Here is a 576,716-nt window from a genome sequence, read left to right as displayed (position 1 = left end):
TGCCTATGTTTTCCTCTAAGAGTTTTACAGTGTCCAGTCTTACATTTAGGTGTCTAATCCATTTTGAGTTTATTTTTGTGTATGGTGTTAGGGAGTGTTCTAATTTCATTCTTTTACATGTAGCTGTCCAATTTTCCCAGCACCACTTATTGAAGAGACTGTCTTTTCTCCATTGTACATCCCTGTCTCCCTTATCATAGATTAGTTGACCATAGGTCAACTTGGGTTTATCTCTGAGCTTTCTATCCTGTTCCATTGATCTATATTTCTATTTTTGTGCCGGTACCATACTGTCTTGATTACTGTAGCTTTGTAGTATAGTCTGAAGTCAGGGAGTCTGATTCCTCCAGCTCCATTTTTATCCCTCAAGACTGCTTTGGCTATTCGGGGTCTTTTGTGTCTCCACACAAATATTAAGATTTTTTGTTCTAGTTCTGTAAAAATGCCACTGGTAATTTGACAGGGATTGCATTGAATCTGTAGATGGCTTTGGGTAGTATAGTCATTTTCACAATATTGATTCTTCCAATTCAAGAACATGGTATAGCTCTCCATCTGTTTGTGTCATCTTTGATTTCTTTCATCAGTGTCTAACAGCTTTCTGTATACATGTCTTTTACCTCCTTAGGTAGGTTTATTCCTAGGTATTTTATTCTTTTTGTTGCAATGGTGAATGGGATTGTTTCCTTAATTTCTCTTTCTGATCTTTCATTGTCAGTGTATAGGAATGCAAGAGATTTCTGTGCAGTAATTTTGTATCCTGCAACTTTACCAAATTTATTGATTAGCTCTAGTAGTTTTCTGGTGGCATCTTTAGGATTCTCTATGTATAGTATAATGTCATCTGCAAACAGTGACAGTTTTACTTCTTCTTTTCCAATTTGTATTCCTTTTATTTCTTTTTCTTCTCTGAATGCCGTGGCTAGGACTTCCAAAACTATGTTGAATAACAGTGGCAAGAATGGACATCCTTGTCTTCTTCTGGATCCTAGAGGAAATGCTTTCAGTTTTTCACCATTGAGAATGATGTTTGCTGTGGGTTTGTCATATATGGCCTTTATTATGTTGAAGTAGGTTCCCTCTATGCCCACTTTCTGGAGAGTTTTTATCATAAATGGGTGTTGAATTTTGTCAAAAGCTTTTTCTGCATCTATTGAGATGATCATATGGTTTTTATTCTTCAATTTGTTAATATGGTGTACAACACTGATTGATTTGCGCATATTGAAGAATTCTTGCATCCCTGGGATAAATCCCACTTGATCATGGTGTATGATCCTTTTAATGTGTTGTTGGATTCTGTTTGCTAGTAGTTCGTTGAGGATTTTTGAATCTATATTCATCAGTGTTATTGGTGTGTAATTTTCTTTTTTTTGTAGTATCTTTGTCTGGTTTTGGTATCAGGCTAATGGTGGCCTCACAGAATGAGTTTGGGAGTGTTCCTTCCTCTGGAATTTTTTGGAAGAGTTTGAGAAGGATGAGTGTTAGCTCTTCTCTAAATGTTTGATAGAATTCACCTGTGAAGCCATCTGGTCCTGGACTTTTGTTTTCTGGAATATTTTTAATCACAGTTTCACCTTCATTACTTGTGATTGGTCTGTTCATATTTTCTGTTTCTTCCTGGTTCAGTCTTGGAAGGTTATACCTTTCTAAGAATTGGTCCATTTCTTCCAGGTTGTCCATTTTATTGGCATAGAGTTGCTTGTAGTAGTCTCTTAGGATGCTTTGTGTGGTGTCCGTTGTAACTTCTCCTTTTTCATTTCTAATTTTATTGATTTGAGTCCTCTCCCTCTTTTTCTTGATGAGTTTGGCTAAAGGTTTATCAATTTTATCTTTCAAAGAAACAGCTTTTAGTTTTATTGATCTCTGCTATCATTTCCTTCATTTCTTTTTCATTTATTTCTGATCTGATCTTTATGATTTCTTTCCTTCTGCTAACTTTGGGGATTTTTGTTCTTCTTTCTCTAATTGCTTTAGGAGTAAGGTTAGATTGTTTATTTGAGATTTTTCTTGTTTATTAAGGTAGGCTTGTACAGCTATAAACTTCCCTCTTATAACTGCTTTTGCTGCATCCCATAGGATTTGATTGTTGTGTTATCTTTGTAATTTGTCTCTAGGTATTTTTTGATTTCCTCTTTGATTTCTTCAATGATCTCTTGGTTATTTAGTAACGTATTGTTTAGCTTCCATGTGTTTGTGTTTTTTACGTTTTTTTCCCTGGAATTGATTTCTAATCTCAGTGTTGTGGTCAGAAAAGATGCTTGACATGATTTCAATTTTCTTAAATTTACTTGATTTGCGACCCAAGATGTGATCTATCCTGAAGAATGTTCCATGCACACTTGAGAAGAAAGTGTAATATGCTGTTTTTGGATGGAATGTCCTATAAATATCAATTAAATCTATCTGTTCTACTGTGTCATTTAAAGCTTGTGTTTCCTTATTAATTTTCTGTCTGGATGGTCTGTCCACTGGTGTAAGTGAGGTGTTAAAGTCCCCCACTATTATCGTGTTACCGTCGATTTCCTCTTTAATAGCTGTTAGCAGTTGCCTTATGTATTGAGGTGCTCCTATGTTGGGTGCATATATGTTTATAATTGTTATATCTTCTTCTTGGATCGATCCCTTGATCATTACATAGTGTCCTTCCTTGTCTCTTGTAACATTCTTTATTTTAAAGTCTATTTTATCTGATATGAGTATTTCTACTCCAGCTTTCTTTTGATTTCCGTTTGCATGGAATATCTTTTTCCATCCCCTCACTTTCAGTCTGTATGTGTTCCTAGGTCTGAAGTGGCTCTCTTTTTTTTGTTGTTGTTGTTGCGGTACGCGACCCTCTCACCGCTGTGGCCCCTCCCGTTGTGGAGCACAGGCTCTGGACGCGCAGGCTCAGCGGCCATGGCCCACGGGCCCAGCCGCGCCGCAGCATGTGTGATCCTCCCGGACCGGGGCATGAACCCGTGTCCCCTGCATCGGCAGGTGGGCTCCCAACCACTGCGCCACCAGGGAAGCCCTGAAGTGGGTCTCTTGTAGACAGCATATACATGGGTCTTGCTTTTGTATCCATTCAGCAAACCTGTGTCTTTTGGTTGGAGCATTTAATCCATTCACATTTAAGGTAATTATTGATATGTATGTTCCTATGACCATTTTCTTAATTGTTTTGGGTTTGTTTTTGTAGGTCCTTTTCTTCTCTAGTGTTTCCCACTTAGAGAAGTTCCTTTAGTATTTGTTGTAGAGCTGGTTTTGTGGTGCTGAATTCTCTTAGCTTTTGCTTGTCTGTAAAGTTTTTGATTTCTCCATCGAATCTGAATGAGATCCTTGCCGGGTAGAGTAATCTTGGTTGTACGTTCTTTGCTTTCATCACTTTAACTGTATCATGCCACTCCCTTCTGGCTTGTAGAGTTTCTGCTGAGAAATCAGCTGTTGACCTTATGGGAGTTCCCTTGCATGTTATTTGTCGTTTTTCCCTTGTTGCTTTCAATAATTTTTCTTTCTCTTTAATTTTTGTCAATTTGAATACTATGTGTCTCAGCATGTTTCTCCTTGGGTTTATCCTGCCTGGGACTCTGCGCTTCCTGGACTTGGGTGGCTATTTCCTTTCCCATGTTAGGGAAGTTTTTGACTATAATCTCTTCAAATATTTTCTCAGGTCCTTTCTGTCTGTCTTCTCCTTCTGGGACCCCTATAATGCAAATGTTGTTGCATTTAATGTTGTCCCAGAGGTCTCTTAGGCTGTCTTCATTTCTTTTCATTCTTTTTTCTTTATTCTGTTCTGTGGCAGTGAATTCCACCATTCTGTCTTCCTGGTCGCTTATCCTTTCTTCTGCCTCAGTTATTCTGCTATTGATTCCTTCTCGTGTGTTTTTCATTTCAGTTATTGTATTGTTCATCTCTTCTTTAATTCTTCTAGGTCTTTGTTAAACATTTCTTGCATCTTCTCGATCTTTGCCTCCATTCTTTTTCCGAGGTCCTGGATCATCTTCAGTATCATTATTCTGAATTCTTTTTCTGGAATGTTGACTATCTCCACTTTATGTAGTTGTTTTTCTGGGGTTTTATATTGTTCATTCATCTGGTACAAAGTTCTCTGCTTTTTCATTTTGTGTATCTTTCTGTGAATGTGGTTTTCCTTCCACAGGCTGCAGAATTGTAGTTCTTTTTGCTTCTGCTGTCTGTCCTCTGGTCTTTATTCAGTTTTATGATTGTTTAAAAATTGTCTACAGGGACTTCCCTGGTGGTCCAGTTGTTAGGACTCCGCACTTCCACTGCAGGGGGCACGGGTTTGATCTCTTGTCGGGGAACTAAGATCTCACATGCCACTCAGCATGGCCAAAAAATAAATAAATAAAAAGAAAGATAAAAAAATTGTCTACAGACAATACAACTTCCTATTGCATGTGCCCAGGTGGTCTGCTCCCACCTCCCTGTTCTTGGCATGATAATGATTCACACATGGGAACAAAACCCTGAGATAAAGTAACAAGAATGTTTGGGAATAGTGTTATGCAAGGAAGGCATGGGCTATGCCCTGAGGCTGATTTGTGACAAGTACAGAAATTGAGAGTCAAGTCTTAGATGGTTTTTAATAGCAATTTGATTTTGCTGATATCCAGTATCATTTTCTAGTAATTCATTTTCATTGTCTTTTACCAAACAATTTGTCTGCAACAGTGGGGAAATTTTAAAAAAAATCCTCCTTTACCACAGATACTTGAGAAACACTAGTTTATAAGTCTCCTGTTGAATTACAGCAGGCACACTGAAGTGTCTTGATTAAACAAGATGGTGAATGAATTGATGATTCTAAAAATGTACCAAATGGCTGGGCTTGAGGAAGGAACGAACTAGAAGTTACCAAAGCTGATTATACTGGAACATAGCATGCTATGTTAGGACAATTTTAAACATCAGATTCTATCCTGGAACAAATTTAATATTGTTCTCCAGGTGTAAAGCTTGTTAGTGTGGAGAAGATCACGATGTATTTAGATGGTTGCTTTCATTATTTACTTACCTGAAGGTAACAGACTGGAACCAGATAACTCCTTGGGAACAGTACTCACCTTGAATTCCTTCATGGGGAAGAATATGGGTAATTGAAAGGCCATCAGGAATAAAATTAGTAATATATGGATGGCTGTGTGCAGAAAAAGAGTAGGAGGGACTTAGGGTTCAATCCCAGAGCAGTGATAACTGGGATGACTAAGGCAGTGTATAATGGAAGACATTTCTGAGTGAAATAATTAGAAGATGAATGAAAGCGTCAATCTCTAAGTGACAGGGATTTCTTTCTACCCCAGTTTTAATTCTGATCCCTTGATTCTTCTGTTGTTTGAAATCTTAAAACAGTTTGGCATTTCCTTTTCAAAAATGTCACCAGTCATGATTCAAGTAGCAACCTAACTCCAAAATGCTAACTTTCTCTATGTTAGAACGCAGAGTAGAAAGAAAGAATATTTATCTTGCAGGGGATTTTTAAATCTGTGACTTTTATAATTTCTACTGTAGATATTATGAGGTATAATTATTAGTTATCTTCACTCCATTATTCATCCATTCATTTCATACTTTATGGTGTATTAGGAAATAATTCTTTGGCAAATGAATGGACTAGATGAATAGAAAATAGATTGGAATAAATTTAAGTCTAAAGAATGCAAGATGTTCTTGCCTATGGGAAAAAGGAGATTTATTTTCCTTTTTGAATCTAGTATGCTTGGAAAACAGTCTGAGAAATCCATTGTTCCATATATTCCAGCAGTCAATGGGTACATCGGGGTCCAAATGCTTTATGCTTACAATGTCTCTTAGGAACACAGGAATAATGTTTTACTGGCTTTTTGAAAAAGCGAGATCAGAGATATTTCTTACAAAATCATAGGTACTGTAGAAAACATTTTTGAACTGATAACCCATTATCCAGTGTTCTGCCTTAGTCAAATTGCTACTATGTCATAAAAGACTGTCATATTGTCATAATACAAGTTATATTAAGAAAAGACCTTTTTATTAGGTAGCTATCTCATGACCTTGTTCAATATCCACTTCCAGTATATCATCAATCTCCATGAAATTCTTTCCATGTTTAGCTTGAATTTTTTCAGTAATCATTGAATCCTTCTTTCTCTAGCTTCTTTCAAGAATTACTTTGGTAAAGCATGGCTGTAGGCAGCGTATGAGACCCACATTCAAAACTGCTTGATAGTTTTCTGACTGAACTTGAAACTTGGACTTTCTTACCCATCTATATGACACAGGAGGCCAAGCAGGACTCTCTTGATGGAAGCAAAGCAGAACCTGTGGGAAGAGACAGAAGGAAATAAAGATGCTGGAGGTGGCTGTGTCTACTGGGAGTTTAGTCCCCATGGAAGGCTTTACATCTCCAAGGTTTCCTATCCATAATCCAATACTCCCCTGTGGCTAATAATTTCTGACTATTTATCATGTGTTATTTCCAGAAGGAACATTGCTCTAAACAATATATACCATACTTTATTAAAAGAAAACCCCAGCAAAAATGGCAAGTGGGTGAACGTAGAACTTATTAATTACCCCTGGTGAGGTGAAGTGTGGGCGAGCTTAATAAAGCCTTTCAAAACTAAGTTTCAAATGGCTGATAGACCTCCACAGACTCTGTCAACATGCATGCACTGTATTATTTTCATTGATCATAACTTACAGACGTCTAAGAAAAAACTTTAAAAAGTATGCAGCATAATCTACTGAACATAAAACACAGGATCCTTTCTTCCTATTAACTAAGTTAGAGCTCTTTTATGTACATAACCTTAATAAAGTATTCTAATTTTGTGGCATTAAATACAATAAGCTGTTATACAATTTTCCTTCTCCCCCACAAAGACAATGAATTCTAAGGTATACCAATATTATTGATAATTGTCATCAGTTAACTGTTGTTTGAGGCTCTACAAAAACAATTTATGTGGGATTTCTCCCCATATACTTCCAAATATATATATATATATATATATATATATATATATATATATATATATATATAGGTTCGAACATTAGTGTAGTAGAAAGGTTGATTTTTGGCTTTTGTGACCAGGGAGTCTGGAATTCCTAAATAATCTCACTTGGTTTTGATATGTAAAATCTTATTTAGTCTTTATTTTGTTTTACTCCTCTTTTGTTACCTTTATTTTTGTTCTTGAAAATTCAACCTTTAATTGAGTCCCCCTATACACTTGGATTGAAAGCAATTTGTAAATACTGTATCTCACTAAAGATACAATATCTTATATTGTATCTCACTAAAGGATGATTACCATACTTATATTTCTTTTGATTAATTTAATTGGTGTCTGTCACTGTTGTTATTTTGTAGTATTTATGTATAGAGATAGTATTTTATTATACTTTTTATATTTATAGAAAATGGTACCATTTATATTAGGAACTTTTGAAAATTTTAATGAAATGCATTTATAAATATAAAGTACAAAATAAATTTCACTTCTTTATGAAAATTCCAAACAGAAAGAAGTACCAATGAAAACTAAGTTTAATCTGGATAAATTTCCTATGTCATTTAAGAAAAAATAATGGTTGGGCCAGTTCATGTATTTATCACATTTGAAGTCTAGCACTTTTTACCATAATGGGAAAGAAATAGTACTCATTTTTCTTGGCTAAACAATTTTGCATACAGCATTCCTTTTTTTAAACCAGAAATGCTGGCTTCTCGGGCATGGCAAGTCTGTGGTGGTCAGCTGATAGCTAGCTGTGTGTGTTCCCTGGTTTCAGTGGTACCTGAGCTCAGCAGTCCCCTCTCAGTGGAAATGTGGAAAAGTGAACACCTCTTAAAGCCATGGAGGGAACAATGTGCTCCTCTCCTGGGATGACCACCTCCCCACATCCAGTACACATGACAGAGGGGTGGGAGGTCCAGAGTCACCTGCTGCCCTGGTCCAGCCACGCTCCTTCAGAAGGAGACTTGCCAAAGGCAGGTCAAGAGTAGAGGCAGATCCTATGGCAAAAAGCAGCTTTGTTCCCATTCTCTGCTGGAGCTAGTTCCTTCTGCTGTGGCCACATGGGCTGGTGGTAGCAGAGGAGAAGGCTGAGACAAGAGAAGATGAGGGAAGTGATGAAGGATCACATGTCCACTCTGTCCAGGAAATGTGCCACCAAGGTCTTACTCAAAAAACAGGGATGGGCTCTGCATTTCCTATGTTAAACTGCTGATGCAACATCAGAGACATAACTCTTGTGCTGCCCCAGAAGTGAGTGCCAGTAGATGGTACCTCCTTTACCTTAGAATCCAGCTTCCAGATTAATGAAAATTACCATGTCCTTGAACATCAATTTAGATGACTCAGTGTTTCCAAACTTGAAAGTTCTAGGTGGCTAAGAGACCTCCTTTTAGTGGGTGATTTTTTTTTATTGTTTCTCTTCAATATATTGAAAACATATGAAGACAACATAACTTTAAGTTTAGGTTATTGGTGGCATTTATATATGTTGGGAAAATAAAAGGGCAGAGACTTAATTAGTTATGGTCATTTGAATACAAAGAGCCTGAGGTGAGTATTGACCTTAAGGTATCTGTCTTACCTATTCATCTTACACTAATGTTTCAATTGATATTGGTCTGGTTCCTGAATTTTAGTAGTCACTGTTTACAGCTGTTTCATTGGTTGTCTCTCATTTGCTTTCCAGAAGGCATGTTTTCTTCAAAAGCACCTCATAAATCACTTTCTCCCATTCTCTGTTTGGGTAGGATATGTTCTTTTCTAATGATAGATGTTATGGTACCATTTGTTCTCAACCCAAATGATATAAAATTGGCTGTGAGCCACTGCTCAAATTTCTATTTTTATATCTGCCCCTACTTTTGTAAAAGATACCTCCTTTGAACACAGCTCAGATTTCTGTTCTCCTTAGTTAGATGCATACAACATCTTAAACTTAATTTCTTGTTGTTGTTGGAAGTATTTTTAGTTTGTCTAATTTTCATAATCCTTGCATTTCATCAGGGTGAACCAGAATTTCTGTAGAATCACTTTACCTAACAAAGGAGCAGCTAACAAATCCTTAAAATGTTATTTTACTTCTTATGAATAATAATTGTCTTGAATGTTGATTGTCATCATAGGTTGATGCTGCAAGAGGAAGCCCACCAATGCACTGGCAGATTGCTGCACTTTATAAAGATGAGCATGTCTTTAGTTTGGGGAGTTTGGGTTTTAATTCATGCAGGGAGTCACTAATGTTCCAACACCTGTTCTGTAGACTTGGCCTGACTGCAAGAACTGCCCTTCCCTCCTGTCCAGGATCAGGATGGACTCTTCCCGTGGATGGTGGCTGCTGGGCCCATGTTACCTGTCTCCCTCTCCTTTCCCTCCTCTCTCTCCATCCCAGTTGCTGCTTCCTGAAGGCCCAGACCAATTGTGTCTTAAGGTCCAGGCTGACCAGACTGGAGCCCACAGAGCATTTAAATAGATGGGCAAAACACTCTTCTCAACTTGCCGGAACCCCAGGGGTCTGATCCCAGATCCTGTGCCCTCTGCTAGAGGGAGAAGGAAAGCCTGAGACTATGACTTGAGTTTCGAGATGGAACTTGCAATAGATGTTCGCAAACCAACAGCATAACCAATGATGCTTCTGATGTCTAGGACTATTAGCACATTATTACTATTTACCTGCATAATTTCTATGAGAACTGGAGAGATCCGACAAAGGAAAACACAGAAAACGGTGCTCTGTTTTCATGTAAGACTTCCATCACGAAGAAGAGATTTTCTAATTTCACTGAGGATTACCAAAAGCTGTCTATGTATTACAGAGCTAGTTGCTCCTAAGCTCAGTTTATATTTCCCAGCCCATTTCTTATGTCTAAATGGTATTTTCCCTTCAGAGAGGAAAATTATAACCCAATTATAAGATTTTCTCCAGTAGTTGTAAGGTGTTTCCTTCAGTTTCTGTCAACTGTATTTCAAGATGGAGAGAGCTACTAGTAATTTGCCAGCCTGTCTGAAAGATGTGTGAGTAGCAGACAGATCACCCAGATAACACATAACATATTTCAAAAGCTATATAATGGCTGCAAATGGTTATACACCTACTCCCTTTGAAAATATGAACAAGAACTTCTATGAGACAGAAATGTCATTCAACGGAAGTCAAGACAAAGTAATACACTTTGGATATATACTACATTCACGAAAGAGAATATTAACTTCTGGTAATACTCTAAAAAATTCTGGATTAGGATGGAAGAACCTTTTACTAAAGAGATAATCTGATCTTTGGGAGATGTGCTTTTGAGTAGAATATTGCTTGATTGCATTATATTTTGTAGAGAAGGATATTTTACATTTTGAAAGATTCATGCCATTAGACCTTACTGTTATAAAAGAAGAAGTAACAGGTTTTATAGCTTTACTAAGTAAGTGAATGAAAATCTTATTATACTCCCAAGTATGATATACTTTAAATCACACATTAGGCCACCCCAAGCAGAACAAACAGGTTACAGATCTATTATTTTAATTTCAGTTTCATACCACACTGGGCATCATTCCCTACAAGCATGGTGTTAATACATGTGATGTATTAATCAGTGACACCCTGATGTGTCAGGCAGCCAGCTACACCCAGCAGGTTGCCACAGCCTAGCAGATGGCCCACTATTCAAACACATCCTAACACCTGTTCCTTAGGGAACTTCTCACCCAGGCCTCCTCCCTAAACTCAAAGAAATTTTTTGCAACACTTGTGGAAGTCATTCCATTATCTTTTATTACACAAAAAGACAGTTTCTATTTCAGAACTCTGCTGGGGTTGAGGAGGCAGAGATGGAAGAGAATGTTTTTGAGCCCCCAGTAGAGAGACAGAGAGTGTGTTGTGGACTGCAAGCAGGTGAAACCATGGGGTGGGCCCCGCAGCTGCCCTCTGCTCACTGCACCATCTGCTCTGCAGCTGGGACAATACCAGGTGCTGGTTAGACAATTAACTTGCCCCTGAAGAAGGCCACCTTTAACCTAAAAAGCAACTACTAAATTGCCCCAGATGGTGGGTTAATGCCAATCCACGGCCTATTTAAGATGATCTGGGCGGCAAAATCTTGAGAGAAAGTGTTTAATCGATTAAAAAAAAAAAAAAAAACTTTTAAGGGACTAGGTCATTAAAGGAAAGGTCTTACTTAGAATTTCATCTTTTTATCTACAATTATTTGAAGATACAAGTGTACGTATTTAGATAAAGTAGCCCCGGTGGCATAGATAAAAGGGCCAGTTACAGAACCCTGAACTATTTTGATCATGAAAAGCACTAGGAAGATCACTGAGGATTGCAGCAAAAGTCAGTCATAAAAATCCCTCCGAGGAAAAAAAATCCCTTGGATAGTTCTCTAAATTTTGGAATCTGTAACTGACTCTGTTTACTAAAAGTATAATTAAAGGTAGTTATACCATAGCAAATCTATTTTTACATGCTCAACTGCAACTCAAAATTCAGGTGCTACCGGTAGTTTGAATCAGGGCAAAATGGTAACCTATAATTTAAAATAGAACGCAGCCAAGACATGGTAAAACTAAATCTCAAAGTTCTTCATTAAAAGGCAAATTAATGAAAACTGAATTAGGCCATGGGGCAGAAGGATACTTAACTGTAAAATGAACCAAAGCAGGTCATTAAATTGACAAACAGGATGAATAGCTGATTCTCAAAACCAGAGCCAATTTGACAACAATTGCTACATAGGAAAGCTCTTGACTAGGCATATAAAATAGAGGAGGAAGGGCAAAGATGAAGTTTCCAGAACTGGGGACAAATGAAAACCTTAGTAAGTCATTATCTCTGCCTACTTCTTCACAGCCTAGTCTACTGCTGTTTACAGCTGCTTGAGGTCATTTAATCAAATATACTCTCTAGAACATTTTCTAGAACCCTTCTAGTTCATCTTGGCAGTGGTCTGGGGAGGGCAGCAGTGTTGAAAAGCAGCAGTTCCCAGCTATAGCTTTGACTTTCTAGAACCAAAAGGGTCATAAGAGAGAGTGAGCAGAAAGAAGATTGCAAACGTGTGTCCTGCAGGGCTTCTACAACACTCCCCCTCCTTGTCCTCAGGTGGATCTACAGAGCAGGGATTATTTGAGGGCTGCTGCAGGGTAGGCTCATTGCTTGGTTCTGGAGATCCACTGTTAAGTCAGATATACACTGTGATCTGGTGCAGGCGGAGCTTAAAGTCAAGTCAGTAGAGGTGAAAGGAAACGGAAAGGGACCTAGAATGGTTTCCAGTTACTGTCATACCTCCCCATACCCCCTGCTTTGGGCTTGGGGGTGGAGGAAGGGAAAGAGGGAAGAGGAAAAGAAGAGACCTTTCAAGGAGAAAGGTTGGAAAGAACAGAGATGCGAAAAATGAAATAAACACACCTCAGAAATACTAATGGCTAACGCATTTTGAGAACTTACATTGCCACCATGGCCAATTTCAAGCTACCAATCTGATGTCACTGAACGTAGGGCTTGGGCAGAAATTCACAGTAGTTCACCATTATATGCTATTTGCACCATATAGATTCAACAGATGTAAATAATCTCAGAACCATAGATAATAGTAAAATGTACTCAAATAATTAGGAAGTGATGAGTTTTGATTATTACCTGATTTAATATAACCTATTATTAAATTATATAATTTAATTTTTAATAGGGGCTATATTTAACAATGATGTGCAAAATTCCTGAAAATTTAACAGTTGGCTTTTGCAGATACAAACCCTCACACCACTGCTTATGAAGCAAGTACTCTTATTATCCCCATTTTACGTTAATAGGAAAATGAGGAAAAGAGAAGTTTAGTAATTTGACCAAGTTTCCATAATTTGTGAATGCCTGAGCTGAGGTAACAAACTGAGGCTCCAAAGTTTTTCTGCTTCTCTTCTGGGGAAGTGTAGACAAAACAGCCCCCAGTGACCCCAAATTCATCTCTATCTACATGCTAATTACTGGCTGTGGGAAAAACTATTTTGTAGGTCTCTAGTGGGGAGAGTAGCTTTAGGAAGGGATAGATGACTCTAGCCTGGATGGCTGAAGGCTGGTGAGAGGGAATCCCCACCAAGCTAAAAAGACTGCTGCTTCCTCCCTCTGCCCCCAGAAGGAGGCTGCATCTGAACTCAAGCTAATATGCAGAATCTTGTTGAATGTTCTTTGAGGACAATATCAGAACTTTTCTTCTTAAATTAACGTAAACATGAGATGTCATTTCTGGCTAGGATGAATGAATTTATAGAATTATAACAGCCATTTGGGCTAAATCCATATTCTCTCCAGAATCCTCGCAGAGATTTCTGAGAGGGTCGTAACTCTCAGTGAGAAAGACACAATTATTTAGGGGTGAGGGAGGAAATGTTACCATTCAAGCAAAGAGTTTGTTATGAGAGTTAAGTAAATACTGCTGGTCATAACCATTACTAACACTAAACTGACAGCAGCAAATTACTTTCGCTCATGACTTTTGGTGATTCCAATTTTATGCATATATTTTGAAATAATAATTATTATTCCAAAATTTAGAACAGAAAATATATATCCTATAGAATACTACATACTTTAGAATAGAGTATTAATGTTAAGCTTGATATTATGTATAAGATTTTCTTTTCATTATAATTGTGCATTTTAATGATCTGTAGTTGATAAAAGCAATTTATATCATTAAACTGCTTGTTTGCTATGGCATTTTGTGATGAACTAATTAATAACTTAGACTCATAAAGTGGGTATCTCAGTGAATTAATTTTATATTCATACCTATGATCCTAGACTGCATATTTATGAAACTCAAGAAAGTAAAAAAAAATCCATATTCATTTTTGACATAAATGTAAATCACTTCAAACATTATTTGAAGTGAATAAATGTATACAAACATTCATTACTTGGAGGCTAATTCATCTGCATTATGAATTTATGAAGATTGTGCCTCTTGTGGTCTCCATGGTAACAAAAATAAAACAAGTTAATGGGAAGAGGTTTCTCTTAATCTCTATAAAAGGGGTTAAGGCCCTTTTATGACATATTCAAATTTAAACCATCAAATCAAATTTACATTCAGTCAGCTTCAAAGATTAAAAAGGTGATCAATACACTTGAATGTCATTTTCAATAACCAACAACCCAATTACCAAATTCAGTGCTGGGCACAAGTGTCCTTCATAGCATAAGGATAAAAACAACATTGTAATCTAGTTCAGATATCACTAAACTATTCACTAATACATTTGCTTAATGAGCCCATAGCCTCATTAATTTTCTTATTCAGGTTTTCAGTTTTCATTCTACTAATGAATATTGGCCACATTGATTGATTATGAGTTCTCTGGCTGACAGAGGTGGAGGCCAGGTCATGCTAAAGGCAATGGAAAGTGAATTCAAAGGAGAGCTGGAAAGATGGCAGTAGAGCTCTCATTGTGGCATCTGGGAAGTGCCCTCAGAGGACACAGGTAAATCTGAGTCTGGCTTCAGCTGCTGCATGTCCATTTTTCCTCTTTCATGCCCATCCATAACCACTGTCTGCTTTCAAGCCTTCCAGAGCCATGTAACATTTGAGACTTCTCAGTAACAGAATTCACTAGCTAGGCAAGGACCACTACATGTTCAACAAAAGCTTTTCCTTTACCTCCTGGTCACACGGCTAAATCACAGTTCCCTGACTCCCTTGCACATGAGTGAGTTATGGTCAACGAAACAATGGCAAACCATATTGACCATTTCCAGGCCTGTCATGCAAACTTCCTATGTGATTCTCTGTATCTTCTCAGTCCCTATTTGCCAGTTGGAGGCAGAGGATCCAACAGAGAAGTCTGAGATCCTAGCAAAATTAGAGCCATATGGGGGAAGGAGACCCTGAATGACCACACTGAAAGCTGTCCTCCAGCCCTGAACACCCTCATCAGACTTGACAGGAGAGCAAAAATAAACTTTTATTGTGTTAAGCCACTGACATTTTGAGATTTGACTGTCACAGCAGCTAGCCTTATTTACTCGAGTACAATGGGGTAGGGGAGGCAGTTTTATACAATATGAAATTGTTTCTCCTTGATGCCTTTGTCAAGGCTGCCCCCTTTTTGTTAAAACTACACTACCATTTTCAGTGGAGTGATGACCCTTGATGCTTAGATACCAAAAAGTAGCTATTTTTAGTAGGAAAACAAAAAGTGTTACAAAGGCTCAGGGAAGGGGAGAAAGGTACAAATATATAAAACATCTGACTTTTAGTGGTTTTATTGCATGACAATACATATACAAATCATGCAAAACATAAAAATACAGGCAGTAATCTCTTCCTAAACAATGAACGGATAAATAGAATATTACCCAACAGCTAGAAGAAATAAGTAGGCTAAAATAATATTATACAGGATAATTACATTCTAAATGAACAGCAGTTTAAATTGTAAAGTTATAAGACAGATCTCTTTTGACAAGAAGTCTCTCAAAATTGTTATAGGTAAATATAACTTCTTTACAAAACAACAGAAAAAAAGGAGCTAGTAAACCATTTACGAAAAAAATCAATTAATTATTAAAGTGACACTTAACAGCTTTAAATTGCTAATCCCTAACATACTTCTGTTTATTTCTTTAGCCTAAGTAAATAATAATATTAAAAACTGCTTGTCAGTAAAATTTACGATCAGTGTGATAGCAACTGTTACTCCAAAATTTTTAAGAAATTGGATTCTTGAAAGTTTTACCTATTTTGTTTTTAGAAAAGTTTTAAATTATATACATGCACAACTTATTGGCACATTAAAAATGTACGGCCATACAAAAACAGACATAGTGGTCAGTGGAACAGAACAGAGAGCCCAGAAATAAACCCACACACCTATGGACAATTAATCTTCAACAAAGAAGGCAAGAATATACAATGGGGAAAAGACAGTCTCTTCAGCAAGCAGTGTTGGGAAAGCTGGATGGCTATATGTTAATCAGTGAAGTTAGAACACACCCTCAAACCATACACAAAAATAAACTCAAAATGACTTAAAGACTTAACTATAAGACAAGGCACCATAAAACTCCTAGAAGAGAACACAGGCAAAACATTCTCAGACATAAATTGTACCAGTGTTTTCTAAGGTCAGTCTCCCAAGGCAATAGAAATAAAAGCAAAAATAAACAAATGGGACCTAAGCCAAACTTATAAACTTTTGCACAGCAAAGGAAACCATAAACAAAATGAAAAGACAACCTACAGACTGGGAGAAAATATTTGCAAATGATGCGACTAACAAGGGCTTTATTTCCAAATATACAAACAGCGAATAAAACTCAACAACAACAAAACAAACAAATCAATCAGAAAAAGGGCAGAAGACCTAAACAGACATTTCTCCGAAGAAGACATACAGATGGCCAAGAGGCACATGAAAAAATGCTCAACATTGCTAATTATTAGAGAAATGCAAATCAAAATTACAATGAGGTACCACCTCACACCAGTCAGAACGGCCATCATCAAAAAGTCTACAGATAGCAAATGCTGGAGAGGGTGTGGAGAAAAGGGGACCCTCCTACACTGTTGGTGGGAATGTAAACTGGTGCAGTCACTATGGAAAACAGTATGGAGATTCCTCAAAAAGATAAAAATAGAGGGACTTCACTGGTGGTACAGTGTTTAAGACTCTGCGCTCACAATGCAGGTGGCCCAGGTTCGATCCCTGGTCAGGGAACTAGATCTCACATGCCACAACTAAAGGAGCCCACATGTGGGCAACAAAGATCTCTCTTCCTGAAACTAAGACCCAGCGCAGCCAAATAAATAAATATTAAAAAAAACCCCAAAACTAAAAATAGAGTTGCTATATGATCCAGCAATTCCATTCCTGGGTATATACCCAGACAAAACTATAATTTGAAAAGATACATGCACCCCTATGTTCATAGCAGCACTATTTACAATAGCCAAGACATGGAAACAAGCTAAATGTCCATCGACATATGAATGGATAAAGAAGATGTGGCACATATACACAATGGAATATTACTCAGCCATAAAAAAGAGTGAAATAATGCCATTTGCAGCACCATGGATGGACTCAGAGACTATCATACTAAGTGAAGTAAGTCAGAAAGAGAAAGACAAACACCATATGAAATCATTTATATGTGGAATCTAAAATATGACACAAATGAACTGATCTAAGAAATAGAAACAGGGCTTCCCTGCTGGCGCAGTGGTTGGGAGTCCGCCTGCCTATGCAGGGGACGCGGGTTCGTGCCCCGGTCCGGGAGGATCCCACACGCCGCGGAGCCATGGCCGCTGAGCCTGAGCGTCCGGAGCCTGTGCTCCGCAACGGGAGAGGCTGCAACAGTGAGAGGCCCGCATACCGCAAAAAAAAAAAAAAAAAAGAAAAGAAAAAGAAACAGATTCACAGACATAGAGAACAGACTTGTGGTTGCCAAGGAGGGGAGGGTAGAGGAGGGAGTTTGGGATTGGGAGTTTGGGATTAGCAGAGGCAAATTATTATGTATAGGATCGATAAACAACAAGGTTCTACTGTACAGCACAGGGAACTATATTCAATATCCTGTGACAGGGCTTCCCTGGTGGTGCAGTGGTTAAGAATCTGCCTGCCAATGCAGGGGACACGGGTTCAAGCCCTGGTCCAGGAAGATCCCACATGCATGGAGCAACTAAGCCCATGTGCCACAACTACTGAGCCTGTGCTCTAGAGTCCGCAAGCCACAACTACTGAGCCCACGTGCCTAGAGCCTGTGCTCCGCAGCAAGAGAAGTCACCACAATGAGAAGCCTGCACACCGCAACGAAGAGTAGCCCCTGCTCGCCACAACTAGAGAAAGCTCACACGCAGCAACAAAGACCCAACTCAGCCAAAAATAAATAAATAAATTTATATATTAAAAAATATATATCCTGTGACAAACCATAATGGAAAAGAATATGAAAAAGAATATATATATATGTATAACTGAGTCCCTATGCTGTACAGCAGAAATTAACACAACATTGTAAATCAACCATACTTCAATAATATTTTTAAAAATTAAAAAAGAAAAAAGAAAACTAAAAAAAAAATCTGCTGAAAAAAAAATGTACAGCCATATTAGACATTTAAGTGTGACCAAAATAAAGATTGAATATTTAAAAGGAAACCAAATAAAGGAGTATTTTTTAAAAATTTTGCCTACTATCATTTGATCTTCAAAACAAAAATAAAAACACTACAATCTAGTTTAAAAATACAAATAAGCATCACATTTAACATCCAACAAACTATCAAAATCTAATGAACTACCCATAGCCATTCTAATCTGTGCACTTCTCGCCTCTCTTTATTTCAAAGGATAAGCTGATGTTTTTGAAAGCACCTTCTCAACTATAAAGCATAATATGAAGTTAGTGTAAGGTATCATTCAATCTAGATGATTTGAGGACAATGTCATAACAAGTAAAGACATGAGATTTAAGCTTCCTTCTATTAGCCTACGCTCCCACATTCACATCCAGGAACATGAACATTTGGAGACACTCTCTTATTCAATTAACATCTATGCAAGTATAGGTTATCACCTCACTCCCTCCACCCCTCTGCCTTATTTTTTTTCCCCAAAGTAAAAAAATAGAAAGGAAACACAAGTATAAAGACACTAAGGAAAACTTTATCAATTAGAAGAAGGACCAGCCCTATGAATCACGTAGCCCTGTGATATTTCTAAGTAATCGCTGCCCCATTTCAGATTTATAAAATAGTCACACACTGCCACAAAGCTTAACATTAACCAGTATTGTCTCCATAATCTCTCACTTTTCCCATTATACCTTTAAGACTGTTATTCAGTGCTTTTAGGAAATAAAGAAAAATGCTTCTTTGCTATAATGGATGTCTTCTGTTACTTTGAGGCTTTAGAACATGGTATCATTTTCTGAAGATGAGCACACTGGATTGCAAAACCTAATTTTTTAATGATGTTTGATTTCACTTTACTATCTACATGTGTATATTGACACCATTATAATATTCTTGTCAATTACACTGTTGCAAGGAACTTAAAATTTTTTTGACTAGAGAAAGATCTTCAAAATACTGGGGAAAATTTGGCTTTCATTCATAAATTGCCTTTTTTTTGACATACAGGCACAATGGAAAGATTTTGAGGGAACGGATTAAACATGATGATTAGGAATTGGGTTCAAATGGTCACTAAATGGGGAAAGAGATAAGAGGTTGGGCCCACATACCTGATAAGGCCTTAATAAACTCTTTATCTGATAAGGCCTTTAAGGACTAAGCTCACAGATATTAACATGACTTCCAAAACATGATATCATACAGTGGTTAATCCTTCCAAAAACAATTAAATGTTCTCCCAGCTCTGAGAGTCTGTGAAGTTGTTAATCCCCCAGAGGCTCTAAAATCTGACAGACCTGGTTTGAATCTGGCTTCTGCTGCTTATCAATGTCCTGGGTATATTGTTTCTTCTCTTTTCAAGACTGATTTCTCATCTGCAAAAAGGTGATTAACAGCTTTTGCTTCCTCCGGATGCTGTGAAAATTAAACAGCATCATATCTGGACACCTCTTCATCTGGTGCCTCATACACAGTTATTGTACAATAAATACTGTGGTCTTGATATTATTATTGTTGTTATTGTTACTACGATATAGGCAATAGGCCAAAATTGCTAACTGCAGGGCCATGGGATACTAGTGCAACACGTTAACCTATGAAGTGATGCTTTTTTTTAAAAATAAATTTATTTTTTTAAATTTATTTATTATTTTTGGCTGTGTTGGGTCTTCGTTGCTGTGCACGGGCTTTCTCTAATTGTGGCGAGCAGACGCTATTCTGCTGTGGTGCGCAGGTGTTGCGGTGCGTGGACTTCTCATTGCAGTGGCTTCTCTTGTTGTGGAGCACAGGCTCTAGGCGCACGGGCTCAGTAGTTGTGGCTCGCGGGCCCTAGAGCGCAGGCTCAGTAGTTGTGGTGCACAGGCTTAGGTGCTCTGCAGCACGTGGGATCTTCCCCGACTAGGGCTCTAACCCGTGTCCCCTGCATTGGCAAGCGGATTCTTAACCACTGCGCCACCAGGGAAGCCCTGAAGTGATGCTTTTTATGTTTTCCAAAACCTGTTTCCAGCTGAAAATATTTTCATGTTTTCTCACTGTAATCTAAAGACGTGTCCTCTGCCACCTAGTGGCTCCTTATGACCAGTCAAGGAAAACATAAAAAGACACCCTCAAATCCCCCCCAAAAGCCACCATATTTAACAAAGGAATCATGCCGTAGATTTTCAAAAGAAGTTATACATGGTAGCAAAAAACTGCTTAAATTTAACATATTATTTTTTCTTCATAATATTCTATTAATCAAATTGTATTTCAATATTTAATTGCTAACAGCAGCTCTGCAGAGTGACTGGGAGGGAGCCTTTACGGCTTTTAGGCCACAGGTGAGTTCCCTGGTGTCTTCATGGTAGAGGTGGTACATAAACATAAGGATTTCATCTTCTCTGCTTTTAAAATACAAGTATCACAAGTGCTGATTTTTTTAAAAGTGTGGAGTGCTCAGGTGCCTTCTATTTCTATTTCTTAAACTGGGGGTAAGAACATGTTTATTTTTTATTATTCTTTAAACTAAATGTATCTGTTTTACACAAGAATGAAAGTTCACTGGCAAAAGAAGCAAGAAGGGTCGTCTAGACAGAGGGGACCTTGGAAGAAGGCAGGGTATGTGTGACGGCAGGCTCTGTAACCTGTAAGTAGTTCCATGTGTTTGGGCTGTAAGGTTTACGGTGAAAGTAGTGTGTAGAAAGGTAGGTGTGGCCAGATTCCCAAAGGCCTGGAATGGGATGTATCTGGACTTTCACCTGTGGGATATTAGAAGCCATCACAGATCTTTACAATGGAAATTAGATGATTGATAAGGACAAAAGCTACCAGTGAATAATTATCTCCTGTGTACCAGACTCCTTTCCTTCTAAATATTATCTCAATCCTTACAGTAACCCTTGAAACTTTCCCCGCCTCATTTTACTTAGTGGAAAACTGAGGCTCGTGGAAGTTAAGTAACTTACTTGAGGTCACACAACCAATAAGTGAGGGAGCTTGAATTGAAAGATGATCTATCTCTAAAGCCTGAGTCCATGCCGGTAAACCAGAATATGCCATGTTTCCTGATATGGTCACATTTGTTTTAGGACAGTAGTGTTCTCTTAGTTTGATTCACTTTTTGAGAATTAGGGAACATACTTTGAAGGTGGGGGTTATCTCTTTAAATGTGTTTGTCCACCACTGTGCACAGGAAGTGTTCAAATGCTTGCTGAATGACTCAACGCAATGCCAGTCTCTGACTCCAGAAAGGGTGAGTGGAAGGCATCAAAATGAAGCATTCTTAGATGTTACTATATTTTCATCCAGCTGCTCAAAAATGCACAAGGATGCACTATTTGAACAATGCTCCTAGGTTTTCTGGGCCACTCTATATCAATAAATAATGTGTATTGAGCATGCATTACATATATTAACTCACATGAGCCTCACAACAGCCCAAGACTGAGGCACAGAGAGATTGTATAACTTGCCTAAGTTCTCAGATCACTAATTGGTAGAGGCAGGATTCAAGGCCAGGAATCTGACTTTAGAACCCTGACTCTTAAGCACCTTGCTGTACAGTCCCCACTGGGCTAGACTCAGCCAAGACTTGTTCTACTCAGTAGGATTCAGCAGGATAGTCATCTCCTAGGATGACAGCGGAGATGGGCGGCCTGTGGGCAGCACAAAGGAAGCAGAGACTTCCACTGCCCGCCACTGTGCTCCGGGGCCTCCAGCCAAGGGGTAAGTGAGGCTCAAATTCACTGTCTGTAGACAGTGCCCTGTGCCCCAGCCGCTATCTCTGCCAAGTCAAGTCCCCTGCAGGAGGAAAGGTTTCCTTTTCTTAATCTATGTGAAGGCACCAGACTGGCAAGCAGGCCAGCATGTGGAAGAAATGACTAACCTTCCAGGGGAATTCCAAAAGTTGAAAAGTCATAAGACATGATCCTCTGCTTCAGAGTTTGGCCTAGAAAGATCCAGGGCACTGCTCAACCATTAAAGACTCTTTGAAGAGTCAAGTCTTAAATGAACTTAAGATGACCAGTTTATAATACATTGATCTGTCCTCAGAAAAGCCTGCTCATTTGGTGGGAAAAGACCAATTTTCAGGCAGGGCCATTTGAAAAAAAAAAAGCTGTTTATAGGAGACAAATCCTCCCCCTGCACTTTCCAGTTTCATTACTTGTCAGAGCATTTCAATTATAGCTACACAATTACAGCTTTGCTTTAAAGTATTATTACCTATTCTCTATAAACGACAAAAGAATTTGAGAACTGTAAAGCACCATATACATTTGAGATATTAGGGTGGTTGGGGAAGATGGGAAGGATGTAGATGACGATGAGGTTGAAGTCAGCTAAGATTTACTGAACGCCTCATGATGCTGTGGGTCAAGCAATGTGCTGAGTAATTTGCATGCTTTCTTTAATTTTCAAACAAATATTTATGAAACGTGTACTATAAGCCAGGCATACTTCTAAGGCCTAAGGATAAGGTGGTGAAGGAGACATAGTATTCATGGAACTCACACACTAATGAAGGAGAGCCACAAAAATCAAAATAGGCAAACAAATACATAATAAAATGTCAAGTAGTGATAAGAGCTATAAACAGAAAAACAAAGAGCGATAAAGGGATGAAAGGAATGACCAGGGAAGGTCTCTGAGGAGGTAACATTCAGGCAGAGACCTGAATGAAGTGGGCAAATGATCCATGAAAACACACAGGGAAAGGATGTTCCAGGTACAGGGAACAGCAAGTGTAAAGGCTCTGAGGTAGGAGGGAACTTAGTATGGTTGAACAGAAAAGAGGCCAGTGGATAGAGTGGAGTGAGGAAGGGAGACAGTGAGAAGAAACCATATCAGAGCTGGTTAGGTAGTGGTGCTGGTTGTGGTGGTGGCAGTAGTAGTAGTAGTAGTAGTAGTAGTAGTAGTGGTAGTAGTAGTAGTAGTACTAGTAGTAGTAATGATAGTGGTAGCAGTAGCAGTAGTGTCTAAGTCAGTGAGTAGCTAGGTCTGGATCTGTCAGACCAGATGAATTCTAAGTCTGATGGGAAGCAACTGGAGGACTTTAAGTTACGAAATGACATGATCTGACAGAAAGGATTATTCTGTGTCCATTAACTCATTTAATGCTTACAGCAAACCTGTGAGATGGATCTACCATTTCCATACAACAGATGAGGAAACAGAGGATTAGAAAGAGTAAGTAGGTAGTGCAATTAAAACTGGAATACTTGTCTACCTAACACCAGAACCAGGTTCTTGGCCACCAGACCTAAGCCATCATGACCATTAAAATGGAGCTATTAGGTATGGTAGCCAGACTCCACAATGGCCCCCAGTGATCCTTGTCTATGTGTATCACACTCTTGTATGATCCTCTACCACAATGAACAGGTCTGACCTTTAAGACCAGTAGGATATTGCAGAAGTGACTCATGGCGAGTGGCCTCTGAGACTAGGTCATAAAAGGCATCACTGCTTCTGGCTTGCTTTCTTGGAGTCATGAAGACCTCAAGCAGTCTATGGAGAGACGTACGTGGAAAGGTGCTGGAGCATCCCACCAGTCAGCACCAACTTGCCAGCACATGACAGACAGCCACTTGATAAGTGGATCCTCCAGTACCAGTTAAACCTTCAGATGACTGCACCATGATCAATGGTGCACCATTGATCAATAACCATTATCAATGGTTATTGAATGTTACCTCCTGCACCATTATCAATAACCTCATGAAAGACTGAGCCAGAATCACCAGGAATTTAGCCACTTCTGAATTCCTGATACACAGAAACTGTGAGAGATCATGTTTATTGTTTTTAAGTTACTGAACTTGAAGTAATTTGAGGAAGCAATAGATAACTAATATATTAGGCTTTTGTAAAAACAGATACTACTATGCTATTGGGTCCAAATATTATTTAGAATGGAAATATTAAAAAACAAAAGCAGGGACTTCCCTGGTGGTACAGTGGTTAAGAATCCGCCTGACAATGCAGGGGACACAGGTTCGAGCCCTGGTCTGGGAAGATCCCACATGCCGCGGAGCAACTAAGCCCGTGCGCCACAACTACTGAGCCTGTGCTCTAGAGGCCGCGAGCCACAACTACTGAAGCCTGTGTGCCTAGAGCTCGTGCTCCGCAACAAGAAAAGCCACTGCAATGAGAACTGCAATGAAGAGTAGCCCCTGCTCACCGCAACTAGAGAAAGTCCACGTGCAGCAACAAAGACCCAACGCAGCCAAAAATAAATAAATAAATAAATTAAAACAAACAAACAAAAAAACAAAAGCATACTGACTTGCTGCCTTTAATTTTTTTTAAATGACAGTCCTTGTCTGTTCAGGCTGCTGTAACAAAACACCACAGACTTAGTGGTTTAAATAATAGACATTTATTTCTCACAGTTCCAGAGGTTGGGAAGTCTAAGATCAAGGTGCCAGCAGTTTGGGTTCTTGGTGACGGTCCTCTTCCTGGTTTGCAGGTGACTGCCTTCTTGCTGTTATCCTCACATGGCAGAGAAAAGAAGCTCTGGTCTCTCTTCCTCTTCTTATAAGGGTACTAATTCCATCAAGGGGGTTCCATCCCCATGACCTCATTTAAACCAAATTATTTCACAAAGGCCCCACCTCTTAATACCACTGCATGGAACAGGGAAGAGGTAGTGGTGCTTAGTGCTTTAACACGTGAACTTTGGGGAGGCACACTCAGTCCATAACAACAATTAAGGGGTCATTTTCCATAATTATTGAATTTCAGAGACATATTTACATATAAGTATGGTATATCTATTCATATATAAAATTTGATATTTAACCTACTATAATTAATATAATAGGTAAAAATAAGTTAAGATGCAATGTTGCTCTGTATTAACTGCCAACTCTCATGGGCAGGGAAACTGTGAGACCCATGGTGTGCTCAGATAACAATCTCTGTCCTGGTTCAGTTCAAGCATTTCTTGTTGTCCTGACTCTGCATCATTTATGATCTCTTCTATGCCTTGAGCCATCTGTGTGGGAAGAGCTGCTACTTGTGTCAGAGATTTTAATGCTAAGTGAACACACTTCTCTTTCTCCTCCTACAATTGGCCAGACTTCCGAATTTAACTCTGGTGTCTATAGCTTTAGCTTTGCTTGTGCCTTTTGGACAACTGCAATAACATATATTAAGCTAACCTTGAGCTACAAATACTTTGCAACTTGCCAAGTAATTATGTCAGTGATTAGTAACCCTTCAGATGGCCAAATCTTCATTTATTAACTCTAATTTAGGGTTTCACATGATAGTATCCCTTTGAAAAGCTACATTTTTCTCTAGCTGGGTTTAAATATTTTATGCATGAACATTATAAAATATTTAATAAGCGTCTTTAAAGTTAAATTTTAAAGCCAACCTCATACATTTAGAATGATCCTTGCTTTTGCCTTGCTGTATCCAAATGGGAGAAGAGAATAATTAATCTTCCTAATCTTGGCTTAAAGAGCTGTGAGACCATCTGAGGATGTTATCTTACTGTTAGTGTAGTTCTCGGAGAGTTTAGCTAAGTTACTCTATAATATTGCTGCCTCAGCATACGTTTTGTGTGACCCAGCAGCCTGCAGGGGCGTTGAACTAACTCTAGCCCATCCTGTGAGTGTATGCCCTAGGTAACAGCCCCGAGGGTCACAAGTAAATGTAGGTTACTGATATGACTCCCCCAGTGGCCCTTGTGATAAACTGTCCCCCTCATCCTCTCAGGGGCTTCACTCTGTGCACCCCTTAGATAAGACCCCTGAGAAGCTTACTAAAACCCTGCTCTTTTTGGTTTGAATTGCCCAGGAACCCCAAAGCACTCCACCCACTGACCCTAAGAGAGGCATGTGCCCCAAGTCCTGCTTCTCTCTGCCTGCACCCTGCCTCACCCTCCCTGTGTGGGCCCTCACGGCATGCTGTATACTTCCTTCAGGACTTGTGAGTAATAAACTTCTCTATTCAATTTCCCTGGTGGTCTTTTGCCAGAAGGCAGCTATCCATCTGACACCCCAGGGTTCTAATAACAAGTGTTAATTTAATAAAATCAGAGCAAGTGGCTCTACTAATATCTGACAAAATAGACTGTAAAACAAAGAATGTTGCTAGATATAAAGAGGGAAGTTTTATAAGAGTCAATCCATCAGAAATATACAACAATTATTAACATACATAAAACAGAGCCCCAAAATACATGAAATACAAACTATCAGAATTGAAGAGACAATAGTTGGAGACTTCTATACCCCACTTTCAATAATACAACACTTAGGCAGAAGGTCAGCAAGGAATTAAAAGACTTGAACAACATTATACACCACCTAGACCTAATAGACATCTATAGAGCACTCTGCCCAACAACAGAAAAATGCAAATTTTTCTCAAGGGTTGGAACATTCTCTGGAATAGACCATATGTTAGGCCATAAACCAAGTGTCAACAAATTAGAAAGAACTGAAATCACAGAAAGTGTGCTCTTTGATCACAATAGAGTGAAATTAGAAATTAATAACAAAGAAATTTGGGAAATTCACAAATATATGGAAATAAACAACACACGTTATTTCTAAATAACCGACAAAGAGGATATCAAAAGAGAAATTAGTAAATACTATGACATGAATGAAATGAGGGCCACAACATAACAAACATAACAAAAGTTATGGGATGCAGCTGAAGAAGTGTTTAGAGGAAACTCAGCGGTTCAAAATCTACATTAAGAAAATCAATAACCTAGTCTGCTACTTTAAAATACTTTAGGGGGAGAGGGAAAGCACACTAAATCCAAATCATGCAAAAAGAAAAAAATAATGAAAGAGAGAATTAAAAAACAATAGAGAAAACCAACAAAAGTAAAAGTCTGTTCTTTGAAAAGATCAACAAAATTGACAAACCTTTAGCTAAACTGACCAAGAAAAAAGAGAGAAGACTCACATTGCTAAAATTACGAATGAAAGAAGAGACATTAGGGCTTCCCTGGTGGCGCAGTGGTTGAGAGTCCACCTGCCGATGCAGGGGGCGTGGGTTCGTGCCCCGGTCTGGGAAGATCCCACATGCCACGGAGTGGCTGGGCCCGTGAGCCATGGCCGCTGAGCCTGTGCATCCGGAGCCTGTGTTCCGCAACGGGAGAGGCCACAACAGTGAGAGGCCCATGTATTGCAAAAAAAAAAAAAAAAAAAAAATAGACATTAATATTGACCTTACAAATATAAAAAGGATTATAAGGGAATACTATGACCACTTGTAGGCCAACAAATTAGATAACTTAGATAAAATAGACACATTCCTAGAAAGACACAAACTACCAAAACGGATTCAAGAAGAAATAGAAAATCTGAATAAATCTATAAGAGATTGGATATCCACAAAGAAAAGCCCAGCTCCAGATGACTGTACTGCAGAATTCTACCAAACATTTAAAGAAGACGACAAAAGAAATTCTTCACGAATACTTCCAATAATAGAAAAGGAGGGAACATTGCTCAACTCATTCTATGAAACTAGTATTATCCTGATAACAAAATGAGATAAAGACATCACAAGAAAACTATAGACCAGTATCTCTTATGAATACAGATATAAAAATCCTCAACAAAATACTAGCAAACTGAATCTAGCAATATACAAAAAAAACTAAACACCATAACTGTAATAGGGAATAACAGATCTGACTCCATATTGGGTCTGTTTCTTTTACTTTAACCTTTGTATTGTATTGTTATTGCTATAATACAAGTTAATCACTAAAGGGATGTTGCCTATAGCTTAAAGTATACATAATGGCCCATTTCCAGGTACCCTGCCGCCCATGCCTGAACGTCAAGCAAAAATACCTTTGTTTAAGTTCACAGGAAAAATCCTGACCAGGCTCACCTGTGAATTGCTGCAGGGAAGAAGAAATTACCGCATCTCCTCCAGAGTCTAGCTGGAACCAGGAAATATTGCAACAACTTATTGTGCATTACCTTTTTTACTTTACCTCCTCATCTCCCCCTCTTTGTTTATAAAAGAAACTAGCATCTTTGTTTATAAAAGAAACTAGCATCTTTGTTTATAAAAGAAACTAGCATCTTTGGGGCACTAGTCCACCGTCTTCTCAGTCTGCTGACTTTCCAAATAAAGTCACTATTCTGTGCCCCAACAATTCATCTCTAGGTTTACTGGCCTGTCATATGGTGAGCAGTATGTAAGGTTGGTTTAACATTCAAAAGTCAATTAATAAATGATATCAATAGAATAAAGGACAGAGACTACTTGATCATCTTAATAAATGCAGAAAAAGCATGTGATAAAATTAAACATTCTTTCAGGATACACAACCACCTAGGAACAGAAGGAAACTTCCTCAACCTTATAAAGGGCATCTATGAAAAACCCACACTCACATCATACTAATAATAAAAGACTAAATGCTTCCCCCCTAAGAACAGCAACAAGACAAGGATATCTACTCTTGCCACTTCTATTCAACATTGGACTGGAGGTCTAGCCAGGGAAATTAGGTGAGAGAATTAAATAGAAGGCATCCAAATTGGAAACAAAGAAGTAAAACTATCTCTACTTGTAGATCACATAATCTTGTATACAAAAAATCCTCAGGAATCCACTAAAAATTATCTAGTAATTTTTAGAATAAACACATTCAGCAAAGCTGCAGGATACAGATAAATACCAAATTCGACTGTAATTTTATACAGCAGAAATGAACAAAACAAAAATGATATTAAGAAAACAATTCCATTCACATTAGCATCAAAAAGAATAAATACTTAAGAATAAATTTAATAAAAGAGGTGCAAAACTTAGCCTTTGAAAACTATAAAACATTGCTGAAAAAAATTAAGAAGACCCAAATAAATGACAAGACTTCCCATGTTCATGGGCTGGAAGGCTTAATATTGTTAAAAGGGCAATACTCCCCAATTTGTTCTACAGATTTAACGCATTCTCTTGCAAAATCCCCACATACTTTTTAATAGAAATTGACAAGCTGATTTTAAAATTTATATGGAAAATCAAGGGTCCCGAAATAGGTAAAATAATCTTGAAAAAAAACATAGTTGGAAGACTCATACTTCCCAATTTCAAAACTAAAGTAACAAAGAGAGTGTGCTATTGGTATCAAGAGAGACACACAGATCAATGGAATAGAACTGAAAAGTCAGGGGAAAAATAACCCCCCTCGAACATCTATGGCCAACTGATTTCTGACAAGGGTGCCAAGACCATTCAATGGTGAAAGAATAGTCTTTTCAACAAATGGTGTTGGGACAACTGGCTATCCACATGCTATGGAATGAAGTTGGACCCCCTATCCCACACCATACATAAAAATTAACTCAAAATGGATCAAAGACACAAATGTATGAGATAAAACTATAAAACTCTTAGATAAAAAACATCAGTTACCCTGGATTGGGCAATAGTCAGTTTCTTAGATACTACACCACAAGCATTTCCATTTCAAGGTGTGTACCCAGGGGAAATGAGAACATTATGTTCCTGCAAAAATTTGTGAATGTTGATAGTAGCATTACTCATAAACAGCCAAAGAGCAGAACAAATGTCCATCAACTGATGAATGGATAAACAGATATATTCATAAAATGGAATGTGACTCAGCAATAAACAGAAATGAAGTACTGATACATGCTACAACATGTACAAACTTTGAATACATTATGCTAAATAAAAGAAGTTAGTCACAAAGGACCATGTATTAAAATATTCCATTTAAAATGGTCATGAAGAACCTAGGGGCAAGATGGGAATAAAGACACAGACCTACTAGAGAATGGACTTGAGGATATGGGGAGGGGGAAGGGTAAGCTGTGATAAAGCGAGAGAGTAGCATGGACATATATACACTACCAAACGTAAAATAGATAGCTAGTGGGAAGCAGCCGCATAGCACAGGGAGATCAGCTCGGTGCTTTGTGACCACCTAGAGGGGTGGGATAGGGAGGCTAGGAGGGAGGGAGACGCAAGAGGAAAGAGATATGGGAACATATGTATATGTATAACTGATTCACTTTGTTATAAAGCAGAAACTAACACACCATTGTAAAGCAATTATACTCCAATAAAGATGTTAAAAAAATATTAATAAAGTACTGATGGTCTAGTGATATTAGAAAAAAAATAAAGGAGTGATGTGAAGACTGGCGGGGAAGTAGTGTAGGCAGAGGGAACAGCTAATGCAAATTCTCTAGTGTGAGAATGAATTTGATTTATTCAGGAACCCCCTGGAGTGTAGCAGGGTAGGGAGGAGGAGAGCCAGTACTACACGAGGTAGCAGTTAGGCAGATGTCAGATCATGTAGGACTTTTTAAGCCATAGTAATGAGTTTAAGGAGTTTGGTTTTAATGTTTAGTGCAGTGGGAACTTCTTGGAGGGTTTTAAGGAGAAATTGCTAGATCTTATTTAGAGAAGCAAGAGAGAGGACACAGGGAGATCAGTTAGGAATCTATTATTGTCGAGGCAAGAGATGATAGAAACTTGGACTAGGGTATTGGCTGTGGAGATGGAAATTAGAGAAGGTAGAGTTCATGGGACTTGCTGATGGAGTACATGAAGAGGGGGTGAAAAGAGAGAACAATAATGAAGAATTAAAATGTAAATTTTTGTCTTGAGCAACCAGATGGACCTTGGGGCTCTTAACTGAGATGGAAAACCAGGAGAGGGAGAATCAAGAATTTTATTTTTTGATGCTGTTATGTTTAAGCTACCTATTAGATATCCAAGAGTTGTCCAGCCATGGGTTGAATATTGTTAAAAAAGAAATAACAGTCTTAAAATGGAGTAATTTGCCCCCCATGAGAGCAAATCCAGACTTAAAGAAGAGGCAATCTCATGATAAAACCCTTGCCAGTTCTCCTCTCCTAAAAAGGCCTAAAAAATAATTTTATTTTCTTTTGCTAATAACTCCCTTACCTCACCCTTCTTCCTATAAAAGCCTTCCATTCTGTATAACCTCTAGGAGAGCCCTTCTAGTTGCTAGATGGGATGCTGCCTGATTCATGAATCACCAAATAAAGACAATGAGATCTTTTTTTTAAGATTTTTTTTTGATGTTGACCATTTTTAAAGTCTTTATTGAATTTGTTACAATACTGCTTCTGTTTTTTGTTTTGATATTTTGGCCACAAGCATGTGAGATCTTAGCTCCCCAACCAGGGATCGAACTTGCACCCCCTGCATTGGAAGGCGAAGTCTTAACCACTGGACCGCCATGGAAGTCCCAAGACAATCAGATCTTTAAATTTACTTGGTTGACTTTTGTTTTTTAACCACATACATGTCTGAAGTTCCCAGAAAGGTCAGGGCTGGAACGACAGGCATATTGATAGCTTTTAAAGCCAGAATTGAGGTTATCTGGAGGAGCATGTGGATATGAAGAGGAGGGGGGCCAGTACAGCATCCTGGGGAAAGCCAATGTCTGGAAGTCAAGTACGGGAGGACGGCCAAGAATTTCAGAAGGAGCAGCTAGTGAGGAGAAAAAAAAGCAAGTGAGGCACCACACTGTGCCTTTCAAGAAGGGTGTGGTGACAGAATGCTGCTGGCAGTCAAGTAAAAATAATGTTAACACGCAGATTACTAGTGTCCTAGAAAGGGCATTTCAGCGAAGGGGTGGGGAAATCAGCCAACTGGATTGAGTTTAGGAGAGAATGTGAAGTGAGGAGGTGTAATGGCAACTATTTTCATTTGACTGATTAATACTTTCTAAAGACTGCACATTTTGATTTGCATTTGTATTTACAAATGCTTGAGGAAAAAACCCCTTAAATATTCGTTACAAGCCTGCGTCTTGTTCCATTTTGAATTTCTGATTTAGCATCTCTGTAACTACTGCATTACAAAAAACTGAGGCATCATATACATCCTAAAGTGCGTAATACACATCCTAAGTGCACTAAACACGTACAGCTCAATGTTTTTGTGTGTTTTTTGATTAAATTAATTTTTATTGGAGTATAGTTGCTTTACAATGTTGTGTTAGTTTCTGCTGTACAGCAAAGTGAATCAGCTATAAGTATACATATATCCCCTCTTTTTTTGGATTTCCTTCCCATTTAAGTCACCACAGAGCACTGAGTTCCCTGAGCTATACAGTCTCAATGGTTTTTTAGGTATGACCTGTGTAAGCATGGTTCAGACCAAGATACAGAATACAAAGTGAACCCATAAGGTTCTCTTGTACCCCTTTACAGTCTGTAATCCCCCAGAAGTAAACCAATATTCGGACTCATAAACATCCATTAGCTTCCCAACAAAAATTTTCAAAGGAAACAAAAGAAAACTCTGACGGGCATTTAACTGGAAACTGCTTTAGTGTAAACTTACCCACTGCCTTCGTTAAGTATAAATGCCAATCATTCGGCGCCAAAATCCTGAGGCAAATTTTTAAGCCGTTCCTCTCCGAAGTCCCGCCCCACTTTCTATACCACGCCCTCCGTTCACTCTTCCTCCAAAACGGTTTAGAGCGTAGCAGAAGACAGGACGAGAGACCCTTTTCTGTCATGCGCACTAGGGAACAGGAGCGCTCCCCTTTTCTCTGCTCCACCAACCCACTAGGACCTGGCTTCGTCATGCGCATTGAGAGTTCTCAAGACGCGCGCGCGCGCGCGAGCGCCGCCGCGCTCATGCGCACGAGCCGATCAGCCCGCGCGGGCGGAAGTGCGGAGCCGCTTCGCAAAGTGAGGGCTGCCGCGCTCGTTGTGGGTGGGCGAGCGGCCGACATGGCGCCCTCCGGGAGTCTCAGGATCCCCGTGGCAGTGCTGCTGCTGTTGCTTTGGGGGGCTCCCTGGACCCACGGGCGGCGGAGCGACGTGCGGATCATCACGGACGAGAACTGGAGAGAGTTGCTGGAAGGAGAGTGGATGATAGAATTGTGAGTGCCGGGCGGTGGTCTCGGGGCCCCCTCGGGGGGCCGGGGTCCTAGTTCCAAGTCTGGACCCCCGATTTCATCCCCGTTCGTCTCATGCGAGTCCCAGACTACCCGGGACTGCGACTCTGAGGCGCGGGGCGGGAGCCCCCGACTCCTCGCGATCCCCTAACTCCTCTTGGGATCCTCCGCAGCCGTGGTCCCACCCCCTCCTCGTTTCTGACCAGGGGATACTCTGTTAAGTTTCTTCTAAAGTGTGCACCCTAGTTCGGTTGCTAGGACTGAGGTGCGCCTGTGAGGTTACTTTCAGCTTTGAATTCTCTTTCTTCATGGCTTTGGGGTTGAGGGTGGTTGGTCTGTCTAGTTCCTATACAATTATTCATTTTGGAATGAGTCTTCACAGACTTAACAGACTTATTTCACCAAACTCTACAAAGGAGGAAACTGAGTGAACCTCTCCTCTCTTTTTGTCTCATTATCCTTAAAAAGTAGTCCACTTACAGTGTTAGAATTTGAGACTCTTAGTTTATTTTAAATGTTATTTTATGGATTAGGCATATTTTTATTGTAAATGCCAAGTAAATTCAAGTTGCGTTATTTAAACATCTGCGTTCCCTTTATCATCTGTTGTTTTTTCTTTGCCCACGTTTCATTTTTCTTTTGGGTGTGTGTTTTTGCAAAGTACTGAATGTTTTGGGTTATTACTCTTATGCCTCTCTAAATGGTATTGCATTAAAAAAATTAATGTATGAGTGTGATTATAAACTCTTAAAAGAGCGTCAGTTCGTCACTTATTGTTCAGATAAAACCATGTGTCTGTGGTGATTCCGTTATAATAACGTCCCTTCTGCATCGGTAGATAATAAACTGTCTGCCTTTGCTTTAGTCACTAAATTGGTGGTGGTGGTGACCGTGGTGGCAGTATTATTAGTGGTACTAGTCATTATTCATTAGTAAAAAACACCATTACTGACTGTTAACTGTACTAAACACTTCTAAGCTCTTTACATACGTTATCATATTTAATTCTTTACAAATTCTATAAGATAGGTATTATTTCCCGCATTTTACAGATGAGAGACATATCTAAAAGCTTTAATTAATATGTCCAGGTATTGCCATAGTGGCTTTCTTTTTGTCTCCAGAAACTAACACAGAGTAGACATGTAGATGTTGTTAGAATAACCCCATTCCTTAACAGGGTTCAGGCGGGTGTTTTTCTGGGTGGTTGGGTTGCCAGTTAAGGAGGGAGGTGGAGGTGGACATCCCCAAGGGAGAACCCACAAGGTCACATCAGTAACTCCTGAGTCATAAAGTCAAACAAGGCATAGAACATCTATATGCAGGATACAATAGGGGAAATGTTTATATAGTATGCATATAATCTGTAACTCAGTGAAATGAATTTTCAGGCACCATTGAAGGTGCAGGGGAGAGGAAATATAACCAGGGACAGCATTTGGGTTTCATTGTCCTCAGTACCCTGTTTTAGATAGTGCCCATAAAATATTCACAGTTTCATAAATAATGTGTTGAACAATTGTGATTATGAACTTTTATGCAAATTAAATCAAGTATTACTCAAGGAGATTTTTATTAACTCATTTGATCAAACTATATCAATACAGCAGTCAGAAGTGAAGTATTTGGGGATTTGAATTAGAGCATCTGTATGAAATTAAGAGCATACCGTAGTATTTTTTCCCCTAGCCTACTGAATATGAAGTTGTCTCTAAAAAGCACCGAAGAAACAAAAGAAACTTGAAAAAGGATGTAGTATTTCTAATGATAGTCAGCTCTTACTACAAGTTAGTTATCTGCATTAAATCTGCCCTGATCAGGAGTTATGTTACAGAGATATTTTCATTGTAATTCAATTTATTGTTACGGACTTTGGCTTTTGTGTATGGTACTAGTCTTGTTCCACAATGCATATTACTTTTAGGAATTTTATTTTCATAAAATAAGTCAAGAAAATAGAATGAAGTACAGAAACTGTACTCTTGTGTTTAACAGGTACAGGCTTTATTCTTCCTGGTTCCATTAAAAAAAACTGAGGTAAATTATGAGATAATATACAATAAAATGGGAAAAATCAAATCCTAGGAAAGATTCAGGGCCTTTTAAGAATGAATACCAGAAGAGTAATTAAAATGCTAATATGCTTGGCCACAGATTTATAAACCCGAGATTGACCAAGGTCTGGGCAGAGAATTTCATTTGGCCGGCCTAGTGTTTGTGTCTGGGTTAAGTTTTGAGGTAGCATTTTTACATAAAAATGCAGATTTTCAGCTCTTTTTAAATTGGAATAGCCTGCTGCACTGGGCCAGCTGTCCTGGACCTGTCAAGCTATGTAGTGTTTCCTTCCTTAAGATGAGGCATGTGTTTCCTGTTCACCACAGCCGTGGGTGCTTCCTCTTTTTTTACTAGCACCTTGGCACTTGTGACTCCTGCACATACCATTGTTAAAACTGATGAACTCCAAATTTGGCTTTGAGCTTTCTGCCCACCTTATAATAAGAGAAATCCAAAGGTTTTTTTTTTTTTTTTTTTTTTTTTTTTGCTGTACGCGGGCCTCTCGCTGTTGTGGCCTCTCCCGTTGCAGAGCACAGGCTCCGGACGTGCAGGCTCAGCGGCCATGGCTCACGAGCCTAGCCGCTCCGCGGCATGTGGGATCTTCCCGGACTGGGGCACGAACCCGTGTCCCCTAAACCCATGTTCCCTGCATCGGCAGGCGGACTCTCAGCCACTGCGCCACCAGGGAAGCCCCCAAAGGTTTTTAAAGAGCTGTTTTGCACTTGAAAAAGGCCTTGTGTCTTAAAAACTTATTCTCAGAATTACTTTTCTGTGATTAGCATTATCAATTCATAGTTCTTGATTTCCAGAGTGTTCGACTCACACTTAAAACCTTTTCATCTTCACAAAATTAACCACTTTGCTATCTTGTTTTTAGTATAAAATATTCTTCACAAGTTACACATTTTAGAATTTTTATCCCAATATGATCATATTAGAGTGTTTAACTTTTTTAAAAACTATTTCTTAGTTATGCTCCATGGTGTCCTGCTTGTCAGAATCTTCAACCAGAATGGGAAAGTTTTGCCGAATGGGGAGAAGATCTTGAGGTTAATGTTGCAAAAGTAGATGTCACAGAGCAGCCAGGTACTGTAAGTCTTTGGTTAATTTTGTTTCGTTGCAGATTGGGATGATCTGTTGGTTTGTTTTCCACATTGCATGATCTTAACTCTACCTTTCACTAGTTTTTAAAAACAGAACTGTCTTCAGCTGGTTAGGCTGACTTACCCACCTCCCTGATGGGGGCTCAGTGTGAAGTGCCGCAGAAAGTGGATTCCCTGGTTGGGTATGGCAGCTTACTTCTTTTCTCTATTGCTCTAAGGGACCTTGGAGACATCTCCCTCCCCCCACTCTTCCCTCACATAACTGCCTGTGATCTTTTTTCCTTTGCATCTCAGGCCCCAGACTAGTATGTAAGACGTCTGTGAGAAGCCCTAGAATATTGTGGCTCAGGTGGACATTGGTTAACCCAGCATTTGCATCTGTACCAAGCTTCAGAATAAGGAGCATGTGGTTGAGGTTCTTTGTAGAGTCAAGGTCACATTCCCTGTGTGAGTCGTCTAAATCTCTGCAATTGGATTTCAAATTTAATCCTTTAACTGTGATTTGAGAACATTGGCTGTTAATTACAAAGCCCTCATGGTTGTGGCCTCCTGACTTGGCCCCCTGGAGAAGTGTCAGGCCCTGCCCTTACAGATGCTTCTTCTTACCTGTTCTTGGTCACAGTAAACCTGGATTCTTGATTCTGCCCCATCCCAAATGGTAATAATCGCTAATATTTGGTGAGCACTTACTGTTACAGGTACTGCTCCAAGTGTTTTGCATTTATTATGTAGTCCTTGTACAACGTTGTGGGATAGATAGTATCCCCGTTTTACAGATCAAAAAACTGAGTCATAGATTGGTTCTTAGTTATTTTAGTGTTTAACACATGGTTGATAATGTTAGCTGATGCTGTTATTGCCCACCTTTTGGAAGATTCATAATATTTTCCATTTTTAACAATACCTTAGAAACTCTGTGTTTGCTTTTTGATTATCAAATGCAGTTTCATTTGATTTTAGACCTAAGACCGCAGTTATATTGTGCTGTCCCATGACTCAGCTAGTAATCTTATAGTAGTATAATTGACCAAATGTTTATACATATATATTCACAAATGTCTTCAATATTCAGATTTTACATACTTTTAAATGGAGATAATGTATAGTAGAGTTTTTTTTCAGTTGCTTTAAGTACGTAATTGGAATTTCTTTCATTGTTTATATTACAGAGCTCAACTATTTTTAGGTATAATTTCATATTCTTTGCCTATTAGTATTCAAGTAATTCAGAGTCAGCTTTTAAGTGGTAAGTGATTGGCCCATATAAAACCTGCTGTGTGTTCTTTCTTGTATTTATTTCTAATCTTTCTTTATCATTTGTAGGACTAAGCGGACGATTTATCATAAGTGCTCTTCCTACTGTTTATCAGTAAGTATTTGAAGATTCTGTAGTTATGAAAGATGCATCATAGTGTAATCAGAATAGTAGACCTCCAGCCTAGATCATGTTTAAAGAGCATTATATTCAATAAGTTTACTAGAAGGCTTACTTTGCTTAGTGCTATTCTAAGTGCCTTTAGATAGATGAATGATGCATGAAACAATCTGTGATCCCAAAGATTTGTAATTGTTTTAGAAGATCATGTGCACGAGAAATGGTGTGATACCATTCAGCTAATAAGTGATTATGAGCGCAGAGTTGTGGTAAGTACTGTAGGAAATTTGGTAAGGGAAAAAAATCGCTGCTTTGGACTGGTTCCTGGAGAATATGCGGTTTAAACTCAACTTTGGAGGTAGCATTTTCAAGAGTGCAGAGTAAGCATTCCATCCTGAGAACAGTCTCATAAACAGTTATAATTAGGATCATGGTATGTTCAAACATTAGCTATTAGAAAGTGCTGTAGCTCAGCCTTGGGGACAGTGGTAGGTGAAATGGTTGTTAAGTCAGAATAAACAAGATTATGTAGTGTTCAGTGTCAGGTTTTTTAATTTGTCTTTATCTTCTGAACTGGCCATAAGAAATCTTAAATCTCTGTATCTGCCCTGAACCTTAATGTTCATCTAGCTGGTGGGTTGAATGCCAGGAGGCACTTCTCTCCTTCACTTAAAAGTTACACAAACAAGAAGTTGGCGGTTCTGTGTGTATCTTGATTTTCCTTGTCTTTTTTTCATGTTTGTATCTGTTTCCCTGTACCTTTTTATTTGCCACGACTCCCTTTGTATATGTTTAAATGTCTCTTCTCTGTCTCTGTAAGTGCTTCTCTCCGTTTTTACTCAGTCCTTTTCTCCACATGCCCCTTAACTGGCTAGTCAGTCTCCCCCTTGTCTTAACAACCCCTGAACTTTTCTGGAATTTCCTGCCTTTTTCTTTTAGTAACGTTGTTTATCATGCTCATTCCCCTAATTTCTGCCTGCTGAAATCCTACCTATCCTTCAAAAACAGCTCAAATGTCATTTTCTCCGCAAAACGTTGGGTTTTTGAGTGGGGGCTTCCTTGTTGTCTTTGGCTCTGGGTGGATAAAGGATCCTCTGATCTTACTGTAGGTAGTGGGGAGCTATGGAAAGTTTTTGCGCTTAAAGTGATAAAAATTGAAGTGTTAATTAAGTAGAGTTAGACTGGCAGTATTATTTAAGGTAATTTAGAAATGGTGAAGATGTGGGAACAGGGAGAGCACTTACGATCCTATGACAGAGCTCCATGCATTAGGAATGGGAAGGAGGAGGTGGGTGTCAGGAAGAACGCAAAGCCGAATGTCACTGCATCAGATGCCTCCAGCGACTTAAACCATGATGGCTGTGAAAGTTCTTTAACAATAGCTAATAAATAATAAATGTCAGACGCGATTCTAACTGCTTTTTCATGAAGTCATCTCTTTAATGTGTGTATTGTGGCTTAAAAGTGATTTTCTGAGATATATCTACGTACTGCATTTCTTTCTCTCCCCAGTTTTTTATTGAGACATAATTGACATATAATTACTTACTGTGTTTCATAGTTTTATTATTTGGAAGAGTAACAATAACAGTCTTAAGACTTACGATTGTTTAAAAGTATAACCTCAGTGTTTAATTAAATTTGGGGCTAAGATGTCAAGGGTAGGTAATTAGTGTAATTTGCTACTTCTGCATTGCTGATGATTTTGAAGATTAGGATTGATTGTAAAATGGGGTTATAGAAATAGCAAAACAAAGTTTATTTATTTGGTGCTGATTAATATTTACTTGTGATCTTTAGTTGTAAAAATGGTGAATTTAGGCGCTATCAGGGCCCAAGGACTAAGAAGGACTTCATAAACTTTATAAGTGAAAAAGAGTGGAAGAGTATTGAACCTGTTTCATCATGGGTTGGTCCAGGTTCTGTTTTGTAAGTATGAGGGGTTTTTCTCTTATTTATTTCAGGATTAATTGGGACATATATTTCATGTAAATAAAGCATATTTACTTAGTTTTAATTCTAGGACTCTTAAGATATGTTCAGATTTACTATGTGATATTTTCAGTTTGACTTTATCTTCTAAGTCCAGTGGATACTGTGATCCTTGTTAATGTAGAAGGAGGCTTTCTATAGAATTAAGTCTTTTTAGGAATATTTTAGTTCTGTAAATATGGTCATTTGTATCATCAAAAACTAATAAATCCCCCTAAGAGTGTGAGCGATACAATAGGTAAAACTATCATTTGAGGGGTTTTTTGTTTGTTTTTGGTTTTGTTTTTTTTAAATATTTATTTATTTGGCTGTGCCAGGTCTTAGTTGCGGTGTGTGGCATCTTTAGTTGAGGCATATGGGCTCTTAGTTGCGGCACACGGGATCTAGTTCCCTGACCAGGGATCAAATCCAGGGCCCCTGCATTGGGAGTGTGGAGTTTTAACCACTGGACCACCAGGGAAGTCCCTATCATTTGAGCTTAGCATTTGGATGAGAAGCCGCAACCATATGCCTACTCATGCTACCTTTAGATTTAAGTTCTTGATTTAATGTGATTGAATTATTCCACCTGTCTGATAGCTTTTTGTACGAATAGTATGGATGAACAATGAGCCTAATGACATGACTAACCACTGAGCTTTATATGTAGGTAGAGGGTACATTTCTCCAGAGCAGCTTGCTATGGAGCAGTAGGATTGGGCATAACTAGCACATTTTCTGAATCTCTCTTGGGGAGCAAGGCCTCACGGGTCATTTGAGAGACCTCTGGGAATACTGAGTTTGGCTGAGGCCACCATGGGCTCATCCTGGTGTGGCTAAGCTGTCTCTTCCTGTCCTCTTACCACACTTGCCTTTGGAGGATGGAGAGTGTAAGCGATAATGCTCTGGATCTGGGAGTGGGGGCATGATCATCCCTAAGCAGTATTTTGAAAAAGAAAGTTCATCTTTAGGACCTTTTCCTTACACCTCTGAATTGAACTGTCAGAATTCCCCCACTGAGCCACCATGCCCAACCCAAATAAGGCACCTGCTCTTCCTGATAGAATCTAATCAGCACAGACTACAGTGAGACAACACAGTGATTCATGTTTCAGTTCCTTGTTCCTATTCCTATTTTGTGTTTTAAAGAACAGAAGCAACATGGTTAATGTACCTGTCTGTGTTGGACTGAAAATGTATCTGATTTTTGTTTGAAATCTCATGTCATAAATGATTCTTCCCCTCTCTGGTCGAGGAAGTGGGGGTCGCTTATAAGTCTCCGCTGACTCCTCCGGACAGCAGTCCATACCTTTTTTATTGGTAGACTGAGTAAGAGGCGCTTCCAGGGTCAGCTTGGCAGGTTCATCCACCCAGCGATCAGTGATTGGATTAGGCCATCCTGCATGCAGGACCTCTGGCTTGTGTGTGAATTAGTTTATGTGTAAGTGGCCCCACTTCTGCTAGAGAGAACCCACAAAGCTAAGTTTTGGAGCAGGCCTCTTTTCTAACTGCCCATCAAAGCTACTTGGGTTTAATTATGTGAAAGTTGTTATTTTTACTTTTACCATTTTACTTATATGGTAACTTAGCATTTATTTCTTGTGTGATTATTTTGTATATCATTAAACTATATCAAACTAATGCTGTTGTAAGTTTAATTTTAATACAAAAGGAGGGTAATTCTTAGGTGGGAAGGATCAACTCAGCAAGTGCTCCCAGTCTTCCTTCAGGCTCCCTTCTCTACTTCTTTGGAAGATTTTAAGGGTGAATAAGAGTTGCCATTTGCTTACAGTGTGCCTAACTTCAAACCAGTTTGTTCCATAGAGTTTGTAACCTGTACTCAAAGTATATTGGAGAAATCATCAGGTGAAAGGTTATAGTCAAAACAATAGGAGAAAAGGAAAAAAAAATGATCAAGTGTTTTGTTTATGAGGATATCACATAGTGGCAAAAATTCAGAAACTGTTAATTTCCATTAATAAGCCTTCTTATTATGGGCTTGAAATCACTGATGTATCACTAATCTTGAGTAACATCAGCAATAAAATCTGTTGTGTTGGGGAAGTTATAGAGTGAAAAATAGAAGATATAGGTAACACACATGTATTCTACTTCAAAGCTGTGTATCTGATTCAGTTTTTCACTTGTCTCTTTATTTTAGGATGAGTAGTATGTCAGCACTCTTTCAGCTGTCTATGTGGATCAGGGTATGGGCTAAAATTTTATTTCTATTTTAAACATTTTGACACTGTCACTTTTTAAGAAATGACCATGTTTTTAGTTTATTTTTTTCTTTTGATTTTAGACTTACCATAACTATTTTATTGAAGACCTTGGATTACCGGTTTGGGGATCATATACAGTGTTTGCTTTAGCAACTCTGCTTTCGGGACTATTATTAGGACTTGTAAGCACTTCATTTTCAGAGTACTGGGAAGAAAAATATTTTAGAATTTCATAATTCAATATAGTTTCACTGGCTTTATATTGTACATTCATACTTCTTCTGTTTATTTTTGCAGTGCATGATATTTGTGGCAGATTGCCTTTGTCCTTCAAAAAGGCGCAGACCACAGCCATACCCTTCCAGTAAGTATATTTTTAAATGTTTATTTTTATTCACTATAATCCCATTGATTTCTGTAATAAACACAATCACACATAAAACAGGTTGCCTTTCTAGCTTAGGTTTCTAAATATGGAGTGGTGGGGGAAGAGGGATGTATATCTCATGTAAGAATGACAGCCCATTGGATTTAGAAACATAGTTTTTTTTTTGGTTTTTATAGTGTGGAGAATTTTAACACTGCATATAACTTATAGATATTTGATAACCATTGACCTGATGTCAGTTTGTTTGAAAATTCCATGATATTCATGGATCCATTTGAATATACTTGTGTCAAAAAAAGTTGAATATATTCCACTCTTGAAGTCTTTTCATTGGTATAGTGACCACATTTGAAGCTTTTTCTTTGTATGCTGGTCAAGTCTGAGTTTTTCTGTTAGGTTATTGGGAAAAGCAAATCCTGTAGCTGCTTGAGGATTCTCATTGCCATTGTATTTTACTACACGATGGGTTTATAGAATTAGAATATTCATTGCTGTTTATCTTAATAGGATTACCTACCAATCATTTATTTTTAATCTTGAAAATCATACTGTTATGAAGGCCCTCTTATTTGCTGTTTGTAAAGAGTTTTCACTTTCTGTCGTCCCATTTGCTTTTCAGCAGCTCTTTAGGTAGACTGCATAAGTGATACTCTTCCCATTTTGTGGTTGAGGAAACTAAAGCTGAGAGAGATGAACTGTGTTTCCAAGTTCACACAGAAATGACAGAGCTGAGAGTAGAACCTAAACCAGACTTTTGGCCTGACATTTCTGTTGTATTTCGTGACTTAGGACTTAAACTGAGGTCAGAACTCCTGAAATGAAATCAGTGGAGATTGCATTTACAGTATTCCTTGTCTGTCGAACAACTGATAGTGTTTTTAAAAAATTTCTTAGATAGTTGCATTGATGCTAAGAAGAACACAGGTAGGGGAGGGAATAATTTTATCCACCAAGGGTCACTGACCTGTAGGAAAAAATATAATAATAAGCACAGATTACTTAAAAGACAATTAAGTCAGTGAATGTACCTTTTATATTTATTTTGCTTCAAAAACCTTAAACCTAATAACAGATTTGTCTCAAGTAATCTGTGACACAGCTGATACTAATCCATACTTTAATGTGATATTACCCCTTCTACAGCAGGCTACAGGATTTTTTTGAGTTGTTTTCCATTATGTGTGTTTGGCTTAGATTTTGAGTTGCTAGGAAAAGATCCAACTGAGTCTAACTTTAAGCAAAATCAGAATTTATTGGTTCACATAGTCAGGAAGCCTGAGGGCAGAGTTGATTGGATCCTGGGGCTCAAATGTTTTTATGTTTCTGAATTGCTCAGTTCTCTATAACTTTGCTTGCTCCATTTTGGGCTCTTTTTAGTCCTGAGAATAGAATGACTATAGAAAGCTATAGCTCATAATCCCAGAGTAAGAAGGAAATATACTTCTCCCTGTACTCACCTATCTTCTGGAAAAATTCTGGTGTATTCCACTTGTATAGAGGGCTCAGTTTTTGGAACAGTCACTGTAAACCAGAGTTTCTCAACCTTGACACTATTGGTCTTTTGGGCTGGATAATTCTTAATCGTGATGAACTGTCTTTTGTACATTATTGAATTTTCAGCAGCATCCCCCTGGTTGCCAGTAGCACCACCCCTCTCTGTTGTAGCAACCAAAAATATCTTCAGACATAGCCAAGTGTTCCTTAGGAGGCAGAATCACCCCTGGTGGAGAACCACTGCTCTAAACTGTCATTTGTGTCCACCACAGCCACCTGGGATGTAGCATAGGGAAGGGGTAACCCAACAGGAAAAGGGATGCTAGACAGACCAAACAACAGATTGTCCACTTTACGGTAATTCCTTCCCGTAATTTCTTCTACCTTGCACCCCCGTGTTCTTCCCGCTCCATTCCGGGTTGCCTAGGATTAGGGACAGTCTCGGATCACTGAACAGAGAAAAGCTTATTGGCCAAATTCTGTGTTCTGGATCTCAGTAACATGGTGTCTTCTAAGTTTAAGTTAACTAGCAACAGTCCCTATTAACAAAGGGAGGGGGGGTATATGTGGTGTGTGTGTATATTAAAAAATTAATTGAGCTGTATACTTAAGATATGTATGTTATATTATTTGTAATTACACCTTAATAAAATTACATATGTGGAGAAGTGGAAGCATCTTTATGAAACCACTTGAAAAAAGCATAGCTAGGAAAATAGCCTTCAACTTAAGTGTCTGATTCCTGTTCTCCTGGGAGCTGAAACAAGGGGGGTATTGAAGTTTGTCTTAGTATACTTCTTAGCTAGAAGATTTAATAGCAAGTTAATATAAGATAGTTATATTTAATGCAGTCTGTTTTCTTACAACAATATGCACAGCATTAATTCTGGTTCATTAATTTCAGTTCAGTTTATGAATAGGTGGATAATAAGAATGAATTTGGTAAGTAAAATGGATCTTCCAAACCAGTTATTTTTACAGTATCACTTGTTCTTGAAGATAGCTTTTTCCTTTTGGAAATCCAAACATGATTGATAAATAAGTGCCAAAGCAATTTATGGGCATATGAATTGTGTCTTGATTGTACTCTTAACACAACTCTAATACATCAACAAAAGAACATTTCTGGTTTTTATCTTTAAGAAAAATTATTACTAGAATCTTCTCAACCTCTGAAAAAAGTGGAGGAAGAACAAGAGGCTGATGAAGAAGATGTTTCAGAAGAGGAACCTGAAAGCAAAGAAGGAATAAACACAGAGTTTGCACAAAATGCCATAAGACAACGTTCTGTGGCTCCTTCATTGGCCACAGATAAATCTAGTTAATTTGTACAAGTATATTCATATGATTTTGACAAAAACAGAAGATTGATCATTTCTTTTGGTTTGAAGTGAACTGTGACTTGCTTGTACATTGCAGGGTTCAGTCTAGATTGTCATTAGGTTGAACAGGCTACCTTCAGAAAATAAAAGTAGCATTATTTGAAAAATCAGGATTTGAGAACAGTATGGTGGTTCAAACAGTAGTTTAATTTTTGAAAAATCTGGTGCCAAGCAATAAGATTTCTGTATGTTTGTTTCATAATAACCTTTTCAAGTCTGAGTTGAAAAATTACATTTCCCAAGTATTGCATTATTGAGGTATTTAAGGAGATTACTTTAGAGAAAAAGATTTCTCATTTGATATAATTTTTCTCAGTTTCACTGTGTGAAAAAAAGAACATATTTCCCATAAATGGGAACTTTGCCCATTGTCTCAAGAAATGTGTAATTCAGTGACAACTGTGAGGTCCTTTTAGAGGTAAATTCCAAAATGTAGTCATAGCTTTAGAGTATGCAACTAATAAAAGCTACCTTACTTTAGTTACAGTTTTCTACATATGATAATACAGGATATGTTTAGGAAGATTTTATAAGCCCATGATGTTGTCTTGATTCCTATAAAAGGTTGGTTGCCTTTTTGTTCTCCTCTGTTCAGTGTATGATTTGTATTTTTCTTACCATGAGTTAAATTTTTCATTTTCCAAATTGGATAATTTCCTGGAAATGTTTTTCATGTTTTAATAAATTGTTTCAAACTGAAGTTTACTGAGGAATCCTTAAAAGTGAAGAGGCATCTACTGATAATTTAAAATCTTGGCTACTTGTTTCAGATTTTACATCATTCTTGTTGAACCTCTACTTGAACTTTTTTTGGATGTGAAGGTGAACATTCCTGATTTTTACTTGATTTTGTGGAAAAGCCTTGGTATTTTACATTTTGAAAATTCACAGAAGCTTAATTTGATATACAGTTAGCATTCTACTCAGGAAAAAGCATCTTGTAGTGTATGTTTTCAATGTATATTTGTCCTCATACAGAAAGTTCTTAATTGATTTTACAAAGTCAATGTATGCCTGATGTCTTAAACTCATAAAAGGCTTATGTTTTTGAAAAGACAGACTCCGTATTCTACTGTATTTTCTGTTGTGTGTTATTTCACAGGTGGGTATCAGCAAGGTGGGACATTTAATATATTTTTACTCCTTGAAGAATTGAAGAGTTTTCACCTTACAGCAAAAGAGGGGGTGGGCGGATGTGTGCGGCAGTAGTAGAAAACTGTGTTAGCTACAAGAAGGGGAAAAAGCATAAATATTTAGAATGGATCACCTCTCCATTATGGTAATAGACAATTTCTGTAATGTCCCCTTTCATCTAGGTTCTGCTGCTGTGTGAATCCATTAGACTTACAATATCATAATGTACAACAGTTTTCTTTAAAGGCCTCTCCTTTAGAATATTAAATATTCTACCATTGAAGAGTTTGGATGTGTAATTTTGTGATGCTTTAGAAAAATAATCTAAGCACAAAATAAACTTTTCTAAGCACTTCACTGAAGCTGAAGGCAAGTGTGATTTCTAGTTGCATATTTAACGATGCTTAATTAATTTGCATTTTACAGTGTTCAAGTGAATATTTGTGTCACTGTGTATATACTTGATATGTGTAATCAAAAGGCTAGAGTCATACACATCTGTTTCTGTCACTTGAGATGACAGAGAAATGCTTCTCGTTAATTAAGCGTTCTATTTTTCTAGTCTTGTATACATGACAATATAGTTTTAAGTTTTTAAGTGATTAAAAACAATATATACAGAAGATTACAAGTAGGCTGAACATGTAGAGACTTGATATTTCAGAAAAGAGATGATCTTGTGTGTCTTCAGGATTGTCACTGTAGACATCTGAATAATCAATTTTCTGTCACACCAGAGGCTTACAGAAACTATATTGGGATCATTTTACCTTTAACAGACCCCTTTTGTTTCTGCATTGGTTTAAAGGGGCTCCACATGGCAGCTTAGCAACAGATCATCTAGGAGGGAATAAGGTGCAATATCAGCATCCTGGAGAACGCTGCTCCCCAGGATGCCTCAGTCATTCAGCTCCAGCACTGAAGTATTGAAATCTGATCACTCCACTAGAAAATGCAGTATTCTACCACGTATTGCCTAAATACTTAAATGAGCAAGACTGACAGTAGTTTGAATGAAGGTTCCATGGGGAACATTCTTCATTCATTGAGTATTGGAGCTGTGCTCTTTTCCTGTAATAATTCATTTAGTCTGACTACAGTATGTGATATCTGAGCATTACATGTGAACAGGCTCAGAGAGCTAGGGCAGAAATAGGTACAATCAGAAACCACAAGATTTCAAATCATGCTTTTTTTTTTTTCAGCACGAGTACTGCAGATTTAGCAATTTATATATGAAATTACAATATAAATTTAAAAATTTCACTCTTATCAGATATTGCAACAAATATATTCAGAAATACCAGAATTCAGTACTTGCAGTCTTGTGTTTTGGGTACTGCATAAAGAATCGAGGTTATTACCATAAATGATGCTTTTGAAAGCAGTTTTCTCTCTAGTCAGTTGTGTTCTTATTGAGCCCGATGCATAAAAAGGCATAGTACTGGACTCGTGATTAGATAAACATTTTTGAATGAACATTTTAACTCATTTTAAAGTTACCTAGGATATTCTGATTCATTGCATAATTTAAGTTAGAATTCTTTCGATAATTTTTTTTCCCAAGCTTTACTGAGGTATGATTGACAAATTACTTTTGATGTGGGTATTTTGTTAATCATAATTGTTTTGGGTTGGAATTTAAATGAGTGGTCATACTGAGTATAATTGTGTAATTCTAAAAGTAAATTTTAAATTGAATATCCTACTTGCAGATTTAGATATGTTGGTATTTCATATCCAGCAACTTTTGCACCTGTTTTAGAGCCATTGAAATTAGAAAAACATAAGTTTAAATTGGAACTTTGATACTCTATAAGTAGTAAGATTCAGTTACATACTTGAACTAAACATCTAAAATGTTCCTTCTCCTTTAATGATTTTTTAGTTTTGATTCATTCATTACAAATGGTGATAATATCAGTACTGTATTGTGGCCATTAATGAAATCAGCTGTCCTTCTTTTTTACCCATTTGGCTATGTGTGACACTACTTATAAGCCTGTTCCCATTGTAGTATCACAACTCAGACTGGTTGTATCCTGAAAATGAAAATATAAGAAGTCAGTTGAGCAAATAGAGGTTTGATTTATCTGAAACTTCTTTTAAATCTAAGCATAATTGAGAGAGTTATGTTTTAAATTCCTTGAAACTATCTTGATACTTCACTTGGAAGAATAACTTAAGTAATTAAGTGTTTTTTTAAACTTCCTAAGCTTCAGTGCTTTACTAAAGCATGTAGTAGAAAGAAGGTTGCTAGTGGGTTAGAATGTATCAACTCAAGTAAGTACTTAGGAAGTTTCAACATATTGCTACCAAGGCATTCCTAAGAAACCTTCTCTAAACTTTAGTCTTTCTGTTTCCACAGAATCAAGTGTATACTTGGTTGGAAATTGTAAATGCTCTTAACCCTATCTTTCCAGCCCCAACCCAACTAGTGTTCCTGAAGCTACTTTAACAAATGAACTGTTGTTCTCTGAGCCTGCCTCATTCCATCTGTTGCTTCAAGAGTCAGCTCAAATCCTGTGAGTCCTTTCTGGCCCACAGTCATTTATTTCAGAAAGAAACTATTTTGTGGGTTTTTACCATTCTCTGGCAGTTAAATCATATACTATCTTGTAATATTTCTTCTCTTGCATTTATTATACCAATTAACGGACATGGAGCAACCACGATACATCTCTAGGCCTCGATTTGTGAGTAAAGTGATTTCTGAGGTTCTCTACCTTCAACAAGATAAACATTGCTCTCATCTGTTGTCTCGAAAAGCTGACTGTCAACTCTTTGGGGCCTGGAACTTATTGTTAGTTTGATACGAAGTGTAGTGTTGGGGGGAGACTTCTGGGCAGAGGTCAAGGGACCTGGCTTCAAATCTTGTCTCCACCCCTGAACAGGAATGCAACTGCCGCCTCTCTGGACACTGATTTTCATATTTATGAAATGAGGGAAAGTTGAGTAGTCTAGTGTTCAGATAAATGACTGGGGAAATTCTTGAACATTAAAGTTATTTGTAACTTTAGCTTCCTGGGCAAGTTTCCTAGAATATTAATTCCTTGTGAAGGAAGACAGTCAAATAGTAAAGCTATTAATGTTGACAGTAAGCTGTGTGAGTGTCACTAGGACCTCACTTGGGTCCTCAATCTACTGAGATGGGGGAGCAGGAAAAGAAAAACTCTTCTGCCTTTACTCTCATGGTAAGCACTGGTGTCATCATTCACACCAGAACCCAGATTTTAAGTTCTGCATTTCTTTGCAGCCCTGTGCTTCAGGGGAAGCTTGACTCCATCCTCGCTTACTAGGGGCAAGTTTAAATCCTATTTTATGTGGATTTTGTGTTTAGTATGCAAAATCTTACATGTCCTTTTGACAGTAACTTGAGTCTTCTCCTGAGAACGGGAGCAGTGTAAATTTGAAGGTGGTAAGGAAGAATTATTTTGCCATTTTGTCCCCTTTGAGGAGGAAGTAAAGGCTGAGGTATGTTTATGTCTTCTGAAATATGTGGGTTTTTTTTTTTAGTTTATTTTTTGTTTATTGTCAAGATTAAATGAGATAATGTATGTGAAAATGCCAGTTATAACTTAGCACGTGCAAACAGCTCAATATGGAATGTTTCTTAATCTAATGTTTATGAAAGGGGATTTCAGTTGAATAGCCCTACTGCTTAATAGACTATGTAACTTGCATTGTAATTTGAGCTATTTTTGAAGGTTTTTTTTGCAGACATGCAAAGAGTATGATTACTTTTTTTTTTTACATCTTTATTGGAGTATAATTGCTTTACAATGGTGTGTTAGTTTCTGCTTTATAACAAAGTGAATCAGTTATACATATACATATGTTCCCATATCTCTTCCCTCTTGCATCTCCCTCCCTCCCACCCTCCCTATCCAACCCCTCCAGGCGGTCACAAAGCACCGAGCTGATCTCCCTGTGCTATGCGGCTACTTCCCACTAGCTATCTACCTTACGTTTGTTAGTGTATATATGTCCATGCCACTCTCTCGCTTTGTCACAGCTTACCCTTCCCCCTCCCCATATCCTAAAATCCATTCTCTAGTAGGTCTGTGTCTTTACTCCTGTCTTACCCCTAGGTTCTTCATGACATTTTTTTTTCTTAGATTCCATATATATGTGTTAGCATACGGTATTTGTCTTTCTCTTTCTGACTTACTTCACTCTGTATGACAGATTCTAGGTCTATCCACCTCATTACAAATAGCTCAATTTCGTTTCTTTTTATGGCTGAGTAATATTCCATTGTATATATGTGCCACATCTTCTTTATCCATTCATCCGATGATGGACACTTAGGTTGTTTCCATCTCCGGGCTATTGTAAATAGAGCTGCAATGAACATTTTGGTGCATGACTCTTTGAATTATGGTTTTCTCAGGGTATATGCCCAGTAGTGGGATTGCTGGGTCATATGGTAGTTCTATTTGTAGTTTTTTAAGGAACCTCCATACTGTTCTCCACAGTGGCTGTATCAATTTACATTCCCACCAACAGTGCAAGAGGGTTCCCTTTTCTCCACACCCTCTCCAGCATTTTTTGTTTCTAGATTTTTTGATGATGGCCATTCTGACTGGTGTGAGATGATATCTCATTGTAGTTTGGATTTGCATTTCTCTAATGATTTATGATGTTGAGCATTCTTTCATGTGTTTGTTGGCAGTCTGTATATCTTCTTTGGAGAAATGTCTATTTAGGTCTCCTGCCCATTTTTGGATTGGGTCGTTTGTTTTTTTGATATTGAGCTGCATGAGCTGCTTATAAATTTTGGAGATTAATCCTTTGTCAGTTGCTTCATTTGCAGATATTTTCTCCCATTCTGAGGTTGTCTTTTGGTCTTGTTTATGGTTTCCTTTGCTGTGCAAAAGCTTTGAAGTTTCATTAGGTCCCATTTGTTTATTTTTGTTTTTATTTCCATTTCTCTAGGAGGTGGGTCAAAAAGGATCTTGCTGTGATTTATGTCATAGAGTGTTCTGCGTATGTTTTCCTCTAAGAGTTTGATAGTTTCTGGCCTTACATTTAGGTCTTTAATCCATTTTGAGCTTATTTTTGTGTATGGTGTTAGGGAGTGATCTAATCTCATACTTTTATATGTACCTGTCCAGTTTTCCCAGCACCACTTACAGAAGAGGCTGTCCTTTCTCCACTGTACATTCCTGCCTCCTTTATCAAAGATAAGGTGACCATATGTGCATGGGTTTATCTCTGGGCTTTCTATCCTGTTCCATTGATCTATCTTTCTGCTTTTGTGCCAGTACCATACTGTCTTAATTACTGTAGCTTTGTAGTATAGTCTGAAGTCAGGGAGCCTGATTCCTCCAGCTCCATTTCTCGTTCTCAAGATTGCTTTGGCTCTTCGGGGTCTTTTGTGTTTCCATACAAATTGTGAAATTTTTTGTTCTAATTCTGTGAAAAATGCCAGTGGTAGCTTGATAGGGATTGCATTAAATCTGTAGATTGCTTTGGGTAGTAGAGTCATTTTCACAATGTTGATTCTTCCAATCCAAGAACATGGTATATCTCTCCATCTATTTGTATCATCTTTAATTTCTTTCATCAGTGTCATAATTTTCTGCATACAGGTCTTTTGTCTCCTTAGGTAGGTTTATTCCTAGATATTTTATTCTTTTTGTTGCAATGGTAAATGGGAGTGTTTTCTTGATTTCACTTTCAGATTTTTCATCATTAGTGTATAGGAATGCCAGAGATTTCTGTGCATTAATTTTGTATCCTGCTACTTTACCAAATTCATTGATTAGCTTTAGTAGTTTTCTGGTAGCATCTTTAGTATTCTCTATGTATAGTGTCATGTCATCTGCAAACAGTGACAGCTCTACTTCTTCTTTTCCGATTTGGATTCCTTTTATTTCCTTCTCTTCTGTGATTGCTGTGGCTAAAACTTCCAGAACTATGTTGAATAAGAGTGGTGAGAGTGGGCAACCCTGTCTTGTTCCTGATCTTAGTGGAAATGCTTTCAGTTTTTCACCATTGAGGACGATGTTGGCTGTGGGTTTGTCATATATGACCTTTATTATGTTGAGGAAAGTTCCCTGTATGCCTACTTTCTGCAGGGTTTTTATCATAAATGGTGTTGAATATTGTCGAAAGCTTTCTCTGCATCTATTGAGATGATCATATGGTTTTCTCCTTCAATTTGTTAATATGGTGTAACACATTGATTGATTTGCGTATATTGAAGAATCCTTGCATTATTGGAATAAACCCCACTTGATCATGGTATATGATCCGTTTAATGTGCTGTTGGATTCTGTTTGCTAGTATTCTGTTGAGGATTTTTGCTCTATGTTCATCAGTGATACTGGCCTTTAGTTTTCTTTCTTTGTGACATCCTTGTCTGGTTTTGGTATCAGGGTGATGGTGGCCTCGTAGAGTGACTTTGGGAGTGCTCCTCCCTCTGCTATATCTTGGAAGAGTTTCAGAAGGATAGGTGTTAGCTCTTCTCTAAATGTTTGATAGAATTTGCCTGTGAAGCCATGTGTTCCTGGGCTTTTGTTTGTCGGAAGATTTTAAATCACAGTTTCAATTTCAGTGCTTGTGATTGGTCTGTTCATATTTTCTATTTCTTCCTGATTCAGTCTTGGCAGGTTGTGCATTTCTAAGAATTTGTCCATTTCTTCCAGGTTGTCCATTTTATTGGCATATAGTTGCTTGTAGTAATCTCTCATGACCTTTTGTATTTCTGCAGTGTCAGTTGTTACTTCTCCTTTTTCATTTCTAATTCTGTTGATTTGAGTCTTCTCCCTTTTTTTCTTGATGAGTCTGGCTAATGGTTTATCAATTTTGTTTGTCTTCTCAAAGAACCAGCTTTTAGTTTTATTGATCTTTGCTCTTGTTTCCTTCATTTCTTTTTCATTTATTTCTGATCTGATCTTTATGATTTCTTTCCTTCTGCTAACTTTGGGGTTTTCTTGTTCTTCTTTCTCTAATTGCTTTAGGTGCAAGGTTAGGTTGTTTATTTGATATGTTTCCTGTTTCTTAAGGTAGGATTGTATTGCTATAAACCTCCCTCTTAGAACTGCTTTTGCTGCATCCCATAGATTTTGGGTCGTCGTGTCTCCATTGTCATTTGTTTCTAGGTATTTTTTAATTTCCTCTTTGATTTCTTCAGTGATCACTTCATTATTAAGTAGTGTATTGTATTGTTTAGCCTCCATGTGTTTGTATTTTTTACAGATCTTTTCCTGTAATTGATATCTAGTCTCATAGCATTGTGATCGGAAAAGATACTTGATATGATTTCAATTTTCTTAAATTTACCAAGGCTTGATTTGTGACCCAAGATATGATCTATCCTGGAGAATGTTCCATGAGCACTTGAGAAAAATTTGTATTCTGTTGTTTTTGGATGGAATGTCCAATAAATATCAATGAAGTCCATCTTGTTTAATGTATCATTTAAAGCTTGTGTTTCCTTATTTATTTTCATTTTGGATGATCTGTCCGTTGGTGAAAATGGGGTGTTAAAGTCCCCTACTATGAATGTGTTATTGTCGATTTCCCCTTTTATGGCTGTTAGTATTTGCCTTATGTATTGAGGTACTCCTATGTTGGGTGCATAAATATTTACAATTGTTATATCTTCTTGGATCGATCCCTTGATCATTATGTAGTGTCCTTCTTTGTCTTTTCTAATAGTCTATTTAAAAGTCTATTTTGTCTGATATGAGAATTGCTACTCCAGCTTTCTTTTGGTTTCCATTTGCATGAAATATCTTTTTCCATTCCCTTACTTTCAGTCTGTATGTGTCTCTAGGTCTGAAGTGGGTCTCTTGTAGACAGCAAATATATGGGTCTTGTTTTTGTATCCATTCAGCCAATCTGTGTCTTTTGGTGGGAGCATTTAGTCCATTTACATTTAAGGTAGTTATTGATATGTCTGTTCCTATTCCCATTTTCTTAATTGTTTTGGGTTCGTTATTGTAGGTCTTTTCCTTCTCTTGTGTTTGTTGCCTAGAGAAGTTCCTTTAGCAGTTGTTGTAAAGCTGATTTGGTGGTGCTGAACTCTCTCAGCTTTTGCTTGTCTGTAAAGGCTTTAATTTCTCCATCAAATCTGATTGAGATCCTTGCTGGGTAGAGTAATCTTGGTTGCAGGTTTTTCTCCTTCATCACTTTAAATATGTCCTGCCACTCCCTTCTGGCTTGCAGAGTTTCTGCTGAAAGATCAGCTGTTAACTTTATGGGGATTCCCTTGTGTGTTATTTGTTGTTTTTCCCTTGCTGCTTTTAATGTTTTCTTTGTATTTAATTTTTGACAGTTTGATTAATATGTGTCTTGGCATATTTCTCCTTGGATTTATCCTGTATGGGACTCTCTGTGCTTCCTGGACTTGATTAACTATTTCCTTTCCCATATTAGGGAAGTTTTCAACTATAATCTCTTCAAAAACTTTCTCAGTCCCTTTCTTTTTCTCTTCTTCTTCTTGAACCCCTATAATTCGAATGTTGGTGTGTTTAATGTTGTCCCAGAGGTCTCTGAGACTGTCCTCAGTTCTTTTCATTCTTTATTCTTTATTCTGCTCTGCAGTAGTTATTTCCACTATTTTATCTTCCAGGTCACTTATCTGTTCTTCTGCCTCAGTTATTCTGCTATTGATCCCATCTAGAGTATTTTTCATTTCATTTATTGTGTTGTTCATCATTGCTTGTTTCATCTTTAGTTCTTCTATGTCCTTGTTAAATGTTTCTTGCATTTTGTCTATTGTATTTCCAAGATTTTGGATCATCTTTACTATCATTATTCTGAATTCTTTTTCAGGTAGACTGCCTATTTCCTCTTCATTTGTTAGGTCTGGTGCATTTTTATCTTGCTCCTTCATCTGCTGTGTGTTTTTCTGTCTTCTCATTTTGCTTATCTTACTGTGTTTGAGGTCTCCTGTTTGCAGGCTGCAGGTTCGTAGTTCCCGCTGTTTTTGATGTCTGTCCCCAGTGGCTATGGTTGGTTCAGTGGGTTGTGTAGGCTTCCTGGTGGAGGGGACTAGTGCCTGTGTTCTGGTGGATGAGGCTGGATGTTGTCTTTCTGGTGGGCAGTTCCACGTCTGGTGGTGTGTTTTGGGGTGTCTGTGGCCTTATTATGATTTTAGGCAGCCTCTCTGCTAATGGGTGGGGTTGTGTTCCTATCTTGCTAGTTGTTTGGCATAGGATGTCCAGCACTGTAGCTTGCTGGTCGTTGAGTGAAGCTGGGTGCTGGTGTTGAGACGGAGATCTCTGGGAGATTTTTGCCATTTGATATTATGTGGAGTTGGGAGGTCTCTTGTGGACCAGTTTCCTGAAGTTGGCTCTCCCACCTCAGAGGCACAGCACTGACTCCTGGCTGGAGCACCAAGAGCCTTTCATCCACAGGGCTCAGAATAAAAGGGAGAAAAAGTAGAAAGAAAGAATTAGTAGAAGTAGAAAGAAAGAAAGGAGGGAGGGCGGGAGGGAGCAAGGAAGGAAGGAGGGAAGGAAGGAAGAAAAGAAAGAAGATAAAGTAAAATAAAAGAAAGTAAGATAAAATATAATAAAGTTATTAAAATAAAAAAATAATTTTTAAGAGAGAAAAAAGAAACAAACAAACAAAAAAAACGGCCGTATAGAACCCTAGGACAAATGGTGGAAGCAAAGCTATAGAGACAAAATCTCACACAGAAGCATACACAGACACACTCACAAAAAGAGGAAAAGGGGAAAAAATAAATCTTGCTCCCAAAGTCCACCTCCTTAATTTGGGATGATTCGTTGTCTATTCATGTATTCCACAGATGCAGGGTACATCAAGTTGATTGTGGAGCTTTAATCCGCTGCTTCTGAGGCTGCTGGGAGAGATTTCCTTTTCTCTTCTTTGTTCTCACAGCTCCCAGGGCCTCAGGTTTGGATTTGGCCTCGCTCAGACAGGATGGGGTTAAAGGAGCCGCTGATTCGCGAGCTCTGGCTCACTCAGGCGGGGGCGGGGGGGGGGGGGGGGGGGAGGGGCTTGGAGTGCGGGGCGGGCCTGCGGCGGCCGAGGCCACCGTGACGTTGCACCGGCCTGAGGCGCGCCGTGCGTTCTCCCGGGGAACTTGTCCCTGGATCCCGGGACCCTGGCAGTGGCGGGCTGCACAGGCTCCCGGGAGGGAGGTGTGGAGAGTGACCTATGCTCGCACACAGGCTTCTTGGTGGCGGCAGCAGCAGCATTAGCGTCTCATGCCCGTCTCTGGGGTCCGCGCTTTTAGCCGCGGCTCGCGCCCATCTCTGGAGCGCCTTTAAGCAGCGCTCTTAATCCCCTCTCCTCGCGCACCAGGCAACAAAGAGGTAAGAAAAAGTCTCTTGCCTCTTCGGCAGGTCCAGACTTTTCCCCGGACTCCCTCCTCGCTAGCCGTGGCGCACTAACCCTCTGCAGGCTGTGTTCAGGCCGACAACCCCAGTCCTCTCCCGGCGCTCCGACCGAAGCCCGAGCCTCAACTCCCAGCCCCGCCCGCCCTGGCGGGCGAGCAGACAAGCCTCTCTCGGGCTGGTGAGTGCCGGTCGGCCTTGATCTTCTGTGCGGGAATCTCTCCGCTTTGCCCTCCGCACCCCTGTTGCTGTGCTCTCCCCCGCGGCTCCGAAGCTTTCCCCCTCCGCCACCCGCAGTCTCCGCCTGCGAAGGGGCTTCTAGTGTGTGGAAATCTTACTTCCTTCACAGCTCCCGCCCACTGGTGCGGGTCCCGTCCCTATTCTTTTGTCTCTGTTTTTTCTTTTTTCTTTTGCCCTACCCAGGTACGTGGGGGGGGGGGGGGGGTTTCTTGCCTTTTGGGAGGTCTGAAGTCTTCTGCCAGCGTTCAGTAGGTGTTCTGTAGGAGTTGTTCCACGTGTAGACGTTTTTCTGGTGTATCTGTGGAGAGGAAGATGATCTCCGCGTCTCACTCTTCCGCCATCTTCCCGGAAGCCCTGATTACTTTTTTTGATATGATTTTTTTTCTTTTTTCTTTTTTTTGCGGTACGCGGGCCTCTCACTGTTGTGGCCTCTCCCATTGCGGAGCACAGGCTCCGGACGCGCAGGCTCAGCGGCCATGGCTCACGGGCCTAGCCACTCCGCGGCATGTGGGATCCTCCCGGACCGGGGCACGAACCCGCGTCCCCTGCATCGGCAGGCGGACTCTCAACCACTGCGCCACCAGGGAAGCCCTTGATATGGTTTTTGAGCTCCTTGTCAATGGATGCTTTGACACATCATTGCTGGAGAAGCCAAACGACTCGATAACTTGCAATTAGATGCAGCATGTAAAAATTCTTTTGTTATGTTCGGTGTTTATGTATGAGTTCAGATTGTGCAATGGCCGCAAGCTTTAATCCAAGGATACACAAATTGTACAGAACGATGTTACTTATTCTCCCCTTTGCATATGAGCTTATAGAGAAATTATAGTACACAAGGACAGGACAATGTGGTGAGTATGTTTTTTCATTAAATTAAAGGACCATCTTTTATTCTGATATATTCTTCTACTTCTTAATGTTTTTAAAATTAAAAATGCTAAATTAAAAAAAGCCCAAAGTTTAGAGTTGACAATTTCTTGTGAGTATCCTAAATTTGGAGAATTTTATTGGGACACAAAATTTTGAACTCTGAGAACAACTCATCTAGTCTGAGATGAGTAAACTGAAGTTTCTTCACTAGACAGCTCATAAAAGGCAGTAGAAAGTGAGGATTCAGGTGTCCTTACATTAACTCATTTCTTTCTACTTCACGAAGTTTTCTCTGAGTGGGGTTAGTGGAAACCATGCCATGTTATACCACTGCAAACTTAAATGCGCTGTTCGTGTTGTTAAATGGAACCCAAGTCTTTTATCAAAAAGGTCTGTGGCTTATAGATCTATCAGGTGACTATTACTGTACCATTTAGGCCTGTAGTCTCATTTCTCTCTGTGTCTGTGTTGGAAAGACAGAATCAGCAAGATGAATGATTATCTTTCAAATTTAGTTGCATTAATAACATTTCTGCCTCCTCATATAGGGAGGTGAGATTGAATCTGATGCTTGGTACTAAGGAATAGAAAGACCAGTTAGGTACACTGAGGTTTTGTAACCCTTTTTTTTTTTTTTTTTTTTTTTTTACGTGAAGCATCATTATAAAACTTATAGTAAGAAGAGAAGTGCCCAAGTTAAGTTCATGTGGATCACATTCATGTCTTGGCACTATGACAGCTTACTGTTTGCTGAATGTATTCATTCTGCAGTGTTTACCACTGACCTTGAGGCAGACCACCAAAGAAAGCTCCAATGGTGCCAGTTATCAGACTTTGTGCAATACAAATTTTATTACAATATTTTCTATACTCTATCTCATGATCCCCATTGATTTACTTTATCTCTAATGTGAGGTATTGTTAAAAACACTTTACTTGTGTGTATTGCTTTAGAGTTTACCAAGAGCTTTCACAAGCTTTATTTCATTTGGCTCTCATAGAAACCTTGATTTTGGGGTAGGTATTATTATTATTATTATTATTTTTACAGATAAGAAAATTGAAACTCTGAGAGGCCAAGAGACCCGCTTGAGATTACACAACTAGTAAGTGCTACAATTAAGACTCGAACCTAGGATTGCTGACTTTAGTATAGAGTTAAATGCTTCTCAGATTATCTTCTGTAGAACATTAGTCTCACAAAATGTTTCATGAAGAAGATCTTCATGGTGAAATGAGTTTGGGAAAGCCTGTGTATGTTGTTCCTTCTGGATGCTCACAATACATCAGTCCCTGTACCAACAAGAGCTTTGTTCAACCTGATATTTCCCAGATTTATCTGAATATAGAAGCCCTTTTAAAACTAACACACTCTAAACACCCCAAGGCATTAGTATTCCTTAAAATACACTTTTGGGGGAATATTAGTGTAGTAACTTTTCCTATACCGTACTACCCTAATCTTGTATGGAACTTTTTGTATGGTACCTTATAATTTAAGCTTTCTGCTCTTGTCGAATGCTAGCTTCCTGAAAATACACCAAAATCATCCTATTGATAAACTAAAGCTGAGTTTATTGCTTACTATATATGGTAAGGACAGTCACTACATTGACAGTCTTAGTGGTGTCTTGGATAGAGGCAGGTTATTGAGTTCTTTTGGGATCTGGTTTAAGATGATTGTTTGATTTGAGGGCTTGTTTATGATGGGACATATTAAGGACTAGGGTTTTAAAGCAAATTTTGAAAAGTAAACAGTCATTCAATGCCATCTATTATTCTGAGAAGGGAGTATAAACTTGGCTGAGGGTCAATTGAATAGTCTAGCGTTCAGATAAATGACATTGAAGAAGTTCTTGAACAATGAAGCTATTTGCAACTTCAGCTTCCTGGGCAAGTTTCCTAGAATATAAATGCCATGTGAATGAAGACAGTCGAATAATAAAGTTGTTAATAGTAAGCTGTGTGGGTGCAGATGGGTTCAGTTATCAGTATGGCCCCCTTATTGCCATTCTTTGGCCTGAGCTGAAGGATTCACAACTGGGGATGTGATCTCACGATCTTGACTGCAGAGCTTCACTGCTCTTTGTAGCATCATTATCATGTATCCGGTTTCCTAGATGGTTGTTTCAGCATCCATAAGTGTTAGATTTTTCTGTTCTTTTACTGGATCATTTTTTTAATCATGTGGTGGGATGACAGTTGCATGGTGGCTATAAAACTTGTAGTCACCCATCTGAGCCCCTGTATAACAAATAGCAAGGGAAGGGTTATGACCAAAGTTTATAGAGTTCTAATGCCTGAGCCAAGAGTGCCCAAATTAAACTGGATGAACCGATTTTATTTCCAGTGTAATGAGCCTGCAGTACCAAATATGGGATTATTAGCCAAATTATCCAATTTTGTAATTCCTTTGTTAGTTTACCAGATCTCTTTAGTAGTAATAAAGATGTCATAGAAGTTTGGAAGGATATAAGCTCACCATTTCCCCCTACCTGCCTAAAACAGCACGTGATCCCCCTCAAGACACCAATATTATATCTAATGGGCTCTTATTCCATTTAATTTCCTGAACCTCTCGGATGAGGAGTTCCTTGGTGAAACTTTATAGCCTTGGTGGCTTTGTCTAGCTCCCCTTTGTCTGCGTTTCTCTGAATCATAGCGTGTCAGACTATCCTGAGGGCAGGTATCCCTCTATCAAGGTAACTACCCCCTGTCCATTTTGCAGGTAGTAGATGGTGGGCTTTTGTGTTTAAGATATAGGGGACTTCCCTGGCAGTCCAGTGGTGAAGAGTCCGTGCTTCCACTGCCGGGGGCACAGGTTCGATCCTGGTCAGGGAACTAAGATCCTGCATGCCGCGAGGGGCAGTCAAACAAACAAACAAAAAAAGATGTAATTGTGTTACATATTCAATTTTGTGTTACAAATCTGGTCATTGGTGCCACTCAGTCATCTATTTTTGGTCAAAATACCCCTATGGGTTGTCAAATAGTTTTTTATGATTTGGGGGCCACTTAAGAGTAGTCTGGCTCCAGGTGATGAAGTGTCAAGACCATTAATTAGGCAGATCTAAAGTGAAAGAAATAGTGTGTTTTACCTCTAAAACTGGATAAAGTGAGACAGCTTCCAAACATGCACCATCTATTCCCTAGTTCTCTCCCAAGCTCTGTATCTGTGAAAGCTAGCTCCCACAGAAGGTCCCAAGTATTAGTTTTGGTGGAAAGAAGAGTATTTGTTTTTCACCTAGATGATCATCATCTAGATCTATGATGACAGGGGATTTTAGATTTCTGGCTATACTTGTGTTTGCCATCCAAAAAGTCACCTAATAAAACAGTTGTCAGTTACCCAGAAAATCATCTGATACCATTATACGGAAGTAGAACCAAGGAAAGCCGGGTGCTCCTCCCAAAGGAAAATGTGTACAATTCCAGCAGTTAGTTCGATTGCATGCTTTAACCAGTTCATGAGTAAATTGTCTGTCCCTGAAGACTAAATCTTTGGTTTTAGGTTGTGCAAGGTTTAGGAGGATTTTGAGGAAAGGCTGCTCATACCTGTTGATGACAAGGCTGGGTGTATTGCATGAGCTCCTTGCAATATTTAGTCATGTCTACTTGCTAGTAGTGTGTGGAGTCTAGGATCCAATGAAATATTCCTAGATGTCTGGACAGGCGTGTTACTTAATCATAAGCCAAGAGCTGATGAAGCCCAGAGGAGTCATTAAAGCCAATGAGAAGATCTTAGACCATAGAACTTTGAGAGACTGAGAGCTTTGCTAAACTGAGTTTCAGAATTCCATTTGCTCTTTCTACTTTTCCTAGAAATTGGAGGCAATATGGATACAGGCATACCCCATTTTATGGTGCTTTGTTTTATTGCTCTTTGCAAATACTATATTTTTTACAAATTGAAGATTTGTGGCAGCCCTGTGTCGAGCAGGTAAATCAGCACCATTTTTGCAACAACATTTGCTCACTTTGTGTCTGAGTCACATTTTGGTAATTCTTGCAATGTTTCAAAGTTTTTCATTATTATATTTGTTATGGTGATCAGTGATCTTTGATATTACTATTGTAATTATTTTGGGGTGCCACAAACTGTGCCCCGATAAGATTGCAACCTTAATTGATAAATTGCGTGTGTTCTGACTGCTCCATTGACCAGCTGTTCACCCCCATCTCCTCCTTGGGCCTCCCTATCTCCTTAGAAACAGCAATATTGGAATTAGGCCAATTAATAACCCTGCAACGGCTTCTAAGTGTTTCAGTGAGAGAAAGAGTTGCATGTCTCTCACTTCAAATCAAAAGCTAGAAATGAGTAAGCTTAGTGAGGAAGACATGTCGAAGGCCAAGACAGGCTGAAAGCTGAGCCTCTTGTGTCAGTTAGCCAAGTTGTGAAGGAAAAGGAAAAGTTCTTAAAGGAAATTAAAAGTGCTACATGAATGTTAAGAAAGCAAAACAGCCTTATTTGCTGATATGGAGAAAGTTTGAGTGGTCTGGATTGAAAATCAAAACAGCCACAACATTCCCTTAAGCCAAAGCCTAATCCAGAGCAAGGCCCTAACTCTCTTCCATTCTGTGAAGGCTGAGAGAGGTGAGGAAGCTGCAGAAGAAAGTTTGAAGCTAACAGAGGTTGGTCCATAAGGTTTAAGGAAAGAAGCCGTCTCCATAACATAAAAGTTCAAGGAGAAGCAGCAAGTGCTAATGTAGAAGCTGCAGCAAGTTTATCCAGAAGATCTAGCTGAGACCATTAATACAGATGGCTACACTAAACAACAGATCTTCAATGTAGACTAAACAGGCTTATATTAGAAGATGCCATCTAGGATTTTCATAGCTAGAGAGGAAAAGTCATGCCTGGTTTCAAAGCTTCAAAGGACAGGCTGATTCTTGTTAGGGGCTAATGCAACTGGGGACTTTAAGTTGAAGCCAGTGCTCATTTGCCATTCCAAAAACCTGAGGCCCCTTAAGAATTATGCTAAGTTGACTCTGCTTGTGCTCTGTAAGTGCAACAACAAAGCCTGGATGACAGCACATCTGTTTACAACGTGGCTTACTGAATGTTTTACTGTTGAGAACGACTATTAGGAAAAAAATTCCTTTCAAAATATCACTGCTTATTGACAATGCATCTGGTCACCTAGGAGCTCTGTTGGAGTTATATAATGAGATTTATGTTGTTTTCATGCCTGGTAACATCCATTCTGTAGCCCATGGATAAAAGAGTCATTTCGACTTTCAAGGCTCACTATTTAAGAAATACATTTCTTAAGGCTAAAGCTACCATGGATAGTAATTTCTCTCATGGATCTGGACAAAGTAAATTGAAAATCTTCTGGAAAGGATTCATCATTCTAGATGCCATTAAGTGCATATGTGATTCACAGGAAGAGGTCAAAATATCAACCCTCATGGATGAATTTGAGGGGTTCAAGACTTCAGTGGAGGAAGTGACTGCAGATGTGGTGGAAATTGCAAGAGGACTAGAATTAGAAGTGGAGCCTGAAGGTGTGGCTGAATTGCTGCAATCTCATGATAAAACTTGAATGGATAAGGAGTTGCTTATGGATGAGCAAAGAAAGTGGTTCCGTGAGAGGGAGTTACTTCTCTCGAAGATGCTGTGAAGATTGTTGAAATGACAACAAAGGATTTAGAATAGTACATGAACTTAATTGATAAAGCAGTGGCAGGGTTTGAGAGGATTAACTCCAATTTTGAAAAAAGTTCTACTGTGGGTAAAATGGTTATATCAACAGCTTTACATGCTATAGAGAACTCGTTCGTGAAAGGAAGAGTCAGTCGATGTGGCAAACTTCATCTCTGTCTTATTTTAAGAAAAAGCACAGCCACCCCAGTCTTCAGTAACCACCACCCTGATCAGTCAGCAGCCGTCTACATGGAGGCCAGACCCTTCACCAGCAGAAAGATTATGACTCACTGAAGGCTCAGATGATGGTTATCATTTTTTAGCAATAAAACATATTTTTTAAAATAAATATATTTATTTATTTATTGGCTGCGTTGGGTCTTCGTTGCTGCGCACGGGCTTTCCTTAGTTGCAGACAGCAGGGGCTACTCTTCATTGCGGTGCATAGGCTTGTCATTGTGGTGGCTTCTCTTGTTGTGGAGCGTGGGCTCTAGAGCGAAGGCTCGGTAGTTGTGGCGCATGGGCTTAGTTGCTCTGCAGCACGTGGGATCTTCCCAGACCAGGGCTCGAACCGTGTCCCCTGCATTGGCAGGCGGACTCTTAACCACTGCACCACTAGAGAAGTCCCCAATATTTTTAAATTAAGGAATGTCCACGGTTTTTCTTTAGATATAATACTATTGCATATTTACTAGACTAAAATATAATGTAAATATAACTTTTGTATGCACTGGGAAACTGAAAATTTTGTGTGACTCGCTTTATTGCAATATTCATTATTGCAGTGGTCTGGAACTGAACCTGATGTATCTCCAAGGTTTGCCTGTAGAAACTTTCTGATTAAGTGGTAGGGCTTTACCTACCACTTATTAAAGCTCTTTAATAACAGTTCCAGAAAAATTGCTGCCCCTGACACTAGAGAGCTAGATTTGAATTCCCCAGGTTGGGGCATGAAATATGGTAGTTTCTCTCCTACTGTAGAGCCAGAGCTTTCTGGCAAGGGAAGACGAGTCTATCCTGAGAATAAGCAAATAATGACCAGGGCATATTTAAAACCCATAGCAGTGTGTACTTGTATGAAATCCATTTGGACATGTTCAAAGAGGACCTGAATGGGGAGCTTCTGTCCATGTTCAACTTTACAGCTTTTCCAGGGTAATGCTGGTGACATGAAACATGCACCAGCAAATTTAGCAAACTTTCCCTGCTGTGATGAGTAATTTTGTGTCAACCTGACTGAGCTAAGGGCTGCCCAGATCCTGGTAAACATTATTTTTGGGTGCATCTGTGAGGATATTTCTGGAAGAGATTAGCATTTGAATCAGTAGACTGAATAAAGAAGATCCACCCTCACCAATGTGGATGGACAACATCAGATAAGTTGAGGGCCCACATAGAACAGAAAGGCTGAGAAAGGGTAGATTCACTCTCCTCTTACCCTTGGACACCAGAGCTTCTGGTTTTTGGGGCTTTGGACTCGGACTGAATTTTATCACTGGCTTTCCTGTTTGGCCAGCCTGCAGATAGCAGATTGCCGGCCTCTGTGGCCTTCATAACCATGTGAGCCAATTTCTGTAATAAATCTCTTCATATATATATATGTGTGTATACACACACACATACACACACACACATACATATTCTTTCTTTATGTGTATGCTTGATGTTGTCACAGAGGTCCCTTAAACTGTACTCTTTTTTTTTTTGCGGTACGCAGGCCTCTCACTGTTGTGGCCTCTCCCGTTGCGGAGCACAGGCTCCGGACGTGTAGGCTCAGCGGCCATGGCTCACGGGCCCAGCCGCTCCGTGGCATGTGGGATCTTCCTGGACCGGGGCACGAACCCGTGTCCCCTGCATCGGCAGGCGGACTCTCAACCACTGCGCCACCAGGGAAGCCCAACTGTACTCATTTTTAAAATTTGGTTTTCTTTTTGCTGTTCTGACTAGGTGATTTCCATTATTCTATCTTCCAGATCGCTTATGCATTCTGTATCACCTAATCTGTTTATTCTCGCTAGTGTATTTTTCGTTTCAGTTATTGTGTTCTTTAGCTCTGTCTGGTTCTTTTTATATTTTCTAGTTCTTTGTTAAAATTCTCACTGTGTTCATCTATTCTTTCCTCAAGTTCAGTTATCATTCTTATTATGATTGCTTTGAACTCTTTATTAGGGAAATTATGTCTGTTTCATTAGCATTTTCTTCCTTGTTCTTTTGCTTAAAACATGTTCCTCTGCCTTCTCATTTTGCCTAACTTTCTCTGTCTCTATAAAATTAGGTAGAACACTTACATATCCCAGTCTTGATAGCGTGTCCTTGTGTGGGAGCCTCCCTGTGTGGTTGGCATGTCCCCAGCAGCTTTGGTGGGAGAGCTGGATCTGAAGTGAACATGGGCTGCATCTCCCCCCAGGGTGTGCCGGCAACCACAGTCTTCGTGAGGGGGTAGGGCTAGAGCCAGAGCCAGGTGCAAGCTGGGGTTTCTCCTAGGCTCCATGGCCATCACCACCCAATGGGGGAAGGGGGGTGGATCAGAGCCTGAGGGTCTGGAGCCGGAACTCTGAGGGAGTTGTGTTTCTCCCAGGTGTGATATCGGTTTCTGCCTTGGTTAGGGGCATGACTGGTGCCTGAGGGCTTGGGAGTATAGTTCTCTGCTGGTTTCACATTTTCCCCCAGTGTGTGTGCCTTGGTTAGAGGCTGGATTGGGACTGTAGAGGTTGGTACTACACTGCTTAGCTGGTTTCACTCCCTCCCAAGTGTGTGCACTGATGCACATGCTGGCAATGGCTGCCTCTGGTCAGGAGGGTCCCAGGCAGCTTCATTTCATTCAAGTGTACACACTCTCCTTAGCAGCCTCCACCTTAGTGGGAAGCAGCACGGGAGCAAGAAGGGCTGGAACAGGAGCTTGGTGTGGGCTGGAGGATACACCAGGGCAGTCCTGGGAAGCAGGCCAGAGCCCCAGGCAGTTTTTAGTCTGTTGCATCCAGTGTGACTATGAGTAAGCAAGTCTGTGCACCTGTTCTTCAAAAGTGGAGTCTTGGTTTCTTACAGCCCTCCAGTAAGCCCCAGTCATTTTCAAACTAAATAAGGGGGCTTGTCTTCCTGGTGTCGGACTCCACGGCTGGGGTACCTAATATGTGGCTTGAATCTCTCACCCCCCAGGGAGGATCCCTGAGCCTGTGATCCCTCTTCTTCTGTGTCTCCTACTAGGAGTGTAGGTCCCAACCTGACCACTTCTCCCTTCCTACCAGATGCCATGTGGATCTTTCTTTACAGCCTTGGTTGTAGAAACTGTAGCTAGTCCCCAGGTTGATTTCAGCAAGAGTCACTCTATATGTAGTTGTAGTTTGGAGGTGTTCATGAGGGGAGGTGAAACCAGCGTCCTCCTACTCTGCCTTCTTGATCTCTCTCCTATAACCATACGTCTTCTATTGATTGTTTCCCTGGAGAACCCTAATACATGAACCAATGTTGATTCAGTACAGTGGCCAATTTTTCCTTACTGTGGTGAGTAATTTCATGTAAACTTTACAACATTCCATGCTGAGAATGCCAGAAGTGATCTTTCTATGATTTGCATCTAGATTTCTCCCAGCACCTCTTTTTGACTCTGGATCTAATTGCTGGCATTCTGTAATAGCCTTTTTGAGTCTCTTTAAAAACTTGGTCTTTGGGGATTTCATGGATGCTAGGATCTTAGCAAGAGATGCCTGTCTCACACACTGATCAGCCAGGATATTTTGTTGAGGGTTAGCCCTTTTGGGGGTGAGTTCTGACCTTTTTAATAACTAGCACCTTAGGAAGTATTAGAGCACTTAAAAAAATTCTCTATTTTGCTAACTGATCTTAATTGGATTTCCTGCTGAAACTAAGAATTCTTATTGTATCCAAAGCATTCTAAAATCATGGTCTACCCCCAAAGCATATCTGCTATCAGTTTATATATCAATGCTCTTATCTTTAAGTAACCAGCAAGCCTTGGTGAGTGTAATGAGTTCTGCCATCTAGGCAAATTTTGCCTCTTCCAAGGGGTCATATTCTAGAGGTGAAGTGAGACCTGTTATGGTGTATCTCTCCTAATATTTTTCTGTGTAGGTCTTAAGATATGATCCATCAACAGAGAAGTTTAAGTCTGGATTTCCTAATGAATTAATTTGGAGTATAGGTCGTACACACATAGAGGTTAAACAGTCGGGGGTTTCTCGTTCTCCAGGTAATAGAAGAGTAGCAGCATTTAAAATTTTGTATCAACGAACGAAATATGTGGAAGAGAAAATAATATGATTTCGATTTCATAGGGGGTAAGCCCACTTGCTCAGAAATGTGTATTTTCAGCAAGCAACAAAGATTGTACATCATAAGATGCATCAAGTTTAAAGGGGACCCTAAAACAAAATCTGCAGAAGCCTTCACTAAGTTAGATGCTGTAGCTATTGCCCTTACCAGGGCAGTAGGTTTTGCCACTAGGTCAAGAAGAAGATTGTAGTAAGCCTTTGGCCCCCAGTGATGCCCATGAAATTAAGTCAGAACATTAAAAGCTTGTACAGATTACTCCCATACAAATAGGCAGAGAGATGTATAGTAACTAGGAATACCTAGAGTGAGACTTTGTTGAAGAGCTCAACTTTGCTGTTGTAGCACAAAGACAGCTTTGGACACTCTGTAAATCAACAAATGGAACTACGTTCCAATAACATAATATTTACAAAACAGGTGGTGATATATGGATCTTTTCTTTTATTGAAGAATGTAGTCCCTTAATATTTATTGTGGTTACTGATATATTTGGAGTTCTTTCTACCATCTTATTTTGTGCTTTGTGCCTTGATTTTTATATACATATTGTCTCCTTTCTTTTGGATTGACAGAGATTTAACAATTTTTTAAAGAAATTCCATCTTTCTCCTTCATTGAAAATGATGCTCTTTTAATTTTTTTGTGGTTCTAACAAGCATGTTTAACTTAACAGATTCAAAATGTAATCACTATTTTTGCCCATCCCTCAATATATATGCTATAATTTAAAATTTTAGTTCTCCATATTTAACCCCACAAATTAGATAGTACTATTTTGTTGCTGTCTTATACAATGTTAATTTCTATTTTCCCATATAGTTTCCATTTATTTTGCTCGCCATTGGGTTTTGTGTCATGTACCATGATTTGGGGCCCATTTTACTTCTTGCTGGAGTAGGTCTTCTTAATTTTAGAAGCCAGTTATTAGAATAATTTTTTAAAGGTGATGTCTTTTTTCCTCTGACTGCATATATGATCTGCCTTTTGTTGTTCTGTTGTGTCTAGGTGTGTATCTCTTTATTTAAGATTTTAAGGATTTATCTGAATTCTTGAATCTGAGGATTTGTGCATTTTATCATTTTTGGAAATTTTTCAGCTGTTATGTCTTTAAATATTGACTCATCCCTATATTATCTATTAGCTCCTTCGGACAGTCTTATTAGAGCTATGTTAAACATCCCTCTGTTCTCAATATCTATCAAATTCCCTTTTAAATTTTTTATCTCTTTATTATTCTTTCTTCCATTCTGAATAATTTTTTCAGAACTATCTCCAATAGTAATTCTTCCCTTATTCATGTCTAATCTTCTATTTCATCTCTTCATTGAGTTTCTAAATTCAATTATTATATATTTTAAATTCCTAGGCACTCTACTTATGAAATCTGCTTGTTATTTTAAATACTATCTTTTAAATATATTCAATATAATTATTTTCAGTCATTGTGAGTCTGATGTAGTTGTTTGTATTCTGTTGAGTGTCAGTCATGTATGCTAATTTGTTTCCTTCTGTGCCTAAGAATTTTTGATCTTAAGGTCATATTTACTTTATCTGTAAATCCTTGGAGGCCTGGCTTTAAGGTATTTTCCTCTAGGATTTTCATTTATTTCTGCGAGTCACTTGTGGTGTCTTAAAGTAAATTCTCACCGTGGAGTTTTTCACACGTGAGGGTAGTACAGGTTTTGTCTTTGTATGCAGGGCCACCTTGTGGATAGAGACTCCCGGAGAAGACTTTTCCTTTCTCCCAGAGCTAAGGTAAAATAGGCACATTTTCTTACGATGTCTGTGTTTATCTTATTTCTGAAAGAATTACTGGCACATTTCACCTCATCTGACCTGTCATCCTAGGCTTCTTCTCCGGTGCCCCTGTTTTTGTAAAGACCAAAAAGCTGGAAATCGAATCTACCAATGGTGGGCAGAAGCTTCAGTGGTAGCTGTTGGGTCTTGCACTTAGCTGTCTCACTGGATTCAAGTTTTTGCTTCATGTTTGGCCTGTGGAGAGTTTCTCCTTAAATGCCCAGCCATATATTTAAAGAGACTTAAAAAAACATTTATCTAGACCTTTTAGGTGTCTGTCTTAGGAGTTTTTCTCGAGTTTTCTACTTCACTAAATTGCCTAAGACAGAAGTACTCTCCTATTCTTTTTTGTATTGTGGATTTACACTTAAAAAAAAATCTCCTTGCCATCACTTTAGCACTGTTTTGAGAAAATTAAAGATTAACAAAAATGTTTTATTGTGGAAGATCATTTGACTACTACATTTGGGACCTTATTTATGCTGAAGCATAGGGGTGACTTCACAAACACAGAATTGAGTTTAAATTTATAGGTGAGTCCTGAAATTAAGTGTGATGCTTTTGTTCCTTCCTTTTATCATCAAATATTGTTATTAAATCAGTTGGGTTTGACAGATGAATGTATGTATCTAAGGGTATGTTCCTGCATCATTTCACTCAGTTAGGCTGTGCTAACTGATAGCTTCAAATGATAAATTCTACTCATTTTAGTGAAACTTCAAAATGATACAAAGTAGATATCACAAAGTTATAAATATGACTTTTACTTCTGGATATGCTTTCCATTATGTTAGTTCTTTATTAAATTTATAAAGGCCAGAGAATGATGTTTCATGAGGCAGAAGAGAAATTGTAGAGAAAATACTTGAGAGTTATTGTGTTAAGATCTTATTTAGATAAAAATCTGTGTTTTGTAGCAGAGGACAAAATAGTTAATTAACTTGGTAAAGATAAATTTTCTTTTTCCTTGAAGAAAGCTCATTTGTAGTTAGCTTTGTGCCTGAGGTTGGATTGAGTCAGGAACAAATTGTCAATCATTATTGTAAAATGCAAATCTCATTTATTTGGATAGAAATTAATAGAGCAGGGGGTTCTGAACTTATGATCTGGGCTTCAGAAGGTTTGAGATCCCCTGAAATTATGTAGTTTTGCACATACATTTATATTCATGTATTTTCTTTCGGCCAACCAACCCCCTCCTTGACCCTCACATCCCCTTGGTACATTTGTGCAGTGCAAGCTGTATAACTGTGTGGGGTGGTTAGATTTCCTAAAAGCTTGCATCCCATAGTTTGAGAAATGGAAAAAGATGAATGAAAGCAACATGATTTGATATACTGAGGAAAACTTGTTTCATGGGGATGGGATTTAGAAACTTAAAAGTCATCCTCATCAGGTGTGTTAAATATGGAGCTAACAAGAGTGAACTCTCAGAGTCAAAGGTTATCATTTATTTTTAAAATTAAGGTATAGTTAATTTACAGTGTTGTGTTAGTTTCAAGTCTACAGCAAACTTCCCTGTGTTATACAGTGTGGGTCCTTGTTGTTTACCTATTTTATATATAGTAATGTATACATAAAATAGGTAAACTCCTAATTTTTTTTATTAGGATGCATAACTAATGTATAATACACATGATTTTTTATTCGTTTGTGTGTGTGTTTACCACACCTGGGAGAAGCCATTCATGCCAGGAGAAGTAGCTCTCTTGCAAATCTTCCAAAACCTTGCTGGATTGCTTGACCAGGTTTAAAATATACTATATTTAGTAGCTGACCATTTTCCAGCTGAAATTTCAGACTGGCAAGGAACATGGGTACTGGCTAACCAGAGTCTTAGTTCACAATTCCTATTTTTTCTTCTTAAAGGTAGCTAATACATCTTTTAAAGAAAACAAACTCATGTATTACCATTAATAAAGGAAACACAAGGAGAAAAGAGCAACAAAAGTTTTGTATGCCAAACATAAAATAATGTGATTGTGGTTACCATAAATTGATACGTAGCTGTTTTGTTAAAAATTGTTTCAAGTATCGATAGCCCTGAATTTATTTTTTATTAAAAAGCTGAATGTAAATTTTGCTAAGTTACATTTCTTTTAGTCTCCTCTACCTTTTTTGTTCCTTGTATAAATAAACCAAATATTTCCTATCTGGTATTTCACAAAAGAAATCTCTCCCTTAAATAAAAATGTAGGGGCTTCCCTGGTGGCGCAGTGGTTAAGAATTCACCTGCCAATGCAGGGGACACGGGTTCCATCCCTGGTCTGGGAAGATCCCACATGCCGCAGAGCAACTAAGCCCGTGCGCCACAACTACTGAAGCCTGTGTGCCACAACTACTGAAGCCCGGGCACCTAGAGCCCGTGCTCCACAACTAGAGAAGCCACTGCAATGAGAAGCCTGCGCACCACAATGAAGAGTAAGCCCTGCTCGCCGCAACTAGAGAAAGCCCACGTGCAGCAATGAAGACCCAACGCAGCCAAAAAAAAAAGTCGCTCTTACATTTCATGTAAACAAGCCAGAAATACATCTTTTTCCTTCCCAGGTCAAAATGTTCTCATTTTTCATATTTGCTGGCTAATAATGGACTTCTTTAAGAGCTCATGTACATAAGAAGTCGTTGAGCAGTGCTGATGAAGTCTTTTGACAGTCTTGTTTTCCATGTGGCAAGAAGAAAACCCATCTTGAGCTGGTTCCTCAGTTGTCTCTCCATGGATGAGGAATGCCCTCTGCTTATTCTGTCACTCTCTCAAAGAGTTATTACTCCTTCAGGGATTACTTCACAATCTACCTCCATCTGGAACAGGTTGTTCATTGCGCAGAATTCTCATTTGCGGACATCTTTATGGCTCTTTTATGTACTTGGTAATATACTCCCACTGATGGATATCTATTTCATATTTGTGTCTGCAACTTACACTTAAAGGCAAGCCTATATCTTTTTCTTAGCTTGTGTCTCCGCCATCCCTTCCTTCACACTCCCTTCCCACCCTGCTCTCCCTGCCCCCCAAAAGCAGAGCCTAGGACAGAGACTGGTGAGCAAGTAATTTGTTTGGACGTGATCCCATTGAGCAAGGGTAAGGAATCAGGGGAATTGAACAGGGAGGGAGGGAAAACTAATACAGTGATACATTATTAAGTTGTCCGTTCCTATGGGTGACTGGTGCTCAGTATTGATGGGATAGTCTTTTAAATGTGTCTCAGAACTGTTTGCCTGGGGAACAAAAGGAGAGAGCATTTATCCATTGGTTTCTGCCTCCTGTTGGCTAAGGCTGGCCATGCAAGTGTAAACTCCAAAAGGTGGGCCCAAAGGATGTACATCGGTGCCTAAGAGGTGTCCGTTAAAATTTCACGAAACTAATAGGCCCCAGCTCAGTTCTGAGCACACCGTATGCGTCTAGTGACTACTTGGTTATATTTCTAAAAATATGGAAATAGCACACATAGCTCATTATTATTCTTATTTCCCCAAATCTGCTAAATGGTAAATAGGCTCTATTTTATTTTATGATGTTTTAAACAAAGTATGGTTCTGCTGCTATGTTTTCTCTAGTGTCCAACATTCTTCCTACAGAATTTACACACCAATAACTGCAGAGGGATTTAAGCTCAGTAATTATAAAAAGGTATTACACATTTAAAACCCTCAGAAATGTGTCACATTGACATGTTTTCACTTCACAGAAACACTTCTTAATCCTTTAAAAAGCTTTCTAATTTGAAATAAGTGTAGACTTACAGAAAAGACGTGCAAAAATAATACAGAGTTCCCATATGCCCTTCATCAGCTTTCTCCCACGTGTATACTTATTCAACAGAAAAATCAGGAAATTAACATTGACACTCTACTATCAACCAATCTATAAACCTTATTCACATTCAACAGTGTTCCCACTAACGTTGAAGAAATCCTTCTTGTCCCAGATTTAATCCAAGATCACGTATTGCATTTAGTTGTCATGTCTCTGTTATCTCTCTAATATTCTTTGTCTTTCATGACCTTGACACTTTTGGGGAGTACTGATCAGTTATTTTGTAGAACATCCCTTGTTTGGGTTTGTCTGATGATTTCTCATGATTAGACTGAGATGATGCATTTTTTGGTAAGAATACTGGAGAAGTTATGCTGTGCCCTTCTCAGTGCATCCCATCAGGGGTACGTGATGTCACCATGTCTTATTACTGGTGATGTTCACTTTGATCAGTTGATTAGGATGCTGTATGCCAGGTTTCTGTGCTGTAAGGTGACTATTTTTTCCCTTTGTAATCATTAAGTGTCTTGTAGGGAGATACTTTGAGACTATGCAAAAATCCTGTTTCTCATAATACTTTTGCCTGCTAATTTTACCATCCATGGATGGTTCTTCTATGCAACAGTTATTAGGTATGGTGTTTGCCTAACCCTGATTTTCTATTTCCATCATTCCTTCCACATTTATTAATTGGAATGCTGATTTATTTTATCAGTTTTGTACTCATGGGTATAACCCATCACTATCATTATGTATATTGTTGCTCAGATATCAAAATGTGTGTTGTTCCTGCCTTAGCTCCTTCCACTTGGCTCCTGTGTCCTTTCAGCATGCCCCTATCAGTTTTTGAGCACTTGCTTATTTTCTGGCACCAGAAGATGCCAGGTGCATCTTCTGTTTTTCCTGTCCCAGGCTTGGAACCTACCATTTCTCCAAGGAGCTTTGGTTCCATTTATTGGAGAATGGTATTTGGAAACCAAGATCTTGGAGCGAGGTGTGCTCATTGCTTCTAGGCTCTCTCAGAGGATAGAGCTAGGAAATATATGTATGTATATTAACCCATGCACACACACACATTTAAATATATTTTTATAGCTGTCCATCTGTACAAATATTAAAAACTGAATTCATATCGACACCTCCAATTCCAGTCCAGTACTATAGGATGCATTCCAGCCCCTCACCCCCTCTTCCTTATTTGTAATATCTTTCTTGGATAATGAGAAACCTGGCTCCCATAATCCATAATATATTTACTTGTTTGTTCACAACCAGTATTCACAAATTTACTAAGTAGAGTACAATATTTGTGCACATTTCTTTTTGTCTTTGTTTCTTTTTGTAGTAGATCGTCAAAATACTGCTTCTAAGGATAGCTCTTCCTTTTCCCACCTCTTTCATATGGGTACATTATTAATCTGTAATCCAGTTAAGTTCATTTGCTACTGTTTATTCCATTTTGGGTTCCCCCACCTCCTAGTTTATTGTAATTGTTTATTTATTTTTTGGGTATGTGAAACATTACATTGTTTTAAGTATCAGAGTTATTTAAAACAAAGTACACTCAGAATATTTCCACTCCCTCCCATCACTACCGTGTTTCTCTTTCCCCATTTTTTTCTGACCTGTTCCCACTCACTGTAGGTAACCAATCTCATTAATTTAGGGTTTACCCTTTTGGCATTTCATTTGTACAAATGAATATTTGTACAATCATTTGTATACAAATGAATATATATAGAATATTATATATGTGAATATTCAATATATATATTCATATCCCCTTCTGCCTTATATGAAAGGTAGCATACTATAAATACTCTTTCATTTTGCTTTTTAAATTTAATGTGTCCTGGAAAAAAAAATCATTCGATATAATTTCACAGAGATCTTTATTCTTTCTTACAGCTGCTTAATACTCCATTGTGTGGATGTATCATAGTTTATCCATAGGAGAATTTAGCCACTCTCCAATGTATGTCACTGAGATAAGTTGCTTCTAATATTTTGCAGTTACACTATTGCAGTGAATAACCTTGTAAATATTCATTTTGTATTGTTGGAGATTTATCTTCAGAGTAGATTCCTAAAAGTGGAATTGCTGGGGCAAAAGTTAAATATATCTGTAGTTTCTGTTAAGTATTGTCCAATTTCCTTCTAGAAGAGTTATACCAATCTTCATTCCCACCAGCAACGAGTCTTGTCAACAGAATGTATTACCATACTTTATAATTTTTACCAGTCTGATAGATAAAAAATGGTATTTCAGTGTTGTTTTAATTGAATTTCTCTAACTTTTTTTCATATATTTAAGAGCTGTTTTATATTTTTTGGGTGAATTGTCCTTTTTTCCTTGATTTTTAAGAGTTGTTTACATATTAGGGGTATGTCTGTTGCAAATATTTTCTCCCATTTTGTCAGTTGTCTTTCACTTGTGCATATGTTTTGTATTTATTTTTATGTGGTCAGATTATCTATCTTTTCTTTTATTGTCTCTATATTTTAGGTCTTTGTCTCTACACTGAGACTGAAGAGGAATTTACTCATTTTTTTCTAGTACTTGTATAGTTTTATGTTTTGCACTTAGATATCTGACACATTTAGAGTTTATAATTTTGTATGGGATGAAATACAGAGCTAACTTTACCGTTTTTTTTTTTTTTTCTAAATGGCTACCATTTTTCCTGACACCATTAATTAAAAAGCCCATCTTTGCCACAGTGCATTGAGATGTCACATTTATCGTATAATAAATTGCATGGAATCACCTTTAAATGTTCATTTTTGTTCTTTTTGTCCTTTGTCATGGTGTGGCTTGTCTTATGCTGTCTATTCATTGCCTGTGGCCACAAATAGTATTCCAGATTGGTGTTTGTACTTCTGAAAGTATAGTTAATTATTGCAACAATAATCATGAAAGCTAGAGAAATGTACCCTCTGGCTTTGTATTTATAAAACAGTTACCCAAATTGAACCCAAAGCTATGAGACATTGCTCCTTCTGTCCAAACGTTATCAGTATCTGTTATATTGTAAAATCATTAGGCTGAAATGAAGCTTTCTCAGATTACTCTCAGTGCTACTCTGGAGCCACTGTCTTGAACCTTGAAGAATGGCCTAATGAGCACTGGCTTTATTAAGGTTCGTTGTCTTTGGCTCCTTGACTTGTTTTCTTAATTCAGCTGCTGGTTCTAGGTAGACAAATTGTAATACTGCAATTACTGCCAGAGTACAGTCATTAGAATTACAAGGTCATTTAACTTTTGGGTGCACCTGCATCTGGAGTCCAGAGTTGCCTGGCAACAATGATATCCTTGTTCAAATACAGAAAACCTGGAACAAAGTCCAGACATTGTTCTTCCAGAATGACTTTAACACTGATGTGAGGAATAATGCCATCCTACAGATTCCTCCTGTTTTCAAAATAAACAATGAGCAGTTTGGAGAAATATATTAGTGAAGGTTGATGCAAAATTATATCTTTTCCCCATCTTCTAAGGCCCATCTTGTATATTTGATTGGTACTGTAGGTCTGGCTTTCCTTACAAAGCACCCCAAATTCTAGGGCTTCAAATTTCAGAGTATGTGGAAAGTGCCAGAAAGCCAGTGGAATTTTAATTTCTTGCATTTCTTTGTTTTGTCCTTTTATTTTTTATTTTTTTCTTTTTGCGTCACGCGGGCCTCTCACTGTTGCGGCCTCTCCCTTTGCAGAGCACAGGCTCCGGACGCGCAGGCTCAGCGGCCATGGCTCACGGGCCCAGCCTATCCACGGCATGTGGGATCCTACCGGACCAGGGCACGAACCCGTGTCCCCTGCATCGGCAGGCGGACTCTCAACCACTGCGCCACCAGGGAAGCCCTGTCCTTTTATTTTAATACTGACTTATTTTAAAGTGAAGAAGAAAGGTGCAGTGAAAAATGAAGCCACAGCTTCTAGCAATACAATGATTTTTTTTACAGACATGTTATTCATGACCTTGACCTCCAGAGGGAGCAAGAGGGTTATAGTTAAGTAGTAATAATTCCTGAAAAAGAGCTCTTCTGTCTCCTTTTCTCTCTCCTCCCCTCCTCTCCCTCCCCTCTCTTCCTCTCTTCTCTTCTGTCTTTCTCTTCCACCCTATATTTTGAAGAATCATGTCCTCTTCACCATTTTCTATTTTCCTGGTTCCTTTTTTGACATTCACCTAGGTTTCCCTAAACCCTTGTTAAGCGTATCTGTCTTCTAGTTGTCAGACTTCCATTCCCTGATGGTGGAGGAGATAGATCTCTTACTGTTTCAGAAGAGTGATTCTGTGGGAATCCAGATGGAAATGTGTTTCAGCAGGTGGGGCTATTTCTTTGGAAATAGTATTAGTCCTTTCACCCCCATCCTTCTACTCTGGCTCTTCTTATTTAGTTAGAAGGGCCTATGCATTCTTTCCCCCTCGTTCCTATCCAATGGATCCTCCCGGACCGGGGCACGAACCCGTGTCCCCCACATCGGCAGGTGGACTCTCAACCACTGTGCCACCAGGGAAGTCCCATAGGTCCTTCTGAATAGAGAGCTGAGCCTCTGGGTGGCTTCTGCATGAAAAGTTGTCCACCACCAGCTCCTTTTTGAGAAAAAAGTCCGGAAGGAGTGCTTCGTTTCTTGTTCATCTCCTGCTTGCCTAGGGCATTTGCTCCGTGATGATAGGCCCCAAATAAGTATGTGTTTCTTTCTCTGGGATATGAATCTGTACAAAATGGATGACCTAGTTCCAGTGTATACATGCTCGCTCTCCTCTGTGGTTATCGCTAAAATCGAATGGGTTTGTGGTGCCTGCATCTGCACCTTAAATGTTATGCTGCATCTGAGAGCTTGCCTTGAGGTAGGTTTGGACTGGGTCAGGATTTCTGCTTGTCCTGACATGGCATGGCCTACAGAAGCTTCCAGCCCTGGTATAGTCGTGCCTGGACCGAACCGTTCTTTATCCGAGTGTTGAGCTTTAGGTGCCATCTGTATGTTGCTGACACCCAAATTTTTATCATCATCTCTGACCTCCCTTCTGAGTGGCCTGTTCCACATTATCACTTGGATGTCTAATTGGAATTTCAAATTTACTGGGTGCAAAACAGCATCCTTGACTTATCCCACCCCAAACCTGTTTCTTCCCCAGCATTCTCCATTCCAGAGAAATTGACCACCATCTGTCTGTAACTCACGTAAGAGTCATTCTGGGTTTCCCATTTTCTTCACCCCTACCATCTAATCCATCAGCCAATTCTATTAGTTCTCCTGCTGAAATATTTTCTATACCTGCCTACTTTTCTCTCACTTTCCTGCTCTCTACTCCACTTCCACCAGGTAGCAAGCTGTACTTATCTCTCAGCTAGACCATTAAGATAGTGTGCTTCCTAACAATGTAAGGTGTAATGATGGCGATAGTTTTGAAAAATTTAATGTGCTTTTCTCTTTTTCCTGATGATACCTGCTCAGAGAGGAGATAAAAGAATGCAAACTGAAAGAAAGAGTTAAGATTTGGCTTCTGACATTTAAAAGTCGGGTTCTACGGAAAGACAATGGGCTTGAAAGCTAGGCTTTGCAGGGAGAGAAAGGATTTTATAAATGTTTCTAGTTCTCATTTACATAGCAGGGGTCAGGACTGCAAGATGAGATTATAAATTTCTCCCATAACATACAGAATGTTTACACTCTTCACCGTTAATGCTGAGTGATAAGGCTGGAGTTCAGAAGATGGGGCTATGATGATGAAGCTTGCGCTTGTACCCCAAAAAAAAATTTTGGAGAAGGAAGACAGAAGGGAGACAGACAGAGGAAGCAGTTGGTCATTTAGGGATTCTGTTCTTCCCTCAAGGCTGTAGCTCAGAGAGAGGAGGTCTGTTCAGTAGCTGGGGGATACAGAGGACAGAGGGGCTCCTTCCTGGCTTCCAGTCTGGGACCCTGGGAAGAGTCACCTGGAGGGTCCGGGAGGGGACTCCTTGACCAACCTGGAGAGTGACCACATGAAAATAAATCCAGAGATGTGGACAGGGAAGTGAGGGTGTAACTGGTTTCCCCAGTCCTTCCTCTGTTCTCCCAAGGCATGAATGCAGAGTTGAGAGTCAGCAGGGCCAACATGCGGACCTTGAGTCACTCAGAGGGGCCTGTAATGCCAGTGAGAGCTGAGGTGACATGAGTCAGTCAGACACTGAGCTGAGAGGGAGGTCAGACCAAGATGTACAGCGGCTGCAGCCTCAGCCATAGGCCCTAATGACCCCATTGCAGGCCATTGACAAGGGGGGACAAGGGACGTTGCTGGGGAGCCAGAGGACCTTACATGCTTTTGAGGACTCTTCCCCCCAAATCCACAAGGTCATGGATTCTGGAGGGATTCTGTCCCACCATGCACGGTCCTGAGGACAGGGGTGGTGCCTAAATCTAGAGACTAAGCGTGTCCAACCAAAGAAGCTGAGTCCTATCTAAAAGGAAGTTTATTTATTGTTTTTTTCCTTTTTTAAAAATTGAAGTGTAGTTGATTTACAATGTCGTGCCAGTCTCTGCTGTACAACAAAGTGACTCAGTTATACACATGTAGACATTCTTTTTTAATATTCTTTTCCATTATGGTTTATCCCAGGAGATTGGATGTAGTTCCCTGTGCTATACAGTAGGACCTTGTTGTTTATCCATTCTAAGTGTAATCGTTTGCGTCCAAACTCCCAATCCATCCCTCTCCCTCCCCTAAAAAGGGGCTTCAAATGATTGTGTTGGTCTAAAGGTTATCCCCCGGCTCCTTTTGCTTTCCTGTCATGGGTAGGAACTGGTGAGCAAGACGAAATCAGCTCAAGACCAAGTGGAAGTCCAATTTCTGTGCACATTTGCGTTCTGGGGTTAGTTGGTTGCAGCCCTGCTATGCTGGTTGCTTCCTGTTCCTCTCCTCCCCCCACCACACACACACTGCTCCTGCAGTTCCTACCCCACACAGCAGGTAGAGCAGGCCTTCCAAGTGTGAGAATCGGATCCTAGCTCCCATCCAGACCATCCCAAGGCCTCCTGTTGGGCACAGAATGAAGTACCAGCACCTCAACATGGCGTACAAGGCCCCGCACGATCTGGCCTGGCTTCCTCCCTGCCCTCCTCCTCTACCTTGTCCACTACGCTCCAGCCCCATGGCCCTTCTGTTCCTTGAACAAGCTATGCTCTTCCCCGTCTCAAGCCTTTGCCCTTGCTTTTTGTGCTGATGCCTTCCACTTACCCTTCCACACCCAATTTCCACGCTTCCCAACCGTGTTCTGTGCCCCAGCAGGCTGACTGTGTGAACTGCATCAATGGACATTCTCACCTTCTGGTTTCCTATTGGAATTAGCCAATGGGAAGTACTAGCAGAATATCAGAGAGAGAGAGGAAGGAGATTTTTTTTTTAGGGTATTTATTCCCCCTGCTTCTTCCTGGCTCGGTCCCTGGGGATTGGCTGTATATCTTTACCAAGGGCCATGACTCCTACGGGACCTTCTCTATCCTTTGGCAACCCCTCCTCCCTTTGCCCCTGCAGGCCTCGAGTACTCCTATCTGCCCCCACATTTTTTTTTTTTTTTTTTTGGTGTACGCGGGCCTCTCACTGTTGTGGCCTCCCCCGTTGTGGAGCACAGGCTCCGAATGCGCAGGCTCAGCGGCCATGGCTCACGGGCCCAGCCGCTCCGCGGCATGTGGGATCTTCCCGGACCGAGGCACGAACCCGTGTCCCTTGCATCGGCAGGCAGACTCTCAACCACTGCGCCAGCAGGGAAGCCCCTCCCCCCACTTTTGGTAGCCCTGGGGTATTCCCTCTCTCTTGCTAGTTTCGTTAACGTTCGTTGTCTTCACTTTTGTACAGAGTCACTTTTGGGTGTCTTCTGCTTCCTGACAGACCCCCGGCTGTCACACTGTTCCTTCTGCAGGCTCCCCTCCGGGCTCTCTGCATGCTGGTTTCTTCCTTCCCTTAAATCTCAGCTCAGATCTCACCACCTCAGGGAGGCCTTCCCTGACTACCCACTATGTCATTGTCCACCCCTGCATCCTGCCTCCTGCCTTTCACTCTCTATCACAACATATTTTTAATTTCTTGCATTACAGTGACTATAATCTGATGCTATCTTTTGTTTTGTTGTCTCATATTTGTCTCTTCTAACTAGTTTGTAAGCCAGGAACAGAAGGAACCTTGTCTGTTTCATGCCCCACTGCGTCCCCAGTGCCTAGAACAGAGCTTGTATGAAGTAGGCAGACAATAAACATTTTTTGAAGAAATGAATGAAAAGCTGATTTTTCTGGTTCCTGAAAAGCCTGGATCTCAGGATGGCATGTATGTCAGGGTGTCATAAGCAGGTCAGGAAGTTGTCTCATTTCCTTAAAATTTTATTGCATAAGGTGCCAGCGGTGCTTCTCAGGTATTATTTGTTAACTAGCTCAACCACCAATAGAAGAAGTAGAAAGGAAGATACATAATAATTACATTTCAAATTTAGCCCTTTTAATGGAAACATGGAAGGGGATCCCTACCATCCTATCTCTCTGTCTCCTTTACCCTAGTTCAGATGTATCTAGTCTCAGCTGGGTAAGGAAGCTGCCTTGTAGTTCTTTCCAATCTTGAGGCCATGGAGTTGGGGGTAGTGCTAAATGAATATCAAAAACTTCTTTCATGCCAGAAAATGGAGAGTGTGCTCTGAGAGGGCTATGTTGGAATGTTCAGGCTGCATAAAAATACCAAGACAAGTGCCAGGCGGTGTAGTTCTTACCATTAGCTGATGGTGCCGAGTCACCGTAGAACTTACACAGCTCTCTGGGCTGCATCCCAGGCCCACTGAGTCATACATTCCAAGAGATGTGTTCAGGAATCTGTACTTTTTAAGTTCTGTAGATGCTTGTGGGACGTAGCCAGGGTAAAAGCCACTTGACTGGCATAAGAGGATGGGTTCTACTTAGTTCCATAAATTCAAGGAGCTAATTGTGTGGGTTTTTTTCTAGCCTCTAAGTTTTTTTTTTTTATTGGAGTATAGTTTATTTATAATGTTGTGTTAGTTTCAGGTGTACAGCAAAGTGAATCAGTTATACATATACATATATCCATTCTTTGTTAGATTCTTTTCCCATATAGGCCATTACAGAGTACTGAGTAGAGTTCCCTGTGCTATACAGTAGATCCTTATTAGTTATCTATTTTATATATAGTAGTGTGTATATGTCAATCCCAATCTCCCAATTTATCCCTCCCCGCCCCCATAACCATAAGTTTGTTTTTACATCTGACTCTATTTCTGTTTTGTAAATAAGTTCATTTGTACCATATTTTTTAGATCCCACATATAAGTGATATATGATATTTGTCTTTCTCTGACTGACTTCACTCAGTATGATAATCTCTAGGTCCACCCATGTTGCTGCAAATGGCATTATTTCCTTCTTTTTATGGCTGAGTAATATTCCATTGTATATATGTACCACATCTTCTTTATCCATTCCTCTGTTGATGGACATTTAGGTTGCTTCCATGTCCTGGCTATTGTAAATAGTGCTGCAAAGAACATTGAGGTGCATGTATCAAAACTACAATGAGGTATCACCTCACACCGGTCAGAATGTCCATCATCAAAAAATCTACAAACAATAAATGCTTGAGATGGTGTGGGGAAGAGGGAACCCTCCTACACTGTTGGTGGGCATGTAAATTGGTAGAGCCACCATGGAGAACAGTATGGAGGTTCCTTAAAAAACTAAAATTAGAGCTACCATATGATCCAGCTAATTGTGTTTTAAATTTCCTGAACAATTAACACAAGGCTGATGGGCCAAACACATTTTGTGTTTGAGTCAATAGATGTTTCCTTTCATGTCTTTGGAATTATTTCTCATAGCAATTGGGGTCTTGAGAACTTGGCGTTTGAAGGCTAATGTTATTTTTAGTTTATAAAGTAAGCAACTGAAAATTGGAGAGGTTAGCAAACTTATTTGATCACAGTGGCATTGAGACCATGTTCCTTCTACCTGTAAGCCTCATTATAACTCAATAGTCCATTGCATAAAACTATTTTAAAATGAGACACCCATCAGGACCCTATAGAGTCTTCTTTGTTTCCTCTTGACCCTTCCACTATGCCTATACATATTTCCTTAAAAGGCAGGCTCATCAATGAGTTTGGCGTTGCTGGGTGGGCCCTGTCTTCAGATGTCCTCTTCAGTGCTGTCTTTTCTGTTTGTTGCTTATAAAGTAGCAGGCATCTGTAAACCAACCTGCTGTGTTCACTGGTCCATGTCAGCTTCTGGTCCTTATGTGTGCATTCATGTTGTACAAATTTATAGTAATATCACATCTAGAATTCTATGATATATATCTTCTACTTATATCATGAATATTTAAAAAATCAACTTTATTCAGGTATAATTTACACATAATAAACTGTACCCATTTAAGTATAAGTAGTTGAGTTTTGACAGTATGCACCTTGTAACCACTACCACAATCAAGATACCAGATATTTCCTTTACTCCTAAAAAACTCCCTCATACCCCACTACGGTCAATCTCTCCCTCCACTTTTGGCCACAGGCAACCGCTGATCTGCTTTCTGTCACAATAGATTAGTTTTCATTTTCTAGAGTTTCACACAAATGTTATAATACATAGGTATGATTTTGTGTCTCATTTCTTTTACTGAGCATAATGTTTTTAGAAGTAATTTTTTTCATTTTGCCCTAGTTTTTTTTTCACCTAATTAAAATTTCTTTTTCACCTAACATCTCTAGTACCACCACCAAAACCCCTGCTCACTTAAACCAGATAACTTAAGCTTGGCATCTGTATTTTCTATCCCTTCTGTCAATATTCATACAACCATATAGACATACAGGGGAGCCTATGTAGTTCAGTCTGTAAAGGTCATCCTCCATGGACACAGAAAGGAACAGCAAAGGGTAGAGAATGGATTTGGAGGGGCAAAGGGAGACTAATCAGCAGAGGTAGGTAGGTATTCTCACTTCACAGATGAGAAAACTGGGAAACTCAGAAGGAGCCTACAAATGGTCAATGACAGAGGCCCTCCTGACTCCAAGTCCCACATCTCATTTCCTTCCAAGAGCGTTTTTTTGCTCAATAAAATTATGAAGGTCCCAAGGGCAAGGATATTTAGCACCAGGAGAAAAGATAATGTTAGTGATGATTATGGTGATGACTATGATGATGTTAGTCATGGTGGAGACGATGTTGATGATGGCAATTATGATGATGATGGTGGTAGTAGTGGTGATGATGATATGATGATGATGGTAGTAGTGATGGTGGTGATGATGAAGGTGATGGTGGTGGTGGTGGTGATGATGATATGATGATAGTGGTGATGGTGATGGTGGTGTTGTTAATGGTGATGAGGAAGGTGATGGTGGTGATGATGGTGATAATGATAATGGTGATGATGATGATGGTAGTGGTCATGGTGGTGATGATGAAGGTGATGGTGATGGTGGTGATAAGGGTGGTGAGGAAGGTGATGGTGGGTGTGGTCATGATGATGGTGATAATGATAATGGTGATGATGATGATGGTGGTAGTGGTGATGACGGTGATGAGAAAAGTGATGGTGGTGGTGATGACGCTGATAGTGATAATGGTAACAGTGGTACTCTAAACACTGAGATCCAGGGAGAACTAAAGAGAATAGAAAACAACCCAACCTTTCCACAGTGCTTTCACCTATTTTTTCCTCATTTCATCTTATAACAATCCTGTGAGATGTGTATTATTGTCATTCCTATTTTAGATGAGGAACCTGAAGCCAAACTGATTTCTCAACCACTGTCAAGAGAAGCAGGTATTAAGCATTTAGTCCACTCTTTACATTCAGGTGTTTGTGAAAATCAATAAGCAAGTGTTTTAGTGGCATATATTAGGCATTCAACAGATTTAAAAAATACTGCCAATTTTTCCTGCTTAAACCAAATTTCCTTCATGCCGAGTTATTAAGCCTGTTAGAAAGAATGAGTTGATCTATTTAAACTAGGAGAGATTCCTATTTTGTTGCTGTTGTTGTTATTGTTGTCCTTAGGTGGGGAGATGAAGATGCAGATAAATGTATATGGTAAGTTCCGTTTTCATTAAACGACCATTAAACATACTGCCCTCCGACTTCCAGTTTGGTCTGGACAAGCTGCAGCAGTTTCAGGAAATCAGCAGGTGGGAGGAGCGAGATGTCAGGGGGTTATCCCCCAACCCCTGCCCATCCCCTCCTTGCTTAGCCCTGGTTTGGGCAGCTGGCCACAGTTCCCACTGGGCAGCCCCTCTTCCACAGCCATGAGCCTGACAAGGTCCCTATGTGTCATGATCCTTCATCTGAACCCTTAGGCTTCAGGGTGGTAACCTGCCATCGGCTGTTTCCAGTTGCTGGTTGTTTTATCATTGCCTTAACCCTGCCTGCACTTTTTGTGAAACCACACCATTATTAACCTAATAATGCTCAGCCCCTAACCACCCTGTGACCTGCTTTTTGGTGCTGGGCTGGGAGTTTGCAAATTACACCCTTCTTTGTGGCAACTCCCCGCCCCCCCCCCATTTCTGCACATGCGCGGTGCGACAGGTATCCTGCAGGGGCCGAGAGACGTGGTCTTCCCCTGGCTTGTTCTTCCTGTTCCAGTCGTCTCACAAAGGCAAGTCCCTCAGGCACCGGGGTCCAGCCTCCTGCTTTTTTCTGACACTCCCAGGAGCGTCCTCATTGTGCCCGCTCTCAGGTGCTGGGTTATAACTACTCCGAGCTCTTTCCCTTGGTTCCCTCGCCCCAGGAGTGCTAGCTGCTATTTTCCAGTTACTTTTCTGTGTTATCTCAGTGAACCCTTTCACGTATTCAGATCTCCAACCTGTTTTTCGTTTTATTGTGGTAAAAAACACATAACATAAAATTTATCGTCTTAAACATTTTTTTTTTTTTTTTTTTTTTGCGGCACGCGGGCCTCTCACTGCTGTGGCCTCTCCCGTCCGTACGCGCAGGCTCAGCGGCCATGGCTCACGGGCCCAGCCGCTCCGCGGCGTGTGGGACCCTCCCGGACCGGGGCACGAACCCGTGTCCCCTGCATCGGCAGGCAGACTCCCAACCACTGCGCCACCAGGGAAGTCCTCGTTTTAAACATTTTTAAGTGTCCAGTTCATTTGCACTAAGTGTATTCACATTGTTGGGAAACAGATTTACAGACCGTCTTGATCTTTTATTTATTTATTTATTGGAGTAAAATGGCTTTACACTGTTGTGTTAGTTTCCACTGTACAATGAAATGAATCAGCTATATGTATACCTATAGCGCCTCCCTCTTGGACCTCCCTCCCACCCTCCCATCCCACCCATCTAGGTCGTCACAGAGGACCCAGCCGAGCTCCCTGTGCTATACAGCAGGTTCCCACTTGCTATCTATTTTATACATGGTAATGTATTTATGTCTAACCTTGATCTTTTAAAACTGAAACTCTATCCATTAAACAATAACTCTTCCCTGCTCCCCAAGCCTGCAACTACCATTCCGCCTTCTGTCTGTATGAATCATGTAAAGATCTCTGACTCTTTTAAACATTCTCTTTATCAAAATAATTGGCATGGTTTCTGTTTTGCTGATTGGACTCTGATGTATCTCTGTAAATAGTTCCTTCTTTAAATAATTTTCAATTAAACTCCTTAAATGTGCCCCCTGACTCCTGCTGAGATCCCGACTGATACATTATCTTGGGAGGATAACAATTGTTAAAATAACAGTAAAGATGAAAGCCCTTTTTAAACCAAAAAACACTGTATATTATTACCATTAGTACTAATACTCGTAGTGGTAGTATTTCAAAAGAGGCCTCCCCTGCAGTGTCCCTTGAAGCACCAGCATCCAGAGAAGAAGGATGACAAACACTAGAAAATGACAGTGGCTTCAGAGTTTCGACAGATCCTTTGTGGCTCTAGGCCTGAAGGTCACAATGAAAAACCAAGACAGGAACTCTGTCCCCTTTTGTGAGAGAGGGTGTGGGGAACATAATAGAAGTCTCATATTTATATTCACAAGTTAATGTGGGGAGGAAGCCAAAGTGTCTGTGTCCTTAAGTGATACTGAGGCTCTGGCTCCAATCAAGACAAGGCTCTGATCCCAGATGTCCGTCCCCAGCGATTCAGTGACACTTCAACATCCTGACTTAAAATGAACAATCTGGTTGCTTTTCCAGAGTAGTAAATGACTGGAAAATCCCCAAACACCAGGCAACTCACAAATGCCAGAAAGTCCTTGCAGCCATAGCCCTGGCCAGAGATTTCCCTGCAGGGCAGGGTCTCCCGACCTCTTTAAGAGGAGCCCTCCTTTCTGCATGGGTCATCTGGTAAAATGAGGCTTCAGTGTCTCCCAGGGGCTGGAAAGGGACGAGGAGGCCGGGGTATTGTGGGCAAGTCCAGCGAGGAGAGCCTTGGCTTCCCTGACTAGGGCACCCTGGCTGGCTGTGCATTCTGGTGGATACAGTCATCCCCTGTCAGGAAAGAAGGCCTCAAAACACCAAGTCTGAGGGAGAAGAGTAAGATGTTTCTGCAGCAGCTGTTGATCAAGAAAACCTGGGCAAAAAGGGCAGGCTCTTGCTTTCTTCTGGAACTATTTGACTGGCTTACTCTCTTTGTACTTGGATGGGGTAACTGTGAGGAAAAGCTCATCTATGTGAGGTTTGTGGCTGGATGTTATGGGACACACACATGAGCTACTCCTCCAGTGTCCAGGAGCTCTATAAGCCCCAAGAAGTTATTTGTAAAATCGTGTGTGTGTGCATGGGGATCTGGAACAATTTTCTGGGGCCTGTAAATGTCATCTGATTCACAAAAGGGTCAGTGTCACCTCCCTGCCTCTTTCCCCATCCCCAAGTTGAGAACAGCCCTAGATTTTGAATCACTGGAGGGCAGGACCATGACTTTCATCCTTGAATCTCCAACAGCATCCTTCCTGGTATGAGTTGTGCATAGTCTTTTCTTTTGTTTTTTAAAATAAAATATAGGTTTTGTTTGCCTCTGGAAATGTTAGTATTTTGTTTTTCTCTTTTTCCTGTAGTTGTTGTCTATATATAAAATTGGAAAATGTTATTTTTATGAAAAATCTTATAGGCTATTGCAAGCACGCTTTTTTGTTTATTCTTTTTTTAAATTTTTACTTATTTTTTAAATTGAAGTATAGTTGTTCGTTTCAGATGCAGAGCAAAGTGATTCCATTTTTTTTCAGATACGTTTCCCAATTTGTGCATAGTCTTTTAATGAGCATTTACTAAATTGAGCATAGATTAACAGACTTCAACTTATAAGGAATCCACAATAAATCCTTTCCATCCTGAGGTGGGCTTGTGATGGGATATCCTTTCCAGGATCTCAGTAACAGTTTCTTCTGTTTGTGGACTGGCTCTTCCCACAGGAGTCAGCATCAGAGAAGATAAACACTAATGTAGGAGGTTGAGCGCTAGTACTTGTTTCCCCACCAACACTCCATGCTTCCCCCGACCCCCTACTTCATCATCTCAAAAATCATAGTCTCTTCCTGTCTCTACTACTCAATGAAATTTTTATGGGGAATCATGATACAAATGAGAGGAAGGAATTTTATTATAAACTCGATGTCAAGGTACTAGCATTAACAGATGTCATAGGAGTTGGGTAGTTACTTATACTTCCAGGTTATTAGAGAGGAAAAAAAGAGACAAGTTGAGGGAAGAAAAAGAGATGTAGTGAGATACTGTCTTTAAGATCATTGTAAAGTAATGTGACATAGTGTAGGGGAGTAGGGAAGAAAGATAGCTTTGAGGCCCTCGCTATAAGATAGAGCAATGGAAATGAGTCAGAACAGTGAAATGAGTCAGAATAGTGAAAAGACTATATTATTTTTTTAACCATTATCTTCTTCTTGGTTGGAATTATTTTCCTCCTAATTTTAGTTATGACTTCTGGTCTAAGTGAGATGTTAAGAGGATGGGATGGGGTAGGGAGAGGGCACCATATTTCATTATTCTAGAAGGCACATTTCCCACCTTCCAGCATCTCTGGGGATCAGTGGATGGTGTCAGCTGAGCTCAGTGGAGATGCAGTTGTAAATGGTGCTCCAACTTGGACATAGTTGCTCATATTGCCATCAGCTCAGTCGAATTAAGTGCACTCTTCTTACTGCAGGTGTTGAGTTGCCTTTTAAAACGCCCTCAGGAAGATTACACTATGACTTGGCATTGAAATGAAAAATTATCACGTGTGCAAAAAGGTGTAGAAACAGAGCAACAGGGCTTTGATATTGGTGAAGCAGATATACGTGGTTGGAGGAATGAACACAAGTTCATAGTTTTTGCAAAGCAACATCTGAGTGCTTTCTGGAAGCAAAGAGAGGAAGAACCATCCCTGAAGTAGAAGAAGCTGTTACTGAGATCCACGATAGGGTTGCCATCACAAGCCCAGCTGAGTGACTGGAGAAAATGCCAACACTTCTTGAATTAAAAAAAGTCAAAACAAGGAGAGGTTTGCATAGCTGTGGAGTCTATTGTTAAGGCATTGTGTCCTAGTTGAATGGACAGTGTTTTTTCCTTCACGGTACATAAGGAAAGGTGTGTCTTAGAATCAATGGAAAATGGTATAAGTGCAGGCTTATGATGTTCAGGGAGCCACTATCATTTTACAGAAAAGGAAGACAGACCCAGTGCCTTCTCTGCTGGTGGGCTCACTCTTAGGAGATTGGGCACAGAGTTGGCAGACAGTTGGCCAGGCCTGTGAGAGTAGGAACATGAGTATGCAACCCAAATGACTAACAAACAGGAGATAGAACAATCTCAAGTATAGAGGGGGAAAGAACCAGTCCTCCTCTTAGACACATGAACTTGAGATAGACAAAGGATTAAAAAAAAAAAAAAAGCATAGTTTTTTATTTAAAGAAAATGTTTACAGTTCTGGGATACTTCTTATAAAATAGTGAAAATTAAACCTAAATTCTTGAACAGTATAGTAGTTTCATACCCCACCACAAATATAAAATATTTTAAAGTCAGCTCACCTAGTAAATATTTAATTGTCTTGAAGATTATTATACTTTTAAATTTGCCAAGCGTGATTATTTATAAGCAGATTAAATTTTATATAGTCAATTATTAATGTCCCTAAAATAACAAAATCACTTCAGTTTAATTAAAGGACCAGAAAATTAATGATTGCATATATCTACATTTCTGCCAAATTTCTGTTAACAAACAGAACAGGAATAAAAAGAATACAGACAACTTTTCTCCTTATCCATCCCAACCCATCCCCACCTTGACTTTCCTCACGTGTAGATGAAAAAGCCTAGACATTTCAGGTTCTTAATCCTCCATCATGTTTATGATAGTTCTTAATCTGGGGCTCAAGGATTATAGGATGGGTTCCAGTTAGCCTGTGCACCTCTGAAATTATATGAAAAATCCTGGGTATTATGTGCGTTTTGTTGGTGTTGAGGAGAGGGGTACCGGTTGTCATCAATTTCTCAAGTGTCCATTTTTTAAAGAACAAAAGAGTCCGTGAACCCCTGGTCAGCATTGTGGGTCAGTTGTGACTTGGCCCTGGGCCCCTCCTGACTATGGGCACTTTGGTGGGAGTTTTGCCTCAGCAGGAGCCTGGGCGAGACCCAGCAGCATCTGAGGGTGACTCCTTAGACAAAAGATACCTGGGAGATGGGCTTTGTGATTCTGTCTTGATTTGGGGATTTGGCTGCCCAGATGTCCCTGCTCTTCCTCAAAATAAACAAAGACAAACTACTGCATTCCTGTGCCATCCAGGTTTAATCTGGCACTTTGAACTGTGTTTTTAAGTGACATAAACCAGGTCCTAATCCTTTCGTTTTCCTCTCCCTCTGGCAGGTCAGAGATACTCTGACTGTGATAAGGATAAGCTTATGGGGACGCTGAAGGGGCAGAGATCCAGGCCACTTGCCAGGAGTGGTGACTTTTATGCTCTAATTTGAAAATGTAAAAAGGCTAGTTTGGATGGATTCTCATTGAGGTCCATGGAATTCCTCTGTCTCCCAGGCCTGGCCTGGATTAAACTGATGCTCAGACTCTGAAAATCCTAGGTTAAGAGGGGACTTGAGAGCTAAGACTGTCCCACACTTAACATCAGGATTTGTTGGAGAGCTTGTTAAAACCACAGATTTCTTGGATTACCCCCAGAGATTCTGATTTAGTAGGTCTAGGGTGGTGTCCTGGAATTGTTATATTTGTTTGTTTTTTAAATAAATATCTCCAAGGGATTTTGAGAAAGGGGCCCTAAAGAGTTTTATTCTTCCAAATGTTGAGAGCTGGGATGAAGATAATGACCTCTGGGCCCTCATACATTCTGTCCTTCTTGAGTTGATTTTGTTGGGTCTTTTGGGTCAGCACTTCTCCCCACCAAGAGAAGGTACCCCTGGAAGGGGACTGAGTGTGGTGTGAAACATCGAGGCTAAATCCATAACCAAGATTTGTCTGTCAGGGGCTGCACTTTTCCCAGCCCTGGATCCCACCAAGGCTGTGCATTGAAGACCGAAGAAGAGAATGTCCCAGGCAGCAGTTTCTGTAGCCTTCTACCTGGGAGGAGGCAGGGGGTATCGTGGAAAAACTCCCATCCCAGAGTACTAAGTCATTCATTCATCTGCTCATTCATTCACTCAACAAACACTTGACTGCTTACCACATGTGCTAAGCACTGTGTCAGGTGCTGGGATTCAAGGGTGAACAAGACACAGTCTGTGCCTCGGTGGAGTGCTTACTCTAATAGAGTGAAAAACACTAAAAAACGGTTCTGAAGTTTCTATAGGGAAAGGGACAGGGGCTTCAATATGATTTTAAGAGAGAAAGGGAGTGGCATAGAGATTTATGCTGAAGGCGATTTTGTGTTGCAAAATGACTGGTCTCTCATGTTATCGTTTATTTGGGGTAGATGGTAAGGAAAAGCTGATGGGGACTGTCAGGTGGCCCTCTCCCCCAACATAACACTGAGCCACCCCTTGGTGCCAACATCAGAGAGTAAATAAGATGTTATCTGATTTATTTAATCAATCATTCAATCAATCAATTGGTTAGTTAATGACAGTTGCAAGTGCTAAGAAGTATGCAGCATTCTGGGAGTTCTTAAAAGAATGCTTAGTCTGGGATAGGGCTTGAGGGAAAGATTTCTTAAACAGGTAACTTTTAACCTGAGACCAGAAATAAGAGGTAAGGAATGGAATGGAATGGGTGGTGTGTTGGGGCCCGGCCAGAAGGGCTGAAGCTGACGAAACGTGAGGGAAAATATCACAATGAGGTTAGAGGGAAACAGGGTAAGATGCTGCAGGGGCTTATGGAGTTTCTCCTTTCTACCTGTTGGTATGTGATCTTGAGAAAGTTTCCTAATTACTCATCTGTAAAACAGGGGACAGACCCAACCCGGCAAGGCTTCAATAAGGATGAAAACCTGCTTTGTAAAAAGTAGCTTTACAAAAACAAAACGATTATGAGGGTTCGGTATCTGAGAACTCAATTTACTCACTTGAACGTGATAGACTGATTGGGCAGGAGCCCAGATGGGCGCCTCCTTCACTCCAAAAGCCTTTCTGTGTTGGGGCAGGAGGCAAGTGTGCCCTGTCCCCTCAACCCTGGCCCTGACGGTCATGCCTGTTCAGAATCTTCCCTGGGCTCAACCAGAGGTGGCATTTCCTCCAACAGACTGTCTAGCTTCTGGAAGTTGTCCTTATTTCTGGGTGTGCTGTCGCTTCCATTTACTCTTGTGATTTCTCTGACTTAATAAATTCTAGCTCATTCATTTTGTTGATTTTTTAAAAGTAAGTTTGGGTAAAAAACAAGGACCTGCTGTATAGCACAGGGAACTATATTCAATATCTTATAATAAACTATAATGGAAAAGAATCTGAAAAAAGAATGTACATATATATTCTATATATTCAGACATATATATATATCTGAATCACTTTGCTGTACACCTGGAACTAACACAACATTGTAAATTAACTATACTTTAATAAAAAAAATGGTTAAAAAAAGTAAGTTTGGGAACAGCACCCTGCGGTTAGACAAGCATGCATTTTTTATAACCCAGTAAATCCATATTAATGGAATCTTTGGACACTGAGGAATCAACATGACATTTGGTGGTGGCATCATGGAACAGGAATGTAGAATTTATTTAAATTGTGTATATCAAGTACCACATGGTACACAAATGGTCAGTGGAAATTTTTTGATGAAATGGGGATCTGTCTGCTCATCACTCTCTCCTCTCTTCATTGTCTGTCTTTTTAAAGGTTGGGTAAATACACACATGCAGAATTTCTAGATTGAACCTGATTATCTACCCTGAAGATCTTGTCAACTTTAAGAGAGTTTATATAACACCTCTCTTCTCATGAACAGGTGCATCCTCACATAAGTGCTTCTCCTTCTTGATTCCATATGTGTTTATTAAAATTTAGCCAGGAAGGAGATTTCTCTGCCTTAATGATGAAAGAAGCATAGGAAAAAAATCTTTGGGCTAAGCGTCAGGGGCCCTGAGTCCTAATGTTGCCTTAGCCATTTGCTAGCTGTGTGACACTGCATGGGATGGATTTGACAGCAAGTAGCAGAAAACTCTACATGTGGCACCTTACGCAAAGAGAGACTTTTTTTTTTTACATAACAAGAAGGCTAAAAGGAGGAAGTTACTGGATTGATTCAGCTGCCAGCTGAATGCTGTCTTCCAGGTACCCTGTGTCTTTCCCTTCCACAGTCCTTAGCACGTGGGCCTTTTACCCTCATGCTTGTGGCTTTATTGTCACAAGATGCCCACCCCAGCTCCAGACTATGCAGAATAAACAGGGAAGGATGATACATCCATAGCTGGCTAACATTCCCAAGAAAGCAGATTTCCAAGAAACCCTCCCATTAGATGCCACTGGTTGGAACTGTCAGATAGCTACTCACAGCTGCAAGGGAGACTGGGAAAATATTTAGATGTTTCACCTCGTAAAGTGGAAAGTAGCAAGGGATGAGGGGGCTGGAAATGCCTATAGGATTAGTCAAGGGGCAGCATCTGCCCTGGTGTCCTTGGACAATTTATATTATTTTGGAATCAGTTTCCTCAGCTATAAAATGAGGTGGTTTAACCAGGATCTAGATGGCCTCTGGAGCTCCTTGTAGTTCAAAAGTAGGAATTCTCAAACTTTAATGTGCATACAAATCACCTGGAGATCTTGTTAAAATTCAGGTTCCAGGGGTGGGGCTGCGATGGGGGTAGGGTGCCTGAGAGTCTGCATTTCTAACAGGCTCTCTCTCAGGTGATGGTGATGCTGCTGGACCACACTTTGATTTGCAGGGTTCTATGAGTCCTTAGATATCTATCTCTCTGCTTTCCTCAGTAGACAAGCCAGCTTAAGGCAAAGACCATACAAATTCCTTAAGTTGCCTAGAATGACTTTGAATTCTCAGAACTGTGTATGCACATTCCTCCTGTTTTTTCGGCATTTCTAGGCACAGAAGAAGTATAAGAGCTAGAGTCTCAGTCTTAAGGGAATGTAACTAGTTCGAACAGAGACTAGGACAGAGGAAAGAACTTTTCTAATTGACCTCTCACAACCCTGTGAGGCCAGCCTCATCGCTCTCATCTCACATATGAGGAATCCGAGAATCAGAGACTCAGGGTAAATAACTTTCTTAAGGCTGTGCAGCTGGATTAGATTCTAACCCAGGTCTCTGACTGCGAGGTCCATGTTTTCCATTTCACCATGCTGATTGCTGCAGAGGCCCACGTGTGAGAGACAACAAGGGCAAATACAAGAGAGCCCCCGGCCTAGTGATGATTAGCTTGGTACAAACCTGTCTATGCTGATTAGTCTCCATTTGTCCTTCCAGATCCAATCTCCACCCTCTGCATTCCCTGGGAGACTGACCTCTGCCTGGCCACTGGCCTCCAGTTGGGACTGGCCAGTGGAATCACCCCCAAGAGACTGGAATGTGGGAGAGATGGAGGTTGAGACATTTATTCATCCCCTTTCCCCATGCTTTGGCAGTTGCTCTTTCTCAACTTTAAAGCCACGACTGGGGTGCCCACTTCTATGCCTCTCACTGGTTCACAGTAAGTACTCTCCTCCCCGTGCCCTCAGGCCTGGGGGAGAACTGCTTCCCCTCTTGATGGTGCTTGAGTGCCTCACTGTCCGTTTGTGTTTCCCTTCACCCTGTGCACCTCCCTGTAAACAGTCCCTTGATTGCCTTTGTGAGGTGCTGCCTGTTTTCTGATGACACCGTGATTCACTGACTCATTTCTCCAAAATTTCCAGATAGTGGTAGATACGGTCACATACTACAGATGGTAACAGGAGATTTGGGAGGCTGCAAAAGGCAGACCTTGGGGAGAAGGTAGGGCTTCACCTGGGTTCTGACAGGTGGGGAGGATTTGCAGAGACAATGGAGACAGAATATTTGAGAAGAGCATCAGGCAAAGGCAAGGATTAAAGGGGCACAGGATCTGCCTGCGTTGGAGGATCAATAGTAAAGTGAGCTGCCTGGGGTGAAACCAGATAAGGGTGGGTTATAGCAATAATGCCAAGCTATGTGTCACTGTGTTCAAAGTACTTTACTTGAACTCACTCATCTTCAGTGGCCCTGGGGTTAGCCTTGTTTTTAGAGGGGAGGAGGAAATGAGGCACAGAGAGGTTAAGAACTAGTCCCAGGTCACCCAGCTCCAGGATTTGACCCTTGGTGGTCTGGCTGCCAGCCTGCCCTTGGAAGCACCGTGCTGCTGGGGCACAGATACCATTGAGTGTGTTGCAGCAGGGATGAAATCTAAAGGAAGCAGTGTCTAGGAGAGGGGAGCAGGGCGTGCAGGGCAGAAGGTGTTCGGGGAGGGCAGAGGGATCTGCTGGGCTGTCCCCTCCCTGCTCCCGGCAGAGCCTTCAGTTTGGTGTCCTCCCCTCTCTCTTGATGTGTCCGGGAAACTGGCTCTGCGTCACGTGTCGTAGTCAATGGTTTATAGTTTTCATCCTGCCTTTTTCTGGATGTGATGACAGAAGTCGGCTTCTCCTTTTCATGTGCCCCAGGTCAAAATTCCTGTTCCTTTACCTCTGCGGCAGGGAAATGGGAAGGGCCTGGAGGAGGAGGATGCCCCAGGCCTGGCAGAGCCCATGTGGCTGCTTTGTGGGGACTTAGAGGCAGCCCATTAGGTATTAGCATAATTGCTTTTGTTTTTAATCCGCTCGGAAATGAATTTCTTTAGCAGCCAAAATAGCTCCAATTGGCCAGTTTGTTCTCTTTCTAGTTTCCATGTGGAAAAGTAGATTTAACCCGAGTCTAGTTTTCTTTGTCTGTAAAATGGTGGCAATTAATACCCACCTGCCCCGCCTGCTGCATCACGCAAGTGCACGGAAGGGCACATCGCAGAGGCTACCCCAAGGGTGCAGTTCACAGATATTAGTGGTAAGTTCTCTCTTCTCCTAACCCACCTCCCTCCCTTCCATTTCAATTCATTATGAAACGATAATAAGGGTGTTGGAGTGTAGTCTTTCTCCCTTCCTTCCATCCCCTCCTTCCTTGACACTTCTTATTGGTGAAAACTTTCAAACATACCTAAAAATAAGGAGATAGTGAAATGTACCTTCCTCATCATCTAAATTTAACAATGTTCAATGGCTTGCCACATATGCTTATCTAGTTCATCTTTGCTAAAGTATTTTAAAAACAATCTCAAATGGCATAAACTTCACTTCAAGTATGTCTAAAAATATGCATTTCTAAAAAAAAGAATATTTTCTTGACACAATGCCATTAATACACCTAACAAAATGAACAATAATCCTTTAATAGCAAGTCACATCCAGACTGTATTCAGATATCTCCAATTGTTTTTCTTTTTTTAATTTTTAAAAAAAATTGTTATCTATTTATTTTTGGCTGCGTTGGGTCTTCACTGCTGCACATGGGCTTTCTCTAGTTGCGGCGAGCAGGGACTACTCTTTGTTGCGGTGCGTGGGTTTCTCTGCGGTGGCTTCTCTTGTTGCGGAGCACGGGCTCTAGGCGCGCAGTCTTCAGTAGTTGCAGCACGCAGGCTCAGTAGTTGTGGCTCGAAGGCTCTAGAGTACAGGCTCAGTAGTTGTGGCGCACGGGCTTAGTTGCTCCTCAGCATGTGGGATCTTCCCGGACCAGGGATTGAACCCATGTCCCCTGCATTGGTAGGTGGATTCTTAACCACTGTGCCACCAGGGGAGTCCCTCTCCAATTGTCTTGTTGTAGTTGAATTGATTGAATCAAGGTCCCAACAGGGTGGGGCATATAGGAAAGAGCAACCAGCGACACAGGGCCCTGTTTACAGTTCTGAGAGTTTAGGGATTTCTTCGCCTTTTGCAAAGCATGACTCAGCATTGCCAATAAAGTGCACCCTAATATTTGTGGTTTTGACTGTCTGGAAGCAACTGCAGATGTCCATGGCATTTAGCAATGTCTGTCCAGGCGCAAAGGTGAATCCTAGACACTTGCAGGGCTGTCCCTGGAAGGAATGGTCCAGCAAGAGAGTGTGCCCAGCTGGGCGCTGGCACTGGAATTTTTCAGTGATGCTTTTTTGTTCTCTTTTCTGGTTCTTTCCTGATTTGGGATTTCACAGATTAGTACAATTGAAAAAAGACTGGAGTCATACATAGAATTATTGATTTTTTTTTTTTTTTTTGCGGTATATGGGCCTCTCACTGTTGTGGCCTCTCCCATTGCAGAGCACAGGCTCCGGACGCACAGGCTCAGCGGCCATGGCTCATGGGCCCAGCCGCTCCGCGGCATGTGGGATCTTCCCGGACCGGGGCACGAATCCGTGTCCCCTGCATCGGCAGGCGGACTCTCAACCACTGCGCCACCAGGGAAGCCCTGATTTTTTTATTTTGCCAAGTAAGGACATTAAAAATGATCTCCTATCACCATTATTTCATAAAAGGAAGGGCATTTTAGTACTAAAATGGCAGGACTGATATTATCTCAGGATAAAGGGGCATCTTCTCTGGGAAATGATAGCTGGCCACCTGATGTTGAGGTATATATACATATATATGTATATATATATTCCATGGTTCTGGTTTCCTCATTTTGCCATGAACTGGTAAGCATTTTGTCATAGTTTGGTATTTGGGAAACATTCTTCTACTCAAAATTGCTTGGGTAGTAAAAACTTGTGAAGTGATAAAAATGTCATTCTTTTTTGAAAAATAGTCATTGAGTGGGAGACAAAACTTCAGTAAATGTTGAATACAAACTTAGCTTGCTATGTGGGGTAGCACAGGAGAGATGCCACTTTTTTTTTTTTTTTTTGTGGTACGCAGGCCTCTCACTGTTGTGGCCTCTCCCGTTGCGGAGCACAGGCTCTGGACGCGCAGGCTCAGCGGCCATGGCTCACGGGCCCAGCCGCTCTGCGGCATGTGGGATCTTCCCGGACCGGGGCACGAACCCGTGTCCCCTGCATCGGCAGGTGGACTCTCAACCACTGCGCCACCAGGGAAGCCCCCACACACATTTTGATTGGTACATGCTGGACTTTGATTGCCTTGAACACTCAAGGCCTTTTCCTGCTTCAGGGTAGGGAACACATGGTGTTTCTTTTACTTGGAAAGTCCCCCACAACTTCCCCACTCCCTGCTGTTCCCCCTCTGCACCTGTGCCTCCTGAGGACAGACCCTTGACTCTTCTTCTCAGTAATGAAGAGCCACCATCTAGCATAGTCCCAGGCAGGGAGTGCTTGGTAAACCTCCGCTGACTGAGTGAATGACTGTTCCAAGTAATATCAAAATTCTTCCCTCCCTATAAAAGTACAGAAAGGAGATGCTGGAAATATTTTAAAAAGTAAAAGAAGGCCGTATTTTTGCTATATCAGCCAAATTGGTATTTGGCCTTGAGGATTCAAGCCAGTATTTATTTTTCTAGTTATAATAATGGACCTTTCTGTAAAATAAAGTAAACCACATTTTAAGTGTGTGCTAAGATCAGCTCCATTTCATTGGCATTCCCCAAATTGCCAAGGTTCCTGTAAAACTCCTGTAAATGATGACCCCTCTGTCTTTAATAGGGTGCTAAATCTGTCCATTTCTGAGGGACAGAGACCTATAATATGTACATTTAAAAAAACAAAGTGCCTTACTAGTGTTGCTTATTAAAAAGGCTAAAATCAAATATAGTTAAAATGGCCCATAACTTAGGTTCACACTTTTATTGCAGTTTTAAAAGAGAATACAAAACAGAAGTAGAGTCATGGATGTAGAAAACAAACTTATAGTTACCAGGGAATGAGGAGGGGAAGGGATAAATTGGGAGGCTGGGATTGACATATGCACACTACTGTATATAAAGTAGATAACTAATAAGAACCTGCTGTATAGCACAGGGGACTCTACTCAATACTCTGTAATGGTCTATATGGGAAAAGAATCTAAAAAAAAAGAGTGATATATGTATATGTATAACTGATTCACTTTATTATTCACCTGAAAATAACACAACATTGTAAATCAACTATACTCCAATAAAAATAAAGAGTAGACAACATATTTGTAGAATCATTTTCTAGAATATTTTTCAGTAAATTATATAATTTTCTTTTGTTAATCAGAAATGAGATGTCTTCTGAGAACTGTCATTCTACGTTGGACTTCTCCTTTTCTAATTCCGTTTTAATGCTTTGTCTGAGTGACTCACCTTTAGCACCATATCTTGTTTGCTGATTATTTCTACTTTCCAATTCAGATTTTTACTCTATGCTACTTCAGTCCCTACTTTTATTTTGTGGGTATGGTTTGTCTCTTCAACTATACTATGAGCTTATTGTGCCCCAAATCTCAGGGGCTTTATTTCCTACTCCACCTGCACGTCGAGTGTGGGCCAGCAGGGAGCTTCGGATCATGTGGGTCATGTGTCTCTCAGGGGCCCAGGCTCATGAAAGGCTTCATCTTGACACCTGCTTCCCAGATGAAAACGGCAGTGGGCAGAAAACAGGACGAACCACACTGCTGGCTTTTAAAGCTTCTGCCAGGATACAGGGCATATCACTCCATAAGTGTGTCAGTGGCTAAAGCAAGTCACATGACCATGCCTAACTTCAAAAGGGGTGGGCAAGTGGAACCCTGCTGTGTACCTTGGAAGAGGAGAGTCAGGGACACCAGAGGAATTGCACTAATAAGTCACACTCGCTGCCTGCAGGTTCCTGCTCAGTTCCAGGCTCATGGTGGGAATTCCATCATACATGCTTGACTGAAATTTGGAAACACCTGAAGGAATATATGTGGGTACAGGTAAAGGAGAAGGCAGTTGCTGGTTGAAAATGAAGAAAGTATTGCTTCAGTGTATTTGCTCTCTCCTAGTTTCAACTTCCCTCCTAAAACCTGGAAATAGGAAAAGCCCTGGAGAATATCTCAAAATAAAGGACCCAAGTGAATACCTGTCTTTATGCAGCCAATAGCCGTGCACTGGCGGATGATCTGGTCTTCCTCCTGACCTCGTACATATTTCTGCCAGTGATTTGAAGGACTGCAGATGCTGATGCACAGAAAACACTTGCTGACAAGATGAAGCTGGGAGGGGAGTGAGTGATTTGGGTGAGAGAATTATGATTATGGGCTGCAATAATGGGTTCATTCTAAGGGATCCTTGTGTGATGTTTGGGTCTAAAGACCAATTACATAACTACAGGATGGCAGAGCTTTGAACAACAGTACGTGTGAAAAATCTCCAAGGCGTTTTGTTGACGTGAATCATACTGTTTTTCAGGAGTGGGATGTGGTGGCCAAATGAGCCAAGGGAATGTCAGTTTGTTGGCATGGAATCCCAATGCCCAGGACAGGGGAGGGGCTCGGGGACTCTGCTCAGGCAGAGTGTGGAGGCTTGAGCTCAGTTTGGAACGTCAGCATCTGAGGGACCTGGACAGATGAACTTGCCCAGAGGAGAGGAATGGGGTCACCAGTGGAGGAGGAACACTCAAGGAGTGGATGGAGGATCTGGGTCAATTTAACCTAGAGAATAGAAGGACTGGACTGGGGAAGTATGGGATGGGAAGTGGCAGTCTTCGAATACTCGGAGGGCTACCAGATAGAAGAGGGAACAAACTTTGTTTTGCTGCAGAAGGCAGAGTAAAGATAGGTTATAGGGCCACTGGTTTGACTCGTGATTGGGAATAGAACCCTGTGAAAGTTAAGTCTCTTGTAGGTTCCGTCCTCGAGGGGATCTTTGGATCCAAAGAGGTGAGTGAACAACTATCCCAGTTTGCCTAAGACTGAGGTTTTCAGTGTTAAAATCAGAAAAATCCCAGGCAACCTGGTTAAAGGGGTCACCCTACCAAAGAGGATCACCCTTAATGTCATCTCAGGTCTCTTTCAACTTAGAGATTTTGTGATTTCTGAGATAGATACTATGTTGATTTTCCCAGAAGAATTTCAGGCAAAGCAATGATTCTTTTTTTTTTTTTTCTGTATGCGGGCCTCTCACTGTTGTGGCCTCTCCCGTTGCGGAGCACAGGCTCCGGACGCACAGGCTCAGCGGCCATGGCTCACAGGCCCAGCCACTCCGCGGTATGTGGGATCCTCCCAGACCGTGGCAGGAACCCATGTCCCCTGCATCGGCAGGCGGACTCTCAACCACTGCGCCACCAGGGAAGCCCAAAGCCATGATTCTTATACAGTATTTTTGGTTTCTAATCCCTGCTTAACTTAATCATGTAGGACTTTTGCATGCTCGCTGAACAATTGTCCCACACTTGTGTTTAAGATTTAATCATTGCTGCTAGATTCATGCCCTAAAATTGTATCACATAATCAGGTGAATATTTCCCTGCAAGTTCAAGGTCATTCACTACATAAATGAGCATTTTAGAAACAAAGAGCTGCACCTTTCTTAAGAAATCACAATGGATAATTTCTTGATTGTTTGAATTGCTGTTATTCTTAGAAAAAGCACGAAGGAGGTGAATAGCAGTACAGGAAGTTAAATAGTTCCATCATAATGAAATTTTACTTATATTATGCACAATGAAAGAGCTGTGTGTGTTCAACACATCCATGTAGAAGCTTTATTCTTTTCTTTCAATCAGTTATTGTGTTTGTGATTCTAGAATATAAGCTTATGAAATCAAATTGCAAGCTTGCAGGTGTATTTATTCTTTGGGGTTCAATGTTTGTCCCTTCAGGACCAAGACCTCTACCAAGAGGTTTTGTAGTTTTCTCGTGGCAATGCTTCTTGATGATGTACTCCCGGCCCATTCTGTTTAACTTCAATGAAACCACAAGAGATAGTTACCGAGGTCAGCCAACTTTCCTAAGCCTTTTCCCTTTTAACTCACTTGGTAGAGCTCTGTAAATAGAACCCTTTGAGAGGAGAAGAGTAACTGGTGAATGGGCTCTATTTTTGTCTGTTTGGTGATTTATGGAGAAGAGAAGGAGTCCTTTCAAGTTCCTGGCTTTGCACCCAATCCCAAGAATAGAAATCCATGGAGGTGAGAGAATCATGGAAAGACTCTCGTGTGGCTTAAGGGAAGTGGCAACTGAAAAAAGTTCTGAGTGAGAGGAGAGTAGTGGGAGACCAGCTGCTCAGTGTAACCCCTCCACCACATGTTCCCTCCTGCTTTGGTTTGGCATCCAGTCTTCTGGGAGTTTCCCTTGAGTATGCACCTGACTCTTCTCACTGTCTCTTTAATAGACATCACCCTCTGTTCTTAGACCTGTGCTGTTCATTGTAGTTTTTGGTGGTAGACTTACTATAGGGCCAGGAAAAAAATCTCTCTTGGTACTCAGTTTTTCCTGGATTCACATCCTTGTTTCACACTGTTTATGTTGAGGGAAGGTGAATTTCTTCTCACCATTTCCCTGGCTTGGGGTGGAGACGACACCTGGTTGTAGAATGGAAACCAACTCCCAAGACTGGTAACCGGGAGTGCGAGAAGTTGAGAAAGAGGATCGAGAAATAATCTGTGGCATAAAAGAATATGAGGGAGAATTCTGAGTGTTCGGTCTGAAAACACAAGATGGTGAGGGTGATGTGGATGAAGTAACTCAGTATCAATGGGTAAGAGAAGTCGAGAAGGATGGTGGTGTATCTCCTGCGGCAGACCCTTCCGTAGACCCCTTGTGGTGGGCTGTCACTAGCCACCTATTTGTGATCCTAATGTCTCTTGCTGTACTGGATATAGCGGGATCTCAGACTTACTGTGATTGCACTTTTCAAAGAACAGTGTTTTAAATTTACAAAATTATTATGAAAGGTAATGGATTGAATTTATACCACCCATTAAGAAATTCTCCTTCACAAATATGCAGCGCATCACGGAGCACAGTTCTCTCCATGCCCAACTGCTTTCCATAGCTGCGGTGTTTTCCTATAGGCTGCCGAGTCAGCATGATGCTTACACGTCACCTGTCCTGTCACCTTTAATCCATCCCATGCCTGAATTGCACTGTCATATTATAAATCCACCCAAGGGTTCTTGTATTATTCAAACTGGTATCAAAGCAGAATTATCCATAGACAGCCAAGCTGTTTTTCCTTTACTCCACTTGCTTTCAAAAAGCTTTATAAAATAATAACATGCATAGTTTACATTTATAAATTTAATTATTCTAGGAGAAACAGTCTCCAGGTTATTGTTTGGCCTGTAACTTTTTCCCTCACAACATCATCAGATGCCTGAAATAAACAGCTAACAGCAGCATGCCCTTTTATTTCCTGTGTGGTTTTGTCTGTGTTTCCTATATGATTCTCAAGCACTTAAAACAAGTTCATGCTCCATCTGACCTTTTCATGAAACCCACAAAATCACTGCAGGTGGTGTTTTCTCTTGTACACCAAAATTTCAAATGAGATATTAGGTCCAATATCTGAGGTAGTCAACACAACCATGATGCTTCCTTTTTTAAAAAATGCCTGCAGGCTGCACAAAGATAGGCCTCTCATCTCATTTGTATTTATCATTACATACAAAGGTTTTACTAGAGACAATAAGGTTTGCTTAACCCTATCTCTTTGGTTCAGAGAATGAATGTGTGTGTGTGTATTTTAACAGAAAGAGAAAAAGTAGCATCGAGAAAAGAAATTTTTCACCAAAATCATTTGGAAGGTAATAAGCTGGTATCATTCCTTAACATAAAGCCAAACTACTCTGATGTGCTATGTTCCTACCACATCCTAGGTTGGCTGTGTTGTAAACCGGGGTTATGGTGTACTGATTCCTCATCACTGTTTGGCCCTTATAGCAAAATCATTCTCCTGATAATTGGCATTCTCTCTATATGTTTGTGGATTACAACTTTAACCCTGAACATATTTCTCTTCAGATGAATTACCTTTTGGTTCACAGAAGAATTTCTTTGGTTATGTATATTAAAATCTGTCCTGCCTTCACTTTTCTTTTTCAGCAGCAAATACTTATTGAGCTTCCTAGTACACATACGAGGCAGTGGGAGGGAGGGGACCCCTGTCTCCAAGGAACTTATCATGTAGTGGGAGAATGCAAAACACATGATTTGTGGTGTGCTCATTAAATTTCCACGTGAGTTCATATATGAATTAGAAGCATGAATATGAGATAATTATTGGATAAAAAGAGGCATTTTTAAACCTCTCAGTGAAATGTTTCTGCTTCCTGTGAACAAGGACAAAAACATATGTTGCTGATTAATAGGCTAAAGGGATGCATGTATTTAGTTAGGCTGAGGTCATATGAAAAGTTAGGTGGTGCATATCCCTTGTACAAACACACGCGTGTGCATGTGTGTGTGCACACACACACTTATTTAGACCAGTGGCTTTCAAACATATTTTATCTCCTAAGTAGTAAAGACTGGCTGAAGGGAGTAGGAGGCAGGAGTCTTACCCATTTACCTCTTTATGCTACCTCCTGTCTACATGCAGTAGCCTCAGAGCTTAAACTAAAAAGCCCTGGTTCGGATTGTTAGATATCCAAATATTTATCTTAAATCATTAAATTACTACAACTGTGATTGATTTACAGAAAGATGGTTCAATACACAGCCTTGAAATAGTCCTACGGGTTGATTGCCATGTTGCTTAAGTAATCTTGTTTCTAATGTATTTGCTTTTCCTCCCTAATTCATACCTTCCACTTCATTCAGCCTATTTGGTCTTTGAATTCTGCTGTCTCTGACGATCGATGTTTTGGGAGACAGCAGTGATGATGCTTTAATCCCTGGATATCTATCAAGATCTATTGTAAACTACTTTAATCTCTTTGATTTTTGGCCCTTTCCCCACCCATCTCTTAAGCTTTTTAAACTTTCACATGGAGTCAAAAATATTTACTGTCAGACATAGGATTCTTTTGTTATTCTTTTCAAATTGCTAGCTGTTCTACAATTTATGAGAAAACTCTAGCAGAGAACTTGGCACAATGGCTAATACTTCAGCCAAATCTGATTGTAAATGGAAAGTTATAGCTACAAGATAAGTAGCTTCAGTGGGACTTGGAAGTGGAGAAGAAAGAGTGGTCCAAATCTGTGAAGGGAGTGAAGGTAGAATTGTCGTATTTTAAATGTATTTCATTGTAAAATACTATTGTGGAAAAGTTGGAATATACAAAGAAGTAGATAAATAAAAAGAGATATAAAAATCATATGTAGTCCTACCACATAAACAACTACTTTCACATTTTGGTTAGTCTTGATGGGGGAGTAGAGGGCATGTGACAGACTAACGTTGTCCAATAAATGTTGACCCTGGTGGAGAAAAGGGTGAGGTGTCTGTGTTAGAAGTTTGAGACTCTGGCCAAATAGATGATCGGGCAATGTGAGGCGAAGCGGGGAAGGACGTCGACCATTGACATTTTAGTTTAGAGGATTCATGGGTTCAAGATGATACAATGAAGGGCAGTGTTAGTGGTGAAGTGGCTGGGGTTTTGAAGGCCAGGGCACTCAACCTGTGCTGAAGGGAGAAGGAGGAATCTGAGCAGAAGAAGCTTAAACTCATCTGGGGAAAAAAAGAGGACTCCAAGGAATAGTGTCTAAAGTAGGACGTTCAGACTAAAAATTCAGGGAGTTGGAAGAGGGGAGTAACTATAGGGTCCCCATAATTTATCACCCAAATTGGGACACTCTTGAAGACAAATGGGTGCTGCTGTTAATAATTGTACCAGGACAACCAGTGAAATTCAGGGCTGTCACCTTAGGTACCTATTTTGTCAGTTAAGTACCCCAACCATGTACAGTTTATAGCTTTGTTGTAGAAATTGTCTATAACCAAATTGGCTGTTGGACAATACATACCTAATTTATTTTCCTGATAAATAACTGTGCTTAGTTTAGGATCTCATCATTTTTCTTCTGAACTATTAGGAGAACCTCTAAACTGGCTTTCCATTCTCCAAACTGCTATGTAAGCCATTACCAGAGGGATATTTCTAAATCATTAGTCATGTCTTGTTCCACTCTGCTTAAAATTCTATGCTTTGCATGGTCCTTGAGATAAAGTTCAAACTTAGCATGGCATACAGTTCAGTTCATTCAGTCTCTGGTGACGTCCGGAATTCAGGAACCATGTTAGAGACTGGAGCCCTTCCTCTGACCTCTTCTCCCGCCTCATCCCTTCCTGTGTGGGGAGCGATGTTTTCCAGCCTCCGTGCCTTGGTATGAACTGTTCCCTCTGCCTGGCACAGCCTTCCACATGCTTGACCCGTTGTACTTTTTTTTTCTTTTCAAAACTCAGCTTAAGTTTCACTTCTTTGTAGAATTACCTCCTGATTGTTCCCAGACTAGGAGCACTTCCTCTCTGTTCTCCCTCTCCACTCAAATACTTGCCAGCATATATTTTTGTTAGAATTCTGTGGCACTGATTAGTAATAATTTTCTGTCTTCTTTCCCAGGGCTGTATCCTGTTTATGTTTCTTTTTTTCCCCCTCTGTATTATATCATCTAGCAAGATAACTCTTCTATATATTTTATTATTTTTTTTAAATGTGAACTTGAACCTATCTCAATATTAATCTCTGAAGGATTCCCTTTGTTATTGACTGAATGTTTGTGACCCTCCAAAATTCATATGTTGAAGCCCCAACCCTCATGTGATGGTGTTTGGAGATGGGGCCTTTGGGAGGTAATCACGATTAGATGAAGCCATAAGGGTTGGGCCTCCATGATGGACTAGTGATTTTATAAGAAGAGATACCGGAGGACTGGTGTCCTCCATGAGCACTCACCAAGGAAAGGCCATGTGAGCATCAGGGAGAAGGTGACTGTCTGCAAGCTGGGGAGAGTCCTCAGCAGAACTCAACCATGCTGGCACCCTGATCTCACTCCTCAGCCTCCAGAACTGTGACAAAATTAATTTCTATTGTTTAAACCACCTGGTCTATGGTATTTTGTTATGGCAACTGAGCAGACTAATACACCTTCAGAGGGAGAATTGCTTGTTTATCATTTTGTTTACCGTCTCACTGTAGGAAACATTTCTTTTAGATCCATGATAACTCAACATTTAAAAACATTTTTTTCCTTGATTAAAAAAGTAATATATGCTCAATATGCAAGATTTAGAGCATACACACGTACACACACACATACACACACACAAACACACACCCCACAAAGGAAAAATCACCTAGAATCCAGCACATAGAGAGAATAACTTAATATTTTGGGGTTTCATGAAACTCCTAGAGGAAAGCATAGGAACAAAGTCCCTGACGTGGGTCTTGGTAATGATTTTTAGGGTGTGATACCTAAAGAACAAGCAACAAAAATAAAAAATAAACAGGGGCAACTACCTCAAACTAAAAAGCTTCTGCACAGCAAAAGAAACCATTGACAAAGTGAAAAGACAACCTACAGAATGGAAAATAATATGCAAACCATATATCTGATAAGGGATTTATATCCAAAACATATCAAGAAATCATAAAACTCAATAGCAGAAACCCAAATAATCCAATTAAAAATGGGCAAAGGACCTGAATAGACATTTTTCCAAAAAAGGTACATGAAAGGCCAACAGGTACATGAAAAGATGCTCAATATCACTAGGCATTAGGAAAATGCAAAGTGATACCACACTGAGATATATCTCACATCTGTTAGAATCACCATCATCAAAAAGACGAGAGATAAATGCTGACAAGGATGTGGAGAAAAAGGAAGACTTGTGCACTGCTGGTGGTATTGTAAATTTTTGCAGCCACTATGGAAAACAGTATGGAAGATCCTCAAAAGCTTAAAACTAGAACTACCATATAATTCAGCAATTCCTTCTGAGACTATATCCAAAGGTAACAAAAAGACTAATGTGAAGCGATATCTGCACCCCAATGTTCATTCCATCATTATTTACAATAGCCAAGACATGGAAACAACCTAAGTGTCCATCAATGGATGAAAAAAGAAGTTGTGATACATCTATATCTATATATCTATAATGGAATATTATTAACCAATGAGAAATGAGGAAATCCTACCATTTGCAACAACATGGGTAGAACTTGAAGGCGTTATGCTCAGTAAATTAGGTCAAACACAAATACTGTATGATCTCACATGTGGAATCTAAAACAACAATAGGAATCAAACTCATAGAAAAAAAGGTCAGACTATGGTTACTAGAGGTGAGGGGGTAGGGTTGGGGAGGGGGAATTGGAAGAAGGTGGTCAAAAAGTACAAACTTCCAGTTATAAAATAGATAATAGGGGTGTAATGTACAGCGTGATGCTACAGCTAACACTGCTGTATGATAACGTAGGAAAGCTTTTAAGAGAGTAAATCCCAAGATTCTCATCACAAGGAGAAGTCTTTTCCTTTATTCTTGTTTTCTTTACTTTTTATTGTAGCTAGATGAGAAGATGGGTGTTAGCTGAACCTACTGTGGTAATCCTTTCACAATATAAGTAAACCAAACCATTGTGCTGCCTGCTTTAAACTTATACAGTGCAGTATATCAATTATTTCTCAGTAAAACTGGAAAAAATGTTGGCATTTGGTTTTCTAACATTACACACAACATATAATATATTATATATGTATACACTCATATGCATATTCCACAAAAATGGGATCATACTCTGTATGATTTTAGAGACCGCTTTTGATACATAGTACACAATTTCCTATAACTAATTATTCTTCTGCAACATTACTTTGGCTACATAATTTTCAGATAAATATGTAACTCAACTTTAGAAATAATTCTTGGTGTATATTCTTCTCAGAAGTGGTTAGAATTTTATTAGTTTACTAGTTTCCCCAATCCAATGGTTATTTTACTCCCACAAAGTTGAGTTTCCTCTGGTTTAAGCCTGGCAATTTCTAGCAAGAGTATTAGGGAGAATCTTAAAAATAATTTGTTCATTCATTGAGTTATACACCACATAGTAGTACTATGTTTGTATTTCTGGAGAAAAATTCAGCAATATTTAGCAAGAATCCTAAAAATACACATGACCTTTGTTCCAGGTATTGTACTTTTAGAAATTTATTGTAAGGTAATAATCGTAGATGTACAGACAAATTTATAATCATTACAGCATAGAGAGTGAAAGAATGGATGTGACATAAACCACCACCAGTGGAGCAATAGTTGAAATAATTGTGGTCCATCCATACAATGGAATAGTTTCCAGCCATTAAAAGCACTGTTTTCAAAGAGTATTTAAGGATATGGCAACTGTTTAGAATAAGTAAAAAAAAAAGTTACCAAATTATGTGTACGATATGTGATCCCAGTTTTGCACAAAACCAAAAGTCTATTCTTAGAAAATAAGACAAAACACCAAAATAGTGATAGAGTTTTCTCTAATACCTGGATTCCTGCTAATTTTTAAGTTTTTCCTTTATCCCTCTCTGAATTATCCAGAGTACCTATGGAAAACATGTATTCCTTTCATAATTAAAAATGTTTTATGTGATTAAAAAACGTTCAGGGTATTTTATTGATTTCTAAGAAGTGGAGCACCTTGTATTAGAATCATTGTTTCATTTTGGTCAAATGAAATGCTTCAAAAACAAATTGAGGATTCACCTTTGTGGGGATACCACAAAGCTTCTGGAGTGCTTTTGATGAAGGGAAGAACACTGAGGAACCAGGGGAGCACTATATATACTAAATATATTACTATATATATTTATATACTACACACTTGTTCTTCAAGATCCAGCTTAAATGTCACTCTCCTGGGAAGTTTTCTTCACACCCTACCCCAGCACCACAAACACAAATCCAGTCTAGCCACTGATCATGCTGTGTTGCAATGATCTTTCTTTTCCTTCCTAGATTGTTCAGGGTACCTGGTCTATAGCACTCAGTAAAACGTTGAATGCATAAATGAATGACTCATCGAATGCCAGTATTACTCAGTCTCTCTCTGAAACCCCAATACCTGAGCAAACCAATAGTCTCTCTCTGAAACCCCAATACCTGAGCAAAGTTGGTATGTTGGACTTGGTGGAGTGATATCAGCTCTGCCCGGGAGAGGAGCAACTCAAGTTAGGATATGGGACGGATGGTGTCATTACAACCTTGATGAATATTTTTCATTCGTTCCCTTTATCGTTGCTCTCCCTAGCTCTTGCATTACCTGTATTAGCCTTCACCTTTCTGAAGTGAGAACTGTTAAGCAGAAAGGAGCCTGCCTGCTCTGTAGGTCAGCTTCCTACATTATCTGGTCCTGAGCCCTGTAGGAGAGCTGATCTGTGTTCACACACTGAACTGTCATTTCCAAATGGGTTGGGGGAGGTTGCTGGGGTCCCTTAAAAGTCTGAGAAAAGAACAGTCATATAGTAAAGACATTGGGGAGAGGGGCTATTGACCAAGGTTTTTTATGTAGCAGCACAAAAAGATGGGAGTAGGGGCTAGGAGTAGGGGCCTTGCTAACAAACAAGGAGCCCTCTAGGGCTCTGGTTGCTCTTCTCATGTGAACAGACAGGAGTCGATGAGCAGAGGGCTGGAGCACAGGACTCTTTCTGTTAACTTCAAATTCCATTCCTATGTTGTAGGACTGATTAATTAATAGGACATGGGTCACATTCTGGCTCCCAATGCCATGCCCACAACTCCTGCTGGAATCAGTGGGAATGTGGGTTTATAGCTGAGGGCAGTTTGGTTTTCTTGGATGACGTGTGTGTGTGTGTGTGTGTGTGTGTGTGTGTGTGTGCGCACGTGTGTATGTGAGAGAGAGAGAGAGAGAGAGAGAGAGAGAGAGAGAGAGAGAGACTGAATATTAGTCTTCAAGAGAAAGGACTAAAAACATCCCTGTGTGTTTGGGGATGGCCCTTTCTTTGCTGTTATGAATGGTTCTACTAATAGAAAGAATTAACAAGTATTCCATCTGTCATAAATTTCATTTAATATATTCATGTCTGAAATAAACTGAGTTCTTGTCCTAATTTGGCTTGCTGACTGTTACTTCTCAGCCCCAGGGAAAGGATCATCCCAAAGGGATCTCTTCCAAATTGGAGAGAAGAGGGTGGAGGTAGAGAAAAATGAAAAGACTGATTCTGCCTTCCAAGGAGTTTAGTTTTTAATGCCACTGCCCTCTAGCCCTGAATTGCTTTGTGGCAAATGGCTCATCTTGGTTTTCTGAAGCATACCACCTCCTGTTAACAAAGGCCATTCAAGGTCACCATGATTGGCCTTCATTTCTCAGAAGTCTTTCCCTCCCCAGCCAGGGCAATTCTCAACCTCTACTTTTGTTTCCTGATAAGGCTGCCTTTCTGCATGGGATTCTGGAAGACTCTTATATTTGATACTCAGTTTACAGATTATTGCCAAGAAGCTATTTACATTGTCCAGACACAGAACTGAATGCTTTTTCTATTTTGTTTAGGAGCTCTTCATGAAGGGTAGCAGGGAATTCAATGTTATGATTTTGCAAAACCAAGCTGACAGTAGATTTGTTATCAGTAAACTTGGGCAATGCAGGGCCTATAAAAGTGGTCCAGGTGAGTTGCCCCACCCCCTCTCAAGGTGAACCTTAGTGCCAAGAACTCACTCTCTTAATTAGTATAACTTGAAAATAAATTTTGTCATTTTATAGGACAAATGTCTACACCTTGTTTTTCTTCTTTAAAATTGTTTTCGATATTTTTGTTTCTTTGCTTTTTCACATTAATTTTAAAATCATATTGTCAAATTCCAATTAAAATTATTTTGGGTTTTGATTGCACTTTTATTGAGTTTATAAATTAATTCGAGAAGAGTTATCCTTTGTAGGATATTAAGTTCTCCTATCATATGATATATTGCTCCATTTATTTGGTCTTCTTTCCTATCTTTCAGGAAAGGTTAATAATTTTCTCCATGAAAGTCTTGTACCTATTATTCCAGTGCATAATTCAGTGCCTGGTACACTGCAGATACTCAATAAATTTTTATTGAATGTATATATTTTTGTTACTATTGTGACTAGAATGAGTTCAACAAATGTTTTTTATATTAATCTCTTATCTAGGAATCTTTCTGAAGCAACTTTTTCAATTCTAATATGGTACATTTTCTTGGATTTTCTATATATATAATATTGATAATATAGTCTGAAAGTCAGAAGTTTGTTTTTTCTTTCCAAGTCTTATGCATTTAGTTTTCTTCATTGACTTATTTTACTTGATATGATCTCCAGGTCAATGTTGACTAGAAATGGTGATGGGGGAATCCGTTTCTTTTGCTGAACTTAATGGGAAATCAATCACCATAATATGTATGATTTTTATAGATGCCCTTTGTCAAATTAGGGAAGTTCCCCTTCTCTTCCTAGTTTTCTAAGTGTTTTTCCTTAATATTGAAATCATGGATGGTTTTCCAATTTTATTAAATGCTTTAAAAATTGCTTGATTAGAAGTGCTGATATTTATAGATAGATAGTATCTATGTTGATTTGTTTTTCATTCTTTAGTATTTGCATATTGGCCACAGATGCAAAATTGGGAGGGAATATAGCATAATGGTTAAGGACGCAGGCTCTGAGGTGAGACTTCTATTTTGAATCCTTGTTTTATCACTTCCTGACTCTCAACTTGGGGAAGTTACTTAAACTGTCTATGTTACCTTATCTCCAAATGGAGTTAACAACAGCACCTACCAAATAGTCTATTTTTTTTGAGGTATTAAATGAAATCATGAGTAAAGCTCTTAGAATAGTTCCCAGTGCTTTATGAACATTCAGTGTATCTCAACTACTATTCTTTTTCCTATTGCTATCATTTCTTAGACTCTACTTGTGCAGTTTTGGTATCAAGATTATAATAGCCCCTACAGGGAGACCAAGAAATTGCTCTTTTATTTTATTTTCCAATATAACTTGCATAAGATTAGAATTTTATGTTTGCTGAAGCTTTCGCAATACTCATTAATAAAAATAGTCATGCCCTGGAAGTTTATATGAATATGTATTTTTGCTATTTAAAAAGTTATAGATATATGCAAACTTTTAATTTCTTTTTGAGTGAATGTTGACAAGTTTGTCTCAAAATTATAAATTTAGCTCTCAAAATTTGGGTTCATAGCATTCACTTCAGTCATTTCTTCAGTCTCTATTTCACTTGAAATGATGATCTCATTTCTACTCCTATCATTGTTTAATTTGTGCCGTCACTTTTTCTTGATCAGTCTTACCAGAAAATCATCTATTTGATTTGCCATTTCAGAAAAAACTTGGTTTTATTATTCTTTTATATTGTTTCTTCCTTTTATTATTATTATAACCATTCATCTACTATCTTTGAGTTTTATCCTTTTTCTAACTTCTTGAATTGAATGCTTAGCTCATCTTAGTTTTAGTATATATAGATATATATATTCAAGGCTATAATTTTTCCTTTTACTGCTGCTTTAGCCACATCCTCAGATGTTGGCATGCTGTGCTGATGATTTCTATTATGAGTTCTTTGTTAACTCACACATTATTTGGAAAAATGTTTTCTTGTCATGTGTAATTGTTCCATTGTTACAAAATTATGTCTTTCTGCTGCATTTTGGGAATTCATGATTCTACATTTCCTTTAGTCAATGTTGATAGTTATAATTATTTGAATCTTCTATGTCTTACCAAAATTTTGATCAAGATAATTTATCACTTTCTGAGAAGGCATACTGAAATCTCCCTCTATGATTTGTCCATTTTTTTTCCTTGTAATTTTGTAGTTTTTTGATGTGTATATTGAGACCATGTTGTTCAGCACAACAGAATCAGGCTCATTCTATCTTCCTGAAAAAACTGTCCTTTTCACTTAGTATGTTTAATATGAGTAAATTCTATTTGCCTTAAATTCTAATTTGTCTGATATTAATAAGGCTCTATAGCTTTCTGGCAGTTACTATTTGCCTGGCATGTCTTTTTTTCATTTGTCCATTATAAATATCATATAGTTGGAATTTTTAAAGTTCCAGTCTGATACTATATTATAAGCAGTAGTTTTAATGGTTTTTACATTTATTACTGATATATTTGGACTTATTTCTTCTATCTAATTTTCTGTTTTTGTGTTACCTTCCATTCTCGTTGCTAGTCTTTTTGTCCTTACATTTGATTTTTCTTTATTTTCCCTCTTCCTTTCCTAGTCTGGAAGTTACACATTTTTTAAAAAACTTTTATTTATTATTATTTTTCAAAGATTTTTTTAGATGTGAACCATTTCTAAAGTCTTTATTGAATTTGTTACAATATTGCTTCTGTTTTATGTTTTGGTGTTTTGGCTGTGAGGCATGTGGGATTCTAGCTTCCCAACTGAGGGTCAAACCTTCACCCCCTGCATTGGAAGGCAAAGTTTTAACCACTGGACCACCAGGGAAGTCCCCTGGAAGTTATACATTTTATTTCTGTTGGTCGTAATCTTTAATTTTTTGTCATCAATACTTGACTAAGCTTAAGGTGAACATTTCCCAAACAATGTGAGAACTTCTACTTTTTTTCCCAATTTTTTTATTGTGGTAAAATACACAGAACATAAATTTGTTATATCAACTATTTTTAAGCCTACAATTAAGTAATATTAAATAGATTCTTAATGTTGTGCCATCATCCGTCTCCAGAACTCTTTCATCTTGTAAAACTGAAAATCTGTATCCATTAAACAATAATTCCCCCTTCCCCCTCCCCCCAGCCCCTGGCAACAACCATTCTACTTTCTGCCTCTATGATTTTGACTACTCTAGGTACTCATGTAAGTGGAATCATGCAATGTTTGTCCTTAAGTGGCTGGCTTATTTCACTTAGCATCATGGAGAACTTCCACTTTTTAATTCAGCTCTTCTCCCATATCCATGTTGTTGGCACCTACTATTTTCTTCTACCTTGTTTTTAATTCCTTGTTAGTTATTCATATTATTATTAAGCTTTGTTTATAATCAAGCTTGTTTAGAATTAATACTATATATACTGATATTTCTGTTCATCATTACATCTTGCATCGTATTCCTTTGTTTAGCATTTAGAGAATGGAGACCCAGAGAAGGTGAGGACAGATTCAGCAGGAATGAGAGAGAGCTGTAGGATGAAAAGGAAAGGAGATTTAGGTCAGGAAGAGGACTTTTTCAGCTTGAGACCTTGGCGATGGAGCAGATCTCAGTGCTCAGCACACCAATAATTATTTGTGGATCCTTCATTTCCTAAATACTTGCTATCTGGAGGAAAAGTTAGTCGCTCTGAGCTGCAGCGTAGGAGACTCAGTTCCATTTTTTTCTTCTGAAAAAAGTGGGAACAACCAGGCTTGCAGAACTATTATCCTACATAAAAAAAAAAAAAAAGGTACCTATTAGGTGCTCATCAATTTACAAAAATCTCCAAGGGTTGTGTCTAAAATCTTCATAGCCTTTGAACTTTGTCTCTTCAAGTCCTTGCCTCCATTCTCTAGATGCTTCTCGTGTCCTCATTCATCAGTATCCTTTTGGCTTCATTTGCCCCCTGCCCAACCTGGACTCCATCAGAAATTATTTAAACAGGATTTTTGCCAGAACCTTAGAAATGCTCTCTCCCAAGCTATGGCTGGATTGTCAGTCATCAGATCTGGGAAACCCTTACCTTTTCTTCTACCTGTTCCGTAGTAGTGTGGTATCTCTGCTTTTGGGCTGAGGTCTTGGTTTAGGATGCGGAGCAGATATTACAGCCACTCCCTGAGAGCAGCCCAACCTCCCCTCCCCTCAGCCGTGACTTACTTTTTCCTCAGTGAGCCAGCTGCCTTTGGAGAATTCCTCCAGAGTGGTGAGTGTCAGCAGCAGCGCTGTGGCTTGGCTATTGTCAGTGCCAACTGGGGTCACATCTGCTCTCCTTTTCCATAAGACATATTGGCTGACTGGGTGCTTTACCAAACTGCAACAGGCTCTGTGGGTTTCTGTCAGCATTTCTTCTTGCCTCTTGGTCTCAGTTGTTTCTAGGAGGGAGTAGAACTTTGTCACTGAGTCATTGCTGGCTGTGATGCGAGAAGTCAGAACAGCTTTTAACATTTTCCTGTTAATGTGTGACCCCTACTTTACCTGCTGGAGCTCTGAGGGTGTGTTGAGGGAGAAGATTCATAGGAAGGAATTGATTTAATGGGGATGATAGCCTGGGATGGGACATAATTCCTCCCAGCCCAGGCTTTGTGCCCACCTCACAGTAGGGAGGGGTTGGTTCGTGCCACTTTATTGGGACTTGCTTTGGTGTCAACATAAATGAGATAAATGCAGGAAATGCAAAGATGGGATTGCATTCATTCTCGAAAAAGTGCTTATTTGTGACTGGCCTACTTAGAAAAATGGAGTAGAAAAAGAAGGAAAGTTTTGAGGCAGAAAAAAATAAGATAATGGAAGGTAGAAATAGAGGACCACAGTGAAAGGCCAAGCAGATGGGCTGTATCAGCTCTAAAATGTCCCTGGACAGGATTCCTCCTGGCTCTACCCTGGGTTTTCCATTCCTGCTGACATTTCCAAGTCATAAGTCAAGGGAACATACTCGAAGAGCCGTATGACAGTGTTAGAGTGTGCATGTCCGGGAAAGCCTCTAGGTAGAGTAGGCTCAAAGGTGCTGGAGGTGGGAGGGCAAGGGTGGAACAGCAGGGCGGGGCATTGGACAGGGTGGCCACTGCCTGTGTAGTCCAAGATCTCTCCTTTTTAAAAGAAATTTTGGGGTTTTGACCTGTGAAGGACAGCCAGGTCAGACAATTCTGCTGAGCCGGGGTGGGAAATTGCAACTTTGTGTTCTCTTAGATTCTAAAAGTCTGTTAGCAGATCTGCAAGGGTAGATTTTTTTTATTCCCATCTTATTGTGCTTTTTAAAAACTTCACAATTAACAAAACCTTCCCCATTCTTCCCCTGGGGGATCAAATCCTTTTTCTCTCATTTGACCCACAATAATCCTGAGTACCATCTAGGTACTTTTCAGGTGAGGAAGCTGTGTATTGCCCCCAATCCTGTCCCAAATGTCAGTTTTTTCCTCAGTTTAGGACCAATCCCTGATCAACTGCTTCACATTTTCAGAGCAGTCGTGGCTTCACTTTTTGCATGTCCTGACATTTGACATGGACATTTATCTAAAGGGCTTTCTCTCTGGAGCCCTTTAAGGGCTATTCTTAATTACTTGATACCCTAGTGTTTGGGTTGTGACTATGTGGCATGCTAATCTCTAGATAGCCATAGTTTTATTTAATTTTTACATCACTATGAAGTAGGTATTATTATTATTATTCTCATTTTATAGAGGACTGAAATAAAATTCAGAACAGTCATGGAAGGGAACCCCAAAGTCATGCAGTTGCAAATGCCCGAGGCAGGATTTGAACCCAAATCTGTCCTACCCCAAACCTAAGTTCCTAACCTGTCTGCTGGGAGCTCTCAATCTGGAGTCAGTGATGCTGTCCTCCCTAAATTCTGTGTAAACTTTGTGTATGTGTTTTTTTTTCTGGGAACAGAGATCATGGCCTATATCAGATTTTCAAAGGGCTGTAGTCCCACAAGTCACTGAACTATTAGAGCTGGTGGATCAGTTAGGATGCTCTTGGCTGCAAACAAAAGAAAACCCACCTCAAACTGGCCATGTGTCAGTTTTCATGCACGGTTTCATTAGGATTCCTGCTCCATTTCTCTGTCACGCTCTTGGCTTTGCCCTCCTTCGTGTGTTGGCTTGGTCCTCTGGCTTCCCTTCCTGGTAGCAAAATGCCTGCAGCAGTTCCGGGTGCAATGCTGTTCACCAGAGGTCCAAAAGGGGAGCGTTTCTCTCCTCTCCACCATCCAACAAAACTTGTGAACTTCACTCTGATTGGACCAACTAAGGTCATGTGCTCCTGTCCCGCCTGATCCCTGGGGCTGGGGGATGTCATGTACTGATTGGCTGAGGCCTGTGTTCCTTTGCATCAGTCCCAGTTGTAAAGAGGATAAGATTACACTGAGTGCCTGAGGCTACTGGGGACACACTCCTGGGGCTGGGGGAAGGGTCATTGTTACCCAGACAACATGGCTGTTTCATAATGGTCCAGGGAGGGGTGAAATGGATAATGAGTTGGCATCCAACAATACCCGATATAGGTAGTATTCTTCTCTTGTTATCTCACAGAAGACCTTAGAACAAACTTCCTAATCCAGTGGGACAAAATGAAAGCAAATTCAGCTTCTAGTAGGAAGCGTTTTGGCATTTCATTGTTCTCTTTGATTTGAGGAGTTTAATATCCTGCCTTTCTCCCATCCCCAATCAGAGTCTATTTAGTGAGACAGGATGCCGCTACCAACTCAGAGATACTTCCTTTTGGTGCACTTCTCATTGCTGCTTCTGAGAAATGCTTCCATACCCTGAGTTACAGATGCCTTTGGCATATTTTCCACTTGTTTAAGAGCATATAGTCTCAGACTCCAAAGGTGGGTGGGAAAGAGGAAGAGTATTTGAAAATGAGAATGTGAAGGAAGACAGCAGTCTTTCTATGAGAAACCAGAGTGATGACAGCATGCGTCTGAAAATATAATTATCCTCTTTTGTTTGCTTGATAGAGTTTTGATAGATAGAATCTTGACAGCTCTGTTATGAAATGTTAAAATGTAATTTAGGTTAAAAATTGTGATTATCTTAAATTATAGTCTGAAGTCATTTTCCAGGCTTTGATCCTTTTATCGTGTGCGACACAGCAGGGGCTACAGGTGCAGCAAATCCAGCTGCTGTGTTTGCATAAAAGAATGAAAGAAATGGTTGATTGGCTCACTGGACACCCCTGGGGTGGGGGGATAGAGGGAGGCACAGAGGGAAACCAGTGGGATTTGACTCCTGCAAGGAAATCCCTGGATGATGCGCATAAATTTAGAGATGAGGGGGCCTTGTGGGTACTTCCATCTATTAGCGAGTAAAGCCCAAGCTTCTTAGAGCAACATTCAGGCTCTTGAGGACATGGCCTTCAGTCACTTTCTCAGCCTCCATGAGATGCATGGTGCAGTGGGGAGAGTGTGGGCTGCAGAGTCAGAGAGTAGACTCTTACCTCTCTCTCTGACTTGCTGAGCAATGCAGGATTTACTATTTAAGATCTCTGAGCTTGTTTCCTCTGTTTACTATGAAAGAGAAAAAGACACACTAACTTTCCCTGTGGCACCAAATTATCCCAACAGCCCTCTGTCCTTACCCAGATATCCCCTCCCTCCCTTATATTCCCCTACTTTTGTTTCCTGAGGTCTCTCCCTCACTTGCCCTCCCATCAAGGAGACTGAACGTTCACTGGGGCAGGGGCCACATGTCTGACCCTCCCTTCTTCACCTCTAGTCCCAGTACAGTGGTTTGTACCTTGGTTCATGGTTAAGTGCTTGGTACAATTTTGGTAAAATGGATGTTCACTAACATTTTTCATTATCCACTTGTCCTTCTTAGAACATGTCAATAAAAATAAATAAAATACTTAAGTGAGTCAGAAGGAGAGTGGGTTGGTTAAGGTGAGGCATGGCTTTGTAGTGTGGGCACTTGAGTCAGGAAGTCCTGGTTAAACTGCTGCCTTTGGGCAAGTGACCATTCTGGACCTCAGTTTTCCTCTGTAAAATGTGCTGATAACAGGACTCACATCATTGGGTTGTTGTGAGAAAAAGCTAAGATAATAAATATAAAATAGACTGGGGAAAGTACATACTTAACATGAAATAATTATTGTTCCCCAGCAAATCAGTTCTGCCAGCTAAGAACTCTACTGTACACTCATGAAATTCAATGAAGTTCTTAAATTCTTTCATGAAACGAAAACAAAAGCAAGGGTGGAGAAAGGCTTCCTCTTCTCTTTGCCCGAGGTGGAGGTCAAGATATGTCTCCATCGGATGTCTCCCTTAGACCATCTGAGCATTACTGGGGTGAGCGGTTGCGGTGACAGCTGTGCCCCATCACACTGCCGCCTGTGTCACCATGTCAGGCAGCCTCTGAAGCATTGTCTCTTTTAACATCCTCAGAAGATACCCATCACGAGGTGTCTTCTAAATCCTGCATCCATGTTCTTTAAATAGAGTCAATAACTGATATTGATTCCACGCTTATTATGTGTCTATTGAATATTTTTACATAGATGAGCTCATTTAATTCTCACAGCAGTCCCCTGAAGTTGTTCCTGTAGTTATCCCAACCTCACAGACCAGGAAACCAAAGCACAGGGCAGTCAGGTAAATTGCCCAAAGTGAGATGATTAGAGGTGATGGAGACAGGATTTGCCCCTAAGCAGTCTCATTGTGGCCCCTGTGCTCTTCACCACTGGCCCTGCTGCCCCTCCACTCATGATATCTGAACCCCAGAAGGCAGGTCCCTCAGGATGGTACCCAGGCCATTGATACCCACCAGGCTGCCCTTCACCCCAGCCTGTGGGTGCTCTTCACCCCAGCTGACTGACTCAGTCTCTGACCCTCTATTGAATGGTGAGCAAAGTTACTGCACCTTTGGACTTTAATGCCAGCAGCTATCATTTCAAAGGGAGAACTGTAATTTAAAAGAGGCTTGGTGAAGTTTAATGAAAGGTGACTCTCCTCATGCTTGAGGTGAGTTGAAAGAGAATTCAACATAAGCCAATCAGCTGCATGCTATGGCCTTGCTTAGGGCCTGCACGAGTCCAGTGTGAAGGTAGATGAAAAGGGCCAAGTGCAAAAATGGGTAGGCACACATTTGTTTCCCTTCCTCCATCAGATGGGGCATCCTTACTCTCAGTCTTCCCAGACACTTTTCCTACTCTACCACCTGCCCCACAGCTCAGAAACCCCGCACACCTGCAGGAAAGCAATAACCAGTTTTTCCAAAACATTGCACATGCGTATGCAAACCCCAGAGTGGAATCAAGCTTTGGAGGAAGAGAGAACAGTTGTGTACCCTACAGAGTTCTCTGTTGGTTTTGCCAACAGAATGAGTGCTAATAATCCCGCAAAAGTTGTGGAAAACCACTTGGCCTCAGGCCTCTGTAAACAACATGCTAAGACACACAGAAGTGTTACTCAGCCAGGGTGCCAGCAGGATCTAGGGGAGCTGAGATGCCTATTACCTGACTTTGCCCTGCCTGCTCAGAAAGTTTCTCTGTTTCCTTGCTTTTGACATGTGGGGCTCTAAATTTGAGAGCTTACTGAGATGTCCACTATGAGAAGCCGGATTCTGTGTAATGCTGCATATGTGATATTCCAGACTTGAAGCCTTTAAAATAAACGGAGGTATAAGTACTGGAAAGGCCAAACGAGGAAAACTATGTGCTGAAGAAAGGCTGCAACAAGAGGTGACAAGCCTTATACAAATTATTCATAAATCCATTCTGATTCATAGCAGGAGCTAGAACCGCCTGTGAGCCCAGAATGGCTGCTGGTTGAGTGAGAGCACTGGTGTGATGATTTGTTTCCTCCAACGAGGGCAGGGCCAATGGACGCCTTCAGGAGGGAGATTGCCGAAGATAAAAATGATCCTCCGGGCTTCCCTGGTGGCGCAGTGGTTGAGAGTCCACCTGCCGATGCAGGGGACACGGGTTCGTGCCCCGGTCCGGGAAGCTCCCACATGCCGTGGAGCGGCTGGTCCCGTGAGCCATGGCCGCTGAGCCTGCGCGTCCGGAGTCTGTGCTCTGCAACGGGAGAGGCCACAGCAGGGAGAGGCCCGCGTACTGCAAAAAAAAAAAAAAAAAAAAAAAAAGATCCTTCAAGGCCAAATGCTCTTTTGGCTGAAGGGCTCCGAGATTTGGTGACCAGAGTTGGACTGAAAGCAGGGAGGAGGCTGAGGAAATTCTCAGCCAGAGGCCACCTGCATAGACTTGGGAGGGGTGGTGGGCCCTCGCCCACCTTCGTCCATATGCTGCAGTGTCTCTGGAGAATGAGGTTCCCAGAGTCCAGTTTTCCTCAGAGTAGGGGAAACTGTCTACTTCACAATCACCTAGGCCACTTATTCAAATGCACATTTTAGGTCTCACCCCAGACTCCCTGATTCAGAATCTGTGTCAATGCAGCTGGGGAATTTGCTTTTCTAGAAAATACTCAAGATGACTCTTTGTACTTAAAAGTGTGAAAACCTCTGCTGAAGTCTAATAGGCAAATACTTTCTTGGGCTCTGGCATAATCTAACCTTTTTTTTAATTCAGGGAGGGAAGTGTCTGTTATGGTCCAGGTCGGACATAAATGGGTGAGAATTTGATGCATCTGAGTAGACTTACTGGGTAGTTAGAAAAATGAATTAGTGAACTTGCTTTACCGAGCACTTCTGTCATAGACTAGGTGCTTAACCGTGTGTTTATTGATTTGTTATGTCACCAGTGAGAGACATCCAGGTCCTGTGGCAGTTTCTTGTCCTCAAAAAATTTTCACTCTAGTTGCGAAGTGAAGGTCAGCACTGACAAAACATTTATGAATCCTGTGAAAAAACATATAATTAAGTACTAGATTTCCTGATGTAAAAGTTAAATGTTAGGTGAAAACTGAGGCCTGGTATAGTCAGGGGAAGCTTCGTAGAGGAGATGGGATATAAGCTGGATTGTGAAGAATTGGTAGATTTGGGGTCTGAGAAAGGACAGGAAGTGCCTGGCAAAAGGAACGTAATGTCTGATGGCCAGAAGCAGAAGGGGGTTTGGGAGCGGATCGCACAGTAAGAAGACCTGAGTGAGTTGAGTTGAGGGTTGAGAGGTGTTCTGGAAAGTGTGTAGGATGGGCTGGGTCACCAAGGGCCTTAGAAGCAAGTAGAGGAATACAGATGAGAAAAGGGAAGTACTGAAACCATTGAAGGCTGTTGAGTAGCAGAGATAACACTGTTTTATGGACCCAGCAGGGCCAGGAGATTCCCAAAGCTGGATGCCACTTTCATGCTCATGGGCAAAGTGGTGAGAAGTCAGATACATCAGGGGAGAGTCAGTTTAGAATCTGCATTTGAGTTGGATGCCTAGCGGAGAGGGGGCAACAGAGAGCAGTTCCGGGGCTGCTAGGCCCTGCCTGGTTGGTGAGGGAGAGAGGCACCAAATCAGCCCAAGATGGCTGGAGCCAGATATGGAGTTGAGTCAAGGTCATGTACTGTGGAATCTACAGTGGAGCAGGCCAGGGCTTCACAGGCAGGGCAGGAGGCCAAAGCAGACACTGAAGCTAGCAAGTAAGGAAGGACTTGGCACAGTAGAATCTGTGGAATTAGTCTGATTATCCATGGTGAAATGAGGCTCATGGGATATGTTCTTTGGAAATTCCAACAAAATGTCAGTGTTGTCTTAAAGGGCCAGACCCCGATGCACGGGTGTGGTTGGGGAAAACTCCACCCAACTGTGAGTTTTAGTTAGGATTGGTTTTCCTTCGCATGACACACTGGCAGGACCCATCCCTAGTCTGCCCAGAGCTGCAGTGTTAAAGGGCATTGGACTGTAGGTGTGCATGGCTGATTTCTAGGAAAGTCATGACGCCTACTTCTTGGTGATGCTCATCAGCGAGCAAACCTGTACTTGGAGGCAATCCGTGTCATAGAGGCAGAGACTGGTTGAAGAATAAGGGAGATTTCTGATCGTAGCTCAGGGATTGCAAAGATGTTTTTGTCTCCTGTGCCAATAGCACTGGTTTGATGGTGGCTGCGTGGAGTGCTTGGGCTAGTCTGGGTTCCACAGGAAAGACTGTACTGAATGATCAGGGATGTTTGCCATGGGCGTGGGGGGAGGGAGGGAGTGAATGACGGCAGCACTGCTACCTATTGCAGTGTCTGATTTGGTCCCGACCTCCTGATCTCATATGTGAGGATACTGAAGCCATAGATAGGAAGTGTGTGACCCACAGTCACAGAACTCAAGGGTAGAGCTAAAACTGGACGTTAAGTCTCCTGACTCCTGGTCCAGTGTTTTTCCTGTGGATCACACAGCCTTCTTTCCCTCCCCCTTGCCACGGGCTGTCACACTCACTTCTTTCTCCCAGTCCCACCCTTGGCTTCTGTTAGACTTTGCATTAGGAACTTGGCCCACAGAATTGATTTGCACAATGGCTAAACTTGTTTCACATGTGATCAGAACCCTTGGGGAAGGATTCTAGGAAGAGGAATTGCAGATTGATTCAGAATTCCCAAGTGCTGGAAAAGCTAGGGGCTTGGCAAGGGTTGGCTGAGCGGAGGAGCAGGACTAATGAGGAAAGATTTTCTAGGGCAGCAGCAGTGGATTGCCGTCACCATTACACAGCCGAAGATAGAAAACTGAAGTTGGAGGCTGCGAGCTGCTCAAAGTTGGGGGTGGGCACGTGTGGGGAGGAGAGAACCTGATGTTTATGGAACAGCAGCTGCGAGAGGTAACCTGGGGTCTTGAAAAGCACAAGGGCAATGGCTCTGCTGATGTAACGTAGGCACATGGGAGATGTGAGCCAAAAAAGCCAGCTGTGCTTACAGCATTTCAGCCTCACAGCCACCCTGGGCGCGGATATGATTAGCCCAAGTTTTACAGGAATAGGAAGTGAGCTGGGTCTCCCGATGGTTGACTAACTCATGCAGGTCTGCAAGTGGCTGACTGTTATAGATCCCAAATCTCATCTCCTTCTCCTGGAACTGAGAACGCCTTTCCAGGCACCCCACTCCGCAAGAGAAAGAAAAGGCTTGTCTCCTGCTAATTGCCCTGCTCTTGGCAGGGGAAAACTGTCAGCTTCGAGTCTATGGGACACATAAATCCAATCTTATTCCTAATTCGTAGAGTGGAGGCCAGGTCTGTGTTGTGTTTGTTCTTGAGTTGTGTGTATGTTTTATTGAGGAATTAACGTCAGAGGAAAAGGGTATGTTTGGAACTTTCATACCTGCATCTGTCATTTCTGTTAGTGTCACTCCTCACCTCCCCTACACTGGGTTTTTTTTTTTTTTTTTTGCTAAAAGAATCAGCGATAAACTATTTGTTTAAAGAGATGTGCATAAACAACAAGGTCCTGCTGTACAGCGCAGAGAACCATATTCAATATCCTATGATAAACCATAATGGAAAAGAATATAAAAGAAAAGAATGTATATATATGTATAACAGAATCACTTTGCTGCACAGCAGAAATTAATACAACATTGTAAATCAACTATACTTCAATAAAAAGTATAATAAAATAAAACAAAGAGACATGCAGCCTGCTAAGTCCAGACTACCCTCAATTGCTTGTGGCATTTTGAGACATAAAATGTTATTATTTGAAGCTGTTCAAAGAGGCTTCCAGCACATGCCCAGGCAAGGCCTCAGGGTGGGCAGAGCTTAGCTCCACCACTGGCTTCACCAGGCTAATAACAGGGTAAATGGCTCCCATCTCACTACCAGCATCAGAAATTAAACCTGCACTTTTGGAGCCTGGCTGGAAACCACCCTCTCCTTCGCCTGATGGGCAAGAGCTGTGCCCTCAAGGCCCATCTGCAGAGGTAGTGTGGCCACTTATGGGTGTTAAAAGTGAGCTGACTGGTCTAAGCCGTCTGTTGTTGCTGGTGCTGGCAGTGAAGCTGGAACCTAGATGGGGACTTACCCCTATCTCTCATGAGTCTCACAACCACGCTGTGTCAAATTGAACTTAGTCTAATGGTCTTAACAGCCACACTATTGGGTGGGGAGGGTCCATCAGTCTCATTTCACAGGCGAGAAAACCAGGGCACAGACCTATTAAGTGTCCTATTCAAGGCTACATGGAAATCCTAACATTTGTTTTTTGCTTTTAAATTTTCTTTTCTTTTCCAGTTTTATTGAGATATAATTGACATATAACATTGCATAAGTTTAAAGTGTACAACGTGATGATTCAATATATGTATACATTGCAAAGCGATCACTACACTGTCTAGTTAACATCCATCCCCTCACATAATTACATTATTTTCCTTGTGATGAGAACTTTTAAGATCTCCTCTCTTAGCAACTTGCAAACATGCAGTACGGTATTGTTAACTATAGTTACCATGCTGTACATTACACCCCCAGGACTTGTTTAGTTTACAGCTGGAATTTTGTACCTTTTGCCCACCTTCCCCCATTTTGCCCACTTCTACCCCTCGCAGCCACCAATCTGTTCTCTGTACCTATGAGTTTGGTTTTTTAGATTCCATATGTAAGTGAGATCAAACAGTATTTGTCTTTGTCTGTCTGACTTATTTCCCTCAAACCCTAACATTTAAAAATAGAAGGTCAGCTTCTCCATATCTATAGAAGTGATTCTTTAAATGAATATAAATGATCAGATATTATTTTAATTACACTGCTCTTTTCTGGGAGGAGATAATTGCCATGCAAGTGAAAACAAAAGAAAAAAATTAAATACTTTTCTGCTTTTTTCTTTTTTTGAGTAGAGAACTAAGTAAAGTCTACCAAATTAACTCAACCAAACGCTATGTCAACAGTTTCTACTGTCTTGCTTTAAAGACTTTGCGAGTGTTACATATTTTCACTTTTAAAAAGCTGAATCCAAAAGTCTTTGCTATTATGATTTTTTGAAGTTTTATATATAATTTTATTAAAAAATAAGTTCACAGTAGAAAACTTGGAAATTGCTATAAAGGCAGAAAACAAACGCTATGCTAAAGTAAAAATTCAGAAATCACTGTTTACATTGCTATATTTTCTTTCAGGCTATTTTTCTAGGCCTAAACATGTTTTGATCTTTGAACAAAATTAAGATTTTGCTCTATACAGTTCAGAGCCCTAGATTCTTCTCACTTCATATTACATCATCCTATTTTGTAACATTAAGATTAAAATACATTATTTTTAATGGCTGCATCATATTTTAACAGTCGTTTTTTGAAACATTTTCTTCACTTGGCTGGGACATCTCTTTCTCTCGGTTATCCTGAGAATCTTCTAAATCTCTTTTGTGGAAGATCTTCATCTCTCCAATTCCTAGCAGTGGGAGGTGCCCCAGAACTCAGTCCTAAGGCCTCAGGCCGCCTCCCTTCCCCAGGTGCATTCACTTGCCAGGTGATCCCATCAAGTACCATGGCCTCAAATACAATCAATCCACTGCCAGCTCCCAAATTCTAGCCTCAAAACTAGACACACGTACAGCTGCCTACTTGCCACCTCCACTTAGATGACTAATAGACACAGTCAACTTAATATGCCTAAAGCTAAACTCCTAATGAACCTGCACCCCAGGTTCCCCATCTCGGCAAATGGCAACCCCATCCCTGAGCTGCTCACGCCATGTCTGAGGTTTTCTCTGACTCTTATATCACACATCCAACCCTTCAGCCAATCCTGCCATCACTAAACTTATCATGGGAATCATTTCACAATGCGTGTAAGTCCAGTCATTATGCTGTACACCTTATACAATGCTGTATGTCAATTACATCTCAATGAAATGGGAAGGAAAAAGAAGACCAAAGCTAGAGAAGGGGATAATGTCATACCAAGATGAGGACCAGGCACTAATAAATCACCTAAGGAAAAGCAGTCCTTGTGACATGGAAAGCTTTAAGAATTCAATCAGATTGCTGTTTTCTTAAAAATAACCTCTCTTTTTTTTTTTTTTTTTTTTTTTTTTTGCGGTACGCGGGCCTCTCACTGCTGTGGCCTTTCCCGTTGCGGAGCACAGGCTCCGGACGCTCAGGCTCAGCGGCCATGGCTCACCGACCCAGCCGCTCTGCGGCATGTGGGATCCTCCCGGACCGGAGCACGAACCTGTGTCCCCTGCATCGGCAGGCGGACTCTCAACCACTGCGCCACCAGGGAAGCCCTATCATTATTTCTTGATAATAATAATCTTATTTCTTGATACTGGGATTAGTTTTCACATGTATTAGATTTTCCATGTTACACAAGCTCAAACTTGTGGTTTGACTTAATGTGACATAAGTGATTGAGGTAGGCATCTTCTCTTTTAAGTGTAAACCTTTTAGTCTGTGTGCATAAAAACAAACAGCAATAGTAAACAGAGTTACTGCTAACATTTTATTTTATTTAAAAAAATTTTTATTGAAACAGTTGATTTACAATGTTGTGTTAGTTTCAGGTGTACAGTAAAGTGATTCAGTTAGACACATATATAAATATATATATTCTTTTTTTATATTCTCTTCCATTATAGGTTATTACAAGATATTGAGTATATTTCCCTGTGCTATACAGTAGGTCCTTGTTGGTTATCTATTTTATATATAGTAGTGTTTATGTTTTAATCCCAAACTCCTAATTTATCTCTCATCCCCCTCCCCTTTGGTAACCATAAGTTTATTTTCTATGTCTGTGAGTCTATTTCTGTTTTGTAAATAAGCTCATTTGTATCCTTTTTTTATATTCCACATATAAGTGATATCATATGATATTTGTCTTTCTCTACCTGGCTTACTTCATTTAGTATGGTAATCTCTAGGTCCTTCCATGTTGCTGCAAAAGGCATTATTTCATTCTTTTTTATGGCTAACATTCCATTGTATATATGTACCACATCTTCTTTATCCATTCATCTGTCGATGGACACTTAGGTTGCTTCCATGTTTTGGCTATTGTAAATAGTGCTGCAATGAACATTGGGGTGCCTGTATCTTTTCGAATTATATTTTTCTCCGGATATATACCCAGGAGTATTTTAAACAGTCACAAAAGAAACCATCTGAAAGTAATGCTGAAAGCATTTCAGAATGTTTGTTTATTTTTTAAAATTTCTGTATCCTCATATATAATCTGGTGAATGCATTTTATTATGAAACCGTGTTATTTTAAAAAATGATTTCTGGATTTCCATAAACACTCTCTTGATTAAAAAAAAAATCCTACCAGTTCTCTAGTCTGCTTTTCAAGTATGTCCAGAATCTGATGAAGGTCACCTCTCATTTCACCTTTGCTGCAGACACCCTGGCCCACACCATCATTCAACCTCTTGGTTGAATGATTTCAATAGCCACCTAATGGGTCTTATCCTGATTCTATCCTGGCCCCATGACAGTTAATACTCGAAAGGATTCTAATCTCACTGCTATTTAAAAGCCACCATGTTCCATCACTGCCTCTAACCCCACCTCTCTGGCCCTCATCCGCTCTGCTCCAGCTGCACATGCATCTAGCTTGCTCTCCCCTTGGAGCTTTGCTTGGCTGTGTCCTCACCTGCTATGTTTCCCCGCAGATAGCTGCCTGTCCTCCCTTGCTTCAAGTATATGTTCAAATACCATTTTATCTGTGAGGCTCTCCCTGGGTAATCTTTATAAAGAGCATTCTCTCTACCCAATACTCTCTCCCCACGCTCTTATTTGTTTTTATTTTTCTCCATATTGCTTTTTCTATGTATTTTGCATATGTATTAGTTTCCTAAGGCTGCTCTAACAAAGTACCACAAACTGGGTGGCTTGAAGAACATACATTTATTCTCTCCCAGTTCTAGAGTCTAGAAGTCTGGCATCAAGGTGTGGGCAGAGTTGGTTCCTTCCGTGGGTCTGAGAAAATATCTGTTCATTGCCTCTGTCCTAGCTTCTGGTGAGGGCTGGCAATCCTTTTGTATTCCATGGTTTATACTCTGGTTTATATTTCCATGGTTTATATTCATGGTTTCAAACTCTGCCTTCATCTTCACATGGCTGTATTCCCTCTGTGTCTCTCACTTCTTCATGTAAAGATGCCGTCCTATTGGATTAAGGGCCCACCCTACTGTAGTATGACCTCAATTTAATGTAACTAATTCCATCTGCAATGATCCTGTTTCCAAATAAGGTCACATTCTGAGTTAGGATTTCAACACATCTTTTTTTGGGAACACAATTCAGCCCATAATAACATACAATGTATTTACTTGTTTATTTGATTGGCACCTGTCTTTACTCACCAAAATGCAAGCTACTTCTGTTCACTAATATGTCCTTCATGCATCAGATGGTATGTGGGACAGAGTAAGAACTCAATAAATATTTTTTAAATGAATGAATGACCATAAATATGACATTTTCTAATCTTTTCTCAACTTGCTAATTAAATAATGTTGTGATGAAAGTTTTTTTTTTTTTTTGTGGTATGCGGGCCTCTCACTCTTGTGGCCTCTCTCTTTGCGGAGCACAGTCTCCGGACGCGCAGGCTCAGCGGCCATGGCTCACGGACCCAGCCACTCCGCAGCATGTGGGATCTTCCTGGACCGGGCTTCAACATATGAATTTTGTAGAGGACACAATTCAGTCCATAGCACTGACTATCCCTTAATTGATTCTATTTCCCAAGAGTCTATCCTTGGTTCTCCCCTCTTCTCATGCTGTATGTTCTCATGACTTCAGAAAATCTAATGCTGGTTCTCAACTCTGTATCACCATGTTTTTGCTACGTTTTAAGTTATTTATATATCTATATCAATATCTATATCTATGTATATGTAAATATTTTTCCCCCCACCTAGGAGCTGGTTTACCTTTTCTTTCAAGTTTTTACATTGTTTCATAGTTACAGTTAATGGCTAATGATAAAAATGTTCACTAAACACCTATTACTGGGAATTTAGATTGTTTCTGATTTGGGGGTATTATAAACAATACTATAACATATTTTCAAACATACATTTTTTTCTCTCATGTTATTTTTCCGTAGGGTAAATTCTCAAGAGTCAAAGACTTTCAAAAAGTCAGAGAGGAGGCTCGAAGGGAAGATGGCGGAAGAGTAAGACGCGGAGATCACCTTCCTCTCCACAGATACACCAGAAATACATCTACACGTGGAACAACTCCTGCAGAACACCTACTGAAGGCTGGCAGAAGACCTCAGACCTCCCAAAAGGCAAGAAACTCCCCACGTACCTGGGTAGGGCAAAAGGAAAAAAGAATAAACAGAGACAAAAGAATAGGGACGGCACCTGCACCAGTGGGAGGGAGCTGTGAAGGAGGAAAAGTTTCCACACACTAGGAAGCCCCTTCGCGGGCGGAGACTGCGGGAGGCGGAGGGGGGAGCTTCGAAGCCGCGGAGGAGTGCACAGCAACGGGTGCGGAGGGCAAAGCGGGGAGATTCCCGCACAGAGGATCGGTGCCGACCGGCACTCACCAGCCCGAGAGGCTTGTCTGCTCACCCGCCGGGACGGGCGGGGCTGCGAGCTGAGGCTCTGAGGCTAGGGTTTCGGTTTCGGACGGAGCGCAGGGAGAGGACTGGGGTTGGCGGCTTGAACATAGCCTGAAGGGGTTAGTGCACCACAGCTAGCCGGGAGGGAGTCCGGGGAAAAGCCTGCACCTGCCGAAGAGGCAAGAGACTTTTTCTTCCCTCTTTGTTTCCTGGTGCGTGAGGAGAGGGGTTTAAGAACGCTGCTTAAAGGAACTCCAGAGAAGGGCGCGAGCCGCGGCTAAAAGCGCGAACCCCAGTGACGGGCGCGAGCCGCGGCTGAAAGCGCGGACCCCAGAGAAGGGCGCGAGCTGCGGCTAAAAGCGCGAACCCCAGTGACGGGCGCGAGCCGCGGCTGAAAGCGCGGACCCCAGAGACGGGCGCGAGCCGCGGCTGAAAGCGCGGACCCCAGAGACGGGCGCGAGCCGCGGCTGAAAGCGCGGACCCCAGAGACGGGCGCGAGCCGCGGCTGAAAGCGCGGACCCCAGAGACGGGCGCGAGCCGCGGCTGAGGGCGCGGACCCCAGAGACGGGCGCGAGCCGCGGCTGAGGGCGCGGACCCCAGAGACGGGCGCGAGCCGCGGCTGAGGGCGCTGACTCCAGAGACGGGCGCAAGCCGCGGCTGGAGGCGCGGACCCCAAGGCGGGCGGGAGACGTTGGGGCTGCTGCTGCCGCCACCAAGGGGCCTGTGTGCGAGCGCAGGTCGCTCTCCACTCCCCTCTTCCGCGGAGCCTGTGCAGCCCGCCACTGCCGGGTTCCCGGGATCCGGGGACGACTTCCCCGGGAGAGCGCACGGCGGGCCTCGGGCTGGTGCAGAGTCACGCCGGACTTTGCCGCCGCAGGCCCGCCCCGCATTCCGTGCCCCTCCCTCCCCGCCGCCGGCCTCCGTACGCCAGAACCCCCGAATCAGCGGCTCCTTTAACCCCGTCCTGTCTGAGCAAAAAACAGACGCCCTCCAGCGACCTACACGCAGAGGCAGGGCCAAATCCAAAGCTGAGCCCCTGGGAGCTGTGAGAACAAAGAAGAGAAAGGGAAATCTCTCCCAGCAGCCTCAGAAGCAGCGGATTAAAGCTCCACAATCAACTTGATGTACCCTGCATCTGTGGAATACATGAATAGACAGCCAATCATCCCAAATTAAGGAGGTGGACTTTGGGAGCAAGATCTATGATTTTTCTCCCTATTCCTCTTTTTGTGAATGTGTATGTGTATGCTTCTGTGTGAGATCTTGTCTGTATAGTCTTGTTTCCACCATTTGTCCTAGGTTCTATCCGTCCATGGTTTTTTTCTTAAAATTTTTTTTCTTAATAATCAATTTTAATTTTAAGAACGTTATTATACTCTACCTTCGTCCTTTCTTTCTTTCTTTCTTTCCTTCCTTCCTTCCCTCCTTTAGACAACGAATCATCCCAAATTGAGGAGGTGGTCTCTGACAGCAAGATTTATGATTTTTCCCCCTTTACCTCTTTTTGTGAGGGTGTATGTGTACGCTTCTGTGTAAGACTTTGTCTGTATAGCTTTGCTTCCAACATTTGTCCTAAGGTTCTATCCGTCCCCTTTTTTTTTTCTAATTAAGAATTTTTTAATTCAATAACTTTATTATACTCTATTTTATTTTTACTGTATCTTCTTTCTGTTTTCCCTTCTTACCCTCCTTCCTTCCTTCCTCCCTCCCTCCTTTCGTTCCTTCTTGCCTTCTTTCCTTCCTTGCTTCTTTCTTTCTTCCTTCCTTCCTTCCTTCCCTCCTTCCTTCCCTCCTTTAGACAACGAATCATCCCAAATTGAGGAGGTGGTCTCTGACAGCAAGATTTATGATTTTTCCCCCTTTACCTCTTTTTGTGAGGGTGTATGTGTACGCTTCTGTGTAAGACTTTGTCTGTACAGCTTTGCTTCCAACATTTGTCCTAAGGTTCTATCCGTCCCCTTTTTTTTTTCTAATTAAGAATTTTTTAATTCAATAACTTTATTATACTCTATTTTATTTTTACTGTATCTTCTTTCTGTTTTCCCTTCTTACCCTCCTTCCTTCCTTCCTCCCTCCCTCCTTTCGTTCCTTCTTGCCTTCTTTCCTTCCTTGCTTCTTTCTTTCTTCCTTCCTTCCTTCCTTCCCTCCTTCCTTCCCTCCTTTAGACAACGAATCATCCCAAATTGAGGAGGTGGTCTCTGACAGCAAGATTTATGATTTTTCCCCCTTTACCTCTTTTTGTGAGGGTGTATGTGTACGCTTCTGTGTAAGACTTTGTCTGTACAGCTTTGCTTCCAACATTTGTCCTAAGGTTCTATCCGTCCTTTTTTTTTTTTTCTAATTAAGAATTTTTTAATTCAATAACTTTATTATACTTTATTTTATTTTTACTGTATCTTCTTTCTTTTTGTTTTTCCTTCTTTCCCTCCTTCCTTCCTCCCTCCCTCCCTCCCTCCTTTCGTTCCTTCTTGCCTTCTTTCCTTCTTTGCTTCTTTCTTTCTTTCTTCCTTCCTTCCTTCCTTCCTTCCTTCCCTCCTTCCTTCCCTCCTTTCCTTCTTTCTTTCCTCATACGTCTACTAATTCCCTCTACTTTTTCTCCCTCTTATTCTGAGCCGTGTGGATGAAAGGCTCTTGGTGCTCCAGCCAGGAGGCAGGGCTCTGCCTCTGAGGTAGGAGAGCCAACTTCAAGACACTGGTTCACAAGAGACCTCCCAGCTCCAGATAATATCAAACGGCGAAAATCTCCCAGAGACCTCCATCTTAACACCAGCACCCAGCTTCACTCAACGACCAGCAAGCCACAGTGCTGGACAACCTGTGCCAAACAACTAGCAAAACAGGAACACAACCCCACCCATTAGCAGAGAGGCTGCCTAAAACCATAATAAGGCCACAGACACCCCAAAACACACCACCAGACGTGAACCTGCCCACTAGAGAGACAAGATCCAGCCTCTTCCACCACAACACAGGCACTAGTCCCCTCCACCAGGAAGCCTACACAACCCACTGAACCAACCTTAGCCACTGGAGACAGACATCAAAAACAGGAGGAACTACGAACCTGCAGCCTGCAAAAAGGAGACCCCAAACACAGTAAGATAAGCAAAATGAGAAAACAGAAAAACACACAGCAGATAAAGGAGCAAGATAAAAATGCACCAGACCTAACAAATGAAGAGGAAATAGGCAGTCTACCTGAAAAAGAATTCAGAATAATGATAGTAAGGTTGATCCGAAATCTTGGAGATAGAATGGACAATAGAATGGACAAAATGCAAGAATCAGTTAACAAGGACCTAGAAGAACTAAAGATGAAACAAGCAACGATGAACAACACAATAAATGAAATTAAAAATACTCTAGATGGGATCAATAGCAGAATAACTGAGGCAGAAGAACGGATAAGTGACCTGGAAGATAAAATAGTGGAAATAACTACTGCAGAGCAGAATAAAGAAAAAAGAATGAAAAGAACTGAGGACAGTCTCAGAGACCTCTGGGACAACATTAAACGCACCAACATTCGAATTATAGGGGTTCCAGAAGAAGAAGAGAAAAAGAAAGGGACTGAGAAAATATTTGAAGAGATTATAGTTGAAAACTTCCCTAATATGGGAAAGGAAATAGTTAATCAAGTCCAGGAAGCACAGAGAGTCCCATACAGGATAAATACAAGGAGAAATACGCCAAGACACATATTAATCAAACTGTCAAAAATTAAATACAAAGAAAGCATATTAAAAGCAGCAAGGGAAAAACAACAAATAACACATAAGGGAATCCCCATAAGGTTAACAGCTGATCTTTCAGCAGAAACCCTACAAGCCAGAAGGGAGTGGCAGGACATACTGAAAGTGATGAAGGAGAAAAACCTGCAACCAAGACTACTCTACCCAGCAAGGATCTCATTCAGATTTGATGGAGAAATAAAAACCTTTACAGACAAGCAAAAGCTGAGAGAGTTCAGCACCACCAAACCAGCTTTACAACAAATGCTAAAGGATCTTCTCTAGGCAAGAAACACAAGAGAAGGAAAAGACCTATAATAACGAACCCAAAACAATATAGAAAATGGGAATAGGAACATACATATCGATAATTACCTTAAATGTAAATGGACTAAATGCTCCCACCAAAAGATACAGATTAGCTGAATGGATACAAAAACAAGACCCTTACATATGCTGTCTACAAGAGACCCACTTCAGACCTAGAGACACATACAGACTAAAAGTAAGGGGATGGAAAAAGATATTCCATGCAAATGGAAACCAAAAGAAAGCTGGAGTAGCAATTCTCATATCAGACAAAATAGACTTTAAAATAAGGACTATTAAAAGAGACAAAGAAGGACACTACATAATGATCAAGGGATCGATCCAAGAAGAAGATATAACAATTGTAAATATTTATGCACCCAACATAGGAGCACCTCAATACATAAGGCAAATACTAACAGCCATAAAAGGGGAAATTGACAGTAACACATTCATAGTAGGGGACTTAAACACCCCACTTTCACCCATGGACAGATCATCCAAAATGAAAATAAATAAGGAAACACAAGCTTTAAATGATACATTAAACAAGATGGACTTAATTGATATTTATAGGACACTCCATCCAAAAACAACAGAATACACATTTTTCTCAAGTGCTCACGGAACATTCTCCAGGATAGATCATATCTTGGGTCACAAATCAAGCCTTGGCAAATTTAAGAAAATTGAAATTGTATCAAGTATCTTTTCTGACCACAACGCCATGAGACTAGATATCAATTACAGGAAAAGATCTGTAAAAAATACAAACACATGGAGGCTAAACAATACACTACTTAATAATGAAGTGATCACTGAAGAAATCAAAGAGGAAATCAAAAAATACCTAGAAACAAATGACAATGGAGACACAACGACCCAAAACCTGTGGGATGCAGCAAAAGCAGTTCTAAGGGGGAAGTTTATAGCAATACAAGCCCACCTTAAGAAGCAGGAAACATCTAGAATAAACAACCTAACCTTGCACCTCAAGCAATTAGAGAAAGAAGAACAAAAAAACCCCAAAGCTAGCAGAAGGAAAGAAATCATAAAAATCAGATCAGAAATAAATGAAAAAGAAATGAAGGAAACAATAGCAAAGATCAATGAAACTAAAAGCTGGTTCTTTGAGAAGATAAACAAAATAGATAAACCACTAGCCAGACTTATCAAGAAAAAAAGGGAGAAGACTCAAATCAATAGAATTAGAAATGAAAAAGGAGAGGTAACAACTGACACTGCAGAAATAAAAGACATCATGAGAGATTACTACAAGCAACTCTATGCCAATAAAATGGACAATCTGGAAGAAATGGACAAATTCTTAGAAATGCACAACCTGCCAAGACTGAATCAGGAAGAAATAGAAAATATGAACAGACCAATCACAAGCACTGAAATTGAAACTGTGATTAAAAATCTTCCAACAAAGAAAAGCCCAGGACCAGATGGCTTCACAGGCGAATTCTATCAAACATTTAGAGAAGAGCTAACACCTATCCTTCTCAAACTCTTCCAAAATATAGCAGAGGGAGGAACACTCCCAAACTCATTCTACGAGGCCACCATCACCTTGATACCAAAACCAGGCAAGGATGTCACAAAGAAAGAAAACTACAGACCAATATCACTGATGAACATAGATGCAAAAATCCTCAACAAAATACTAGCAAACAGAATCCAACAGCACATTAAAAGGATCATACACCATGATCAGGTGGGGTTTGTTCCAGGAATGCAAGGATTCTTCAATATACGCAAATCTATCAATGTGATAAACCATATTAACAAACTGAAGGAGAAAAACCATATGATCATCTCAATAGATGCAGAGAAAGCTTTTGACAAAATTCAACACCCATTTATGATAAAAACCCTGCAGAAAGTAGGCATAGAGGGAACTTTCCTCAACATAATAAAGGCCATATACGACAAGCCCACAGCAAACATCATCCTCAATGGTGAAAAACTGAAAGCATTTCCACTAAGATCAGGAACAAGACAAGGGTGCCCACTCTCACCACTCTTATTCAACATAGTTTTGGAAGTTTTAGCCACAGCAATCAGAGAAGAGAAGGAAATAAAAGGAATACAAATCGGAAAAGAAGAAGTAAAGCTGTCACTGTTTGCAGATGACATGATCCTATACATAGAGAATCCTAAAGATGCTACCAGAAAACTACTAGAGCTAATCAATGAATTTGGTAAAGTAGCAGGATACAAAATTAATGCACAGAAATCTCTGGCATTCCTATATACTAATGATGAAAAATCTGAAAGTGAAATCAAGAAAACACTCCCATTTACCATTGCAACAAAAAGAATAAAATATCTAGGAATAAACCTACCTAAGGAGACAAAAGACCTGTATGCAGAAAACTATAAGACACTGATGAAAGAAATTAAAGATGATACAAATAGATGGAGACATATACCATGTTCTTGGATTGGAAGAATCAACATTGTGAAAATGACTCTACTACCCAAAGCAATCTATAGATTCAATGCAATCCCTATCAAACTACCACTGGCATTTTTCACAGAACTAGAACAAAAAATTTCGCAATTTGTATGGAAACACAAAAGACCCCGAATAGCCAAAGCAATCTTGAGAACAAAAAAGGAACTGGAGGAATCAGGCTCCCTGACTTCAGACTATACTACAAAGCTACAGTTATCAAGACAGTATGGTACTGGCACAAAAACAGAAAGATAGATCAATGGAACAGGATAGAAAGCCCAGAGATAAACCCATGCACATATGGACACCTTATCTTTGATAAAGGTGGCAGGAATGTACAGTGGAAAAAGGACAGCCTCTTCAATAAATGGTGCTGGGAAAACTGGACAGGTACATGTAAAAGAATGAAATTAGAACACTCCCTAACACCATACACAAAAATAAGCTCAAAATGGATTAAAGACCTAAATATAAGGCCAGAAACTATCAAACTATTAGAGGAAAACATAGGCAGAACACTCTATGACATAAATCACAGCAAGATTCTTTCTGACCCACCCCCTAGAGTAATGGAAATAAAAACAAAAATAAACAAATGGGACCTAATGAAACTTCAAAGCTTTTGCACAGCAAAGGAAACCATAAACAAGACCAAAAGACAACCCTCAGAATGGGAGAAAATATTTGCAAATGAAGCAACCGACAAAGGATTAATCTCCAAAATTTACAAGCAGCTCATGCAGCTCAACAACAAAAAAACAAACAACCCAATCCAAAAATGGGCGGAAGACCTAAATAGACATTTCTCCAAAGAAGATATACAGACTGCCAACAAACACATGAAAGAATGCTCAACATCATTAATCATTAGAGAAATGCAAATCAAAACTACAATGAGATATCATCTCACACCAGTCAGAATGGCCATCATCAAAAAATCTAGAAACAATAAATGCTGGAGAGGGTGTGGAGAAAAGGGAACCCTCTTGCACTGCTGGTGGGAATGTGAATTGGTTCAGCCACTATGGAGAACAGTATGGAGGTTCCTTAAAAAACTAAAAATAGAACTACCATATGACCCAGCAATCCCACTACTGGGCATATACCCTGAGAAAACCGAAATTCAAAAAGAGTCATGTACCAAAATGTTCATCGCAGCTCTATTTACAATAGCCCGGAGATGGAAACAACCTAAGTGCCCATCATCGGATGAATGGATAAAGAAGATGTGGCACATATATACAATGGAATATTACTCAGCCATAAAAAGAAACGAAATTGAGCTATTTGTAATGAGGTGGATAGACCTAGAGTCTGTCATACACAGTGAAGTAAGTCAGAAAGAAAAAGACAAATACAGTATGCTAACACATATATATGGAATTTAAGAAAAAAAAAATGTCATGAAGAACCTAGGGGTAAGGCAGGAATAAAGACGCAGACCTCCTAGAGAACGGACTGAGGTTATGGGGAGGGGGAAGGGTGAGCTGTGACGGGGCGAGAGAGAGTCATGGACATATACACACTAACAAAGGTAGTAAGGTAGATAGCTAGTGGGAAGCAGCCGCATGGCACGGGGATATTGGCTCGGTGCTCTGTGACAGCCTGGAGGGGTGGGATAGGGAGGGTGGGAGGGAGGGAGACGCAAGAGGGAAGAGATATGGGAACATATGTATATGTATAACTGATTCACTTTGTTATAAAGCAGAAACTAACACACCATTGTAAAGTAATTATACCCCAATAAAGATGTTAAAAAATAAATAAATAAATAAATAAAAAAAAAAAAAAAAAAAAGTCAGAGAGATTAAATATTTTTATAGTGTTTGATACACATGTCCCTCATTTGAATCACATGGCCCGAAGGAGATATTCATACATTTTTAAAGACCATTCACCTACACATCCATCTTTTAAGAAAAATGGCCTCCCAACTTTTTGCTATTGTTATATCATTAACTAGTTCTTGTTCTCTTAGAGAGCGGAGCCTCGTATTAACTGGCCACCACCTACTGGGCCAGATTCAGAAACTGAAAGCCATGCTATATGGGCTTTGTGTGAGGGAACCAATCACTTTTGGGAGATTGGGAGAGATTGTACCCATTAAGTCCCTCCATACCATGCAATGCTATATGGCCCAATCAAATCCCTATTCTAAAAAATATTTATAAATATGAGATGATCAAAGAGAACGTTGAAGGTTGTTGCTTTGTCTAGAGTAATAGTAAGCAAATGGCACTAATTATTAATGAAGCTGCACATTGCAGTTGGCCCTGAGTAACTAGGCTGCTGGTGGACAATGCCCCCCCTTCCATTTTGCTGAACCTTCCCATGTTTCTCTGCAATAAACTTTTTTGTTTGTTAATAATTGGTGCACAGATCCTCCTTATAACCCTGAAGGACTTGACTAGCAAAGCCAGTACACTACCACTTTACAGAAGGGATGTGCCCCTTGACAATCTCACCAGTGGTAGTGTCTGTGGGTCACCTGGGTCACCACAACTTATCCATTCTGGAGGTTGTCGTGAAAACATTTTCTGGGGGGTTCAGTTCAATAATTGTAAAATGGTAGCTTAGGGTTGATTTATTTGATGACTAGTTTGAAAAACTCAGTGTTTAAATGGTCTTAGTTATTGTAAATCAAGTTCACTAATAAAGAATCTGGCCTGTGGAAAGTTAATCATTAGCGTTCTGTTCTAAACAATATTCTTCATTTGCTGGGAATTCATCTAACATTGATCTCAGATTGTTTTAATAATGAAATCACAGAATGACCATGGACACAAAAGTCCTCAGACTTATAGAATTTGAGGCTCCACATTGTCTACTTGAATCTCTCATTCGATTTCTGTTGTGGCTGGTTGTTTGAGCTGTGGCCAACTGGAATGCTTTCATGTTCCTGTGTAGTATTGACCCCTATGCAGAAGATAGCCTGATGGTGGCTGATGTGAGAACCAAGAAAATAAAGGCCAAGTTGGAACCGGAAGAGAGAGCGGGAAGCCAGAAGTTGAGGCGGCAGGGACAGTAGAAAGCTGAGAATAGGCTGGATTTGAATTCTAACTCCAGTCTGAGAAGACAGCGTGATGAAGCCCAGAGACATTTATGCTGATGCTTCCTCAGAGAGCAAGGGCTCGTCTGAGGTGACAGGAAGACCCCCATTCTCTGGGGATTAAAGAGTCTGATTGTGCTGCAGCCAGGACATGGGAGCTCTTCATACCATCAGTGATGTTCCTGATAGCACATTTATGTTCTTTTGTATAGAAGGAATTTGGTTGTTCCTGGAGCATTGAATTGAACTGATGAGAGAGAGAGAGAGAGAGAGAGGAGGCTGTAACCTCTCTCTGAAATGCATATTTAAAAATTGAGGCATTTGTTTATCTGATTGTCTCCAGTCATAACATTCCATTTAGGAAAGGAAGGGGATCTGTTTTTTGAGTCAGAAATTTTAGTTTAACCATCTCATTTGTTATTCCTCTCACAGTAGAGGAAAGCAAAGTAAGTTGTAAAAATGGAATAATTATATTTCCTATTCTTGGGCAGCACATTTGTTCTTTCTTAATAACATTAGAACAAATTCAGTGAAAACTCTTCGTATGAGTGCAAAAGTTAGCAGCTGTTTATAAAATAAAGACTAGAAGTCTTCATAGTGGGAAAGAGGCTGTACCTATCCACAGATCAGAGAGATACAAACCTAGAGAAAATGATTTTTGAAACTTCTTTAAAGATATTCCTCCAACTTAATCCATAATTATAACATTCCCCACTTATTTTGCTGGTACTTCATCATTCTGTCCCCTCTAGAGAAGAATCATCTCTTTGATAAAATAACTCTCATTTACCTCCAGTGTTGCTGGGATTCCCACACATAAACCTGCGTAATTAGGGGCCCACAGGACATCTACATTCCTTCCCTGTTTGTCTCTCAAAAACTCTCATTCATTTTCAGTTTCCCTGAAACATCACACATGTTCTTGCCTTCCCTTCATTCTGCTCAGGCCCCAGTGCCCTGCCTCAGGGCAGCACACTTTCTAGAACTTTCCTGAGACATGGCACCTCTGTCAAAATGCCTGTGGCCCGAGTTCTGGTAAACAATGAAAGGCATGTGAGGACTTGTGGGCATAAGAAGAGTTTTGCCTTTGTGCTTTTTGTCAGTGGGAAGCCAAGGAGGCTGGCTCCATTTCAACCTCGAGACTTTCTTTTTATGAAGATAATGATGATCCCAGAGTCATATTATTGGCCTCCCTGCAGGCACTGAGAGGCAGCCAGCCTCATGTGCTCATGTTCCTTTGCCTTTCATTTGAAAATGACATGTCGGGGCACACAGACTTGGTCAAGAAATTTTAAGAGAAGAATTTCTAAATTTAATTAAATAATATTTAATAATAGTACCGTTAGCTCATTGGTACAGTGTATTGCAATGCGCAAAGGCCTTTCACATGTATTATGCCATGTCATACTTGACACATTGGACCTGTCTTCAAGACCACACAACTATTACAGCAAATGTTTTCCTCTCTTTCCATTGGGAAGTGTGACAGAAACTGAATATCTGCCCTTGACTCTTCTGCATTTGCCATCCTATTCTCATGCTTTTCAGTATAGACTAAATCCTTCCTTAATCCAGTGCCCCTTGTACTTCTCCTTTTATAGCCTAGCATTTAAGCTAAAATTAGGATTCAGGGCCATATTCTTGTTAATATCCCTTATAAGAAGGTGTGTTTCTCTTGTGTTAGCAACCTGTGTAGCTCATTCTTAGTCTGGACTTGCAACTAGCAAACTCACAGAATGAGAGCAAAGCACAGGTGGGCTGGCCTACAGGCCATTCTTTCCTCTTCTTTTCTGCAACAGCTTGCATCTCAAACAGTCCCCCAAGAGGATTATTTGATGAAATTTTGGCATATGGAAAATATAAATAGACTTTGTAAAATGGTATGGATGAGCAGAGATTTTTTTGAACTAATATATGAGAGAGAAAATGAACAACATTGAAATGGGAGTTGGATCTATAAACTCAAACTGAAGAACTGCTTTCTTTCTCCACAAAGACTTCAAAATACTAAATGGGCTTTGTGCCAATAGGTCCTCAGTGGGCTATGCTATTGGGAGTCTAGGAAGCAAAATGAAGGACAGAATGTTCAACAAAAAAACCTTCTTATTGACTATAACATACATACAAAAAAGTATGTTGTGTATGTGCATTGCGTATGTGTGTGTGTGCATATTTCCTAGCTCTGCTCATGGAAAAGGCTTAGAAACAATGATCAAACCAGTGGCAATAAGCATGCTTGAAACTGAGCAGGACCCTTTAGGGCCCTCCTGGGTACAAAAGCCTTTCCCTGCCTCCCATTTCATGTTTTTAGGAAAAAGGCTTTGGCCTCCTAGACCTTACCTGAGTTCTAAAGGGCAGATTCAAACAGTTACTAATTGGGGAAGGGAGGGAATGCAGAAACAAAGGAGGAGCAGACAAGAAACAAAAGTGCAGATGAAGCAGGGTCCTGGTTCCTTCTCGAAGGATATACATAACAATATATCTCTGAGTTCTTCTACAGGAACTAAGATCCCCACCCAGGTGGAGGATGGTAACTTCAGGCTGAGCACAAGTTTCCTGGAGCACTGCCCTGTTACCTCACCACCAACCAATCAGAGAAATGTCATGCACCCTGCAGCCCTCCCTCAAAATTTTGCCTATAAAAACTCTTCACTGAAAACCATCAGGGAGTTCAGGCTTTTTGAGCGTGAGCTGCCCGTTCTCCTTGCTTGGCCCTTCAATAAAACTATTTCTGTTCCAACTCTGACATTTCAGTTTGTTTGTCTTCACTGTGCTTTGGGCACATGAACTTGGATTCTATGACTTCCTTAGTGCCCAGATTGTAGTCTTGAAATGCCATTTCCCACTAAAGGAATCTAGACAAATTCCAGGTTTGAGGTGGAAAATGTAGGATATGCACCTGGAACGTCTTGTTATAATCGATAGCAAGGAAGCTATCAAACACCACCAGGGCTATGTCAGAAACACCCTGGAGCCAACTTGAAAAGGCTTCTATTGGCCAAAGGGTGACAATTTAAGCTTTAAAAAGGATAATAATTATAATTACTTGAAGCCCATCAAATAAGTTGAAATCCATGACTTCATAATGATATTTTAAAAAATTGATCTCCTTCAGAGGATGGTAGGGAACCAGTTATTTTTGTGAACATTGGTAGATGAAGGAAAAGAATCATTTATTCTGTTTTTCCTATATGAATGGTATCATGGGGTAACCAAGTAGTAGATGAGGGAAAATGTATATTTATAAAAGTGTTCCAATGGATGGATTAATAAGTAGAAAAGAAATGATAGAATATCACCCTTTTGCAACACCCTTTGGATGAATAGGTCTTGGCATCAAGCACCAACAGCTGCTATCATTGCAAAAAGAGAGACAAGCAGACATACCACATGGCTCTTGGTGAAAGGACAAATCAGCACCTAGAGTCATGCCAAGAGATCAAACCTGAGGTTGACCAAGACTCTGGATTCACCTGCCCATTTGCAGAAAACATAGAAGACAGAGGAGCATGGTGAACTGCCCCGTGAGTATACAATCAGTAAAGTGCCGATGGTGGGAGTTCTACAGGTCAGATACCCAGAGAAGTTGTAAGAAGAAAGAAAGGGATGGAGGAGAGAACCTGTAGAATATAATAGACTGCAAAGACATGTCAAATTTACAAATGGGTGATGCTGTACTGTAGTATACCAGGATGCATACTTAGGTGATAAAACTACAAAGAAACTCAAGTATGATATGATTAGCTTAAAAGAGTAGTGGTTAACCTTGTGAGGAGGAAGACACATTGACCAGGATGGGACACGTGGATGGGCTTTGGGGGTGGCTGGCAAAGTTCTGTTTCTTGACCTGGATGGTGGTTGCTAAGGTGTTCACCTCGTACCAATTCATTAAACTATACATTCACTTTGTGTTGTTTTCTGAATCAGTTTTATTTTATAATGGAAAGGTTGAAAGAAGAAAATAGAGTAGCAATTTTAAAAGTTACATTTCATGAATGCCATAAAGAACATTGACAGTCAAGAGCAGTTTGTGTCAAGAAGCAGTATGATGGAATGATAGAGAGCATGGGCATGGGAGCCACCCCAATAGGGTCCGAATCCCAGCTTGGCCACTTAGAAGCTGGGTAACCCGGGGCAAATTACTCAGCCTCTTTGTGTCTCAGTTTTCTCATCTGTAAAATGGATGTCATTATAGTTTGTAAATCATGAGGTTTAAGTGAGATGATACATGTGAATGTTTAGAATATTGCCAGGCACAGAGTAAGAGCTGCATACGTTAGCTATGCTATTTCTTTTTCTTTTTTTTTTTTTTTTGCGGTATGCGGGCCTCTCACTGTTGTGGCCTCTCCCGTTGCGCTCCGCACGCGCAGGCTCAGTGGCCATGCCTCACGGGCCCAGCCGCTCCGTGGCACGTGGGATCTTCCCGGAGCGGGGCATGAACCTGTGTTCCCTGCATCGGCAGGCAGACTCTCAACCACTGCACCACCAGGGAAGCCCAGCTATGCTATTTCTTAAAACTTTCCTTTCTTTCTTCTTAGTTTTCCTCACATACTGCAACACTATCTCCTTCTCAAAAACCCCTGGTGGCATGGGAGTGGGGACATTGTCCCCTAGCCCTAGTCTGTGCCTCTTTGTCCTTCTATCTTCTGCTCCCCATTCTGTATTTAAAGACCCCCAAGGAGGAACCTAGCAAGGCAGGGAAGGAAAGATCCCACCTGGGCAGAGTCAGAATCTGTTTAATGGTGAGAGAGGAGGGAAAGAGACTTTTCTCATTTGCCCCGGCTCCTCAGTGCCTAGAACAGTATATGACACCACGTAGGCATGTAATAGACATTTGTTGAAAGGATGAGTGAAAGACCTTGCAGAACATGATTTAGAAAGTGCTGTTCAAGTATTTTTTTTTTTCACAAAGAGTCTGAAGTGGTCCATGGCTTTACTTCTGCCTCCCTCCTGCCTTGCTTCTTCCCTGCTGCCCCATTTCGGTATTCACGGCTTTGTATGAGTCTGTTAGTCTAAATGTATCTCTTGGCAAAATGTATATATTGCACTCGTTCTCCCTTTAGAAAGGCACACATTGACCCCAGCCCTATACCTGCTGATCATCTTGCTGCTGCCCCTCAGAGCGCCTTCCTGCCCAGCAGACCTGTTCATCCTGTCCCCTCTCCCTCTGATGTCCTTCCTGTCATTGTTCCCATACTTGGCACCTTCCCATCCTATGGGTACAGTGTAGACGAGTTCATTACGGCAAAGCCTTTCTTGGCTAGCCTCTTACAGGTCAAGGTCTCTGTCCCCTGCCTGTTGAATCTTCCTGTTCTCTTTCAAAGCACTTACCATGTGTTCTATTTGTTGAATACACGGAGGAGCAAATGGCCATTACGACAAATGACTAGATCCAGGTACAGGAATGGAGGTGGGAATGTGAGTTGACCCTCACATTGTCTCTGCCATAACTTTCGTGAAGGTACTAGGACTGTTGAGCTGACTAGTTTCTGGTTCTCAGTGAGTGCTCAGTAAAAACTTTGTGAATGAATGGATACAGTGGATAATAGGTGTAGCCTCAGGCTTGGAGTTGGGCAGGTGGTTCTGCCCGGTGAAGGATCAGAGTCTCATGAGGAGGTAGAGCAAGGAGATGGGGAATCCAGGGCAGGGCTGTTCACAGCCTTAAGGAAACATGCAATTTTACTATAGGGAGGGGGACCACCCCATAACTTTATCAGAGATGGACCGGGAGGCAGGGCTTAGGAACTGGGGCTGAGGCCACAGCCAAGGACTAGGGCCTGGGGTTGGTGAGCAGGAATGCTGGACCTAATGGGTGCCCAGGGGGCAGTCCCTGAGACCTGACTCTGGTAGGCATTTCTGATATTCCTGAGAGTGACTGATGACTAGATTCCATCAGGGGTGTCAGCACGGCCTGCACCTGTCAGGGTGCTGTAGGACTTGGGGTGGCCTGTATTTGCAGACAGAGTAGAGCTTAGAAAGGCTTGATTTTGAACTTCATGTCACTTCATGACTGTGTGACCTTGGGCAAGTTCTTAACTCCTCTGAGACTTGGCTTCATTGTCTATAAAATGAAGATCAAAATACCTACCTTCTGTGGCTGTTTTGAAGATGAAATGGGATAACGTGAAATACCTTGTCCAGTATTGCTCACACCTAGCTGTGGAGAGTTTTAACAAGGCTCGCACACGTGGGCCTGGCTGTTGGAGATTATGACTTAGTAACTCTGGGGTGGGTTCCAAGCGTCTATGGTTTTAGAAGGTTTACAGATGATCACAAAACTCAGGCTGACTTGAGCAGCATTGGATTGCCATAGTAGTAAGGCAACGAGAAATGGTAGCTTCTTCACACACCTCCTCCTTCACTGCCATCACCTCCAATTCTTTCCTATTCTTTTCTCCTTTTTTTTTCTTTGGTATTAGGTGTGGACATGAGTGGACTCAGTCATGGGGTGCGTGCGGAAGCAGAGACATGAAAAACGAGTAAAGGCCGACAGTGTTCCTGTTGGACATTGATTCTAGCAAATGCTGGATGAAAGCTACAAGACTGAGGTCCTGCTGCTAATTAGTCGGCTTTAAATGTCTGGAACAGCGAAGGTGAAGGTATGAAAAATGGTGCTTTCAGTACTTTGTCTGAAGGAAATAAGTCTTATACATGCTTTTCCAGCTTTTCTAGATTTTAAAAAATAACTTTCTGCTAGAGAGCTTTTGTCAAACAAAGCACACCCATTTTAAAATAAAGGTTGTAGAGTGGTTTAATTTACTTGTTCAATGAAAATTTACCGAGTGCCTACTGGGTACGTGACACTGGGCTAAGAATCATGGAGATATGATTTCATTCGATAAATATTTAATGAGCATGGCTCTAGGGTGTTGGGATGTATCACTGAAAAAAGTAAAAACCAGATAAAAATCCCTACCCTCTTGGAGCTTACATTCTGAGAGGGAGAGAGAGGCAATAAAAAAGTAAACATAGTAAGTAAATTATAAAATGTTAGAATGTAATAAAATGTTAAAAAGTATTTTATATAAGATAGTTAAGGAGATTCATTGAGCAAGTACTTGAAGAAGGAGCAGAAGTTTTACTATGTGGGTATCTGGAGTAAGAACATTTGAAGCAGCAGGACCAGCCAGTGCAAAGGCCCTGAGGCTCCCAGGGGATGTCTGAGGAAGAACAACGAGGCCAGGGTGGTCTCAGTGAAGTGAGAGAGGTTAGGTAAAGGGGGATGAGGTCAAAGAGAAAATGGCCAGATTATGTCAGGTCTTGTAGGGCATTTTAGGACTTTGGCATTTATACTGAGTGAGATAGAATGCCACTGGGGGGTCAGGAGCAGAGGGGGCTTGGACTTGTATTAGAACAGGATCACTCTGGCTGCAGCATTGAGAAGAGATTGTAGGAGGGCAGGGCTACAAAAGAGGAGACAGTAAGGAGGCTCCCAGAGGCTTGGACTAAGATGGTGGCAATGGAAATGGTGAGAAGTGGACATATTTTGGAGAAAAATTCAGCAGGATTTCCTGACAGGTTGAAGTGGGTGTAAGAGAAGGAGTGGAACTATTGACTCTACAGTTTTTTGTTTTGTTTTGGTTTAGTTTTTTTGTTTGTTTCTTTGGTTTTGCCTGAGCAGCCAACTGAAAGGATGGAGTTGCTTTCAAGATGGGGCATGGTGGGTAAAGATATTTGGGGAAGGAATACTAAAGTTTTCTTTTGGTCATTGTAGTCTGACTCTCAAGTGGAGATGTCCGGGAGGCACTGATTGACTAAGGGTCTAGATTTAGGAGAAGCACCTGGGATGAAAGGCACATGTGGGTACCCATCAGGGTAGAGATGGTGTGTAAGGCCAGGGACTGCATGAGATCACTGGGTAGTGCAGATGGAGAGCAGGACAAGGGCAAGGCCTAAGCCCCGGGCTCCCCAAGAGGTCTGGAGGAACCCACAAAGGAGTCTGATGAGGAATGTCCGGTGAAGTGAAAGGGAAATCAGGAGAGTGTGGTGCCCTGGAAGCCGCGGGAAGCAAGCATGGAGGGAAGAGGGTGAGAGGATCTGCGCCAGCCTTGCCGGAGGGTCAGGTTAGAGGAGGGCTGAGAAGTGACTGGTGGGTTCAGTAAGGGGGAGGCTCTTGTCACTCTGACAAGAGCAGAGTCTGTGGTGTAGAGGCTGAAAGCCAGTGTGGATGGGTTTAGGAGAGAAGGTGAGGGGAGGAATTGGAGACAGAGTAGAGGGAATGGAAGTAGCCAGTAGCGGAATTGGGGGCAAAAGAATTTTCTCAGTTTGTTTTCGTTTTTTAAATGGGAGTGACTATAGCATTTTTGTGTGACAATGAGAATAACTGAATAAGAAGAGGAGGGATTCTTGGTGCTGGAGAGAGAGGAGTTGGTGGACCCATGTTCTTGAATAGGTGGGAATGGTTGGATCTAGAGTACGGGGGTGGGGGGGTATTAAGTGGATGACTATAGTCTGGGCGGGGGAGAAGGCAGGACACACAGGTCCTGATGCCAGAGGGTGGGTAGTGGGGTGAGTCTGGATTTCTTTTCCGCTGGCTTCAACTTTCTCAGTGAAGTAGGAAGCAAGGCCATCATCTGAACGTGAGGATGGTGGAGAAGCTGTCAGAGGCCCGAGGAGAGTGGATAAGGTATTACTACGTGGTTGTCTAGGAGAGTGGAAAACAGACACGGTTGCCTGACAGCGGCAAGAGCTCACTGATGTTCCTCATCATGAAGCTGAAGTGGGATCACTGAGTTTGGCTGTGAGTTCTCCCCCAGCTGTGTTTAGCTGTTCAGGTGTAGGCAGTTTGCTGGATTTAACCAGGGTTGAGGTTTTGCCAAGTGCAAAAGCTAGAGTGGCCAGGGAGTCATGACGATGATTGACCAGGTGATTTCAGTGGGCAAAAAAGGGAAGAGGGTGAGGGACAGCAAAAGGTGGCGGGATCAGTGGATCCGTGCTCCCCGTGGCTGAAGGCTTGTTGTAGTTGGGGCATGAGGTGAAGTGAACTGGAGAGCTAGGAGGTAAGGGGTCAGACACCGGGATGGAAGAAAAATGAGAATGTGGATGGTGTGGTCATTGTTCACCACCAAACCTGACTGGACTACACTTTTTATTCCTCCTTAGAGTTAGATATGGCCAGTGACTAGTTCTGGCAAATGAAATGTGAGTGGAAAGGACGTACCCTGTTTCTAGGGCTGGCCCATAAGAAATCCTCTCCTGCTATCCCATATCCTCCCTCTCTTCTGTCTGCCAGCTGGATGCAGAGAATCCAGCAAAAGAACTGTTAGACCTGGGAAAAGGCGGCACCTCAAGTCAGAAGGATCCTGGATCCCTGAATCACCATGTGGAAGGCTCTCCACCCAACCCCAGTACAGTGATGTGCCACGAGCCAGGAATAAGCTCAGACTGTGCTTATTTGATTAGATTTTGTGATATTTATAAAGCATCGATCCCACCCTGGCTACATCAGAGATGCTGAAATTATTGTTCTTGGAGGGTTTGTTCGTCGGAGTGAGTAGCCGAGGGGAGATATCAAACACAATTGTCGGAGGAGAAGCGTTCAAGTGACTAAGAGGACAGGTTGGATGTTCCATCTATGTGTGTGTTGAAATCACCAAGAGAAGGGAGAGAAACAGTGCGGGAGAGAGTGACAGTGAGCCAGAAGCTAAAGTAATCAAATGACGAGAAGGGTCATAGCAACCGGGAGAGGTAGCGAGCGATAGAAGGTGACAGCTTGAGAGAAAGGCTGAGGGTTTTAGCAAGGAAGGAGGGAGAGTGGTATGGAGGCAGTGTTGCGGGGCAAGGAGGACACCCACTCCGCCTCCAGGCCCAGAGATGTCAGAAGAAGGAGGGGAAACATCACCGCTGCCTGCGAGGGGAGCAGTGCCCTCACGAGGGGCCCCAGCTGGAAGGAACATTCAGAGAAGAGGCTGAGGATATAATAGATGTTGCTGAAGAAGGATTGTGAATCCAGAGGGCGCCCTGCACACTGCGGGGTTTGGGGGTGTCTTGTGAGCATCTTGTGATTGGAAGGTGGATACAGCATGAGGGATGTGAGGAGCCTGATGGGAAGTAAAGAATGAGAGAAGTGGGGCGACCTGGGAGCCTGGGCTTCTCGTGGCCAGTGATACAGACAAGGATAGCAAACATGGTCCTGGGGGACCCAAGGCAGATAGTGGTGGCTCCCTGGGACTCAGTTTTGAGTCCTGTCAGCAGATGCAAGTATGTCTGGAGAAATATGGAATTAGTCCCACTCAAAGTCTGTTCTCCAGCTCACAGGCTCCTTCCTCAGCCCTGAGGATGGGAAGAAACTAGGTCCAGGGGAGTCAGGTCTAATAGATGTGATGAAGATACCACCCCACTTTCAGGACCCTCACATTTATAGAAATAGGTGCCCATGTAATGATGCTTCAGTGGACAAACCAGAGCAGAAAGTTTGTCCATTGAAGCATCATTGAAAAGTTTGCTCTGTGCATATTCAGAAAACAGAGTTAGCGTGCTGTTGACTTTCCCGTGTGTGACTGGGCAGCTGTGCACGAGCCCCACCTGCCCAGGTGAGTCATAACTAATTCCCTAAGCCCTGTTGCTCACTTGGACATTTGAAAGAAATGCAGGACTTGGCCGCCCCCCGGACCAACTGAATCATCATCTGTGTTTGAACCAGAGGCTCAGGTGATTCGTAGGCACAGTCAAGTCTAGAAGCACTGTGAACGCATTTCTTGGTATTAGCAGGGACAAAGCAGGTGATTCCAAGAAGAAAAGGCAAGTGTCAGAAGCAGCCCCAGGAAAGATTACATGTTATTCATCAACCTTAAAATCCCAAATTCAGTGCTTTTTTTTCTAGCCCTGGCAGTGTGTTGGATTCATGTGAACTTCATTAAAAAATAAAACAAACAACTTCTAACTTGCATGACTCGGAAAAACATTTCATTGTTTCTTTAGGGAGAAATAGATCAGAACAGACAAAGTTGATTATACAGAATAAGGAAAAAAACAACTCTGAACTTTTAACCTGCTCGCTTGTTGTGCAGAATCTTAGAATCACAGAATTCCAGAATGTAGAGCAGTAGTTCTCCATGTTGGCTGTATATTAGCATCTCCTTTCAAAAAGCAAAAACCAAACAAACAAAAAACCCCAGTGCTGAGCCCCAATCCCAGGTATTCTGATTTAACTGTTGGGGGTGAGAGCCTGGAGTCTGGGAGTATTTAAGAGCTCTGAGTGATTTAATGGAGCAAGAGTTGAGCCTCACTGGTAGAAATAAAATGCAAGGCATAAATGTAATCTTAAATGATCCAGTAGCCAAATTTAAAAGGTATAAACAAAGTATAGTTAATTTTAGTAATATATCTTACTTAACCCAATATATCCAAAATATTACCATTTTAACATGTAATTGATATAAAAAACTAATAATGAGATTTTTTTCGTAGTAAAGCTTCGGAGTCTGGTGTGTATTTTACACTTGGAGCACATCTCAATTCAGATTAGCTGCATTTTAAGAATTTAGTAGACGCCTGTGGCTAATGGCTTTCATGTTGGACAGTGCAGCTTCAAGGAAAGCCAGTAGTGCCCGACTATGAAAGTTAGATTGCCACCTGTGGGAAACAAAATGAGTGCCCATTTAACATAGAAGTGATGGTTCAGGAGACAATGAGGTGTAATTCAATATTATTTCCTGTTTGCCAACAGCTTCTTAAAGATCATTGCAGAAGTGTCTGAGGAGGTAGAATTCAGAAACTTTGCAAAGTTTCTTCCAAAAAGGGAAATGTTGTCTGAGATTTAAGTGATACGGGCTAATCCTCCCGTGATACTATATTAAGGTCCACAAATGAACACTGTGCTGAGTTTCTCAGCACCCTATGATACTGGGAAATACTGAGCTTCCACTGACTTTGATATAGGAAAAAATAAGGATGTAGTCATTGGCTACGTTTTCTTTTTCTCTCCTGGAATCAACCGGTAGTAAGCACAAGCATCTTTTGAGATTTTCATATCTGCATAGCTGAGTCAGTGCTGGAATCCGGGAGGTGGAAGGATAAAATTCTGAGGTTTGGCATTCCTGTCCCAATCTTCCTTCTCTTCTTAGAAAAGAAGCCTCATTCACTGATCTCCCAAACCAGCTGATGAATATAATAAAGATCTTCCTAGATTGGATTCCTAGGATCTGATTTTTACCATGGGTTTTTTGGGGGTTTTTTCCCTAAAGAATTGAGAGAAATCACTTAGCCATCGGCATGTGTTTAACTGTAACCAGGTCATGTAGCTCTTCTGAGCCTGAGGCAAGTAAGAAGAAAGTGTTAGTGACGTGTGCTGAGAACTAGGTTAAACACATTTCTCAGGACAGATCACAGAATAGTTTCCTAATGCTGACAGGGAAGGGTAGAGGCACTCAGGAAGGATGGTCATCCCCCAACCCTCACCTGTCCAAGTACCTCTCTTCATGTTAAGGCTCCGTTACACCAAAACGTCTTTGCTTCCATCAAAGATACTTCCTTCCCAAAGCTGACTAGGGTTTTAAAAAAGAAAACATCAAGATGGACAAAATTGATCTTTGGCCCATCTAGCCCCTCTGTTTTGTGCCCTTCCCTCACCTTTGCCAGTAATACCCCCTTCTCTTCTGAAGACCCTGGAGTGTGTCTCTGCTGTCAAAACCTTCTCAGCAAAGAGTTGTGAACTTATTCACACCATGGAGTAGCCTGTTGACATCAGGTGTACACAATACATAGCTTCTGTCTCTCCCAGTGCTTTATTCCCCGAGTAATAAAGGGACTACCTGAAGAACATCAGGCATTGGCTAGGTGGTTGAGCTTTTTGACAGATGGGTGGAAGATAGAACTAATGGCCCCTGAAGTAGCACTGTGTAGGCAAGAGTGTCTATCTAGAACTCGGGAAAGGGTGAAACTGGAGAGCCCTCAAGGAAGTATGAACCTGCAATAATGATAGGTTGCCACCAGGGGGCACTTCAGGTCCTTGATTGAGTGGCCAAACTATCAGGCTTACCAGAGAGACTAAGGTAATTTTTACTTCTTTAAAAATGTAGAATTTAAATAATATTACCAAAATTAGGTTTAAAAATGATTCATATGAGTAAGTTCTTAAATCATAAGCTAAGAAGAAATTTGCTACCCACCTCACTACCCTTAGGCTGCTTTCATCATTCAGGGAAACTCTGTTTATAGCACCGGATGTCATGACTACAATCCTTCTGACTCACAATGATTTCTTATTCGGGAACCATACTCTTTTATTAGGACAGGGAGAACATTTAAAGGGATTTTCACAATTTCAAAAGCTCAACAGTATTCTGTACCTTTCTCTTTTCCTGTTCTGCTGCTACATGGAATGGAAGGAGCAGCTTTCTGTGTTAAAGTGTGGGGATTATTTTGTAAATGTAACTGTGGAGAACAGTTACATGATTTACTTTTTTAAAGGATGAAGTCATCTTAGCTGATAGCTGCAAGATGTTATAGGAAATTTTCAGGCCAAATTAAAGTCACCCATTGAGAAGAGTCTGGCAATTGTTAAGACAAAATGCATGTGACTTAATCTGTTTGAAACTCTCCAGTGGTCCCCTTTGCTTAAAGATGAGGCATAAATGTTGTCTGATGTGAATGAGTGTGGAACACACATAGTGAATTAACTTAAGTGAATGCTGAAAGATAAGGTGAAGACATAAAGAAATCTTAATGTTTGATTCAGGAGGTTGCACTTAATTTGGTAGGTAGTAGGGAGCCATTGAAGGTTTTTGAGGGAGGAGGATGATATTCGTGGAGTATGCTTTAGCTGCAAGGAAAATGGAAAGGGGAAAAAAGCTCAAAAGCTTGGTGAAAGTGGATCCTATAGGACAAGGCAACAGATCAAATGTGGAGACTAAGGAAGAAGGAGGAATTAAAGATGACTCAGATTTTGAGCACAGGAGGATGGTAGCACCCTGAAAGAAGAGAGGCCAAAAGTTGTTGGAGAGAAATGTAATTAACTTGACCTTGAACATGTAGAGTTTGAGGATTAAATTTTAAAAAATGGGTTGAAGCATATGCTCATGTACAGCACTATTCTCATATAATAATAATAATACCATTAATGACACATGGGGCAAGTATTTTAAATGGACTCTCCCAGATAAAGTCTGAGCCCTCATTGTCATGAAATGATCTTTAAGTCCAGGAGAAAGAACCTCTGGGCAGAGGGGGCATAGGTCCTGGGCTTATTCATCAGTTGGGGCCAAGGAGAGAAAGCATGAGAATGTAGCAAAGGACACAGAAGAAGTGATTCAACAGGCGGTCACTCCAAGCAGCACAGCAGCTTGGAGATGATTACTTCGATGTGGTGGACAAAAGCATGGATTTTCAAGTAGGACTGGCTGAGTTCAAGCTTCCATAACATAACTAGCAGGGTTATTTTGGCAACTTAACCTCTGGGTGTCTCCATTTCCCCATGTGTATAAACGATGCTGTTAAAATTACCTGCTCATAGGGTTGTTGGGAGGATTGAGATCATGCTTGAAAGCACTAAGAACAATGCCTGGAATACAGCAGTAATTCAAAAGCTGTTAACGGTGCCAAAGGCTATAGAGGACTCCATGCAAATGGGGAGAAGACAAAGACCATTCATTGCCTTTGGCAAAGGGAGGTAAGGAATGACTTTTTTTTAAATTAATTTTTATTGGAGTATAGTTGATTTACAATGTTATGTTAGCTTCTGTACAGCAAAGTGAATCAGTTATACGTATATATATATATATATATATATATATATATATATATATATATATATATATATCTCCATTCTTTTTTAGATTCTTTTCCCATATAGGTCATTACAGAGGATTGAGTAGAGTTCCCTGTGCTATAGTGTAGGTTCTTATTAGTTATCTATTTTATATACAGTAGTACATTTTGGAGGAAAGTTTTCGTAGAGTGGTGGTGAGGGAGGGCAAAGTTTGTCTTTAGAATGTTAAATTTCAGTTCCAATGTAGAGTAATAGTAATAGCAACAAAAATGGGAACAATAACATTCATTTCTTTCAAAGCGGCCTTCTGATGGAATTTGTTATACGTTGAAGAATTGTTTTCAGAATTTCTCATGCACGTGAATTGAGTCTGATAAAAAAGTAACAATATGTAAAAGAGTAGATGTTTAATATTTATAACACTATGTAGTATGTTTGCTTTCCCTCAGAAAAAAATTTAACACTATAATTTACCAAAAGAAAACAATCTAATTATCTTGTCCATTGCTGAATAGCGTATTATCACACCTGGGAACTGCACTGGTGAACATTTTAAAATATTTTCTCAGTGCACAACTTCTAAAACACTGTGTACTCTGATATTATATTTCCTACGATAGTACTTTCCCTAGGACTTAAACTAGGTATAGGGCTTCCCTGGTGGCGCAGTGGTTGAGAGTCCGCCTGCCGATGGCAGGGGACACGGGTTCGTGCCCCGGTCCGGGAAGATCCCACATGCCGCAGAGCGGCTGGGCCCGTGAGCCATGGCCGCTGAGCCTGTGCGTCTGGAGCCTGTGTTCCGCAACGGGAGAGGCCACAACAGTGAGAGGCCTGCGTACCACAAAAAACAAACAAACAAACAAACAAAAATACAAAACAAGGTATAGATCAGTGATCTAATTGCATTTTTTAACAGATGCTTTCTTTTTTGGGAATTCTCCTGAGTCTTTAAATTCTAGTTGACTGTATGTTAGTATCAGAATTTGGTTTCTTGGAGTATGAACATTCACTATTATAGTTTTCGAGACTTGCTTCATTTAGAAAAGGTAAAATTAGAAAAATAATACAATCACATTTAAAAAAATACCAAAAAGTAGTTATACTACAATTCAATAAACCACTGTAAATAATTTGGACTATTTCTTTCAGACTTTTTTTCATATATTTCTTTTTACATAGTTGTGAGTATCCCATATATGCAATGTTGGCCCTGCTCTTTAATATAAAATTATGAATAAGTTTTAGTTGCCTGTATAGTCTCCAGAATCATTGCTTTAATTATTGTATATGAATTTATCAAGTGGGTATACTATAATTTACTTCATTATTCTCCCCTAGCTGGACATTAGTTTTTTTGTTTCCATTTTTTACTATTAAAAATCATACTATTTAACATATTTAAGGATGTAACTTTTTCATATTTAATATTTTTTTTCCTTTTTCTTGGAAGTTGAACTGTGGATCAAAGGGCATGTGCATTTATATAGCATTTGGTATATACTGCCAAATTATCCCCCAAAGGATACACACATACGTGTGTGTGTGTATGTGTGTGTGTGTGTGTGTAGGTGGGTATATATAACTTTACTGATAGTAAAAGATGCCTTGTTTTAGTTTGTAATTCTGATTGCTTGTAAGTTTGAATGCTTTCCTAACTGTATGCCTTTAATATTATTTACTTGTTCAGTTCTTTTTGTGTTGGCCTAATTTTGGGGGAAGTGATTCCTTTGTTTAAAGTTGAGTTAAGGCAAACGATCACAATAAAATTAGGTTGTTCATTGCTTTCTGATACTCCTTACCCCCAGCCACCAAAATATGGATTGCAATCTAGAGCTGTGCTTTTTATGTAACCACAATATCAATGAGCTTTAACAGGGCTAAATAACGTTTGTACTGAAACAGAATTAGCCACCTGAAATGCTTCCCCACCTCCCCCCCCCAAAAAAAATGCTTCAGCGGTCCTTAGAAAGAAAGAGATCTTTAAGAAGAAAAGTGTGATATAATATATGAGCAGCTCAACCAACTTACAGAAAACAGTGGGACAATTTAAACACTTTTATGAAAAGTAATCAGGTTTTGACAGACTGATGAAAATCTAAATGCAAGATTCCTTGGCATCTCATTCTACAAAATTGGTTTCTCTTCCTTCCATGAACTGTACTTTTTTTCCATTGAAAAGACAGAGAGGGAGAAAATGGAGGGCATGGGGGATGGAAAATGACAAATGAGTGGGTTCTATGATCTAGTGTTTGCTCCCTGCTACCTTTGACTCATTCATTACGTCCCTCTTGCCCTGGTGTATTAGTCTGTCTGCAAAGAGCAGGAACCAATTCTAGCAAAAAAGCAGGACAGAGGGAGAAGGGAGATTTACTGGTGGTTTAGTGGGGTATCTCATAGACTCCAAGGGGAGGATGCAGCTGGGCCTCAGCAGGAGACTCGGGGGCAGGGGATCTCCAGGAAGGCCTCCTTTCTCCCAATCTCGTCTTAGCTTCTCTCTCAGTGCCATGTTTATTCTTTTACTTATGGTCTTTCAATCATAGATCCAAAATGCCTAGGGAAGGAACTAGTTGGCCAGTCTTAGTAGAGAATGCTAATCATGTCCCAGTCGACTACGGCTCTGAGGGCAGGGACTCCAGAGACATGGCCTTTCCTACTATGACTATTTGGGTGGTGAGTGAGTGGGATGAAGCAGTTCCTAGAAAAGAGGTGCTGGGCAAAAAATTAAATAGCATGTCTGCTATCCCTGCTCCCCTATTTTCCTTTCTGCCAGCAAACTGCAATTTGAGCTTTGCGACTCTAACTTTATTAAAGGGGCTAGCTGGTGGCACTATTTCCAACAGTATATATGTGTACATATGATGTGTAATCTTCTTTCTGTACATTTCTCTCCACATACAAGCAGTGTCTTATAAATGATTTATCTTGTGTGTGTATAGAGAGAGAGAAAGGAATATTTATTTCCTCAATTGTGTCTGTGGGAAATTCCTCGGAAAAAAAGTAATATTGTTTGGTCAAATAAGTTCTAGAAGTACTGAGCTAAACAAAGATAGACTATTTCTCTATTGCATGACTTTTCAGGGTCTTTTATGCACTACATACCTATAGGAGAAAGAGAGAGAGAACATTAGTTTCCTAAACTTATTGAAATATACATATCTGTGTTTGTGTATATGTATATATATATATATATATAGATATATAGATATGTATACAAATAAATTTTTTTTTATTGTGGTACAAGTCGCATAATATAAAACACAGTTTTAACCATATTTAATTGAACAGTTCAGTGGTACTAAGTACATTGACATTGTTGAGCAACTCTCACCATCATCCATCTCCCAAATTGTATATATATATTTTAATTTGAGGAATTCTGTAAATACTTTGCATATTATCTAGAATGCAGTTTGGGAAATGGTGACCTGGGTTCTAAAATAAGCATGAATTTTCCTTTGGAAGAGGGAGAGAACACAGAGTTTTGTGCCAAAGGGATGATAATTTGTTAATATAAAAGCCCAAGGGAAGAGGCAACCGGAGGAAATGAGTACCTTTGGGAGAAAATCAACCAGAGGGGACACCTGGGTTCCAGCCGTTAACATTTTCTGTTGACTTATAAAGACCTCTGGTGAGTTATGAGCTCTGCTTCCCCTAACATAAAACATTAGATTAAAATGTGTCTTTTCTGGGCTTCCCTGGTGGCGCAGTGGTTGAGAGTCCGCCTGCCGATGCACGGGACACGGGTTCGTGCCCCGGTCCGGGAAGATCCCACATGCCGTGGAGCGGCTGGGCCGGTGAGCCATAGCCGCTGAGCCTGCGCGTCCGGAGCCTGTGCTCCGCAAAGGGAGAGGGCACAACAGTGAGAGGCCCACATAAAAAAAAAAAGTCTCTTTTCTGGACCACCAACCGTATTTTGCATGGTGTTTGCAATGACTTATGAAATACTCTGCCATGAAATTTAAGCACTCTTTGGAATATGTTTCTGTATAAGCTTAAGATCCCAACAGTGTTCAGAATTAACAATAGGTTTATCTACTCTCTTCAGTTAGAATTGTTGTATCATCATAATTGGTAACTAGATCTTTCAACCTCCTTCTTTCTCTTTCCTTGTTTTTCTTACCTGTGTCAAATTCTTTCCTTCCACATCAAGAGAAGGATCATTTTTCTAGGGGCTACTCTTTTCACAATAAATTCCTGATACAAAAATTGAAACTGTTGTTTCTAACATCCTGTGAGGCCAGCTGACAATGGAGATATAGAACTTTTAGGAATCTTTATCACACCTTAAAAGTTAGTCTAACCACACATACAATCTTTTATCCAACCACTATTTGTCCTGCACTCATTATAGGCCTGGCTTTGTCCTAGAACCTGGGGCTGTAGAAGTGAATAAGACAGATAAAACCCTGCCCTCATGGAGCTTCTGTGTGTGTGTGTGTGTGTGTGTGTGTGTGTGTGTGTGTGTGTGTGTGAAGACAGTACAAAGTAACAAGCAGATAGACAACATGATGTCAAATAGCTGAGTGCTAAGAAGGAAAATAAAACAGGATAAAGGATAAAGAGTGACTGAAGGTGCTATTTGGGATAGGATGGCAGGGAAGGTCTCTTTATTCAGTTAACATCTGAGCAGAGACCTGGACTAAGTGAGGGAGTCAGTCACAAGGCTACATAAGGGAAGAGAGTTCCAGGTATCTGGGAAAGAAGTGCAAAGGTCCTGAGGTGGACACTGCTAAGTGTCTTCCAGGAGCAACAAAGGAGCTACACTGCCTGGAGCCAGGTGACCAAGGGGGAGTTGGTGTGTGTGGGGTGGGGTGGGAGGGGAGGGGGTCTGATCATGAAGAGCCTTGTAGGCCATAGGAATAATTTTTTATTTTATTCTAAGTGTGACAGGACATAATAACCATTAAACATCAGGAAAAATATCATGTACATTCTTTTATTACTCTTTCTTCCCTCAATCACCGTAGCCAAAAATTTCTTACATGAAAGGGAGAGAAACACATATACTCTCTGGCAAGTACGCTGGGATTAGGGCCACCAGGAAATAGCAGCACTGCAAGTATGAGAGCCACAGTGAATAGGCCCTTTCTAAATGGATGGGCATAGCTGCTGCTTTGGGGTTCAATTTGTTGTCTATAAATATCACTGTTAATACAACCCATTAACTTGGTGACGGGGTGAAGAAAGGCAAATAGCGCCAGGTTGGAACTGCCTAATGATGAGTCAGAACTGCTCTGTTCCTACCTGTATGGCTGAAATGAATGGAGAGCTATTTGTAGGCACAGAGAGGCTCGCTGGCACAAGAGATAAAGAGCATAAGTCAAGTGACACTCAAGACTTACTGGTGTCAGGAGCAGAGAGTTTCTTCTGTACTCTGAGAAATCCAATTAAGATGTAAAGAGATTAGGCCTGAGGAAGTAAACAATTCTCCATCTTCCTTGTAACACACCCATTACCCTGGGTTTCAAGCAGGTTGCTCAGGCCGAACTCCTGGAAACATCTTTTTAATGGCACCTAGACGTGGTGACAGATTCCAGGTGCCACAACCTGATGGTTGGTGCTCGTCAGTTGTTCTGAACTTGGTAGCTTTTACTTCTAACTCTAGCTTTGCCCCCGAGTCCTATTATTTCTGCCTTCCCCTTGGCCATTTCAGGTGGGGGAAAGAACCTTGTTCCAATTCCAGTTCCACAGCTTGGCCGCCATGTGTCTTGATTAGCAAGTACATAATCTTCCAGGGCCTCAGTTTCCTCAATTATAAAGGAGGGCCAATAACATGTTGTATTAGGATGTAAAGGGCCCGGCAAAGAACTTGGCAATCAGAAAGCACTTGAGAAATGCAATAGACCTTGGAATGCAGTAAATAGGAATCTGAGCCTCCTAGAACTATTACTTGAAGATTGGTTGACCTTGTGGGTAGTTTTTACATATTGCTGGTATTTGAAAAATTGAAATTTAGCTATAAAATGTGTACCATCCCTATTCATGCTCCAACTAAATACTCCTTCCCCCCCCCCCATTCTTACAGTCCTGCCCCGTCACAGAAAGGGAGAGGAACCAAGAGCTGTTAAGCCCCTGCTCTGCATGAGGAATTTTACTTATGTTGTCTCATTTGACCCTCACAACAGTGTAGAGTAAGCCTTATTACCCTCATCCAAGAGTGGAGAAAACAAAGCTCTGAAAAACTAAGAATTAAGAAGTTACCAACTGATAAAATACCAGAGATGGAGTTTCAACCTAGATCTGCTTCAATCCCAAACCTGAATTCCTTCCAGGACCCTAGATGGACTCATGAGAGCACATTACCATTAGCAAATACTCAGTGTTGCACTAGAAGAATCCCCTGTAAACAAAACATGGGGGTATGGAGCCAGGGGTTTTGCCCTTCTGGCCTGGTCTCTGAATCTCATTGGATTCTGTGAATAATTAATGTCCTAGAATTGAGGCCAGTTCTGTTGTTGATGATTGAGTATAAATCTGTTCTTGGGCAACACTGGAGAAAGAGGCTTCTAGCCTGTTTTTTAAATCAACTCCCCTTTCTGTCAATCTGGTCTAGAATCTTGCAGTCCTTATAGATGTACTCATTTTCTGCCTCAGTCCCCTTCATGGGGGAGCCACCACCACTCCTCTAATAGCCAAACCCAGACATCAAGATGATCTTAAATCCCACTCTAGGCGTCTCTTTCATAGAATAAATAGCTTAGTTCTTTTAGATTTCTCATAAGACCTCTTTTCTTGGCCTTTTAATAATTTTCACAACTCTTTTCTGGACACTTTCCAAAATTTCCTCTACTGGCTTAAGTTACTGAGTCCAAAATTGGATATTTAATTCTAATAGAACTGAGAAAAATGAACTAGAGGACCCATCCCATAGTCCTATATGCTCTCCTCCTGCATATATGGTCCATGCTTATGCTGGAGCACTACTGCGTCGTTTTCCTCACTGTGAAGAAATGTCAACTTTGGAAAAAACAGTAACTCAGGAAGCCAGCGATTTTTAATAGTATCTCATAGAGCTACTTTTATTGCTACAGTAATGGTCAATCCCTATACATACCCTTTTTAGTTCTAAGAAGGAACATAAAAATGAGTGATTTTTTTTTTCACTGGCATCAAGAACTTACAAAGGGTGTCAAACAAATGAACCAATTAAACAAACCTTATTACTATTCCTGGCCCAAGCAGAGCAAAATCCTTAGCTAATAAAAAATTGGGGAGGGACCCATAGGAAATAAGCAAATAAGCTAAGATAAAGACTCTATGACTCTATAGCACAAGTTGTTTTAAAGTTTTTTTTAAAAAGTACCTAGATTTGGGTTTTTAAATTTTTAACTTTTGGGGAATTTAAAAGAGAATTCTTGGAATAAAGAAAGAAGCTGCTTATTACTTTTGAAATATTCTCTCATTTATTTATTTATTTAGGCTGCACTGGGTCTTAGTTGCAGCACCTGGGATCTTTGTTGTGGCATGCAGGATATATATATATTTTTTAATTGTGACATGCGGACCCTTAGTTGTGGCATGCATGTGGGATCTAGTTCCCCAACCAGGGATCAAAGCTGGGCCCCCTGCATTGGGAGTGTGGAGTCTTACCCACTGGACCACCAGGGAAGTTCCTGTCATATATATTTAGCCACAGGGAAACATGCTCATAATTTGGTATTTGGAGGTTCAGTATTTGATTTGGTTAATTACTTTGAGAGTTAGTATCATCATTTCATTAACATTTTCTTTCAGTTTGAGGATTAGAAGATCTTTCAAAATTCTTATATGTGATGTTTTTATTGCGTCTTTGATCAGTATTTTTTTTTCCTTTGGAAAGATATTTTCCAGTTTCATGGAGCCAGTGAAAAAACAAATGCTTCCATTTACAGAGATTCGTTATCGACCAAACTGATCAAAATAAGCAGACAGATCTGGCTACAGATCCTGTCTTCTCCACTGACCAGCACTATGACCTTGAGAAGATGACTAAAACTCCCTGTGGCTTAAGGTTTTTTGTGAACATAAATGTACATGGAGTTCTTAATATAGGCCTGGAACGTGTAACAGCTCAAAAAATAATAATGTTCTTCTATTTGTTCAGTTAATTTGAAATCTAATCCAATCCTTCAAGATATTAGTCATCTCACTATTTTAACAATCTTGATAAGAACATAAAATGTCAAATTAACAACCCTTTGAAATCCAGTTGAAATGTTGCGTCTTACAAAATTGAACTATTTTCTTGCTGTTTTCTGACTATACCTGAAAAGTCTTTATTATTTCTTCATGAACCTTTATTGACTTGTGACATTTCTATCTCTTATGACATTTATGTGTGCTTTATGTCTGTATGTGTTTTTTGCTAACCAGCATGCCATGATTTTCACCTATAACATATTCATTCCCCAGTCACATGTGCACCCCTTCCTTCCCTGTGGTTCCAGGATAGTTTTTGTTTGTTTGTTAGTTTGTTAAATAAGAACTTCTATTCTGATTTTATATACCCATAACATTTTTTTTTTCCTCTCAGAGAATTTTTTCCCTGAGAATTTTCCTAAGCCAATTGAAAACTTAGGAAACATTGGTATTACGTTTCTGGCTAATAAAAAATGTAGAAGTGGGCAGCTAACACCAATTTCCCGTTTTTCTCTCCTATGGAAACAAAAATGATCATACTCTGTGGTAAACTGTTTCTTTGGTGGCCAACAATGAACCAGGACTCCTGGTTCTGGACTTGGTCATGGAACTGATCACACTGACTCTGGACTTTGTCATGGAACTGTCCTTGGACAAGGGGACATTAGCAAGTATAATGCAAGTGGAAGCTTGATAGGTGCTTTCATACTGGTCTTGTTTTCTGGAAATACTTGCTCTTGGAACCTAGCCGCCATGTTGTGAAAGAGCCTAAGAAGCCACATGGACAGGCTTCGGGAGGAGAAGAATGAGGCTTCTGGTCATCAGCCCTAGTTAAGGTCCCAGCTGACGGCCAGCACTAACTTGACAGCCTTGTGGGTGAGTCATCTCGGAAGTGGACCATCCAGCCCCAGTTGAGCTGCCCCAGCTGACGCTATATGGAGCAGAGACAAACTGTCCCCACTGGATCCTGACCAAATTACAGAGTTATGGGCAAATAAGTGATTGCTGTTGTTTTAAGCTGCTATGTTTCTGGACGGCTTATATGTGGCAGTAGAAAACCGAATCATACAATCACTCTCATTCCTGACCTTAAATACATAATCAAAAGAAGCTGGCAGCAAATTGACTCAGTGCTGTATTGATGCTTGACAAATGTAAATCTCTCCCACCGAAAGCGTAACTAGAGCTTGAGAACAAGCAGGAGCCCGAGGCTCAGGTGAGCATCAAATGGCACTTTTCCAGTGGGAGCAATAGTTTCATCTCTCCTCTTCCTCCTCCTCATATTTCCGTTTTTCTTTCTTTCTTTTTTTTTTTTTTTTGCGGTACGTGGGCCTCTCACTGTTGTGGCCTCTCCTGTTGCGGAGCACAGGCTCCGGACGCGCAGGCTCAGCGGCCATGGCTCACGGGCCCAGCCGCTCCGCGGCATGTGGGATCTTCCCGGACCGGGGCACGAACCCGTGTCCCCTGCACCGGCAGGTGGACTCTCAACCACTGCACCACCAGGGAAGCCCTCTTTTTTCCTTTTTTGACGCATATTCATGGAACACTGACAGTCAACAAGACACACAAAGCTCCTGCTCTGACAGGGCATGTTTATCCTCCTACCACTTCAGTTCTTTCTCAGGATGTCATCACCTTTGATGGATTGAAGTCTGACTTACTTTCTCACCCCTTACACAGTACTAAATTGTTGACAAATGACCGAGAGATGGCTGGCCAGCAAGTCATTAGCCCATGTTCAAAGACAACGACTGACATGAGTGACAGAAGAATTGAGATCTTACATGTGCTACATTCGTAATTAACAGAGGATTCTCCATACGTAGATCAAGTGAGAATGGAAAAGCTCTGCACTTCCCTTTCCTCAGTGGGTGGTGTCTCTCTCAAGGGTCCCGTGACTCCAGACTTGCCTGTGGAATGCTTCCTGGCACCTCCTCGTTGGAGGGCACGTTTCTCTTCGGTACTCAAGTGTGTGATGCCTCTCCAGAGACTGCCCACGCCTTGCTGTGTGAGAGAGTAGGTGGATTTTCGTAGCTGGGGCAGGCCTGAGGGGTGAAGCAGCTTTTGGATCCAGCTGGAGAGAAAATAGAATAGGTGGAGGTTCTAGGTTCCTTGTATGCTGAGCCACTGACAAGAGGGCAAGCACTGGAAACCCTGGAGAGGAAGGAAAGAGTGGAAGAGAGTCTGTTGCACTATACATACTTTATTGACCCCAAAGCAGAGGAATCACCTGTCATTTCCTCAGACAACTGAAGATTAAGATGTTTCCCTTTTTAATCTGTAGGGAGACAGTGCAATGTAATACTTGGAAGAATAGGTAGGCGCTGGGGTCAGACTCCAGGTTCTTAGTTATCCTCCGCTACCGACAAATCCCATGACCTTGGTCAAGTTGTTTAATCTCACTAAACTTCAACTGCCTTAATCTATGAAACAGGGAAAATAATAATACCCATCACATGAGTTGTTGGGAAGAGCAAATGTGCATAGTAAATGTTCAATAAACATTACCTGCTGCTGTTAGCTCCTAGGGCTTTCCTCAAAAACTTAGCATTTTCCTTCCACTGATTGAATATATTCTTAACTCCACAAAGCAGAGAGAATCATTTTAACTATTGTACAGACAAACTTTTTTGGCATCCTGTTTTCTCCTAAGAAACCTTCTAGCTGCAAGTTTAAAATCTTCCAGCTTCAGAAAATTTTTATTTCATCCAAAAATACATACTTTCAAGCCATATCTCATGAATCTTTTTATTTGTAAGCATTTAGATGACCTGTGTAGTCAAGAATCTAAGGGAAAGCATATTCTTCATAACTCATTACAGTATAGAAGCGAGGTTTGTGTGGCAGCTTTGAGTTGTCTCTGGCTGTGGGAAGTTTTTGATCATGCATCCGTTTTGGAAAAGTCCACTCTCCAGGGACCACAAGGATCAATACTATATGGGGAATCTTCAAAGAAGTTCTATGTTAGAATCTTTATTATCAAGCCAGCCAAGGTCATCTATATGCACGCAGGCCAGATTATTGACAGAGCTTGACAATTACTTCCCTTCCCTTCCCTTCCCTTCCCTTCCTTTCCATTCCCTTCCCTTCCCTATTCTCTCTCTCCCCCCTCCCTCCATCATCCTCTCCCTCCCCTCCTTTCTCCCCTCCCCCTGCCTCTTCTCTTCTTCTGCCATCTTCTCCTTCTTCCTTCTCCCCACCTCCTTTCCTCACCCCCTCTCTCGTCATGTTAAGCCTTGCATTATTTTCCTTCTTACATACTTGGGGTTGCTGGCTGTTTGTTTGTTTTTTTAACCTATAGAACAAGTGGCAATGAAAATCATCCATGTAATCTTTAAACTTTATCCTATAAAATGGGAACTTGCCCCCTTCTACACTCCATTCAAACTGTGTTGTAAAGCCTAGGGTGGAACTTTCTGAGTGTGTTCAATCCCCCTTTTCCTTTGGTAATTGAGGCATGGGAAGCTTGCCCTACAAGTCCACACACATGCATTTGAGACCCAGGGACTCAGTAATTAGAAAACTGTGTTTCCATTTTATAACCCCTCTTCATCAGTTACTTCCATGCCCAGTATCCATGCAGTGGGGATTTGCTTGTTAATTTCCTGATCTTGATGTTTTCCAGTTCTCTTACTTCTAGGCATAGGCCTAGCTTGGGTGCCAGATACAGGCAGAGTCAGAATTTCAAGTACTTGTTTTGACCAGAGCTACTTAAAGGGCCCAGACCTTCCTGTTTATTCATCGGTCTGCCGAGCAGTCAACAAGGCACCAGAATCTTTCTGGCTTCCCAGACTTGAGAAGTGTCCTGTTATTAGCAGTGTATCTGAGTCCTGGAATCTGGAAAAGTGCTGTATGCCTTTACTGAACTGGTGAGAAATGGCCAATTAATGGCTCTGGAAGATGAGGAAGTTTATTTTCACAATGGCTTATAACAGTATTTAACAGCAAAATGCCATGGCTCATTTGATGTAAGAAGCATGGTAAAATGGTGGAATTTTCTTTTTACTGTCTAATATTCTATGAATTCCACCCTTGCCTCCCAAGAAAGAACTGTGTCTTATTCCTCCCCATGTGCAGCTCCAGCGCTTAGCACAGTGTCTGCTCAGCAAGAAGGCACAGAGCGAGTGCCGACTGCCTGAATGAATGCATGCTCTGTTCAAAGCTTCATCAATTGTCATCTAATAGATGTAATCATTTTTGTGATTAAGGCTCTTAAGGTGGATGTTGACAGAGAATTTATTGCCAGGGCATATCTCTGGGTAACAGAAGGTCTAACTCATCCAAGCTCTTTCACTCTCCTAGGACCCAGGGTAATGTTGCCCTGGGATGTGGGAATCTGTTTCTTGGATTACAGAAAGTCTGGAGGGGAGGCTCAAATGAAGATTGTTGGAGAGGGGTTGAGGGGTCCACGCCAGAGTCCTAAGATCACTGCTAAAGGTGGCCTAGGAAAATGCTCTTCTTATCAATCATGGTAGCTACTACAAGGATGGGAATTTGGTGGAATAGGAAAAAAAAAAAGTAGAAACTTATGCTAAAGTCCCCAGTGTGACTCTGAAGTTGATCCATAATTGACATCTGTGGAAAGGAAAAGCAAAGAACCAGGAACACCTGGAGAAAAAATGAAGGTGGTTTTCAGCTCCCTGTCCCCCTACTTCCTTTTGTATATTGTCCAGCCAGACCTCTCATCATATAGATGAGGAAACTGAGGATTAGAGTGGCTAAGTGATGTCTCAAAGTTATCTAATCAGCTACAGAGCTGGAACTAAAGTCTGGCTCTCAACTCTCCAGACTGCCCTTGTTTCTGTTAACTTCCCACTCTCTCTCTCCCCCAGTCCCATTCTCAGAGGCCTCCTCTCCTGGTCCCCTCACCATTATCATAACTACAATCTATGGAGAAGTCACCACATCCCAGGCACTGTGCACTTTCCATGTATTTTATTTAGTGCTAAAAACTTTATAAGGTTGGCACAGTTATAATCCCCACATCATGGGTGAGCCTGCTGAAGTTGAGAGAGGTTAAGTAGCTTACCTGGGGTTCCATAGCTAGTGCTGATTCCAAAGCTCATGCCCTTAAACACTGTGCCCCAGCATCCCTGCAAGGGGCTTGGCTGGACACAGTCTCCGTTCCTGTGGAATCAACAGGGCTTACTTTTTTTCTGCTATCAATAATTCATGTTTGAGAGTAAATAGCCTGTGTTTTCTAATGCTGCCATAACAAAGTACCACAAACTAGGTGGCTTAAATCACAGAAATTTATTCTCTCACAATTCTGAAGGCTGGAAATTTGAGATCAGGGTTGGTCAGCAGGGTTGGTTTCTTCTGAGGTCTCTTTTCTAGGCTTGTAGACGGCTATCTTATTCCAGTGTCTTTGCATGGTCTTCCCTCTGTACATGTCTGTGTCCTAACGTCCTCTTGTAAGGACACCAGTCATATTGGATTAGGGCCCACCCTAATGACCTTGTTTTAGCTGAATTACCTCTTTAAAGACCCAGTCTCCAAGTACAGTCCCATTCTGAAGTACTGGGGGTTAGGACTTCAACATATGAATTTTGAGGGGACTTAATTCAGCCCATGACAGCCTGATATGTTGTGTGTCCCTTCCCAGGATATTTTCATCTTGAAGAAAGTCTCTTGGATACAAGAGTGCTTAAGCCCAAAGCAATAACCTGTGGTGGGTATTTCCAGCACCAGACAAATGCAGTTTGCATGTTTAAGGGGAGGTGGTAAGAATACAAGTTTTAACTTCACTTCCCATAATATTGGCCAATCCTGACTCAGAGGTAACTTGAATGTATGAATTCTCAGATCACTTTAAGGGACTTGGGTTATAAGAAAAACAATTTAAACTGGTAGTGCCTGTTCATCAGACCCTCAATTGATACCTTGCATTTCTAATGGTCATTCCTTCTGGAAGAATCTGTAACCCTCAGAATTTAATGTGATTAACAGCAATTTTCAAATTCCAGAGGTGTCTGGAGTGAATTCCCAGGGTCAATGAGCGACACGTCCCCAGAGCCGTTTACTGTCAGCTTGAGCGCTGTCTGCTTGGAGTGCAAATAATCCCCGGCTCCCGGCTGAAGAGGGACCAATGCCCCCTTTTCAGGAAGGCCCTCAATTTCTGTTTATAAGTCCTCTTTTGTCAGAATATCCAGTCCCAGAGAGCCTCCAGTTTCCCTCTGCCTTCTTCCTGTAACGAAGTAAAATCGAGGACAGGATGGGTGGACGGTTCGTGTGACTGGACTTCAATCGCTGCCCACTGGGAGCCCCTGGAATCAGGGGTCAACAGGAAGGAAGTGGTGTGGCTTACAAAGCAGGGACCTCCAGGCTTCTCCTCCTGGGTGATGTAGGACACATAGTGGCTCTATTGTCCCCAGAAGAACAAGGTGCCAGGCTGCTGTCCTGAGAAGGAGCAGAAGCCTCTCCCCCTCTCTTCTCTTCCTGCACCCTCCCCTCCTCCAGCCACCTTGGCACCTGAACTAGTTGTTCCTGTCAGGCGGGTTGGTGCGTATGGCGTGGTATTTTATTGGACACGTCACACCTGTGTCCAGAAGGCGTCTGTTCAGTGACACCAACGCTGACTGACGTTCCTCTTCCCCTCACTCCCATTTCCTACCACCCCCAAAGTCCTGGCTTTATTTCCTCTTGAAGAGTACCTGGGTTAAGGCTGTTACCTTTAATTTGAACCAATCCATGTGATGGCAAGACATTAAAAATAAAATCCCCATCCTTGGTATCTGATCCCAACCTTTCTGTAACTCAAGTGTGTGACCAGCACGAGTTGCTTGGCCTTGCTGACCCTCATGCGTCTTCCTTCTGTAAAATCATCTCGAAGTTTCCTTATAGCTCTGTCTCTAACAAGAAATGAACCAAAAGCTGTGTGGTTTATCTCCACGCTGAAGGCTCTGGGGACACTGCGGTCCCTTGTCCCCGTTGTTAGGGGCTGCCGGCTGATTCATCCTGCCTCTGGGCACAGTGAACGGGCAGAGGTGCCACTGGCCGTGTGCTCGGATCTGCGTCCCAGACCACCCGCCTGGGACAAGTCTGGGCTTCACCCCAAGTGCTTGTGAGAGCAGGTCAGAGCCTGAGAGATCGGGTGGGTGCAGGACAGGCGAGTCTCCCACATTTGTTTTTGACCCTCAGAACACAACAGATGGACTTAGAATAACTTGGGATGTGTAAGCGAACATTCTTGTCAGGAGGCCAAAGAGGACAGCGCCAAAATCGCTCTGTGCCAAATTGTGCCGAAGGCTGGCGCTTCCCCCTTGGGGGCTGGGAGCTTGAGGGCCTGTGCTCTGCCCCAGGGAGAGGCAGATGAGAAAGCTCCAGCACTTCCTAGTTTTGTTCACAGCTCATAGGCACCTTGGCTGGCAAAGGACCATCCAGTCCTTCCCTCCTCTCTCCCTTTTCTTTTCTCTTTCAAAAAAGCATTCATTTTCTCTTTCCAAAGCCATAACCAAAAATGTTTATTGTTAAATAAGAGGGTGAAACCACAGTGAAAAAGTTTAGTTACTGCTTCACGGAAAATCCTTTTTCCAGAATAGTGATGTGTCTAGCATTTGAACACCCAAGAATCTTTGTTGGATCATCGATAACTTTAATATTCATTATTCAGAAAACCCAGGAAGATAAAGATTTGAATGTTATATATTTTTCCATATACTTGAGAAAGATATTCCCTGGCCTAGATGTTTCTTCTGCATTTATGCTGACACCAATGTACTCCTAGTTTTAAATAACACGAAATATTTGTTCATGGGGTGGAAGGGATTTTTACGTGATTCATAACCACCTGGGTATATAGCAGGAAATGAGATGTTTGGCAGATTTTTTCTTTTTCTTTTTGCCAGTGGCTTCTTTTTTTTCCCGAAGAAATTGAACATGTGTTCTATGGCCTACGACCTGCAAGAGGCCTCATGCTATTTCTCCGTACAGTCTGTGGGCTTGCAGTACACGTTGCCAGGGAGCTCGGCGGCCGCCGAACACAGCTGCCTGCAGTTAATGATCAGGAGCCGCCATCTGTGCTGAGTTCTGTCTCCATGTTTGCCACGCAGACACGGCCAGAGGCCGCGGCGGTGCTCAGGCTCACAAACTAACGTGCTGCTCGTCAGAAAGCTTTCCAGATAGAAGGTCCAGCCTTCAGACTGTTAAAAGTTCAGGTGAGTCATTAGAGTCTCACCTATGGGGAGTCTGTCGGCGAAGTTAGTCAGCCAGATGGCGTAACTCGTTAGCCACTAATGTGGAAGGTGGCAAGCCACAGTTAGCCCCAACAACCTTCTTTCTTATATGTAAATCTAAATTTCTCTTTATAGTTGTGCTGAAGAGGCTATGATGTATTCTTGTAGTTAAGGATAAGCAGTAAAGGCCTATCATGTGTAGAGCTAGAAGGATTTATCCTTCGCTGTGACTGCTTTTAATTTACCCTGGGTGAATTCCCTTCTAGAAGGGGCCCATCTTGGACTGGGAAGGTCTGGCCCTTGGGTTGATGGGTGAGAAGCAGAGAAGGATCTGAGAGATGGCATCTTATCTGCAAGAGAGGCTGGAACATAGATCCAGGCAGGCTGCCCAGTGAGTCGTCCACCCAAAAGACTTGGGCAGATTCTAGGTGGATGACATCAGGACGGAAGCTAAGGCAAAAAGAAAGGGTTTCAAGCAAAGGATGAGGTGCACACATCCTGGGTAGATTTCCTCCATCACAGGGCACAGCTGCAGACCCCTTCTTATACGGTGTCTGTGGCTTATGCTGTAGGCAGGAAGGGAAGTGTTAAGATCAACCAATTCGCTCAGATGCCTCCCCCTCTGACCCCACAAAATCATACGCAGGTTCAGACCTAGGGCTTGAGACAAGGGATGTGAAGTTTTCAGAAATTTTGAAATACAGTCCAAGTATATGTTGTGTGCTAGAAGCCATGATGATGTGTGAGCAAGAAAAACATTTTTTAAAATTAATTAATTAATTAATTAATTATTTGGCTGTGTTGGGTCTTCGTTTCTGTGCGAGGGCTTTCTCTAGTTGCGGCAAGTGGGGGCCACTCTTCATCGCGGTGCACGGGCCTCTCACTATCGCGGCCTCTCTTGTTGCGGAGCACAGGCTCCAGACGCGCAGGCTCAGTAGTTGTGGCTCACGGGCCTAGTTGCTCCGTAGCATGTGGGATCTTCCCAGACCAGGGCTCGAACCCGTGTCCCCTGCCTTGGCAGGCAGATTCTCAACCACTGCGCCACCAGGAAAGCCCAACATCTTCTACATAGTAACCTTTTTTGCCTTTCTTCAAAAGTAGGGGCATAAATATGTTGTACTTTGTAACTTGCTTTGCTAGTAAATTGGTTATATTTGATATATTTAAACGTGGGAAGTTCTGGGAGAAAGTTTGGAAACATTTGGGCATGGTATTTTTTCTAGGATAAAAGAGGGGGAAATGTCTTTAGGAGAAAGTTGTTGTATTTACATTTAGGTATACAACAAGAATTCTGAAGATGAGGATTTTCTCTCAGCTTTAGAACTCATTAGGCACTTATCTTGAAACCAGTCAGTTAAAGCTTTGGTCTCTGTGCTTGCTTATGACATGGAGGTACTGGCACTCATGTTTAAATTATTGGGGATGTCCTGAGATAAGAACATCTAACTGAACCCCTCCACCCATGATGCCCTCCCATGCACACTGAGCTGATGTTCATTTCAGTGCACGTGACCCCAAGGTAGAAGTCACCATTTGTAGACAAAGCAGAACTAATTTTCTTTAGTTCTGTTCTTGGTGGTGGAATGCCCTTAGCAACTTATTCAAGAATGATAGATATGCATTAATAGGCAATTTTTCACAGAACATTCTCTCATCATCTGTATATCAAAAACACATTAATGCCATATAATACATAGATGCATAGAAAGAAAAGGACTAACGTTAAAGAATAAAAAATTTAGTAATAGTTGCAAAACAGCAAACAAAAAACCCCCAAAAACAGATTAAAAAATTAATCTCACATTGTCAATTAACATGGCCAATATTTATAAACTGAGCAAGTTGTAAATATATATATTTTCGCATATTTAGCTCACTAGAGGCTCTTAGATTATGAAAAGGGCACTAAAAAAATCTCTCATCACCAGTCTTTTGGAACAAAGAAATAATGATAAACCTAATTTATAAATTTTCTAGATTCAGAAACTTGCATCTTGATATACTAATCATCCTCTTTGAAGACGGCAGGAAACTGGCAGACAGGGAATAAAAGTCTCAACCAGGAACAATGGACCCCATAACCTTCTCACTGGTCTCCAGGTTTTCCTAACTCTAAACCATCCTCCCCATGGCTGCCTAAGAGAGTGCCCCAAACCTAGATCTGCCCACTCCTAGGCTCAAAACCCATCAGTGGATTCCCCCATTACAGAATAAAGCCCAAGCTCCCTGGAATGGTCTCCAAGCCTCTCCCTGGTCTGGGCACAGCCTGATTCTCCAGTTTTGTTTCCCACACATTTGCTCATCCCCAAGCAAAGTGGGCACACCCTCGACTCACAGGAAGCTGCTCACTGCTCCCAGGGCAAGCCCTTTTCCTACACATCGACTATTGCTCATGTGCTTTTGTCCACTGGTGCCCTGGCCCAGCTCTGCTCCTGGAAACCTTACCCTTTCCTCATTCCCTGAGTCAGAATTAACTGCTCCCTCATCTACTTTCCTCAAACATTATAGTAGGGCTTCCCTCTGCTTTGTATTAAAATCCATCTATCCGTGTGCATTTCCCACACGAGTCTGTTGGGCTACTGCTTTGAGGAACTATTTGTTGTTAATCTTTCATTCCTCACAGATACTTGAAAATAATAAGTGCTCAATAAACGTTAAATCTACTACTTTACTGTGGTAGAAGTTAGCCACCATGTGAATGTACTAAATCTTTCCTTACAGGCGTGCAGGTATGCCTGTTATTATTGATCACTAATCTAGATTAAAGTAGAGCTACTAGTCTGATTTAGAAAAGTTATCTGATTATTAGAATCGTATTTCTAAAAAATAACTTCATTACTTTTGAGTACCTGCAGTTATCAGACTTAGGTTGTAAAGTTTCTCCTTGAATGGATCCCGATGAACAGCTAAAAATTATGATGTTATAATAGCCTTAACAGTGTCCACCCGTGCTTCAAATTCAGTCAAATTATTATTATTTTTCATAAGGACAACTGTGGGGTTTTTTTGAAGTATAAGTAATTTACAATGTTGTGTTAGTTTCTGGTGTACAGCAAAGGGATTCATATATATATATTCTTTTTTAGATTCTTTTCAATTGTAGTTTATTACAAGATATTGAATATAGTTCCCTGTGCTATGAAGTAGGACCTTGTTGGTTATCTGTTTTATAGATAGTAGTTTATATCTGCTAATCCCAAACTCCTAATTTATCCCTCCCCCCCACCTTTCTTCTTTGGTAACTATAAGTTTGTTTTCTATGTCTGTGAGTTTGTTTCTGTTTTGTATATAAGTTCATTTGTATTGTTGTTTTAGATTCCACATATAAGCGATATATGATATTTGTCTTTCTCTGTCTTACTTCACTTAGTATGATAATTTCTAGGTCCATCCATGTTGCTGCAAATGGCAATATTCCACTCTTTTTTATGTCAGTAATATTCCATTATATGTATGTATATGTGTGTGTGTATATATATATATCACATCTTCTTTATCCATTCATCTGTCAATGGACGTTTAGGTTGCTTCCATGTCTTGGCTATTGTGAATAGTGCTTCTATGAACATTGGGGTGCATGTATCTTTTCAAATTAGAGTTTTCTCTGGATATATGCCCAGTAGTGGAATTGCTGGATCATATGGTAGCTCTATTTTTAGTTTTTTAAGGAACCTCCATACTGTTTTCCATAGCGGCTGTATCAATTTACATTCCCACCAATAGTGTAGGAGGGTTCCTTTTTCTCCACACCCTCTCCAGCATTTATTCTTTGTAGAAATTCAGTCAAATTATTGATACCTAGATGGATGCCTCCAAAGTGTTTCTCTATCTAAGAGAACTGTTTTCTTAGAATTTTTATTCCAATCTATTTATATTATTGTTTTGATTCTCACAGAATAAACTTTGGCCTAGCTCTTGTCAAAATTAGTGAAATTGTTGAATTAATTCAGGTAGAAATGAGAGGTTTTATTGTATAATGCAAAATACAGGGGAATAAGAAAGTGAAAACTTTGAATTTGTTATTTTTATGCTTCAAATGTTCAGGGAATAGTGGTTCACTGAGTTAGCAATTATTCCTTGATTATAGATCATTAGTAATTTGAACAGATTTTATCAAGGCTTGCAGTTTTATGCTAGTTTTGGATAATATTGATATATCTGATAAGTAAAATAAAAAATGTGATACTTTGGAGTTATAGTATAAATGACTAGCTATTTTTTTTAACTTTTTTTTTTGATGTGGACCATTTTTTTGGGGGGGGGGAGGGTGCTGCATTGGGTCTTCATTGCTGTGCGTGGCTTTCTCTAGTTGTGGCGAGCGGCGGCTACTCTTCATTGTGGTGCGCAGGCTTCTCATCGCAGTGGCTTCTCCTGTTGTGGAGCACGGGCTTTAGGGTGTGCGGGCTCCGTAGTTGTGGCTCACGGGCTCCAGAGAGCAGGCTCGGTAGTTGTGGCGCACAGGCTTAGTTGCTCCGCGGCATGTGGAATTTTCCGGGATCAGGGCTTGAACCCGTGTCCCCTGCTACTTTTTTGTTTTTTGATGTGGACCATTTTTAAAGTCTTTATTGAACTTGTTACAATATTGCTTCTGTTTTATATTTTGGTTTTTTGGCTGCGAGACTTGTGGGATCTTAGCTCCCTGACCAGGCATGGAACCCTCAACCCCTGCCTTGGAAGGCGAAGTCTTAACCACTGGACAGCCAGGGAAATCCTTAGTTATTTTATTATTTATCTTTTTTCCTTTTAAATTAGGAACCAGAGTTTAGTCATTTGCAGAAGCCAGCTTATATGAAACACATAAAACATATGTCTGTATTTTATAAGTGCTGGCACATATATAACTAACAATAACTAACATTTAATGAATGCTTACTATGTGCCAGGCACTATTCTAAGTATTTCACGTTTATTAACTCACTTAATTCTATGGAGTAATTTAATTTCTGTAGAATTTAGGAGACATGATAAAATTATTTTATTTTAGAGATGAAGTAACAGGCACAGAAAAGTTGAGCAATCTGCCTGAAGTCACACAGCTGGTAGGTGGTAGAGCCAGGATACAAAGGTGATGCTGCCTACGGGTAGGGACTGAGTGAAGCACCATGGGAGATAAAACAGAAAACTCAGTCTTTGCTTCAGCCATGCCATGGTCTAATAGAGAAATTAGACATATAACCAAAATTCCAAGGGATGAACCATACAAAGGACATTAGAGGGATTCAAATAAAGACTGATGGAGGTCAGCAGAGGGATCAGTCGCTGCTGGCTGGGGAGCTGAGGAAGACTGCCTGGAGGAGGTGGCATGTTAGCCATGTTGTCCAGAAGGAAAGGACTTTCACGTGGAGATGATGGTGTGGGGAAGGGAACAAACAAAGCTGGCCCCATGTCAGAAGAGTCTGATGCAAACCCTGAGACTTCAAAGTGAAACCCTGGGTACATGAGAGTCAGATTTGAAAGGCATGTGGGTCCACACTGTGGAAAGCCTTTATTGCCCACATAAGAAATATGTATGTTTCTAGGGAGGAAATGGGGAGCTATGGGGAATGTCGGAGCAGGGAAGCAACATGCTTAAGTAGTTCTTTAAAAAGAGAACTCTGGCTGCTACTTTCAGGGTGGTTTGAAACACAGAAAGGCCGAAAGCTGGGACAGGTACTGGGAAGCATCACAGCGCTCTGGGAGGAGGTAATGGTGGACCGTGGTGGGTTGGGCATGTAAGGGAGGAGTAGGGAGGCACTGCTGCAGAGTAGGGACCCAGGGATCTTGAGACCAAGCTGGGTTTGGTACCGGCATCCTCACTGTCTAGCTGTGTGTCCTTCAGTGACTTCCTCACCTTCTCTGAGATAAACACGGGGATAGTCATCCCCACCTCATGGTGTGGTTATGAGGTCATGTGTGTAGGGCCCCCAGTACTGTGTGTGCACACGGCAGACCCTCATCACGGCACCAAGGAGGGTTGTTGTCATTGCTGTCATTCTTGTTGTTGCTGATACTTGAGGGAAGACAGACCCTCAAAGCTGTCTCTGAGGTCTCAAATGTCTCTGAAAAGAAGGATGGGATGGCTTCAATAGGAATAAGAAACACGGAAGCTGCAACAAGCTTCAGGAGGGAAAGGAGAGCTCAGCTGAGCAAAGATTGTCCTTTGCTTTAGCTGGAGCTCTGGAAGGTAACTGGACAGACGTTTGGGATCAGGGAGTTACCTATAAAGGGGCAACGCTAACCCTAGTAGGAGGACAAGCTGGGGGTAGATCCCAGCCAGAAGCACAGCTCTGCAGGCCACATGCATGGTCTGTGATCCCAGGTGGGCCACACTTTTTTTTTTTCAGCCTGAATTGGCATTTTGCTGCAGAGTTAAGAGTCCCATCTCGTTCTGCATATATCAGTGTGTGTGGAGAGAGAGAATGGGATGGGGTGAACATAACAAGCCTTTTCCCTACGCAGTTGCCTCAAGAGGCTTGGAAGGATGACCTAGGCTGGGGAATGTTGCAAATTCTTTTCTACATCCCCAGAAAGGAAAATGTTAACCAGCCCCTTCCTTGGACATTGTCTACCCCAGGGAACAGCAGAGGGTTAAAGTGAAACCTCTGATGCTGGGAGGCCCCAGGTCCCTGGGAAAAGTCTGGTGGCCCTGGAACTAGGCCTTTGGTGGTGTGACAAGAAGGGCCCTGGACAAGAAGTCAGGAGGACAGAGTTCTGATATTTCTGCTCTGTTCCAAATGGAGGGGTGACCTTGGCCCAGTCATTTACTTCTCTGGGTATCAATTATTTTCCTCTTATAATTTCTAGGTTGGACTAGAATCTTAATAACTAAATCATATAATTCCTTTCAATAATAAAAAGAAAATCATACAATTCCTTCCCATCCCCAACCCTAGTCATAATGGTGGCTTACTTAGGAAGTGGTTTCTAAACCAGGCTGAAAAGCCCTAATGTCATTCTTGTATCTCTCTTCATATACTCTGGTAGAAAATTGCCAAATCTGTTCTTGTCCTAATGATTTAATGGTTGATGATGAATTAGAAGGAACTTGCCATTTTAGTACGGAGTACAGAAACTCTGAAATTCTGCAATTATATAGTTAACTCTTCGTTGTTTTCACATTCTGCTATGCACTACATACATTGGTACATGTTTTTTAGCAATCAGTCAATGGTTATTTAAAGCCCACTATAAGCCTGAAATGACTTTGGGCCCATTTCAAATAAAAAAGAATCAGTCACAACACAAAAAGTGAAATTTCTAATGCTGCAGGGGATTTTAGAGATGATCTCTTCTCCAACCCCATTCAGGTTACAAATGAGGGAACTGAAGTCCAGGGAAGTTAAATGTCCCGCCTAAGATCACAGAGCAAATTGAAGTCAGGTCCAGGAGCAGAACTCAGTTCAATGAAGTATGACTTAGAGTCATAACTCAGAGGAGATAAGGCAGAATTCACGCAATGCTTACACAATGGTTGGACAGTGGTTCTCAGACATTAGTGATGCCAGGATCCCATGACATGCTTGGAAAGTGCAGCTTCTCAAGCCTCCAACCCAGAGTGTTGATTCAGTAGGACTCAGGTGAGGCCCAAGAAAGGGCATTTAACAAGCTCCCCGGTTCATTTGATAGAGGATCCTCAAGGGCAAGTTTCAAGAAAAATATTGACTTTGGTTGGCATATTATGTCCTTAGTGAAGTTCAAATGGGTCACTTAAGTCCAACTGATGCGGACCACAGTGGGCCCCAACCACAGACATGGGGCAACACGCCTGTCCCCTGTAACAAGGATGAACTCCGGTGCCAATCAAGGACCCTTGGCATTGGTCAGTACCCTTGTCCTATGGCTTTACAAGCCATAGGTCCAGATCTCAGGCTGGTGGGGACATACTTGCTGGCTCTTCCAGACCCTGAGATGGGCTCTCACATTTTCTTAGGTTTATACCTTGTCAGATTCAAGATGAACACCCAGAAGAGAATGGACCTTTCCACTTATTTATAATGCAGCTTCCGTGGCACTTGGAGTGCCACTGAAGGTAATTAATGGACCCTCAGACTCACTTTTTTGCACATGTGCATCAAGATTACCTGAGTTTTAGGTGAGTGTGTGCACTTTTTTGTTCTTAAAAGTGAGTCTATTTATTAGCTGTTTATATTACTTAAATTCTTTGTTGCTGTAACAGAAACCAAGCTTAGGAGACCTAGCTTGAGCAAAAATGAGGAATTAATAATATGGGTGTCTTGAAGAACCACAGCTAGGAATGTTCCTAGGCCTCAGAAAAATACTGGAACCAGTTACCAGGCAATGAAAATGGAAGCAGAAAGCTGATAGTAATCCCTTGCATCTCTTGCCTTGTCAGACTTCTCGGTTTTGTTCACCTCCCTCCATAGCCTGCTAAATATGGTCCACGTGATATTCCATAGCCAAGCCACAGCTTCCCATAATGCTCACCCAGAGAGAACCACTGCGAGCATTTTTTTTTTTTTTTGGTGGTACACGGGCCTCTCACTGTTGTGGCCTCTACCGTTGCGGAGCACAGGCTCCGGACGCGCAGGCTCAGCGGCCATGGCTCACGGGCCCAGCCGCTCCGCGGCATGTGGGATCTTCCCGGACCAGGGCACGAAGGCGTGTCCCCTGCATCGGCAGGCGGACTGTCAACCACTGCGCCACCAGGGAAGCCCTGCAGAGTTTTTTTTTTTTTGCGCACTGCGAGCATTTTAGAATACGTCCCTTTAGGGTTTTCTCATGCACAAATGTACACTTTCAAACAAAATTAGGATTGTACATTATATATTCTTCCATAACTGATTTGCTGTACCTATCAATAAATGTACCACAAACATATTTCCATTTCATCATCTATTTTTCTGCATGCTCATTTTTAATAGCTGACTAGTTTTCTACCATATGGGTGTTCAGTAGACTCTCTCACATCCAACTTGATCAGAGTAACTTAAACCTTTTAACTTGCAACATACCCCAGGCCATTTATTTTAGATTAAGAAATATTTACCAATATAGAGAAGAGACTTTGGCATCATTAAAGTTTTCTCCCTTCATATTTTACAGTTGTTCACTATCACCTAACTCAACAGCATTATTATTATTTTTTTAGAAATATAAATCTCTCTTTTGTCATTGCATTGGTGTACATCTTATTGAATTAAATTACATAATTACAATAAAAGCTATAGCAGTAAAAACAGGTTTGGGGACAAACACAACTGATTCCTGACGAGCATACAACTCACCTAGTGGGAGTGTAAGTGTGTGGGTTAGCTAACGAGAGCTACCAGCTGTGAACACTCAGCATGCTGGGGCATTAGACAATACGTGTATATAAAGAATAGAGAGTGATGGTTAATCCAGGGTGCTTTGTAGATCTTAAAGAATACTACTATACAGGAATTTATTTAACCAATTTCCTATGCTGGGTATCTAAAGGTTCTTTTCTTTCTCACTGTTAAAATATCCACGAAGATAATTCTTTTGGGCACTTTCATAATGATTCCTGGAATTGGAACCACTGGGTAAAATTACATACATTTTAAAGAATTTAAATACACATTTTCAACTTGTTCCCCAAAAGGTTTCCCTGGACTTGATATTTTAAAACACAATTTAAAATAATAAGAGACCTTTCAGCAGGGAGTCTAATTAAGCAACCACCTTCGTTTTTCTGCATGTGGCAGGAATTTAAGTCTGATCCTTTATCCTCAAACAATGACTTCACCTCTTCCAAGATATGGCAGAAAAAAGACCTTCCCTTTGTTTTCTGTGACAATAGCAACAGTTCCCACGAATGAAATTTATTTTTCACCTAGTAATTCAACCCATTTGGTTTTAGGATGTGGCCAGGCAAAATGAGCCAAAAATGCAAGATTAAGGCAACTTGATTTTTGGGCTGTGTATAAAGTTGAGCTTTGGGTTTGGCCGACACAAACGGTTTCCATGGTTTTGGAGTTTTTGTTGTAGCAACAAGTTCCTTGGGCAGCAGTCTGTAAAATGCAATGTGAGGAACATTTTGAACTCGGAGAGTAAAAGGACCAGATCAGGTGGTGTCTTGGACGGGTTCTCTGGAATTCCCATCCTACCCCAAGGCCAAAAGGCCAAAAGTAAAACAGTCATCAATTTCTCTGAAGAGTTTTTCCATTGTTTGGAACTTCCCAGTGGGAGCATTCAACTTGCTAATGTCAGCAGGGCTTGAATGGGGGACACTGGCCAAGGTGCATGACTCAGATGATATGAAATCACTATATTACGGCGAATTTGAAGCAACTGCTCTCCTCTGTATTTGGGCTGGCGAGGTGGGTGTCTGAGGGGGCCTGACTTGTTCCTCCCAAGGCTGTTTGTCAGTGGAGATCATGGGTGCGTGAGGCTTGGGGATGGATGATGGAGGGCAGGCTGAAAGGAGGGAGGTTAGAGAAAGTGCTGAAGATGAGGCAGAAACACATGGCCCAGCCAGGTCACCCATCACAAGAGCTGAGCAATGTCAAGAACCAAGGAACTAGGTCAAAATGAGGGCTTTTGAGTAACCAGGAAAGTCGGTGGGCCAGTGGGATGAGGTCTGGGCAAATTCTGCTGAGAGGAGATGGCACTGCCCGTTCAGGGCTTTTCTATAGGTTTGACAGAACCTGGGTGGGTAAATGTGCTCATTTACAAAGGGGGGTTGTGAAAGGGGCCTTGATGGCCTTGAAAAGAATACCTTCAAATGGCATAGGAGAGTTAGGGAATTTTTTAAACTCCAAGTTTCGAAAGAGACGACAGAACAGGAGAGTCAGAGGGACCTATTTCTGGGAAGGCAATCATTCCTCATACCCACAGTTCAGAGGGATGAGAAGGTTCTCTGAATCCCTTTTCAATCTCTTTCCGAATTGCTTGTAAAAGCTTGAAATACCCTAATAGAAGTTCAGTGTTTTGAGGAACATGTAATATCTGAAAGCAGTTTTAAAGTGAAAGATACAAAATAGATAAATAAAACATGTATAAGATAAAATGAATAATGAAAAGTAGTTTATCATTGTCTTTAAAGTCCTTTGCAGGCTCTTCCTTCTCAGAGAAAACTGTTATCCTGATCTTCACGTTGATCATCACCTTGCTTTTGCTTAAGATTTTACCTTTTATATATATATATATATATATATATATATATAAATTATTTATTTATTTATTTTTTGACTGCATTGGGTCTTAGTTGCAGCATGCGGGCTCCTCGTTGCAGTGTGTGGGCTTCCTTCTAGTTATGGCATGCAGGCTCATTAGTTGTGGCACTTGGGCCCAGCCGCCCCGTGGCATGTGGGATCTTAGTTCCCTGACCAGGGATTGAACCAATGTCCCCTGCATTGCAAGACAGATTCTTAACCACTGGACCACCAGGGAAGTCCCAGATTTTACCTTTTATATTTAAACATATTGTTTGGTTTTACCTATATTTGAACTTTATATACGTGGAATCATACTATGTTCTGCAACTTAAAAAAAAAATCAGTGGTATATCTTGGGATTCATCCATGTTCTTGGTGCGTCTGTAGTTCATTTGTCTCATTGCTATATGTAATTGAATGAGTATGCCACAATTTAAATTTTATTCTGCAATTGATGGAGATCTATATTGTTTCTAGATTTTTGCTATCACTAAACAGTGCTGCTATGAATATTCTTGCATGGGTCTTCTGGTGCATATGTGCAGGAGTTTCTCTAGGTTTATTCCTAGGAGAGAAGATGTAGAATTGTAGGGCTCGTGCATCTTCAAATTTATTAGAAAATATCAAATTATTTTCCAAAGTGGTTGCCCCAATTTAAATTTCCATCAGTGCTGTATTAGTGTGAAAATCGTAACCAATACTTGCTATTTTTCAGAATTTTTAATTTCTTGCTTTTCTGGTAGGCATGAAATGCTATTATAATTGTACCATTCATTTGCAGCTTTCTTACTGCTACTAAGTTGATATTTTCACGTTTATTGATATATTTTCTCTTTTGTAATGTCTGTTCAAGCTTTGGCTATTTTCTTTTTTTATTTGTAGAATCTCTTTATATATTCTGAATATTAAACATTGGTCTGTTGTGTATGGTGCAAATGTCTTCTCCTAGTTGGTGGTTTATCTTTTTACTCTCTTTATTATGTCCTTCAATGTACAAAAGTACTTAATTATCATATGGTTGTTGTTTGCCATGTCTTTCCTTTACGGTTTGTGCTTTTAAGCCTTATTTTAGAAAATGTTTCCTTATCTCATGGTCATAAAGATATTCTATTTTTTTTTCCTTCAAATGTTAAAGTGTTGCCATTTTCTCTCTTAAGTCTCTAATTCACCTGGGATTGATTATCACATAAGCTGTGAGGAAGAGATCCAATTTGATCAGTTTTCCTTATGGATAACCAGTTGTTCCAGTACCATTTTAAAAAGAGTTCATCCTTCCTTTACTGTTCTGTCATCTCTCTCTGCCATAAACCACATGTGTGTTCTGTTCCATTTCATCCCTTACTAATACTCTATTGTTTGCACTGAGGTAGCTGTATAATAATTCTTGACATGCAATTAGGCAAATTTTTCCACTCCCAACCAATTTTTTACCAAGATACTCCTCACTGCTTTTAGTTCTTTGTACTTCCATATGTATTTTACTCATAGCTTGTATGGTTATATATCTACCCACATACATACAAAAGGGAAAATTAAAAATATATCTCTTGGGATTTTGATTTGCTTTGCATTGTATTTATAGATTTTAGGAGAACTGGCAACTTTACAATAGAGTTAACCAAGTCATAACATGATCTAATGCTATATTTATTTTTTATCCTTGAAATAACATTTTGTAACTTTCTCTATGAAGGCCTTGCATATTTTTTGCTAGATATATAGCTCTATATACTTTTATCAATATTTTTATTGAAGTATAGTTGATTTACAGTGTTGTGTTAATTTCTGCTATACAGAAAAGTGGTTCAGTTGTACATATATATATATATATATATGTAATTTTTAAAATTTTCTTTTCATTATGGTTTATCATAGGATATTGAATATAATTCTCTGGGCTATATAGTAGGACCTTGTTGTTTATCCATTCTATGTATAAAAGCTTACATCTGCTAACCCTAACCTCCCACTCCATCCCTCCTTCAACCTCCTCCTCTTTGGCAATCACCAGTCTGTTCTCTATGTCCGTGATTCTGTTTCTGTTTCATAGATAGGTTCATTTGTGTCATATTTTAGATTCCACATGTAAGTGATATCATATGGTATTTGTCTTTCTCTTTCTGACTTACATCACTTAGTATGATAATCTCTAGTTTTAAATGGCATTATTTTGTTCTTTTTTATGGCTGAGTAGTATTCCATTGTATATATATGTACCACCTCTTCTTTATCCATTCATTTGTTGATGGACATTTAGGTTGTTTCCATGTCTTGGCTATTGTGAATAGTGCTGCTATGAACATAAGGGTGCTTGTATCTTTCTGAATTATAGTTTTGTCTGGATATATGGCCAGGAGTGGGATGGCTGCATCATATGGTAATTCTATTTTTAGTTTTCTGAGGAACCTCCATACTGTTTTCCACAGTGGCTGTATCAACTTACATTCCCAACAGTTTAGGGGGGTTCCCTTTGCGCCACACCTTCTGCAACATTTGTTATTTGTAGACTTTTTAATGGTGGCCATTCTGACTGGTGTGAGGGGTACCTCACTGTAGTTTTGATTTGCATTTCTCTAATAATTTGTGATGTTGAGCGTCTTTTCATGTGCCTATTGGCCATCTATATGTCTTCTTTGGAGAAATGTCTGTTTAGGTCTTCTGTCCTTTTTTTGTTTGGGTTGTTTGTTTTTTTGTTGTTGAGTTGTATGAGCTGTTTGTATATTTTGGAATTAAGCCCTTGTTGGTTGCATCATTTGCAAATATTTTCTCCCATTCTGTAGGCTGTCTTTTCATTTTGTTTATGGTTTCCTTTGCTGTGCAAAAGCTTGTAAGTTTGATTAGGTCCCATTTGTTTATTTTTGTTTTTATTTCTATTGCCTTGGGAGATTGACTTAAGAAAACATTGGTATGATTTATGTCTGAGAATGTTTTGCCTATGATCTCTTCTGGCAGTTTTATGGTGTCATGTCTTCTGTTTAAGTCTTTAAGCCACTTTGAATTTATTTTTGTGTATGTTGAGAGGGTGTGTTCTAACTTCATTGACTTACATGCAGCTGTCCAACTTTCCCAACACCATTTGCTGAAGAGACTGTCTTTTTCCCATTGCATATTCTTGCCTCCTTTGTTGAAGATTGATTGACTTAAGTAGGTGTGTGGGTTTGTTTCTGGGCTCTCTGTTCTTTTCCATTGATCCATATGTCTGTTTTTGTGCCAGTACAACACTGTTTTAATTACTGTAGCTTTGTAGTATTGTCTGAAGTCTGGGAGGGTTACGCCTCCTGCTTTGTTCTTTTTCTTCAGGATTGCTTTGGCAATTCTGAGTCTTTTATGGTTCCATATGAATTTTAGAATTATTTGGTCTACTTCTGTGAAAAATATCATGGGTAGTTTGATAGGGATCACATTAAATCTGTAGATTGCTTTGGGTACTATGGCTATTTTCACAATATTAATTCTTCCAATCCAAGATACAGCTCTGTATTTTTAATGTTATTGTAAAAACAGCATTTTTAAGATCATGCTTCAGAATTCTTTGTTCATATATTATATATCTAAAATTGTGAGCCTGAACATATAGTACATGTGAGAGATGATGTTGATTTGAACTAAGGTGGGAGAGGTGAAGATGGAGGTGGTGAAATTGTGCACATATATTAAATATCAAGTCATCAGGGTTTGTTGATATAGTAATACAGTGTGATATTGATAGCTTCTATATATTTGTGTATACATGGAGAATTTTTTCTAAGAGCTTATATTTTGAAAACTTTATCTTTGGCAATATTTTGTACTTGGGTCAAAAATGATTTCCATCAGAGAAAAATTTCTCTTGCTTTGGCCAAGCTTCTGGGCAGCTACTGACCCCAAAACACTTTAAACCAAGTATTCATGTTGAGGAGTTTTGGATGGCCTAGGTAGCATGAAACCACATGAAATCTGGCTTGTGGTTAAGAATACTTAAGGGAGACTTTTTCTCCTTTCTACCCTCCCCACAGTTTGAGAGAGGTACTTTTCCTTACATTACCCAGGGATGGGGGCTGGATTATTTCTAGTCCACCTCTTAAGTGAATATGTAGCCCTGTGAACCCCAGGTTCAATGGACATGTCTTATTAGGCTCCCCACTGTCTGTGTACTATCTTTCTCCCTGAACCCTTTGCAGCATGAAAACTGAAACTCAGTTTTACTGGGGTTTGGCAAATCCCTGAGAGCAAAAGCCAACCTAACTGCTCTGCTTACACTTGTGGCTTCTTGCTTTAAATTTAGGTTTTTTGGCCTCAGAGGATGCCTTCCTTTCTGGACAGCTCATCAACAAATTTAAAAGATGCTAAAAGACATTTTATCCAGGATTTCTAGTTGTTTCCAAGTGATAGAATTGACTAGGGTCTCTAGCCCACCATGCTGTCAGAAATGATACTGACTTCGCTCCTTTAACTTGAGGCTTTGGTTCTTGTTAAAATGCAAATATCCATGTTTGAGATAGCAAGTTAAAGCAGTGTTTCTCACAGAGTCATCTTAAAACTAATTCCTTAAAAATCATCTGGCATGCTTGTTAAAATGCTGATCATGGGTCACGTTGCAAACTTCCTGATACAAACCTTGGGATAGAAAGAGGAAAATTTTTTATTAAGCGTTTCAGTGGAGAATAACGTGGTTATCTGTTATGCCTTTGTAAAAATTAGTTTCAGGATCCTTTTCTGAAACAAGTTTTCACAATAAAAATGCTTAGGAATATTTGATATCTGTAGGAAAAACCTCTTCCTGATATTGAAATGAAAGAAATTGCTTTTCTCTGTAAGGAGTCCAGCATTCACTGATTCCATTTCCCTGACTGCTCTAGTGGGAGTGCTGCCAGCCATTCTCACCTATACCTATAGGTTATATACTCTCAAAGCCAGTGGTTGACTTGTTTTACTGTATTTTCTTGAGACCATCCAAAGAAATGTGAAAGAGTCTCATTTTTCAGTCACATTTAGAGAGAAACCATGGAGCCTCAGAAAGGTAAAATACCTCCTCCTTCTAGAAAAAGGAAAAAAAAAACCTTTACACTTTCTTATAAAAATATGTTTGAGCATAACTCCAATTATTCTCTTAGGAGAAATTCTTTGTAATGGATTTACTAGGTTGCAAGGTATACCTATTTTAAGACTCCCCATCCCCTAATAAAGATAGCTTTATTATCCTGATTATAAAAAAAAATACTGGAATAAGCTCAATGTTAGATATCTACAGGCACTTCAGAAAGATTTAAGAAGAAATTAAAATTACCTCAACCTGCCACCCAGAGAAAACCATGGCTAAACATATTCATATATTATATATCTTGTTAGATTTTTTTCTTATGCATACAAATATTTTATTTTCAAAAACAGAATAATCCTGTTTATAATCTGATATTTTAAATCAATGTTATATTGTGAATCTCTTCCCATGTCTGTAAATGTGAGTTTTGGAAAATTGCATCATATTTTGTAGGTGTCCTTCACAACATGCTTAGCATCTAGCAGAACACCTGATACTAGCAACAAATACGTACCATGCTTGTAACTCCTCCTGGGCAGTTGACTCCCATCTTTGCAGAAAGGGCAGCCATTAGGCATCCACATTTTATACCATTTGTTCCCTCCTCTCCTCAGTCTTTACCGGTTGGATGGGAGGTCCGTAGAGGCCCCAGAGAATCCACAGGCTGGCCAGGAGGCCTCAGGTGTAGTCTCATAAGCAAAGGATGAGCTAGCTAATGAGATTCCTTTTCTTAAGAATTTAAATTCAGAAATGCTCAGAAGAAGAGACAGCACAGCAGGAGCAGAATGGAAGAGTCATCTTATAGTGCAAGAATGGAGAGGTCATAAAGGACCAAGTTTAGGGCACATTCACCAAAAAGCAGAAACTGTGAGGTGAAGATAAGATATGGAGAGAGAGGAAGCCGGTTGGAAGAGTTCAGGAAGAAGTCAGTGGAGGGTAGCTGAGGCAGTTCACGGTGGAGCACTAGAGCAAAATCTGCATCCTCAGTCTGCGGGTCCCTCCGTTGGGTCACCTCCCACTTAGACTGGGTGTGGCCCACTCCTATAGTGGCTCCTATTGTTTGATTTCTGTTAGATCCCATCTCCCTAGGACTCCAGGTATTCTTACAATCCCATCCACTAATTCATCTACCGGTAGACTGAAGTTTCAGTGAGTTTCTGCTCCCTGAAGGCTAAAGAATATAAATAACAGTTATTTTGATCGTTTAGACACAACAGTTACTTAAGGGAGTGGATTTTTGGTTTTAGGTTTATAGTTTTTTCTATGTGTGCCTGTATGTGTGAATTTTTTGTTTAATTTCTAATTTCATCACTGCATATGCTAAAAGAATGTGCATCCTCAATTTGAAGGTACAATATTTTATTTTATTCATTTATTAAAAAATTTTTTTCCATTAAAAAATTATATTAGAGTATAGCTGATTAACAATGTTCTGTTAGTTTCAGGTGTACAGCAGAGTGATTCAGTTATACATATGCATGTATCTATTCTTTTTCAAATTCTTTTCCCATTTAGGTTATTACAGGGTATTGAGCAGAGTTCCTTGTGCTATACAGTAGGCCCTTGTTGGTTATCTATTTTAAATATAGAGGTATATAGATGTCAGTTCCAAACTTCCAATCTATCCCTCCCCCATTCCCCATTAACCATAAGTTTGTTCTCTAAGTCTGTGAGTCTGTTTCTGTTTTGTAAATAAGTTCGTTTGTATCATTCTTTTTTTAGATTCTGCACATAAGTGATCTCATATGATATTTGTCTTTCTCTGTCTGACTTACTTCACTTAGTATGATAATCTCCAGGTCCATCCATTTTGCTGCAAATGACATTATTTTATTATTTTTTATGGCTGAATAGTATGCCATTGTTTGTATATGTGTGTGTGTGTGTGTGTATATATATATATATATATATATATATATATATATACACCACATCTTCTCTATCCATTCATCCATCGATGGATATTTAGGTTGCTTCCATGTCTTGGCTATTGTAAACACTGCTTCAATGAACATTGGGGTGCATGTATCTTTCCAAATTATGGTTTTCTCCAGATATATGCCCAGGAGTGGGATTGCTGGATGATATGGTAGCTCTATTTTTAGTTTTTTAAGGAACCCCCGTACTGTTTTCCATAGTGGCTGTACCAATTTACATTCCCACCAACAGTGTAGAAGGGTTCCCTTTCCTCCACACTTTCTTCAGCATTTATTGTTTGTAGACTTTTTGATGATGGCCATTCTGACTGCTGTGAGGTGATATCTCATTGTAGTTTTGATTTGCATTTCTTTAATAATTAGCAATGTTGAGCATCTTTTCATCTGCCTCTTGGCCATCTGTATGTCTTCTTTGGAGAAATGTCTATTTAGGTCTTCTACCTATTTTTTGATTGGGTTGTTTGTGTTTTTGATATTGAGCTGCATGATCTATTTGTAAATTTTGGAGATTAATCCCTTGTCAGTTGCATCGTTTGCAAATATTTTCTCCCATGCTGTGGGTTGTCTTTTCATTTTGTTTATGGTTTCCTTTGCTGTGTAAAAGCTTTTGAGTTTAATTAGGTCCCATTTGTTTATTTTGGTTTTTGTTTCCATTACTCCAGGAGATGGATCCAAAAAGTATTGCTGCAATTTATGTCAAAGAGCATCCTGCCTATATTTTTCTCTGTGGGTTTTATAGTATCTGGTCTTACATTTAGGTCTTTAATCCATTTTGAGTTTATTTTTGTATATGGTGTTAAAGAATGTTCTATTTTCATTTTTTTACATGTAGCTGTCCAGTTTTCCCAGCACCATTTATTGAAGAGACTGTCTTTTCTCCATTGTATATTATTGCCTCCTTTGTCATAGATTAATTGACCATAGGTGTGTGGGTTTATTTCTGGGGTTTCTATCCTGTTCCATTGATCTTTATTTCTGTTTTTGTGCCAGAAAACTATAGTTTTGTGCCAAAACTATACTGTTTTGATTACTGTAGCTTTGTAGTATAGTCTGAAGTCAGGGATCCTGATTCCTCCAGCTCTGCTTTTCTTTCTCAAGATTGCTTTGGCTATTTGGGGTCTTCTGTGTCTCCATACAAATTTTAAGATTTTTTTGTTCTAGTTCTGTGAAAAATGCTATTGGTAATTTGATAGGGATTGCATTGAATCTGTAGATTGCCTTGGGTAGTATAGTCATTTTGACAATACTGATTCTTCTGATCCAAGAACATGGTATCCCTTTCCATCTGTTTGTGTCATCTTTGATTTCTTTCATCAGCATCTTATAGTTTTCTGAGTACAGGCCTTTTGCCCTCTTAGGGAGGTTTATTCCTAGGTATTTTATTCTTTTTGATGTGATGATAAATGGGATTGTTACTTTAATTTCTCTTTCTGATCTTTTATTTTTAGTTTATAGAAATGCAACAGATTTCTTTGTATTTATTTTATATCCTGCAACTTTAAAGGTACAATATTTTAAATTAAGTTCATGAGATGTATTTTTAAAGTACTCTGTCTTTATTTTGGTTTTCTAATCAGTACCTAAAAAGTAGTCTTCACTACTATACTGTTTCTGCCCATCTTTTCTTCTTATATTTCCAGTTGTCACTTTATATAATTTGATGTAGTGTTTCATTTCCTTAAGTGCTTTTTCTATTTAATGTCAGTTGCCTTGATACCTTTTGTCTGATGTTAATATGACCACCTTGCTTTCTTTTTCTGTGTATTTTTTGGTATGTCTTTAGTCATCCTTGTATTTTAACTTTTCCATATCACATTTTTGCATTATTTCTCTTATCAAAAGTATAGAGACCCTGTTGATATTTTTGTTTGGACCTATGTGAATGTCTCTGGAATTAATAGGATGAGTTCAGACACTGTGTAGCCATCCCCAAGCCCATTTGATCTTATTCCTGGGTCCAGAGTTTCCCTTGGTTCTGAGTATGGGTATGGGACTGAGTTCTGGCTAACAGAATATGGTAAAGGTGAAATGCATGATCCCTTTGCTCCTTCTGGAATGCATGGCAATGCCCAAGTCCACCTTGTAAACCACAGGTGAAATGGCAGAGTCTCTATTAATCTGAGTCCCTGAATATCTGCGTGGGGCAGAGCCCCTCTACTGCCAACTGGACTATATGTAAGAGAGAAATAAACTTCTATTATGTAAAGCCACTCAGCTTTTAATATCATAGAAGCTAGTGTGAACTAATGCAAGAAATGGTAAAGAAAGTGGGTGCTACCACAACAACAAAACTAAAACACAGAATACTGTCTTAACAGTTGAGGAGTGGACAATAAGGAAACTGATATTGAAAGCTAGAGGATGGAGACTCACTCGCAATGGCAAAATATTTGGGAAACTTTTTGGCAGTGATACCTTGTAAAGTAGATAAAATGCCTAATGAGCCCATAGTTCTATGGGAAGAAATTGAATAAAAGAATGTTAGTGCTGTATTCTAGCTGAGAGTGGCTACATTTTGCAAGGTTTTAAGAGCAAGAGCTCAAGAAAGAACTGCCTGGCTCAAAAGCAGAAAAGAAAGAAACTAGAGAGAGTCCAGAAATTTGGGGCTTTTCGAGTAGGAAAAGTTGATGGTCTTTAGAGCCCAAAGGGCAGGAAACTAGTTTGAAAGAAGATTTTGAGGAGTTAAAGCCCTTCAAGACTCAGTCCCAAGGCAAAGAATTCATTAAGGGTGTGGTATTCCCTCCCCAAATAGCCACCATTAAATTGAGAAAAAGTGGAAAGGAGTTGAGTGAGAAAAAAAAATAGATTTGAGAGTTATGTCTAGGAAAGAAATTTGGGTGTGGTTACTGACACACAGAACTTGCTGGAAGCAAGTAAATTAGAATCTGTTAAGGGTTTGGAGAGAATTAGATAGCCAAAGAACCATTAGAAACCTCTCTGACTAGAGTGGATGTTGGATGGAAGTGACACGTGCGATCACGATACAGCAGCCAAAGACTGCTTTATAGTGGCCAAGGTGGCCAGTTCCAGTTGAGACTCTCCAGGCAGTTTCTGCTCTGTTTCATAAAGCTGAGGTACAAGAAGCCAAGCTCTGAAGATCGTTTGCCTTTCTGCCCCACCTCCTGCCCACATATCAGAGAGTCCCACAGCACTAGGAAGCAGCCCAGGCCTGCAGGCTTTCTCTTTGCTCTGGCTGCACTCAGCCCCAGGCCTTCTGTGTAGGTCCTATAGAATGCTGCTGATCTGCAACAAGAAAGAGGTTTCAAGGGAGCCAGCCTCATCCATCCTACAGCTATCTTTCACCCCCAGCCAACCTCAGGAGTGTTACTAAGGTTCCCTGAGGCTCCCTTCACTTCTTTCTTTTTCTTTTTAATTTTTAACAGCTTTCTTGAGATCTAATTCACACACTATACAATTCACCCAAAGTATGCAATTCAATGATTTTTAGTATATTCACAGAAAAGTGCAACCATCCCCACTGCAGATTTTAGAACATTTTCATCACCTCAAAAAGAAACATGTACCCTTTGGCTATCACCCCCTATTTCCCTGTCCCTGCTCCGCAGTGTCTAAGCAACCACTAATCTACTTTCTCTCTCTATGGACTTCCTGATTCTGGACTTTCATATGAATGGAATCATTCATATGAAAGCCAGTATGTGGCTTCTTTCACTTAGCATAATGTTTAAGGTTCATCCATGCTTACTTTAGCATGTATCAATACTTCATTTCTTTTATGGACAAATAATATTCCATCATATGAATATATCACATTTTGTTCATCCATTTGTCTGCTGGTGGGCACTTGGGTTGTTTCCACCTTTTGGCTATTATGAATAATGCTGCCATGAACATTTGGGTACAAGTTCCCTTTGCTTATTTCTGGAAAATTCCTGTTCTTTTCAAGGAGGAAATTTCCACATTACCACTTATGGCTTTCCTTTAATTTGCTTCCCTCTTCAATCCATGAGGAATTCCTGGGGGCTCCAGTCAAGATGGTGGAATAGAAGGAGGTGGAGCTCACCTCCTCCCACAAATATATTAGGAATTCCTCGAAGTCCTGGCATATTGATGGTACTCTTTCCTGTTTCCAGGACTGATGTGGGTTTTCCCCTATTTTAATATTCTTTTGATAATTTTAGTCATGATCTGGAAGGAAGGATTTTGCTCACTTTGCTTTTATTTTTGATAAATTTATTTTATTTATTTATTTTTGGCTGCATTGGGTCTTTGTTGCTGCACGTGGACTTTAGTTGCGGCGAGCGGGGGCTACTCTTTGTTGCGGTGTGCGGCCTTCTCATTGCAGTGGCTTCTTGTTGCGGAGTACGGGCTCTAGGCGCCCCGGCTTCAGTAGTTGTGACATGCGGCTCAGTAGTTGTGGCTCACGGGCTCTAGAGTACAGGCTCAGTAGTTGTGGCACACGGGCTTAGTTGCTCTGTGGCATGTGGGATCTTCCCAGACGAGGGCTCGAGCCTGTGTCCCCTGCCTTGGCAGGCAGATTCTTAACCACTGCACCACCAGGGAAATCTGCTAGCTTTGCTTTAAGTACCTCTGTTACTGAAGTCTATTCTTGTACCCTTAACAAGAGGATATTGAATATAAGTTAACTGTTTTTTTAATGACTCAGATTCATCACCATAAACCTGAATTATTCACTGAATTAATTAAGGGTCCACTGATATACATAATTCTGTTTATTTCATGAAATGGCCTTAGTTATGGCCATTTATGGCCTTAGTTATGGCCTTAGTTATTTCATGAAATGGCCATACTTATTATCATCTTGAGAGCAGCAGTGCTAATAATTTATTGAGCACTCAGTATATAGTGAGCCAAGGATGGCAAATGGTAGGTAGAGAATGATATTTATATATTTTAAATCTTATATGCTATAATTAGGACAAAAATTACACCAATATCTATTGAAACTTTTAAAATAAACAAGTACATAGAAAAATGAATAATTACAAATAACGGTAAATTCTCTGAAGGGAATTAACAGGGTGAGGTGAGAGAGGACAAGAGGGAGGAACCTACTCTGTTAGAGTGTTCTGGGAAGAATTAGCCAAGGAGAATTTACCATTTAACCAAGTATTGCAATAAAATTGATTAGTAAGATTTAAAAAAATGTTTTAAAACTGAATCTTTTCATTTAATATCTGGGCAATACTTCGATGATGAAGTGAAGTTAAGCAGGCTGTTTTGCACTTCTGGAGAATAGGTTTTCTCAATGCTGAATTTGGTAGATCCTGACCTCTGGGTAAGCAGGTCTTCCTGCGGTGCAGGTGGTGGTCATTAGCACTGTTCACAAATCTTCCCCTCCACGAACTTGGTGGGATTGTGCTTCCCTGCCCTTTTGAAGTTGGGCGTGGCCACATGATTTGCCTTGACCAATGAAATTTGAGTAGCAGTGATGTGCGTCACTTCCGGGAGGAAGCATTACGAGCACCCAATTCCCGTGGTTCTTTTCCCAGCCCTGGGTGAAGAGGGAAACTTCCTCAGCTTTGCTATCTGAGTGAGGATGGCAAGCAGAGCCCTCTGCCAGCCTGCTTCTGACCTGCCGTGTGAGCAACCTAGAAACCCTTGCTGTGCTAGGCCACTGAGATTCTGGAGTTGTTTAGCTTATTCCAGTTCAGTGCATGAGGTTCAGGATATGGTCACTTTATAAAATCAAGATAAGTCTGCCCTTCCTAGGAGTTGCCTCCTCCCCCATATCCTCAAAAGTTTCCAAGTTCCGGTATTTATGGGAGCTTCACTGGCTCTTTCCTTACCTGGGTGCACCACGTGGCCGTCACCCTGTGAAGCAGCCTTGCACTGTAGCCCTTCTGGCCTGGAAGTCCACCTGCCATGGAGGGGCTTCTCATCTCTGCGGTAGCTCTTCTTGCATGTGGACCTTGAGTCTCGGCCTCTTTTGATTGGTTGTTTACTAGGACCAGAAGCATTTGCCCTGGAACAGAAACTGAGCTCCTGAGATGGCCTACCCTCCTCTCTTTTCCCTTCAGAGCAACTTACCATCTTCTCCTTTTCACCCTTTAGTGGATACCCCTCCTGGGTGGTTACACTCCGTGTTCCAGACCCTTAGAGGAGACCTCATCCTACTCCATCCTTTCTGAAGATTGTATATAGTTTGTCCCCACCATCTCAGTGAATCAGAGAATGATTCTGGGAATAACCTTTTTTTCTTCCGAATCAGCAGTGAGAGATGGGTGGGTAGGGACGCCTGCCTCACCAGTTTCACCTGTTTATCTAACTTTGTCTTCCCTTTTTGTTCTTACTAACCACTTCTTAGAGTTTAGTAATAAGCTTACTCACATCTGGAGGACCAGGCTGTTACTCTGTGAAAACATATATCTCACACTCTCCTGTGGCTTGATACAGGAAAATTTAAAAAGTGAAATGCGTAATCCTTGAATACAAAATGCTTACAACTTTGTTGGAGAAAGAACTTGTATGTGTGAAATAATGCGTAAATGAAAGAGTATTACATTTTAGCATTGAGTCTATATCAGTAAATTCTATGTCATATTGTTTAGACAGTTGAACAGTTGGGCAGTAGTAGTTGGTTAGGTGCAAACTGCATAGTGTCAGTTTTATTAATAAGGTAAATAAGCCTTGCTGAGGTGTTGAAGGAAGAAATTGCTGCATTCTCTTTCTCATCCTCTGGGATGTGAAAGAACAATAAAACTACTGATCTCAAAAGAAATAGAGAAATAGAGCATTTTGCTTCACTGGGTGACAGGATCTGTACTGAGACAAACCGCCCTAGTCCACATGTGGGTACAGACAGACCAAGCACTTTAGTGAAATTGTTTTCTCCAATTTCTGTAAGAACTACTAAGAGCATAGTGAAAGTGAAAAACTAAGAACATAGTGGAAGTTCAGATCCTTGACCTTCATTGTATGGAAATTACAGCCTGTGCATCAGTGGAAAGGCAAAGGCAGCCATTTTTCTTAGCCTCCTAAGAAAATATATTCCGGAAAACATTCTCCCTTCTAAGGGTATGTGACTTGTACACCCTCCTCTTCAGGGAGTCCCACAGCATCATGCTGTTGAACTCCTGCTCATGGCTTTGTTGTTACCAGAAACAGTGTTCCAAAGAGGAATTTCTCTTTCTCATTCTTGCGGATTTAAAAGTTTGCATGTGTTGTGTTGCTCTTTAGCAACAATCAGCAAAGCTTATGGGAAAAGAAAGTGTCTCCAAGAACAGGACAGAAAAGTGTGAGAAAAATAGCTGTCATCACAACTCCTAGCCTTTCGGAGCCATTACTTTGGTTGTAGATTTCTCCAGAGCAACTCCCATCTCTATCCCTGTTCTAGTCACTCATGGGAGAACAAAAGGTCAGCATTTGCTCCGAACACATCATGCATTTTGACTTGGGCAGGACTAGCTTTCATACAAAACAGCTGAAATAGGGAATTCCAGTCCATGTTCTTCTCCGCCAGGGCCATCTGTATCCACTTCAGTCTGGGCAGCATCTGCCCCAGCCCCTTCCTCCTTGTGTTTCCCGAGGCTCCATTTTTGGCTCCAGCTTGTGCCAAGCAGCACCGCCCATGCTTTTGTGCAATGGACATGATTTTGGGTGCACTGGAGGCTGCTACTCGGTCTCATTACCTGTCCCAGCCTTGCTCCCTCTCTGATTATCTTTGCTTTTGAAATCCCTGCATGAACTCCTGTTATTAGCTCTCTCTCCTCCACCACCTTGATTCTACTTCTCAGTTCACAGGTAGACTTGTGACCTCTGAGGATTCCTAGGACTGGCCTTACACACCCCAAGATCTTTTTGGTCCAGTTTCCATATCTTACGTGCCCAAGTAACTTCAATCACTCCCCTTAGCCATCCCCTCCAAAGCACTGCTTCCCCTATCACCGCCATGCAGGTGATCTTCTCTTCTGAGCTCGTCCTATGGTTCCAGCGACTGCTTTGATATCTTCTTCCGCGTGCCCATTGGATGCTTATCTACAGTATTTCCCAAACTCACCTTCCCTTTTCTAACTCCCGTGTTCCACCTCAGCATCACCCCTCTTTCAGCCACATAGCTCCTTCTTCCTAGAGGGCATCTCCTCCCCCTGCCCCAGCCCCATTCTAGGAATGGCTCCTCGTCCTCTAGGCTCAGCGTCATGTCACCTGCACAGAGAATGTGCCCCAGACCACCCTGAGCAGAGCTCTCCTCTGGTCATCTCTCTCGTCACCCTGTTAACTTCCATCGTAGCACTTATTACCACTTGTGATTATTTTTTCTTTTATTGTCTGTGATTTGATTTCCTGACTAGATTATAAGCTTCATAGGCAGGACCTAAGTCTGTTCTGTTCAGCACTAAATACTCCGAGAGCAATGCCTGGCACATAGCAAGAGCATAATGATTATGTAGTGGCTGGATGGATGTATCTTCCTGCCCGCCCAGACCCTGAACTTCAGAGGCACATTGACTTTCTCCTCTCCCTTGCTCTCCACATTGAATCTCAAGCTTGTTAACTCTCTTACCAGGCCCTCCTTTCTGGGTTATTATAATAGTCTTATAACTAGTGGTCCATTTTATCTGTTCCCTCTGCTGTCTTTGTTGCTCATTACTACCTGGTGATATTTCTTGAAATATTTGTCATAACCATTACTTTTCATTTTCAAAAATCTTCACTTCTCTTGTACCTTAGCTGACGTTGATGATGTCCCAATTTTCCTTTCCATCACATCTCCTCCCATGCCCTCTATCTAGTCAAGCTGCATCTGAGTTGCACTGTTCACACCTTGTCAACCTGCCTGTGTGCACGTTTCAGTCATCTGTACCCTCCTCCACCTCCCCTTGTCCGTCTATAAGCCCCCACCCCCAGCCAGAGTTAGATCCTGCTCTCTCAGAATTCTCTGAAGATTTTTATCTATGTTCTTTAGATCACTTTCTGCCTTCTACTGTGGTTATTTATGTATACACTGTTTTCCTAAGTGGGTTGCAAACACCTCAACAAAAAGGACTATATGTATTTTTTACACTGTATTTACTCGGTGCCTAGAAATTTTGATTTCAACAAATATTTGATGAATAAGTGCACAAGTGATATATAATCTCTAAGGGAGATAAACTACACAAGTAGGTTAAGAGATGCCAGGCACTGTCACATGTGAGAGTGGAACAAACACGATTCCGTAGTTTAGGGCCATCATAGCTCTCCCCTCAAAGAGGATTCATCTACTGTGGAGACCTTTCTCTTGAGGTCCAAGGCTGCTTCTTCCCTTCCTCTTTGGATCTTGAACTGGCATTGAGGACCCTAGCTCAGAGGCCAGTGTCAGGGATGGAGTCTGAAGGCTGGCTTCATGTCTTCATGTTTCACCCCACTGTCTTGGCTTAGAGCTGACAGAGCAACATTTGGCTGAGATCAAAATGATCACAAGAAAATTAGATCTGCACTAGAATTAGCCTGATGGGAAATGGAACAGGTACCACTTTTTCTTTATCTTCCTTTTCATCTCTCCTTCTCAGAAATTAGGGTCTAATTTCTAAATGATAAAACAGAATTTTATTTCTAATCAGAAAAGTTAAATTGTTGGATTCTGAGACCTGGTTGGTCTTTTTTTTCCTTGAGGTTCAGGATCCTTTATTAGCAGAGCTTATAACAGGGTGGAAAACAAGTATATCTCATGTGCTAGTTCCAGCTGGTTGGTAGAGGCTTCCTGGAGTGCCATTTTTCTCAAACAATTTATCCTCTAGTATCCAAGTGTCATGATTTATTATTAATGTTTGTCATGGGTGCAGTAGGAGGGAGCAGAGCACATATGTTCTCCTATTTGGTCAACATGTGATCACTGAGCCCTTGCTATATGCCAGGCACTTTGCTGATCACTGGAGATAAGGGTACAAAGAGAAAGGACTGATTTAGCTCACAGGCTTGTGAGGAAGGCAGACAAGTAAATTATGCAAGTGTGAAGAGTCTTGAGATAGGAGAAGTACATCATGCTTTGGGAGGACATGAAGAAGCTTAACCTTATAAAGTGGTATTATTATTATCTCCATTTTATTATGAAAACTAATGTGTCCAGGGTCACACAGCCAATAAGTTGCAGAATTAGAATTTTTACCCAAAACGGTCTTCCTTCAAAGCTCCTGTTCCTGCGTCGTTATTGTGATTTTTCACTCCATATGAGATGTGAGAAGTGGTATATTAGAGTCAGCCTGTGCTCTCTCATGAGAGGTGATTGTATATTTTCAGAAATTTTGCACATTAAAAAATTTTTTTTATTGGAGTACAGTTGATTTACAATGTTGTGTTAGTTTCAGGTATACAGTAAAGAGAAATATTGCATTTTTTTTTTTTTTGGCATGTTGATCTTGAAATCAGTCAGTGTGGGAGCATTTACACTGTAGAAATCGGCCTCCACTACAAATCAAGCTTTTTTCTTCCCCAAAGAGCTGGTGGTTAAACATTTATCAGTGCACCACTGGATGTGCAATACTACCACATTCTTTAAAAATTAACAAAATATAGTTGGATTTTTTATAAAGATCCAGTGGATCTGAACTTTTAGTGGCATAGGAATCATTTGGGAATGTTTGTTAAAAGGGACTTGGGTTCAGTAGGTCTGGACTGAGAGCAGAAATGTACATTTAAAATAAAATCCAAGGTGCTCTGATGCTGTCAGCAATGAGAACACACTCTAGGAAATGCTTAACTTTTCAAGTAAGTATTTCCCTTTTTTTTAAATATATATTAAAGGTGCCAGATGAACTCCCTAGGTCAGTGTTTCCAACTCTGGCTACACGTAAGAATCACCTGGGAAGCCAATATAAAATACCAATGCCAGGGTTCCACCCTAGACCCAATTAAATCAGGACCCTAATTGAGGAAATTATGACATGTGCCCAGTTGCATTTCAGAATTGCTATGGACAAGTTCTCTGTGATTCCTGTTGCCCCCCTCCCAACTTTTGAACTTGAGTATCTACCAATAATCATCTATCGCAACGTGATCATTGTATGTTGGATATAATGTGTAGACAACTTGGCTCTTTAGCCAAGAGAGAATCACATCTGATTAGGCTAATCTGTACCTGGACATAATTTAGAAGATGAAATCCTGGATGTCCAATCTGAACCTGTTGCTGTAATAAGATGAAGCTCTTGGAGGTCATGGGAGGGAAGGAGTATATTTAGTATATTCTAGGAGGAATAGAAATAATTAGTGGTTGGAGGATGGACTGTTGTAGATTAAAGATGGCCATGAAGGCTTTGGTACTCCTCCTACTAAGAGGTGGGATCTATTTCCCCTCTCTGTGGGTCTTGCCTGTGACTGCTTTACCAATAGAGAATGGCAGCAGCAACACTAGGCCAGTTATGGGCCTAATCTTGAAAAGGAATGGCAGTTTCCAGCAGTTTCATGAGCCCTGAGCTACCATGGAAGAATTCTGCCATGTAAGAAGACTGTGAGAGACTCCCTGAGATTACATGGGGAGAGAGACCAGGTGGGCCCAGACTCCCATTTGTTCCCATCAAGGCACCAAGCAATGAGTTAAGCCATCTTGCATCCTCTGAACCAATCCAGCTGCCAGCTAGAAACCAGCCAGTAATCCCACTTAACACCCCATGAAGCAGAAGAATTGGCTGGTTGAGGCTTACTCACATTTCTGTCCTTCAAAATTGTGAGATCTAATAAAATGGCTGTGGTTTTCAGCCACTAAGTTTTGTGGTAGTTTGCTACATAGCACTAGATAACTGGCACTTTCCCCCAGGTGATTCTAACGTGTAGCCTGTCCATTCAGAAATAGTTCCACCTGGGTGACTACAATGATTTATCCCCCTAGCCCCTTATCCACATATTGTCCAACATTTACTTCATTTTCCACCTAAGTAAGTTACTTTTATGTGGCAAAAAGACATCTCATGCATTTGGGGGAAATAATCCGTAACATTCAATAAAGTGTCATGGATTTATAAAGAGGCCAAACACTGGAATATGAGTCAGGAAACCTTGACTTTGTTCCCAGCTTGACATCACTAGCTCTTATGACCTTAGGCAAGTCATATATCTTTTCCTAGTCTTATTTTTGCTGTTTATAAAATGAGGAAGGTAGACTACATTGTCTCGAAGATCCCTTTCACTCGCAGGATTTTTTGACAGTGTAATGACGTGTGGAATAGTAACTGTCAGTGGGGAGAGATTATTTTCACAAGAAACATGCAACTCATCAATCTACTCTTGATCACCACGGACTCAGTCTAGATTTATGCCCACTATCCAGGGGTGAAAAGCTTTGTGTCTACATCCCTAGTACTTCTTCAGGCACTCGTACATACTCGGGCACACCTGAGTAAGTGTGCCCATTTTAAATGCAGAAAGTTCAAGAAGAAAGAAAAAAAATAAAGCACAACATCCATTCTGTCATCCCATGAAATTCTGTAGATGCTTTGTGCTCCATGTGATTATGCCAGGCCAAAGACGCTCTGTACCATGGGCTCTTCCGGTGGAATGAGAGATACAGTAATGAAATTCATGTAAGTCTGGATTTACAATTCGGCAACAAATTCCTCTGAGTCTTCAGAACTTATCTACCTCGCCTTAGTGACATGTTAGAAGCAGAAAGAAAGCATTCTTTGTGTGGAAAGCTGAAATATGCTCTGTCCTAAAACTATAAATATAGTCACTCACTCCTCCAGCTCCAATTAAGCCCTGCTGACCTTTTCCAAAGTGTTCTTTTTTTGGACTCCATTAATGGCAGAGGATCTAACCCATTGCTGCTAACAATACACATTACAGTTGTCTGGAAAGCTGAAAAGTGGTAGCTCCATGCAAATTGGAATCGTTTCTTCAGTTCCTTTACTTTTAAAATTCAGACGTAACCTCATGTGGAAGTTCATGTATTCCTGGTAGTTAAAAGTAAAGTCAAACTTTTTATATACCACAGGGAATCATCAAAAGAACCTGCCCTCCCACCCCCACCTGCCCCAGTAAATCAAACCAAAGGGACTCCCCCGTAAGAATATTTCTCTCATCTATTCCCCTGGACAGAAAGCAGCAGTACAAAACATGAACTGCATGGGTGGCAGTTGCTAGAATGCAACATTGCCATTTGTATTCAAGGGACCTTTTATTCCCAGCTGCATGAGCCAAGCCACAGGACTTGCAAGAATGCTTGGGATGCTTCCTGTGAACTTAGAACATAAAGACTCTGTGGTGTGGCTGTGAAATAGGAACCACTAAAGAGAGAAGAGCTGAAAGGGACTTTTATTATGCTTGTAAGGCCATTGCTGTTCATGTATGGAGTATGTTGTATACGCAGAAGACAGCTCATGTGTGTGTTTATGAGAAGATATATATACATATATATGTACACATATATATGTTATATATAAAATGTCTTTTTTGAGACAGTTGTTTTCAACATCTAACCCAGAGTGTCAGAATGACACTCTGAGTGTCAGAATGCCCACAAGTGGGCACCGAGCCATCATACCTGTGATTGACCAAGTTCAACAGAGGAATTGCAGAATTAAAGGAGCCTGTGTTTTTCTTATTAATGATTAAGCCATGGCCCTTGATAAGAGATTTTCAAAGTTTACAAATAGGAAAATAGTCACTCAAGCTAGAGATTATTCCAAAATATATTCCCTGTTTCACTCAGTATTGAGCAATTTTGGTATGCCAGGGACTCTAATAGAAGTTGTTTTCTATGAAACATTCAAGTTGTTATGCTTCCAGCTCATTCTGTCTCTTTTCAAAGGGCTATGAAAAGGTCACCAGTAATACCACCTGGTACAGAAAGTGACAGGGTTGAAACATGTTCATTTACATCAAAGTCAGATAAACCATCATGCACCGCAAAGGTCTTTGAAATGATTAATGCCAGCATTTATAGCCTCTCTTTCTCAACCAAGGTTGTAGTGAAAAGTGAACTTGGGTTTATAGTTCATGGTCCTTAACTGAAGCATCATAGATTTAGGTGTTTAGAAATATAACTGTAATACAAACAAGACCTTGAATTTCACCTGAAGTCAGGGGTAGACTCTGTTAGCTATTTTCCCCCTTATCTATTTTTTTCCAAATTATAGCTGGATTTATGAGCAGTTTAGGGTAAAGGGGACCTTGAGGATAGATTAATTTTCCTCAGTGTCATCTAACTAAAAAGTAGAGGTCATATGCAAGTAGAAAGTTTTTAGGTGTCAAGCTAGAGTTCTTGGTGAGATTGCTTACGTGGAGAGGAAACCCACTTTGTGAGGGTGCCTGTACGCTATGTGATCTGAATAAGGCTCGTACTGGGTTACTCCCCTCCAGCCCTGGAGACTCTCAGCAAAGTAAGGTATTTCCTTGTTTATTTCGATAAAAGTGCTAAATGAGAACAAAAGCAACAATAACAACAATCTCTTTTGATTTAGAGAATCAAAAGTAGACAAGAAAGGAGCAGAAAGTGTTGAAATTGAAATACAGTAATGGCACTGTTACTTGAATTGCTCAGTTCTTACTGATGCGGCATTGAAAAGAGAGTGGCAGAAATGCTACCTTTGGTGCAGGTTTAGCTTCAATGGCTGAAACTCAGCTTCCTTTCCATCCTGACCACATGCACAGAGACGGTGCCTCAGGTGTGGATTCCCAGACAGTTAAAGGAAACCTGTGATTTATGAGATTTTCTTTTTTTTTCCGAAAAGATTTTAAATGTGATTTATTCAAATGAAACTCAGGAAAATTCCCTTTTCCTTTTGCAAACAGAAAGGTTGAGGAATTCACAGTGATCTGGAACATAAACTCATCAGTCATGAGGTCATTCCCCTGCTTAGACCTTTGCAAATGATGAGTTAAATGATCTTTCCCAGCATGAAACATGAGAACTAAAGCCTGGAACTCAAACTGAAAGACATCCAGTTAACGTTAATTGTTAACTTCATGATTTCCACACCAAACACAGGGCTTACTCTTAAGCATCTCTAAAACCAGTTTTTATTGACACAAGAGATGTAAAAATAACCATAGCCTTGAATACCGATCGTTGAGCCTAGTCAGGGCACCAACTGAACTGCAGAATCAAGGACTCTGGTGGTCTCTAGGAGGACTTGTGTTCTGTCTGTCCAGCGTTCTGGGAGTATGGAGAGTGCCAAGGAATCAGGTAACTCAAAGGTCTCCATGTCTGGTGCTCAACCCAGAGGGCAGGGCCCAGCCCAGCAGCTAGATCTAAAAGTCTTGTGGCCGTTCCTGCTGCTGGCTTTTGCATTCATGAACGGACAAGTCACAAGAAAAAGATATAAAATAGTCTTTATACACATGAAAATGTTCACATTCACTCATAATTAGAGGAATACAATGAAATTAACACTGAGATACCATTTCTCACCTATTTGATTAGTAAAATTAATAAATTTGACAACATATTATATTGATGAAGCTGTGGGGAAATAGGCATTCACATACATTGCTTGTCTGAAATAAAACTGATACAGCCTTTCTAGAGTGAAATTTGGCAATACTTTGCAAAACTACATATGCACTTACTGTTTGACCTGGAAATTCCACTTTTAGAAATCTAACCCCAACTACACCTCCAATGATATGAAAATACATGTGTACAGGGTTGTTCAATGAAGCATCATGTGTAATTGAATAGTATTAGAAACAATCTAAATGCCCATGCATAGGAAAATGATTGAATAAACTACGTCACCCACACATGGAGTACTATGTATCTATAAAAAGGAATCAGTAAAATATCTATGAAATAATAGGAAGTAATTCCAGGATATATTGTTAAGTGAAAAAAGCAAAGTGCAAAGAGTATCTATAGTACTATTCTTAATTTAAGAAAAAAAGGGATATCAAGGATATGTACATATATCTGCTCATTTGTGCGTAAATAATACAGCAACAATAAACCAGAAGGAAATGAGGTTACCTGCAGGAGGTGGATGAAAACAGGGTGGAAAGAATGGGGAATGGGAACATAGTAGTGGAGACAAGGCATGAGCTGCACTTCTCTAAATATACCTTCCTGTACAGCTGTGACTTTTGGACTATAGGACTGTTTCACTTATCCCTCTCCCCCCAGTAATTAATTAAATTCAACCAGGATGTTGGGGGAACCCCAAATAGAACACAATAATAAGAAAAGAACTAACCTATAAAAAAAGAATATATACTATAAAGACAAAAAAACTCACAGCTGTTCACAGATATTGTAATCTAGTTGGTAAATTTATTTCTCATGGGGAGTGGTTTAGCAATTCTGAAATGACCTTATGTGTCTACTGGGATTGAACAAATATATAAATACATTGTGAATAATGAGAGCTACGTTTCTCATAGTAGTAGAAAAAAGTTACAAATAAGGAAGGTGGGGAAGCTAGAATGAACCCTGTGGTGTTAGAACAGGAGGTATCAGCATAAACTGATGATTACATGTATATATATATATATACACACAGACATATATACTATATATATATATATATGGATTATACATGTTTAATATATATACACAGATGAGATAAAGAAGTAAATAGATTGTATATGCACGTGTAATATAGATGCACATGTTTCTAGCTCATATTTCCTACACATGATATCCCAGTAGCAGTGAGCACACTTAGCACCTGAATCTTGGTTTCTAAATACCATTCTTCAAAAAAGGAGTCGGTGTTCCTTGTAGAATTAGTGGACTCCAGGATTAAGTCAGGGAAAATATAAGATGGTGTGGGACATCTTGTGGGAGCAGAAAGTAAGGAAGTACTCAGAAACTGATGGGGACATGTTGAAAGGATACAGAAACCAACTTGAAAGAGTGCTACATGGTAAAGTTTGGATAATTTGAGCAATAAAATAGTGATAGTAATGGATTATACCCCATAGAATAAAATATCTGAGTCCAAATTGATATAAATAAAGGAATGAATAAATGTGGGTGAGAAAAGACCACTGTTCCTCACAACAGGATTCCAATTAAGAAATGTAGAAGAAGTGATGGAAATAAAAATTACTATTAGGCAAACAGTAATAACTGTTGCAGGCAAGAACCATCACTGTGTGCTAAAATTATTGGGTAAAAGTATGATAAGAAATATGGATTATTTGCATAGCTTCAAAGTTTCTTTCCTAAAGATTCCAAAGGGAAAAATAATGTCTTTACAGTGGAAAACCTGACAGACGTCATCATAACCAAATCACCAAGGTTAACATCACCAGTAATGGGACATATGGATATTGTGGACGGACCCCTTGATATGGTACACTGAGATGGGTACAGCATAACCTTTACGGTATGCTTGCGATTATATATTAAAATTATAAGAAATCATCAGACAAACCAAAATTGAGGGACATTCCACAAAAAAGTGGCTAGTACACTTCAAAAGTGTCAAGATGATGGAAAACAAAAAAAGACTTAGGAACTGTCGCAAATTAGAGGAGACTTGGAGGTGACAACCAAATGCAATACATGTGGAATTCTGGATTGGATTCTGAACCAGATCTTCCTTGGATTTTTCCAGTTTTCCCACTGGTCTATAGATTAGTTAGTAGTATTGTATGAATGTTAATTTCCTGGTTTTGATAGTTGTAGTATGGTTATATAAGATGTTAATGTTAGGGAAGTTGGGTAAAAGATCAGGAAACGGAAATATTTTTGCATTTTTTCTTTAAGTCTAAAATTATTTCAAAATAAAAATTTAAAAAGAAATTGCTGGTAAGGAAGAACAAAGGGAGACACAACCATTTTTTGCCTTTTGTTAAACCTTAAGAGGTCAAGTCTTGAATTTTCACAACTGAAAAGAGTACTAACCACCATATAGTCACTCTTACCTTAACATAAATCATATTCAAAAGTATTCATCCTAAGAGAATGCTCTTAAAAAATGACTCTAACAGATCAACTAGTTTTTCCTCACCTGGTGGAACATAGAAATAAGAGATAAACCAGAGACATTTTATACTCGTGTCTCAAAATTTGTGCACGGAAGTCCTATGCTTTACTCCAGGGAGATGCCCTTAGGCTTTACTGAGAGTCCATTCATTCTCGTGTCATATAAAGCTCTATCAAGGCTGTCTCTCTGGTGTTCTAGCTCATAATAGGTGAGTAGGGAGTAGTCCTGTATCAGATCACTACAGAGGCAGATCCATAATAAGAAACCCCAGTAATGTTTTCACCAGATCCTGAGGTGTCTAAAATTTGCAGAGGTGAGATGTGTTAGCCACAGTTGGTTAGGACTGCCTCTTGCCACTCTGATTTCCTCCAGCACACTTCACCTCCTGTCAGACAGCATTGGAGTGGCTGTAGGTATTTTTGAGCTCCAGCTAAGTGAAGTTGATTAGGGTTTACTGGGATATATTTGTATATTTTACAGTCACTTCTGTGTCTTGTTAAATCACTGCTAGCTGACCCAGAGTGGGAGTGTCTTCCAGGAATACTCCCACTGTCCAATTTGGTATCTAATTTTGTATTTGTCATTTTGTATTCTTTTTCTCAGAAAGCTTCTCCTTTCGCCCTGCTCAATAGTATGGGTCTCACGCCCCGAAACATTTGAATCTACCCTTGGCAATGACACTAGTGTTTGAGGGAAGAGCTAGTTAGAGATGTTATAACAAGGAATTAAGTAGAGGAAAACAAAAACCCTATTAATTTAATGTAAACAAAAGATCAAAAAACGTACTGCTCTGGGACTGTTTACTGTGTGGATTAACATCCAACAAACTTCAAAAGATACTAAGGCCATAATTCTGTTGAAGCATATGTGATAATTGATGTTGTAATGATATGGAGTCTTGAAGTAAAACTTAAACTATTGATTATACTATGTTTAAAAAGATGAGAAATATATAATTCATTTAAGGAATATTTCCTTTTTAAATGTTTAAAATTAAAATGTTGATACTTATGCCTCTAAATTGTTGATAATCCAGAAGACATACCTAAAAACAATTGTTTATCCAAGGATTTAGATGGCCTGGGCTTCACTGTAATTTTGTTAGGTAAATCTGAAATGGTGGGTTATGATCCTTATTCTAAAAATAAAACAGTGTGTTAGACCAATCAGTTGGATCAGAAATCCCCTAATCATGACCTGAATCTTTCTTGCATGCATTTTTAGCACTTTTCCTGTAGAAGAGTTGCGAGTGAGGTAGCCCATTCTTAGAAAACCCTGGAGAATGAAGATTTTTGCTAAAGGTGCTTTGTGGAGACAGATTGGCGTCAAAGAGGCTATAGGCCATACAGCCAAACAGACGCAGTCCTGTTAAAAAACAGACAAACAAACAAAATAGGACAAGTACTATAATGATTTCACTTGTATGAAGTACCTAAAATAGCCAAATTCTAAGAGACAGAAAGTAGACCAGTAGTTGCCAGGGTCTGGGGGAAAGAGGGAATGGGAGTTACTGGTTAATGGGTACAGAGTTTGAAAAAGTTCTGGAGGTAGATGGTGGTGATGGTTGTGCGTCAGTGTGAATATACTTAATGTCTCAGGACTATACACATAAGAAAGGTTGACACGGTAAATTTTATGTTGTGTATATTTTACCACAAAAAAAATGTAAAAAAAAAAGCACAAATTGACTACATACAATGTTTCAAGCACTGTGCCAAATATTTCTTCACGTATTACATATGTTGGATCGAGCCAGTGCAATAGTTCAATAAAGTTGGTATTAATTAGTCCCATTCTCCAGGTGAGAAAACTAAGGCCCAGAAAGATTAAGTAACTTGGTCAAGGTCAGAGAACAAGTAAGTGATAAGACGAGGACTCAACCCCAGGTAGTAGAGTGCCATATTCTAGAACTTCAAAATTAGATGGACCTAGGTTTGACCACCAGCTCTATACTTGGCATGTAGTAGATATCTAAGAAGTGTTTTAAAGACTATTATCATCATTATTATGTAAACTGTGCATGGGAATTTGGTTTTTTTCTTTGCTAACTTCTACCTGAAACTCCAGTGATGTTTCCCTCCAGTGTAAGTGAGGTGCAAAAGCCACGATAAAGAATCAACGTGGAATCATGCCTGCAATTTAGGCAACATAGTCAAGAGCTGGGTTTTGGTGATAACGCAGATGAAAAGGCAACTTCTCTTCCGTCACTCTTCACCCCTCCATCCCCCCAACTGCCGCAGTGAGTTTATGACTGGAGTCACCTGGATTGGCTCTCTTAGGGCCTTTTGAGCTGGGGCTCAGCCAGGCCTCCGTACATATTTGAGCTGCATTTTGATGACTCAGGTTTACTGTAAAATTCTTTGGGGCCATTTAAAAGGGACCCTCTTGAACCAGAGTTGATTTAAAGCATTCCAGAACAGAAAAGCACAGCAGTAAAGTCAGCTACAGAGTCCCGCCCTATTCTGCTGTCGCCATAGTTGGGGAGACAGCCCCCTCGGATCCCTGAACTGGAGAAAGAGGCTCAACCTGACAAACTGTAGAGTCAGCCAACCTCACCACAGCCAGGAGCTCATCAAACGGCCACCCTTCCTGAAAATTTGCTTCCCTTGGCCAACCCATGAGGATTGCCTCTCATGAGACTAAACCTTAAACTAAAAGCTAGTCATTTTCTCAAATGGCTGCCAGGAAGACTTTTTTTTTTTTTCCTGCGGTACGCGGGCCTCTCACTGTTGTGGCCTCTCCCGCTGCGGAGCACAGGCTCCGGACGCACAGGCTCAGCGGCCGTGGCTCACGGGCCCAGCCGCTTCGCGGCATGTAGGATCTTCCCGGACTGGGGCACGAACCCGCGTCCCCTGCATCGGCAGGCGGACTCTCAACCACTGCGCCTCCAGGGAAGCCCTGCCAGGAAGACTTTTTAACCCAGTTCTTTCACATTCTAAACCTCATGCTGTAAACCAGTAACCCTCAACTTTTTTTTTTTTTTTTTCGGTACACGGGCCTCTCACCGCTGTGGCCTCTCCCGTTGCGGAGCGCAGGCTCAGCGGCCATGGCTCACGGGCCCAGCTGCTCCGCGGCATGTGGGATCTTCCCGGACCGGGGCACGAACCCATGTCCCGTGCATCGGCAGGCGGACTCTCAACCACTGCGCCACCAGGGAAGCCCAACCCTCAACTTTTTTTGCATGTTGATTTCCTTCTGATTATTACTTAATCCTGAATGGAGGCTTTTCTAACCAAGCCAGTCATGTAATGAAGAACTATTAAGTTATGGTGGTGGGGAGTAGGCAAGCAACAGCTTTCTTTTAAATGAGTGTTTCAAAAGACTTTCCCATCTAATTCACTGAATCATGAGAACATCCCCAGGGGCAGGTGTCTGCTCAGGGATCCAAATCGCGGGCCACTTCCTTTTTGGAGAACTCTGTATCCTGTCCGAGATCTGTGCAGGTCTGTGTCTGTCCTTCCGTCTTCCCTCACTTAGGTCCCGGTTTCACTCTACTTCACACTCTCTTTCCTCAGAGACTGAGGTTTGGAGTTGTAGCTATCTCCTGGTTTTATTAAAGATGGTGGAGTTTTCCATTTTTCTATTTCCTATTCTTTTAAATTTGTATTTGGCTTTAGTGAAGGGAGTTGATGTGAAATATCTTTAGTATGTGATCTTCACCTGGAGGCTTTGATCTAGTTTTACGTCCTGTGCCATAATACTATGAAAGGTTGAGAGACAGAAAGAGAGAGAGAGAGAGAGAGAGAGAGGATGAATGTCTAAATATAAGCACTTAGAGCTTTGATACTATCTGCCCCTCCTCCTATATTGAGAATAGAATTAAACTAAAGAGGGAGTATTGAGGTCCTTGCAGAAATACTGAATTTCAGAAAAACATAAAAATCTTAGTTGTGGGAATAATATAATGGTGTAAAATTGCTTTAGAAAATTGCCGTAAATATACAGTGCATTAAATGTGCCCGATAATTATATACTACTTAATGACATAATTAATCTTTTCTATCTCTATGCAGAAACAAGCTCTGTGCTCCATCTGAGCACCTGAAAAATCAAGGTTCCCAAGGCCCTGCCCTGCGGCAGGCTGGCTGTCCTCTGTTTGTGTGTGTGCTCAAAACTTCCCACCATCAGACAGCCCATGAGGTGTCCCGTGGCTCCAGGTGCAAGGGTCATTTTAATCTAGCTTGTTCTGTGAAGCACAGTAAATGCTTCTCATACATTTAGAGAACTTGAAAGCATTTGTGGATGACAGTGACTATAATAATTCTGATATTGGTAGAAAGTGCTTAGTGGCTTCTGCGGGAGGTGACCTAAGTTGGGGATCCCTTTTTCCCTTCAGTGTCTCTCTTGTCCTTTCTTTCCCTCCCCAGTCTCCCCTTCCTCTCCTCTCCCCTCCCCTTCCAGCCTCTTCTTTCTCTTCTCTCCCCTTCCCTCTCCTCTCCCTCCTTTCTTCCCCCTTCTCCGTCTCTCTCTCTCTGATGCACACGTGCTGATACCCCTCTTTTTTCTAAGCCCTATCAAGCGTTTCCATACCTTGAGAGATAATAATTTTACTAACTGTCCATTATAGTGCTAATTAAATTAGACATCCAGAAAGAAGACCAATCTTGAGACTTACACCTAATAGACTAAATGGCCTTGTGAGTTGCTTCTCTCTCTGACGTCACTCCGGCAAACTCCCAGAGAGTCTCTCGCTTTGCTTGCCTCAAGTTTTACTATGTTCTAATTGCTAAATATTTATCTCTTGCCTTCCCCTCCCATCCCAACAAATATTATAAGCTCCCCAGAGCAGGAACTATGCCTTTTAAATTTATACTGTTCTAGTGACTGCTTAAGAAATATTTGTTTACATACTCGATATGTTGACGCTCCCAGGTCACCTAATGTCTATGGCTTGGAACTAAACATTTCTGGTTGGTTCTCCATCCTCTGGGGCAGCCTCCTTCAGGGTAACTATGTGCCAGGCTTCTTGAGTGTAATCATTTTGGCATAAAGCGCATTGAAACTCTATGCTAGAAAGAACAGCAAGAAAACAAACAGAGTAACGCATCAGACAGAGTGCAAAAGAGAAGAATTCACCAGTGCCTGGCCTTACGCCCTGATGTTTCCTGAGCTCTGATTCCTGCTGCAGGAGTCACTGGATGACCCTGGCTTCCCCGTGCTTGATAAGGTCACAAAGGCACCAGAGTGGGATTAGCCCTGTAGGACTTCAGTCTGATGCCCATTGCCCATAAGCTCCTCTCCCTTCTCCCCACCCTTGGCCTAGGAAACACACATTCTACGTACTTCTCTATCTTTCAACCCAGCTCTCCCAATCCCATGTTTCAAAGATATTCAAAAGTCCGAGCAAAGGCTCTTCTTCCTCTGACTTTGTTTTCTCACAGCCAAGATGGCTAAGGAAAACAGCATATCCCAGCAAGAAGTTGAAAAAGTCCAAGACACAGATTTCATATTTCTTCTCCTCAAATCTTTCTATTTATGTTCTCTGGGTGTCAGAATGGATGTGACTCAGCTGTGATACACACCAAAAGATTGGGCAGCATGTAATTCAACCCTCACTCTCTCTCGGCATATGGCAAGGTTTGTGGCTGCCAAAAATGACGCAGACTCTTGCCTCCAAAAACATACGAACAAAAAACCCTGTGTTTCATGAAATCAAAGGCTGCACCTTCACCAGCTTGCACTGCATAGGTAGTCCTTCTGGACCTGATCAGGCCAAAGTTCCAGATGACTTACAGGACCAGTACTTGGTTTTCCTATGTGGGCTTCATACCATACCCTTCTCTCCAAAAGCCTGACCCTCTACAGCCTCTGTCTCCAGCTTTCAAGAGAAAGGGTCCAAAAGATCTGCCCCCGCAAGTCCCTTCGAAGCAGCCTCCCCCTTACAAAATAAACAGGGAAGTGTTTCCTCCGCATCTGCCAGAATGCTAGAGCCTAGCTTATGTCCCACTAGCAGAGAAGTAGCAAAGATGATTGCTTTTGTGGAGCAAACTTTGTGGGTGAATGTTTGGGGTACAGGGGGAGGGAATCCCCTTCAAGTTGTGAGGTCTTTTATTTCTTTCAGGTGTGAGGTTTTGTCTGACAGAATGTTTTGTTTTTTTTAAAAATTTTATTTACATTTAATTTTGGCTGCGTTGGGTCTTCATTGCTGCGCGTGGGCTTTCTCTAGATGAGGAGAGCAGGGGCTACTCCTTGTTGCGGTGCACGGGCTTCTCATTGCAGTGGCTTCTCTCGTTGCTGAGCACGGGCTCTAGGCACGTGGGCTCAGTAGTTGTGGCTCACGGACTCTAGAGTGCAAGCTCCATAGTTGTGGCACACGGGCTTAGTTGCTCCGCAGCATGTGGGATCCTCCCGGACCAGGGCTCGAACCCGTGTCCCCTGCATTGGCAGGCGGATTCTTAACCACTGTGCCACCAGGGAAGTCCCTGACAGAATGTTTTTCCTGGTCAGTGCCGGCCCCACCGTCAAGAGATCTAATGATAATTTTGTGAACATCAGACCGTCTTGAGAGTCCCCTTGAGGGCTGCCTGCACCTGGGAGGGCGGAGGCACATGCCCACATTGGCACACCAAGAGTTTGTTTGTGCAGGTTGCCATGAAATGGAATGGGGATTATGCTTCAATTCAGTTTCCCCTCTCCTGTTTTCCCTGGACAGTCTGTCGCAATTCAGTTGTTAGCAATGTATGTGGTCAGTCATTTCGTCCAATGCCAGCCCACGCTTGTGGGGCTGGTGACAAATGGGAGAGAGCAAGGGAACTGGGACTCATGGCCCATCTCTCTTAAGCACTCCAAAGGCCCTTTCTGCCTTGGGTGGTGATGGCGCAGGTCAGGAGGAGAGCCAGCTTCTTCTTGGTCCTGGCAAGGCATTGCTGAGCCCTATTCCCCTTCAGGGTTTCACTCTCCAGATTTCTAAATGGCCTTCTAAAGTGCTGCAGCGAACAGTGCCTGTGCAGCTGCCAGGCTGTGGGGCATCTGTGTGCCTAAGGGCTCTTGGTTGTCAATGTCAGCTTTCAGGGAACCCACAGCCGGGTCCATTCCCACCTAGCCAGGGGTGAAGCAGCTCCTCAGAGATGTTCCTTTTAAGTGGTTTTTTTAAATCCCCCTCCTAATGCAATGTGCTTGAAAACTTCAGAGATGGTATAAGGACCACTGAAATGCCTCAGGAACCTGGAACTGGCTCAACTTTGATTGACTTCTATTTGTTTAATGGACCCAGGAAGAAAGTAAGGATCTGTGGCCACCCAACTGACCATCGAAGCCTCAGAGAATCTCTGCATGGCTTTTGTTCCCCGCTGCGAGAAGCTGGACTGTTCTATAAGACAGCAAACGGTCCTTCCTTAGGTCCCAGCCTGAAAGCATCTCTTTGCTTCTGATCTGATCTGTGTATCCCCACCAGCCTGATTTGGCTGGGGGATGCAGCTGGGCCCCCATAGAGACCTCAGGCCCACCAGCCTCCTGGATAGTCATGTGCCCACTTCCCAGGTCTGCAGAGAACTCTCCTCCCTCTGCTCTGTTGTCATCAAAGCCAGTAGTTGGGTCTGGGTTGAGGGGTCTGGGTTCTTCCTCTTTTGTGACCTCAAAAATGAGTTTCCCGTGGGCTTTCCTGGTCCATGAGAAGGAGAGTGGGGAAAAAAAGCTGCTGAAACAGAAGTGAGAGTTTTTACAAACAACCAAATCCCCATGATTCTAAAACCATACACTGTTGGTGCTAGAAGGAGCCTTAAAGATCAACTAGCCAAACCATCTGGCTTTGAAGTGGAGGAAAGTGAGACCCGAAAGGATTAAGGGACTTAATAAAATTTTTGATACCTGCTGACTAACACGTTATTAGAGACACTGTCTTGCAGCAACAAATATAACATGGGAAAGGTGAAAAAAGAATATTTTCCCAAAAAACATCATCTCAGGTGCTTTTCGTCTTTGTACTCTCATCAGCCTGCACAGAGAAGGCTCTGGAAATGCTCTGTATTGATATGAAAAAGTACGTACCTGTCAAAGGATTGTCCAGTACTGTGATTTTGCATTTGCCCATAATTAATTTAATCTATATTTATAATGTAGTGATTATTATGCTAGCTAACAATTCTTACATTTACTACATACCAGGTATTTTTAATGTATTGTTTCATTTAATCCACACACCAGCCCTATGTGGTAGGTAACCTCACTACCTCCATTTTAGAGGTATGGGGGCAAATGCATTGAGAGCGTTTGACATTGCCCACCACCACAGAACTGAGAGTAGCGGAGTTCAGATCCAAACTCAGGGTGACCGGTTGCAGAGCCCATCCTGAACTGTGTTGTATCGCAGAAATCAGTTGTGAGTCTAGCACTGTGCTGGGAGCTGTGGAAGACTTTCAGAGATTTGAGTTGAGGCAATAGTAGAGGAAGTGACAATAGAAATGACTGGGATGGTTTTCACAGAGCTCTTGCCTCTAGTTTCCATCTCTGGGGAAATTCACTCTATGAGTGAGGAGGAAGTAGAGACAGGCTTGAAGATTGATAAGAGGCTGCTGCTGCCCAAAGCGAGAATATGAGGGAGCAAAGACTGGAAGTACTATAGCCACAGAGTGTGGCATTGCTTCTCTCTTGTGTGCACAGGTACGTGGAAGTTGGAGCTGCCGGTATGGCTTCTGGGTTTCATATTTCTCTGAGTCTGTAGCACATCCAAAGAAGGATGAGTTGGATGGTCTGGAAATCATGCAGTATGGTTATCACATTACTTATTCTTTCAGAAATAATTTAGTGAGTCTCTACAAGATATCCACTAGTACCCCAGACCCTGAGGGTATTGTCAGTGATCAATAAGCCGTGGTCTTCACCCTCAAGGGAAGGCCCTAAGGAAGGGGATTACATCCCTTGAATGGGATGAGTGGAGGCATCAAATCCTCACAATATTGAGATGGTTATGGAGCATCCTTTTCCTTAAGGAAAAGACTGAGGCTCTTTGCCTGGGAGAAGACAGACATAGGGAGGAAACTATAGTTGATATCTTGGAGAGAAGGGCCGTCACGGGGAAGTAAGCCATGAGCCTGTGGTTCCTGGGAGAGCTTGCACAGAGGGGAGGTGGGCACTGGTCATCGATGTTTTACAGGAAATTCCACACTGGCTGTGAGGAAGTACTGAAAAAGGTTATTGGTTCCTCCAATATTTGATAATAGTCTGTCCTCATACAAGTAGGGAAATGCGATCAGAGATCCAGGACTTACAAGGAAGGTGGGAAGGAATCCTTTGAAGCTTCTAACTCCTTGCATTTCCCATGGTGTGGAGTGGAGAAGTATAAATGAACAGAGGGCCCACAGGAGCTGTAGGGAGCAACAGCAAGGCCACACTGGGGCACGGGGGCGAGGGAGTGGGGGAATTTGTATAACCGTGGGTGACCTCCTTAGGTTCAGAATTTTAATAGGTCCCCGGTGTCCCTTGGAAATCACATAGATTGTATTCTAGAAAGGCCTCATCCACCTTGAAGTTCCTGATTAGCTTCCTCATTTTGCTGCCTCTCCTGCTCACAGAAATGACTCTTCTTCTACATAGTCCAATGCCCAAGAATTGGAACACCAGGAAGAAGACATACGGATACCAGAGACTGGATGCAGATACCAGAGACTTTCTATTGTTTTCTATTGCCTGAATATACCAGAACTTCCACATGTACCTCTAGGCCTTTGCTCAGACTTCTCTGTCTGGAGCGCCTCTGTGCAGAGCAGCAAGATACCTATGTGCAGATAGTGCCCTGTGTAAGGGCACCGAGCTGAAGAAACAAGGGGGGGCTGGCATCTCGCTTAGAGCCTACACTCTGGACACCTTGGGTGGAACTGCATTGCCTTAGAAATAGGGCCTTTTCCTCATCGAACAAAGGATGCTATAGCTAGCTGCCCTGCATCCCCACTCCCCCAGCCCTCTAAATCCTGCCCATCTGTCAAGACCCAAATCTAGTTCTCTGCCACTTGCCCCATTCACCATCCCTCAACACAACCATCGTGCAGAATCAATTGTTCCTTCCTTAGCTTTCTCACTGCTCCTTATTTACAACTCAATTGCAATTCTTATCACTAAATTGTTTTATATGTTTTGAGGGCATATAATGCTAGGTTGACTGTTACATACTACTTGAAGATATTATTCCCCTGTCTTTTCTGGCTTCCAGTATTGTGGAGAGGCTAGCCTCATTCTAATTGCTGTTTCTTCACAGCTAATGTATCTTTTCTCTCTAGATGCTTTTAAGATTATCTGTCCATTTTGGTGTTCATAGTTTCGTTTCGATGGGATTATTTGCAGATTTCCTTTTATTCATTCTTTTTTTAAATTAATTCCTGATGTTTGGAAAATTCTTAGGTATTATCTCTTCGAATATTGCTCCTTCATCATTCCCTCTATAATCTCATTCTAGATTTCCAAATGTATATATGTTAGACATTCTTTTTTTTAATTAATTTTTATTAGAGTATGGTTGCTTTACAATGTTGTGTTAGCCTACATAGCACAACAAAATGAATCAGCCATACAATACAGATATCCCCTCCCTTTTGGACTTCCCCTTTGGACTTTAGGTTACCACAGCACATTAGGTAGAGTTCCCTGTGCTATACAGTATGTTTCCATCAATTGTCTATTTTATATATAGTATCAGTAATGTATATGTGTCAGTCCCAATCTCCCAATTTCTCCCACCCCACCCCTTTCCTCCTTGTTATCCATACATTTGTTCTCTATGTCTGTGTCTCTATTTCTGCTTTGCAGATAAGATCATCTATACCATTTTTCTAGATTCCACATATATGCGTTATTATATTGATACTTGCTTTTCTCTTTCTGACTTACTTCACTCTGTATGATACTCTCTAGGTCCATCCATGTCTCTACAAATGACCCAATTTCGTTCCTTTTTGTGGCTGAATAATTAGACATTCTTTCTTTACTCCCCACATGTCTTTAACCATTTAAAAAATATTTCCATTGCTTCATATCCCTGGATTGCATTTGGAATATTTACCTCTGTATTCTAATTCATTAATCTGTACTTAGGTGTTTCCATGCCTAATTCTACACATTAAATCTATAAACTCTTTGAGGTGAGGGGCTACACATATTTCATCTTAGTTGAGTGTCTGGGACATAGCTAGTACTCAATAAGTGTTTGCTGACATGAATTAGTTAGCATATCTGAGGAGTAATTGTTGGCCTGATCTTCCTGTTCAATCCAAGTTATAAACACATGCGAAATACAAATTGGTTATCTGTTGACAAAGCAAGAGGGATGATGGGGGCTCGCTGCTAGTGATAATGGCAGATAGAACTGGTTGGACTGTACTGTTCCATCTGTACAGTCAGAAAGGCAGGTTCGGCCAGGCAGGAGCACGCGGCAGGCTTGCCTACCCACCGTGGCTAAGCCAGGCTCTCTTTTTCAAATAAAACTCCCAGATATCAATCATCCTGCTGACACAGTAAGGTTGGGGCAGGAAATGAGACGTAATGCCAAGTTCCAAACGTAGGGAAAAGCCACTTTTGAATCAGGTTACCTCACCCAGTTTGATGTTGGTTTCATCTTGACATTCTCTCTCACTTAGAAATATATGAAGGAAGGTTACCATCAAGAAAAAGGAGTTCAGGGCTTCCCTGGTGGCGCAGTGGTTGAGAGTCCGCCTGCCAATGCAGGGGACACGGGTTCGTGCCCCGGTCTGGGAAGATCCCACATGCCGTGGAGCGGCTGGACCCGTGAGCCATGGCTGCTGAGCCTGCGTGTCTGGAGCCCCTGCTCCGCAACGGGGGAGGCCACAGCAGTGAGAGGCCTGCATACTGCAAAAAAAAAAAAAAAAAAAAAAAAAAAAAAAGAAAAGAAAAAGGAGTTCAGTAAGTCTCAGAAGGCTTGTTCAGACTAGTTGTGGTACCTCATCCTAGGCACCAGGTAAATGGGGCAAGGTAGGCAAACAGTGGATATAGTCTACCCTTAGAAATACCTGCTGCTGGTATTAATCAGAGCAGTCCATCTTTTAAGCCTCATTAAAATGAAGATTTGTCCCTGCTGTCTTTACGGAGAAGACGTCTGCCCGTCAATTGCTGTGCCCAGCTGTGTGGCCATGGTCATGGCAGGGTCACAGTCCAGAAAAGATATGCATGACTTCAGAGGGAGTTTCCCGGAGTGTTTTTGGCAAAGGGGGCAGGGTTGGTGGGAAGGGTGAGTCTCTCCCTGTGGCATTCAGTGTCTGGCAGTTGGCCATCCTTCGGTGGGATGTTCTTGGGGAGAAACAGGAAAATCAGCATTCAGGGCAGTTCTGCAAAAGGACATGTGGTGTCTGCTGCTGATTTTGGAATTCCACCCAACGAAAAAGGAATCTCAGAATACAGTGAGTTTTCCCTCATGGCGTATGTGGTTATCAGGCTAAGCCACGTCTTCTGTTTGTTAGTGCTGCTATAAAACAGTTTCAAATCCACAAAGAAAGAGCTGGCCCACTGTTTCAGAGCAGGCCATCTGTAATAGAAGGAGGCCCTGTAGTCCCTGATCTGAAATCCTGACTTGGACGTGCTTGGTGGTATCCACAGTGATCCCAAAGAATGTCATCAAATGATCATAATTAGGCTCAGTTGAATTAACTTTATGATTGTTAATAAATATGTACTAAAAAGCAGATAGCAGAGGTGTCTGATAGAGGTGACCATCATAGGATGACGGTCAAAGCCTGGAAACTCAGGACATTGATGGAATTCAATCCCAGTAAAACATAAACCCACAGCTGGATGATTCCCCAGGCCCCACGGGAGCCACCAGTTCTCAGGTCAGTGCAGAGTAACAGATGGCAACACCAGTGGGTCCAATTCTGACTTCCTCCACCTGGAAATCTTCTGCTTTATCTCAGCTGGGGATTTCAGCTCTTCCTGATGGCAGCGATTTCCATCTGGGCCTGTGGTGAAAAATAAACCTCTGAAACATTAAAATTCATAAAGCTATTAGCGGTTAAGATGTATAAAGCTCTAGAGATGTCTTTGTGCACGTGATTGTTGTCTGTTTTGTGTGAAAACGATCACACCTATGGAGAAAATTCAATATACATATAAAATTGAATCTCTCATGCCAAGACCCTGTGACTTATTGTCCCAGAGAGGAGGTAAGAATGAAATGACATAGCGATGGTGAAAGTGCTAGTTGGAAGATGATAATGTCACTAGCATCTTCTTATATAGCTCTCTAGGGAAAGATATGGAAGGAAATTTGAGATAAGGTTCTTTGAGCTTCAAAAATTAAACTAGGAATTATAGTATAATAGGTTTAATATTAGATAGAAATCTAGAAAGACAGAAAACCAGAGCAGAAGTTGTCGGCCAGGGTGGACTTCTTGCTTATGCTAAATGTTCTAGGACCACCAAGGTGGTCTCTGACCATTTCTTTACTCTCTAAGGAAAAGCAACCACCCACCTGCTTTGCACAGCATCTGACAGCTACCTGAAATGAAGCCCAACCAAAAACTTGCTGCAAACGTCTCTTTGAGAACAGAGCAGAGCAGACACGAGGAGCCTGTCCCTGGGGGTAACTGCTCCTTCCAGGGTCCAGGAATGATATAGGCTGAGAGTGAACTGGGAAGATGGTGAGCAAGAGCCCTGTCTACTGAGGTCAGTACCACAGAAAAATCTGAACCTCGTATTTTCAGATATTTAGACTTTCAAGGGATTCCAAAATTTTAGATGAGGTCTCCTGACTTTTAAACATTGGTGTTTAAAAAAAAATCATGTGAGCCAAATAAACCATGACTATGGGCTGGATCTGACCTGCTGGCCATCAGTTTGCGTTCCAAATAGATAAGCTCCACGAATGTCTATTGAGGTCTACCAGTGCCAAGTGTTATCCTAGGTGCCATCTAGGAGTCACCTGTATCTGATCCTGGGAAGTTCACAATCCAGAGGGGAAGAAAGACTGACTGGCAAATCTGAGTGCACTGTAGACAGTGGTCCACAGGGAGTGTGCAGAGGACGGGCAACTAGCGCACCTGTAGAGTGCGCATGTCAGGGAAGGCCACCTGGAGTGATGCCAGAGGAGTTGAGTCTTGAACCTGAGTTGAATGTTGAGTGTTAACCAGGTGAAGAAGGCAGGTGGGGTAAAGAGATAAGGGCATGGCAGGGAAAAGTCACAGCAGGAACTGAGGATGAGCACAGTCTGGACTGTGGAGGCACACAGCTCAGTGAGTGACGCCAGGTGAGGCTGGGGCTGGAGGGACCAAGGAGGACTTTTCCATATTAACTCGTTTGGGCTTTATCCCAAGGGCAATGGGGAGCCTGTGGAATGTTTTAAGCAGGGCAGAGAAATGGTGAGATTTCCGCGTGAAAAATCTCTCTTCAGCAGCTGCGTGGAGTGTGAATCCAAAGGGGAAGAGACTGGCATCAGAGATATACCTAGGAAGCAAGGGTGGTAAAGCAGGCAAGAGGTAGTAAGGGCATGAACTAGGGGTGGAGAGGAGAGCAGGAATTTGATAACTGCTTAGAAAATTAAGTAGGAAGGACATGGAGATTGAAGAAGGGAAAAAAGGGGACAGAGGCAAAGATGACTCCCAGATTCTAGACGTGATGATGGGTGGGTGGTGGTTAGGGTGACATCCCCGTTTGCCTGGGACTGTCCTATTCAGACTGAGAGTCCCACATGATTGGGAAGCCCCTTAGTCTAGGGAAAATAGGGATGGTTGGTTACTCTAGTGATGGTTCTCCAACTAACAAGAGGAATAGTAGAAGATATTAGTTGGGGAGGTTGGGGAGATAATGAGTTGATTTGGCGCATATTGAATTTGAAGTGCCGCTGGACATTCAGATGAGGATATCCATCAGGCACTTGGAATATGAGTCTGTAGGTCAAGAATGGGAGAATTTTGACTTAGAGAGAGTGGATTTAGGGGCCATTAGCAAAAATAGGGGTTGTTTAGGACCATGAAAATGGATTAAATCATCCAGGGAGTCTCTGTAGAGTACGAAGGGAAATAGATCTAGAATGACACTCTGGAGAGTAAAACATGGAAACTCCTATGTTTAAGGGGCGTATAGAGAAAGAAGATCCTACAGAGAGACCGAAAAGGAACAGTCAGAGGGGTGTAATGCAACAGACCAAAGATGGAGTCTTGGAAGCAAAGTGAGTAGAGTGTGTCTCAAGGCATGAGCAATCATCAGGGTGAAAGGCAAGATACCCAGTACCATGAGGAGAGAAGACTGTGCCTCAACATTGGTGATCTAAGCTGATACCCTCTTAGTGGTTTGCTGGGTAGAAGCCAGGTTGCTCCTAGGGAGGAATGAATGTGAGTTAAGAAAATGGAGACAGTGACTACAGTCTAACCACTTGAGAAACTTGAGGAAATGGGAACAAGAGAGGTAAAGCAGTAGGCAGAAGACCACGTATAGTCAAGGTGGATTTAGTTTCTTTAAGATGCATTAGAACCGAACAAGCTTATAAACTAAGAGGGGAAAATTGGTAAAAAGAAGAAAATTTAAAATACAATGGCCAAGAGAGATAATTAATGGATCAGGGCCCATGGGGAGATAAAGTGATATGGGATGGACTCAAAGGCACAGAGGAAGTTATTGACCTTAAACAGGGGAGAGTAGAATATGACACACCCCGGGACTATGGGAGAGAGAGCAGGCTAGGGTGACGCTAAAGGAAAGGAGGAATGTCTGCCTGGAACAGGGAAGGCACAAAACAAAGGGTTGTGGTTAATGTGAGTAAGAAGAGTAAAAAGTGAAGAAGTATTGAAGGAAGTAGGGACATGTTGAAGATGTACGTTAGCCACTACTTTTAAGAAGAATGTGTATAAAGATTCAGAATATTTTCAGATAACAGTGGACAAACAATTTTTGGAAAACTTCAGTAAAGAGCTATCCCAGAACTGACTAAATGTACACTATTTGATTGAGAGGATTATCCAATTATTCTCTTTAGAATTAAATCTCTTTCAAAATTATATTTTGAAACCTAATGCCCAGTGTGATCATATTAGGAGGTGGGGCCTTTGGGAGGTGTTTAGATCATGAGGGTGGACTCCCCATGAATGGGATTAGTGCCTTTGTAGGAAAAGACACCAGAGACCTCCCTTGCCCCTATTGCCATGTGAGGTCACAGCAAAAAGATAGTCGTCTAGGAAGTGGGCCCTCACCAGACACCAAATCTGCTTGAGTTTCCCAGTTTCCAGGACTGCGAGAAATAAATTTCTGTTGTTTACAGGCCACCCAATCTGTGGTATTTTTATTAGAGTAGCAGACAAAGACATACACACACACACAAACACATACTCATGCACACAGACACACACACACACAAATGCACCTTGTGCAATGTATAAACAATTTACTACTTGGACCCCAAAATAGGGATTAAGTCTCTAAAAGTATTGTTTTCAGACACAGTCAGGCTGAAGAGAAGTTCAGCCTAGGTGGGAGGCCAGTGCATAGGTACAGAAAGGCAAAGTAAAAAATAATTTTCCATTTAAACTTGTGTATTTAGTTAGGTTCAGTTTAGAAATCATTGAGGAGCCATTCAAAGCCAGTCTTGGGACACATGCTTTAAGAGGAAATTACCGAAGTCAATGAAGCAGGGCTCTGCTCCTCTCCAGTCTGTGGGTGAAGCCACAGCAGCATGAAGCCAGTCAGTGGGAGCCAGTGCCCCGCCAGCAGCCAGCAGGGTGGTCTCCACGCTGCCCCAGTGACTCATCGTTGCTCACAGCTGGATGCCCCCCCGGCACAGGGTGCCATGGCATTTCATTAGTTCTGCTTATTCTGATCAACGACTAGGAGCCACGTGGATGATGCTTTCCAGGGTATGGGTTTACCTTCTGCTGCTACTTTTGTTTTTCATTTTTAAAATAGGTGTGTTTTTTTTTTTTTTTTTGCCATAAAAGCAATATATACCCTTCGTAGACCTTGTGGTCAATGCAGAAAAATAGAACTAAGACCAAAATATCCTGTCCGTGTCAAGTACTGTTCACATTTTGGCATATTTCCTTCTCGTCTTTCCATTGTGGTTTTCAGGATGAAGAGGGCTGGGCTCTTTCTTTCTGAGAAAAGCAGCTAATTCCAGGGCAGGAAAATCTTCCTGGCAAAGGCACCAAAGGATCCTGGTTCTAATCGCAGCTTCACCATCATGGGGGTTGTGGTCTTGGCAGCTGCCAACCCTCCTGAGCTGCTCACCAGAGTCGTGAGATGGTGGCGTCGGTTGGCCAACCTCTAGAGCCTGTTCCAGGACACAGATGTCGTGGGCCTGTGATATTCTGACTCCCCAGAAAGGTGTGCGTTTGGACATGAATTCTTCTTGAGCAGCTATAGCCTCCCCCCTGAAATCCGGAGTTTGCTGAAGCTGTGCCTGATTTCAAAGGAAGGCATTGTGAAGTGATGTGACTGCTCTCCTATCCTTTTGTTAAATCCTGGAAATTAAAGAAAAAAACCCAGAACACTGAATGAGGATGCATGTCAATGCAGGGCTTGTATCAGAGAATCTCTAATGACACAAGGTTTATGATCATCCAGTGAACCATGTAAAGCCAGTGGCCTGCCTCATTCTAGCTAACAATTGAACTAAAAAATCAGGCGTTAAATAACTAAATCTGGCCCAGAAGTTCCCAAACTGTATTCTCAGAACAAAGAGGTATTCTCTAGAAAGAGAGAGTGGTTGTCAGGTGAGTTTAGGAAAGATTAGTATAAATCAAACGTAATGGGCTTCTTTATGATTTCTTAGAACTTGAAATATGCTTAAATGCATTGGGACTACCAAGGGGGAGATGGAGTGTGCCCCCTAGCTAACCTGATCATGGAAGTGCTTTGTCAAGGCTCACTAATTCACATCCCAAGAATATTAGTATCCTATAGAACACAGCTTGAGTAATACTGTTCTAGCTCTTTCAACAAGTTCCCAAAGAAGCGCCTTTTTTTTTTTTTTTTTTTATGAGGTATGCAGGCTTCTCACTGTTGTGGCCTCTCCCATTGTGGAGCACAGGCTCCGACGCGCAGGCTCAGCGGCCATGGCTCACGGGCCCAGCCGCTCCGCGGCATGTGGGATCTTCCCGAACCCGTGTCCCCTGCATCGGCAGGCGGACTCTCAACCACTGCGCCACCAGGGAAGCCCAAGAAGTGCCTTTTTAAGGCACCATTATTGATCTTGCAATAATTATATGTGACTGCTCTGGTCATTGTGGTAATATCCTGAGCTGAGTTTTTAAAACCCATAACCTCCTTGATCTTTTATACTATATTTTCTAAACTTTATAAGTTCTTGTGTTTGTAGGACAATTTTTAATTTTCTCAAATGTATATTTATCAACTGAGTGCTAACCTGTGCCTGACACTGTACCAACATTCTTAGGACTGAGTGTTGCCTCTATCCATCCGTATGATCTTGGGCGAGTCATTTAAGGTCTTTAAATAGGGTCAGATGACTTAAGCTGGGGTCCAGGAGCCATGAACAGTGGGCAGGGAATTGCTTCAAGACCTGACAAGATCAGCATTAAGATTCTCAGGATTTGGGGGTGTTAAAGGAAAAGCAAAGGTCTGGGAATCCTGGTTTGCAGGGAGGACGTAAGGCAGAGGTAGAGGAATCTGAGCTCTCCATCAGCTAGTTGGGCTTCTTTCTCAGAGCCACGTCAGTGCAAAGATGTGAAAGGTAAAGTTCAGGATCCGCAATGGCCTTGTCTTCAGGGAGGAGATTAGGGCTCAAAATTCAGGAGAGGTTTTGGGCTTGGGCCTGATCTACCTGTCACTTTCTAGAACAGCAGGAAACAGACTGGTGCAATGGTCAGGCTGTACCTACAGACATGTGAGCTAAGGATTCAAGTAAGGAAGGAGTTCCTTGATTAAAAAAGTCTTTGGAAGCCCTGGATTTGAGGGGGCTCTGAGTGGGTGTTTATTTCAGCATAGCTCATCATCCTATGGGAATATTTATAGAATGCATAAGCCATAAGCTTTTTCTAGATAAGGCCTAGCCTGAAGTAGAATAATGCTGTCATTATCACTATCAATGTGATGCACTTAACAGCAACATCTATATATATTTAAATCAAAAGTGTCTTTGTCAAGTGTTTTGGGATATGGATGGCAGAAAAAGGAGGCTTCCGCGGATAATTAGTAAAAATAAAAATTATTCTTGACTCTCCCTCCACCTCCTCCAGCCACTCTTGCTGTCCTGTTGTCTCCTTCCTGCCCTTGGCCGTGAACTCACCTCCCACTCCTCTAACTCTGGGGAGAAGTGTGTGCTGTTTCCCAGGGACCTTGACTCACTTTCATGGCATTTTTTGCTATTATCCAGACTTTTTGATTGATCATAGCCCCTAATAATCAGACTCTCCGGCTTCGGTTCCTGAATGGCCTCCATCCCTTTCATCCTTCCACCAACGTCGGAAGACCTGTCGTGAGCTAGGCACCGGGTACAAGACGAGCAGGGCAGACACCGTCCCTGGCTGCAGGCACGGATCATCTGCCTTCTGTGTCCCCAGGCTCCTTGAGTCATGGGATGTGTCCCAGGTGGACTGACGCCCTGAACACTGGCCTCTGCCCTGCCTTGATTCAGCCGGTCTGTCCTGTCTTTCCGTCTTTATTTCACTCCTGACTCTGCCTTGGGCGCCTGCTCCTTCTGTCTCTCCCCACCAGGGTCCTTCCTTTCTCCTCCACTCCTCTTCTCCTCCCTCTGCCTCCCAGCTGCTCTCATCTTAGCCTGTCCTCAGGCTGACTGAATTCTGGAATTCTAGCTCATGCTGCTCTCCTGGGTCCCCGCTGGGCCTCTGCTAATCTCACCTGTCCTGCTGCTGTGGACTTGTGGCTGGACCTCATTCCTGGCAGGGAGGGGCTCTGTCTGCCGAAGAGGACGTGCATTATGCTTTCTGTTCCACTCCAGGGAGCAGCACAGTTGCTGACTGGCTTTATCAAAGGAGTCCATTTCCAGAGGGCCCACGACTTCAGATACAAATGCACAGAAAGCTTCACTAATTCCAATTGGTGGGGAAAAAAACCTGAACTGAGGCATTAAAATGCCTCAATTATAAGATATTTGAGATAAACTTTATATATATGTACACATATGTAATTCAAACTTAATAAATGAGACAGTACAAAACACTAGAAATATGGTAGAAATAGAAAACAATCTGGACGTGGGATCTGGGGTTCTGACTTCCTAGGCTCCACTCTGCCTCTAACAAGCTGTGGGATCTGAGGCAAGTCACTTCATTTCTCGGGACTCAAACTCTCCAGTCTCCTCTCCCTGCAATGAAGAGATGCATTCAGACTATGAATAATGTTCCTCCGTTTCATAATAGCAGTTGCTTGTCAAAACTGTAAAAATGAACCAGCTAAATCCCTTTGGAACCCTCTCAAATAGACAAGCGATGGTGCCATGTTTAAGAGTTTTTACTATAATAATAATTGAAAACCTACAGAGGCAATTAAAAAAAAGGCTATAAATCTTCGAGTGTATAATGACTAGGAAGAAACATGACAGAAGGGTGGGTGCTGTGGTTGGCAAACCACGCTGATTTGACAAGCTACAAGTCCCTGTGACGTCAGGTCCTTATATATTCTACTACATTTATTAAAGCACTTTGGGAACCTCCTGTTTTCCATTTGAAGCTAATGACGTGGCAAAGAGTAAAAAAAAATGTTCTCCACTTTCCACCCTGCAGATAGGCTTCTTGAACAGCCATCATTCTTAAATATCACAACTTGATTGTGCTTTATAAGATGCCCTGGTCATACAGTAGGGTCCAGGTGTTAGGAATTGGGCAGGTTATACCGTAGCCCCTCGCTATAATTGGACGAAGGCCCTAGTCGGTCGGTAAAACAATATCCCTCATGGGAGCTCTCGATAGGGCAAAATGGCTGATTTATAAAAAGCATGGGGACTTCCCTGGTGGCTCAGTGGTTAAGAATCTGCCTGCCAATGCAGTGGACACAGGTTCAAGCCCTGGTCCGGGAAGATCCCTACATGTCGCGGAGCAACTAAGCCCGTGCGCCACAGCTACTGAGCCTGTGCTCTAGAGCCCACGAGCCACAACTACTGAGCCCATATGCTACAACTACTGAAGCCTGTGCATCTAGAGCCCGTGCTCTGCAACAAGAGAAGCCACTGCAATGAGAAGCCCATGCTCTGGAACAAAGAGTAGCCCCCGCTCGCCACAACTAGAGAAAGCCCACATGCAGCAGCGAAGACCCAACGCAGCCAAAAATAAAAAAAAAAATTTTAATTAAAATAAATAAATAAATTAAAAAGCATGAATGTTTTAACATAGAACAGATGTTTATTAATGTGGAACAAATGGATGAAATCATGAATATTTAGTAAATCATGGACTCGTGTAGCCGAAGAGGACCTTGAGTGTTCGGTCTGGGCTTGCTCTGAGATCTGTTTGGGTTCTGACATGATTGTTTGTTTACTAACCTTTCTAAGGTGCCTTGGAATGAGGGCCAGATAAAGTACATAAAAAGGAGCCTTGCACTTGATGTGAATAACTTGATTCCTTTGTTTCCAAAATTCAGCTGTTCACTCACTCTTTGACCTAAATTACTTCCTATGTTGTAATTTTCGATAATTTTTGAAGAGTGGAAGAGAGTTGTGTTGATAATATATGAAAGATCAATACCAGTAAGTCACTGTCCTTCTTTGTTGCATGGCCCCTTTCCCATCCCCTCACCCCGACTCTAATCTCTTATCTGTCCAGGGAAATGTTTGCCAAATGACTGATTAGACTTTCCCAGTAAATTGCATTTTCTGGAGATGATCCTGATAGCATTTTCACAGCTTCCATGGAAGGTTCTGAGGTGTATCTTATCTTCAAGCTTTTGGTGTCTTTAGTCTAAACTGCCTGGTATCTCTAGGGTTTTTTACATTCTTTTTAGTGTGTTTTAAATGGACAAGTCCTTTGAAGTTAGGGAGACAGTTCTTCCTTGGTCTTTCTAAACCCAGTCAATACCACAATACTATCTTTCCAAACCATTAGTGATGCAATTCCAGAACCAATTGGATGATTGATTATTTATAATTAGGAAAACTAGAAGATAAAGAATGTGAAAACAAAAGAGAATTGAAGGGAACCTGGACTGTGTTCTAGTCTGCATCCTGATTATTTTGCTTGGACTGGGGTTGGGGTGAGCAAAGGGTGAGTTACATAGGTTCCAGCTGTACGCAGAGTAACCACCTGCCAGTATGGACTTTGAGTCACAAGCCATGATGTACTCTTGGTCTTTTTCTTGAGATGTCTGCAGCTGTTTTAAGCTGCACAGAGGGCTGGTGATGGAAATGAAGAGGTGTGTTACTGAAACACTCAGGATCCCTGGTTCTGAGACCGTGGCTGTGACTTTGTAGCTTGGGCTGCCAGGGAGAATGAGAGCGCTCCCTTGAATTAGCAGGGATGGCAGAGGTCTTCTGGATAAACACCTCATGCCCAGTCCTCCTCCATCATCTTTGCAGGTCACAGAGCATCTGAGGTGCACAAGGCAATGTAGGGAAGTATTGAATGGTGCTAGTTTAAATACTTCCCCCCCTTACCACTTTTTCTTTCCTTTTTTTTTGTTTTTTCAACTTTTTCTTTTCTAATTTTATTTTTTATTTTTTCAAATTTTTATTGGAGTATAGTTGATTTACAATGTTGTGTTAGTTTCTGCTGTACAGCAAAGTGAATCAGTTATACATATACATACATCCACTCTTTTTTAGATTCTTTTCCCATGTAGGTTATTACAGAATATTGAGTAAAGTTCCCCGTGCTATACAGTAGGTCCTTATTAATTATCTATTTGATATATAGTAGTGTGTATATGTCAATCCCAATCTCCAAATTTATCCCTCCCCCTCTTTCCCCCCTGATAATCAGAAGGTTGTTTTCTATATCTGTAACTCTTTTCCTGTTTTATAAATAAGTTCATTTGTACCATTTTTTTAGATTCCACATATAATTTCCCCTCTTACATTGGCACTAATATCTATTTATAACCGAAATCCGTTGGTTTTGCTTTGGTTTTCATTAGCAACAAAGAGCAAACATTACTTTCTCTGATAATCCCTTATCCTCCTCAGTCTTCTGTTATTATTTTTCTGCTTCTCATAATCTCTGAAAGATGACTGTCAGTGATTCTAAAATTCCTTGAGGCCCTGGAATCCAATTCATACAGGCCTGGATTCTTGAGGCCACTTGAAGTGACTAGGCTCTCTCTCACTAGCTCACTAGGCAAGGGCCTGTTTGGAACTGAAATTCCCTCTTTGCACTGTTTGTTTTACCCTCTGCAGGCTGAACGCTGGGCTACCTTGTTGAATAGCACAGAAGTAAAAAAGTCACTGGGCACTTCTGCTTCCTCTCTTCCCTCCATTATCACTATACCAACTTTCCCAAGCAAAGTTCTTTGCTTTTCTCCTTGTTTCAAACATACCTTAAAAAAGCAATTGCTGACTCTAATGTTTGTTACAAGTCTCAGACAGATAATGCTGATCGTTAGCTTTTCTGACACTATTCTAACAAGTTCTTGCTAACAGCATAAAATGGTATCTAGGAATACCTTAGGTAGCTTAAGTACTCTTGTCTTTCTGTTAATACAATTTGACATCCTAACTTTTTCACTCAATGTTATAGCATGAGGATCTCTCCAAGTCATAAGAATTTATTCATATATACAATGTTCACTCATTCCATAAACATTTATTGAGCAGCTACTATGTGCCAGAAACTATCATAAGTGTTGGGGATGCATTGGAGAAAACAACAGAGACAGGGCTTAGTGTTAGAAGTCGCTAAATAATTACACAGATATTTAATTAATCATAATAGTGCCACAAAGGAAATAAATACATGTGGATCATGAAAGGGAATAGACAGGGGAAATTGACCTAGTCTGGCATGTAGGAGAAGCTTCTTTGGGCAGCATGGAACATAATTTGCTCCACAATTCTCCCATTTGGGGACTTGATGCTGTTTCCAATCTTGGCTATTTTCAATAAACCTGCAATTAACACCTCTCTGCATAAGTGATATTATTTCCTTAGGGTAAATTCATAGACATGTAATTACTGGGTCAAGAATGGGAATATTTTGTGGCTCTTGGTACATATGATCAAAAAGCTTTCTAGAAAAAGCAGTGCAGAGTTTTAAAGCTGGTGAAGGATCTTGGACCACTACACATCCAACTAGCTTCATGGAAACAAGGGGTTGATTTCAAGAAATCAGTAAAATTAGTAGTAAGAGAAATGTCCTGAACATGTTCTAAACCAGGACTATTCAAAGTATAGTCCTCCAACTGATGTAGGTCCTGGAGATGTCGATCAGCATTCTGTGATAAGTACAGAAATTGAGAATTAAACATTTGAAAGCCTTTATGGCAATATGATCAAGTAACTTTATGTTTAAAAATTGGGGTATGTATATTGTCTGTTAACGTTTTCATTTAATTTTTTTCTAGTAATTCATTAATTTTTTTAAACGGTAAAAGTATCTGTTCATGATACATTGGGAGGAAAAAACAAGTCCCTTCCCAAACATAGTTTGCATGAAAGCTAGTGGAATCCCCTTGGTCAAATTTTCTTTAATGGACCCAAAGTCCCCTAATGCTATATAATGATTTTTTTCCCATGGGAAACCAATGGGATCAGCAAATTTGAACAACAAACGTGTATACTTAGCCACACAAGATTTGTGTATTCCTTTCCCAGGAAGATAAAGCATACCTTTTGCAACAATTGGGGCATGTATTGTTTAAAGAGTTTCTGTGAGAAATTTCTCTGTCTAGGAATTGCAGTTGCTTGCTGTTTTATTTTTGCTCTTAGAATATAGCAAGGTACTTAACCATTGAACTTGTGTGCATTGAGACAGTGGAGTTATGATTAGATGAATCATGATTAGATGCTGCTACTGCCCGTTATTTCTTCCCAGAGGAAGTAATAAAAGATGTCAAAAAACTTCCCACCTCTGAAACCTTTTGCCAGTTGTGTCCATAGAGTTCAGCTGTGGGTCAAAGGCTGCTTCCTTTGTGTTCACATCACCAATAACAGAGACCAGAACTGTTCAGACGTTTGATATAATGAAGTAATCTCACCAGTCAAGCCCTGAAACCACTGTGGATAATATCTGCATGGCATTTAGCACTGTACTAGATGGAAAACTAAAAGGAACTACAGAATGATTTTTTTTGTTGATTTGTCTTTAAAAATGAAAACTAGACCTAGCTCAGAGAAAGGGCTCATTCATAATATTGGTGACATCTCCAACAGATGAGAAATGTGTTTTCCTAAAAGCTCTGCCTGCCACCAATTTTCTGGTCAGTATAAAAATCAAGTTTTTTGTTTTGTTTGTTTTTTTGCTCATTTTGCATTAAAGGAAATCAAGGTAGTGATGTGTTGAAGACTGTCCACTCCGCTGTCAGACTGCCTGGGTTTACATCCTAGACTCTACATCTTACTAGCTGGTGACCTAGTTTGAATTACTTCCCTCTCAGTGCCTCAGTTTTTTCATTGACATATTGGAGATAATAACAGTAAAGAGCAAATCCATGTAAGGTACCTAACACACAGAGTTCCTGAACACAGTAGACACTCAGCAAATGTTAGCTCTTCTCGTTTTCATGATAAAACTCATCAGAAGAAATTCTGTTAAGACTGGGAGGAAGGAAGGCAGTGAGGGAGGTGAGGAGGGAGGGAGGAGGCAGGAAGGAAAGAAGGCAAGAAAGATCACAAAACAATGGAACTGTCATGGACTTCTTCCCACGGGGTATTGGAGAAGATCATGGAATTTGGATCCATATGACTTGGGCTTTGGGTCTGGCCCTGCCAATCACCTAGTGTGTAATCCAAACAGTCATGTGACATCACTGAACCTCGGGGTCCTCTTCTCTTCTGTAAATGGAACGGTGTCAGTAATACCTACCTCGTGGGGTTGTTGTGAGTGCAAATGAGCTAATGTATGAGTAGGACCCTTGTGGGAGATAAGAATGATAAGGGTGTGGTTATCTCGCTCAGCGACTCTTCTTTTGGTGGGGATTTTCTTAGGCATGTTCCTGCTTGAACTGGATTATTCCTGAGTTTGGGGCTTTGGGTTGGGGCTTTCCCCTTCTTCTGGGCTTCTGTGCAGCAGTTGTTCATTGAGATCAAATGGGTAGACCCCACCTACCTGGTTCCTGGTAATTGAGAGGTATGGGTTACTTCTGGCTATCAGGGTGTGTGTTTTCTGAATTGCTTCATCAGAACAATATGCCTATAGATGAGGAAAAGCTTAATCTTGGGCCATTCTGCATTTGTTTTATCAGTGTAAACTTCTTTGAAAATGGAATTGGAAATTGACCCATAATTCAAGTCTCTTTACAAAAAATAGAAAGGGTGACTCACAGATGAAGAAACAAGCTGAAAACCCAGAGGCCAAGAGTTCCAATCCCATTTGTGCCATGACTTGTCGAGTGACATTGGGCAAGGAGCTTAATTACTTGGTGGCTTCATTTCCTTGTTCATAATATGTGCCATGACAGTACTAACCTACCTTGCTAGATCGTTATAAAAATACAATTTAATATTTGCCATGTCTGTATATTTCAGCTACACACTGCTTCCAGGACTACCTGGTTCGGGGCAAGTTGGAAACATGAAAACGGCTGCTTTTCCTACTGCATTTCAACCAGATTCACAAGAATATTTTGCTCTTTTCACCATGAATTTTCTTAGTTCCATTCTGTTAGCTGTTTACTAAATAACACTACCCTACTGACTGAAAGCCATGCTGTTTCCACATTAAAAATAAATGCCCCCCACCTCCCAAATAATAAAAATAAATGCTCAGAATGAATCCACAGGAAAGATCCTGGGAAGCTCTAGGGAAACACTGAAACAGGACGTGGTATTGACAATGCCAGGAACTCTTAAGAATGGCCTTAAATAGGTATTGGGGAGGAGTCCCACTGAGCACGCTGCACATGGACAGGCGTCTGGGCTTCTAACACCTAGCTCTCCACCGGACACGTGGGTGGCCTTCAGGGAGGATGTATTTATTCATTGCCCACAATAACCTTTTGTACTTCAATATTAAAATCATTTTTTCCTTGAGGTTTTAATAGAGAACAATTATACTACTCATATTTATCTCTACTCCAACCAAAACCTCAACTTTAATGACAGTGAAGGAATAAAATATTTGTAAACCCAGCACACTGAGAGAGTAGGAGAAGAGACAACAGCAGACAAGATACATTTTTGGAAGATGGGAAACAGAGGAAGTGGTATCTAGCTTGGAACAGAGAAAGCAGAACATGTGCTGAAAGCCAGCGCATTTGTGCTGGAGAAAGGCTGGAGAATAAGTCAGGTTTTTCTGAAGGCAGGATGGGGGTAGAGCTGCGAGTGGGTTAGCAAAACCTACCCCCCTCCCTTAGCCTGTGCAACTGGCCCTCCCCATCATAGCCAAAGGTAGGGATCCTACCTCAAGAGGTGTAGTCTGAGGGGCTCAGAACTTGGGGGCTTCAGACAGAACCTGGGGTGGTAGTGAGATGTGGAGGGTTCTGTAAACCAGAAGGAAGAGCTGCAGAAGGATCTTACCATCTTATCAAACTTGACCCCAGAATGCTGACAGCCAGGCTCACAAACCCGCGAAGGAAGAGGCTGGGGGATTCCTCTTGGGAAACAGACAAGCCCAAGAGAATTGGTCTGCAGAAAGTGAAATTTAGGAATCCACCAACAAAAAGGCTGGATCCCTGCTAGACCATTCCATGATGAAATCTACCTGTGATGAATCTCATCCCCTGCCACACACACAAAGCTTCCAGTCAACCAAGAACCACTAGAAATTAAAAGAATGACTCAGTATTAAAAAAGAAACCAAAATAAACAGAAAGGAAAAAAAGAAACCTGAAGGAAAGGAAACATATAAGGAACAGATGGAAAATAGGACAGAAAATGTAATTAACGTTCTTAGAAAATTAACACATATTGTCATTTGGTGAAAAAGAAAAAAAATGCTGTTTTAATTTGTTGATCCATCAGAATGGTTGTTTCTGGTTTTGCTTTATGATGTTATAAATTTATTGAACTATGACTGATGAACAATAAGCTGTGCATATTTAAAATGTACAATTTGATTCGTTTGAAATTCATATGCACACATGAAACCGTTGTGACAATCAAGAAAATGTATATTTCTATCAGACCTAAAAGTTTCCTCACACTCCTTTGTAATTCCATTCCTTTCTCTACCCCTATCTCCAGGTAACCATGAGTTTTTTTTCTTTTTTACTGAAACTGTAAGCTGCACTTTCTAGAATTCTAAGTAAATGGAGTCACACAAATACTCTTTTTTGCTCTGTTTTCTTTCACTGTATGTTGCATGTTTCATGTATCAATAGTTTCTTCCTTTTGATTGCTGGGTAATTGTCCATTATATGGATATCCACAACTTGTTTACCCATTCACATGTTGATGGACATTCGGATTGTTTCTAGTTTTGGTCAATTACCAAAAAAAGTTGCAATGAACACCTTTAAGCCTTTGTGTAGACACTTGTTTTCATTTCTCTTTGGTAAATATCTAAAAATGGAATGGCTGGTTGTTTGTTTGGTATATTTAACTTTCCAAGAAATGATCAAACTGTTTTCCAAAGAGGTTATACCATTTTATGTTCTATCAACAGTGTAGGAGAGTTCCAGTTTTTCTATATCCCCTCCAGCACTAGATATAGTCAGTCTTTTAAATTTTAGTCATTCTAATGGGTATATAAAACTACACTGCAGTTTTAATTTTCTTTTCCTGTTGAATAATGATGTTGAGCATCTTTCCATGTGCTTACTGAGTATTCGAATATCATATTTAGTAGTGTTTGTTCAAATCTTTTATCTGCTTTTAAAAGTAGGCTGTCTTTTGATTTATGACAATTCTTTATATATTTTGGATATGTCTTTTATATGGGTTGTAAATATTTTCTTACATTTGCATATTTTAACTGTTTCTTTTGAAGAGCAGAAACTTTTAATTTTGAAAAAGTTCAGTCTATCAGTTTCTTTCGTGATTTATGCTTTTTGAGTACTAAGAAGACTTTGCCTATTACAAGATCACAAAGGTTTTCTCCTATGTATTTTTGATAATATTTTTACTTTTAGGTCTTACATTTAGGTCTATGATCCAATATTTTGAGTTAGCATTTGTGTATGGTGTGAGATTAGGACTGATACTCATTTTCTTCTATGTCCATATGCAGTTGATCTGGCAGTATTTGTTGAAAAGATTTTTCTTTCCCTATGACTCATCTTGACACTTTTGTCATAAATTAATTGATCATATATGTATAGGTTTATTTCTGGACTCTCTATTCTGTTCATTGATCTATGTGTCTATCTTTTTGCCAGTACAAAACTGTTATTATTACTGTAGCTTTGTAGTACTTCTTAAAATTAAGGAATCTAAATGTTCCAACTTCATTCTTCTTTTTTAAAAATTGCTTTGGTTATTCTAGGTTCTTTGCAAGTCCATGTAAATTTTATAATAGGTTTGTCAATTTCTGCAAAATAGCTTGCTGGGATTTTGATAGGGATTTCATTGAATCTAAAAGTCAATTTGGGGATAATTACTATCATAATAACCATGTTCAATCTTCCAATCCATGAATATCATATAGCTTTCTATTTTAGTTATCTTTAATTGTTGTCAGCAATGATTTATAGTTTTCAGTATCTAGGTCTTAGAAATATTTTGGTAGATTTACTATTTTCTGTTTTGATGCTACTAAAAATTCAATTTTTTGAAAGTTTATTTTTAAATCATTAGCTATCAGTATATAAAAATACAGATGTTTGTATATCAACATTGTATCTGGTGACTTTGCCAAATTCACTTATTGATTCTAATAGGCATTTTGTAGATTTTTCTGGGATTTTCTATGTAAACCATCTTATCAGCTGAAAAGAGGGACAGTTTTACTTCTTTTACAGTTTTTTTTCCTTTTTTTTTTTTTCTTTTCCTTATTTGGTTTTGGCCTTATTTCTAGAACCTCCAGTACAATGTTGAATAGAAATGGTATATTCTTGCTTTGTTCCCAAATCTTAAGGGGGAACAATTCAGTCTTTTACCATTAACTATGATGTTAGCTGTAGGGTTTTTTTTAGATGATCTTTATCAGTTTGAGGAAATTCCCTACCTCCCAGGTTGTAGTGAGTTTTCTTTGTTCTTTCTTTTGTCATGAATAGGTGTTGAATTTTGCGTATACTTTTTCTGTATCTATTGAAATGGTTTTTCTCCTTTATTCTGCTAATATCATAATAGTGGTGAATTACATTCATTGTTTTTTTTTAATGTTAAACCAACCTTGATTTCTGGGATAAAATCTGCTTGGTCATGATGTAGTATACTTTTTATATACTTCTGGGCTTATTTTGCTAATATTTTGTTGAGAATTTTTTGTCTGTGCATATGAGGGACAGTGGTCTTTAATTCTTTTTCTGTGATTTTTTGGTCAGATTTTGGTATTAGGGTTATTCTGGCTTCATAAAATGAGTTGGGCAATGTTCTCTCTTCCTCTAATTCTGAAAATATTTGTGTAAGATTGGTATTATTTCTTCCATGAATGGTTTGTTGAATTCACCACTAAAATAATTTGCACCTGGAGTTTTATTTTGGGGAAGATTTTTATAACAAATTCAACTTTTATATAGATAAAGGACTATTCAGATGTTCTGTTTCTTTTTCTATCGATTTTGGTAAATTGTATTTTTCAAGAATTTTCATTTAACCTAAGTAGTTGAATTTGTTGGCATTAAGTTTTTCATAGTATTCTTTTTATCCTTAAATGTCTATAGGATCTGTGGTGATAAGCCCCTTTTTTATTCTCATTTTGGTGATTTGTGTTTTCTCTCTCAGTCTAGCTTGGGGTTTATCAATTTTGTTGCTGTATTTAAAAAATGACTTTTTGCTTTAATAATTTTCTGTTTTATTTGTCTATTTTCTAGTCCACTAATTTCTGTCCTTATCTTTATCATTCTCTGGTTTTAAAATTTTTTCTCCTTTTATAATATATGCATTTTAAAGCTATTTTAGCTGAATTCATTTTCATCCAGCTCTAAATATCTCCTAATTTCCCTTGTGATTTTGTCTTTGACTCATGAAATATTTAGGAAGGTGTTTAACTTCTAGATATTTGGGGTTTTCCTAGATATTATATTGTTATTCATTTCTTATTTAATTCCACTGTGGCTAGAAAATACACTCTGCGTATTTCAATCCTTTAAAATGTATTGACCTGTTTTATTGTCCAGTGTACGGCCTATCTTTGTGAAGTTGCTCTGTGCACTTGAAGAGAACACATAGTCTGCAATCGTTGGATGTTGTGTTTCATAAATGTCAATTAGGTGGTGACTGATGGTGTTGTTCACATCTTCTGTGTCTATGCAGATGTTTTATCTCGTTTTTCTCTGAATTGCATACTGATAGATGCTAAAGTCTCTTCATATAATTGTGGAACCATTTCTTTCCTTAATTCTGTCAATTTTTTTCACGTTTCTTGAGGCTCTGTTATTAAATGCATATACATTTGTGATTGTTGTGTCTTCCTAACGACTCAGTCTTATTATCATTATAAAGTGCTCATTCATTTTTAAAAAACATTCAGAGCTCTTGGAAAATGAATATATGATTACTGAAAATTTAAAATATATATGTTAAAAGAAGATTTGGAAGATAAAGTTGTAGAAACCTTCCAGTAAGTGAAACAACAACAAAGAACACAGCAGTGATGGAAAATGGCAGATAAATAATAAGAACCTGAAAGAATTGCTCTAGAAGATCCAGCATTCAAATAACGAGTTAAAAAAAAAAAAAAAGTAGAAGTGGAAATTACCCAGGAACCAATATAAGAATGTTTCCCATAAGTGAAGGACACAGTTTACCAGATTCAAAGGGCCCATCTAGGATCCAGCATAGTGTAGGTTGAAGAGCTACACCAAGGCACTTGTGAAGTTTCAGAGTATCTGCGTGTTCTGTGGATCCCTTTCCTTTGCTCAACTGCTGAAGGAATGGTTTTAGCCCTGAGAGAAATACCTGTTCAAGGGGAACAAACAGGAGCTCTCCTTTTCAGTTCCTGGATCTTGTCCTCAGCTCACCTAAGTTAGACTCACAGCTGAAGCAGCCCTGCCAAGAATTCAGTGCAGCCCGGTTCCCCTCACCCAGGTTTTTGGTTTGACTTGAGTCATGTGTATCTTTGAAATGTTCTTAGTACTCAAGCGCTCAGGCGCCAAAACTCTTTGTTCAACCACTTTAGCAAGTTAATCCCCAGATTGTGCTTTAAGTCTGTTACCAAATTCAATTAAGAATAATGTACTGTATGCTTCTGTAGAATATTTGCCCCTACATGTGATAAGACCTAATGGCCACCCCTAGAACACTTATTAGTTGATACCCTTGAGCAATTGGGAAATAATTTTCAAATTAAGTATAATGAGTTAAATCATTTTGGAGGCCATCCAGATGAGAGCACCTAGGCCAACAGTGGAAGTACTGGGAAGAAGCGAGGGCCTGGGATTATGCCCCTGCCAGTCCCAACTCTAGGGTAATTATTCACAACCACAATTTTCTGGGGCCATACCCTTAGGGACAATCAGGACTTGGCCCTGAATGACACTTCTATGTGGCTCTCAGCCACCTACCTCCCACTTTTACTTTGGTTTGACTTCATACCCTATCTCATTTTAAAAGGCTTCCAGTAAAGGGCAGTCTTTACCCAGCCAGTGGTCAGTTTCTGCTGCAGTTTCCAACTCCAGCCCCATGTGGCCACCATCACTGCTGCTCCTCTACTGCCCCAGCTGACTCTGAACCTCACGGGTCACCTCCAGTGATCACAGCTTCTGACCACCTAGAGTGGTGAGGCCAGTTAGTGAGCACAGCACTTCACACTTCAGAGGGAGTCTGGTTTTTCCTGTTTTACACACCCTCAGTTGAGGAAACTAGAACAGGTTGGAACTAGTACTCACTTCATTTGAAGATGCTATCTGGAGTCACGCCAGCCACCTCCTTGGCTGGTTTTGGACTGATGGCACAGGCTTTTGGCTTCATCTCAGGGAATTTTCTGCTTTCCCAGAGCAATATTCTCTTCCCTTATTCTTTCTCTTGCTCCCAGCCACGCACATCTGAAGTGGAAGCATCTTTGTCTCCCACTCATTACTAAGGACTGATAGTCCTGGTTTGGGGGCTAATTTTAATGCTTTCATTACTTTTTTTTATCCCAGTAAGCCTTAAGATCTTATGCAGTAAAATTTCTCTCATCCTAGAGCTATGCCAGAGTTCTCAAGGGAGTGACACAGGTGAAGGTGTCCCTTGGAACTCTTGTTATTCATTGTAAGTTAACATTTATTCAGCACCTACCATGTGTGAGGCACTGTGCTAAACCTGTCACATGGTCTCATTGAATCTTAACCAAAGCCCTGTGAACTCCCCATTTTACAGATGAGAAAACCCTGGTTTAGAGAATCTAAGAAACTTGCACTCAAGATGCAGAGAAAAAAAGCAGAGATTTGAATCCAGGACTCTCTGAATCCAGAACCCATGCTCTTAGTCACTGTACCATTTGTTCTCACTAAGGAAAGACCTAGAATACCACCCACCTCACTGCAAAGAGACACACAGAAGACCACATCCAGGTCTCGATTTTAACAGTGTGGACTGATTTAAATTTCATTTCATTCAAGAAAATGCTTGGGTGCTTATCTGTCAGCATCACTGTGATTAGCACAGTGAGGATAGAGAGGGGAGTTGAGAAATTTCTCTGCCCTTAGAAATTTGAGAGACTAGACATATACACAAGCACTTAAATACTATGTAATGAAATTTCATTCAGCTTAGATAACAGAGAATGGAGTAGTGACAAAGTCAGTAGGAATCTACAATGATAATTTAAGACTGGCAAGGAAGAGTTAAGCCTCAGAATGCTAGGCAGTACATCTGAAATGCAGAAATTCGTGGGTCTAGTGTAGCTGGGGAAGTTTTCATGGAGATGGGTGGGCTTAAACTTACCCTGGAGCCAATGAGATTTTGGTTGGTGGAGAGGAAGAGAGAGGGCATTCCAAGGAAGAGAAAGTATGATCAAAGGCAGGGAAGAGGGAATGAGTGTGGGGGTTTGGGAAGGCATCAAGATGGGCCAGACTGGAAAGTATGGAGGATAAATTTGAGAAGCATCTTGAGAGTAATTCTCAAAAGTTTGGAATTAAGTTTGAAGGCAATGGGAGATCACAGAAGGCATTTGGATATAGGAAAGACAGGCCCCCCAAAAAATTCATGCAGAATGTTTTTCTCACAGCATGGGTCATTTCCCCATATCAAATGACTGTGGCTGGAGTCAAGATGTTAACACTGAACTCCAGAATTAGGGTCTGTTTTCCATTCAGCATTAGAGCCACATTCTTCCTGCCCAGATTTTTTCCCTAAACTGAGGGAAAGCCTCATAGGGAAAGTGACAGCTTGCTCACTGACTCAGAATAAAGGATCTAGATGATTTTATTAACAGAGTCATCAGTTATGATCATCTCCATTTCCAGTATGGGGATGTACCTGCCAAGAGAATGACAGTGCTTGTTCAGCTAGCCAGCACAATTCTGGCTTGCTCAGATCCAGAACATGCTCTCCGTCTTAGGCAGGACTAGAGACTCACTGACAGATTCTTATTCTCTGCTTCCCCTTTTCCTAGATTCCAAGCAGACTAGCTATTTTTCGTTATTTCCTCCATGAGGAGACTGTACACTTTACTTGGTTATAAATCGATTGACGTTGACAACTTTCAAATCCTAAGAACGTATATGGGTCAACCTGGCTGTTTCTTGGGTATGAGAAATACTTTAATTTTCTTGGTTCTATTGGATGAACAAGCTGTTCTCTGTACTGTAGAGTTGGGAAACCTTGTAATCTCAGAAGTAACTTTTGCTGGGGGCTTTCACCCATTCTAAATCGATAATATTGTCAACTTCAGAGAATGTTCTTACCCCCAGGGTCCGTGAAGGTTGTGACCACTTTGCATCTTGTAGCTTTCTTTGTGTAAATTATGAGCCATTACAGTGCTATTAGCATAAGTAACGATTTCTCTGTCCTTTGTTGTTGTTTTTTGTGATTTATTTTTATTTATTTAAAAATTTTTATTGGAGTATAGTTGATTTACAATGTTGTGTTAGTTTCTGCTGTACAACAAAGTGAATCAGTTGTACATATATGTATATCCACTCTTTTAGATTCTTTTCCCATATACGTCATTACAGAGTATTGAGTAGAGTTCCTTGTGCTATACAGCAGGTCCTTATCTCTGTCCTTTGAATCTGTTAAGTGGTCTGAGAAAATCTCTCTGCTTTTCCCTGTGTTGCATTCAAAACCTAATATAGATATGCTATTATGGATTACCTGTGCCATTCTAGGTAGCAATATTAAACATTTTTATTTACAAACTTCTCTGGTCATCATAGGAGGAGACAGGTAATATTTGAGATGTTTCATCCTAAAATACCCATGAAACTGCACAAAAGGATGGATAATAAATGTAAATTTAAGGTGGAGGAAGGCCATATGCTGAAGTCCATAGGGAATGTCTACTAATGCAGTTGTCAGGGGGATGGATTGAGAAGCATATTCTCAAGATTACAAGCTACATGGCTCACAAACTGAACCAGAGGAGCCTAGCTGGTGATGAAAGAGAATAGAAAGCAAATGTTACCTTGCCCCCATCATTTGCTCCCAGCTATTTCAGGGCATTGAAGATACACTGGCCAGAAGAGCAAACAGTCCAACTGGGAAGAAACTGTCTTCTGAACCAGTCAGAGTCATGTCCAGAGTCAAACCTCCCACCTAACCCATCATTTTCTCTCTTTCCACATCCATTCAAAGACTGTGGCTCCCAGACCACAGCCAGGTAGGAGGTAGACGGAGACAAGTAGAGGTGTGTTATGTCCTGGAAGGGCTAGTTGTGTAATAAACAGTACTGCAAGAAGGCAGGGGCAATGCATGCTCAGAGGGCATATGATTTTATGTGTTACCCTCTAAAACAGGACAGCAGTTTCTGTTACCTCTCAGTTTCTCCTACTACTTGGAAATTACAGCAGTTAGAGCAGGAGGGGCCCCAATCTAATGCCCAGAGACCTACCATAGCTAAATATCTGGGAGATCCTGAAAACAGAGGTAGGCACTATGTGAGTCTGTGTGCCCTTCAGCTCTGCTTTGCTTGTGCCCAAGGGGAAAGTGAGGGAATAGGAAGATTCTTCGCTTAATCCTGTCTGCTAGCAAGTGCCAGGCTGGAACATACTTTTCTCTTTTTCAGTATGAAGAGACAGAAAAATGCCCAACGGGGCCTAAGGAAAGAACACTGCAAGATAAGAGAAAGGAAGCTTTTCTGTTAAAACTTGAGGTGAGGTTATATAGCTGAAAATAAATTTCTGCAGAAAAGCGAAAAGCATTTTAGCAGACATATTTTTGGTAGTCTCAAAAAGATGTGAGAAGGCCTAACCACTATGAGATCGGACGGAGCCAGGGGCCATCTGGAGAAAACAGATTGGGATGAAGGAAGATTTGCCAAGGCTGAAATGAGAAATGAGGGCAAATATGCCAAAAGTTTAATAGAATTAAACACCTGTAGTAAAGAGAGTCAATACAGAGAAGACATAGCAGAAATGAAATCAGTAAAGTGGAAGACAAAATAAAGAAAAGGACCAAGATGAAAATGTTAGAGAGAAGATAGCAAACACAGATCTAATCTGAGAATTACATTTCTTCCCAATGAAGAAATGGATCAAAATGCTGGAAGCAACGGTCAAGCCCATGTCAGAAGAAAACTTTCCTGAGCTGGAGAAGATCTGAGATAAAATTAAAATGGCCAGACCCATACAGAGACTTATCTTTTAAAAGACTTGAGTTTCCAGGTTAAATAAAGACTCTTTCAGGCATTTAGATAGAAATGAACAGGTTACTAATGAAACAAATATCAAGGTGGGCTCAGACTTCTCAACCCTGAAGACTGTTCTAGAAGACAGAATTCTTGTGTCTCAAGAATTCCACATTCACCCAACAGGATGTTTATGTGCAGAGGCTGTGGGAATTCACTTTCAGATTTACAAGGAGGCTGAAAATATACCCCACATGGCCTCCTCTTAAAAAAAAAGTATTTGAATTTGCCATCCGATTGAATTGGTAAATTGATATGAGGACACATACACACAAACGTACAAAATGACTTGCAGAGAGCGTTGGAGACTATTCAAAATAGAAAAGAAATTATAGTTTTGAATATGATTATAAAGCGGTATGCAAAACCTAATACCTACTGTTGACCAACAATTTACTTAGGTCTGATAAAAGAGGAGGAAGGAATATATTCCAAGTCATCCACAGTGAACTGGTGGGTGTTTTTTTTTTGTAATTAGTGAGAAAGATACAAAATGTCATTTTATGAGAAACAATGTTTTCTCTGAGTAGTTTTAGTTTGAAAACTGACTTCTTCAAGAGAATGCTTTTTGCCTGCTTATCTCTAAAACTGCAACTATTATAAGATCAGATGGGCCATGTATCTAGCTTCAGCTGGCAATGAAGGAAATCCTGATAAGCTGAGGCTTTAAGAAATTACATAAAGAGACAAGATATATAAATGATCTTCTTTCTTCTCATCTAACTTTTTTTTTCAAGTGAAGAAAAGTGCTGGCATGAGGAAAAGTGAGTAGTCAGTGGAAACTCAACCAGGATGACTTCGGTAAGATAAGTTTTCTTATTTGATGCGTTGGTAAAAAAAAAAAAAAAAAAAAAGTTCATTTGTTGCTTATGAGAGTTTGCTCAGGAATTCATGAATTGCACTTGAGCCAATGTAAGAATTTTGAAATAAAATTTTTTCTCTATGGTTTTGGCTTTCGTTGAAGCTTCGATTTTGAAGTGAGAGGGAAGAGGAATCTCAGGAATCCTTACATGTGGTGCACCCCATAGAGTGGGTGTGGAAATGAGATACTGGAAATTATGCCTATGCTGAATATCAGAAATAATTGTGACTTTTAAAAAATATTGAAGCTTTAGTCTAAGTCATAATCTTTTCCCATCTTTGCTATGCTGTTTATCTTTGCTGAAGTTATGTCTATACCAGTCATAGTTGTTAAAGGAAAAAAAAAGTATTGGAAGAGATTTGGAGAAAATCCATCATACTGTGGTGCAAGTATTTGGGTACTTGGGGAAATCTTGCTGCCCCCTTATTTTTAATAAAAACAGGGGATCCAATTCTTGGCCAGGATAGGATTAACAACCTCCCCTTCCCTGTAACCCTCCAAACATTCTAATTAATTTTGTCGTTGATTTCTGACAGCTCACCTATGGTTTCCCATCTTTAATATGTTTTCAAGCGTGTAAAGGATGGATGCAGTAAGCGTAAATTAGAGAGAATCACTTAGGGCCATTTGTAGATTATGAATTGTCCAAAACCATTCATCGCTGTGCTCAAAAGGGTTTGTTTAGCATTTATTTGCACCTTGTGCAAACATGGTGCCACTCTTACAGGGTAGGAGTTTTAGAAGACGTATAACATCAGTATGTACAACCAACCAACCAACAGTACTGATAACTTACAGTGCACGTAGACTCCACTAACTGTGGAAGGCACAGGATAAATATGAATCTTAGTCTCTTCTCTCAACAAAGTGGAAAGCTAGTTAGGGAGATTAGTGTGACACAAATGAAATGATTAGCAAACAATCAGGTGTTAAGCTGAGTTGTACTGTGCTTCTGTTTCTTCATCTGTAAAATTAGAAAAGCTACTTACAATAAAACTACTTATCCCAGTAGGGCCTGGTGCTCAGTAGGGTTAGCCAGTCATTACTGTTATTTAAATTACTATTAATAGCTGGGATGAAGTGAGAGAGAGGCATGGACATATATACACTACCAAACATAAAATAGCTAGCTAGTGGGAAGCAGCCGCATAGCACAGGGAGATCAGCTCGGTGCTTTGTGACCACCTAGAGGGGTGGGATAGGGATGGTGGGAGGGAGACGCAAGAGGGAGGAGATATGGGGATGTATGTATACGTATAGCTGATTCACTTTGTTATACAGCAGAAACTAACACACCATTGTAAAGCAATTATACTCCAATAAAGATGTTAAAAATAATAAATAAATTACTATTAATTTGTAAATGTAATAGGATGTAAGAGAAGAAAGTGATCAGTGTGTGCTGCAGCAGTGGAGAACGTTTAATTCATAACTGAGATTTGAGTTGGGCCTTTGAATGATGTATCAGATTTAGCTAGCTGGTGACCTGAAGCATTGTGGCGGTCATACGCGGTGGGAAAAATAGTTGTAGAGGCATGTGGGTTGCTGCCTCTGCAGTTAGGGTAACAGCCTGACCGGTTCAGTGGGTGTGTATTGGACTTTGCCAGAAAGAAAATTGAATAGATAGGGTGGAGCGAGATTAACAAGTCAGGCAAAGGAGTTCAGGTTTTGATAGGATCAGCAACAGATTGTCTATACTTGAGTGGAAGGAGTATGTTAACAGAGTCTGGTTAGCGGGAGGCAGGGTGGTCAGAGGGAGTGGGTCGCTGAAGTCGGGAAGCCAGGGAGAAGGCTGTTACAACTCCCAGTGAGCTGTAGTCAGGGCTTGGCTGGTGGAATGGACAGAAGTAACAACTGGGGGAAAAACAGCAGAGCAGTGAAAGGACAGTTATGCTTTGAAATCTAGTGCCACATTTTCTGAGACCAATACCAGGATACAAGGTTGACAAATAAATACATGTGTATTCATGGAACAATTGAGGTTGAATAATTGAAGGTGTTGCTGAAAATGAGACTTATGAGGACCAAAGTATATGTCCAGGCAGAGAACAAAGACTAATAATAAATTGGGAAAGAAAATGAAGAGGGAGGTATCTACTCCAATATTCTTTTAGTTTATATCTATTGCGTATCTGTATTTCTGCTGTGTAGAAAACGTTGGCTAGGAAGCAAACATTGGTTTAAAAATCCAGGACTGTAATGATCTATTTCCAAGTGTGTATCTTCCAGGGACCTATTGGAAGACCCCTGCATCATATTTATAAACAGTGACTGTGTCGATTGGGGGTAGTCTGGTGTCCTACCTAGATTCAAATCCTGATTCCACCATGTGTAGCCATATACCTCTGAGTGAGCTATTGGCCCTTTCTATGCTTTAGTTTCCTCATGGGTAAAATGGAATAATAACAGTATCTACCGCATAGTGATACTGTGGGACTTAGGTGAGATGATGCATGCTAAGCGCTCAGAACAGTGCTTGGTGGGTGCCAGATGTCATCTAGGAGGAATTGTAAGAGTTGTGGTGGTCTTGGTGGTGGGTCACGGTGCAGGCAAGGGGAAGTATTTCACTTTACCCCGCTGAATATAAACATCGTAACCATTGTTCAGGCAATGGGTCTCCAACCAATATGCTGAAAGCACAGTTGTCAGAGGTAATGCCTGTGAAACTACATGTATAAGACTAAAAGTAAAGAGCAAATATTTGGGGGTGGGGGTGATGCATTAAGGCCCAAATCTCAGGGAGTGTCACCTTGGTTCATCATTCATGCAAAGACCATTTATTTTTTTTATTTTTTATTTTTTTTTATGTATATATAACAGTCTGACCTGTTTTTAAAAATTCACATTAGTGAAGTATAATTTATGCATAATAAAATGCACTCATTTTAAGCACAGCTTAGTTTTTTTTTTTTTTTTTTAACATCTTTATTGGGGTATAATTACTTTACAATGGTGTGTTAGTTTCTGCTTTATAACAAAGTGAATCAGTTATACATATACATATGTTCCCATATCTCTTCCCTCTTGCGTCTCCCTCCCTCCCACCCTCCCTATCCCACCCCTCCAGGCTGTCACAGAGCACCGAGCCAATATCCCCGTGCCATGCGGCTGCTTCCCACTAGCTATCTACCTTACTACGTTTGTTAGTGTGTATATGTCCATGACTCTCTCTCGCCCCGTCACAGCTCACCCTTCCCCCTCCCCATAACCTCAAGTCCGTTCTCTAGGAGGTCTGCGTCTTAATTCCTGCCTTACCCCTAGGTTCTTCATGACATTTTTTTTTTCTTAAATTCCATATATATGTGTTAGCATACTGTATTTGTCTTTTTCTTTCTGACTTACTTCACTGTGTATGACAGACTCTAGGTCTATCCACCTCATTACAAATAGCTCAATTTCGTTTCTTTTTATGGCTGAGTAATATTCCATTGTATATATGTGCCACATCTTCTTTATCCATTCATCCGATGATGGGCACTTAGGTTGTTTCCATCTCCGGGCTATTGTAAATAGAGCTGCGATGAACATTTTGGTACATGACTCTTTTTGAATTTCGGTTTTCTCAGGGTATATGCCCAATAGTGGGATTGCTGGGTCATATGGTAGTTCTATTTGTAGTTTTTTAAGGAACCTCCATACTGTTCTCCATAGTGGCTGAACCAATTCACATTCCCACCAGCAGTGCAAGAGGGTTCCCTTTTCTCCACACCCTCTCCAGCATTTATTGTTTCTAGATTTATTGATGATGGCCATTCTGACTGGTGTGAGATGATATCTCATTGTAGTTTTGATTTGCATTTCTCTAATGATTAATGATGTTGAGCATTCTTTCATGTGTTTGTTGGCAGTCTGTATATCTTCTTTGGAGAAATGTCTATTTAGGTCTTCTGCCCATTTTTGGATTGGGTTGTTTGTTTTTTTGTTGTTGAGCTGCATGAGCTGCTTGTAAATTTTGGAGATTAATCCTTTGTCAGTTGCTTCATTTGCAAATATTTTCTCCCATTCTGAGGGTTGTCTTTTGGTCTTGTTTATGGTTTCCTTTGCTGTGCAAAAGCTTTGAAGTTTCATTAGGTCCCATTTGTTTATTTTTGTTTTTATTTCCATTACTCTAGGGGGTGGGTCAGAAAGAATCTTGCTGTGATTTATGTCATAGAGTGTTCTGCCTATGTTTTCCTCTAATAGTTTGATAGTTTCTGGCCTTATATTTAGGTCTTTAATCCATTTTGAGCTTATTTTTGTGTATGGTGTTAGGGAGTGTTCTAATTTCATTCTTTTACATGTACCTGTCCAGTTTTCCCAGCACCATTTATTGAAGAGGCTGTCCTTTTTCCACTGTACATTCCTGCCACCTTTATCAAAGATAAGGTGTCCATATGTGCATGGGTTTATCTCTGGGCTTTCTATCCTGTTCCATTGATCTATCTTTCTGTTTTTGTGCCAGTACCATACTGTCTTGATAACTGTAGCTTTGTAGTATAGTCTGAAGTCAGGGAGCCTGATTCCTCCAGTTCCTTTTTTTGTTCTCAAGATTGCTTTGGCTATTCGGGGTCTTTTGTGTTTCCATACAAATTGCGAAATTTTTTGTTCTAGTTCTGTGAAAAATGCCAGTGGTAGTTTGATAGGGATTGCATTGAATCTATAGATTGCTTTGGGTAGTAGAGTCATTTTCACAATGTTGATTCTTCCAATCCAAGAACATGGTATATGTCTCCATCTATTTGTATCATCTTTAATTTCTTTCATCAGTGTCTTATAGTTTTCTGCATACAGGTCTTTTGTCTCCTTAGGTAGGTTTATTCCTAGATATTTTATTCTTTTTGTTGCAATGGTAAATGGGAGTGTTTTCTTGATTTCACTTTCAGATTTTTCATCATTAGTATATAGGAATGCCAGAGATTTCTGTGCATTAATTTTGTATCCTGCTACTTTACCAAATTCATTGATTAGCTCTAGTAGTTTTCTGGTAGCATCTTTAGGATTCTCTATGTATAGGATCATGTCATCTGCAAACAGTGACAGCTTTACTTCTTCTTTTCCGATTTGTATTCCTTTTATTTCCTTCTCTTCTCTGATTGCTGTGGCTAAAACTTCCAAAACTATGTTGAATAAGAGTGGTGAGAGTGGGCACCCTTGTCTTGTTCCTGATCTTAGTGGAAATGCTTTCAGTTTTTCACCATTGAGGATGATGTTTGCTGTGGGCTTGTCGTATATGGCCTTTATTATGTTGAGGAAAGTTCCCTCTATGCCTACTTTCTGCAGGGTTTTTATCATAAATGGGTGTTGAATTTTGTCAAAAGCTTTCTCTGCATCTATTGAGATGATCATATGGTTTTTCTCCTTCAGTTTGTTAATATGGTTTATCACATTGATAGATTTGCGTATATTGAAGAATCCTTGCATTCCTGGAACAAACCCCACCTGATCATGGTGTATGATCCTTTTAATGTGCTGTTGGATTCTGTTTGCTAGTATTTTGTTGAGGATTTTTGCATCTATGTTCATCAGTGATATTGGTCTGTAGTTTTCTTTCTTTGTGACATCCTTGCCTGGTTTTGGTATCAAGGTGATGGTGGCCTCGTAGAATGAGTTTGGGAGTGTTCCTCCCTCTGCTATATTTTGGAAGAGTTTGAGAAGGATAGGTGTTAGCTCTTCTCTAAATGTTTGATAGAATTCGCCTGTGAAGCCATCTGGTCCTGGGCTTTTCTTTGTTGGAAGATTTTTAATCACAGTTTCAATTTCAGTGCTTGTGATTGGTCTGTTCATATTTTCTATTTCTTCCTGATTCAGTCTTGGCAGGTTGTGCATTTCTAAGAATTTGTCCATTTCTTCCAGATTGTCCATTTTATTGGCATAGAGTTGCTTGTAGTAATCTCTCATGATCTCTTTTATTTCTGCAGTGTCAGTTGTTACTTCTCCTTTTTCATTTCTAATTCTATTGATTTGAGTCTTCTCCCTTTTTTTCTTGATAAGTCTGGCTAGTGGTTTATCTATTTTGTTTGTCTTCTCAAAGAACCAGCTTTTAGTTTCATTGATCTTTGCTATTGTTTCCTTCATTTCTTTTTCATTTATTTCTGATCTGATTTTTATGATTTCTTTCCTTCTGCTAGCTTTGGGGTTTTTTTGTTCTTCTTTCTCTAATTGCTTGAGGTGCAAGGTTAGGTTGTTTATTCTAGATGTTTCCTGCTTCTTAAGGTGGGCTTGTATTGCTATAAACTTCCCCCTTAGAACTGCTTTTGCTGCATCCCACAGGTTTTGGGTCGTTGTGTCTCCATTGTCATTTGTTTCTAGGTATTTTTTGATTTCCTCTTTGATTTCTTCAGTGATCACTTCATTATTAAGTAGTGTATTGTTTAGCCTCCATGTGTTTGTATTTTTTACAGATCTTTTCCTGTAATTGATATCTAGTCTCATGGCGTTGTGGTCAGAAAAGATACTTGATACAATTTCAATTTTCTTAAATTTGCCAAGGCTTGATTTGTGACCCAAGATATGATCTATCCTGGAGAATGTTCCGTGAGCACTTGAGAAAAATGTGTATTCTGTTGTTTTTGGATGGAGTGTCCTATAAATATCAATTAAGTCCATCTTGTTTAATGTATCATTTAAAGCTTGTGTTTCCTTATTTATTTTCATTTTGGATGATCTGTCCATGGGTGAAAGTGGGGTGTTTAAGTCCCCTACTATGAATGTGTTACTGTCAATTTCCCCTTTTATGGCTGTTAGTATTTGCCTTATGTATTGAGGTGCTCCTATGTTGGGTGCATAAATATTTACAATTGTTATATCTTCTTCTTGGATCGATCCCTTGATCATTATGTAGTGTCCTTCTTTGTCTCTTTTAATAGTCCTTATTTTAAAGTCTATTTTGTCTGATATGAGAATTGCTACTCCAGCTTTCTTTTGGTTTCCATTTGCATGGAATATCTTTTTCCATCCCCTTACTTTTAGTCTGTATGTGTCTCTAGGTCTGAAGTGGGTCTCTTGTAGACAGCATATGTAAGGGTCTTGTTTTTGTATCCATTCAGCTAATCTGTGTCTTTTGGTGGGAGCATTTAGTCCATTTACATTTAAGGTAATTATCGATATGTATGTTCCTATTCCCATTTTCTATATTGTTTTGGGTTCGTTATTATAGGTCTTTTCCTTCTCTTGTGTTTCTTGCCTAGAGAAGATCCTTTAGCATTTGTTGTAAAGCTGGTTTGGTGGTGCTGAACTCTCTCAGCTTTTGCTTGTCTGTAAAGGTTTTTATTTCTCCATCAAATCTGAATGAGATCCTTGCTGGGTAGAGTAGTCTTGGTTGCAGGTTTTTCTCCTTCATCACTTTCAGTATGTCCTGCCACTCCCTTCTGGCTTGTAGGGTTTCTGCTGAAAGATCAGCTGTTAACCTTATGGGGATTCCCTTATGTGTTATTTGTTGTTTTTCCCTTGCTGCTTTTAATATGCTTTCTTTGTATTTAATTTTTGACAGTTTGATTAATATGTGTCTTGGCGTATTTCTCCTTGTATTTATCCTGTATGGGACTCTCTGTGCTTCCTGGACTTGATTAACTATTTCCTTTCCCATATTAGGGAAGTTTTCAACTATAATCTCTTCAAATATTTTCTCAGCCCTTTCTTTTTCTCTTCTTCTTCTGGAACCCCTATAATTCGAATGTTGGTGCGTTTAATGTTGTCCCAGAGGTCTCTGAGACTGTCCTCAGTTCTTTTCATTCTTTTTTCTTTATTCTGCTCTGCAGTAGTTATTTCCACTATTTTATCTTCCAGGTCACTTATCCGTTCTTCTGCCTCAGTTATTCTGCTATTGATCCCATCTAGAGTATTTTTAATTTCATTTATTGTGTTGTTCATCGTTGCTTGTTTCATCTTTAGTTCTTCTAGGTCCTTGTTAACTGATTCTTGCATTTTGTCCATTCTATTGTCCATTCTATCTCCAAGATTTCGGATCAACCTTACTATCATTATTCTGAATTCTTTTTCAGGTAGACTGCCTATTTCCTCTTCATTTGTTAGGTCTGGTGCATTTTTATCTTGCTCCTTTATCTGCTGTGTGTTTTTCTGTTTTCTCATTTTGCTTATCTTACTGTGTTTGGGGTCTCCTTTTTTCAGGCTGCAGGTTCGTAGTTCCTCCTGTTTTTGATGTCTGTCTCCAGTGGCTAAGGTTGGTTCAGTGGGTTGTGTAGGCTTCCTGGTGGAGGGGACTAGTGCCTGTGTTGTGGTGGAAGAGGCTGGATCTTGTCTCTCTAGTGGGCAGGTTCACGTCTGGTGGTGTGTTTTGGGGTGTCTGTGGCCTTATTATGATTTTAGGCAGCCTCTCTGCTAATGGGTGGGGTTGTGTTCCTGTTTTGCTAGTTGTTTGGCACAGGTTGTCCAGCACTGTGGCTTGCTGGTCGTTGAATGAAGCTGGGTGCTGGTGTTAAGATGGAGGTCTCTGGGAGATTTTCGCCGTTTGATATTATCTGGAGCTGGGAGGTCTCTTGTGAACCAGTGTCTTGAAGTTGGCTCTCCTACCTCAGAGGCAGAGCCCTGCCTCCTGGCTGGAGCACCAAGAGCCTTTCATCCACACGGCTCAGAATAAAAGGGAGAAAAAGTAGAGGGAATTAGTAGACGTATGAGGAAAGAAAGAAGGAAAGGAGGGAAGGAAGGAGGGAAGGAAGGAAGGAAGGAAGGAAGGAAGAAAGAAAGAAAGAAGCAAAGAAGGAAAGAAGGCAAGAAGGAACGAAAGGAGGGAGGGAGGGAGGTAGGAAGGAGGGAAAGAAGGAAAAACAAAAAGAAAGAAGATACAGTAAAAATAAAATAAAGTATAATAAAGTTATTGAATTAAAAAATTCTTAATTAGAAAAAAAAAAGGGACGGATAGAACCTTACGACAAATGTTGGAAGCAAAGCTGTACAGACAAAGTCTTACACAGAAGCGTACAGATACACCCTCACAAAAAGAGGTAAAGGGGGAAAAATCATAAATCTTGCTGTCAGAGACCACCTCCTCAATTTGGGATGATTCGTTGTCTAAAGGAGGGAAGGAAGGAGGGAAGGAAGGAAGGAAGGAAGGAAGAAAGAAAGAAGCAAGGAAGGAAAGAAGGCAAGAAGGAACGAAAGGAGGGAGGGAGGAAGGAAGGAAGGAGGGAAAGAAGGGAAAACAGAAAGAAGATACAGTAAAAATAAAATAGAGTATAATAAAGTTATTGAATTAAAAAATTCTTAATTAGAAAAAAAAAAGGGACGGATAGAACCTTAGGACAAATGTTGGAAGCAAAGCTATACAGACAAAGTCTTACACAGAAGCGTACACATACACCCTCACAAAAAGAGGTAAAGGGGGAAAAATCATAAATCTTGCTGTCAGAGACCACCTCCTCAATTTGGGATGATTCGTTGTCTAAAGGAGGGAAGGAAGGAAGGAAAGAAAGAAAGAAAGAAAGGACGAAGGTAAAGTATAATAACGTTCTTAAAATTAAAATTGATTATTAAGAAAAAAAATTTTAAGAAAAAACCATGGACGGATAGAACCTAGGACAAATGGTGGAAGCAAGACTATACAGACAAGATCTCACACAGAAGCATACACATACACATTCACAAAAAGAGGAATAGGGAGAAAAATCATAGATCTTGCTCCCAAAGTCCACCTCCTTAATTTGGGATGATTGGCTGTCTGTTCATGTATTCCACAGATGCAGGGTACATCAAGTTGATTGTGGAGCTTTAATCCGCTGCTTCTGAGGCTGCTGGGAGAGATTTCCCTTTCTCTTCTTTGTTCTCACAGCTCCCAGGGGCTCAGCTTTGGATTTGGCCCTGCCTCTGCGTGTAGGTCGCTGGAGGGCGTCTGTTTTTTGCTCAGACAGGACGGGGTTAAAGGAGCCGCTGATTCGGGGGTTCTGGCGTACGGAGGCCGGCGGCGGGGAGGGAGGGGCACGGAATGCGGCGCGGGCCTGCGGCGGCAAAGTCCGGCGTGACTCTGCACCAGCCCGAGGCCCGCCGTGCGCTCTCCCGGGGAAGTCGTCTCCGGATCCCGGGAACCCGGCAGTGGCGGGCTGCACAGGCTCCGCGGAAGAGGGGAGTGGAGAGCGACCTGCGCTCGCACACAGGCCCCTTGGTGGCGGCAGCAGCAGCCCCAACGTCTCCCGCCCGCCTTGGGGTCCGCGCCTCCAGCCGCGGCTTGCGCCCGTCTCTCGCAAAGACCATTTAAATAAAACAATACTCTGCAGGCTACATTCTTATAAGTACAGCACTTGAAAGGTAAGAGGGAAAACACTAGGTGCCTACTGTTTGCAAAAGCATAAGGTGTAAAGGACATAGACACTTCCCATGTGTTAATACCATCTGGATTCCAGGTTGAGCTCCCTTAGACCATGTTTCCTCTGATCACTCAAGTTGGCTTTTTTAATAGCTTTTACACCGCAGACAAGTTAAATCCTAGGTCCTGACAAGTGGCCAGCTTACAGTAAGTGTGTACTGTCAAAGGAAGACGACCAGTCACTTGACTGAACACTGGAAAGCGTTGGAGTGTTTTCTGGCACGTGGGCTCCTGCAGACGCTTTCTGGAGTGGGCCATTCAGCCAGTAAGTCAGTAACAGAGATCAGGGCATGTGCAGAACAGGCCCTTTTGTTTTTCCAGGAACTGGCCCCAATTTGTATTATGTTTTCATTTGTTTGTTCAAATCATGCTTATAATCGTGTTTTCCCCTGGGTATACCAGAAGGCAAGCAGTATGGTGATGAGAACCTCCACTCTTGCCATTTTTCGGAAGAGTTGGAAGTTTCAGGGACTGTAGAATGGGGATCATTTCAGTATAGAGAAGAAAAACATGTCTAGCCAAGGATGACCATCTGAATTTGATTAGTGCTTTCCATGTCATAAAGTAGATGCTGCCTCCAATAGAATTATCTGGCTTTACCTACTTTGGGCTCAAATCCACTTGTTCCCTAGAGCTGTTTGCTGACCACCTGAAATGCTGATTGAGGCTTATGTCCTGGCCTGTGGACGGGATGTAGGTCCTCTTTCTGGAGCCAGCCGGAACACCCAGTGTCACGGAGACTGCAGAAGCCCACACCCACGTCTGGCTGAAGGCCGCATACTACCTCCAGGGCCCATGGAGAAGCTCTTCAATTCATGTTTCTAGAACAAATCTTGAACTGCCACAGAGCAGGCTGAAAGAAGGGCTCTGCCGGTGTTCCCGTGCCCTGTCTTTACCAGGGAGTCAGAACTGTGTCTTTTACTCCATCTCTGCTCATTGCGAATCACTGGAAACCGTCAACTTCAGGAATGCCACAAAAATTCTTACCAAGAGGGAGAATCTGTCTGAAGAACAGAAATAGGCATAATACGACTATAACTAGGAATGCACTAGGGGCTTGTTACGACCTTGCAGGCTTGCAAGGAGTTTGAATTTTTTTCTACGTACCATGAGAAACCATTAGAGGATTTTAATCAGGGAGGTGACAAAATTTGATTTGAAAATGACAAGCAAATGCTGTTGAAGATTACTCAAAATTTATATTTTAATCATTTCATTTTTACCTGTTTTAGGAAAAAGGAAGGGAATTAAGATTTAATGAGCATCTTTTATGTACTACGTATGGTTTTGGACACTTCCATGTTTTGTGTAATTTTTAGAACAATCCTAGAGATAATTGTTAGTATCTCTATTCATCCTGATGATAAAACTGAGGCTTGGCCAGATTAAGTAATTTGCCCAAGGCCACATGGATAGGGCAAAGCCAAAAATCAATTCCTCATGAAGCGTGTATGCTATTTCCATTATGCCATGTTGTCTTAGCACTGGGATATTTAGCATGGTGCCTTGAACATAGAAGACGTTCAATAAATCTTTGTTAAAAGCAAATGTTTCCATTTAAAATTTACATCTTTATTTTTAACACCAAATGCCAAAACGATAGCCTAGCATAAAAGGTAAATAAAAACAATAGCATTAGCCCTACTTTAATGAGGGTCTGGAAAGTTTTAGGAACTATCTAGAGAAACTCAGGACTTGTGTTTAAATTAGGATCTGCGTCAGGGTTCAGTCATGGGAAACACTATCTCCTTTCTTAAGCAGAAAGAAATTTAACCCAGGAATTTGGTACATTCAGAATTTTTGGTGAGTGAAATCTGACTTCATCAGGACTGTGATTGAAGTTTGAGGAGTCCAGGCACCTGAGTTATCTGAGAAATTTATGGAGAGTGACGTCAGCAAGATGGCGCACTAGGTGGTTTCCCACTTCAGTCCTCCTCACAGAAACAGCAACTAGCAACCATCCATAGACAAGGCACCTTTGTGAAGATCTCAAAATTGTTGGGAAGGCTGGAAGTGGGGGTGCGAGGCTGGGACTCCAGGATGACTCCCAGAACAAATGACTGTCTGACCTGCCAGGGGAAGCTCCCTGTGCCTCCTGCTGCTACAGTCAGGAGGAGCAGGGTGTGACCAGGAGTTCACTGATTGAACTGAACACATCACCTTAGCTGCAGTGAAACAACTGGGAAAGCTCCGCTGCCACCACCAGAACAGCCCCTCAGCAGTCACGCAGCCGGAGCCTGATCCCTGGACCCTGGGACACTGCTGAAGAATAGCTCCTGTCTGCCAATAGCAGCAGTAGAAGGAGCAGGAAAACAGTCCCACCCTCACGTCCATCTTCCAGATCTCCCGCACGTGCATCTATTGGCAGGATTGATTTGCAAACCAAACCCTGGCTCCAGGGAGCCTGGGAAACATAGCTTTTAGCTTTCCAACCTCTGCGTAATAGGAGGCAAGTGGGATGGATAATGGGTACCGAGTTCTCACATTGACGTAGTCTTCCCCTTCCTGCCCAAATGCAGTGTCTGCCACTTGGCAAAGTAGTTGTGAAACTCTTTAGAAATGTAGCCAACGAGGTAGGATTTGGGTTGATGTTACTCAGAGGTAGCTACCCTCTGAGCGATGAAGGGCTGCCTTCTCAGCTTCCTCTGTGAGAAGCTTCTTGGGCCTGTGTTTGTCCTGTGATACTTCTGTCCTCAAAGAGAAATGAACAGAGGACTTAGATTATGCCCTGAAAGGTCCCCAGAAGAACACAGTGTGATTACAGCTCACGTGATGTCTCCATAGTCTTGCCAAGTATTTAACCAAGCTCACGGCATCTGTGGATGGTAGGGTTTTAAGAAGCCTGAGACGGCAGCTCCTAGAGGGCCCCTCACCAACCAACAGCTTGAGAAGATGGAGGATGCCTTTCCTATGCATCACAGCTCTCTTACATGAGAAGTTTATTTTCAGAGTTGACTGGACATGAGACTTAGATTTGCCAAGGCGGTATGAAAGTCATACCTTACTCCTCAAAAGTCTGAGCTGAGGGTATATGCCCAGTAGTGGGATTGCTGGGTTGTATGGTAGTTCTGTTTTTAGTTTTTTAAGAAACCTCCATACTGTTCTCCATAGCAGCTCTATTTACAATAGCCAGGACATGGAAGCAACCTAAGTGTCTATCGACAGATGAATGGATAAAGAAGATGTGGCACATATATACAATGGAATATTACTCAGCCATAAAAAGAAACAAAATTGAGTTATTTGTAGTGAGGTGGATAGACCTAGAGTCTGTCATACAGAGTGAAGTAAGTCAGAAAGAGAAAAACAAATACTGTAACACATATATATGAAACCTTAAAAAAAAAAAAGGTTCTGAAGAACCTAGGGGCAGGGCAGGAATAAAGACACAGACATAGGGAATGGACTTGAGGACACAGGGAGGCGGAAGGGTAAGCTGGGACGAAGTGAGAGAGTAGCATGGACATATATACACTACCAAATGTAAAATAGATAGCTAGTGGGAAGCAGCCACATAGCACAGGGAGATCAGCTCGGTGCTTTGTGACCACCTAGAGGGGGGGCCTAGGGAGGGTGGGAGGGAGGGAGACACAAGAGGGAGGAGATATGGGGATATATGTATATGTATAGCTGATTCACTTTGTTATACAGCAGAAACTAACACACCATTGTCAAGCAATTATACTCCAATAAAGATGTTAAAAAAAAAAGAAGTTTGAGCTGAGAAATTTGAGAGCATTCCATGCCAGTTGAGGACATAACCCTTCTCCCCGAGTCCTCACACAAAGACCTTGGCTTGACTCTTGGCTTTTAATGTGGAAGTTTTTTAATTACATTCTCGTTGTGTCTTCGGTGGCACTTGCACGATGCTGATCACTTTCCTGGTCTGTCCAGACCTTTGCTTATCTGTAGCCTCAAACATACGATGCTTATTTAATATCGCAAGTGATGATTCCAGTCGTGGGGATGCTAGTCCTTACGTTGAAGATGCCAGTGATTCCCTTCTGTGTTGTTCAACATATACTCAACATATGTTCAACATATCAGCTGAAAATCTCTGACCTTGCAGCCCGAGGAATGATGTAATGCTACATGGTTGACATGGAAAGATGTCAGATACAGTATTAAGTGAAAACAGCAAGGTTCAGAATAGTATGTGTATATACGTATAGTATAAAACCAGATTTGTTTTTGAAACACTGGTGAAACGTTGGTCTGGGGCCTGCAGCATCAGCATTACGCAGGAACTTGCTAGAAATGCAGATTCCTAGGCCTTATCCCCTCCACCCCCGGCACCCTGCCATCCTACTGAACTGGAAACTCTGAATGTGTGGCTGGCAGTATGACCTCCAGCTGGTGGAGAACCACAGCTGTAGTGTGTCCTGTCCTGGGATAGTTTGCTACTATGTGTGTCCTAGGGTCTGTATGGGTTTGTAACACTTTTATAATTTGCATATGGTCCCAGTAAATGAATTACTTAAGTTTGTAAAGGATTTTGATTTCACTGTTTCCAGTTCATTGTATTCATATATGTCTTTTCTTTACAAAATTAGTAAAATAAAAAGCCAACAAATTAAATGTGCCAAAAAGTGCTGGCAACTAGAAGAAAAAAATGTTTACACATTAGGCCAAGGCTTTTTAGACTTTGATGTGCACACAGATTGCTTGGGGGCCTTGTTAAAATCCAAGACTGGATTGAGGCCTGAGGTTCTGCATTTGTAACCAGATCCAGGCCAAGGCTGCTGGTCTGTGGATCACATTTTGAATAGCAAACCACTAAAACATTATCCATGGTTATTTCTGGAAGGTAAAATCATGGGAGCTTTTCACTTGGTGCATTTCACCTTTGTGCATTTTTTGAATTTGACTTTTTACAAAGAGCTGTATTCAGAGAGAAGAATAAAGAATTTTAAAATCTTTCACCAGAATTTGCCTTACTTCTACATCTCTCTGCTGTGCAGGCTTAGCCTTTAAAAAACAAAAATTTCCAAGAGTGCTTCAAAAGGAAACCGATTTATCAGCCTTATGCCTCCCCACGCCACCCAGATCATTGTGGCTATAAATGTTAAAAAGCAGTAGTGTTAGATGGTAGAGGGCACTTACAAGAGATTCATATTAGCTGGAGTTTTTCAGTGGCAAGCATCAGAAACCTAACAGAAACAGGCTTAAGGAACTAAAGGAAAAATTTTTAAGGAGTTCAAAGAAAAATGGTTTCAGTCATGGCTGAATCTAAGTCTTCAAATGACATCCTTAGGAATTGGTCTCTTGCCATCTCTAAGCTCTGCTTTCCTCTGCAGTGGCTTTACCTTCACGCATTCCCTCTTTCCCTAGGATGGCCACCAGAAGCACAAGGCTCTGTTTCATCAGATTAGTGGCCACAGCAAGACAACTCCTCTTCCCAGCAAGTCCCAGAAATGACTCCTGTTGGCACGAACCTATCTCTGAATCTATCAGTGACTCCGATTGGCTGGACTTGGCCATATGAATGTTTCTGAAGAAGGCTGTGGGTGTTACCAACCCCATGCAAATAAGCTGAGAGGAAGGCGTGATTCCCCAGAGGAGAACTGAAGTGTCGATAAAAGAGCAAGGTGGATAGGTGTAAAAGTGAGAGATGATGTTCTATTATTGTGCAGATCTTGCCGCCCAGTCTTCTCATTTTATTTATTTGGAAACCAGGCTAAGTCACACTAGTAAATAGCAGACCCAAGATTTTCCAATTTCTACCTCTTTGCCTTGTCCTCTTTACTGTGTTACCTCCCGTTCTTGGAAACTAGAAATGAATCAAACCTGAAGCCTCTGTAGCACTTGCTTATCACTGAAATGTCTTCTTAAACCCTGTATTTCAGATATTAAACTTAAAGGAGCTGTAATTGTACATCGATCGTCTTTGACTCTCCTACATCGACTGCTCAGATTAAGTAAGAAAACCACATTCCTTTTGTTATAGTAATCCTCGCTCCTCCTCTCTTCTTTGGGGAAACAAGTTGAAGCTTGATACAGTGTAGGGGCTGGTCTACTTGGAAAAAGTTTGAGCCCTAACCAGGTGATTCCATGAGTGAGGTGGATGCCCGATGGATGGAGGGGCTCACACCAGCCTCTGATCTTTTTGATCACATTTTATCCCAAGAACTTGATTAATAGTCTAGACTGTGTCCTCCCTTTGGGCGGGCTTGTTGCCCTCCCAATTTTCCCAGCCACAGTGCTATCCCTGTGGACAGGTACAGGCATGAATCAGAAATCTGGAGGCTCGCCCAAAAAGTATGTCTGCTGTTTGTAAAGGGGCAATGTAGTAATTACCTGTGAGTAACGCAGTGGCAGATCTTCCATGAGAAATTAAAGCTGAAAAAGAGGGCTTTCCTTTGCTTGAAGGAAGGGTACTGGGTGAGCGAATCCTTCCCTTGGGAACTGTCTCTTCTCTTTCTCCCAAACTCTACCCCTTTCTCCCCAGACATCCTTTCTTAACCACCCTACTCTGGCACTCAGCAAGCCATGGGAATGAGAAAGAATTGGCTGGAAGTAAACAGTCTGCTTGCTCATAGCAACTGAAAGTTTTCTTCCGATGGTTCTGGTTCCAGGGGAGGTTGCTGAAGATTAAATCCTGAAGTCTGTCCCATTCAGAGAGCAACAGCCTGGCTTCTGGTGGCTACAGCATCAGGTAGGAAAAGAATGGTTTTTCTTACCTTTCGTTTTTTGTAAAATATGATTTGAAGGCAAATTTAATGTTAAATGTCAGTATATTGGGCACAGAATCAACAAAGGATTTAAATAATATGATTTCTGTCCATCAACCATCCCAGACTAATGAGAGGATTGGTTCTACTGTCGGAGAACCTGTCCCATGATTTGTGTTTTGGGGAGGGGCTTTCTTGGGTGGTCCAATGTAATAGCTGTTGCAGTCAGTACCAGGAAGAAATTCATGTCTTGATGAATTAGACAGTGTCTGCGTTCTCTGGATTTTCACTTGTAGTGTGCATGTTTACATATGTATGTGTCCCATACTCCAGACACACAATCACCTTTGTTAAGAACACTCACAAAAACACAGATGATGAACTGACCAGAAGACAGGCCCCCTTTGATATATTGTTTTATTCTGAGCTTTTCAAGAGCCCATCAACTGACTTCTTGTAAGATACCACCATGCATTTTTTCAAAAAAGAAGTTATTAGGAGACTTAAGTGTTAAGTAAGTGTGAGTTACATTCGTATCAGTTACATGCTCACTCTGTGGGTTGCAAAAATGACTTTTATGTATTTTGGGGTCATGCACTTCTGTATGAGGGATATAACTTAGTAAAACTAGATAAGCCACCATAGAGTGAGTATGATGGGCCGTTACAGAGTTTGTCATAACCGGATCCCTAGTGTTGTACAGGTGAAATATGATGCGCACATGATAGAAGGAAGTAATAAAGGGAGTATGGAAAGGAACAAAATGGAGTTCTATGAGAATTTTTAGGTCTGCCTTTTAAAAGGAAACGAAGTTGGAGAGTCAGCAACCAGAGAATCAATTCTCAGAGAAAATATTTGTGAATTGTGTTATTACATCATTTTTAAAATGCCCATATATTGAGGTTTCCTATTGTTTGCCATTGTGTGTGTGTGTGTATGTTTGTGTGTGTGTGTGTGTGTGTGTGTGTGTGTGTGTGTGTGTGTGTGTGTGTTTGTGAGAGAGAGGAGACACTCTCCTGATACACTGGGTTACTGATCACTGCTGGGCTATTTTTAAATGAACTTCAGTAAACACTGATTCTGCAAACATTAATCAGCTCCTCTGTGTTCTGGGCACTGTCCTAGGCCCTGGACTATATATATATCGTGTTGAATTTCCTATTCAGTAACCTTTACTTACCTCTTATTTGTGTTACCAACGAAAAGACAACCCCAGAGATTTAGTGCAATTACCGTAACGGGGCTCCTAAGGTGGCCTGGTTATCGGAACTACTTGTGTACCGACCTGCTAGAAAAGTATATCTTGTGTTCCAGTCGGAAATGACACCCTGTTGAAAGTAAACAGTACCTTCCTTAAAATCCAGTGCTCTGAGGCTGAGCAGTAGCAGAGCTCTGCTGTATGTTTTGGGTCCTGTTGTGAGTCTCGAGTTCCCAGGGTGAGAATGAGACGCTGGTCCTTGATGGGATGCTTGGCCCCGAGGCACGGGTGGTGCCTTCTCTGCCCTGCTTTCTTCCCCAAACCCTGTGTGAGTGAGGGTGGGGGAGGTAGGTGGGCAGAACCCCTGCCCCTATGGAGGAGTCTTCTCCAGGTGTCTCCCAGGGGACCTTCTTCTTCATTTCACATCACTTGTAAATGGCCCCTGAGCCCTCAGCAAACATGATTGAACCTCCTTGCAGACCAGCCCTGGTCCCTTTGCTGCCCTGAGAATCTGGCTACTCAGCTGGCCTGTAGCAGACCCAGGAGCAAGGCTGATAGATGCGCACGTTGCCTCATGAGCAGCACACGCCCTTCCTCTTCACTTCTTCCCTACAGCTGCTGCTTCTCGTGGTTGCCGTCAATACTACCCTTCCCCACTCTGGAAAATGTCTGAGTTGGTCACTGATGGTCCCTCAGCTCTGCATGTCTCCCAGTTCTGGTGAGAAATGCTACCCTGGATGACGTGACAAAGCAGAAGGCAAAATCAACAACAACAACAGAATAAAAATAATAATAGCGCCTACTATTTGTGAGTACTGGCTATGTGCCAGGCACTGTGCTGAAAGCTTTGCACACATGATCTCATTTACCCTTTACAACCACCTACGAGGTGGGGGACTACTGGTAATCCCATTATACAGACAAGGAAATTGAGGCTTAGCCATTTACCTGTTGTTGGGAGATTCACATCTAAATGCCTGACTCCAAAGCATTCAGCCACAGCTGTGATGAGAGTGATGATCAAGTTTATAAATGCTTGAACGTTGGCCAAAGAAGACAGCACAGACCTGTGGGGAGGGTGCTGGGGTCGGTGCCCCCTTCTGGCCCCCTTAGCTTCTCTGCTCTTTGGGGATGCCTGTGAAAAGATCTGCCAGAGACCACCAGGGAGACCAAAGGGCTCGTTCTGCCGCCTGTGGCTTCCCCCTGCAAGTGGCCTGTCATACCTCCCTTTGAGGTCTGGCAGCCGACATTTATCTTGGTCTTTGTTTACAAACAAGGGCCATGCATCCTGTTCTTTCTTTGCTATTTGGGGCTGACTTTAATTCTAAAGGAGCATATGTTTTACTTCCACTGTGCTGGTAATTCTGGAGACAGACTCCAGTCTTAAGAGGAGTCTGGGAGTATCCATAACCTGTTCTTTCCCTTTCCTTGACTTTCAGCTAATTTATTCCCCAGACCCTACCTAGAAGATGGAGTTCTCCTTTAGGGGTGGTTTCTGTTTCATCAAGTGCCACTCTTGGTACTGTTGGAAACTCCTCTGAGGAAGAGTTTGTGGTCTCCAGGCTGTTTACCCTTGGGCTCCACAGTTCACAAATCATGCCCTAGGCTTATTTCTGGTGGATACTCTCACATCTTGAACCCCTTTATGTTTTCAACCTATAGGCAAACTGTTCTGCGATATGGATCTTGTCTCCCAAGACTAGGGATGTCAGGAAAGGGCTCAGATCAGCCCCTGCACCAAGACCATTGGATGGCCCTTTGGTTAACTTGAGTAGTGTGTCAAGACCCTATCCCCTTTGACTTCTTACAAACTATTTTTATTGTGTGACTTGGCAATGAACTAGTGAAATATCACTTTTTGGAAATTTGGCGTTAACTTGCTTGTTTCCAGTTTCAAAGGGTTTTCCTTATTTTTCATTTTATTTGAAGAGAATGAAAGAGTTGGAGATATAAGTTAACAAAAAAGAAGGGGACTAATATTAATTGAGCACCTAATATGTGCTGGGTACTCTACTAGCCTTTGTACATACGATGCAACATTTAACCCCGACAGAACTTTGCAAGGTAGAAAGGACCATTTACAGTTGAAGAAGCTGAGGGTAAGAAAGAGCTAAGGTACTAAGTGTGGTGGGAGCAGAATGCAAAGCCCAGGTTGCTTCCCTCATTCCACACTTCCTCCACCTGGATTATAAACCCCTTCCCAGTGGGCAGGATGGACGCAGACAGTTCATCTCATTTAATCTTTACAGTCCTGGGATTTAGGTATGTGACACTTATTTGGTGACCAAGGAAACCAAGACTCAGAGAGTGTTGTTTGGGTTACTGCAAAGCAGCTCCTATCAATGCTTAGTAGTTTCCTAGTCAGATGACTTCCGAGGAAATGGTCTTCTCATGAAAAAAATTTAACCCCCAAGATCCTAATCAACAATAATCTATTTGTATCTATTCTGATTTTCCAAACCTTGATCTTAGCAGTGTGTGTTTACTTACATATGCCCTACTTTGTGTTTCTCACATAGTTGTATTTCATAGACACAGGTCAGTGTCAGTGAAATGACATGCTTGTCACTTATGCTGATATAGTTTTCTGTCCTGTTACTCAGACCAATTCCTTGTTATTGAGCATTTGAGATGGTCCAAAGAATACAACTTCACTTTTTCTATTTGTTGATGTTGTTGTTTTTGGAGGGTATGTTCTCCAAAGAAGATATCAGTGAATCAAAAAGTATGACGAATATTTATAACACATAGCTGGATTTGTTATAACAGATTGCTTTCTCACATGTCACCAGCAACAAATACAGGGACTTGTTTCCTTACAATCCCAGGCTGCCTGCTTTTTATTGAGCTGAATTCATTTATTGTTCTCCTCTGCAAAGATTTGGGGAGTTCTGATCTTTGAGGGTCTATCTTCGCATCACGGAGGCTTCTAACGGAGGACCCTGCTGAGCCAGTTGACTGCTGCAGTTGCCTTCAGTCAGTCATGAAGACCTGAGATGCCATGTTCCATGGCCTGATGAAGTGGGAGAGGGGGATAAACAGGTAAGGGATAAGCTGGAAAGTAAAGAGAAATGGGTAAAACCCATGATAAATGAGTAGGTCAGAGGAGAAATAGAGGATATGTGAAAATTAGCCTCTTTGAGATTCTTGAAATGAAGACTAGGATGTGAAATAGATTTATTCATTCCCTGGTTTATGTTGTAGCCGCCTGAAGGATGGTCCCCTAATGATTCCTGTCTCCTGATATTAGCACCCTGGTGGTCCCTTCCCACATTCCATCAGGTTTGGTCAGTGTGCCCAGTAGCATACAGGAGAAGTAATGATATGTCACTTCTGATATTAAGTTATAAAAGACGTTGTGGCTTCCATTTTATTTTTTATTTTTTTTAGCTGCATTGGGTCTTCGTTGCTGCGCGTGGGCTTTCTCTAGTTGTGGTGAACAGGGGCTACTCTTCGTTGTGGTGCATGGGCTTCTCATTGCGGTGGCTTCTCTTGTTGCAGAGCACAGGCTCTAGGCATGCGGGCTTCAGTAGTTGCAGCACGTGGGCTCAGTAGTTGTGGCTTGCGAGCCCTAGAGCGCAGGCTCAGTAGTTGTGGCACATGGGCTTCATTCCTCCATGGCATGTGGGATCTTCCCAGACCAGGGCTTGAACCCATGTCCCCTGAATTGGCAGGCGGATTCTTAACCGCTGTGCCACCAGGGAAGCCCTGTGGCTTCCATTTTGGCCACTTTCTCCCTCTCCCAGTTCGCTTACTCTGGGGGAAGCCAGCTGCCATGTTATGAGTAGCACTTTGGAGAGGTCCACGTGATGAAAAACATGGTGGTAACAGCATCCCAACCACAGTAGAATCCAAGTCACACGTCTGCCAGAAAACCTGTCCCATCTGTTCACCTCTATTCCCTGTTAGACCATGGATAGATACTAATTATATGTTGCTGTTGAACAAACCACCTCACAATAGTTTATTAATAACAATGGTTTATTATTTCTCACAGTTCTTTGTCTGAGTTGTTCTTACTCTGGGTTTTCCTGGACCTATTCATGTGATTGCAGTAAGCTGCAGATTTAAGATGGTGACACTCTCACGTCTGGGGCCTCAGATAGCACTGGATGGAGCAGCTGGAATGGCCTTTCATTGTGGGCTTTATCACAGTGTGGTGTCCTCAGAGTACCAGGAGGACAAAAATAGAAACCGTAAGGCCTCTCAGGGTCTGGGCTTGGATGTTGCACAATACCACTTCCGCCTCGTTTAACTGGACAAAGAAAGTAAAAAGGCCAGATTCAAAGTGTAGGAGGAATAAGCTCTACCTCTTAATTAAAAGATTTGTAAATAATATGTGGTCATTTTTAATTCATCAACTTCACCCTCTGGCCACAATTATTTCAATTCATCGCATAGGAGAAATATACACTGCTCTCCCAAGACCCTTGAGGTCTCATCCAGTGACCACATTGGGCTTAAAGTCCATGATCTTGTGATCTGAATCTGGTACAGATATAGATAGGATTTCTCATGTATAGTTCTCGTCAGTTAGAGATTAAGGTTTGCCTTAACAAGTCCTGTTTATTTCCTCTAAATTCTGCTTGTAAACTAAACCATACACCCAACATAAAATGTTGAAACAGGGACGTGGTAACCCCAATAGACATTCCCATTCAAAAATAGAATAATAGAAGGCAAAAGCAGTAATTGGTTCAAAGCAATTCTGAAATCTATCTTTCAGATACAAATCTATCTATTTTTATCTGAAATCTCTTTCAGATAGAAATCTGTTTCTATCTGAAATCTATCTTTCTGATAGAAATCTATCTATTTCTATCTGAAATCTATCTTTCAGATAGATATCTATCTATCTATTTCTATCTGAATCTGAAATCTATCAGATCTATCTATCTATATTATTGGGTTTTCCTACTCAAGCAGGCAAGGTTCCTTGATTAGGGCCTAAGTCTGCTCTAGATTCAACCGTCTGGATTCTTGGCTCCATCCTCTGAGATGTCTTTTCTCTTTTAATATAAATGGCCTATGTTTGCAGCAAAGTAACTTTCTCAACCTGCATACTGACTGTAGAAATCTGGGGCTCTAGAGGTCTCCTATCATTTTAGATGCTTACTCCAATATGATAGAATTCCTTTAAAAATTTATGGATTTTCTGTTCATCTCATTATTGTTCATTTCATAAGACAAAATCTTTTATTTTATTTTATTTTTTAACACCTTAATTGGAGTATAATTGCTTTAAAATGGTGTGTTAGTTTCTACTTTATAACAAAGTGAATCAGCTATACAAATACATATATCCCCATATCTCCTCCCTCTTGTGTCTCCCTCCCACCCTCCCTATCCCACCCCTCTAGGTGGTCACAAAGCACCAAGCTGATCTCCCTGTGCTATGCAGCTGCTTCCCACTAGCTATTTTACATTTGGTAGTGTATATATGTCCATGCTACTCTCTCACTTAGTCCCAGCTTACCCTTCTCCCTCCCCGGGTCCTCAAGTCCATTCTCTATGTGGTGTCTTTATTCCTGTCTGGCCCCTAGGTTCTTCAGAACCTTTTTTTTTTTTTTTTTAGATACCATATATATGTGTTAGCATATGATATTTGTTTTTCTCTTTCTGACTTACTTCACTCTGTATGACAGACTCTAGGTCTATCCACCTCACTACAAAATAACTCAATTTTGTTTCTTTTTATGGCTGAGTAATATTCCATTGTATATATGTGCCACATTTTCCTTATCCATTCATCTGTCGATGGACAGTTAGGTTGCTTCCATGTCCTGGCTGTTGTAAATAGAGCTGCAATGAACATTGTGGTACATGACTCTTTTTGAATTATGGTTTTCTCAGGGTATATGCCCAGCAGTGGGATTGCTGGGTCATACGGTAGTTTTATTTTTAGTTTCTTAAGGAACCTGCATACTGTTCTCCATAGTGGCTGTATCTATTTACATTCCCACCAACAGTGCAAGAGAGTTCCCTTTTCTCCACACCCTCTCGAGCATTTATTGTTTGTAGATTTTTTGAATGATGGCCATTCTGACTGGTGCGAGGTGATACCTCATTGTAGTTTTGATTTGCATTTCTCTAATGATTACTGATGTTTAGCATCCTTTCATGTGTTTCTTGGCCATCTGTATATAGTCTTTGGAGAAATGTCTATTTAGGTCTTCTGCCCATTTTTGGATTGGGTTGTTGTTTTGATATTGAGCTGCATGAGCTGCTTGTAAATTCTCATTTACAAAAATTTTCTCCCATTCTGAGGATTGTCTTTTCGTCTTGTTTATGGTTTCCTTTGCTGTGCAAAAGCTTTTAAGTTTCATTAGGTCCCATTTGTTTATTTTTGTTTTTATTTCCATTTCTCTAGGAGGTGGGTCAAAAAGGATCCTGCTGTGATTTATGTCATAGAATGTTCTGCCTAGGTTTTCCCCTAAGAGTTTTATAGTATCTGGCCTTACATTTAGGTATTTAATCCATTTTGAGTTTATTTTTGTGTACGGTGTTAGGGAGTGTTGTAATTTCATTCTTTTACATGTAGCTGTCCAGTTTTCCCAGCACCACTTATTGAAGAGGCTGTCTTCTCTCCATTGTATATTCTTGCCTCCTTTATCAAAAATAAGGTGACCATATGTGTGTGGGTTTATCTCTGGGCTTTCTATCCTGTTCTATTGATCTATATTTCTGTTCTTGTGCCAGTACCGTACTGTCTTTACTACTGTAGTTTTGTAGTATACACTGAAGTCAGGGAGCCTGATTCCTCCAGCTCCATTTTTCTTTCTCAAGATTGCTTTGGCTATTTGGGGTCTTTGGTGTTTCCATGCAGGTTGTGCAATTTTCTTTTTTTTTTTTTTTTTTGCGGTACGTGGGCCTCTCACTGTTGTGGTCTCTCCCATTGTGGAGCACAGGCTCCGGATGCGCAGGCTCAGCGGCCATGGCTCACGGGCCCAGCCGCTCGGCGGCATGTGGGATCTTCCCGGACCGGGACACGAACCTGTGTCCCCTGCATCGGCAGGTGGACTCTCAGCCACTGCACCACCACGGAAGCCCCAGATTGTGCAATTTTTTATTCTAGTTCTGTGGAAAATGCCATGGGTAGTTTGATAGGGATTGCACTGAATCTGTAGATTGCTTTGAGTAGTGTAGTCATTTTCACAATGTTGATTCTTACAATCCAAGAATATGGTGTATCTCTCCATCTCTTTGTATCATCATTAATTTCTTTCATCAGTGTCTTATAGTTTTCTGCATACAGGTCTTTTGTCTCCTTAGGTAGGTTTATTCCTAGGTGTTTTATTCTTTTTTTGATATGGTAAATGGGTGTGTTTCCTTAATTTCTCTTTCAGATTTTTCCTCATTAGTGTATAGGAATGCAAGAGATTTCTGTGCATTAATTTTGTATCCTGCTACTTTACCAAATTCATTGATTAGCTCTAGTAGGTTTCTGGCAGCATCTTTTGGATTCTCTATGTATAGTATCATGTCATCTGCAAACAGTGACAGCTTTACTTCTTCTTTTCCAATTGGATTCCTTTTATTTCTTTTTCTTCTCTGATTGCTGTGGCTAAAACTTCCAGACCTATGTTGAATAATATTGGTGAGAGTGGACAAACCTGTCTTGTTCCTGATCTTAGAGGAAATGGTTTTTTGTTTTTCACCATTGAGAACGATGTTGGCTAAGAGTTTCTCACATATGGCCTTTATCATGCTGAGGTAAGTTCTCTCTATGCCTACTTTCTGGAGGGTTTTTATCATAAATGTTGGTTGAATTTTGTTAAAAGCTTTTTCTCCATCTATTGAGATGATCATATGGTTTATCTCTTTCAATTTGTTAATATGGTGTATTACAGTGATTGATTTGCATATATTGAAGAATCCTTGCATTCCTGGGATAAACCCCACTTGGTCATGGTGTATGATACTTTTAATGTGCTGTTGGATTCTGTTTGCTAGTATTTTGTTGAGGATTTTTGCATCTATGTTCATCAGAGATATTGGCCTGTAGTTTTCTTTCTTTGTGACATCTTTGTCTGGTTTTGGTATCAGGGTAATGGTGGCCTTGTAGAATGAGTTTGGGAGTGTTCCTCCCTCTGCTATATTTTGGAAGAGTTTCAGAAGAACAGGTGTTAGCTCTTCTCTAAATGTTTGGTAGAATTCGACTGTGAAGCCATCTGGTCCTGGGCTTTTGTTTTTTGGAAGATTTTTAATTACAGTCTCAATTTCAGGGCTACAATTGGTCTGTTTATATTTTCTATTTCTTCCTGGTTCAGTCTCGGAATGTTATGCTTTTCTAAGAATTTGTCCATTTCTTCCAGGTTGTCCATTTTATTGGCATATTTTCTTGTAGTAGTCTCTCATGATCCTCTGTATTTCTGCAGTGTCAATTGTTACTTCTCCTTTTTCATTTCTAATTCTATTGATTTGCATCTTCTCCCTTTTTTTTCTTGATGAGTCTGGCTAATGGTTTATCAATTTTATCTTCTCAAAGAACCAGCTTTTAATTTTATTGATCTTTTCCTTCATTTCTTTTTCATTTATTTCTGATCTGATATTTATGATTTCTTTCCTTCTGCTAACTTTGGGTTGTTTTTGTTCTTCTTTCTCTAGTTGCTTTAGGTGTAAGGTTCGGTTGTTTATTTGAGATGTTTCTTGTTTCTTCAGGTAGGATCGTATTGCTATAAACTTCCCGCTTAGAAGTGCTTTTGCTGCATACCATAGGTTGTGGGTTGTCATGTTTTCATTGTCATTTGTTTCTAGGTATTTTTTGATTTCCTCCTTGATTTCTTCAGTGATCTCTTGGGTATTTAGTAGTGTATTGTTTAGCCTCCATGTGTTTGTATGTTTTACAGATTTTTTCCTGTAATTGGTATCTAGTCTCATAGCACTGTGGTTGGAAAAGATACTTGATACAATTTCAATTTTCTTAAATTTACCAAGCCTTGATTTGTGACCCAAGATATGATCTATCCTGGAGAATGTTCCATTAGCACTTGAAAAGAAAGTGTATTCTGTTGTTTTTGGATGAAATGTCCTATATATATCAATTAAGCTCATCTTCTCTAATATGTCATTTAAAACTTGTGTTTCCTTATTTATTTTCATTTTGGATGATCTGTCCATTGGTGAAAGTGGGGTGTTAAAGTCAGCTACAATGATTGTGTTACTGTTGATTTCCCCTTTTATGGCTGTTAGCATTTGCCTTATGTACTGAGGTGCTCCTATGTTGGGTGCATAAATATTTACAATTGTTATATCTTCTTCTTGGGTTTAGCCCTTGATCATTATGTAATGTCCTTCTTTGTCTCTTGTAATAGTCTTTATTTTAAAGTCTATTTTGTCTGATATGAGAATTGCTACTCCAGCTTTCTTTTGATTTCCATTTGCGTGGAATATCTTTTTCCGTCACCTAACTTTCAGTCTGTATGTGTCCCTAGGTCTGCAGTGGTTCTCTTGTAGACATCATATATACAGGTCTTGCTTTTGTATCCATTCAGCCACTCTGTGTCTTTTGGTTGGAGCATTTAATCCATTTACATTTAAGGTAGTTATCGATATGTATGTTCCTATTACCATTTTCTTAATTGTTTTGGGTTTGTTACTGTAGGTCTTTTCCTTCTCTTGTGTTTCCTGCCTAGAGAAATTCCTGTAGCATTTGTTGTAAAGCTGGTTTGGTGGTGCTGAATTCTCTTAGCTTTTGCTTGTCTGTAAAGGTGTTAATTTCTCTGTCGAATCTGAATGAGATCATTGCTGGGTAGGGTAATCTTGGTTGTAGGTTTTTCCCTTTCATCATATAAAATATGTCCTGCCAGTCCCTTCTGGCTTGCAGTTTCTGCTGAAAGATCAGCTGTTAACCTTATGGGGATTCCCTTGTATGTTATTTGTTGTTTTTCCCTTGCTGCTTTTAATATTTTTTCTTTGTGTTTAACTTTTGAGAGCTTGATTAATATGTGTCTGGGCATGTTTTTCCTTGGGTTTATCCTCTATGGGTCTCTCTGTGCTTCCTGGACTTGATTGACTATTTCCATTCGCATATTAGGGAAGTTTCCAACTGTAATCTCTTCAAATATTTTCTCTTTCCCTTTCTTTTTCTCTTCTTCTTCTGGGACCTGTATAATTTGAATTTAGTGTGTTTAATGTTGTCCCAAAATTTCTGAGACTGTCCTCAGTTCTTTTCATTCTTCTTCGTTATTCTGCTCTGCAGTGGTTATTTCCACTATTTTATCTTCCACGTCACCTATCCATTCTTCTTCCTCAGTTATTCTGCTATTGATTCCTTCTAGAGAAGTTTTAATTTCATTTATGGTGTGGTTCATCACTGTTTTTTTGCTCTTTAGTTATTCTAGGTCCTTGTTAAATGTTTCTTGTATTTTCTGTATTCAATTTCCAAGATTTTGGATCATCTTTACTATCATTACTCTGAATTCTTTTTCAGGTAGACTGCATATTTCCTCTTCATTTGTTTGGCCTGGTGGCTTCTTACCTTGCTTCTTTGTCTGCTGTGTGTTTCTCTGTCTTCTTATTTTGCTTAACTTACTGTGTTTCGGGTCTTTTTTTCGCAGGCTGAAGGTTTGTAGTTCCTGTTGTTTTTGGTGTCTGCTCCCAGTGGCTAATTTTGGTTCAGTGGGTTGTGTAGGCTTCCTGGTGGAGGGGACTGGTGCCTGTTTTCTGGTGGATGAGGCTGGATCTTGTCTTTCTGGTGGGAAGGACCACATCTGATGGTGTGTTTTTGGGGGTGTCTGTGACCTTATTATGATTTTAGGCAAACTCTCTGCTAATGGGTGGGGTTGTGTTCCTGTCTTTCTAGTTGTTTGGCATAGAGTATCCAGCATTGTAGCTTGCTCGTTGTTGAGTGGAACTGGGTCTTAGCATTGAGATGGAGATCTCTGGGAGAGCTTTTGCCGTTTGATACTACGTGGAACCAGGAGGTTTCTGGTGGACCAATGTCCTGAACTCAGCTCTCCCACCTCAGAGGCACAGGCCTGACACCCAGCTGGAGCACCAAGACCCTGTCAGCCACACAGCTCAGCAGAAAAGGGAGAAAGAAAGAAAGAAAGAAAGAAAGAAAAAGGAAGGAAGGAAGGAAGGAAGGGAAAGAAAGGAAAGAAAGGAAAGAAAGAAAGAAAGAAACGGAAAAGAAAGTTATTAAAATAAAAAAAATTGGAAGTAATATAAAAAAAGAAAGAAAGAAAGAAGAGAGCAGCCAAACCAAAAAACAAATCCACCTATGATAACAACTGCTAAAAACTACACTTAAAAAAAAAAAAAAAAGGAAAGACAGAACCCTAGGACAAATAGTAAAAGCAAAGCTATGCAGACAAAATTACACAAAGAAGCATACACAGAGGTTTTTCAGTGCGTCCTGGTGAGATATGATTTCTGAAGGTGCTCCCTCTTGCGTGAGCACCGGAATCACAACTAACTGCTGAACAATCATCAACAGGAAGTCATTGGAACTCACCACAAAAGATACCACACATCCAGAGACAAAGGAGAAGCCTTTGAGATGGTAGGAGGGGTGGAATCACAATAAAATCAAATCCCATAACTCCTGGGTGGGTGACTCACAAATTGGAGAACACTTATACCACAGAAGTTCACCCACTGGAGTGAAGGTTCTGAGCCCCACGTCAGGCTTTCACCTCGGGGTCCAGCAACAGGAGGAGGAATTCCTAGAGAATCAGACTTTGAAGGCTAGCAGGATTTTATTACAGGAGTTTGACAGGACTGGGGGAAACAGAGACTCCACTCTTGGAGGGCACATGCAAAGTAGTGTGCACATCAGGACCCAGGGGAAGGAGCAGTGACCCCATAGGAGACTGAACCAGACCTACCTGCTAGTGTTAGAGGGCCTCCTGCAGAAGTGGGGTGAAGCTGTGTCCCACCGCGAGGACAAGGACAATGGCAGCAGAAGTTCTGAGAAGTACTCCTTGGTGTGAGCCCTCCCAGAGTCCACCATTAGCTCCAACAAAGAGCCGGGTAGGCTCCAGTGTTGGGTCGCCTCAGGGCAAATAACCAACAGAGAGGGAACCCAGCCCTACCCATCAGCAGACAAGCGGATTAAAGTTTTACTGAGTGCTGCCCAACAGAGTAACAGCCAGCGGTACCCACCACCAGTCCCTCCCATCAGGAAACTTGCACAAGCCTCTTAGATAGCCTCAGCCACCAGAGGGCAGACAGCAGAAGCAGGAGGAAATACAGTCCTGCAGCCTGTGGAACAAAAACCACATTCACAGAAAGACAGACAAGATGAAAAGGCAGAGGGCTATGTACCAGATGAAGGAACAAGATAAAACCCCAGAAAAACAACTAAATGAAGTGGAGGTAGGCAACCTTCCAGAAAAAGAATTCAGAATAATGATAGTGAAGATGATCCAGGACCTCGGAAAAAGAATGGAGGCAAAGATCGAGAAGATGCAAGAAATGTTTAACAAAGACCTAGAAGAATTAAAGAACAAACAAACAGAGGTGAACAATACAATAACTGAAATGAAAAATACACTAGAAGGAATCAATAGCAGAATAACTGTGGCAGAAGAACGGATAAGTGACTTGGAAGACAGAACGGTGAATTCACTGCTGTAGAACTGAATAAAGAAAAAGAATGAAAAGAAATGAAGACAGCCTGAGACCTATGGGACAACATTAAACGCACCAACAGTCGCATTATAGGGGTCCCAGTAGGAGAAGAGAAAGAGAAAGGACCCAAGAAAATATTTGAAGAGATTACAGTTGAAAACTTCCCTAACATGGGAAAGGAAATAGCCACCCAAGTCCAGGAAGCACAGAGAGTCCCATACAGGATAAACCCAAGGAGAAACATGCTGAGACACATAGTAATCAAACTGTCAAAAATTAAAGACAAAGAAAAATTATTGAAAGCAGCAAGGGAAAAATGACAAATAACGTACAAGGGAACTCCCATAAGGTTAACAGCTGATTTCTCAGCAGAAACTCTACAAGCCAGAAGGGAGTGGCATGACATATTTAAAGTGATGAAAGGGAAAAACCTGCAGCCAAGATTACTCCAGCCAGCAAGGATCTCATTCAGATTTGACAGAGAAATCAAAAGTTTTACAGAAAAGCAAAAGCTAAGAGAATTCAGCACCACCAACCAGCTCTACAACAAATGCTAAAGGAACTTATCTAAATGGGAAACACAAGAGAAGAAAAAGACCTACAAAAACAAACCCATAACAATTAAGAAAATGGTAATAGAAACATACATATCGATAATTACCTTAAACGTGAATGGATTAAATGCTCCAACTAAAAGACACAGGCTCGCTGAATGGATACAAAAACAAGACCCATATATATTGCTGTCTACAGCAGACCCACTTCAGATCTAGGACACATACAGACTGAAAGTGAGGGGATGGAAAAAGATATTCCATGCAAATGGAAATCAAAAGAAAGCTGGAGTGGCAATACTCATATCAGACAAAATAGACTTTAAAATAATGTTACAAGAGACAAGGAAGGACACTACATAATGATCAAGGAATCAATCCAAGAAGAAGATATAACAATTATAAATATATATGCACCCAACATAGGAGCATCTGAATACATAAGGCAACTGCTAACAGCTATAAAAGAGGATATCGACAGTAAATAATAGTGGGGGACTTTAATAGCTCACTTACACCAATGGACAGATCATCCAAACAGAATACTAATAAGGAAAAATAAGTTTTAAATGACATATTAAACAAGATGGCCTTAATTGATATTTATAGGACATTTCATCCAAAAACAACAGATTACACTTTCTTCTCAAGAGTGCACAGAACATTCTCCAGGATAGATCACATGTTGGGTCACAAATCAAGCCTCAGTAAATGTGAGAAAATAGAAATCATATCAAGCATCTTTTCTGACCACAATGCTATGAGATTAGAAATCAATTACAGGGAAAAAAAACACAACAAACACATGGAGGATAAACAATGCATTACTAAATTACCAGCAGATCACTGAAGAAATCAAAGAGGAAAACAAAAAATATCTAGAGACAAATGACAATGAAAACATGATGATACAAAACCTATGGGATGCAGCAAAAGCAGTTCTAAGAGGGAAGTTTATAGGATTCAATCCTACCTCAAGAAACAACAAACATCTCAAATAAACAATCTAACCTTACACCTAAAAGAATTAGAGAAAGAAGAACAAACAAAACCCGAAGTTAGTAGAAGGAAAGAAATCATATAGATCAGAGCAGAAATAAGTGAAATAGAAACAAAGAAAACAATAGCAAAGATCAATAAAACTAAAAGCTGGTTCTTTGAAAAGATAAACAGAATTGATAAACAATTAGCCAGACTCATCAAGAAGAAGAGGGAAAGGACTCAAATCATTAAAATTAGAAATGACAAAGGAGAAGTTACAAGAAACGCGGCAAAAATAGAAAGCATCCTAAAAGACTACTACAAGCAACTCTATGCCATAAAATGGACAACCTGGAGAAAATGGACAAATTCTTAGAAAGGTATAACCTTCCAAGACTGAACCAGGAATAAAGAGAAAATATAAACAGACCAATCACAAGTAATGAACTTGAAACTGTGATTAAAAATCTTCCAACAAGCAAAAGTCCAGGCCAGATGGCTTTACAGGTGAATTCAGTCAAACGTTTAGAGAAGAGCTAACACTCATCCTTTTCAAACTCTTCCAAATAATTGCAGAGGAAGGAACACTCCCAAACTCATTCTATGAGGCCACCATCACCCTGGTACTAAAAGCAGACAAAGATACTACAAAAAAAGAAAATTACAGACCAATATCACTGATGAATATAGATGTAAAAATCATCAACAAAATACTCACAAACAGAATCCAACAACACATTAAAAGGATCATACACCATGATCAAGTGGGATTTATCCCAGAGATGCAAGGATTCTTCAATATACTCAAATCAATCAATGTGACACACCATATTAACTAACTGAAGAATAAAAACCATATGATCATCTCAATAGATGGAGAAAATGCTTTTGACAAAACTCAACACCGATTTATGATAAAAATTCTCCAGAAAGTGGGCATAGAGGGAACCTACCTCAACATAATAAAGGCCATATACAAGAAACACACAGCAAACATCATTCTCAGTGGTGAAAAAGTGAAAGCATTTCCTTTAAGATCAGGAGCAAGACAAGGATGTCCACTCTCACCACTATTATTCAACATAGTTTTGGAAGTCCTACCCATGGCAATCAGAGAAGAAGAAGAAATAAAAGGAATACAAATTGGAAAAGAAGAAGTAAAACTGTCACTGTTTGCAGATGACATGATACTATACATAGAGAATCCTAAAGATGCCACCAGAAAACTACTAGAGCTAATCAATGAATTTGGTAAAGTAGCAGGATACAAAATCAATGCACAGAAATCTTTTTCATTCCTGTACACTAATGAAAAATCTGAAAGAGAAATTAAGGAAACACTCCCATTTACCATTGCAAGAAAAAGAATAAAATACCTAGGAATAAAACTACCTAGGGAGACAAAAGACCTGTATGCAGAAAACTATAAGACACTGATGAAAGAAATTAAAGATGATACCAACAGATGGAGAGGTATACCATGTTCTTGGATTGCAAGAATCAATATTGTGAAAATGACTATACTACCCAAAGCAATCTACAGATTCAATGCAATCCCTGTCAAATTACCAATGGCATTTTTTACAGAACTAGAACAAGAAGTATCAAAATTTGTATGGAGATACAAAAGACCCCGAATAGCCAAAGCAGTCTTGAGGGATAAAAATGGAGCTGGAGGAATCAGACTCCCTGACTTCAGAGTATACTACAAAGGTACACTAATCGAGACAATATGGCACTGGCACAAAAACAGAAATATAGATCAATGGAACAGGATAGAAAGCCCAGAGATAAACCCACATACCTATGGGCAACTAATCTATGACAAAGGAGGCAAGGATATACAATGGAGAAAGACAGTCTCTTCATTAAGTGGTGCTGGGGAAACTGGACAGCTACATGTAAAAGAATGAAATTAGAACACTCCCTAACACCATACACAAAAATAAACTCAAAGTGGATTAGAGACCTAAATGTAAGACCGTGCACGGTAAAACTCTTAGAGGAAAACATAGGAAGAACACTGTTTGACATCAATCACAGCAAGATCTTTTTTGATCCACCTCCTAGAGTAATGGAAATAAAAACAAACAAATGGGACCTAATGAAACTTAAAAGCTTTTGCACAGCGAAGGAAATCATAAACAAGGTGAAAAGACAACTCTCAGAATGCGAGAAAATATTTGCAAATGTATCATCAGAAAAAGGATTAATCTCCAATATATATAAACAGCTCATGCAGCTCAATATTAAAAAAACAAACAGCCCAATGCAAAAATGGGCAGAAGACCTAAGTAGACATTTCTCCAAAGAAGACATACAAATGGCTAAGAAGCACATGAAAAGCCTCTCAACATCAGTAATCATTAGAGAAATGCAAATCAAAACTACAATGAGGTATCACTTCGCACCAGTCAGAATGGCCATCATTCAAAAAATCTACAAACAATAAATGTTCGAGAGGGTGTGGAGAAAAGGGAACCCTCTTGCACTGTTGGTGGGAATGTAAATTGATACAGCCACTACGGAGAACAGTATGGAGGTTCCTTAAAGAACTAAAAATAGAATTACCATATGACCTAACAATCCCACTACTGGGCATATACCCAGAAAAAAACATAATTCAAAAAGACACATGCACCCCAATGTTCATTGCAACACTATTTACAATAGCCAGGACATGGAAGTGACCTAAATGCCCATCGACAGATGAATGGAAAAAGAAGATGTGGTACATATATAGAATGGAATATTACTCAGGTATAAAAGGAATGAAATTGGGTCATTTTTAGAGACATGGGTGGACCTAGAGACTGTCATACAGAGTGAAGTAAGTCAGAAAGAGACAAACAAATATCATGTATTAACACATATATGTGGAACCTAGAAAAATGGTATAGATGAACCGGTTTGCAGGGAAGAAATTGAGACACAGATGCAGAGAACAAATGTATGGACACCAAGGGGGGAAAGTGCCAGGGTGGGGGGTGGTGGTGGTATGATGAATTGGGAGATTGAGATTGACATATATACACTAATATGTATAAAATGGATAATTAATAAGAACCTGCTGTGTAAAAAAATAAAGAAAATAAAATTCAAAAGAAAAGAAGCACATACATACGCACTCTCAAAAAGAGAAAAAGGAAAAAATATATTTCTATATATAAAAAAAGGAAGAAAACAACCAAATCAATAAACAAATCTACCAGTGATAGTAAACTCTAAATACTAAACCAAGATAACATAAAACCAGAAGGAAGTTAGATGCAGAAAGCATACCCCAAGTCTACAGTTGCTCCCGAAGTCCACCGCCTCAATTTTGGGATGATTCATTGTCTATTCAGGTATTCCACCTATGCAGGGTACATCACGTTGATTGTGGAGATTTAATCCGCTGCTCCTGAGGCTGCTGGGAGAGATTGCTCTTTCTCTCTTTGTTCACACAGCTCCTGGGGTTCAGCTTTGGATTTGGCCCCGCCTCTGCATGTAGGTCATCTGAAGGCGTCTTTGGGGGAGCCTGAGGTCTTCTGCCAGAGTTCAGTAGCTGTTCTGTAGGAGTTGTTCCACATGTAGATGTATTTCTGATGTATTTGTAGGGAGGAAGGTGATCTCCACATCTTACCTCCTCCATCTTGAAGGTCTCTCTATTTACTTTTTATACAGCAGGTTCTTATTAGTCATCGATTTTATACATATTAGTGTATATATGTCAATCGCAATCTCCCATTTCATCCCACCAACAACAACAACCCCCCTCCCACTTTCCCCCCTTGGGGTCCATACATTAGTTCTCTACATCTGTGTCTCTATTTCTGTCTTGCAAACCAGTTCATCCATACCATTTTTCTAGATTCCACATATATGCGTTAATATATGATATTTGTGTTTCTCTTTCTGACTTACTTCACTCTGTATGACAGTCTCTAGATCCATTCAAGTCTCTACAAATTACCCAATTTCGTTCTATTTTATGGCTGAGTAATATTCCATTGTATATATTTACCACATCTTCTTTATCCATTCATCTGTTGATGGGCATTTAGGTTGCTTCCATTATCTGCCTATTGTAAATAGTGCTGCAGTGAACATTGGGGTGCAGGTGTCTTTTTTTTTTTTTTTTAGCAGTATGTGGGCCTCTCACTGTTGTGGCCTCTCCTGTTGCGGAGCACAGGCTCCGGATGCACAGGCTCAGCGGCCATGGCTCACGGGCCTAGCCTCTCTGCAGCATGTGGGATCCTCCCAGACCGGGGCACGAACCCATGTCCCCTGCATCGGCAGGCAGACTCTCAACCACTGTGCCACCATGGAAGCCCACAGGTGTCTTTTTGAATTATGGTTTTCTCTGGGTATATGCCTAGCAGTGGGATTGCTAGGTCATATGGTAATTCTATTTTTAGTTTTTAAGGAACCTCCATACTGTTCTCCATAGTGGTTGTATCAATTTACATTCCCACCAACAGTGCAAGAGGGTTCCCTTTTCTCCCACCCTCTGCAGAATTTGTTGTTCGTAGATTTTCTGATGATGCCCATTCTAACTGGTGTGAGGTGATACCTCATTGTAGTTTTGATTTGCATTTCTCTAATAATTAGTGGTGTTGAGCAGCTTTTCATGTGCCTCTTGGCCATCTGTATGTCTTCTTTGGAAAAATGTCTATTTAGGTCTTCTGCCCATTTTTTGATTGGGTTTTTTTTTTTTTTTTTTTTCCCAGGGTGCAGAAAGTTCTAATCTCATCTAATCACGAGACAAAGAACAAGAAGTAGGAGGGTCTGTTGGGCCTTCTCAGCAGGTTCATACAAAAAAGGAAAGGTATATGTTTGGCCGTGTCACAGGTAGATAGTGGAGTTATCCTTACGTCTTATAGGAGTCGTGGGAAAGAGTCAACAGGAGAGTGTGAACTCTAGAATGCAAGCTCATACCTCTCCAATTCTTTGATCAAAGAATAAAGCTTTCCTTTGCTTATGAACTGAAAAAAACAAACAAAAAAAAAGTGAACAGTGAGTCTTATCTAAGTCGTATGGGGAAGGATGGTTCTTTGGTTCTTTGCAGGAAGCCCTTTCCTGGAACACAAAATGTTGATGGGGGGTGGGGGATTTCTTAACTGCTGCTCTTTTCCAAGAACGTAGGGCTTAGGTGAAGTTCAACACTGTCTCTTTTGTTGAAGATGAATGAATATCCTTTTTTGCTGAACAATTCAGAGGTGAGAATAAACCTCTTGAGGAGGATCAAGCAGGGTCCAAGAAATAATCTCTTAAAATCTCTTTTTGGTACTGTTTCTTCAAAATCAGTTGAACCATTTATGGAGAAGTGATAGAAATGTTCAGTTGTTTTAGAGTCCTGGACATCAGATATCTTAAAAAAGGAATGTCTGAAATGAAGATAAGAAGTATTAATGTGAAAGTTTGTACTAAAGTAAATAACCTTAAGAGCTGCACCTGAGAGTAACCTGTCCAATGGATTCTAAGAAGTTGGTGGAACACCACTCACTGAGTTCCTTGAAGTTAAGATGTTGATGCTCTTGGTGATGTGGTCCACAGCCTTGGTTACCTTTCATGTAAGGGCATATGTGACCCAGTATCTTGCCAAGCTTCCTTACTGGCCCAGACAATGGCTTGTCCAGGGAAAAATCCAACCCATGCATGGTCTGCTATGGTGATGAGTCCTTGAGTCCTTCAAGTTTTATATGAAGTGATTGGGCTTTAGCTCATAGGGCTTCTTCTGATCCTGGGATTAAAGGCCAGTGCAGCACACAAAAGGAATCTGGATGGTCAGATTTTAGTTTCTGAACACGGGAAGCACAGAGTTTGGAAAGCTTAGTTTAGAGGGTTGTAGCCAGATATTGAAGGAATCCTGTAAACCAGAGAACAGTCCAGTTTTTCTAAGCATGCTTTGTAAGAATTAGTGCTATAAAGTTAACTGTAGTTCCTTAAAAATGTCTGGTCATGGGCTTCCCTGGTGGCGCAGTGGGTGAGAGTCCGCCTATACATGCAGGGGACACGGGATCGTGCCCAGGTCCGGGAAGATCCCACATGCCGTGGAGCGGCTGGGCCCGTGAGCCACGGCCGCCGAGCCCGTGCGTCCGGAGCCTGTACTCCGCAACGGGAGAGGCCACAACAGTGAGAGGCCCGCGTATGTGCTGCTGATGGAAAGGAGTCTGGAACACAGGTCCACATGTGGGACTTGCTGTTGAATATCTGTGTAAGGTCGGATCTTAACAAACGGCACCGCAAAACAGAGGAAAGCTTCAAGTGAGCTTTATTAGGGAGCGCTCCCAGGCGAGGTTCCGGTTTTTTTTTTTTTTAATATTGAGCTACATGAGCTGTTTATATATTTTGGAGATTAATCCTTTGTTTGTTGATTCGTTTGCAAATATTTTCTCCCATTCTGAGGATTTTCTTTTCATCTTGTTTATAGTTTCCTTCATTGTGCAAAAGCTTTTAAGTTTCATTAGGTCCCATTTTTTTATTTTTGGTTTTATTTCCATTACTCTGGGAGGGGGGTCAAAAAAGATCTTGCTGTGATTTATGTCAAAGAATGTTCTTCCTATGTTTTCTTCTAAGAGTTTTATAGTCTCGCATTACGTTTAGATCTTTAATCCATTTTGAGTTTATTTATGTGTATGGTGTTAGGGAGTGTTGTAATTTCATTCTTTTACATGTAGCTGTCCAGTTTTCCCAGCACCACTTATTGAAGAGGCTGTCTTTTCTCCATTGTATATTCTTGCCTCCTTAGCAAAAATAAGGTGACCATATGTGCGTGGATTTATCTCTGGGTTTTCTATCCTGTTCTATTGATCTATATTTCTGTTTTTGTGCCAGTACCATATTGTCTTGATTACTGTAGCTTTGTAGTATAGTCTGAAGTCAGGGAGCCTGAATCCCTCAGCTCCGTTTTTCTTTCTCAAGATTGTTTTGGCTATTCGGGGTCTTTTGTGTCTCCATACAAAGTTTAAGATTTTTTGTTCTAGTTCTGTAAAAAAGGTAGACAAAATCTATGGCCACAATTCTTTTTGGGATAGGCCTTTCTCTATACTAGTGCTGTCTAATAGAAATATAATGCAAGCCACAAATGTGAACCACATATGTACTTTGTAAAGTTCTAAGAGCCACAATTTAAATAATAATAAAAAAAAGGTGAAAGTAATTTTAGTAACATATTTTGTTTAGCTCAGTATATCTAGAATATTATTATTTTAATATGTAATCAATATAAAAATCATTAATAAGATATTTTACATTTTTTTATACTAAGTCCTTTAAATCCCATGTGTATTTTACAGTTATACTACATATCAATTTGTGTTCAGTAATTATGTGTGGTTAGTGGCTACTCTGTTGGGCAACCCAGCTCCAGATTACTCAGAGCTATTTTGGGATTAGGCTTCCATGAATCTTAGAAGTGCTTTTGTCCACTTGAGAAGGTCTACTCAGCATTTCCTAAAGTCTTCTAGAGGTTTTAATAAAGGGTCTTACAGCCACATCCTCGATTAATCTTTACCCTGAGACCATTTCTTACTTGGAGAATCCTTTGCCTGCTGTAGAGGATGGAAATGAGGAATAGTTTTATTTGCCAACCTAGCAAGTTCTGGGCCCTCCTTAATTTCCTCTAAATTCTGCTTGCAAAGTCAGTGGTTCCTTCTTTCATCCTTCTCTCTTCCTGTACCTCATTATGCAAAGCTAAAAAAAAAAAAATCTATTGATGCTTCCATCATTCTGTCTGGAAATTTCTTTAGCTCAGACCCACAAATGTATTAGATATGTTTTTTACCTTACAAATGACTAGAGATGACAGTTCTGCTGATTGTTTCAGCAACATGGGTGGCCCTTTTTCCAGCCTCCAAAATGTATGTCCAACTGCCCTCTCAGCCTCTGCCAACCATCTGGTCCTAAAGCCAGTGCCTCATGTTTCAAGTTTGTGTTATGGAAGCACCCTACTCACCAACTTCTGTTTTAGTTACTCACTGCAGAGTAGCAAACAACCCTAAAGCTTGGTGACTTAACAATAACTTATTGTTTCTCATGATTCTGTGAGTTGACTGGCTATTTTAATTACTGGTGTTACCTGGGCTTATTCAGGTAGCTACCTTCGGCTGGAAGACCAACGGAGCGGGGGGATCAGCTGGGCTTCTCTCTCCCTGTGCTCTTGCATCCTTAAGGAGGCTAGACTTTTTGACATGGCGGCGGTAGCAGTCTAAAGGTACAAGCTTTAGTGTGCAAGCGCTTATCAGGCGTCTACTAATCTCATTTCTTTGGTGCCATTGGCCAGAGTAAGCACATGACCAAGCGCAGAGTCAATATGGGAGGGAACTACACAAGGGCCTGGGTCCTGGGAGGAATGACTAGTTGAGGAATAACTAGTGTAAATCTCTTATAAGTATCTTATGGATTACATGAGTTGATTTATATATACATAAAGCACTTTTTAGCATAGTACTACTGCTCTGAATCTGCCCGAAGTCCCACAGGTAGATACTGGAATTCGGTTCTGAAGTTGCCTTTACCTTATGTTTGGAAAGATACATCCATGCTTGCTCTAGTCACAGCCTAACAAGGAAGAGGGGTTGAGCAGAGGGGACAGGTTATGTCATGTGTCAGTCATTGTGCAAAAGGCGTCAACTGTGTTATCTCATTTAATCCTCAAAGCAGCCCATTTTACAGACGAAGAAATGAGGCACAGAGAAACTAGTTAATGGCCCAAGGGCCTGGGTCCAGGCAGCCTGGCTCTGAGGGCTGTGCTTGTCATCACCTGTAATCACTGTCCCACAGCTGTGTACACACAGGGACAGCAGGAGAGACAATGAAAGTGAGAGAAAACAAGGACTGGGGTGCAGAAGAAATCAGGGCAGCATTCCAGAGACTGTGTATATTTTTTTCCAGTGTTTGGCCCTTTGGGTTTTCTGTAGAAACTGTTCTTCTAGAACCCTGACTTTTCTTTGGCAATCAGCTTTCCCATTCGGGGCAGATGTATGGGGAGGGATTTTTTTTTTCCTAGGTGATCTCACTTGATTCTTATATCTGAACCAAGCTTGTTAAGTTGAAAATCTTCTGATGTGTTGTGAAAATGATGGCTTGGTGGCCCTGAACGCTTGCCAGAGAGCGTGCTGTGTCTCAGAAGACCATGGCAGGACTCCTGCCATCCCGGGTGGAGAACACACAGGTCCCAACAGAAAATAGTCACTCTGGTTCTCCTGCTTCCATATCAAGATTTATGACACATGAAGGTGCCAAGTTGGCAGGGTGAGAAGAACAGCAGCTCACATTCACAACTGTGTCTCTTAAGATCTGCCCAAATGTGGCTGGAGTTGCACTTTAAAGGGTTTTGGTAGTTACACATTTGGGGGAAAAATTGGGAAATGTTAAAGAAATAAAGTAAGGTGGAGTCACTGTTTTTAGATTAGTTTTTGTTTATGTGAACACAGAAAGGCCTGGGTAATTAATGTGACTTCAGTTAAAAGAGGAAGAAGATTTATGAAGATAAAGCACCATGGAGGCCATAGAAGATGCTACATTTACATAGATGGGTGTGAGTCATGCACCTTCAGTGCCCTGAACTTGGAAGCCCATACATGAGTGATGAAGTGAGCTGTTTTGAGGTTAATTTCTATTGCAGTTATCAACAGACTTAAAAGTGTTGGCTTAAATTAGGAAGCCATTTTGATCTTTGATACTGCAGGGATTTTTGCCATAAATATTTAAAGGAAACTTGCCAGCTTCTCAGGGTGGCCTGTCATTAAGGAAATTGGTGCTCTGGGAGCTTCCCTCTTCCTCCTTCATAGTAGAAATCGTTTCCTCTGCCCAGAAACTCTAACAATTTGGGCTTAGAATCGTGCTATGGACTGAATAAGAGTTTGGAATCTCTCTGTGCCCTGTTCCCTCCTGCCTTGCCTCCTTGCTTGAGGTGTTTATATCATTTTAAATGAACGTCTTCTGGATATTTCCAGCAGGAAACATTCTAGAGCATTAATTATGATTTATCTTGTGTAGTTTCAGCACTTGATAAGAGCTGTTTATTCCCACGTTCTGCATTGTTGGTTTCCTGTGCGAGCACGTGGGATATGTTCTCTGTGCATCACCCTACACCTCAGATGTCTAGTTTATCTAAGAAACCTTTAGTTTTTTGACTTGTAGTTAATTACATGCATATTTGTAACAGGGAAAGCCATGAAGTGATACTTATCGTGGAGCAAAATATTGTTTTTGAGATACATCCTTTCTAGTTAAGTCCTTATTCTTGAAATAATAGAGGCTTTGTTCATTGATTGGTTTTGGTGAGTGAGGTGCGTCCATTGCAGACTCCTTCCTCATGTACGTGAAATGATGTACACTGAAGCAGCGGGTGTGGTTGGCAGTTTCTGTCTGATTCCCTGGGCCCAGCCAGAGCTGTGTCACCAGATGCAGTAGGCATCCCTGATTTGATGCAATGCAGAAAGAGGGTTTGAAGGGAGCCAGTGAGAAAAGTAGACAGGATTAAAGGAAAAGAGAGCAATTTCTGTTTGGGCCTGAGTAAGGTTTCCTGGGTCTGGAGACAAGCCGGAATGTCAGCTGCTGAAAAATGAAGCTGAGAGTTGACACTCACTCTCATCTCCATCCCAGCATGCTCTCAAAAGCACTTTTTGTTTTTCTAGATCAACATTTATTAAGATGCTGAAGAGAACAAAGTAGGCTAAAATGACCCAGATTTGTTTTTACTGTGTTTCTACTTAGACAGCCGCTGCCTGTCCTTTTAATTGAGTTGTTCAAACCATAGCTGGGAAGCCACTCAGCTGATGGCGTGAGACCACACCCCCTGTTCCTTTTCAGGTCCCGGGGCTTAAACCTGGCTCCTGGGAGTAGGTCTCTGGTTGCAAAGCTCTGTCTTAAGGCAAACTGGAGTTATGAACGCTTCCTTCAGAGGCCAACAGTGCCTTTGCATTTTGCATCCTTAGCAGCAGAGCAGAGCCCCCAGCCCAGGGCAGGATTAGATGGGGTGGCTTATTGACATGACAGAGCTCAGAAAGGCTTCTTGTCCCCCAGATCTCTCCCACCCATTTGTCACACCATGAAGGACTCAGTTCTTTGTGTTAAGAAACACCTTTTAAACAATGCTTACTGTTTGCACCATAAGAGAAATAGCTTATTTTTCCAATTTTTATGTGAATTGGCTACATTTGATCCATTCTTTCTCATAAAAGCTGGGCACCTCTGAGAGAAGGTAAAGGGGCTCACAAGTTGGGGACCAGGACAAAGGAGTCATATGGATGTCAGGCCTGGATGGGGGTGGAGGGATGTAGGGAAGGGCTCCTGGCTATCACTGTGTGGATGCTGAATGCTGATGATGCCCACATCTGTATCCATAGCCACAGCCCCTCTCCAGGGTCCCAAATCCATATTTACAGTTTCCCTTTGGCTGCATGTATCTAAAGGCCAATGGGCACTTTAAGTGTAGCACGTTCAAAACTGAATCCATCTTTTCTTCCTTTTTGCCCAAACTCATACCTTGTCTTCTGCTCCAATTCTTCCTGAACTTCTCCCCCATTTCCCCTACCCAGTCACTTGTCCTGGAAATTGTATGTCAGCCATTCCCCTGCTCCCTCCCTGGCTGCCCCATCTTCTCTCCAGCTCTCAGCGTCTTCACACAGACCACCGCAGCGGCCTTTTTATTGGTTTTCCTGCTTCCGTCACTCTCTCCCACTGTTTCCTCCTTCACACCACTGTCAAAATTAACTTTGTAAGCACAAATTTGATCACTACTCTCCTCTCTAAAACCCTTCCTTTAACTCTGTCATTGCTATAGAATAGTCTAAACTCCACTGTACAGCACACAGAGCCCATCTCAGCCTGGCCCACCTCCCGGCTACCCTGGAACACAGGCCTTAGTGACTTTGCTTGTGCTCTTTTCTCTGCATGAAATGACCTTTTTCTATCCATCCTGCTGTCACCATTCCATCAAATCTAGCATAATTATCCCCTCCTCCATGAAACTCTGCAGCTCCCCCAGGTCACCCTTCCACCCCGGAACACTTGAGACGGTGCCACTCCAGTATCGCTGATGTTCAGCATGGTTGGTGCCCCCACACAGGAAGTGCTCTGCTAATGCTTATCATTGAATGAGGGGGATACTGGTGGAGAAAGAGCTCCAAGAGATGACAGAGGGAGGAGAGGAAACACTGAACAGCGAATAAAACAGCAAATGAGATCTATTATTTACAACCATCAAAATGGAAAAGATGAAAAAGACTCATAATGCTGAGTGTCCAGGGTGAGGGAGGAAAATGGGCAGTTTCATTTGTTCTTGGAAGGATGGAATATTAGTAGAGCTTTGCTTGCTATAGGAAAATTTTGAAAGGATGCATCAATGCCTTTAGAAAGGTGAGAGGATTTGACCCAGCAATTCCACATTGCAGAATTCATCTTAAGAGAATGACCTGACAAGGAATCAGTGATGATTATGTAAAGACCCTTGTATCCATCAGCAATAATCTAGTGACAACTGAAATCATCTAACTACAGACAATTGATTAAATATTTAGATCACAGCACATTTTTATCCTGGGTTATTAGACAGCCATTAAAAATGATAATATATCTCTATACATATGAACGTGGAAGGATAATATTTGTGATATATTGTAGAGTGAAAAAGTTGTTTATAAAAATATATGCACCCTTTAATCTCTCTTCAAAATATTAGCATAAAAATCATGAAGAATGTGTGCTATCATGTCAGCCATGCTTATTCCCAGCTCATGACATTCTTTCCATTTTTCTGTATGTTCTGATTTTTTTTTTTTTTTTTTTTTGCGGTACGCGGGCCTCCCACTGTTGTGGCCTCTCCCGTTGCGGAGCACAGGCTCCAGACGCACAGGCTCAGCGGCCATGGCTCACGGGCCTAGCCGCTCCGCGGCATGTGGGATCTTCCCGGACCGGGGGCACGAAGCCGCGTCCCCTGCATCGGCAGGCGGACTCTCAACCACTGCGCCACCAGGGAAGCCCTTTTCTGAATTTTTGAAATGATCAGGAATGAGTTGTACACACACACACACACACACAGGCTATTCCATTAGGGGAAAGAGCAGAGAAAGCAGAAAGCAGCAGGCCAGCCCACTTACCTTGACCACCAGTTCCCAGCTTCATCAATAGACTCAGGGCAGCCTGGCTGGTAGACATTTAAGGCAGCAGAGAGGCAAATGTGTCCCATACCTTTTCTGTTAATGTGCAAGCTAGCCAAGAATCCATGTGAGGGTATCTGGAAGATACTGGGGGCGAAATCAGATAGTGGCCATGAATAGTTCATGGCCATAGACCTTTTCCAAATACTACTATAGGGGAAAACAGTTTTTTAAAGTTTCCCCATCAGGAATCCTAGTCTGGCTGAGCTAAAACCTAGCAGGGAATCTGGCCGTAGCCTCAGAAGCTGAGGACCTTGGTCCCCGTCCCCCTCTCCTTTCCCCATCAACTCATATCACAATTCATAGAGTGCCTGCTGACTTGCAGTTCAATTAGAAGTACTCCAGAGTGCGTGTTTGTTGAAAACGCTACACAGGGGAAACTGAAAGGGGTAGGCTGGGCATTGCTGCGGTGACAATGCTGAATGCAGGATCCAGGGAGGGTAGCAGCAACCTTTGCCTCTGGATCATTCCCCAAACCCACATGGCGGCTTGCTCAGACCCCTGGGCCAGGCAGGAAGTCAGGAGACACTATTTGCTTGGTGCCGGAAGACAGGATTGCTCTGCCCTCCGAGCTGCTCTGTGCAGCTTGAAACGGCCTGTGCCCTGGGCCAGCCCATGGGGGCCACCTCATCCTTCACTGCTCCTTCCCTACATTGTGACCACTCAGCCTCCTCCAACTTGGACCCTGGAGCCAGCTTCTCCCATCTCCAGCCCCTCAGCCCATCCATAGCTGTGTCAGTGGCCAGAAGGGCTGGCCAGTGATGGTGTGGGGCGAGCACCCAGCCTGCTCTGTGCATGACCTGTGCTGGCCCTGCCCGGTGCTGTGCTGAGTGCCCCCCCTTCTCCTGCCTCTGTGGTGCTCCTTCCGTGTGGCTGCCCAAACCCATCAATCTGGAGGCACCTGAGGCTGACGCTGGCAGCACTTTAGCCAGATTCTGTCCCCAGAGCAAATTGGGAGCTCTGCCAGCTTCTGAAGAAAATCTGCTTTAGGAACAGAGGAAGAAGCCTCTTTCGTATTTTCTGCTAATCACATTATTCACATAAGAGAGCTCTGCGTGTTTCCTTCCTTTCCCACAAGTCCTCATCCTCAAGCCGCTGCTTGTCCAGGAGCCTTGAGGAGACAAGAGCAAAGAAATGAACAGGTGGTGAACGATCATCCAAAATACGAAGGAAAAAGCAAAATAAGTGTTTTTAGAAAAGGTTAGATTTCTCGAAAGGCTAAGGTATTTTACTCAACACATCCTCCCAGAGCAGAATTAAAAAATGATCTAGCCTTGACTGGGAAGTTTATTGCAGCCCATTATAAGCCCTGCCTCCCCCTTCCACAAAACAAATAGGAGTAGTATGAGTTATGTCTTAAAAAGCAAACTGTAATTAAGGTCTCTTGTCTACAAGGTTGATTTCTCTGTGATGTTTCCAAGCTGGTTTGATTTTCTGTGCCTTGTCTTGCCCTTTCACTTTTGGCTTTTCTCTCTCTTCCCATCCTTTTATTTCTACCTTTGGTCTTGCCTGCTTCCTTTCCTTCCCAGTGTTTCCTATTTCAAAAGTGAACAGAGGCCAACAGTGCAAGTATGACTATGAAAGAATGAGACTTTTATGTTTAAAAAAATATTTAAAAAGTCAAACTTAGATGAGGGAACGTCCTTCAGGTAATGAGTTCAGGAAGTTGTGTACTTAATGTCACTGTGTACATTGTTTGAGATGCTTATAACGGTCCTCATCTGGAATTGCCTTTGGGGATGTTTGCAAGGTGCACACACAAAAAAACAATTTCAATACTTTAATTTTGTCCCCTCTTGATTATGTTTCTTCTTCATCAGATTTGGCTCTAAATAACAAATTCTAAATTAAAAAAATGAAAAAATAAATTGTTATTCGTGGCCAAGATTTGCTACCAATAACAATACACATACGTATGTATATTTTAAATAAGCTCCGAGGACATTCCCAACAGAGATGGTCCAAAATTATTTTGTGAAAATAGAGCAACCTTGGAGTCAGGCATAGCACCCAGAGAGGACATTTTGGAAGAGAGTGTTTCACTCTCTTCCACATATCAGTTCAGAGACGTTGAGCGTTGTTTAGTTTTCATCGGTCTTTTTGCTGTGTAGGGAGACTGTTGTGACCTGTGATGTGCGCTCGTATTTATTGCATGCATTCTGTGATGTACCAGGCTCTGCGCTGAGCATGTTCTGTGCAGCGTCCCATTTAGTTCTTCCAGCAGCCCCATGAGAAAGCTGAGGCTCTCAGAGGCAGGGGACTGACCAAGGTCACACAGCTAGGGAGTAGCAGACCCAGGACTTGGACTTGTTTTGCTGACTCCAGGGCCCAGTTTACCTACTCACCAACCTGAGACAGGTCACTTGTTTCCTTTGTGCTCTTAACACTTCTGGTTGTTTAGAGCCTTAAATAAGACCCCACATGAAAGCACATCATACATTGCTTGGTGTTACATGAGTGTTCATGCCTTTCTTATGTGGCTGTTTCTCCTTAACTCTCAGAATTTCCATTATTTATGTATATATTTTTCTAGGAACTTATTTCTCTATTTTTTTCCTAGAATGTTATCAGTGACTTCTAAAAGAAATCCCAAGAATATTTTATTTCTACAGATTTTCGCTCTAGACATTTGTAGATGTTTCTTACTTGCCTCCTAAAAGAGATCTCTATAGAAATATTTATCACTGACATACTACAAGCAGCATACATTATTTTCTTTGTAAACCTTATAAGAAATCTCAATACATAAACATATTATATCATGTGTTCACTAGCTCCATCAAATATACCTGGTAATTGGTCTCTTCATTCAGAATTTGCAAATCTGCCTTTCCCTCAGGAAATAAACCCCCATGGCTAACACCTGAAGGGCCCACCTCGGATGCCTTCTTTAGGTTCCTCATTTTCCCGTAGACCTTTATGGTGGCAACATTCTCTCTGACCTTTCCGTATATGTGCCTCTCTCTGTTTGGCTCGTCTTGAGGTTGTGTCTGGATCTTCTCTTTCTTTTGACCTCATGCCTGGCCCACAGCTCAGAATGAACCTGGAGGGCTGCTTGACAAAGACTGTTAACTTAGCTGCTTTATTCACCTGCAACTCTGTCTCAAGTCCCTCTAAGTAGCCCTTCTACTTTCTAACCTGCCCCCGAGTTGGCTACTTCCGGTTACACATATTAAATAAGAACAGAATAGAGGCTGAGATCCATTTTTAGAATCACCAACAATTTTTGGTCTGAACTACAGTTTCTTACTTATAACCTTGGTGGTGGTTTTAGAACCAGCTTTCCAAAAAAGAGAGATTGTGGCTGACTCAGATAAGATAGTATCATACAAGCCAGTGGCCATGAACTAACATGAAGAGGAAGGAACTTCTGATAATATGAATAACAGCTTGATCATAAAAATTCTTCAGTGTTAGATCCTGTATTGGGATAATCCGTTTCAAATTGTGAGGGGATGCTCTCTCACAGGGAAGCATGAATCCTTTTCATAGATTGTAGAACACTACACTTGACCAAACATCAATGCTTATGACAGAGTAAGGTAAGAGATTAGGGAACCCCGTTATATCACTATTTTATTGATAGAAAAACTGAAACAGAAAGAAGCTAAGTTTCTAGGATTAATACAGTAGCTTATTTAATTAAATGATAAATTCAATATACATATTTTATTCTTTTCTTCTACTAATAGTAGAAGAGAGTATAGAAAAGTATATATATACTTTATATATATATATATACTTTATATATACAGAGTATACATATATACTCTGTGAAGTATATATGCATAGGTATTGTGTGATCATCTCCACCACCTTAGTCCTCTTCAGTACGAGACTAGAAATGAAGGGCATTGAATATGGGATTTGCCTCTATGATAAGCTCAGCCATTGAAGTCTAGCCAGGCTGTCCTTCAAGTTTCTCATTTTTAAGGGGTTGACATGGAGCTGGGGGTCGTGGATGGATAATAATTATGCATACGAAGGTGTTGTGGCAATTTAATTAATATTTTTAAGCACTTGGAGATCCTCAGATGAAAGGTGCTAATCCAAAGAAAAATTATCTTATGATCCCACCCATGTTCCTGCTGCAGATTTCTGGTCCAAAGTGAAAGGGGTTAACCTAGAATCTGGGAAGCTCTGCTACCAGAATTATGATGAAAAGCATAGACATGAAGCTTGTCAGCCCTTGTGCAGAGTGATGGTTTATTTTGGTTTGCTGCAATGCTGCAGCAAATCACTGTGTCCTCAGGAGACAGTGTCGTATCATCCATCAAGCCTGCCACTGGGGAATTTTCTGCCTCAGCAGCTCCTTGTCCTTAAAGCTGGCCCGCGCAAGGAAATCACAACCTCCTTCTGATGGTGGGTCTCATGTTTCCTTTTTTTTTTCGAGATGGATAAAAACAACTATAGTCTTCAGGATACAGCACAAATTGGTGGGTTCTAGTAGCCATGAAGGAGAGCAACTGAGAGAAAGGACGGGCTTTAAGTCCCCTCTTTTGTCCCGCATTTCTGGAACCCAACTTAGCTCTGATCACGTGATTAGAATGGAAGAAAAGCAAGGCTTAGAGCTCAGCAGTGGGGCAACGGTAGCTGGCCCTGAGGGAGTTCCTCTCCTGCTGCTTCAGCGTCTCCTGGGGTTGACCACATGGCCCTGGCCACTGAGCACCTGGGGGGCCTCCTCCTTCCCAGCACTGGGTGTTGGTGTGCGTAGGAAAAGCGGCTACTCGAAGTTAGATGGGGTGGCTTTCTACCTGCATGCTCTCAAAATGAGGAGTGTCCAATATCAATTCTGCCCAGACAGGCACAGTAAGGTTGGTGGTGCGGTGGAGGTAGGGAGTGGAGCTCTATGCTAGACTTTCCCAAAGTGTCCCTACGGGACCATCTACCTCAGAACCACCTGAAGAGCACCCTCAATCTGGGGGCTTGGGGCTCTGCACTTTCACAGGGTCCCCAGATGTCTTGTACCTGGTACATGGAAGGGGCTCCATATGGGCTATAAGGGCTCTTGGATTGCCTCCCCCATGTGTCTTTCCCTGCTTGTTGAACCCTGGATGCAGCCAATACTGGGCATCAGACTCCCGAACACAGTGTAGCTGGGCAGAGAGAAGGGAATAATTCTCAAAGCTTTCCCCTACTGCAGCACGTTCTTCAAAAGTAATCCCTCTCAACAATCTTTAAGATATTAATAAGAGCAGTTATTAAGACTGTGATGACAAGAAGAGAGAGGAAGCAATAGAGGATGCAAGATAGCTAAAGAAGGTAGTTGTGGGTATTGCTTTTTTTTTTTAACCTGTTTTCTCTCCCATCCACGAACAGCAGAGTTTTCACACATCTGAGTTCCTGACCCTCTGGTTCAACCATGGTGGTGTCTCCACCCTCATTCTAGAACCTTGTTGTGACTCTTTTCCTAGAGTGTGCTATAAGATAGAACTAGACCCATACCACACACTCCCCTTCATCCAGCCCCTTCCATCAATGGTCCAGTTCTGATAATGAAGCTCTGCCCCTTGTTCCCAAATTCCCAGGCACTTCACCCCACCCATGTTCCCCAAACCCAGATATTGGCTCTGCCTTCCCTGTATCTGAGTGCTGGTTCTGGAACATTCCTCAGCTCCCCTTCTATCGCTCAGACCTGCCTATCTCTTACTAGTCCCTCCGCCTAGTGGTAGAGACCCATCCTTCACCTTGTGATGCACCACTGCCTAACTGCCTGAACTTCAACATATATGCTGTCAAATTTCTCATGGCTGGGCTCCACCTACCTGTTGGGCCCCCAGTTTTAGAACAATGGGTGCCCCCCTTTGTTGGAACCTTGTACAGAGCTCCCCACTCTCCCTGGACAGTATCTTCGTCTGGCAAAACCTCCACTGTCACCCCAGCCTACCTCCCACCCCTTGTCTTGCCCCTTGATCACAAATTTGCTCCTCTTTACTCATGGTCCTCAGTGTCCTGCTCTAGTCAGGGCACCAGCTGCTGGGAATAAGCAGCCAATGGTACAGAGAGATTGCCATCAGGAGACAGAGTAACTGAGCCACTGCTGTTTCCAAGGAGACCCATCCACTGGCTACGTGAATAGCTGTGTTGAGGAAAACCATCAGGGAGGCTGAATTTTTACCATTAAAAAGCATAAAATCTCTTTACCTAGAGCCTAGCCAGCAAAGTTTGAATCCGAAAAAAAAAAAAAGCCAGTGCTAATACACATAGAATGTGAGAAGCTTTAGAAAAGCAGAGCTTTACGCTCTAGGAGGCTGAGATGCTGCAAAGTAGTTACTATAGTAATTCAGAGGGATTGCAGGCTGGAAGGGGGTGCTTTCTAACCATCTGGCAGGTTGCTGTGCTGATCGCCACTCCCAAACATCAAGACAGGTTGGCTGTAGTCCTTCTTAACTTCATCTCCTAGCCCTGTGCAGCCCTGGGGACAGCAGAGAGTGCCTATACATGGTATATGGGAGAACATGGAATTTTTCCCTCCTGCCAAAGATCTGGCTAAACTTAGCTATTATGTATCTCAAGGCACCCTCTTAAAAAGCAAAATATGTTCCATTTGAGTTGAATAATAGATCCTCCATGTGCAGGGACTGGCTTTTAAGTTAGCTCTTTGCCATCCAGGCAGTTAGACATAGGTCAGGTCCATCTGCCCTGGGGACCAGGGGGAAGGAAGAGTGCAGGTGTGGACTGATAAATGTCCACTGAGGAATACTGCTCCAGAGTAGAAGACATCAGAGACAGGGAGGGGAGCTGGGGCAGTCAGAAGCCAACACACATACAAAATAGCACCTCCAGATGCCTTCGGAAAGGAGCAGAGGGAGGGTGTGTGTGTGTGTGTGTGTGTGTGTGTGTGTGTGTGTGCGCGTGTGTCTTGTTGAGAGTGGGGTAGATGAAGTGAAACGCTAACTTCCATTTGTCTATATTTACAACCCTTTAGAGCTTTAGAGCCAGATCATCTTGGGTGTGTAAACAAATTAGAAAGTGCTTGTCCTTCCCTAACTACAGGCAAAATACAGGCAAAATAGACTGAATTTTAGTCTCAGATACTTACGAAAAGCTGTGGGCTTAGAACTCGGTATGTTTATTTTTATGATGGCACTTGGAATGAAATATTCCAAATTTAACATTTAAAAGGGAACAAACAAAGTAACCCATTATGCAAATGGTATTATGGGATGGAGAGTCCCTGGGCAAAGGAAGATGAATGTATTCATAATTGTGTTTTAATCTTCTCCACTGGAAACAGTTCCTTGTCTATTCTAACCTGATTTTGCCAATCTTTGAGTCAAGAGATGGTGACTTTAATCTAGAACTTGGTCTAGATGACTATCAATTGCTTAACTATGAGGGATCTTGTAATTTTACCTCCAAATTGTAATGTCATATATAATTCCCTTTGTCATTACAGAAAGATATCGTTTTAAAAGACTGAATGATGAGCTTTGTAGCATACTTTTAATTATTATTTTTGTTATGAAAAATTTGAAACTGGGAAATAACAGGGAAATTAAGGAAACAATCTGCGATTGATATACTCCTCCCTCTAAGTTATATTTTCCAATGGTTTATTTATAAAAGTTGACCAATCTGGTTTGAGTGTTTCTATACATACAAGGCCATATTTCTCCCCTGAGGAGTTTTCTGGCAGTCAGGCTAAGAGCAGTAATGAGTTTTCCAATCCAGACCAGCTGGAATCAAGGCTCCCAGTACTTTATTCTGTGCAAAGAATGCACCACTTGTCACATAGATATAAAAATTCTTAATGAAGCATTAATAAAGAGAGCTGTTTATCCTTCATAAGCTATTATAGAGGCCAGTAAGAATGTAGAAGTATAGCTGTTTGACAAAGAGGGATGAATTGAATTTTTCTCAGTCATAGCTCTCAACTGTTGGTGGTAATAATAGAATCTCAAATGTTGTTCAATTACCCAGGCCTGATCCTGAACAAAGTTGAGTTTTCCTTCCTTAGGACCCAATTGCAAAGCATACAATTACCCCATTGTCCCTGAGGCAGAGGCAGACACACTGCATCTGCTGTAGAACAATGGTCTGAAATGTAATCCTGCCACAAGATTAACGTCAAGCTACAGTTATTTCAGTGGTGGCCATGTTTGCAAGTGAAGACCGTTCTCCAAGTGTGAGCAGTTCTCCAGTAAGTCCTGGTGTGGTAGCTCACACATAGTACTGCCTCACTTTGTTCCTTGGAGGGTTGAACAGGGGTGATTAGTAGCTCTACAGTCCTTCCTCCCAAGCTCCTGTCTACAGCTATGAAGCCAAAGCAATGAAATTCCTGAATAGATGTGTCTAAGCTAAGAAGTTCCTCCTGCACAAGTATAACATAAAAACAATTAAGGAAATTTCATCTGGCTAAGAGAAAACAATCATCTCAGCATGTTCCAGTTAACTCCTTATGAAGTAGGGTTTGCATAGAAAAAGAATTTGAGGGTTCACAGAGTTATGGCTTCCATGGGGGCTCATCCCCATGGAACTAGGTGAAGCATTCAGTGAAAGCTTTGTTTGACAATTGAGTTTTCTTTAGTACCATGTAGAGTGTAAAGATACACTGAGTGTATCTGGTTATTTAGTTATTTAGTATCATGGTTATTTAGTACCATGTAGAGTGTAAAGATACACTGCCATAAAGATACACTGTAGTAAGGATAATTTATCTCATTTCATGGCACAGCAAAGGAATATTATTTTAAAATCAAGGGGAAGAGAGACTGCCATACATGGCACCCCGTCAGTGTGGGGCATGTCCTCCAAAGGCAGCAAAAAAGAGTACTAGAGTTCAGCTACTCCATTTTGCTGCTGCGTAGCTGTGAAATCTTGGGCAGAACACTTACCTTCTCTGAACTTCATTTGTAGCAGTATATAGTCAGGATGAGTGTACTAATGCTACTTGTGGCTATCTCCCAGGGGTGTTAGAAGGATCCAGTGGGAAAATGTATTTGAAACTTTTTTATAAAGTGTACTAAATACTGTTTGTTATAGTGGTAGTAAATCTTTTTATTATTGATCTTACTTCTGATATAATCTAAGAAGAAAATAATTTTCTTGTGACCCTCATCATGTCTGAGGTCTGGTGCATTATCTCCCACTTTGGGAAATCTTAGCCATTAGGAATCAAAACGATACAAGCCTTATTCTGAGTATTAATTGGCTTCCTGACTGGGATGTTGCTGGAGGTTTGGATTATCATATTGCTACCATAGTATCATTTTCCTTTGAGTGGCTATGGCTATTTGGTTATAGCACTCCCATCTTAGAAAATATAGAATACTCAAGCAAGGCAACTCTCTTTGACACTTTGTTGATGCATGCATGCATACAGTCATTCATACATTAACTACATTTGGTAAGTACTATGTGCCAACACCAAGCTCAGGAGAGTGAAAAAGATTTTTGTTCTCAAGATGCTCACTGTTTCATTAACAATAAATTAAAATATTTGATACATGGTACGCTAGACATCTCTTGCTTTTCTAATACCAATGCTGGGGATATGGTACATTGTAACAGATATTTGCTGAAAGAAATGAATAAAACACAGGCTACCAGTTTTCTTAGATGAAAGGACAAACTCACTGAGTTCCAATTTTGAGAGCCAACAGGAGTCTTGAGTTTTCTGAGTCCATATATCAGAGATTTCTCTTCCTGAAATCTAGAACCAAACCCAACTTTTAAGTTACTTTTCCAGTGCAAAAGGAGGTCATTGTGACCCTCTCACTGCAATGAAATGGTGTTTGTACTCACTGCCAACTCATCCTGTGTTGTGAAGAAGATTTTCCTTGGAGTTGTATCGGAGAGAGAAAAAAGGAATGAAGGGGTCATTGAGACAGGAACTTCTGGTAGCACAAAATCTGGGGAGATATACTGCTGGTGAGTCTGGGCTTGATAAACCCTGGGGTTCTTGGCCACAGATACATTATCAATAACTGTGAAATAGGCAACATGATTTGCCTTGACACAGTATTTTAAGAGATATCCCTGCACTCATTAGCAAAGCTTATTTGTAAACAGATGTGCCTACTCTGTCCTAAGGAATGGTATTGTCAAACACTTCTGCTCTTTCAAAGACAGCATTAAGAAAATGAAAAGGCAAACCACAGGATGGGAAAAAATATTCACAATGCGTGTATCTGTCAAAAAATTTTTCTCCAGATACATAAAGAACTTCTATAACTAAATAACAAAAGGACAAACAACCTAATTTAAAAATGGGCAAGAGATTTGAGCAAACTTATCACTGAAGAGATATGTGAATGGCCAAAAAAACACATGAAAAAATGTTCAAACTCATTAGTCATCAGAGAAATAAAATTATATGCCACAATGAAATACCACTCTACACCGACTGGAATGGCTAAAATTGGAAAAGATGTGGAGTAACTAGTGCTCTTATACATGACTAATGGGAAGGTAAATTGGTGCAACCACTTTGGAAAAGTTAGGCCGTTTCTAATAAAGTTAATCACATAGTACTCTATTACCCACCAATTCCACTGTTGGGTATGATACTCGATATAATTTAAAATATATGTCTATACAAATATTTGTACGTGGGTATTCACAGCAGCTTTTTCCTTAACAGGCAAGAACTAGAAACAAGCCAAATACCCATCAAGAGGTAAATGAATATACAAAGTGTGATACAGCCATACAATGGACTTAAACTCAGCGTTTAAAAGGAGTGAACTATTCACCTATGCAACAACATGGATAAATCGCAAAAACATTATGCTGATCAAAAAAATAAATGCAAAACAATATGCATTTCATGATGCCAAAAAATACATATATAATCTACAGTAATGGAAAGCAGGTCAATGGTCATCTGGGGCTGGGGGTGAGGAGGATGGTATTGCAGAGGGATTTGAGGAACTTTTTGAGGTGATGGAAGTGTTCTGTATCTTGACTGTGGAGGTGGTTACACAAATTTACATTTGGTGAAACTGTACAGTAATGTAGGTGCATTTTGTTATACGTAAGTTAGGGTTCCATAAGGTTGTTTTTTAAAACTGACATAATGAAAGGACATACGTAAATGTACTAAAGTAGAACTAACATTCAAAGTATTTGTATTACATATAATTTGTAGTATTTTTTAACATCTTTATTGGAATATAACTGCTTTACAATGTTGTGTTAGTTTCTGCTGTATAACAAAGTGAATCAGCTATATGTATACATATATCCCCAGATCTCCTCCCTCTTGCGTCTCCCTCCCACCCTCCCTATCCCACCCCTCTAGGTGGTCACAAAGCACCAAGCTGATCTCCCTGTGCTATGTGGCTGCTTCCCACTACCTATCTATTTTACATTTGGTAGTGTATATAAGTCCATGCCACTCTCTCACTTCGTCCCAGCTTCCCCTCCCCCCGCCCCCCATGTCCTCAAGTCCATTCTCTACAACTGCGTCTTTATTCCTGTCTTGCCCCAAGGTTCATCAGAACCTTTTTTTCTTTTTTTTTTAGTTTGCATATATATGCGTTAGCATACGGTACTTTTTTTCTCTTTCTGACTTACTTCACCCTGTATGACAGACTCTATGTCCATCCACCTCATGACAAATAACTCAATTTCGTTGCTGAGTGATATTCCATTGTATATATGTGCCACATCTTCTTTTTTCTTAAATAAATAAATAAATTTATTTATTTATTTATTAGCTGCGTTGGGCCTTCGTTGCTGTGCGCGGGCTTTCTCTAGTTGCCGCGAGCGGGGCTCCTCTTCGTGGCGGTGTGCGGGCTTCTCATTGCTGTGGCTTCTCTTTGTTGCGGGGCACAGGCTCTAGGCATGCGGGCTTCAGTAGTTGTGGCACAGAGGCTTAGTTGCTCCACAGCATGTGGGATCTTTCTGGACCAGGGCTCGAACCCGTGTCCCCTGCACTGGCAGGCGGAATCTTAACCACTGCGCCACCAGGGAAGTCCCTGTGCCACATCTTCTTTATCCATTCATCAGGTGATGAACACTTAGGTTGCTTACATGTCCTGGCTATTGTAAATAGTGCTGCAATGAACATTGGGGTGCATGTGTCTTTTTGAATTATGGTTTTCTCTGGGTATATGCCCAGTAGTGGGATTGTTAGGTCATATGGTAATTCTATTTTTAGTTCTTTAAGGAACCTCCATACTGTTCTCCATAGTGGCTATATCAATTTACATTCCCACCAACAGTGCAAGAGGGTTCCGTTTTCTCCACACCCTCTCCAGCATTTATTGTTTGTAGATTTTTTGAATGATGGCCATTCTGACTGGTGCAAGGTGATACCTCATTGTAGTTTTGATTTGCATTTCTCTAATAATTAGTGATGTTGAGCAGGTTTTCATGTGCTTCTTGGCCATCTGTATGTCTTCTTTGGAGAAATGTCTACTTAGGTCTTCTGCCCATTTTTTGATTGGCTTGTTTGTTCTTTTGATATTGAGCGGCATGAGCTGCTTGTAAATTTTGGAAATTAATCCTTTGTCAGTTGTTTCACTAGCAAATATTTTCTCCCATTCTGAGGGTTGTCTTTTCGTCTTGTTTATGGTTTCCTTTACTGTGCAAAAGCTTTGAAGTTTCATTAGGACCCATTTGTTTATTTTGGTTTTTATTTCCATTACTCTAGGAGGTGGATCGAAAAGATCTTGCTGTGATTTATGTAACAGTCCGTTCTGCCTGTGTTTTCCCCTACGAGTTTTATAGTGTCCAATCTTACATTTAGGTCTCTAATCCATTTTGAGTTTATTTTTATGTATGGTGTTAGGGAGTGTTCTAATTTCATTCTTTTACATGTAGCTGTCCAGTTTTCCCAGCACCACTTATTGAAAAGACTGTCTTTCTCCATTGAATATTCTTGCTTCCTTTGTCAAAGATAAGGTGACCATTTGTGCGTGGTTTTATCTCTGGGCTTTCTATCCTGTTCCATTGATCTATATTTCTGTTTTTGTGCCAGTACCATCCTGTCTTGATTACTGTAGCTTTGTAGTATAGTCTGAAGTCCAGGAACCTGATTCCTCCAGCTCCATTTTCCTTTCTCAAGATTGCTTTGGCTATTCAGGGTCTTTTGTGTTTTCATATAAATTTTAAGATTTTTTGTTTTAGTTCTGTAAAAAATACCATTGGAAATTTGATAGGGATTGCATTGAATCTGTAGATTGCTTTGGGTAGTATAGCCATTTTCACAATATTAATTCTTCCAATCCAAGAACATGGTATATCTCTCCATCTGTTTGTATCGTCTTTGATTTCTTTCATCAGTGTCTTATAGTTTTCTGCATAGAGGTCTTTTGTCCCCTTAGGTAGGTTTATTCCTAGGTATTTCATTCTCTTTGTTGCAGTAGTAAATGGGAGAGTTTCCTTAATTTCTCTTTCAGATTTTTCATTGTTAGTCTATAGAAACGCAAGAGACTTCTGTGCATTAACTTTGTATCCTGCTACTTTACCAAATTCATTGATTAGCTCTAGTAGTTTTCTGGTAGCATCTTTAGGATTCTCTATGTATAGTATCATGTCATCTACAGACAGTGAGAGCTTTACTTCTTGTTTTCAGATTTGGATTCCTTTTATTTCTTTTTCTTCTCTGATTGCCGTGGCTAAAACTTCCAAAACCATGTTGAATAATCGTGGTGAGAGTGGGCACCCTTGTCTTGTGCTGATCTTAGAGGAAATGGTTTCAGTTTTCCACCATTGAGAATGATGTTTGCTGTGGGCTTGCCATATATGGCCTTTATTATGTTGAAGTAGGTTCCCTCTATGCCCACTTTCTGGAGAGTATTTATCATAAATTGGTGTTGAATTTTGTCAGAAGCTTTTTCTGCATCTACTGAGATTATCATATGGTTTTATCCTTCAGTTTGTTAATATGGTGTATCACATTGATTGATTTGTGCATACTGAAGAATCCTTGCATTCCTGGGATAAATCCCACTTGATCACGGTATATGATCATTTTAATGTGCTGTTGAATTCTGTTTGCTAGTATTTTATTGACGATTTTTGCATCTATGTTCATCAGTGATATTGGCCTGTGGTTTTCTTTTTTTTTCACATCTTTGTCTGGTTTTGGTATAAGGTGATGGTGGCCTCATAGAATGAGTTTGGGAGTGTTCCTCCCTCTGCTATATTTTGGAAGAGTTTGAGAAAGATAGGTGTTAGCTCTTCTCTAAGTGTTTGATAGAATTCACCTGTGAAGCCATCTGGTTCTGGGCTTTTGTTTGTTGGAAAATTTTTAAGCACAGTTTCAGTTTCAGTGCTTGTGATTGGTCTGTTCATATTTTCTATTTCTTCCTGGTTCAGTCTCGGAAGGTTGTACTTTTCTAAGAATTTGTCCATTTCTTCCAGGTTGTCCATTTTTTTGGCATATAGTTTCTTGTAGTAGTCTCTCATGATCCTTTGTATTTCTGTAGTCTCAGTTGTTACTTCTCCTTTTTCATTTCTAATTCTGTTGATTTGAGTCTTCTCCCTTTTTTTCCTGATGATTCTGGCTAATTGTTTATCAATTTTGTTTATCTTTTCAAAGAACCAGCTTTTAGTTTTATTGATCTTTGCTATTGTTTCCTTCATTTCTTTTTCATTTATTTCTGATCTGATCTTTATGTTTTCTTTCCTTCTGCTAACTTTGGGTTTTTTTTGTTTTTGTTTTTCTTTCTCTAATTGCTTTAGGTGTAAGGTTAGGTTGCTTATTTGAGATTTTTCTTGTTTTTTGAAGTAGGACTGTATTGCCATAAACTTGCCTCTTAGAACTGCTTTTGCTGCATCCCATAGGTTTTGGGTCATTGTGTTTTCATTGTCATTTGTTTCTAGGTATTTTCTGATTTCCTCTTTGATTTCTTCAGTGATCTATTGGTTATTTAGTAGCATATTGTTTAGCCTCCATGTGTTTGTATTTTTTAGTTTTTTTCCTCTATTCTCATAGCATTGTGGTCAGAAAAGATACTTGATACGATTTCAATTTTCTTAAATTTACCGAGGTTTGATTTGTGACCCAGGATATGATCTATCCCAAAACAAATGGTAAAAGCAAAACTATGTAGAGAAAATCACACAAAGAAACATACACACAGACACTTACAAAAAGAGAAGAAAAAAGAAAAGTGAGAGAGCAACCAAACCAATAAAGAAACCCACAACTGAAAACAATCACTAAAAACTAAACTAAGATAACCTTAAAACGAAAACCAAGTCAAACACAGATTGCAAACCCGAAGTCCACAGTTGCCCCTGAAGTCCACTGCCTCAATTTTTGGAACATTCATTGTCTATTGAGATATTCCACTGATTCAGGGTTCACCAAGCTGATTGCGGGGATTTAATCCACTACTCCTGAGGCTGCACAGAGAGATTTCCCTTTCTCTTCTTTGTTCGCACAGCTCCTGGGGCTCACCTTTGGTTTTGGCCCCGCCTCTGCATGTAGACCACCCTCGGGTGTCTCTTCCCCGCCCAGACAGGAAGGGGTTAAAGCAGCAGCTGATTAGGGCTCACTTGCTCACTCAGTCCGGGGAGCGGGAGGGATACAGCAGTCACAGTTGGGATGTGCGCGGTGAGCCTGCAGTGGCAGAGGCCAGTGTGAAGTTGCAACAGCCTGAGGCATGCTGTGTATTCTCCTGGGAAAGTTGGCCCTGAATCACAGGACCCTGGCAGTGGCGGGCTGCACAGGCTCCTGGGAGGGTGTGGGAGTGACCTGTGTTTGCACACAGGACCCTTGGTGACAGTGGCAGCAGCGGTCTGTGCCCACCTCCGGGGTTCAATCCTTGCACACCCTGAAACAATGGTCTTTTGCCTCTTCGGCAGGTTCCGACTTTTTCCCGGACTCCCTCCCAGCTGGCTGTGGCGCACTAGCCCCCTTTCAAGCTGTGTTCAGGCAGCCAACCCCAGTCCTCTCCCTGGGATCCGACCTCTGAAGCCCAAGCCTCAGCTCCCAGCCCCCACCTGCCCCAACGAGTGAACAGACTAGCGTCTCAGGCTAGTGAGTGCTGGTTAGCCCTGATTCTCTGTGCGGGAATCTCTCTGCTTTGCACTCTGCACCCCTGTTGCTGTGCTCTCCTCTGTGGCTCCGACGCTCCCCGCCGTCCCTGCCAGTGAGGGGGCTTCCTAGTGTGTGGAAACTTTTCCTCCTTCACACCTCCCTCCCAGAGGCGCTGGTCCCATCCCTATTCCTTTGTCTGTTTTTTTTTTTTCGTTTTTCTTTTGCCCTACCCAGGTTCATGGGGATTTTCTTGCCTTGTTTTCTTGTTCTGAGGTCTTCTGCCAGTGTTCAGTAGAGGTTCTGTAGGAGTTGTTCCACATGTAGATGTATTTTTGATGTATAGTGGGGAGGAAGGTGATCTTCACGTCTTACTTCTCCACCATCTTGAAAGTCCAGTAGTAAGTATTTTTGGTATGGTAGAATGTAAAGAGCTAAAACAAGATTGGAGTACATAATGTAAAAGAAATATTACCATCATATTCTTCCAACAATCATACTGTGATATGTCTCAGGGAATATGAAACACAAGGTACTTGAATCTTCAGGAAACATTTACATATTTATGTCTTTTGTCTTCCAGTAGAGAATGTATAGCCTTAAAAACAAGGACTGACATCATTTTTATTTAAATTCATGGCAGAGAAGCATTGATTTGTTGATAGAGGTGGGCAGGTTAAGAAACTTAAGTGCAAAAACCCTAGCTAAGAGGTAGGTCTTAACCTCAACCAAAAGAAGAAGAAGAAGAAGAAATAAAAGAGACTTGCAGGGGCCAAGTGTTTTGAAATAATAAATTTCCAATAAAGAGATGCTGTGATATGACAGATTAGTCTCCCAGGGTCTCCAATTTCAGGGAATTGCTCTGTGTACTTTGTAGACACAGATTTCAGTCTTGACCCCATCTATTCCTTCTCCCTGGAGTACATCTTGGGTCCAAGTCTCACATCTGTTCTGTAGAAGACGCTGAGATTCTGCTCAGACACGAGCCAGTACAAGATAGAGACCCGCGGCCTACCCACCTTTCTCACTGGAATCTTGGCATTGGAAGTGGCATGTGGGGAGCTTAATACGTATTCTGAAATGATCAGGTCTTATTTCATCCCTAAAATTCTGTTTCCCTACTTTTCTTTAACTCACCAAGACAAATTTGTAAAGAGTAGAAGTGATGCTTGTGTACCATAAATGTTTATCTCTGAACAAATCATATTTTTGGTCGCAGTTGGTTTAAACCTACTTATTTATGTAGACGTTTTTCTGAGCAGTGTTGAGAACTCACTTAATGTGCAATTGAAAATGTGGTGTATGGAATGAATACCTTTGATTGTAGTAATCATTTTAAATGTACCAGGATTAAAGGTCATTTAAATAACTCATCTGTGGAAATATAAAGTGAAAAGATGACATTCTTAATTTAGTTGTTTCTTAGATTTGTTCTTTAGCAGAATTTTGCAAGTGGCTTAAATATACCTCATACTGATTTATCCAAGACCATTCATCAAATCAAAAATGGGTTCTTATATAAAATGTCTTATTTCTAAATGCCAGAAAATAATCTGGTGTTAACCTAGAAAATTTTAGGTTATGAATGACATGCAAACAATATCATTTTAGTTGCATATTTTATGTGTGGTTATTTCTATGTGAAGACATAAATCTAGAAAGCAGGGACAAGAGTAATATAACAAATGATGGGCAATTTAAACTTAGCCTTTGCAGAACAGACAGGCTTTACATGTTTCAGTTAGCTTTGTTGTTTAGGTGTCTGTCCATCATATTGCTGTTATAAAATCCTTCAGTACCATGTTTCAGGAGTAGTAGCACCATAATGAGAATGCCTGTTTTTCCCTTCTACTTTTTTAGAAAGGGCTCTAGGAAATGGAACATGAATTTAAAATTCAGTCACAAGTATCTGCATCTTAGCATCATCATAAAATCATGGATTTGACAAATTTGCACAAGTGTACCCCTTTAGGGATTTGGAAAGAGAGTGTTGCATGTCCCTCTGGACTGAAAATACTTCCTATGTCAGAAATTTCCCCAGCAACTAGAACAAATTAGATTTGGCCTGGAGGACTCAGACCAAAAATAAATCCTGCTGTGGGCAAAGTTAAAATATAATAGAAATTGAAAATGCAATACATAATATAAAATTAATGTACACTATTTCAGCAGCATGTGTAGTCAGATTGGAACAAAAAGGGGACGTTAGCATGACACCTGTGCAAAGATGGCATGCAAATTCTTGTATGCTTCTCATTTTATAAAAATGTAAGCTAAAGATGTGATTTGCATAGGATAAAAACCACACAGAAATACAACACAATGTAAACGAGTAATTATCTCAGGGAATTAGGACCACAGTTTTGAAACCTCTCTGTATTTTAAACATTTTGAAGAGTAGGGGTATATAAATACATAATCAGAAAAAAATAAAATAAGCATTTAGATATAAAATGATATGTTCATTCAAACTATATGACTACCTGAAGATAAAAGCAGAATTGACCAAAAGTGAATTAATTTTTTTTTTTTTTACTTTAAGCAAACCAAATACCTTAGGGAAATGACTTTCAAGTTATTTTGAGTACTGAAAGCTTTTGTAAATATAAAATGTTATGCTGACGCCCAGCAGATGAAACAGGCAGGAGAGGAACCTCTGGTGGGGTAGGGTAAGAATGGAGGACCAGATGAGCCATCCCTTCAGCATTCCATGGCCCTGGAAAGCACCTGCACAGAACCTGGGGCACTCAGACCTGGAAAACCACTGGCTATGGCCATGGCTTGTGAACTAGGCGATCAACTCTCAATATAGAACCCACATACTTGATGTCTTTGGCGCCTAACACAATGCTCTTGATATGGTTGGTCTTCACTAAATGTTTATTGCGTGGCTGCCCAGCCAGCTTATTTTCATTGGCCATCTGGCCTTTGTGATGTAGAATAGGATGGTGACAACTTCAAGGTCCTACCCAAATTGTTTGCCTTGGAACTGCCCTAGCACCTGATGACTCCTGCATTTAGAGCCTCAAGTCCTGGTCACGAAGTGAACTGCTGAACACATGCACACCTGCAATTTAGGTTCCACCTAAGCTTAAAAGCAGACTTACTAAAGTTGCCTGTATTCAGTGTTCGTAGTCTGGAAGTGTGTTACGTGACAATGCTGTTTACGGAATTGTGCACAATAAAATGCATATGGTGGGAGGCAGATGGTTATTACAAAGATGATGTAAATGTGCTTTGCAGATTATTTTTTGCCGGCAAGGTCATGGGTAAAGCCTCCAGAAAGATGCGGAGTTGAGGAAAGAGCTCAGCTGCTTAGACCATGCATGCTTTTTGCCGTTTTAGAGTTGCCTGTTTTTGTATACGCACACATGCACACAAATTAGCATTTTATGTGCTAAAATATACAAATTAACACATGTAGTTTGCCAGCACAGTGTAGTGGTTAAGAGCCTGGATTCTGAATTCAGACTTCTCGAGTTCAAATCTTGCCTCCGCCTCTGACTAAGCATGTCACTTTGGGTAAGTGAGTTTACTTCTCTGTGCCTCAGCTTTTTCTTATGTAAGTAGTGGATGAAAATATAACTATGTTGTAGACTTAAAATTTAATATATAGCAAGGTCTTAGAATAGTTCCAGACACATAGTAGTCACCCAATAAATGTTACCTATTATCATTTTATCATTATATCATGCTTATATAATGATAAAACTTTGATAAGTGTTTCTTGGCGGAGAAGGTCTGCTGTGGTCCTGGAGAGGTCCTTTACACCCTGTATTGTTCTCTATCATTGGATTTGATGGTCTTCTGTATGGATTACTTTTATTTTTAATTACAGCAGGGGTTATGGTACAGGAAGATTTTTACTTTTTCTTCTTTTATATCCCTCTATTAAAGAACACAAAATCTAGGATGGATAGATCAATAAATACATAGCTAGATAGATAATAGATAAATACAGATTCTTAAAAATACAAATGGAAGAGGAAATGAGCCTTAGGCTTGATTTTAAGAACCTGTCTTTCTTCACATGATGTTACACTTTTCACTGCTTGATTTTTCTTTTCTTGTGTTCTTTTTAATTTTTATTGGAGTATAGTTGCTTTACAATGTTGTGTTAGTTTCTGCTGTATATATGTACCACATCTTCTTTATCCATTCCTCTGTCGATGGACACTTAGGTTGCTTCCATGTCCTGGCTATTGTAATAGTACTTCATTGAACATTGGGGTACATGACTCTTTGAATTATGGTTTTCCCCCGTTATATACCCAGGAGTGGGATTGGTAGGTCATATGGTAGTTCCACATTTAGTTTTCTGAGGAACCTTCATACTGTTCTCTGTAGTGGCTGTACCAATCTACATTCCCACCAACAGTGTAGGAGGGTTCACTTTTCTCCACATCCTCTCCAGCATTTATTTTTTATAGATTTTTTGATGATGGCCATTATGACCAGTGTGAGGTGATACCTCACTGTAGTTTTGACTTGCATTTCTCTAATAATCAGTGATGTTGAACATCTTTTCATGTGTTTGTTGGCCATCTGTATGCCTTCTTTGGAGAAATGTCTATTTAGGTCTTCCACCCATTTATTCACTAGGTTGTTTGTTTTTTCAGTGCAATCCCTATCAAATTGCCAATGGCATTTTTCACAGAATTAGAACAAAAAGTTTTCACAATTTGTATGGAAACAGAAAAGACCCTGAATAGCCAAAGCAATCTTGAGAAAGAAAAACGGACTGGGAGGAATCAGGCTCCCTGACTTCAGACTATACTACAAAGCTACAGTAATCAAGACAGTATGGTACTGGCACAAAAATAGAAATATAGATCAATGGAACAGGATAGAAAGCCAAGAGATAAACCCACGCACCTATGGTCACCTAATCTATGACAAAGGAAGCAAGAAAATACAGTGGGGAAGAAACAGCCTCTTCAATAAGTGATGCAGGGAAAACTGGACAGCTACATGTAAAAGAATGAAATTAGAACACTCCCTAACACTATCCACAAAAATATACTCAAAATGGATTAAAGACCTAAATGTAAGGCCAGACACTATAAAGCTCTTAGAGGAAAACATAGGCAGAACACTCTTTGACATAAATTGCAGCAAGATCTTCTTTGAACCACCTCCTAGAGTAATGAAAATAAAAACAAAAATAAACAAATGGGACCTAATGAAACTTAAAAGCTTTTGCACAGCAAAGGAATCCATAAACAAGACGAAAAGATAACCCTCAGAATGGGAGAAAATATTTGCAAATGAAGCAACCAACAAGGCATTAATCTCCAAAATACACAAAGAGCTCATGCAGCTCAGTATTAAAAGATCACTGCTTGGGCTTCCCTGGTGGCGCAGTGGTTGAGAATCTGCCAGCCAATGCAGGGGACACAGGTTTGATCCCTGGTCTGGGAAGATCCCACATGCCGCGGAGCAACTAGGCCCGTGAGCCACAACTACTGAGCCTGTGCGTCTGGAGCCTGTGCTCCGCAACAACAGAGGCTGGGATAGTGAGAGGCCCGCGCACCGTGATGAAGAGTTGCTGCAACTAGAGAAAGCCCTCATACAGAAACGAAGACCCAACACAGCCAAAAATAAAAATAAATAAATAAAATAAATTTTTAAAAAAATCACTGCTTCATTTTTAACCCCTAGTACATATCATTCCAGTAGATCTCCCTTCCTTCTGTCTCCTTTTGTGCTCATTGTATCACGATGGCTGACCTATGAGTTTCATTTCATCTTACATTTCTTCTGGAGCAGGGCACACTCTCCCATACCCTTGTTCTAAAGGGAAAGTTGTAAAATAGGAAAGATTTATTATTTTTGTTCCTTTAAAAAGTCACATGCATCACTTGAAAGATTCTCTGTTAGGCTCAGACTCTGCCTTCAGGAAGTTGAGTCTTTTGAAGGAGAAGGATGAGTAAATACAAAAGTGCAAGTAGATGTTATAACCACCATGAAAGGAGTGAGCTCTGCATCCCCCGGGGGACCCAGGAGGGTCAACAAGAAGGCTGAGGAGGAGATGCCTATTCTGAGATGTGAAGGACAGGAGGAGAGAGCTGGGTCTTTTGTCCAAGTATGAGCAGTAAGTCATAACTTGGTCTTTCCTTCTTAACCAGTCCTCCCCCAGGGCTGGCCCTGCTCTTAATAGCAACTGTGCTCTACCGACTGAAATGGACAGTTAAATGATTATCTCTAAACCAGAGAGTCAAGGCCATGTGCCAGAGAATATAGTACTTTGCATTCCAGTGGTGGTTTTCTTTAAAAGGTGGAACAGTCACTATGCCCCGCTGGTACCCCTCACCCTTATCCCTAAGTGCACAGGACTCCCAATAGCTACCGCTTCTTTATCCAGAGACTTTCTCTGGTGTCTGCAGCCCACTTTGCTACACACTCCAGGCAAGAATTCCTGACCCCCAGGAGCAGTCCCCCTTCAGTAGCTGATAGGAGTTGGGGTATAAACACTCCAGCAACCTTGCCCCTTCCAGGGATGGCTCTGAGGTGTGTGTTTCCCCAGAAACCATCCTGGTTGCCAGCAATGATAGCTGCCTTCCCGTACCTGTCTCGCTTTCCCGTCACCCAGTGATGCTTTCTTCACCTTCCTTCCAAATAAACCGGCGGATAAACCTCAAATCCTTGCCCCAGCATCTGCTTCTGAGGGAACCTGAATGAAGACTCATGAACAAAGCACACTTGCAAACAAACAAAACATCACTTTCAATATTGTCCCTACACTCCTTTACTGTCCATTGGACCCTCTCTTCTCTGTTTGCACGTGTGGCTCTAAATGTCTGATCGTGCGTGCTTGCTCCTCTATCTCTCTCTGTATCGTAAGGGCTTTGAGAATGTACATTAAATCCCTCATCTTTGTATCTCCAGGACTCAATACATGCTTGCTAAGTGGATTTCCTGTGGGCGCTTCCATCCTCCTCCAGGGAGAATGCATCAGCTCAGGATATTTTACAAAACTCCCGAGTCTGGTGCACAGTGTCCTGAAAGAGAAGCAACACTGATAATTTTTCACAGTTAAATTTAACCCCTGCCCGTGAGGAAAGCACATGCATTATGGTGCTTCAACTTCTTGGTCTCTGAAGTGAGGATTAAATAACACTTGCCGTGATTTATTGTCGGGAAAGTGCTTTGAAACTTTAGTGAGAGTCTATAGATTAAAATAGTAGCCACTGTTCCATCATTTAAATAATCTCATTGGCAAAGACCATGCATTAATCATCATAGCTGAGTATTTTTATGTTCACTGAACATCTTTCATCTGAGAACATCACCATGGTTTATAAACATTAACTGAATGTCATCCTCATGACAACACCCAGACTTGTCCTTTACATGAATTGATAAACTGAGACCCGAGATAGTTAAACAGCTTGTTCCAAAACACCCAGAATCCGGGGCAAGAAAGAGGTTACCGCTAGGCGAGTTAGCAATCAAGAGAGAATCCTGTGTACATATTTGGTTGGATGAGACAAATAGATCAGATAGGTGGACGCATAAGGAAAGTAGCACTGTCTTCTTTCTCTGCTCTTCATAGAAGCAATCTGGGATTATTGATGGAGTCTCAAGAAAAACCTCCACGAATAACAGTTTTCATGAATTATGAAAACTTTACAGAATAGTTGAGTTGCTTTGTGCTGAGCAGCTACTCTCTCTGCATTCCAAAGAAGCCCATTCAAGTGGCTCTATATGTTTTATGCGCCTAACAGTAAAAATAACTGTACCTTCCAGCCAGATAAAGAGGGAAGGCTGTTGTACCTTTATGGAAGACAGATGGGCGAGGCATACATTATAACAGCTTCCATTACAATAAGATATGATCCCTCTGTCTCAGCAGCTGTTCTGCAAACAGAGCAGGGACCTTTCATCAAGGCTGGCACTTGCTGACCAGGAATTGCCAGTTCCTCCTGCTTGTGCCCTGGGATTGGCGGGTGAATTCCCACTTTGGCCAGTGGCTCACCAGCTGAGAGGTGTGAGGGACTCCCTGGCTCACAGACACCATGTTTTCTCTCCCCAGCCAGTCCTCAGTGAGCACCAAAGTCGATAACACCAGGATGTGAGGCACAAAGCAGATTTGCAGCCTGGTTGTACCTGCTGTGTGGTTTTGGGAAAATCACTTCACCTTTCTGTTTTTCAGGTCCTCAGCTATATGATGAGGCATTTAAAATGGAACTGTAATTTTCCATCTGTACCATGAAACCCCTGCATTTTAGGAGATTTTTCGGGAGCCACTGAAAAAGTCCCCAAAGGCAGAGTACCACCGAAAGAACAAAAAAAGTCTTCTTGCTCCCCCTCAGAAAGTTTGAAAACTACCGGTTCTGATATCTGCTTTTCCTAATTTTGAAAACATAAAGGAAGTCATCTGATCTGATATCCTATGGTTCCTTTATATCATAGTAGAATGGAATTGAATCATGTCAGGGCAGAGAGACCTGCCAGCAAAACTGGTCAGTCAGTGGAGGAGCAACCAGGAAGCTTCATCGAGTCAACCCTCCACGGCCACCAGTCCCCAGTTGCCAGGGCTCAACAGAGCTTTCCCAGCAAAGGGTGCTGCTTCCTCCTCTGTCAGCTTCATCGTAAGGGCTCTCTCGTTCCATAGTCCCCACACCTCCTGTTCAGAAACTCACTGTAACCATCACACGCTGGTCTTTCAATAGTCTGCTTTGTGGGATGTGCTGGCAGAAGAGCCGTAGGCCTAGAAACATGGTGTTTTGTGTTTCTTTTTCATGCCTCTTCTCTAAATGAGGAAGAAAAGTAACACTTTATAGTGTCTGAAAACACGTATTAATTATGGTGGTAGACAACTTGGGGTTAATCCTGGCTACTATACTTCCTAGTAGCTTTTTGGCCTTGGGCAAGTTACATAACTTCCCTATGTTTTAGTCTACATGTCTATAACAAAACAAGGATAATAGTAACAACAATAATAACAGTAACATCTACCTACCATTCAGGATTGTTATGACAGTTAAATGAATTAATATGTATTAATGCATGTAAAGTACTGCCATTTAGTAAGCATTCCAGAAGTGTCTGCTAATTTAAAAAATACAAATGCACATATACATACATAGATCTGTGTTATATCTATCTGTCTATATCGCTCGATCGATCGATAGACAAATATAAAAAGGTACCTACTACTCTGTCCAGATACTAGGCCGGGCATTTTATCAACATTGCTCATGTCTGTGTATTTATTATATACCTACTAGCAATCATCTCACCCTTATGGATGAGGATAAAGAACTGAAACTTCTCACTGTTCCTCAAAAAGTTAAACAGAATTACCATAAGATCCAGCAGTTCTACTCTTAGGTATATAATCCAAAAGAATTGAAAGCGTGAACTTGAATAGATCTCTGTACATCAGCGTTCATAGAAGCAATATCTATTCACATATTCACAACAGCCAAAAGGTGGGGAAAAACTCAAGTGTCCCTCAACAGTTGACTAGATAAACAAAATGTGGTGGAATCATATTGAGTTATAAAAAGTAATACCTTTTTTTATATGCTACAACATAGATGGGACTTGAAAACATTGCGAATGTATTCAATGTCACAGAATTGTATGCTTACAAATGGTTAAAATGATAAATATTGTATTATGTCTATTTTACCACAGTAAAAAATAGTTAAAAAGAAAGAACTGAAATTTCTCCCCAAGCAAGTAGTAGGTATAAAACTGGGGTTTTGTTTCCTATTTCCTAGTCCCAACATCTCACCACAGATCCTTCCACACTGAGAGACATATGTCTTAAACACCTCATCTGGCAAAGGTACCTGGCAGCCATATCTTAGAATGAAGAACGAACACAACCACTTCTACTCTTCTTTCTAGCTAAAGCACACATTTCCTGTGGTTGGAACAAATGCCCGACCACAAGGATCTAAGAGAGATTTTGCTGCTCACTTTCAACTTTGCGACAAGATGCCCTGGGAGGACCACCTGGGTACAGGTAACAGTGCCTGCAGTGGTGTCTGGAGTCGCTCCTACTAGGTCATGAAAGCCAACTGTGACATTTTCAGGAATTTTGTGAGGCAGTTGTTAAACACAGCCACTACTAAAAATTAAATTCTATAAACTCACAAATAAATTTTCTTCTAAACAAAGGTCATATATACTCATCACTTCCTACTTATTGTGCTACGTGTCCCTATTATCTACGCTCGGAGGTTACGTACATCTATTGCATCTGGATGATGGGCGTACTACATAATGATGTGCACTGTGTGTCCCTTCCCAGCTCCCCTTTCAGTGGTGTCACATTGGAAGCTCATTACCAGCCGTGGTGGGGGTATTTACACCACAGAAACTGGCAAATGCTACAAATCAGGATCTGACTTCTTGTTTTGTTGATTAGGTAGAGTTAATTATGGGAAAGTATTAATAATACAGATTAAACTTAAAATTGTGTTGTACCTACCACAAAATACCTATTAATTTTTGTAACTTTACAATGTAGAGACCAGGAAGACACCACCCTAACAAAGGGATCAAGGTTAACATCACCAGCAATAAGATGTATGTATATTATGTTCCCCTTGATGTCCTCAGTCTGACCCAACCTACTTTTCCAGGCATAAGAGCCACCATTTGCATCCTCACCCCCTTTGCCATGGCTAGTCTGCTGGCTCACTGTTGCCTGGACACACTTTTTACTTTCCTGCCTTTTATGCCTGGCCATCACTCCACTCCTGCCTGGAATAACTTCTCCCTTCATCTCTGCTCAGATGAATCCTGCCCCTTTGACAGGTACAGTGTCCATTCTTTCTTTCTCTTACATGGAACTCTCCATGAAGGTCTCTGCAATCTTCCCTCTTGCAACTCCTGTATTACTTCCTGTATTATTATTTCCTACAGTGCCATTCATTTGGAGATTACATGATATTTTGGATTGTTGGATTGTGTTTGTGTGTGTTTATGTGAAATCCTCCCACATGACTTTAAGCCCCTAATAGCAGAGACTAACTGCTTCATATGCTTCTATAAATCATTCCAGAAACTTAGTATGTATTCAGTAAATATTTGTTGGCTGCTTTTAAAGACAAATGTCAGACACCACCACTAAAGTTCTAGATTTTGTTGCTTTCTTCAATGTTAAACTTTTTAAGCAAATTACTTGCTTCTAGGAACTTTTTACTTCTGAGTGTTTCAGATAGAAGGATCAACATCATTATGCCTTATTTGTATAGAACCTGTCATCCATTGGTTTCAGTACTGAAAACCACTGTCCACCTTCTAACAGTGACAGCAATAAGAAGACAGAGCTCAGCCTTAGGTTATCCCAAAGCCCACTCAACCTCATTTTGTAAATCTTTGTCAACCTCATTTTGTAAATCTTTTGTCACACTGGCCGGCTCTTAGTAGGCCCTCAGTAAATGTTGTAAACATTTAGCCCTTTGAAGTCACTGAAGAATGTTCCCCTAGAACAGCTTGGAAAGTGGTATGTCCTACAAACACTGACTCTGTTGCCTCTTCCATGTTTGCCAGTGCTTGGGTTGCACACCTTTTGCAGCTCTCTTGAGTTTTCCTCGGTGCAACCCAGTGCTGAAGAGAGTGCCATTCAGAGGAATCACAATGCCACACGACCAAAGGCAAGACGCACTTAGGTTTTCGTTGTGCTTCAGGAAGAGTGTGAAGCTGTTCTGGGAAAGGGCAGGTTCGTGGTGTGGGGAACTGCTCTGCTTAAGAGCTTTTGGCAATTACTTAGCAGTGTTTACAGGATTTATTTCTCAAGGTAGTTTGATTTACAGAAAAGTTGCCTTAAAAAAAAAAAAAAAGCTGGCTAAAACAAGTTCCACATTTCATCTGTATGAGTTGTCCTGAATGGCATAAATTATTTTTCCTGAGGCTATTAGCTCAGAGTCTGAGTAAGACACTGGTATTTTATGGGAGCCGAATGCAGGGAGCTCATGCCTGCCTCTGCCCAGTTTGTCATACCTGCTAATCCCGTCTTTTAAAAAAAGAGCATCCTCTTGAACTCTATCAGTAAAATGTCATGGTCTCAAAATGAGGACATTGCAAGGTCCTTGGGCCCAGGTTTCCTGCTCTTTGCTAGGATGCCATTCATCTCCTCTACACCACGTGCAGAGAGCGTCTCTGGGTCCTGGCTGAGGCCACACCTTGTGTCACGGTACACTGGTCAACTCCCTTCATTTTCAGTGTTCATTGCAGATGTCTTTCTTCAGCGCTGATCCCTTTATCTCTGTCAGTTGCAGTGAGGCCAATAGGAGGAGAACATTATGAGGACCAGCAGATTGCCGCTCCCGGGAGGGCGGGGAGAGAGCTAAATTTGCAGCCTTGGGTTGACTGGTGCTGTGCTGAGGTGAGGCAAATATGCCAGCTCCTTGCACAACCAAGGAGGCAAGTCAGTGGAGGGTGAGGGCGCACAGAGACCTCACCCCATTCCTGTCTGCCTGCACAGACTTGTTCACACAGTTCAAACGGCTGCAGATCCGTTCATTCCGAAGGCTACTGTTTCTTTTTTCCCTGAACCACTTGCTGAAACCAACTTCCTCCACATAAGCAGCCATTACACATTCAATATCACTGCTAAAGAAAGGGGAGATTTTTCTCCTTCTACCCGCGGCAGTGTGTGATTTAGTCACCAGTACTTCAAGGTCGGTCACCACAGTGCCAGATGATTGGACAATGAGTTGTTTCTTGTGGTGGTTGGATTTTTATTGGAAAAGTACCTAGAGCCTGGCTACAGGGAATTCCTTCCCTGGAGGACCATCTGAGATGCTTGCTTTTTAAAAACCTTCTTTCTACTTTTTCTATTTTGGATACCTGTCAGGTCTATGTAAATATCACCATCTTTCTCTCTCTCTCTCCTCTGCCCAGACAGCAGTCACTTTATTTAGTTTTTCCTTCTATAACATTTTACTTAAAGGGGTTGTCAGTATCACAGTACTTCCCCGGAAACAGGGGATTAAAAATTCTCAGCCTTCCAGAACGGGTGAATACTTGCTTTGTCATGAGAAAAATCAGTATCTGCCACCACAGGAAGCCAGGCAGGGAGCAGCTGGGCAGAGACCTGCACTTCAGCTGAGTAGCAGGGTCACGCGTGTGACCCAAAAGGTTATGCTTTCCTGCTTGTTTTACGAAAAATCGATGAGCCGGGCAGAGGAACAAGAGCCCAGATAAGACAAGAAGCGTGTGCCAGGTACTCTCCGACGGAGAACCCGGCCCTGGGAGCAGCCGGCTGCCGGATGCAGTCCTGCTGACCCGGGGTGAGCCTCACACGGAAGTGAAGATCCTACTTCCGTGAAGAGAAGAGCAGTGGACGGTCCATCCACAGGCAACGGAAACCCAGCCTTTCCCCACCATATGTGAACTGCACCATTTAGATATTCTGGACAGTTCTCTCTTCCAAGGCTCAGGTTGCTGCAAGGACGTTTTGAGCCTGCTCAGTCATCTTTCGGTTGAGGCAGGGAAACTCAGTGCCTCCGCACTTAATATGACCTGAAAAGGTCTAGTATCTCCCCACCTTTCTAACCCCACTTAAAAAATTGAGATATAATTTATAGACATAAAATTCATCCCTTTAAAGTAGAGTGGTTTTTTAGTATATTTGCAGATAGGTGTGACCATTACCACAGTCAATTTTAGAACATTTTCATCACCTCAGAAAGAGAAATAATAATACCTGTGTAATCTGGGTTATATGTGTGAATCTGTCATTGAACTGTATGCTTAAGATCCATGCATTTATCTGTATGTATCTCAATTTTAAAAAGGGGGAAAAGAAAAGATGAAAACCAAAGTTGTAGACTTAGCACTCCTGTTCTTGAATACACCCTAATTTTATTCTAAACAGCCTTTCTTTTTTAAGGTTTCCCATATTTAATCAAATATTTTTTAAGAGTATAAAGAATATGTATGTGTGTGAGTGTGAGTTTTAAGAGTTCTTTGTATATTTTAGAGAACAGACCTTTATCAGGTACATCATTTGCAAATATTTTCTCCCAATCTGTGGTTTGTCCTCTCATTTTCTAGACACTGCCTTTTGCAGAGCAGAAGTTTTTAATTTTAATGAAGTTCAGCTTATCAATTATTTCTTTCATGGAGTATACCTTTGTTGCTATATCTAAAAAGTCATTGCTATACCTAGGAATTTCTCCTATGTTATTTTCCAGGAGTTTTATACTTTTGCATTTACATTTAGCTCTATGATCCATTTTGAGTTAATTTTTGTAAAGAGTGTAAAATCTGTGTCTAGATTCTTTTTTTTTTTTTTAGTGTAGACTGTGCCTATTTTTAAATTAGATTGTAGGTATTTTTTATTGTTGAGTTCTAAGAGCATATTTAGATATAAGTCCCTCATCTGATACATGATATGAGAATATTTTCTCCCATTCTGTGAGTTGCCTTTTTACTTTCCTTTGTACTTTGGAACACAAAAGTTTGTAATTTTGATGAAGTCCAATTTATCTATTTTTTCTTTTGTCACTTGTGAATTTGGTGTCATATCTGAGAAACCATTGCCTAATCTAAGGTTAAAAACGTTTACTTCCATGTTTTCTTTTCATAGTTTTACAGTTTTAGCTCTTTGTTTAGGTTGATGATAAGTTTTGAGTTAATTTTTGTATATGGTGTGAGGTAGAGGTCCAACTTCATTCTTTTTCATATGGATATCCAGATGCTATGGCACAATTTATTGAAAAGACTATCCTTTCATATTAATTGTCTTGGTACCCTTGTCAAAAATCAATTAACCATAAAGGTAAAAGGATTTATTTCTGGATTCACAACTCTGTTTCATTGATCTATGTCTATCTTCATATCAGTATCACACTGCCTTGATTACTGTAGCTTTGTAGTAAGTTTTGAAATTCGAAAGTATGTGTCTCTCAACTTGTTTTCCTTTTCCATTATTTTGGTTATTCTGAGTTCCTTGATTTTCCATATGAATCTTAGGATCAGCTTGTCAATTTCTGCAAACAAATCATCTAGGATATTGGTAGGGTTTGTGTTGAATCTGTGGATCAGTTTGGAGAATATTTCCATCTTGATATTAAATCTTCCAATTCATGAACGTGGGATGCCTTTCCATTTACTTGGGTTTTCTTTAATTTTTCAACAATGTGTTTCCTAGTTTTCAATGTGCAAGTCTTACACTTCTTTTGTTAAATTTAATCTTAAGTATCTTATTCTTTCTGATGTTATTGTAAATGAAATTTTCTTAATTTCATTTTCAGATTGTTCATTGCTAGTGTGTAGAAATTCAACTGAATCTTATACATGGATCTTATATCCTGAAACCTGGCTGAACTCACCTATTAGTTCTAATAGGTCTCTGTTTTGGTAGATCTAGCTCCATTTTGCATTACTCTCCCCCTTATCCTCTGAATTCTACCCTCTCTGATTTTCTTTCAGTTTCTCTAACATGCCAGTCTCCCTCATGTCACAGGGCCTTAGCACGTGCTATTTCCTCTGCCTAGATCTCACCCTTCTCCTGCATACTTCCACATGGTTGACTCATCCTTCAGCTCTGTCTCCTTGAGCTACACCCATCTCCGTCCATATCTGGTCCTTTTATGTAAGTTGTCATAACACTGTATTTCTCCTTGACCAACACAGCTTATGTTCTCATTTGTGTTACACATTAACCAATGTCATTCTTCTCCAACAGACTATAAGCCCCTGTCTGAGTTTTCTCAGTATTATAATTCTCATCACTATGCCTGGCATATAGTGGATGTTAACAACTAAACTACTTGTTGAATGAAAAAAATTAATGAGTGGTTAGCATTGGAGAAATATGGCCATCATTAATAACTTTGAGCAGGGTGAAGCGGGGGTGGAGGAACAAATTGAAGGTAGGGCACATACCATCTGTATAACCAATCTGGCCTCCTTTTGGGGAGTTAAGTCCTGGAATGGAATTTCATTGTCTTTGGAGAGCAGAAGCATTTGAGTAGCTGGTAACATGGATTTTTTTTTTTTTTTTTTCCTGTTTAACCTCCTTACATGGTGGTGGGAAACCCAGAAAGGGAGACCCAGTCATCTGAGTCATTTGTAGATGAATAACCACAGTCTGACTTCTTATTTGCTTTTTACCTTCCCTGAGGTACAGCTGACTTGTGGGGGGAAGGAGGGGAAGAGGGTTTAAAAGATTCGTCTGTTTTTCTTGCCAAGTTAATTCAGTCTAACAAAATAGGGAAATCCCCAACCAGCTGTTCCAGTGACTAGCAAGAAAAATATTTCCTTGGAACACTGCAACAGAAAACACACTTTGTGTGCTGGCGTCCTGAGACAGTGCTCTGGAGCCTTCCAATCACTGCCCACTCTGAGTTTTTCAAGATATCACTGACAATAGTTAGAACATGGTTTTGTTCCTTAGTTGGAATTCTCTTCAAAGTCTGGGTTCAACTGTGGTACTTCAGGTGGAATCATTAAGGTTAAGGGTAATAGAGAACAGAGGGAAGAGTAGCTAAGTGTCTGAAAAATGAAGCAAAGATGAGGAGGGCTTGCAGCTCTGTCAGTGTGGGATAACCTTCCTGTCCTATTCTTGAAATCCATGTTCCAGTTGTCGGGTGACATGGGAGGAAAATATTTGCATGTAGTGAAAGAAGGTTGGGAAGTAGAGATTTTTCACTTTAGCCTGTATTTTCGATAATCCTTACACATCTGAAATTGGGTTTTGTTCTAGGGGTTTTGAGATCTTTTAGCTATAGTGAAACATTACCTCATGAAGCTGCAAGACCATCATGGTAGGGAACACTCTGCTTTGTGTTTTCATCTATGTCATCTGGCACAATGCCTGGCTCAGAGTGTAGGGCTCAGTGAAAATTAGACCATCTTAAATAAGACAATGCAAGCCAAATCAGTTTTGCAAATTAGATAGATTTTACAGTCCAATGAACTAAGCTCCTTTCCTATGTTTTTTATTTCATCCTGATGCTCATACCTCCATTCTGTCTCCTATACCACAGGGTGCAAATATTTAGAATATTTAATTTTAGTTGTTTAGAATAGGTAATTAATTAATTATGGATAAATTCCATAGGTAAATAAATCAGATCATTGTTTTACTGTCAATAAAATAATATTTAAAGGAAAATAATTCAAAAGTGAAAAATACATCTTACTAGCTGTGGTTTTTCAAAGACTTATCAAAGGAAATTTTAAAATCCTAGGCATTTACATTGAAACAAGAATGAAAAAGGTAGTTTGTAAAAGCACAACCTTCAAATGCGTTTATATACTTTCTTAGACGGATACATTAAGATAAATACCATGTAGAAGCTACCCTCTCTTATCTTCCTTCCTATTTCGGATTACGTCTTTAATAAAAAGAACTAAGTCACAATTTAGAGTCCTTTCTTCTGAACTTTTCCCGTCTCTGTCGCTAATGTAGATGCAAGTGTCTCAGACCAGAGGTTTTTGAATGTTCATGGGCAAGTTTCCAGTTGCTACCCAACAAAATTCCCTGGGACGAAAATGGTGGCAGACTTCCAAATCAGGATGACTTTACTTGAGTTTAACCATTTGCAAACTGTTACATCTCTAAATGGATCAAGCCCTATTGAACTTGGATTTTCTTCCTTAATATCCTCCACTCTCAAAGCTTTACCTATCATTGATATGCTGTTTTGAGTCCATAAGTATTCACTGAGCATCGATTAAGGTACTCTTATAGATTCAAGGGAAAGAATAGTATTCTTTTAGGGCACAAAGCTCCTGTTCTCATGGAGCTTATATCCCGGTAGAGCTTATTATATCCCTGATCTGTTTAAGAGTTTGGGATATAGAGATTGCATTTGATTTTTTTTTCTTTAACATTTGCTGGTTATATGAACTTGAATAGTTACTTAATCATTCTAGGACTCATTTTCTTCATAGTAGAATGGAATAAAGATAGTACAGGTCTCCTAGGGCTGCTCTGAGGAGTAAATCAGGATACGGGTTGGGAGGTGGAAGGCAGAGGGAAGTAGAGAGAGAAGACACCCAGTGGTTTTTCAAGGATCTTGGCTCTGTATGGATTTGAGCAGAGATCAAGGAAGGTCCCTTATTAAGATGCAGAAACCTCTGCATGGTTTTAGGCTGTGAGGAAGGAAACAGTAGAAAAAAGTATTGAAGCATGAGAGAGGAAAAGGATATCAGGGGCATAGGAGAGATGAGCCTCGATCATGTAACAGGACTGTGATTCCAGATGTCATGGGACATTTTGAGTGTGGAGTCCAAATGCTTATGTAACCAGGCCCTGGAGAAATATCATTTAAAGTTGTTAACTGTTTTCCATCTTAAGAAGTAAGAACTTTGGAAGAGTAGTGTGTGATGTCTCAGGCATTTTCCATGCTAAATTATGTAGTATGAGGCTTTTTATCATGGAAATAATTAAATAACTGGAGAAACAGTATATCAGTGTTTCTCAAAGTATGTTCCCAAGGCCACCTACACCAGATTGCCTGGGTATGTATGAAAGCTACATACACCTAGGCCCCATACCGGGTGCCCCAAAATATAATATCTGGAAGTGGACTTGGAAAACATCATTTTTTATCTTGGTAAAATACACATAACATAAACTTTACCATTGTTACCATTTAAATGTGTAAATTCAGTAACATTTAGTACATTCACTATGTCATGCAACCAGCATCACTATCTATTTCTAAAAGATTTTTATCACCCCAAAAGGAAACCCCACACCCACTAAGCACATCCCCCCAGTTTCTGTCAACCACCGATCTGCTTTCTGTTTTTATGGATTTGACTGTTCTAGATCTTTCCTATAAATGGAATCATACAACATGTGACCTTTTGTGTCTGGCTCCTTTCACTTAGCATGCTTTCGAGTTTCACCCATGTTGTAGAATGTATCAGTGCTTCATTCCTTTTCATGGCCGAATAATGCTCCTTTGTATTATACCACATTTTTTTTTTTATCCAGTCATTAGTTAATAGACATTTGGGTGTTTCCTCCTTTGGCCGTTGTGAGCAGTGTCTCTATGAACATTTGTGTACAAGTTTTTGTTTGAACACTTTTTACAATTCTTTTGGGTATACCCCTAGAAATGGAATTACTGGGTCATGTGGTAACTCTGTGTTAACTTATTAAGGAACTGCCAAGTTATTGCACGCAGTGGTCGCACCATTTTACATTCCTGTTGGCAACATATGCATGTTCTAATTGCTCCACATCCTCAACAGCCCTTGTTATCATTGTTGTTGTTTTTCTTATAGCCATGCTACAGGGTGTGAAGTGGTATTTCCTTGTAGTTTTGACTTGCAGTTCCCTAATGACTAATGATGTTGAGCATCTTTTCATGTATTTGCTGGCCATTCGTATATCTTCTTTTTAGAAAAGTCTATTCAGGTCCTACGCTCATTTTTTTAATTGTGTTGTGTTGTTTGCCTTTTTGTTGTTGAGTTGTAGAAGTTATTTATATTTTCTTTATTTTATTTTATCTTATTTTTTTTGCGGTACGTGGGCCTCTCACTGTTGTGGCCTCTCCCGTTGCTGAGCACAGGCTCCGGACGTGCAGGCTCAGCGGCCATGGCTCACAGGCCCAGCTGCTCCGTGGCATGTGGGATCTTCCCGGACCGGGGCACAAACCCGCATCCCCTGCATCGGCAGGCGGACTCTCAACCACTGCGCCACCAGGGAAGCCCATAAATTTAAGTTTTAGAAATATAATTCTGGCAGCAATGTGAGAGTAGGGACTAGAATGGACAAAAGTCGGTCAGTAAGGTCAGTAAAAGTGGGTATTTTGGCAATGAATCCTTCCCATATCCTTTTATTCAGCCCTTAGAAACGTTCTACAGTGTTTGAAATATTGGTACAAGTTGGGTTTCTTAAACTGTTATTATGGAAAGCTTCAAACATATAAAAACTCTTTCACTAGTAAACAGACTCCATGTGTCCATCAGCACAGATTCAACTTTTATCAACATATGGCCAATTTCTTTTACCTATGCCCTCCACTCACATCTCCCTCCCCAGATATTTTGAGGCAAATTCCAGACACCATATTATTTCATCTATAAATATTTTATTATGTAATTCCAACAGAGAAGAAATGTTTTAAAAATATAATCTCAATGTGATTATCCTACCTAAATAAAGTTAACAATAAATTCTTAATGGTATGAGGTCTTTAAAACTCAACAATTGACCTAAATATTCACATATAAAATTCTATCTTAGTTCCTATAGAGAAATAATACCTTTATTAAGGGATGGAGGTATGATCAAGGTTCCTAAAAACTAGTGCCAGCTAAAAATTGGCACTTGCCATCTGCCGCTACAAGGATTAAATCACAAGCTGCTGCGATCACTGACCCTCAGCACACCCTGAAAGGAGTTCAGCGTGGAGACCAGGAATGTGGCACTCTGTGCTCTGGGAAAAACTGGCAGAACAGACCTTCAGATAGTTAGACGTTTTCAGGAGAAGACTTTATGAGCCCAATTCTTGCATCTCCTCATATCTAGAAAAACACTAAAATCCTTCATGGTGAAAATTGCTCCTTGTGAGTAGCAGTAACCTTCACGAGACTAGCAGCAACCTTCTGTAAAAATATGTGCTTGATTGCCTGTATCCCCTTCACCACAATCACATATATACTGACCTTCCCGCCTGCCTCTCTGAAGCAGTTTGTCAGAGCTCTCTGAAATACTGTCTCCCGGGCTATAGCCCTCATTTTGCCCCAAATAAAACTTAACTCACAGCTCTCACATTGTGCAGTTTTTCAGTCGACACTAAAATGATGCTTCTTAAAATATACACAAAATATATAGCTCCTAGAGCCACATTTAGTTATTAGTTCTTCTATTATGTGTATTTAGTAGGGAAGTTTCTACTTTGTTATAAATTTGCAGTTTGAAAATAAGGTGTATAAATTGAGCTGTGGAGAAATTATCTTTGAGTTTTTTTTTTTACTCAATACTAATTCGTCACATTTGTACAGTGCCTTGAATTTTCCAAAGTGCTTTCATGCCTGTTATCTAGTGAACCCTAATAGCTCTGCTGTGCTAAGATGTCAATTTTCTAATATTTATAATTGTTATCAATTTTACTTTGTTGTGGTTTTCAGACTTAGATTGAAATAATAAACAATATATGCAAAATCCTTTACTTGTGAGTCAAGAAAGACTCTGTAGTCAGGCCTGCATGGGTGATGAAAGGGAAGTACTGTGGGTTATATCTTATCAGTTATAATTTACTTAATTTTCCATAGTATGGGAATATTTGGTAGTGATGTACACACATAGACGTACACATACACACACACACAATTACAATGATTTTATATCCATGGTTTTAACTCAGTAGTTTTCATGGGCTCAAAACCCACACATAAATTTCCTGGAAACCTCTTGGAAAGGCTTGTAGTAAGATTAAGAAACATGGCAACACTTGAATTAGGATAGGGTTCAGAGCTGAAACATGCTGATAAATCATCCTTAAGTGGTGCTCCATTCTTTTTTAATCATTTCTTCAATTTTCGTTAACATTCCCAGACATACTAGACATAGAAAAATTATCTTCAAAACATTCTGTAGCAGAAGAGCTTGGTGACTGTTACTCATAGTGGTTAATACAAATGCCATATTTAATATAAAGTCTTTCCCTTTATCCATAAAATACAGATAACTCAAATGCTCTTTAAATGGTCCCACTAAATATAATTTATCTAAATGCAAAGGATATTTGAAATACTTTCCCATATGCTTTTCTCAGCTAGACAGTGAAAACCTGCCCCATGATGAGAAAGGGATGTAGAGATTGAGTGTGGGCTCTGGAGTAGCACAAACCAGGGTTTACAAACTGCTGGGTTTGGGTAAGTTGCATGGTCTCTGGGATTCTGGTTCCTCCAGTGTTGTACTGGAGTCTGTTATACTAGCTACCAAGGCCTAATTGTTAAGTATGCAAGAATTTTTTAAGCCAATGTTTAAACCATTGGCTGCTTGAAATCAGCCTTGGTGAGAGTATTTATACCACAGAATTGTGGTATAAATTGGCAAACTCTGTAAACCAGGGTTCCCTCCCTAAATTAGGTTCCTGGACCCAATTCTATTGTGTATGTGTTTGTGGGGGGAGGTGGTTTCCCTCATACCAATAAGCAATGCTTGGGACACCAGTTGGGTGTCCTACAATTCAACTTGATTCTGATACTATTTACCGGAGATAGCATCAGATTCCACAGGTTAAGGGTTTAGTCCAAGACTGCCTTCCTTCCTGCCCCACCTACTTCTGACCGACTGACTTAGGGGTTCCCAAGACCCCTTCCTCAGTTTTGATTAATTTGCTAGAGTGGTTCACAGAACCCAGAGAAACACTGTACTTACTGGATTACTGGTTTATTACAAAAGGATATAACTCGGGAACAGCAGGATAGAATTGATGCACAGGGCAAGGTATGTGGGAAGGGGCGCCGAGCTTCCCTGCCCTCTTGGAGTGGGCCATTCTCCCCAGATCCCTTTGTGTTCACCAACTTGGAAGCTCTTTGAACCCAGTCCATTTAGGTGTTTGTGGAGGCTTCATTATATAGCCATGGTTGATTAACTCATTGGCACTGACGTGATTGACTCAACTTCTGGGCTCTCCCCCATCCCCAGAGGTCAGGGGGATGGGACTGAAAGTTCCGACTCTCCAATCAAGTGGCTGGTTCCTCTGCTGACCAGTACTCATCCTTAAGTGATCAAGGAGCATTCCAAAAGTCACCTCATTAACATAACAAAAGACACCTTCATCACTCTCCGCACTTTAGAAATTCCAAGGGTTTTGGGAGCTCTGTGCTAGAAACAAGGACAAAGACCAAATATATATTTCATATCATAAATCAAAATATCACACTCCCCCTCCGCCAGCATTGGTTTGTCAGCACACCACTGCCGCCTAAGTAGGTTTAAGGATAAAAGTAGTTAATGTCAAGCACTTTGCATTGTGTTCCCCATACAGAAAGCACTCAAGAAAGGCTAGCTATTATTATCATCATCATCATCATTCTATTAAAAACAAATGCAACCAACTCTCACTTGTTTACTTATCAAATCGATAAATCATCTATGTTCTTTTTCTCTTGCCCCAATTTGACAATTTCACTAACAGCACACCAGGGACTATGCTGAGACACATTAAAAAAAAAAAAAAGTAGTGAAAACCTAATCAACTCACTGAAGTGCTTATTAGCATCTTAATCCTGACAAAATATTTGATGAGAGAGAAAAAGAAAACGATGAAAGTTGTGAAAAAGTGAAAACAGGGGAATATATCTAAATTCAAAATGTTTGCCCCCCCCTTCTGTCTCCCTTGAGACAGCTCATTGAAATTTCATTATAAGTGACAAGTGACAAAATAATGAACAATTCTTAACACTTGGTAGAAAAATCTGACAATTCTGGATATCTGTAACAAACTATGGAATTCCTGGTCCAGAGCATCTTAAGCCAAAAAGTGAATTATTGGTTCCAGAAGTAAGAATCTGGGGATGGGTCTGTTTTCAAACACAGCTTACTGCAGGGCTCTTACCAGCTCATGACGCTGAATTTCTCTGCCTCCTACTGTGTTAGCCCCATTCGCAGTCTCCATGGGGCATCCCCCGCAGGTCCAGACTCCACCTTTAAAGTAGAAAGATCTTTCCAAAATCATGCCCACCGGGAAAGAGAATACCATTTTTCTTATAGTTCCTGCAAAACTCCTGACATTCACTCTGATTGAACTGTCACATGCCTGATCCAGTTTGAGAGCCCTAACAGACAGTACATAATAGGATGGAGATAATTCACCCTCCAAAAAATTGCAGTGGTATTACACTAGAAAGATGAGATGGAGGCGACAAAAAAATGCTAGGCAAGAAAAAACCAATTGTCCACTATAAATCATCTTCACTATAATTGAACAGATATTGACAATAACTCATGTCTACATGTAGAGCCTGAGTACACTTCTTGACAATAACCTTCTCAGGCTGGGTTTCAGCCTTGAGTACTTCTGATGCCATTAAAGACTTTAGTTGTAAAGAAGCATAAATAGAGGTAGTATATCCATAGGGAACTGATTTTGAAAAACCCAGGTGAAAGAGTGTTCAAAAGCAAATGCTAGTAAAAATTTTTATTACACCGCCTGTCAGGCAGATTTCAAATTGACAGTTCAGATAATAGGTGAATCTTCCTAGTATGCTCTTGGTGCCTTCCTTGTTAACTAAGAACTAGAGCCCCTCTGTTCTTAGAGGTCTGGGAAACAGTAACATAGCAAAAACTGAGAGACGTAAAAACTTTGGGTGTTCCGTAATGGAAACAAACCTATTGGCTTGTAGAAATCCCACAGAGTGTTTGGCTGTCAATTAGTTTTAGAATTTCATTCCAGGAAAGTAAGTTGTAACTCTAATGTTATGGAGAAGTTTAAATATTTACACCAGAAAAAAAAAAGAGAGAGAGAGAGAAAAAAAAAAACACAAAACCCTCTACCCTCAGAGAGTATCCATAGTTACATAGAGTTGTAACTCCAGAGACTTACATAGTTCTAGTATTTAAGGTAATGTATGGGGCTCTGCATCATGGTCTCTCCTGGGAAGCTGATGCTTCTGTTTCTCTTGGCTGAAAGTTTGTTCAGCCTGCACCCGGTGGCATCCTGATTCCTAACCTTTTCTTGAAACCACAGTCCATAATGCATGAGTCACAGAGGTTAAAATGCAGCCTTTTCTGGTTTATATCATATGCACATTCTGTAATAGTCTTGAAGTGACATTCCATGAGTCATATCCCAGCCTGATGTGCCCTAACAAATTGCATCTTCTGGCGATGGACATTGAGAACCCCCCAGTGCTTATTAGTATGGAGTGATTTAAGTAAACCATTTTTCTATCCTCTGAGAACTTTCTTTCGTATGGTGTCATGCTCGTATGCGATTTGTTTTTAATCACTGTGGTGCTCACCTTTATCCTCACCATTAAATTAGAAAAAATTTTTAATTGAAGTATAGTTGATTTATAATGTGTTAGTTTCAGGTATATAGCAAAGTGATTCAGTTTTATACATATACATATATATATATTCTTTTTCAGATTCTTTTCCCTTGTAGGTTATTACAAAATATCGAGTATACTTCTCTGTGTCCCCTGTGCTATATAGTAGGTCCTTGTTGGTTATCTATTTTATATATGTATATAAAAATCCCAAACTCCTAAGTGATCCCTCTCCCCCTTTCCCCTTTGGTAACCATAAGTTTGTTTCCTGTTTCTGTGGGTCTATTTCTGTTTTGTATATAAGTTCATTTTTATCATTTTTTTTAGATCTACATATAGGCGATATCAATATGATATTTGTCTTTCTCTGTCTGGCTTACTTCACTGCGTGTGATAATCTCTAGGTCCATCCATGTTGCTGCAGATGGCATTATTTCATTCCTTTTTATGGCTGAGTATATTCCATATATATATATACACACACAGATACGTATACGTGTATGCATTCACCATTAAATATGATGTAATCATCTTGTGACAGTGCCAAGGAAACACCAAACCTAAGAAGAGTTTATTTTACCAAAAAGAGGCACATCTGTAAGCATTTTGGAGTGTGGGCATATTTCCCAAAGATTTTGAGTTTAGATTGCACTCTGTGTGGCCCTGAAAAAATATATCTTGGGTCTTTTGTAATTAAACTAGAAACTGTGTACCGATCCAGCTTTGTAAACAGTATCATGTAGTATTCATTTGGAAATACACAGAATGTTAATGAGGTGTTGCTGTGAAATCATCTTTTACTAAAAAATAAAATGTGTGCCCAACATCAAATGGTGAAGATCATTACCAATTTCTTTTCTCCTAGGAAAGAATGACACCCAAAGATTTCTGGATCTTAGAAAGAAAGGAATTCTCATTATTTGCAAAAGTAGCATTAAGGCAGTGCAACTGTGGCACCAAAGGACAAGTGCCACTTAAAAACATGGGAAAATTAAAAAGTGGCGTTGCCAGAAAATAAATGGGAGTCTTCATGATTGCTAAGCCCTATAAGTAATGTAAACATATCTGGCATCTGTCCCCATTTTTTTCCTGGGACCTTTTAAATGGAAGATCCCTAATTCATTCTTAACCCCCCAGAAGCTGTTAGGTACCCTGTGGCTTGTAGCCATCAGAATTAATTGCAGGTGCCTCTGTGGGTCTGCACTACAAGGCAAACGTGATCGTGATGGATTCCTAACACAACCTGCAGGCTTAGTGTAATTAGCTCCGGATCCCCTCCCCCTTGTTCTGAAGTGCTTCTAATTCTCAGTGGATTTCTGAAGCCACAGTTTGCCTTTCTTGAGAGAAAATTGAAGAAGCTCTATGAAATAGAAAAAAAAATCAACTGAACTCTTAATTTTTGGAAGGGAAATTGTGTGGGAAAGATAGGGGTTATATAATAAGTTAAAGCCTAAACCATTTCTGTAAAGATGTTTCCCTGAAGCAGGATAAGAAAAGTGAACTTGGTGGCGGGGTATTTACCCCTGAATTTATGAAGATTGACTCTTTCTGGTGTTCAAAAGTCCAGGCTTCAGTGTCATCTCGATGTACTATAAAACCTTGGCTTTCAAAGTGTGGTCCAAGGACTGGCAACATCAGCATTACCTGGGAGGTAATTAGAAATGGGGAATCTCGCTGCCCAGCTCTGAATCAGAATCTGCAGTTTAACAAGAACCCCAGGTGATTTGTATTGACATTAATATCTGAGAACCACTGATGTATTTATGCTTGTGATATTTAATCATTTAAAGAGCTGTGTGTAGGAGGTGTTTATATTCCAGGTATGGTTGCCAAGTAAACCCAGATGAAAGTGGGTGCTCTGAAGGCAGGGGCCATGTCCTCATGGTCTTTGGATTCCCAGCACATAGTTCAGTGTATGACATGTTGAGGTGGATGGTTGGTTGAATGGATGGGCTAGTGGATGGATGGAAGGATGGATGAATGAATAGAGAATGGATGAACGGATGGATAGATGGAAAGATGGATGGATGAAAACCATAATACCCATCCTCAGTCTTGAGTATAAAATCAAGTCAAAGCAGAATTTGGCTTTTGTTATTACTTAATAATGGCTTGCTTAATATTATGATCATAGTATAGTATAACATGTCTGGCCAAAAAAGTCTTCTTTTAGGGACTAGACAGTTCTAGGCCTCTATTAACCTAGGGAGCCAGGTTTGGAAGGGTGTCTTCCAGAAAAGAAGAACATTGTCTCTTCCCTGAACTCATCTGACACTCTGCATCTGTGCCCTCTTTTGCTATGTTCCTTTTCACTGGCTATGCCCTATCTCCACAGCTAGAGTATAAACCTTTTAGAGACAAGGACCATGCCTTCAACGTTGACCCCCTGCACCCAGCACATGCCCGCTGACCTGAACCTGGTGCTGCTAATGAGGGGAGCCATATGATAACACGAAGGCATTCACTCAAAGAGGAACAATCTGTGTCTGCTCTTTCTTTCCTGAAATTCACCTGTTCACTGGTACCATTTCCTTTGGAAGTAGGAATAATGTTCTGTTAAATTGGTTCATTTTTTTTCTTGCAAAACATTGTTGGAAATTAGAGCCAGCAAAATGATAGAAGTAGTGAGTGGCTCCTGCTTCCCTGACATCGGAGGAAAATGGCATTTGTGCCTGTGTGTCGACGCTGCCCTCAGGACAGTGTCTGAGCAGCATTGCCAGTGCTGGCCTCAGCAAAGAGCAGCTGAGGAGGGGGCAATCCCATGACTCCAGCTCAGATGGATTCCTGAGACAGTGCTTCATGATGAGGAGGGTGCAGCAGGGCAGTAGAGTGAATGGAAAAAGCACTGGTCATGAAATCAGAAAGCCTGGGTTTGAATTTCAACTCTCCCACTTACTACTGGTATGACTTTGGGCAGTTTTCATAATGTTTATGAAAGTGCACGGTAAAATGGCCTGGCAGGCAGGCTGTGTTCACCAAATGCTAGTTCCCCCCACTGCTCTGAGCCTCAGTTTCCTCACTGTGATGCATATTACAATCTTTAGTACTGAGCACATTGAACGTGCATAATGGATGCTTTGAATTCCTTCCCAGTTGGCTGGTTTCACCCTCACTATCTGGCACCCCTGTGCTGGACCTCCTTGGAGTCACGTGTTTTATTGGATGACTTCCATTTGTCCCTCACTGAAATGGTCTGAAATCATGGTCTATCTATCAAGCAGACTTTCTTTTAACACCTACAGTAGTTTCTGCCCACCCTTGACCACTGCTACATCCCTGGTGTACCCTGGCAACTGTATCTAGATCCAGAACTTGCCTTCTCCCAAGTAAGAAACTTGTCCCATTTGCCAGTGCTAACTGACCTGTAGACAGATATCAGCACCAGAAGGCTTTATTCTTGGGATACTTCTTCTCCAAACTTCAATACTTTTGGCACTCTTGAAACACATATAATTTTTATAAATAATTTTCTTTAAAAATAACTCAAAGCCGTATATAAGTTCATTATAGAAGAAAAATTTTTAAAAATACAGATCATCAAAAGGAAGCAAAAGACCAATCGCAATTCTATCACACGGAGAATCATTACTGGCACCTTGGTGATACTGAATAAACTTTGAAATATTTATATAAATGAACATATACTGTAATATACAAATAAACCTACTTTATATAAATAAATTCATAAATAAATTCATATAATATAAAATATATTAACATATATCATGTAAATATATGTTAATGTACTTTGAGTATATATGTATATACTTGCTCCATTTGCCACTAACCATTCTATAAAAACTATCAGAAACCACTCACACACACATATATGATCTTTTTTCATTACTATTTACTTAAAATATTTTTTTAATTTTATAAAATTTTTAAAGTTTGCTTTTAATTTACAGTTATTACAAAATATTGGCTATATTTCCCATGTTGTACACTAATACATCCTTGAGCCTATCTAAACCCAGTAGTTTGTACCTCCCACTCCCCAACCTCTGTATTTACCCTTCCTGCCTCTCCCTACTGGTAACCATTAGTTTGTTCTCTATTGTCTGTGAATCTGCTTCTTGTCATATTCACTAGTTTGTTATATTTTTCAGATTCCACATATAAGTGATATCATACAGTATTTCTTTCTCTGTATAAGTGATATCATACAGTATTTCTGTCTGACTTATTTCACTTAGCATAGTGCCTTCCAAGTCCGTCCATGGTGCTGCAAATGGCAAAATTTCATTCATTTTTGTGGCTGAGTAGTATTCCATTGTGTATGTGGACACCACATCTTCTTTATCCATTCATCTGTTGATGGACACTTAGGTTGCTTCCATATCTTGGCAATAGTAAATAATGCTACTACGAACATTGGGGTACATGTATCTCTTCCAGTTAGTGTGTTTTTGTTTTTTTCAGATATATACCCAGGAATGGAATTGCTGGGTCATATGGTAGATCTATTTTTAGTTTTTTGAGGAACCTCCATACTGTTTTCCACAGTGGCTGCACAGATTTACATTTCCACCAACAGTGTACAAAGATTCCCTTTTCTCCACACCCTCGCCAGCACATTTATTTGTGTTCTTTTTGATGATTGCCATTCTGATAGATGTGAGGTGCTATCTCATTGTGGTTTTGATTTGCATTTCCCTAATGATTAGCGATGTTGAGCATGGTTTCATGTGCCTATTGGCCTTATGCATTTCCTCTTTGGAAAAATTTCTATTCAATTCTTCTGCCCATTTTTCAATGAGTTGTTTGGGGGTTTTTTTGAAGTTGAATTGTATGAGCTGTATATATATGTTGGATATTAACCCCGTATCAGTCATATCATTTGCAAATATTTTCTCCCATTCAGTAGGCTGTCTTTTCATTTTGGTTTCCTTTGCTGTACAAAACTTTTAAGTTTCCTTAGGTCCCATTTGTTTATTTTTGCTTTTATTTCCTTTACTTTAGAAGACAGATACAAGAAAACATTGCTGCGATTTATCTCAAAGAGTACACACACATGCTCTTAATGTACTTGGGATTTCATGACCTGCTCTTTTTTCACTTGATTATCACTCATGGTGCTATTGAATATAAATTATAGCTTAAACAAGTCAGTGCCTAGACCATTGCTTAGCCCACAGAACTGCACGATAAATATATATGGGATAAATGAGCGAACATATCCTAGTGTATTTTTAGTGTAAATTTTGAGTTTTCTATGTTGGAGTTCCTTTAAGTGGGGTAAATTTGTTGATAAGTTGTCAAGAAAAGTTTTACATGAAAGAAAAATCCTCATTCACTAAGGTGGACCACCAATAAAGGTGGGTCTTTACTAGCATGAATTGGTAGACCCCTGTCTATTGTAACGGTTCATCCCAGAACTGAACACAGATTTAGAATGGGTATCCTATTTGGACTAGCTCTGCACCATAAATCTAAAGACTATTTTGTCGAAATTTGGAGGTTTTAAGTGCAGTGTTTTCAGGAATTGGGCAGTTACAAGGGTGACGAATGTTACTTGGATCCCCTGCCGATAGGCACAAACCCTGATGCCCCTAGGGATCAGGCAGGGATTTTACACAAGGATTGGACTGGACATGATGCAGATGTAAACCCATAATAGACCCTCTGCCGAAATGGAGTGTCCACTCACTTCCAGAGGGCAGCCACTGCTGAACCCCACTCAGGTACTGATGGGGGACCCAGGGGTGCCAGAGCTTCTGATTTTTTCAAAAGGAGCCAAAAATTTGAATATTTATGTGAAGTTCCTAATTCTGAAATAATGGCAACTCATTTAGTTTACACTTATTTTTTAAACTACTTTATTGAGATATGACTGACATACAAAAAGCTGTACAAAATATATACAGCTTGATGTGTTTGGAAATAATACGTTTCCATGAAATGATCACTATGACCTGTGCCATAAACATATCCAAACCTCCTAAATTTTCCTCCCATCCTTTTAATTTATTGTTGTTGTTGTTATTATTATTATTTATAGTAAACCACTTAACATACACAAGTCAAACAATATCTACCTGGGAACTTTAAGCCTTAGAATTAGGCTAGGGAGCTGTTTAAATTATCAGAAAGACCTCAGATATTTGAATGCCAGGTGTAAGACTGCTTTAAAAGACTGGCTGTACCTGCCAACAGCAAGGGGTGCATCATGTCATTCTTGTAAACCAGACCTAGATTCTCAGTGGCTCTTGCAGGAAGTCATAGCAGATGGAAGGAATCCATAGACACCAGTTCTGCTAGACAATTACTGTTGGTAGTGAGAGTCCAAGTAGAGGAGACTGCCAACATTTTTTACCTGGCTCAGTGAATTGGCAAGTAGATCAGAGAGAGGTCTTAATATATTGTGAAAAAGCTCTTCTCATTTCAGAAAAGGTCTCTGGCGCTACATCATAAAGACCCTCTGATTTACCTTCTCTAGGAGGTCTCCTAGAGTTAAAAGTCTATATACAGCATTTCGAAAAGGAAGCAAATGTCAAAAACAGACAAATTGCAGCCAAGTGATGGGAAATGCCATTTCGGGTAATAGCCTTAATAGCGTTTGCACAATGGTCATTCAAATATATTCTTTCCTATAAATGCCCTTAACTCCACAGGATGGAGACATGGCTTTAATCAGACTGGTTCTTAGATCAGGTTATGTCAAGATACAAGCAGGGTATTATGTGCTGCCTGATCAACATGGGAAAGGAATCCAGAACACTTTCTTTCACAGCTAAAATGTTTTACGAAGGAAATGGGTAGTTAGTTATCTTTATTATCAGCATCTGCAAGTATTGGAGTTGATTGAAGAATGGAGGTTGACACAGTCACTGTCCTGGAAACTTTGAATTTAATTTCAAGGGACAAAGGGTCACCAATCCACAACTATAAGAAAACAGGCACAAGAAAGGTGCACCCCAAGTAAAGTGATACTCAATGGAGTGGCCACTTTGGGGGCAGTGAGTACACCTGACTCCTCTCCCAGTCCTGAAGTGGCAGGGTTACTGTCTAGCCTATTGCGGTTCAAGCCTGATCAGGTGGCCACTTCATGCACCATAGTCCTTGGCTCGTTGGTGAGGCCAGGTCAGAATTAGGCTGATCCCACCAGACTGGGGAAACCTCAGGAACTGACCTTTCCGACATGCAAGAGATGCTAGGAGTTACTCCATAGGAAATGTGCCTGAATGAGCACTCCTGTGGATCTTCCAGAACCACACCAAATACATGCTGAATGAGGCAGGAAGGGTTGCCTTCCCTTAGGTATTCTCTAAACTGAGCCCTAGTTAGGGTCTGTAGTGTATTCCTTCTGACCTAGACCATTCCTAAACCAACCCCTTGAAGACCTCAGGAACTTAGGGTGTCCCAGATAATTTTGTCCTGTACAAAAATTATACAGGACAGGTGGGGCTGATTTTTAGTTTACTATTGGACACTTTGTTTTAGAAATGATGGATCTGATGATTGAATTTCGTTTTCCTTCATTTTATGACATCCCTCCATCTGTCTGTTCTTTCAGTATACTTTTAGCAATTGACTACAATGTTCCAGGCACTGAGCTAGGTGACAGGGATAGAAAAAGTAACCCAGGCACATGCAACTCCTGTCCTTTTCGTGCTTACAGTCTAGTGGAGGAGACATTTTAAATACTCCCACAGGTGGTGAATAATTATAATCAGGATAAATGCTATGCATCCAACACTTCTTTTTCATCTCTCTTTCATATCCTCTCAGTCCCACATCTTATTCAACCATTGTTGTGGCAACACATTCCAGACAGCCTTTGACTAACTTCACAGAGGTATAATTTGACAGTGTGTGTCCTCAGCCAATGGCCACTTCTTGCTTCTTGCCCTACAGCTTCTCTAATGCTAAAGTGTGAGAACCTGCTCAGAGCTCACAATTATCCAGCCTAGGGTGGGGGTAAGTTAATACCCATGGGGACACCTTTAATCAGTGGGAGACTAAGGCTAATAAATTAATGCCTTCCCTTTTTATTCCATGGATGGGCAGTTCTGAGATGTTTTTCATAAATCTCCTGAAAATGTTCCAGCAGTGTCAAGTATCAGTTGCCCAGAGCAGTGGCTGAATCAGTAGTAATTTATGCTTGTACTGGCTTTTCTCCCTCCCTAGTTCATTCCCCTAGTCCCTCATTTCTGCTTTCTAAGATCAGTCTCCAATTAAACTACCTTCATATAAGCCTTTCTCAGGCTCTGCTTGCAAGGTTAAGACATGCTATGAAGAAGAATGACTCTGAGAGTATGTCTGTGTGTGTGTGTGTGTGTGTGTGTGTGTGTGTGTGTGTTTGTGTGTGTGAACCTAACTTAATCTGGATTATAAGAGAATATAATAATGCTTTCCCTGCTCTATTACTACACATTTTTGGTTACCTACCCAATAGTCATCTTCTTCCCTGCTAATAGAATGTTGATTTTATTCAGATATCTCCCGTCCCCACCACCACCACCCAGGGAAGCTCAGAGATATACTCTATTTGGTCTAAACCAATTATGATAATCCCATTTAAATTACCAATGATTGATCTAGAGGTAAACATGTGACCCATTTTGTGCTTTTGAGACATAAGAAAGCTGCTGGGCATTCTAGAAGATTTTTTCTCATACTCCAAAGGTAAGAAGTAGACTCTCTCTGTATCTAGATATGATACCTAGACCAGTGTCATGAGGGTATCTAGCTTAAGGACAAGGACCAAGATAGCATGGCAGAAAGTTCAGAAGATCTTGGATCTTTGATGACATTATTGGATCACTGAATTTGCTAACAATTTCCTTATTGTTTTAGCCATATATTTTAAACTGAGTTTTCTGTTAGTGAAAAGATTACCTTACCTAGGGGTTGGATGCCTGATGCTGCTGCCAAAAGCATCAGAACTGGAACACCTACCTAATGGTAGAAGAATGGATCATATTTTCTCTAGGGATACCTACTGACCACTTCTAAGAGATACAAAAATTTCTGGAGGACACCATTTTCCTGGTGGCTCTTTCTAATGCCACTTTGGCCCTTGAAGGAGCTGCTATTAATGAATAGCTAAGAGAAGAAAAGGAGTGAGGTTTTCCAGGAGGAAAAGGGGCAGGCTGTGAACTTAGAGAGTAGGAAAGGAGAGGTAGGACTACAAGAAGAGCGAATGGCACCCGTTAATAACCCATTAGCAGCAAGCACACCTAGTGGCCAGATGTTGGTTTCTAAGACCATTCTCCAATAAAAGGAACCAGGGATCCTTAGAGAAATTAGTAGTTCTAGAATGGGGATAAAAATATACAAGATGAACCTAGGTATCTTAAGAAAGTGCTAAAATAAATAAAATAAAACAAAATAAAAAACTTACAATGGTTAGAGTAGGTCAAAAGAACAAAGGAGCCAATTAAAAGAGTTCCCAATGACCAAGGCTGGGACAATTTGACAACAAAATAAATAAAGTAGTATTTAAATTATAACGCAAAATATAAAATTAATATCCATGAATACATACTGATATAAATATATGATTGAATAAATAAATAAGTAGGAGAGGAGAAACAATTTCCCATGCTGAAAAATTCTATGCATTTTATGTAAATACTCCAGCCTCAAGGAGGTGCATAATTCCCCACTCCTTAAGTGGGAGCTCTGCATAGTGACTTCTTTCCAAAGAGTACAGTATGAAAAGAGGGGAAAAGAATAACTTTACCATGGAGAAGCCTTACAAACACTGCCTCAGCCAAGTGATCAAGATCAACATCAACAGTGTTGTCTTGATACTATGTATCCTTGATATGATGCGATGAAAATGGCACTACGTTTATGGTGTTCTTCCCCAAAACCCATGACCACAGTCTAATCATGAGAAAAACATCAGACAAAGCCCAAAAAAGGGGCATTCTAAAAAATGACTGTCAAGGTCATTAGAAACCAGGAAAGTCTAAGAAACTGCCACAGCTAAGAGGAGCCTAAAGAGACAGGACAACTAAATGTAATGTGGCCTCTAGGACGAGATCCTGGAACAGATTAAGTAAAAAATTAAGGAAATCTGAATAAAGTATGGACTTCAGTTAATAATAATGTATCAATATTGGTTCTTTAATTATGATCAATATACCATACTAATGGAAGAGATTAACAATAGGGGAAACTGGGCATAGCACATATGGGAATATTATTTTCACAAATTTTCTGTAAATCTAAAACTATCCTAAAAAATAAAATTTACTTAAAAAATAGCTCCCTGGACTGCACTAGCAAATACTGGTGCTTAATAGTCCACGTACTGTGGGCTCTTCTTTCCAGTGCAAGATTTCTCAAGTAACTTTCTTGGTTAAAAGGGCAGTAATGTGAAAACTTAGGCATAATTTTACTTAAGGGCTACCAGATGGCTGTCATCTGGCAAAGGCATATCCTCTTGACTTTCTAGTTGAATACATGACCTTTAGATACATGTAGGGGAGCATTTAACCTCCAAGGAAGAGTGCTACTTATTATGCCTATTTAAATAATGTGATAAGTTTAACAGTTTCAAGTGATAAGTTAGTGCACGTCATAAATATACAACTCAGATGGTTTATAGCAAATTTAAAGCAAATTTTATGTTCTATTATTCATTCACCAAACAATGATTGCCTACTATATGCCAGGCAATATGAATTTATATAAATATATAATTATAAGTATATAGTATATTTATATATAGTATATTTATATATATTGTATCTAATATATTATGTATATATAAGTATATACATATATATATATTTATATATATATAGTATATAATATATTTATATATATTGGGTTGGCCCAAAAGTTCATTCGATTTTTTCTGTAAGATGGCTCTAGTAGCACTTAGTTGTCTTTAACTTAATTCAAAACAGTTCTTTTAGATTGTATTGTGAGAGCTGTCATATTAGTGTGCATTTAAAAACAAACTTATCAAAGTTGGTGAATTTTTGTGTAGCCATTTTAATACTGAAGATGGAAGAAAAACAATATTTTTAGCTTATTATGCTTTATCATTTCAAGAGAGGTAAAAACGCAACTGAAACGCAAAAAAAGATTTGTGCAGTGTATGGAGAAGGTGCTGTGACTGATTGAACATGTCACAAGTGGTTTGCGAAGTTTTGTGCTGGAGGTTTCTCGCTAGATGATGCTCCACGGTTGGGTAGACCAGTTGAAGTTGATAGCGATCAAATCGAGACATTAATTGAGAACAATCAGTGTTATACCACGCGGGAGATAGCTGACATACTGAAAATACCCAAATCAAGTGTTGAAAGTCATTTGCACCAGCTTGGTTATGTTCATCGCTTTGATGTTTGGGTTCCACAGAAATTAAGCGAAAAAACCTTCTTGACTGTATTTCTGCATGTGATTCTCTACTTAAAGGTAACAAAAGTGTTCTGTTTTTAAAACAAATTGTGACGGCTGATGAAAAGTGGATACTGTACAACAAGGTGGAATGGGAAGAGATCGTGGGGCAAGCAAAATGAACAACGATCAACCATACAGAAGGCCGGTCTTCAGCAAAAGAAGGTGATGTTGTGAGTATGGTGGGATTGGAAGGGAGTCCTCTGTTATGAGTTCCTTCCAGAAAACCAAACGATTAATTCCAACGAGTACCACTCCCAATTAGACCAACTGAAAGCAGCACTCAACGAAAAGCATCCAGAATTAGTCAACAGAAAACACATGATCTTCCATCAGGATAACACAAGACCACATGTCTCTTTGATGACCAGGCAAAAACCGTCACAGCTTGGCTGGGAAGTTCTGATTCATCCGCCGCATTCACCAGACATTGCACTTTCGGATTTCCATTTATTTCAGTCTTTACAAAATTCTCTTAATGGAAAAAATTTCCATTCCCTGGAAGACTGTAAAAGGAACCTGGAACAGTTCTTTGCTCAAAAAGATAAAAAGTTTTGGGAAGATGGAATTATGAAGTTGCCTGAAAAATGGCAGAAGGTAGTGGAACAAAAGGGTGAATACGTAGTTCAATGAAGTTCTTGGTGAGAATGAAAAATGTGTCTTTTATTTTTATGTAAAAACCAAAGGAACTTTTTGGCCAACCCAATACATACATAAACAAATATTTATTTAATTATTATAGTGTATAATTATATATTATTATATTTATTTTATTATATGTAAATATATAAACATATAAATATGTATATAAATCATATGACTGATTCTTACAACTAGGTCATGTAGAAATTGCCTCTGGAACTGATTAATTCCAAGCTCTTATAAATTTGTAGCTTTACTTAGATACTGATATGGTCTGCCCCTGGTTAGAAAGGCAGTTGATAAATAATAGCGATATATTAAAGAAGAGATAATACTGTTGAAGTTGCTGATTACTTAACCACATGCTGAGTTCGGTTTACTTCCTATGGAAGGTCCAAAATTCTTTGGATGACTTGTTGGAAGGTTGGAACAAGACATATGCAAAGACACTTTATAATCATCCCCTGCCTTCTGATATAGACGTTTGTACCTGCCTCAGCTACTCATAAGCTCCTTCCAAGCTGGGACTAAACATTATCCGCTTTTGTATCTCCCATGTAACTACCAAAGGGTCTTGCATATGGTAGATGTTTCATTCATTTTGGTGAATGAATTAAACAGTGTTTACCTCTGCTGCTCCTGTAACTTAGCAGGAGACATGATGGGAAATCACAGCAAACTCGGAATATACCACTTCTCACTCACAAACATCAATGGTAAAATTTAGAAAGCGTTTGTTTGCTTGGCGTAACAGATTGATGTATCTTAAAGCACTGTACATTATGTCTTTTAATGTCCTTTGTTCATTTTTCATATCAATCACTGAATACTTAGAAGGTATTTCTTTTTCTTAACAAGTGTCAAAACATTTCATAGCAGCAGTTTACTTTGCAGAATTTTACGTCATGAATAGGTGACCTTAATGATCGGAGTCAAACCTGAAGTGCTGAAATTTGCTCTGTGGTGATATTTGCTTAATTGCTTTACCAGATGGAGGCTCAGTCAAGCTTGTCTTTCTCAGCAACTCTAATTTTTGATTCTATTATGCAATTAGACCAAGTCCTTGGTGGGCAAGACTTCTGTTCCAAAGGAGAGTTAGTTCCTAAGTAACACAAGGAACTAAGTTTTCCCAGGTCATAATTCATCCTAGTTGTTATGAGAATTAATGTGCATCTTGTATGTAGCATAGTAATGCCTTATTTATAATTGGAGAATGAGGTCGCTCCCTAGTTCCATCCTCAGTTGCCCTTTCTCCTTCTCTACGCGCTTCACTGTACTCACATGGCTTCAAATGAAACTTCTACACAAGTGGTTCCCGAATCCAAATCTAGATCTCTGACCTTTATTCTAAACTCCAAATGCTTACATTTCCAGATTCTCACATGTTGCTTTTAGAGAGACCGTATTATTTTCTCTTGGAACCTAGTGTGATGCCTTACATGCTGTAAGGAAAGTAATAAATAAGCAAATGAATAAATGAATATATAATAGGGAGAACCAAAGCTGACTTTCTCATCCACTAAAAAGTTCAGCCATTTAAAATTGGAAACCTTCAATAATTCCACGCCCTTTTCAGCAAAATATACTAAAAATAATTTAACCTTTTTTTTAAACTTAGAGATCACCATTATGAATATCAGTTGCTGTAACATACAGGAACACTTAGCCCTTAGGCGTTATTAATCATTTGAGAGAATTTGCTCCTTCTCTAAGTGAATCCTTCTGTCTGCTAATCATATTCTTCACTGTTAGGATGTCAGCCATCATCTCTTGCTGCTGCCTGTATCTGTGCCCCCAGCATCCATCCCCCACTCCTTGACCCCCTACTGCACCTCTCCTTGCCAAATTTTATGATTTAAACTGCTATAAGAAACCCAATAGCTAAGTTTTTAGACATTTCTAAAACAAAACTAAACAAGCTCGAAGTAAGGCCCCAAGGAGTTATTTTATTAGAACAGTGTGTGGATTTGTTTAAGTCAGTTTTGTGCACTCTGCAGCCTTTTTTCCCTCCCCATGTCTTAGCTTAGCTGTGTTCCAGATAAACGAGGTTGATAGATAAGAAGTAGTTGCATATAAGTATGGCACAGCAAGTAGTACTTCATTTGGTTTGGGACCTACTCTCTGATCCTAGAGCAGATGCCAACCCTCACTCAGAAGAGGAATAAGATCAGTAAATCCCCCAAGAAAATATGATTTATTCCTTCCTTTCCTGTTTAAAGGTTATGATTTTTGCCTTCTTCTGTAAGACTTCAACAGTAATTTTTTTCAGCGTGTCTCCAAGTGTGGTCCTTGGACCAACTCAGATTGCATGTTATTGTGCCGATTCTTAGTCCCAGCCAATCCATTTAGAATCATTTGGTAGAAGTATTTGTTTTTTTAAAAAAACAAAATACAGAGAACAAAACAAATTCCCCTGGTGATTGATTCTCAGGCATACTAGAGTTCACATGCCAAGCTCTCATCTCCTCTGCAGGCTTCACAATTCTCCCCCGCCAACCTTCCTCCTACCTCTGAGCTTTCTTTTCCTGTTCCGTACATTTTGCTTGTCCATTTTATCTTGAATTTTCTGCTCTCCACTTTCAGTACCCTCAAGTATCTTCCTTTGAACATCCTCTATCTTCTTAATTAATCTCTCTCTAATCAAGAATAAACAAGGTAACCATTTTCTTTTTTTTTAAATTTATTTATTTAATTTATTTATTTTTGGCTGCGTTGGGTCTTCGTTGCTGCGTGCGGGCTTTCTCTAGTTGCGACGAGCGGGGGCTACTCTTTGTTGTGGTGCATGGGCTTCTCATTGCGGTGGCTTCTCTTGTTGCAGAGCACAGGCTCTAGGAGCGCTGGGAGCACTGGGCTCAGTAGTTGTGGGTCATGGGCTCTAGAGCACAGGCTCAGTAGCTGTGGTGCATGGGCTTAGTTGTTCTGCAGCATGTGGGATCTTCCTGGACCCATGTCCCCTGCATTGGTAGGTGGATTCTTAACCACTGTGACACCAGGGAAGCCTGAGGTAACCATTTTCTTTCTGCACATGGAATTCCTGCCATCTGCTTGACCACTTTCCTGAGCCTGCATGTGTAAATGGGTTACACGAAGTGTTGGAAACACCTTTTCTGGAAGTTTTTAATAAGTGAGTTGAAGCACATTCTTGTTCAAAGGTAGAAAGAACCAGGCTTATCTATAGTCTTTTCATTGTAAATAATAATTTATTGTCTTTCTGTCCTCTCCCCTTTATGACATTTCTGCTAATCTTTTGTCTTTATGTTTTGAAGTTCTTTTTGTCTTAGGACTATGTTTTATAATCCTTTTGTATCTCACATTATAGTGGACACTAGCAATCTGCAATACACTTATCAACAAGGGGTAAATATGTGTTGATCTGTATTTTGCATCATGGTTTTTTTATATCCTAATCTAAGTGTGAGAAAGCTGACTCACCTATTACAATGAAATGGGCATAACCCAACACAAAACCAAGTGTAATTCTGTACTTATTTAAATAGTCTCTGATAAGAAACTCTTAAAACTTTCATATCAATGTCCTACATATTTGTATGGTAAACTACATACTGAATGGAATGGTAATAGAGATGTAGTAATATCCATAGAGGCAGGGAGCAGTGTGTTAGAAGCAGCATGGGAGAGAGTTTCAACCCTGATGGGCTTGGTATAATGGCCAAGTGGGCAGGTGATCTCTGATGAGTCCTACTGCTTCACCTTGATCCCTCTTTTGTTTAAGTATCTGGAGTCCTCCAAAAGGGGTCCTTACAATATCGTACCCTGACCTGTCCTCCTGTGAACTTCTTCAAACTCCAAATACTCTTGGTCCCTCCATAATAAAACCTTCCAATCCATCAGGTTGGTATTAGGGAGAAAGCAATCTGATGTTTGCACTTTAAAAAACAAAGTTTACTGAATAGAATTTTGCCTTGTTGGCATCTGTGAAGGTCATATTCTTAAGCCCCTTTCTCTACCATCAGAAGACTACAGGTCGGCAACTTGCCATTCCACTTAGAAATGTCACAGTTTGGGGGAAGATTGAGCTAAATTCTGGGTACAGAATATTTTCCCTCTGAATCTAGATAATTCTTTTCAGATGAAGTCCTTCTGTAAGAGCCGTTTATACCAGCTGCCTTCCAAGAGTGAGTCAGGAGGACGCAGATGAATCTAGCTAGCCGTGCATGTCTATAGAGGAAAGAAATTAATGTGACTGTAATTCCTTTATATAAATAACAGCATCAATTTCTCAGGCTATCAATATGGCCTTTCTGTTTTAGCCTCTAACCCTAACCCTGTTACAAAGAAGGCATGTTTAATCATTGAGGGCTAGACTATGAAATTAAGTGAAAACAAACAATTCAATTTGAAGGTCCCTTCAACATTGGAAGGGACCTCCTTTGTACTAGAGCCTGCTGTGGCCCAGAGCTAGGAATGTGTTGTAAACCACCAGTGCTTAGAGAGCAGGAAAAAAAAATTACCTTCTGTAGACACAGAGTCAGAAGCTATGAATCATGCATTTAAGTAACAGAGCTGTAGGAAAATAGCAGCAGACTTGTAAGGAAAGATAATGTTGAATTTGACAATAGGCTTAGGTGGTTTTTGAATGACTTCAACCTAACATTGACCTGATGAGCTTCAGAAAAATAGTCTTGAACCAAAGAGCACTAACTTCCCAGGAGGGAAGGTTTCCGTGTTAATGGATATGCCAACGTCATTTAGTGAAAATGCAGGTCAAAGGCTTCTGAATGATGCCTATAGTCCTTTGAGGCTGTTTTAATTGAGCTTTTCAGTATCATGATTCATTGAAGTAAGAAGAAACCAGCATAGACTCATTTTTAACCTTATCCCACTTGAAAAAAAATTAATAATATATTCAGTTCATCTTTCCTGGGAAATCTGATCTTGTAGAAAGATCCTGGTGTTAAACCATTTTATAAAACTATGTTTCAAGCATTGCCAATTCACTTTACTTTCCTATTCTGTAGAATTTGACCACAATCAAAGATTTCCACTTTGGTCTATTTTATTGGCTGGGCTCCAAGTTTGGTACCAATTGCTCCTTCAATTTCAAGATGAGCTGACAATTTGAGAAGCATAGACCACTGCAAAGTAAATATCCATCACTCACCTCCACCTCTCTATCCTGCCCCATCCTGACATCCGTAGGCTCCATGATCTAAAAATGAATATCTTGCTTTCTTGATCAGAATGTAGGTATTAACCAGGGATTGCCTAGATCTGGGAACTAATGGAAATAGGTCAGGAGATTGGATCTAGATCTCAGCCAGGTGGACAGACACATCTCTGTCCAGGAGTCATGCATAATGCCATTTATCAAAGAGTGGAAGATGGCAGGAGCATTCAGGCCACATGGCACCCTGGAATCTTCAAGCTGGTCCAGGTATATATACTCTGGGACATAATTTCATGAAACCTCTGGTGCCAAAGTAGTTCAGAATAAGAAGGAGTGTAAGTTAATTGTGCACGGTGACTGCATGAGACACCTGAAGTGTTAGCCTAGATGAAGCTTATCCATTTTACTTTTCAGAAAAGATCATCCAAATCATTCTCTCTCTTTCTGTCTCTCTCCAAACTAAGTGCAATTTCTGTGCAGTGGCTAAATCATACTGGGTTGGGAAAATATACTACAAAGAAGATTGGAGTCAGTACAGACTTTCTTCCAGCATAAGATTTTATAACCTGAATTGGATTAAACATGGCGGATTAATTAAGAAACACAATTTGCATTATAGTGACTACGGATTGTTCTACTTACTATTGCTGCATCACAAACAACCCCAGAACTTGGTGGCATACAACCATTTATTGCACTCTTGGATTCTGTGGGTTAGGAATTCATATAAGACATAGTAAAGATAGTGTGTCTCTTTGCACAATGTCTGAGACCTCAGCTAGGGAGACTCAAGAGCTGGGAGGGATTCAATGACTGTGGGCTGAAATGATCCTGAGGCTTCTTTCTGACATGTCTGGTGGTTGATGTTGACTGTGGGCTGGGAGCTCAGTAGGGCTGCTGACCAAAGTGCCAACAAATAGCCCCTCCAGCATGACAGTCTCACAATAGCCAGACTTCTGACATGGTGGCGAGCTCCTACCAGAGTGACAGGAGGAAGCTGCATGGCCTTTTCTGATGTAGCATTATACAGCATCTATTCCACAGTCATGGGATGATTGCTTACAGCCCAGACTCAAGGGGTAGAGTCAAAGACCTCACCTCTCGATGTGTCAAAGAAATTTAGATATGTTTTAAAATTACTTAATTCCTATAAATCATAACTATCAAGAACTAGAGTCATAGTAGGAAAAAAAGCTGTAGTGGTTGCAATACAACTTTGATCAAAAATGTATCTCAGTAACGATAGGTGATAAGGAAGATTAAGGTGAGGAAAGTTTATGAAATGGTCTATGATAATACTGATGGCCACTGGAAATGCTTGATAAATCAAGCTTGCGAAAGTCCAGGCTTGTTCACCGATATTAAGATTTTATAACTATACACTTAGAGATATAGTATTTTAAAGCAGCTCTATTTTCAGAATTCCCACAAGATAAAATAACTTACAATTGCAAGTTATAAACTTTCTAGGTTCTAATCACCTTTATCTCTTGAAAACCATTGTTTTATAACCGATTTTTAAACTTTTTTTTTTTGTTTTTTCTTTTGCGGTACGCGGGCCTCTCACTGTTGTGGCCTCTGCCGTTGCGGAGCACAGGCTCCGGACACGCAGGCTCAGCGGCCATGGCTCACCGGCCCAGTCGCTCCGCGGCATGTGGGATCTTCCCTGTCCGGGGCATGAACCCGTGTTCCCTGCATCAGCAGGCGGACTCTCAACCACTGTGCCACCAGGGAAGCCCCCGATTTTTAAACTTTTGATTGCGGAAAATTTCTTCTTGGAATGCACCTGTGTACTGATTGCATTATTATAGCTCTGTTGACTATTTGTACTACATACTCCATATTACCTCACACTCTACAGAAAGGCCCTCGTTTCTCTACAAGTCTTATTTGGTCATGTTCAAGGTTTACACTCTATTTTATTAAGTATCTCTCTATACCATACTCATATCTGCCATCACTTTTAAACATTTAAATTCCTAAGCCGGGATAGTCTTCTCATCAGAGCAAGAGAAAATGCATTTGTATTGGTGTCTTTGATCTTTGAGGCAATACATGAGTCCAGTTTGTCTCAGGTCCTCAGTTTCCTCTCTACAATAATGAATTTGGGAAGAAACTGGCATAACCTTGTTTTAGACAAAAATCTCTTTCTTATGGTTTTCAAATGATGAGATGAAAAAGAAATTGGCCCCTTGGTGAAGAGAGGAGGTAAAACGGGGTGACCTGCAGGGACCCCTGGAGATGAAGTGGGGTCTCAGGAGAGCTGATGGAGGACAAGTCTGACAGAGAGATTATGGACTGCAGCAGCTCAGAATAATAGGCGGTTTAAAGGATATAATTAACAACCTTCCTCTGAAGGGCAGAACAACAGCCTTAGAAAGAGAGGTCAAGGGCCCTTTTTGAGGGGCAGGACAGGAATAAAGACACAGATGTAGAGAATGGACTTGAGGACACAGGCGGGGGGGGAAGGGTAAGCTGGGATGAAGTGAGAGAGTGGCATGGACATATATACACTACCAAATGTAAAATCGATAGCTAGTGGGAAGCAGCCACATAGCACAGGGAGATAGATCAGCTCGGTGCTTTGTGACCACCTAGAGGGGTGAGACAGGGAGGATGGGAGGGAGACACAAGAGGGAGGAATATGGGGATATATGTATAAGTATAGCTGATTCACTTTGTTGTAAAGCAGAAACTAACACACCATTGTAAAGCAATTATACTCCAATAAAGATGTTAAAAAAAAAAGGCCCCAGGGCACCAACCTTCTTCCAAGCATAAGGGAAAGCAAATGTTTAAGTAAGCAGTTCACCTCCTAGTTACAGAGTGACTTCACTTACATGTAGGAGTTTGCTAAAATCAGGTACCGAGGCACTTACAGAAACAAGTTTTTCAACAGCTGTGACATTTTCCAAAGTAAGAATATAGGAAAAAATATGTGTGTATGTCCCCTCTCCGTGTGTTTGTAGAGAATAAGAAGCACAGGGAAATTATCTTTCGTAGGAAGAATAATCGCAGACCTGTTCTTGTCACTGAACTTCCAGTGGTATACTCCCCAGCTTGGATTCATTCCTTTTGTAAAGTCAGTAAAAGTTTTGAGTGAAAGCTTCCGTGGAAAGGCATTTATAATTCAAAAGTCATCATTCATTCAAAACCCAGACCTTGCTCTGGCTCCTTGGACAGCACTGCCTTGGGACCTCCTCCCTTTGTTCTGCTCTGCATGCAGAGAGGAGAGGTGCAGCCAAGGAAGATGAAAATTTCTGACACTAATGCCTGGCAGGACAAGTCTGGCAACTTCCAGAACAATGCAAATTAAATGGCCAAATTACTCACTTTTCCCAAACTGAAATGACTTCTTCACCAGAGGTGTTTATACTTGAGGTAAACTTGCCAAACACCACTGTAACCCAGTGGGGGGCAGCTGTAGTTGAGCTATATTAAGTTTCCAGGTGCCGCTGGAACAGTATTAGAATTAGCCCACCAGGTTCAGTAATGGATGGTGTGAGGTGAGGGATACTCTTGTAGGCTTCCTGCTCAAGGGAATTTTGAGGTTTATTTTGAAATACTTAGAAAGAAACAGCACTTACTGTTTTTTGTCTTCAGAAATGGACAGTTTTTCTTGATGGTGGTTAAGGATCATGGTGGGATGGTTGTCCTTGTTTTGTTTGGGTGAATCACCAAGAACCAGAGAATGTCATGGTGGGAAGGCACCCTGAGGACTTAGGCCAACCCCATGTGTTAACAGTGAAGGGAGAGAAGCCTTGGGGAGCAGTAGCAGCTCTGGAATTAACAAGACCTTAGATGGAAGTCATGAGTAAGGCACATGTTAGTATTATGTCTTACATGACTAATTTTTCTGTGTCATATTCTCTTTTATGATAGACTTTTTTTAAATAAGCAAAATCTTAGCTTATATTTAAACAATAGCTAGGAAAAATCAACTTTTCAGTTGACCTCAGTTACTGCTAAAGTTTAGTTTCTGAGTTTTAGTCCCATGTATGAACAATTACATGTGATCATCAAATGATGGAAGCATTGTTGAGTTCTAGTTGGTTGAATTTACTTGTCTTCTAGTTGGTCTGAAAATCACTCATTCCTGAGTTATAACAGCTGTTGCTGTGAGGCAAGCATATGTGGATTTTATATTTTTCACTGGTTCTGAGTTTTAATTTATTCTAAATTATTATTTGGAGTCTACAATTGAAATGCTCCCAAATACACTGTATTCTTTTAAAATGTAGCTGAAAATATATGACATTTATACAATGATTGATAAAGCTTATTTACATGAATTACAAGGAAATAATGTATGATGCTTACGTACATTTGTGTGTCAGGGAAGGTGAATGTTCATTTTTCTTTAGCCTATATTCTTCAAACTAAGGGTCAAAGCGTTGACTAATTTGTTTAGTGTGGTTTGTTTTGTTTGTTTTTGAAGGAATAAACATTTTATTTAAGATACTTTTTATACAAAAACAAATATAATTTTGAAGATGGACTATTTTAAACTTTATCATACATTAAAAACTACCAAAAATATTAATAGCAAAAACTTTAAGCACTTTTCTAAAACTACTGCAATTACATGGTTATACACACGTACACCTTTTTCTCTATTTACAATAAACGACTGTCTAATAGACAAGTCAGATTCCATCAGATTTTCTTATAAAACCAGTCTTATAGCAAGAGCAAGTAAATTGTCTGGAGCATGTGTAGTTTAAGAAGACAGAGTAAGAGGAAGCATGTCTATTGCTGAGTTACTCTTCCTTTCACCACAGTCACCAAGTTTGTTTTCTGGATACCAACATTAGTTAATTGAAGCAACAATGTTTAGTGTGTTTTGATCAATAGTTTTAAAAAGAAAAACAGAGGGCTTCCTTGGTGGCGCAGTGGTTGAGAGTCCGCCTGCCGATGCAGGGGACACGGGTTCGTGCCCCGGTCCGGGAAGATCCCACATGCCGCGGAGCGGCTGGGCCCATGAGCCATGGCCGCTGAGCCTGCACATCCGGAGCCTGTGCTCCACAATGGGAGAGGCCACAACAGTGAGAGGCAAAAAAAAAAAGAGAAACAGAATAGGTTGGGATGGCATGAAACATAACAAAACAGAAAATACCAGAATGCATGTAGTAGAGGTGAATACTGTTACATGTAACTAATTTTAGTCTCATGTGTAGATATGAAAGTGTTATTACGGATCACAGTGTAAAATTTATGTCTTTCTGAGGGTCACAATAAAAATTTTTTAAATTCTCTTTGACAGCCGTTTGTTCCTGGTCTGGACAGTGTGGTATTTGCCAAATCGGCTTTATCATCAAGTCTATGCTTATTGGATAAGCAATAGAGCTTGAAGAATATGCCCAGAAATCCAGATATTTTATTCTCACATTTTAAACCAACAGCTGTGGATACTTCTGGGAAGAACTGCTTGGAGACTCCTGGCACTATCCCATTCCTAGTCTCAGTTTCCTCCAACCTCCATGTCCCACATCACCTTTCAAACCAAACTCGGAGCAACTAGTTCTCTACTTGGGCCTCTCAAGGAGAAAGAAGCCTGCCAGATAGGGAAGGGCTTTGCCCAGCCTGTTACAACTCCTTGGTGATTTGCCTAAGGTTTAAAAAAGGAGAGGGGAAATGGAGGAGGAGCAGAAGAGTACACCAGAATAATTCCAGATGGATCCAAAGATTTCAACATAAAAGATGAAACCATAAATGTGCTGGAAGAAAATATGAATAGTGTCTTTATGTAAAAATTATTGAAGTGTAAAAAGAATGGTGCTCCACCCAAAACCAAAACAATAAAAAGAAAGCATAAAAGAAAAAGTCAGTAATTTCAACTACTCAAAAATAAAATTTTCTATTTTATTAAGTGAACGTTAAAACAATGTTAAAATTAAAAAACAAACTATGAAAAATGTTTACTACACATTATGAAGTAAAGGGGCTAATTTCTGCAATACGTAAGGAACTCCTGTAAATAGAAAGGAAAGAAGCAATAATCTGATATAAAAATGAACAAATACATGTGAATTAAAGGTCTTTTAAATATGCCATATTCACTTATAGGAAAATGCAAGTTAAAATGGGATAGACATTATCATGTTTATCAGTTATCAGGTTGACTGGCAAAGATTAAAAACTCAGTAACACTATCTTGATTAAGGTGTAAGGAAAGGGATACTCATTTGTAGTGGGTGTACAAACTGATACAACCCCTATGGAAGGTAATTTAACAGTATCTATAAAGATTAAAAATATACATATAATGTGACCCAGAAATTCCATTTTTAGGAATTTGTCAGATAGATATGCTCACACACAATCAAAAGACATATATCCAATACTATTGTAGAATTGTTTGTTGCCAAAAACAGAAAAAAAAGGAAACAACCTTAATTCCCATCAGAAAGAAACTGGCTGAATAAATTATTGTATATATCCATTTACACTGGATTACAAATACAGTCATCAGACAGCTCTAGAGTACTAATGTATTAGAACAGTCACCGAGGTATGCTAAATGAGAAAAGTAAGCTATAAACTCTTTGTATAGTGAGCTAGAGTATGCTACCATTTGTAGAAGCAAAAGGGAGGGGCTCTTTATTCATACATGCTGTGTATGCTTAGAACATCTGGAAGAGCATACAACTAGGGAATATTCATTGGCTCTAATGAAAAGTAAGTGGTCACTGGTAGGCTTAAGTAGCCATAATTTACTGTGCACTCCATATCCTTTTGTAACTTTTGAATTTCGTACAATGTGAGTGGATCACCTAATGAAAAGTTATTTGATTTTAGTTAAGAGAAAATGGCCAAAAGAAAAGAGTATGAGGGAGAAGCATATAGAAAAGTACATGAGTTGTACCTCTAGTTTGTACTTCTAGTTTGGAATTTTCCAAACTAGAATTTGTAGTTTGGAAATTCTAGTTTGCAAATTCAAAATTCACTTCCAAATTGGAATTTAGTCACTAAACATGCAAAGATTTTCATTTTGGTGTTGTGTTAGCTGCCTGGGTGGCAGGTTCATGAAGCCATTTTAACAACTCAAGTCCTCCTCCCATTGTAGAGGGAAGCTCAGCTTCCCCACATCCAAGGATTTGGGGGGGGGGGGAAACATTTCTACTATGCACTTCTTGCTCTATTTCCCCGTTTCACTTGCATAGTTTATCCTATAATTTTGTGTCTTCCTGCCCTTTGCCAACTCAAATGTGTAACACAGCCTGTTATTTATTTTTATTTCTCCCTCAGAGTCTCACACAAAAAGTAATTGGTTGCAGGAGAAAGTTACCTCCTAGCATGTCACAATAGATGGCCAACATTAGATATCAAATTGCCCTGGTTTTGAAAGTTTGGGGGAATTTCTTAGAAACCTATTTTCCTCTAATATGCAGATTCCTACCTTGTCTCAGACCCTTTGTAACTCAGAGCCTTCCTGGCACCCTTTCTTTACTGACACTCCCTAGAACCTTAGGATGGCTGCTCCTCTATCATAGAGGGCAATCCATTTTTGTTTCTCCTGCCTTGTGGAATTCTGCCAGCAGCTTAAAAAAAATATTTTTCCCCAACCACATTATACTAGAAATAGGGGGAAAAAGTCTAAATGTCCAATTATAGTGATTTGGTTAAGTAAATTATTGTATGCAAATACAATGGAGAATTCTACAGTCATTACAAATTATCTGAAGTTCCATATTTACTGAAGTAGACAAATGTTTATAACATATTAAGTGAAATAAGGAGTTTACAGACAAGCACATATATGCATATGTGTGTGTATACCTATACAGTACATATATATGTATGATACAATATGTATATATGTGTGTGTACAGTATATATGTGTATATAGTATGCATGTGATATGCATATGTAATATGTATATTCATGTATGTGTATGAATATTTACAATCCCATTTTTTAAATTATTATATTTTATTGAAGTATAGTTGATGTACAATATTATATGTTACAGGTGTACAATATAGTGGTTTATAATTTTTAAAGATTATACCTCATTTACAGTTATTATAAACTATTGGGTATATTCCCTGTGTTGTACAATATAACCTTGTAGCTTATTTTATACATAATAGTTTGTACCTCTTAATTTCCTACCCCTATAGTGCCTCTCCCCCTTCCCATTTTTTACAATCCCATTTTTTAAACTGTACATAATATACATTTTTATATTTGCTGGAAGTATATATATCAAAATGTTAACTGAATAACTCTGGTTGGTAGACATTTGGAGGATTTATTTACATTTATATTATAACTGAATATATTTATGTTTTGAAATATTATAATCCATTACTTTTGGGAAAAAGAGAGTAAAAGGAAAGGTCTATGGGGCCAGGTAGGGTAGCACTGCCAAAAGTTGCCCAGGACCTGTAAGGGACTGACTGCTGCTCTAAGTAATAGGCTGATACAGCTACAAGTAGCTGCCCTTGCCTCTGGGCTTTTATTTAACAATAATAATAAAAAAACCGCTCCCCTTTCATTCTCTCTTCCCCCAACACAATTTTAAAATAGAATCTCCCTCTGTGCTCTAAGACAAGGTAAACTTTGAATAGAAAAAAAAGTACAGAATGCAGAATTTCCTTTCCTTTTTCTTACAACAGTGAGCAACTCAAATACTTTGTGCAATGTTTTCTACAACTTTTCCATTTCAAGGGGTGTTACAAATTGGCCCCTCTTCTCTTCCAATGTCCACAAAGATGGTGAAATCTCATCCTCTAGGCCAGCAAGAAGAGATCAGAACTAAAAAGAGAATGAAGACTTCTTAGGGGATTATGAACAGAGATGATAAGGTATTTAATGACCAGAAAGCCCTGGGAATCTACCAGTGGCCTATAGGACCAAACAGAAGGGAAACCGGATGTGGAAAACCAGAGTAGTCTTCCTGGTGGCTGCAAGCTGAATAGCAGCCTGGCCCTGGCCTGCACACTGACCAGGCTGGACAGAAATGTCCAGAGTCAAAGTGCTGCAGGTCAATCCCGTAGTCAGAACCAATTGGTCTCCCTTTATTCCAGGCACCTCATGTGAAAACTTGGCATGTTTCATCTTTAGGGAACTTAGAGATGATTTAATATGGTTTCCTCATTTGAAGAACCAAAACTAGCAGAGGTTAATGGATCTGCCTGAGTTCACAGAGCTGATTAATAGAAGGGCCTAGGCAAAGCCCATTGGGCTAAATAAATACATTTGGGATGGCCGAATGAACAAATGAATGACTATTCCAATACTAGCATGAAACTCATTCCAAATCTAACATGCTGGGCATTCAGATGATCCATACATTTTCTCAGTCATACAATAAGGAATTGATTGCTCACGATAAATATTCATAGAGGTGTGCCTCATTTTATGGGACGTACAGGGCTACTTTACAGGTAGATTTGACTAGATTTCAAATATATAAGAACAGCTCTTTTAAAATAAAATAGGTTAATTTTCTGAAAGATAGAATACTCCAATTTATCTGCTATATTAAATTTTCATACCTAAAATTGGCTTCGCATGGGTCTTCCTACACTAAGTGAACTGAAAGAGTTAATGGAGTACCCGTCCTTCCTGTGCAAACACAGCCTGGCCGCCCCACTGTAGAATGTGAATTCTGAGTGGTGATTACCAATGCACTTGCAGAAGCAAAGCTCAACTCTTTGCCTGTGTTGTCCATGATATCTTCCTCTGTAGACTGAGCATAATATTTTATAAGGTACCCTTCTGTGTGTAAGTTGCTTTCCCCTGCAAGGCTGAGAGGGCAGGATCACTTGCTGTTTTGATGGAATTGGTTGGAGTGAAGCATCTGGCACAGCCTCCCCCACTTACCACGCAGGAGGCCCTGTCGATGTGCAGCAGGGTTCACAAGCTCAGATGCCAACAGGGGCCAAGTAGGTGATACACATGAGCAAAGCAGGTTCAGTGGGAGAAGCAATAGGGATCGGTACGGGCAGTGGAGACTTGGACAGCTAGTGCCCCATGTAATGGGGGTGGGTTTTACTCAGCTCTAGTTCACTGTTACCATGTAGAAATGTAGGCTGGGTTTTGGTAGACTCTCCAATTTTTTTAAGGGGAAATAGAAATTACACATTTTAATGTAAAACCTTCCAACTTGTTAATGTTGGCAGCTAGTTCAAATTTGTATTAAAACACTGCAAATGTTGGTAGAACAAAAAAGTCCTTTGGCCCATTGGTTACCAGTTTGAGACTTCCAGACTCCTACAGTGATATTTAGTGAGTGGTATTAAATTGTGTAAACTTGTACATTTATTTTATAAATAAAACACAGAGAAAGACCACCCATGTTTTTATAGAAATCATATGCATCCTTTAATCTTTACCTTATTCACTTCTTTCCTAAAGCTCTCCCCAGCTCTCTGACATCATACATCTGTGCTGTCTGCACTGCACAGTTCATGCTTAACTCTGTGCATTCTTTCATCATTTCTGATTTCACATGTGCAGACTTCATTCTTGCATTTAGACTTCATTGTAAACACTTCCAGGGCAAGAATCATATCTAATACTTCTTTTATGCCAACGTCAAAGCTCAATAAATGTTTGTAGTTGATACTTTTTTCAATAAGGGAAAAAGAGAATAGTCTTTGTTGACACACAAGTACATAGTTATACTAGAAACAAGCTTAGTGTCTTGAAGTTCCTGAATTTCTAGCCTAGGCAGACTAACAAGTTCAAGTCTGTGGGCACCTTGCCCTGCTGAGCTGAGAAGCAGTGGCTTGCCCTAAATTTTTAAGAAGAAAGCACTTGGCAAAATAGCTATGAGTTCATCATTTCTCTTCTAGAATAACAATATTGTAGGATGTGTTTAGTTCCATGGAGGTGACATGGTCCTTTAAAAGTATGACTCTGAGTGTGAAATTTTCTGAGCCAAATCTTATCTGTAGGAAACCTTCTCTCAATTTAGGCATTCAGAGAATGGTAGGCTCAGTTAAAGAAGGTCAGACTTACGTTTTGCATTCACAAGTCAGAGCTCTCTGGGCCGTTTTAGAGCGATTTGGAGGAGCAGAGGCACGATCTATAATCAGCCTTAATCCAGAAATGGGTGCGGCAGGGGAAGAAGTGGAGCTAGCATTGAAGCTCTAGAAATGACTGGCAGCTACCTTGGTACCCACATGGAAGTGAGGCTGTGGTGGCTGAGAAATGGCATAAACCTCAAGTAACTTTTTTTTTTTTTTTTTGCGGTGCACGGGCCTCTCACTGTTGTGGCCTCTCCCGTTGCGGAGCACGGGCTCCGGACGCGCAGGCTCAGTGGCCGTGGCTCACGGGCCCAGCCGCTCCGCGGCATGTGGGATCTTCCCAGACCGGGGCACGAACCCGCGTCCCCTGCATCGGCAGGCGGACTCTCAACCACTGCGCCACCAGGGAAGTCCTCAAGTAACTTTTTGAAGTGTCCTGGACATTAAAGTTATCTCTACATTACCAAGAGCAGGCTACAAAGCCACAACACCTGGACATGTGCGCCAGGGGGCCGATAAATGTGTCTGGGAATGGGCCTAGCATTTGGGTTGAATTGGCCAACACTGCTTGAAAGGGAAGAAACTGGAAGAAGTCTGGATCCTCTATGGATCCCTAAGTCCCCTGAGCTTGTTATGATGGGCAATACAAAGGTGGAGGTGAAGAGACCAGCTCTGATGGGAACTGACTCCCTGGCCAAAGAAAAACATTATATTCGCTCCCTTACTTGTAAATACTGATAAAATACTGAGAAGTACTGATAAAAGTGCTTTTACTGGAAAAGCCCTGTCTGCATACTCCTTATGCTCACAAACACCACACACCTGTGCCTCTCAGACACTTCTTTACAGTTCTTATTATTTCTCCCTATTATTTGGTAATCTAAAAAAAGAAAGAAATCATCAAATAAATAGATCACATTATTACATTAGGAAGCAGACTTTGGAGTGCAAAAAAAAATGTAATGCTTTGGTTACTAAAATGAGTGCCTTCACTTAGACAAACGATACTTGGGCCAAAATAAACATTAATTAGCGTTGTTCAGAATGTTTAGTTGTAACTCTGATATTGTCACCTTCTGTTCGATAAAATTTATTGCTAAATCATGAAATCTCCTTTTGTACTAGTCACTATGTCGATCCAGTTGCATCTTCTTCATCTGCAAATTTGAGTTGCTAATAAAAAGTGAGGTAGAAAACACAAGTCATATATCCTTGGGATAATTGTGTTTACTCTGTCCAAAGTGAATATTAATTATAACGATAGAGTAATTTACATTTCCTCTCTTGATTGCCTCTTTCTCTCAACAGCCTTTCCATCCATTTCTTTTCTCATGAAGCTTCTTCTGGTTGGAAATTTACCAAATTTCACCAGGTAAGAAGTACTAAGTGTGAACCTGTAAACCTTGTTTCAAAAGAACCCAAGTTTAGGAAATCCAAAGATGGTGTCAGCTTTGGACAAATATCTAGAATACAAAGTGGGAAAGATCCATCAGGATTCCCAATCATTTTGGAGCAGTGGTTCTGAAAGTGTGGTCTCCAGACCAACAACATCACCGTCTCCTGGGGAACTTGTTAGAAGTACAGACTCTCAGGCCCTTTCTTATGCTTTAACAAACCTTCTAGGTGATTCTGATGCACCTATAAGTTTGAGAACCACTGTCTGAGATAGGTGTCATGGACCAAAGGTACAGAAAATGTCTCCTCTGGATTGATGGGATTTGATGGATTTGATATCTCTTCTTCCTTCCTTTTCTCCATTGCCTTTTCCTCCTTTCTGCAGGTTTATCTATTCCTCATTTAGCAAGCCAAAGTTGGCTCTGCAAAATCATACTTTCATTACAAACACACTGTTTTTATGACAACTTAAATGCTAGTATGAGACTCCATCAAACTAAGTATTCAGTAGAAGTTATCAACTAATTAACTGATTTAAATCCTTGTTTAGCTTTGAGAAGGAAAGCTTCTGAAAGTCACAGAAGACAGAGTTATAAAAGGGTGCCCATTTTCTAAGGTGGTTGCCTTTTATACCTGGTATCCATAGGACATTCTTTTTACAAGGAAAGTTAATATTTTTATGTGGGCTGAAGGTGTTGAATTGTTACAGCTGGAGTCGTTTGCAAAGGATTGTGTTGTCCAGAAGGAGCTCATGTTCTCGTGCAGTGTTCAGAATATGTTTGAGGTCTGTACATTATCCATTATCTCCAATTCCAGTAGCCAGTCTAGATAGCTGCCCAGCAGCTATTTCATGTCCAACCTTACTATAATTTGGTGTAACCCTGGGGATATTTATGAATTATCTGCTAAATCTAAAAAAATGTGAAGGAGGATGCTGTCATTCTGAAATCATTGCTAAAGGCTGCCCGCATAATGCCTTTGCTTAAGATACCCTTCATTTGCAAAGATACACATGGTTTCTTCTCTATAGCATGTAATTTCTTCGGCAATTCAGCAGAGTCTCTAAGACTCAGTTTCCTTATTTGTAAAGTGGAGATAATAATCCAATTACTTGTTAGTATTGTTGTAAGAAATAATGAAGATAATTCAGGAGCACTTAGCACACAGTGCCTGACAATAAATCTCAGCCATGATTAAGGATAATTTTATTCATAGAATTGTAAGTTCAAAAATGTCACATCAGACCTCATCCCATTAAAAACAAGCACATAGGGAAGAGATCAACTGTCTCTCCCTTGCATGACTCTACCACAACTACATTGCATTTTACGTGGAGATTTGTTGCTGTTGTTTTCAGCTCCCTGTTTTCTGTTCTCCTAGTTCCTTGGCCAGTGCTGGGACTCTAGCATGGGGCCAGGGAGAATTAGGAACACGATTAAGTGTAGAAATCCATCGTCCACACCCCACCTGTAGGACTAGGAGAGCACAGAATAGTGGCTGCTATTAGCTCTTCTAATACCCACCAGCCCTTTGGAGCAAAATCCAAAAGTCTAGCTGGATGACCCATGTATATGCATCAGAAAATCAAAGGACCTGAAGAGGACCTTGAAAAGTGATTTACCTCCCTAACCTCCGTTTAACATACAAAGCAAAGGATGCATCCAATTTTTATAGATTTCAGGAGAAGGGAATTTCCCTAACCTTTCATTAAATGCTAATATAGATAGATAAAAGTTATATATAATTATGAAATCTCATTTTGGCATAAGTTTAAATATTTCTTAGAATATGCTAGAAAGACCCAGTTCCATCTATGACAAATTACCCCTTAGATGGCTTTGGCGAGAGAAGGGATGCAGAGATAGGAGAGGAGATTCTCGGAAGCGAGGTATGTTAAACATTAGTATTACGTGAACGTCCAGTAAACAAGAGATTTCTGAGATTGAATTAGTGACCTTTGGCGAGAGAAAGGATGCAGAGATAGGAGAGGAGATTCTCGGAAGAGAGGTATCTAAAACATTAGTATTACGTGAACGTCCAGTAAACAAGAGATTTCTGAGTTTGAATTAGTGACCTTTGGCGAGAGAAGGGATGCAGAGATAGGAGAGGAGATTCTCGGAAGAGAGGTATCTAAAACATTAGTATTACGTGAACGTCCAGTAAACAAGAGATTTGTGAGTTTGAATTAGTGACATGGAGAAATGAGAAACATCTGGAATCTGTACTTATTTTGCTGGTCAGAAACACAGTTTTGAGGTCCTTTGTTGAATTGTTGACTTTGTAAAGACTTATTAAAAACAAATGTCTAAGGTGACTGCGAAGAGAACGTAGTTGAATTCGGAACACAAAGTCCTTAAAGGGAACGCCTCCATTTCGAAGAGTTTTTACTTGCCATCAACTAAAGCTTAATGCTGTCTCCTCAAATGAATCCTTTTGTTCCATTTCAACACACACTTGAAGAGTCAAAGGCTTACAGACACATTTGAAATTTAATAGTACATTTTTGGAGAGAGAAAGGGGACTCGTTTTCTTCATATTCTTCAGTTATTTTATATGATTCTTCCATAGCCACCCCCTTCCTCCCCCATACAAATAAATATCTAAGAAAAGGGGATTACCTAGATGCTGGCCCTTACTTTTATTATGGACACAGCTGAGGTTTACAAATGAGGTTGTCTCCCTCTTTGGTTTCTGAGGAAGATTAGTTCTAGCCAAGGCAGACCGGGGAGTACAGCAAGGGCTTATTGGTTAAACCCCACTATGTTCTCAGATGATGCTCTCATGTGCCCTTGTTGGGGCCATAACTAGTCACTCACTAGAAGGAAAGCAGGTGTTCCAGGCCAATGAGGTGATCTCGTGTTGGAATTCTGAGGGGACCACCTCTCCGAATTATTTCCTGCCGATGCCCTGCCATGGCTTTTATCACCCCTTCTGCCTGTACGAGGCAAGGGAGAAGGAGGGAGGGAGGAATGGTGAAAAGGGACAGAGGAAATGTCTTGAGGTGTATATTCCAGGAATACTCACCTCCCTCATCAATTTGCTACTCTCCTCATGTACTTTTCAAAAAAAGAAGTGTTGTGAAGAACCAGATCTCAGGGAGGCCACAGAACAGAATTGTACATTTGGCATCACAAGCTGTGCTAATGAAATTCTGGTGTCGTACTGAATTCCCAGGATGGTGCTACTAAGCCAGCCTTGCGCTGGTCGTTGTATTCAGGTTACGGTAATAAAGGCGGTCCTCATGTCTCCTATTTTTTTATACTCAAGGTATTAAATTCAGGAGTGTGGATGCCCTTACTTTACAGGAGGCAAGGTGGAGGGCAGATGACCACTTGCCAAGACCATCATCCTCATAAAAGAAGCAGAGGGACACCATTTGAGAATCAGACCACAGGTCTGGCCGTTTCTCTAGCCAAGTAGCCTGACCCTAAAATGACAACTAGGGACAGTTGTTGGGGGGGGGGGGAGGGAGAGGGGAGATAAGGTTGCTTTCTATGAGGCATTCCCAGAATCCCACAATATTTAGCTATCGTTAACTTCATATCCTCTTCAACCTTTTTTTTTTCTAATCGGAACATCTCTTTGGATAACAAGTTTCCATAGAATTACTAGCCACTGTGTGACTTCATGATTTTTTTCACTTATGCAGAACTACCTTTACTAATCTTTGGGGAAGGTCCGTGCTGTGCTCACCCTGCCTTACTCTTTATGGTTTTGTAAACATCAGTCCTTTCTGCTTTCAGCCTTCATTTTTTCAGACTGAAAGGTGTCATAAGTCCTCCCTCACCACAGGTCCTATCTAGTTCCCTCTTCTGGACATGCCCTGGAGTTTATTGCCCGAAGTATTCCAAGCATAGAACAGAGTATATGCGAAAATAGAATATAAATATTCACAGAGCCTTTAAAATACCCCAGAAAAAGAGATCTAAAAATCTCTCTTTTTAGATTTATATGCATTTTTTATTACTAAAATAAAATGTAAACCTGTTGCTTTTATGTAAGGCCAATTGGATTTTTTTCATCATGGTCCAGAGCATATAAAAATAACTCTTTTATGGAGAGGTGATACCCCATTGGTCACCCTGAATGGCTACCAGGAACAGGCTTATTAGTTCTACTTTATTGCTGAGAATGGCTTACATTTTAATTTTAAGATTCAATTTATTATTTACATTTTAAAATACAGCTTACATTTTAATTTTAGGATCCAGAAACAGTCTAAAGTAAAAATTTGGAGGAAAAGAATTAAGGTGGATTAGTGATTCTACCTTATCTAACGGGATGATTTTTTAAAAGACAGGCTGTGACTATAAAGGTGACCTTGTCTGCACTCCTAGGGCATCAGAGTTTTTGCATCAGCTCGCGGTGGTGGTGGAGGCACGTGGCTTTCACTTTCTCCCAAGGTGCTCCCCTGTGGAGGGCAGTGGGATTTCCCTTCTGGGGCCTCCAGAAGTGAGGGCTGTAGGAAAGTGTCCTCCATGGACTTGTGGGATGCCTACCAAACTGTTTCCTTGTTCACCAGATTTACAGAACTTAGAGATTTTACAGAACTTTCGGTCATAAAATATTTTCTTTGTGAAACCCTCAGAGATTTGCTTTCCCTCTTCACCACAATGGCAGGAATGCAGAGCTTTCCCATGATTTTTTAATGGGATTCAGCTGCCCAAACTGCAGTGCCTTCAGCTATGTCTCTGCCTCATTTTTCATTTGCAGATGCCAGGAACTAACACTCCCTCTCTCTCTGTCTCTCTCTGTCTCTCTCTCTCTCTGTGTCACACCCAGCAAAAGCTCATGGACATGAGCTGCATCTTTATGAACATGGACCAATCAGTAGGTATTCCCAAATGGAGCAAATGTCACCTTATTTCAGGCAGCTTCTGGTCTGGTCCCACATTCTATAAGAAAGTAGATGTCCCTCGGAGACACCTGTCAGCACCAGGCAGCTGGCAGCGAGTGGGTGTGGCCATGAGCCAGAGCAAGTCCAGCTTGAGCCCTGTGGTCAGCAGTGAGGAGAAGAGCGGCCCACAGACTGGAGACCAAGGGGAGTCAGAACAAGCCAAGGGTCTGAGCAAGCCTGGCATCCAAGACTGAGGAGAATGGTCCATAGGAAGAGTATCAGGGTCTGCAGGAACCAGAGGGACAAGGCATGAGGAAGCACAAAGCAAGCTTATGTGCCAACATTGATGACAGCATTCTAATCACTTCCTGCTTCAGGATTTCTCCTCCTTCTTGTAGTGCAGACAGCAAACCCAGTATAGGTGGGAACAGGAACTGGGATGGGGAGAACAGGCACAAGGTGTTGAATGTATCTCTTAGTGACATCATGACAACACAGAGAAAGAAGACGTCTTTAAAAGCACAATATGGGGCTTCCCTGGTGGCGCAGTGGTTGAGAGTCCGCCTGCCGATGCGGGGGACGCGGGTTCGTGCCCCGGTCCGGGAAGATCCCACATGCCGCGGAGCGGCTGGGCCCGTGAGCCATGGCCGCTGAGCCTGCGCGTCCGGAGCCTGTGCTCCACGACGGGAGAGGCCACAACAGTGAGAGGCCCGCGTACCGCAAAAAAAAAAAAAAAAAAAAAAGTTCAATGTGATCTTTGCTATAGGGGAGGTATATTCAAAGTGCTGTTGGGGTATAGAAGAGGGAGCAACTCAACTAATTGTATGGAAAGTTGCAGAAGAGGTAACGTGAGTTGGTACTTCAAGGATGAATGGAAGTTTGTTGAAGTGAGTACGATGCAGTAGTTCAGTACAGGAGCTGTGGGTCCACCCTGACTGGTTCAGATCCTGACTCTGCCACTTCCCAGCTACATAACTTGGCTTATGGACTTACCTTTTGATGCCTCAGTTTCCTCACCTCTACAATACGTATGATACTAATAGAGCCTACCTCAAGGGTTATCATGAGCAGAAATGAGGTAAGGCACGGGGAGCCCTCCGAGCAAATTCTGTCATATGATTAGTCACTCAAAGAGTAATAGCCATTATTGTTGTTATTATTGTTCTTTACTAAGTGAACAAGCAGGAGAGAGATTCCTGGAGCTCTTAGAGCCTTAGTCTCTTAATTTACAAGATTCATTATCATTCATGATCATTATTATTATTAATAAGAATAAAGCTAAAATTTAAATGCCATGCCCTAGACACTTTATATATGTAGCTTGACTTAATTCTTGTGATAATGCTGAGAATCAAAAAGTTTACACTGAAATATCAATAGCACCATAAAGAATATGAAATGAAAAATAAGTTCATAAAGGGTGGGTGAAAGAGAATTACATAAGGAGGGATATTAATAACCTAACATAAGGAGGCAAAAGTCAAAGGGATTTCAGAATGGTGGCTTTAAGCCAAGTGAGGTCCCTGGTATGAGTTTGTTTTCATTTTTGCTTTGTAATTTTCATTGTTTCTTTGTATGTTCATTGCCTCTAAGCAAGGAGTACCCTTTACAATTTGCTTCACTTCTCACCACTCATCTCATGCCCAGCCCTGAGAACATTTGTGACATGCTAACAAGAATCTAGAACTTGAGTTGGGCAATTGCTCACATTCGTTGAACGATGTTTTCATGCCAGGCTCTGTGCTAGGTGCTTACAGACACATGATCTATATAACATCCTAAATGAGGTATTATTGTCCCCAGTCTTTGGGTGAAGAAACGCGTCAAAGAGAGATTAAGCCTTTAAAGAAGGACAGGATCAGAGGCAATAAAGCAGGAAAGTGCATGACTTGCTCTGAGACCTGTTCTGCTGGAAAGGAGGGTCCATATAGGGGAGTAGTATGAGTTTAGGTGGAAGTGGTTGGATGACCTTGAATACCACACTTAGGAATTTGAATGTGACTACAGGAAGCTAATAAATGATAGGTTTCCTTTTCTTCTCTACTGCTTTATGAAAACTCACCTACAACAAATATATAGGCTACCACAGGGTTCACTCTGAAGTGGGAGGGGTGCCAAGAAGTCCTGAAGATGTTCGTTTCTCTTTGCAAAATGCCCCACTATACGCAGGGACAGTACTTCACCTCTCATGCCAACAGAAGGGAGGAGGGACCTTCCAGTAGATATTCTCAGTTGAGTTTTCTTCATATATTTATATCATTTTAAAAAAATGACGACCCAGCTTCCCTCCCTGGGTTCCAATCCTTGAGATCTGATGTTTAAGCCTTACACTGCAGAGTGCCCTCAAAATCAAGAACACATTCCTTAACCTTTGGTTCCAAGAAGTTCTTCATGAGGTTGCTCCTGATTACCTCTCCACCCTCAACTCCCTCCACTCCCATGATGTATCCCAACCATACTGATCCTACTAAGACAGATTTTCTGCAAAAAAAAAAAATCTTCATCATGCCACACACCACCCCCTGATCTCCATAATGCTTTGCACTTTGGGGTATGACTTCTCACCAGAAATGTGTTTTTTGTCTACTTTAGACCGTAAGCTCCCTGACGGTAGAGGTCCTTGTTCTCTACTGATTCCTGCATCTGACATCCAAGCACATAGTCAATGCTCAACAGCAGTTTGTCAATGAATGAGTAAATGATTAAATGAAGAAGTGTTCTAATCCCCTGGTCCTTACTCACTGTGGGACTCTGGTCTTCAGCTTGTTAGTGGGTTTTCCTTCTCTAATTGTCTACCTGTCCCTAGACCGCACCACCAGCTTGGTCACTGATTTCCACGTCACTCTCTCAGTCTAATGTATTCCCCACTCCATTCACAATCTGACACATGCACACACTCACCACCACCAAAAACAACAACAAAACTTGTCTTCTGTCTCCTTTCTGGTCGCCTCCCTTTGCCAAAACCCATTGTTACCTGTCAGAGTTCTGTTACCCATGAACTGTTCCTTGGTCTCACAGATCCCATTTCCCTCTTAAATCCAATGATTACGTTTCAGTGGACTCGACTAGAAAAAAGATACAGGGAAGGGAACCCTAACAATATCTTTTTTTGTTTTTAATTTTATATTTTATTTTTGACTGTGTTGGGTCTTCGTTGCTGTTCACAGGCCTTCTCTAGTTGCGGCAAGCTAATAGGGTGCTCTTCCTTGCGGTGCATGGGCTTCTCATCGCGGTGGCTTCTGTTGTTGCAGAGTACGGGCTCTAGGCGCGTGGGCTTCCGTAGTTGTGGCATGCGGGCTCAGTAGTTGTGGCGCACAGGCTTAGTTGCTCCGCGGCATGTGGGATCTTCCCAGACCAGGGATGGAACCCATGTCTGCTGCACTGGCAGGCGGATTCTTAACCACTGCACCACCAGGAAGTCCCCCTAACAGCATCCTGATGTTTTGGCATAGTTGTTGGCAGCTCCTGGAGTAAAGGGGATGTGTGTGCTTATTATTATTATTATTTTAATGCATAGTTAATTTGAGTTCTGTTTTATTTATTTATTCATTTATTTTTGGCTGCGTTGGGTCTGTTGTTGCTGCGCACGGGCTTTCTCTAGTTGCGGTGAGCGGGGGCTACTCTTTGTTGTGGTTCGCGGCCTTCTCATTGCGGTGGCTTCTCTTGTTGCGGAGCACGGGCTCTAGGCACTCGGGCTTCAGTAGTTGTGGCTCACAGGCTCTAGAGCACAGGTTCAGTAGTTGTGGCACAGGGGCTTAGTTGCTCCGTGGCATGTGGGATCTTCCCGGACCAGGGATCGAACCGTGTCCCCTACATTGGCAGGTGGATTCTTAACCACTGCGCCACCAGGAAAGTCCGGGATGTGTGTGCTTATAGTATGTGTGCGTGTTTGTGATATAATGACCCACAGCTGAGAATGGTCTGGCTAAGTCTTATGGAATGAATAGCCTGGGAAAAATGTGGATACATCTGCCTGCCCATTGGAAAGCGACAGGCCCTAGATGGGCAGTCCCAGCTGTAGGGGCTCAGGAGTTCTGCCCAGCAGACCAAACCTGATAGTCTAGTGCTAGTAATAATAATGTTAACAGCCTCATTGCTATCACCTATGTGCGTTCTCTGTGTTCCAATCACTGTGCTAAGTTCTTTACATAGGTTTGATCAACTATTTCTCACATCAACCTAATAAGTTGGGAGCTCTTATTACTCCTATTTTGTAGGTAACGAAGCTGAGGTACAGAGAAGCTAAGTAGCCTGCAAAGGGTCACACAGTAAATGATAGAGCCAGGATTTGAGCCCAAACATTCCAACATCGGAACTCCACTCAGTATGGAATCGTTCAAAGCAGGTGCCCCATGATCACTGAGAGTTAGTATGTGGAAGCAACACACGCATACACACAGACACAATTTGTTTTTACAATATAACTCTCACAGCTGGGGAAAACGGAAGGCTCGTTAGGTCTTAAAGAATATGAATGAGTAAAGAGAAAGGATAGTTAAAAGTATCTCTCAACAGGCTGTACTTCTCAGCATGTTTATAAATTTGTAAATGCATTCCATTATACATATAGGGAGAACCATGGAGCACAGGGCTGCCACACATGGTCCTGCATGCGGAAGGTGTTCCCTGGAATTGTTCAGTGCACACACTGATCAGCTTTACATGGTGAGCCCCCAGTGCCCATAAATTAATATAGGGGCCAAATGGAAGCCTATTATGGGGCTTGAGCTAGTGTGGACTTAAAAAACGAAATAAAAGAAAATGTGGAAATGATAAACCGACTGTCACAGGACCATGAAAAGCAGATGTCTATCCCAGTGTGGCTGCAGAGTCTCTCTGCCACCACGCCTTCCCATTCAGCTGCTATACCAGTGTACCACTTAACCTGCCACTGTGTCCCACACACATCCTTCCGTACTGCCCAGGCCGCATAAATGTTTCTCCTTCCTCCTCAACCTCTCCCCCATCTTTACTTACTACCCTCTTCTTCAAGACCTAGACATGCACCCATCCATCATTCATGTATTCATTCAACAAACATTTTTGGAGCACCTACCATATACCCTAGGTCCTCAAGTAGATGCAGAGTGACAAAGATGAGTATGGCATCCTCACCGTCAAGCTGCTCCCAGTTTAGAGGGGGAATTAAACAAATAAAGCAAATTCTCTCCAGGAAGTTTTATAATCATTCTCTCTCTTTTTGTTTCCCCCAGCTAGAGGAATTCTCATGTTTTGGAAGCATTTATTGTGCATATCCTTATGGATTAAGTAACAATTTGAAACACTTAAAGCAAAACAAATACATTGTAGAGAAACAGAGAAAATATTGTGAAAGCTGTAAATAAGTAGTTTATATGTCTGCATCTCTTCTGGGTTCATTTTGTAAGGAGGCAATAAAATGCTAAGTTAAAGCTCAATTTGGTTTTCTCCAGATACTTGCCAAATTTTTGACATCACATGCTACTGTGTTTCCAGGCTTCAGGAAGTCAGTTGAGCAAAAGAAAATTATGCTCCATTCTAGCCTGCAAATGATTCCTATTTTTTCATGAAATGTGTGAGGCTTGAACTAGACAGCTATACATAGTGTGAAAATAATTTCATCCCCAAAGACATAAAGTAACAAATTATCTATGGAACCACAGCAAGCAAAAGACTTTTTAAAAAAATCCTCTGCTATGAATATGAAATCCCAGCTGGCCATGCATGTTCCATTTGAGACGAGAAGGCTTATCTAATAGACTGTAAGCTCCTTTAGAGCAGGAGCTGTGTCTTATTTATTTGTCTAGCCCAAGCATTCAGCTTAGGGCTAAGTAAGTGTCTGCGAATATGTTATACTACTGATCAAAGTGGAAGTCTGTGTCAAAGTGGAAGTCTCTGATGTCTTGTCAGACTCCCTAATATTCTGGAGAAAGTGGCATTAGAGTTTTTTCTGTTTGGGTTTTTTTTTTTTGCAGGGGTGGGGTTGGTGAGCAGAAAGGGAATTGTTTTGCTTTATTTTTTTCAATTGAAGTATAGTTGATTTACAATGTTGTGTTAGTTTCAGGTGTATAGTAGAATGATTCTTTTTCCGATTCTTTTCTATTATTGATTATTACAAGATATTGAATATAGTTCCCTGTGCTATATAGTAGGACCTTGTTGTTTATTTTATATATAGTAATATGTATCTGTTAATCCCAAACTCCTAATTTTCCTGCCTACTGCTTTCCCCTTTATAAGTTTTCTATGACTGTGAGTCTATTTCTGTTTTGTAAATAAGTTCATTTGTATCATTTTTTTAGATTCCACATATAAGTGATATCATATGATATTTGTCTTTCTCTGTCTGACTTACTTCACTTAGTATGATAATCTCTAGGTCCATCCATGTTGCTGCAAATGGCATTATCTCATTCTTTTTATGGCTGAGTAATATTCCATTATGTGTGTGTGTGTGTGTGTGTGTGTGTGTGTATACACACACACATACCACATCTTCATTCAATGTCAATGTCAATGTTTTATTTTTGAGCTATGTCATATTCCAGTGGAGACCAGGATGAAATCAATGACCTTGTCTATCAGGATAGTTTAGATATTGACCCACTGATCATCCCATTTGATGAGTAGGGCCATTGAATGATCTTATCTTCCCTGTGATCAGCACTCAAAATAATTGCATTCCCAACTGTAGTACACGTATTACCTTAAAGTTTTGCTGTACTTTCAACTCAGGAATTGTAACCAACCCCTTCTGTGGCTCTGGACCTCACATGTCTTCTAAAGGCTGTGCAAAAGCTACAAGCCTTCTCACCACCCTGTACTACTGCAGCGCTATGCCCTGGTCTGGATTCCCTGTGAGATCCATGTAAAAACAGGAAGTGGCTTCTGAAGCCGTGCTTGGTCGGAATAACACAATATATATGTCATCTCACCTTCAACAGAATGTAATCTGTAATGTCACAACCCTCTTCCTGTCCAACTTGGCATTGGCATTTTGTTTGACTTGGTGGCGAGAAATATAAAAACACTTCGTGAAATTTTCCTTGCAGAGCACTTGTTAAGGGAGCTTGGTTGCTTACGGGAAATTCATCCTGCTTAGCATGTGTGAAATGCCCTTCAGTCCATTAGTGAGAAGGTTCAAGGCAAAATAAACACATTTCATTTTGACCATATTTAGAACTCACAATAAAAAGGAGTAAAAAGATAAGCTGATGGAATAAGGAAATTTTTATCTCTATATTCCACACATATTTTTCACTTTCTCCCCTTTCCTGTAATAACTTTTTAACATAATGGCACTCATATACATTTTTAGAGGATTTTCATTTTATTATGTATTGAATTACGTAGTACCAGTAAATCCATAGAAATTCTCATCCCCAGCTCTTACAATTTGGCTATAAAGATTCAGAAAGAAACCGAGACATTAAGGAGAAGCCAGGGGCTACAGCTGCAAGGTCTTATATTTGTTTATGTCATAAACGTCTTCATTTGCCAAACCAAAATTGTTTAAAATTGTGGTATATCATGTTGGTCCTCGCTGACTGCCTTCAAGTGTGTGTTTGGAAGAGCATCGTATGGTGGCCATGCTCTGAGTTCCTTTCTCCACACAGGCACCAAGTCCTCTGAATTCTACCCTGTCATCCACCAGGGCAGGTGGGGACTGCCGCATCATCTCTATGCCAATGTTCTTCTAATGACGTAGTGACAAAGGGGCCCTTATTCATCTGAAACAGACTCCTCAATTTTAAACGTAGGCATTCGGTGGTAAAAGGAAGGCATTTTTTTTAAAAAAAAGAAATGTTTTGTTAAAGATGTATATCACATACTCAAGAGTTGTCGTTTTCTAGTTCCTGCTTATACATTATTTCTGTTTTCCTATTTTTTGGTCCATCACATGGAATAAATGTGGTTTTTCTTCCTGAAGAGTTGAAGAAATACACTGTCCATTCTGAGAGTCATGGTTAGATGCCTCCTACAAGCCAACTCTTCCTAAAAGTAAAAAATATAGGGCTTCCCTGGTGGCGCAGTGGTTGAGAGTCCGCCTGCCGATGCAGGGGACACGGGTTCGTGCCCCGTTCCAGGAAGATCCCACATGCTGCGGAGCGTCTGGGCCCGTGAGCCATGGCCGCTGAGCCTGTGCGTCCGGAGCCTGTGCGTCCGGAGCCTGTGCTCCACAATGGGAGAGACCACAACAGTGAGAGGCCCGTGTACCGCAAAAAAAAAAAAAAAAAAAAAAAACCATAAATATAGGGCTAATATTGGATTGATTTTTGTTCTCCTCTTGTTTTTCCTGATCCTCCTGCAAAACAAGTTACAGTAAGATAGAAACTAAGGAAACTGGCACGCGGTACATGAAAGACGTCAGGTGTATTTGGGCTTATTCCTCCAGAATTATATAAAACTGACCTTCATACCTGCTTCTCCTTCCTGTTAAGGCTGGATGGTAACTCATGCATTTTTTCAGTCATTTACTTAATTTATACATTCATTCAAAGTTCTAAATGAGAACCAATTGTTAGAACATGAAAAAAATAGAAAATAGTGATGATCCTTGCTATTTCCTTGGGGAGATGATATCTACATGCATGAAACAATTTAATTCTAAGATTTATTTAAAGTGTGTGAAATTTACTTGTAAAAATAATAATAGATGACATTTATATAGTGTTTACTATGTGTCTGAAACTCTTTGTGTTTTTTATATATTAATATGTATATTAATCCTCACAACAATCTTGCCAAGTTACTTCTATAATGATCCCATTTTACATGTGGTGAAACTGAGGCATAGAGATGTTGACTAACTAGCAGCTAGTAAGTAGCAGAGCCAGGATCTGAATCCAGGTAATCTGGCTCCAGAGTCCGGGCTCTTTGGCCACTGCCTATCATTGCACATACATTTTTTTTTTTTTGAAATAGGAACGACTCATTATTTAATCATTTTTCTGAATCATCCGCAGAGAGGCGTTGATTATATTTAAAAATTCAACCTAAAGGATGTATAAATATACATCATGTTAGTCATGAATTTTTAGTTTTTAAGCTTCTAGATAACACTGTTTTCACATTTTATTGTGATTAACATTTGTGGAAAAAGAAGTAAGGTACAAGATGCTAGGCTCTATATAAAACTTATATAAATCAAGCCATCAGAATTTTACTTATTTCTTTTTGCCTCTGTTTTTATAGTCTGTGACTGTTAAGAGTACATATAAATCACGTTTTTATTTAGGGGGAACCGTGCACATACATTTTATGTAGAATGAAAATGTTGTAGCCAGAGGTCACTCAGGGAAACTCTCAGTGGAAGAAGATATGGTGCTTGAGCAGAACCTTAGTGACGGTGTAAGGTTTAGGCTATGAAGAAGGTAGAATTGGACTTTCTGGGAAGCAAGAACAGCAGGAAGAAAAGCTGGGATTTGGAAATGATTATAGCCTGATAGGAGGAATGACTGTCTTGCACAATGGTGTGAGAAAACTTTTATAGGGAGCCTTGAGCACCAGGCTGAAAAGTTCAAACAAAAATCCACAAACAAGTATAAAAGCAAAGAATTGACTCATTCGTGCATTCATATGATTACAGCACTGGAAGGGACCTTGGTGAGCATCCATTCCAACTCCTCCTTTTATCATTGTAGAATCTAAAGACCCAGAGGTCACTCCCAGTGTCACTTACCTAGCGGCAGAGCTAGAACAGAGCACAGCTGTCCCGACTCCTCATTAACGTCATTTCCGATGTTTCAGGCCACTGTGGGAAGTTCACGGGGCAGAGGCATTTGGTTCAACTCAGAAGGAAGAGAAAGAGGCAGGGTGACCTGTGAGGCAGTATTGCAAAATTCAGGTGAAGCACAAGAGGCTCAGTGGAGATGGGAAACTTTTTGAGAAAGGATTGAGGGAATTTGATTGGGTATCACTAATAAAGGGATGGAAAGTGCCAAGGTGCCTCCACATTGGCATAACTTTGAAAGAAATAAAGAAATTGGACAGAGATGTCTCTTGGGCATAGAGATCATCAGTTTAGATTTAGCACGTGTGAGAGCAAGGGGACCTATTATACCCAGTCCATGTGGGATCTTCTGTAACGTGATGATCAGATTCCAAGGCCGTCTGCAATTTCTCCATTAAGCACTTGCCACCGTCATTACCATGTGAGCAAGTCCTTGCCAAGACTGTGAGATGACATTGAACTCAGTCTTGCTTCTATTTGGTGGTTTCTTCTACTGCCAATCAGCCTCCTGTGTGTTCACTTGCCCCAGAGGCTGAACAGCAGAGTGGTAAATAGGGTCAGCTCTAAATACAGATGGCCTGTGTTTGAATTCTACTCTACAACTCTTTCCTTGTGTGATTTGGGCAAATTGCTTCACTTCTTGGTGACTCAGTTTCCTCATCCCTAAAATGACACTGTAATCAGTACTTGCCTCCTAGCAATGTGAATTATTAAATGAATTAATACATGTAAAGCACTTAGAATAGAACTCAACATGTGGCAAACACTCAGTAAACAGTAGCTCTGATAGTGGCTATTCCGTGATTCATCTCTGCTCCATTACAGTCTCGGAGGGTTTTTTTTCTCTACAATAGCCTGGAGGGCTGGAGTTCTGCCTTCCCACCTGGTACCTCATTCTCTGTGGCTGCTGTTGTAACCTTAGCATGTTTCATTCATCCCAGGCATCGCCCTCTGCTTCTCCAACAAAGGTCACCCTAGGCCCCCTGCATTCTTACCACATCTAAGTCCCCCATCCAATAAACCACGTTTTCCCCTCACACAGATACAACTCAAGTTTGTTCCCAGAAGGGGGCGAGGGGTGACAAGGACCCCTTTCTCCATTTTCATGCAATCTCACAACATAAAATTGTGATTAGGCCCATCCAGCTTTTACCAAAGATCTCTCAGATTAAGCAGATCACGCTGTTCTGGAGTTCATCTAGCTAAAGGTTCAAAAGTAAATTCTCTGTTTCTGAAGCAGGACTGAGAAGGAACTAACCTAGGGGCAGGAAGGGAATAAAGACGCAGACCTAGTAGAGAATGGACTTCAGGACACGGGAAGGGGGAAGGGGAAGCTGGGACGAAGTGAGAGAGTGGCATGGACGTATATACACTACCACATGGAAAACCGATAGCTAGTGGGAAACAGCCATATAGCACAGGGAGATCAGCTCGGTGCTTTGTGTCCACCTAGAGGGGTGGGATAGGGAGGGTGGGAGGGAGACGCAAGAGGGAGGAGATATGGGGATATATGTATATGTATAGCTGATTCACTTTGTTATAAAGCAGAAACTAACACACCATTGTAAAGCAATTATATGCCAATAAAGATGTTTAATAAATAAATACATAAAAAATAAAGCAATTTTTTTGTTGAAAAGAAAAAAGCAAAGAGAGAGGCTGCTGGACTGAGATTCAAATCCAGGCTTACTAGCTGTGTGACTTTGGATCATATAGTACCTCTGACTCTTGGTTTCCTCACTTATGAAAATAGGACTATTAATACCTATTTTGCTTCTTCTAAGGATTAAAAGTTATAAACTTTTGGAAAGTGCAGTACCTGGCACATAGTAAATGCTCAATCAACTCTGGCTCTTGATACTATTATTATTATTATTATTACTGCCATGACTTCATCATCCCCCAATTATGAGTATACCCAATGTTTGAAAATATAAAGATTTTTCAACAAAGTGAGATCTTGTTTTTGACTTTCATAACTCAACCAAGTTGTGCCTGGTGATGACAGGCAATGTCCAACATTAGAAGGCGTCAGAGTAAAGTGGCAGCAGAACCAGAATCTCTTTGCTTTGATTTCATCTTGAATGTTGGCTCTTTAGGCTGGAGGTGCCAATGGCAGGGCCACCAGCCAAGAATTTCAGGCTTCTCTGTGAGGCCAGAGAATTTCAATGCCGTGGGGTGCTGAGCTAGTACAGAAAGAGCTGTTTGAGGAGACTCATCGCTACTATGAGGTCTCAAGTCAATATGGTGATACTACAGCCTACCTTATTTTTCCATGGTCTTTATAAAGATATCATAGGCCACATAGTAGTTGTAGGCATTTCTGAGAGCTCCCTGAGGTACATGAATAAGCTAGACATGAAAATTTAAAGCCTTTTGGTTTCCTCTGCCACTGAATTTTAAAAGTAGAGTGAGATGACCTCTCTAGAAATACAGATGATGTGACAGTGACACCCCCAAATCCCTCGGAGGCCCTGTGCAAATGATACCTGTCCCTGTCCATGAAGATAAACTTGAGGGTCCTTCTAACCAATTTGAACTGCAGTGGCATTCTTATCCCTCCTCTGTGCAGTCAACAGAAAAAGGCAAAGTTCAGGTTTGCAGCAAAATGGAAATTAACTCCCCTGGTCCCCGCTAGTCAAGGGCTGTTTGGGTTAGAATTCTAGTGCTCTATTTTTCATGCAGGGTATCTTTCTTTTTTACTATGTTCTCTGGCATTTTTACTGTCTATATTACTCTGTTCTCATCTAATTTGATCTTAAACATTTTAAAAGATGAAGTTGCATTAGATCCTCACAAAACTAAGCACAGGGAGAAGTTTAAAATAAAGATGTTCTACAGGTCTCTACTTGGTTATGTAACAAAAATTATAAATTATAAATACAGGGGGCAGAAAAGCTGCCCTCTGATGAAATCTTTTCTAAGATCTGCAGGAATAGGACCCAAACAGGGATTCTAGGTCTCGCATTCCCTTTTAAGTCAAATTTTAGTGGAGAGCCTTAGATCTTCTAAAGCTACTACTGCCCCAGCCTGCCCCCCATCCCCACGCTCTGATTTGCCATGTCTGTGCCTGTCACAGCTCTCACTTGAAAGGGTTCTGACCAAGCTAAGCTGTAAGGAACTAAGTGGAAGGGTGTAGAGAAGCTCACAGACTCTACCGAAAAGCCAGAGAACCAGACTCAGAACCCAGGTAGGGAACAAAGGAAGCTCACAGCCCAACTCTCATGTCACATAAACAGCTTGGCTCAGTCACCACCATCACCACTAGGGACTACACACCGTGGCTGGTACTATTCACTGAACAGAAGGAACCCTAAACTTCCCAGGCTTCTCTGTGCCATTCACTCCAGTATCGAAGCGCCCAGTGGGAACACCCAGTTGGCTTCCCACCAGATACACAGTGGTGATGTCCCCAAACACAGGAAAGGGATTCAGATGATGGGCAGCCGAAAAATGATGTTCACTTTCCCTTCCATCTTCCTCTGCCTGCTCCCATTCTACCTTAAATTTAGTAAGGTAAACTTTTTTTTCAAAAAATCTTTTTTTCATCTTTATAGCATTATGATTCCCATTTCACAGATGGGAAAACCAAGCATCTTAATTAGAACTGCCATAACAAAATGCCATAAACTGGGTGGCTTAAACAAGGAGCACTTATTTCTCACAGTTTTGGAGGCTGGCAAGTCCAAGATCAAGGTGCCAGAAGATCCAGTGTCTAGTGAGAACCCACTTCCTGGTTTATAGATGACCCCCTTCTTGCTGTATCCTCACAAGGCAGAGAGAGCTCTGGCCTCTTTATCTTCTTAAAAGGGGCTCCATTCTCAGGACCTCATCTAAACCTAATTACCTCCCAAGGGACTCACCTCCAAATACCATCACATTGGTGATTAGTGCTTCATGTATGTTTTTTTGTTTGTTTGGGATTTTAGGGGGACACAAACATTCAGTTCCCAGTACCAAGCCTCAGAGAGGTTAAGTGACTGTAGAAGTTCATAGAACAGTATTTATCACTTCTAGATTTTTGTTCCATGTTTGGGTTTTAAAACACTACTACCCATTTTGTTTTGTCTTTTGTATTTTTGTCTTGTTGGTTTAAAAACTGTTTTTTGTTTTTGTTTTGCCAGTGGAACCTCTTTAAATTTTTCTAGCGAAACTTACAAGAAATCTCAATTTCTAAGGCAGAGAAAAGCAGAGCTGCTTGGGTTGAAGTATAAAGGAGAACAGAAGACCATCTGCTGAGACTCACAATCCTAGTTTCAAACACACAAAGCACCACAGAGGTTGGAAAACTGCTGTTGCTTCTCTCAGTGAGAGAGGTCAGTCATTCCTAGTCCATTTCCTGTCACTGCCCCTCTAGCCCCGGACTCAGGGACAGGAAATAGCTCTGAGTTTAAATAGAGAAGTAACTGTTCATACCCAAATTTGTCCATGGCTGCGGTCCAGCATTTCTCAAAACATGTTCCATAGAACTCTTGTTCGTCGGGATATTAATAAATAATAACTGAGAAAAATAAAAACGTTTTGTCAATGTTGAATCTCTCACCTTAGCTAAAATGTATTGAAAACAATAAAAAATTTAAAATGTTTCTTACCTATGAGGAAGGACTCTCAGACAGTATTGTGACACTCCAAAGAAGAGGTACAGTGTCTAGAATTTTCCAAATATTTGACCAGAAACCTATTTTTTTGAATTGCATTTCTTAGGGCCAGTCTCTGGAAATTTTTTGACTCAGTTTTATCTTTTAATGCCTACTAAACATTTGGCTATTTTTGGAAGCAGGATGAGTTGGTTCTTACCCAGCCATTTGTCTTATAAGAATTCTTGTAATGTTTGTAAATCCCAGAGGAATTGCTAAATTCACTCAGGAAAGGTAGACACCTATTTGATCCCTTATGTCTGAAGGAACGGGTTTAGGTATCAGCATTTCTCTGTCAGGTAAGGGTATAGACAGTAGCTCAGAAACACTCAGAAAAATCTTAGACCTGGATACTCTCAAGACAGTAACAACCGTTATTACAATTTGCTAATTAACAGAGGTCTGTAAAGTGCAATTATGAAAGGCAGTGAGGTGAAGGGAAATTTGCTTTCAGGTTCAGTGTTTTTAAATCCTGGTGATTATTTATCCCTCAGAGGAAATGGAGGTGTCTCCAAAGGTCTGATTCAAATGCAAGAAGGAACCAAAATTCTGGAAAAGCAATGATTTAGCCCGGTGGAAGGCATTGAGCTGCCCAGGGCAATCTATTCCAGGTGGATGTCTGTGACTTATCTTTTTACTTCCTTGAAGTCAAATGTGTAACCTGATTTGTAAATGTCTACAGTCCCCTATGCCTTTTGCTTCAGATGAAGCTTGCTCAGCCCGGATTCTTATCCCTTCCTCAACCACATCTTTATCTCACCAATTCATTTCTTACCTTAGATAAATTGCCTACCTAATGTGAGCCTCAGGGTTTTGTTTTTAGTATAAAATTGGAATAAACCTAACTGCTCTGTCAGCTGTCAATTCTGAGGTTGTGTTGAGAATCAGTCATGTTGATCAGGACCAAGACTAGCCTATACTACACCTCTGTGCTAATTAGAAGGCATCCCCTCTGGAAGTAAGGCAGCCTGCTGGCTCAGGCTTGGCTAGTGGCGTAGGCTAGATTTCAGCCCCATGCTGTACAACCTGCCCAATTGTACATCTTTTATCCATAAATGCCAAAGAATTATGTAAACTGAAAAGTGCTTTCATTGGACAGTGTTATAGAGCAGTCAGGGGCAAGACCACAAGGATCTGGGTTCATTGCTGGCTCTGCCACAAAAGCTGTGTGACCTGGGCAAACTCAGTGACCTCTCTGAGCTCCAGTGTCCTCCTGTATAAGAATGGGGATGACAGCATCTCAGATTTGAAGATTAAGTGAGATCATGCTTGAAAATTACCCAGAATATAGTAAGCACTCAATAAATGCTATTACTATTATTATTATTTAAAGCATAGAAAAATGGACTTTTAGACATTACTGTCATTTTTATTCTAACATAGATCCTACATTCTAGACAAATTAATCTTCTTCTCTATGTAACAATGTACATTGACCAATCTGCACCTCTCCCTACGCTGATTCTTACTGGAAGCAAGTCACTCTGTGAATCCATGGCTCTCCTTTCACCATTCCCTTGGTATTTTCCCAATCACATATATTATTCTACAGTATTGTTAGAGACTAGTTAATATCTCATGATATAATGCTAAATTTTAAAAAGCAAGGTACAAAGTTGTATATTCATGACCTCAATTTTATTTTAAAAAATTTAAAAAATATGTACCCAGGCAGTCCATTCTTTACACAAGCTTAATATACATGAATTTCAGTTACCGTGGGTTGGTTAAATAACAACAGTCTCTCAGCAACCCAGTTCAGATTTCAGTTACTTCAGCATATTATCTGTGAGGAATTGCATAAAGTGTAACTTCACGGCTAGCAATTTAGTCCACAAATCACTGTGTAAATGATGCATATATTTCAAGATCAGAAACCAATCATATCAATTCTTTCCAAGTCTGTCCATCACTGGCCACTACACATCTGTTACTCAGTTCACGTACAGACAGCAAAGTGTGTGGTTGTGTTGCTTCCTTATCTCCCAATGATAGACTTACATGGCATTTTTTAAAAGTGAAAAATTGAAGAGGAAACTGGTTAAAAATGATGCAAGTGCAGCACAGAAATGAAAAGTGGTAACAGTGGATAAAACTTCTATCAGTGTAACTGGAGTTATAGAAGAAATGTTTAACCACGGGATGTTGACACTGATGCTGTTTAAGAGACTGTAGATATGGCCCCAGCCAGAGGAACTTAGGGAAGGTGAAACTGACAGAAGTGTACAAGAGGGAGAAAAGGATGGAAATGTCCCAGAGGAAGTGATGCTGGCAAAAAAAAAACCCCAAAAACCCGATAACAAAACTTTACACTAAAGGAATTCTAAGAGATATTTCACATTATTGACAGTGCAAAGGATAAAATGTTGGAAGCTGATCTAAACTAGAAAAGAGTATGACCATTTGCCAAGGTATAGAAAAAATGACAGCTCTATATCATAACTTACACAATGAAAGATAGACAACCACTACTCAAACTGCTTTTGCAAAGAAATAAAACACTTTAATTCTGTGTTTCTAATATTTTAAATTACAGAGTACTAAATACAGATTTTACTATTTCTATTTCCCTGTACATTTATAACCAACAGTAAGAGAGTTTTAATGTTTTGACAAAAAATGCTAAAGGTCAGAGAACACTTGAGTTTTCTCCATTGATTATGAAAATGACCTTGCATGGTTTCAATTTGCATGGTCACTGTTACAGTCATATACTATCATGCAAAGTGACAATTGCCTGTACTTATATCTCCATAGAAAATAATGACTAGATGAAAGTGCACCAAAAGGTAAACGTTGGTATTAGAACTATAACTGATTTTAACTTTCTTCTCTGAAATTTTCAGTATTTTCCAGTTGTTCTAAAATTAGCACAGATTACTTCTATAATCAGAGAAGAAATTATTAACAAAAAAATTGGTTTAAAATTCAGCTCCATTGGGAGTATAAGGCACCCTTGATTGGCCCTCTCTGCCCTTGGCTCAGGGCCGTTTGATCAAAATATAAGGTGCCTTGCTGCTGATTAATTCTATAAAGGCATTTGGGTTATTGTCTATGATATTTTTAATGATCTCAATAAAATAGACATTTCCTGTGTATATAGGTGTTACCTTCCTATTCCCTGGAGCCCTGAACAGTGTTCTGAATACCTAATAGGTGCTCAATAATATTTCTAACCCATCTCTCAAAAACCTGCCAGCAATTGCTGGGGGAAAATTACCCCAAAAGCAGCAAGGAACACATTAGATGATATTTAAATACATGTTAAGAAATTTCATATAAAAGTCTCTAGGGGGGCTTCCCTGGTGGCGCAGTGGTTGAGAGTCTGCCTGCCAATGCAGGGGACACGGGTTCGTGCCCTGGTCTGGGAAGATCCTACATGCCGCGGAGCGGCTGGGCCTGTGAGCCATGGCCGCTGAGCCTGCGCGTCCAGAGCTTGTGCTCCGCAACGGGAGAGGCCACAACAGTGAGAGGCCCGCGTACCAAAAAAAAAAAAAAAGTCTCAAGGTGTTCTGCTCATATAATTAAAAATTAAATTTTTCTTCAAGCAACATAATAGTTGAGAATCTAGAGGACTCTAAGTCATGATGGTTCCAGTTTTGGTTTCCATAGTAACTTTAATTCAGCCTGAGTCTTGACACATTTCTTCGGATTACAGCAAATGGGGTTAAGTTTTTAATCTATGTATGCATAGAAAAGCAAAGTTATGATTGTTGTGGAAACCAGAATTTCTATTTCTTAAATATTGTTCATTAAAAACTCACAAACTATCACACAAATAATTTTTTTAAACGTATGTCCTTTGTTTATATATGAAGTGCAATGGAAGACAAAATTTGTGTCTTCCTGGTTACAGTACCTGACTTTTTTTTTTTTTTTTTTGAGATTTCACTCTCCAAGTTAGTTCAGGCTCAGGCATAAGAGCTGAGGGATGTAGACAGAGGTGGCAGGTATATAATGCCATTTCTGTCACTCAGGTTACACAGTGCATATTGTAGTTTCTACCTAAAACACCTTTTCGTCTCCCATAGATAAACTGTATTTCACCGCATTGCCCTCAACTTAGTGGGACATCACTGAGGCCTGTGTCACTACACCGCCCCCTCCAGAAGGAGGTGAATTGGGCAGAGGAGAGCAGCCAGAGGGGCTCTAACGTGTTGCCAGCAAATCACTCCAGATTTTCCCTTTTGACAAAGAGGTTTTTGTAGTATAACCTCTAACCCCAGGCAAAGAAACTCCATCTTCCATCTGAGACTGTATCATTCACCTTTTCCTAAAGAATGTGAACAAGTGAAAGCACAGACAAATTCTAATTTCAAACTATATCTAGAATTTTTAGCTTTCCTCACCCCCAGCCTTTTTAATAAACACCCGTCTCCTCCCAGGTTTACTGAATTTTACCTGTCACAATTTGGAAATAAATGACTGTTTGTAGAGTTGTGTCTGTACCAGCTGACAGTTGGCTGCTGCACATAAATTCCAGTGCCTCTCAAGGCTCTTTCTTCAGGTCCCTGCCCTCAGTCTTGGGTGGCAGCACACAAATGTACCAGACAGGGGGAACTCCTGCTTTCCAATGGCAAATCCAGTTGATTCTGTCTGCCCTGCCAGAGCTTGTGGGTTTCATTCCCAAAGACAATAATCTAGGTTAACCAGGACTCCCACTGCTGGATACCAGGACACTTGTTTGATATTTTAAGTACAAAACTGAAGATGGCAATTTGAAATGTGTTTAACATACATTTATGAAGCCCACCTCTCCACCTCTGCGAAATTTCCATTCCTTCTTCCCAGGAATAGAATCCCCATACTCTCTGAACTGAAGAGACGGCCAAAGAGCTTGGCATTCACAGGTGTACTTTTGGGGACAGAAAAACAGGGTGTGTGAAGTGGAAATAACAGACTACATGATTGATGGAGCCTAGGTGAACTCAGGGCATTTCTTGTACCTCTTCCAGAGACTTAATAAGAACAGGAAGTGAGCACACACTGTAACCCTCTTCCTCAGCAGGAACCCAACTCCCCATTACAGCTGGATATGGGAACTAGGGTGGGGAAGGTCCCTGCTATTTAGAGGTGGCAGGACTTGGGTCAGAGCTGGTAAGCAAAAGCAAAGTTAACGGCTTTGAATTTTCATTCCTTCCATTGGAGAAGTTGCCGTCAGATTAACTGCTAGAACTTGTATGGAAGAGATAGGTGAGTGATACCCCATTGGGTTAACTCTGGATACTCCAGCCTCAACAGAAGAGGGAGTCTGGAACTGTGCCAGAAATGGAAAGAGGGCGTATGCGGGTGTTCTTGCAGTCTTAGTATCCCCATCCCCATTATATCCCTGGAGCCTATGTGGACCAGTGAACCAAGCTTCTTTGAATAGATGGACTAGATAGACGCTTATAAAATATGATTTTGAGAGTTTCTGAAAGACCTAAATTGCCAAAGCTACATCAGTCCCCTCACTCTGAGGGCCTGAAATTTTACCTTTTAGAGTTCCAGTTTTAGGCTCAGGAATTATTGCCAGAAGATCCTTTTGAACTCAGATTTGTTCCCTAGGAACATAATGTATATTATTAGCCCCCATTTCTCCAGAGTAGTTTATAAAACACCTGCACTTTCCCTTAACAGAGACTGGAGAAAAAGGGACTCTGGAATAATGGAACAGGAGACTGGTAAATTTTGATTGTATCAGAAAGAATGAGAAGAAAACCTGCTTCCAGAGTGAACATAAGTATGAAAGTATATTTAACAGTGTGAAGATTTGCCCCTGGAGTGAAGTGTCAGAAAGAAAAATAATGTTTAGAGAGGAGAGCAAAGGTTGAACCCTGACAACATCAAATCCAGTTCTATCTGCCAAATCAAAGAAGGCTGTTGTTTGATCCTGCTGTTTTATGGAAAAGGCAACTGATCAGAATGAATTGAAGATAATACTTGTTACCTGTTGTCTTTTTTATAATAGCCTTTCTGACAAGTGTGAGGTGATATCTCATTGTGGTTTTGATTTGCATTTCCCTGATGATTAGTGCTGTTGAGCATCCTTTCATGTACGTTTTGGCCATCTCTGTGTCCTCTTGGGGAAAATGTCTGTTCAGATCTTCTGCCCATTTTTTAATTGGGTTGTTTGTTTTTCTGATGTTGAGTTGTATTAGTTTTTTGTATTATTTTGGATATTAACCCCTTATCGGATATATCCTTTGCAAATATCTTCTCCCATTCTGTATGTGGCCTTTTCATTTTCTGATAGTTTCCTTCCCTGTGCAAAAGCTTTTTGGTTTAATGTAGTCCCATTTGTTTACTTTTGCTTTCGTTTTCCTTGCCTGAGGAGACACATCCAAAAAAAATATTACTAAGACTGATGTCAAAGAGTGTACTGCCTATGTTTTCTTCTAGAATTTTTGAGGTCACAGTTCTTACATATAAGTCTTTAATCCATTTTGAATTTATTTTTGTGCATGGTGTGAGAGAGTAGTCCAGTTTTATTCTTTTGCATATAGCTGTCCAGTTTTCCCAGCACCATTTATTGAAGAGACTGTCTTTTCCCCATTCTGTATTTTTAACTCCTTTGTCATAGATTAATTGCCCACATAAATATGGGTTCATTTCTGGGCTCTCTATTCTGTTCCATTGATCTATGTGCCTGTTTTTGTGCCAGTACCATACAGTTTTGATGACTGTAGCTTTGTAGTATAGTTTGAAATCAGGGTGTGTGGTATCTCCAGCTTTGTTCTTCTTTCTCAATATTGTTTTAGCTATCTGGGGTCTTTTGTGCTTCCATACAGATTTTCGAATTATTTGTTCTAGTTCTATTAAAAAATCCCATCAGTATTTTGATAGAGATTGCACTGAATCTGTAGATTGCCTTGGGTAGTATGGCTATTTTAACAATATTAATTCTTCTAGTCCATGAACATGGTATATCTTTCCATCTATGTTGTCTTTAATTTCTTTCATCAGCGTCTTGTAATTTTCCAAGTACAGGTCTTTACCTCCTTCAATTTATTCCGAGTTATTTTATTCTTTTTTATGTGAATTATAAGTGGGGTTACTTTCTTTTTTCTCTTTCTAACAGTTCATTGTTAATGTATAGAAATGCAGCAGATTTCTGTATATTAATTTTGTGTCCTGCAACTTTACTGAATTCACTGATGAGTTTTAGCAGTTTTTTGATGGTGTCTTTAGGATTTTCTATGTGTAGTATCATGTCACCCACAAACAGTGACAGTTTTACTTCTTTCTTTCCAATTAGGATTCCTTTTATTTATTTTTCTTATTTGATGTGGCTAGGACTTCCAATATTATGTTGACTAAAAGTGGCAAGAGTGAACATCCTTGTCTTGTTCCTGATCTTAGAGGAAATGCTTTTAGCTTTTCACCATTGAGTATGATGTTAGCTGTGAGCGTGTCATATATGACTTTTATTATGTTGAGGTATGTTCCCTCTACACCCACTTTATTGAGAGTTTTTATCATGAATGGATGTTGAATTTTGTCAAAAGCTTTTTCAGCAACTTTTGAGATGATGATGTGATTTTTATTCTTCAGTTTGTTAATATGGTATAACACATTGATTAATTTTGAGACATTGAACCATCTTGCATCCCTGGGATAAATTCCACTTGGTCATGGTGTATGATTCTTTTAATGTATTGTTGGATTCAGTTTGCAATTATTTTGTTGGGGATTTTTGTATCTATGTTTATCAATAATTTTCTTTTTTGTGTGGTATCTTTGTTTGGTTTTAGTTCCAGAGTGATGCTGGCCTCAAATAAGGAGTTCAGAAACATTCCTTCCTCTGTAATTTTTGGAATAGTTTGATAAGAGTAGGTGTTAACTCTTCTCTAAATTTTTGGTAGAATTCACCTGTGAAGCCATCTGGTCCTGGACTTTTGTTTATTGGGAGTTTTTACGTTACTGATTCAATTTCATTACAGGTAATTTGTCTATTCGTATTTTCTGGCTTTTCCTGGTTCAGTCTCAGGAGATTGTACATTTCTAGGAACATTATATTAATTAATGGTATTTGGATGTGAATGAAATACAAGTTCCCAATCTTGAGTTTACAGGTTTTTTTAGACTTTGCAGGGTTTTGTTTATATTTTGGTTTGATTCATACTTGTGAAAAATGTTTTACTTCTACTAGTGTTGAAATCATAGCCACCTACTGTTTTCTGTAACTATGAAATATTATGTCTTGTTGCTTGCAGAACTAATGTTCTTACTGATTTTCCCTCCTCACCCTTTTGATTAAAAAGCAGCAACAGCAGGAGACAAGGCATTGGACTGAGAGCTGCCCATTATTTTTATGTCTTCTCTTGTCACAGTAATTCTCAACCCAGACTTCACATCAGACTGAACTATGCAGCTTTTTCAAATTGTGGTATTTCCAGGGGGAGAGCCTGACTGGTGTGTGTGTGTCTGTGTGTGAGAGTGTGTGTGAGTGTGTGTGTGTGTGTGTGTGTGTGTGTGTGTGTGCACGTATGTTTTAAATTCCACAGGGAATCTGATGCACAGCCAGAGTCAAGAACTCTCACTTTATTGACGTCAGTGAATATTTGCAAACTGTTTAAGTCTGGGGTTGGGAGTTGATTTAAACCTCTATTTTAAACTGATACTTACAATGTTAAGATCCTGCCAAATGATCAGATCAAAATATTTTGTGTGTGCTCCTCTCTCTGCCTGGTTGTTTCTCCTGCTGCTTACACGAAAGTTGGAGATCTAAACTCCTTTGTAGGTTACCCCTGTGGCTGAAGGTATAAAGTGTCAAGAATGACTTTTTAAATGTACTACTTTATACAAGGGAGGAATTGTTTTGCACCCTGAGGGTGGTGGCCTGAGCTGTGGCTGAGCCCCAAGCCTCACGGTTAAGCAGTGATGCTTCTGTGGCCTGTGAACGTAGCTCGCTGTGTGGACACATTGGTAGATGAGAGAGTCGCCTGGAGCGGAGCCCCACTGCCCTGGTTCAAAAGTTCATGGGCCCAGAAAGGGCGGTGGTGGAGTAGAGGCCAGACAGAAACGCTTTCTTTCACACAAGGGAATGCAGAGAAGCAATGTGACTCCTGGTTCGTCTGGGCAGACAGTGCCCTGCATGTATACACGGGGGTCCTCAGATTTCTTGCTCTGTCGGTTCAGGTTTATACACTATACAAATGCTTTCCCCTTCAGGAAAAATTGCATAGCATTTGACAGACGTTGTAAATATTCCTCTTGTGAGTATGCATTTAATATATCCAGTGAGACTAATTGCAATATGTAAAAGAAGGCATTGTTTCATGAAGTAACATAATGTATAGTGTACATATTCATTCAGCCATTTTCTCTGATATGTGATAAATACTGCAACAGGAATGAGCTCAAGACATAAGCTACGAAATGTGCGAGCACAGAGATAAATCAGATATGCATCAGATCTTAGAGTGCTTACCTTATGATTTTAAAGATAAAGGGTGCTTATAAAGGGCAGAACATGGCACATGGCACACAGCACAGTTACAGTTCTTTGCTGTTTCAGAATAAGGAGACTGACCCTAGCTGAAGGCAGTCAGGAGAGGCTGTTTGGAGGAGATAGCCCTGGACCATGAGGGTTAGGTGGGATTTAGACAATACCTGGCTTGGGGGAGTGGCAGCTGGGCAGATTTCCAGGCAGGAGACAGAGATCTAGGGCACATACAGCAAATTTGGCCAGAATGTGTAAAGAGGCACCTCTGACACCTTCTAGAAGGCCTTCTTGGGTAAGTTACTGAACCTCTCTGTGCCCAGTTTCTTCATCTGTAAGATGGGGATGATAATAGCACCTCCTTCATGAGGCTAGGTGAGAAACAAATGAGTTAATATATGGAAAATACTTGGAACATTCCTTGGTACACAGTGTTCTATAAATGTTATAGAGTTAAAATGTTAGATCTGAGTTATTATTAACGAGAGGGGTAAAGAGATTTCAAGACCTTGTAATGTAAGGCCTTGTAAATGTAAGGTCTTCTAATTCTAAGGACCCAGCACACAAACCCGCTAAGAGTTTTGAGTGGCCTCCTGAGGGAGGAGGCCAGCTTCCCAAGGCTACTGCACCACTAAACCTGGCGACAATTTGGGAGAACAGTGTGGGAAGAGACAGAGACCTGGGAACAGGGAAGGCTCTGAAAACAGAGGGCTGCTGCACCTAACTTTTGCTGTTAATATTAATATGGAGTTGAAAGAAAAGGAAAGAAGCCCTGTTAGGTCATAGCCTTCCCTCTCAGTGGAAAATTCCCTATTTTAATTTCCTTTGGCTCTTCTTTTGTGTCTTCTTTGGCAAATAAAGGATTTTTTTAAAAAGGAGAGTGAGAGGAAAACAGCTTTGCTGCAGAGAGAAGAAAAAATACAAGAAAAACAACCAAACCAAAACGAAAAAACAAAACAAACAGAAATCATCATTATAATCTGTACTCACGGACACAGAAAGTGGCCCCAAGAGCCAAACATCTATCCACCCCCTTCACATCCATGGCAGAAGCCCATGAAGAGTAACTGAGGCAGGTTGCTGGGTGCAGGGTGGGAGGCTCTCTCCCCTCCCTCATTTGCTGTCCCTTGTTGTTGTAGCTCATTGCCTTTCCAAGGCAAGCATGGGCTTCCTCAGTCACTCTTTGGCCTTTTTACTCCAAGCTTGGGAGTCAGGTTTTAAATGATATATGATCTCCCAGGTAAAATTCTCTATGTTAAATGCTGAAAGAAACGCCCCTGAGACCCTCCTACTTCACTGGGCATGGTTCCCTTTGGAGTCTGGCCTCCACTCTGCGTGACTGCCAGGTCCTCAGGCTTCAGGGAGGGAGTTGGGAGTTCTGGTCTCCATTTCAGCTCCCGTGGCCAACCTGATCTCCGTCACACAGATTCCCGACTATTCTCACCTGAAAAATAAAGCTGTCAGAAGACTTGAAAGCCCCAATCTGAAACCCCCTACATTTTATAAATACAAGGTGACATTGTTACCGTTCTAATTTTCATTACAGCACTCTCATTTTTTTTCCAGAAAAGGTATAAACAAGAAGACAATTTGTTTTGTATTTTTTTCACTTTCTTACCTCAAGCTCTCCTTTAAATTGCCAAAGGGAATGAGTTACTTGAACAGAGACAGAGTTATTATGGTGGATAGCAAAATAAGATATGCTAAGGCTCAGGGGCTTAATTTTTTGCTTCATTCAGTAACATATTTCAAAAGAGCACCAGTGATTGGAACATAATTTATTTATCAACAGGGTTCTAGATTACTCCCTTGTAGTTGACTCTGAAATCCATCTGACTCTTGCCGAGTGCTATAACCAAGGTGAGAAAGGCTAGAAACAGACCTGGCATTACGATTACCAAAGGGAGAAGAGTTCACCATGGGTATTTATCCACACTGGAATTTGGCAACCAAACTCTGAGTCTTTCTTCCCAGCTCCTGACACATCCATTTGTAAAGCAGGTTAATAATAGCATCATACCTACATCTCCACAGTTACAGCTAAATAACAGTTTCCATGATAAGCCTTTATTTTCCTGCAATTTAGAATTTAAGACAGCAATTTTATCTACAATATCTAAGCCCAGAATTTATTTTTGGCTTTCTCAAAGAAAGTTGTACCCATTTAACTCTGCCTGGCATGAGGGAAAAATTTTTTTAAAAGTACAGAGTTTAGGGCTTCCCTGGTGGCGCAGTGGTTGAGAGTCCGCCTGCCAATGAGGGGACATGGGTTTGTGCCCCGGTCCAGGAAGATCCCACATGCCGCGGAGCGGCCGGGCCCGTGAGCCATGGCCACTGAGCCTGCACGTCCGAGCCTGTGCCCCACAGCGGGAGAGGCCACAACAATGAGAGGCCCACGTACAGCAAAAAAAAAAAAAAAAAAAAGTACAGAGTTTAATTAGCTAGGCAATTTGCATGTCTCTAAACCTTCAAACCCTGGCCATTGCCAGAGGCAGGGAGCCAGATGAAGTGGAACCACGGTCAGATACAGGAAGGCAATGTCAAGGGTTTGCAGTGACCCCAGTTGCTAATAGCCTGTGTTAGTAATACGCCTATCATTTTAATGACCTATTAGCGCTTGTCATTGAAGTGAAAATTGGGTGATTTTTTTAAAAAAGGGTATCTGGGCAATTTTTAGAACATAGAGGGAAGGTGTATTTTTTTGCCCTTTGCTTTCAGAAGCAGTCTGACACCCAGATGTTGACCTTCAAGCTGCCTCTCCTAGCCCTGGGGCTTCTCCTGGCATTTCCTGGGCGGACCCCGCCTTAGCCTTCCCGGAACTGGGGTAGAGCTGAATTCCAGCTTGTGGCCGGCGTTGAAGTTGGGCAGATGGCAGGCAAACATCGCTGCAAAGGGAAACCGCTGGTGTAGAGCACCTCGGTCCAAGCTTGGTTTTGTTCCTCAAGGCCACCTTTTTGCTCCCCCTTTCTGTGATACCTCTGAGGAGGCTTTCACTGCCTTGGAGTTTAGGATGTGTCTTTCAGGAAGGAAGGTTCTTGTGACTACCTTCCTCCGCCTCTTTGGTAAGAGGAGACCTTTGCAGGAGTTGTTTTCACATCAACACCTGTTGCCCTGTTTCCCGTTGCTTGTCCAATGGTTGCCTTAGAGTTAGTGGTGAAACTCCCTGGCCCAGTCACTAAAGCACTTGTGAAGGCATTTTGTTCAGCCCTTCACACATCTCTGGCTGTTTAAGAAAAGGCTCAAGAACTGCCTCCAGCCTTGTTTTGCTGCCTAATACAATAGCACAGGTAAAACCATAAAGCAGGGACTCTAACTGGATAAAAGCCTTGGGCCCCTGAGGATGTCGTGAAGCCATTAGCCACAAAAGGCAAAGGGTAAGGCCCTATATCTGCCAGTATACAGAGCATACAGAGAAATGTCCCCAAATGCCTGGGCTTGATACCACTGGGCAGTTTTTAATAGTCTCCATCAGACCTTAGCCATTGAATTTATTCATCAGCTCTTGACAGTTAATAGCCTCTGATTTGACTTTTTAATTTTCTTTGTCCGGCTTCCCCAATAACAGTTGACCCTTGAACAATGGGGAGGGGTGGTACAGGGGTGCCAACCCTTAGAGTCAGCCCTCCACATCCACGTGCCACATTCACGGTTTCTCCATATTCACAGTTCCATCCTCGGATTCAACCAACTGTGGGTTGTGTAGGACTGTACTATTTACTATGGAAAATAATCTGCGTGTAAGTGGACCCTCGCAGTTCAAACCTGTGCTCCTCAAGGGTCCTCTGTAGATACTAAGTACCCAGTAGACTCATCATCTTAGCCTTCTTGGTCAGCCTCATAACACCAAAATCAACTTCCTGAATAAAGAACTGGATATCCTGCTACTCAAAAATGTCTTCCCTGACATCCAGTTACCTACATCTGTATGTTTTCTTTCAAATGAAAATTCCCAGGGGGAGGATTGGTCCCTGCCAATCACTTCTTAATGTGAACTACTTCGGTCAGATAATCAGATGCTCCCAGAAAGAGAATCGAGGAAAATGGAAGTAATTTTTAAACCTGTGGGACTCAGGGAGAAGGTGGCCAGCCTATAAAGGAAGGACTTTGGGGCAACCAGATGTGTGTGTGTGTGTGTGTGTGTGTGTGTGAGAGAGAGAGAGAGAGAGAGAGAGAGAGAGAGAGAGAGAGAAGGATTGAGAGAGAGAATGGATACCCAGGAGAAGGAAGGGTTGGAAAGAGAATTCTCATTGATTCTGTAACTTGGTCTGTGGCTCTGGTGATGTGCGCCAAGCCTGAATGGGTGATTTGGAGCAAGGGTGGGCAAACTTCTACCTGTCACCTGTTTTTGTATGGCTCACAGATCAAGGGTTGTTTTTACATTTTTAAATAATTTTTTAAAATCAAAAGAAGAATACTATTTTATGACGCATGCAAATCATACAAAGTTCCAATTTCAGTGTCTATACATAATTTGGTTGACACACAGCCACACTGATTCATTTATGTGTGGTCTGTGACTGTTTTTGTGCAGTAACGCAGAGCTGACCAGTTACAACAGACAGACTGTATGGCCTACAAAGCTAAGCTAGTTACTACCCGCCCCTTTACACGCAAAGGCTGCCAGCTCTTGATTTAGATAAAGTTTTCTGCTTGGTTCCTTTTTAGCATTAACGTTTTTGGGTGGCAGCCTTTTATCGCTCGTAAAGTGAGCAAACAATATTTCTTCCTTTTCATGGCTAACCATTTGGTATTGGTTTAAGTATGGTACATCTACGCGATTGAAAGTTCTAGAATCATTTATTGGCATAGAACTATGTGTCCAACCTTAACTCTTTGTACAGCATAATCCATAAAAAAGGTTCCAATCAAAAATACCTTCAAACATCCATACCAAAATTTAGACATGTTATATCCAAGTGGTGGGATTACAAGTGATTTTTTTCCTTCTTTTTGCTTCTCTGTATTTCCTACACGATTTTCAGTGAACAAATATTACTTTTATAAAGAAGAAAAATATGTAATGAAAAACTCTTTGCCCTCTGATGGATAGAAAAATAGAATAGGATATTAATACATTAGGTATTTTTCATCCTTCCCTAAGGGAAAAAAATTGAGTTTTCCTGGGAGATATTGAAGCAAGGGCCTTGGCATCAAACGCCCACTGGGGTTCAGAAACCAAGTCTGTGTGTCACTAGTTCTGTAATCTGGAGTGAACTGCTCACTCTCTCTGAGCCTCGGTTTTTCTCTAGTGTAGAAAAAAAATCCTCTTGGGGCTTTTTCAAGCATTAAATAAGACAATGCTTTCAAAGCAAGTAACAACTCATGTAGTGACAGGCACATCAGCATTAAAAAGCTGCCAGTTTTGGGGCTTCCCTGGTGGCGCAGTGGTTGAGAGTCCGCCTGCCAATGCAGGGGACACGGGTTCACACCCTGGTCTGGGAGGATCCCACATGCCGCGGAGCGGCTGGGCCCGTGAGCCATGGCCGCTGAGCCTGCGCGACCGGAGCCTGTGCAAGCTGCCAGTTTCCAGCATACTTTATGGAGAATATTTGCTATAAAGATGTCCTGCCTTTTGCAGCAGTGTCTTTGTGACAAGTCCCTAAAGTGAGATGTGTGGATCAAGTAGCAGGAGAAGGGGAGGCGTGGGCAGGAGGGCAGCAAGGGCACAAGAATGCCAGCTCTCCTGAGGACGAGGGAAATGGAGTGTTCAGAAGAACCGTTGGTTGTTTTTTTCCTTTGGTTAGGAAGCTTCCATTACAACCTGCAGCAGTCGGGAACAGCTAGATTGCTGCAGGGAGGGAGAGTGGGCGTGGGCAGAATGTGTGCATGTGTGTGACGGAGTGGGTCTTGGAGGAAAATTGTTCCAACGGTTCACAGTTGAGCTCGACGGTTTGGAGTGTCTGTTAGGAGGAAAGTGCCAGGCATTCCGAGATGCAAAAAACACAACTCCAGAGGAAGCTACAGTCCGTCATGGTGGGTTGAGAGAGGGGACTCTGGGGAGAGATTTTGGGCACTTGGTCACTTGTGCGTCTACCACATTTTCTAGTTCAAGTAAATAGCATTCCAAGGAGTGCTTGCACACTCAAGGCTTAGCAAGAATGAAGATTATTACAACAGTATTCTTACAATTACCTTGTTTTGAGGAAATGATTGGGCCAGGAATAAAAAAAAGTCACTAAAAACATCTAAAGATAAGTTAGGGGTCTAGATGCCAAGAGCTTAAGAGAATGGGAAAAGGTGAAGAGAAGATTCTAGGTAGGGCCCATTGTACTTCAGCAAACATCAAGGAGCAACCTTTGGGTGGGATAACACCAAATGTGAACTCTTCAGTGTGCCATGTTCTTCTCATCCTCTTTGTCCTTCTTGTTTTCCAGGGAATACTGAACTTTTCCCGGGAAAAGCTCACTTTCCACTTTTACTCTCTCCCAGGCCCTCTCCATAGCCATACATTCCCAGCCTCCTAGACTGGCGCTTACTGTTAACACTGGCATGTGAATCTCGGTCCTTGACATTCTGTCCTCGAAGCGTCAATGGCCTACGTGAGCTGCAATCTCAAGATACCTGGGGGTAAAACAAAGCAAAACCTGTCAAAAACACAACCATTTTTTCATAAAGTTCACTCTGTCTCTCCCTGTCCTGCCTTGCCACTCATATAGTGCATTGCGCAGTCATTATTTTTTCTATGCTGTATACTTCTCTGCAGGTTTTTTTTTTAACATATATTTGCGTTATGTTATTTATTCTAATTTTAGGATGGGTCAGGCAGGCCTTTGCTACATCAAAGAGACATAAATCATTCTCTCTTAATGTGTTCATGCCTGAAGTATTTAGAGCTTGTATAATTATATTGCTCATGTCTTACTCCAAAAGATGTACGTTCTTCTTAAATATATATTCTCTCTCTGCATCTCTTGAGGATGCAGAGAGAGAATATATATATCATGTTGTAAAAGGCACCCCAGTGAGGTGTCGTACCCCCATCTGCAGGAAAGGCACCCAGTAGACCAAGCCTATGTAGGATTTATTTATGTTATACAGGATCTGGGAGAAGGCTCTTTCTATCAGCTGGGCCCCCTCTGTGATTGGAGGTGGTATGTGGACCTTGCAAGCATTGGTAATGTAATGTAAGTTATATTATATATCCGGAAACCTGTTGAAAAGGAAGGTACCTAGAGTCACAAAATAGTTTGTTCATCTGTAAAGGGGATTAAGGTGGGCCTGTCAGAAGGAGCTAGACCCTCTGAGTCCCGGAACTTGTGTCCTTCCCACTGCTGAAGCTGGATAATCTGAACCACTCCAGGGTGACTATAAATTACCCAGTTTCCACACCTTTGTCTCCAGAGGGTCAGAGAAAGTGGTGTCTTCATTGAATATTGACAATATAGCCTGAAGCGTGATGGGTCAGTTTCCAGAGGCTAGGGCAAGTGTGTTCCCTCCAGGGTAAGGTAAAGACTCTCCTGGGCCACATCCTTGAATCACAGCGGGATACCTGGAAGTCCTCTGCAGAGGAATCAAGACTGTGTTATGAGGTCTGCAATACCTTGCAACATCTCCTTGGGCTTCTGGCTCCAGGAAAGAAAGATCCTCGATTCCACACACATACTCACGCTCACACATACACACACGGACTCACACACATTCAGTAATACACACACATAAACATTCACAAATACGCAATGCACCCACACACACTCACACATATACACGGTCACCCATACAAACACACACATAAACACTCAGATGCACACGTATGCAGACACCAGCTGGGTACTGTGCAGGCCCTCTCCATAGAACTCTCTCTAACCCACAGCCCTCACCCACCACCTCTGCCCTCGTGACACACTGACCTTGAGCTAGTGTCCAAGTGACCCTGGCTCTCCTGGGCTCACTCCATGAATTATCCCTATCCCGGTAGCTCTAGGGTTGAGTCTCTGAAACCAATGCTGAAGGCTGAAGACAGGGAAACCCAGGAGAGCAGAGGAAGGCAGTGCCTTTCCTTCCTTCATCTATAAAAATGTTGGCCCTGATGATCTCTTCCATCTCTCTGGCTCAGGACACACTCTACAACTATCAATGTCCAGTAGGCACCTTGTGGTAGGAGGTGTATTATGCATCCGGTTTAAAATTGAGTGGGGCAACTGAGGCACTTCTCATGACGATCAAAGAAGGAATTGGCAGTGTCACTGAAGCACCGGTTCTAATCCTGACTGACAAAGAGACAACAGGGGTCATCTCTCACTCTTTTTCTCTTTTGTAAACCTACCTATCTTTACTTATTTTTCTATTTTTCATTACTCGATAATACATGATTATCATAGTATTGTGAAAACTTCCAGAAATACGAGTTAAGCCAACATCTGTCTGGCATCTGGCCCCCTCCTGTAAGACAGCCTGTGTTAGCGGGCAGCGTATGGTCATCCAGACCGTAGAATGTCTGGTGGAGTTTTTTCCTGACACAAATGGTACCCACTGCATAAATTGTCTTATAACTTGCCTTTCCCCCCCTTTAATTATATGTCTTAAAGGTCTTTTTATTAAGTGATTTTTTTTTATCAAACAAGTCAATAAACTTCAAGGGGTGGGAGCTTTCCCCATGTCTGCCAAGTGCCACGCTGTGCTTGCGGTTCTGTCTGAAATTCCCGATCCTGGGCTACTGCCTTTTCCCATCTGATGGTTACAACACTCGCTTTGCAGTGTCTCTGGGCTCCTGCCTGTCTGCTGTGGCCACGTGAAGGAAGCAGAGTCGTCTTACTGTAATTATTTGAGGTTCTGGGCAGTTTTCTGTGCATCAAATCCAGTAACACAAAACAGAAGAAAACCATTATGCCCCAAACCCAGCTATTTACTCCCTCCCACACATTGTTTTCTGGGAAAGGGAGACTGCAGTCATCTGGGAAAAGGATCGGCCGCCATCCTCAGCGAGGTCGGAGAGCCGTGATACACAGCGAGCACTCTGGGCTCCCAGGAGGGCCAACCCCTGGCAGACGGGACCTTTTTCCAGGAACACTAGCCCAGTATTAGAGCCACGCAGATGTGATCAGACTTCCCCCCCCCCCCCCCCCCCGCCCAGATCCCGTTTCCATCACTTACTAGCTCTAGAACCTTGGGTTAGATACTTATCTGTACATCTCATCCTTATCATCTAGAAAATGGATGTAGTAAAAATTACAGGGGGTTTCGTGAAGTGTAAGTGAGGGAATGCATGAAAAGTCCTTAACACAGGGTATGGCATGTAGTAATTCCTCACGAAATATCGCCTGCTGGCTGAGCTCTCCCCTCCCCTTCCTTCTCTTCCAGATCTTCTCAGTGGTTCCATCCACTTGCGTCTGCCCAGCTCATCACCCTTTCCCGGTTCAGGTAAGCTCACAATAGCTAGAAACCTGCCTGCTGCCCCAGCCTGGCCCTTCCCCTGGGGGGGTGCCCCCTGGGATCTGCGTCACTCAGCTTTTCCAAAACCCACAGAGCTAGTTACTACAGAGCCTCGCTCAACCCTGAGCCCAGCTACAGCTTGTCTTCACTCCCTCACGCGTTCATCGTTCATTCTTTCAGTACACGTGTGCATTAGCACCTACTCTGTGCCAGGCACTGTGAGAGGTGACAGAGGTAGAAAAAGACACAGTCCCAGCTCTGAAGGAAGCCCAGTCTATTGGGGGTTAGAGGCCAATCAACTGGCCATTACAGTGTGGGGTGACAAATCCGTGCTCTGGTGGGAAGGTGTGTCCAGGCTGCTTCAAGGAGGGACATGCACACCAGGCTTGGGTGCCTTCTCCAATTTTTGACAGTTTCTCTAACTCTCCCTTCCAAATCTCCTACTGAAGTTTTTTATATCATCAATTACATTTTAAATTTCCAAGTCTCCTTCCTTGTCCTGATTATTCTTTTTTCATAGTAGTTCTTAAAAAGTGAGTAGGAGTCAGCCAGAAATGTGTATTTGGACCAGGACAGATTCTAACAACCTGAGCAGGAAACCTGGTTATGAATATCCCAATCTCCCAAGGTCAGGGTCTCTGTAAGATCCAGGGAGACAAGGAACCAAGCTGATAAATGCAGTCATTCATTCCTTCATGCATTCAATCCAGTGAATTCGTTGCATCGATGTTATTGTTGTCTGGCGTTGCAGGTTATGGTTTGGGTGGTGCGGGTGTGGTCTGTGCTTTCAAGAGTTCACTGTTGAGTGGAAGAAACTAGCATGTGAAGAGTTATAACACCAAGGGGGTAAGCAACCACGTTCATCAGTATATGGATTGATTAGGAAGCCATTGAGGAAGAGACTGGGCTGGGGCAGCTGGCGGGGTGCCCACAGCAGAAGAGACGATTTTATTGTTGAGTCTTAAAGGATAAGAAGTAATTCACCAGGCAGAGAAGGGACCGAGGAAGTAGCAAAGGGGGAATGGCATTCCTGGCAGAGAGAAAGGCATGTATTAAATCAAGAGGTATTAAAGGGCTTATGGCCCTTGAGACTGGTGAGAAGTTCTCTGACCAGAACCCGGTGTTCACTGAGTCAGGGAGGATGGATGGGGAGAGGACACGGTGAGTCTGAACTGTGCAAAGTCTCGCCTGTCATGTTCAGGGGCTTTTTTTTCTTTCTTTCTTTTTTTTTTTTTTTTTTTTTGTGGTTCTTAAACACTTATCATGGACCCTTTTGAAAATATGATGAAAATTACAGGCCTTCTCACCCCCCAAAATGCACATACACATAAAGTTTCAGGGCTTAAAGGATCTGAAACCCATTCCCATTCCTCAACTATGGCAGCGGGGAAGCCCCTGACAATTTTAAGCAGGAATGTCCTGTTCAGATATAGGATTGAGTTCTGGCTCTTCCATTTCCAGCTGTGTGTAGTGGCAGCAGCCTTGCAGCTCACCACGGGTTGCAGTGGCAATTGAGGTGGGCGGTTCTGTGCAAGCTTGGACATGTCCTCACGTTGGCAGTTGCGGCTCTGGGGACCCATACAAAGCCTCAATCCCAGGGCAGCTCCCGACCTAGAGGCCTAGGGGAGAGGGGTATCCATGCATAAATGCCCCAACTTCCTTTTTTCCAGGTCACCGTCCTTCCAATCACTTTCTTTCTTCCAGAAAATTCCAAACTATCTCATAAGCTGATGATTTGATAAACCTATCCCATTCTCTTTTTATACCTTTTTTTTTTAAACAAAGTCTTTAACGTATTGTGATTATCAGGAGGAAAAAGAAGTGCTTGTACTCAGTTGACAATGACTAATGAGACATCTGTTTAAAAATTTTTGTACTACTTAGAGTAAAAAGTTTAAAATTTAAGCCTTGAAAATACATGTTTAAATTTAAAACAAATATCAAATAGGGATTAAACATTGAAATAAATTAGAACCAGAATGGCTAAAATCCCTAAAACTGGGATTAAAGATGAAAACATTTAAAAATCACTTTTCATTGACCAAGTATAATGCCATGTGCTCAGAGTTCCACTACAACATTCTGTACAAAAGGCAAAATATTCGGAGTATGTGCTATGGTCCTAGGTTATGTAAAAAGGGAAATAGTGCTGAGTCCTAGTTTTGAAAAAGTGCATCCTCCTCCTGGTCCCAGTGTTCGAGATGGTTCAACACTGCAGGAGTAGGAGGCCAAGGGCTTACAAGTTAACACAGGTGTTTGTTTTTTAAGTGGACAAGTCATTGAAAAGAAAATTGAGGAAAATGATTCATGGCTGTGACCTTGACTTCTATCAACCTATGGTTGTGGCATTGTGTAGAGAGAATTGGAGTCCCCAAATCCTCTGCTTGCCTAAATACAGACATATAGGAGAAACTGGATTTGGGGCGTGAAGGTAGGAGAAGGTGCCGGGACAAATAAGATTATTAAGAAGAAATCGAGTAGTCTTTCTACTGCTTCTTGTCTCTGTGGTATAGGAAACTCACTTTTTGTGGTCTCTGAGCAGGATATCCAGAGTCTGTCATGGCCAGGAATCTCTTGGGAGAGGGGCAAAAAGCGAGAAGGAGGATAGGGAGGGGCGGAAAGGAAAACACAAATGGGAAATTTTAAGAACTTTTAAAATTTAAATTTTCTTAAAAGCTTTGTGAGGTCTTATTTTGTTTCCATTGTTGTTGTTCTCTTTTGTTTTGTTTTGTCTAGTTTTACCAGAATTTCCCATAGAAATGTATAGAATGACCTGTAAAAAGAACTCCAGCACTAGGGAGAGAGGACTGCTTAAACATCTCATCAATTTATGGTCGGTTTCAGTGCCTTCTTCTGTGGCTTTCCAGGATATTGGAATCACCAGGGAGGCATTAAAAAAGATGGATGCTTGGGTCTGTCTCCTAGCAATTCTGATTTAGTCATGAGTGTGACCTGGACCTCAGGATTTTGAAGATCTTTCCAAGTGATTCTAAAGTGCAACCAAGGTTGCGAACTACTGTTTTTAGTTACTATCTCTTATATATTACGTGAACACAAATCACCTGGGTTTCTAGTTAAAATGCAGATTTGAATTCAGTAGGTCTGGAGTAGGGCTCAAGAGTCTGCTTTGCTAACAAGCTCCCAGGTGATGCAGATGCTGCTGGTCTGAGGCCAAGACTTTGAGAAACAATGGACTAGAGATCTCTGAGGTCCTTTTGAGGTATTATTCTACCAAGATGTGGATTTCATGCTTTTATATATCACTCAGTTAGGACTCAAACAAGTCTGAGCATTATGGTATAAGTAGTTGATGGACTACTATGCAGCCATGGAAAGTTATGCTTATGAAGATTATATACTAATAATGGAGGAATGTTTATGTCATAATGGAAAATGAAAACATGATGGCAGATTAAAATGTTATATGCTCACAAATATGTCAGACAGAAAAAGTGCATCATTGTCATAATGTGGTTCTTCCCACTAAAACATTCTATTTCTCTGTGTAAAATACCATCTTCATGTCTGTTGAATAACTCAGGGAGCACCTCAAATTGTAAGTAGTCATATGAGACAGGGGAAAGATGGCTAGGGCAAGTACCAGGACAAATTCTTGAGTAATCTCACCAGGTAACTAGCTAGCTATGTGACCTTAGACACATTGCTTAAATGCAGTGGGGCCTCATTTTTCCCTTTTGTAAAATGGGTATTAATAGAAATGCCTACTTCATGGAACATCATAAAGATGAAATGAGATAGCAGGCACTCAATAAGTGATGACTCATATCTAAGCATCTTGATTTGCTCATCAGGGAATGAGAGAGTAGACTAGAAGATTTCTAAGGTTCCTCAAACTCTAACTTGTAGGGCTGGAGAGCTTTACTTTTGGAAGATTTATAGAAACAAGATTACTTGGAATTGCTCTGGATGTCAAATAAGTTCTTACAGTTCTTAGCACTGTACTAGGCAGCAAGGACAAAAAGTGAATAACTAAGAGGAGCTCACAGTCAAACAATTCAATACAGTATGATATGTGCCGTAATGGAGACATATACAAAGTGCTTTGAGCGTCTCAAAGTGGATGTAGTAGAGATGGTGATAACGTGGGTCTTGAAAGGCAAGGGGAGGAAAAGGCATTCAGGCAGAGGAAAGCACATGTTCAAAGGCTTGGAGACATGAAAGAAGATTGTGTGTCTGGCGTGGCTGGAGCGTATATGGGTGGGGTGGGGGGTTGGGAAATAAGGATGAAATCTGGATTGAGACAGTTTATGGAGCACCTTTTTGGCTACAGTGAGGACTTTATGACATACTCTTTGAACTAGGGAGTAATATAATCAGATTTGTGATTTTAAAATAAACTCTAACAGTGGTGAGGAAGATGATCTTGAAAAAGGGAGGCAGGTGGGAGGTTATGACAATAATCCAGGCAGGGGTAACAGAGAAACACAAAAGGGTGTATTAGAAAGATTGATAGGCCTTAATGATTGTTTGCATGTGCTGGCTTGGGCAGGAAATGAGAAGAGGAATTCAAAGATGCCTGTGACCCATATAGAAAATCAGGAGGGCAAGGTTGGTGTGAGAAGTGCTACTATGGATACATTAGATGGAGAATCCACGAAGACAGTGCAGATTCGTGGATATGTGTGCCTCTAAGACTGGAAGAAGAGAGGTTACAGGATCTGTGTGCCAGTGGTGAAGTGATGGGTGCGTCAATGTTTGTCTCTGGAAACACCAGCAGTGTTAGGGGTTTCCAAGGCAACCTGTCTCTAATGTGGACCAAGGACAGCCTTACCAGCATCACAGCCCCCTGGTGCTCTGTCAAGGCTCTGTCAAGGCCCACTGAGACAGAATCTGCAGGATGAGAGATGAGCATTTACATCTCAGCAAGTCTCTCTTTGCTCTAAGAAAAATAGCCCTTTAAATACTGATGAAAGCTATGGACACAGTACCATCCAACAGAAATATAATGTGAGCTAAGTAGGTAGTCTTGGTTTTTCTAGTAACCAGGTTTAAAAAAATAAAAATAATCAGGTAAGATTAAGTTTAATAATATTTTTATTTAGTCAAATACATGCAAATATTATCATTTCAACATTAATCAGTAAAATAATTATTAATGAGATAGTTTGCATTTTTTTTTATCACTCTAAGTCTTCAAGATCCAGTAGGGGTTTTAACACAGTACACTACAATTGAGGCTATAATATATCAGGCACTCAGTAGCCATGTAGTAATGGCTACTGCACTAGACTGTGTATTTACAAATACCTCCCACTCCCCTGCTTTGGAAAAAAATACATACACACAGAATTTTTCTAGAATTTCTAAGAATGCTCCTAGCTCCTGAAGCATATCCATGTTTGGTTAAGAACTCTTGTTTTTCAGGTCTTTGGGTTTTTTGAGACTGATTCTGAAAATAGATGGCTTTCTTCGATATTGTGAGGTTAATTTTAAATGTTCTAGTCATGTAGAATATAAAGTACAGTACAGTGCAGAGTGATAAGAATTCATTCTTGCACATAAAAGAAAGGATTAAACAAAGCTTATTATTTTAAAATTCTGCAGTGGACTGTCTACTCTAAAAGTTGGATTTTTACATTCTCACAGGACATACTATGGGTTGCAGACTTGATTTATTAATTGTGTGGATATTGTTTCTAGGCTGGACAGAAACAAAGAGTTAAATGCAACACTTTCTAGGTGAATCATTTTAAACACACTTTTTAATTCAGTGAATTTAAAAAATTGGTTTAGGTGGTTTCCTTTCCCCTCACCGTGGTTATAGACATATTGCAGAGAAATGGCCTGAGACGTCACTCCTTTTCCAAACTCCCATGTGTAGTCGCTTTAAAGCAGCACCATTATAATGGAGACTTCTTTCTGAGTCTCAGGCAGAAGTATTTTTAGAGAAAGCATCATGCTGTATTTGAAAGAATGACCCTTCCTGTAATTGGCCTGTTGGGATGTTTGGGTTGTGGTCTCACATAATTACAGACCCGTGCCAGGGGTCTGAGGGCCATCAGCATATTTCCAAGGCCTCTAAATCAAGGTTATTTGGTTAATTGCTCACAGGTGTTTTCCTGTGCTCATGAATACACACAGTCTATGAATTTTACGAAACTTGGCAGAAGGAAGGGCCGTGTGGCCAAGGAGTTTCTTAGATTTACTCAGCTAATTCATCAGGCAGGGTAGGGATTTGGCTATTCTCTTGAGGGAGCTAAGCGTTTGGAGTATGACTGAGAAGTAACCTGTATTTTTGAAGGAGAGTTTAAGAGGAAAACAAAAGGAAGCAGAAACACTTCAGTAAGCTGCTGCCGGTGAGAGCTCAGAGTGGTGGCGTAGCCTATTCCGGCTGCTTTGCAGAGCTGCATCAGCTCTGCCTCTGCAAAGAAATGGTGCTGGATTCTAAAATAAAGTGACTGTGTCAGGGTATGAATTTTAATTTCTAAAACTGTGTCTAAAGTACAAGCCACACTGTTTATTCTTCTTTCTTCTGATTTCTCATGATCATTATTGTTTGGGCAATGGCCTTGGAAAGTGTGGAAATTCTGAGGAGAGGATTCCTATACTGGATTTGTTTAGAAATTCATCCTAAACAAGTGAATATGACATTATTCTGTAGCATACTGTGAAGTCCAGAAGAATGTCTCAATAATTGCCCTAGGTCATTTCTATGATAGTTATTCATGGGAAAAAAGCATGGGGGCCTGGTTAAATGAAATTCACCTACAGTCAGTTAGACCACATCATTCTGCCCAAGAAGCTAGATAGCAAATTGTTTTGCAATTCATTTCAACAAGCGTAGGTGAATCCCTACAAAGAGACAGGAGGAAGAGTCCAGCTAAGAAACCTTGGTATTCAGGAAGAATATTACCAGCATACAAAGAACTAAGTGGAGAGTAGATAGGCATGAGGCTGGAAACAGAGAGATGACAAGCTCCATGGATACCTTTTCAAAGATGAGGGGGACTTAATCTTGCTTATAATCTAAAAGAAAAGATCCAGTAGAGGGGAAGAGATTAGAGATACAAGCAGGTCCTGGAAGATCTTGGAAGATATGGGTATAAAGGACATAGTTTTTCCTGAAATAGAGGGATGACTCAACCAGTAAGACCAGAGGGCAGGACAACAGGGTGGTGGCACATGTAGAAAAGCTTGTGAGCAGATAGGAATTTGAGATGTTGGTGTTACTGCCTCACATTTTCTGATGAAGTTGGAAAGTTCTCTGCTTTAAGGCAATGGTTCTAATCCTTAGCGGTACACTGGAATCATCTGGGGAGCTTTAAAAATAAACCAAAACTGATGCTTGGATCCACTGCCAGAGAATCTGATATAATTGGCCTGAGATGCAGCCTAGGCCCTGGGATTTTTAAAAAGTCCTGGGGTGATTTTAATGGGTTGCCACAGTTGAGAACTCCCGGCTCAGACTAGAGTAAGGGGGCTGAGGAAAGTAGTGAAGAGGTCTAGAACAGCTGCTGAGGTCTGGAAAAGGGAGCTGAGGAGAAGCAAAATAATTGTGAGGCAATCTTAAAGCCAGGTGAGTCTTAAGATCATACCTGTATAAGAGCCCCAGTCCACACACGGGCTGATTTCTTCCCCCAGCGGCAGTGTTATGTCAGCCAAGGAGGCTATCTGCGGGACTGGTCCCGAGGTGGGCTTTACACAGGCTCCAGGGAACAGAGGCATGAGAAAGGGGTCAGGTCATTTCCTGCAGTTTAGGCTGGGCTTCGAAGAAATCGAGGCAGGAAGCAGCCCAGCCCAATGCCACCATAATCCTATATTTCTACTAGTGGGAGTTCTTCTCAGCAGGAATTTAGACCAAAAAAACCAACAAGTAAACAACCCCACTGGGAAAAGCCAGGGAACCGGACACTCCAGCACTTACATAACTAATTGCTGAATAATCTAGAGGTGAGTGTACACGCTTACTATAAATACGTGTGCCACTGCATGTCAGGAACTCATTTCATGCCCATCCCTATTTGAAAATCACCTCTCATGCCCATGAAATAAAAAACCAGGATGTGGGTGATGGTGCGTATGGCTCTGCCATTTGTCATAGAAGGCTTGTCCCAGATCACAGGAGGGCTGTCTACTAGCCCCCATTTTCCCCCTGGGGACGGGCAGCATTGCTCTCGCTAAGGCAGTGACCTATTATTGAACCATTTTGCATGTGCACAGTGAGTCATTGTTCTGGCAGAATTCCCCGCTCTCCACACACATTTTTACCCACCTTTGGAATGTGGGAACACTGACTATGTATATAATAGCCTGGCAGAAAAGTGGCTCTGTCAGAGATTTTCCTACTGAACAGCAGGAGGGGAAGCCAGGAACAGGAGAAGGGAAGGGAAGAGGGAGTGTAGGGAGAGCAGTGGCAGGGGACATAGAGAGAAAGAGAAATTTCAAGATGAACCAGAAATCATGCTATCATGTAGAAGAGTGAAATTAGAACACTTCCTAACACCATACACAAAAATAAACTCAAAATGGATTAAAGACCTAATGGATTAAGACTGGACACTATAAAACTCTTAGATGAAAACATAGGCAGAACAGTCTATGACATAAATCACAGCAAGACCTTTTTTGATCCACCTCCTAGAGTAATGGAAATAAAAACAAAAATAAACAAATGGGACCTAATGAAACTTAAAAGCTTTTACACAGAAAAGGAAACCATAAACAAGACAAAAAGACAACCCTCAGAATGGGAGAAGATATTTGCAAATGAAGCAACTGACAAAGGATTAATCTTCAAAATATACAAGCAGCTCATGCAGCTCAATATCAAAAAAACAAACAACCCAATCCAAAAATGGGCAGAAGACCTAAATAGACATTTCTCCAAAGAAGATATACAGATTGCCAACAACACATGAAAAGATGCTCAACATCACTAATCATTAGAGAAATCCAAATCAAAACCACAGTGAGGTATCACCTCACACCAGTCCGAATGGCCATCATCAAAAAATCTACAAACACTAAATGCTGGAGAGGGTGTGGAGAAAAGGGAGCCCTCTTGCACTGTTGGTGGGAATGTAAATTGATACAGCCACTATGGAGAACAGTATTTAAGTATTTAAGGAACAGAGATTCCTTAAAAAACTAAAATTAGAACTACCATATGACCCAGCAACCCCACTACTGGGCATATACCCTGAGAAAACCGTAATTCAAAAAGAGACATGTACCACAATATTCATTGCAGCACTATTTACAATAGCCAGGACATGGAAGCAACCTATGTCCATCGACAGATGAACGGATAAAGAAGATGTGGCACATATATATACAATGGAATATTACTCAGCCATAAAAAGAAATTGAGTTGTTTGTGGTGAGGTGGATGGACCTAGGGTCTGTCATACAGAGTGAAGTAAGTCAGAAAGAGAAAAAGAATACCGTATGCTAACGCATATATGTGGAATCTTAAAAAAAAAAAACAACAACATGGTTCTGATGAACCTAGGGGCAGGACAGGAATAAAGATGCAGACATAGAGAATGGACTTGAGGACACAGGGAGGGGGAAGGGTAAGCTGGGGCAAAGTGAGATAGTAGCAATAACATATATACACTACCACATGCAAAATCAATAGCTAGTGGGAAGCAGCCACATAGCACAGGGAGATCAGCTCAGTGCTTTGTGACCACCTAGAGGGGTGGGATAGGGAGGGTGGGAGGGAGACACAAGAGGGAGGGGATATGGGGATATATGTATACATATAGCTGATTCACTTTGTTATACAGCAGAAGCTAGCACAACATTGTAAAGCAATTGTACTCCAATAAAGATGTTGAAAAAAAAAGAAAAGAAAAGAAATCATGCTACCTGCAGTATTCCTCACTAATGAGAACCCTGACTGAGTAGAGCTCAATGTCAGTGAGATAACCAACATGAATACGCATGTAAAAAACATTTAACATGATGAACATATATATATGTTTAAGACCCTGAGCAAGTTACCTAACCTCCATTTTCTCAAATAAAAGAGATATTACCTACCTCACAGGGTTGTTATAGGGATTAAATGAGTTAATATTATTGGAGCACTCCTGGAACATCATAAGACAACAATAAATGGTAATCATTGCTGTTGTTAATATGTTTTTTCTATGTATTAGGCAGCTCTGAACTTGAGGACGTTAAGTCACCTTTCCTAACTTATTTTTCTTTTTGAAACCTGTTTTTTACTATCTGTAAAAGGGGGATAAAATCATCTGGTCAATAGGTCATAAATGTAAGGGAATTAGAATACTCATGCACCTTAAAGTAAAATAAAACATGCAGTGTACAAATGCATTATAATGACGATCTCTTTATTCACAAATAGTTATTGAACATTTATTATATGCCTGCACTGAGCCAGGACATGCATGGTGTCTGCCCACATAGGGCTTAAAGTCTGCAGGAGAAGCTAGACATTATATATGATAGAATAATATAGTATAGTATATGTTATATTATAATATGTATTATATTATAAAAATTTACAATTGTGGTGAGGGTTCTGAAAGAGAAGAACCAGTTGTTATGTTTGAGCATTACAATGGGAACTATGTTGGTCTGGGTACAAACCTTTGCTGAGGATTGATGTTGAGTTAAGACCTGCCTGATAAAGAAAGTAGAGATGGGGGTGGCGGTGGAGGGGAGGAGGAGGAAATGTTCCAGATCAGTTTACACACCAAAAGAAGAGTAAAGGCAGTTAGGGTTTAGGGAGCCAAGGGAAAAGTGGCAAGAGATCTAGACCTGCATTAAGGAATCTGGAACAAAAGCACAACTTGCTCCTGTTTACTTCTCTAAAAGGTCACCCTGGTTGTTATGAGCAGAACAGATTGGAGAGATGCAAAGGTGGAAGAAGAGAGACCAGGTGGAAGGCAAAGAAATGATGGTGGCCTGGGAAGACTGGAGTAGATGGAGATGAGAAGCAAATTAGGCAGAGTTGAAATATATTGTGGAAGTGAAATTGGCAGGACTTGGTGATGGATTGAATGTGAAGGGTGAGAGGGCTGAGAGGTGCCGAGAATGGCTCCCAGGTTTCTAGCCTGAGGTGTTGGGTAGATGGTGCAGCCACCCATGGAAATGAGGAAGTCTGTCGGAGGAACAGATTCGGTGGGGAAGATGATTAGTACTTGTGATTTGTTTTCAAAATCATTTCATTGAAATACAAATTATTGTAATCCATTGCGATCAGTAAAGAATTATAATACAATTATGATGTATATTTTATGAAAAACTGACAAAGTTTCATCTGCTATATATATATAGTTATAATAGTAAGGAAATCTGGATGATTCTTGGACTCCCTATGTTTAAGGAACCTCAAGTAATTGGTTGTGAGGCAAAAAATATGATCAGTCATCTGGTGGTTTAGTACCCCCTTGACCATTATTCTGGCATCATTTAAACTTAAAGATTACAGCTCTGTGCACAAAACAGAAATTTCTCATGACAGGAAGTTCTGTACTAAAACTTCCTGGTCTTGATTATCTATACAATGAAGAGTCTTCTCGTATTTATATTAGAAGATGAATATTCATAGTATCTATACGAAAGCTGGGCAACATAAAGGAGCCCTTATCTTTCATATGTACACAGGAGGCCAGGGCTCAACAAGTGACGGACTGATACAGTATCCCTTCCACAAGCTGTGACTGTGAGTGACTGTTTATTAAATCGCACAGTTGAGCTTTGAGGTACAAGGAGGAAAAGGAGGAGAAAGAAGAGAAAAGAAAGAGAAGAATAAGGAGGACAAGGAGGGAAGGGGGAGGGAGAGAAAGGAGAAAGAAAAAATAAGAGAAAATCTTGACTTTCACTTGAATCTGTTGCCAATACATAAAGAAAAAATACCATTTGGAAGAGTTATCATAAACATAACAAGAAAGATTTCTTTCCAAATACGCCATAAAACAAACCTCCCTACCATCACTACCTTCCCTAACTAAAGCACCAGAGACAGATGGGGAGTCAGAGAATATTCCAGACTCAGAGCATAAAGGTTTATAGCTAATGCACAGTTTATGACTGGAGCCTAGGACACAGATCAGTCCAGATGTCTGGAGAGTTCATACTTTCCAACAGCTGGTCCCCGTACCTACCAAAATTACATCAGCAACTTGGTATACTTTTCAGAAAGTCTGAAATATCTCATCAGCTGGATTCCACATGCTTTCTTTAGGGATATAACATTACTCCATGAAAACAAGTGAAAAGAAAGACGAACTTGAGAAAAATAGTCAAGGCCTTTGCTTGTGACAACTGTATTTAATTTGCCCCAGAAGACAAACAGATATTTCCCCTGTAGTCAGTAGTGTCACCCATGCCCTTTGCACTTTCGGTGGTGACTGGTAAATAGCGACGTGATTGGGCAGGTTAATTCACCTTTATGAGCCCCACGTCGCTCATTGTAAAGCAAAGTGCCTGAACTAAATGGTCTCCATGAGGTTTCTTCCAGGTCTTCCTTCGACTTTGACTTGCCTCCCTGGGAACACTGTGTTTAAACCCCATGGGAATTGGCTTAACTTGCTCTGTGGAGGTCATCCAAACCTGATTTCCACTCAGCTTGTCCTGTGACTTCTACTTTTAAGTTGGCCTGGGAACTTCTCCTCTAAAATTTACAACTGGATGAAATAAATCCATCAAGGGCGGCTAATTAGCATGAATATAGTTGCCAGCACTAACTTATGAAGGAAGTTCTGTGAGGATAAAGGGAAATGATTCACCCCAGACACAAGAAAAGTTCCACTGATTTGGCACACGGTTGGGGATTGGGTGCCAGGACATAGGGTAGAGGGGTAATTACTAGGTCTTTTTCCCTGAGAAAGGCAGGATTCCAAAGTGGAAAGGGATAAAAGAGGCCCTGTGTCCCTGTATTTAGGATGAAGTTAGACTTCACCAGTCAGACATTGGCCTGTGCCCATGAAGGCAGGGCTTCTGCAGCCAGCAGCTGAGAGACATCATCTTCGCTTCTAGGGAAATCACCTTCCCAGGAAGCCTTGCCCACACCACCAGCCTTTCTCTAGCTGGATTTCTCCAGCTTGCTGAGCAGTAACTGTCCAGCCCCAGCAAGATCTGGCAAGACAGGGTGAGACACAGACCCAGGCCATGGCCACTGTCACTCCCATCGGCCTCAGCAATTTTCCAAGGGCTCCCACTGAACATGAGTGACCACAGCTGCTATGGGCCAACGTCTGCAAGCCGTGCCCCAGACATATTGTTGGTTGCAAGCTGGCACCAGCCTTAGAGAGCTGGGCCGTGCACCCACACTTGTCCTCAAGTTCTGACTTTCCCAGAGAGAGTTCCCAAGCAGGAAGTAGTAAATTCAGGGAGAAGCAGGATCCGGGCCAGCTGACTTGCCAGTTTGCTGAATAGAATCAACTTTGCTGCAGTGGGGCTTTCACATCGCCACATTCCAGCACTGTAGTATAATTACTTTAAACACAAAGTGGCATCTAACCATGCCACTGTTTATGTGTCCAAATCATCACTCAGAGGAAACGTTTTGATGTTACCTCGACATTGCATGTGACTTTGGCAGGGAAAATAAGCCTGGTTATTTGCGCTTGACGTCTGACTCCAAGGCTCTGAAGTGGTGTGTTGGATCTGGTAGCCTGCCCACAACGGAGCTGTGTTGTCGTTCTCACTGGTCCAGCCTGCAAACCAGCTTCACATGGGGGCAGAGATTTGCTGCCTTGCTTGTCTTTCTCTAATAGTGATGAACTGACACAGTGTGACCCACCAAGGCCAAGCTATTGCCGGGATAACGCTTCCTTAACTCCACCAGCACATTCAGATGCAGTGTTTCACCCAAAGGATAGGCACCGACCTATGTTTTTAACTAGGCCTGAATGTCCTGCTGCTCCACCCTGTAGGCTGTTCAAGAAGGTGGGTGGATCTTCATGAAAGCGTAACAGAGAGAACTAAAGCTACTGGATTAGATGGTGTTACTTACAGATTCTTGGATGTCTAAAATGAAAGAGGCCTTACACACCTCTGACAAATTTTTTAAAGTGTGAATTTATATAATATCAAAACGATGACTCTTAAGAAGATAGAAAAACACAAAACAGGAACCTTCCTTGCAACGCACAATAAGTAGGTCCATGTGATTAAGACCTTAAGACTGGGAAACTGGGATTCTACCAGACCTACTTGGGGCAGAAAGGCAATGAAGATGCTAAAGTCAGAACTGAAAGCTCCTACCTGGGACCAGCTTGTGTGGTCACAGAGGTGCCCAACATAAATAGGGTGACCATACACTTTACAAGGCAAACCAGGACTGTTTTTTCAGAATGAAAAGGAAATTATTAAAATTTAAACCTGGACCCATATCTTACGTCACTCACAAAAATTAACTTAAAGGCTTAAATGTAAGATCTGAAACCATGGAACTCCTGGAAGAAAACACTGGAACGAAGCTCTTGGACATGGGTCTTGGCAAGGATTTTTTGGATTTGACACCTGAAGCCCAAGCAACAAAATAAAAAATAAACAAGGGGGCTACATCAAACTAAACAGCTTCTGCATAGCCATCAACAAAATGAAAAGACAACCTAAAAATGCAAAAAAAATATTTGCAAACCATATATCTGATAAGGGGTTAATATCCAAAGCATACAAAGAACTCAAAACCCCAAATAACCCAATTTAAAAATAGGGAAAGGACCTGAATAAACATTTCTCCAAAGAAGATCTATGAAAAGTCAACAGGTGCATGAAAAGGTGCTCAACACCACTAGTCATCAGGGAAATGCAAATTAAAGCCACAATGAGATATTACCTCACATCTGTTAGAACGGCCATCATCAAACAGACAAGATATACAAGTGCTGGTGTGGATGTGGAGAAAAGGAAACCCTTGTGCACTGTTGTAAATTGTGCACAATTTACATTGTACAAGGTGCACAATGTAAATTGGTGTAGCCACTATGGAAAACAGCATGGAGGATCCTCAAAAAATTAAAAACAGAACTACCATATATGATTCAGTAATTCTCCTTCTGGGGATATATCTAAAGGTAACAAAAACACTAACTCAAAAAGATATCTGCACCCCTATGTTCATAGTAGCATTATTTACAATAGCCAAGACATAGAAACAACCTAGATGTTCATCGATGTATGAATGGATAAAGAAGTTGTGGTGTATATATATATATACAATGGAATGTTATTCGGCTACAAAAATTGAAGAAATCCTAATATTTGCGACAACGTGGAAGGACCTCGAAGGCATTATGTTAAGTGAAATAAGTTAGAGAAAGACAAATACTGTATGATCTCACTTATATGTGGAACCTGAAAACAACAACAACAAATCAAACTCAGAGAAAAAGAGATCAGCCTTGTGGTCATGGGGAGGGGGAATTGGAGGCAGGTGGTCAAAAGATACAAAGTTCCAGTTATAAGATGAACAAGTTCTAAGAACTGTAATGTGCAACATGATGACTACAGCTAACACTGCTGCCTGTTATATAGAAAAGTTGTTATAAGAAGATACTAAGAGTTCTCATCACAAGGAGACGTATTTTTTTTCCTTGATGGTTTTCTTCCTCCTTTTCTCTTTATTGTAGCTAGAAGAGAAGATGGATGTTAGCTGAACCTATTGTGGTAATTATTTCACAATTTATGTAAATCAAACCATCACGCTGTAAGCCTTAAACTTATACAGCCATGTATGCCAATTATTTCTCAATAAAACTGGAAAAAAATGTAAACAAGAATAACAGGCATAACCTGGGACTTTCTGGCAAACCAGGACGTACATCCAAGTCATTCTCCAGCAGCCTTTTTCAGTGGTACTGCATCTGGGTGAACCATGAGACCAATGAAGCATAAGCTTTGAGTCCCTCACTTGCATTGGTCCCTGTGAGTGCTGGGAGTGGACCGAGCCTGTAGTGTTGCAGGTGTGAAGGGAAAGCCAGACACAATCTGGAAGCATCTCTATGGAAGCAATGCTGGTAACTCCCCTAAAGATATTTTAGGAAACGTCCCAGATCTCCAAGGCTTTGGTTACCTGTTATGATTTCTTTCCTAAGTCATTATTCACTTCTGTACTTAATTTTGCATAATACATAATTTTTTTCTTCAAGAGTATCCCCCTTTCCACCCCTTCACCTCCACCCAAGTTATTTAAGCCTCAGGTTTCATACTTTGTGCTTCGGTGGGGCAGTCTGGGGAGAGAAGTAGGGATCAACATCATCCCACAGGGTGCAAACAGGCTATTTCTTACCCTCACCATGTTTATACTAATGAAATTAGGATAAAATGATCATTAAGGGCAGCTCAAGAGAAGAAAATCAACCTCCCAGCTGGAGCTGAGGGCCATAGCTGATAGCAAAGGGGTAGCAGTAGTCTTGACTCCTAATCCTTAGTTATAGGAAGAAATACAGAAGAAAATGATTTATCGTATATTTGTGAGCTTCAAGTCTTTTTTATAGTCCCCATTAGTAGAGTTATTTCCCGCCCTAGAGCTTCACTCAGAGTCAGTCCCTGACCCAGCTTCTGCTGCTGCCCAACCCCCAGCTCACATAAGCTCTGTTCCTGTTCCAGGGTATTTGCTCCTATTCACAGTACCCTAAAGATTCATCCCAAACCGAGCTTTGGGAGTCCTTCAATCTAATTCTTTCTCTGCACTGACTTATTTTGTGGCTCTGCCATTTTTCATAAGATTCTCAGTTTTCTTGGATGTGCAATGAAAGTAAATAATGCCAGCATCTCCTTGAAAAAAATAGATCAAAATTTAAAATCAGCTGACCTCTATGTGTTAAAGCAACACCTTACGTGCATGGAGTATGAGAAAAGAATAGGTGATTGTTAAAACAACACAAAAATGATCTTGATGGACTTCCTGATCATACTTCAGGAAATGAAGTGAGATACTCTTGTTTTATCACCAGCTGGATACATTGCAGAATCTTTGCCCCAAGGAGTTCAGCATTTTGAACCAGTCTGCCCTCATGTTTCCTGACTGCCAATCAAGGAAATGTCCTTTTGGGCTCCTGAATTCCACAGATCCAAACACTCAAATTGATTAGATTGTGAAAACTAGAGGCTGGCTGGTGACTCTGAAAGCTATAATTCTGCAAACCTCTTAGCCCTCTTCCAGCTCTGTCATCTTTCATATTTTTGCAAAGGTCATGCACATTTTCTCATGCCTCTGGACATGCTGTTTTTCCAGTTAGAACGCCTCTTTACAACTTCTCCATCTGGGCCACTCCTCCTTCCTTCAGAGTTTCCCTAGCTATCACAGTTTCCAGGAAGATTTCCTGAGCACTGCTGCCCTCCGCCCATCACCATTAGCACCTAGCTCCTGATCACATCATAGGGCTCTACACTGCATTTATTATCTGTCTACTCCACTGCACTAGGAGCAATCTGGGTGCAAGGACTGTGTTTACTATAGTTGTAGTAGACAGTCAATAAATGTTGAATAGATGAGCAAATGAATGAAAGCAAGAAGGTATTGTAGATCATTAATAAGGCATGAGCTGTGACTTAGTGGCTCTGGAAATAGATTCAAAGAATTGCCTATGAACCTTATTTTGATGTTTCCCAACTTAAGAGACTGTAGCCCTTTTGGGGAACACCGTATGGGCAAAATATTCACAGATTAGGATAAAAGAAAATTTCAATGGTCTGGGAGAATTTGAGTGATATATAAAAGGGTAACTTGGACTCTCTTTCCTGGCTTTGAATATTGTTGGCCTCCTAAAAGCAAGATGGATTTGTAGGGTGAGTGTGTATGGTGTATTATCCCACGATGGAATATATGTCTCTCCCATTGCTCTGTATTTTTAAAACAGCCTCTGCTAGGCACAGCTTAGCCAGTGAATGCGAGCAGAGTCCGAAGCTGCTTCTGTCCAGCCTCAAGAGCCCTGAGGGATGTTTTTCACTTGCCCTTCTAAACTGCAGCACTGAGATAGCTAAACATCAGCACCAAATATTTTATGCTCAGCAAGTTAGTAAAATGAATTTTTAAGGTCCAGATTAGAGCCAAGGGAGCTTGGGAAAATTTGTCTGGAAGCCTAACTTGCTTTGTTAAAACTCACTCACAGAATTGCTCACCCCAATCTTGCACAAATTAAAAACTGTGTAATTATACACATTGGAAAGTGTTCAAGTTGTCCAGGTAGTAGGAAAATCGTAATGACAATAATTACATTGTATCTAGAAACTATGCTTGAAGACTATAAAGACAGTTAAAGCTGTTTCTCCTGTTTCACTAAAAGATTCCAACATTGTTTGTAATTTTACAACCACGTCATTTACTGCCCACCGTGTCTCCAGCATAGTATGAGCTGTGAAATAGGTATAGGGATACGGAAGTGAAGCAGGGCAGTTTGGGGGCACTTTCATTACCAAAATCAGTACTTGAAACACTTGGTATCATACCTCCAACAATCTGCATAATTAGAATGGGATGAATTTGTCTGTGTTGGGAGAGGTGGTGGTATATTTTTCCCCATTCAGCAGAAACTAATTCAGAAGAAGTTCAGTAATTTCTACTGTTGCATTTTCAGAGAAGAAATGACTGAAACTGAAAACAGAACCCAGAAATTCTGATTTCTAAACCCATATTTGTCCCATGACCTTTCTGGGATTCCCCATACTTTTTTTTTTTTTCCCCCTGAATGATGGCAAAAAATAGACAAAGCTCTACCCATGACAGGAAGCAGTACCTGGATAACTATTCCCTGGACCTGGACTGGAACGTAACTTCTTTAGTGTCATAACGAACTGCCGTAGGATAAATCACTATAGCGTTTGAGTCTTTTTGCTCCCTAGCACAAGCCCCATCACACCAACCAGGTAGGTGTCCTCACTGTTCTGGGATTCGGCATGCTCATTCCTGGTTCCAAGGATGCTCTTCCCTCTCTTCTCTGCTCATCCAAACTGTGTCTTCTTTCAGGTTCAGCGAGGCCTCACGTCATTTGAGGAGGCTCCCCACTATTCTCATCAGCTCATAACTGGGCCCCTGTCTAAACTCCGCTAGCACTTACTGTCTGAATCATTCTTCATAGAACTTCATTCTCTTCTCCTCTCTTTACTGAATTGTGAGCTTCTGGAGAACAAAGTCCATGTCTTACTTTGGAGGATTCTCATTTCCTACACTTGTTAGGCATTAAATAGGCAACTTATAAATGGTTGTTCAAGCAGCCCCCAAAATCATCTAATCCTTAGTGGTACTCCAAGGCTTGATGAAGAATGAGAAAGCATGATGGAAAGCACATGAATTTCGAGTCAGACAGAATTTTTTAATCTCCCTCGGTTCTGTTTTTTTCTTTTTTTCCCCTGTAAACAGGAATAAGAAGACCTAACTTGCCAAGTTGTCAGGATTAGAAATACTGTGAAATGCCAAGTACAGTGCCTTCTATATAGTAGGCTGTCAATAAATGGAAGCTGTTATTGGTTATATACCAAGACCTGGAAAATAATGATTCTATTTTATATTCGTTTGCCAAACAGATGGAAGAGTTTTGAGATTTCTCTTATCGAGGGAAAATAAAAATTATTGAGTAATATTGTTTGAACTCATGATCAGAGAAATCTGTAGGGAAAATGGAAAAGGTTGCGGCATGTTACAGGCTGTGTGAATATTTTTTTTGCTTATCAGCATCAGGTTCAGAACTGGGGTTTTCTGCAGTGAATATAGCAGGAGTCACATCTTCACAATGAAAGGTTTTAAAGCCTATTCCTCTGCAAATCATTCACTCTGTTCTCAGGATTTGTCAGTCTTCTCTGCTACTCTTGCCTGATGTCAGATTAAGAAGATAAACAATTCTGAAACACACCAAAGGGAGATTTTCAAGGAATTTGAGATGCAATGATTTACCTTTAGTCAAGTGACTAGTTTTAATTACTTAAAATATGTGCATATATCCACCGTGTGATAATGTTCTTGACCCATAATCTCCTGTCTTCTCCTCAGTGGAACGGATGCCAAAATGTTTGCATTGAATGTAAACCAAAGTTGCTACTTAATTAGTCCTAATGACCTGGTAACCTGAACACAAATGGTCCTTTTTAGGTGAGTACCCTAAAAGAAGAGAGTCCTGTTCAGGAGAGTCTTACAACCTGGTGAACAATTTATAAAACACTGAAGAGGAGGCCCACGTGGCTCAAGGACAGAAATCTATAGAAACCGACTAGATGCCTATTCTTGAGGGAGTCATATGTCCTTGGCCCCTTGTGGCGTCTCCATTTGTAAAAATGAGGGTGACAATTTTTACAAGATATTATCATGAGGTCTACTTAGATGTATAATGTAGTGACTGAGGACTCTGGCTTTGGGGTCGGAAAGACCTGGACTTGAATCCTGGTTGTACTACCTCTCAACGGCCACTTAGAGCAGAGAACCTCTTTATGTCTTACTTTCCTCATTTGTAAACTTGGGGTAATTATTGTTCCTATCTCATAGGGTCGTTATGAAGATTAAATAAGGTGCGTAGAACATCACAATAACTCAATAATTATTAGCTGTTATTTGCAGAGTACTCTAAGCTTCTTATGGAAAAAAAAAGCCATATAATTCAAAATCCAGACTCTTCAATCGGCAGATAGGTTTGGGAGGGCATTTTTAATTTTAAGTAGATTTAAATAGGCTTCCACTTTAAATAAGTACTGTATGCCAAATTATCTCATATTTTCTGTGTGAAATTCACACAATTTCTGATTTCTTTTATATACCTGTAGAGGTTTTTTATATGCCTGATTATTTTTCATAGGCCTGTAGAATTACAACCATCAAGACTAGGAGTGCATCACTTTCATCTGCGTAACACTGCTCCCTCGTGATCATTTTCCTGTGAAATACTGGAACTGGATGAAGTAAAAGGGAGAATTATTAAATTATCAAGTCCTGAACTAGTCAAACTTCACTATTTTTTGAGATTCTCACCCACATTCACTTCTTCAGTAATGTAAATTGCAAATTAATAATCTTAGCTTCTTAGGTATATGTTTGTGGATGAGACCTAGAAAGGAGTTTGATAAGTAACTGAAAAATAATAATTGGAAGATAGGGTTTTCCTTGGTTTGGACTATTACATACAGGGGTTAAGACAGTTCAGAGGATCTAGCCAGATAGGACACCCTGGTGCACAGATGACCGAGGGACTAATAGATGAAGAAGCACAGCTCAGAGGAAGTTGGAAATCAAAAAGCAGGAGTGGGATAGGGTGGGGCAAAGAGAGACTGCTGGCCAAGATAGGAAGTGGCAGGATGCGCGTATTGGGTGCTGGTTTGCAAAAGGTCAGGCCATGCAGGTGTGTGCTGCCACCTCCGTTCCTGACATCAATGTACAGAAGTAATTCCGGTCTGCTTATCTGCCCTCTGCACCTTCTCTTCTGCGGCTGACATCACCCAATCCTGCTTCCCTCCTCTGCTCACAGCTTACCCAGTTGGGAAGTTGGAGCACTGGGGTTGTTTACTGTTAGAATCAGAGAATAATGAATATGTGAGCTGAAAGACAGATGTGTCCCTATTTCTAAGAATACACCCTGATTATCATATTCGCCACAACCTCTGAATGTTACTTTTGATAAGGAGATCATTTCATGAATTGCATAACAATAAGCATTCTTTTTAAACAGCTTTATTGAAGTATAATTGATATATCATCTATTTTAAATGTACAATGTAATGACTTTTTAATAAATTCAGAGAGTTGTGTAATCATCACCACAATCCAGTTTGAGAACATTTCCAACATCCCCAAAAGATCTCTTATGCTTGTTTTCAATTAATCCTTATTTCCACCCCAACACTAGGTGACCACCAAATATGTCCCTATATATTTCCCTTTTCTAGACATGTGCACGAAAGCATCCAGTATGTCCTTTGCACCTGGTTTCTTTCACTTAGTGTAATGTTTTTGAGTGTTATCCTTGTTTGTAGCAAGCTTCAGTAGTTTGTTTCTTTTTAGTGCTGAATAGTATTCCATTGTCCATGCACAATTGATAGACATTTGAATTGTTTCCAATCTTTTGCTATTATAAATAATGCTGCTATGAACATTCATATATATGTCTTCGTGTAAATATATGTTTTCATTTCTCTTGGGTTGATTCCTAAGAGCAAAATTACTGGTGAGGTTTAACTTCTTAAGAAACTGCCAAATGATTTTTCAAAGTGAAAAATACATTTTACATTCCCACCAGCAATGTAAGAGGGTTCCAGTTTCTCCACATCCTTGTCAACACTTACTATTTTCTGTCTTTTTAATTATACCCATTCAATAGGATCATAAGCATCCTAAAATGACCAGAGGTCATTTACCGACTTGAAACAGGCCCTCTGATGTCTGTACAAACATAAAAGGAATGCTTATTTGCTATTTCTTGTTTTGGCCAAACAAGTAGAATAAGTTCAGACGCATACACACACACCTAGCACTTTATGTGGGCAGGGGTGGAGGCTCAGCACTGACTATCTTCTCCCCCGGGCCAGTGGGCCAGCTGCTGCTCCAACTCCTCCTCTGCTCCAGCAAATTGAAGCAGGTCCCTTTAGGATAATCCTCTCATAGCCCATGGTGTTATTTCAAAGAAAACAAGCAAACAAACAAATTCAGGGAAGTAATTTATTCTTTATTTTCTTCCCCAAATGGTGAGATTGGGTGATAAATAATGCAAGCAGAGGAGAAGAAGAGAAAGCAGAGAACCCAACATTTGTCAACTGCCCCAACACTGGAAATGAGATAAGCATTTTCATATTTTTCACATCATGAAATTTTCATAATCTTTGATATAATTTTATGATCACTATTTCATGGGTGAAGAAGTGAAAGCTCAGAGAGGTGAGGTAGATTGTGTAAGGTCACACAGCGAGTAAAGCTGGGATTCAAGCCCAGGTCAAGTAGTTTCGAGCCAATTTTATTTCAGTATGCCAACTGAGAAGAAATAAATAAGGGAGGAAAATTCTCAGAAACAGGGAGAAAAAAGGTCATGTAAATGTTAACTAGTGAGGAAACATAACAGTGAGATTTACAATGGTCTAAATTATACAGCCAACAATTAGCTTGTGGTGCAGGGCTTCTATTATTTCCACACTTTGGTGCCTATGCATATACAAAGTTCAAACCCTGGGGACTAGGAATCAAACTCGAAGCTTCAGGGAGGAGTGGTATTCCTGCTTATTCGATTTTCTCCCAGCTGAAAAAAGATTGTTCATTCTGAGCACTTGCCCAGGTAGTGCAGAGAAAAACCACAGAGACATTTTTACCACCCAGGGTGAGAAACTGAGAAGTCCCAGAATCAACCTGGTACATTTTTTGACTAACAGTTCTGCTTCCCTCGGGTAAGCGGAACCTTTGCTGATGTCATCACCACCCACCATCACCTGGCATCCCTGAGAGGTGGCGGTCATAGCAGTAGAGAAATAGGGTGGAGCATTTAGAAGAGGTTACTTGGAGGAGCTGTCTCAAAGAAACACATTTACAGATTCCACAGTGGAGGCCTCCTTAATCTCTGTCTTTAGGAATATTTGATTTACGTGTCTCTTACTCCATTTTTTTCCATAAATGTTTATATGGTCATCATGAAAGAAAAAGTGGTAACTCATCTTTAGGATGCCTAGTTTCAGGGGAAATAGCACTGCCTTCTTTAGTTCTTCTAGTCCTTAGAGCATCAAGTTAGGGGTTGTTCATGCTTAGGTTGGGAATGTGGTAAGAGGGACAGGGGACGAGAGATGAGAATATGAGTAATATTCTGTGAAATTACGTTTGCTCTAACAACCAACACAAACTCTAGTATTCGGGGACAATTTGGATTTTTGCCAATTAAGTCTTCAAATTTTAGGGCTTTAAATTAAATCCTGACTCTGGCAGCAAACTTGTTACTCAGCTCATATTACATACTTAATAGCTCTTATTTTTGAATGGGAATAAAAATACCAGTTTACACCACAGGATCTCAGAGTGAGGGGAAAAACTAGCAAAAGTGATTACAAGGTACTTTGCCAGAACCAATGTTTATTGGTGTACCTAATAAAAGTGGTAATAATAGTACAATAGATCAATGCACTTTCCGAACTACGTTCTAAAACATGTTAACAGGTGATCTGTGGTGGGGAAAAAAACCCCAACTCCATAATCAAATATATTTGGGAAACACGGAGTGAAATTTGTGTAACACCAAAAAGACTTTAATATATTAAATGTGCATTACCAGCTTTCAAGAGGAGGATGCTACAGGGGGATTTTCTGAGCTGCTTGAAAAGAGAAACTTTTAATCACAGAAACATTTCGTGAAACATTTTGGGGAAAGATGACACAGAAAATTTGCAATTGCTTTAGGAGTATATTTTCTTGTCCTACCCAAAGGTCACATATCCAGGCAACTCTCCGTTTCACCCGTCTTCTGTCTGATATCTCCAACCAGGACCCAGATTGGTAAACCCATAGAGCATAGAAAGATGTTGAAAGAGGAATGATATCTATGACCCTTTCTAAATCTGAATTATCTTCTAAAAGCCTAGAGAGCCAGCCTGATTGAGACACTGATTAATGGTGGTCTCATGTGAAAAGGGAATTCTTCATTAAAAACAAAAACTAACAAACAAACAAACAACACTAACTTGTGTAATAATAACTACATGCAGTGCATGGAACTTGTTTGGACCTGGATTCTAACAAACAAACTATAAGAAGATGTTTTGGGGATAAGTGGAAAGTTTGGAGGCTAAGGAATTATTATTAGCTGTGTAACCAGATAACTGTATCTGGTTTTCTAAGGACATACACTCAAGTGTTTAGTGTGAAATATCATGATGTTTAGGATTTGCTTTAAAATAATTCAGGGAATTCCCTGGCAGTCCAGTGGCTAGGACTCTGCGCGTTCACTGCCGAGGGGCTTGGTTTCAATCCCTGGCAGGGAACAAAGATCCTGCAAGCTATGTGGGGCAGCCAAAAAACAAACAAAATTTCAAAACATAGAGGAAGCAAATATGGCAAAATATTAATAACTGTTCAATCTAAATAATGGGATATATGGGGATTTTTTTGACAATAGTTTTCTGTCAGTTTGAATTTTTTGATGACAGTGTTTTTTTAAATGAAGATTTATCAGTTCCAGATCTACTAAATCAAACTCTCTGAAGATTGGGCCTGAAAGTCTGCTGTTGTTTCCCTCCTCCTCTCTCTCACTCTCTTTTTTTAAATCATATGTAGTATCAGGGTTTTTTAGGAAAGCTGAGTTGCTAGCTTCCTCCAGACTGTTATAGCCTTTGCATGTTGCCCCATCCTTCACAGCCCAGTACTTGGCAGTGATGTAGGTGTGTAAGGTAGTTTGAATATAGGAGAAAGCCTATCACCCAGATATATAGGGTGAGGCTACAGATGCTAACTGAAACCTCAACCATCTCATTAAACAAGTTTAACATGACTTGTTTTTACTGATTAGTTTTGGTGTTTACTGTTTGTAATATGAACACAGTGGCACATCTTTGAATTAAAAATAAAAAAGTGAATAATTATTTGCCATAATTAGAAGGTAACCATAAAGTTATAATAAAAAAGTATTGTATTTTACAAATACAACATTTTAAAGCAAACAGTATAAATAATAACCCTAATCAATTTCTAACACATTTACCTAAAAATAATTTCCTTAGAGAGAATGGCCACTATGAGTGGTCAGCATAATAAAGTTATATATTATACTTCACGTGCTAAATGACTGTCAACCTTCAGAGGTGACATTTTGATGTATCTTTTAAAAGAACACAGCGATGAACACAGAAATTCAGTACCTGCAGAATCCATGCTATTAAACCATATCAGCTGTACTTTCAAAAAGCCATATTGTCGTACTTTCTAAATGTTACGGTAGAAGGTTTACATAACGGGCCTGAGTGTCATGCTGTGGTGCATACGGTCTGCAGAAAGTAGTCACCAGCATAATTATCCATGTTCTAAGCCATCACATCCATTGAATATGGGTTTGTGAGCTGTGTTCATTTTTCTAAAATATTACATTGAAATGGACTCATAACTGTTCTTTTTAAATGCTTGTCTGTTACCATCTAAAATCATGTGGCATACCACAAGGAGTACCCTTAATACACCTTGGGAAACATCAACCTAATTTAAGAGCAGCAAGATTATATCAGATCCTTTGCTAATAGGAAAGAAAGGGGAGAATGATTCCTAAAGGGGAAGAAGTTACGTCGTAATTATATTTGTATGACCTGTAGCTAGCACAGTGCCTAAAACATAACAGGCATGCAATACATGTCTGAGTAAATTAATGAGTGCTCATCATGTCTCTGAATTATCTCTAGCCCCTACTCTCAAAACCAATTATTTGTCAAGGTAAAGGCTTTTAATCAGAGCTCTTAGCCCATGAAAATTAAATTGCTGAGCCTGGCCCCTTTGTAGGAAATGTAAAACTCATGAAATTCAAGTACTCTTGGGAAATTCAAACAGATTTTCATTTACCAATGTATATAATCGAGGCAAAAATAAATTTAGATAAATTTATTTAAATAATGGATATTAGCTTTTGACATTTCCTAAAACACTGGAAAAGGAAATGGAAAATCCTATCTCACGGATTTGGAGTCAGTTTAGTGTAACTGAAAGAATGCAGACAAAAAGCCCAGGCTCAAATCCTGGCTCTGCTACTAGTTAGCAATGTATAACCTGGTAAAGTCACGTAATCTTTCTGAGCTTCAGTATTCTCATTTATAACATGAAAAGGTGAGATTAAACTATCTATAAGTTTCCTTCCAGCTCTAAAATTCTATTTTCCGATTCTTCTCCCAGAGACTCCTGAGCAGTGCTTGGTATGAAGCTTCAGGTCTTTTCCAGTACTAAGTAGGCAGAGCATGGCATGGTCCAGTGTATGGACCCAGAGCCATTCTGAATTACTTGAGCCCAGGTACTGGCAAACAAAATCATTGGCATATAAGTAAAGGCTCTCAGGTTTTCAATTTTCAAACAAATAAATTCAGAAAACAATTTAAAATGCTCTCATTTCCTTTAATATTTTAAATTTTATCACAAGGCAGTACATTTAGCTGTTAAGGACTACTCTCGGCAATCAGATTGTTTAGGACTGAATCCTAACTTTAGAACTTAGACAAGGATAGATGTGCTACCTAACCTTACCTAATCTTATTTTGGTAGTCATTTTGCAATATATACGTGTATCAAATCATCACACTGTACACCTTAAACTTACACAATGTTATATGTCCATTATATCTCAAAGCTGGGGAGAAAAGATCTTAGGACAAGGGTCTTCTCCCATGACTCAATTACCTCATCTTTTTTAAGTGATTACAAAGAGAAAAACAATGCTATCTACTTCACAGGTTTGTGGGAGGCATAAGAATTAAATGAAAAACAATACTTGCAAAGCACTTAGGAGAATGCCTGACATGTAGTAATCACTCAATAAAGCAGCTACCATTGGTCTTTTCCAAATATCCTTTATCTAGGAAACAACTGTTTTTTCCTACTAAAGAACACAATAAAAGAGTTCATTTGGTGTGTACCTACCCCTTTGCTCTGAGCTACTTACATTTACATCTGCAGAATAAGTGAGGAAGGCAGGCAGGGATCATAGCCTGTCTGCTCCTGGTCACTCCTACCCTAGAGTTCTGTTCCACTCTGCAACCAACTAAATCACTTCAGTCAAGTCATCAAATTTGCCTAAAGTTAACCATCTGTCTAGCTGTGTGCTATTGGCCCATTCTGGGCAGCTCTACAGAAGTTGCCATGTGAAATGCTGACTTGCGTTGAAAATGATGGTTCAGGAAGTCCCTGTCCTGTTTTGCAAGGCCCATGAGATAATGCCTGTGGTTTAAATGCTGCAAAATGCTGTTCAAAATGCTGTCACTTATTATACGTAAGGTCTAATTTGAAGATAAAATCTAAAGGGAAAAGGCCAGAATGTGGGATGTGACCTCTGGAAGGTCTCTCATTATTACAGGGGACTGTGCTCATGTCCCATGGGTCCTGGAGTGGTTGTTTCTCTGTCCTGATTTGGCACAATGAGAGGGATGGCCTGAGGGGGAAGAGGAGAGACCCTGTTCCCCAAGAGGGCTGGGGATGAAAAGATGAAGACACCGTAGGGAAGAAAAGGCCATATTCATTTTGAACTATTTCCTCACATTCATAAACATTTTTAAGTAAACAGTAATTGTATTTTACAATTAAAAAAATAAATGTTTGTTTTTCTTTAAAATTACTGACAGGAAATTTATATGAATATGTCTCCTATTTAAGGGAAAGAATGAACATTTGAATTCACAACCATTAAATCAAAATCCTTTGAAATCTGGTTTTACTCTACAACTGACGTGCCCCCATTTCGTATGTTAATGAATGATGTTAAATGTATGTGTCATTTCTTTATTTTAGAAACATATTTTTTTTTTGGAAGCATAATGCATAAGAGTGATACCACTGGCTGGAAATAGTTGCTGGGGGAAAAAACTGACATCAAGCAAATGGCATGTAATCAGCCAGAACAGTACAATTAGCAATAACATTTTGCCCAACCGCACACACTTGCAGTGCCCGGTATCTAAAAACAAGCTTCAAGGGAATGGAGAACAGGGAAAACATTCTTTCCTTGTTAATTAGCATAAGTCACAAAGCTAGAGGGATTTTAGTTTGAAGTAGGAATTACAAGTAATGGGGGCAATATCAAAAACTGAGGCTAAAGATTAAATTCACAAGACAAGTTGATATCTTTATATCTTTGGGAAGGTAATCCATAAATCCATCTAAAACCATTTAAAAAAATCATTCCAATTTAACTCATCTCTCCCCAAATCTCTCAAAAGGTTTTAATGCCTGGCTTTTCCTGAAACTCAAGGACTTTTAGTTCTCCAAGTTGGCGAAGAGTAATGGGGAAATCTCTGATTTAAGAAATGGAACGTTTGCCAAATTCTTTCCGTGGGTTTGGAGTGAGATAGGATAGCATGGTGCCCGATCCTTATCCTCCACATCAGTGGGGACAGTAATTCGGTCCCTACCACCCCATTCAGACTGGGAGCCTCCAGCTGTGGGTGGTTCTGCATTGTTCGCATTCCTCCTAGAGACTGTCGGGGCAGGGCTGACGGTCACTCTGGGAGCCACAGCTGACAGAGGAGGCTCCTGTCGCGCGTGCTACATTTTACAGCTCGGCTCTAGCAATGATAAACAAAACCATAGGAACGAAAGGCAAAGGTGATTCCAGGGACTGCCATCAGTTCCCTACATGGACCCTGCACTGTCCAACTCTCTCCTTTATGTTGTGTGTGTGGCTCAGATGAAGTAACTGGAAACCCGAAGGGGAAAAGCCAGGCTGCAGATAGAATGCAGAGACAATGGCAACTTACCTGAGAGCTTTGTCATTCTTCCTTCAGTTTATCAGTTTAAAACCCGGACAAACTTAAGCTGTTAGGGTGGAAGGGGTGCCATCAGGCACTGCCCTATTGACACCTTCTTGTCAAATGATATATAATTCTTTATAAATTCATTTAGTTCTTTATAATTATTTAAAAATAGATCTGTCCACTAGCAACAGGGCTGAGAATTTTGTCCCCAGCCCTTCCTGTCTCAAATCTGGGTTTGCACACCTTTGAGTGGGCACAGATCTTGGGTATTTCTCAAAGTTTTCTGATACCATAGCTTGCTGTCTGAAAAATCAAACACTTTGCTAAAAAGTGGACACTCTAGTGTCAGGTTTTAAAAATTGTATTGAATGCAGATGCAAAATGTGACTTTTCCATTTTGCTTTAAAAAAATTATTTACAAACTCTAATACTAAGGGGCATTTTGTATTTGGGTATGTTGTCTGTGCCCTGGTTTCCTTATTTGTGAAGTAGGAATTGTGATGGTACCTATCTCAGGGGGTGACTGCTATGATTAAATGAGATAATAAATTTAAAACCCTTGCCACAGTACCTGCAACACAGTAAATAATAAACCATCAACTGTCATTTTATTTTATTCCTGGAAACCACTCTTTTGAAGTCACTCGTCATTCATAGAACAAAACAGTATCTATCCATGCAGGCTTGCACTTATCCATGAGGTGTCGGTCACCTTCCAAAGCCCTGGGGCTTCCCTGGTGGCGCAGTGGTTGAGAGTCCGCCTGCCGATGCAGGGGACACGGGTTCGTGCCCCGGTCCGGGAATATCCCACATGCAGCGGAGCGGCTGGGCCCGTGAGCCATGGCCGCTGAGCCTGCGCGTCCAGAGCCTGTTCTCTGCCACGGGAGAGGCCACAACAGTGAGAGGCCCGCGTACTGCAAAAAAAAAAACAACAAAAAAAAAACAAAGCCCTGAGTGGGCCAGTGCAGTGGGCATGAAATATATAGATGTTTATCAGGCAGCATTAAAAGAGCAAAGCTATGAAATGGGAAGAAATAAAAACTGGGATGCTTATATATTCTGTTCAGTCTATATTCTCAGAGCTGCCCTGCAGCATATTTATAGAAATGTTAGTTAAGACTCTGATTCATTTACATGCTATTAGATTCATGTGGAAGTTTCTGGGGACTTAATGTTATTGTGATGTTTCCGGAGATGCGTTATTTATGTTATTCACATTATTCACTAAGACTGGTAGTCTCTATTGCTTTATCTTTAGTTGAATGACTTTGTAAAAATTAATAAACAGAAACCTCAGTTGAACTAGAGTTGGGTTAAAATGCCCTACAACGATAGCAGAGCCCAAAAGGAAGAAGAAAGACTTCCTCTTCTTGCCTGGCGAGAGCTCAGCCAATGAGAGACTCAGCCAATGAAAAGCCACTATACTTTGAACTCTCAGTTGCTCCAATGGACTCTGTTTACTATAAACTTCCCAACTTCCTTTTCCCCTTTATGAAAGAGATCTCCTCTCCCTGTTGTGTGGGACTTGCAAGTGACTCACCATGGGTGCAGACCCCGAATGGCAATGCTTTGCTGGTCCTGAGTAAGCCCATTTTTGCTGGAGAAATAATTGGCAGTCTATTTGTTTAAGGTCAGCAGCTTCCTATTGACCAAACTAATGATCACAGTTTTAGTTACTCCAGTCACATCACAGAAAATTAAAAATAGGCAACCCTTTGTGAATTTGAATTGGATGCACTGACATCAATGTCCTTATTGTGATAAAAAGATTACTAACACATCTTAACACATTACCTCCCCACCAACACACATTTTTATTCATTGGATAAAATGAATTGGTGGAGTAACAGGACCTAAAGTATTTTGGGGCTTTCAAATGAAACATTTCAAAAGTATCTTTAATCTGGCCTCTTCATTTAAATCTTACTTTAGCATCGGTATTAACAGAGCAACTGGTCACAAATGAGTGTCAGAACCATCTGGAGAGTTTGTTACTTTTTTTTGAGATTCCCAGCCCTGTCACTAGTTCTTAAATGGTTCTGATACACTTATGGGTTTGGAAACCACTATTTAAAATAAATCAGCTAATAAGTCTAAGTGGAAATTGGGCAATATTTGTAAAAGGTACTTACTGATGTCTTTTTAAAGCTATTTTTCTTGGGTTTTGCTTTCATGAGAATTTGAATATACTTGAGTACATACATATATATTCTTTATTTTAAAATGCTAGTGATATGAAGAATAATGTAAGGAAATATAGAGATAAGGAAGTGGCTGTAGTCAATATGATTTATGCAATTTTTTTTTTTTTTTTTTTTTTTTTTTTTTTTGCGGTACGCAGGCCTCTCACTGTTGTGGCCTCTCCCGTTACGGAGCACAGGCTCCGGACACGCAGGCTCAGCGGCCATGGCTCACGGGCCCAGCTGCTCCGCGGCATGTGGGATCTTCCCAGACCGGGGCACGAACCCGTATCCCCTGCATCGGCAGGCGGACTCTCAACCACTGCACCACCAGGGAAGCCCCTATGCAAATAATTTTTGATAGCCCTAATAATCCTTTCAAAGTTCATTTCTATGTAGTATTTGTCAATAGCTATTTGTTCAAAACAATTTTTAATATTTAATCTATTAAGTGCATTTCTATCACACTATTTTAAAATAAAATTTAGCAAATTATTTAAGTAATTACAATTATTCATTGTGAGAACTAATAACTAGTCAGGTCTGGTTAAATTATAAAGTTTATACTTTATTAATATAACTTTTCCTTAAGACTAATTTTAGTTCAGTAAGTTGATTCTTCACTGAAGTGAAAAGCTTTAGTGTTTCCAACTTTTTTCTTCTCTGACATCACTATCATTTAATATGAATTGAGATAAATCTTGCCATAACTCGGCTGACAAAGAGGATGTGTTCTACCACCTTAGAAATTTTATAGCCAGAGATAGAAATTATGCTAATGCAAACAATGCTTTCGTCAGATAAAAAGATTATCCTATTTTCTTTCCCTCTCAAAAATCACTGTATACTTAATAAAGGTGATACAGGAAGACATAAAATGTGTATCAAGTCTTGGGGCTGAGAAAGAGATCCAGGTAAAGTTAGAAGAGTAGATGGAGAAACCGAGCCTAAATACCTCACTCTGTTGGTCCCAAATGATCCCTCACCTCCACTCTTTTCAACAGACCTTCAGTAGGCTCAGCCAGCATCCCTAGATGGGAACCTCCCCTCATCCCAACTCACAGGGCACCTAAATGTACCAGTCAAGTTCACCCTTTAGATCAGCGGTTCTCAACTAGGGGCAATAATGCTTTATCATGAGGTACCCTACACTGTAGGATGTTTAGCAGCATCCCTAGCCTCTACCCACTAGATACCAGTAGTATCACCCATCTCACCATGCATCCCCCACCGCACTGTGACAACTAAACATGTCTCCAGACACTGACAAATATTTCTGGAGGGGCAAAAGTCACATACTGATTGAGAACCACCAGATTAGAAGTGGCAAAATAGGGGGTTGAAAAGTGCCTTATATCAAAAATATATATCTCCCCCCTTAAAAATGCTGAACTTCCTGTAATAAGACCTTGTATCTTTCTTCCCACAATCGCAGAATACAAGGCTTAAACTTGTACCTATTCTTGTATAGGTATCAGTCTGAGGTTAACTTTGTGGGAATACTTTCAGCTAAAATGCAACTAGTCAGTCAATAATGACAAAAGGTTGGACTTCCCTGGCAGTCCAGTAGTTAAGACTCTGCATTTTCCACCGCAGGGGGCACAGGTTCCATCCCTGGTCAGGGAACTAAGATCCCACATGCCATGCGGTACAGCCACAGAAATACATACATACATACATAACGTACATACATACATACAAAAGGTTGGTTTTCAGAACCTTCCCAGGTCTGCTCAGATCACCTCAAGTGGATCACTTTTCAGAAGGAGGACTAAGAACAAACTTCTAAACCTTGATGACTTTACCTGGAATTGTTCATCTGCCTGTCTAACACATACGTGCTGCCTTGTCAGGATTGGTGCTAGATGTAGTGTGAAATATACAGTGACTTCAACATTCTGTAGGTGGAAAGAAGGGTCTAGAAGAGGGTCAGATATTGGATATTTAAGAGGGAGAGTGGATAATTGAAATTTAACTACAGGATGGGAGACTAGGTGTCGTTTACCTCTGTGTCCCCAACACCTGGTACGCAATAGGTACTTAATAAGAATTTGCTAAGTGAATAAACGAATGATGGAGAAGGCCCTCAAGCAGCTGGGGGGACTTGAGATACAGAGCTTTGGTAGGAGGAAATTGACTGAGAAGAGTCAGCAGAGAATGGCCTAAGAGGAAGATAATGGAAGCTTGGAAGTGGAGAGGACTAAAGCCCAAGTGAGAAGATGCCTGATCAACTCTGCACCAGAAGTAAGGCAATTTAGGGAGAAAGCATGAGCTTGGAGTCAGATTTCCTGAGTTCAGATCCTGGCACAACCACTTGTTTTCTTTAAGATCTTGGGCATCTGTAAACCAGGGATAATGACAGTTCCTCCGTCAAAAGGCTGTCATGAGGATTCAATGAGGTAATACTTATAAACCTCTTAGACCAATGACCAGCCAAGGGTCAAGCTAGATCGACTCTTGAGAGAAGGATGAGGGACTTAAGAGCCATAAAAATCTGAATGATCACTGTGATGAAAGGAAAAGGAAGCCAACCAGGAATGAGTAAAAAGTTGACCAAACATCTGTGAGCACTCCACTGACACAACTGTTGTCTTGGTGATGTGACTGACATTTATTTGATTTTCCTTAATCTCCTCAGTGACTTTAAAGCAAAACGCAAGAACACTGATGATTGAGTTGACCTGAATTTGGGGATTGTTAAGAAAGCTGCATTAGAAGGTCAAAGAGATATGGGACGTTGAGACTAAGGGGAGGATATATTCAAAATGGTAAGCCCAGGCATTAAACTCAAAGGTTAAGAAGGGAAGCCCCAAACAGCTAATAAACTGAAGGAACTGGGAGGTGGGTGCGGGTTGGTGACTGAAAGTCTCAAGGTCAAACAACGGCTCTGGTGGGAGAGGTGGAAGGGCAGGATGTGGTGGACAAAGCAGTTTCCAGTGTTCAGAGATGGAGCAGCTCCAGATGACCCAAGGTCCAGTTAAACTTCACATGGAGGTGGGGGAATCCAGAAAGGAATGGAAGCAAGGCCACTTCGTTTCCTCTTGATCAACTCAAACCACTGTGTTCCCAAGGGTATCTCATCAAAATGTTTTGTTGGCAAGGAATTCAATAATTGATTAACTGCTCTAGTAAAATCCCTCTAACGTTCTTCTTGCTATCTCAAAAGGCTGTAGGTGAGTAGTTAAAGGCAGGGGGAAGGCTCACACAGAAATAAAGTACACATCCAGGAATATCAGTAGAGACAGAACATTGATAATTATACCATATGTTTATACTTTAAATATAAACATTAGGTAAACTGGCTGATGTATGATGTCCCATTCAAATCAACCAAAAGTCTTCTTAAGGGATTGATTCTTTCTCATCATTACCTGGGATATCTGTCCAAGAACCATCTCAGCAAATGTTAATCCTCTCCCATTCTCATCTCAGTGGCTTCTCTCTTTTCTCCACCTCACTCTCAAAGCAGCCGTGTGCGCTTGTGTGCGTGCGTGTGCACGCACACACACACACACACACACACACACACACATACATAAATACATACCCTCCCTACGCATAGTTTATGGGATTCAGTCATTTAACAAATATGTACCAGACACTGTTCTAGATGCTGGGGCCACAGCAGTCAGAGAGGTTAGATCTGTGCTTACATGAAGCTTATATGCTAAATGGAGAGATAGTTGACAAACAAGTGAACATATTCATAAATAAGTTCAGATTGTGAAAATGCTACCAAAAAAATAAGTGATGTGATAATAAAATATTTTATATTCATTTGTATATTAAGTCTGTACATATATAAAATTATCATGTAGTAGGTATATATCCCCATTATTTAAGAAATTGGGGTGAAAGTGACAAAAATTATGATCCAATGTAGAACTATAGGCAGAAGAGAAAGTCATTAATTTGCTGATTCTGTTTTTCTGCTCAAGAAATCACATAGAATATTTGGCTTAATGACATATGAATCACAAATACTTTATTAAAAGTTTTTAACAGAAAGCAAGTTTAAGAAAGCCTCTTCCCCCCCAACCCCAAATGGTTTTACCTTCAAAGCAAGATCTAGTGCAGAGTGCTACCAACCAGCACTTTATTCTCCTGGCCTGTCAAAACTAAACTTCAGGGTCTGAGGTCCTTTGAGAACAATCTCAAATCCGTGATTCCTAATTCCAACTCCATAGTCTAATTACCAGTGTCCCTTCTTCAAAGAACTAGAGCATAAGAATTCTGTTTAGGCTAACAGAATGATATATTAGACTCCCCTTGAAAAAGAAAAATGGAACCACTGCTTTGCCTGCAGAAGAATTTCTTAAGATTTTTTTGGCATTAGATTCCACAGGCAAGCCAAAAAAGAGTGAATGTAGGTTTTGTTTCTAAACTAGGATCAGGTGAAAGGGAAACATCAATCTAATGTGCGTGTTCACAAATACTTTTTCCCTTTTATCCTACCAGTTAATAATAACCAGCACGCCAGGACCTTGTGTTATAACCAAAATCCCAACCACTGCAGATGGGTAGGGCTGTCTCTTGGAGGCCCCACCAACAGAGTCCTTTAGCCTCAGTGGATCTCCTGTGAAATGCCAGAGCAAGCACATCTTATTTGCACTTTTATCCATCATTCTTTTTTAAGCAACTAAAATCAAGTTTAAGAGCATGTTTGTTATGCCTACAGTCTACTCAAGGTAACCAAATTAAAACAGACTGAACAGATTTTAAACCTTCTTCATAAATGGACTTTCCCTCAAGAAAGCCAGAATCAGCCAGGCTGTAAGTCTGTATTCGTTTGGGAAGATGGACGTTCATACCTCCCCCGTTCTAGTTCAGTGTGTTTCATGTGTCTCAGGCACAAATCGATAAGATGGCATTTAAATATGGAAGAGAATTTCAGTGACATCTGTACTGTTATCATTTGTGTTTCAAAGTGACACCACCTAGAATACTACCCCAGATAAAGATCATCAGAGTGTGCCCGAGGCATAACTCAAGAGTAACCAGTCTGTCACCAGAGTCCTACTTCTTATCCTTTCTCATCTGTCTCCCCCAATGGGGAGTCGAGGGCGTTGCCTTCCATCTCTGGGGGGTAGGAATGTTTTCTTTCAGCTTTTCGGAGAGTAATCAAGGAATCGGAACTGAAAAACTGCTCTGGGACCTTAAAGGCCCATTATATAAACACACAGGCGGCATACATCAGCAGGTTTTATACTGTAGGCAGTCTACCCCTTGTCTTGTCCCTTCTACTAGACAGTTTTTGGTATGAGGGCCCTTCTACCTGTCCTCAGTCTTCTCTAGAATGTGAAGCCCATGCATAAGGCAGCAGTGCTCTTTTCACACTTAATTCCAAGATCTCAGTGCAGTTCTCTGTGCTGGGCTCTCCTACCTTGTGTAGCTAATACCTCCGCTGTACCACTTAGAACGGCCTCTCCTCAGGAGTAAAGGGCCTGGCCTGCCCGTCCCCGGTCTTCTGGAAACTTTTGTCTGGAGTATTTAAGAATTCAAGTCCTCAAGGAATTGGAATGTGGTGTCTGTGGTGAAACTAAAACCATAACAGAATAGAAAGAAGTTCTTCAAATATACCTCCTGTAAACTTTTACATACTGTATTAAAACCAGACTTTGTCCCAGGATAATCAAGTTAACCTATTTAAAAATAGTGTCTCAAAATTTGATGTCCAAGAGAACAGAATTTAATGAATGCAGATGTTTTTCAAGTTTGTATCTCTAAATTGGGTAAAGGTAAATCTTCCTGAATTAGAGGTACATAATATTAATCCCAATGCTGTGCTGTCTCTGCAAGATACAATTGACCCTTGAACAACCGAGGGGTGTGGGGTGGGATTTAGGAGAACCAGCCCTCTGTGCAAAGATCCAAGTATATAGTTGGCCCTCCACGTATACACATATACCCTCAGTTCCTCCATGTGTGTGGTTTCTCTGTATCTGCAGTTCCATATCTGCAGATTCAACCAATAGCGGATCCTGTAGTACTGTAGTATTAACTATTGAAAACAAATCCACATTTAAGTGGATCTGTGCAGTTCGAACTTGTGCTCTTCAGGGGTCAAATGTAATTTTTTCTAGTCCTGGTTAGGGATTCCTGGTACATAATAATGAGACAGCTGGATTAAATGACTGTTAATCAATTCTCCTGCCTTTCCTTGAGAATTAAAATATCTTTTGGTGTTTTTATTTTACAGAACACAATTTATATACTAGCTGAGAATAATAAAAAGGGCACTTTGAGTTTTAGTCGGTGAAAACCAGGACTATATCACTGCACTATTTGTTTCCACAAGTGATTCTTTTTTTCTTTCAAAGTGATATACATTAGCTAAAGGGACATTTAAGACCTTAGAGTAGGACTTACTTAAATTTATTTTGCTTTAAAATGCATTTTGTTTTGCTTTTTCAATGAACTTCAGTAATTACCAAAAAGAAAAAGGAACCTAATTTCTTTATTATGACCTTCAGCCAGAATGATGAACAGTATTTAATTTAGGGAAAGTATTCTTTAAAAGCTAATATGTCAAATTACTGGCTTCTCCCCTTGACTAGAATTTATATTTCAGCATTAAAACATACGGTAAGTCCCAAATTCCCTTGAATTATGTATAAAAGATGAAAAATAACTAAGCTTTTTTCTTCTAACATACTGAACTCATCTTAATTCTTAACGTACTATTCTGGTGTTTGGAAAATATCAATACTTACAAAGGAATGTAAATTATAGCAGTTCACATCTCTTAGTTTCTATATAACTGTGTTTCTTCCATAAAAGTGTGTAACTATCACCCACCAAAGCTTAAGCCTCTTCAATTCCAAAATGAGGCTATGGCCACTGTCCTTTAAAACCATGTCTCCGTGCACCTGCTCATTCTGTGCTCTCTTCCTAAGATACCCTAACCCATGGTTCCCACATGTGTCTCCACTTAGAATAATCTGGGAATTTTGAAAACACTCCCAAGCCCAGGTCACATCCCAGGCCAATTAAATCACATGCCTGGTACACAGGCATCAGGAGTGCTTTTTAAAGTCCCCAGGTGGTTGCAATATGCTGCCAAGTTTCAGAACCGCCCCCTCAGCCAACTTGTTCCCAAACTGTCCTTCATCCTTCCCATCTCAGTTGACAGGGTATGTCTGAAGCCCTCCCTGAAGGTTCTAGGCCTTCCCATTACTCCTCCTGCATATCTCTACCACAGCAAGTAGTAAAAAGTATATTGTATCTGTTTACCTGCTCACCTGTTCCCTCAAACTACTCCAAGAGTCTATGTTTAGGTCTGAATCCCAGAGTCTCACCCTGTGCTTAGTGTAAGGGCGTACTCAATAAATAAATTCATGGAACGAATAACTTCTTCCTAATAGAAGTAAAGCAAAAACATACAGTTATGTTAATATTTATATGCTATGGAGAAAGTATTAGTTTAAGATGTGTTTTAGGATAATGTTTCACTTGATGGGCAATGTCTCATATTTAGGAAAACATCTCATCATACCAATGAAAATAAATCTATAACTCAACATCAAAAAGAATCATAAAATATAACTTTGATTACCTACAAAACTTCATTCTTTATTGTAATAAGCACAGAAAAATGTTTCCTGTGATAAGAAACATCTAAAACAACCCATCCTTTCTTAGTTCCATTTCCATCTTGAGTGGATTATGCGTTGTTTTCCAAAGCAATCCTTTCCGAATTTTATGATGTTTCAGGGGTTTATAAAACTGATTTTTAAGAGTTTTAAAGTACTTAGTTGGGACTTCCCTGGAGGTCCAGTGGTTAAGACTCCGTGCTTCCAACGCAGCGGGCAGGGGTTCAATCCCTAGTCCAGGAACTGAGATCCCACATGCCATGTGGCGCGGTCAAAATAAATAAATAAATAAATAAAGTACTTAGTTTACAAAGTGTATCATGTTAAGAGTCTATGTTTATCATGGTATTCATGCTGTTAACATGATCATTATGATTAAAAAACTTCATACAGTAAGTTTTGCTATAATCAAGTTCTAGACAATAAACCCAAGCTTAAACGCATGTTTTAAAAAAGGGGTTTATATTTTTTATTTTTTTGCCTTATATATCCTGAGAGGTTTATTGATTTCTTTCTGTTTTCAATGTAATTGTAGCTTCTTTTTATTAGTAGGAGTGATAATATGATTTTTTTATTGTGGTAAAAGATATATAACATAAAAGTTACCATTTTTCCAGGTTTGTTGAGATATAATTGACATATAACATTTTATTTGTTTCAGGTATACAGCATGAAGGTTTGATATACTTATAGATGGTGAAATGATTACCACAATATAAGTTAACATCTATCACCTCATATAGTTACAAATTCTGTGTGTGCATGCGTGTTAACTTTCAAGATCTACCCTCTAAGCAACTTTCAAATATACAATACGTTGTTTTAAACTTTAGTCACCATGCTGTATGTTACATCCCCGGTACTTATTTACCTTATAGCTGAAAGTCTGTACCTTTTGAACACCTTCATCCATTTTGACCACTCCCACTTACCCCTTCCTCTGGCAACTGACCAATCTGTCCTCTATATCTATGAGTTTGGGATTTTTTTAGAGTCCACATATAAGTGATATCATATTTAAAATATTTTGCTCCTTGGGTTACCTATTCATTTCATATTGCAGCAATGTTTTACAATCTAACAATATGTTATTCTTTATCTGCTAGATTTTTATGCATGAAGCCTGAAAAAAAATCTGATTTAGGAACTGTTTTCCAAGACAGTATTAAATTCCTCACTTGTCTCACATCAAATTAATTTAAGACCTTAACAACTACTGTTCAATATGCACTTATTCTGAATGCATATTAAAGACAAAAATGAGAGAAAAAGTATAATCCTCCACTTTTTAAATGCCAACATTGTAATCAACTACTAAACAAAAATTTAAATTTAGTCTGTTAATTAAATACACATAATTTAAAAGGCAGTCATTGGAACATGGTTCTTGTCCTCCTTCCCGTAATGGGAGTCATGACTTTAAATCATGAGTGCAATAGGCTTAGAAACTGTTCTGCTTTATCTGAAATGAGCTCCGAATGTATTTTCAATTGTGGAAAGACAAAAAGATTACCGTTCCTAATATTCAGTTCTAATGTCATGGTTCCCAAGATGTAAAAGCTGTGAATAAGATAACTATTCCAAGGAACCTTCAGCTGTGAACACAAAACGGAATTTCTTTTGCCATGCAAACAAGGCACACAGGCATACTTTCAACCAATAACAGCTAGCTTTATACATTTATGTTTGGATCAAAAGAGCAGGGCAATTTTAAAGCTGGCTTCTGTTAGCATCAGTCTGATCTGGGGTGGTGTCCTTTCTTAGGTCCTCTGCTTCCTTGTCTCCTTGTCACATCCAGACCCACCCCATTGCTCCTTTAGTGAGGGGCCCTGTGGGGCGTTACTGCCGCCCCTGGCCAGGGCTCACCGGATCAGCAGGCAACAGAACACCTAGGAGGGTATAAGCCCGGGGGGGCTAGGGGTGGGAGGGTTGGAGCTCTGTGGGTCGCGGGCCTGGGGGCCAGGTGGAGGCTGGTTCTCTCTTCGTCTCCAGTCCCCAGAAGCTGGTCCAGTTGGCGCAGGCTGACTGGAGAAGCGTAACTCACCCTTCCCTAGAACCAACAACTAAAAGTGGCAAAGAAATCTCCATCTCCTGTCCTGAGTCTTAGTGCCATAAAAAATATCTTCCACTGGCCCTTCGCATCACGCGCTGACCCTCGGCTACCATCGAGAGCGGGCAAATATAATTTCTGAGAGGTCACTGGCACTAAAACCACAGCGGATAGAGAGGCCTTGTCTACCTGAAGACGTGGAGAGGCAGAGTTAGCGGGGGAGGCTTGGCTTCCTCGGCGGCGCCCCCTCCATCCAACATAAAACCCGCGAAAGAGCGGCGTCCTGAGTAGTGGGTGGGCAGGTGGGTTCGAGACAGGAGGACGGGAGGGAGCAAGGAATCACAAAGCCTCCTCCGCTGGGGCCGCCTCCTCTCTCAGTGGCCTCCCCACAGTCGCTCCGAATTAATAAGACGAAGATCAGACCAAATTGCCGCCCCCGGCCAGCCCAACTGGGATCCGGAGGGAGCGATCCCGGGAGCGGGGGTCCGCGCGTCGGAAGGGGCCATTAGGCCAGAAGGGGGGTAGATGACAGTGTCCCCTCGCGCCTCCGTCTCCGTCACGCGGGAAAAGGCCTAGATCGCCGCGGTCCTAACACAGAATCCGTCTGCGGCTCGCCTCCCTCCCTAACCCCGGAAGCGTGGCGCCCTCGGCTTTCTCCCGCCCCTGACTCGCGGCACCCCTCCGCAGGACGCTTGGTTGGGCCCGGGGCGGGGCCTGCAGGCGCTCCACGTGCTCCTGCAAGCTCCGCTCCCGCGGCTCTGCCACCGCCCCCACCACCTCTGGGTCGACGGGGGTGGAGTTTCAGGGGGGCGGGGCGGGAGGCGTGGGCGAGGGGCGGGGCGGACGCGGAGCGCTCGTCCGGCTGCCCAGGCCAAGGGGCTGAGAGCAGTGGGGCAGGCGTGGCGGCCGCAGGAAGGCACTGAGAGCTGACGGGAGTCCGACGCCTGGTGCTGCGAGCTTTCTCTGAGGTAAGACCAGGAACCCGGCTCCCCAGGACGGCCCCCGAGCCCGGCCACCGCGCCCCGGCCGCTCACTGTGCCCCTTGCCGGCCGGGTGGCGGTGGCTGGACGGGACTTCAGGAGGGCTTCTGGAAGTCGCGAGCCCCAGCCCAGGCGGTGTCCCCTTCTCTGCGTCTTTCTTCGCCTTCTCGTCGCTGCCTCGGCTCTGGGCGTCGGGCACCGGGCTGGAAGGTCGCTTTTCCGCGAGTCGGAGCTCGCCCACGCCGGGAAGGGAGGACGGGGCCCCGGGGCAGCTGAGCCGGGCGGCGGGGGAGGAGCGGAGCTCCGGGGCCGCGTCTGCGGCGAGGGCGGGAGGCCGGCCGGGGCTGCGGGCTGCGCCCCCGGGCACGGTGCGCGCGCTCGGCTTCCCGGTGGTCGCCGGCGCCCTGGGCTGGGGGCGCCTGCCCTTCGCGCCCTGTCTCTGTGACCCGGCGGCGGCGCCAGCCCCCGAGCCCCGAATTCCTGGGTGCCGCCTGTTGTGCGCGCGCCGGCCCGGGCAGCCCGACTGCGGGAGGGGACCTGAGGCGCGAGGTCTGCCTCATCGTCCCTTAGCCGGGGGAGCCGGAGACTGAGCTCGGGCTCGGCGACGCCGGAAGGGGGCCTTGGTGGGATGCGAGTGGGGGGCGCGGCCTGCAGAATTTGGGTTCCTGGAGGAGCTGTCGGAGCGCAGGCCCGGCCCGGGGCAGAGGAGACCCCCAGCTGCTGATCGGGGAGGGCCAGGACCTGTCAGGGATGGACAGCTGGGAGCCACCGGGTGAGGTCTACAGGGATTATAGCAGCACCTCCAGTCCCGGGACAGCATAACCTAATGGTGAGGGCGTTTTCTTGAAGGCAGGAAAAAATGGAAAGCTGTCAAAATAAAGCCCATTTTAAAGTTGAAATGAAAGTTGGAGGATTTTCAGGCCGTGCAGTTGTGTAGCTAGTGTCCAAAGAAATATTAGCTCCTTGACACCCTTTTCGTTTGGATTTCTTAGCAAAAATATGTTTTGCCAGTATTTCCCTTAGGAGTTGTGCATTGCCCGCAGTGGGGAAGGAAAACTTAAGCAAGCGTTCTCGGGTTGCTTTTAACTTGCCTGTGCTCTCCAGCCTTTTTGAGTGTGCAGAAAAAGTATCTCGCTGGATTTCTCATGTAGGATTCCGGCTCTTCTTCTCTGGGGCCCGTCGATGTTTGTTTATTGGTTTTATAAGCATCTATTTAAATTTAGTCCTTGAACGAAATACTCCCCGTTGCCACAGGGTGTAGTTTAGGGATTAGAGAATACTGTTGGATAAAACTGCTAGTGGCTTCATTTTGCAAGAATGTAAGTCATTTCCTTTCTGTGATTTCAGGGAGTTGATATTTCACAGCATCACAACTTTGTGGGGAAAATTTTCCGTAATACATCTGTCATTAAAAAGGCTTTTGACTTTTGGATTTCTCTTCTTAGAGCAGAGCATAAATTTAGGCTCAGCAGTGTTAAAGTATCAGAAGTTTTTCAGAATCTACAGCATTCTGAAACTATTGTAGAAGGTAATTTTGACAAGCACCAAGACCTGCAAACTGCCTGCAGGATAGAGAGTGGGGGAGGGGAGAAGACCAGAAGAGAGAGGCAGGAAAACAGATGCCTGGGCTGTTGTCCTTTGTCGTATAAAACTTCTAGCACTTAATCATTTTTCCTTGGGTGTGGTTTTGAGAAATAAAAGTATTATGTTAAAAATGAAAATACTCCACAGTATGAGACAGCTGACATTTGAATGCTCTTTCAGTGTGTTTGTAAACATATTGGATTTACATTTCATATTAAAATGGACTTCTGGGATTATTAGATGAGAAGGGTCCCCCAGGGGATATCTAGTATCAAGTTATCTGCAGGATATCTTTTCCAGAAAGCAGACTGCCTGTAATATGAACTAATTCCCCCCCCATCCCCCTTTGAATTGCTTGTAAGAGTGCCTGAGATCTGACACTGATGGACCACAGTAATCAGCAGTTCTTGCAGGGCCCCAAACATTTTAAGGGACAGGAAATCTTTCTCTGTTTCTACCCCCTCCTTTTTGGTGGGGCAACAGGGGTAAGCTACCAGCTTCAAACACATAATTTGAACTTGCAGATTTAATATGCTCCTGGCTCTACAGGAAAACTGAATGGGCCAGGATGAAGACGGCTGCTTTTGAAAGGGAAATGTCAATGTGCTAGGTAATAATTTTTAGCTACAAGTTCTTTAGAAACTCATTCAGCTGGTCTAGTTGAATTGAGCCGGGGGGGGGGGGGGGGGGGGGGGGGACGGGTTGTAGAGCTTTTCTGATTTCTGAACTTTGTTTCCACTTTTAACTACACTTAACAAAGCTTTTGGCTTTCAGAACTTATGACATAATAGACCATGTAGCCTTTTACTGCAGATGCTTGAAATGAAAGTTTCAAACAGAATTGTTTTTGACTGAGCTGTCAAGTTCAGAGTTTAGTGTAAATGAGTCCTGTCTCACAACTAACTTTTTTGATAAAGGAATTCTTTGTAGTTTTCAACTTGAATGTTGCAGATTTTGATTTCTGAGTCTGTGGGGTTTTTTTTAAAAAAAACTAAAACCTGCAAACAATTATTTTAATACATGAAAGCCGGTACCAAGAAAAGATTAATTCAGTCCAGATGTAAAAATGTATGTGAATTTTAGATTTGGATGATCTCAACCAGTTTTCCCTTTTGTTGATGAGGCTGCCTGGATCCCAGATGGCATTCACAAATTATCCCTTAGGTGGTTTTCTGAGTTCAGAACTAAATTTCACCAGCCTTCTCTGAAGTCATTTTAATATTTTTTCAAGTTTTCTGAAGGATAGAAAGCTTTCTGCATTTATAGAGGGATGGATTTTTCATACTACTCATTAATACTAACCTTTTAAATGCCCTGGTTTGGTAGATGAAGCCTATGGGGAAACTGGAGGTATTCAGTATTGTGTATTCTTCTTCTTCTTTTTTTTTAATTAAGAGGTACAAAACTCCAGTTATAAGAATTGTGTATCCTTATGGGCAAAGCATAGAAGATTTGGTTTTTGTTTATGCAATTCCAACTTTCTTCTTTTAAAGAAAAAAGTTTTAAATGTGTTTACAGTCTTCAGTAGAATCCTGTTGTAACAGTTTGTGGTCTCTGATATAGCAATTGTATGATGAGCCTCTACCATTCATTCTCAACAAGAAACAGCAAACACAACTAATAAGAAGACTCCAGTATTTTTTTAGCTTGTACTCCCAACACCAGAGTTATAAAGGATGTGTGTTATATATTTAAAATTATAATTTTTTAGGAAGTCTTTGTATGATTATATAATTATACATTTTGGGTGTTTGAGTACATTGTGATTGTATATAAAACAATCCAGTGTAGGAGGGGGGGAAGGAAAGATTTAGTGAAGGAATTTATGAGTGGTGAAATTTTAGTTAAAATGTATCTTTCCTGAAACCCAAACAGGAAAAATGGTATTGTTGGTCTCTGTAGTTAAACTTTGATATAGGGAGTAGTTGCAAGGGCTATTTGAATTGCACATTCCTCTGAGGAAGAGGCTTTGGGGGCCTATAAAAATAAGTAGAAACAAGTTAAAGGGATAATTTGAGAGGAAGGAAGAAGTAGAATACTGGGCATTGAACTGCAAGGAGAATCTAAACTTAGAAGGATGAGTATTGAGAACAAGGCTGAAGTAGGGAAAGCTTTCTATTTAAAAGTAAATTAAAGAAGAAGATCTTTTTAGCTGAGAAAAAGGATTAGAATTAAGGTGCCCTATAAGGTCTGTATACAACATGAAATAGTGCTACGGAGTGATATTTATGCTGGAAACCTTGCCTGCATTTGTGTTGAATCACTAGTTTGGTGTTAAATATTGCATTCAGGGGCTGGATGCTTATTACCGTCCTCTGCTCCCCCTTGCCCCCTTATACCCCCACCCCACTTCCCATTTCATAGGCTGGAAACATTTTTTGTCTAAGTTCTAATGATACGAGAAATATTAAGTTAGTCCTCCAGCATTTGGGAGAACTGCTGATGCCCATCCGCCATGCTGTGGGACCAGAGGGACTCTACAGCAGTATTGGCTGAAGTTATCATAAAGTTTTGAGTGAAAACATGCAATCTGTGTTTCCAGTTACCTTATATGATTTAGTGGTGTAATTACTTCTGATGCAACTTTGTGTATATCACTTTTCATATGTATCAAATGGAGCAGTCATGCAGTATACCGTATTGATCAAAGAGGGATCCTAGAACATTGGGGAGGGGAAAGAAATCACTGATCTGACAGCTGGTATAACGTAAGGAGGAAAGTGTGGTGCCGAAACATTCACAGATGAACCAGACACAGAGCAAAGGAGAAGGCAGTGTTTCCTGGAGCTTCCTTGGAGTTGTCTGTAGCACAGCGTTTTCTGGAATGCCTTTCCCCACCTATGTGGCCTTACCTAGCAGAGTTTAATCTATACAGCAAGAATCTAGGTAGAGATTTGGTCATTAACCAAGTCATTTCATTAATGTGGTAATTGGGATAATTCTGATCAAAAGTATCTATTTTGAGCCTCCATATTCCAATTAGATTATCCTGGGATATTTTCAGATGTTTTCTAACAACTGCCTTTGTACATATATGTTATAGAACTTTGAGCAGAAATGTTTTACTGGTATATGAAGATAGAGGGAAAAGCAATATGTTATACTACCTTATAGCCACAGTTTCATGTGAGGGAGGAAATCATTATAAAAATCAAGGAGATTCTGGATGAAGATTTTTAGGAAATTAACGTCATTTCTCACTTAGCTTCTCAGGTGGTTCTTTGTCTGATTCACATTAAACGAAATGTAATTAATTTTCTCCCTACAGGTAGCAGTACTTATGCTGTCCAGTTTTAGTAGATGGCTTTTGTTTGGAGGGAGTGGGTGTCCCTGTGGCTTTATTTCTTTGAACTTGTTCCTGAATAATTACATACAACCAGAAAAATGCAGAGATCAGAAGTATACAGCACAAAGTGATCATATCTAGGCACTCAGCATCCAAATCAAGAAACAGAACCTTACCAGGCACACACCCCGCCCCAGCTCCAAGTTTCTTGCAGTCATAATCCCTGCCCCAAGGATGACCACTATTCTGACTTTTATTGCCGTAGGATAGTTTTAACCTGTTTGGGGGTTGCATTTATTTATTTATTTTACTTATTTATTTTTGGCTGTGTTGGGTCTTAGTTACTGCACACGGGCTTTCTCTAGTTGCGGTGAGCGGGGGCTATTCTTCATTGTGGTTCGTGGGCTTCTCATTGCAGTGGCTTCTCTTGTTGCAGAACACAGGCTCTAGGTGTGCGGGCTCAGTAGTTGTGGCACGTGGGCTTCAGTAGTTTTGGCTCGCGGGCTCTAGAGCGCAGGGTCAGTAGTTGTGGCACACGGGCTTAGTTGCTCCGCGGCATGTGGGATTTTCCCGGACCAGGGCTCAAACCCGTGTCCCCTGAATTGGCAGGTGGATTCTTAACCACTACACCACCAGGGAAGCCCCTCTTGGGCTGCATTTGAATGCAATCAAGTATAAGTTCTTTTTCGTGTCTTTTTTAACTCAACGTGGTGTCATGTCCAAATTGATTCAGGTAGCAGTACTTGTTTTTTCTTTTATTTCTGTGAATAAATATACCTAGTTTATTCATTCTGTTGATAGACATTTGGGTAGTGTGGGGCTTGACCTTTTGATGGCTCAAGAAAAATCAAGCAGTTTGGAATTGAAAGAAGAGTAATCTTCAGGTTAAAAGAAAAAAATACATCAGAAACGTTAGAGAAAAAAATACAATATCACACAAAAATAAAGGCTGAACTCAGTCCACAGAATCCGTGTTTCAGGGACACATTTAGGAATATACCAACTGGATCTTGCCGGATTTCACTTGAGAATTGAGAAGAGGGAAAGGACCTTAGGTGACAGCTAGCCCCTTCTTTTTTTTTTTTTTTTTTTTTGCGGTACGCGGGCCTCTCACTGTTGTGGCCTCTCCCGTTGCGGAGCACAGGCTCCGGACGCACAGGCTCAGCGGTCATGGCTCACGGGCCCAGCCGCTCCACGGCACGTAGGATCCTCCCAGACCGGGGCACGAACCCGTGTCCCCTGCATCGGCAGGCGGACTCTCAACCACTGTGCCACCAGGGAAGCCCAGCCCCTTCATTTTTTAAAGGTGAGGGGACTAAAGATCCAAAAGACTGAGTGACTCAGAGTCTCACAGCTAATGACAGTGCCGAGAGTAGAAGCTGCTTCTGACTTCCAGTCTGGTCTAGACTAGTGCCATCTGAGGGCTGAAACTCAGCTCACTACTCTGTTGTCCAAGCAGTGAGTCCACTGGCCTGGAGCATGGGGTGCCCTTTCCTGATCCACACAAAGATATCCTATGGCTCGGTTCAGATAGAAGACCTGCCCAGAGAAAATGGAGCTGTGGCCCAGTGAGGCAGAATTATACTTCCTCAAGGCTGCTCTGCCTCTGCCCCCAGTACAGAGCCCTTGGAATTTCTGTTTAACCCCTTTCTCCTTCTCTCCTCTCTCCAGTGAGACTTTGGGTTATAAGCGCCAAGTAGGTGATATCTTGAGGTCCCTCCTGGCTCATTGTTTTATTCATCCATAAACAATCTAGGATTGACCCCAATTTCAAAGGACTGCTCTCTAAATATTTTCAGAATGGTTTATTCTTAAGAATAAGAATATATATAAATATATATTTTTTGCCTCTTCCTGACATTATGTCACCCCCTTTCTATACACTTTTCTCCTCCATTCTGCCCCCCCCCCACCCCCCTTAAGTTATCTTTTCTTAAATATCCCTGGAAACATCCAGTTTCTGGTCTCTGTCTACCAAAAACAACAGTGAAATTCTGATGCTGAAATCTGTGGCACTTATTGTAATAAGTGCTCCGCTCCCAGGAAGCACTTATTGTAATAAAACATAGGATTATGAGAAATCTGATAGGTAAAACAAAGTGCTTGTGAAGGAAGTCTGTTGGTATAGATATTTTCTTTCATGTTTCCCTAAAGAGAAAAAGGACATTTTCGTGGTTCAAGAAAAGACTCAGAATTTCAACTTAGGCTCATTAGGAAGGTGAAAAAAAGGTAAAACAAATAAAAGAGAGCAAAACCTGAAGCTTCATAAATGGGTAGTAAATAACATATCCTGCTCAAATGAGATACAGCTTATAACAGCAAAATTTTAGCATGTATAATCTTAGCAAATAAGAGATAAGTAAGAGATACCTGGGGGAAGAGTGCTCACCATAGGGCCTGACAAATTGCTCACTGAAATTACTACAGAAAAGAGTAATAAGTTTTGAAGACAAAATGGAAGAAAGGCAGTAAAATATAAACGTTAAGAACAAGATTTTTGAGATTAGTTCTCTGGGGTCCAAATCTAGGCTCCACTGTTTTCTAGTGTGTAACCTGGGGGAAGTTACTTAACTCTCTGAACCTCTTTTTCCTCATCTGTAAAATGAAGATGATAATAGCAACTATCTCATAGGGTTGTTTTGATTAAGTGAAATAGCACATGTAAAGCAAGTGCCATGGTGTGACACATAGTAAACAGTCAAGAAAAGTTGGCTTTTATTACTTAAGACAAAAAGAAATGATGTATACAAAGATTTCTAGCCCTTGGAAATCCCTAAGCTTTTGTTTACAAGTAGTTGTTCACAAGATTTTATTTTGTATTTTGATCGCATTAAGTAGGCAACAAATTATAGTATTTCTAAGTTACAGATATTGGGCAATCTATACTGCTGCACTAAGAATAGCTGGCATGTCCCACTGATCACTAATTGAGTTATTTTTCCTAATTCTCCTATTTCCAGCAGTCTCATTCCCGCAGCTTCTGCCTGCTTGCTAATTATTTCTTTCCAGCTGCCAAAAAGTAAATTTACAGATTAAAAAAATTCTCTTTGTGATGAATAATGTTGTACAAAGTACTTTTAAACTTAGAGTACCAGTGGCCCATGTCTTTTTCTCTTGTACTCTGCAAATTTCATGTGAGTCCTTTTTAAGAAAGCCACTATTATTGGGATAAAGCAATTGTTTATTCCTCCCAACCCCACGCACCACCATTGGCACAGTTTATAAAATGTGGGCCAGACCCCTTTACGATTTTCTGTTAGGCCCAAAACTTAAGATTTTTAAACCATTCATTCAAAGAAAATTAATAGTCTGAAAGTTTCAAAGGAGTTTTTAAGAAAAACAAACTTAAGCACATTAGAAAGACACATTTACATCTAAATAGCATAATTACAAATCCAGTCAAAATAGGCACAGGATGTTCCAGAATAATCATGGGTGTCATTCTGCTCTGTTCATTAAAAGGGGGGCCTACCCCAGATAACCCTGTGCCCTGGTAGGTGTTGTATAATATCTTAAACTTAATAAACTTAATACTTTAAAAATGTTCACCAGGTCCCTCAAAAAACAGGTTTTGCTTCTGTATGAAGTATCCAGGACTGTGTTGAATACTTACTGCAAGTCCTGCCAAAGGGTTTCTTGTCTTGGTGGGGGAACAAAATATATGTGTTTAGAGAGGTATTAGATATTTCCCAGTAAGTGCTAAGTGGACTCCTGGAGCAGAACCAATGATGCCCAAAGGTAGGATGGCCCTAGCTTCCCTGGGGCTGCTGGATTTGGGTTGGGTCAGGAGGTCAGGCTGGGATCTTTGTATTCCTCAAGTACAAAGGACCTTTTCTAGGAGCAACAGACATGTTCAGGATTTGGTAAAAGTCTCAAATATTAAAAGAAAATTATGAAATTGAAACTATTAAATGTTTAATTAAATTCATTCATTCATTCAACATAATACATGCCTACTGTGTGCTAGACACTGTTCTAGGCCCCGTAGCTACGTCAGTGAACAAAATAAAGAAAATAATCCGGCCTTCATGGAGCTTATATCCTATTAGGAGACAAACACTAAACATAACAAAGCTATAGTATTTTAGAATGTAGTGTGTTTGGAAAAAGAAAAAGCAGAGCAAGGTAAGGGACATTAGGAGCGCTGGAGGAGGGAAGCAGGGCCTTTGGCAATTTCCAATAATATGGTCAAGGTAGGACTCATTGAGAAGATGACATGAGGGAAGAAGTTGGCCATACAGAGACACCTGGGGGAAGAGTGTTCCAGCAGAGGGACCAGTGAAGGCCTTGGGCAGAAGTGTGCTTGGTCTGTCCCAGGACCAGTGAGAAGGCCACAAAGTAGCAGTAGATGAAGTTATAGAGGTTTGGGGAGCTTATCACGTAGTGTCTGCCTGGTGGACCATTTTAAGAACTTTGGCTTTTACTCTGAGTGAAATGGGGAGTCACTGGAGAGTTTTGAGCCTAAGAGTAAGGTGATTTGACTTGCATTTTAATAGAATCACTGGCGGCTGTGTTGAGATTGAAAAATGGAGTAGGGTGGTCCCGGGAAGCAGGGATACAAGTTAGTCGCTGTTGGCAATAATCCAGTTGAGAGATGCCAGTAGCAGTGGAGGAGGTGGTGAGAAATGACCGAGGTTTATTTTATAGGTCGAACCAATAAGATTTCCTGATTTGAGGAGTATGAGAAATAGCGATCAGAGGAAGGATAACACCAAGGCTTTTTGCATAATTATGGAGTTGCCATGAACTGAGATGGGGATCTGATGGAGGAGCTGGTTTGGGAAAGATAACCAAGTGCCATTTTGGACATGTTATATTCAACTTCCAAGTGGAGAAGTTGAGCAGCTTGTTGGATTTAGGAATCTGGAGTTTAAGGAAGACGTCCAGGCTACAGATAGAAATTTGGAAGTCGCCGGCAGGCTTTGGATGAAATCATATAGGGAATGTCTGTAGACAGGGAAAGCAGTCCATGGACCAAGCCTTGGGTCATATCCATATTTATAGTTTGTGGAAAAGAGAAGTCTCATAAGAATGTATCTTAAGCCAAAGGAATTATGCACATATTTCTGACATAGTGGACCTAATTGTTTCCATTCCCTAAGTAACAGTGTTATTATTAGTAGATATTAATTCTACTGACCCACACCATGGGAAGAAGGAACTATGAGTTACTTTTTCTGTGATGAGGGGCTTGGGCTGAGCCTGAGGCACTTCAGGCTCTAGAGAGTGAGTTGATAAGGAGGAACCAGTAGAGAAGACTGAGGAGCAGTCAGGGGACAGGAGGGAAATTAAAAGCATATACCTGAAATCCAGTAAGGAAAGCATCTCAGGGAGGAGAGAGTGATTCAGTGGTGTCGTGTCAAGTCAAGTAGCTTGAAGACTGAGAGTTGCTCATTAGATTTAACAACCTTGAGGTCACTGGTGACCTTGACAAGAGCTGTATTAGTGGCAAGGTGGGGGACAAAAACCTGGCTGGAGTGGGCTCAAGAATGAAAAGCTTCCGAAAGATAATTCTTATTTTTAGTTCAGTTTCTTATACTATTCAATATTCTATGTGAGTACATTTTAATATGTCTGATAAAATGTGGGGTGGGACTTCAGAATGCTGGGGGCCATGAGGGTCTACAACAGGGATGGGGAGCCTTTGCGTTTCCCACTAGTAGAGTGTATGGTAGGATTGTTTTGTTTTGTTTCTAGTGACGACATGTTCTTTAATTCAACCCATTAATCATTTCATATGAAAAGGATAAAACAGAGCCCCAGTGAGACATGTGTTTTGAGTTGGCTTCTTTTTCAGCAACACTGATAGGTTTGAGCTGACCAGTCTATATACATCATGGTACTCCACCAGCCTGAAAACCTTCATTCATGGAGTGGATGGCTCAGGTTAGGGGTTCCCAGGGGCCAGAGCAAACTGAGTAATAGAAGCTTTGCTTGTTTAATATTTCTTTTATGCTTTGATGACTTTCATTGTGAATATTATTTCAAGGCATGTGATTAAGCAATTTTCATAGTTCTGTATTTTATATCATAATTATGCACTAAGAATTTTCTGGTCTGGGAATTACCTTTGAATTATAATTATAACTTTCTGTAATACTATCATCAGAAAGAATCAACAGGTCTCTGATACTAGTTATCTTTTCTTTCTCTAAGCTTATTAAAATGCTAAAACATAGGCCTTTAATGCTTAAATATTGCTTTTGGGTAGTTAAAAGCTTATAGTGATAGGTAGAATTAAAACATTGTTACATATATTTGAGTGCTGCTTGGTAATGAAAGTACTGTATAGTAATAGTCTTTAGAAAGTTGCTGATTATGGGAAAATGCTGGAAAGGGTAAGGACTTTTCATTTGTAGTGGATTATGGCACATGTTTTTTGAGAAGTGGAGATCCAGTGATTATATGTGTGTTTCTAGTGGGTTGTGGTATACACATATAATGTCAGCATTCTCTGAGGTACTGTTCTGTCAACACTGTTTTATTAGTATCAGTTTGAATGTTGTTCCAGCTGAAACTTATAAGTCACTCTACAGTTAATTAAACGAATGAAATTGGCCTGTAACAGTGAAATGCTTAACACAAGGCCAATGTGAAATAATTTGGCAGTGCTGAGTGTTTTACATGGTTAAATACTGGAGCGTGCAGAGGTATAAAACTAAGCAAATTATGAAATAAATGCTAAGTCTCTTAAGTCATTGACTACAGGATGAACTCCAGATCTCTTAGCGTGGAGTTCGACGTGCCAAAGCAGAGTTGCAAGCCTGTGGCGCACCAGCAAGATTGGCTACAGACATGTTTTGGTTTTAACACAGTGTTGAAAACATCTATTTTCCAGCATTTAAAAATTGAGAAACTTTAAATTAAAAAAAAGTGAATTTTACACATTTTCTTAAAAAACTAGAAGGCATGGCAATGATCTGTTGGGGCAACATAGCAGCTTCCCTTTTTATACGGGTGTGTGCTCAGCAATCCCCCGTTGTCCCCAACAGAGATCCTCTTGCTTCCAACATTGAGACCAAGTGTCTGTTGACATTTTTCATCCTGCAGGCTTCACTCCGATGTTAACTGTCCCTGTAGGCATGTGAGTTTGCTGTCCTCCTGTTGTAAATACTTATTTTCCAGTGTCATCTCGAAGCTCCTTAAGTCTAGCCAAATTGTTCTGCCCTTTGTCCCGTCAAACACATACACAGTTAGTCTGGGTCATGCTTCCTCTACCCCTTCCACTGAACTGAGCTGTTTATTGCCCATACCACTTGATGGAAACAGAGCACATGCTACATTGTATAAGTCATCCTTTTATATATATTTTCTAGCTTCTCAACTGTATTAGAATTTTCTTGAGGGCAACAACTATATCTTAGAATTTACTAGTGCCTATCAAATTTATTTTAGATTTAATAGATTAACTATTGTTTAGATTTAGCTTCCAGTGTATGGTAATATATGATTATTATGATGCTGTAAAAAGATTAGAAAGTATCAAAATCTTGTATAAAGTCTGCTTCCTCAAATAGGACTTTAATTTACTATGTCCATTCCTTTGTAGCTTTGTAATCACATTTATGTAATCTAATTGAGTATTAATTCACTAAACACCTCATTTATTGCCAATTCTCTGATTCTGTTAGGTAGATGAATGAAGTTTCCAAATTACATTACATTATATTACAACATACCATTTTATTTATTTCAGATACGCTTCTTTCTAATGGCTATTATTGTTTTACATGGCTTATTTTCTCATTCATTTGACAAATAGTGTGTACACTATACGGAAGGCCCTGGAGATGTGTGAACTTGACAAGCATGATGGTACCTGCTCTTCAGAAACTTTTAGCTGGAAAGGCAGATATTAAATAATTGAGTATATAATTGTTCAATTTTGATAAGTATTAAGAAGTAGGGCGTGTTCTGAGACCTTATAACAGAGCACTCTGGTCTGGGGGCAGGGGCTGCAGTATGGCGTACAACACGACTGAATTCTAAACTCCTTGACTTTCTCATAATTCCATAGCAGTTTGTAAAATATTCTGAAGGTAAAAATTTAACCTTAGAAACAAATAAATTAAGGGGTAATTTATGTAACAAAATAAGAGCTTAAAAAAAAAAACTTTTCCAAAGAATTTACCATTGGCTGTAGACATTGCATTAATGATAAAAATTATAATTTATAGCCCTATAGTCTTTGTTTAATACTTGAGTTGAACTCTGTTTAAGTAAACAAAAGGAAAAAGGGAAATTGAGCTAGAAATTTCTGATCTGGCTAACTTGCAAAACAACTTTTGTTTTATGAAAGTAATTATTTCAAAGGCATTTGTAGTAAGAACTTTTCTTATGACTTTCAAAAATAGGATATAAAAAGTAAACTGATTTATTCCTTCAAGAGTAACCAGGGTATTGTACCTTAATTTTATACTTCTAAGCCCATGACTGAAAAAAATTAATAGTTTATCAGTCTGATCTTGGAGTGAGGTAATGTGGTGTCGTGGAAAACCTCAGCAGTAAAGTTAGTGACAAGTGTGAGCCAAAAAATAGAGTGGAATTTTGTGTGGTTGCATATATTTTATCACAACAGTCAGACATGCTTTAAGTGTTTTTTCCTAAGGAAAATAGAATTTTATACTTAACCCATCTAAATATAGTGGTAAAGTTAATTTTTTGCATGGTTTATTGTCACACTGAAACAAAGGTCAGCCGCAGTGGTGCCACTTCTGAAATCTTTGTTAAGAAACTCATGTCACTTGCTAATTATAAAAGGAGATTCAGAAAAATCGCCATACTTAAGGAAGGTTTAGTGCAAATAAACCCAAGATTTTTAAATGTGATCTTAAGGAAATGCAAGGAAATCAGATCAGGGCATAGTTTTTTAAGAAATGTCAAGTGTCATGTACAATTTAAAATAAATTCCAAATAAATCTGTTTAAAATCTTTTTAACTTCAAATATTCATTAACTGAGCCCACATTCATTTTAAATCTGTAGAAAGGATGTTGAACTGATAATTTGTCATTTACTACATTATTTGCCATTACTGGTGCCTGGAGAAATGTAAAGATAAATTTTTGTAAATGTCAGTTGTCGAATAAAACCTAGCAGGAAAAGCTAATGGAAGTTATTTTATTCATAACATAGAACGAAACTTCCTTTATTTATTTTTTATTTTATTTATTTATTTTTGGTTGTGCTAGGTCTTAATTGCGGCTTGCGGGCTCCTTAGCTGTGGTATGCGAACTCTTAGTTGTGGCATGCATGTGGGATCGAGTTCCCTGATCAGGGATTGAACCTGCGTCCCTTGCATTGGAAGGCAGATTCTTAACCACTGTACCACCAGGGAAGTCCCAGAACAAAACTTCCTTTAATAATTGACTTATGGATTCTTGAACTAGACTCATGTTTCTGACCAATACGTTTTCAGGAAATTTGTAATCAGTATATTATAGATAGAGGAATTAAATTAATGCATTTTAATGTATAATCTGTTTTCTACTGAGAAGACTTTGAAATATATGCTCAATTGGCAAGGGGATGGGAAAGGATATAAAATTTTATTTGGGGGCTTGGGTAGGCTGGTTAGTGGTCATCTGAATTCCATTTTCTAGTGCTTTGAATCCTGACCAGACATGTTGTAGTGGGACTCCTGTTTGTGTATCTTTTTCTGGTATGATGTTATTTTCTGCATTACTAAGGTTAGTCACATCTTCCATGTAGGCAGTAAGCTGTTTGAGGACAGACAAGATGCTGCATTTCTCCCTCTCCTGAATTCTTCCATAACTCCTAGAAAAGTCCTGGCTCTTGACTTAAGCCCAACAGGATTACAGCTTTATTCTTTCTGATCTCTATAAGGTGAGAGAACCATCATGTAGATTTGAACCTTCAGCAAGTCAGGGAGGCATTTGACACATTAATAAAAGTAACAGAGGGCTTCCCTGGTGGCGCAGTGGTTGAGAGTCCTCCTGCCGATGCAGGGGACACGGGTTCGTGCCCCGGTCCGGGAAGATCCCACATGCCGCGGAGCGGCTGGGCCCGTGAGCCATGGCTGCTGAGCCTGCGCGTCCGGAGCCTGTGCTCCGCAACGGGAGAGGCCACAGCAGTGAGAGGCCCGCGTACCACAAAAAAAAAAAAAAAGTAACAGAAATGTGTTTATGAAAACCCATATGCCTATTTCCCAAGTCTGACATATAAGTAAAATATAACTCTTCCCGTAACAGTCATGTGTATTCAAATTTAATGTTGGCATTCAAAAATATACATTGTGTTGCTTAAATTTTCAAAAGCCTGTGAAAATACAAATTTTGTTTCTTAAACTTTCAAAAGAGCATAAGATTGGGTTTTTAACATTAACAATAGAATGCAGTGATAGAAATTATCTGTGATTTCTCGATGCAGAAAAACAAGGTCTCTTTTGAAATGCCTTAATTTGGGGTTTCTTCCTGGCCCGCGAAAGAACAGGGATTCTTGTTTCCTCATGCCATAAGTTTTCTGTGAGCATACGGAAGGTAGAGTGTACACAGATTTCCTCTGCTTTTCTGGGGTTGGCCAAGGCATAAGTTTAATCCATTGAAAATGTCCACTTGACCATTCCTGCAGTTTTTTCTCCTTGGCTTGACAGATGGTGGTGTCCACTCATGTTGTGGTGATCTAGTTGTCCATGAGGAGGTAATCTTAACTTGACATGGACCTCTGACCATTTGGGTTGATATGCTTGGCCCTGTGGCCTAGGAATGAGATGATAATGGATGTCATATTTTATTATTAGAGGGTTTATATTGGTCTTACCTTTCTTTCAGATTAGGGACAAAAAACACAAAATGTTGGGATTATTTAATATAAAACTTTTGTGTTGCTGGGCCACCCATCTTCTCTGTTGTTGCCTTGACTTCCTTGGAAATAGGAGTTTTAGCTTCCCCTGACCTCTAGTTCTTCATCCCTCTTCTATGTTCTGTTCCTGCTTCATCTGTCCACCTGTGTGTTCTCTATTCTTACAGAAAACAAAATCTCTGCATATGGTATGTTTTATATTGGGATAATGAGAAATTAACTAAAATCATGTATAGAGAGTCCACCCCTTTCTAGTTTATTTTACTGTGTGTGTGTGTGTGTGTGTGTGTGTGTGTGTGTGTGTGTTTCCCCCTGAGTATATTAATAAAGTTACTTTGTGAGTACTTGTATGAATTTAAACCTTCCACAAGCCAGGGGGAACAGTTTGACCCATAAAGCAAACTTAAAAATGTATTTATGAAAGCCAAGTATGTACCTTCCAAGTCTGACATATGAGTAAAATATGAATAAAAGTAACATGTAGTTAAATTTAATGTAGAATTGAAAAATATTTTGTTTAAATTTTCAAAAACTATAAATAAAGATTGAATTTTGAAGATTACCAATAGATTGTAGCTATAAAATAGAACATTTTCCTCAAAGAAATTGAGATGTCATTGATGAGGTTCCTATGGTAATTAAAAAAATAATATTATATATTTTAAATGTTTGATTATGAGAATAATTATATATAATCATAAGAATAATTACAAATGGTGTTTTTTCAATTCTCTGAGATGCTAAAATGTAAAATAAAATAGATTTTCATAAATGTTTATGCACCTTAATTAGTGAGATTTTTCTGCCTAAATGTAGATAGAAATAGAACCATACAGTATGATTAAGAATTCTGACTACCATTATAGTTTGGTATTATAATAAATTACAGTTCAGAAGTTAAATTATATCTGATATTTGAGTGAGGCCATGGATCTTAAAGAATTATTAGCAACTGGAATATACTACTAAGATGAAATAATGTATTTGAAAGTGCTTTGTAAATGATATACTGTATAGACACACCTCGAAGTCTTAATCACAGTTATCTGGATAGTCATTTACTACTGATACTGTAGGAGAAAGAAGAGTGTAGAAATTATCATAGTGTACCTGGGCCAGCCTACAGCAGGGTGTTTAACCTAGACTGTAGGTCATGAGAGAGAGACTCTAATTCTGAAATCAAACACAAATGTCCTGTATGTGTGCATGGACACATTTGTAGGGCAAGGATGCATACTATTTATCAGATTATATAAGAACCATGATTCATATACTGTATGGTATTTTTTACTTAAACATTAAAGGAAGGTGGGAATTCCTTGGCGATCCAGTGGTTAGGACTCAGCGCTTTCACTCCCAGGGTTCGATCCCTGGTCAGGGAACTGTGATCCCGGAAGCAGCGCAGCATGGCCAAAAAAAAAAAAATTAATGGAAGGTAAGCATTTATTTCCTTTAACCAGATTTTCTAGCATCATAATAATATATATCTGTAGGACATTTTTTATTTTACTGATAAATGGAACCTTTACTTGGTTACTTTATTTGGTCCTCAAAGTAATAGTCTCTCCATTTTACAGATAAGGAGGTTAAATGACTTGTATGATTTGACACCTTTACCTGTTTCAATTTGTGACAAAACCAGAACATGACACTCTTCTTCTAACTCTGGGACCTGTGCTGGTTTCTTGCCACCTCAGTCACAATTGCCCTGTTGATAAAACATTTCTAGAGTGTTTGTAAAATATGGTGCAACATTTTGATTTCTTTTTTCTTTTTTTTTTTAACTACCTATTTAAGTGAATTTAGTTTCTGCCAGATACTAAACGTGTGGCCCTTAATTAGCTTACATTGATTTTGCCATAGAGAATTTTTGTGTCATTCTGAACTAGATAGGATAATCTTTTCAAACATTCTACTTCCCATAATAATGCATTTAACTTGGCACAAAATTCCAGATCATTGGATTTTGTCTGAAGAAAACAAGATATGCATAAAATTTCACACTATCAATCCTTTTGTTACCTTGAAAAAATCTCTATTAATTTGTAGGGTTGGTTAGTAAAGAGAAATTTTTTTTTTTTTACTATTTTGTCCGATGGTTATTTGATGTGTTCACTCTTTTTTTTTAAATTTAATTTTATTTTTTATACAGCAGGTTCTTATTAGTTATCCATTTTATACATATTAGTGTATACATGTCAATCCCAATCTCCCAAGTGATCCCATCACCACCACCACCCCGCCGCCCCCCTCGCCCCACCGCTTTCCCCCCTTGGTGTCCATACATTTCTTCGCTACATCCGTGTCTCTGTTTCTGCCCTGCAAACCGGTTCATCTGTACCATTTTTCTAGGTTGCACATATATGCGTTAATATATGATATTTGTTTTTCTCTTTCTGACTAACTTCACTCTGTATGACAGTCTCTAGATCCATCCACATTTCTACAAATGACCCAGTTTCGTTCCTTTTTATGGCTGAGTAATATTCCATTGTATATATGTACCACATCTTCTTTATCCATTCGTCTGTCAAGGGGGACTTAAGTTGCTTCCATGCCCTGGCTGTTGTAAATAGTGCTGCAGTGAACATTGGGGTGCATGTGTCTTTTTGAATTACGGTTTTCTCTGGGTATATGCCCAGTAGTGGGATTGCTGGGTCATATGGTAATTCTATTTTTAGTTTTTTAAGGAACCTCCATACTGTTCTCCATAGTGGCTGTATCAGTTTACATTCCCACCAACAGTGCAAGAGGGTTCCCTTTTCTCCACACCCTCTCCAGCATTTCTTGTTTGTAGATTTTCTGATGATGCCCATTCTAACTGGTGTGAGGTGATACCTCATTGTAGTTTTGATTTGCATTTCTCTAATAATTAGTGATGTTGAGCAGCTTTTCATGTGCTTCTTGGCCATCTGTATGTCTTCTTTGGAGAAATGTCTGTTTAAGTCTTCTGCCCATTTTTGGATTGAGTTGTTTGTTTTTTAAATTTTGAGCTGCATGAACTGTTTATATATTTTGGAGATTCATCCTTTGTCCGTTGATTCGTTTGCAAATATTTTCTCCCATTCTGAGGGTTGTCTTGTTTGTAGTTTCCTTTGCTTTGCAAAAGTTTTTAAGTTTCATTACGTCCCATTTGTTTATTTTTGTTTTTATTTCCATTACTCTAGGAGGTGGATCAAAAAAGATCTTGATTTATGTCGAAGAGTGTTCTTCCTATGTTTTCCTCTAAGAGTTTTATAGTGTCCAGTCTTACATTTAGGTCTGTAATTCATTTTGAGTTTATTTTTGTGTATGGTGATAGGGAGTGTTCTAATTTCATTCTTTTACATATAGCTGTCCAGTTTTCCCAGCACTGCTTATTGAAGAGACTGTCTTTTCTCCATTGTATATCCTGCCTCCTTTGTCATAGATTAGTTGACCATGGGTGTGTGGGTTTATCTCTGGACTTTCTATTGTGTTGCATTGATCTGTATATCTGTTTGTGTGCCAGTACCATACTGTCTTGATTACTGTAGCTTTGTAGTATAGTCTGAAGTCAGGGAGTCTGATTCCTCCAGCTCCGTTTTTTTTCCCCCAAGACTGCTTTGGCTATTCGGGGTCTTTTGTGTCTCCATACAGATTAAAGATTTTTTTGTTCTAGTTCTGTAAAAAATGCCATTGGTAATTTGATAGGGATTGCATTGAATCTGTAGATTGCTTTGGGTAGTATAGTCATTTTCACAGTATTGATTCTTCTAATACAAGAACATGGTATATCTCTCCAACTGTTTGTATCGTCTTTAATTTCTTTCATCAGTGTCTTATAGTTTTCTGCATACAGGTCTTTTGTCTCCCTAGGTAGGTTTATTCCTAGGTATTTTATTCTTTTTCTTGCAATGGTAAATGGGAGTGTTTCCTTAATTTCTCTTTCACATTTTTCATCATTGGTGTATAAGAATGCGAGATATTTCTGTGCATTAATTTTGTATCCTGCAGCTTTACCAGATTCATTGATTAGCTTTAGTAGTTTTCTGGTGGCATCTTTAGGATTCTCTATGTATAGTATTATGTCATCTGCAAACAGTGACAGTTTTACTTCTTCTTTTCCAATTTGTGTTTCTTTTACTTCTTTTTCTTCTCTGATTGCCGTGGCTAGGACTTCCAAAACTATGTTGAATAATAGTAGTGAGGGTGGACATCCTTGTTTTGTTCCTGATCTTAGAGGAAATGCTTTCAGTTTTTCACCATTGAGAATTACGTTTGCTGTAGATTGGTCGTATATGGCCTTTATTATGTTGAAGTAGGTTCCCTCTATGCCCACTCTCTGGAGAGTTTTATCATAAATGTGTGTTGAATTTTGTCAAGAGCTTTTTCTGCATCTATTGAGATGATCATATGGTTTTTATACCTCAGTTTGTTAATATGGTGTATCACTTTGATTGATTTGCATATATTGAAGAACCCTTGCATCCCTGGGATAAATCCCACTTGATCATGGTATATGATCCTTTTAATGTGTTGTTGGATTCTGTTTGCTAGTATTTTGTTGAAGATTTTTGCTTCTATATTCATCAGTGATATTGGTCTGTAATTTTCTTTTTTTGTAGTATCTTTGTCTGGTTTTGGTATCAGGGTGTTGGTGACCTCATAGAATGAGTTTGGGAGTGTTCCTTCCTCTGCAGTTTTTTGGAAGAGTTTGAGAAGGATGGGTGTTAGCTCTTTTCTAAATGTTTGATAGAATTCACCTGTGAAGCCATCTGGTCCTGGACTTTTGTTTGTTGGAAGATTTTTTTTTTTTTTTTGCGGTACGCGGGCCTCTCACTGTTGTGGCCTCTCCCATCGTGGAGCACAGGCTCCAGACGCGCAGGCTCAGTGGCCATGGCTCACAGGCCTAGCCGCTCTGCGGCATGTGGGATCTTCCTGGACCGGGGCATGAACCCGTGTCCCCTGCATCGGCAGGCGGACTGTCAACCACTGCGCCACCAGGGAAGCCCTGTTGGAAGATTTTTAATCACAGTTTCAATTTCATTACTTGTGATTGGTCTGTTCATATTTTCTATTTCTTCCTGGTTCAGCCTCGGAAGGTTATACTTTTCTAAGAATGTGTCCATTTCTCCCAGGTTGTCCATGTTATTGGCATAGAGTTGCTTGTAGTAGTCTCTTAGGATGCTTTGTATTTCTGCGGTGTCTGTTGTAAGTTCTCTTTCATCTCTAATTTTATTGATTTGAGTCCTCTCCCTCTTTTTTTGTTGAGTCTGGCTAATGGTTTATCAATTCTGTTTATCTTCTCAAAGAACCAGCTTTTAGTTTTATTGATCTTTGCTATTGTTTTCTTTGTTTCTATTTCATTTATTTCTGCTCTGATCTTTATGATTTCTTTCCTTTTGCTAACTTTGGGTTTTGTTTGTTCTTCTTTCTCTAGTTCCTTTAGGTGTAAGTTTAGATTGTTTATTTGAGATTTTTCTTGTTTCTTGAGGTAGGCTTGTATTGCTATAAACTTGTCTCTTAGAACTGCTTTTGCTGCATCCCATGGGTTTTGGATCGTCGTGTTTTCGTTGTCATTTGTCCCTAGGTACTTTTTGATTTCCTCTTTGATTTCTTCAGTGATCTCTTGGTTATTTAGTATCATATTGTTTAGCCTCCATATGTTTATGTTGTTTACGGTTTTTTCCCTGTAATTGTTTTCTAATCTCATAGCATTGTGGTCAGAAAAGATGCCTGATATGATTTCAGTTTTCTTAAATTTACTGAGGCTTGATTTGTGACCCGAAATGTGATCTATCCTGAAGAATGTTCTGTGCGCACTTGAGAAGAAAGTGTAATGTGCTGCTTTTGGATGGAATGTCCTGTAAATATCAATTAAATCTATCTGGTCTATTGTGTCATTTAAAGCTTGTGTTTCCTTATTAATTTTCTGTTTGGATGATCTGTCCATTGGTGTAAGTGAGTTGTTGCAGTCCCCCACTATTTTTGTGTTACTGTCAGTTTCCCCTTTTGTAGCTGTTAGCAGTTGCCTTATGTATTGAGGTGCTCCTATGTTGGGTGCATATATATTTATAATTTTTATATCTTCTTCTTGGATTGATCCCTTGGCCATTATGTCGTGTTCTTCCTTGTCTCTTGTAACATTCTTTATTTTAAAGTCTATTTTATCTGATATGAGTATTGTTACTCCAGCTTTCTTCTGATTTCTATTTGCATGGAATATCTTTTTCTATACCTTCACTTTCAGTCTGTATGTGTCCCTAGGTCTGAAGTGGGTCTCTTGTAGACAGCATCTATATGGGTCTTGTTTTTGTATCCATTCAGCAAGCATGTGTCTTTTGGTTGGAGCATTTAATCCATTCACGTTTAAGGTAATTATCAATATGTTCCTATTACCATTTTCTTAATTGTTTTGGGTTTGTTTTTGTAGGTCCCTTTCTTCTCTTGTGTTTCCCACTTAGAGAAGTTCCTTTAGCATTTGTTGTAGAGCTGGTTGGTGGTGCTGAATTCTCTTAGCTTTTGCTTGTCTGTAAAGCTTTTGATTTCTTCATCAAATCTGAATGAGATCCTTGCCGGGTAGAGTAATCTTGGTTGTAGCTTCTTTCCTTTCATTACTTTAAATATGTCATGACAGTCCCTTCTGGCTTGTAGAGTTTCTGCTGAGAAATCAGTTGTTAACCTTATGGGAGTTCCCTTGTATGTTATTTGTCATTTTTCCCTTTTTGCTTTCAATAATTTTTCTTTGTTTTTAATTTTTGTCAATTTGAATACTATGTGTCTCAGCGTGTTTCTCCTTGGGTTTATCCTGCCTGGGACTCTCTGTGCTTCCTGGACTTGGGTGGCTATTTTCTTTCCCATGTTAGGGAAGTTTTCGACTATAATCTCTTCAAATACTTTCTCAACTCCTTTCTCTCTCTCTTCTCCTTCTGGGACCCCTATAATGTGAATGTTGTTGCATTTAATGTTGTTCCATAGGTCTCTTAGGCTGACTTCAGTTCTTTTCATTCTTTTTTCTTTATTCAGTACTGCAACAGTGAATTCCACCATTCTGTCTTCCAGGTCACTTATCCATTCTTCTGCCTCAGTTATTCTGCTATTGATTCCTTCTAGTGTATTTTTCATTTCAGTTATTGTATTGTTCATCTCTGTTTGTTCTTTAATTCTTCAAGGTGTTTGTTCTTTAATTCTTCTAGGTCTTTGTTAAACATTTCTTGCATCTTCTCGATCTTTGCCTCCATTCTTTTTCCGAGGTCCTGGCTCATCTTCACTATGATTATTCTGAAATCTTTTTCTGGAAGGTTGCCTATGTCCGCTTCATTTAGTTGTTTTTCTGGGGTTTTATCTTGTTCCTTCATCTGGTACATAACCCTCTTCCTTTTCATCTTGTCTTTCTGTGAACGTCGTTTTTTTTTTTTTTTTTTTTTTTTGGGGTACGCCAGCCTCTCACTGTTGTGGCCTCTCCTGTTGTGGAGCTCAGGCTCCGGACGCACAGGCTCAGCGGCCATGGCTCACGGGCCCAGCCGCTCTGCAGCATGTGGGATCTCCCCGGACCTGGGCACGAACGTGTGTCCCCTGCATCAGCAGGCGGACTCTCAACCACTGTGCCACCAGGGAAGCCCTGAACGTCATTTTTGATCCACAGGCTCTAGGATTCTAGTTCTTCTTGCTTCTGCTGTCTGCCCTGTGGTGGATGAGGCTATCTAAGAGGCTTGTTCAAGTTGCCTGATTGGAGGGACTGGGGGTGGGTAGAGCTGGCTGTTTGTTGCTCTGGTGGGCAGAGGTCAGTAAAACTTTAATCCCCTTGTCTGCTGATGGGTGGGGCTGGGTTCCCTCCCTGATGGTTGTTTGGCCTGAGGCTACCCAACACTGGAGCCGACTGGAGCTCTTTGGTGGGACTAATGGCAGACTCTGGGAGGGCTGACGCCAAGGAGTACTTCGTAGAACTTCTGCTGCCAGTGTCCTTGTCCTCATGGTGAGACAGAGCCACCCCCAACCTGTGCAGGAGACCCTCCAACACTAGCAGGTACGTCTGGTTCAGTCTCCTAAGGGGTCACTGCTCCTTCCCTTGGGTTCCGATGCACACACTACTTTGTGTGTGCCCTCCAAGAGTGGAGTCTCTTTTCCCCCAGTCCTGTCAAAGTCCTGCAGTCAAATCCCGCTTCCCTTCAAAGTCTGATTCTCTAGGAATTCTTCCTCATGTTACCGGACCCCCAGGTTGTGAAGCCTGATGTGGGCCTCAGAACTTTCACTCCAGTGGGTGGACTCCTGTGGTATAATTGTTCTCCAGTTTGTGAGTCATGCACCCACCAGTTATGGGATTTGATCTTATTGTGATTGTGCCCCTCCTGCCATCTCATTGCAGCTTCTCCTTTGTCTTTGGATGTGGGGTATCTTTTTTGGTGAGTTCCAGTGTCTTCCTGTTGATGATTGTTCAGCAGTTAGTTGTGATTCCAGTGCTCTCGCAGGAGGAAGTGAGGGCACATCCTTCTACTCTGCCATCTTGAACCTGTTCTAGTAAAGGGAAATTAAAGATTTTTTGAAATGATTGCACATCATATATTTAAAGGTGAGACATCGGTTGCCTGATTTCTCTTTAGAACTTCGTAATTTTTAAATTGCAATAAAGAACACTCTGAAGCTTGAATAAAATAGTGCTAATGTTTTATGGAAGTGCATCTACCATATGCTCTCCTGCAGGAAGTTTTACTTACATGTGGACTTTGGAGAAGAAACCTAATTTAGCATGAGAACATCTGCAGTTCATTCTTTCATTCAACAATCATTTATGTGCCAAGCAGTTTGCTAGAAATTCAGTGATGAACAGTGCATGGACCTGTCCTCTAGAAGTTAGAGCCTGGTTGATGAGAGGAGACAGACAAACAAATGAACAGTTATACCATGTGACAAGTGAAATACTACCTATTAAAAACTCTGCTATTGCAATTTTTAACAAGAAATTTTCTTCTGTCTCTCCAGAATTCTTGCTGGATGGTAACCTTTGATAAACATAAAAGGCCAACCTTTGTTTTTACTTAGTATCCTTTAAAATTATAGTCTATTTCCAAATCACTGTGACTTCCTACATTTTAATTCTAAGGTCTGGTTTAAACTTTTTGAAGCCATGGATTTAGCCAGTTTATCTAATGTATTGTTTCACTTTTGTTTATGTTCTGTGTCATGCAGTGAAGGGTTTGAGGTGATGTATTACTAACATGTAAGGCACTTTAATGAACGTGTAGATTCATTAAAATTTTTTTAAATCAGCATTTTTTAATGATATGAATTACATACAATAAGAATAAACTTCACAAATTTTAAGTAGATAATTTGATGACTTTTGACAAATGTATATAATCATGTTACTAGTGTCACAATCAAGATAAAGATCATTTTTGTCTTGCCAAAAAGTTTTTTACAGCCACCTTTTAGCCTCTCCCCCACCACCACTTCCTCTCTTCTCTGCCTTTCCCCCTTACCTCCCCATCCCTGACAACTACTCATCTTTAGTTTTGCCTTTTATATAATTTCATATAAATGGAATCATATGGCATCTAGTTTTTTCTGCCTTGCCTTTATATCTGACTTCTTTCACTTAGCAAAATGCTTTTCGGATTCATCCATTTTGTTGCATGTATCAGTAGTTCCTTTTTATTGTTGGGTATTATTCAGTTGTTACAATACGTTTATTCATCTGTTATTAATGGATATTTGGATTGTTTTCAGTTTGGACCTGTTATGAATGAAGTTACTATGAACATTCATGTGTAAGTCTTTCGTGACTATCTTTTCATTTCTCTAGGGCAAATATCTAAGAATGAGATACCTGAGTTGCATGGTAAATGAATTTAATTTTATGAGAAATTGTCAGACTGTTTTCCAAGGTGACTGTATCATTTAACATTCCCACCAGCGGTGTCTAAGAGTTCTAGTTGCTCCAAATTCTCAGCAAGACTTGGTATTCAGTCTTTTTAATTTTAACCATTCTTGTGAGTGTGTAGTGGTATCTCACTATGGCTTTTGTTTACACTTTCCTAATGACTAATAATGTGGAGTATCATTTCAAATGCTCATTTGCCCTTTGTATATCTTCTTTGGAGAAGTGACTATTTAAATCTTTCAGCCATATTTTTAAGAGAGTTGTCTTCTGTTAGTTATAAGAGCTACTTATGTATTCTGGATTTAAGTTTTTAATCAGAGAAGTATTTTAAAAATAGTTTTCTCAGTCTGAGGGTCGCCTTATCATTTTTACGTGATTTTCAAAGCAGAATTTTTAATTATAAAGAAGTTCAATTTATATTTTAATGTGTCATGGTTTTTTGTGCCCTAAAAAACCCAAGAGCACAGAGATCTTCTTCTAGAAGTTTCTGTAAGTTTTATAGTTTTAGCTTTTACATTTGGATCTGTGATCCTTTCAAAGTAATTTTTATATATGCGTTGAGGTCGTTTTTTTCCTTAAGGATATCTAATTATTCCAGCACCACTTATTGAGAGTTCACTCTCTCATTGAATTGCCTTGGCGCCTTTGTCAAAAATCAAATGACTTTTTATGTATGGCTCAATTTCTGGACTATCTGTCCTATTCCATTGATCTATTTGTCTGTCTGTAGGCCAATATTATACTGTTTTGATTACTATTCGTATGCCTTATAATAAGGCTGACAGTCAGCTAGTAAGTCCTCCAACTTTGAATGTGAGTAGTGAGAGCGGACATCCTTGCCTTGTTTCCAATATTAGGGGAAAACCATTCAGTCTTTCACCATTAAGTGTAATATTAGCTGTAGACTTTTCATAAACTGTCATGACTTTCTACACTCTTGGAGCAAATAATTTCCACATTGTAGACAGATTAATTCGATTGGAAGATGTTTTCAAAAGACTCTTTAGAGGGAATTTCAGGATTTTATCTCCTGAATTCCCTGAGACTTTCACTGAAGTTGCAAAGCCAGTAGATAACTTACAACTTTCCAAATCTTATATCTGAAAAATAATTCTCATCCAGCTTTCCAAAGAAAGCCCATGACTAGGACCAACACCATGTTTTCTTAATTCACTCTTCCAAATGAGAAAGTCATGAAGGGAAAGAGGCACTTCTCTCCTAATGACTTTTTGAACACTCGAATAGTTTTGCCTCTGGATCTAAGATGAGATGATTCCAAGGCAATTGTTGGCAAAATATAGCCTGTTTTTGGTAGGGTTAAGGGAGTAAAATGGCAGTGATGCACTACTGGTTTTACACAACTGTCTCGTCAGGAGTGATGGCTGAGACCTTGGAATAGGCTGCTCATCTGGTTTCTCCAGGACAAAAGTCTGTAGGTCAGCCTCAGAACTAGTTGCCATTCCAGCATGATTAGAGCCATATAAAAAACTCAGTCCTGAGCAGAGGTAGGGTGGTTTCTGTTTTTTGTTTGTTTGACTGGTTTGCTTGTTTGTTTTTAACTCTAACCTTCAGGGCTGAGCTATGGTTCCATTTTTCATGGAGGATTAACCATGTTAGTGTAGGGCAAGGTGTAATTCTGGTCTCCTTCCTCCACACCCTTTAAAAACCATACTTGAAGTCTTTCTCACAGCATTAGAGGATGATTACTGTAAGAAGGAATGCTCTCTTTTGGCAATGTGCAGGGGGAATGCACAGCACAGAACCAGAAAATCCAATGAACAGGTAGGTCAAATGGGCTATTTAGTGACTTACTATTGGGTTTTGTTGACTTCACACACCAAGGAGCCCAGAGGTTCACTGTTAAGTGGCTTTTATATCTATTCCCTTTGAAATATGTGGGTAATAATTGAGTAGACCTTGGTTTTTATCTTATTTCAAAACCCTAGTTGAGAAGAGTTCCAGAAATAAGGCCTGTGTATTGGTATATGGGAAATAGAATGTTAGTACATAGGTAAGTACCACTAGAAAATCTCAGATTTCATACTTGATAGAACTGGCAAATTCATGGTAGTTGTCTTCCAGAAGCTAAGGGGATTAAACACTGGATGGCAGGTAGAGGAGAGCCAGCTTCTGATTGACGATTCCCTTGGGAAAAACCTAAGGCCGCAGCCCTGGCTCCCAGTGAAGTTCCCCATAGCAATCTTAACAGTCTTGGATTCATGTTTCTCCAGAATGACACAAGCCACTTCTCTCTCCTTAGAGTAGATTGGCTAATGATTTGATGATGCCCCAGAGGAATGGGGGGGTGGTGGTGGTGGAAGTGGGTGGTGAGATGTTTTTAAAGTTTAGATTGTTAGTGTCTGGTTAATGGTAACTGAAAGCTTTGTTAGGAATGAGTGTCTTTTAATGTGTTGGAGATGTATCCCTGCATGACAATAGCAATGGTAAATATTTTGTAAAGCTATAATAAAGAAGTCATACATATATCTAAAAAAGACAAAAACTAATTCAAAAAGATACATGCACCCCAATGTTCATAGCAGCACTATTTACAATAGCCAAGCCATGGAAACAACCTATAAGAATCCATTGACAGATGAATGGATAAAGAAGATGTAGTATACACACACACAATGGAATATTACTCAGCCATAAAAAAGAATGAGATAATGCCTTTTCCAGCAACATGGATGGACCTAGAGATTATTATACTAAGTGAAGTAAGTCAGACAGAGAAAGACAAATATCATATAATATCAATTATATGTGGAATCTAAAAAATATGGTACAAATAACTTATTTACAAAACAGAAACAGATTCACAGACATAGAAAACGAAACCATGGTTACCGAAGGGGAAAGGGGAGGGATAAATTAGGAGTTTGGGATTAATAGATACACACTACTATATATAAAATAGATAAACAACAAGGATTTACTATATAGCAATGGGAAGTATATTCAATATCTTATAATAACCTATACTGGAAAAGAATATATATATAAAAATAACTGAATCGCTTTGCTGTACACCTGCAACTATCACAAAATGGTAAATCAACTATACGTACTTCAGTTTAAAAAAAAGAAGCCATATATAAAACAAACATTTATCATTTCCCTTAAGGATTTTTCAAACTGTAAATCAGAGTTTTAAGGAGGGTTTTTAATGATTAAAATAATCATTGTTTTTCTCTTTTTAAATTGATATTTTCAGATGCCTTTTATATTTATGTGATAGTTTTGTTTCTAACTTACATATTCACAACAAAACCCCTAAAGGAATGTTAAATAAGACTTTTGTAGCACTATAAAGCCGTGTTAGAATGTCCAGAGGAATCTTTTACTTGAAAGTCTGTAGATTGTGCTTTTGATCTTTTACTGTAGAGGGTGCCTGGCCCTGTGAGTCTCACTTCACACCATTCTGCACGTTTGACACATGCACAGTATGTGTGCGTGTGTGAGGGTGTGTCCAGGTAATGCTGCTCATTTGGGTGTGTCCGGTTAAAACAATTTCAGCCCATAATTTTTATGTCTAAGTGTAAAAATTGGATTCTTAGCATTTCAAAGTCTTTTTCTGGCTTCATAAACTTTTTTTTTTTACATATAATTCTACAACTATTAGGATAAAAGGCAGGTTTTACTAGCATTTGGGTATGTTTACTTTAGTGAATCATTTTAACATGTTTCTTAACTTTCTATTTAAATATATGAAATATGAACTTTGCAAAGAGACTAGTTTAAACTAAATTGTTTTCTACCCATGGGAGTTTTTGAATAGAACTTAGAGAAGAAAAATTCTGGAAGGAAAACACACCAGCTGCCTAAAACTACCTGGTATCATCTTGGCCCAGTCATTCTAAGTGTCAGTTTCTTAACCTGTAAAATTAAGGGTTTGGACTGAACCATCTTGAATATCTGATTCAGTGGTAAGGTTTTCATTTGATTGTACTTTATTGCATTACCTTTTCACTTAGTAGTAGATAGAAACCCATGCATAATCCACTGTCGACTTAAAGGAAAACACACTACATGAGAGTTGTGAGTTTAAGTTTTATTCAGTTAAGTTTTATTCTCACTGGGGACTATATATAACCCAGGAAACAGCCACTCAGTAGCTCTGAGTTAACTGCTCTGAAGAGGTAGGTGAGGAGCCAGTATGTATATGAATTTTGGGGCTAGGAAATACAGATAGTCCAGCATACATCTTGGTAAAAGATTACTACAATCACAAAGAACAGATATCACAAGTTAATGATTCTAGTGCTTTTCTATGTATGGGAAGATGCAAGAAGCTGGGTCTTTGAAATTCTTCCTGAGATTTGCATCTAACTATCTAGGAGCTTGTTTATCTAAAGCACGGAATGCCTCATCCTGTTTTTTCATCCTGAATTCCTTTCAAGATGCATTGTTGGTTAGTGACTACGTGGGTTTTGACTTAACCCTTGTATAACTGGTTGTTACATATCTTTTTAAAGTTTAATCAGTGGTATGTGATTATTCACAGCATTTTAACATCAGTACCTCCGACTTTAACTTTTCTAAATTGCGAAATACACACATAGAAGAGTGTTTATAATGTCTATGTGCATTTTAAACAGTAATAGTTATAAAAGAACACCATTGTATTTACCACGAAGCTTAAGAAAAAGACTATTTCTGTAGCACCTTTGAAGTCCCTGACCCTTTCCTGAAGACATTCCCTACCTCAGCCTCTCCCACCCCTCAGTACCACTATTACAATTTTGAGGTTAATTTTTCATTTGCCTTTCTTTATAGTCTCACCGCATATGTATGTATCCCTAAATGAATCATTGTTTGGTTGCCCGTTTTTGAACTTGCTATTCATAGAAAAGAATCATAGCATATATAGTCTTCTGCAACTTGGCTTTTTTTGTTCAACACTGTTTTTGAGATTCATACTTGTTAATGTGTAGCTGTAGTTCATTAATGTTCGGTGCTGAATTGTGTTAATGTACCGTACTTTATTTACCTATTCTACTGCCAGTGGACTTTTGCATTTCCAGTTTGTATGTTTATTTCATTCTTGTTATTAAGAACCATTTCATGACATGTAAAATCCTTTTTCAGTGTTATAAGAAAGCTAGCAGCTTCTCAAATGCTTAATTCAATCTTTAAAGAGCTCCATATACTACCACCAGATAATGAGAATTTCACAGCAAAATTATTATCTAGAAAGCTGCAGTTCTGTGTCAGAGGGAATTGAATGCATCTACCATGAATGAAGAAATCAGAGATTTCATTGTGGAAATTAGAAGCAGATGCTTCTAAGTTGGAGGATTTTCCCTGAGAACAGCACTTTTTGTTGGCAATGTCATGCTAGAAATTCATCTTGGTTGAAAGGAATTTTTGCCCTAGTTGCTAAACCGATATGACTTTTGAATACAGATGGCTATGAAAAAATGAAGTTTCAGTGGTTTAAAATTTATGAATTTTTACCATTGCCTTTGTTCTTCTTGTTGGTTGCTTATCTAGCATCTGCCTTCATCTCCCAACTTCCCATGTTTTTGTTTTGATGTCCATGTACTTCAGGGGAAGTTGATCCCATCTCTAGCTCTGGAGGTGGGCCCTGGGAGGCTTCAGCTAATCTAACTATTCCATGCCCCTGCCCAGTGATAGGGGGCTTGTAGCCTAAGACATCCAGTCAGAGTATCAGTACTCTTGTTTGCCTCTACATTCTGGTTGATTTGGCTACTCTGAGAGATGCCGGCCCTGAAGTGGAGCGATTCCAAGGTGCCAGGAAGAAACTAGGTCCTGGATGACATGTTTAACTATTACATCAAACCAGCCACAAGCTTACCCGTCCTACTTCTAGGCTTCCAGTTACTTTAATTTTTATAAATTCCCCTTATATCGTTTAACTAGTTTAACTATCAGTAGTTAACACTTATATAGTGTCTACCATATGCCTTATAACTCCCTTTAAAGTAGATACAGTTATTATTTCCATTCTAAAGATATGGAAGCTGAGATATAGCAAGGTGAAGGGACTTGTCCAAGGTCATACAGCTAGTAAATAGTCAAAGAGTCCAACCCAGGCAGTGTGGCTTCAGAGTCCAAGTTCAATTTGGATATCTTGGGTACTTGCAACTTAGTGCATCCCAACCAATGTATCTTTATATATGTTTGCTTAACCTGATACACATGGAGAAAGTTGGCTTAACCTGATACACATGGAGACTTTCCTAAAAACTGTACTTTGTTGACAGTATTGACATTACGTTTGTCCACTAAATTTAAAGACAAGAAAAAAGGTGCCCTCTTTCACCTATAATTAACATACAGAAAATATTCAGGAAGCTGTGACCAATACTGACTCCCATTGCTGGGGTGAGGGGAGTGCTTCTTAAAGAACCTAATTTTAATCTTAATTGCTAGGGAATTCATTCACATTTCTGGTGACTTTCTAAATAATTTAGTCAACATACCTTACTGGGTACCTGTTACAGACCCAGTACTACTCCAGGCATTAGAAACACAGAGATGCTGCCAGAGCCTATCCTTGAGGAGGTTCCAGTGCTATCTGGGGAGACAGACTTGCTAACAAGTACAAAGGTGCTAAAAGTGCAACTTTTTTCCTCAGCTGCCTACTGATGTGGAGACGTGCTTCACAGACCAGTGTCTTGAGTTTTCCAGAGAGAATGAATATTCTTTGCTTTTGTTCTTTTGGAGGTGGGTGGAATAATAGGCAAGGGAGGATATTATAGGCAGAGGAAACACCATGGTCAAAAGCATGGAAATATGAGAGCAAAACTTGTTCAGGGAACCATAAGGAAAAGAATTTCAGTAATATAAAACGTGACTTGGAGAATGGCCACACTGAGGAAGGAGGGGACCTGATGGTGAAAGTTTGCTGTGCCTCACAGTTCAGATGCAATCCTGTGGAGGTGCTGTGGCCCTGAAGAATGTGAGCTGGTGTGTGATATGCAAGATCGGATGTACAGTTTAATGAGGTCACCCTGACAGCATTGCGGGGGTGGTAGATTTAAAGAATGAGACAAGACAGAACATTTAGAAATCCAAGTGAGAACACAGTGAGGAGGTATGGCAGGAGAGAAAGCCACTAGAATGATAGACTAGACAGAAGGAAGGGTTTTTTTTTTTCCTTACTAAGGTTATTTTTTAAATGTATATATAGCAACTAAATCTATCCCAACCTTTCAGCCATTGAGGATCACTTGTTATCCTTCTCTCCCACCTTCCTTGGCTTTAGATTTGGAAAAATTGTCTATCAAGATAAATTTAAGTCATTTAAGTCATTTGTTTTCACTTTTTTAATCTGACAGGTGAAACTAATTGTGCTATGAAAAGAAGCACTTAAAAATGATATTGAAGTTACTTAAGTGAATGCGCTTTTAACTTCCCTTGAGATATCACCATGGGTACATATGCCAATTTTATTAGACTTTTTGAAATATTTAAAATAACTCTGAAGATTCCCATTACTTCTTTTATGAACTCCAGGAGGGAAGCCACTGTAATTGTTGATTAAAAGAATTATGCTTATAACTGTTCTGTTTAGGGAGAGTATACCAGAATGGTGCTTTGCAGAAATATGTTTTTAATCTCAAGTGGTGGTTTTATTTCCCCAGGTATCACTGTTATCATTACCCTTTGCTTTGCCTCTATAATTGAGTGAATAAAGTGAGTATGGTCATAGAAAATAATGTCAAAGAAGGGGAAAATTCAAAGGTCTGGCAGTCAGAATACCACAGTGTGCAAAACCATTGCCAGAGCTAGAGGAGGTGATTGGTTGCATTAACTTAGAACACAACTTTGAAAAAAACGACCCACTGTATGATGTCTTGATGAGCCAGAAGCCTCTCAGGGTACTGAAGAAAGTGCCTTAAGATGCAGGGGAGCTCTAAGTCCTGATGTCATCCATCTGGCCTTTGCTGGGGCAGGGGGGTGGGCAGGCCTCTCTCCTGCCTCCCCTCTCGGGGCCTTAACTGTGTTGCTTTACACCCTTGCAGTTCTTCCTTCTTCTCCCAACCGCATACAAGTCATTCCTTTCCCTCCATGAAATTGGCCTGAATGCTGCACTCTGCTCAGGTCTCAGTCTTTTCTCAGATCCCACAACCATTATGTTACCGTGCAGTTTAGCATTTAACTTAAAATACAATTGTATTACTTTCTACTGTTAATTTCAGCTCTTCAGAGAGATTATAAGGTCTCTAAGGGCCAGAATTTAGAAATGGTATGAGAGACAAAAAGTAGTAAACTTTAACAGTGTTATAGGACTCAAATGCCAGTTGGCTTATGATTGTTCATGGACTAACAGACTACTTGCAATCTTTTTCTTTCTTTTTTTCTCCCTACCTCTTAGATTTAGAGGCTTTCTTTACTTCTTTATTCCTGCAAGTTCTGTTCTAAAAACATACAGTGAAACAGGGTAATTTTTGGCTGTAGTGGGTATTTGTGATTTGGGGGGAATGTACTCAGTAAATGGTGGGGTTTTTTTTTGCAGTACGCGGGCTTCTCACTGTTGTGGCCTATCCCGTTGTGGAGCACAGGCTCCAGACACGCAGGCTCAGCGGCCGTGGCTCACAGGCCCAGCCGCTCCGCGGCATGTGGGATCTTCCCGGACCGGGGCACGAACCCGTGTCCCCTGCATCGGCAGGCAGACTCTCAACCACTGCGCCACCAGGGAAGCCCGGTGTTTTTTATTATTGATGTTATTTTTGACATAAAATAGTTTACTAATCCATTGCTGTTGTTAGACTGTTTAGATTTTTTTTTCCAGTTTTTACTCTGATGGATAATGGTTCCTTAAGTACCTTTGATCAAAAGTGTGGTGCTCTGTTTGAATTATTTCCTTCTTATACATTTCCCAAGGTTGGCTTACTGGGTCGAAAGGTATGAACATTTTTATGCTTCCTACTAGAGTCATGTTGGTCACAGTGATTTACAGTGCTAACTACAGCTTATGAGTACATCCATTTCACTCATTTTTCTCCTTATTGCAATACAAAGCTTCCTTGCCTTTGTCTATAGCCAAGGACTAGCCATATAATTTTATTCATTAGAGTATGATAAGCATTACTTGGCACCAGTTCAAGTCCACTTTAATTGGAAGGTTCTTTTCCATTCCCAGCCTCAAGGTGCAGCAAATCTCATTGGTTAAATACAAAAATGAAATAATTTATTAGCTACTAACAGGAGGAAAATACTATGTCTTGCAAAACTCAAGATATGATTAATGACAGAATAGATAGATTAGAACCAACACATATTACCAAAAAGCAATTCCTCCACTTGCTTTCCATGATAGGAAGTCAGTAACATTACCTAGTAGTAAATGAGTAACCCAATTAATAATCTTCCCAACAATTCCATTTCAGAGGTGAAAAAAATGGACACAAGGAAGTGAAGAGACTTGTCCAAGGGGCATCCAAGTGGCAGGTGTCAGAGCTGGCATCCAAATCGGAGCAGTCAGGCTACATACAGAGTCCAAGCTTAAGCAGCACATTATATTGCCTTTTTCCTGACTTAAACTTTCCATTGATTCAATAGCTACATTTCACGTGTAGTTATCACTTGTATTATATGTACATATTTACATACATATGCTATTTATGTAAAAAGATATATGTATACTTACATATTTAAAATAACTACATATATTTACATACCTGCAAACTTCTCATACAATAACTATATATTATAGTATTTATCACTTGTATTATATGTACAATTTATATACATATGCTATTTATGTAAAAATATATACGTATACTTACATATTTAAAATAAATACATATATTTACATATCTGCAAACTTTTCATACAATAACTATATATTATAATAACTGCATTTCAAGTGACATACACAGCCACTTACATAGTGTGTATAATGTTACAGTCAGGTTATAGTCCATACTAGATTGCATGTGGTAATTAACTTAATGATTTTCCCCTTACCAACTTTTGCAAAACTGCTACAACTATGCTATAAACTGACCAATTCCGAAATTATATATCAACGATGCTTTCTAGCTATTTTGTTTGCAGAAAAAGCATTTTTTTGCAGCTACTGTAATTTATTATAAGTGGAAAACATAATAAAAGCATATTCAGCACAATTCTGTAAAAACACATAGTGGTCTTTAATAAGAGAGGATTATTCACCCATAAATTAGGATTCCAGATAAGATATTCTCTTGTTGCTGAAAATTACTGTTATGAATTAATTGCCCTGTATACTTTGTTTGCCTTGAATGAATTTATGCATTATACCCATAAATCACTTGCTGTATGTAATGATCTTAGAGAATGATGGTATCTGACCAGCAACTCAACCACCTAAATTTTTCATCTACTCAGATTTTTTTCCTGCCTCTCAGGTCTTCTCTGCTAATGGTGAATATTCACCATAGAGAATATTCTCCTTTGTTTTAGAATCGAGAAAAACTTTAAAACTTAGGGCAGTGTTTTTTTCAAGTAAATATTGATGTGGGTAGCCAGTGATAGTAGGCATTCAGTGAATTAATGAATGAATGTATCAAGCAGTATATCAGCTTGTTTGGATGGGCTGTATTCAAAAAGACTCATTCAGTTGCAAGTGGCAGAATTAGCTGAAGAGAACGAATAATTTATTCACTCACATATGGAAATTCCTAGGGGTAGTTTCTGGCTTCAGACACAGCTGGTTGTAGCAGCTCAAATGATGTAACGAGGATGCTTTCTGAGCTTCTCTTTCATCTGTGATGTCTTCCTTCTTCAGGAAAGTTCTTACCATGTAAAGATGATTGCCAGCAGCTCCAGGCTCATATCATTCTCACAAATAGCAATCCAAAGAGAGGAGCAGCCCTCTCCATTTGTATACTTTTTTATGGAGGAATTCTGGCCTTGAGTTATATGTTCTTCCTTTAGACCAAGCACTGTGACTGAAGATGACGTACCCAGTTTGGCCAGCCTTGAGTCACATCCCTACCCTTCCAGAGTAGAGTGTACACTGTGATTGATAGCTCCACTGGAAATATCTGGGATGGGAGAGGGACACTCCCCAGTGGAGCGATGGTACCAAGCAGATGAAAACAGATGTTTTTTTACATTCCATCCTTTAGTCAACAAGCACACACATTTGAACCTATACACTCATACATACTTTCTCTTTTTCAATACATAAAATTTCAGAGGAATTACCACCTTATATAATACAGCTGTCCCATTTACAACCAACAGTAGACTTAACTTCCCCACCCCAAATAGACATCCCAAAGTTTAGCCCTGATGCTGCCTCTGGCTCTAAGCTCTAGATCTCTAGGTGATACGTGTTTTTGTCAATCAGTTGTAGATCTTCTCATGAGCTGGCAACTCATGATGGTTATTTTAATGAGCATCCCCCCAACAACCTGATATCTAGTACTTTATGTCCATTGTCTCATTTAATCTGACCAATAATCCTAGTAGGCCAGTAGTACGTATTTTACAGATGAAGAGTCAGGCTCACAGATTAGGTTCCTTGCCCGAGTTCATACAGCTCTTATTGTAGAATCTAGGTAGGATTCAGGTTTGTCTGATTGGGGAGGTTAAGTCTGCCTTCTTAATCAGTATTCTGTCCATATTGTCTCTAAACGTCTGATGTTCAACCGTATGGGAGGTGATCTTCAGCTTTTCAGTCCCTCCTTTATCTACTAGAACAATGGTTAGAGGTGGGAAAGAGACAGCAACAAAAGAGTCTGATGTTCTTTCCAGAGGGTTTGGCTCCAGATAGCTGATAGATGTCAGCTACTTTCTTTTTTAGATAAAACAGTAACTGCAAAAGAGTCCATAAAATGTACAATTTACTTACTCTTTTTTTTAAAAAAAAATTTATTTATTTTTTATTTTTGGCCGTGTTGGGTGTTAGTTGCTGCGTGTGGGCTTTCTCTAGTTGCGGCGAGTGGGGGGCCACTCTTTGTTGCGGTGTGCAGGATTATCAGTGTCGTGGCTTCTCTTGTTACGGAGCACGGGCTCTAGGTGTACAGGATTCAGTAGTTGTGGCACGCAGGCTCAGTAGTTGTGGCTCACGGGCTCTAGAGTGCAAGCTCAGTAGTTGTGATGCACAGGCTTAGTTGCTCCGCGGCATGTGGGATTTTCCTGGGCCAGGGATCGAACCCGTGTCCCCTGCATTGGCAGGCGGATTTTTAACCACTGTGCCACCAGGGAAGCCCTACTTACTCATAAAATTATATGAGGAAAATAATTCTGTGGATCCAAAATGACCCTTGTAAGCAAATGACTCGTACTTAAGAAAGAAAATATTCTCGTAATACAGAGAGCATACAGACAAATTGAAAATCAGGTATCATTTGTTTCCAGGTCAGTTTTTATATTTCTAGATACTGGGATCAAAATATAGGACTCGGGCTTCCCTGGTGGCACAGTGGTTGAGAGTCCACCTGCCGATGCAGGGGACACGGGTTCATGCCCCGGTCCGGGAAGATCACACATGCCGCGGAGCGGCTGGGTCCGTGAGCCGTGGCCGCTGAGCCTGCGTGTCCGGAGCCTGTGCTCCGCAACGGGAGAGGCCACAACAGTGAGAGGCCCGCGTACCGGAAAAAAAAAAAAAAAATAATAATAGGACTCGCCAGCAACAAGTACCTGGTAATAATGAAAGTCTACTTACATGAGAAGCTTGGCAATATACTCCATTAAAAATTGAAGTTTCGGGCTTCCCTGGTGACGCAGTGGTTGAGAGTCCGCCTGCCGATGCAGGGGACACGGGTTCGTGCCCCGTTCCGGGAGGATCCCACGTGCCGCGGAGCGGCTGGGCCCGTGAGCCATGGCCACTGAGCCTGCGTGTCCGGAGCCTGTGCTCTGCAACGGGAGAGGCCGCAACAGTGAGAGGCCCGCGTACGGCAAAAAAAATAAAAATAAAAAAAAAATTAAATTGAAGTTTCAAGAAGGCTAAACTTCAAAGTGGTTCTGAAGCTAGAGGCCATTAGACATTCAAGACGTTGAAAAATTTGACTTCAAGGTTCAATCCAGATTTCTGAGTTTGGAACTTAGTTGCTGACCTTTAGTTGGAAAATGTTTATTTGGTAAGAATTATACTACTACTTAAAAAATAGCTGGATGGTAAAAGTAGCCCATAGTGACTCAGTAAGGAAACTTTCTCTCAACAATTGGTTCTCAACAATGGGTGATTTTGCCCGCAAGTTGACATTTGGCAATGTCTGGTGATATTTTGTGTTGCCACAACAGGGGGGTGGGGGGATTCTCCCTACATTTAGTGAGTAGAGACTAGAGATGCTGCTGAACATCCTGTAATGCACAGGACAGCCCCTCACTACAATGAGTATTTGGCCCCATAATGTCAATAGTGCCAAGGTTAAGAAACCCTGCTGTATAATCTTCCTTGTCCAAAGACATGTGTGTAGTAAGCCATACAACCCACTTTTAATGAGCATGTACTATATGCCTGCCATTGGAGATTAAAAATACACACACACACACTCTCACACACACATACACACATAGCTAGTGACCCTGCTCTAAGAAGATCTGAATAGAGGAGATAGACAAGAAGAATAACAACTACAAGTTACTGAGTCATCCATGAGGCAGAACTTTGACGGAGTATGAACTAGTCCAGGGTCAGCTCAGGTTCAAGAGAAGGAGAAACAGATCTCGCCTCTCCATGGGAAGCATGGCAAAGAGTTTTCAGTTTTCTTTGATATACCATAAGTATAACCATCAGCACTTGGCACATAGTAAGTAAATGTTAGCTATCATTATTGCTATTATTTTACCTTTTCTGAAGAGTAAGTGAGCTTTGGCATTTACTGTCCCTCTACTTGGAAAGCTCTTCCCTGGGATGGATGGATGAATGAAAGGAAATAAGGAAGGAAAGGAGGAAGGGAGGGAGGGAATAAATTACATCCCTCTCTTAGTTCTGGTATCTGCTAAAACATCAACTTGTCAGAGATGCTTCCCCGGGTTACTGTGTATGACATAGCAGTCCACACTACCACATTATCTTCATCAACTCTCTCACCTACTCTGGGTTTATTTTTCTTCATAGTACATGTCACCATCTACGCTATATTGTCTGTCTCCATTAGAGTGGAATATTTGTTTTGTTCATTGCTGTGTACTCAGCACTCACAACAACACGTGACACATAGTAGGTGTTTAATGCATGTATGCTGAATGAATGAATGAATAAGTGAACAACAGCAAGCCAACTAATTTTACCAAAGGCGTTTTGGTATCACTTTTAGGATACCATTCATTAAAAGACCATGTCCTTTTTTTCCAAAATGATCTTAGCTACAGTATTCATATACCTAATGCTGTCATCTGTTATGTCTTTTCATAAGAAATGCCCATTGGAGTCTGTGTGCTCTTGGCAAGCAGGGACAACGTCATCATCTTAAGCACCTTGGCCCTGTTATATCCCTAACTAGATGGTGAATTCATGAGTATAGGGGCACATCTTCTATTGCTTTTGTGTTCTGCTTTTCACCAAGTAAATACTACAGTGCTGTGTGTATAACTTGAGTTTCATTAATGTGTAGTGGTTAAATTAAAAGATACGGCTGTCTGCAATCCAGTTTTTCAAGATAATGTTTGCCTTAGTTTTGTTAGGTAATAGAGATACCTTATTGACTGTGTAAATATGCCTATTAGACTTGCTTGCATTATAGTAATTTTCTTATCAAATTAACCACCTGTTCACTTTTTTTAGGGCGACAGTCTCAGAATTGAGAATCCTCCTTTGCCTGCATTCAAAGTGAGACTATACATATTGTATGGGTAGGAAGTTTCTGGTGACCTAGGGTTTTTTTTAATAAACTTTTTAACTTTAGAATACGTTTAGATATACAGGAGTTACAAAGATAGCACAGAGTTCCTCTGTAGCCCACAGGTACCCACTTTCCCTGTTGTTAACCTCTTACATGAGTGTGGAACATTTGTAATGAACCAGCATTGATACATTATAATGAACTAAAGCCCATACTTTTATTCCAGGGTGACCCAGTTTTAAAGCCTACATCCAATAATTTCTAAAAAATGAAAATCAATATTGAATGTCCATACTAGGTGGTAGCTTCCTGATTCTTAAAAGAAATGAAGTAACTTTGTAACCAATGGGGCTTGTCAGAAAGTAAGGAATTTACAATAATGTGGGTTTAAAATTCAAGTGGGGAAATCTTATAGCTTAACATTATATTTGTAAGTTGGGTGTTTGTAAAGATGGCAGGATGGGGTTTGATCAGTATCTAAGCTGTTTTGTTGTTGTCTGGGAAATATGGTACTATAAAATGGTTTGTTCTTCATAAATAATCTATCCCAAGATGGTTGAACAGACAAGGGCTGCCCTGGAGTAGGAAATGTGCCCTCCTGGGACTGAGTTGGGATTTAGCTTAGGATACAGAATAAGTAGCCAATGGCTCAGAGGCTAAATTCTATGATTAAAATTAGTTTAAATTTAGTCGAATTCTTTCCCCCAGGACTCTCCAACTTAAGATTAAATCTTATACCGAAGCACATTAGAGATATGGGTATTTTGCTATTTCAGTGGAACCTTTTAATCAGCTTTAATGCAGGCCTGGGTAAAGTAAAATCTTAATACTATCTTTCTTTCAGGGCTTTTCTAGTTTGCTATCCTCAAAGCAGAAAAAGGAGCAATGAAGCAGCACCGCTTCTTAAAGACTCTGCTTTTATAAAATTTTCTTCAATAATCCTCTTCTAGTCTTTTTTTTTTAATACTGCACTATCTGAACCATAAACAAACTAGTAAATAAAAATCATATCCATGAAATTTTAAAATTATTTTAATGAGGCTCTGGAAACATCCCAAAAATCAGAAGATATTTTTCCCTAGTTTATTTTTTAAATTCTAGAAATTACGTCAGTAGAATTATCCCCCTTTAATTAGTTTAATTAGAAATGGAAAATTATATGAGTAACTCAATTTGAAGTATAGATTTGAATAATTATACTGAGATTAATATCATTTAAGGGTTTGAATTTAAACAAGTTACATTTAATCATAGCTTATAATTTCTTGAAAAGATTTTAATGTCAGAGAGGAGGCCTAAATTTTGGAATGTATCAATTCATAGGGAAAAATTTTGCCATGAAATATAATATTTGACAATGAAATTGTTTCAGAACTGTATTTCTCAGATGGTATGCCTGAGAATATTATTCTACAGGACCTTAATAGATTTTTCTTGCGGGGAAATATTCTGTGCCCAAGTAAGTTTGAGAATTATTAAGTTAAATTTAAGAAGTTGCTCGTAGGACTTCTCAGAGCCTTCAGTGCTTTCTGAATTGCTAAGAGAGGTTATACAGGATATCCTGTTTCCTCACCTAGTTACATTCTTTAGGAGAACATTCTGAGTACACAAATTTGACCTGATTTAGGAATTCATACCTTTGAAAATGTTGAGGACTTTTTTTTTTAGTTATAGTGATGATGTGTGCTATATTTCACATAGTTGCTTATCCCTAATTCTGTACCTCAAGATATTTTCCCAGTATCTTCTATGAAGGTGTTATATCCACCCCTCTGCTCAGCAACTTCTTTCTTTTAGCTAAAGTGTTGTTTCCATATGTGACTGCATATCAGAAATACTTGGGGAGCTTTTTTAAAAGATTAAGATTCCTGGGCGCTGACCCTGGAGATTATGAGTCAGTAGCAATGTCACTGTGCTCAGGATTCTGTATTTATTACAAACACCTAGGTGATTCTGATGCAGCCGACACTGGTCCTCCAATTGGTGCGTTGGAACTGTTAAACTAAAAGTGTGCGTTCTGCAGATTGACGATTGGATTTGGAGTGCAGTTAGTTTGTGGTCATAGAACACGTGGGCTAACCATCCCATACTGGAGAGAACTATAGCACTGACCTCTGGTGACCCTGTAGGGTGATGTACTGGCTGCAACCTAATGTGAAACAATTGCTATTATGCTTTAAGAGAAGCAGAATACTCCTAAGGGGCTTTTGGTCACCTTCCTAATAAGGAAATACTTACTGTATATGTTTTTACTTAGTTTGAGTAGCTCCCTTGTGGATGGTATTTCATTCATACTTTAAAAAGAAATACTAGTTTATATTTACTCATGGTGCCATGTAAGATATATTCTGTCCCATCTTCAGGGGGTACATCAGGGGACAGATATATTCTGTCCCCTGCTGATAACAGATGGAAATTGAACCTTAAGCAAATAAGACTCATGTATGCTTTGATTTATGTCAGCAGTGATAATAGCTCTTCTATTAAAACTGTATGGTTATACTTTCTGCCTGGAAATTCCTACATATCCTACAAATGTAGCTGGAAAGGAACAATATAAATAATTACTAATGGTTTGACAGACAAATAGTCTTAACATACCTTGGTTGAATAGTGTTATATTAGCAATAATATATGAAACACTAGACACATTCATTAAATATAGAAAATATCCACCATTGTTTTAAAATTATTCTTCAAGGTCTTGCCAATGCAATGAGACATGAAACAAATAAAAGTGTGATTATTGAAAATTGGAGATAAAGTCTTCATTACTTGCAAACAAAATTCTATACACTGAAAATCTGAGAGAAGTTAAAAAATAAAATGACATGGTTTAATAAACTGATTACATATGAGAGGTATCCAAAATCCATGGTATACAAATATAGTTTATACAGTCATGTTATTTCTATGTATTAACTGGTTGGTGAAATAACATATAGAAAAATTAAGTTTGCATTGTCAGGTTAGAGAATCAGAAGAGAGAGCAGCACCATAAAAACTCAGGAAGAAAAAAGTTGTAAAGAGGGCTTAACAACCTCAGTAAGTGTTGTACATAGAAAGATCAATCAAAATGAATCCTGTGGATTCTCTTGATGGTCTAGAGATCACTGGCTTCCTGTAGCAAAGCCATGCTGGTGAAGAGAAGGAAGTGGAAGCCAGACCTCAGTGGTTGAAGAAGGAATATAATGTAAGAGCCAGGACATTTATTTGAGTTTGATTGTAATGGAAGAAAAAAAGAAAGAGATTGATAATTTTGTTGTTGTTGCAATTTTGTCATTTTGTTTGTTTATTCCAGAACCCTTCATTTTCTCCCATGTGAGACTGGAAACTTCTCAAAGGCAGGCTTCTGCTTCTGTGAGCCCTGTAGTACACAGTACTGCCTTAAATGTAGAGGGTTTATGTTTAATTCATTACTGAATGAAAGTTTATTTTTTAATAGTTATTTTATTTATTTTCCTTATTTTTTTTTTTGGTTGCGTTGGGTCTTAGTTGCAGAGCATGGGATCTTCACTGAGACAGTTGGGGTCTTTCATTATGGCGCTCAGCCTTCTCTCTAGTTGTGTCCTGCGGGTTTTCTCTCTCTAGCTCTGGCATGCCGGCTCCAGGGTGCGTGGGCTCTGTAGTTGAGGCACGCCGGCTCCAGGGCGTGTGGGCTCTGTAGTTTGCAGTACGCGGGCCCTCTCATTGAGGTGTGTGAGCTCAGTAGTTGTGGCACTTAGTTGCCCTGCGGCATATGGGACCTTAGTTTCCTTAGTTTGGGACCTTGATTTCCTGACCAGGAATCGAACCTGCATCCCCTGCGTTGGAAGGCGGATTCTTTACCACTGGACCCCCAGGGAAGTCCCTGAAAGTTTTAAAACACTTGATAGCAGGCAAAGCACAGAGTACGTTTCTGTGCATTCTCATTGATTAAGCGAGGGAGCCCTCACTGTGAGACGTGCTGTACCTGTGCCAACGAGACCAGTCATGCTGCTGCTCCTCTCCTCGTCTCTCTCCTCCTCTCTCTCCTCACCAACCTTACCGCCTTTATTCACAGCCTCCTTTTGGGCTTTTTTTTTACAGCTATGAAACCCACGTAGTCGAACGTCGTGATGCTTCTTCTGTAGGGCGTGTGATGAGGAGCAGAGTTTGGCTTTGGAGTGCTCGGAACCAGAGGAATTGCCGAGGACTCGGAGCCCAGCCCTGATCACTAGAGAGCCCACAACACAATGAACAAATTGAACTTCCATAACAACAGAGTCATGCAAGACCGCCGGAGTGTGTGTATTTTCCTTCCCAACGATGAATCTCTGAACATCATCATAAATGTGAGTAGATCCCACTTTAGAAATGTCTAAATGATGATGTTCCCACCAGTGACCACATTCAAATTATGACTTGGCTAAGGATGAAATCATTACAGAATGAGACCATTAATAATGTGGGAGAATTGGGGTATTAAAGTGGTCTACACAGGTATAAACTTTGAATTATGGCTTAAGTTTAGCTGCTTTCAGCATTCTCTTGTCTGGTAAAAATAAGAGAATTTTGGTTATTATATTATAGAAACATGAACACTTTGCTATTTTTAAACCTTTATTGAAATACAATTTTTATGGATATCTGAGTTTGCTTTTTAAATAATTTTGAGTTGTCACCTACACACGTGAAATGGCAATACATAATTGCTAGCTTTTTAACACACGCTTGATCATTGTTTTAATAGTAACCTGTAGCCTAAGTCTAGGCAATTTCAAGAATAGGCTGTGTATTTGAGTACTAAACTGTTGCTTATGGTTCATGAGTCAGAGTTAACTCTTTCAGTTAACCTGGACATTGAGGAATATGATACTTTTTTGTATTTTTTACTTTTAAAGTTGGCTTATAATTTACTTACAGTGAAGTATAGGAATCTTCAGTGAGCAGCTCAGTGAATTTTTACAAGTGTATACATCCATGTAACCATCATCCAGCTTGAGATATAGTAGATTTCTAGTACCCCAGAAAGATCTTTTGTGATCCCTTCTAGTCAGTAATCTCCACCCTAGGGTAATGACTATTCCCACCTCTATCACCATGGAGTAATTTTCTTGTTTCTGAACTTCATGCAGCTAAAATTATGTGATATGCTCACTTTTATATCTGGGTATATTTTATGTACTCAACATTTGGCCTGTGAAAGTCATCCATTCTATCACATGTGACAGTAATTCCGTTTTCATTATTGTATAATATTTCATTGTATGAATATGTCCAGTTTCTTTTCCAACTATTATTGATGGATATTGGGTTATTTTAAGTTTGGGGCTGTTACAAATGAAACTATTTGGAACATTTTATGTATATGCACATATGTATACATTTCTGAGCTTATACCCGACAGTGGATTGTGAATCATGAAGTACACATATGTTTAGCTTTGGTAGAGACTGCCGAACAGTTTTATGTAACCACAATCATGCCTAGCATTTTTCAACCCCTCTCCCTATTATCAACTTTCATATTCTTTCACTGATTGTATTCTGATGGAATTAAGGGAAAAATTGCCTTAGTGCAAGCCTTGAATTAGTTTTCTTTGCTATATGCAACTATATTTTTAACCCAATTGCTGTATAAAAGAATATTTCTAAATGTTATAATGAAGCTATATGACATTTAAATAGCTCCATTAAAAGTTTAAATAGGAAAAGGTTCTGCTTATTACCATAATTATTTTGGTTTTATTCTGTCAGTCACCACAGTTTCTTCACAGATTTACTAATGTAACCTTGTTTTTGCTCACAGGAATTGTCTGAGCATCAAACCTGCCTGTTGAATGAACTTTATCAATCCGTTAGGCAGAATTTCCTTTGATTAGCTACATTTCTACTCAGGGTACCTGAAGTTGTTTTGGTTTTGTGAAGTGATAGGCTGTTATTTTTGGCAACATTATCATTCTTTGTCAGTATGGGCACTGTCAGAATATATCAAAATGTAATTTACATGTATACATGAATATGCTATTTGAGTTCTTTTATACAGTTATATAAAAAGATCAATTAAAAATTTTAAATATACATAAATATAAGCATAAGCACTTAAGAAACTTCTCTCCATTCCACTTCTTCGGTCTTTTCATCTGGTGGAATGTGTATACATGTGTTTATGTGTGTGTATGCTTATATACAGGATATGGGGCAAAACCTTACTGATCTCAGGTAAGTTAGAAGGAAGACTAATCTGACTTCATGAGGAATACTAGGAGCTGACTATAATTTTCTAAGAAATTAATTTGTACTAAAATCTTAGCTGAGGAAGATAATTACAGAGAACAGACTGGCAGATAGCCAGTCCATTCGTTCCTGTAGATCAGTGATTTTACAACTTGATGTCCATCAGAATTACCTGGAGAGCTTGTTAAATACCCAAACTATTGGACTCCACTCCTTGGAGATGCTGATTTAGTAAGTCTAGGGTAGGATGGGGATGTAGGTGGAAATCTGTACTTCACAATTTACTCTGCAACCTTGGGCAAGTTAGTTTTTTGGCTTTGGTTTCCTCTTCTATAAAGTGGAGATAATCTTACTCTCCTCACAGGGACATTGTGAGGATATAAAGACATAACATGAATAAATGCTTATTACAGTGCGTGGTACCTGGGAATTGCTCAGTGAATGAGCACTTAATAGAGTAGCACTTGTTTTCATTTCTTTGAGCTGTGGTCTCACTGTTAATGAAACTCAGCTGTGGAGTCTGACTCCCACGTAGACCTGTTCTTATTCCAGGGTCCATAGACGGCCCTGCCATGTCCCGACTCCTCATTAGCAAGCAAGCTGTTGGACCAAAGGACGGGGAGGAGGAACTGGGTTAAGTAGTATGGAGTTCCCTCCTCGCTAGAAAGCCAACTCAGGGCTGCCAAAGGCCTGTCGTGTTCTACAAAGTGTTATTTTTGTCTTTGGAAAATAGCAGCTGATATTTGTAGAGTTGTGGTAGAACAAATTAACTGTAACAAAACTATTTCATTAATGGTCTCATTTTTTAAATCATTTCTAAACTTTTTTTTAAACAAAGAAAGTTTGTTCCCTGACAAATGTAGTTGATAGAATGTTGCCTTTCTGCATGTGGGGTAAATTTAGTGTTTTGGTCATTTTTAATTCTCCATGAGTTGAACTAATAGGGACTGTTCTAAATGATTTTAATCATCAGGTAATAAATATGGGAACTTGGAAATTTTTGGAAATCAAATGATGGTAAATGTAGGAGCCACAAAATTTTTGAGTGATATAAATTATGGGTAAGAGGTTACACCTCTTCACTGAGAAGAGAGTGAACAGTTCTTTTTCTGGAGCGTATTTTAAACATTCTTGCTCAATATCAAACCATTGACATTGAGAATCAAATGCTGTTTTTATTAGAAAGTTCCATATAGAGTATATTTTTAGATAATGCTTTCATTCTTATTCTTAATACCTCATACTCTATGGCACTTTTTAATGTTCCCATTGCTCCTGAAGATTAAAGAACTTGAAAAATTTCACAGTCAGCTAAAATGTAGCCTTAAAGACTCATAATATGCAAATGCAAAAAACTCAAGCTTGTTTTCACAGCAGGTAAGACTTCACAGCCACAACCTTACTTAATTACAGTTTTTAAACAAGAACATTGTTATTTCCTTAATAGTTGTTAAAGAGCTTTATCAGTTAGGTTCCAAATACTTGATTTAAACTAGCGGAACAATAATAATTATATAAGGTGTGGGGGGGAAATGCACAGCATTATTTGAACAGCAGTTACACAAAGTTACAACATAGTTCATTTTGCATACACCGTGTGGTTTGGAATTTTTCTTTTAACGTTTTATCACGTTTTACCCAGAGTGCTTTGTATATGACATTTTATTTTATTTTTTTATTATATTTTTAAAATTTATTTATTTTTGGCTGTGTTGGGTCTTCGTTGCTGTGTGCGGGCTTTTTCTAGTTCGAGCGGGGGCTATTCTTCATTGTGGTGAGCGGGCTTCTCATTGCGGTGGCTTCTCTTGTTGTGGAGCACGGGCTCTAGGCACGCAGGCTTCAGTAGTTGTGGCACGTGGGCTCAGTAGTTGTGGCTCACGGCCTCTAGAGCGCAGGCTCAGTAATTGTGGCACACGGGCTTAGTTGCTCTGCGGCATGTGGGATCTTCCCAGACCAGGGCTCAAACCCATGTCCTCTGCATTGGCAGGCCGATTCTTAACCACTGCGCCACCAGGGAAGTCCCATGGCATTTTAAAATACAGTCAAATCTAAAGATTAAAGAAGTCCTAGACTATATGACATCTGAAGTCTCAAATTTGTAGTATCTAATTCAATTTTATTTAACATTAGACACTTTTTCCATTACTTTATCATTTTCTTTATTTAAGCTTATTTGTAAAGTGGAAACACAGTAATATAGAACTCAAATCCAAAGTCTTTTTAGTGAACGAAGATGATACTGATTTCCTATTGGCAAATGTATTCCCCCAGTGGTGTTGGTGGATGCGTATTGATACATTTTCCCTAAATTCTTACGTGGCACATTACTAAATGATCTGCTCAGTGGGTCAGAGAGTCGTCTGTAGTCATGGAACAGAAGGAAGGTGAGGAGTCCACAGGAAAATCAGATCCCTAGCTTTTGTTCATCAGACATTTACTGAGTGCCTGCTGTATATCCTGAATATAAAATAAGACACTGTCCCAGCTTCACTGAGTTCCTGTAACTTCTAAAACAGCCTAAGTGGTACTCTCTGGCCTTACATAAATACTTTTTGCACTTTCTAGTGGATAAGGTGCTTCAGATTATTTGCCATTTAACAGTGAATGTGGAAAAGAGCTGTAAACCTATTTTTCTTACTCCAGTTGACATTGTCACCATTTTGAATTGTTTGGCTTTCAATTGTCAAGAGATCTCAACATGTTTTTATTTTCTGAGTCTGAGTTACATATTAAGGTATGATAAGAAGTCATTAATTCAGAGTTAACTAATTTAGAATTTGTAATCATTAAAACTGTAACTGTCATCATTGTTGAAGAAAGAAGTTGCAAGTTAATATTACAAATACGAGGGGAAATGCCACACAATATATGTACCTACACTGATAAACTGTCATGTTGCACATATTTTATTAATATACATATACAAAAATATTGTAATACAAAATGAGCAAAGGTGTGAGTTGCTGCCTCTGCCACTACTAGTTACATGACTGCAAGCTGCCTGGCTTTTCTTTTCTACTTCTATCAGATGAAGAAATTGACCCACGTGGTCTCTTAGTGTCAATCCCAATACTAATAAGCTTTAGTGGTTCTGAATTCAACAAGGCAGGCTCATTAGAATTATTGTCTCCCAAAACACTTCATTAAACATTTGAAAAGTCATTAGAACTGTATCTTTTAAAGACTGTTATCGTTCAACATGTGACTTTTCAGAATAACTTAACCCCAGAGTTCCAAATTAATATGGTTTTATTATGTTTGAATTATACTAGGACTCAGAAAAAGAACCTGGTTTAGGTACTTACAAGATGTGTCAATTATTAAAGTAAATAAAAGCTAGGTATTCACTCATTGTGCAGTATGTGAGCATTTTGTTTAGACCATCAAGAGGAAAACTTCCTTTGTAAAGATACTTGCCAAATTAATAATTTTGATAATCTGATTAGGCTATTTGGGGTTCCTTCTGAAATACATATTTATCATGCACCACAGCTATAGAGTAAGGCCTTATCCATGTATCCTAAGATTTATGAGTCTTGTACAAGATTGCAGTGGTACTTTATTACCAGGTTGTAGAAATTTGGATTGTGATCATTATTATTGAAACACAGCTGCAGATTAAAGTGATTTCCATAAACCAACTGTCGTTTTGCTAGTGTCAGCTTGTCCCTTCAAGGCATGTATTTAAGATGCATTACGTTGCCTGATTGTGGCTCACTGTCTGGACTTCGCTGAATTGTTATCTTAAATGTGTGTTTGTTTTTGTCTTTTTTCCTATAGGTTAAAATTCTGTGTCACCAGTTGCTGGTCCAGGTGTGTGACCTACTCAGGCTAAAGGACTGTCACCTCTTTGGACTCAGTGTTATACAAAGTAAGTCTCAATCCCATCTCTGATGGAGTTAGCCAACTGTCCCTGAGGAAATGACATTTTATAGCTGTAACTTAAATTGAGCATATTGTTATGTAATTATGATTGTCAAAATACCCATAAACTGATCATGATTTTTAATCTAGTACTCATATTTTAATATGAGTACTGTTCTGTATTTCTTACAAGTTTAGAATTTTAGGTCATGAATTTATTATGGTTTGAACTTAAAAATTTGTTCCTCTTTAGGAGTCTGGGTTTTATGTGTTTGCTCTTTTATGTTTTAATGAACTAAGATTGATTTTTGTTTCTTTGCACTCAGGGAGCAGCTGGCGCTAGTAGGAAATTGGATGTTTTTGTAATTTAATTTGTTTTATAATTTTTAACATTAAAAGACATTTAGACATAATAAAACTGACTTTCCTCTATTCAGCTTCTCTTGCTGTTGAATATATAGTATAACAAAGTGATCTATTAATTTACTCTTATTTTCTGTTTTTCCTTCCTTGCCCCTTCTCTTTTTTCCAGTCAGAACACATGACTTAGAGAAATGGGATCAGTTTCTTCTGTATACTTTATGTGGAGAAGATTTTCAAGCAAAGGGCTCCATATAAGCTTTCTCTGCCAATAACACCTTAGTTAGAGTTAAGTTCCCAGGGTTTAAGTGCAGCCATTCCTTAAAGCGTTCTTCTTTCAAATCATATTTTAACATTTCTCTAAGTTAGTCTTCTAGATGCCAAAAACCTTTCAAATCTTTGCTCAGTTTTCCAAAGAGACCTTTTTTTGTGAAATTTATCTATATTTTATATTTGGATATGAATTATTTTATACTATTGGAATTGGTTTCAATTTAAAGGCTTATGATATCTTGAGAATCTGGTTAGTACCATAAAGTGCTTAGGTTTACCGTGTTGGAAAGTATATCATGATCAACTGATCAACAAGTTCAGCTCCAAAATGTGAGTGAGCAGTTTTCAGTTGTCTAAAAAGACAGCTCTGGAGAGGCCAGAGAGCATGGAGCAGGAAGTGAGGAACCAGCCATTTGCTCTTCAGCTTCTTCCTGTGGTAGTGAAAGCAGTAAAAACACAGATGCTCAGCTCTATCCTTGTATTAGTACACACCTCAGTCATTCTTTCAAGGCAGGGTCTGGGGGTATAAGATGCCCTACAGATTCTAAGTAACCTTACTTTTATTTTGTACTCAGAGTTAATTCTTACTACAGCTACAGCCAGACTGTTGATCTTTGTTGTTGAACAAGTCAATCTCATAAAACCAGTTTACAGCTTCCTTAGGTTTCACAATAAGAGTTTTTCAGATGTCCTTTTTGGTATATGTGCTGCCGAAGCGAGCACTCAGATGTCCTTTTTAAAAGAGAGATTGCAGGATGGCAAAAAAACATTGGAACAGGAATCAGATGACCTGGTTCTGATTTTGGTTCTACCACTAGCTAGCCATGTGGCTTTAGACATATCCCTTGCCTTCTCTCCATTTCAGCTTTCTCTCAGGTCTAATGGAAATCACTGTTCCACCTGTTTTCAGGATTGATGTGTGCTTGAGAATTCCTGAAGTACAAAGCTCTGGTCAAACTGTCAGATGGTAGAGACACAGTGATAGTTTAAAAAAATATGTATGTGCCATTATGGTGAACAGTCTGTTCTATTCATTATGTTGCTTCTTCAGACAGGAACTCAAGCCAAACACAAATCAGATTCAACAGTAAGGTTGTCTGATCTTGTCCATTTCATGTTTAATTGGCAACATAAGAGAGATGGGAGATAGTTTTAGTTGACGTGATAAGTGGATTTTAGTAGCGTCCTCTTGGTTTGGGGACCTCTTCCTTACCCGTTTCGTCCAAACTGGTTGACTTAATATGCCATTCATAGACAAAAAGTAGCTTTACCCTTCCTGTTCTCTTATGATGCTTTTCCAGTCAAACTCCAACATTCAGTCATGAGTGACAGTGTGGTCAAGTGTGTTATCCTTGAAGCAGTCAAAGAGACACACTTCTCTTCCAGAATGAGTACATTTGTATCCAGGGCTTTCCAAGAGCATGCCCCCATAGTGATGGTTAGAGGAAAAAGAAGGAGTTTTTTTTAAAAAGATTGAAAACTGTACAAGATAGGAAGGCTTTTCATATGAAATATCTCTCTCTTTAAAAGAGTCCATTTGGGAAATCAGAAAATTTTTACATTTTTTACCAGCTTGTTTTCACATGTTTAGATCATTTTTATATGGGTTTTTTAGCAGTCTTATTTTCTGTTCATCTTAAGGACATCATTCCCTTGAAGAAATATTTTGGCATTCATTCTTGTTTTGCATAAGATTCTTCTCCTCTTCCCACAAGGTCAATCCCAAAGGCAGTGCGAGTAATGCTTTATCATTTCTTCATGCTGTTTTATGTGGAGGAGACAGAGAAGGAGTAGTCTAAAAGACTTCTCTTCACAAAGCACATGGGTCTTAAAGACCATTCTTCACAAAACACATGGGTCAGGCTCCTCACTTGGAAATGGGTTGGTTCTCATCAGTGTTTTCTAATTTCTTACGTAACAATTAAGGCGGTGTTTCTGCCCTGTTTCATTACTTTGCACTTATGAGATGAGTCCTCTGTGAGCCAAACAAGAGCATGTTTTTCTAAAACCGAGTAACACCCACAGTGTTGGAAGTTAAACTGTAAGTTATAACGACCCCAGAAACTAAGTAAAAGTAAGAGTTGGAATCTAATACTTCTTCTAAATGTTAACATATTTTTAACGAGACATGTTCTGTATTGCAAAAGCAAAATAATTCATAAAGCTTGTCGTTAATGTCTATCCCACAGAACCTTTTATCTTTTAATATCCTGTTGAGTTTTCTTGGTAATATGTGAATTCAGAGTACATTCACAAATCTGGAGGCTTTTTTGAAAAACCCATTTCTTTTCTTTTGAAAAAATCTATCCTTTATCACCTTGTCTCCTTTTTTTTTAATGTGCAGATAATGAACATGTGTATATGGAGTTGTCACAAAAGCTTTATAAGTATTGTCCAAAAGAATGGAAGAAAGAGGCCAGCAAGGTACGACAATACGAAGTCACTTGGGTGAGATTACATTTATGAGCAAAATTCTTTTGATTTTTTAAAAGGTTTATTTTAATTATTATACATTAGAAAAATATCTTAACACTTTATACAGTAAATATTGGGAAAGCGAAATGAATTATAAGTTCTAAAATATCACATTAGTGAAGTATTAATAGCTTATAGCATGTAGCAATAGATTTTGAATATCTGCTAAAATAATATTGGATAATAACCTTTTAGTAATCTTGGGATAATATTTTGAAATGAAAAGCATGGAAAAAGTATTTGTTCCTGTTCTTTGGCCACGTTAGTTGTCAAAACTGATGGTCTAGAAATTATTAATCATTTTAAAATCCAATTTTACTATCCTTACATTTGATATTTTGTTACTTTATTGAACCAGTGCCTTCCATTTGCATAGGGGAGCATTCACTGGGAATTTACCTAGTGTTTTCAAGATCACCCCCTCGAAAATCAGTAATAATCCCCAGTGTCTAATCCTCAATCCTCCAATTTGTATTTAAGAATTCTTGGAGTAAACTGGAAGGCTACTTCAAAGCCAACTACAAAGTAAGGAACCTGAAGGTCTAAATAAACAAACAGCATGTTAGCATTTGGTATGTGGAATGTCAGACGAACAGAACATTGTAATGAGGAGCAAATGGTCACCACAGGGGACAGAGCTGAGAGAGGAGCTGGATCTCAGCTAGAAATTTCCACTGGCATTTATTTTTATCTTCCCGTATGTTGTCATTGGCATTACAGTGAATGAGTATCAGATATAGTTATAAAACTTCCCGTTTTCACATAAACTTGGTATCCATCTAGGACAACTGAGACAACTGTCTACCCGCTGCAAGCCCCTACTCATTAGAAGTAGATCAAACCTTTTAGTGTTTAAAAAGTTACTTGTAAATAATGGTATTTGTTGTTTTTGAAACCCACTTTTGAAGTAACTAAAAACAGCCTGATTTTTACGCATGTCTTTGTTTAGGGTATTGACCAGTTTGGACCCCCTATGATCATCCACTTCCGTGTGCAGTACTATGTGGAAAATGGCCGATTGATCAGGTATGAGGACAGGGAGAAATTCCGAACCGTTATTTTTCTACAGTACTCATCCTCTAACATATCAGATAAAGTACTTGTGTTTATTGTTTGTCTCCACCTGCTAGAATATAAAAGAGCAGGGATTAAAAAAAAATTTTTTTTTACGCACGCATGTATCTTCAGTCCCTAAAACAGAGGTACAGTAGATACTCAATAAACATTTGTTGAATGAATGAGTGATAATGTTAGACTATCAGTGAAAATGTTAACAATCTCATCAGCTCACATTTTCTCTACTCCACATTTTCAATAACAAATCAGTCACCAAAAAGATAAGAAAGAACTAGCACTCGTGTAAAGTGGAAAGTTGGTTAATGGATTATATTCTTTTCTGGTGGTGGTGTGAGGAATGGAACAGCAGCAGGAACTCGTTCCTATAAAAATGCATGGGTGTTTATATAGCCTGGTTTTCTTTTCACTTTTGGGGTCTTGCTTCTGTTCTTGGCAGTAGCTTTAAAGCTAAGATTACGCCCAGTGGAGGTATCCTGTGAGAATCTTAGATGCAGTTTGGCAAGGGCAGGTAATTGATTCTTTTTCTGGAGGCAGGTGCATGAATAATACTGTGCTCATGATACAGACTCAGAATTCCCCAGTTTAGAAGCTCAGTTTATTATTTATATAGGAGGATTCAGTGCTGGAAGACTTTCAGAGGTGATTTTGTTGGCTGATAGAAAATACTAGAAATGTGAACTCTGTGTTTTACTTATTTATTTTTAAATTTTGAGAAACCCCACGTAAAAGGGACAAAGATACATGTGGCTAATGAGTTGTATCTGAGATTTGCTCTTAATATTTATGTTACTGCCACATGCAAATTAAAAAGTAAAAAATATTAGCCCATAAAGAATGTTTTTAAAGCAGAGAAACTTTTCTAGTTATTCTCAGTTTATATAAAACTTTTTCTAAGTTTACTTAATTGGAATGGAATGTGCTGGAAAGAAGGAAAATATATTATTTAGCCACTAATTAGCCCCCTGGGACTAATGAATGTTTAATTGATCTCCATGCTTCTGCCCTTTTCCCCAGTGATGAGCTAGTCCAATCATTGTGTACTCAACATTATAAAAAGAAGTGCTCTGAAAAGTCATAAGGGAAAAAAAAATTACATAAATGCTTTATTTTTAAATTTTAAACTTTTCATTTTTAAACACAGTCTTGGTTAAAGTAAACCCGTATGTTTTTATTATCATCAACTAATGAGCTATTGACCTCAGGTGAACATTCAACCTAAAGTAATAGGGAGACAAATACTCATTAAATACATACACACACACACATTTTTTTCTTGCATTTTTACTTTGATCACAGAGGCGTCCTGTTTGCCTGTGACATTTTTTGGAGCTTGACCATATTTTTCCCCAATCAGCACTTCTTACTCAGTGTATTTAATGGGGACTGTATTTATTTCTGACCTCAATGGATTGTAATGAGTGCACTATTCGTATTTCCATTTGTGACGACTATCATGATTCTTACAACATGTGCCTATAAAATCACACCCATAAAGTAACAGCCACTTAATTAAAAAAAAAAGATTTAAGGAGAGTTTTCAGCTTATTCATTCTTAGAGGGAAAAAAAGACTATTCATAGTTAGGCAAATTCTTTTCTAGTAGGGCATATAAACAGAAATATTTTGAAAAGGGCCTTAGTGTATTTGTAATGTGCTCAGATGAAAATCAAAACAAAAAAGGACAGCATAACATTCAAGCCAGGATTGTCTCCTCAGATTTGTCCTTATTTGTGTCATGTGTGCAGCATTATTGTAGCAAAATTATTTTAATACAGACAACAGATGCCTAGGCTTCTAATACTTGTTCAATGTAGTATATCCCACATTGGAGTGGAATGATTCAGATCTGTTTTCCATTCTCTGAATGAATCAAATGCTATTGGCCATAGGAAGTGTTATTTTTGCAGTCTGGGTAATCTGACTTGGGGTCCTGACACCCTGCGAACTTGGTGAAGCAGCAGTTAGGCAGCAATCCGGTATTAGCTACAACCTCCCCCTTTTCAGTGAGTGAGGAGGGAGGGGGGAGGAGGGAGCAGGAACAGAAGAGCTCTTGTCACCAGATGGATAGCAGGATTGGGGTTGTTTACATGCCTTTAGATTGTTCCATCAAAATGTGAGTTCTGTTTTATTTTCCTAGTGACAGAGCAGCAAGATACTATTATTACTGGCACCTGAGAAAACAAGTTCTTCATTCCCAGTGTGTGCTCCGAGAGGAGGCCTACTTCCTGCTGGCAGCCTTCGCTCTGCAGGCTGATCTTGGGAACTTCAAAAGGAATAAGCACTATGGAAAATACTTTGAGCCCGAGGCTTACTTCCCATCTTGGGTAGGCACTGTTTTCAAATTCTGAAGTGTTTTCTCTAGCACATTTCTAGTTCATTGTGTGGGTAGTCATGCTGCTACAAGAACTGGGAACCCAGATGTTTGATGGCCAGTACACCCTCCATGACGCGCAGATACACATTTCATACTTGAGAGCGTGGCACCTACAGTCTCTCGATGGACTCAATCTGCTTATGGGTTATGAGGAAGAGGATTGCTATCCATCGTAAAGATGGTGGAACTTGGTATTTGCCAGCCTTCTTTTGGCATTTACGTGGCCTTGACCGTCTTATGTCCTCTTAATTCAAGCAGCATTTTTTCCCTTCGAAGGGAGAAACACATTACTCTTTAAAAGGTGAGATCATTCACAGCTTCTCCTGTGTTGAGGAAACAAATATAAGTAAACTGCTTGATCTGACCGCCATCTCCTTCACTCTCAAAAGAGGAGCAACCCCCTTATTTCAGCAAGAAAACTTAGGTTATTTGAGCACTGACGGTCTCAGAGGTCCTTTCTCCATCCCCACCCTGTTGATATCGCTTCCCATTCTTCCTCTAGGTCTCTGCCGAGACATCTCTCTCTCCCGTATCTTCAGCCTCTACCCCAACTAACTCTTCTTAAGTCAGGACATACTTTGTTTGCTTCACACCTCCCCATCCTCAGGGAAGAAAGGAGGGAGGGAAAGAAGACCTACCAATCTCTCCTTCCCTTCTCAGTAAAGCTTCTTGAAAAAGTGACGATGTATATTTGATTTTTTAGCTTCTTTACTTCGACGTGTAATCCTCAACCCACATCCATCTGCCTTCTTTCCTCACCACCCCCTCCACTCATGATGCTGTCCTTAAAGCCAGCAGTGACCTTTAAATTGCCAAATCCGGTGGACACTTTTCACTTCTTTTCCTGAATTTCTCTGCTGCATTTGACACTTAGTCACTCACATCCCAGGAGATCTCCTCCAAATTAATGCTTTTTACAACCACCTATGTACTGGCACCTCCTGAATCTGTTTCTCTCCCCTATGTCTGTAAGACAGCTGTTTACCCATAGGCACCTCACACTCAGAATGTCCCAAATCAAATTCATCTTCTTCACACCTCAATTCTCTGCGTTCCTACCCCTGTGTTCCTAACCTCAGCCAGTGGCACTGCCATCCACCCGATCACCTAGAAACTTGAGTCACTCGGGGCTCTTTCTTATCACCCTTCTTTCTCCCTGCCCCACCCAGTCAACGAGAACATCCTCTAACATAAACCCTTGATTCCGCATCACCCAGCTTAAGAAATAAGATTCGCTTGTATTTTTGTTGCTCTTAACTTCCTAAACATTACCACGTGTCCTCCCCGTAGTGGTTCTTCATGTTTCCCAGGCTTCAGCTCTCATCAGCACTCCTGCAGTTGTCCCTGCTTCAGGCTTTACTCACAGCTTGCAGAGGAGTTGTTTTTGCTTCTGATTTAAACCTTCATCTTCGGAGTGAAGCCCAGGCTCCCAAGCATGACCTAGGAACTTCCCAGCATGGGTCCCTGCCAGCCTTTCCAGCTTCCTTTCTGGTTGTCCTGCACCTTGTGTGTTATGATCTAGCAACACCCAGCAATTCCTGTGGTGTTTCACACATTGGGCCTTTCTGTCTGCAGCTCCTTTAGCTGGTGAGGCCCACTCCCTGTTTCACCTGGCTACTCCTGCTCATCAGCTCAGGTGTGGTTCCCTGGGCAGACTGTCTAGGGGCCCAGTGCCCCTCCTCTGGGCTCAATAAGACCCTGAACATAAGTATTTTATTTTCAAATTCTCTGTTTGTCTCTTGCACCCAGTGATCTAAGTATTTCTTAGCATATTCTAAAGGACAGGCATAAACTTAACCTTTTCTGTTTCTTCAGCATTTCACATCACGGTGCTCAATATAAGTTTTTGTTCACTGGCTGACAGTGCTTCAGTTGTTCAAGAAAACCCACAAAAGATGTCAGGCTATTACATAGCAATGTCTGTTGGGCCAAAGTTAACCTGTATTTACATTCCCTTAGTTATCATCAGGTACTCAGTGACCCTTGGTCTTTAAAGCAGAGCTTCCCATTAGTGTGCCATGGCACCCAGGGTGCTGAGATACCAGCTTCCTCAACCCTTGCGATCACCAAAATCATCTACTTCATTGCCCTTACAGATATTATTTTCTAGGGGTTCTTTGACCTGAAAAAGGTTGACAAGTACTGATTTAGGTGATCTCCATGTAAAAGGAACCTAGAAAGAAAAATCTGTAACTTGAGTTCTCAGCAAAACTTGATTATTGGCCAATAATAACTCATCATGTTTAATTCTCCTTAAAATATTCATAGGAAGAAACAAAACATCAGTAACTATAAAAACAATAATAAAACTAAAAATTCTCTAATTTTCAAATCCTGGTCATTTTAAGCACTAAAATGCTTTTTGTTCACTTTGCATAAATCTTTCCATATTTTATAATCTTCGTGAAATCAGCTAAGACTTTTATCAACACCTTTCTTTGAACCTGCAGCTTCTGGATACTATATATTTTTGATATCTAAAAGCTTTGACTACTGTCTGTTGAAAACTGAAGTTGCAGTGAATTGCAATGAATATTTGAGTGAAACTGTTTTCTCATAAGCATTTGAGTAGAGTGTTCATATCAGCCTCTTATGCAAAAACCAGAAATGTTTCTGAGAATTCCTCGCAGTCCCCTGCTTTCTTCGGATTAACATTTAGAACCTCCCACTCTGTGGCTGTAATTTTAGAAGAGTTAAGTAGAATCCGGACCCTGAAGATGTGCTGACAGTGGCTGCATTTCATGGTACCAATAATTCTGCAAGTATAAGCAGTGAGGTGGACAAAATTGTGCAAGTTTGCATGGTTTTTCTTTGTTGGTGATTTTAAAGCCAAGAGAACATATTTTTCCCATTTCTTGTGATTTTTCTTCTTAGATATGGAGTACTACAGCTAAATTGACTCTGTAGCTTCTAGTATTAGCTGATTCAGCCAGGTCACATAACAGATGATCAAAAAAGAATAAGCGTGGGAATTTTCTAATGGAAATCAGCCAATTTACATGGCCTGTTTTCGGTTCTCATCATTTGGGAGATGAGGGTAGTATTTGCATCCCTCCAACAAATGTTGCATTGCGCTCCCATTGTATTCCAACAGGTTGTTTCCAAGAGAGGGAAGGACTACATCCTGAAGCACATTCCAAACATGCACAAAGATCAGTTCGCACTGACAGCTTCTGAGGCTCATCTTAAATATATCAAAGAGGCCGTCCGACTGGATGATGTTGCCGTTCACTACTACAGATTGTATAAGGTACAAAACTGCAGTAGGTCTGCAGCCATACCTCCTTGATCAGGAGACGTTTTTATTTAAAGTTGTCCTTTTAATTTTTTTTAATGGGCTTTTAAAAGAATTTCATTTCAACCGCTGTTTGTCATCATTGGTCAGTCTTGGAGTCAATGATGCTTTTCCTCAGTCCTGGGAGCAGAATGGAGTCTTTTTAATGGTCCTAGTATTGAGATAACAAGTGGCTGTAAATTGTGCATCTGGCTTTTCAGCGATTATGAAATAGTTATTTTTCTCCTTCCCAAATCCGCATTTCTGCCTTGGGGAGTAACATTTGCAACTTGTTCGATCAGTAATTTTTAATACTCATTGAAGTGAAGCCGTACCTGCATGTATCCATTAGTAATAAGAACATCGCCACAATAGCTAATGTTTATGGAGTATTGTGTTTATGGGGCCACTTTATATTTATCCTCTTTTAAAAATCCTCATAACTATAAGATAGGACTGTAATCTTCATTTTACAGACCAGGATACACACCAAAGATCACAAAACTAGTAAGAGCCAGGATTCAACCCAGGTCTACTTGACAAGAGCCTGTGTGCTTAAACCACTGACTCTGTGCTGTCACTCTAAAGTTTGATACTGCCTTTCTCCTGTGTCCTTGTGTTTTGTGTTCTTGTGTCTCTAGCCTCATTTTTCCATCCTGGGTCAGAGGTCACAGACCCAAATAATAACTGGGGTGGGCTCTGCAGGGAATCACTGGCAATATGTTCTGTCTTCTCTCCTGCTTCTCCTTCCCACTCCTCTCCCTATTTCACAAGTATCACTTCCATGGCAAGAACCCTTGAATTCCCATTTAAGTATTCAAAGATATATTTATTCTCCAACCAAATAGGATGAAGTGGTTCAGAGTGTGATCTGTTGGGCCTACCTTTCTGGGATTAAATCCCAGCTTCACCCCTTACTGTGTAACCTTAGGCATGTTACTTAGCCTCTCTGTGCTTTAGTTTCCCCATAGATAAATGGGGATGGTAACAAAGCCAATAAACTCTGAGGTTTATTGAAGACTAAAGGAATTAGTGGGTGAAAAGTGTTTAAAAACAGTACCTAGCACGTGTTAGGCATGAAATTAAACGTGTTGCCTTTACCATTATTATCGTTATTATTAGGTTTGTTATCTCTCCTACATCCTTTGTGGTAAGATTAACGTAACTAGACAATTGGAGACTAGACCGTAGTTTGGATATATTGCTGGGTAATTTTCCTGGCTGGTTCAAAAGACTTAAAAAGAGAGCAAAGGATGTTATTTTTTCTCTTTTATGCGCAAGAGATGCATTGTTAATGCCCTGTCATCTTTCAAAGGCATAGAGTTCCACAAGATCTCTTCAGCTAAATTCCTGGAAGACTGAGTTCTTTTTTTTCTTTTAAGGGAGTTCATTGTGACACCTCAATTTATCTGAGAAAATGCAAATAAATGACATTTTTTGACAATAAATTTATATTTTTAAATGTATTAGAAGTATGAATGATATATCAGAAAGACTGTGGCTTTATAAACCCTCCATCAGCATTCACTCTTGCTGGGATCCTAGGCAACTGTTGCTGCAATCCTGGGCATCTGTTAAGTGGAAATGATCCTATACATATCACAGGTTGGGAAGATTCAACAAGATGGTGAATCTGAAATAACCAGATGGAGTGCCTGGCACATTAGTGAATGCTCAGTAAATATTGGTTGCTTTTTATTTTGTAGGGAAGCTTTGGTATTTTAAAGAATCCTATTAAGTTCCTATTAGGAATCCTTTAGTGAAGTAGATATCTCCAGTTTAATCTTTCATGTAAAAATTAATTTTTCAATTTGCTTAAAGTGCACTACTTTTATATGTCTTAGAAAATCATTCTGGTCTGCTTAAAACAAGATAACTAATACTAGTGAACTGAATGAGGTGGGGAAGTAGATATGTTTTCCTTATAGGCAGAATTTTCATTCTTTTAAAGAAATCACGTGGCCGCCATTAAAACTACTTCATTTAAGTCCTGTTAATAAAATGGAGACAGAAGACAGGAAACTTAAAACAACAAGAACAACAACAAAAACCTCTGTGCCTCTTTCCCAGTAATATGCACCTCATACACGCACTACCAGCATTTTTATGAGCACAATCTTATTTCAGGAAGCAATCAGAACAGCCTTGAAAGGGAAATTGGCCTAAGCTCATAGTGATGGATTTGTTTCTCCTGTTAAACCTGTACTGTGTGTGCCTTTCTTGATGTAAAGAGTATTAATGGGAAAAAAAAGCCCCAATAGTGAAAATAGGCTGTGGCTTCTCTTTACTATGCCAGGTAAGGATGCATTTTCTAAAAATATTCCTTTCCATGATCATGCAAAAACTGGCAGTAAATGTAATAAAGATCTGCATGTACTCATTTATTGTTTTTATTGAGAAATCTCATAATGAAAATATTTTAGTTACTCAGCAATTTTGTTTTCTAGTTTGTACTTTATACCTTATATCCACTTGTTACAGATGAGCACTTAGAAGATGTGGCCAAGTTCAGAATACATTCTTAATTGTACAGTTTTTTCCCTTATACTTGTTGTAGTTTTTTTTTTTTTTTATGGTTTAGCTGGTAGAATGTATATCATATTGGCAAGTGATAATTGAACTTCTTAAACATAAGTATTTTCTTTCAAGACTAACTGAATGTAAAGCTTTTATAACTTTATTAGATATCTTCATGAAAGGGCATTAACTATTCAGGCTTGCCTCTGACTTTGTTTTCAGAGTTGGGAGATTTAACCAGTTTTAAACATATAAAGTCTAGTACATCTCAGAATATAACTATGACTTTATATTCAAGATTCTAACTTCTGAAAAAAGATTAAGCATAAGAGAGAAGATTAAAGAAATGATGTAAAAGCAGCAAAATAGTCTTACTGGAGTTCTCAGTAACACAAATATTTAGAATATTGTCAGATATGAAAGTGTATATAATATAGTAAAAACACTAAAACTTTGAAATCGCAGGGATTTAGAAAGTAGAAAATACCATTACTGATTTAATATGTGCCCATGATTTTCTTAAATCTTATAGAAAACAAGGAATGCAGAAAGACAAGCAAAGTTATTTTAAGTCAAAAGCTTTCTAATCCTGAAATTTATCTTTGGTTCTTTTCTTTGGTGCTGAATTGTTCATTATAGAAGAAAAATATACTTTTTCATACAATTTTATTCCTATAGGATAAAAGGGAAATTGAAGCTTCTCTGACCCTTGGATTGACCATGCGGGGAATACAGATTTTTCAGGTTAGTTAATGAGAAATAAAGTGTCAAATGGCATCCACTATGTCTTACTCTGGCAGTGTGCCTGCCTGGTCCTGTGATAGGTTCACTGGTCCATTTCCAGCCATGATTGGTCATTACTTCCTATTTGTCTAGCACAGATGTAGATAAGGTGGGATAGTCGAAGTGAAGCAGTCTGATCCTTGACACTAATAAGTCCTCTAGAACAGAAAACAACAAACCAAAGATTGGCCACAGTTCATCACTCACAGATCATTAATATCCAGACATTTTTCTTTGTGTGTCATTAATTTTTAATATTCTTTTTTATCATCTGGTGCATCTATAACTGTGGAAAGAAAAATGACTTTTTAATACAGTGACTGACCAGACATTTCAATTTCCGTTACAATTTTTTGATAAAACCTGTCCCTTGAGTAAGTAGTTACCATCATCCTTTTACAAGTGGGATGGTTTTATGCTACAGCCATAAACAAGGGAGAGAGATGCCTCCCTCTGTGAGACCTGGGAGAATATAAGGATGCCTTATCTTCGATATAGGCAAAATATCCAGTTATGAAAGTCTGAGTGCCTTATCTCATCTCTTGAATGCCTGAGTCTTCTGGACTTTTTATTTAAATTTAGGGATAGGCCAGAAGGGAAAAGATTGCCTTAAAAGGGCAGGTTAACACAGTCACTCAGGAACCAAAAGCGACAGAATTGTATCACTCCTCTTTTAATTACTGTCTGCATATCTCCAAAGAGAGTTGGGGACCTCTTTCAGATGTTAATTACTGTATTTTAGTTTTCTGGGAAAGAAGTTAGAGCTATTTTAGAATATCTGTCAGTTTCCTCAGTAGCTCTCTGTGCATTACTTGTAAGAGTTATAAGTAACTCTTATAATTCTTTCCACAGAATTTAGATGAAGAGAAACAATTACTTTATGATTTCCCTTGGACCAATGTTGGAAAGTTGGTGTTTGTGGTGAGTTTAAAATAACTGACTTAAAATACTCAGTTTTTTGTTTTTGTGGACTTGTATTGTTTTTTGTTTTGTTTTTTTAAACAAAATATTGTTTCAGGCACAAAACTTGATATTTTCTCAAAATTGAAGATGAAAATAGTTAGCTGTCTTATATTCTTATGCATGTGGTATAATTATAATCCTTGCCACTTTTCAGTAGTGAACCTAAAACACAGAGTCTTATAGCAAAAGAAATTACTAATTTTAATTTGTGTATATGGTCCCCACCACTCTACCCTAAGTTATTCTAGTTTCAGAAGAAATGTGATGGGGAAAAGTTCAAGATGAATTCATCAAACAGAATTGTTTTTAAAAATGTACTGCAGAGGGATTAGAAAACAGAAAGCTGTAATCAGAGGGTAAATTACTCTTAGCATGGGGGTTGGCCATTTCTTGTGGAAGTTAACTTCTCTTGAGCAAAGAATAAAGAGTGATATAAAAAGATGTTTCTATTAATATGTGTCTGTTGAAACTCATCATTATAAAGAAAGGACTGCAATTCTTAACAGGAAAAGTACTTTTACTTTTAGATTATTGAGAATGATACACTTTCTTTTGTTGGAGCAAATTCTTGATTTTTCCCAGCTGTTTCACTGTTTTGTCAGCTGTATCCATTTGGGCGAGGGTTCAAAGAATTACAGTTAATTATATGTATTTCTAGTGGTCGTTAAAATTCATAATTTCGCTTTGTTCAGAAATTATTGGAAAAAATACACAAAGAAAGGAGGAAGATAAGGATTAGGACACATGTGCTTCTTTCTTTCCATCAGGAAGATGGCCTATATAAATAAAGGGCTCTGTTGCCAGATAGCATTTGGGCACTGACTCCACACTGCCCTGGGAGTTAAAAGACCTGTTTCTGACTTTACATTGGGCACAGTCCAATCTGATTTCACTTCACTCATACATTAAATGGGGCCTGACCTGCCTCCTACTCACTGGCTCTTTCTCGTTCAAGCTCTTTGGGAAAGGAGTGGAGCTATTTATAAATGAGCAAATTATTACCCCACTTGCCCCCTTCATGTCCCCAATTAAGAAGTAATAAAATACATTTATAGAAATTGAATTCCTTAAGGGTCCTGCACCCAGTGGTTCCTGAATCTAGTTGTGCATCACTCGCATCTGAGGAGCTTATTTAGATTTCTGGGCCTCATCATCCTCACCTAAGAGATTTTTGATTCAGTTGGTCTGGGGTGGAGACCAGGAATCTATTTTGGCAAACTTCCCAGATGATTCTTCTTGCAGCCAGCCCAGCCCTGCCTGGTTGTGTGACCCTGGGCAAATCGCTTAACACCTCTGTGCCTTGGTTTCTTCATTCCAAAATGGGGATAATTGACTGTCCCCGCCCCCCACCCCATAGACTTGTGAGGATTAAGTGAGTTAATACATGCTTAGTGCTCATTAAGTGTAAGTTATAAACATTCTAGCATTGACATCCAATGTTGGTTCCTTTTAAAATGGGAAGTCGAGAGGTAAATTCCATCCATGTCTGAGTTACACAAACCCATATTGCTTTGCACTGACTTTAAGTGTGTAGTTAGAATATGCCTCCCTCTTTGTTTTATCTCTCCTCTCCAGCTGAGAATCACTGTGCCTGGAATATTCCTTTCTGTAGTCCTGCTGCCCTATTCATTGTCAGGAAAGTTAAAGGAGTTAGTAACATTCCATAACTGTAAGGAACTTTTCCAAACCCTTGCCCTCAACTTAGAACTTTATGTGAATGATCCCAAACCTAGTGAATGAGATTCCTCTACTGACAGAAAGATACTTACGCTACTTCCATCTCTTATTTCTCCTTCCTGTCTCATCCCTCTAACTGTCCTTCCGGCTTCCAGCTCCCTCTTTTATCCAACTAGAGAGTTTTTCATTTTTTCTAAACCCTAAATAGATATCCTTTATTGTTCACTATCATAACTCCTTTATTTCCTTCCCAGAATTTATCATAAGCTGCAATTATTTTATGTGTTTATTTACCATCTCTCCCACCAGAATGTAGTGACATAGGGGTAGGGACTTTGTCCTCTGCGCTGTTATTTTCTCAGGGCCTAGCAAAGTGTTTGGTACATTGTAAGTGTTCAACAGATATTTGAATGCATTACGCTTCTAGAATTTGTTGTCTTGTTTACTGAGTTAGGGTGTTGGGATTACATTTAAGGATGCTTTTGTGATGGGCCCTTCTCTTCTCCATTATGTAAATGGCCTGGCCAGCCAGAGAAACCAAAGATGGAACCAGAAGACCCTGGCTAGGCACTTCCCTGAATTTTTGGTAATCCTCTGTCCTGTGACGTTTTTGAAAGGGAAAACAGTCATTTATCCTCCGGGAATTTTGGATGGAGCTTTATACATTTATTTCTGAGTCTGTAGTTTTCCTTACTGACTAGAAAATGAAGGGGAGCTTGGCACATCGGATACTTTTCTTCCTGATCTGATTCATGCCTTCCCCCCACAGGGGAAGAAGTTTGAGATTTTGCCAGATGGCTTGCCCTCAGCCAGGAAGCTCATCTACTACACAGGGTGCCCCATGCGCTCCAGACACCTTCTGCAGCTCCTGAGTAACAGCCACCGCCTCTACATGAACCTGCAGCCTGTCCTGCGCCACATCCGGAAGCTGGAGGAAAACGAAGGTCCTGCAGGGTCTCGGGCGGGAAGCAGATGGTGCTTTTGCCACCCAGGGCCCCGTACCCTACAGCTGCCAAGAACTGGGGCTTTAGTCTTGTCAAGAGTGGGACCTGGGGACCGGCGTCTCCAGATCCCCAGCAGCATTCCTGTTTCATCTCAGCACTGTCCCAGAAGGCCCAGAGTGCTAGTCAGCATATCCGAGATTATCCCTGCCATTTAGCTACCTTCGAGAACAGTCTCTGTAAGGTTTCCCCACACTTGGCTTGAGAATTCTTGCAGAAAGCCACCACATGAAGGTGCAGGCCAGGGTTTCTGTGCATATCAGCTTTTATCTGCATCTCAGAGCTTTGTTTATACACTGATCCACCTTGGTGCTGTTATCCACAGGCTATCTGGAATTCCTTCCAGTGTGATTATTCCTTAGGTTAGAGTGACAATAAAGGTGGGTCACAGAATGTCTCCAGCCTCTTGTTGACTGCTAGGAGGCCCCGTGTCTGGCTGAGCAAGAAAGACAAACAAAGGAGAGAGAAGTTTACAATTGAGGATCTTGTCAGCCAGTCCTGTGGGAGCTTTGCTGAGACACAGAATAGAGCAGTGCCTTTGGGGCTTCAGAGTTCCAGGCCCTGAAAGTGGGGTCAAGTCATGGTGAAGAGAGGAAGACGGGGATGGGGGCTTCTAGCAGCAGACTTCAACTTCACAGTATTAACCTAATGGTTAACTCTTTATCTCCTGTGGTTACCCTGTTCGGCACACTCCAGCTTCTAATCCCCAAAAATGCTACTTTGCATATTTGGTTTTTTAATGTCTTCGACTTTTTTGCAAACTCATTTTGTAGTAATTCTTGGTAATTCGATTGGATTCTATTTGGGGTATTTTCATGAATATTAGGATGCAGATTCATATTTTAGGTCCATATCGGAAACAGATTTCGTCCTCTCAGACCTCACTTTTCTTAAAGAAGTGAGACAAGTCCCTGTCCTCTTTTTTTTCCTAATTGGGGTATAGTTGCTTAACAATGTTGTGTTAGTTTCTGCTGTACAGCGAAGTGAATCAGCTATGTGTATACACATATCCCCTCTTTTGGATTTCCCGTTTATGTCACCACAGAGCATTGAGTAGAGTTCCCTGTGCTATACAGCAGGTTCTCATTAGTTATCTGTTTTATACATATTCGTGTATATATGTCAATCCTAATCTCCCAGTTCATCCCACCCCGCTTTTCCCCCCCTTGGGGTCCATATGTTTCTCTACATCTGTGTCTCTATTTGTGCCTTGCAGACAGGTTCATCTGTACCATTTTCTCTCTTAACAAACAAAAACCTTATAGAGGTTTGCATCTGATTGATTTCTCTCAAAAGCTGTCTGTCAATTTAAATGAGACCCAGTTTGGAGAAGCCATTGTAATTTAAGTAGCAGTTGGAATGTGAATCATTTTCCACTGTCTGCCACCAAACTGCATCTGTCTTCAGAGAGAATTGGTCTCACTGTCAAGTGTATTGGCTTCCCCTGCTGCTAGACTGCCAGTTCTTTCCCATGATGACTCATCAGTATAATAAATGCATATATCTCTCTGACGCTGATATGAAGATTAGGAATTTAAACAGGACAGAAGCGCCAAGGAAGCTTGTGAGAATAGGTAACTTAGGTTCAGAGCCCATCATTTTGCCAAGTTGGCTTCATTCCTAAATGGCCAACTTGGCACCTTGTGAAATTCACTTATTCCTGCAGCTCTCTGCCAGCAGCATTTTAGTAAATTCTTGTTTAGGTGACCTTAACGGGAGCCCCTTAGAGCTTGAAAGAATTAACGGACGTCGCCTACAAATTCTAAAGCAAAATTACATAGAATGTCAAGTTAAGAGGGGAGGGCTTTGTCTGTTATCAAGCATAGCACCAAGTGCATTTGGGAGCTTATGTGAGTAGGGGCAGTGAGGGAATGATAAAGGTGCAGATTGGATCTTTTACGTGGATACATATAGATAGATTTTGCGGGGATGGCTTTTTTTCCTTTACATCTTTAGTTTTCTCTGCTTAGAAATCCCTCCAGATCTGAAGAAAACCTGAAACAGTTTCTTTGGACTTACCTTGGCCTGAGTCCATTTATCTCACCCACACTTAAGGACTCCATCATTTTAAACAAAAAAAGCTATTAACATTAGCCAAAATCACAGCATGAAAAGAATCTATATTTTTCTTAATTAAATTTCATCTAGAGTCACCTTGTCTGAAACACTATTTTCTCATTTTATAGTAAAAATGATCACAAGAATCTTACGGTATTTAGAACAGATGGATAAAAAATGCTTTCTGTCTTTAAAAATTTTTTTCACCTCAACTTTATTCAATAGCTAGGGCTTATTCTTAGGTCTGTGTCATGAGGGCACATTGACTGCATTATATTACAAAATAACATATGAAAAACTTGGTGGTCTGTGGGCTTTTACAGTAGAGGGAATAAATAGAACACTGACACATTGATGATTTGCCCTGTTGACACCAGTGATTACTAGGGGGTGAGAGGTTGCATTTTGCATCTCTTAGAATAAATTTCAGAATTATTTCAGCGTTTCCCTCATTTTGTAACCGATTGGTATGAAGCTTCTTAAATGTTTGCAGAGGGTCTAAGAGATAAAGCACGATGACAGGAATAGAAGCCAGCACATGGAACACCAAGGCTGTGCTGACACATTGACAGGAAGTAATTCATGCTAGGCTCCTATTAGATAGAAAACAAGTTGGCAAAGTGCTTGTCTTCTAGTGACTATGCTTGTGAGTATAGAATAACTGTAGTTGATTCCAAATCTACAAGAAATTTGGGAGTAAAAGGGCTATTTGTAAAGAGACAGAAAAGCTTTTAAATTATTAGATCCACAATTCTCAATTGTCTTAGAACTCGAACACCATATAGGACTTTTTATTTTTACTTTTTCTCTTCACTTTCCACCCTTCCAAGGGCAACATGGCTATTGTATTGAAACTACAGTGAATAGAAAGTATGAGAATTTTGCAAACCCCTTTAGTTCTTCATCTTAACTCCTGTTGCCTTCAGAAAATAGGAAATCATTAGAACCCAGTCTAACCCTAAAAAATGGGCTGTAGATGGATGTACTTTTGTTGCAGTGATGGTGTGTGTTAGGCTCTGATGTCTGGTTCCAGTCTGCCTCTGTGTGGCTACACACACTCACCTTTGTGTGTTTCAGCTCGATTCCTTAGAATTGACATGAAAGGGCTGAAGCCCAGAAATGTACACACAGCTTTCTCCAAGCATTTTTTCCATTTTGCATCCTGGAATGCATATTTTCTCTTCCTGCTGATGTTCATTCCCTCTCTGGGGAAGCCTGTGGTGATTATACTTCAGAGCTGGATTCAAACATCAAGAGTGCAAGTATTTTTACTTAACCAAGACACAATACAATTAAATCCATTAACAGGCCCTTGAGAACCCAATTAGTCTAGTAGTCAGCAGTTTCTGAAATAATATCAATTTAACATTCCCCAAATGCACTCTCCATTTTTAACGTTGTTCTAATGTGTTATTTCTCATCCGTATTAAAGATACAAGGCAGTTTAACTATTTCTTGGTTTTAAATTTCTGACTTGAAGCACAGTTTCTATCAGTTGTATACCTGTAGCTCAGTTGTAACTTTGTGCCTTTATGTAATGGTTAGTTTAGCATTCGATAAAAGGGACTTTCCAATATTGTGTCTTTGCTACGTTAAAGAGGTGTACTGACATGTTAAATCAAAGAACAGTTTTATCAATCAGAGGCTACATGAGTATAAATTATCAAACCAGTAGTGATTACTCTGTGTTCTTAATAGATGGTAAAACCTCACTGATTCAGCCTAAATGGAGAAAAGCAATCTTCATCCATGAAAATCTAAATTCTAGAATTTTTTGAAAGGAATTCTCAGAAGAATAATTTTATTTTAAATTGTCTTCAACAGCTAGAGCTAAGCTAACAATGGCCCAAATTGAACAGATGAACAAATCAAATGAAAGGCAATTAGCATAAGTAGATTTATCGAACTGTTTCTGTAGCAGTTCTTTTGAAATTATCTGTGGGGAAGGACCAGATTTTTAAAAACTTCTAATCCACTGTGGACCGATACTTTTGCAAAGCTCAAAATCACATTCGTGGATGTCCTGGCAATGTCAGATCACTCTAAAAGTTTCTAAATGTTTATTCTCAATTCCTGAACTTATTCCACTGTGGACCAATAACAGTTTGCAGACAAGAAGTGATCTGCCATCTTACACTTTGAGTAGCATTCTTCTATGGTGTTTGAAGCTTTAAAACTCTTTGAGTAGTTAAATACTCGCCTCATATCTATGGTACTGGTTTTTGTTCATTTTGCAGTCTTCTTAAATTGAGCTCCTATCAGAATTATGAGCACTTTCCACTCACTCACTTCTGAATGTGAAATTGTACTTGTTCTTGGCTCAACCCCCGCTCATCAGCTGTTCCTTCTGCCTTGGTTGAATATAATGACGAGCTGTCTTCCTCACCACACAGAGAAGAAGCAGTACCGGGAATCTTACATCAGCGACAACCTGGACCTCGACATGGACCAGCTGGAGAAGCGGTCCCGGGCCAGCGGGAGCAGCGCGGGCAGCATGAAGCATAAGCGCCTGTCCCGTCACTCCACCGCCAGCCACAGCAGCTCTCACACCTCGGGCATCGAGGCTGACACCAAGGTCCGGGACGCGGGCCCCGAAGATGCCTACCCCGGCAGCGCCATCCACCGCAAGCTGAAAACCTGCAGCTCCATGACCAGCCATGGCAGCTCCCACACCTCCGGGGTGGAGAGTGGCGGCAAGGACCGGCTGGAGGAGGATTTGCAGGACGATGGTAACCTGCCCCCCAGGCCCTCCGAGCTAACAGTGCTGACCTGTCGTCTGGGATGCTCTGCTTTTTCTCTTCCAGTTTTTTCACATTATTGTTTCTGTAGAATTGATGTAGTAATAGAGAAGAAAGAAACAGCATTTGGCTGCTTAAACCTGTGTTAAGGCATAAGATACGATCAGACCTATAGCCTGTATCAGCCAAACTTAGTACTTGTGTGCATCTTTTTTATTTTTCTGTTTCAAATAATTGCTGTAGCATTCAGGTTTGGGGAAAAGATACACTGATTCCATTAAGGGAAACTGCAGAACATACGTGTGCTTACTATAGAATTCACGTGGATATCAAATCAAGTTGCTAAATGCTCTGAGAGAAGGCAGCCATGGGTGATGGGGAGCTTCATGCACTACTCATTCTGTCCTTGTTGACAGTCAAATCATGGCATTAGCAGACTTGTAGGTAACACAGCAGTCCTGTGGAGAAGAGAAGCAGCATCTAGTTGAGAGTTGTCGCTAGAGTTTCCTGTTGTGGAGTCTCATTAGCAGATTTATTTTTAAATATGAATAATTAAATAACCTCCCTCAAGGTGTGGCTATGAATTACAGTGGCCATTTCCCCTTAGGTCACTAAATGTCTTTTCTTTCTTTGTCAGAAATAGAGATGTTGGTTGACGACCCCAGGGACCTGGAGAGGATGAATGAAGAGTCCCTGGAAGTCAGCCCAGACATGTGCATCTACATCACAGAGGACATGCTCCTGTCTCGGAAGCTGAATGGACACTCTGGTGAGCTCCCTCGGGAAGGTCCTCTCCTTAGCTAGTGGGTTCAGAGGATACTTAATAATGTAAGAAACCTAGGTAAGAAAAACAGTACAAATTGTTTAGATAGTACGATCTCAAATTATAAAAATGTTTACATGTATGTGACAAAATATACATAAAATATTAATAGCCTTTTCTCTGGATGATGGGGTTATGGATGTTTTTATTTTCTTCTTTGCATCATCCCAGTTTGCCAAAATCTCTACAATTTGAGCATTGTTTTAAAAACATGGAGCTAAGATTGAGTAGTGACGTAGTGTACTGCTCTGTCCTTCATTCTTGTGGAAGTTTGGCAGGAGTCTGTTCAGTGTTCTGAGCACCAGGCTTGATACTGAGTTTTCTAGTGCTGGTTCTGGGTTTTGGAGCAAATTATTTATAGGCAGAAAAGGGCACATTTACAAGGAAATTCAAAAGGAACCATACCCAGTGCCAACCAGTGCACTAGTCCACATCTTCTTCCTATGAAGATTGACTCAAAAGTTTAAGGCTTTTTAGAAGGTAAGGAGCTTTCTAGAGAACGATCTTCTACGCAAGCACTTTGTACCAACCCCCAAAACATGAGTGTCATCTGAGAATAATTTAAACTGTCTACATGTAAACCAAGAATGTACATATATCATTTTTTAATTGAACTAATCATCAAACAATACATTCTAGACACTGAATTATTATGAGACCCTTCTAAAGAGATAGAATACAAAAAGTCATTTCTGTAGGTTACTAGCAGTGGCTGAATAACAATCACATTACTTACTCAAGGTTCTTTTTTTATCAGGTAGAAATGTACTTAAGCCATTTAGCCTTAGGGCTCTGGGGCCTGACCTATTCACTTGCTCCATCTGTTTGCAAGAAAAATATGAGTGTTTTTTACTTACATCTCCAGTTCGCATTGACAATTTTACCTTCTGAAACATTTTTCCTGGGTGCTTTTTTCCCATGCCACAGTCACTTAGGGAAGTGTCAGCCCCTGGATTTCTGTTTCTGAATTATCAGGTTCCCCGAGCACTGGGGTGATGAGGAGCTCTGTTGACCTCAGAGCCCCAGAACTGACTTCTCACCGTGGCCTCCCATTTTGGTGTCTCACCGGTGGCATCTGCTGCAGGAGGCCTGTGCCACGGTGTTCCCGCTGGCCAAGAGGAGCCTCCGGAACACAGTGTGTTCCATATGCTGGTCCTGGACCTAGCCCTTTGTGGGCGTTTGCTCTTTAGTCAGATGGGTGCTAGGCTCAGGGCCATTTATAAGAGGTGCAGACAGACACAAGGACACACAGACACTGGCCAGGACACACAGCTCCTTAACTTACCTGAACCCAGTTCCCACCCAGATCTGTGTGACTCCAGAGGAGGCCCGAGCCCTGCACTTACCCACTGCTTGTCTAAGTAGAGCCAGACCTAGAGGCTGTGTCCAGGTTAAATTCAAAGTCAGTGTTGTGTGGAGAGTGGGGGGAGCTTTAGGAGATACAGTAAAGAGATTGCTTTGCACCTTCAGCCTTTGTGTTCATTCCTAACTGCATCACAAATAGCTTAATTAAAAGTTTATTTTAGGAAATGCAGTTTCTAACCTCCGTCCTGTGCTCTAACCCCACATGTATCCCACTCCTCCTATTCACTGCAGCACAAGGAGAGAATGTGATCCCCCCTGGTCATCTGCCACCAAAGGGCCACAGTGAGATGTGTGGGCAGTGGTTAATAGTTGCCCTTTCCTTCTTGGTAGCAGTATATGTCAGATGAGTGGCAAGAGGGATGAATAATTTGAAGTCTTCACTCGTTTTCCTCTGCGTTTCACTTTAGGGTTGATTGTGAAAGAAATTGGTTCTTCCACCTCCAGCTCCTCAGAGACGGTGGTCAAACTTCGAGGCCAGAGTACTGATTCTCTCCCACAGGTATGGAAGGGATTGAAATTTTAAATCAGCAGCTGAAGGTATAGAAAATTTTAAATAGGAACTTACATTTATAATTACATAAATGAGCAGAAATTTAAAACCTTAATGAAATGATTCCTAGTAGATACATACATTCTAGTTTTAGTCTGAATTTATGTCCATTTATTTTCTAGTTCTGTTTATCTTTGAGTTGGGTTTTTATTTGGATGAACTATGTACTTTGTTTCATACTTTATGTGGGTGGGAAGCCTCTAGTCTTCAGGCTTCAGGTTAATTCTGGTGTGTGTATGTGTGTGTGTGTTGATCTCAACAACTGGGAGAGTAATTTTCTCGTCAGGTGTGTTGCGGTAGAAATGTTTCCACACTCTAATTATTCCATTCAGATTGAATCAAACTATGCTAAACTAGAGCATTTGATAACCCATGATCACTGGTTAAACTATTAAACTATCAGAAGATATAGATAAATTAAAATACACCATTGCAGCATTTAGATATAATCTACTGCTGATATTCACCTCTGTCTCCAGGGAAGCACTTGGGTGCTCTGTCTCTTTTGTTTTTTTCCTTCTACGTGTGTTCCTCTTTTCTTTCTTTCTCTTGCATTCTGGCAATCTTTGCCTCCTATATTTTTCTCTCTTTCTTCCCTTTTTTCTCATTTGTCCTTTTTTTCTTTTCCATTTAAGTAACCATAATGCGAATGTGACATTTTATTAAATATTCTTCTGGAAACTCCAATGAGTGATATTTATTGCAGCACATGTAGCATGATGATTAGGACTACAAGCTATAGGGTCAAACTAACTGGGTTTGCACCCCAGCCCTGCCAGTCAGCGTTAGCTCTTACTGTACATGAACGTTTGTGGGGCACAGCGAAGGATCAGCTTCCACATCTACCAGATGGGAAGAGCATTCGTGTGCCTGCCTTGATGCTTTGTGGCGATGACCTGATGAATTCTATGTGAAATTTCGGTGGAGCCTCAGAAGACGTCAATACAAGGATCGTCATCTTCAGGAGGCTCTCGGACATGACCCTTCCAAGAAAATGTTGTTGAGCTCAGGCTCTGTTCTTTCTTCCTGTTACTTTTTCCTCCAGCAAAAATGATATCTTATTCTAACAAGGCTGGCCTTTGTGGTTTCAGCCGCAAAAGTAGATTAGAACTATAATGCCTCTTTTCATTAAGTAACCATTAAGGATCTTCCATTCATGTAATTATTGGAACCATTTTTTAACCTACTTATATTTTCAGCTGGAACCACCTCTTGGGATAATGAGTTCTAAAAGTCTGCTACCTGCTGTGTGGAGCATTTGTCAGAGTGTGACCTCTTGCAGTGTTCGGGAGCCCACCTCTTTATCCTGGGGCCGTCTCCCAACATTTGCTATACCAAGAGCACTTCGTGTTATTTTTCTACCCAAGAATTGTGGCTTTTGAAAAAATAGTTTTTTAAACTGTGTTTCTTGAGTAATAATTGGTTTGTTTTCCCATTTCTTATTAAAAGAATAACAGACCTCAGCATGAGAGTGTTGCCGTGCTGAATTGCCATATCCTCATGGAAAAACCGAGAAACAGTATCTTTACCTCTGCAACCTGATTTTAAGATAACTGCTTGATTTCTGAGATGCTAGAGACAGTTGGATTCACATTGCACTGACTTCCCTGTGCCTTGGGTTATTCATCTGTAGAAGGGGGAGAATAATAGCACCTGGCTCACAGACTGATGGGAAGATTAAACGAATTCTAGGGTCTAGCACACAATAAGGTCTCAGTAAATGCTAGCTGCTATTATTTGGTGGTGGTGGTAGTGACGTTTTGCTCCACAGGGCCTCAGGGCCCACAAACCACAGACTGGAAACCACTTCCTAACATATAAGGATTCCTTAACCTTTTATGATTTTGCAGCTTCTCTCTGTACAAGGCAAATAGTGCTAAACTTTCGCTTTAGTCTATGCTCTTAAAGTTGTTTCAACCTTCTCTTGTCTTGTAGACTATATGTCGAAAGCCAAAGACCTCCACCGATCGACATAGCTTGAGCCTCGATGACATCAGACTGTATCAGAAAGACTTTTTGCGCATTGCGGGGCTGTGTCAGGACACTGCTCAGAGTTATACCTTTGGGTGTGGCCATGAACTAGATGAGGAAGGCCTCTATTGCAGCAGCTGCTTGGCTCAGCAGTGTGTCAACATCCAAGATGCTTTTCCAGTCAAAAGAACCAGCAAATACTTTTCTCTGGATCTCACCCACGATGAAGTTCCAGAGTTTGTTGTATAAAGGACGTCTATGTGCAGCTGTACAGACAGCCTGCTGTTCGATAGAGGCTGTGAAAGCCATGGGTTCTTTCTTTACCTATTACTGTGCCATATTTTCTTCGCCCCAGACATAGCTCTTTCTTTATAATATTTGCGACAGAAATAAAAGCTGAGGGACAGTTGCACTTTAAGTATTACACAGAAGTAAAAGGACTGCAGAGAATGTACACAAGACAAGTGCCCAGAAGTTCACTGATCCTTTGGAAGGAAATGTGCTTTACTGGTTACCAAGCCTTCAGAATATCCAACTGTGGTGTGTTTGTTCATTGTTTTGTTTCCCAGTTCAGTTACGTGTAACAACACTTTTTTTTTTTTTATCATGTGAAAGGTGTTGTTGGGTTCCTTTGTTTGCTTGTACATTTTTTTACCACTCCGTCATGAAATGCCGGTGGTTGGAGGGAAGAGAGAGAGAAGAGGCTCTCATTTTTTAGTAGAGAGACCGTCACCTACTCAGAGCCATTGCCACCCCACTGGGGCTGTACCAAAGTGAACACGAACGAAGCAGTCAAAATCCAGCACGCCAAAGATGCCTGCACCAGAAGGGCAGCCGAGGGCCAAGAAGATGTGAGTCAAGCAATAACCAAAAGACCATGCATGCCGTGATGCCTTGTGACTCCTTCACACCTGGTCAGTGCCACGTCATCCTCCTGCTCTTCCAGAAAGCTCTAGGACTCAGCTGAGCCCCTTGTCCAAGTAACGGATCAGCTGTGTTCATGCCATAATGAATTTTGTGGAGTTTCCAAAACCAGTTTCTGTTAAAACTATGGAAATGTCTTAAAATATGTCTGTACTTGGTGGATTTTTTTTATTTTTAAATCAAGAGCAAAGTATGGTCATGCTGGTTTCTGCTTAACCAAAATACCCTAACTATACGTACATGTTATACATATGTAAATATATGAGACTGTGTGTGTTTATATGTATTTAAAGCTTACTAACTTTTCATTTTGGCTCCCATGACTATCTCATATACATGGTCTTTCTTGTTTGGTACAGAGGATATGTCATCAAATGAATGATGCCTACAGACAATCAGTTGATAGATACAGAGTTAAGAACGACTGTTTTCTCATGTGTCTTTTGCCATAGTTCTCAACCCTGGTTGCGTCATAGAATTATCTGGGGAGCTTTAAAAAAATAACAATGTCTGGGTCCCACCTTGGATGAATTAAATCAGTCTCTTGCGGTGAGACCCAGGTGGAATTGCCTTTTCTTTTAAAGTTTCCAGATGGAGCTAGTATGTAACAGGATTGAAAACCACCGATCCAGAGGATATCTTTTTCATGAATTTTGAAGTATACAGAAAATGTTAGTGTTTGAGAAAGAACCATTTTTAAGACAGTTACTGCCACTGCTGTTAGGATATATAATGAAACCAAGTCAGGAGATTGAACTTAGTAACCTTTAGATGTACAGTAACAGTGTTGCTCACACTTCAGGAAAGTACTTTAGCACAATGTCTTTCTATGAGATGTTTTTAATGATTTCATATTTTACAACATTTGTTTACCATATTTTGATATACCATTTTTTCTATCTACCAGGTTTTATTAAAAAAAACTATATTATTTTCTAAAGAAACAGTCATATTTTTATACAAAATTAAGTTTTCAGGTAACAAAGAAATAGACTTAGGGTACGGCAGCACCTGCAGTGTTCCCCATGGATGGGAGTCAGTATTATAAACACATGGAGAACGAGAACAAACTCCACCTGTACTGTCCCTAGCGTGCCCCCGCCGTGGACGTGACAGGGCAGTGTGTACACACAAGCCTGGTCAAGTTGGCTTAACTTGACACTTTAAAAGGAAAAAAACTCTATGACACTCTATAGTCATGAAATGATTTTGCTTTTATGAAATGTTTGAAAGAACCAAAGTTTCAGGTATCAGAATGTATAAAAGTATCTCAGTCTTTGTATAAAAAGATGAAGGTATGAAAGGATCATCTAATGACTATTTTACTTATGTCATTAAATAATCCACCATTTCTTACAGATGCTTAAGAGACAAATCCTGATGAAGTTTGACTCTAAAGAGCCCAGCTCATAATGTGGTACATTTCCTTAGCTCCTAGTTTCTTGTTTAAACATTAAGAAAAAATATATTTAATTAAGTACATAGTGCTTTATACTTTATTTTCTCTCTACTTCAAACAGAATCAGGTCTTTAGGGTTTTTCCAGCATCGTTGGTGGTTTTGCACACCCTCTTTCTAATTGCATTTATGAATAGTCTTGTGGGTTTTCAAAAATGAAACATGCTAAGGACATTTTTGCTTTTTGATCCACTGTTTGCAGCAGAATTATATATATGTATGTGAAAATCCATTTTGAATATCTACATTTTTGTATTTGGAAATTGTTTTAAAAATAAAAAAGGAGAAGTATAAAGCTGTTATTTATTCTGCATTTGTTAATATCCATTGCTAGTCAGTATACCAATTTGGTATATATTGCCCCTATACATCTACATTTGTATTTGCAACAATGAACTTTATATCTACATAAACTGTAAATAATCCTTTCTGTGAAAGGATCATCATATCAAGGTGATACCAAAAGTGTGTGAAAAAAAAAACTGCATTATTTTGTAATTATTCTTATAGGAATTTCATGGTAAGATTAGCAGTCAATAAAGTTACTTTTTATTTGTCTTTAAAGTGCCTTTTTTAAATTGAGTTCTCAGTTATGCAAGAGTGAGTGTTCTCTTTTTGTTCTTCTTTCCTATAATAGAGCACATTAAAGGACAACCTGGTAGAATTCTGAGCAAAATGGCCCTTGTGGAGATGATGCTAATAGCCGATGCTGAGCCCTGCCATGTGCCACATCCCGCTCCACGTGTGTTAGAAGCTCATGTGTTAACTCATTGAATCCTTGTATTCCTATAAGGCAGGTACTATTATTCTTCTCAAGTTAGGGATGAAGGAACCAAGGCTCCAAGAGGCTCCGTCTGAGAGGGTGTGGCAGTCAGCCACTATTCAGTCCCAAAGTGTGGGGCTGAAAGGACTCTCCTTAAAATATAATAATATTTTAATAATAATAAAATAGCTACTTTAACTTTTACCCATTCAACAGACATTATTGGAATATTGGTTCTAATTTCAGAATAATGAGTGATTGCACTTAAAAGCATGCATTCACAAGACCAAATGTGAGAGCAACATGACATAAAGTATAGAGCCCTGCTCCTAAAGGAGAATCCATTGTCTTGTCTTTGCTCCAGCTTTCTCGGGTGTAAAACAGGAATAATTCAAAGGACTGTTGGGGATTAAATAAGGTAATGGGTATAATATGCCCCTGATGACTAGGGTGGGAGAGAAGAGGGTTCTCAAGTCTTCTAACAAACATTTAACTTTTATAGAATTGAGTCATTTGGTCATTTGGAAGCATAAGGTACAAAGCAGAAGCTTTCTAGCAGGGTGTTGTCCATGAATTTTGCAGAGTATCTGGTAAGTTATGTCAGTTGGAGGCAAGGGGAGGAAATATATGGGCACCTACTATGTGTCTGGTACCATACAAGTCACGGCTAATCCTCACAGCCCTTCAAGGTGTCATCACCCTCATTTTGCAGCTGAGGAAGCAGTTCAATTTGCCCAAGATCCTGTCACTAGTAAGTGATAGAGCAGAGTTTTCAACATAAATTCGTCTCCAAAGACTTTGCTTTTTCTACTGCATACACCACGTTACCCAGTGTTCTCAGAGAAAGCTCAGTATCTAGTAGGAAAGACAAACTTACAATTTTGATACTGTGGTAAATGGAGTTTATTTGTTCACTGTTTTTTTTGGAGCACCCACTATCTGCCAGACACAAGGCGTAATCAGATGTTGCTTTGACATAGGCAGTGAAGACCTAGGAGCTGGGAGTGGGAGGTGGCAAGATCAGAGAAGCTTTTATTCAGAAGAGCCTTGAATGGGGACTTCTGGCAGGATGGGTGAGGTACAAGCTGTCCAGGCAGGGGCTTAGAAGCTGGGGACAACAGTGCTCATTCAGGACTTGCGAGGGACCCTTTGGTTCAAGTAATGATCCCCCAGCCTACTCACGAGAGGCTTTGGATGCCCAGGTGAAGACACTGAGTGTCTGGACAGCAGGGAGCCATTGAAGAGGGTTATAAGAAGAAAGATGTGTTTGGAGTTTGAGAGAAATAATGGGAACAGTGCAGGTAGGGGTGGGGAGGGAGCAGCAAGACTAGAGAGACGACGATTTGAACTAAGGATGTGGCAGCAGGGAGGCAAAGGAAAAGATGCAAAAGCTACGTAGGAAGCAGAATAGTAGGATTGTCTCACAGACATACACACACACACACAACGTGGTCACCTCCAAAGCTAAAAACTGGAGAAATAGGGAATTTTGCCATACTTGGCAATAATCTTGAGAGAACTAAAGAGTTCATTACTGCTTTCTATTATGAATTAAAATATACTCTGCATGAATACTTTGAAAATTGGCACAATGGCTTCAACTACTCTAGTCTCCAGCAGTGGTTCTCAACCCTGGCTGCACATTAGAATGATAGAGAACAATGCCTGGGGCCCAGACCAGAGCTGCTGATCTATTTTGTCTGCAGTGGGCATGGTGCCAGTAAAAGTTTTGCAAGTGATGCTTATGTGCATCAGGGTTATAACCTAGTAGTCATTAGGTGAGCCCAAGCAATATGGACCAACCAGTAATCTGCTCCTGAACTAGAGTGATCCACACGTGGGATGGGTTGGGTCTCCAGAGTGTCCAGGTGCGTTGCATTTTGTGAGAGTGGCATTGTTTTCTTTTCGCCAACATAACTGTCAGAGAGTGAGGCACTGAACTCACTGTTTCAGAAAGTCTGAATGCACCCACATACTAGAGATCTGGGTGTTACATAAATATGACCAAGTCTGGCTAAGTATGAGGGTGGCGGTTATGTGAGTACCAGTAAAATATTTTAAAATCTCCTCCCTGTCGCTGTTTGATTTGCCTCATCATTTCTCTGATGCTTTATACCAGTTGATCCCCACACAGAGGTGTAATGAAAATAGTAAGCTAAATTCCACCCAACCCTTTGATTCTTAAGACATACATTTTGTCTTAATGGAGGAGCCTGAGCTCTGAAAAGTCCTGCTTAGATGCTACGAGCCATTGTAGGTGATGGAGTCATATACTCTCAAGAGATTAATGGAAGGTCTATTAACATGGCACTGGTATAATTAACCAACTCATTACTTAGGATGGGTGTTTACCCATCTGGTGTCAACCGTAGTCAGTTAAGGTCTCTTCAATTTATTACTGTCATTATGGCAAGAGGTAGATTTCTGCCAGCTTAGGAAGGAATTATGTTGCAAGTTTGCTCCCAAATTGGTTGTTTAATATTTAGAATACACATCCCAAACTTCCCTAACTAGCCCACAAATGCCTGTTTATCCCAGAGAGATTATTAGAGATGATTTTTTTTTCTGTGCATTAGTAATTATCTATCAAAGAAGAGGCCCAGTGTATAAATAAGGTAAGTGGAGTGACCCCACAAACACATGGAGATGATAGCGCCCCCCAGAAGACCAATAGTTCAGTCTTCAGGTTCTTCTCAGAGTACATTCCTACCCAGCTATATGTAAACGTGGAAACAAAACTTCAGGCAAACCATGCCAAAATGAAGCAAATCTAAGCCAGTTTCTACCTTGGGGTTCCATGAAGGGTGCTTCTAGTGTTTTCACATGCACACCCCAGGCCCTAGTTCAGAGCTGCTCAACCCTGGTCTGCCATCATGAAAGAGCTGGAATGAAGCCAACACCTAAGGTCAAGTCAGAGGCCCTCTCCTTCTGATCTACAGGGATGGGAGGAAGTGGATCGGTGTAAGAGCTTCCCGGCAAAGCAGAAGCCCCGGGGTCTTAGATTCTATCCCTGATTTGCTACAGGGTATAAATAAGGTGCTATAAGAGAGAATATAAGGAGCCTATACTGGGGCCTTTAAATGCAACATCAATATAAATGTGGAAGACCATAAAATCCACTGGAGACATTAAAAGAAGGCCTAAATAAATATACCATGTTCCTAAAAGGAAAGACTCAATATGTGTCCATTTTTCCCATCAATTCCAATCAAAATCCCAAATGAAACATTTTAACCATGAGGGGGTAATCAGAACCAGTTTTACCCTCTCACCTTAAACAGCTAAAAACCCAAAAATATGCATGAAAATGTTTTTTATACATTCAACAACAGCTAATGCAGTAGTGTTAAGCCCCAAAAGGAGAGAAATAGATGAACCTTATCACTGCCCCAGCTTACTGCCTGGAGAGCATTTCCAGGCCAAAAGGAGGGGAGAGTGGTCTCCCTGAGAAGGCAGAGTGGAGAATTTGGGGATGCCAAGGTAACTAGAGTTCAAGGGACAGAGTACCAGAGAAGAGAGAGCTGCACAGAGCAGGGGGCGGGGAGAAGGAGAGAGCATTCTCTGGAGATCTGCAGAAGGTTCCCCTCAAGTTTTCAGCTGAGCACTTAATCAGCATGTACATCTGAGGAAAGCACCTAGGACTGGGAAGAGAACCACGAGAAAGGGGCAAAACCATCCCCGGAGCTTACATAGGGTCAGAAATAGTTTGTGTTCCCACCAGTGAGAGTGAAAAAACCTTGTGATACATGGGGCATCTCGTAAAGTACTCAGAAGGGTATTTTCCAAGACTAAAGGTTGTTCTGGTCCTGCCTAACAAAGTGTAAAAAGTAAGCCTTTTTCAATTTTGAAAGAAAAGTATTGTCAAGTTAGAATTCTGTACCCAGCAAAAGTCTCTTTCAAAAACGAAGATGAAATTAAAATTTTTTCAGGCTTACAGAAGCTGAAAGAATTCAACACCAGCAGATCTGCACAAGAAATGTTAACAGAAGTCTTTCAGGCACTGAAGAGCCCCAGAAATGGTAAGTATATGGTTAAATATAAAACACAATTTTTTTTCATATTTTAGATCTAAAAAAATAATTGAAAATAGTTGCTAATTGAAAATTTTAAAAATAATTGACCATTTAAGGCAAAATTAAAAACAATGTGTTATGGGGTTTATAACATGTAAAAGGTAAATTGTATGACCACAATAGCGAAAAGACCAGGAAAGAAGAATGAAAGTATACTGTTGTAAGTTTCTTATACTATATTTGAAGTGGTATAATATTATTTAAAGATGGATTATGATAGCCTAAAGGCATATCCTATAAACTCTAAAGCAACCACCAAAATAAAAGCATGAAAGATAAAATAGAATAATAAAAATTACTAAACCCAAAAGAAGGCAGACAAATAGGAAAAAAGGGACAAAGAAGTACTAGGACAAGTAAAAAACAAATAGAAAACTGGTACTTTTAAACCCAACCATATCAACAATCAATTAAATGTGAAATTCACCCAAAGACATTTACAAGGAATAGTGAAGAATTTTTTGAAATAATAGACCCAGCAAGAACATATTTACTTTTCTAGCTGCAAAACACACTATAGAAGTCCTGTTATTGATAATGCTGATGCAAGGATTGGCAACTTTTTTCTGTAAAGAGCCAAATAAATACTTTAGGCTTTGTGGGCCATATGGCCTGTGTTGCAACTTCTCAACTCTGCCATTGTAGTGTGAAAGCAGCCACGGACAGTATGTAAACAAATGAGCATGGCTGAGTTCCAGTAAAACTTTATTTACAAAACAGGCAGCAGGCTGCATTTAGCCCACAGGCTGTGGTTTGCCAGTCCTGATCTAGAACAGTGTAATAGACAAAGAGGTCAGAAGTGGACCAACATATAAAAAAGAACATAGTATATGAAATAGGTGGCATTTCAAATCATAGGGGGAAGAGTGGATTATTCAGCAGTTAGTGCAAGAAAAATTAGCTTGTTTCTTTTGAAAAATAAAATTAGAATCAACTTTGTATCATTCACAAAAATAAGTTAATTAAAGAGCTAAACATTTAAAAATTTAACTATAAAAGTAGAGGGCAGTGAAGAAAAATGTATTTATAAACTTGGGGTGGGGGGAAGCATTTCCTAAAGTAAACACTATAGTCACAAGTCACAAAAAAAAAGTTGATAAATTTGAGTACAAAAATTTTTTTAAACTTTCCTGTATACTGTCTAAAAGTAGATGTCACCTAAAGGTAGGAGACACACAGGGAGAAAATATCTTCAACTTTTAAAACAAACAAATAATTGGTATCTATAGTATATAAGAGCTTCTGTAAATCAATAAGAAAAATACAAACAACACAGTAGAAATATGGGAGAAAATATTATTGGGCAATTCACAGAAGGAGAAATTTTAAAAAACAGCTAATAAATACATGAAAAGCTGTTCAACTTCACCAGTAACAAAGTAAACCAACATTAATATACCATTAAGATTTTTTTTTTTTTGCCTATTGGCAAATTGGCCAACCAAATCGGCAAAAAATAAAACAATTGATAATATCCAGTGTTTGTACAACTGTGAAGAAATAGATTCTTTCATAATTTTTTACAGGAGTATAAACTAGCATTATAGGACAATTTTGAATAAAACTGACTTACAACCCAGCCATTTATTTCTAGATGCTTATCCTACAGAAACAAAAACATATTTTAAAATAAGACTTGAGTATTGATTTGAAAAGAGAAACATGTAATATGATCTAAATGTCAAGTAAATACTGGCACAGTCTTATTTTGGCATAGTATGCAGCAGGTTAAAATAATAAGTAGTTTAGATGTACAGACATTAAAAGATCTTCAGCATGTGCTGTTAAGTACGAAAACAAAGGCACAATGCAGCACATTAGTGTAGCACAAAAAAAACAAGGTATGTAATTATATGTGTATGTTTAAACGTAAGTAAGTGCATGAAAAATGACCTTGAAGGACATCTAACAAACTAAACTATGGGTAACTCTGAAGAGGAGAGTGATTAAAGGCAAAGTAGGAAAGGGGACTTACCTTCTTTTGTTTGTTTTAAGTCCATATTCTTCTTAGAAAAGACAAACAGAGATATCGCAGGGAGTAAAAACAATACTTTGGAAAAAACAACCTATTGTTAATATTCTCAGAGAGATAGAAAATAGTGAACTCAGACAATTGGAGAAAACTGCTATATGGATAGAGATGTAGAGAATTACAAGAGCTCTTCAAAATATGATAGCCAAAATAAATGTTCTAGTGGGGAAGTTGGAAGATAAAGTAAATTTCTCAGAATACAGAACGAAAACAGCAATGGTAGATGTTAACATACATGCATACGTACCAATAGATAGCTTATGTACATACATGAAATGAAGGGAAAATCTTACAAGAAAAATTTTCAGAACTGAAAGATATGCATTTCCAAACTGGAAAAAATGCAAAGAATGCCCATAAAATAAGTAATAAAGACCAATCCAGGAACATATCATCATAACATTTTAAAGACTAGGGATAAAGAAAAGATCCTAAAAGCATCCATATATTCCCTCCCTAACCCCTGGTTGAGTTTTTTTTAAGACTTTATTTGGGGAGTGGGGAGTTTTAGGTTAACAGAAAAATTACGGGGAAGGTACTGAGATTTCCCATATACCCTCTGCCCCCACACATTATAGATTTTTTAAGAAAAAGGATGGAAAGAAAGATGGTTGGAAGGAAGGAAGGGAGGGAGGGAGAAAGGGGGAAGGAGAGAACAAGAGAGAGAGAAAAAGAAAATAGTCATATATAAGAATCAGGGCACAGAATGGAATTAGTGTTTTCAACAGTAACACAGGAAACTGGAAGACAATGAACAATACTTTAAAAATTGAGGGAAATGTTTTTCAACCTAGAATTGTAGAATAAATTAATCAAGTATGAAAGTACAATAGAGACATTAAAGTCTTCTAAAGATTATCTCCCCTATCTTCATACTCAGAAAGCTACTGAAGGATGTGCTCCCACAGGATGGGGGAGTGAGTCAATTAAGAGGAAGATAGATGTGAGATCCAGGAAACATGGGACCCGGCACAGGAGAGAAGCAAAGGGAAGGCATAAGTTGTCAGCCATACAGCAGACTCAGGGAGCAACCAGTCCATGTAGAAACAGGAAAATGGAGGGTTCTAGGAGAGGTGTCTCCAGAGGGAAAATAAAACTGACGGCTCACTCAATGTATTTGACCAAGTAGAACAGGATATTGAGAGGGGCTTCATAGTTCTGTGAGGAATGTGGGAAAATTTGATACACATATAGAATAACTGAGCAAATAAAAAGAGGAAATTAACTCTGAGAAAAAAATATTGAAGAAAAATATATCATCATAATATTCTACAACTGGCTTAACAATTAACACTTGCATAAGCATAAAGTAAACATTGTATAATATTGATTTAACCAAAAATGTGACATAACTATTGGGAGGAGAGGGAGATTCTTGGTGGGGTGGTGGGACAGAGTGAATGTGTGTAAAAGTGCTTTCTCCTATCTTCCATGATAGGAAGTTGACAGATAATATTCCAAATTGGAAAAGCAGCATACATGTATTATAAGAATGTTACTTAGAAATATGAAGGTAAATATTTTTCTTCTAAAACCACCTCAAGAGTTGAAAGTATTAGCATTTAGGGAGCGAAGGAGGGGCTATTTATTTATTTATTTTTTAGGGAGGTTGCAATTTTTTATTTATTATTTATTTATGGCTGTGCTGGGTCTTCGTTTCTGTGCAAGGGCTTTCTCTAGTTGTGGCAAGCGGGGGCCACTCTTCATCGCGGTGCGCGGGCCTCTCACTATCGCGGCCTCGCTTGTTGCGGAGCACAGGCTCCAGACGCGCAGGCTCAGTAATTGTGGCTCATGGGCCTAGTTGCTCTGCTGCATGTGGGATCCTCCCAGACCAGGGTTCGAACCCGTCTCCCCTGCATTGGCTATTTTTTGTTAGAGGCTTTATAGTACATTGGACTGTCAAATTATGTAAATGTATTACTTTAAAATTCCTTTTTAATTCTTTTTTTTTTTTTTTTTTTGCGGTACGCAGGCCTCTCACTGTTGTGGCCTCTCCCGTTGCAGAGCACAGGCTCCGGACGTGCAGGGTCAGAGGCCATGGCTCACGGGCCCAGCCGCTCTGCGGCATGTGGGATCTTCCCGGACCGGGGCACGAACCCGCGTCCCCTGCATCGGCAGGTGGACTCTCAACCAGTGCGCCACCAGGGAAGCCCTCCTTTTTCATTCTTTTTAAGGAGATAAAACTAATTTCAGTCACTAGCATAGAACCCTGGGTTCCCAGAGACCCTAAAGAGTACAGGACTGGCAAATGGACACCAGTGGGGTGGAGGTCAATCTTTGTTTTGAGGACTGGGCTGTAAGTTTGTCTTGAATGAACAGAGACCTGGGTGCCAAGCCCAGGAGGCGGAATGGGAGAGGGGACCGTTGTTCTCAGACACGGGCTCTTCCTGACAAAGCATGCAGGCTATTCTGGGAGGTGTTGAGATGTAAATGAAAATGGCTTGGGGGAGTCACATGGGAGCTGTTTGTAGTGAAGGCACCAGAAGGCTGGTGGTTCTCCCTTCCTCCCTGCAGACTGGGAGGCGTGGGGTTGATGCCCAGTGAAAGTGATCTGGCTCCCATTTCCTTAGTGAGAACAGGCAGCAGATGGGTGTCTGGTAACCCAAAGCCTCTACTGAAGAGGCCCAAGTCAGTTGCTCCCCCTGGCCGGGGGCTGGGGCTGACTCAGGTTTCAGCCACAGGCCCCTGGGGGCTAATGTCCGAAAGCGGGGCAGAAGATTGAACCTGAGGCCTGGTTTTGAGGGAGGCGGGGAGACACAGAGGATATCAGGATGGGAGGAGAGCTAATGAGGAGACTGTTGATCCATCTGTTCCCTAGTTCAAGGGCTCATGAACCTCAGTGATACTCAGAAAGACTCAAAGAGGTATTTTTGAAAGATAGATATATTTCCAGGCCTCACATCACACTTGCTCATCAGAACCTCCAGGGGTAAGGCCCAGGATTTTGATGCACACATGCATTCTTCTTACCACCCCTGGGAGCCCACGTGCAAGCTGGTTCCAGACCACTCCTGCCCGTGACTCCAAGGCAGTCCTCGCTCTATTTGAGCTGTTTCTCTTCTTTCTCCTTTACTAGCTGTTCAGATGCAAAAGAAACTCTCCGAAACCCAGGGGGGCGGCGGGGGGGGGGGGGGGGGGGTGGGAATCTGCTTTTTGCAGGGGTTTGACAGCATCTGTCCGTTATGAATTTGTGCTATAGGAGAAGCAGGTGCTTCCTGGGAGGCGCAGGAGCAAAGCTCTCCTTTAGACTGTCACCATTTTTATTCCCATCATTCATCTTCAGTGAGAACCTCTGAAAGGCAACTGAGAGGTTCAGAGACAAATATTTCTTTCCCCTTTGATAGCCTCCAAGGTCTGAGTAGTGCTCGGCACCAAGAGGGGGAAACAAAGATGGTACAGGAATGGGCTAAATTCAGTTCTGGAAGATGTGAGCTCTGCGTTTGGAACCCGTGTCTTCAGACCCAGATCACACAGTCCTGGGATAATATGAGGAGAACACTGAGAGCAAAGAGCCCCAAATGGGAATGGTGGCTGGATTTATTGTTTTATCTGAGCCACCAGATGCTGTGTTCAGGCTCTTGATGGTTTCCCCATTGGATTCTAGTTGTTTGTGGTCACAAAGCCCTCCCCATCAAGGCCATCCTAATCCAAAATCTAAAATAGATTTTCTATGATGAAGATAAATGGTAAATGTAGAAATTCAGGGTCAGCTGAACCTTATCTTTATAAACTGCACCAAGTTATAAACTTCTTGAGGGTGGAAACCACGTCTTTCTTGCTCACAACTGCAGCCTGAGGGACCAGCATCACCTGGCATAGAAAAGGTGCTTGATAAATGCCAAGTTCAGCAATTGAGTGGAAGGCCTGCAGCCATGGGCCAGGGTGCAAGGTGGGCTTGGCAGAACCACATGAAAGTCCTCTCCACCTGGAAAGGTCTTCCTCTGGTCTTTCTCTTCATTCCAACCTCAGCTCCATGACCCCTCCTCAGAAATGGTCCCTGAACACCCTATCTGAAGTTGACCTTTCCATTACATCTCTACCCCTTGTCCCTATTTAGTTCTCTAATAACAAATGTCACGATCTCCAGCTCTCAGATTTCCTAACTCGTTTATTATTCTTATTTGATTACATGCTTCCTACACCAGAATATCAGCACGGCTGAACTCTCCACCCACAGCACCTGGAACAGGTTCTTGGCCCAGTAGGCAGGCACTCCATGAATTCGAGTCGAATGAACAAAGCAGCATTAGATTATGAGAACAAGAGAGACACTTTCCTCAGTTCTACGACACACGTTTTATTGATTCTGGACCTGCGCTGCATCTTACAACCGATGTACGTATGTGATGTTGCCGTTTACTCCCATCCTCCCTGAAAAGCTGTTAGCACATCAGGGTGCTCATGTTATAAACCGTGTCTTAGCATCAATGAAGGACACCAAGCATTATCCTGAGCTCTCTAGCTTAGCTGCCTCTAAATCCAGGATGCTTTTGCTGAGCAATGAGGAGGAGGGAGGCACATCAAAGGGCATAAAATAAGGAAACCAGTGTCGAGAAATAGCTGGAAGGAATGCAGAGCAGAAAGGGCATCGGGAGAGGGCAGGGTGGGCTGGCAGTGGTGTTCCTCAGGTGCTGGGCAGTATGAACTGTCCTTCCTCTCCTGCCGCCTTCATCCCACCTTGGGTGTTTATTAATGTGCCAGGAGTAGCTGTGTCGCCTCAGGTGTGCCAGAGACCATACATGTGATGGCCTACAGCACTGGGGTGGCTGGGCACGTGGGCAGTCCTCTGCCTGCTGGAGTCCTGGGCATGGCACAAAGGTGAAGGCTCCACTTAGGGACTTCTTGGGTTGGAACAACGGCTTCAAGCACCCTGACAAAGTGTGGTTCTGCAGCGTCTGTTTCAGAACCAATCAAAGAGTTTGCATAATAGGCAGATGCTCGGGAGGCAACCCCTCCACCCCAGAATGGGCCTCCAGAAGCAGCCCCCGGAATCCGCTTTTTCATAAGCTCCCCCCGACCCTCCCACCGCCCCCCACCCCCCAACATGGTTCTTTAGGCGAGTGGTTCTCAAACTTAACAAATGCAAATGAGGGAATGATCTGATTCACCTGGGGACCTATCCCAACTCCAGGCAGCTTCGATTACAAATGGTAACGGAATCTCACAGGCCACTGCTGGATGCGCTCTGGTGAGCTCCTAGGCGGGCAGGCAGGGCAGGGCCTGGGGGGAACTGAACGGAGCTCGGCTCTGGGGTGTTCGCTGTCTGCTCCTGGCTGCAGCCTGACCCCTGGTGGTCAGAGCGAGGGGTTTGGTAGGAGGGACCCGGAGCATTTGGCTATTTGCAATGCCAGGAAAAGTTATAACAAACTCCACCTCTGCTTGCAAGTGGGATTGCCAAGACTGGGATGATTTGAGGAGGGGTGATGCCAGGTTATGGATTTTCTAAATTCCTTGTTTTGCCTCCATCGTTGACTCGTCTTGTCAGTGTCCCTCCCCAGACATCTCTAGGCGGCATTTTAGCTGCATTTCTGCATCTCCGTGGAGGGAGGAGAGGGGGAGAAAGACAAGAAGTTGGGTGTTTTCACAGTACGTTCTTCTTTTTAAGGTTGGGGGCGTGGCCAAGGTTAGCAAACTGACAACCAGACACAGGTGTGCCTGTGGCTGCTATTATGTGGGCCGCTGCCTTTTCCTCATTAGCCCAGGTCCCACTCTGCCTCTCACCTGGCCGGCGCACCTGAACCCACTGAGGATGGAGCGAGACGGCAAAATGGCTGCACCGCTGCGGCAGCCCTTCCTCTGTCCCTCGGGGTCTAGGAGTGGCTCACTCAGCGTCCAGACACTGATCCCGTCAACTTGCTGAAGCTCAGGGCCAGGATGCAAGTGGTCATAAAAAGAGGTAATTTAAAGAAGTCTCTCCAGTGATATATTGCTCTCTCCTTTTCCTTTTTAATTCTTGGGCATTTATAACCAACAGAAAGAGATCACCTGACTTTAGTGATGAATAATAACGTGCTTTGCGTTTCCAGAACGGAAATATAGAGCCCAAATCAGGGAGCTATGATTCTTTCGGCCAGTGACCGCAAAGCAAGATGAGTTAGTGTAACAAGGGGAGCAAACGCAGAGAGGAGAAATTTCGACCGAGAGGGTCAGTGGAAGGGAAGTGGCCTGAGAGGCAGTACCCTGAGCTGCTGTGGGGTTGACCACGTGCAGTCCAGTTATTCAGGTGTTTAATACACATGACTGAGAGCCCTCCATGGGGAAAGCACTGAGCTGGATGCTAGGAAGACAGAAAAACGTAAGACATCTGGCTCCTACCCTCAAGTTATTTTCAGTCTTGCAGAAGGCAGTGGAAAGACGCATAAGCCAAAACTGATCAAACTATTTGGACTATGAATTTATCTGGCATGTTTAGCTCTTTGATTCACTACGTGATCATCATTGCTGTCACTCTCATTCACCGAGCGCATAGAATTTTATTTAATTCTCACCATAATCCTACTCGTATTTATTATTATCCCCATTTTATAAATGAGGAAACTGAGTCCTTAGATTAGATAACGTGCCCAAGGTCAAATAGCTGGAAACTGTGGGAGCTGGCATCAGCCTGACTCCAGAACTCGTTGTCACCCAGCAGGTGACAGGCCTCCAGGCCTCCACCTCTAATCGTGTTTCTGCTGCTCTCTTGCTAGAGTCCACTTCTCACATCTCACTTACACTTATCTCTCCACACTCACCCACCCTAACATCCTTTCCTCCCATCTCCAAGGATAAGGCATGCAGCCATAGGAGCTCATTCATCACTCTACCCCTTCTCCTCCAGCCCTTAGGACTCTGTCCACTCACCTCCTTTCTCCTGCACCCTCAATTCATCATCTCTGCTCGTTCCTTCCCCTCAACCCATGAACGTGTCAAAGGCTCTCCTTCACTAAACAAACCCACAAACAAATAAAACACACCACAACACAAGCTTCTTATATCATACACCTATTAGAACAGCTCAAATAAAAAATAGTGACAATACCAAACGCTGGTGAGAATATGGAAAAACTGGATCTCTTGTAAATTGCTGTTGGAAATGCAAAATGGTACAGTCTTCTGGAAAATAGTTTGGTAGTTTCTTAGAAAATGAAACATATGCTTACCAGGTGATATAGCAGTTGCATTCCTAGGCATATATGCCAGAGAAATGTGAACTCATGTCACAAAAATGTCTACATGATGTTCATTGAAGCTTTATTTCTAATAGCTCCAAACTGGAAACAACCCTAATGTGTTTCAGGGAGTGAATGGCTAAACTAACTGTGGTATATCCATATGATGGAATATTCCTCAGTAATAAAGAGAAACAAGCTCTTGATACTTCCAGCAATGCTGATGTCGTGGGGAAAAAACTGAATGAAAAAAAGCCAGGCTTAAATGTTACACACTATATGGTACCATTTGTATAACGTTTTCAAAATGACAGAATTATAGGGATGGTGAACAGATGCATGTCGCCAAGGGTTGGGGCATGAGGGAGCTCTTTCTGGTGATGGAACAGTTCTGCATTTAACTGTGGTGGTGGTTACACAAATCCATGCAGATGATAAAGTTGTGTAGAACTATTCATACACACACGTATGAGTTCATGCATAAACTGTTGAAATTTGAATAAGGTCTGTAGCCTGTAACAATGTCAATGTCCTGGCTTTGAAAATATATACTACAGAAATGTAAGACGTTACTACTGGGGGAAGCTGGATGATGGATACATGGGACCTCTCTGTACTGTTTTTGCAACTTTCTTTAAGTCTACAAAAACTTTTTAGAAGTATACGTACTTAAAAAACAAACAAACAAAATCCCAAAGCTTCCTTTACCCTATATCCAGTTCAGCCCTGCTGGGTCCCCAGCCCATGGGCCATCACCCCATCTCTCTCCTCCTCTTCTCACCCAGGACCATCCAGAAGGTAACCTGCCCTCACCGTCTCCACATCCTCCCCTTCCATTAATTCCCCAGTCCCCTGCCATGTGACTTCTGCAACCTCCCCATTGCCAGATACTGGGGAGAGTTTGCAGTCTGTATGGGCCTTTCTGCTGCTTCTGAAACCATTGTATCCTCCCTCCTTGGGGGCGGGGGGTGGTCTCTAATCATTTGGTGTCTATGGCAGTGCACTTTTCTGCTCATCCTTACGCCTCTCTGACCAATATCCCTTCTCTGTCTCCTTTGTGGACTTCTCTTTCCAATAGTTGTCTTCTGCTCCTTATCCCTTAAATATTGATGTTAAGGGATTGACACTGACCCACTCCTTGACCCGCTGCTTTTCTTCCTCTTCACTCTATTCCAGAACAATCTCATCCACTCTCTTGGTTTTAACTGCGCTTACCTGTTGCTGTCTCCCAAATCAGTATCGCTAGCCTAGGCCCTCCCTCAAGCTTTGGCTACGTCTATCCACCAGCCTGCGGTCATCTCACCCAAATGTCCTCTGAGCACTTCAGAATCAATGTGCACGAAACCTTTATCACCTTGCTTCTAGATCAACTCTTCCTCCTATAAGCTAGAAACTTAGGAATCACCCTTGATCACACACGTTCAGTTGGTTGATGGGGTCCTCTTGAGTGGGCCTAAATGCTCACCTCTATACCTTTTACCACCGTCCTGGTTCAGGGCACCATAATCTCCTGCCTAAATTACTGCCATGGCATCTGAACTGGTTTCCCTCCACACAGGGAAATCCTTCCTAAATCTGTCCTCCACCTTAAGGGTGGAGCAATCTATTTAAAATATGAACCGCCTTCATCAAACTCTGTAGTGGTTCAGTCCATCACTTAGAGGCAGAACCCCAGCCTTTTAACATGGCACACAGGCCCCTCTATCTAGCAACTGCCTATGGCAGCGGCTGTTTTTCAATGCATTTCACTCTCCAGCATGACAGGACTGCCTGTGGGTGTTGCTTGTGCTTTGCTGTGCCTTCCTCCCGCCCGTCAGGCAGTGCTGTCCAAGGAGAGTGTCTATCGTCATCCCAGCCCCACTCCTCCACCCATCTAGACTTAGCTACTCCTGCTCGGTCTTTGGGAACCATCTCTCACCTACCCTCTCCACCCCTCCTGTTTACATTGCAATTATTTGTCTATGTGCCTATAGCACGTTTCCTCAAAATGTAATAGGAGGGATGATGATACCAGATTTAAGTTCAGGTCTTTGAATTACTTTAAGCAATCAAAATACTCTCTTGCTTGCTAAGTGAGATGTATGAGCTACTGAGGAGGTAGGACAATGCTTTAGGTTCCATACATGCCTCTCACAAGCTGTGAGAGGAGGAAGGACGTGGAAAGAAGATGATCGCCCTACCAGCAGAGGGCGACATACAGCCGTGGCTTGGAGGATAGGAGGGACCACTGCAGCCCGGGCCAGATGTATCCAAGGTGAGCTGGAGATTAAAATCGGCTCCCATAACCCTGTATCGGCATAACAACGACAGTGCACAATGTCTGAAGTGAAAGGTATGCAGCAGCAGAGAACATGGGGGCAAATGTGAAAAACATGCCCTTGTCATTATGGGAAAAGAAATAAGAAACACACTTGCATCTTCGTATGAGTAGAAGAGGAATCCAGGATTTTTAAAGTCTAGTCAAGGCTCAAATAGACCCTCGATCAAGGATGGAGACCCCAAGTATAGCCCATTTTGGGGTTATGAGCTCGACAAGAATATGGACAAAAAGGGAGGTGACAAGACCAAGTACAGACACCAAGAAGGCAAGTCCTTCAGCTTCTAAGCAACCCTCCTGGGTCTCCCACTGCAGTCTCCCCTTCTCCCATCATCTTTCATGCCTTATCAGAACTCCTTTCATACTCTTTGGTTTGTCCTTACTATTTTAAGGGTGAGGGAGGCAACTTTTTAAAATGAATGCATTTTCATCTGATTTGAAATATGCCTGGTTTCAGACTTCCACTGCTTTGCTAGCCTTTCTCTTCTGAAAGAAGAGAGTTGTGTGCCATCTTGTGGTGGAGGGCTGCCACAGCAACATTAATGCACCCACAGCATCCTGCCCAGTCCGGCACCGGGGTTACCAGATGTACGGCTCTGGAAAGGGTTCTGGGTCAGGGCCCATAGCAGTCAGAGAATGTACCTGTGGAGAGACGCTGAGGGCTGAGCTGGTCGTGAATCGCATTGGAGTAGGGTCCAAAGAGATTTTTCCTGATCGCCCAACCAATATGATTTTCTCTTTTGGTGCCATTTTCCCTAATTGATAAATGAATTCTGATCCATTATGGTGTTCTTGCACAGTGGCAAGAACCCAGGCTGAGCTAAGTCCCCTGGTGTCTAATCGCCCCCCATCACAGACCAGCCAGGCGAGCTAGCAACAGAGAATGGTGAAAGGGGAATGGAATGAGGGCCAGGAACTTCCTACTCAAGCGCTACCACAATCCAATGTGTTACCCTGGGGAAACTGTTGGACTGAGCACCTCCCCTGTGTCAAGTGCTGCCGAGGTGCTTTTCCTACTTCTTCCTCATGGTCATCCTGTGGGATAGTGGGTCTACACGTGAGGAAAGTGAGGCTTAGCAAGAGGGAGTCACAGACCCACGGAGTGATGAGTCAGGTGTGACTCCAAAGCATATGGTCTTTACATTTTAAATGTATTTTCTTTTTATAATTTTTGTTATGTGAATGTGAGGCAGGGTTGGAGGGTCACACGTAGGCCCGATAGCTTGAATATATTGTGTCCCTTGATAACAGGGCAAGCCCAGTTCCCACCTGAGTGTTCGACAAAGCTACAGATGCTGGGCTGTTACTTTTTAATCCCCCACGTATTCTCACTTCTCCCCATCTGACTTTGTTTCTAAAGGCGTTTTGAGAGATTGAGCCACCTTAGCTTCAAAAAGCATATCCTTTGATTACTGAAGATAAAAGATACGACCTCAAGAGAGAACACTGTCTGCGGGATTAATAAGAAAATGAAGTCTTCTACGGAGAAGGCAAGACACTCTCCCTGCCTGATGTACTTACTGCTTCTCTAAGGGCTGTCACTACAGGGTCTCACCTGATACAACTCCCTGTGGTTGCGAGGGGCTTGTTGTTAGAGTCTCCATTTGACCCCTGAGGGAATTGGGGTTCAGAGAGATTAAGAAATGTGTTTGATACTATATATAAAATAGATAAATAACAAGGACCTACTGTATAGCACAGGGAACTATAATCAATATTCTATAATCTATAATGGAAAAAAATCTGAAAAAGAATGTATATATGTATAACTGAATCACTTTGCTATACGTCTGAAACTAACCAGTTCATTCTTTTTTATTGTTGAAGAACAGTCCCTTATATGGATATACCACAATCTATTTATTCCCTTGGTGATGGAAATTTGGATTATTTCTATTTGGGGGCTATTATGAATAAAGCCACTGAGAACATTGACGTGCCAGTCCTTGTAGTGGACATAGGCTTTCATTTCTTTTAGGTAAATACCCAGAAATGGAATATCTGGGTTCTGTGATAGGTGTATGTTTAAGTTTTTAAGAAGCAGGGAAACTGTTTCCCAGAGCGGTTGTACATTTTTACAGATCAGTAGCATATGAGAGTTCCAGTTTCTCCACATCCTTGACAACACTTGGTATGGTCGGTCTCTCCCATTTTATACATTCTGATAAGTATGTAGTAATAGCTCATTGTGGTTTTAACTTGCGTTTCCTTGATGACTAATGATGATAAATATCTTTTCATGTGCTTACTAGCCATTCATATATCTTCTTTAGTGAGGTGTCTATTCAAATCTTTTGCCCATTTTAAAAATTGGATTGTCTGTCTCTCAAGTGTCACAGCCCTTTGTTTCCTAATGCTCATATTTTGAAAACCACTGTTTTTTTTTTTTTTTCTAGTTTTTTGGTTGCTTTAGGCAGGAATTGTAAATCAAGTCTCTGTTATTTCATCTTGACTGGAAATGACAGACTAACTAACCAAGGTCTTTGACCCCCAAAGCTGTGCTGTTTCCTTAAGAAGCCTGATGTAAGAGAGAGTGGGTAAAATCTCACCTTTAAAAAAAAGATTTCATGAAAAATTGTTTCAATAAATGATTAAAACCCTGTCCCTCACTCCCTGTTGTGTGGTTCCTATACATCAAAGTTTAAATTCCCAAGTTTTGATTCTCATACATTAAATCTATTACTTTGGTTCAGTTCTTTATTATGGAAAGTCACAAAAATTAATCTCATGCCAAGTTTACTCATTTGGAGGTGATGGAAAAGGTACTGTTTCCTCTGTAGTTCTGATATTTCATTGATTTCCTAATATAGAGGACATTAGCCATTTAGTGTGAGAAGTACAAATTTTTCTGATAAATCTTATCTTGTCTGCAAACAGAAAGTAGAATCCAGGACTGTGGGATATTGGTGGCTCTAAACAGAAATACTAATGATTTATCATATATACTTAGCTTCACTTCATTAAATTTTTGGAAATGAATGTGTTGGGAAAGCTAATCTAATGTCATCCATTAAATAAGAAAAATGGAAATTAGATCATTAAAGTGAATGTGGCTGGTGCCAAGGCGAACACAATGAAAAATGCTTTATTACTCTTCCTTATTTCAAAGCAGCCCTTTAATTAAGATTTCTTCCACCAGCAAAACTAATTTCACAAGTTTATACAGCCAGCATATTTCCATTTACACTTCCCGAAAGTGGTCCTTTTGCATTATAGGGATTTTTTTTCTTACTTTTTAAAAAATAAATTTATTTATTTGGCTGCATTGGGTCTTTGTTGCTGCGTGCTGGCAGCAACTCTTCGTTGCAGCGCACGGGCTTCTCATTGCGGTGGCTTCTCTTGTTGCAGAGCATGGGTTCTAGGTGCACGGGCTTCAGTAGTTGTGGCACGTGGGCTCAGTAGTTGTGGCTCATAGGTTCTAGAGCACAGGCTCTGTAGTTGTGGCTCACGGGCTTAGTTGCTCCGCTGCATGTGGGATCTTCCCAGACCAGGGCTCGAACCTGTGTCCTCTGCATTGTCAGGTGGATTCTTAACCACTGTGCCACCAGGGAAGTCCCCATTATAGGGATTTTTTTTAAAAAACATCTTTATTGGAGTATAATTGCTTTGCAATGGTGTGTTAGTTTCTGCTGTATAACAAAGTAAATCAGCTATACATATACATATATCCCCATATCTCCTCTCTCTTGTGTCTCCCTCCCACTCTCCCTATCCCACCCCTCTATGTGGTCACAAAGCACTGAGCTGATCTCCCTGTGCTATGTGGCTGCTTCCCACTAGCTACCTATTTTACATTTGGTACTATATATAAGTCCATGCCACTCTAACTTCATCCCGGCTTACCCTGCCCCTAGGTTCTTCATAACCTTTTTTTTTTCTTTTTTTAGATTCCATATATATATGTTAGCATACAGTATTTGTTTTTCTCTTTCTGACTTACTTCACTCTGTATGACAGACTCTAGGTCCGTCCACCTCACTACAAATAACTCAATTTTGTTTCTTTTTATGGCTGAGTAATATTCCATTGTATATATGTGCCACATCTTCTTTATCCATTCATCTGTTGATGGACACTTAGGTTGCTTCCATGTCCTGGCTGTTGTAAATAGAGCTGCAATGAACATTATGGTACATGACTCTTTTTGAATTATGGTTTTCTCAGGATATATGCCCAGTAGTGGGCTTGCTGGGTCGTATGGTAGTTCTTTTTTAGGTTTTTGTTTGTTTAATTATTTATTTATTTATTTTTGGCTGTGTTGGGTCTTTGTTTCTGTGTGAGGGCTTTCTCCAGTTGCAGCAAGCGGGGGCCTCTCACTATCGTGGCCTCTCGTTGCGGAGCACAGGCTCCAGATGCGCAGGCTCAGTAGTTGTGGCTCATGGGCCTAGTTGCTCTGCTGCATGTGGGATCTTCTCAGACCAGGGCTCGAACCCATGTCCCCTGCATTGGCAGGCAGATTCTCAACCACTGCACCACCAGGGAAGCCCCTATTTTTAGTTTTTTAAGGAACCTCCATACTGTTCTCCACAGTGGCTGTATCAATTTACATTCCCACCAACACTGCAAGAGGTTTCCCTTTTCTCCACACCCTCTCCAGCAGTTACCATTTGTAGATTTTTTGATGATGGCCATTCTGACTGGTGTGAGGTGATACGTCATTGTAGTTTGGATTTGGATTTCTCTATTGATTAGTGATGTTGAGCATTCTTTCATGCGTTTGTTGGCAATCTGTATTATCTTCTTTGGAGAAATGTCTATTTAGGTCTCATTTTAGTGATTTTATGTTTATTATCCAGGAAGGAAACGAGACCTAAAGGCAAGGGAGACAGCTCAGCATGGTGGGATGACAGTCGTCCTGTTCAGCTCGGGCAGACATAGTGAATGGTAACATTTTCAGTTCCTTAGACCCAACTTAGTATTATCTATTTTTCACATCAACAGCAACTCTAAGAAATATTGTTGGCAGTATCAGGCTGGCTCTGGATTTCATCCCTCCTTGAATGTGTTGATGAAAGTAGAAACCTGAGTACCAGTAACATTTCCAGTTGCTGGCTTCTGTGAAGATGGGGCAGCCGAAATTCGATAACTGTTCAGAATATTAATTTAAGCTTCAACCTGACAGCCAATGATCACTAGAACATATAGTACTGACCCAGCTGCTCAGCTTTCCTAGAAATGACTTGATTACACAGTTAGAACAGCTGCTGGAGCTAACCAACGACACAGTGGGAAAAAAAACAGTTAAAGGAAAAATAAGGCAGGATTAATTTGTGGTCTAACTCATTAAGACCTCCTGCTGTCATCCTTTGCCAAGCCACTAAGCCTTCACTTTTTAGAAAATGATCACATGCCTCCAGCTACTGTTATTAGTTTCCATGATTTTGCAGAAATCATAACACCAACCCCCAGGAATCATTAAAAGCTCTGGAGCATGTAATTTGTTCAAAGTGGGAAAAGCCTTCCCAAGGAGCCCAGGGATGGTCCACAGGGCTTTGGCCCTTCTCTGGTGGTGGTAAACCACTTGTACAAGTGGCTACACATGCCCAGCGAACTGGTCACATTTCTGCCATCCTCCCCTCCCCCTTCTTCTTTTCTCATCTTCTTTCTTCTCTGCTCTTTCATCTTTCCTTCTCCTTTTCCTTGTCACCCTCTGGATGCTGGAGTACGGTTGAAGGTGAGGCGTCAGGGACATAGCCAGATCTGAAGCTACTGACAACGCACTTGAGTCATCTGTATCCATCACTCATTTAATCCTTACAAGAACCTTAAGAGGAGGCATATCTCCCCATTACATAGGTAGAGGAATTGTGGCTTAAAGAGGTCATGTCTGGCTTCCCTGGTGGCACAGTGGTTGAGAGTCCACCTGCCGATGCAGGGGACATGGATTCGTGCCCCGGTCTGGGAAGATCCCACATGCCGCGGAGCGGCTGGGCCCGTGAGCCATGGCCGCTGAGCCTGCGCGTCCGGAGCCTGTGCTCCGCAATGGGAGAGGCCACAACGGTGAGAGGCCCACATACCGCAAGAAAAAAAAAAAAAGAGAGATTATGTCATTTCTTTAAAACCATTAAACTCGTGATTATGCAATTTCTCTCTGTTTTAAAACCTCTCTTCTCTGCTCTGTTCTGTGATGCTGAGGCTGGGACTCTGCAAATCACATTTCTGCTTTGTCTGTGGCTCTTTCTTGGCATGTGAGGACAGTCTAAGGCTAGACAAGGAAGAAGGGACTTTCTTCTCCCTGCTTACTTCCTGGTACTGTCAGCATCACCCCAGTAATGGTTTTTCACCTCAGCAGCAGTAATTTTCCACATTCCTAGAACCAGCCCCTCAGAAATACCAACATCAGTTAACTGGCACCCCCTTCCCAGAGGTCTGGGTTCCAGTTATAAAGGCCTCTACTCCGAGCTTCTGGGCTCTAATAACCTTATCCTCTTCTCTTTGTGCCACTAGCCTTGGGGATGGGAACTGCTTCCTAAAGTTACTATCTTTCTGGTGCCCCAATATCTCCTTTTACCTTTTCGGGTCTTTGACATCCTTTTAACCAATTCCCACTATTAAGTTCTTTTCTGTTAAAATTATTGGTTTGGTTTCTGACTACTACACATAGGAGCAATAAGATTCAGAAACAAGTATGTCTGACTCCAAATGCAGGCCCTTGATTTTTGTTCTGTGCTATTCCCCTCCATGTCCACCCCCATTTGCAAGCTGGTGACAAAGATTCTTTGCTTGACCAAACTTTATTCAAGCTCCTGAAACTTCTCCTAGGCCATCAGTGCGCTCTCTAGTTTTACCAAGAACCCTGCTAAGTTAGTTTAACCAGATTCCTCTACTCCCCTTGATATCTGATCACCCTGGATATCTGATCAGTTCAGTGATGTCCCACCAAGTGATGTCTGATCACCCTGGCTTGCTTTCAGAAAGAATCCTGTTAGGTCAGTTTAGCCAGAACCCCCTTTATCCCTAATGCTTCCTCTTAGGGATAATTTTCCATCCACTGACCCCCTGCTTCCTGCTCCTTGGCTACAAATCCCATTTGCCTTGAGCCCAGTCTCTCTCTCCCACTGTAAAATCCCATTGCCATGGTCCCTGTACCCTCATGATGGTCCTGAATAAAGTCTACCTTACCATCTTTTTTTTTTTTTTGCGGTACACGGGCCTCTCACTGTTGTGGCCTCTCCCATTGCGGAGCATAGGCTCCGGACGCGCGGGCTCAGCAGCCATGGCTCACGGGCCCAGCCGCTCCGCGGCATGTGGGATCTTCCCGGACCGGGGCACGAACCCGTGTTCCCTGCATCGGCAGGCAGACTCCCAACCACTGCGCCACCAGGGAAGCCCTACCTTACCATCTTTAACAAGTGTCATTAAATATTATTTTCGTTAACATGGACACTCGAAAATCAGTTTGAATCAAGTGTAACTAGGAACTCAAGTTACAGTCTTTCGGTACATTTTTTGGGGAAAGTCCTAAACATTACTGTGTTGATTATTGAAGATTCCACTCACTGTTAAGCGGTTTGGAAAGCACCTTTCCTACCATAAGTGAATATGATAGCCTCAGCTAAGTAAGATGGAGCGCTGATTAATATGTTCCTAAAAAGATCACAGAATTGACACATTGCAAGTCATAGCAAAATGGGAATTTACCAGCTCTGAGTTTTGACTGGAAATCTCATTTCTATAAAAGCAGAACATATGATATATTTTTGACCTTGTCTTGGTGATAATTGCATTTTGCAGAGGAAGAGGAAGAAACAGAAAGAACTTTCCTCCTAGATTTAATTCTGACCTCCCAGGAAGAACTGGTTATTGAAGCAGGAATACAGGAACCTAGAGGACTGGGAATCAGGGAGTGTCTTTCACATGGGGGATTAAAATGCCCAAGAAAAGCAATTCTGGAGAGGCTCTGACATGAATCCTAAATGTCAATATGCAGCTCTCAGAAGCTCAGAGGAAAGTGTAGTCTAGTCCCATAGCCAGACAATCAGAAAGAGAAATCTGTATAAGAGGGTGACAGGATCTCAAAAATAAAATTCTAAGGATGTAAGAGTGTGGCTCTTGATGAGGAGTGAAAGGGATTGGCCTCCAAAAACACCAGTGTGCCTGCACAGGGAGCAGTTTGATGAGCTTAACATATCAAAGGGCAAAAGATGGAAGAAGTGTACAGCTGACGATGTGTCAACGCCTCTTTGTTTCAGGTACTGTCTAGAGAGGAGCAACCCAAGTCCCTGCCTTCCATATACTTACACTTCTGGGGAGGAAGTGTAATAAATAAACAAGCCAATAAATAAACAATAAACCTGTAAATATATAAAGGATGACAGGTAAGTACAATAATGTTATATGTGTGCACTAAAACTATTGAAATTGACAATAGTCTACCGTTTTTGACCTACAAGAAGGGCAGTTTCATATAGTGCCATCTGCAGTACTGTTGGGAGGGTGAGATTCTACATAAGGTTGTGAGAAAAGGCCTCTCAGAGAAGCTGACATATGAGTAGAAACCAGGACACAGTGAGGGAACGAGCCATGTAAAAACCGTGGGAAGAGTGTTCCAGAAAGTTATAAGGGAAAACCAAGTTACAAGATTTTGAGGTTATAAGGGAAGTTATAAGGGAAAAGCAAGTTACAAGATTTTGAGGGATGCTGGGTCTGTGTCAGGAACATCCAGAGGCCCAGTGTGGATCCAATAGAGGTGTGGAGGCAAAGAACAGTAAGAGGTAAGATGTCAGAGGCAGCCAGAGACAGAGACAATTCACATAGGGTCTTACATGACCTACAGGTCATGACAAAGATTTTGAATTGTATTCTGGGAATAAAATGAGAAGCCCTTAGAAGTATGAGAGCAGAGGTGGTATGATCTGGATATTATTTTTTAAAGATCCATCTTGGGAACCCTACGGAGATTAGCCTATAGAGGGGCAAGCATGGAAGCAGAGTGACCAGTTAGAAGGCCATTGCAGGAATCCAGGAAGGAGCCGATGGCCACAGGGAAAGGTTGTGAGCGGTGAAGGTGGCGAGAAGGGGAAGTGGTAGGCTTTAGGATGTATTTTGAAAGTAAAAGTGGCAGGATTTGCAGATTGAATTTGACCTAACAGTTGAGAGTGAAAGATTACAACAAGACTTTTGGCCTGAGTGACTGGATAAAAGATGGAACCATTTACTGAACTAGAAAAGAAAGAAGGTGAATATTTACTTGGGTGGAAAAAGTAAAGAGTTTGGTTTTAGGTATGTTCAAAGCAACATTGTTCTCAGACAACCAATCTGAGATGCTATATAGGCAGTTAGATAAACAAATTTAGAGTTTTGGGGAAAGGGCAAGACTGGAGATATATATCTGGAAGTTATTAGCCTACAGATTTATTTAATGCATGGGCCTGGTAGAAATCACCTAGGGAATGAATGTAAATGGACCGGAGAAGAGGTCTAAGAGTGCCGGGGGACCCCAACCATTTAGAGGCTGTGAATAAGGGGATCCCTCACAGAAGCCACAGTCCTATTTGGAAGAAGGTCTTATCAGAAGGTATAGGGAAGCTAGAGGAACATCCACAGGAGAATCCTTAGGCTGTAACAGTTCAAAGAAACACGAGGGCTCGACTCCAAAGAACCACTCCCTCCAGTGAGATAAACCACTGTGCCACCTGCACCTCTCCCCAACCCCAAGTGACAAAAGTCAGTTCTACACACCAAACATAAGCAAGTCTGTCAGCCCATATATTTCAGGTATAAAAAACCCTTTTGCCATTCCCATGGGCACAACAATTATAACTAACAAATACTCATCAAAATGCAGGTCACCTTCTGGAAGTTTTTCAGAAAGCAGCTTCCTGCCTAGGGTGTAAAAGGTCTGGGTACAAGGAAACCCAGTGGGCAAATTCCCAGACAAGTATTGGCAAAAAAACTAAAAGACAAATGATTAAATTAATTAGAAAACTAAACGGGGAGAAATAGGAGAATTCAACTAGATTGTCAAAGATGAAGTAAATTGCAAATAAAGAGCCATTCCGGGCAGTGCTGTTTGGAGACCACCTCTAGAAAACTGTTATAAACCCATAGAAAAGCCCTCTGGGAGAGACCAGATCTCTGTCACCCAGGGCAATTAAGTCACCAGGACTTGCCCCTCTGGCTACAGAGCTGGGTAGGGGAATCTGTCTGCCCATCCCAACCTCCCTCAGATACCCAGAAGAATAAGAGACCCCCAGCAAGAGAGGGCCCAGTTAGGTACACCAATCAAAACTGCTTCTTGACTCAGGGTGCTTCCACCAGTTGCAAATTAATGTTTCCATTCTAAATATCTATGTAGATAGATCGACAGACAGACAGACAAATGCTGGTCTTGGGGTCATGGGATGTGTACAAAAGCTATTCAGAGTTCATAGATTTAAAATACAAATAAAATACAGTGTTTACCTTGTGCATTACTGGTGGGAATGTAAAATGTTTAGCCCCTGTGGAAAACACCATGGCAGTTCCTCAAAAAAATTAAACATAGTATTACCATAGGATTCAGCAATTCCACTTCCGGGATTCTTTTCACTTCTCTCAAAAGAAATGAAAGCGGGGATTCAAACAGATATTTGTACATCCATGTGCATAGCAACATTATTCACAATAGCCAAAAGGTAGAGGCAATCTAAATGTCCATCAACAGATGAATGGATTAAAAAATATGGTATATACATCCAATGGAATATTAGCTTAAAAAAGGAAGGAAATTCTGACACACGCTACAACAGGGCTGAAACTTGAAGACATTACGCTCAGTGAATTAAGCCAGCTACAAAAGGACAAATACTGTATGATTCCACTTATATGAGGTACATAGAGTAGTCAAACACAGAGAGACAGAAGTAGAATAGAATGGTGGGAGAAGGAGGTATTAGGGAGTCACTGTTTAATGGGAAAAGAGTTTTAGTTTAGGAAGATGAAAAAATTCTGGAGATGGATGGTGGTAATGGTCGCACAGCAGTGTGAATGTACTTAATGTCACTGAGTAGTACACTTAAAAATGGTTAAAATGGTAAAAACAAAATTACAGTATTCAAAGAGTATAAAGTTAAAAAAATGAATAGCAAAGGTGTCTCAAAAGAATTACTAAAATTGTTTAGTTGGAAACAAAAATCCCATTGTTACTATTAAAGAAGACATCTTTTAAAAATATGTAGGGGTGTGTGTGTGTAAAAGTTGGCATGTGTGTGTTGACAATAATTTTTGTGTGCATTGCCTTTAAGATTCTATTTCTTCTCTTTGTGTATGTGAAAGCTATAAATTCATCAGTGAAAAATTACAGATCTCAGTATGGTTCTGAAAGCTAGGGGACAGGTGTGCTGGAGGAATAGCACTGGACTTTAAATAATTAAGCCAAAATGATTGTGTTAATTAACTTACATCCTTATCATTAATTGTTCCCCTGACTTTTGGGGAATGAATAGTTTTTGTCTCAAAAGCAGGCTTTAGTGACCTAACGGTGTGAAAAGCAATCAGAGATAATGAGACAAGGAAATTTAAACGGAAACATGCCAGCAATTATTAGTTTAATTGAAAGTTTTTATGATTTTTGGCCTGAACTCAGTGCTTTTTCCTGATGGGCTATAATGTGAGCAGGGGAAGAGTAACAGTTTGTTTCTCTTTTTAATTTTTGTGTGTGTGTGTGTGTGTTTTTCGTTTGTTTCTCTTTTTTAATGAATGTATTCACTAAGTAATTTTGAAGCTTTTATTGACTTAAAAATTAAAAGTCAGTAAAAACAAATATTCTAACAATTTAAAAATCTGTCATATTTCAGTTAAGAGATTTTCTTTTCTTTCTTTTTAAGCTGAGATGTAATTGACATGTAACATTGTATTAGTTTAAGACAGACAAGTTTAACATCCATCGCCACACACAGTTACAACTTGTTTTTTTCTTGTGATGAGGACTTTTAAGATCTACTTCCTTAGCAACTTTCAAATACAATTCAGTGTTTTTAACTATACTCATCATGTTTGTACTTTATTTCCCAGAAGTTATTTGTCTTTTTTTTTTTTTTTTTGCGGTACGCGGGCCTCTCACTGTTGTGGCCTCTCCCGTTGCAGAGCACAGGCTCCGGACGCGCAGGCTCAGCGGCCATGGCTCACGGGCACAACCGCTCCGCAGCACGTGGGATCCTCCCGGACCGGGGCACGAACCCGTGTCCCCTGCATCGGCAGGCGGACTCTCAACCACTGCGCCACCAGGGAAGCCCAAGTTATTTGTCTTTTAACTGGAGGTTTGTACCTTTTGACCCCTTTCATCTATTTCTCCTCCCTACCCCACACCTCTAGCTCTACTAATCTGTTCTATGAGTCTATCGTTCTATGTAAGCTTTCTGAGTTAGAAAGTAGCCTTGTATTCCGTAATCTTGTACGCACTCACTAAAAAATCTTTATATGCATTTTTATCACATTTCAAATTAATCTGTCTGCCAAAAAGAAAACCTTGTGAGCAGGATTTGCTTTGCCTAGTAGGTCATACTTCTACATTTTAAGTTTCTGAAGAAAAAAAGAAGTCCTTTATCTTATATCTTTAGTGCCCTAACAACTGATCATTAAAATAAAATACTCCTCATTAAAAAAAAAAAAAAAAAGGAACCAAGGGTGAATTAGTACAGGCTCAAAAATAAAATGAAAGAATGTTACCCTAAAAATTCAGATGTTATAAAGACTCCCTAGGGGTCAGAGCAGGAAGAAAGAGGAAGTCTTTCTACAGCAAGGAAAATAAAAAAGAATGAGGGAGAAAACGCCGTAAGATTTTTAAAATAAAAGATAGGGAATTGACGTCTTACAAAAGATGATATCTAAGTGGCCAAGCGCTATATGAAAAAATGTCCAGTTGCATTCATCATAAGGAAAATACAAATCGAAACCATGTGGCAATACCACGATAACCCCACCATGATGGCTAAAAAGAAAAAGATGGAAAATATCAAATGTTGGTGATAATAGGGAGCAAATGGAACTCTTTGACACTAATGAGGGGTGTGTAAGTTGGCACAACTGCTTTGGAAACCTGTTTGGCATTATATACTGAAGTGAAGCATATGCTTATTTATGATGCAGAAATTCCACTCGTAGGAGCCAACAGCAATGCATACATGTGTTACACATGTTCACCAAAAGACATTTACAAAAATGTTTATAACAACAGCCAAAAAAATGTTTATAACAGCACTATTTGAAGTAGCCCCCAAGTGGAAACTGCACAGATGTTCAGCAGTGGGACGGATAGTGTGGTATATTCGTACAGCACCGAGAGTGAGGGATCTATCAGCTAACAAGCAACAATGTGAATGAATTCACGAATATAATGTTGGGTGGCAGAAACCAGACACAAAGGAGTACATCCTGTATGATTGCATTTATTGAAACTATAAAAATTGGTAAAACTTATCTATGCTGTTAGAAGTTACTAGACTCTTGCTTGGGGGTGTGGGGTAGAGACTGAAAGGGAATGCAAGGGGATTTCTGGTTGTTAGTCATGGTCTCAGTCTAGGTGCTAGCTGCATAGATGTAATCAGGTTTTTAAAGTTCATCGAATTACACACTTATGTGCACTCTCCTGTATGTATAGTATATTTCAAAAAATGTTTGAAAAATAAGGAGGGAATGAAAAAATAGCACTATTAACAGGAAAATATAAAAATGGGTTCCATAACGGGGCTCTTCTTGTCATTCTAGGGCTGCCAGCCCTAACGATTACCGTGGTGCTCCGGGAGGGTGGGCAGTAGAGGTTGGGTTTTGTTTTCCTTTTCTGAGCTGATGCTACTCTTGGATAGTACCAACCAGTAGATCATAGACTCTGCACTGTTTGGATTTAATTTCTGGACATCTCAACTGAAGGTCAAGAAGGAAGGATGAAAGAAGGAAAAAGAAAAGCATGACCACCACACTTTCCCATGAAGTTTCCACTATGTATTCTGTTTGTAAATCATATTAGTCACCCTAAAACCTAAAATGAAGCCATCAGCACTGTAATTCAAATATAGGATTTGGTGTGATACCGTGTAACATAAAATGTCAAATTTGATAGGAATATATACAAATCATGTATATGTACATATAAGTATATACAAAAGGGTTGGAAAGTTACCTATGTATGTAACAAAATATTAGAAAAACAAAAGGAAGGAACAAGGGCAGGTACACTGAAAGCATCAACATGAGCTAGTGCTCTAGGCAAAGTTTCTCAGCCTCAACGCTATTGACATTTGGAGCCAGATAATTCTCTGTGGAGGTGGCTGTTCTCTGTATTGGAGGAGATTTGGCAGCATCCCCGGCCTCGTTTCATTAGACGCCAGTAGTAAACACCCCCAGCGCCAGTCAAGTCATGACAAGTAAAAATGTCCCTGGATAAAAGCCTCCTGGGGGACAAATTCACCCACATTGAGAACCATGCTCTATGGTATGTTGCTGCTTTGGTGCTGTCACTCCTGCAGCCAAAGTCGAAGTCACATCCAGAGTGCAGCATTGACTCCACCTTCTGACCCATCTCATTTTTTTCCACTAAAAGGAGCCAGAGTTCCTTGGAGGATGTTGGAACCTGTCTAAGAAGGAAAGCAAGATAGGCTGAAAACACTTTGAAACTATCAGAAAGCAAGAATACTTTTGGAAAGCTCTAGATTAGTGTTTGAAAAGAAAAAGAAGAGGATTCCCACTGTTAAGGTAGAAAAAAACTAAACAAATTTATAATAATAGTTAATAGTAATAATTGTAGTGGCAGAGTCAGCTGGAATAAGTTACATCTGTCAAAAGCATTATGATAAAAAAATGGACAGGTAATATAAAGTGTATATAAGGAAGTTTGTGGTATACACGAGTTTCCAATATTGTTACCACCCTCCAAAAACTGTTTACTAATCCATTTAAACTAGTAAAACTTCTGCTCTAGTTTTAGACAATATCTATTATACCAGCCACAAATGGTAAATAGAAATAGGAAGGAAACCATTTTTAGGATTGCTTATACAAATCTTCCAATTTTAGAGTTCGTGAGTCTTAAGTGGGGGATTACTAGGATTTATGTTGACCATTCAGAATAGAAGTGAAGTTCTGAGGTCAAAAACTGCTGTAGCCACTTTGCTGCCATGAAGGGAATGGGCATGATGATAAAGAAAAAGCCAAAACGTGTGAAAAACCAAGACTGAGAGTTTGAGTCTCTGGATCTTACTGTACCTGAAGCCAGGGCTAAATTTGGACTATTTAGTTATACACAGCGATTCTCTCCAAGTTTTCTTTTTAAAATTTAAGCCAGTATGCAAAGAGTTTTTGACCACTTGCAACATAAATGGTCCTAACAAATACAATATGTTTAGAAAATTTTTAGAATGATACGCACAAAACATGAAACTCAACAATACAGTTGCCTCTATGGAGAATCACTGGGAGTCTAAGTTAGGAAAGAAAGACCTACTTTCCATTGTCTATATAAATGAACTGTTTTTATTTTTTGTTTGCTTTTTACTTTTTCAATTGGAAAAAAATGGTTGCTAAAATTTTTAATAAACATGTCTTAAATCTGTGGTTTCCTAACTTAAGGCTAGTTGCATCCAAATCACCTCCAGGAACTAGTTACAATCATAGGTTCTCCTTTGGAAAATCTGATTCAGTAGGTCTGGGATAAGACCCAAGAACCTACACCTTTTAAATTTCTCCAGCTGATTGTGAAATCCAGCCACCTTAGGGCATCATTCTAGTGTGTGGTTCTCAGCCCTGGCTGAACATTGGAATAAGCTGGGAGAACTTCCAAAAGTACCAATGCATGAGTCCTGCCCCAGAAGAATCACACAAGGCTCTCTGGGGATGGTACCTTATAATGCTCCCTAAGCTATAATTTTTTTAATTGGATAATACCAACTGCTAGAGAAGGCATAGAGCAGCTGGAACTCTCATACAGTGCTGGTAGGAATATAAATTAATATAGCCATCTTGGAAAATGTTGGACAGTATCTACTAAAGCTAAATATATACTTTCCTTATGACCCAGCAATTCCACGCTTAGGTATGTGCCCAAGAGAATTTGGCACCAAAAGACATGTACAAGGTTATTCACAGAAGCTTTTCTCATAATAGGCAAAAACTGGAAGCAATCCAAGTGTCTGTCAATAGTTGAATGAATTTCCAGAGTCAAGACACAAGAAACACTTAAATTTTTTTAGTTTTTTTTTTTTTTTTTAAGTATACTTGACTTACAGTGTTGTGTTAGCTTCTGGTGTACAGCAAAGTGATTCAGGTATGGATATAGATATTCTTTTTCATATTCTTTTCCATTATGGTTTATTACAGGATATTTAATATAGTTCCCTGTGCTATACAATAGGACCTTGTTGTTTATCCATTCTATATACAATAATTTGCATCTGCTAGTCCCAAACTCCCGATCCAACCCTCTACCAACCCCCTTCCCCCTTGGCAACCACAAGTCTGTTCTCTCTGTCTGTGAGTCTGTTTCTGTTCCATAGATAAATCCATTTGTGTCATATTTTAGATTCCACATATAAGCGATATCATGTGGTGTTTGTCTTTCTCTTTCTAACTTACTTCGTTTAGTATGATAATCTCTGGGTCCTTCCATGTAGTGGCAAATGGCATTCTTTAATTGTTTTTTATGGCTGAGTAATATTCCATTGTGTATATATACCACATCTTCTTTATCCATTCATCTGTCTATGGACATTTAGGTTGTTTCCATGTCTTGGCTATTGTAAATTGTGCTGCTATGAACATAGGGGTACGTGTATCTTTTCGAATTATAGTTTTCTCTAGATATATGCCCAGGAGTGGGATTACTGGATCATCTGGCAACTCTATTTTTAGTTTTTTGAGGAACCTCCATACTGTTCTTCATAGTGGCTACACCAATTTACATTCTCACCAATAGTGTAGGAGGGCTCCCTTTTCTCCACACCTTCTCCAGCATTTGTTATTTGTACTCTTTAATGATGGCCATTCTGACCTGTGTGAGGTGGCACCTCATTGTAGTTTTGATTTGCATTTCTCTAACAATTTGTGACGTTGAGCATCTTTTCATTTGCCTATTGGCCATCTGTATGTGTTCTTTGGAGAAATGTCTATCTAGGTCTTATGCCCAATTTTTGATGGGGTTGTTTGTTTTTTGGTTTTTTTTTGTTGTTGTTGTTATTGAGTTGTATGAGCTGTCTGTATATTTTGGAAATTAAACCCTTGTCGGCCTCATCATTTCCAAATATCTTCTCCCAGTCCATAGGTTGTCTTTTTGTCTTGTTTATGGTTTCCTTTGCTGTGCAAAAGCTTTATAAGTTTGATTAGGTCCCATTTGTTTATTTTTGCTTTTATTTCTATTGCCTTGATAGACTGACCTAAGAAAACATTGGTATGATTTATGTCAGAGAATGTTTTGCCTCTGTTCTCTTCTAGGAGTTTTATGGTATCATGTTTTATATTTAAGTAAGAAAGACTTAATTTAATTTTATTTTTTTATTGTTATTTTTAAAAAATATTTATTTATTTAGTTATTCATTTATTTATTTATTTTTGGCTACGTTGGGTCTTCGTTGCTGCATGCAGGCTTTCTCTAGTTGCGGCGAGCAGGGGCTACTCTTCGTTGTGGTGCACAGGCTTCTCATTATGGTGGCTTCTCTTGCTGTAGAGCATGGGTTCTAGGTGTGTGGGCTTCAGTAGTTGTGGCATGTGGGCTCAATAGCTGTGACTCACGGCTCTAGTGCGCAGGCTCAGTAGTTGTGGCGCATGGGCTTAGTTGCTCTGCAGCATGTGGGATCTTCCCGGACCAGGGCTCAAACCCGTATCCCCTACATTGGCAGGTGGATTCTTAACCACTGTGCCACCAAGGAAGTCCCGAAGGGCTTAATTTTAAATAAATGTTTAATTTATATGTATTATATATAGCAAATACATTGTACAAAATCAAGAGCTACAAAGAGTTGTATGTAGACAGTGAATTTCTGTCTCTTTCTTGCCCTGTAATCACTCAGTTTCCCTTCCCAGAGAAACTGTTAAATTTTTTCCAGAGATATTCCATTCATGTATAAACAGATCCATTAGCTTTACCCTGAAAAGAAGTCAAGCAGTAGAATAAACTGTGATATATTCATATATTAGAACACTAAACAGCATATATAATATACATACAACATATAAGTATACATACCATTGATGAATCACATAGACATTATATTCAGTAAAAAAAAAAGTGCATAAGAATGTATATTGCATGATCTTATTTATATGAAGTTTGAGATTGGGCAAAATTTGTCCATGGTGATAGAAGTCAGGAGAGCGATTACCCCGAGGGAGGCTTCTAGGGTGCTAGAAATGTTCTATATCCTATCTGATGGTGTACACAGGTAGGTGCCCTTGTAAAAATTCATTAAGCGTTCCACTTAAGATTAGTACACTTCATGGAACATATGTCATAGCTCAACAAAAAGTAAAAATAAAAACAAACAGGAAAAAAACATAATGACTCTAATGTACAGCCAGGATTGAAAACCACTGTTTTGTAGCCTCCACCCTCAAAACAGCATTTAACAAATAGGTCACACTCTGCTTTGTTGATGGTATTTACCTTGTACCTCTTATTTCTCTGAAATCCTTTCAATTGACCCCAGTGAAACTTGCCTTCTCATGTATTAATCCCCACTGGCCTGGGGGTTAGTGGGAAGGAGTGAATTAAATGCTGTAAATATCCAACTACTTCTCTAAACTTCTATTTTGAATTATAAGAATTTCTTATACAGTGATACCACTGGAAGAGATAGCTGAAAACCAAAATTTATCTGGATATTTTCCTCTCCTGTGATTATTTTCTAAACTGCAATATGGATGATGAGTTTCCTTTTAAATATTGTACAGTGAAGAGTTTCTTAGCATCATTGGCTGAAAGTGCAATTGATCTTAAAATATCTGTTTCTGCCTTCAAATTATGCTCACAGCTATCTGACTAGGATGCAAATTTCATTCATAGCATTACAGCCCCAGCTCCGGCTCATTATTGATAAAGTGCTGTATTTCAGGAGGGAACCAGCATGGTGCTGTTGTTCCATGCCCAAGGCTGACCAAGGCTTTTCTCTCTGATGCCAGTATCTGACATGAAAACAAGTGGTCACATTTTACCTTCAAATGGAAGATGCCATTCCAGTTCCTGGAATGAACAGAAATCTTGTTCAAGATCGGGATTATGAAATTCTTAAAACTTCCACTATTTAAGGTTGGAATCCTTTTTTCAAGTAGTGGGCTTATCACACACCCTAGAATATACCCTTTCCTTATTTCAGCAATACTTACAGCAGCTATTCTGTTTAAAGCACTGTGGTCAGAATACAAAGCAAGTAAGGCCCAGCCTTAACCCTCATGGGGTTCATCAGGGTCGTGTGACATGTGCAAAAGTAAACACACTATGGTACAGACTAGGCACGGGTTAAAACACAAAAATAGTAGTTCAGACAAAGTGCCCCGAGGGTTCAGATGTGGCTGGATCACTTCAGATTAGGGGGAAATGACCAGAAGCCCCTCTTGCCAGTCTCTGTCTCATGGTACATCTAAACAAAGAGCAATCAGAGGGCAAAAGTAGCTGAAAAGCCATTGCAAGCCCTATGCAACCTCTTGAAAAATGTCAAAGAGAATACACGAGGTTGACTAGAGTAAATCCTGTGTCCCCTCCATTTCTACTTCCCACACTCTCTGACTCTAAGAGCCAAGCAAGCAAAAGGATGGAGAGTGAGAGAGGCCGTGCCAACACTGTGCTAATTACTCTTGTCCTATAGCAGATGGCTTATGTCATCCTCTACCATGAGACTGACATTATTTCACCTCCTTCTCCTCTGCCCATCAAAACAATTTAAAAAAATACTAATAACCAGCACTTGGATGATACTAATGATATGGTTAGCCTCAGTATTTTATCTTCATTTAATTTTCACAACGACTCTGTGAGGTAGATGTAACTCATGTCCATTTTACAGGTGAAGAAACCAAAACACAGAGGAGGCAAGTAGCTTAGCCAGATTCGCACGGCTGGTACATGGGAAAGGCAGACCCTGAATCCGGACTCTGAGTTCATGCTCTTCAACCTCTAGATTAATAATCTAGAGATTGAAGGGCATGGTGCTGCTCCTTGAGAAAGTCTCCCATGACCACAGGAGCTCACACTTACAATCCATATTCAGTTGGTCTCAAAGTATTTCTTTATGTTAATTTCTTGCCTTAAACCAAAGCAATCCTGAGCAGGAAGAACAAAGCTGGAGGCATCCTATGCCCTGGTTTCAAAACATACAACAAAGCTATAGTAATCAAAACAGTATGGTACAGGCATAACAGCAGATATTTAGACCCCTGAAACAGAATAGGGAGCACAGAAATAAATCCATGCATATACAGTTGACTGATTTTTGACAAAGGTGCCAAGAATACACAATTGGGAAAGGATGATCTTTTCAACAAATGGTGTTGGGAAAACTGGATATCCACATAGAGAAGAATGAAACTATACCCTTATCTTACACCATATGCAAAAGTCAACTCAAAATGGATTAAAGACCTAAACACAAGACCTAAAACTACTAGGAGAAAACATAGGGAAAAAGCTTCTTGACATTGGTCTGGCCAGTTATTTTTTTGGATATTATCCCAAAAGCAAAGGCAACAAAAGCAAAAATAGACAAATAGGAGTGCATCAAACTAAAAGGCTTCTACACAGCAAAGGAAATAATCAACAGAATGAAGAGAAAACCTACAAAATGGGAGAAAATATTTGCAAACTGTACCTGCCGAGGAGTTAATATCCAAAATATACAAGGAACTCAACTCAAAGCAAGGAAATAGATAACCTGATTTAAAAATGGTTAAACGACCTGGATAGACATTTCTCAAAAGAAGACATGCAAATGGACAACAGGTACATGAAAACTACTCAACATAGCTAATCAACAGGGATATGCAAATTAAAATTATGAGATGTCACCATACACATGTTAGGATAGCTATTATCAACAAGGCAAAAGATAAGTATTGAGGATGTTGAGAAAAGGAAACCTTTGTGCACTGTTGGTAGGAGTGTACATTTGTACAGCCATTATGGAAAACAGTATGGAGGTTCCTCAAAAAGTTAAAAATAGAACTGCCATAGATTAGGCAATTTTACTTCTGGATATATATCCAAAGGAAATGAAATCAGTATTTTGAAGAGATATCTGCACTTCCATTTCATTGCAGCATTATTCAGTATGCCGAGATATGGGAACAACCTACGTAACTATCAACGGAAGAATGGATAAAGAAAATGCTGTGTGTGTATATATATATATATATATATGCTCTAATATTATTCAGCCTTTAAAAAGAAGGAGCACTTGGGGCTTCCTTGGTGGCGCAGTGGTTGAGAGTCCACCTGCCGATCCAGGGGACACGGGTTCGTGCCCCGGTCTGGGAGGATCCCATATGCCGTGGAGCAGCTGGGCCTGTGAGCCATGGCCGCTGAGCCTGCGCGTCCGGAGCCTGTGCTCCGCAACGGGCGAGGCCACAACAGTGAGAGGCCTGTGTACCACAAAAAAAAAAAAAAAAAAGAAGGAACACTTGTCATTTGTGACAACATGGATGAACCTGGTGGACATTATGCTAAGTGAAATAGGCCAGACACAGAAAGACAAATACTGTATGATGTCACTTATATGTAGAATCTAAAGAAGTCAAACTCTTAGAAGCAGAGTAGAATGGTGGTTTCCAGGGACTGAGGGATGGAGAATATGGGGAAATGTTGGTCAAAGGATAGAAAGTTTCAGATATGCAGGATGAAAGAGTTATAGAAAGCTAATGTACTGCATCACGACTATAGTTAACAATAGTGTATTGTATACTGGAAATTTGCTGAGAGTAGATTTTAATCATTATTACCAAAAAAAAAAAGTAACTATGAAATGATGGATATGTCAATTAGCTTGATTTTAGTAAACATTTCAAAAGGTATACATGTCAAAACATCATGTTGTAGACCTTAAATACATACAATTTTTCATTTGTTAATTATGTTTCTATAAAGCTGGAAAGAAATACGAGTAACATGAATATGTTATCATTCATGTGTGTGCATGCCATCTCCACTTCTACATTATAAGCTGTTGAGGACAGCCTATGATTTCCAGGGCTCATTAGAAATCCAATATTGTCAGGGTGCCTAACCAGAGTTATGGACTCAATAAACATCTAATTCTCTTTTCCTGTATCCCACCCCTCCCAGTGCCTAGCACAGTGCTATATCCATACTTGACGCTTCAAAAATATAGCTTGAAGACCATAAGGAAGCAAAATAAATTTATTTCAGAATTTTAGGCCTAAGCTCTGTATATGATTTTCATCTCTCAGACTACACTTTGCATATTTTGTGCTGTAAAACAAATAATAATGGCAAGAAGGCTTATTACAGAATTTTCAGATGAATTACGGCAGACTAATAGCCATCTTGTCCTGAAATAACATCTGAACTAATGTATTAGTATGATTACCCTCAGCCTCTGAGTGAATTTAAATCATTTTTTTCCCCTCCTCTCTCTCTTAGAGCAATGATTAACCCATTTGCGAAAGAATGGGAATGGAAAAATAAGACTCACAGGCACAGAATATGACTGATGGTCAGAGAGAGGGGCTAACAATGCCCACAGAGGTCTGCCCTGGGTTCCCAGTTCCTTCCCCTAGCTCTGCCCCACTCCCCTCGCCACATGGTCTGTGTGCTTTGGGCTCTGTGTTCTGTCATGTGTAGTGGGAGCTGCTGGATTTCCTGCCCAGACTCTGCTGCTATAAATCATGGCTACTCAGGGCTGAGTGTGCCGTGTGCCAAGATCGGAATTGCCAGTATCCCGAATCCTGCAGACAAGCTTCTGCTGTAGGCTTCTCCTTTGCAGCTGAAAAGTGCCCTTGTGAAAAACAAGGTATTTAAGTACTGGGGGTGTCCAGAGTTTGCTAGGATGAAGTTGAAGCACTATTCAACCGGGAAAGCTGAACTTTAGATGATTTTGAGGTTACTTTTTAGGGCGTTAGATGTGTGGTTCAGCTTTGCAGACATAGGGATTCTATCTTAGGGGAGCACTTTCAGAAACTGAGAAAGAAGCACATAGATGCCCTCCTCTGCCTAAAATACTCACGTAATCAACGAAGTCAAGGCATTTTGGTGCAAGGATGGTGCCTCAGAGATTGTATATATCTCTTCCTCTAGCACTCTCTGCCCTGGAGCCTAAACCCCAGGCCTAGCCTGACCCCTTTGTGTTCTGCACCAAACTAAGAAAAACTAGATGAACCAACTACTAGCAATAGATAACATTTATGAAGCACTTACCAAAGCCAGGCACTGTTCTAGCACTTTGTATTCACTCATTTAATTCTCACAACAACCCTAAATGTAGGATTTATATCCACACCCAACCCTACCTCCCAAATTTATGGTTGAACAAACTGAGGCACAGAGAGGTGTGGTAACTTGCTCAAGTTCACAGAGTAGGTAGGTTGTAGAGTTGGGATTCAAACATAGGCAAGTCCAGCCCTGGGGCCCACTCCTGAAACACTGTAATGTGGCTGTGCTGAGAAGGAATATTGGGTAGAGGTGGGGAGGAGGTATGTAGAAGGAATGAGGCTGCACAGTGCATTAGAGATAGCCGCAGATTCTTTGCCACTCTTCCCTTCAGGAGATGGAGTCCCTCTGGGCTGCCCCGTGACTTGCTTTGACCAATAGAATGTAGCAGAAGTGACATTGTGTAGGATACAGGCCTAAGTTTGGCAAGGTCCGGTAGTTTCTGCCTTTCTCCAGTTGGAAGCCAGATATAAGGAAGTCCAGATTATCCTGTTGTAGAGGCCACATGGAGGAGCCTGGAGGTGCCCTAGCTGACAGCACACAGCCCCTAGTCATGTGAGAGAGGCCTTAAGGAACTTCCAGTCCAACTTCGCTGCCAGCCAGATGGAATCATGTGAGTGAACACAAGTGAGACCAACAGAAGAACCACACGGTCAACTCACAGAATGGTGAGAAATAAGAAATCATTGTTTTAAGGCACTAAGTTTTAGGTTTGTTGCACAGCAATAGTTAGCTGATGCAGGTGGTCGTTGAATTACCTGACCTTAAAGTTCCTTCTTCCCATGAAAGTTTGTGAATTGGTAAAGTGAGATAGGCAAATGTGGCTGGAGCAGAGTGCCTATGTAGGAGGAGTATGGTTAGGACTGGATGAGGAATTTGAACTTTGGCTGGTAGGTTCTGAAGATGGAAGTGAAAGGAGGTGACATGAGAAGGTCGTTTTTTAGGGAGACTAACATAGTGGCAGCATATAGACCAGACACGTGAACATATAGAACACATGTGAAAAAGAAGCAGCCAGGGGGATGGGATAGGTGAGCCAAAAATACGCAGTTAAAAATTACTGAGCGGGCTTCCCTGGTGGCTCAGTGGTTGGGAGTCTGCCTGCCGATGCAGGGGACACGGGTTTGTGCCCCGGTCCGGGAGGATCCCTCATGCCGCGGAGTGGCTGGGCCCGTGAGCCATGGCCGCTGAGCCTGCGCGTCCGGAGCCTGTGTTCCGTAACGGAAGGGGCCACAACAGTGAGAGGCCCGCGTACCACACACACACACACACAAAATTACTGAGCAACAAGTCACCAAATGCAGAATCAATCATTCAGTTTTTGAAGCACAGCTGTTTTCTGCTTTAACTACAGACTATCGACTTCATTGTTTCCAACTCTAAATGTTCTTGCTTTTAGAAATCCATGGGAAAATATATGGTATGCGATTGAGAGCCTGGGTTTTGTTTAACAAAAACTTGGTTTGAAGCCTATTCTCTGCCACCTTCTAGCTATGTGACTATGTCTTAGCTTTCTCGTATGTAAAATGGGCATAGTGATACTTGCCGCACTTGGGTATTACAAAGATAAGAAAAGATGATGTCTGATTTTGGTAGATAGCTAAAATGCCTACATAATGCAAAGACTGATGACTGTGTCTCTTCACAGAACAGTCTGTGTTGGGAGTGTCAGGTGGGTGGGTGGCTCTTCCTATCTCCATGTAGGAACTCTTGGTAAGAGCCATCTTCAACACATGCCTTCCAAGGTTATTCTGGGCATGACCTTTCCAACCAGGAGGGAGGGGGATGAGTATGGAGGGGCACATCTAGGAAGTTGTATGGTGCCAGCCTAGAAGTGACACATGCTTCTACTCATATTCCATTGGCAAGAACACAGGCATGTGGCTACCCAGGCTACAAAGAGGGCTGGGAAGTCCCATCTACAATTCTATTCAATGGAAGAGAGAGGGGAGAGAGAGCTGGGTATTAGTTAACCTGACCGAGCTACTCAACCAGCCTGACAATATCTACCACCAGACTGCACCCAGGATAATTAAGTCAGCATCTTTTGGGGTGTAGCCTGGGCATCAGGATTTTTATATCTCCTCAAGTGACTCTAATGTGCAACAAAGTCTGAGAACCACTGGCTTAAGCCACCACTGCTCGGGCTTGCTATTACTTGCAGCCAAAAGCACTTCTAAATTACAGGTTCTCTGGGGCTATGCTTCTCAACTTTGTGTGCACACTAGACTCACCTGGGGAGCTTTAAAAAATTTCAGTGTCCAGACTGTACTCCAGACGAATCACATCAGAATTTCTGGGAGTGGGACTCAGGCACCAGATCAGTGAAATCACCTGAAATCCAGGCGATTTCAACATGCAGGAAAGTTTGAGAACCACCACACTCAGAAGAGGAAAATTATTGGAGATATATCTTTGCACACTTCTATGTCTCATGGTTTAAGACCACACTTCTCAAGCTTCCACGAGCACAGGAGTCACTTGGAGTCCTTATTAAAATGTAGACTCTGGGACTTCTCTGGTGGTGCAGTGGTTAAGAATCTACCTGACAATGCAGGGGACACGGGTTCGAGCCCTGGTCTGGGAATATCCCACATGCTGCGGAGCAACCAAGCCCGTGTGCCACAACTACTGAGCCTGCACTCTAGAGCCCGCGAGCCACAACTACTGAGCCCATGTGCCACAACTACTGAAGCCCACTCACCTAGAGCCCGTGCTCTGCAACAAGAGAAGCCACCAGCCCCCGCTCACCGCAACTAGAGAAAGCCTGTGTGCAGCAACGAAGACCCAACGCAGCCAAAAATAAAAAGATAAATAAATTTATTTAAAAAAACACGCAGACTCTAATTCAGCAGGTTGGAGGTGGGGCCTGAGATTCTGTGTTTCTAACAAACTCCCAGGCAAGGCTGACCTACTGGTTCATGAACCACACTTCAAGTAGCAAGGGGTAAAGCAACCATACTGAGTTCTGCAACACTACGTTACAATTTAGTAGTTCCATGGGTAAAGATTCTTGATAATCTATACTGATATACTTTCTTGTTCTTTGCTTCAAGGGAACCATCTCCCCATAAAAACACAACGAACACTTCCATATCTTAAACTTGCTAGAGGGCTGTTTCAAATTATGCCATGAGACATCCCCCAAAGAGGAATATTTAGTTGCTATCCTCTTTTTGAGAAAAAATGATTTGACCTTTTGTCCAAGGAAGTTAGAAAACTGTGGGAAAAGAAAGTTCGTGTCATCATTTTTTATTTTAAAATAAAGTTTCTCACTTTAATAAATTTATGTCTTTAAAGTGATAAGAAAGCACAGACAATAACTTTTGGAAGAAAATGTAGGAATGCTTTCTTTAAAAGGACACAAAATAAGTACAAACCGCAAAGGAAATGGGTAAGTTTGAACTGGAATTAAAACTTCTGTGCATCAAAGCCAATTAAAACTGTAAAAACACAAGCCATGTCCATTTCTTCTTCTCCCATTCTTTCTTGAACTTTATTCAGGCTTCCCCTACTCTTACTCTTCCAAACCGACACTTACCAATGTCTGATAACCTGCCCTTTGAGGAACCCACTGTTCAATGCTTGGGCCTCAGCTAACTTGATTTTACTATTCTCAAGAAATTTTGTTCACTTGATCTACAGAATACTTATCTCGTTCCTTTTTAAATTATCTTTTTAAAAGAGATAAATTAGGAGTTTGGGATTAACATATACACACTACTATATATAAAATAGATAAACAACTAGGACCTACTGTATAGCACAGGGAACCATATTCAATATCTTGTAATAACCTCTAATGGAAAAGAATCTGAAAAAGAATATATATCTACTAATATATATATAACGTATATATATAAGCGCTTAAAGGCTTATAAATAAAACACTAAGGCCCATTGTCCCATTCTTCACCTCTCCTGATTCCTGTTTCTCAGTGGCAACCACTTTTAACTCTTTAGCTCTTTCTTCCAATATTTAAGTGAATAGTATTCTTAAATTGCTATTGTTTGATTTATCAATTTTAAATTGATATTAAATTAATATTATCTCCTGACTTCTCAGCAGAATAGAGAAGATGAAAATTTGGCTCATGCCCCCGTCTCCCCTGCACCAAATGCTCACGCAGAAGCACATACACACACGCATTTTCACTTCCCTAATTAAATCTGATCGAGTGTATCTGATAACTGTCAATTCCATTTTCCCCTATGGAAAACAGCTTTCTCCCAGAGATTTCCAGCTTCTCCCTTCACTGTTATCTTAGGAACTTCCTCTGCTTCTCTCCTGTGATGAATCCCCTTTTCCTGGGTTTCCTATTGTCCTCTTTCATGGTTAACTCCCTTGCAGATTGTCCAATAGCTTCCTGAGAAAGGGTGGAAGACAGGCAAATCTCTGAGGATTTATCTGTCCTCAAATTTGATGCCTAAATTAGCTAGAGGGAGAATTCCAGTTTGAAAATCATTTTCCTGAGACATGTTCAGGTACTGGTCCCTTGTCTTTTATTTCAGAATACTTCTCTTCCTTCTCTTCCTGCTTCACTGGCTTTTCCTTTTTTTTTTTTTTTTTTTTTTTTTTTGCCAGTTTCTCTTCTTCCTAATGACCTCTAGTGTTGGCATATCTCAGGGCTGAGTTTCTAGACATCTTTTCCTCTTTACCTGCACCCACTGCTTAGCTGATCTCAATCAGTTCCAAGGTGTTCAATACTATCACTATGTTGATGACTTGCATTCACCTCATTCCAATATTCACGAAAGTCTCAACCCATTCAATCGTCAGTTCAAGGCCAAACTCTCATCTCAATTTTTTCAGCTCAAAAGTCCTATATCTCATCATTTAAATCATCTAAAGGGACAGGAGAGACTCTGGGACGATCATTCCTGGCACAAAATTCCTCTCCATGTAGACTGGTGAAATAAGAATAGTTAACTGCTTCCAAAATCCAGTGGTGGGACAGGCATAGGGTAGTGGTTCTAGACATTTACTACAAAAGGGAGAAAACAGACGGTAGAAAGGAATCACATGTCCTAAGCAATAATAAAATCCAGGAAAGCACATTCCATTAGCTTTCAAGGCCTGGGAATAATCATCTGTGGCTCAACTTGGGCCTGTGGCTCTGGCCCTGGGGCCAAGATTATTACACCAGCCTACCTAAACTAGCACTACTAGTCCCTTTCTGTCTTACCCTGCCTTCTCTTCCTTGGTAATACTTGTAACCACCTGACATACATATTTATTTGTTTATTGTCTGTCTTCCTCCTCCCTGAACTACCTCTCTTTGTTTTTTTTTTTAACATCTTTATTGGAGTATAATTGCTTTACAATGGTGTGTTACTTTCTCCTGTATAACAAAGTGAATCAGCTCTATGAATACATATATCCCCATATCTCCTCCCTCTTGCGTCTCCCTCCCACCCTCCCTATCCCACCCCTCTAGGTGGTCACAAAGCACTGAGCTGATCTCTCTGTGCTATGCGGCTGCTTCCCACTAGCTATCTATTTTACATTTGGTAGTGTATATATGTCCATGTCACTCTCACTTTGTCCCAGCTTACCCTTCCCCCTCCCCATGTCCTTAAGTCCATTCTCTATGTCTGTGTCTTTATTCCTGTCTTGCCCCTAGGTTCTTCAGAACCATTTTTTTTTTAGATTCCATTTATATGTGTTAGCATATGGTATTTGTTTTTCTCTTTCTGACTTAGTTCACTCTGTATGACAGACTCTAGGTCCATCCACCTCATTACAAATGACTCAATTTTGTTTCTTTTTATGGCTGAGTAATATTCCATTGTATATGTGCCACATCTTCTTTATCCGTTCATCTGTTGATGGACGCTTAGGTTGCTTCCCTGTCCTGGCTATTGTAAATAGTGCTGCAGTGAACATTATGGTACATGACTCCTTTTGAATTATGGTTTTCTCTGGGTATATGTCCAGTAGTGGCATTGCTGGGTCATATGGTAGTTCTATTTTTAGTTTTTTAAGGCACCTCCATACTGTTCTCCATAGTGGCTGTACCAGTTCACATTCCCACCAACAGTGCAAGAGGGTTCCCTTTTCTCCACACCCTCTCCAGCATTTATGGTCTGTAGATTTTTTGATGATGGCCATTCTGACTGGTGTGAGGTGATACCTCATTGTAGTTTTGATTTGCATTTCTCTAATGCTTAGTGATGTTGAGCATCCCTTCATGTGTTTGTTGGCAATCTGTATATCTTCTTTGGAGAAATGTCTATCAGAATGGGAGAAAATATTTGCAAACAAAGCAACTGACAAAGGATTAATCTCCAAAATATACAAGCAGCTCATGTAGCTCAATATCAAAAAAACAAACAACCCAATCCAAAAATGGGCAAAAGACCTAAATGGACATTTCTCCAAAGAAGATGAACTACCACTCTTAAAACATAAGCTCATTGAAGGCTGTGTTTTGTTTGCTACTCTATCTTCAGTACCTGTGATAGTATCTGGTATATAGTAGGTACTCAATAAAGGCTCATTGAATGAATAAATACATGAAAGAATGAATGATGGAAAAGAAATAGGAGATGAAAATTAGCTTTCTCTAGAGAACTCTTTGGCAATATCCAGTAAGTTTGAAGATGTACATAACTTTCATCCAGCAATGCAACTCATAGGAATATATGTTAGAGAAACTCTTACACAAATGCCTAAGAACATATGCACAAGAATTATTATTGCTACCTTATTTTATAATAGTGAGAAACTGGAAACAACTGAATATCCACAAATATACTTATTGAGTACTATTTATGTACTAGGTACCATCCCAAATATTGGTAATATAGTGGCTGATATATCAAAAGTGGTTGTTGAAAAGTTAAATTTAGGAATTAAGATTATTGACACCTCAAGAAGCTTACATTCTAATGGGAAGAGAGAGACAGTAAGCAAATAAGTATATAATATGGCAGGTGAGGTTAATGCTGTGAAGAAAAATAAAGGGTCAGATTGTGACTTGGGGCATTTATGTGATGCTTTTTAAATCTAACTGGTTAGCAATTGTACAGGTAGATTTTATTGGGGAACTTAAGTCCAAAGAAATTCTCAGTTTCATTCAACATTTTCATGGATTGATTTATATAGTATACTAAAATGTAACATCTGTGAAATCCCTGGGGCTACTATCAGTGTGTTTCTTCTAATCGTCCTATCTGAGCATCGAACCCTTACTAAGTGAGGAGCTCTCCTTAACTTAGAGTCACATTGAGGAACACAGTTAATGATTCCGGTAGAACTGACCCAAAAGGGACTTTACCAAAGACAAGCAGAGTCTTTAGCATAATATTTAAGGGATAAATTTCAAACAAATACAAAAGTCAAAGTAATATTACATTGAGTACCTGCATATCCTTCTAGTTTCAGTAATTGTAATATTTTGCCATATTTTCTCCCTCATTTTCTCTCTCAGCCTCCCCCGTCCCACCCCACATACAAACACATATATATTTGCTGTGGCACTTGAAGGTAAGTGCAGACATCATGATACTTAATGTTAAATACTTCAGCAGCGTCTCCTAAGACTAAGGACATTTTTCTACCTAACCAAAACACCATGATCACGTCTGAGAAATTATTACTAATTCTCTTATATTTTCTAATATCCTGTTCATATTCAAATTCCCCAGTTGTCCCCAGAATGTCTTTTATATTCATTTAAAAAATCGTGATCAGGACTTCCCTGGTGGCGCTGTGGTTGAGAGTCTGCCTGCCGATGCAGGGGACACGGGTTCGTGTCCCGGTCCGGGAAGATCCCACATGCTGTGGAGCGGCTGGGCTCGTGAGCCATGGCCGCTGAGCCTGCATGTCCGGAGCCTGTGCTCCGCAATGAGAGAGGCCACAACAGAGAGAGGCCCGCATACAGCAAAAAAAAAAAAAAAAAAAAATCGTGATCAAATCTAAGTTCATGCATTACTATATTTGGTCACTTTTAAGAGTAATCCACCTTAAGTGCGTATTGCTAAGTAAAATAATCAATCTGAAAAGGCTACGTACTGTATGATTCCAACTCTATGACATTCTGGAAAAGGCAAAAAAATGGAGACAGTAAAAAGATCAGTGGTTGCCATGGGTTTAGGGAGTGGATGGAAGGATGTATAGGTGGAGCACAGAGGATTTGGGGGGGGGGGCAGTGAAACTATTTGGTATGATTCTGTAATGTTGGATACATGGTATTATACACTTGTCAAAACCCATAGAATGTACAACGCAAATATGAAAATAGTAAACCCTGATGTAAACTATAGCCTTTAGTTAATAATAATGTATTAGTGTGGGTTCATCAATTGTAACAAATATAAAATTAATGCAAGATGTTAATAATAGGAGAAATTACAGGGATTGGAAGAGGGTATATGGGAATTCTGTGCTTTCTGTTCAAATTTTCTGCAAACCTAAAACTTCTCTATAAAATAAAGCATACTAAATTAAAAAAAGAATACTTCTGCTCTTTTTATTACTTTGACTTTTTGAAGAATCTGAGAAAATTAATTACCTTATAGAGTGTATTGCATTCTGAATTTGTCTTATTGTTTGCTCATGATGTTATTAACTTCCCTTTCTCCTCAATTGCCTGTGATCTAGAAAAGCTAGGTCTCAAGGCTTGATTGGATTCAGGTTAAATATTTCTGACAAGAATACTTCAGAGATGTTGTGAACTTCATGTTGCATCATATCAGGAGAACATGCTGTCAGACTGCCACGCTCTTACTGATGTCAAGTTTGATTACTTGGCTAAGGTAAGATCTGCCAAATGTCTCGTTAAAGGAACATTTATCTTCTTTGCAATAAATACTCTGTCTGTACAATGATATTATCTAGTCTCTCAGCAACCTTTCACCTGATAGTTTTATCATCCATTGATTGTTCTTGCTTTAATCAAGTATTACATTAGGAGTTGCAAAATGGTTTTCTAACTATCATTATATCAACATTTCTTATCCAGCATGTTTTCTTTCCTTTTTTCCTCTATCATAGTCATTTAGTGTGTTGCCATTAGTTACACCCATCATTATTTTTGATACTTTCTTTGTTCTAAATTTAGCCAGTGGGAGCCCTCTGAGCCCCTTCCTAGAACCTTCTGACACAATCTCATTAGTCTTTGAGCTGTTTCCTTACTTTCCGAAACAACAATGTGTCAAGGCTCACCTTGTACTTTTCCTGCCTTGGACATGGGCTCAGCCATTTCCCCCAAAGAACCTTAGTTCTTTTTACTGGAAAGCGATTTTTTGTTGTTTTCTGGTTATAAAAGCACTACATGCTCATTGTAGAAAAATTAGAAAATAAAAGAAAGTATAAAAAAAGAAAATGAAAACCACATATTACTCCACCATTTAGAACTAACCACTCTTAACATTTATTGTACTTATTTCCATGGTTTTTAAAATATGTATCTAAAGTGGATATTTTAAATTTAAATTATGGCTTGATACTGTATATTTTGTACTGTACTTTTTTTTAAATCAACTATATCCATGTCATTAGATAGTCTTCAAAATCATGATTTTAATCTTTTTGTACCAGAAACTATGTCTTAAAATGTTTGAATCTTTCCCAGGGCATCACACCTACCTATTGTGATAAAACTAAAACTGTTCCACGGCTGTTAAGCTGCATCATAAAGCTTCACTGAGGAATTAGGGCATTAGTTGAGTATGAAAAAAGTAATAATGCCATGAAATGAAGACATCCCTTGAAAACAGAAATTTCCAAAAGGCAATATATTCATGTGAGTTTTTCTGTACTAGTTACTGTGAGTGGATAAATTTCCTTGAATCTGGGTACCTTTCATGTCTTTAAGACAACCACCTGATAAATGAAACACCAAGGGATCTATTTTAAGTGCCCCCGAATTGGAATCAATTTTTTAAAAATATGATTGACCAACAAATAAAAAGAGATGACTCTTCTTCTACTTATTCCTTGTTATATGATGGTGGGAATGTTATTTAATTGCTTTGTGACTTAGTTTTCTTGTCTATAGATTAATAGTAGTTCCTCCTACACAGCACTATTGTGGCAATTAAGTAATAATTAAAGTGTTTAGCACAGGCTCTGGCATATAGTAAGGGCTCAATAAATGCCAACTCTTAGAATTATCACTGCAAGCTAGAATGGTGAATCGGATTTGAGCTAACATTAATGGAAGAGCAGGATTTAGGCCGATGGTGGTGGGATTAAGGGACATTCTGGGAGCAAGACAAAATGCTAGCACAAAATTCGGAACACACAAGTTCTATTGAGCGAAGCTGCTGAGCTGTTGAGTATTTCTGTGTGAAGATTAAACAAGCTTGCTCTCATTATAGCTCTGTAGTGCAGGGGAAGCAGTTACCTTCTGTCCTTCTTCTTTGTCATACACATATCTATCATTTATATTGACTTGGGTCAAAGCATTAGAAGTATTTTTAATAGGGAAAGAATTGAAAACTTCTCATTGGAAAGTGGACAAAATGTTAGCCAAACCCATGCTCGTGTGGATTTCAACAGTGCCTAAAGAGATTTTTACAGCTTTGAAGTCTTCTCAGCGTCTACCTGATTCCAAGTTTCCTCTACTCTTATTTCCTCTTTCAGATCTGATAAGGGTCTTAGAGTTACCCTAACAGGTGACCCCTGGTCACCCTAACAGGGTTATAAAGAAGTCAAGTGCATGCATAGACCAGTTCTAGCTGCATGACCAGAGGAAAATTACTTAATCCTCTGGGTCCTAAATTTCCTCATCTTTAGAACAAGAATTACAACAATAATATTTACTATATAAGGTCATTGTAAGAATGAAATGCAATTCCATATATGTAGCACCTAATACCATGCCAGCAATTCAAGTATATAGAATAAACAACAAATAGCTGTATTTATATTTATGATCATATATCGAAGATTAAACACCCTCCTAGTTTCAGCTTTCAGATCCTCCCTCGCATTGCATTTTTTTAAATCAAATTTGTAAGTTAGAATCTCTGTCAGATACCTCGCCTTAAGTGTGAGGTAATTATGTATTAGGAGTCTCCTATGTCTACTCCCACTCTAGTTATCCATGCAATTTATTCTTTAACTTCACAAACATGTACTGAGCACTTTATTATGCTTCACTGTGCTGGATCCTGGGCATCCAGAGGAGGTGAACATATCTGAGAAAAGGAGAAAGTGTTCAAGTCCCCCGTGATGATGTTCAGAGTTGAAAGTGGGAATACATGTCTGGAAATGCTGCTTATGAAGCAAGTGTCAAATTAGAATAAGTGGAAGATTTAAGCCCTTTAAGAAAACACCTCTTGCAGAGAGCCTCAAAGGCAAGGTGGGCATTTGATAGCTTTATCTGGGACCACACTCTCCAGACTATCTCACCACGAGCAGGAGGGACATGGCTATGTCCCTGAAATGTTTCCAGTTCCTTTTGGAAGGATTTGTCAGGGCAAAGGTGAGAGACTCATGCAGTCGTCTCTGAGAGCATGACAGGATTAGAGGCTAGAGCCACCATTGTGTGTTTAAATTCTGGGTCCTGAAGAAATAGCTCTAGCTCACAGCTTCTAAAAATGTCCTTGGCTTAAAGTTTTGGCTCAGGGGTTGAGGCGTTATACTGCAGAATGTTTCTGGAATAATTCAGTGACCTCAGACAGGCTACTCCAAGTCTCCCTAAACCACCTGCATTGTTCGACTATATTTAGCAATGAACATTTAAACAAAGAGAAGACAGTTTATTGGATTAACAGGTCGGGGAGAGGAGGATATAGAAATGGTACCACTTGCCTGGCCTCCCTCACTCATCCAATAAACACACAGTTTTGAGTGCCTTTTGTGTGCCAGGCACTGTGCGAAGTATATTAACCTGGCAGGTCTCAAGGCATTCCTCTCCTTGGGATGAAATGACTCTGAGATCCAGAATTAATTATTAGTATTAATTGATAAGTATTAATTGTACCAACCACAGATCATTCGCAGGGGTCCCCATGTTTATGGTCCCAGAGGTGACAGGGAGAGGATTGGGGATCAAGGAAATGCCAACTGCAGTAGTCCCAGCTCCTATGAGGAGCGAATCACTGTTCTCTCTTCCTCAAGTCTCAACAGAAGTGAGCATGTTATTTCTCATTGGCTCATTGTTCCCTAAAGCCCCACCAGTAAGAAGATAATCTATTATTATTGGCTCAATTTCTCTACCTTCGTTAGGGACACAAGTTTAATAAATCTGAGCATACTTCTGGCTGAGTCAGGTTGACCAGGATACAATTAACAATTGCTTCAGGATACATTTTGATCTAAACCACTGTCTGTATCTAAACCTTTAAGATGGAAGAAATATCATCATATTCAACATTGGAAAAATGCTAAATACACAGGCTGATGCTTCACCTACCTTTTCTTATAAAAAGCTTGAGTTAGATAATCACAAACAAAACTTTTAAAAATACCCTGATTATCTGTAAAGACGCTTTCTGGAGTAAGTAACAAAACCCCCAATTCAAACTGCATTAAAGAATAAAGAATTACACTGTGGCAGCACAGGAAGTGCAAGGGTCAGGCAGCCTTCAAGGCCGGTTGATTCAGCAGAGCAACAATGTCTATGAGAATCCAGGTTATTTTTGTCTCTTCACTCACCATCTTCTGTGTTGGCATCATCCTCAGGGGAGAGGCAAGGTGATTACAGCAGTTCAGGTACAAAACCTGGACATAGCAATAGCAATATTCACAAGAAGGAGAGAGAGACAGATCTTCTTGCTGCTGTATCATGGGAGCCTTTCCCCAGAAGCCCCAACAGATTTCAGCCCCCATGTCTCATTGGCTCCTTAACTCAACACTGGCAAGGGAAATGGGATTACACTTGGCCAATGAATGCCACCCCTGGAACTGGAGATGGAATCAGCATCACCTGGGGCACCTAGCTCTGTGGAGGAAGGATGGCTATCTGAACAAAGTTGGGGGTCTCTGAGTGAGAAAGTGGGGGAATGGATGCTGGGTAAATTACATTTAGTTTCAGAAAACCTAACTTACAAGGGACTTAGGCCAAAAAATTGTTTTTCTCTCATAACTTAAAGGACTGCACTAGCTGGCTGCTGGCATTGATTCAGCAGCTTGGTGATGTCATGGATAGAAACTGGGTGATGCTCTTGACCTTTTCCTCCCCCATGTTTGTAACTTTTTGACCCCAAGATGGCCACTCAAGTTCCATACATCAAGTCTGGATGCAATACAGGGAGAAAGGGGGGAAAGGGTATGGGCTGTAAGAAGTACTGTGTCCTGGAATTCATGAAAAAGTAGATTTAATCGCCCTGTCTTACAAGGGTCTACAATTTACACACGGAGACAAAACACACCTTAGGAACCACAACACAATGTCAGTACCAAGAGAAGGATGCAAACAACTCTTCAGGAGCAACTGAATGGGCATCAGGGCTGCCTGCCCCACCCCCGACATCTGGTTGCCCCCACCCACCGTGTCGCAGTCCTGCTGTGTTGCTGGCCTTGCTTCAGCTCCAGGCAAGCTTCCAGAAATCATGGCCTGCACACCTGAAGTGAGCAGATCTCTGTCTACTCGTCCTTTAAATGGACACTGCTTTTTCTGTTGGGAAGACAGATAAATGTATCGGAGGCTCTTGGATGACAGTATTGTCCTGGCAGGGGTCCAGGGTGGCTGGGAAGAGAGAGAGAGCATTTAATGGGTCTGGCAGCAGAGCAGTCGAGGTGTGGCTGCCTGTAGCAGGGGACGAGGACCTTTGGCGATGACATTATCTGAGCTTGGGTGGGCTCTCAGCTCAAGTTTCAGATGGCCAGGCACCTCTGGCTGGCAGCCAGCCAGTTGACAGATTACATTCTGTAACCATGAGGTAAGTTTGGAAGAAGGTTAAGAAAAGCAGTTATTCTTTAGTCAGTCACTTGGGTGTTGCCTGTGTCCCCATAACATCTTAAATTCGGGAAGCACAGGGAATCTATGTCTTGCTTGCCTTTATGCCATTACCCTAACCTCTGGCACACGTGAGCTTCCTCTTGCCTTTAGGAACACACTCCAGGATCTTACAATGGCCTAATGTCACCACTACCCCCTCACCCTCCCCAAATTTCATCTTCTTCCCCATCTCCAGCTTCTCCTCCTGCCTTGCTTCCCCTTCATACACAGATTGGATAGAAGTTCTGACTCCTGAAGTGGCCCTTCAGAGCTTATTCTCCAGCCCTTTCCACAGCACTCAGCACCATGAACTGCAGCTCTCTCTCCCTTGGCTTCTGGAACTCACTCTCTCCTGGGCTTGGTTCCTTGAGCGATTCTTCTCAGGCGACTCTTTAAATGTCTGTTTCCCTCTGAGCCCTGTCCAGGGCTCTCTGCTTTATTTCTTACTCTCCATGTCCTGCCTGGGTCCTTCATTCAAATTTACAACTACAACCTCTGCTTCTGTCTCCAGCCCAGCTCTCTCTCCCAAACTCCACATATTATATAACTCCACCAGCCCAGCCCCCAGGTACACTGAACTCAACGGGGCCAAGACAGGGGACAAGCTCCAAATGGGATTCCTCTCTTTCTAAAGAACACCAGCATCTATAAGCCAGAAACCTGCAAGTCATCCTAGAATCCTCTGGGTATACATCTTATGTGACAGTCACCATTATTAAGATGTTGCCATCTGAATATGTGACATACTTAACCCTTTCTTCAAACCTTCCATCACAGTGTGTCATTGTTTGGTACCCCTCATGTGAAAGACGCCCTGCTGCCTCTTCCCCTCCAAGCCAACCTGAATGAGTTGCCCTGCCTCTGGGACCCAATAGCACCAATAGCCTTCAGCCCCTTCTACTGTAGAACTTATGACTAAATATTTTAATCATGTGTTTCCTTCTTCCTCTCCTATACTAGGGTGTGATTTCCTCCAGGACGACTGTGTCATAACAGTTTTGAAATCTCCAACAAACAGCGTACATAGGGCCTGGCACACAGTAGTCACAAAATCAGTGTTTGTTGCATGAATTATTCAACAAAAGGCTGACAAAACTATAGTACAGTTTTATACTATAAAAGTTCATTGATACATTTTGGTCCACATAGAAAAGAAGAGAAAAAAACCACTGACAGTCCCATCACCCAACTGAACTATAATCACACTTGGGTATATTTTCTTATCTTTACTTCTATGGGTAAGATTTATTTTTACCTAAGTATAATCATACTGCACTTGTAATTTTGAATCCTGCTTTTCTATTACAAATATATATTTTTCATATTATTAAACATTTTTCCAGCTTTATTGAGATATAATTGACATATGACATTGTGTAAATTTAAGGTATACAACATGATGATTTAATATACATATGTATTGTGGAACGATTACCATGATAATAGTTAACACCTCTTCACCTTATAATTATCTTTTTGTGTGTGTGGTGAGACTATTTAAGATGCTCTTAGCAACTTCCAAGTGTACAATACAGTATTATTAACTAAAGTCTTTGTACATTAGATCTCCAGAACTTACTCATCTTCTAACTGTAAGTTTGTACCCTTTGACCAACATCTCACCACTTCCCCTACTCCCCCAGCCCCTGGCAATCACCATTCTACTTTGTTTTTATGAGTTTGGCTCTTTCAGATTCTACATATAGATGAGATCATAATGGTATTTGTCTTTCTCTGTCTGACTTATTTCACTAAGTATAATGCCCTCAAGATCCATCTATGTTGTTGCAAATGGCAGGATTTTTCTTTTTTATGACTGAATAATATTCCATTATATATATATATCATATTGTTTACTCTTTAATTTTATTAATAATTTTACTTATATATAGATTTTGCTGTCTATGTAGTCAATCCACTATTTTCCTTTATGATTTCTTCAACTGATTACAACCTTAGAAAGGGCTTTCCTATCCATAATTCAGACAAATATTTAGCCATCTTTCCTTCTAGGATTTTTATGTTTTGATGGACTGTTATGTCTAATGCTTTTATCCACTTGAATTTATTTTGGCATGTCATGTAAAATAAAGGTCTAACTTGCTCTTTTTCTCTTCAGAGTTAAGCAGTTGGGTAAGCATAATTTTTAATAAGATTATATTTTGCATTGTATTGCATTTCAGGAGAAGATTGCTAAAAGGAAGTCTGGATAATGTTTCTGATTAAATAAACCTCATCATGTAATTTGGAACATGAGTTAAGTATATGACATTCCAGGAGGTAGGGGCAGGGTAGGGCCAAGTATGAGTTAAGTCTTGGAAACAAGGAAGACTCCCAATTCTGGGGGTATCTTTTAGACTGGTGCATGTGCAAATAGAAAAAGCAGGAATATGCTTATGGACCCCCTAACCCCAGGAGCATTCACAATGCACAAAGGATTGGTTTAGTAATGCCTAGGTATGATGTTGCCACTTCCATTTCTATAGAGGTCTATGAATACAATAAGATGAGAGGAAGAGAAAGCAGATGGAGAAGATATTATTTTTCATTTGCATCACTTCATACAAACCTCAGTCCTGACCCTGTGTTAAACAATGACTCATATCTCCACAAGTTGCCAAATATTTTAAAGACCATAGGAACACTATATAAGCTGAATGCAAATTGGTCTGCAGAAACCTAGGCTGCCGGCATTAATGTGTACAATTCATATATTTATTCAAAAGTCAGGGTGA

At 40.4% G+C, this 576,716-nt stretch overlaps 3 protein-coding genes, 3 long non-coding RNA genes and 1 other non-coding gene across 18 annotated transcripts; 6 read left to right on the top strand and 1 right to left on the bottom strand.

Moving 5' to 3' along the window:
* The first annotated feature begins 32,761 nt into the window (after positions 1 to 32,761).
* TMX1 (thioredoxin related transmembrane protein 1) lies at positions 32,762 to 46,420 on the top strand. 3 transcript variants are annotated; one of them, XM_073800478.1, is made up of 9 exons: positions 36,031 to 36,146; positions 36,245 to 36,345; positions 37,333 to 37,409; positions 37,487 to 37,532; positions 39,339 to 39,467; positions 41,671 to 41,716; positions 41,815 to 41,916; positions 42,032 to 42,098; positions 44,760 to 46,420. In XM_073800478.1, exons 2-9 carry the CDS (start codon positions 36,299 to 36,301, stop codon positions 44,939 to 44,941), a joined length of 696 nt encoding a protein of 231 aa, XP_073656579.1. In that variant the 5' UTR covers positions 36,031 to 36,146; positions 36,245 to 36,298; the 3' UTR covers positions 44,942 to 46,420. The 3 variants fall into 3 exon arrangements, with proteins under 3 accessions (XP_073656578.1, XP_004325634.2, XP_073656579.1); XM_004325586.4 differs by lacking the exons at positions 36,245 to 36,345; positions 37,333 to 37,409 and adding an exon at positions 32,767 to 32,990; XM_073800477.1 differs by lacking the exons at positions 36,245 to 36,345; positions 37,333 to 37,409; positions 41,815 to 41,916 and adding an exon at positions 32,762 to 32,990.
* Positions 36,264 to 36,398, top strand: LOC117311393 (small nucleolar RNA SNORA70). Its single transcript, XR_004525597.1, has one exon. It is a non-coding gene; the product is annotated as a small nucleolar RNA SNORA70 (small nucleolar RNA).
* Positions 46,421 to 58,648: 12,228 nt separating the features above from the next.
* LOC141277975 (uncharacterized) lies at positions 58,649 to 131,048 on the top strand. Its single transcript, XR_012329981.1, has 3 exons — positions 58,649 to 58,670; positions 94,890 to 95,112; positions 130,869 to 131,048. It is a non-coding gene; the product is annotated as an uncharacterized lncRNA (long non-coding RNA).
* Positions 131,049 to 261,644: 130,596 nt separating this feature from the next.
* Positions 261,645 to 520,971, top strand: FRMD6 (FERM domain containing 6). Of its 9 annotated transcripts, none has more exons than XM_019923886.3 (16): positions 261,645 to 261,709; positions 262,367 to 262,446; positions 399,208 to 399,267; positions 485,762 to 486,006; positions 491,671 to 491,761; positions 494,732 to 494,835; positions 495,812 to 495,888; positions 498,076 to 498,262; positions 501,407 to 501,562; positions 504,782 to 504,847; positions 505,739 to 505,807; positions 508,296 to 508,470; positions 512,979 to 513,314; positions 513,961 to 514,092; positions 515,919 to 516,010; positions 517,997 to 520,971. In XM_019923886.3, the coding sequence occupies exons 4-16, from the start codon at positions 485,908 to 485,910 to the stop codon at positions 518,279 to 518,281; spliced, it is 1,869 nt and encodes a 622-aa protein (XP_019779445.1). In that variant the 5' UTR covers positions 261,645 to 261,709; positions 262,367 to 262,446; positions 399,208 to 399,267; positions 485,762 to 485,907; the 3' UTR covers positions 518,282 to 520,971. The 9 variants fall into 9 exon arrangements, with proteins under 9 accessions (XP_019779445.1, XP_073656572.1, XP_019779444.1 ...); XM_019923885.3 differs by lacking the exon at positions 261,645 to 261,709 and adding an exon at positions 262,067 to 262,172; XM_073800469.1 differs by lacking the exon at positions 261,645 to 261,709 and adding an exon at positions 458,404 to 458,534 and having other exon boundaries at positions 262,211 to 262,446.
* LOC109548072 (uncharacterized) lies at positions 428,563 to 446,497 on the bottom strand. Its single transcript, XM_073799895.1, has 5 exons — positions 446,456 to 446,497; positions 440,619 to 442,150; positions 438,021 to 438,144; positions 436,171 to 436,326; positions 428,563 to 429,521 (listed from the first exon to the last, which is right to left on the bottom strand). The coding sequence occupies exons 1-2, from the start codon at positions 446,495 to 446,497 to the stop codon at positions 441,053 to 441,055; spliced, it is 1,140 nt and encodes a 379-aa protein (XP_073655996.1). The 3' UTR covers positions 428,563 to 429,521; positions 436,171 to 436,326; positions 438,021 to 438,144; positions 440,619 to 441,052.
* A 9,484-nt stretch (positions 520,972 to 530,455) lies between the features above and the next one.
* LOC109548137 (uncharacterized) lies at positions 530,456 to 545,067 on the top strand. Of its 2 annotated transcripts, none has more exons than XR_002174151.3 (3): positions 530,456 to 531,616; positions 532,887 to 533,177; positions 544,942 to 545,067. It is a non-coding gene; the product is annotated as an uncharacterized lncRNA (long non-coding RNA). The 2 variants fall into 2 exon arrangements; XR_012329693.1 differs by lacking the exon at positions 544,942 to 545,067 and adding an exon at positions 538,110 to 539,449.
* Positions 545,068 to 548,405: 3,338 nt separating this feature from the next.
* Positions 548,406 to 570,030, top strand: LOC109548136 (uncharacterized). Its single transcript, XR_002174150.3, has 3 exons — positions 548,406 to 548,988; positions 568,692 to 568,846; positions 569,665 to 570,030. It is a non-coding gene; the product is annotated as an uncharacterized lncRNA (long non-coding RNA).
* Positions 570,031 to 576,716: the final 6,686 nt, after the last annotated feature.

The sequence above is a fragment of the Tursiops truncatus genome, chromosome 2 (assembly GCF_011762595.2).
Source record: "Tursiops truncatus isolate mTurTru1 chromosome 2, mTurTru1.mat.Y, whole genome shotgun sequence".
In the NCBI taxonomy this organism is placed as follows: Eukaryota; Metazoa; Chordata; class Mammalia; order Artiodactyla; family Delphinidae; genus Tursiops; species Tursiops truncatus.
This window is presented reverse-complemented; position numbering and strand designations above follow the sequence as displayed.

Excerpts from the sequence above, each read along its gene's own strand:
- TMX1 (XM_004325586.4), top strand. The coding sequence starts at position 32,839 with ATGGCGCCCTCCGGGAGTCTCAGGATCCCCGTGGCAGTGCTGCTGCTG. Across the intron at positions 36,147-37,486 it reads AGATGTCACAGAGCAGCCAG|GACTAAGCGGACGATTTATC; the intron begins GTACTGTAAGTC and ends TATCATTTGTAG. Across the intron at positions 39,468-41,670 it reads GTTGGTCCAGGTTCTGTTTT|GATGAGTAGTATGTCAGCAC; the intron begins GTAAGTATGAGG and ends TCTTTATTTTAG.
- LOC109548072 (XM_073799895.1), bottom strand. The coding sequence starts at position 446,497 with ATGACTGCAAGAAACTTGGAGCTGGGGCGGGGTGTGTGCCTG. Across the intron at positions 442,151-446,455 it reads TGGGGCGGGGTGTGTGCCTG|GTCCTGGCCCTCCCCGATCA; the intron begins GTAAGGTTCTGT and ends CATCCCTGACAG.
- FRMD6 (XM_073800471.1), top strand. The coding sequence starts at position 485,908 with ATGAACAAATTGAACTTCCATAACAACAGAGTCATGCAAGACCGCCGG. Across the intron at positions 504,848-505,738 it reads GGGGAATACAGATTTTTCAG|AATTTAGATGAAGAGAAACA; the intron begins GTTAGTTAATGA and ends TTCTTTCCACAG. Across the intron at positions 513,315-513,960 it reads GGAGGATTTGCAGGACGATG|AAATAGAGATGTTGGTTGAC; the intron begins GTAACCTGCCCC and ends TTTCTTTGTCAG.